The 576,716-nt window shown below is 41.0% G+C and overlaps 5 protein-coding genes, 2 non-coding genes and 3 pseudogenes across 17 annotated transcripts; 4 read left to right on the top strand and 6 right to left on the bottom strand.

The window, feature by feature from the left end:
- Window positions 1–6,151: 6,151 nt before the first annotated feature.
- On the bottom strand, window positions 6,152–29,009 carry RS1 (retinoschisin 1). The gene is made up of 6 exons (XM_057717690.1): window positions 28,958–29,009; window positions 20,303–20,328; window positions 19,585–19,696; window positions 12,375–12,516; window positions 8,353–8,548; window positions 6,152–6,304 (listed from the first exon to the last, which is right to left on the bottom strand). Exons 1-6 carry the CDS (start codon window positions 29,007–29,009, stop codon window positions 6,152–6,154), a joined length of 681 nt encoding a protein of 226 aa, XP_057573673.1.
- A 1,886-nt stretch (window positions 29,010–30,895) lies between these two features.
- On the bottom strand, window positions 30,896–30,968 carry TRNAV-UAC (transfer RNA valine (anticodon UAC)). The gene has a single exon. It is a non-coding gene; the product is annotated as a tRNA-Val (tRNA).
- Window positions 30,969–31,506: 538 nt separating this feature from the next.
- On the top strand, window positions 31,507–172,101 carry PPEF1 (protein phosphatase with EF-hand domain 1). 4 transcript variants are annotated; one of them, XM_057718247.1, is made up of 23 exons: window positions 31,507–32,287; window positions 32,478–32,506; window positions 33,183–33,232; window positions 37,417–37,518; window positions 43,678–43,820; window positions 51,418–51,495; window positions 54,810–54,909; window positions 60,810–60,971; window positions 88,886–89,013; window positions 91,991–92,051; window positions 101,369–101,532; window positions 110,019–110,133; window positions 113,418–113,464; window positions 137,090–137,256; window positions 139,791–139,827; window positions 140,776–140,925; window positions 144,899–145,045; window positions 153,398–153,583; window positions 155,000–155,142; window positions 161,143–161,249; window positions 168,879–169,042; window positions 170,168–170,252; window positions 171,515–172,101. In XM_057718247.1, exons 8-23 carry the CDS (start codon window positions 60,923–60,925, stop codon window positions 171,721–171,723), a joined length of 1,959 nt encoding a protein of 652 aa, XP_057574230.1. In that variant the 5' UTR covers window positions 31,507–32,287; window positions 32,478–32,506; window positions 33,183–33,232; window positions 37,417–37,518; window positions 43,678–43,820; window positions 51,418–51,495; window positions 54,810–54,909; window positions 60,810–60,922; the 3' UTR covers window positions 171,724–172,101. The 4 variants fall into 4 exon arrangements, with proteins under 4 accessions (XP_057574230.1, XP_057574231.1, XP_057574228.1 ...); XM_057718248.1 differs by lacking the exon at window positions 37,417–37,518; XM_057718245.1 differs by lacking the exons at window positions 37,417–37,518; window positions 43,678–43,820.
- Window positions 172,102–198,787: 26,686 nt separating this feature from the next.
- Window positions 198,788–279,018, bottom strand: PHKA2 (phosphorylase kinase regulatory subunit alpha 2). 6 transcript variants are annotated; one of them, XM_057717770.1, is made up of 34 exons: window positions 278,941–279,018; window positions 278,278–278,387; window positions 251,686–251,844; window positions 248,812–248,859; window positions 247,697–247,865; window positions 245,491–245,573; window positions 243,112–243,192; window positions 241,870–241,968; window positions 239,940–240,086; window positions 238,394–238,447; window positions 237,685–237,807; window positions 233,974–234,069; window positions 230,146–230,253; window positions 228,020–228,098; window positions 225,168–225,302; window positions 224,387–224,496; window positions 223,138–223,282; window positions 222,808–222,886; window positions 219,315–219,484; window positions 218,382–218,555; window positions 213,070–213,158; window positions 211,932–212,065; window positions 211,369–211,525; window positions 209,816–209,895; window positions 209,535–209,613; window positions 209,305–209,434; window positions 208,606–208,707; window positions 206,269–206,387; window positions 205,459–205,488; window positions 204,202–204,255; window positions 202,319–202,489; window positions 200,729–200,782; window positions 199,865–200,065; window positions 198,788–199,408 (listed from the first exon to the last, which is right to left on the bottom strand). In XM_057717770.1, exons 2-34 carry the CDS (start codon window positions 278,353–278,355, stop codon window positions 199,238–199,240), a joined length of 3,708 nt encoding a protein of 1,235 aa, XP_057573753.1. In that variant the 5' UTR covers window positions 278,356–278,387; window positions 278,941–279,018; the 3' UTR covers window positions 198,788–199,237. The 6 variants fall into 6 exon arrangements, with proteins under 6 accessions (XP_057573753.1, XP_057573752.1, XP_057573751.1 ...); XM_057717769.1 differs by having other exon boundaries at window positions 278,278–278,390; window positions 278,941–279,006; XM_057717768.1 differs by having other exon boundaries at window positions 278,278–278,499; window positions 278,941–278,957.
- Window positions 214,884–215,333, top strand: LOC130841631 (mitochondrial import inner membrane translocase subunit TIM14-like; annotated as a pseudogene).
- A 4,376-nt stretch (window positions 279,019–283,394) lies between the features above and the next one.
- ADGRG2 (adhesion G protein-coupled receptor G2) lies at window positions 283,395–408,659 on the bottom strand. 3 transcript variants are annotated; one of them, XM_057717775.1, is made up of 29 exons: window positions 408,512–408,576; window positions 362,992–363,036; window positions 353,239–353,357; window positions 329,086–329,121; window positions 324,995–325,033; window positions 324,867–324,890; window positions 323,366–323,404; window positions 321,257–321,298; window positions 318,993–319,046; window positions 315,921–315,976; window positions 314,593–314,651; window positions 311,813–311,852; window positions 311,302–311,339; window positions 309,908–310,002; window positions 309,294–309,360; window positions 305,201–305,592; window positions 301,994–302,165; window positions 301,640–301,796; window positions 300,617–300,760; window positions 299,864–299,986; window positions 299,163–299,208; window positions 298,939–299,042; window positions 298,019–298,140; window positions 296,388–296,656; window positions 293,168–293,267; window positions 292,335–292,618; window positions 289,508–289,609; window positions 288,369–288,521; window positions 283,395–285,088 (listed from the first exon to the last, which is right to left on the bottom strand). In XM_057717775.1, exons 3-29 carry the CDS (start codon window positions 353,354–353,356, stop codon window positions 284,904–284,906), a joined length of 3,060 nt encoding a protein of 1,019 aa, XP_057573758.1. In that variant the 5' UTR covers window position 353,357; window positions 362,992–363,036; window positions 408,512–408,576; the 3' UTR covers window positions 283,395–284,903. The 3 variants fall into 3 exon arrangements, with proteins under 3 accessions (XP_057573758.1, XP_057573759.1, XP_057573760.1); XM_057717776.1 differs by having other exon boundaries at window positions 314,593–314,648; XM_057717777.1 differs by lacking the exon at window positions 362,992–363,036 and having other exon boundaries at window positions 408,512–408,659.
- Window positions 328,647–328,753, top strand: LOC130842815 (U6 spliceosomal RNA). Its single transcript, XR_009050588.1, has one exon. It is a non-coding gene; the product is annotated as a U6 spliceosomal RNA (small nuclear RNA).
- Window positions 408,660–408,909: 250 nt separating the features above from the next.
- On the top strand, window positions 408,910–471,082 carry LOC130841578 (ferritin light chain-like; annotated as a pseudogene).
- Window positions 471,083–487,311: 16,229 nt separating this feature from the next.
- Window positions 487,312–488,280, bottom strand: LOC130842260 (JNK1/MAPK8-associated membrane protein-like; annotated as a pseudogene).
- An 84,135-nt stretch (window positions 488,281–572,415) lies between these two features.
- Window positions 572,416–572,899, bottom strand: LOC130841936 (40S ribosomal protein S23-like). Its single transcript, XM_057718568.1, has one exon. The coding sequence runs from the start codon at window positions 572,894–572,896 to the stop codon at window positions 572,465–572,467; it is 432 nt and encodes a 143-aa protein (XP_057574551.1). The 5' UTR covers window positions 572,897–572,899; the 3' UTR covers window positions 572,416–572,464.
- Between the last annotated feature and the right edge of the window lie 3,817 nt (window positions 572,900–576,716).

Here is a 576,716-nt window from a genome sequence, read left to right as displayed (position 1 = left end):
ATGAACCATTTGTAAAGTGTTTATATAATAACTCTTTGTATCATGTGTTGGTACATCTTATCAAGTTTTTTCTGGCATGTATTCCATTCTAAACTTCTGTAAAATTTCTATTGTTGCTGTAAATATTATACAAATATCTATTCCGTGGTAACCTTAATTATCAGCATGAAATGGTTAATTTTTACTGAGCACAATGTATTTTTGAATGGATCTTCCCAAATGTCTTTAATAAAATGCAGATTTTGCACTGACTGATGTGATTGCCAGGCCTTCCCCATCTTGAGCACTGTGGTCCCTCTTGTTTGAACAGCAAGCAGCTCCGTGGTAGTTCCTTGTTTGTAAAGAACTCATTTGAATTCAAATGAGGGAAAACGGGCGTTTGAAGTTGGAATCAGTTTAAGGGACAGAAATTATTGTAAAGCAGGGAAATCCTGTTATTTACTGATGTCGATTTTTTTTTTTTTGTATTTATAAAGCTTTTTTCCCCTTCTGGCATTTTGAAAACTTTGGTTTCTTTTACACTTGAGTGTTGCCTCATTTGCACATTGCTAGACGCTTACTTGGTGGTTTGGAAAGAGATGTCAACCTCCTGCTTAGAGCCATGGAGGAAGCAAAGATAGACAGCTTAATAAGGATTTCTTCATGTTTTAGAACAGGAGGTTGGCAAACTTTTTCTGTACAGGGCCAGATAGTTTAAATATTTGAGGCTCAATGAGCCATTGGATCTATGACTACTCAACCCTACTCACCATGCAAATCTGCCATTGTAGTGCAAGAGCAGTATAGATAATATGTAAATGAATGGGTGTGACTATGTTCCAATAAAACTTTATCTACAAAAATAGGCAGGGGACCAGATTTTCCAACCTATTTCAGGCCCTCACTTATGTCTTTAAGAATAAGAAGACGAACTAAGTAAATGTGGTGGGGGAGAGAGCTTAAGTTTTGTGATAACATGTATAAATATTCTCCAACTTTCTTTGTCTTTCTAAACAAAGGATAGGAGCTAAAACGCATTCATAAAGTACTGTGTCACCAAATTCTTCACTCTTAAGTTTCTCAAGTGTCATGGAAACTTGTGTCCTGTGATTTCAACTATACTGTTTATGAAGACTGAATCAAAGTAACTGGGGCTTGTCATTTTTTTATGTTCATCACCCTTACTATGGCTGGGCACATTGCCAAGTATTTTACTTTTATTATTACATTTACTTTTTGAAAGGCAACAAAGTGGGTAGTATCCCCATTTTGTAGATGAGGAAACTGAGGTTTATGGACTTTACGTTAACCTGCCCAAGGTCACCCAGCTAGGATTTGAAATCAATTATGTTCACTGTAAAGCCCGTACCCTTTAACACTACTATAGAGTGTGATCACTGTGTCTCCATGTGTAGAAACTGACATGAGTCCGTGACATGGGGCAATTCATGTACCACCCTTCTTCCTCCCATCTCCCATCAGGTGGTAATTGAACTGATTTGAGGATAGAACATTTCATTGAAACAAGTCATTAGAGGTCCAGAGACTAGTGAAATGGCTGAAAGCACAGGCTTTGGGGTCAGATTACCTGAGTGCAATTCTAGCTCCATCACCTACATCTTGTGTGGCTTTATGCAAGTTTACTTAACTTTTCTATGCCTCAGTTTCCTTATCTTTACATGGAAATAATTATAGTGCCTCCTTCATAGGGTTGTTGTGAGAATTTAATGAGATGATAACCTGCAAAGCACTTGACAGATTCTCAATAAATATTAGCTACTACTATATTATTGCTATTATTTGTGCCCCAGTTGATAGCCCTATGAAGTTAAAAAGGAATGTCACTGAATCGTGACTGCCACTTATACAGAGCTCATTAAGCACTTTAGGTGCATTTATCACATTTGAACTTCACATCAGCCCTTAGTAAAGTTCTCAGGGTTAAAAACCACCCAGCTTAGAGCTACTCTTAGGATCACAGGGGAAGCAATAGCCATTACAGGTGTGCACTTGTCAGCAAGCCTCAGCAACCATGCTCTAGGCAGACAAAAAGATGGGCTTCAGGTGTCTGTTAAAAGGCTCACTTTAGGGGTGAAATCTTCTGGACTCCAAGACTGGAATCATAGCAGTACGTCTGTTTTGAAGTACCTTTGCTTCGTCCAAGTAACCTCCTCCCACACTGAATACCAAAATCAGTTCAGACTTTTTCTTAATCTTGGCAACACTTAATGCTACTTCTTTGTTCATAGGATTTCATCTAGTTGTTTAAAAATCTCCTGCAATACATGTGTTTTATCACAATTAAAAAAATATATATCCTGCAAGTATAGGCCACACTCTAGAATTTCTGAAAATAAAAATAAGCACATTAACATAAGAGAAAGAGTTTTTGCTTATATATATATATATATATATATATTTTTTTTTTCATTTAACTAGAGCTTCCCCCACAAAAGAAATAGTACTGCAAACATAGTTCATGTGTTTAATAGCAAGATTCTGTTGGGCTTCAGATGTCCCTCAATAAAAGTTTTATTTTTTATATACTCTGTCATGAATTAAATGAAGTAAGAAATTCATATGCTGCCATAAATAAATTACCTACAGATAAATGTTTTATGAATCTCATTGTTTATTAAATTCTGAAGTACTGGGAAATTTCCAATAGGAAATCTCAGCTGACTTCTTTGCAGAAATTGACAAGTTGATCCTAAAATTCTTACAGAAATTCAAAGGGCTCATAATAGCCAAAACGATCTTGAAGAAGAACAAAGTTGGAAGACTCAAGCGTTACAATTTGACAACTTCCTACAAAGCTACAGTAATCAAAATAGTGTAGTACTGGCATAATGATAGACATATAGATCGATGGACTGGAATTGAGTGTCCAGGGAATTCCCTGGCAGTCCAGTGGTTAGGACTCCACGCTTTTACTGCTGAGGACGCAGATTCAATCCCTGGTTGGGGAACTAAGATCCCACAAGCTGCGCAGTGCGGCCAAAAAAAAAGAATTGTGTCCAGAAATATAAACCCTCACCTTTCTGGTCAGTTGATTCTCGATAAAGGTCCAGGGTCATTCAATGGGGAAAGAATAGTCTTTTCGACAAATGTGCTGACATTTGGATATCCACATGCAAAGAATGAAGTTAGACCCCTACCTTATATCATATACAGAAATTAACTCAAAATCGATCAAAGATCTAAATCTAAGATAAAACTATAAAACTCAGGAAGAAACCATAGGAATAAATCTTCATGATCTGGATTTGGCAATGGTTTCTCAGACATGACACCAATAGCACAAACAACAAAAGAGGAAAAAATAAGTTGGACTTCATCAAAATTTTAAATTATGTGTTTCAAAGGACTCCTTCAAGAGAGTGAAAAGACAACCTGTTGAAATAGAAAATATTTGCATATCATCTGATAAGGTAATTGTATCTAGAATATATAAGGAACTCTTACAACTCAATATTTTAAAAACAGCCTAATTTCAAAAATGGGCAAAGGGTCTGGATAGACATTTCTTCAAAGAAGGTGTACAAACACAGTAAACACATGAAAAAATGCTTAACATCATTACTCATTAGAGAAATGCAAATCAAAACCACAATGAGAGATACTACTTCATACATACCAGGATGGCTACAATCAAAAAGATAATAAGTGTGGAGAAATTGGAACCCTCATACACTGCTGGTGGGAATGTAAAATGGTGCAGCCACTTTGAAAAATTGTCTGAGAGTTACTCAAAAGGTTAAACTGGGTTACCATATGACCCAGCAATTCCACTCCTAGGTATATACCCAAGATAAATGAAAACATGTCCACACAAAAACTTGTACACAGGTGTTCATAGCAGCATTATTCATAATAGCCAGAAAATGGAAACAACCCAAATGTCCATCAACAGATGAATGGATAAATAGAATGTGGTGTATCCATACAATGGAATGATAGCCATAAAAAAGAATGAAGTACTGTACATGCTACAGCATGAATAAACCCTGAAAAAACACTCTGCCAAGTGAAAGAAGCCAGACAGAAAAAAACCACATATTGTATGATTTTGTTTATATGAAATGTCCAGAATAGGCAAAATCTACAGAGACAGAAACAAGATTAATGGCTGCCCAGAGCTGGGGTGGGCAAGTGGGTTGGAGAGGTGATGGCTAGTGGGTACAGGGTTTCTTTTTGGGGTGGTGAAAATTTTCTAAAATTGATTGTAATAATGGTTGCTCAACTCTGAATATACTAAAAGTCATTGAATTATACACTGTAAATGGGTGAAATATGTATGGTATGTGAACATTATCTCAATAAAGCTGTTCCAAAACAAAAACCAAAAATTTCCAATATAAACAATTATTTGTAGAACCTTTATCCCTGGCTCACACTGTTTACTTCTTTTTTTCCCTTAACTATACTCCCCTCCTGTGTCTGGTGTGCCAGTTGTAGAGTCCTGAACTCTTAGGCTACCACCATGTTCTCCGACAGTCCATGTCACTATAAAAGTTTGTTCAACTTTCCCAGGAATGATCTTTGGTAGGCATTCTGTTCCATGTGTCCTAAGGCCAGAGAAGGATTTTTTCCCCTACCCTGAATTGATACCTTTATATTTGAGAGAAGATTGAGCAGGGAAAAGCATTTTTCCAGGGTTAAGTATGCAGCATGGGGATTAAAAAGATGCTAGGTTAAATAAGATGTTCTAAGCCCCAAAACACCAGGGAAGAGATTTGGGGATTTTAGGAGACTGGCTGTTCACAGAGAAGGTGAATAGGATGTCCAGGATCGTGTTGGTGTGAGTCCATTGACTTGGCTTGGCATTTGAAAACAGGAAGTAACTCAGAGAAATGAGCTGCTAGCAGGAGCTGCACTGTGTCAGGGCCAGGACAGTCTTGGATTCCCCAGTCCCGCTGGAGGGTCCTCATCCTCTGATTCCACCCCTTCTTGGCTCCTACTTTCAAATCCTCTCCTGCCCACCTGCCCTGTCATTAGCCTCTTCCAGGGAAGGGCCTGAAAACTTAGGCTGATCTATAAATGACAAAGGAGGAAGAATATCATTCCCCCTGAGCTCCCCCTTTAGGGAGCTCCTCCAGGAGGGGAAGGCCAGGCTGACCCCATATGTTATGAGGCAAGGGGGCAGAGGTTGAAAAGTTGAGCTCACCAGCAGCCTAGCCACATCACACTTTTCAGATCGTAGGGCCTGACCACTTCCTGCAGAGTGTACTTAGCTGAGGGGCCTCCTCTGTGTAGCCAATGATAGCTCCTGGCCAACTGTTTTCCAAGTGTTAAGCTTGTTGAAAAATGGTAGCCCTAGATAAAAGGAAATTCTGATGTGTTCTGGTCATCCGGGATTCCTAAATACAGGGAAACTTGGCTCCTTACAGTAAGGCAGCCTGTCTTGTGTATTCACGTAAATAGTGATCACAGACTAGGATCATTTGCCTGAGGGGACTGAAGAATGGAGCTGTATGTGGTGAGAGCTGTGGACCTCCCCCATCCCTGATTGCAGGGTTGGGCGTGAGGGGTGAAAGCTCAGAGCAGGGGAGGCCCTCCTACCTTTGGGGTGTTTGGCCATGCACAGCTGTCACGAGACTGGGACATGGGCTCCCATCCACCAGACTCATCTGTGCCACCCACTCACCCCAAAACTGCATACCCAGTGCTCTAAAGTCCTAAAAGGCCGTGATTTAATGAAAATTTAGCTTGGAGAATCCACAAGCTTGCTTCCCCTTTGCGTTCAAAGGGAGGCTTTATGAAACTCTGTGTTCTTGTTTTGAACGTGGTAAAACAAAAGAATTTTCAAATTATCAGGGGCTGCTTTGCATTCCCCTGGGACTGCACCTTTCACAGTGTCACTGAGACCAAAAACAAAACAAAAAAAACCCTGAGAGCAGCAAATTACTCCTGCTACTTAGGCTTTTGCATGAAAATTGTTTTTAGGGACATTTTCTTTGTTCTTATTTTCTTTGGCCCTGAGTATAGAATAAGTTCATTTTCTTTCTCTTTCATTGAAATTAGAAACTATATCTTACAAAAAAGAAAAGTATTCTCTGCCCAGCTCTGCATTGAAAAGAGCCTGTAAAATCCAGCCCTGTTGGTCACAGTGGTAAGTCAGCATTCCCCCGTGCGCCCTCCACCCCCAGCAGGTGCCAATCTGAGGCGGGCATCAGGTACACTTGCTGACACACTCCAGCAACTCCATCCGGATGGCAATGCGGACATGCCAGCCCAGCGGGATGAGCCGGATGAAGCGGGAAATGATGGGGGGTCGCAGCAGGTTCTGGACTGTGGAGGTTCGGTCCGAATTTCCATAGAAAACCTAAAGGGAGGGAGGAAATCCTATCACCATCACAGAAGGGGAGAGAAAAGGAAGATGGATTCCTGTCTGGAGTTAGCCCCAACTTTTAACTATGGAAAATTTCAGTGCTGAAAGAGCAAAGAATTTGCTGAGGACCCCGAAAATCTGACCTTGAATGATTGTCGGCACCTACATGCTCCAGGCATCAACTTCAATGAATTAAAATTAGGTAACAATTCCTCAGTCACACTAGCTGCTCTTCAAGTGCTCAATACTGTATGTGATTAGTGGCTGCCATATTGGTAGATACTGCAGATAATAACATTATTGCAGAAAGTTCTATTGGATGGCTCTGATAGAACATGCCTCTTGATTCTTATCACCCATTTTGTGATTTAATCCTGTGCATTTTGACAAGAATTTTGAAAAGGACCACATCACACTTAAGAGAGGAATGTTCCCATGTTCCAAAGGTATCCATAGTGGGACTCAAGTGAAAACTTGTGAACTGGCTCTAAAGTTGTAAGCCAAAGCTTAACTGTATGTGTCTACATTGATACAAATGGCAAGTAGTTTTTAGACTTGGAAAAAAAATGTTTTTAAAAAAGAAAAAGACATAAAAACTAGAGAGAAGACTCTCAAAGTGGGAGAGCGGTGCCCAAAATAGAAAAAGGAGTTGCTTCCTGTTTTGGGGGATATAACATAGCATGATGCAGTGGCTGTAACATAAGGTACAAGGGATATTTGGCTATGTTTTCAAAGAAACTTCTGTGCGCTTTTTCTAGAGTCCTAGTGCTCTGCCCAATGACACTGGAACATTTCATTTCCTTCTGGGATTATCTCCCGAAAAAATCTGGCTGCCACATTGACCTCATATATACACAAATCAAGAAGGACCTCAGCTGCCATGATCTTGCCTTTATTCTCCGTAGCAACACCCCACATCCCCTTCTCTAAGCTGTTTGCCCTTGAACCTATTTAAGTCAGGAGTCCAGTGAAGAGGGAGGATGGAACAGGCTCCTCCAGATCGCACAACTGCTGGAGTGAAGCGCTTCTTTGCAAAGAACCATCAAAGCCTTCAGAAACAACAGACAGAGAATGAAAAAGAATTCTCATATCTTTTTGAGAAGCCAACTAATAAGAATAAAAATGAAATAAAATGTCCAAGAATAAAGCTGGTTTTTCCAATTGTGATCAAACTCCTTGAAATTTCAACCCATGAATGTCTTGCTGTAGAAATTGTCATCAGAAAGTACAGAGCCTTCTGATGTTCAGCTGCACATGTCTACTTAACCTGATAAAATGTCCAGATTAGCTGGAGGAAGTCCACACTCTCCGACAAAAGGGCAGTTAACATTTCCAAACAGCTAGTGAGTTTTTAATTCACTGCAGATAGTATTATATATATATATGTAAAATATTGATTATATATTTATATATGTATATATGTATGTATATATACATATGTGTGTACATTATATATATTTATATATATATAAAATCAAGAGCCTACTGTGTTCAGTCTGATGAGCAAGATTTGGGTCTCAGCCCTCAGAGATTAGTAGGATATAAAGTTGTTCAAAGGTTTAAGTGACTGTTTCTTCTCAGCTGGAGTCGTTTTAACTATTTACACAGTTTAATAGCTAACTTGTTGAGATTGTTGGTCTCAGTCAATAGTAAGGAGAGGCCATATCTACATAAAGGGACGAGGACCTAGCCACATCAGTAGTAGATCAAGCCAGACCCATGCAGCAAAGTGTTCAAGGTCCAGTAAGTTTGGCAGAATCCAAATGGCCAGTCTTGACTATTCAAGCAACTCTATGCTGATGTGAGATTTCTTTTGCATGTACAATGGCATTCACAAACAGACTGTGCTAGGCATGAGGGATACAAGAAAAGACCCCTGCCTCGTCATCAGAGAGCAGATTGTGTTGTGGGGAGGAAGCATGGATGACTCACCATACCGTGGGGTTAGTGTTCTGACAGAGGGTGGCGACAGGAACACAGGGATGGGTGGGAGGGGAGTCCCAGAGGGGGTGTGTTGTTGGTTTGGGGTAAGCCCGACATACCCGGTTGTTTCCGGTCTGGTCCTTATAGTAAATCCAGTTCAGACTTTCATCGGTCCTGTACTGCACGCTGTACTTGGTCATCCACTCATCGATGTCACAGCGCCCCTGGGTGAGGATCCCTGAAATCACCTTGACTTCCTTCAGATCTATCTGTAACCACTGGCTGCTGTCCTGGAACTTGGAGAGCCAGGCGCACCTGCCACGAACACAGCAAATCACCAGGAGCCTTTCCCTATGAGTCCCTCAGAAGAGCTGGGAGGCACTGTCTTTTGAGGGGATGCCAGCATCTGAAGAGCCCCCACAAAGCTCAGGCAGTCTGAGCTGCAATCTGTTAAGCACCCAGAGGCTTGTCTCTAAGAAGTGTCCGGCCTCTGTGATACTTGTATAGTTTCTCTTCCCCTGCACCTCCACCGCCCAAGGAAAAATTGCCAGATTCAAATAATTTGTCAAAGAAATGCCTTCAACTGTAGCTGAAATCACCTTTGGAGTGTGGTTGAGCATGGTCATTGCACCTGCCAGCCCCCTTCCCTTTTCATTAGTCTCTCCTGATGTTCTTTCTCCATAAGTCTTTTTTTTTCTTTGATTTCACTCTCTTCATGCCTATCTGCGTCTCCTTCAGGCGCTGTCATCCACGCCATGGTAGGCACCACGTGCAGAACATGGAACCAAGTGGCTCTGCAAGGGCTTTTCACAATTGTAAAGCAAAACAACCACTGAAGGAACTGATTTATCTTTTAGTTATATCCCTCATAAGTTGTGGAAACCTGTAGTTTCCCTTTGTGTGTGTGTGAGGGAGAGGGGAGGGCAGGGTGCGTGCACGCACGCGTTAATTAACTTCTCGGGACTCAGTCCTTGGCTGCCTTCTCTTCTAATTCTGGACTTGCTACTTGGGTGGCTCCTGACTTTTTAGGTCCATCCCAGGCCTTGTCTAAATTCTAAATCCTGCGAATCAATGACTCGCTAGACAACTTCTCCTGGATGCCATATAGCATCTCAAAACATGTCTAAAAAGAGCTACTAATTATCCTCACTCCAATCCCCCCTTCCATGTTCATCTCTCTGAATTCTACCCCCTTCCTCTCTGTCACCTCAGACATCTAATCCGTCTCTTTGGCTCCATCTCCAAATGTTTCTCAAAGTCATTTCTCTCCATTTCACTGCCACAACTATAGCCCACATCACCCTCAGTTCTTGCCTGCACAGCTGCCATAGCTTACTTAACTTATCTCCCTGGATTCCTCTCCCTGCCTTGCCCCCCACCCGTACCCCACACTAAACAGCTCTTCCCACAAGAGCCAGAAGATTTTACTTAAAACATAAACCCAATTGTGATACTCCCCAACTTTAAATCTTTCTCTGGTAGAGTCTGCTAATTGTCTCCCAGTATCCTCTTCCCATCTTCCTTTAGTAATAGAACCCCTGGGTTTCCTCTGGGCAAGTGGCCACCCAGCTAAGATCACATTTCCCAGTCTCCTCTGCAGCTAGGTGGGACAAGTTGACCAAATTCTGATCAGTGGGATGTGGGCAGAAGTGGCCAGTAGGATTATGTATATATCCTTAAAGGAAAAGTGTATGTAGTCTGCTCTTCTTTTCTCCCTACTGACTAGAATGTGGATGTGATAGGGGAAGCTACAGCAGCCATCTTGTGCCCCAAGATAGGAACTTTATGTTAAGGATGAGAGAGCAGGGTAGAAAGAGTCTGGGCCCCTGATACCATCCAGCTGCCATAACAACCCTAGACTGCCTGATCACCTCCATGTTGATTAAGTCTCTGTATTTTGGGGCTGTTTGTTACAGCAGCACAAGCCTGTATTCTAACTAATGCACATTCAGGGTTCTCCCATTATTCCTAAAATAAGGACCACAGTCCTTAACATGACTTATAAGGCCTTGCACCATCTGATTTCTGCCTACCTCTCCAGCAATATCTCACCTGTGCACTAACCTCACTGGCCTTCTTTATGGGCCGCATCCATGCACTTGAGGGATCTTCCTAATTCAGGGCCTTTGTACCTGCTGTACCCTGTGCCTCCCTCCCCCGTCCACCCACCTGGACAACTGCAACTCTCAGGTCAAAGATCTCTTCCTTAGAAAGCCTTCCCTGGTGTTTCAAATGGACCAGGTCTTTCTCTGTCTCCTCCACAGCACTCATCACACTTAGCAGATGACCAGTCATGTGACAATGTGCTTAGAGTTCCCCCTCTAAACTGTGTGCTTCTCAATCAACATTGTGAAAATGACTATACTACCTAAAGCAATTTACAGATTCAGTGCAATCCCTATCAAATTACCAATGGCATTTTTCACAGAACTAGAACAAGACATTTTACAATTTGTGTGGAAACGCAAAAGACCCTGAATAGCCAAAGCAATCTTGAGAAGGAAAGACGGAGTTGGTGGAATCAGGCTTCCTGACTTCAAACTATACTACAAGGCTACAGTGATCAAGACAGTATAGTACTGGCACAAAAACAGAAATATAGATCAATGGAACAGGATAGAAAGCCCAGAGATAAACTATAGTCAACTAATCTATGACAAAGGAGGCAAAGATATACAATGGAGAAAAGGCAACCTCTTCAATAAGTGGTGCTGGGAAAACTGGACAGCTACATGTAAAAGAATGAAATTAGAACACTCCCTAACACCATACACAAAAATAAACTCCAAATGGATTAAAGACCTAAATGTAAGGCCAGACAGTATACAACTCCTAGAGGAAAACATAGGAAGAACACTCTTCGACATAAATCACAACAAGTAATGGAAATAAAAACAAAAATAAATAAGTGGGACCTAATGAAACTTCAAAGCTTCTGCACAGCAAAGGAAACTATAAGCAAGACGAAAAGACAACCCTCAGAATGGGAGAAAATTTGCAAACGAACCAACAGACAAAGGATTAATCTCCAAAATATATAAACAGTTCATCCAGCTCAATATCAAAAAAACAAACAACCCAATCAAAAAATGAGCAGAAGACCTAAATAGGCATTTCTCCAAAGAAGACATACGGATGGCCAAGAGGCACATGAAAAGCTGCTCAACATCACTAATTATTAGAGAAATGCAAATCAAAACTACAATGAGGTATCACCTCACACCAGTTAGAATGGGCATCATCAGAAAATCTACAAACAGTAAATGATGGAAAGGGTGTGGAGAAAAGGGAACGCTCTTGCACTGTTGATGGGAATGTAAATTGATACAGCCACTATGGAGGACAGTGTGGAGGTTCCTTGCAAAACTAAAAATAGAGTTACCACATGACCTAGCAATCCCACTGCTGGGCATATACTCAGAGAACACCATAATTCAAAAAGACACATGCACTCCAATGTTCATTGCAATACTATTTACAATAGCCAGGACATGGAAGCAACCTAAATGTCCATCAACAGATGAATGGATAAAGAAGATGTGGTACATATATATACAATGGAATATTACTCAGCTGTAAAAAGGAATGAAACTGGGACATTTGTAGAGACATGGATGGACCTAGAGACTGTCATACAGAGTGAAGTGAGTCAGAAAGAGAAAAGCAAATATCGTACATTAACACATATATGCAGAATAGAGAAAAATGGTACAAATCAACCAGTTTGCAAGGCAGAAATAGAGACACAGATGTAGAGAACAAACATATGGACACCAAGTGGGGAAAGAAGGGAGGGTTGGGGGAGAATGAATTGAAAGATTGGGATTGCCATATATACATTACTAATAAGAAAAAAAAAATACCAAATTGTACTCTCTAAATATATGCGGTTTATTGTCTATTAACTGTATCTCAATAAAAGTTCTCAAAAAACAAACAAAAAAATAAACTGTGCTTCTCAAAGGTGAGGAGCTCACCCACCCGTTCACTGCTGAATCCACTGTCCTTGGCATGTGGAAGGCACTCAGTCAATATTTGTTGAATAAATAAAAGCATTCTGTGTAGTTCATTTATTACAGAGACCTACTTTTTCAAATCACATAAAAAAAAAAAAATCGCCCAAGCCGCCTGCCCTGCTTACCCAAAGCCTTGACTGTTGAGCCGGGCCTTGTTGGCAGTCCAGGAGGAATACCAGCCCACATACTGCTCCAGGTTGGAGCAGGTGATCTGGTCCGGTGTAACCTCTCCTGACTCGAAACCCAGGGGCTTATGGTATGGGCATTCTGGGAAGGAAAAACAATGCATATTAAAACACTCACATCACATGGCAAGAGTCAACAAACACGACATGATTAAAATGACAAATCAGACCCTCCCGTTTGTGCTTTGGAAGCTGGAGGATGTTTTCCTTGTCAGCGCCATTCACAATGGGTAGAACTGTGTCTTCATCCTCTACAGTGTTCTTGCAAGAAGAGAGTGAAGATGAAGTAAAGGGATTGCCATAGAGACTCACAACATTCATAAAAGCAGAAGGAAGTAGTTCTATGGCAACCTCATTGGGGGGGGCAGGCAGGGAATTTTGAGAAATACTTCACCTCCTCCACAAACTCAGAGACCTAAAAACCAAGAGGTTCGCAGCAAAATATCATACTTAAATGCCATACTCTTTATTTTCCTCATTAACACGGGTTAGCCATCCCACATGATGACATCAACGTCCCTAACTGTCCTCAGGCAGCATATGATGCCAATTATAGGAACAAAACAATGGTGAGAGGCAAGAAGGGCAATTACATATTGAGACTGACTTCCCACTTGTAAATTGCAGTTTTCTCACTTGTCTAATGAAAAAAAGGGGCGGGGGGGAAGAAATGTGCCTAAGTGACTGTTGAATAAGGAACAGTTGAAAGGAACTGCTTTTTCCAAATCAGAGTAGCCGAAGCTGGTTCTTGTATATTAATTGCTGCTTCTCATGGATTTCCTCTCACTAATTTAGCATTGAGTTACCTGGTCAGAGACTGTCAATTGCCAACCCAGTATCCATTCTCCCCTTCTTTTAGACTAAAGAACCCTAATTTTGTTGGGCACAGCAACCTAGTCAGCTAAAAAATAACAATCTTTCTCAGCTACCTTTGCAGTTAGAAGTGACCACGTGACACAATTTCTGACCCATGAAATAGAAGAGGATGTCTGCTGGGGACTTCCAATCAGATTTTGCTTGCCCCCTCTTTCTTCCTCTTGCCTAGAAGGAAGAGCTGATGGCTGGTGCAACATTAGCCATCTTGCACCATGGGATAAGGCCAAGAGAACTGAAGAGATCTCAGCCCTGATATCCTTAAGCTACTCCTTACCCCTAGTCTTTTTACCATGTGAGTCAAAGCAAAACTCCTATTTCAATAAGCCACTATTTAGGGGGTCTCTTATTTATAACCAAACCCAGATTCTAGCTGAATTTCTTTAGAAAACAAATGATAAACTTAGGCAAATACATTCTCCTAGTTTTCCAATTGTGAATGATAAACTTCAAGTAAGGCAGATCAAATTACTTTCTTTCCATGTATAAATTTGAGTTCAGATTGAAAAGCCAAGTGTATTTACTGGGGCATCGTCACCTTCAACAGTAAAATGAGTGCTGAGGTCTTTCTGGCAGATAATTTTCAAAAGTCAGTAAAACTGAATGAGGCATGTAAAAGCTTGAATGCCATCCTGAGGCTCCAGAATGCCTGCAGGGATAGACATGCCCTGTCCCCAGAGGCTGAAGACAGAAGGACAGCTTTAGGCCTCTGGCCAGGGCAGCTTAACTGCCTTTCTGCCCAGTGAACCAAAGAAATAGGCCAAATCCCACCAGTAGCTGCAGCTCAGCAGGGCTGGGGGTGAGAGGACAGCATCTGTAGTTTATCAAGTACCTGAAGCTTTGGGGAGCCTCTTAAAATAATGTCGAGGGAGAGAGAATAGGAGCCCTTTCTGAGCCACTCCATCATGCCTTGTGTGGCCAAATCATCAGGGGGGCTTGTTAAGAATGCAGTTTCCAAGATCCCACCCCCAGAGTGGCTGCATTTTTAACAAGCACACTTTCAAAGTATACTTTGAAAACCTTGGTCTGCCAGGGAAGGCATTTTGTTGACTGTAGGATTCAGGGGGCTGGTGCCTGTGGCCTTGGGGACTTCCACCTCCTCAACTCCCCTCTGACCTAGAAGACAAGCCCAGCCAATGCCACTGGAAGGAGGGACATTGTCAGAAAGCTGGGTTTCAGCTGGGTCCTTGGTCGCCTCCTAAATTCTAACCATGGATATCTCTAAGGCCCCTCCATCCTGAACCTCCCTTTTCTTGCTGCAGCGCCACCAGCTCAGAGGGAAGAGGCAGAGGGAAAGAAAAAGCCATGGCCATCTCTCCTGATTGCTTTACTCGTGGGCATTTTGCTCTTTCTCTATTTCCCCCTCACATCTCTTTTGCCATCTCTTCCCAGTTAGCCCATCTAACAGTTAAGAGTTACACTACAGGGACCTGGCCAGTGGCAATGGTCTTGGAGGCCTGTGAGGGCTTGTCCAGACGTGCATCCTGCCTATACTTTCCAGGGTAGGTGATGAGCTCACCATCCCCATGGCTTCAGCTGGTGTCTGAGAGCCAATGCCTGACTTCCAGGCCCCAAATTCCATCCCACTGCCCCCTGGATATTTTCCAAGTGAACAGTTCCATCTGGGTGACCCAAAGATGATTCACACTCATATGTCCAAAACTAAGCCCTTCAGCGTCCAAGCCCCAAGCCTGCCCCTGTCCAGTGCTTCTGTCTCAGGCATTGGCACCTCCAGCTACCCAGCTGCTAACCCAGAAAACCCTGTGTTTTGGCCCAAGGCACAAAGCAGAAACTCTGTGATGGGTCTCAGCCAGGACATCACCTGGAAAATTATAGAAGTGCTGGTGTTCGGGCCATATCCCCAAAGATTTTGATGTCATTGGTCTGGGGCATGACCTCTTGGCATGGGGTAAAGCTGCAGGTGATGGCAATGGGCAGCCAAGGTCAAGAATGTCTGCTTAGAGCCAATTCAACCTAGGATTGGATGCCATTCTCCCTCTGGTGAGCTTAGGCAAGCTGCTCAACCTCTCTTGGTCTCAGTTTCCTCATCTGTGAAATGGGCACAACAGTAGTCCCTGCCTCCATAAAGTTGATTTGGGATTATGTGAAGCAGTGTTTGTAGAGTGTAGAGCCTGTAGTGCCTGACCAAAAATAAGCAGTTAATACTGATGTAATAGGGTGAAGTTATGAGAGTGTATTAATGTCTTGAGTTATATATGTTTGTTTTTATGGTGAAGACGCACCAGGGGAAAAAAATCAAACACTCCTCTACCCCATTCTGTCCTGCCCCCATCATTCTCCCTACGTCTCCTTGCCTCAGGAAGGAATAAGCTGTTTGCACGCACATGCATGTGATTTGAGGGAGGAGAAGACTGTTGACAGCCCAGCATCTCTTTGGTTTATGGATTTGGCAGATCTAGACCTCAACAGGAATTAGCTGCCTGTCCCAGAGGAGGTGACCAGAGGCTTTGGGCTTTGACCCTTGCTGGGGGGTGGTAGGGGTGGGGGTCTTGTGGTAGGGGCCTGAACTCAGTGGGGAAATGGTTCCTCTGAGGGGGTTGGACCAGGGATGGGGCCTGGGAGCCCTGAATTCTTGACATCCTGAGGAGACTTGGGAAGGTCTCCAGGACTGAGCTTGGTTCAGAGGGAGAAGGGCCACCAACAAGGTGTCTGCCTTCCTGTGGGGCTGCCAGCCAGTCAGGGAGCTGCCCCGATCCTGAGCCTGGGCCCTGCCCCCAGTCAGCCCATGCAGGCCCCTGGGGGGTGGGGGTGGGGGGGGATGAGGGGGGTTTAGTCCAAAGGTGAGGGTCAGGAACTTCAACAATTGTGTCTTTAGAACTCCTCACAGCCCATGATAAAGGTGGACTCAAAGTGGAGTTATCCGAAAATTGGAAAAATAGAAAATATAAAATTTATCCTGTTCTTTGTGCCCTGGAGTAAAGGGCACTCCAGTTACATTATTACTATTTTCCCTGTCTCCTCCTTTCCCCTTCACCTCTCCTCATCCTTCAGATCTCTACCCACTTCCCCTGCCCACCCTGAGCTGGGTAGGGACTCCAGGTGCTGCCTCCAGCTTCCCCGGTCTGTCTAGCCCACCATTCTATCCTGCACCAAGCAGAACGCCTGTGTGTGCTAGGCACTCAATAGATATTCATTGGATGGATGAATGGAGGGATAAACAAACTACATCACCCCATCTCTCAGGTGGCCACTGGGAATAAGCAGAGAAAATGGCAGGAACAGGAAGCAGAGAGCTCAAGGAGGAAGTGGGAATTGACTGGCCCAGAGAACTGCCACTGGTCTAATCAAAAAGAAACTGTCAACTGAGTCTAAACTAGTATTAAGCAACATAAATAATGTTGCTGGAGGAATTAAAGGGATCCTCCTCTCACACACAGAGTATGTCCTTCCCAAGTTTTCTGCTCAGAGGTTACTGTAAGCTATTAAGCCTGTTTCTTCACTCATTTTACTCTTACGGAAAAACCTGCATCTTCGGTGGCACAAGTATCTCTTCTGAGCACTGATTTGATAACGAGATGGATGAAGACATAGTCATGTGTGCTGCTAATCCAGGCTATGCACACTTAACTTACTAGCCTTTCTTATTCAGTAGATAATTTCTCGATGTGTAGAGATATGAAGGCCAGATATGCTTATAAAGAATATTAATGTAAAGGAACACAGAGGGAGTTCAGGGCCATTCTTCACAAAAGACATGTGAATATTATTATGCACATGTGTTAGACGAATCTATATGATGATGTAGTGGAATACAGAATAATATTTATAGAAGAATAGAGTATAAACTTGAATATAATATGGAAATGTAAAATCTAGAATATGAGTAAAGCATTGAGTCACTGGATTTCTTATACTTTGATACCTTCCTTACCCTATTCCCCCCTCTCAGAGTGACGAGGTAATCTTAGCTCAACTGTGGAAAAGACAGACCTTTCAGTGTAATAGCATTAAGCTGAAGATGAGGAGGCCATAGTGCACCTAGCTGGTCACGTTCTGCTCTGTGGGTAGGGCCCCCTGGCAGTAACAGCCTGTGTGCACCTGCGAGCACCTCTTGGCAGCTCTGAATGACCCTCCTGTCCTGTGCTTTCTAGGCTCTTCTTCCGTCCTAAGTCGGGCTCTGCTGGAAGCACTCAATCTCAGGATCCAGAAAGACCAGGCAGTGTTCCACTGAGGATCTGAGGCACTGATGGGCAAGTGAATTCTGGAAGCTTGTGGCTAGACCTGGTGCCCTGAATCATCTCTTTCATGGAAAAGCCAATTCACAGTAATGAATCAACCATTTAACACTAAGATTGCATTTTTTTCCTTCCTGGGAATATCTGTGTTGTTAAAACAAAACAAAACAAAAACCAAAACCCCAGTTGGGAGAGGAGAACACTTAAGCTAAAAGAATTTCTGATTTCAGAACTTCAAGTTCACGGCAACTGTGTAGGGGAGAGAGCCTGGGCGGCCCAGGTCATCTTCACGTTCCTCAAACACACAGCCCTCCTTAGCTGTGCAGTTGATCAGGTCAATGAAACCAATCTGTATAAATAATCTCTCTTCAGTTTCTTAGAAAGAGCTTCCTTGGACTGGAATTCCAGTAGGCCTCTTGTCTCTAGTGAAGAGAACATTTGTTTCTACTAAATGGTAAACTCCTCCAGGGTAGAGACAATGGTTCATTTTTGTCTCCCCATCAGCACATGGTAGGCACATGATGACAGATGGTGGAATTGAATTCAAAATGGATTATTAAGGAGGGTGCCTCAGTCTTGACTGGGCAGATCACCCCTGCACAAAACAGCTGCAGAAGCTCACACTGTGGAGCTCAGTGGGACATCCCTCTTGTGAGAGAAACCCACTGAACTCATCAGCACTTACTGTTTTCCTTGCTACCGGGCCCCCACTGTTCCCTTCCAGAAGACTTAGTTCAGAAACCAACTCCTACCCCTTTAGTCAATAGGAAAAACAGGCAGTAAAACATTTGTAGACTCCCTCCCTCCCCCACAATTTGCTATTTTAATGCAAATTTAATGAAATAATGCAGAGAAGCTCACACACTGCACACAAACCTCTCTCCCCGAGCTATTATTAGGTGATTATGTAAAGTGAGGCTGACGCGCCACGGCATGGCACTGTCATAACCCTGGGAAGGGGTGGCAAGGATAGTTTCAGCAAAAGAGGCTCCGAGCTGTGGTAAATACTGAGCATGGCAAATGTTTGATAGGCTGCCCGAGCCTCTGAAAGTCAGAGCGTGAGCTCTTAGGAGACAGGAAGAAAAGGAGCTAGTTTGCCAGGTCCAGGACAAGATGCTTTAATGCCTCATCCATTTTATTCCTCTTAACAACTCCTTAGAGCAAACTGTGGCCCTTGGGCCAAATGTGGCTCCGTGCCTATTTTTATAAATAAAGTTTTATCGGAGCGTAGCCACGTTCATGCATTTACATACTGTCTACGGCTGCTTTCCACTTGAGGTATTAAGGCCCTATGGTCCTTTACAGGCAAAGTTTGCTGGCCACTGCCTTAGAGGAAGGCATTCATATTAGTTAGGAGAGGCTGTTTATGTTGCAGAACAAATTGTCACGGAAATTTCAGAGGCTTAACACAACAAAGGTTGATTTTTCACTCAAGTGATTCATCCATCGAGGGTCAGCAGGAGGTTCTACTCCACTTAACCTCCCTGGCACCCAGACTAAAGGAGAAGCCACTTTCTCGAGCAGGGAAAGGGCCCTAATTTCAGAAGAGACATGGCTCCCTTCGGCTGGAACTGCTCCTGTGAGGCCACCTGACTGCAAAGGGGCTGAGAATGTGGGGAAGCACCTGGTCATTTGGTGAGCAATAAGTATCCGGGCACGGCAGTATTGCCTCCATTTGACAGAAAAAAGCCAAAGCGGGAGTCCCAGAGTTAAAAAATGATGCAGCCAAGATACCAGCTCTGGTATTTCTAGCTCAAAAGCCTGTACTTTTCTCAAAATTGCCACCTATCATTAGTCTATTTTTGATAAATTCCATTAATCTCTTTCATTGAAAGTTAGGTCTCATCTTACAGTCTCACCGAGGCCAAGCAGAGATCCAGGAAACTGTTCTGAAAAATGACATCAGTGCAGTTTGTTGGAGCAGTGGCCATTGAGATTTGAAGTTCAAAGGCCAACTGGAGAACACCCAGAGCGTGGCTTTCAGGCAGTTTAATTCAACAGGGTTGAAAGAAAGAGGAGAAACAAGGTGTTCCCAAGGATACCTCAAAGGATCTGGTGCCCCAGGGAGAGGGGACACTCACCTGGTATGCAGTCTAAGGGGGTGGAGCCTGCATTGGCAGACCACAGGGCATTGGCACCTCCTTGGCAATCACACTTGCATGCTTTGTGGTACCAGGGATCCTCACCCTCATCCTGCGGGAAGCCAGAGGGGCAGAAGCTTCAGAAAAGTCACAAAGGCAACTTGTGGTCAGCACCACTGGAAAAGCTTGCTTTCAAAAACCTTGCTCATTCATTTCCTATTGTCTTTGGCGACTTTCACACTACAGCAACACAACTGAATTATGAACCCAGTTTAACACACACAGTTGCCACTCATCTTTGAGTCTAGATAAACAAATGTTTGGCACCATGGGTGACTAGCTAAAAATCTCACAGACACACCCACGTAGAGAGCCATGCACATCCCATTACAGTTATCTTCAGGGGCTTGAGGAGCCCCAATCCAAGGTCAGGCACCTAACATCTCCTGGAGGTCCCATCTGGGGATCCAATTTTAAAAGGGACTGGATTCAAGATTCAGCCATCTGATTTAAGACCTGGTTTACTTGCATTCTCTCATTAAAATACCAGTCTTGGAGCTTGTCCAGATAAAACGAGCTATTAACACCAGAAAAAAAAAAAAAAAAAACCTTTAAAAATACATTTTTAAAAAAGTGATAATCCTATACATTGTTTTTGGCTAGGAAAACCTGGAAAACCAGTATCCATATGAATTCCAGTCTTCTTACGGTAACATACCTCAGTAGACGATAATCCCAGTGTGGCTGAGCAGAAGGACAGGAGGGGAAAAATCAAGTTAAAAAAAGAAAGAAAAATTCAACAAATAATTCATTACATGGAAAAGTGAAATAATAATAGTCACATAAAAGTTAACAAAGCTCCTTCTGGAAGTAGTCAAAGTAAGTAAATACGTGCCAGGAAAAACAGCCACAGATGCTGAGAAACTGGGGATGTGACACATTTAGGTGATTTAGAATTAGGATATTGTTAAAAAAATTTTTTTTAATTTTTTTTAGGTTTGTCTGTTATCTACAGGAAATATTAAACCACAATCAAAGTATAAATACCGTATAAATGATGTGGAAAAATTAAAAATGTGTAAAATGTAACATAAGACTACCATTTAACCTATCTTTATAGAAGTATGATTAAATAGAATGAATGCACAATTTAATAGGAAAAGAGTTTGTCTATGCTAGCATAAGCTGATTGTTTATAGCTATACTGTCCATTGTGGTAGTCACTAGGCCCATGTGGCTATTTAAGTTTAAATTCATTAAATTAATAAAATTAAAAATTCAGTTCCTCAGTCACATCAGCCACATTCCAAGTGTTTGCTGACCACATGTGGCTAGTGGCTCCTGTACTGGACAGCACAGATACAGAACATTTCCATCATCACCCAAGGTTCCATGAGACAGTGTGAGTTTAATGCACCAAGTTCCATTTCCCATTTTCAACAAAACAAATGCCTTTATTCCTTTTCTGATTATAAAAGCAACACATACAACTATTATAAAAATCTCAAACAAAACCTGAGGATAGACAGTAGATATAAAAGTCCCTCCTTAACCACTTTCCTATCTAAAAATTGAATCTGATGCCCATCAAGAACTTTCAGATTGTTTTAGAGAGTAAAGGAATGGTCTCATCTTTTTCATTACAATTATAAAGCTTTTTTTTAAAATTGTGCCTTTCTTTAAATAATATGTATCCATTCCACACACCACTTTTGCCTGTCCACTGTGAGCCTGGCCCTGCATCAGGGCCTGGGCCTTTTGAAATGGAAGCCTCGCTCCCTGCCCACAAGGGGCTTGAGGACGCAGGAGAAGACAGACCACTGGACGACGCACATGGTGAGTCCTCTGCTGGGTTATGCATAGGCTGTAAGGTGAGTCAAGGGTGCATATCTTTTAGCCTATCTTTTAGCCTAGGCAGATTCAGGGTCACCTCTCAGCTGTGGTCAGCAAACTGCTATCTCTCCTGGGTCCTTGTCCACTGATTCCTAGAGACTCCTTGGTCTACCTGCTATGGGCAGAATTGACCCTCTCAGGTAGCCGTGTAGACTAGGGAGTACCATCTTGGTAGGAGGCCAAGTTCTGTGCTGGCAAAGGAAGTTACCAACAACTTCTTTTTGTTTGCTTATAATTTTTATTGGGGTATAGTTAATTTGCATTAGTTTCAGGTATACAGCAAAATGAATCTGTTATACATATATCCACTCTTTTCTAGATTCTTTTCCCATATAGGCCATTACAGTGTATTGAGTAGAATTCCCTGTGCTATACAGTAGGTCCTTATTAGTTATTTATTTTATATATGGTAGTGTGTATATGTCAATCCCAATCTTCTAATTTATCCCTCCCCCACCCTTGCCCCCACCCCCAGCGACTTCTTACTTTCACATCCAATGGACTCTTCCCAACACTGACCTTACATCTTCACGCTGCAATGTTGGGTGCTGTCAGTCCCTCCCATCTTCCTTTAGCTTCCATCACAATGCTCACCTGCTTCTCCCACCACTCTAAATAACCCTTCTCAATCTCTCTCAAGAGCTCTGCTTCCTCTACTTCCACCCCTACATAAATGTTGCTAAACTCAAGTCCTAACATGTGCATCGAATGGCTTATTTGATATTTCCCTGTGGATGTCTCTTACTATCTAAAACTGGACCCAACCAAGTGCTGGCCAGGTCATGAAGCAACCTGAACTCATATGTTGCTGGTGGGGTATAAGTTGGTCTAACCTATTTGAAAAACTCTTTGGCAATTTATACAGAGGCTGGACATATATGTGCCCTATGACCCAGCAATTCCACTCCTAAGTATTTATCCACTAGAAATGCATACATATGTTCTCCAATAAAGAAAAACATGTACTAGATTATTTGTAACAGCAGTATTTGTAAAAACCCCAAACTGGAAACACTCATATGTCCATCAAGAGTAGAATGGATAAGAGTGGTAGATTTACACAGTGGAACGCTGTATTGCAATGAAAATGGATGACCTACAACTCCACACCACAATATGGCCGCCTCTCACAAACAATGCTGAGTAGAAAGTCAGAGGATAAAGTGGACATACTATATGAATCGATTTAAAATGTACACAGCAGGCAGAAGTCATCTATGCCACTAGACATTAGAGTCCTGGTCACACTTGGGGTGGGGGCTGGCAAGAAGGAAGCCCAGGGAGGGTGTCTGGGGAGCTGGTAAAGTTCTGTTACTTGATCTGAGTGCTGGTTACTTGGGTGTGTTTAGTGGCAAAAATTCATTGATCTGTACACTTGCTTGTAATATACACACTCTTCTGTATGTATGTTATACTTCAGGAAAAACAAATTTTCAACACTGAACTCATTACATCCTTCCTCAGATTGTTCTCCTTTCTCTATTATCCTACTGAATGGCTCCACCATCCACCTCCCACCCCATCCAGAAACCTGGGACTCCTCCTAGTCACCTCTTTTTCCTAAACCCCCACATCCAGTGTCTACCAGGAGCCATCTTTCCTCTCCACCCCCACTACCACTTCCTGTTTTAGGCCCCTACTCTCTCTCCCCTGAATACTCTCCTTGCTAAAGAGAGACCTTGCCTCATCCATCCTCCATGCTGCCAATGGGATGGAATGCAAACCTGATTGTGTCACTTTCCTGCTCCAAACTCTTTGTTGCGTACCCATTGCAGTGGCCCCAGTTTCACCTTTTATTAGTTGTATGACCTCATCGCTCCATTTCCTCATCTCTAAAATGGGTATAATAATAATGTGTCCTTTAAGGGGTTGCTATCACCTATCTCCTGGCTACCTCTCCAGATTTATTTTTTGCACTGTCTATTACTTGTAATTCATCAAATGTGCCAGCCTGTTTCATGCCTGCATGCCTTTGTGCATATGACTTCTTGGCCTCAAATGCCTTCCCCTCCCAACTTCTCTGCCTGCTTAACCCCTTCCCTATGAAGAGGACTTTTTCTGTCCCTCATGTAGAACTCATCACTTGCTCTGGCCTTTGTGTCGTATGTCTTCCTTATCCACAGGTTTTTCTAAGCATCTGTATAATTATAGAAATTGATATAAAAGACAGCTGATAATGACCAGTCCCAAAGCATTCGTTCATTAATTTTCATTCAGCATCTACTATATTCCGGGCTCAGCTTTAGGTGCTGGGGATATAGCAGTAAACAAAATATAAAAAACACCTCCTCTCCTAGAACTTAAAGTCTAATGTGGGGGGTGAGGGGATAGTGAATGAATGAATAAAATATGTAATATGTAAAATAATGATGACTGCTGTGGAGAAAGATAAAGCAGGGAATTGGGGGGACAGGGAGTGGTAATTTGGGGCTCAGGGAAGGCTTCACTGAGAAGGTGATGTTGGAGCAAAGACCTGAAGAAGTGAGATACCTGTGGGCAGAGCTTTCTGGGCAGAGGCAATAGCATATAAAGACCCCAAGGTGGGCAGGTGCTTGTGTTACCACGTGGAGCTAAATCGGACTCCAAGTTAGATCTGTTTCTTTGACTTTAACCTTTGCTTTCTGTTGCTTTTGTTACTGTAATCACACATGATGGCCTGCCTCCGGGAACACTGCCCCTCTGCCTGAATGTTGAATTAAAGTGCCTCTGTTCAGCCCATGGCGGACAATCTGCCCTGCCCACCTGTGTGAATGGCTGAAATTAACATATCCCCTCACTGAGGCTGGTTATTCCCAGAGGTCTTTTGTAAGACTGATGGCCCTTTAACTTTACTTCCCCACAGCCCCTCCCTCTCTGGTTCTATAAAACAAACTAGCATCCAGACCCCAATAAGATGGTTTTTTGAGGAGACATTAGTCTGCCATCTTCTCAGTTTGCTGGCTTTCTGAATAAAGTTGTATTCCTTGCCTCAACACCTCGTCTCTGATGCATTGGCCTGTCGTGTGGCGAGCAGAACGAGCTTGGACTCGGTAACACTTGGCGTGTCATCTAGGGGAGAGAAGATGGCGGCATGGCCCCGGGGTGATGGCAGTGGAAGTGATGAGAAGTGGCTGGATTCTGACTCTTTGGAAGGTAGTGCCAACAGGATTTGCTGACAGATGATGTGGGTGTGAAATAAAGAGAGGTTCAAGGCCTGAGTGCCTAGGAGGATAGAGCTACCATTTACTAGGGGAGAAGGTTCCAGGGGAAGCAGGGATTTGGGGGGGATGGGATAGAGAGGCCTATGGGACACCCAAGTGTTGAGGTTGAGTGGGCAGCTGGCTAGAAGCTTCTGTAGCTCAGGGGAAAGGCCAGGTAGGCTGGGTGGTGCCCTGTGCTCCTCGCAGTTAATGTGTACGTGAACCCATAGTGTCAGTCCCACAGTTGCTCCCCAAGAACTGCAAAGTAGATGAGCAGTTGGCATCTACATGTTTTTAGGGCTGTTAATACAGGAGGCACTCGGCTCCACACCATCTCTGAGAGAAGCTGGGATGGCAGAAGTGCAGAAGGGCTCTGTCACTTGGGCAAACATCAGATGTGCCCAGACTGTCTTTTGCGGGGACCAAAGTTGAGGTGTGTCAGTAACTGACAGAGTGGCCTTAATAACCAGATCAAATTGGCCCAGAGGCCGTGCCCTGTCACTGAAGAGGGTCTATGCAGCTGCAACTGAGCAAACCCAGAGTTCTGATGAGACCCCTCTAATTGCCACGGCATTCAGAGTCTTTGCATTACCTGGGTCCATGGGTGGGCCCCCAGAGGGGCTCTGAATTGTGCAGAAACAAAGAAGGCAAAAACCACAGGGCAGAGAGGTTTCTACCTGTGGAGAGGAAGAGGCCCAAGAGGGAGGCCTGATTACAGAACCACCGCTTGTGCTCAATCAGATTCCTGGCATTGTTTCCCCTCCCGGGCTCCTCTCCCCAGAAAGCGTTTGTCTGTAGGCAGCCTGGGGTTCTGAGGCACCAGATCTTATGGAAATGAGCAGAGGGAGAAGGAACAACAAGCCTTTTACAGGAAAAGCTGTCACCAAGGGAGTAGCAACGTGGCTGCTGTCGTCCCCGAAATGATTTAATCACCCTAAAGCTGGCGAACGAAAGCAAAAAGCGTGTTTGACGACAACATCTTATAATACCAGAAAATAACATCGTTGGCATGAGCAAAAGGAAACAGGTCAGCCTTTAAAGGAAAAAGGGCAAGATTTCGATTGCACGATTGCCTATTTTTCTCCCCACTCAGATCGCCTTCGCCATTCCTCCAGGTTACAGGTTTCCACCAGAGGGTCTGTGACGTCTGCCACTCGCCAGCCTTAGATTTATTCAATATGGGACCATTCTGCTCTTTTGCTCAAAGGGCTACTCCATAGAGAAACGGTTTGTTACTGGAGCCAGAAAATTCAAGCATGTCTATTTCTTGAAATGTACCTTGCAAGCCCAGAAAGCAAAGTGTGCATTAGACACACTTAGGGAAGACTATTTCAGTCTGTTTGATTGGCTGTTACTAAATACAGAGTTTTCCTTCCCATGGAAACAGGTGAAGCCAAGGAGAAAAGCATAAAATTATGAATGATAGAAACTGTCTATAACTAGCTTCCAATCTACTTGAGAAACAAAGAATAAGACACAGGAGAAAAACAGCAGGCTGCAGTAATGTCCCTCTGGCGAAGAAGAAAGGAGGAAATTGCTTCTGGTGTGAAAGTGTTACTATTTTAGGCGACAGACATATTCATGGGTAAATCTGTTATCTGTACATGCTTCAACACAGATGAATCTCAAAAACATATGCTAAGTGAAAGGCAAAAGACCATATGTTGTATGATTCCATTTAAATGAAATGTCCAGAAAAGGGAAATGTATAAGAGACAAAGTAGATCAGTGGTTGCCAGGGGCTGGGAGGACGGAGAATTGGGGAGTGAGTCCTTGATGTCTACTGGTTTCTTTGGGGGATGATGAAAATGTTCTAAAATTAGACTGTGTGCTCCACAAATCTGTAAATACACTAAAAACCATTGAAGCACACACTTTAAATGGGTGAATTTAATGGTATGTAAATTACATCTCAATAAAGCTGCTTTGAAAGAAAAAAATCTACTATCCCTTGACACACCTGCAAGGAGGGACACACGCTCATCTGTGAGATGAGGCTTGGTGATTTTTTTTTTTTTTTGGCTTGTTTTTATGTAACAGCCATGACCAAGCAGCGGAACAATATACTTCAGTAAGATGGATGTTTTAAAAATCATCATCAGCCTGGAATCCAAAATGTACAATGCAAGATAAATAGAAGCCTGCCTAAGAGACATAAGTAGTGCTTTACTATGTTGATTTGTTGATTCCCAAATGCCCCTTCATCTAACACATAAGTGGAGTCAATCCATTTACCTTATTTCACTGTAGTAAGAAGCCACTGCTGCCGTGGAACAGAAACAGTGAAGAGTAAATTAGACAAAGAACCTTTGTCTTCAGATTCCCAGTTGTGTAGGATATATCTTTCCCTGTGCATTTACTTTCTTTTTCTCTCTGGGTTGTAAGCTGATAAACTGCAGCAACTGTATCCTGCATTTTTTCTCTGTCTCCTGGCATATCCCTCTAGCTCAGGGTAGAGCACACTGAGGTTGCCAAGCCTAGTTTTGGGGTGGCTGCTTTCCTTTGATGCTGCGTGAGGGTGGAGGGCCTGGGTTAGGTGGGTAAGAGAATTTAAGTGTTTCAAGCCTACCTGCTGGACCACATTCCATTCCACTGGGACAGATGGGATTCTCTGTTCTTCGTGGAAATTTCTGGAGCTCCCCAGCCATGCACAAAGATTGATAAGCTATAGAACAGGAAAGAGTGCTGTGCTCTGTGCCCCCTGACAGCGTGACTTTTATTACAGTTATCTCCTGACTGCATGGGTCTAATTGAAAAGTGGCCTGATAACCTTTCCTAGGGCTTATTCCCATTTAGGGGGTCACAGAACAAAGTTTTTAGAGTCAGCACAGTGAAAACAAGGATCTGTCCGGTGTATCAAGTTCTTACACGACATTTGGCCTATCATAGCAGGAACTCAGAAATGGATTCTTGAACTGACATCAATGGATTCTTGAATGAATCAATGGATGAATGAATCTCAATGCCAATCACAAATAAGAGGAATCTGAGGGTGAGCCCTGTGGATGTCTGAGAACCAAGGGTATTGGGATCTAAGCCTTGAAAGGTTCTGTTTAGATTTTTTTGCTGAGGAAAGGGCAAGGAGTGAAGGGAAAACAAACCCACCAAAGCATCTTGAAGTAAGAGTTTCTGGGACGAGTTGCTGACTCTTAATTGCAAGGGAGAAAACCAGACAATTTGGTCTAAATGAGCCCGACTTAGAAATATATCTTGGGGGTTTGCAAAATAACCTTGGGGTTATATTTTTACAGGTGTTTCCAAATATTGAGAAATGTGACTAAATAACAAAAGTTTTGAGATTGGGGAATCATGAAATTTAGTATTCTTCCAAGAGAACATAATGAGAGAGTAGAGAAGAGAATGATGTAAATCACGAATTCTGACTCTGTGTGAGTTTTGTCATGTCTGTCTACCAGGTCATTGGCAGAGTGGAGAGGCCTGCTCCTTTCTGCCCTACTTATTTATTTCCTGTAATGCACATAAATACACAGCGACCACAAAGCACCAATTTCTAATGTCTGGAATGACCCTAAAGAGGAATTCTGAGTTGATGGGTCCTTAAGAGTTGAGAGAGGCATGAAAGAGCATGATTTCAAAGGTTGATAGAGAACCTAAAAGTTGAATTGGATGGCATTTTAGAGATTTGCCTTTAATTTCTCCTTAATTAAGCATTTCACTCCCACCGGAGCTATATTTAGAAATTTTAAAATGATTGAGTGTATTGAGTCTTTGGGGATTCCTGACTCTCAGTTGGATTATGCTTTCTATTAGTGTCCAGTGGCATTCGGCGTGTTATGTTAATCCATATTTAAACTAGGGTGACCTCACATCCCGATTTGCCTAGGACAGTCCTGATTTACACCTGTTGTTCCAGCAGAATTATTAATAGCATCCTCTGCCGCTCTCAGTAGTGCCCTGGTTTGGAAGATTAAATTCTATAATCACTCTAAATTTGACTCCCAAAAACTTTCAAGAATACATCACACTTTCTTATTAATTGTTGCAATTTATAGCTATTTTTTATACAATTTTTGAGACCCTTCCTTCTTTCTGTCCCATTTTAAGAGCATCCTTTGAACTTTAGAAGGCTCCTCACAGAACCAGAAAGCCAGTGGTAAGACAAAGAGGACGGCATCACACAAAGACAACTGTTGTTCATTAATAACACATAGTAATTAATTAGCATGCTTCGCTAATTAATAATATTTTAATTATTCTGGTTGCATTTCTGTTAATTAGCTATGTGATTAATTCAATTGTATTAAGTATTTAATGAGTGCTAATGGTTTGATAGCACATACCTTCATAGCCAAAGAGAAGTAAAAACAAGAAGCCTTCTATCTTGCGTGGCATTCTCCCCTTGTCCTTGGCTGCTGCTCTTCCTTATTGAAGTGGAGAGCTTTCCTAGGAACAGGAGCTTAACTTGAGCACTGGCCTCATTAAGCATCTTATTCCATTTAGTACTTAGGGCTTTGACTGAGCCCCGCTAAGTTAACCCACATAGTTACCTGCCTCATCAAGAAGTCTCAGAGAAGAAGCTAATGTCAACTGAGGTCGGTTTAAGCAAAGGAAGATATTGGCTTTATTCTATCCTTAAATGTAAAGGAAGCAGTGGAGGAAAATAGAAACTAGAATCAGAGGACCCAGGTCTTAATCCTTTCTCTGCCATCATCTTCTAGGGGGGTCACCTTGAGCAATTTCCTGCCAAATAAGCACTAACATTCTTGAATTCTATGAAAATGGCATGGATTCCCCTCTCAGAAAGCAAGTTGGCATCATGTTTACACCTATTCACTCATCAAAATGCTAAATTGGGGCGGGGGGGGTCCATTACACACAAAGATTTACATTGCTGTGTTATTTATAATAAGACAAAATTGGAAACAATCTATATGGTCAAGGTTAGGGGATTCAGGACAGCAGGCAGGGTTAAGAGCACAGATTCCCAAGCCAGACTGGATGCAACTCCTAGCTCAACCAGCTGTTATGTGGCCTTGGGAAAGTTACTTAAGGTCTCTGTGCCTCAATTTTCTCATCTGTAAGATGGTGATAATAATGCTTACTTCATAGAGTTAGTGTGAGATTTAAATGGGATGATATATATATTAAAAAGTATAGTGTTTAACATAATTAGCTATTATTATTATACAGCCATTAAGAATAAAGTTGATGGGTGGGGACGGAAGGGGGGTTATTTAATGGATACAGAGTTTCAGTTTTCCAAGATAAAAAAGTTCTGGAGATCTTTTTCACAACAATATGACTATACTTAGCATTTCTGAACTATAAACTTAAAAACAGTTAAGATGGTCTAAAAAAAAAGTTAATGAAGTGAATGTAATAAAAGGGACAATCGTGTGTTATACTCCTGAGTTAGAAAAGCATACAGATTTACCCACTGTATGAACAAAACTATGTGGAAAAATGCAGAGAAAAATATTGTTTCCCCTTCCCTTTTTAGTTCTTGGCCACCATTATCCCACCTCAATCCCCCAGGGTCCCAGAGACTTACTTCATTGCTCTTGTCAAAGATGAAAAACTCACATTAACAACATAATAATAACCCCCCAAAGCGAAGCTGTAATGAACTAATACAGAGGAACAGAAAGGAACTAGAGTAATGTTTAGTCATTCAGTCAGCATTTTGGGGGTGTCCACAAGCCTGACGCTTATTCTGTACTATGTATGGATTCTTCATTAAACAGATGAAGGTCTATTTAAAAAATCCTACTGCAGTACTAGAAAGAAAAGGACTAATTTTTTCTCTGCTCTGTATTTTAGAGTTTAATGAAAAAAATTAAACCTTTGATACCACTACTACTACTAGAAAACCTTTAATAATTGAACTGCAGTCAAAGCACTGCTGTGCTGCCGTATTTTAGTCGGAGGCTTTTTGGGGGTCCGGCCTGCCCTGGTTTCTAGGGAAAGGGCTGCGCCGGGTGATCTTGGTTCCCACGAGGACCGGATTTCCCGAGGTCGCCCCGGAGTACCGAAAGAGAGGTGGGGCTAGGACTCGGGCGGGGCGGGGGCGCCCTCGGGACTACAACACGACCAGGCCCCCACTTCTGCTGTTTCCCAGGTCGGGCGAGGGCGGCGGGGATGGGAGGAGAGGGTATTTGTCATTACAATTCTGCGATAAAAACATGCCAAAAAGTGGGGGGGAAAAATTTAATGGGAGAAAGAAAAGCACATCGTCTTTGTTTTTCATCTTTAAAGAATAAAAAGCAGCCCTCCCGGCCTGGTTCCACTGGGGCTCGAACCCAGGACCTTCTGCGTGTAAAGCAGACGTGATAACCACTACACTATGGAACCCTCGCGCAAGTGCCTTGTGTTGTTACTTTAGTCATAGTGTCACATGAGAACAAGCGCCTCTGCTGAAACCCCGCCTCTCTGCCGTAAGCTCCACCCCCGCCGTGGCTCCGCTCCGCCTGCGAGAGTTGGTGTTCGCGGCCGGGTTCCGGGCTCCTGCTCCAGTGTCTGCAAGCGCTCGTCCTCCCTCCCCTCCGGATTCGTCCCCCCTGCGACCACGGGGAGGCTGGGGCGAGGGGTTACCCTCCTGGCGAGAGCGCCGCCGCATTAGTCACCTGTCCCCAAACTTTCCCGCAGCCGGGGAGTCGGCGAGGTCGGCCTGGCGGGCGGAAGCGGACAGTGCCCGGGGCGCAGCCTCTTCTGGCAGCTTCCCTCAGCCTGTGAGGGACCCGCACTTCCCCACTTTCCCCACGGGCACACTGAGCCGCTTCCGGCAGCATTGGAGGCCTTGAGTCCGGAGCAGGGCGCACAGGAGCACCACATGGAGCCAAAGATTCAGGCAGCTCGGGCCTGGGGAGTGGGCTGGGGGGGTCATTTTTATATTGGCCTTTATTTTGTCAGGGTTGGAAAAGGCATCTGGTCAGTCGGCCTCTTGCTCGAGGATATAGGTTCTTAATGCTCCCCTGACGACCTCCACAACATTCTTCCCTTCCCGAAGCCCCAGACGGGCTAAAAATTAAGGGGCTCGTGTTTGATCTTATTTGTCTGTGGTGGGGGAGGGGTGGGGAGGCAGGTATAGACAGCCCGCCCCTTTATGGCTGGGGAAGGGGGTCGGGGAGAGTGAAGGGGATGAAGCAGGACCGGCCACAAGATTTGAGGGGTCCAGTGCAAAATGAAAATAGCAGATTCCTTGATCATAAGTTATTAGGAATTCCAAAACCGTGAAGGCAGAGCATTAAACCCAGCGCGGTCCCGTGAGAGTGCAGTCCATGAGCCTGCCGCTGTGCTTCCAGGACTGTGGTCCCGATAAGGTGCTGGGACCCTCCATTATGAAGGGCACCTTGAATGGTCTCGTTTCTTGGGTTTCATTGTCGGTGCCATTTGCCCTCCCCAGTGTTTCTGGATGGATCTCCGTCACCATCCTAGGACTGCTCACCATCCTAGGATTGCTTGCCATCCTCAAAACCCACTTAAAACCATTTGGGGTGGGGAGGTGGGGCTCTTTTAAATGGTTAGTTTGACGTGGCTGAAGGCTGCGGCTGTACTTTTCCCAGGCGTCTTCCTCTGAGGCTGGCAGAATGATGGAGAAATGATGCTGATTGTATGAAAGCAACCCCTTCAGCCAACTCCTGTCTTCCTGGGAAGGCCCCTGGAAGAAACAGGTGGTTGGAAGGTGCACTAATCTGGGGGTAGTGATCTGGATTCTAGTGCTGCCTTGGCTACTCACTAGCTGTGTACTCTTGAACACCAGTTCACCTCCCAAGCCTCCGTATCCCCCTTTGTGAAATGCATGGGTTGGACTAGACACCCCCACTTTCCCCTTTGGGTCTAAATGTTATCTCTACTTTCTAGGTTGGAAAATGGAGGCACTTTTCTGCCATGTAAGTTTTTCCACAGAAATAGAGGCAGGCCGGCTTACATTCTCTAGTACCATGTTTCCTATATCCTAGTTAGCTCTCTGTAATGTTCATCATGGACCACTTCCAGAATGCCTTTTTGTTGATAAATTTCGAGAGGCCTCTTGAGCACTTGACGCTTAGATTGTGAGCCATGAGATGACCATGAGTGGACAGCCACTCGGCAGAGGATGAATTCATGAAGACTCCATGTTTCCTGCTAGTCAGTGAGCCATAATGATTCCCCTGATGCCGAGTAATCAGTATATTTCACCTGTTTCAAAACCCTGGTCAGTTCAAAACAAGGCTGTCAAGAATTGGGCTTAAAACTACACTCACCAGTTGTGTTTCGGTCTGTCTCTAGGGAATGCTTTGCCCTTCCTCAGGCTTTCTGTCTGCCCTTGGTATAAGGGTGGGTTTGCCACGTGCAAGCTTTGGCCAGGTTCCCACATGTAGAAAAGAGGCTGGTGCACCTCTGATGCACGCAACACAGGATTCTGCCTTTAGCGAAAAGCAGGGAGACTTTTGTTCCACTTCTCTGCTGCTTTCAAGGTGTATTCACAATCTCTGTTATTAGTAAAATGCAGTATGGTTTACAAAGCATTTTTGCATACATTCCTATGAGGTAGCCATGGTAAGTATTACTCTCTCCATTTTTCAGCTGAAGAAGTTGAAGCCGAGTTTGAATGCGTTGCCGAGACCATTCTGCTGGTGAGTGGCAGGGCTGGGCTCATGCTCAGTTTCCTGATACCTAAGTGATTTGGGGAGGCCCTTGTTCATAAAGGCTACGTGTTGTTCCCATGAGTGCCATTGGTCTCTTGTAATATTTTGTATGCATGCCAGTGAGGAAGTGGATACTTTTTTTCTTTTGTAATTTTTAAGTGAAATCCTCAAAAGCCAGAACCAAGTGCCTGTGACAAAACACTGTTGATGACTTTCACCTTGATACCACCAGCATCATGGCTAGTGCCACAGCTGGCCACAGTTTCGCCGGCACTTCAGTCTCTTCAGTCAGATTTGTGAGGCCTGTCACCCCCAGGTCTGCCCATAATCATCTGAACAACTACCAGAGAAGTAGATAAACTAGCAAATAAAGACTAGAAGTCACTTCAAACTTTTTGAGTCCTCTGATTTCTCAGATGTTTAATGTGGCTTCCCCAGCGTTTGGCTTCACTGATGGAGGGTAACTCGACCAAGGAAACCATGACCCCAAACACTGAGTTGACTTAGGAAGCTCCATTGACCTGATTTTATTTAGAAATGATTGTACTTTGTCTTTCAGCGTATATTCAAGTACTTACTAAGGAAAGTGAGTGGTTACCTTAGTATGGCAAAGTTCACCATATTTTCCCCCTTTTACAGCTCATCAAAACATTTGAAACTAGCTTGTTGGGATGGGTATTTGTTACTTTTTGCTCACTACCTTCCCAGGTCCCTCTGTCTGCTTACCCAGTTCAAGTTCTGTGGTCACTTTTATCGCTGCTTTGCCCCTTTGTTGCTTGTACTTGTTGGCAAAACCAGTCTGTTAAATCCAACTCTTTACCCACTCTGCCTCTGAATATGGCCCCAGGAGGAACGCACCTTCAGCCCTACTGGTTTCACATTAAATTCTTGCCTTTTTTTTAAAAAAAAATAGGTTTATTTATTTATTTATTGGCTGCATTGGGTCTTCCTTGCTGCACACCGGCTTTCTCTAGTTGCAGCGAGTGGGGGCTCCTCTTCACTGCGGTGGCTTCTCTTCTTATGGAGCACGGGCTCTAGGTGCATAGGCTTCAGTAGTTGTGGCTCGCGGGCTCTAGAGCGCAGGCTTAGTAGTTGTGGCACATGGCCTTAGTTGTGTGTGGGATCGAACTCGTGTGCCCTGCATTGGCAGGAGGATTCTTAACCACTGCGCCACCAGGGAAGTCCCTCACAGTAAATTCTTGACTAAGTACCTCAAGTGTGTTCTTAATGTGGCCCAGAATCGTGTACTTTCCCTGTCCATTTTTCACCTCACCTAGAGGACAGGTTCATGTCATCTCTCCCTAAACTTCCTGTACCTCCTTCCCCGACCTCACCTACAGCTGATGACCTTGTTTCCTTATTTCAGTGAAAAAAAAATGGAAGCAACCTGAAGAAAACTTCCACAGGTACCCCCCCACATCTGCTCACCTGCCTGCATCTGTGCCCTCCTAGATCTAGACCAGGGCTTTGCCTCTAGATCAGGGATTCCTACCACAGCCCTGTTGACATTTGGGGCTGGGTAACTCTGTTGTGGGGGGCTGTCTGGTGTATTGTAGGGTGTTTCACAGCATCCCTGGCCTCTACTCACTAGATGCCTGTAGCACCATTCCCTGAGTGTGACAACCCAAAATGTTCCCTGGGGGAGGGGGCAAAATCTTGGGTGCTATTTGGTGATGTCTGGAGACACTCTGGGCTGTCGTGACTGGGGTGGTGGGGTTAGTGTGCTGCTGGCATCTAGTGTGTAGAGACCAGGGATGTACTGAAACATTCTGCAGTGCACAGAACAGTCGCCCACAACAAGAAATAACTGGGGCTTCCCTGGTTGCGCAGTGGTTAAGAATCCGCCTGCCAATGCAGAGGACACAGGTTTGAGCCCTGGTCCAGGAAGATCCCACATGCTGCGGAACAACTAAGCCCGTGTGCCACAACTACTGTGCCTGCGCTCTAGAGCCTGCGAGCCACAACTACTGAAGCCTGCATGCTGCAACTACTGAAGCCCACACACCTAGAGCCCGTGCTCTGCAACAAGAGAAGCCACTGCAATGAGAAGCCTGCGCACCACAACGAAAAGTAACCCCCACTCTCCAGAACTAGAGAAAGCCGGCACGCAGCAACGAAGGCCGAACGCAGCCAATAAATAAATAAATTTATTTAAAAAAAAGAAATAACTGGGCCCCAAATGTCAATAGTGCCATGGTTGAGAACTCCTGCCCTAGATGAGTTGTCTGCATTCCTATCGACACCCAGCCCTCAACCTGCTCATGCCTCCTCAAGGAACTCCAACTCCCCTCTTTCTCCTGCATCATTATTTACCTTCTCTTTTAGATCATTCCCATCAGCATATAAATATGCTATAGTTTTTCTCGTCATTAAAAAATAATCTCAATCTCATTTCTGCCTCAACTACTCCCATTTCTCTGCTCTCCTTTATAGCAAAACTCTTAGAAAATGTGTCTTTAGGTGCTCTCTCCAGTTCTTCTCCTCTTTTTGGAAGCACTTCCCCCCAACTCCCGATTTTTGTTTCTTACCTCACCAGTCACCCCTTCTCAGTCAGCTTTGCTGGATCTCATCTCTTTGACCTCTAAACGTGCGTGTTCCGCAGGTCTTAGTTCATGGACTTTTCTGTTCATCCTCACCACTCTGGTGACTTCATTTAATCTAATGGCTTTAAATATGGTCTATAACCTAGATGACTTCCAAGTTTATATCTCTAGTCCAGACTTTTCTCCCAAACTCCAAATTTACCTACTAAACATGTCTATTTAAATGTCTAATAGGTAGCTTAATCCTATTCTGTCTGTATCTAAACTCTTGATCTCTACCCCCTCTCCTTTCAGTCTTCCTTATCTTCCTTGTCTCAGATAAGGGCAACCTCATCTTTCCAGTTATTTAGGCCTAAAACGTAGAAGAAAATGGAAGAAATCATACTTGATTCTTTTTTCCCCCTCACACTTCAAATCTAATCTCAATAGCAAGTCCTATTGGCTACCCCTTTAAGATCTATCTAGAATCTAATCACTTTCTACCATCTGCCCTGCTACTATACTAATCAAAGCCACCATCACTTTTTGTCTTGATCATTGCCAAGAACCTCATATTCTGGCCTCCCAGCTTCTACCCTTTTCTCCCTACAGACTATTCTCCACACAGTAGCCAGAGTGATCCTTTTAAGACCTAAGTTAGATCGTGTCACTTCTCTGCTCAAAACCGTTCAATAGCTCCCCACCTTAACTAGAATGAAAGCCAGAGCCTTACAGTGGCTTGCAAGGCCCTATGTGATCTGATCTTCCATTTATTACCTTTCTGATCATATATCCTATTATATTTTACAAGACCACACTTGCCTGCTTGCTGTTCTTCAAACACAGTAGGCCTCTTCTGCCTCAGGGCCTTTGCACCTGCTGTTCTCTCAGCCTTTATTGCTCTTTCCCTAGGTCACCCCATTGCTTGGTCTCTCATCTTGCTTAGGTATTTGCCCTAATATCTTCTCCGTGAGGCCTTTCCTGACTGCCCTATTTAAAATTGCTATTTTCCTTTCCCCTTCACCCTGGAAACTCAGTATTCCCCTTTCCTGCTTTATTTTTCTCTGTAGTGCTTATTGCCATCTAATTTTCTAGATATTTACTTATTTCTAGATATTGTCTGTCCCCTATCATTCTCAACTAGAATGAAAGTTTCATTAGGGCATGGATTTGGTTTTGTTCACTGCTGTATTCCGCAGAACCTAAGTAGGGCCTAGTACATAGTAACTGCTCAATAAATACATCTTGAATGGATTTGTTCAGGGTTGGGGATGACTCATGCCAGGTCAGTCAGTCCCAATTAGAGCTAATCTTGGCCCTTTCGCGTGAATTCCTGAGAAGAGATATTTCCTTGTTCACCCTGGACTCAGTGTGAGATAATCCAGAGGCTGCAGGTTCTGCTGCCATCTGACTATTGCATTATATCAGACAGGGCTCTGAGTTGCCTACAGCAGAAACTTCTTGCCCAAAATATGTACTGCTCTTCCCCACGTAGGATTTTTACAGTTGCCCCACTGATAGGCTTGACCAAGTGACTTACTTTCTCCAGTTGGATGTGGGCAGAAGGTATATGCCTCACTTCCAAGCACAGGTGTGAAGAGCCAGCTTGTAGGGCGCTGCTTTGATGTTTCCTCTTTGTTATGAGTACAGCAATGCCCCAGAGAGAGGTTGGCCTGAGTCTTAGAGGGATAGACCACATGCTACAGAACTGCAGCCAACCTGCACAGGAACAGGAGTGAAAAATAAACCTTGGTAAGTGTAAACTACTAAGATTTGGGGTATAACATCACCTAAGCTGATTCAACACTCCTACTAGTTTAAGAAGAAAATGAGTTTATTAAAGGGTGTTCGGTGGCCCACAGGCTCTGCGAGAAGGTTTTGGAGACTCCGAAACCAGGAATAATGTCTAAATCTCGCTGCAGGGCTGCATCAGCAAAGATGCCTGTCCACTGCTGCCCCTTCCGAATACAGAGTTAGCAACGCAAGCCAGTGATGGGGCCCTGAGTCTCTATCACTGCTGTCTCTGCAAACTAGACCCTTCTGTCACTGACTTTGGCAGAGATGACTTTCACAACCCCTTGACTCCTTGTGTTGCCCTCTTCTAAATTTAGGTCTCTGGCAGAGCCTAGGTTACATACCTGTGCTCCTGCTATGAGAGAGGCTGGAAAAGCAAATTTCTTGTTTCTCCTACAAGGAGTCAAATGTGGGGAATTACCAAAATATAGGGAGGATGTTGAGAAATTAGTGTGGGTGACCACAGAGTCTGAAAGACATCGGTTGACGGCCTGAAGCCTGAGAATGGAGCCAACAGCAAGGGATTAGAGATGAGAAACAGCGACCAGGTGCTGTCATTTAAGGCCTCGACCAAGTCAGGACTTAAGTATACTCGTTGACTCTTCAGCTATTTGAAGGGTGTATTTCCAGTTTTGCTTAGGCCAGTGGGAGTCGTGTTTACTGGCTCTTGCCACAGAAGAAGTCCTGATAATTCATGTCTAAAATGGTTGGGCATCACCACAGTGGCTGACAATGCTTCCCTGGCTCAGACACTGGGAAATTTTGTTGCCCTCAGTTCCCAGGAAATGAGGAAAGAGGCTGATGGTCATGGGAGTCACTGCTTCTCGCAGGTCAGGGTTTTGGTTTTCCAGCCTCCTAGGCAGCCATCAGTTCTCAGATGCAGCGGGGCACTTGTTCCCACTTATTGCAGTAGCCAGGACGGGTGAGGTTACAAACTAGGCAACACATCTGCGGCAGATACTGCTGTTTGCTTATTCAATATCCATTCTTTTTGTCAATAATAAAAAACAAGAAGAATGAACTTTTGTATAATACTTGTTATGTATTAGAGACTATTCAAACTCTTTACTCATATTAACTCATTTAACCCTCACAAGAACCCTGTGAGAAAGGTACTGTTACTATGCTTAGTTTACAGATGAGAAAACCAAAGCACAGAATAATTAGGTCGCTTAACTAAGTCACACAGCTAGTAAATAAAGGAGTGGGGTTTTACACCCAGGCCATCTGGCTCCATAGGCTGTATTTAAGCTCTGCACTGCACTGCCTGATTTTGTTTGACTCAGCAATGTGTCCAGCTAAAGCAGATTGATTTCCCAGGTTCGCTTACAGCTAGAATAGACTGTGTGACACAGTTCTGGTCAATGACTTCTGTGGAGGTAGGTGGGCTTCCAAAACCATTTCTTTAAAAGAAGGTAGATTCAGCTGGTATGCCCCATTTTGCCCTTAGCTTCACTTTCTCCTCAATGCAAATGTGATGCTGGAGGGAGAACAGCCATTTTGTGACCATGAGTTGACAGTTATGAAGAAGAAGGCTACATGGCTCAGCAGAAAGAAGGAAGGTACCTGGGTCCCAGCCCCAAATTTACTACTTCCAACTCCCGATTACATGTGAAAAGTAAAATCCCTAATCTTTAATGCTACTGTTTAGTGGGGGAGTTTCAGTTATATGAGGGAAAGTACAATCCCTACTGACTCAGTATTTCCACGTTTCTCTCCTATACCATTTTGACAATGTCTTTAATCTACCCACCAGCTACTGAGGGACTGCTCCTCAGTGTCCCAGTCCCTTGATTGAAGTTGTTTATTGTCACATACCTGCAATATGTCTAGGAGCTCAGTGTTGGGTAGTGCGGGAGTTTTTTGTTTTGTTTTTCTAAGTGTATGACATGGCCCCATCTCAAACAGTTTGAAGAACATTAATTAACCCAAAGGACTAATTTGTTCCAAGATGTTAATGGATCATAATGGCTTGATGTGGTTTTCCTAATTTTGGATGTTATTGAATTTTAATTAGACCCTCCCTCTTCTCTCTTAAAGAAGAAACTCAAAGAGGAAAAGGCAGAGGGGGGCATAGTGATATGCAAAAGCCTGTCTAATAGGAAAGATGGCCTTGTGTAGTATTCCTCTCAACACCAGCTATATATAATCTACAAAATCACCTGCAATCATATTCATTGAGCTTGGATTTGATAGATAGCCCCTCAAGAAACAGATCAGCTGAAAATATTTTGTCTCCCCCTCCCTTATTTATGTGACTTGAGATGCCTCCAGGTTCTAAAGTCACTCCCCTGGGACTGTGTAATCGGCACAGAACAGTTTGGCTACTCCCCACTCCTACAGAACCCCACTTAAGAGGAAATGACTGATAGTGGCATCCAGCCAATGCTAATTGGTGATGGAAATGAAATTTCCCTCTACTCCCCGCAAACTTACTGTCTTTAGATTTAAGTGGATTCAACTGTGCACACAATGGGTCTTGCTTGTAAGCTTTCCTCATAGTCTGATGGGAAGATTTTGAGAGTGGTGGAGGTGTTAAACAAAGATCATCTAATGTGTTTTTATTAGTGACTTTAAGTGTTTGTGATTTTTTTGGATACAATTAGGGTTTAGTCTGAAGGCTAGATATAATAATAAAACCAAAACCAATTAGTAGGTTGTTTAACTCAGTTAGAGGCTGTCTTCAGGCTAGCAGCTTTCCTCTGCTAAATCCTGTTAAAATGCAGTGGGTTCTATCTTGTGCAGAATGAGCAGGCTGCCATGACAACTGTCTGTGACTATTATTTCAATATTAGTCATAGGTTTCTGGTGTCTGCCTCCGGTCCAACATTCATTCTAAAACCCAGATGCACATCTATTCTTAAAGGAGTTCTCCTGGGCATGTTTACAAAAAACAAAAACAAAACAGTTTCAGCCGGCTGGGGTTTTTTCTCTTGGAAGAGAAATGAATTCACACAGTTGCAAATTGTAGGTTTTATTGCTGTTTCTTTTCTTTGGGAAAGATGATTTGGATATGAATTTTTATTGTACTTGACTGTAGATTTGACTAAATAGGTTAAATAGCAGCCCTGAGATTACTCATATTGCCTGTCTTTAGCTATGTGCCCACCTGAACACTCCCTTTTGCTGGGAGAAGAGGATGTGCAAGCTGCCTAGGCCTATGTTATGTGCCCAGCCCTGGGCAGTCACTGTTGCTTGGGAAGTGGGCTCATGCTGATTGAAGTAAGCCAGTCAGGTCTCACGCTTAGAATGGAGGTGGTGTCAATCCTATGCAAACCGCAGGGCTTAGACTAGGGAGATGGTTGATCTCAAAAAGGAAAATTGAGGTACTGTTGCAAGGGATCGAGGGGAATACCTGTCGGCCACCTGGTAGACAACAGAATGCTGGGCAGATAATAACGTTCATTGAATACTAACTATAAGCCAGGCATCACTCAAACTGCTTTACGAGTGTATTGGTTAGAGAATGTGTTTGGCTGCATGTGATGAGGTAAATGTAATAACATGGACTTAACACAGAGGGGTTGGCTTTTATCTCATGTGATATTAAGTCAGGAAAGAAGCAACTTCACATCATCACCTGTGTCCCAGGCTCATCCTTTAGACTTTCTGCATTCTCATTCTCAGCATGAGCCTTTCTTCCTAATGTACTCAAGAGGGCTCTTCCTCCTCCAGGCATTATGTCATGGTTCCAGGCACAGTGGGGGAAGCGCAAAAAGGAAAGGACTCATGACAGCTGTTTTGTGTTTTTTAATCAGAAAAATGGCTTTTCTGGGAGCCTCAGCCAGTAGATTTCTGCTTATATCTCATTGGCCAGAACAGTCGCATGACCACCCCTAACTACAAGGGATCCTAGCAAATCAAGTTTTGGTGGCTGAGTCCATTGCCACGTAGAACATAATTGGGACTTTATTGGTAAGGAAGAAAGGGAGAATAGATATTGGCTAGGCAGCTATCAGTGGCTGCCACAATATGATGAATCCATTTATTCCTTACATTAACCCAGTGTGCGTGGTGTATTACTATCCTGGTTTTTGAGAAACAGTCAGAGAGAGGTCATGTAATTTTCCCAAGCTCACACACAGCTGTGAAGTGGTAGAGCTAGAAAATTACCCCAACCAATCTGACTCTGGAACCGAATTCTCTGATGCTCCCAGACACATCCTGACCCACAGGCCAGACCACATTTCTTCTCCAGGATGTGTAACCACTCAGGAAATGTAGGCCCCTCCTAGAAATGGTAGCTTATGGCATTGTTTTATTTATACATCACAACATTCTCTTGTTCTGGTGATACTACTGAATTGACCGTAAAAATCACAAAAGCATTGTAGAATATAGTTTGACTTTAAAAGTCATGAAAGAGTGGGTTGAAAAAGAAGTAGAGATTTAAACAAATATTGTACTGTGCTATAGAGCAGTGCCTCTCAAAGTATGCTTTACTATCACGTGGGAATTAATTAGAAATACAGATTCATGAGCCCTACTCCAGACCTACTGAATCAGAACCTCTAGGGACTGGGCCCAGAAATCTGTTTTAACAGGATCCCCACGTTATCTATAAGCACATGAGAGTTTGAGAAGCACTGTTTTAGAGAGTTTTATGTAAATGACACAGATTGTGCCCTCTTTGGGATATTGGTGAAGATACTAACTTCAGCTTTAGTAAACTAAGACCTATATTAAACCCCAGATTCTCCTTTGAAAGTCCCCGTAGAGTCCAGTTATGTACTCCAGGTCACTGAGCCTTAATTCAAGTATATGCTTGACTCCCTTCCCCATCAGCACCTTCAACTAAGTAATCAGTGTTTGTCTTTCCAATGTCAGTTTAAAGATTATCTTCAGGGACTTCCCTGGCAGTCCAGTGGTTAAAACTCTGTGCTCCCAGTGCAGGGGACATGGGTTCGATCCCTGGTTGGGGAACTAAGATCCCACATGCTGCGCTGCATGGCCAAGTTAAAAAAAAAAAAAAGAAGCTATCTTCAGAAGCCTTTCCTTGACCTCCTGCCTCACTCTTACAATACATGTACTTCTCCTTTACAGGTTCACATTTATTTTTATGATTATTTGATTAACGTTTACTTCCCCCATTAGGCTATAAACTTCATGAGGAAAGGGACTGACCTTGTCAGTTCTGTTACCTAGTATATCCTCAGGGTCTAGAACAGTGCCTGGCACACAGAAGATGCTCCACGAATATTTGTTGAATGAATGTCTGAATAAAACCAAGACAAGAATAAGTTTTGGGGGTTTTTTTTTGGCTGTGCTGCATGGCTTGTGGGATCTTAGTTCCCTGACCAGGGATCAAATCCGGGCCCACGGAAGTGAAAGTGCTGAGTCTTAACCATTGGACCAGCAGGGAAGTCCCAAGAATAACTACTCTTTTAATTAATTAATTAATTAATTTAATTTGTTGCTGTGTGCGGGCTTTCTTTAGTTGCGGTGAGTGGGGGCTACTCTTCGTTGTGGTGCATGGGCTCCTCATTGCCGTGGCTTCTCTTGTTGTTGAGCATGGGCTCTAGGTGCGTGGGCTTCAGTAGTTGCAGCACACGGGCTCAGTAGTTGTGGCTCACGGGCTCTAAAGCACAGGCTCAGCAGTTGTGGCGCACGGGCTTAGTTGCTCCGCGGCACGTGGGATCTTCCTGGAGCAGGGCTCGAACCCATGTCCCCTGCATTGGCAGGCGGATTCTTAACCACTGCACCATCTAGGAAGCCCCAAGAGTAAGCATTCTTAAAGAAAACTCTCTAAAAACTTTTCCAAAGGCTTCACCATAGACTCTTAGTCATCTGAGGCAGTGTTTTGAAAAGAAAGCCATGGATCTTTCCTACGCTTCGCTTTAGCTAATAGTCTCAACATTCATCTAAGAAACCAACTGGCTTTTTTGTTTTCTATGTTCATAAAAATAAAAATGGTTGACAGAGAGGCAATGGTTGGTAAAAATAAAGCTTGAACAACCTGGAACCTGCCTTCCCAGTAAGTAGGAAGTGGTTCTCTCATCTAGGTTGTGTTGTTCACACTCTGTTGGCAAGTACTGTCATACCTGCATTCATCACTGTGGGGTTGCCAAGGAAACCTAATAAAGAATCATTCTAGAATCTACCTCTGGAAAATTCCAGATGAGGCTGAGGAATCCTCTTCAAGTAAGATCTGTAAGTGTGACGATGAACTGTGTCCTGAGCCTGCAGGTCAGGCTGAAAGATTCAGCAGCCAGCAAAGTGAACATCTAGAAGTCTGTTTTCCTTCAACCTGTGTGGAACTGGTAAGACTTAGAGGGAAGGATAAGAACTCTTAAAGGAGCAGATAAATTGAATGAAATCTGGGTAGGCATGGGACCATATGTTTAAAAGTTAACCTTCTTCCTCTCTTTGGCCAACTCTAGTAGAGTTAATGTTTTGTATGGAGTCTGTCATACTTTATATTGTATTGGAGCTGTCTTTAAAAAAATATTTATTTATTTATTTATCATTGTTTTGGCCGCATGGTGAGGCATACGGGATCTTAGTTCCCCAACCAGGGATCGAATCTGTGCCCCTTGCATTGGGAGCGCAGAGTCTTAACCTTGGACCACCAGGGAAGTCCCTGGAGCTGTCTTTACAGGGTGGAATTGGATCACGTTGATGTAATAGAGTACTGGCCACCAAGTCGTACGACTGTGATGTTGGGGAGGCTACTTAACCTCTTTGGGCCTGGTTTCCTCTCCCAGAAAATGAAGGGCCTTTCTGAACAAATCCAGAGGACCAGAGTATCTTACCATATCACAAGCTCATCTGTTACAGAGCTCTGGGCCAAGACCCTCATAATGATCTTGCAAGGGGCCTCCGCCGTCTGTGCTTAGATCAGTTTTGCCCAATTCCTAGTGCTTTGACATGAGAGGGAATTGCATACATGTATATTCTTTGTTTACTTTGGTCTTGGAATGACAGATTATAGCTCCCGCAGAAGGGAAAAAAAGAAGTAAGGAATTACCATTGTTCTGCCATTGACTCATAGTAGATGTCAGACTGAGACACATGCAAAACACGGGCACATACAAGCTAAAGGAACAGATTGTGGCAATATTTAAAAATATCACAACTCTCTAAATAAGAAGCAGTTCTGATAAGCCTATTTGGAATTCATACAAAACACCCATAACTCTGAATATCTGAATTGTACATTGCCAAGGTAAATTACTTCTGTGCAGTAATTATAGATAAAGGTATATTGGATTATATGATAATATCTCTCTTTACAGATACCCCTCTCTCCTGGGCCTCTTCCTTTCCAGATTGTTCCTTTTTTAGTCTCCTTTGTTTGCTTCTTCCTCCTCATTCCCTTTAAATGTCTCTATTCCCCAGGCTTCTGATTTTGCCCCTATGGCCTTCTGACTTTACAAGCTCTCCCTGCCTGTTTTATCTTCTCTAATCACTTTAGCTGTTATAGGTAACCTGATGACCTCTTTAATCAGAATCTGCAGACCTGATTTATTTTATGGGCTTTAGAAGGAGCTTCTACTGCCTATGGGACGTTTTAACTCATTATTTTTCTCCACCATAAACACGCCTGTCCTCCTTCGTGTCCTGTCCCATACCCATTAATATTCTACCGCAGTTAATGGCGTCGCTCACTAGATGGTAAGTGATGAGAAGGCAGGGACCATGTCTGTCTTGTCCACATTGTACCCTGAGGGTCCAGTGCAGTGCCTGGCACATGGTGGACACCCAGTGAGCATTGTTGACAAAGTGATGAATCCGTCTAGTATTCCAAACTAGAAACCTTGGAATCATTCTGGATGTCTCTCTCCCCCTTGCTCCCTATACCCAGTCTGGGACCTGTGGGGTTTATTACCTAAAAGACTTTCACATTTAAAAAAAAAAAAAAAAAAAGGCTTTCACATTTGGCCCCTTTTCTCCATCTCCACTGCCACCGCTTTAATTCAGCCCTTATCACTGATTGCCTGGATCATTGCAGGAGCTTCCTCACTGGTCTTCCTCTGGCTGGCTTTTTCCCAGGTCATCACCATCTGACCCTCAGAGTGATCTTCCTAAAGTGTGAATCTAATCAGATTAGTCTCAGGCTCCCCTTCACTTAAACAGAGTTTGCAGTCTGGCCGCCTCACACGAGTCTATACAGTGTTTTGAGAAAATGAGAATTACTGCATTTCATTGATTCTAAGATGCACATTTTTTCACATTTTAGCAACTCTGAAATTGGAATGTGCCTTAAAATCGATAGCATGTCATAGTTTGATGGGTGGCTTTTTTCTTTCTTACTGGTACATAAAACAATACACCTTGTAATCAATGGCATCTTAAACGGACATTTAAAAATATGGAGATTTTACATAAAAGTATGTTCACTTTCTCTTGAAAAATTACACTGGGTAACATTGGGCCAGGATTTCTGGATGGCAGCCTAAGAGTGAGCTACAGGTAAGTAGCAGCTGCCTCATTTAGGCAAGAACTCTCTAGAATGTCCCATCATTTCCATCCAGGCTGTTTTATTCATTTATATTATGTACTCCAGCCCATGTAAGCACTTGAAATTGCAGTCCCTAACTGACAGATTAAAGTATGAATTCTTTGCTGTGATTTATAAGAACAATCACAGTTGGCACCAATCTGCCTTCTCAGGTTCATGTCCCCATCCTCTGCTCTATACACCCTCTATCCCCAGTCTCAGGAAACATTACTCAAATGTAAGATGCTCCTGCTTTCCCTGGCATGCCTTTCTCTACCTTGTATGCTCTAGGAAGCATCTCCTGACTTGCCCTGGCAGGGCTCATATCCTTCTGGGCTCCAGTAGTACATGGTGTATCTCTGTACCCACACCTCCTGTCCTGAAATTATTTATGAACAGGCTGGTGTCCCTCATTACACTGTGAACCTGGTAGGGAAATGAATCAGAATGTATTCATGTTTGTATCCCTGCCTCCTAGCTGGAACTTGCTCCTTAAGTATCTGTTAAGTAAAGGATGGATGGGGTGCCTTTTCTCACTGGGATCTATGTTTTTCGAGTTTTGCCCATGAATAGAGAGCTAAAAGTGAAGTCAGAGAAAAGCAAGTGTTTTCCTTAGTGCTTGTAGTTTACAGAGGCAGACACTGCTTCTGGCTGTGCTTTAGGAAGGCCCTTGGCAGTCAGGGTCATCCCATGGGGACTTTAATATCTGCAGAACCAAAGGCACTAAGCCAGAGCCAGCTCTGAAGTTTTTTAAAAAATTTATTTTTAAATTAGTGTACAATAAAACCAACCTACTGTACTGTTCTGTGAATTTTAATGCATGGGTAGATTAGTGTCACCACCACCATAATCCGGCTACAGAACATGGCCTCCAAAACTCCCTGTTGCTATTTCTTTGTAGTCACATCCTCCCCTAGCCCATAAACCTTGGCAACCATTAATCAGTCCTCCATTACAGTTTTGTCTTTTCAAGAATGTCATATAAGTGTACTCAACGTTTTAAGCCTGACTTCTTTCAGCATAATGCCTTTGAGATTCATCCAGGTTGTGTGTATCAGTAGCTTGTTCCTTTTTATTGGTAAGTAATAGTCCATTGTGTGGATGTCCCACAGTTTGTGTATCCATTCACCCACTGAAGGATATTTGGGCTGTTTTCGGTATTTGACTATATGAACCTGTGTACAGGTTTTTGTATGAATATAAGCTTTCATTCCTTTAAGTATCCAGGGGTAGGATTGCTATGTCATATGTCAAGTGCATGTTCAACTGTATGAGAAACTACCAAACTGTTTTTCAGAGTGGCTATACCATTTTGCATTCCCACCAGCAAAGTATGAGTTCTATCTACTTGCTCCATAAATTAGCCAGCACTAGATATTATTAGAATTTTTTTAAAAATCTAATAGGTGTGCAGTGTTAGCTCACTGTGCTTTTGATTTGAATTTCTGCTTCCTTGAATCCATTCTGGGGGTGTTGGAGGTAAAAAAATGGTCAACTCACCACCAGTGTGGTGGTACTTCAAACTTTGATCTTCCTCAGTATGCCTTCTGCTATTTACTTTCCAGAGTCCTTGTGTTATTTATTGCTGTATAGCAAATTACAAAAAACTTAGGGGCTTAAAACGCACATTTATGATCTCACAGCTTCTGTGGGTCACGAATCTGGGCATAGCTTACATGGGCCCTCTACTTCAGGATCTCTCATAAGCTGCTGCAATCAAGGTGTTGGCTGGGCTGCAGTCATCCTAAGGCTTAATTGGGGAAGGATCTGTTTCCAAGCTCACGTGGCTGTTGGCAAGATTCAGTTCGTTGAGGTCTGTTTGAGTGAGGGCCTCGGTTCCTTACTGGCTTTTGGCCAGAGACTTCCCTCAGTCCTGTGCCACATGGGCCTCTCCAACAGGGCACCTTACTTCATCAAAAGCGCACAAGTTGTGAAGGCAATAGAGAGAGTCTGCTAGCAAGACAGAAAGTCACGATCTTTCATAACTTAGACCAACACATTTGCCATGTTCTATTGATTAGAAGTCAGTCACTAGGTCAAGCCTTACACTGAAAGGGAGATTACTCAAAGGCATGAACACCAGGAGGCAGGGATCATTGGGGACCATCTTGAAACTTGCCACAGTCTTCAAATACCTGGTCCATGGATTCTGTCCAGGTTTTATAGCTTCATTCCATGGGAGAGACAGGGTAGAGTGGGTAGAGTGTCCTTATTCCATCTTACTCTCTCTGAAGCTTTTTCATTTGATTTATGAACATTCAAGGTTAATTTAAGGAGTTTGTTTTGTTTTTAAACTCAAGCCATCTAAGACAAAGCTAGGGTCAGATTAAACAGTGGTCAAAATTTAAATTCTGTTATCTACTAATCTTCTATTTATTAAGTCACAACCATGGAAAGCTCAGCTTTTATACCCAAGATAGAGCCTTTTCAATGATGAGTTTATAAAATTCAACACGTGACAGCTATTTCAGCCTGTCATTGTGGCTGCTGACCAGGTAACCCTAATAGATCTGGCCAGCACTGGCCTTTATGAATTTCTTTCACCTGATAGTGACCTTTGGTTTATTTTAATACCTTTCTAATGACTTGCCAAATCTGGCCTCTCTTTTTTCTTACTTAATGTGGTTTTTCAGTACCCAGAACCCATCTCTGGAAATATGCTTGATCCTTTCTCTTTATTAAAATGTAAAACTACTTAGTATTCCTTCCCTCTCTTCAAAAGGAAGCAGGCTCTTTAAATCAAGGTTTTTGATCATGAACCTCTTGCAATGAAAACTTTTTGAGAATGGGCTTCTGATACAGTTTATTTATTTACAACTAATACTACTGAGCTCATATTCTGTGTACATTACCAAATATACATGAAAATAGAAAATTCAAAAAGAATAAGAAAATACAAGTTTTGATATTTTGCCGTCTATTGTTCAATGGACCTGTATTTGCTGTGGGGCAGGTACCTCAATTTGGAGACTAGTAGGTGCTAGGAATCTGGCATTGCGTGTGATTGCTTACACGTGGCCCTGAAATGGAGCAGGACCCTGTGGGGCCCTCCCAGGTGCATATCCCTTCCGTGTCCCCCATTTCTTGTTTGCAGGAAATGGGCTTCATTCAGCCTCCTTGACTTTCCCTGAGTTCCAAACAGTTGCTAATTAGGGAAGGGAGGGAATGCAGAAACAAAGGAGGAGCAGTCAAAAAAGCAATAGTGCAGCAGGGTCCTGGTTCCTCCTCAAGGAATATACGTAACAATACATTTGAATTCTTCTGCAGGGACCCCCCCCCCCCCCCCCCCCCCGCCCCAGGTGGAGGACGGTAACTCCAGAATGAGTAGAAACTTCCTGGAACACTTCCCTGTTACCTCACCACCAACCAATCAGAAGAAAGTCAGAACACAGTAGAAGATAACAGAGACTCTGACCTCCTCCCCAAATGATTCTCCCTTTATAAACTTTCATGTTTGAGCAGAATCTTCATTTTACCGCGTGGAGCTAAATCGGACTCCATGTTAGATCTGTTTCTTTGACTTTAACCTTTGCTTTTTGTTGCTTTTGTTACTGTAATCACACATGATGGCCTGCCTCTGGGAACAACTGCCCCTCTGCCTGAATGTTGAGCTAAAGTGCCTCTGTTCAGCCCATGGCGGACAATCTGCCCTGCCCACCTGTGTGAATGGCTGAAATTAACATATCCCCTCACTGAGGCTGGCTGTTCCCAGAGGTCTTTTGTAAGACTGATGGCCCTTTAATTTTACTTCCCCACAGCCCCTCCCTCTCTGGTTCTATAAAACAAACTAGCATCCAGACCCCAATAAGATGGTTTTTTGAGGAGACATTAATCTGCCATCTTCTCAGTTTGCTGGCTTTCTGAATAAAGTTGTATTCCTTGCCTCAACACCTCGTCTCTGATGCATTGGCCTGTCGTGTGGTGAGCAGAACGAGCTTGGACTCGGTAACATTCAGAGTTGGTTTTTGGACACTAGTCAACCTTCTCCCCAGGTTGCTGGCCTCCTGAGTAAAGCAGCCTTTACTTCCCAACCAACACTCGTCTCTCAAGTATTGGCTTTCGAGCAAGCAGCTGAGCCTGAGTTTAGTAACAGCCCCAGCACTAGAGGGCCAGCAGAGAGTTGCCAGAGCTGGGAGGCCAGCCCTGTCTGAGTTCCCCACTTTGGTGCTATCAGGTATTAAGGTATCAGGGGGCCATGAGTGGGCAGACACTTTAAGTACTGAACAGATGTGTACACATCATTTCTTTTCTCAGTCTATTCCCAAGTCCAGCTGCTTTGCCTAGATTCTAGCATAGGGTGTGTCATGACCAATAACAGGAGCTGTCCATTAGAATGACTTCTCCTTGGTAGAAACTGGAACTGCGGCCAACTCCAGGAAGCTTGTGAAATAGTAGAGGTTTGCCTGCAATGCCCATTTTCTCCCTTGTGAGAAAACCAGCCTTCTCTGTTCTTCTCTGTCTTTCTATAACTTGCTACTACCATAGACTAACTGAGCATCCTGGTTTGGATTCCCTCAGAAGCTGACTCTGAGACAAGCATTTGAGAGCAAGTTTATTAGGAAGGTGAAGGCAAACCCAGTAGGGGAGGGGGGAAGTGAGAAAGGAAGGAGAGCACCAAGACAGCCAAGAAAGAGTAAGTCCAGCCTGCAGAGGTGGAGAAGCCACCATTTTTCAATCATAGCAGATGGACAGTTTTCTCTATCTGCTTATAAGTCTAATTGCAGCATTATAATTAGGAACTTAGTTCATTCTGATTTTTGTTTCACCTCTCCCATTTCACATCCTTATTAAATATGTATCTACAAGATCATACTCTTTTCTCCCTCACCTCTTTTCTTCTGGTTAACTCCTAGCTTCTGGCTGTACAATCATCAGGTCTCAGGGCATCAGTTCTTCTAGAAAGCCTTGCTTCATCCCCCTTTCTGGGATAGGGCTCTTTCTCTGTGCCCCTAGCTGTCCTATTAGAGATTTCCTCATACTGTGTTGCTTCCATTCATTCATATAGTTCATATAATGAATACCTATTATGTGCCTGACATTGTTTTAGGTTCCTGGAGCTTATATTAAAATTTTGTTTGTAATTTTATTTTGATTTCTTATTTACCTATGTGTTTGCCTCACCTAATCATATCCATTTTGTTCACCATTTATGTCCTTGCCCCTCAGTGCAGTGCCTGCCATATAGGGGGAGCTCAGTAAAAGTGTGTTGAATTGAATAGAAGAGTACAGGGCATCTTAGTTCAGGATGATTTGATATTTCTACGGCTTTTTCCAAGGGAGAAATTGAACTCTTCACCTTTCCTGATGTGCCTATTGAGAGATAAATTGACCCACCTTGCCTATTGGTGGTATAAGTGTTATTGAGTGAGTTAACATTAGGGTTGCCCATCATTTTTTTCTTTTTTTCCGGCTGGAAGAACACATCCCTGCCTACCTGGAGGAAAGTCAGAGAACATCTGCGAAGAGGCTGGAAGCTTCATTTGCAAACACACAAGGTACTCACTGAAGCTGTATAGTGTAATGATCATAAGTAGATGTTCTAGAGTCTAAGTGCCCAAGTTCAAATCCCAACTCTGCCACTCATTTGCTGTTTGACTTTGGGCTATGGTTCCTAATGTGTAAGTAGGGATAATAATGGTATATTCCTCATAGGATGGTGTGTGGATTAAAAGGTTAACGTTTAAAATGAGCAAGTGCCTAGAACATGGTAAGTGCTCAATAAATGTTATTATCATTATTGTGATTTGTTCCCACATATCAATGCTGGCTCATTTAACAGTTGGAGGCTGGCTACAGGACTCTATGGTGCTCAAAGTAACATTTTAGTGTTCTTCATACAATGGAAAAATATGGTGAAGTTCTTCATTTTAAGCAGATTCTAAATTTTAGGCAAATCACACAAAGGTCACAGCCAATCCGGTTCATGATCCAGAGACTGGCTATTCAAATAACGACCTAAATCATAAGTTCTTTCCTTCCTTTCTTTCTGTGATTAAACACATATTTAGTGAGCACTGTAGGTGCAGAAAAATTTTCCCTTCTTTCTTTCTATGTTCTTTGGCTAGTCTAATAGTTATATTGATATAAGACAGAATAACAGGAGAAAAACAAATTTAATTATGTACATATGGGAATCCCATAAAGATATGAAGACTCAAAAGGTAGCCAGGTAAGTGAAGCTTATATAAAGTTCTAAGCTAAGGAAAGGGATGGGGGTTCTGGGGATACAAAGAAAAGGAAGGCCATTTGCAGGAAGTCAGAGGAGAGATTTGGAAAACAAAGGTTGCCCTGTTATGCAGATAAGTTTCTTAGGTAAAAAGGTAGCTCTGGTAATAGTTCTCTTCCTGGTACAGGGCCCTTTTCCAATGTAAATTTAGGCACTTGAGGGGGAGGTAAAGAGTTTTTCCTGAATCTGCTGGGTTTTTAATTGCCTCTAGCTCAAAATAATCCTCATGCCAAAGTGGCATATTTTGGGTGGCAAAACCTGCTCCCCTTCAGTACCTCTTATGCTTTTGGAGTTGGAGATGCCAAGAGGAATGAAATGGATCCTTTTCCTTCAGGATTTCACATGTGAAAGGACAAATTACAGCACACTTTGGGAAGTTCTATAATTGGACACACGCATGGCTTTGAGAGCCAGAAGACAGAATGACTAACTCCCCTTTGGTGATTCAGGAAAGGCTTCACACAGAGGAGGTGACATTTGAACAACTGTATCTAGACATAGCCATCATTTAATCACGTGGATTGAATAGGCATTTGGCTGGAAACCCAGCCATATAGCAACATTGTTCACTATTTTTGGGGAGCCTAGGTAGTTATATTATCATTTACAGTGTGTATGGCAGCCTCATCAGGTTCTAGTCTTGGAGTCCCTGCCATGGAAACCTGTATGGTTGTATTGCCTCATAATGAGGCCCTCTGATAATATTTAATATGCTAATAGGAGTACAGAAGCCCAGAACTGCCTTTCCAGTTATTTTTAAAGTGACTCCATTAGATTAAATAGTAAGCTAGGTAACAACTTTACTGGATCCCCTGTGGCTCTCAATTGCAGAAAGGAATTGGCTAAAGAGCAGCTTGGGTGGGGTTATGAAATGATTATGGCTGGAGACCTTTAAATCCTAGCTTACGATGCCTAAGGCCAGTAAGCTCAAAAACACATATGGTGTGTAACCAGTAGGAAGAATTGGGAGGAATATTGCTGTTGGTGCAGCTGCAGTCAGCATGAGACTCTAGGAACAAGATCACTCACCTCTGGATTGCCTCAAAAGACAACAGAACCGAGGCTGGTGACATCTAGTACTGAGACTGGCACTTCAGTTTTTCAGTCATGTCTTCCTCCTCTTCCTTCTCAAACTCAGCAAAATCACAGGTCAACTTTCCTTTTCCATTTTGCTGATGATGGGAGGTGAATCTCCCTTTCACAGATATATTTTTTACCGAGCAAGGGCTTGTGTGCCTGTGGCGCAGAAAGCCAAACTCTGACAGCGGGTGTTTGTATCAAAGTAAGTTTATTGCAGGGCGCCAAGCAAGGAGAACAGGCAGCTCATGCTCAAAAGACCCGAACTCCCCAATGGCTTTCAGCCAAGGGTTTTCAAAGACAATGTTAGGGGAGAGGGTCATAGGATGCGTGATCAGCTTGTGGACCTTCCTCTGATTGGTTAGTGGTGAGGTAGCAGGGTGGTGTTTTGGGAATCTCAACCTTCTGATTCCAGCCAGCCTGGGGTCTACATACTTGTGGTCAGCATGAAGCCACCATCCTCCACTGGGTGCGGTGGTCTTGGTTTCTGCAGAACAACTCCGACATATGCGTCAGATTATCTGTATCCCTTCTGGAGGAACTAGGAGTCCTGTCACTGTTGTCCTCATCATTAACTGCTTGCATCTGCTCTTTGGAACTCAGGGAAGCCTAGGAAACTAAAACCTTTTTCCACAAACAAGAAACAAGGGACATGGAGGGGCTTTTGTACCTGGGAGGGCCCCACAGGGTCCTGCTCAGTTTCAAGCCTCCTTTTTCTTTGATACTCCTCAACTTGAGAGGAACAGATACGGGGCAAGAAAGGGAATAAAGTTTTGGATAGAGAGGTTAATCACAAACTCCACAGAGGAACTCAATTTTTGGGAGACTCCATTTCACATTCTCCAACAAGCAGCTAATTGAATAACTGGAGGAATAAAAATGTCATAGAAATCAATTTTCAGTGCAGCACCCAAAGGCTACTCCCTTAAACCCATGCCTTTTCAAGTCCTAAGGAGGAATATTTAGTGTTCCCACGTGCCCAGGTTTCTGTAATGTTTCCTAAAAATTATCCTCAGTTGACCTAAAGAGTCAGCCACTAAATGCTTTTCTGCCCTTATTTACCAAAATTTATTTTGTATTTTGTACTGATCAGATTGTTTATGCGAACAGTCGCCAAGTCCTGCCTATACAAAGCCAAGTCCCCTTGGAAGCAGTCATGTGACCACAGCCCATTACTTGAGTGCATCCCTTTATCTCTTTGCTGGTAACAGGGCAGGGTTGGGGCAGACAGCTGCGGCTCAGAGGCCAGCCCAGCCTCTCCCAGATCTGCAGCTCTGGGCTTGCCTTCCAGGCTGAAAGACAAAGCCTGTTGGAGTTATTTCTTTGTGTGTATGCATGTATATTTGTTTTTTTGATTTATTTAAACAAGAGCTCTCCCTGCAGAGAGCTGCAGAGATGTGAGGTGTATGGAGCGTGTGAGTATGTGAGTTCGTGTGTGTGTGTGTGTGTGTGTGTGTGTAGGGGGATGTTCCAGAGAGAGCTGGAATTGTACCTCTTTTCTTTCAGATCTCTGCATCCCTCATAGAGAAGTTTTTTTTCGATTTTGTTTCTCTTGAAACACCTGGGGTGAGGATAAACCTCTGTATCGGCCAAGCAGAAGAAACAGGTAATATGTTTGTTTGTTCTTAGGTATCTTGGGCAAGCAGAAGTCTACATTATAAACATACAGTGTGTAGCAATGGAACAAGAAATGTGCACTCCTTGAAGTTTATTTTATTGCTTTGCAATTTCTCAGAATGATTCTCTCAAAGATGCTGATTGCACATCAGTTATCATCATCTTAAAAATGTGTACAGGTGACTTGGCATTCTGAAGGGTTGTAGTCTATTTCAAATGAACGTGATACTTGGGAAAACTTTGTGGTCACTTGGGTGAGAGCTAGAAAATGAGGGAGGGGGTACTTTGAGAAATCTTTCCAGGCCGCTCGTGGGTCATTGCCCACTACACAACTTCATATTCAGAAATCTTCCTCTAGCTCCCTGGCCCTCTTGTTGTCACAGAGGACCACAGGATTTCCATCTATCTGTAAGAAAGGGAAACAGAATTCCTTGCAATGTTCAAGAATTCTCTTTAGTGATTTAGTGCTTCTATAGATTGATCGGATGGGGTCCTGAAACCAAGGCATAGCTAACTTTTTGGTGGACATTTTTGTTCTTTAGGCATTAAACAGAGTGAGTCTTCAGTTCTGCCACTGATCAGCTGTGCCATGGAGTCTGATATTTAATTTCTCAGTCTCAGTTTCTTCATCTCTAATACTGAAGTGATGATATCTCCTTGAAAGTTGCTGTGAGGATTAACTGGAATAATAGAAATATTAAGTACCCACTGTGCTGGGTAAATAGTCCCTTAATAAATAGTAGTGGTTTTAGCTGTTATTATTTTTACTGATAAAGCATTTTTTCTGATCTTAGGACTCTCAGGGGAAAACAGTCCATTTCTTTGTGAGTCTATAGTTATCCCAGAACTGGTAGACACCCATGGGGTTTAGTCTCTGGGAGGTCCCGGACAGTGCATTCTGAAGGAACAGATACGAGCAAACACATTTTGTTTCAACACTTCGACCACTGTGGGTACCACCCATGCATGGCTCCTCCTAACTCATTAGCTAAGAAGAATTGCTCTTTGTTCCAGCTGGTTTTTTCCACCGTTGATCTTCTCATAAGCCTTTAGTACAAGTCTGTAAGGTAGGTGTTATTATCCTTATTTTCTTATGAGAAAACTGAGGTGCAGAGGAATTAATGACTGGCTGAGAAAAATTTAAACTCTGGTTTGTCTGACTTCTAAACCCTAGTCTCCATTGGGCCAGCATTAGGTAGTTAGGAACAATAGATGTTCTTAAAATGCTTTACCTCAAAAGGGTCCCCTGCTAGGCTATTTGGGAAAGAGTGGACACAATAAATAGCTCTTTCTTAGAGATTCATATTAGAAATGCATGTTAACCTCCATAAGGCTCTGAGGAGTCCTGCAGTCAAGGAACCTGTTTAATCCTACTTCTCCTGAACTTATTTGATGGTGGGACTTTTTTTTGTCTTATTTCTAGAATCATAAACCACATAGAACTCCTCTTCCACAAACACACTTTGGAAAACCTAGCACTAGGTCTAGCTGCCTCCTGATTACAATCCTGTCTGGTAGAACAACACACAGCCTCAGATACCTTCTGGTGGTCAGTATCATTTCCTCTTTATTCTTATCCTTTCATGGACTCAGGAATAATCACCAGTTCAGTCTTACAGAACCCCCCTTGTTCATTTAAGACCCCAGACAGGAGCAAGTGTTACAGTGTTCTACTGGAAGGGCAGTGTTGGAAGGGGCCTCTCTAGAGCGGTCTGCCAGGGACTCCTGTACCCAGCTCTGTGCCCCTTCGTTATCTTTAGTCCACAGACATCAGGCTGTAGAACCTCTGTTTTGATGAATGCCAAAGAATGTAGCAGGGTAAGCCTGAAGAGGTATCTGTCCTTCATGCTCTTGTCTCACAGTCCAAGGGGGAAAAATTAGACCTGCTCACCTCCCATTCAACCCATAGTTGAATGACTATGGGTTCTGGTTTTGGGTTTCTTGGGGTCAGAGCTAGAGTACAAATTTCTCACAAAAGTCAGCATCTCTATGAAAAGCTGAGCTTCTAGCATGGGAAACCACACAAGTTACATCTAGAATGCCAGAGGCAGAGCAGAATCAAGGTCAAGGTGGCTGAGCCAAGGTGTGGGCGTTCAATAGAGATGTACTTTGAAAGAAAATCAGGAATGAAGAAGAACTCGGGGAGGCTGGGCTAGCACTTAGAAGGTGCTTGGAGGCCAAGATTGGGTTGGTTCCAAGGGCCATCTTTTGTTCTTTCCTTGTATTTTCACCTTGGGAAATGAATAGTGGTTAAGATGAAAAGAACTGAACAACGTCAAACAGTCCCTACCCTCCAGTTCTCCCCCGCTCCCCCCCACCCCCCCACGCACAGTAAAAAGCTTTTAGCAGAAGCCTTGGAAGAATTTCCTTTTGCAAATTATAAGTGAGTGCCAATGATGAGTCACTATTTTATGTTTATGCTTTAAACCATCCTTGGTATATATTGGTAGGGGCAGCAGCACTGAGCAAGTTTCAAGCTTTTTTTTTTTTGCCAAGGTCCACCTTTTCAGTGGTTTATGTCACTGACTACGGCGTCCTAGGGTCTTTGTAAATGCTGTAGAGACTCCCCACCTCCTGAGCTGGAGAACCCTTTTCAGGCCCTAGGGAATCATTTCTTCAGAGACCTCTTTAGCACACTAAGTGCTTATCTAATGCTGACAGAGGGCAGGGAATGGAAGAAGCTTAGATTGTCCCAAATAATGGAAAATTCCCAAATCATTTTTATCAGCTTTGCACCACTCAGGGTTGTCCTCAAAGGTCCATACACTGCTTACAAATGTGTGTCCCTCTCAGCCTTTAAGTGGATGATTGCAGTCAAGATTGGGCAGTGTGTGGGAGCAGTAAGTGGCACCTGGTCTTAACCAGCTCTTCGTTCTGGTGAGAATTAAAATGAGCTGACTCTTTGGTTCTGTTTTACCTGTTACCTAAGGAAATTAAATTATTATTATTTAATAATGTAAAAATTCTAATAGCAAATTATTTTTTTCTAATAACCCAAGAATTCTAGAACAATTCTCATTCCTTTCTATCATGATTTAAAATTTTTCTTTAAAAATGAATATATAAGTACTATCCATTTTCTGGTTTAATAAAAGGCCTTTGTGTAATCAAATAGCATGTATCTGTGCACAAAATGATGGACTAATAATTACTTTTAGCATTAATTTTTTAAAGGACCCTGGCGTAGAAATATTCATTCCCTTATTCATTCATTCATTTGGCATTTATCAAACACCTACTATGTGAAAGGCACTGTGTAGGTGCCAGAGATTCAAGGAGTATTTAGAAACAAAGGTACCCATGGAGCTTACAGTCTAGCAGAAATATACTCAAGTTTGATGCTTTTTAGTTCCTAGTGAATCTTTTATATGGACTTTTGTTTGTTGTGTAATGAATTGATTGAGGAGTGGCTGAGAACCAAATGCCTTTGCAGAGATATTGCTTTTTTTTTTCTGGAAAAAAATTGAGTTTGAAATATATTACTTCCTATCATTGCATCAGTGTTGCCTACTCAATGCCTAACTCTTATGTATTCATAAAAAGGGGTAGAAAAAAATAGCATAAAGATAGAAGCAAAGCCCAAGGGAGATATACAGAGCAGTGTTTCTCAAACTGAGATATGGGGAGTGCTTGTGTCAAAGTCCCATGAAGGGTGCGCTTTTAATTGCAAATTCCTAGGCCCCCTTGGACTGCTTGAATTCAAGTATAGTAGTAAAGTCTGGGAGTCTGCATTTTAAAATAATCTCCCCTGGTAAGTTTTGTGATACTCACGTAGGAGAGCATAGGTCTAGGCACTTGGAGAAACTCACCAGGACCATATGAAGTACTTCGAAGGGTGACAAAGAACCCAGCATACATGTTCTCATAGGCACTGCAGATAACCTTTGAGAAATGTCTGAAAATGGAGAGAATGGAGGCGATGGGTAAGCAGTGCCCCAATTTCAAAAACAAGAAGAGAGCAGATGCCAGAAGCCACTGCCTTATAAGCCTGACATGACCTCTGGAAAAATTCTGTTCCAAACAGATGGAGTCAAAGCATTTAGAGGAAAATGTGATGATCACTAGGTATCACCATGGGTTCACTAGAACACTTTTTCCAGTAGAGAATGTCAGGCTTTGCTGCATGTTAGAATAACCTGGGGAGCTTTTAACATTCTTGATGCCCAACCCCCACTCAATACCAATTTCATCAGAATCTCTGGGGATGGGGCCCAGGCATTGCTATGTTTTAAATCCCCAGAGACTCTAATTTGGTGCAGTGCTGTCTGAGCATTGGGAGTTTTAAAAGCTCCCCAGGTGATGTGAATATGCAACAGTTTGACAGCCAATTTGTCTATATGACATTAGGCAAGGGGCTTGGCTTTCTTGCACTTTGTGTAAATTCTAGGTAATTTTAAAAGTCTCTACCACCTTTAAACGTCTATGATTCTGTTATTAAAAATAATGGCAAACTGATTTCCTTCCTTCCTTCCGTCCTGTCTTCCTCCCTCCCTCCCTCCCTCCTTGCCTCCTTTCTTCCTTCTCCTCCTCCTCTTCTTCTTTTTCTTCTTCTGCTGCTGGCTAGCCTGGAATGTCAGTTTATCTTAATTTCCTTAAAATATTTAGCGAAATTTACCAGGATGTCTCATAGATAAGTAAGTGGATACTTACAATGGGTAAATTTACCACCTAACTGAACGAATATGCTCCGAGATTGTGAATGTAATGGGTCTGTGGTAACCCTAGAGATTGTTCTGGAGTGGAATGCCACAAGGGTTTTCTGCCCTCAGAGCTGACCCTGTTAACATTCTTTACCCATGATATAGATAAGAGAGATATGTAAGAAATGCCTATCAAATTTGGAAACAACCCAAAGTTTAGGAGGGTTAATTAATTCAGTACACAATAGAATCAAGCCTAGCTCTGATCACAATATCTGTTAAGGTTATTGTTTTAAAAATATTTCCATAATTCAAATATTTTGCTCATTTCCCCCCCATTCTTTCATTGAGTCGCAATTTTGAAGCTTTTAGTGTAACACTAACAGAAAAATAGCATGCCTGGCAGAGTCCCAAGTCAGTTGTTCTCTGACTTTGTTACTATCAAGAAATGCAAATAGATTAGCTCAGCCTGGTTTGGAGCATCACGAAATAAAGGAAATATCACCCTAAAAAGGCATGAAGTGGGATTACTACAGAAAGGAATTTTGTTGAAAACTCCCATGGAGTGATTGTGGAAGATCCAATGTTGCTAGCAGTCTCAGCTAACCCATTGGAAGGCCTGGTGAGTGTGAGGGCAGACTTTGGAGGGGCCTCAGAAATGCCCAGAGAGCTTGTTTGAAAAGGGCACTCCCTGGATTCTGATACCTTAGTTTCCGGGGAGGCCTTGAAGCCTCCTTTTTTTTTCAGACAAGTGCCCTGACTGATTCTGAGAAATAGTGTCAACTCATTTTGATTTGAATTTTGGCCTAGTTGTATAAATATGTTGTTGTCTCCGCCATTCTCCAATTTATGTTTCTAAAAACCCAAATAGATTTAATTATTTTGAGCTTAAAACCAAAACAGTTAAATTATGTCAGATCCTTCATATCCCATTCCCTATATTTCAATTAGAAAATTGTATGCTCTTACCTTTCCACTTTTCATTTTAATGCTTTAGTTTATAGAGTATTGATCTGACCTAGACACGGGGAAAATACAATTTATGTGTTGCAAAAAAGCAATCTATAGCTGTTCTGTTGCTGCTGCTGTGTTTTAGAAAATAAACCAGGATTAGATTATGTCTGATCGCTTTCCACATCACATAATGAACAGCAGCTGAGAAGAAGCATAAAATGAATCCTGCTGAGCAGCCTTTAGATACCTTGTTGTTAACGGGCGCTTTCCTCCCTCCCTCATGTGTCCTCATCAGGATCTATGACCGAAGTGGATCAGTCAAGAGGGACTCCTTGCAGCATAAAGGGAAGCACTTTTCACACTGTTTGAGAATAAGTTGAATTCACGAACATACTTGATATAGAAGACATGGGCTGTAGAACTTCATCTTCAATGAAAGACAAGAAATCTGAGAAAGGTGAGTGGCTAGGAGTGTGCCTGTCTTCCTGGATGAATTCACGCTCTGCCCCTTTCTCATTTACACACACAGTTCTCAAGCTGCCCAGAGTGATTTTGCACGAGGCATCATCACTTGAACTGGAGGTTAAATATTGGGATAACGTAGGAAACTACCTTTAGGAAGATGTGGCTTTGAATTTATGATGTGCCATAAAGTATTATGTGAGAGATGTTTTATGTTTGATTTGATTTCAGTTGAAAATGTACCAGTATAAAATCTCAATTTAAAACTCAGTGGCAGGGAACAAGAAAGCCTCTCTGTAAATTTATATCTGTTTATTCAATATGCTTATAAATAGCTCTATCCATACCTATGTGAAATTTGGTAGCATCATTGAATTTTTATTAGATTTTATAACTCAATGATCAGATTATTTTTTATAGCTATTCAGTACAGAACTTCATGAGACTTGCTGCATGTTTTTAGAATATTCTAGGTAGAATTTGAGAAACGCTAGATCATCTGCTTCTCGAAAAGTGTGTTGTTTCTAAATAGATGATGTGCCTCACCCCCACACACTACCCCCATGTAATTAGAGGCTTCAGTATTTCCTTTGTTTATTTTATACTGACCTTCTTTCCCATAGATACTAGAATCTAGTTGAAACTCACTTGAGTGTGTAATGGGCATAGTCTCCACGTGCAAATTAAACCCAAAACAAGCCGGGATGATTGTGTGAATAATTGGCTCTTAAACTCCACTCCTTTGTTATCTAGGTTATAGGTGATTTTCCCAATTTCTATTCCACATCTTGCTTTTAGCAGTTTACTCAGGCTTAAGATGCAGCGTTTAGGATGCAGAGTATTCTATTCTAATTAGCGCGGGATGTTTTCCTTTGGGAATCAAATGCCGGTCTCCCTCCCAGCTGACTTGTGCCAGTGAGTTAGCAAGTTAATCTCTGACAGTGGGGCAACAGGAGATGCACTAACTCTTTCAAATCTGTAAGCATGTCATGAAATAAATCTTTCAAAAGTTCCAACTGAACTAATTCCATGGTAGTAATTTATTATGAAAGTAGAGTGATTCTCTTTTTATATCTAAGATTACCCAGAGTTTTAAAAATTTAGCCAAATTTCTTAGGTTAAAAAAAAGCCAAGCCCAACTTGTAAATGTAAATTCTCTCTCTTTGAAATGCTTTTCAACTTTTAAAATGTTACATGTGAATGGAAACATTAGCTTTGATTTTTGGATTCCTGTTTCATTCTTCAAATTTTAAAAAATTTTTACATTTTTTGGCTGCATTGGGTCTTCATTGCTGCGTGTGGGCTTTCTCTAGTTGTGGTGAGCAGCGGCTACTCTTCGTTGTGGTGAGTGGGCTTCTCATTGCGGTGGCTTCTCTTGTTGTACAGCATGCAGGCTCAGTAGTTGTGGCTCACAGGTTCTAGAGCACAGGCTCAGTAGTTGTGGCGCACAGGCTTAGTTGCTCTGTGGCATGTGGAATCTTCCTGGACCAGGGATCAAACCCGTGTCCCCTGCATTGGCAGGTGGATTCGTAACCACTATGCCACCAGGGAAGTCCCTGTGATTCCTGTTTCTTTTAAATATTTTATTGAGGTGAAAAGTAACACAAAATTAACCATCTTAAAAGGAATAATTCAGTGACATTTACACAAAGTTGTGTAACCACCTCTTCTGTCCAGCTCTTGAACATTTCCATCACTCCAAATTACAACTCCTCATTTATTAAGCAGTTTCTCCCTATTTCCTTCTTCCCCCAGCATCTGGCAACCACCAGTCTGTATTCTTTTTCTATGAATTTACCTGTTCTGGACATGTCACGTAAATAGAATCATACACGATGTGACCCTTTTGTCTGGCTTCTTTTACTTAGCATGATGTTTTTGGGTTCATCCATGCTATAACATGTATCCGTACTTCAGTCCTTTTTAAGGCTGGATAATATTTCATTGTATGTATATATCACAGTTTTTAGTCTATTCATTTGATGGAAATTTGGGGTTTTCCCCCCTTTTTGGCTATTGTGAATAGTGCTGCTACGCACATGAGTGTATGTGTACTTATTTGAGTCCATGTTTTCAGTTTTTTGGGATATATAACTAGTCGTGGAATTTCAATGTCATATGGTAATTTTGTGGTTAACTTTTTAAGGAAATGCCAGACTCTTTTCCTGGATCACTTTTTAATAATAGCAGCTTTATTATTCACATACTACACAATTCACAAGTTTAAAGTCTAAACTTCAGTGAATTTTTGGTTTATTCATAGAGTTGTACAACCATCACCATAATCAGTTTTAGAACATTTTCATCACAGGCCCCCAAAACCATTAGCAGTTACTCTCCTACCCTATACTTCCCCAGCCCTAGGCAATCACAATCTACTTTCTGTCTCTATAGATTTGGGCTTTTCTGGACATTTCATATAAATGTAATCAGACAATATGGAGTCTTTTGTGTCTGACTTCTTTTATTCAGCATAGTATTTCAAAGTTCATCCACGTGTCATGAATCAGAACTTCATTCCTTTTTATTGCTGATAATATTCCATTGTATTGAATATGTTACATTGTATTCATCTATTTATCAGTTGATGAGCATTTGGATAGTTTCTACTTTTTCACCATAATGAGCAATGCTACTATGAACATTCATGTACAACTTATTATGTAAGACATATTTTCATTTCTCTTGGGTATAGACTTATGAGTAGAATTGCTGGATCATGTGGTAGCTCAGTGTTTAACATTGTGAGAAACTTCTAAACTGTTTTCCTAAGTGGCTGCACCATTTTACATTCCCACCAGCAATGTATGAGGGTTCTTTTTTCTCCACATCTTCAGCAACACTTTTTATTGTCTGTCCTTTTGATTATACCCATCCTAGTGGGTATGGAGTGATATCTCATTAGGGTTTTTATTTGAATGTCCCTAATGACTAATGATGTTGAGCATCTTTTCATGTGTTTATTATCCATTTGTAGATCTTCTTTGAGGAAATGTCTATTCAGATCATCTGCTAATTTTCTAATTGTTATTTATTTTTATTTTTTTTGTAAGAGTTTTTTTTTTTTATATTCTAGTTACAAGTTCCATATCATATATATGATTTGTAAATATTTTCTCCCATTCAGTGGGTTGTCTTCGCATTTTCTTGATGGTGTTCTTTGAAGCACAAAGGTTTTAATTTTGATGAAATCCAATTTATTTCTTCTTTGGTTGTTTGTGCTTTAGGGCACAAAATTCAAGATTAATTTTGCATATGTTTTCTTCTAAGAATTTTGTATTTTTAGGTCTTACTTACATTTAGTTCTTGATCAATTTTGAGTTAATTTTCATATATGGTATGAGGTAGGGATACAAATTTATCCTTTGCATGTGAATATCTAGTTGTCCCAGCACCATTTGTTGAAAATACTATTCTTTCCCCATTGAATGATCTTGATACTCCTGTAAAAAATCAGTTGACCATAACTGTCAGGGTTTATTTCTGGATTCTCAGTTCTATTCCATTGATCTGTATGTCCATCCTTATGCCAATACTTGAGGTCTTGATTACTGTAGACTTTGTAGAAAGTTTTGAAATTTGAGGTGTGAATCCTTCAACTTTGTCTTTTTCAAGATTGTTTTCGCTTTCTGGGTCTCTTGCATTTCCATATGAACTTTAGGATCAATTTCTCAAAAGAAACCATCTGGATTGTTGATGTGGATTACACTGAATCTGTAGATCAGTTTGGGAAGTATTGTCGTCTTAACAGTTAAGTCATTTGTTTCCCGAACACAGGATATCTTTCCATTTACTTAGGTCTTTAATTTCTTTCAGTGATGTTTTATAGTGTTCAGAGTTTGTTTTACTCTTCTTTTGTTAAATTTAGCCTCAAGTATTTGATTCTTTTTGATGCTATTGTAAATGGAATTGTTTTCTTAATTTCATTTTTGGGTTGTTGATTGCAAGTGTACAGAAAAACGATTGATTTTTGTATATTGATTGAACTTGTACCTGAGACTTTGCTAAACTCATTTATTAGCTCTAATAGATTTTTAGTAGATTCCTTAGGATTTTCTATTTATAAATCACGTCATTTGCAAAGAGAGGAAGTTTTGCTTCTTCCTTTCTATTCTGTGCCTTTGATTTCACTTTCTTGCCTGACTATCCTGGCTACAATCTCTGTTACTGTTAAATGGAAAAGCAAGAGTAGGCTTCCTTGTCTTGTTCTTGATCTTAGGGGGAAAGCATTTAGTCTTTCACCTTGAAGTGTGATATTAGCTGTAACTTTTTGTGGATGCTCTTTATCAGGTTGAGGAAGTTCATTCCTAATCCTAGTTTATTGATGTTTTTAAATTAAAAAATGGTAATTAATTTTGTCAAATGCCTTATCTGCCTGTATTGAGATGATAATGTAATTTTTGGTCTTTATTCTATGACATAATGTACATTAATTGAATTTCAGATATTGAACCAACTTTGTATTCCTGGCATAAATCCCACTTGATCATGGTATATAATCCCGTTTTTTTTTTTTTTTTTTCCTGTTTGCAGTTGCCAACTGGCTTTATTGAAGAGGTCTTGCATGTATTACCTTTATAAACTCTGTTTTTTCTCTTTAATTGAAGTATAGTTGATGTATATTATATGTTTCAGGTAAACAATACAGTAATTCACAATTTTTAAAGGTTATACTCCATTTATAGTTATTATCAAATATGGGCTATATTCCCCATGTTATACATTACATCCTTGTAGCTTATTTTATACATAGTGGTTTATACCTCTTAATCCCCTAAACTCTGTTTTTTTAAACAAGCATTGTTCTGCTTATTCCTGAATATAATACACCTGTATTCATGATGCATGAAAATATTGGGAAAGCACAATACTCTGAACGATAAATGTGGCTTTATGTAATATGAAGTAATATGTACAGTGGTTTCATTCATTCATTCTGCCGGAAATACTTATTGAGAACATGGCAGGTACTGGAGTCTCTGTTCCATGTTGAGAATTTATAGGGGAATATGAAGGATGAAATCTCTTCCATTTTAAATATGAATCCAGATATAAACATTGAGGGGTCTTCCTGTTTACATGGAGATCTTTCTTGCGATTTTGGGTGTCTGATATCTTCTGCCAGCCTTCAGTAGGTATTCTGTGAGAATTGTTTCACATGTAGTTGTATTTTTGATGTATTTGTAGGAGGAAGTGAGCTCCAAATCCTTCTACTCTGCCATCTGATTCCTCTCCTACATTAGACTTTTGCATGTTGTGAGGGACAGACTTTATCTTAGATGATTCCTAGTAACAGATTATTTATTGGAAATGGAAACTGATTTCAGAAAATAGTGTATCCTTGATACTTTTGTATTCTAATCACATATGTTATGTATAGAGCTCTGTTATAGAGTGTAGCTTCTTTCATCCTTGACGCATCATTGTTGCCATCATCTTGGAGAACACTGTAGGAAAACTTTGTATCGTTTCATGAGTTGATCTTGTGGCCAATGTTTTCTGATGTTTCCGTGAGTTTTTTTTCTTGAATTCCTCAGTGGTCATAGTGAGATGTGACAATTATCCCTGTGCTTGGGTGATCAAATAGTCATGCACCTCAAACGTCTTCGGGTGAGCAAGTGGCCAAAGGTGCACGTTGAGGCATCATAGCGGATGGACACAAACCTCCTCCCAGTGTTGACAGGTGGCCTGAGCTTTGTGGCCAGTATGAAGTGGTTTATGAGAAAAGATGCTTAGGTTAGGCTACAGGAAGGGGTGCGAGCTTCTACGCCCTCTCCAAGCCACCGTGTGTTCACCAACCTGGATGCCTGGTTCCAGGTACTCTTGTTGCTTATTAGTCATCTTCTTTCCCTCTCCTTCCCTCTCTCCCTATCTCCCTTCCTTCCTCCCTCCCTCCCTTCCTTCCTTGCTCTCTGTATAATCCTTTTTATATGTTACTGGATTCAGTTTGCTAGTGTTTTGTTTAGGATTTTTGCATCGATATTCAAAAGAGATATTGGTCTCTTTTTCTTTTCCTGTGATGTCTTTGTCTGGATTTGATATCAGGGTGGTACTAGCCTTATAGATTGAGTTGGAAAGTATTCTGTTCTCTTCCATATTTTAGAAGAGTTTATGAAGAATTGGGATTAATTCTTTTAAATGTTTGGTAGAATTTGTTAGTGAAGCCATCTGGGCATGGGCCTTTCTTTGTGGGTAGTTTTTAAATTACTTCTTCTACTCTTGTTATAGGTCTATTCAGATTTTCTATTTCTTCTTCAGTCTTTTTCAGTAGTTTGTATCCTTTTAAGAATTGGTTCATTTCATCTATTTATTAGCATGTATTTGTTCAAGGTATTCCCTTATTCTTTTTATTCTTCCATTATCTCTTGTTGAATATATCAGTTTATTATAATTTCATAATGATATATCTACAGAAAACTGATGCAGTGTGTTTACTTACATTTACCACAAAAAGTTTTTCTCATTCAGAAATATTGTAAGATATAGGAAAGCAGTTGGAAATAATTAATAATCACTCATCATTCTACTACCCAGTTTTTTTTTTTTTTGGTATAGTGTATATTTTTGATCATCCTAAATAGTAATTTTTTTATAGCCTCGATTTTGGCACTGAGATATTGTTATGTAAACATTTCTCAAGTTGTTATAAATGTTTTGTAAACATCATTTTAGCCATTACTAAATGTTTCATTAGTGGATAGGCCATAATATAGTTAATTATCCCTGTCATACTGGACATTTTTTTAACTAATATAAATGACACATTGAAGAATTTCTTCATGTAAAGATTTTTCCTTATTTTGGATTATTCCCATATTCAGGTGATTAGACATGAAATTTCTGTGTCAAGGGCTATGAATGTTTTAAAAGGTCTTGATAGAAAATAATAGTTATTATTTCCTCATTACTAACTGTATTCCAGAGAGTATTCAAAATGTACTACATACATTTTACTTAATCCTTACAATAAACCGAGTAAAGTGTTATTATTACTTTTTGTACCGATGAAGAAGTTTGTGCTCAGTGAGGTAAGTACTTGTCAAGGTTATAAAACTAACAACTGTTGGAGGTGGGATTTGAACCTGAAGAGTTCTGACTACAGTGTTTTTTGCTGTCAACCATTACATCCTTTTGTCATGGCTTCCAAAGTTGCTATTCTTGGAAACTAGCTTTAATTAAATGTACTTATGTAAAATACCTCTTATTTGCATTGTGCTTTTATAGTTTGACAAACACTTTCACATACATTTGATCTTCACCACCTGTGAAGGGTTGTTCTCAATTTGCAGAAAAGGAAACTGAAGCTTTGAAAGGCAAAGTGATTTGCTTAAGAACACAGAAGTGGCAGAGCCAAGCCTAGAGCTTACTTCGGACTAGTGTGAAGGGTTTTTCCCCACCTTGGTCATTCAGCCCCACTACATTTCTCTGCCTCTGGAGTATCATGACATTTTTGAGAAAGAGTTGCCTACATATAAAATTGAGGCTATCCCTGTCTTGTGGGCTATCTACCTTCCATGTAGAGAAGTAGCATTGTTGTTGTATTATTATTGTTATTGTTGTTATTTTGATTCTTTTGTGATATGCAATAGGGAAGAATTATAACAGCTATCGTTTATTGAGTGCCTACTACATTTGTTATTTCTGTTTCTTACCAAAACTCTTGGAGGAAGCTTTGATTAATTTGTTTTTCTATATGAGGAAATTGAGACTTAGATGAAAGAGCTGCCCAAAGTCATGTACTAGTTGATGGCTAAGCCTGAATTGGAGCCAGCTCTGACAGATTCCAAAGTTCATGCTCCTTTTGATATGCTGCCCTGACTTGTAAAATTGGAATTTATCTAAAAAACAAAAATTAAACATTGCAGTTTCCTTCTCCTGAACTTCACTTTACACTTAAAATTTTATATCAATGAGTTTTGAATTAATAATCTATTGCCTTATTTTTTTCCTGTAGAGCACTTCGAGAACACTATATTTTCTTTTATTTCTTCCCTTGAGACCACTTAGAAATGCATTTATTCATTTTCTCTAAGTGCTAAGGATCCTACAAAGGCTATCTAGCATTTTTGGCTTTGAAGTTTGATGCTTTAAGCTATGACAAATGGAAATTTTCTCTAATGGACATTGCTCTTCTAAAAAATATTTGTTCTCTATTTTTGCTTTAAAAATTTAAAATACTAAACAGCAATCTGTTAAAAAATAAAATTCAACATAGCAAATTTGAAGATCTAATTGGCTTTATTGAATGATTCATGAATCAGGCAGCATTCCATCTAGAAAATAGAAAAGAGCTCCAAAAAGCTGCAGAAAAGGAGAGGTTTTTAAAGGCAGAAAGGGAGTGGGACGAGGAAGTCATAAATGAAAAGAAAGGACTATTTCAGGTAAGGTCACCTTCCTTTGGAGGAAGACAGGGGTCTATCAGTTTGAGGACCTCACTGGTGCTGGCCAGGAAATTCCAGACTGGTTAAGATTACATTCCTAGGAGAGGTTGAAACTGCAGTTAGGTTAGGTATTAAGTCTCGGTTTACTGACATGGAGCTTAGCACAAGTGACTCCATTTTGGGCCTGTTGTCTCTTTTTTATTGTTATTTATTTATTTATATTTTTAAAATTATTTATTTATATTTCTGCTTTGGGTCTTCGTTGCTATGTGTGGGCTTTCTCTAGTTGCGGCGAGTGGGGGCTACTCTTCATTGTGGTGCACAGGCTTCTCATTACGATGGCTTCTCTTTTTTTTTTTCATGAAAGATTGTGATTCTTTTTTTTTCAGTTAATTTATCTATTGGTCTTTGTTGTTGCTCACGGGCTTTCTCTAGTTGTGGTGAGCGGGGGCTACTCTTCCTTGTGGTGTGCGGGCTTCTCATTGCAGTGGCTTCTCTTGCTGCAGAGCATGGGCTTTAGGTGCGTGTGCTTCAGTAGTTGTGGCTCACGGGCTGTAGAGCAAAGGCTCAGTAGTTGTGGCTCATGTGCTTAGTTGCTCCACGGCATGTGGAATCTTCCCGGCCCAGGGATCGAACCCATGTCTCCTGCATTGGCAGGCAGATTTTTAACCAGTGCACCACCAGGGAAGCCCGTGGTGGCTTCTCTTGTTGTGGAGCATGGGCTCTAGGTACGTGGGCTTTAGCAGTTGTGGCACTCAGGCTCAGTAGTTTTGCCTCACAGGCTTAGTTGCCCTGAGGCATGTGGGATCTTCCCAGACCAGGGATCGAACATGTGTCCCCTGCATTGGCAGGTGGATTCTTAACCACTGTACCGCCAGGGAAGTCCCTATTGTCTCTTTTTTAATAATTCTTCCCTTTTCATCAGACTCAGGCAGCCTGAGAGATATGATAAAAATATTAGACGTTGGTGCCACTCCCAGCTCCTGCTCTGAGTTCACACAATTTTTGTTGATCTTTTGTCTGCTATTCACAGGTCATGATGTTATTTGCTTAATCTCTGTGATATGCACAGGCTACAACTTCAGGTTCACAATTTTTAAGCTGGTCATTCTCTTTATTCCTTTTCTGATGTTCCCGTGTTAGGGAGATCATTTGCTTGGTGGTGAGTGGCCACAATCATGCATTTAAAGCTTTTGAGAGAATACAGTGTACCAGGGCGACTACTATGATTATGATAAGCTGGATAATTCCAAGTGTTTAGGGTGTACTTCGAAGCCATGGTCCCCAAGACCCAAACCAATGAAAATCTAAGTCAGAGGAAGACCCTATTGAAGGAGTCAACTTTTTAAGTGACGTGTTCAGTGATCTTATGTAGCTGAGTTTCTACCTCCCCAGAAATGTTAATCTAGGTGCAGCAGGTGGTGTTGGCCACAGCAGACACCTCTTTACAAAGCTAAAAGATAATCAAGGGCTATCCAGTTATCAAGAACAACTTTGGCCAGAGAGTCTAAGGAGTTTCACTGAGCAGCTATTGCTTTAGCAACAGATTCTGCAGTGTCTTGAGAGTTAAGGAGAGGTTCCTGATCATAGTCTCATTTGCATTTACTTCTAACCAGGGAAGTAAGGACCTGCCAAAGAAAGCAAATCCTGAATCATGAAAACCTCCTGGTAGGTTCTTTCTAACTTGACAATGCAAATTCAGGGGTGTTGACCAATGAGATATCTCTGTGGACAGTTAGGTAACCTAAGAGGCATTGCTCAGTTATGCACCAGCCATCCAGGTATTCATAGGTCCAAGGAGAATGATAATCACCACAGACAAAGATAGACCCTGTCAGGGCACAAACCACTCCAACTAAGGTAATACTATAAATGAACAGATCCGTTTTTTTGATGATGACAAATCTAGCAATGAAAAGTTACCTCCCTTAGCAGTGGGCTGGGAGATATGGATGATGGTGTTACCTTTTTAAGCCAATGCCAGAGTAAAGGGAAAAAAGAGAGGAAGAAAGCGTTTTGTGTTTAAAAGTATGAAGTCTTTTTGTTTTTTTTTTTAATTATTTATCTATTGGCTGTGTTGGGACTTTGTTGCTGCACACTGGCTTTCTCTAGTTGCGGAGAGCGGGGGCTGCTCTTCATGGTGGTGCACAGGCTTCTCATTGTGGCAGCTTCCCTTGTTGTGGAGCACTGGCTCTAGGCACGTGGGCTTCAGCAGTTGTGCCACATGGGCTCAGTAGTTGTGGCTCTCGGGCTCTAGAGCACAGGCTCAGTAGTTGTGGTGCACGGGCCTAGTTGCTCCTTGGCATGTGGGATCTTACTGGACCAGGGATCGAACCCATGTCTCCTGCATTGACAGGCAGACTCTTAGCCACTGCGCCACCAGGGAAGTCCTTAAAATATGAAGTCTTGATCCACTATCTTTGGAGGAAGCAGTCCACATTGATGTCAGCTACTTCTCTTCTTCATCAATTTGATTTGGAGGTCTCTAGCATTTGTGCAGGACCAGATGTCAGGTGGAACCTTCTTCAGCCATGAGATGTGTCCCCAGGGTTCAAACTTCTAAAGTTTGGCTGCCACCTGGGTAGTGAGGAAGACCTGGTATAGTCCCTTCCAAGGAGATTTAAGGACAGTCTTTGTTCTTAGTGATTCCAAATCAGAAGGGTAGGAGAAAATTAGAAACATTAGTTTGGTGAGTTATAGCCAGATATTTGAGGAAACTAGAAGAATTCAAGATCTGGTCTCATTTATAGGTATTTAACAAAACCTCAGAGACAATTAATAGGATTAAAATCTAATACCTACAAAAGTGCAAACATAATCTTTCTCTCTATAATTATCCCCATTTTTAAAAATCAAAGATAATCATAGTAAAACTAATTTGTTTGCATTATACTTGGCCCAATTATTTACACAGGTGTAGCAAGAATAGTGACTGACCATATGCTTTCTTTTTAAGACTGCTTTGCTGGAACCTTGTAAGTAAGACACCAGGTCGATTTTTCTAAGGGGCTTTATTGGCTCCATAAAGTCAACCTTAGTCTATCTGGTCATTTCTGAGTCTATGTACATCTCTCTCAAATATAACATTCCAGTTAAAGCTTTGGTAATGTAACCAGTGTTTCCAATTGTGTCCTGTTACAAGGAGAACAGATTCTCATTGGACTTATGTAAATAACTATTTTTCCATAAAAAGAGTACTCAAAAGTTTCTACATTCTGGAGGGATCAGGTAGGGAGAAAAAGTAAATGTTTCATCTTTGTTTACAAAAGTATGCTTTACCAAATTGTTGTAAGTCATAGCTTAAGAGAAACAGTTTCCTCAAATCTGGAAAAATAAAACATTAAAGGACCAGCAGTGCTTCAAGCAAGAAGGAATAAAAATTGTAATCACCCTTTTCAGTTCATTCAGTCCTATGTTATTAATTCTTGTTCTGCTTTAATCCATTTTTTTTCTATTAGTTCTGGAAATTCTTACCCAGTTCAGTTTTATGATCTTAAAGTTATCAGAAACGTGTGTTTACCAGAGTCCTTTCCCTGAATCTCTTTGAAGATGAAGCACTTTTCAGCAACATTTTTTTTTTTTTTTGGCTTATGAACAGCAGACATTTATTTCTCACAGTTCTGGAGGCTGCAAGTTCGAGATCAGGGCGACAGTGTGTTTAAGTTCTGGTGAGGACTCTCTTCCAGGTTGCAGACTGCCGACTTCTCACATAGTGCAGTGGGTGAGAGAGTCCTCTGGAACCTTTCATAATGGCACTAATCCCCTTCATGAGGCTTCCACCCTCATGACCTAATCGCCTTCTAAAGGCTCTACTTCCTAATACCATCACATTATGAGTTAGGATTTCAAAACACGAATTTTGGTGGGACACAAACATTTAGTTGATAACAAATACCCTATCTAATCTGGCCTGCGTCACCTCTCTGATCTCACTTTCTGTCCCTGTCCCTGTCCTCAGTCTACTCCAGGCACCCTGGGCCTCTTGTAGCTCTTTAAACACTCTTAAGGAAACCTCCTCCTCAAGCTTTTGCATTTGCTGTTCCTTCTGCCAGGAGTGCTCTTTCCCTGAAATCCCTAATTCCTTTGTGTATCTGCTCAAATGTCTTTTTAGAGATGCCTCCCCTGACTACTGTCTACTTTATACTAATTAGCTCTCCTCCCCTCATTTCCTCTCACTCTCTATCTCTTATCCTGCTTTATATATATGTATTTTTTTAAATTTTTTTAAATTTTTTTTTGGGGGGGTACACCAAGTTCAATCATCTGTTTTTATACACATATCCCCGTATTCCCTCCCTCCCTTGACTCCCCCCCACCCTCCCTCAAGTCCCCCCCACCCTCCCCGCCCCAGTCCTCTAAGGCATCTTCCATCCTCGAGCTGAACTCCCTTTGTTATACAACAACTTCCCACTGGCTATCTATTTTACAGTTGGTAGTATATATGTGTCTGTGCTACTCCCTCGCTTCGTCTCAGCTTCCCCTTCACCCCCTGCCCCCTCCCAAACCTCGAGTTCTCCAGTCCATTCTCTGCACCTGCGTCCTTGTTCTTGTCACTGAGTTCATCAGTACCATTTTTAGATTCCGTATATGTGAGTTAGCATACAGTATTTGTCTTTCTCTTTCTGACTTACTTCACTCTGTATGACAGACTGTAGGTCTATCCACCTCATTATATATAGCTCCATCTCATCCCTTTTTATAGCTGAGTAATATTCCATTATATATATATGCCACATCTTCTTTATTCATTCATCTGTTAATGGGCATTTAGGTTGCTTCCATGTCCTAGCTATTGTAAATAGTGCTGCAATAAACATTATGGTACATGTTTCTTTTGGGATTATGGTTTTCTTTGGGTATATGCCCAGGCGTGGGATTACTGGATCATATGGTAGTTCTATTTGTAGTTTTTTAAGGAACCTCCAAATTGTTTTCCATAGTGGCTGTACCAACGTACATTCCCACCAACAGTGCAGGAGAGTTCCCTTTTCTCCACACCCTCTCCAACATTTGTTGTTTCCAGATTTTGTGATGATGGCCATTCTGATTGGTGTGAGGTGATACCTCATTGTGGCTTTGACTTGCATTTCTCTGATGATTAGTGATATTGAGCATCTTTTCATGTGTTTGTTGGCCATCAGCAACATTTTTGCAAAAGCATCTGAGTAAAACAATAACTGCCTGTAAATGACAGATGACTTTAAAAAATGCCCATTGGAGCTTCCTAGGTGGCACAGTGGTTAAGAATCCCCCTGCCAATGCAGGGGAAACAGGTTCGATCCCTGTCCCTGGAAGATACCACATGCTGCAAAGCAACTAAGTCCGTGCGCCACAACTATTGAGCCTGCGCTCTAGAGCCCATGAGCCACAACTATTGAGCCCACGTGCCACAACTACTGAAGCCCATGCGCCTAGAGCCCATGCTCCACAACAAGAGAGGCCACCACAATGAGGAGCCCACACACCGCAATGAAGAGTAGCCCCCACACTCCGCAACTAGAGAAAGCCAGTGTGCAGCAACAAAGACCCAACACAGCCAATAAAATAAATAAATAAATTTATTTTAAAAAATGCCCATTGTTAGAGATTTGATGAGAGTTTATTATAATGGAATTGACAGGGAAATTTGTTTATTTCTGTGACACTCAACATTGTAAAATGATAACTAGAATGATGATGGTAATATACCAGGACCTATCAGACTTCAGGAATTGCATATAGTTTCTGAAACACTTATAACATATACCTATACAATTACAACATAAAGGCTTAGTATTACTTCTTATTTGACAATTCTTGCTATGTAATTTATCATATCAAATAAGTCTAAGTAGTTCAGCATCTTTTTTTTAAGGAGAGAAAACAAACCTCTTGAGATGTTCTAGAGGCCCTCTGGAAAATACCAAAGTTAGTTTGAGGTAAAAAAGACCTCGTTCAGAATTTGATTTGGGGGAAGCTTGTCAGAATTATCAAAAAGGTTTTTTGTTTTTGTTTTCCCAAAAAGGTTTTAAAATGCTTGGTCAAATAGGATCATAGGTCACTGTGAAATGATACTTAGTTATCCATTTAAGCATAGTGATAATTAAAGACTTTGCAGGCAAATACAGAAAGTTATATAGTTTTAAAAAATCCCCCAAAACCCTTAGGTCTTTTAATAGAGAAGATTCAGCTTTCTTTAGTAATCAAAGACTTGATAAAGACAACATGGGAAATTATTTTGACAAAACAGAATTTTTGTTTGCTAGGCAGATTACTTTAAAAGGTAAAGAAGAACATTTTTCTGTGTCTTATTAAGAGAAGACCAACAATCCAATAATACTTGTCCTTTTAACAGAGAGAAAACCAAATTAAAAACTCATCATCATTTTTTCTTTACTTAAATTCATTTTAATCTTAGTCGCCTTGACCACACATAAAATTCTTTTCTGAGAATTTTTTTTTGGCAAACTTTTTACAAAATTTTTTTTTTAACATTTAGATTTTGTCCAAATTTTTTTCTCTTTCTCCTTCTGAAATAATCAGCCACATGCTTTAGGGCAAAATTACTTTCTTTTCCCTCAACAACATGCATTTCCTTTCCTAATACCCTCTTTTGCCAAAAACATACATCTTTCTTTATATACAGAGATATTTCCCTGATTATTTTTAGTAACTTTCATTACATATATTACAATTCTTAACCCTTAAAAACCTTAATTTTTAGTGAAAATAAAGAAATAAACAGGGACTTCTCTGGTGGCACTGTGGTTAAGAATCAGCTTGCCAATGCAGGGGACACGGGTTCAATCCTGGGTCTGGGAAGATCCCACATGCCTTGGAGCAACTAAGCCCATGTGCCACAACTACTGAGCCTGCACTCTAGAGCCCACAAGCCACAACTACTGAGCCAACATGCCGCAGCTACTGAAGGCTGCATACCTAGAGCCCATGTTCCACAACAACAGAAGCCACCACAATGAGAAGCCCGTGCACTGCAATGAAGAGTAGCCCTCACTTGCCACAACTAGAGAAAACCTGTGCTCAGCAACAAAGACCCAACGCAGCCAAAAAATAAAAAATAAATAAATAAATTTATTTAAAAAGAGAAACAAACAATTATGAACTCTTTATTTTAGCATTCTATGGCTTGGCAAATTTATAAATACTTTTTATAATTTTTTATACTTTCTTAATTAAATTTTCTCTTAGTAAGTATTTCAGTGTGGCAGAAACCATATATACTAGGAGACCCAAATATCTTTAGTTTCCCTGTAAAAGGAAGCCAAAAGTGAATAAGCCTATTTTCAGTAATTAACATTTCAGTATTTTATCTTATTTGGAAATGATCTGGATATTCAATGACTATCCATCATTTGATTTAATTTAACTTGGCAAAGCTTTAAGGTTTCAGGTTACCAAAAAGATTTGGAGAAACCGTTTAAAAAGTTCACCTAAAAACTTTTATTCCATTTACATCTATTCACTTTATTTATTTCACTTAATTTTTATAAGTGCTTAATTTCTTTGAGCCAATTAAATAGAGATCTTTTACAAATTAATTTTGGCAATATCCTCTGAAGGTAGAAAACACCATATATCTACAACACATCTACATAGACACACATAAATAGACAGTTGCAAACAGGGACCTTATAGCTTATGTTTTAAAATTGCTACCATTAATCAGGTACAGTAATTCACTAGTTGTAAAATAAGTTGAATCCAAGTTGTTTTGCTGGTAGATGGAACAAGTTGAGGTTATCCGCTCAGATGGCTAAAGCATTTTTACTAATATTTTGGGGGAAGACACTTAAAAGATTTCTTATTTGCCTAGGTTTCAAATGACCCTTTCCTTTACCTTCTGATAAGAATTATCTCCCTGAAGTTTGTAGAACATTTATATCTCAAAGGTATAGAAAAAGAATGCAAGTTCTTCTAAGGAGTGCTTTGGTTTCCTAAGGCCAGATTGTTTATAATACTTATAAGCTTTTTGAGATAAATAGGGATTGGTAAAAGGAATAGGTGGATTGTGAACTGCCTCTGGAGCTAAATTTCTAGTTTTGCAAAGACTGTAAGATAAGGATAGTTGCTCTCAATTCCTCAAAGAATTGGGTTGCAGCCTAAATGACATCATAGGTTGATCCTCCCATTCAGCTACATTCTTCTTTTTTTTTTTTTTAAAGCTCTTTATTGGAATATAATTGCTTTACACTCTTGTGGGAGTTTTTGAGGTGCACCAAAGTGAATCAGCTGTATTTTTACATGTATCCCCATATCCCCTCCCTCCTGCGACTCCCTCCCACCCTCCCTGTCCTGGCCCTCTAAGGCATCACCCATCATTGAGTTGATCTCCCTTTGTTATACAGCAACTTTCCGCTAGCTATCTATTTTACAGTTCGTAGTGTATATATGTCTATGCTACTCTCTCACTTCGTCCAGGCTTCCCCTTCGCCCCCTCTCCCTCCAACCCCATGTCCTCCAGTCCATTCTCTGCATCTGCATCTTTATTCTTACCCTGTCACTGGGTTCATCAGTACCATTTTTTTAGATTCCATATATATGAGTTAGCATACGGTATTTGTTTTTCTCTTTCTGGCTTACTTCGCTCTGTATGACAGTCTCTAGGTCTATCCACCTCATTACAAACAACTCAATTTCATTCGTTTTTATGGCTGAGTAATATTCCATTGTATATATGTGCCACATCTTTATCCATTCATCTGTTGCTGGGGATTTAGGTTGCTTCCATGTCCTGGCTATTGTAAATAGTGCTGCAATGAACATTATGGTACATGTTTCTTTTTGGATTATGGTTTCCTCTGGGTATATGTCCAGTAGTGGGATTACTGGGTCATGTGGTAGTTCCATTTTTAGTTTTGCAAGGACCCTCCAAACTGTTTTCCATAGTGGCTATACCAACTTACATTCCCACCAACAGTGCAAGAGGGCTCCTTTTTCTCCAGCATTTATTGTTTCTAGATGTTTTGATGATGGCCATTCTGACCAGTGTGAGGTGATACCTCATTGTGCCTTTGACTTGCATTTCTCTAATGATTAGTGATGTTGAGCATCTTTTCATATGTTTGTTAGCCATCTGCATGTCTTCTTTGGAGAAATGTCTATTTAGGTCTTCCGCCCATTTGTGTATGGATTGGGCTATTTGCTTTTTTGGTATTAAGCTGCATGAGCTGCTTGTATATTTTGGAGTCAGCTACATTATTATTAATTTTCTTTCTTTTTTGTGTATATATATCAGGGACAAGATTTCTAACTAAGATGGAAATTAAAAGATTGCTATGTTCTGGACTTAGAGCTGTTTGCCTTTTGGAAGGTTTTGGTAAATCCTTTCACAAAGGCTTTAGAAGGTTTTTCTTTCCCTCTGGGTACATAGTTTCATTTTGGTTTAGTGGAGGAGACCTAAAAAAAATATTCCTGTTAGGCTCTGAATATCAGCTTACAGTTTCTGCCCAACTTCTGACCACACAGCTCCTTAAAAAAATCCTTTTAAATATCTTGTCAGTTTTTAGTTGGGACAAACAGTAGATATTTCTGGCAGTATTCAACAGCCCCTTGGAGTTAAGAGGCATCCTCAAAGAAGGTGCAAAAAATATTTTATTTTCTTCTCTTTTTTTGGGTACTACAGACAGAGATCTTGGAGAGCTGACACTGGTAAGAATTCTTACCCTTAGCTGGCTTCTGCAGTTTTCACAGGATCCCATCTGCAGGCTCTGAGGGGGGTTTAAAGTAGAGGGTGTAGTTCCAGTATCTACCACATGTCAAGGTTTTTCATTAATTTAATTTTAGTTTCCCTTAGCTGCTTAAGGGAATAACATAGCAGTTTTCCATGAAGTCCCTCAGAGTCTCATCAACTATGAGAGGGATCCATACGGGGGCCCTCCTTAAAAGTTAGATATGGGGGTATATGTAAGGCCACTAATTTGGCAGACTTTCGTTTATGGTCTTGTAGTCTCTTTAGAGTAGAAAGACAATTTGGACTGAGGATTACTAGAATGAGTACTCAAATAAAGGAGGATAGAGGGGAATAGTAAGTGTTGAGTCTGTCTTGCAGTCTTTTGTTTTAGGTACCCCTTGTGTCTTTAATTTTTCATTAGCCTTTTTCAGTGGATTTTTCAATAAAGCTATTCTGGAGTCATGAAGCCTTTTGGAAGGTTCTACATACCAATTAAAATAGATGTCCCATTCTGTTTGTTTAATTTGGGAACCCTGCTTTCAACTGCACTTCTTAAATGATCTTATCTAATTGGAATGTTCCTCTTAATGGCTGTTGTAATTTCCCTGAGGGCTGGTAGCAGTTTGGTAGGATCCTTAGCTGCAAATGAAGTTCAACTCACATTTCTGTCCAGCCATATCTAGCTGCAAATGGGGTACAACCCATATTTCTGTCGGCCATATTTGGGGGCCTCAACCTGATGGTTATCAAGCTAAGTTCCCAGGATATAAAACAATGATCTTGTCTAATTCTAGATTGTTTTTAGTAAGATTTTGTCTTTTTTGTAGATATTTATAACTTCCTGGACCATAGTTTTTAGACATAAAATAAGCATATGTGTCAGAAGGTGGCACACTTAACTCTTTAGAATTTAAGGATCCCAGTTGTTGTTGTTATTATTATCATTATTATTATTATTAATTTATTTTTATCTAAACCTTTGGGTCTCTCAGAGCCAAACTTAGCTAAGACAGATATACTGCTGGGTTAGAGATTGTATGGTGTTTTACAACGTACCTTATTGCACAGAAATTTTCTTGAGGTTGGAGGGCAACCTAGTGTAAATGTGACCCATTCAGTGGCCACCTTTATCCTAACATAGGAGTCTTTTAGATTTAGGTGGCAAGCATTCTAACAGCTTTCAAAGTGCTAGACTCATGCCCACCAATTTTTGCAGCTTTTTTTTTTTTTTTTTTTTTTTGGCTTCCAAGATTCCCATTAGCAGTAGTCTTTATCTACACAAAACAAGATAAACAAACATGTGCACTTCAACACACCAGCAATAACCAAGAGATGTTACGGTAGACCGGCCAAGAGAAGGCACTGTGTGCACCACCAGCAATTCCCAAATTGGAACTGGGAACTGGGGAAAGGACGGAACTGGCAGACCCCCAAAATGAGGACTGTGGACTGGACTGGGTTTCCAAAAAGGGGTAATATGTACTGGAAGTCCAGTTAGATCAGGAACTTCATGCAAAGAAAGCAGAACTCAGAACTGAGAGGAAATTACCTGCAGCTCTCAGAAATGGTGAGAAAGAGAAATCAGAATTGTTCACGGGTACCACACCTTTGTTTCTCATGGTCCCCCTGAAGCCATCAGAAGTCTCCTTCAGTTCTGCTGGTGCCACCACCAAATCTGTTAAAAAAACACAAAATTCTCCTGAGTAAATTTGAAGATCTAATTGGCTTTATTCAATGATTCATGAATGGGATAACATCCCATCTAGAAAATAGAAAGGAGCTCCAAAAAGCTGCAAAAAGGGAGAGGTTTTTAAAGGCAGAAAGGGAATGGGACAAGGAAGTCATAAATGAAAAGAAAGGACTATTTCAGGCAAGGTCACCTTCCTTTGGGAGAAGACGGGTCTATCAGGTTGATTACCTCACTGGTGCTGGCCAGACTGGTTAAGATTACATTCCTAGGAGAGGCTGAAACTGCAATTAGATTAGGTATTAAGTCTCGGTTTACTGACATGGAGCTTAGCACAGGTGACTCCATTTTGGGCCTGTTCTCTCTCTCTTTTTTTAATATTTGTTTATTTATTTATTTATCTTATTTTTGGCTGCACTGGGTCTTAGTTGCAGCACGTGGGATCTTTGTTTGCGACATGTGGACTTCTTAGTTGTAGCATACATGTGGGATCTCATTCCCTGACCAGGGATCGAACCCAGGCCCCCTGCATTGGGAGCACAGAGTCTTAGCCACTGGACCACCAAGGAAGATCAAATATTTCTTTAATTCTTGGAATAACATCTAGTTTACTTAGCCGTTTGAAAAATCTTAACAATCAAAGCATTCATAACTGCCTGAGGGATACCCTCCCTTCACCCCCAGCCCTATATCCCCCCACCCTCCTCTTTCCTAATGTTAACTCCTTTACAGTGCTCTATGTTTAAATTTGGAACTTTGATGGAAAAACAAATGAACACCACTGTTTCCTTTATAGTTGTTGTTCTCTGATAGAAAAGGGGCCCTTGCCATCCTTCTTGTTTTTGTTGGAGGATTCTTGGTTATAATTGTCATCAAGCAGTCTTTACTGGCACTGTGTAGTCTAGCAGAAATCCCTGTGAACTGGGACCTCCTTCAGTGAAATGGGACACCAGATAAGATGTTCTTTAAAGTTCTTGTCACTCAAAGGACTATCACTGTACTCTGTAGCTGTAGGTGCATGTGTAGGAGTGAGGGGTATTGCTTTTCCCCTTCTGCTTCCCCTGCTCACTCCCTTAGCTGTTTTTTTTTTGAGGAGGGAGTTTGACCATTCTGCTTTGTTTTTCCCCCAACATCTTATTTTTTAAAATTGGAACCCTTCAGAGAAGACGAAAGAACAATACAATGAATACCCCATACACTTCACCGAGATTCACAAGTTAGCTTTACTATTCTCTCTCTCCCGCTCTCTTGCTCTCACTTCCTCCTTTCTCTCCAGCTCCATTTCCCTCTCTATTTGAAAGTAAGTTGTAAACATTATGCTATTAACCTCTACATACTTTAGCATTAATGTCCTAAAAAGAGGGATAGTCTCTTCCATAACTACAATACTATATTACACTGAAAAAAAAATTAATAGAGTAATACTCTCTAACATATAGTTCATATTCAGAATTTCCCAGTTGAGCAGAATTGTGCTTTGTAACTGTGTTTTCCTTCCCTTTGGAAGAAGAGCCTTCCCTAGCCCTCTTGTTCCCTCTAGTCACTCTGTTCTCTCTCCTCCTTTTCAGAGCTTGCTCTTGAAGAGTGCATTCACACCACTGTCTCCTTCCTTCTCATTTATCCCATTCCATGGAATATGATTTAGACAAGATCTTGAATGACCTTGAAATCCCATGGAGCATTTTCAGTACTTATTTTGCTTGACTTACTGGCAGCACCTGGCACTCCTGTACACTCCTGTCTTAAAATACTCATGGCCCTTAGCTTCAGTGACATCATCTTCTCCTGGTTTCCTTTCATGTATCTGTTTGAACTGTTTATGAGGGCTCCATTTTCTCCCAACTTTTAAAGATTGGGGTTCCTCTGGGTTCCTCTTGGCCCTCTTATTTTGTCACTCTAATGCTCTCCTTGGGTGACTTTACTCCCATGGTTTTAATTATCATTGGTATGTCAGAGCTGCTGTTATCTTTATTTTCAGTCCACATCATATACTATAATCCCTGGTTTGTTGGCATCAACTGGGAATCATTTTAAACAAGTACTTTTCTTTGTAAAAGGAGACTACTTTCTCCATCTGAAATTATGATCCCTCTCAATAACAACTTTTAGTTAATTACTCACTTTTTAATATGATAATGTGTTGGCCTTGAGGTTTATATAATAGGATTGATATCGCAAACACATTTATTGCCTAATGAAAAAGGCAAACAAAAAGCCAAACAATCTTTTTGTTCTTTATACCAACTGAATTGATCTTCATCTTTTTCTCTTTTTTCCTGTGTGATTAATCCACCTCTGCTTTAGAAATGTTAAGTATTATGAGACTCTGACATGGACTATTTAGATATCCACTCTAGAATCACAAGCCTTTAGAAGGACATGAAGTCCCACCTCTTTATTTTTTTTTTACCATATTTCAGCCTTGACTAGATAATTCACAAAGAAGCCAGTCTTATAGTTGGATCCTGTTAATTATTAGAAAATCCTGTTACAGACAGACACATATCAATTCAGTGTAAGAAAGAGCAGTACCTCAGCCCAATTGCCAGTTTTAGGTATGCCTTTTTTTAAATTGCACTTTGCTTTATTGTGCTTCGCAGATACTGCATTTTTTTCACAAATTGAAGGTTTGTGGCAATCGTGTTGGCACCATTTTTCCAACAGTATTTACTCACTTTGTGTCTCTGTGTCACATTTTGGTAATTCTCACAGTATTTTCAACTTTTTCATTTTATTGTATTTGTTATGATGATCTGTAATCAGCGATCCTTGATGTTACTATTGTAATTGTTTTGATTTTTTTTAGCAATAAAGTATTTTTAAATTAAGGTATGTACATTTTTTAGACATAATGCTATTGCACACTTAGTAGGCTACAATATAGTATAAACATAACTTTTATATGCACTGGGAAACAAAAAATTTCATATGACTCTCTTTATTGCGTTATCTGTTTTATTGTGGTGGTCTGGAACCTAACCTGAAATACCTCCAAGGTATGCCTGTATTTCCCGTAATCAGAACACTTTTCTATATGATTATGGCTTTATACTGCATTATCTTTTTAGCAGCTGCAAAAGACAAAAATTTAATGCTCATTATATTTGATCTTGGGTGAATGAATGTGGCAGTATAACTCATTAGTAATTAATGACAAGAGAGACATGAAACAGAATTGTAGTCAAGATATTTAATTTTTTTTTCTGAGTGAGGATTAAAGGTCATTATTGAGTTGTTGAATAGAACATACTTCCTACAAGAAAATATTTTAATGATTTAAAATGATAGTAAATCTTTTACATAGCTAAATTTCTTATACAATAATAATTTTAAAAAATTTGCACTTTCACAATAATACAGTCATTCAGCTGCTCCACTTAAGCTGCTCACTCCCATTTCCTGGCCCCTGTGGTCAACTAGATCAGCCCCACCTCTGCAGTCTTTAGGAACATTCTCCCATTCTCTGATCTCTCGATTTTCATTGAAACCTCTGCACTTTAGACCCTTCCCATGTGTCTCGGTATCCCCACCCTCTCTTGTCTTCACTTTCTTCCCCATCTGTTTCTCCCCATCTTCTATTGGCTGTCACTTGTACCAGTTAACAGAATGTATACAGTAGTCATGTTTTAGGCGATTTAAAGGAGAAGTAATAGGGGAAAGGTTTGTTCTTAGACCAATTGCTAGCAAACTTTGGCTACAGTTCCTTGATGGGAAAGCCAAGGATATTAGTGAGTTGACTTGGATTTTTTCCTACAAGGATAATTCAGATTTTTTTTTTTTTGAGTAGCCTTTGGAATTTGGCTTTTGTGTCCAGAAGCTTCTGATTTGAGTGTTCACATTTACACATCCTATTTTGTCCTTTAATGGTTAATTTCAGTTTTGCTATAGGCTAGATTGGCTGCTGCTGGGGCATTAAAAAGAAAAGAAGGATGAATTAGAGTATTTTATAATTGGAAAGAATCTTAGAGGTCACATAGTCCCAAGTTCTCATTGTTCACATGAGAAAAAGACCAGAGAGGTTAAGTGATTTGCCTGAGGTTATACAATTGGCTGAGTTAGGACCAAAATGGAAATCTCCAGATTACAAATTCGAACTTATTTTTATTCTCCCATGTGGATGGGTTGGTGGGTGGGCAAGTATGTGGGTAAATAAGAAGTCAAAGAAATGACCTCTGTTTCTTGCCCTTCTCTGACTGAAAGCCCATATGTTTCCAAGAATGATAAAACTATAATCTCTTTTGCCATTTGGGAAAGTGATACTTTTGTTTAAAATATCTGTCATTATTTGGAGACTGGACCTCATACTTTCCTCTCGTTTCCCTCTTGCTTAAGAAAAATGCTTCCCAGGGACAAGGATGCTGTGTCTTGCCCTTGCTCTGCAGGGATGCCAGAGTTTGTGGAGGAGCGAGCCTCATAGGGTCCCTGCCTTGCTTTCTGCTCAAGAAGCAGACTTTATGACCATCTTTTTCCAGTGAAGTTGAAAGTCTCACTGGGACAGCCACACACTCTAGCAGATGGCAGATATCTGTAAACAAAAATAACAGTGAAAACTGTGGTCCCAGAGTTGAGCTATACCATATTCTCATCGTGCTTTGAACAGCTGAGGTAATAGATGCTTTTCCTCCTTGTTTAAAAGCTTTTGCAACTAGACGGTTCATTCTCTTTCTAATTCATTTGAATTCATTTTAATCAGTTCTGTCACACTTGTGTCTCTCTTCCTGATTGGATATCAGGCCCCTTAAAACTTTACATTAAATATTCACTCATCCTGTTGCCTCCTCAGGAGGCCTCTGCCAGCAGAATTTCAAAACCACTCTTTAAATGCCTTATCATTCTGATTATAAAACTTCTTATTTAAAGGATTGTCAAGAAACTTACCTGGTGGTCCAGTGGTGAAGAATCTGCCTTCCATTGCAGGGGACACGGGTTCGATCCCTGGTTGGGGAACTGAGATCCCATATGCCATGGGGCAACTAAGCCTACTTGTTGCAACTATTGAGCCCATGCACTATGGAGCCCGCGTGCCACAACTAGAGAGAAGCCCACGTGCTCCAGCTAGAGAAGCCGATGTGCCACAATGAAGAGCTGTGTGCTGCAACTAGGACGCTGCACAGCCAAATAAATAAATATTTTTAAAAAAAGGAATGTCAAATAAACTCCTATTTAAAAAACCAAACCAAACCAAACCAAAGATTCACAAATTAGCATGAAGAAAACACAAGACAGAAAATTTTACCTAAACATTCATTGCATTCATTCATTCAACAAATATTTATTGAGCATCTACTATGTTCCAGGGACTGTTCCAGACTCAGGGAATACAGCAGCTAACCAATGGACCAAAAATCCCAGCCTTTATGGAGATTACATTTCTAGTGAAAGGAAACAGACAGTAACAAATGAGTAAAACATATGCTGTATCAGTGATAAGTGCTACGGAGAGAAGATAAAGGAGATAGGGAGTGGGGGAATAGGTGCCATTTTATAAAGGGTGGTCAGGAAAGGCCTCACTGAGAAGGCAACATTTGAGCCAAGATTGTGGACTCTAAGAGAGTGAGCCCTGTGCGTCCTGCTTGGCATGGCTTTTCTGCTCCTGGCTCTTGGGTTCTGAGGTGGTTACCTGTTTGTTCACAGTAGTTTGTGAATTTTTTAATGAAATATTATATATAATTAGGAAGTCTTTGAGGGTATTAGAAGCTGCTAGCCTCTCTGGACCCGAAGTTTCCTTATGTGTAACATGGAGATGATAATACTTGTGGGGACTAAATGTCTTGTAGACCATTAACATATGGTAGCTACTTTGTTCTACTATTAATTATAGAAGTAACAATTAAGTTTGATTTTTTTTTTTGGTGTTGCTAATACTAAATAGAAGAGACTTTAGTGATCATTTATTCCACTACATCATTGTGCAGATAAAGAAAGTGAGGCACAGAAAAAGATCAATAGGTCTATGGAGGTTAAGATCTTGGGCTACAGGGTCATTGAGAGCTGAGTTCAATTCCTTGCTATCCATTTTCACTTACTGGCTAAGTGCCCTTAAGTAAGTTAGTCTCTCCCAGCTTCACAGTGTAGCAAGGACTGACTGTAGAGATGAATCCATTGCCTGGCCCTCAGTAAGTGCTCAGTACATAGCCCTGGAACAGTTCTGTTGTGCTTGGTGAACAGAGAGCCCCTGAGATGAGAGTTAGTTGGTCATGACAGTGACTGTTCCACAGAACAGACTTTTCAGGTGAGCCTGGGCTCTGCGTAATAATATGGTGAGAACACTTGAGATTTCAGACTTGCTACTATCAATTATTTGCTTTGTGATATTGAATGTCACTGTTTCTTCTCCTGTGGTTTTTCTCTATAAAGATAATGATACTTGACCTTATGCCTATTTCCTGGGGTTTTCTGGAAGCTGAATAATGAAACGAGAGTCTCTGGAACCCGACAACCTTGGAGAAGCTCATAAACACACACCCTCAGATGAATAGTGTATACTCATTATACCACAGCAGTACTAAGCCGAGAGGCTGGATTGCTGCTTTAGAACTCAAATTCTTTTGTTAGAGTCAACTCTTAATTCTTATGTGCTAACTGGGCAAAATTGTAGCATGAATAAAAGGAGGCAGCTGGTGTTGATTATTCGTCACTCTAAAAGTTGCAAAGGCATAAGAGACTATATTTTAAATCTCATTATCTCTCACCTGATTTCTTTCTTCAAAACTATGAAGCTACAAGATGGTTCAAAGGCTCCCAGCCCCAGAAAAGAGTCAGTGTGCCTGAAGACAATACTTGTCACTATAGTTGCCATTTGTTTACCAAGTGCTTTACACAGGGCATTGGGCTAAACTCTTCACCTGTAGTATCTCATTTCATCCTCATAGTAAGTCTACGAAGGAGGGAGGTGTGGACAGAGTTATCCATCTGTCTTTTATCAGTTGAACCACAGGTGCAGAAGGTAGAGTGAAACATCCTTCTCAGCACGTTGTACATTGTCATCGTTGATTTGTGCAAGACCCTTTCTTATGGTAGTTCATTAGCTTATTCCTTTTTAAGCATATAGTCCATGCTCATTCATTCATCCACAGCCCACAAATAACTAATCTCTTATTTTTAATATCTTTTCCTTTCTGTTTATTCTTATGAAGCGTGTATTGTGGTTTTGTGTGTGTGTATTTTATTTTACTTTTTTTTATTTTTATTTTTTTAAATAAAGTTATTTATTTAATTGGCTGTGTTGGGTCTTCGTTTCTGCACACGGGCTTTCTTTAGTTGCAGTGAGTGGGGGGCTACTCTTCGTTGTGGTGCACGGGCTCCTCATTGTGGTGGCTTCTCTTGTTGTGGAGCACAGGCTCTAGGCGCATGGGCTTCAGTAGTTGTGGCACATGGGCTCAATAGTTGTGGCTCATGGACTCTAGAGTGCAGACTCAGTAGTTGTGGTGCACGGGCTTAGTTGCTCTGTGGCATGTAGTATCTTCCTGGGGCAGGGATCAAACCCATGTCCCCTGCATTGGCAGGCAGATTCTTAATGACTGCACCACCTAGGAAGTCCTGTATTTTAAATTTATATAAAATGGTATCATGTTATATTCCATTCTAACTTTTTAATAAGTGTTCTAACTGAAGCACTGTATTTTTAAGACCCATTCACTTTGCTATATATTGCCTCCAGTTGTGGCATAATACTCTATAGCATGTACCCACCACAGTCACATCTTCTTCTTCCTGGCAGTGGACAGCCAGGTTGCATTGGTGTCAAACTCCCTACTGCCGCCAACAAAGAAGCATTGTACCCCCATATGTCTCCTTAATGGACTGTGTGAGAATTGCTACTTCATAGGGCGTACATAGACTTCATATGCCTAAATAGTGCCAGATGAGGAAACTGAAGCTTTGAGAGTTCTAATAACTTTCCCCAAATCACATAGACAGTAATCAGCAGTTGGGATTCAAATTCAGGCTCCAAAAAGTCTACTCTTGATTGCTGTGTTATCATTATTCCTGAGTATTTGAGACTTGAGGACATTGTACAAAAACATAAAGGAGCATGTCATTGTCTGTAGTTTTTATGTTCTTAGAACTTAGGAATCCAGGTGGACTGATTTTTTTCTGAAGCACTTACCTTCCCCCTATAGCTCCATAGTAACTGTTTTTCTTGCCTTTCGTAACCTTTGGGTCTGCAGCACTAAAAGCCGCATTGGTCATCCAGAACTGGTACCGAGGATATAGTGCTCGGTTGAAGACCAGACAACGCTATGCCCTCAACATCTTCCAGTCCATCGAATACGCTGATGAACAAGGTCAATTGCAGGTCTGTTTTGCAAACTTGTCTCTTATTTTGGTAAAATGCTTCTCTTTACCTCTTTTATTGAAAGAATGAAAGTTTGAGTCCATTTTAAGTTAAGGAACCTTGGTGAAAGACTTTTATAGGGGATATAGTGACATTGGGAACTAGCTACTGAGAGAGTATGATTTGGGAAGAGGATGGTGTTTTTCAATTCTGAAGTTTGTATTTTTAAGAGGGCTACCAGATGTCTGGTTACCTAATAAAAAATGATCTTATTCTATTTTTTGGTATGTGCCCTGTTAAGTAAAGTTGTTACTTTATGAAGTAAAAAATCACTTTGAGTTAAATAAATGGAAGAATTTCCTGGGAACAAACATATGAAAATTCTAGAGGAAAATATAGATGGGTGAGGGAGGACTTTTTCAAGCTTGCAAAATTGCTATGTAAATCCAGCTTTAATGTTTACTAACAGAAAAAAGTACTTTTAACAATAAAAAGATCTTAGATCTAGTACAATATATCTGTTAATGAAAAAATCAACTTATGGAACAATATGAAGAGTTTTTATGCCATATATGTGAAAGGAAATGAAACATATAGTGAATGTCTATGCAGTAAAGTATTTACTGTGGTTATTTCTAGGGAGAAGCATGGTTGGTGAGTAGAAGTGGATGGGAGGGACTTCCCACTTGCATTCTGTATCATTTGTAGTTTTCAACAATCATATATTTATAAATTTATTAACCACATAATATAATTAAAATAAAAATATTAAATAAAAGTAATAAATATAACTAAAAATAATTAAAATTTCAAAAAGAATTAAAGAAATTGCTGGATTTATTCTTGGTAGCTATAAAAATTATATACTATGATTCAGTCAGGTATTCCCTTAGCAGTTCACAGCTTTGACTGTCCTTTTAAGCACTGTAGAATATGGTGATGGAGATAAAGGGGGAGAGAGCTCTCAAATTGATATGCTTTATACACAAACATTCCAGTATTTGTACATCCTCTAAATATAGAGTCTTTTTTTTTAATAAATTTATTCATTTATTTATGTTGTTGGCTGTGTTGGGTCTTCATTGCTGCACACGGGCTTTCTCTAGTTGCAGAGAGCTAGGGCTACTCTTCATTGTGGTGGCCTCTCTTGTTGCGGAGTACAGGCTCTAGGTGCGTGGGCTTCAGTAGTTGCGGCACATGGGCTCAATAGTTGTGGCTCACGGGCTCTAGAGTGCAGGCTCAGTAGTTGTGGCTCACGGGCTTAGTTGCTCCGCAGCATGTGGGATCTTCCTGGGGCTGGGATCGAACCATGTCCCCCGCATTGGCAGGCGGATTCTTAACCACTGCACCACCTAGGAAGTCCTAGAGTCTTTTTTAATAACAAATTTATTGGGATACAGTTCACCCATTTAAAGTAGAAAATTCAATGGCCTTTAGTATATTCACTAAGTTGTGCAGTCATCACCACAGTATATTTTAGAACATTTTCATCACCCCCCTCACCCCGAAAAAAAAAACCTCTATGTTCATTAGCACTCACTCCCTGTTCCCGCCCTCTGCCCAGCCCTTGGCAACTATGAATCTGTTTTTTATCTTCATGGATTTGTCTTTTCTGGTCATTTCAAATAAATGGAATCACACAATATGTGATCCTTTGTGAATGACTTCTTTCACTTAGCATAATATATTCAAGGTTCATCCATGTTGTAGCATGTGTCAATACTTCATTCCTCTTTATTGCTGAATATTATTCCGTTGTATAGATGTAACCCATTTTGTTTATTCTTTCCTCCATGGATAGATCATTTGGGTTGCTTCCATTTTGTTGGCTATTATGAATTTTTGTGTGCAAGTTTTTCTGTGAACACATTTGTTCAGTTCTCTTGGGTATATACCTAGGAGTGGAATTTCTGGGTCATCAAATAGTCTGTGTTTAACTTTTTGAGTAACTGCTAAATTGTTTTCCAAAGAAGCTGTGCCATTTTACATTCCCACCAGCAGTGTATGAGAGCTTTAATTTTGCCACATCTTTGCCAACATTCATTATTATTTGTCTCTTTGGTGACAGTCATCCTAGTGTGTGTGAAGTGGTATCTCATTGTGATTTCTGTTGACTCTTAATTGACAAATCCATCAACAGTGTTAAAATCATACATTTTGATATTTGTATGGAAAGTCTTCCTTCCCTCAACTCCCAGATCTACTCCCAGATTGATAAGGTTCCTTAGTGTTCACTCTTCATGGGAGACAGGGCTTGAAAGTTATTTGTGCTGTATATATGCAGGTCTTTGCAGATAATTGGTAGGCATAGAGGCAGTATCCAGATGATGATTGGAATGCTGGTAGATTTCCATCTTTCCCTCCCTCCCTCCCTCCCTTCCTGCATTTACCAAATATATTTGGCATTCAAAAATATCCCTTATTCTCACCATCAAAAGGAATAGACGAGATCACAATGAAACAAATCTAGTAGCTGTCCTAAACTGGTTTCCTGGAAGCAGAGTCTGAGATAGTGGCTTCCGGTACAAGTGACTTCCTGAGAGTGTATTCTCAGGAAAAACCTCTAAGGGAATGAGAAAAGCAAGATAGGATGGGGAAGAAGCTAGGCAAAAATATAGTTTCTAGAGAAGTCTGACCTCAGCCTGATCCCGTTGGGAGCTCTGAAGTGTGAAATGCGTCAGTTTGTCCTACCAAGTGGCAAGGGAGGTGGGGGTCTGGGCTGTGATACCCTTGCTTCAGTTAGTCATTTTCTATGAGCAGCCCCACAGAAGGGGGGATATCTGATATCCTAAGCAACTCTGGGGGAGGTGCTGCCCATCTGCCAAGGGCAATCCTGCGGAGGAGGAGGGCAGGTAGAGGCGATACCCATTGGCATTTATGGCAGCTGGGAGATGAGAGCCTCAGAGGAGCAAAGGGGACTTGCATGGAACACCAGCAGTGTTTACTACAGTTCTGTTTGGGGTTCATTAATTGATCAATGTATTTTTATTTTGTCCAGCTATCCAACTTCTTTTCCTTCATGTTGGAAAACTATAAACATGTACACAAGGAAGAATCAGGTAAGTAAAAAGTTTAGTCTTTTGAAAAGCAGTCATTAAATATTGAATTGTCTCATCAAAGAATGTAAACTCTGAAGATGGGAGAACACTAAGAAATTTAAAAGATGCCCATCTGTCTTCTTTGTATGGCACCAAACAACTGGTGAAATCAGTTTAACTGGCTTTTTCCGTCCCTGATTTGTGTCAACTAAATTGACCATTTAATTTTTTCATTTTCAAAAAACTGAATTAGATTTAATTTTACATTAGTGTGTTGAATACCTTCTCTGAACCACAACCTACTGATGTACAATAGTAGCTTAGTAAAAAGGATCTTATTTTTTTTTTTTTTAATTTATTTATTTATTTTATTGGCTGTGTTGGGTCTTTTTTTGCTGTGTGCAGGCTTTCTTTAGTTGCGGTGAGAGCGGGCTACTCTTCGTTGTGGTGCACAGGCTCCTCATTGCCGTGGCTTCTCTTGTTGTGGAGCACGGATTCTAGGCCTGTGGGCTTCAGTAGTTGCAGCACATGGGCTCAATAGATGTGGCTCACAGGCTCTAGAGCGTAGGCTCAATAGTTGTGGCGCATAGGCTTAGTTGCTCCACGGCATGTGGGATCTTCCTGGAGCAGGGATCGAACTGTGTCCCCTGCATTGGCAGGCGGATTCTTAACCACTGTGCCACCTAGGAAGCCCGAGGATCTTATTTTTTATCCACAGAATTTTTGTGCGGAGAGATCAAAATATCTTGAATATTTAATGAAACAGATCTGGGGGATATGGGAAATTAAACACAGTTGGCACCATCATGTCTCTGTTTTTTCCATAGCTAGTTAGCTGTCTGTCAGGCTGTCTATTTATCTATCATTTATTTAGTCATTCTGAAATAACTAAATAAATCATTTCAGATATAGACAATATAGGTGTGTTTCAAAATGATTTTAAAATTATAGTTATACATGGACTTCCCTGGGGGTCCAGTGGTTAGGACTCCACGCTTCCACTGCAGGGGGCATGGGTTCGATCGCTGGTCAGGGAACTAAGATCCTACATGCTGCACGGCATGGCCAAAGAAAAAAAGAAATTATAGTTATTCACAAGTCATGTATTTCTCTTGGAAATTAAGATCTTCCTGTTGTTATCTTCAAGGTAGACACTTGACTTAGAAACTCATTTTTCTCTAATTTCGGCCAACCATTTTTGCTCTAGTTAAAGATGTGTATGGCATCTAAAAGCATTTTTAATCTAGTGAGCACCCTTCAAAGTGGCGAAGGAATGGTGTTTTAATGGTATGCTCTGAGCTAAGTACATATGTGTGAAACTAATTAAAGTATTTAATGATGATCTGTGGAAGGTTTCTGAATAGTGGACTAGCCAAACCTGAGGAGTGGGGAGTGGGTGGAAGTGGGTATTTTGCCATTTTGTTTCTTTTAGATAATTACATGTGGAAGACAGTTGTTTGTGCTTCATGTTCTTTGGCAAAAATATTTCTGAAAGGAAATATAATAATGATGAAATGAAGCAGCCCTCTTTCTGCTAATGACCTAATATTTTAATCTGAGCTATGCATCAGAATCACTTTTGGAGATTCAGAGCCACGGATGGCTGGGTTCTAGCCCAAAGATATTTACTCGGGCTCTTTATTTTTAAAAATCTGCTTTAAAAAAAATTATGTAAGTGATTTAAAAATATTTTTAAAATTTTATCAGAGAAAGGGACAGTGGTTTAAACTTCTTGTGTAAGCTTTTCTGGAAGAAAAGTATACAAATTACAGGAAAGTACACAAATGATAAGTATGTGACTTAACAAATTTTCTCAGAGTAAACTCAGCCTTGTAACATGCACCCAGAACAAGAAATAAAACATTATCATAGCCACAGAAGCCCCCTCCTGTTCTCCTCCACACACTACCCAATCCCTACACCCCCCTCACTACTTTCCTGACTTCTACCTCCTAGATTAGTTTTGCTTGTTTTTCAACTTCTCTGTATAAATGAAAGCATACAGTTTTGCTTCTTTTACTCAAATTTATATTTGTGAGAGTCATCCATTTGGTCATTCTTATTGCTAAATAATATCCAATTTTATGAATATATCAAAATTTATCCATTCTATTGTTTTTTTAAGCTCTTTATTGGAATATAATTGCTTACACTCTTGTACCAGCTTTTGAGGTACACCAAAGTGAATGAGCTATATTTATACATATATCCCCATATCCCCTCCCGCTCTCCCTGTCCTGGTCCGCTAAGGCATCACCCATCATCGAGTTGATCTCCCTTTGTTATACAGCAACTTCCCACTAGCTATCTATTTTACAGTTGGTAGTGTAAATATGTCTATGCTACTCTCTCACCGTCGTCCCAGCTTCTCCTTCGCCCCTCACCCCCCCAACCCCATGTCCTCCAGTCCATTCTCTGCATCTGCATTCTTATTCTTGCCCTGTCACTGGCTTCATCAGTACCATTTTTTTTTTTAAGATTCCGTATATATGAGTTAGCATACAGTATTTGTTTTTCTCTTTCTGGCTTACTTCGCTCTGTATGACAGACTCTAGGTCTATCCACCTCATTACATATAGCTCCATTTCCTTCCTTTTTATGGCTGCATAATAGTCCATTGTATATATGTGCCACATCTTCTTTATCCATTCGTCTGTTGATGGGCATTTAGGTTGCTTCCATCCATTCTGTTGTTTATGGGCATTTGAGTTGTTTTCAGTTTTGGTAATTTAAATGGTACTACTATGCACATTCTTGTACCTGTCCTTTTTAGTGAGCATACGTATTCTTTCCTTTGCTATATACTCATTTTCTATTATCTATTGCTGTATAACAAACCACCCCAAAATTTAGTGCTTTAAAACAACAACCATTTTATTGCTTGTGATTCTGTGGGTCAGGCATTTGAACAGGGCTCAGTGGGGATGGCTTGTCTTTGTTGCATGTGGTATCAGTTGGGTTCACTCAGCTTAGATGGGCTGGGGAGGGAGGTCCAAATGGTTTTACTCACATGTTTGGGACTTTGGTATTGGCTATGAACTTGGATACCTCATTTTTCTTCATGCAGCCTCTCTGTCCAACAGAATATCCTGAACTTCTTTATATGGCAACTGGATCCCAAGAGGGCAAAGGCACAAGCCCCATGGCCTCTTTAGGCCTCTGCTTTGGAAGTCACACAAAATCAGTTCTGCCATATCCTATTGGTCAAAGCAAGTCAACAAGGCTAGGTGCAGATTCAGAGGGGTTAGGAAAGATCCATCTCTTGCAGGGAGCAGTAGCAGCAGCATTATCTTGTAAAGGGATATGAATACAAGGAGATGTGATTCATTGGGGACCATTATTTTAAAGATGTACCACAACCCAGGAAAGGAAGTTTGGAATTATAGGGCATGCATATGTTCAGCTTTATTACGTACTGATAAACAGTTTTACAAAATTGTTGCACCAAGTTATACTGCCAACAGTGTATGAGAGTTCCAGTTGTTCAGTGTCTTTGTCAACACTTGAAATTATCAGTCCTTTTCATTTTAGCCATTCTGGTGGGTATGTAGTAGTAACATATTTCTGCTTTAATTTGCATTCCCCTGGTGAGCAGAGAAGTTGATCACCTGTTTGAGTGTTTAGCAGTCATGTGGACATCCCATTTGGCAAAGTGCCTATTCAGGTCTTTTGCCCATTTTTCTACTGGGTTATCTGCCTTTTTCTTACCAATTTATAAGAGCTCCCTAGGTATTCTAAATATGAGAATGTGAATCCTTGTTAGATAAATTTATTGCAAGTATCTACTCCTATTCTTTGGCTTTTATTCATCTCCCTAGTCTTTAATCTTTAAATGATGTCTTTTGATGAGTAGACATTCTTGATTTTAATGTAGTACAGTTTTTTTTCTTTTATGGTTAGTGCTTTCTGTATCCTGCTTGAGAAACCCTTGCCTGATATGAGTGTGTGTGTGTGTGTGTATGTGTGTACTCATTTGTGCAAAAATAAATACAGGATAAATCAGAAACTAATGGCATTATTTATCTACAGGGAATGGAGGGATGCATGGGAGCAGAGCAGAAAGAATGGGGAGAATGGGGATGAGGGGAAGTAACACTTCTCTGAGAATACCTTTTTGTAGTTCTGACTCTTAGAACCATGATAATGTTTCACATCCCTAAAAAAAATTTAATTAAAAACAGGAAGAGAGAGAGAGAGAGAATGTGATTCCCAAATAGAATATACACTGTGACAAATGAACTTAATTGTATTACAAATGAATAACCATCACCCAAAGGAGGTGGGGAAGGAACAAAATAACCTAAGTGACATTGGAAAATAGGGTTTTAACCATAATATACCTTGATGAGGTTTCACTTTTATTTATCCTGTGTGGGGTTTGCTGAGCTTCTGTTATATCTAAGTTGGTATTTTTGTCAGGTTTAGGAAATTTTCATCCATTAATTATTTAAAATATCTTTCTTTTCAAGTCTAAATATCTTTTTCTTTGTGAATCCTTCTGCTTTTAAACTTAGAAGGCCCTGAAATATTTAAAATGTGGATTACAATGACAGTTTTTCTAGATTGTTTATGGTTTGACTTTTAAAAGTTTTAACATTTCATAAATTTTGAATTTTTGATATTAAACTAAAAAGGAAATTTTGATGCCTAGTGGTTGAGAATAATTAAAAAATACAACTATAAAGAAAATGTCCAAGTAGTTAACCAAATTTTTCCCGCATTTATTTCATAATGTATCTTTTCACCATGTTTTGTAGTGCCTCCTTAATAATGTATTCATTTAACAAATGTGTAATAGAGCATATTTCTGGGCTCTCTGTTATCTTATACATCTCTCTATTTTAGAGTCCTAAAATCATACTGATTTAGTTATTATATGTATCAGAAAAAGAGATTTACAGATTATTGCTATATGTTGATTTTGCTTTCAAAATTTTTTCCAGCTTTACTAAAGTATAATTAACATATAATATTATATAAGTTTAAGGTGTACAGTATAATGATTTATTATATGCATATATTACAAAATGATTACCACAGTGTTAGTTAACACACACATCAATTCACATAGTTACAATTTTGTGTGTGTGTGGTGAGAGCTTTCAAAATGTACTCTCTTAGCAACTTTCAATATACAAATAGAGTATTGTTGACTAGAGTCACCATATCATACATCACTGTAGGTTGCTTTCTGATGGCCCTTTTTGGTGGGAAAGTTCAAGACAACCTCTACCTAGGCCTGTTTGGCAGAAGTGCTGTGGCCCCTAAGCAGGGTTTATTTAGGGACCAGAAGGTCACTTAACGTTTCCAGATACCAGGGCCAGATTAATGGTTTTACCACTGAGGTACAGAGTATGCTGAGACATTCTGAGTGTTCCAAAGGTGATAGGTGACCTACATGTCCCACTGCTTGCTCAAAGCCAATTCTAGGACTTGATGGAGAGACTCTACACATCCATTCCCCAGTGTGATTTTTCACATCAGCCTCCTCTCACAGGTAGAAAGCCAAAGCTGCTATATACATAACAACAGGTTTAAACAGAGTCTGCCAAAGTGGGGAGTGGGATGGAGTGAGTAGAAGTGTTGTTTTGACTTATCTTTCTGCTTCCAAAATCAATCAAAATGTTCTATCAAGCCAGATATTTTATATTTTTTTTGCTATGGTGAATAATATATTTTCCCCACTTTATCTCCCTAATGATTATTGGTAATATTTAGTAAAGCGTTTGATTTATGTCTGTTTATTTTGTATTGTGCTACTATCGAACAGTAACATTAAATAATAATAATAATTATTATCACTACTGATATTTATTAAATGCCATGTGCCATGTCTTTAAGTGCTTTAAATATATCATTTCATTTAGTTTTCATGACAAACCAATGAAATTAGTAATATCATCCCCCTTTTGTGGATGAGAATACTGAGGCATATAAAGTAACCTCCCAAGGTTAATCATCTTATCAGTGGTGAAGCTGTGATTCAAACCAATGAGATTAACGTCTGTATTATTTTCATTCTCCTATCAGTTCTGGGAGTTTTTCAATTGATTTTCTTGAGTGTAGATATTTAATCACACTGGTCACAACTAACTTTATTTTTATATCTTTCTATCCAATAGTCATTGCTCTTGTTTTGGCTTCATGTTTTATTATATTTGCTGGAGATAGCAGAACAGTGTTTAAATGAAACAGTGAAAGTGGGCATCCTCATTTTGTTAGTGACTTAATGGAAAAACCATTACTGTTGATTTAATTTTTTAAAAATACTTTAAGGAGGTATCCTTCCATTACTAGTTTTCCGAGTTTTTTAAAAAATGAAGAACAGGTGTTGAATTTTACAAAATGTCATTTTGGCATTTATTGAAGTTATTGTATGAACACTCATGATTTTAATCCAGATTCATAATTGAAAAATGAAGTAACTATAAACATGGTTGAATTGGTGCTTTTCTTTTTCCAGCAATGTCTGGAGCTTGTTTTCAAAGTGACATGTGGGTGGTAGAGGCAGAAATTGTTTTTGTTTTTTTTTTAATTATCGGCTTTAGATTTTTCCCAGTCCAGATTTTGAGTCTGTACTGGGTAAAAGAAAAGATTGTGTGTAGTGGGTATTTTTGAGGTATTTTCTTTAGAACAACTTGTAAAGGTATCATTCGGTTTAATTCAAGATTTTATTATATTTAATTACTATAGATTCATGTTGACATGTTGACCAAATAGGTAAGGATTAATTCTAATTACATTGCACAAATATTCTTATATTGCTGGCATTCATTAAATCATTATTATTAGTTATAATAGTTATAGCCCACAAGCACAGTACTTGCATTTGAAATGTTAAAGCTTTTGATTGTTTTCATATATGGCCCACATTAGCTACCCACGTTAGCAAGAGGATCTATGTTATTCTTTTTTATGTGGATAAAAACCATCAGAAGGATTATGATTTGATGTTTACTGATATTTCATATTGAGTAGTTTTGATTAAGAATTGGTTTAGGGAATTCCCTGGTGGTCCAGTGGTTAGTACTCTGTGCTTCCACTATATGGGGCCCGGGTTCAATCCCTGGTTGGGTAACTAAGATCCTGCCAAAAGAAAAAAGAATTGGTTTAAGGAAATGGTGCTTTTTCATATATTTATCACTGAACTTATAAGAAATGAGGATCATCAGATGTATGAAAGGAAGGGCCAGACTGGACTTTTTTTAAAGAAGAAAAATGATATTTTTATTATGGTCTTAAATGACAAGACTGCGTTTTAATAACCAGAACTGATGGAATTCACTTGATGTATGAGCTGATGAGAAAGGGAAAGTTGATAGAACATTGATAAAGGCAATGATGGGGAAAAGAAAATCAGTTCTTATTTATACCTCACCAGTTGGGATTTCTCAGTAAATTAGTTATGATATAGTGAAACTGCTAGGGTTGGTTTTGGTTTTGTTTCTTTGGTTGTTGTTGCTATTTTCCCAAGAGGAGCCTGATTTTTCAGTGTGTAAAGTTAGGAAGAGGAAAGGTTTTTTTTTTTTTTTGGAGCAAGATGCAGTTCTAAGAAAGACTACCAAGTAGAAATGATAATTAAGATAGTTAAGTAGAATATTTTGGTTTTCCTGCCTACAAAATGAACCTGAGATAAAATTTACCAAGATACTCTACATTTCTAGTTTTCAAACATAAATGAAATAAGTTTTCTCAAATCTCAAACCAAATCTAAATGAGAAAAAAAACCTGCTGGACCACATTGAAGGCAGACATTATTACTCCTAAATTTAACTTCTAATAAAACATCATCAACTACCACCCAAAAATATTGGGGTACACAATAATTTAGAAAACATTTAAAAATTACCAAATATGACTTTAGAAATAAATTTCAAGTTTAGTTTTTAATTGTAATCTCTCAGCATAACTGAATCATGAGAAACAATGTGTTCTATCTACATCTGCTAACATCATACCCTCCAAACCTATAAAGAACTTCTGATTAATGAGCTTAGTAACAATTCAGTGTTAATGAGCTGAAGAGTATGTCATTGTCCTCTCTATCAGTTACCTGTTACTACAATAATGCTGTGTATTAAACAGCTACAATAGCTCATTAGCATGTAATAAACATTTCTTTTTGCTTACAAGTCTACAGATTAGCTGAGCACTTCTGCTGATCTTGGCAGACTTGATTTGGCAGTTTTTCAGGTCTTGGCTGGAGTTCACTCATGTGTTTGTTTATAGGTCTACTGGCTGGCAGCTGATCTAGGATGGATGGCCTTGGCTAGGGTGACTCAGCTCTGCTCCACATGGTCTTGGAGCTTTCTGTAGACTAGCCTGGGATTTGTGGTAGTGGCACGTTTTCAAAAGAGAGAGCATGGAAGCATATAAGGCCTCCTGAGGCCTTGGCTTGGAAATGGTACATAACGCTTCCACCATATTCTTTAGTCCAACTCAAGTCACAAACCCAACCCAGCTTCAAGGGCTGGGGAAAGAGACTCTTGATGAGAGTGGCTGCAAAATCAAAAGAGCATGACTAGAGGTTGGGGTAGAGAATAGGGGATACTTTTGCAATCAATCTACCGTATCACTTTTCGCATTTCTCCACCTGAATTGGCCAGATTTCTTTTCTTGGGCTGACTGTTTCATAGGCAGTCTAGCAAGAAAGAGATCCTGGGGCTCAGCACCCAAATGGGCAGTGCAGGTAATCTCTTACACAGAAATGTCTCTCCGAGAGAGAGAGAGGTCCTTTGGGAATTTCTGTCTATGGTTGGTTATCTAACTTTATCTGCTTTGTTACCAAGAAGAAAAAGAAAATCATGTCCGAAAATTGGTTTTTATGTGACGAGAGAAACAAATCAATTATAGCTAAGTAAAATTTGAAGTGTTTTTAACAGGGAAAAATTAAATGTTGCCACCTAGTTTTCTGTATATTCTGAATAGCCACAAATGTTTGACCCAAATACAGTGCATTGTCATATTTTCAGCCCTATTTCTAAAAATCTGAGATATTAGAGTGGGAAAAAAAATGTAGAGTTAGAGCTTCAGAGCATCAAAATACCTTGATTGACCAGTTTTCCCTGTGTTCCTCCCTCTCCTTCCCATTGATGAACTCACTGCTTTGGTAAAATGTCCACCCAGGAAGGGATAATGATGATTCATGTGAATGTACCAACTGACCTCAGAACAAATCATTCCTCATGGTTATATGTGGGATATCTTAGTATTCGTAACATTTAGCACGCAACATTTATAATACCTAGCATGGCCAGGTATTCAAGAAGTTATTTACGGCATTTTAATTATGGCATTGTTAATCCCCCCCCCCCCCTTTTCTGTCTTTCCATTTCCAGAATTAGTAACTCCGCTTTTTGGTAGCAGCATCCAGGGCAACAAGGATAGACAGGACTATTTGCAGTTGATAGATGTCCCGGACTCCTACTCTGGTCCTCGGCTGCAATTTCCTCTCACTTTTACAGATATTGATTTACTTGTTGAGGCCTTCAAGCAACAACAGGCAAGTAGAAGCAGATACTATCCTGATTCTTGTATGTAACATGTGCTCAATGACTATCTGTTGAATGAATAGATGAAAACACTATAGCAGAAATGCATTCCCTTGGGAAAAAGCTTCACATTAAGTGAGGGCTACCCTTTGCTTTGCTTAACCCATTAAATAGAAGTCTCCTCAGGTGCACAGAAACCTCCTCTCTATGGGCTCACAGTATTTCCTTGTTCTTTTTCTGAGATATAATTCATATACCATAAAATTAACCATTTTAAAGTGTACGATTCAGTGCTTTTTAGTACATTCACAAGATTGTGCAACAGTCACTAATATCTAATTCCAGAACATTTTCTTCACCCTCAAAAGAAGCGCCGCACCCATTACCATTCCCTCCTCCCCCACTCCTGGCAACCAAGGTTCTACTTTCTGTCTCTATGGATTTGTCTCTTCTGGATATTTCATACAAACGGAATCATATAATATGTTTCCTTTTGTATGTGGCTTCTTTCCCTTAGCATAATGTTTTTAACGTTCATTCATGTCATAGCATGTTTCATTACTCCTTTATTTTTATGGCTGACTAATATTCTGTTATATGAGTATTCCACATTTTGTTTATCCATTCATCAGTGGATGAACATTTGGATTTTTTCTACCTTTTGGCTATTATGAACAATGCTGCCATGAACATTTATGTATAAGTTTTTATATGAACATATGTTTTCAGTTCTCTCGAGTATTTACCTAGGAGTGGAATTGCTGGGTCATAGGGTAACTCAATGTTTAATGTTTTGAGGAATGGCTAAATTGTTTACCACAGTGGCTGTACCATTTTACATTACCACCAGTAATATGTGAGGGTTCCAATTTCTCCACATTTTTTGCCAACACTTTTTTTTTTAATTTTTAATTTTATTTTTATTATAGCCACCCTAGTTGTGTGTAAAGTGGTATCTAATTGTGGTTCTGGGGGCTTCCCTGGTGGTGCAGTGATTAAGAATCTGCCTGCCAATGCAGGGGACATAGGTTTGAGCCCTGGTCCAGGAAGATCTCACACGTCACAGAGCAACTAAGCCCACAAGCCACAACTACTGAGCCTGTGCTCTAGAGCCCAAGAGCCACAACTATTGAGCATGCATGCCACAACTACTGAAGCTCATGCACCTAAAGCCTGTGCTCCACAACAAAAGAAGCCACTGCAATGAGAAACCCTCACACTGAAATGAAGAGTAATCCCCATTTCTGCAACTATAGAAAGCCCACACGCAGCAACAAAGACCCAACATAGCCAATAAATAAAAATAAATAAATAAATAAATAAATTTTTAAAAACTCATTTTTTAAAAATTGTGGTTCTGATATGCGTTTCCCTAATGGCTAAGATGTTGAGCATCTTTTCATGCTTACTGGCCATTTGCACACATTCTTTGGAGAAATGTCTATTTAGATCCTTTGCCCATTTTAAAATCAGGTTATTTGTCTCTTTACTATTGAGTTGTAAGGGTTATTTATATATTCTGGATACAAGTCCCTTATCAGATATATGATTTGCAGATATTTTCTCCCATTCTGTAGATTATCTTGTCACTTTCTTAATAATGTCTTTTGAGTCACAAAAGTTTCTAATTTTGATAAAGTCTAATTTGTCCCCTTTTTTCTCCGGTTGCTTGTGTTTTGGCATCATATCTAAGAATCCATTGCTGAATCCAAGGTCATGAAGATTTACCCCTATGTTTTCTTTTAAGAATTTTATAGTAGTTCTGACATTTAGCTCTATGAGCCATTTTCAGTTAATATCTCTATATGGTATGAGGTATGGGTCCAACTTCATTATTTGCATGTGAATATGCAGTTGTCCCTATACTTTTTGTTGAAGAATCTGTTCTTTCCCCATTGAATGGTTTTGGTTCCTTTGTAAAAAATTAATAGGCCATAGCTGTATGGATTTATTTCTGGACTCCCAATTCTATTCCATTGGTGTGTGTGTCTATCCTTATGCCAGTACCACACTGTCTGGATTAATGTAGCTTTGTGGTAAGTTTTGAAATAAGGAAGTGTGAATCCTTCAACTTTTTTATTTTTTTTCAATATTGTTTTGGCATTTAGGATCTCTTGCAGTGAATTTGAAGATTGACTTTTCCATTTATGCAAAAAAGCCCACTGAGACTTTGGTAGGGATTGTGCTAAATCTGTAGATTGCTTTGGGTAGTATTGTTTTCTTCACAATATTAATTCTAATCCATGAACATGGGATGTTTTTCCATTTATTTAGGTCTTCTTTAATTTCTTTCAGCTGTGTTTTATAATTTTATACTTTTAAGTATATAAGTCTTTCACTACCTTAAATTTATTCCTAGGTATTTTATTCTTTTGGTTGCTATTGTAAAAGGAATTGCTTTTTTAATTCCCTTTTGAATTGTTCATTGCTGGTGTTTAGAAACACAACTGATTTTTGTGGGTTGATATTTTGCTCAGCAACTTTGCTGAATTATTCATTTATTAGCTCTAATAGGTGTGTATTTGTGTGTGTGTGTGTGTGTATTCTTTTGGATATTCTATATACAGGATCACATAATCTGTGAATAGAGACAGTTTTACTTCTTCCTTTCTGATTTAGGTGTCTTTTATTTCTTTTCTTGTCTAATTGCTCTGGCTAGGATTTCCAGTATAATGTTGAATAGCAGTGGTGGGAGCAAACATGCTTTTCTTGTTCCTGATTTTAGGGGGAAAGCTTTCAGTCTTTTCACCACTGAGTCTGATGTTAGTTGTGGGGTTTTTTTGGTTTTTTTTTTTTAAATAAATGCTGTTTATCAAGTTGAGGAAATTTCCATCTATTCCTAGTTTCCTGAGTGGCTTTATCATGAAAAGGTGTTGGAATTTGTCAAATACTTTTTCTGCATCAGCTGAGATGATTGTGTGTTTTTTATAGTAATGTTGTGTGTTATATTAATTAGCTTTCTTATGCTGAACCACTCTTATATTCCTGGAATAAATCCCACTTGGTTATGAGATATAATTCTTTAGAAATTCTGTTGGATTTGGTTTGCTGATATTTGTTGAGGATTTTTGCCTTTCATTCGTAGGAGATATTGGTTTGTATTTTCTTTTCCTGTGGTGTCTTTATCTGGCTTTGATATCAAGGTAATACTGGCTTCATGAAATGAGTTAGGAATTGCTTCCTTCTCTTCTGTTTTTTAGAAGAGTTTGAGAAGGATTGGTGTTACTTCTTTAAATGTTTTGTACAGTTCACCAGTGAAGCTGTCTGGTCTTGTACTTTTCTTTGTTAGGAAGTTTATGATTACTGATTCAATCTCTACTTGTTCTAGATCTGTTCAGATTTTCTATTTCTTCTTGAGTAAGTTATGATAATTTGTGTGTTTCTAGGAATTTTTCCATTTCATCTAAATTATCTAATTTGTTAGTATAAAATTGTTCATAGTATTCTCTTATTATTCTTTCTATTTCTTTAAGGTCAATGGTAGTGTCCCCATTTTCATTTCTGATTATACTTATTTGCATTTTCTCTCTTTTTTTTTCTTGGCCAGTCTAGGTAAAATTTTGTCAATTTTGTAGCTCTTTTCAAAGAACCAACTTTTGGTTTTGTTGATTCTCTCTATTGGTTTTCTGTTCTCTATTTCATTTATCTGCTCTCTAATCTTTATCTTCTCCCTTCTGCTGGCTTTCAGTTTAATTTGCTCTTCTTTTTCTAGCTCCTTAAGCATTAAGTTAGGCTTTTCATTCAAGATCTTTCTTTTTTCTTAATGTAGGCATTTACAGCCATGCATTTCTTGTTGAGCATTGCTTTTACTGTATCCCATAAGTTTTGGTATGTTGTGTTTTAATTTTTGTTCATCTCAAAGTATTTTGTTTCTTTTTTTAAAATTTAATTTAATTTAATTTTTGAAGCTCTTTATTGGAATATAAATGCTTCAAAGTATTTTCTAATTTCCCTCATGATTTCTTCTTTGTCCCATCGGTTATTCAAAAGTATGTTGTTTAATTTCCTCATATTTGTGAATTTTCCAGTTTTCCTTCTGTTATTGATATCTAGTTTCATTCCATTGTGGTCAGAAGAGATACTTTGTGTAATTTCAGTCTTTTAGAACATATTGAGGCTTGTTTTGTGGCCTAACATCTGGTCTATCCTAGAGAATATTCCATGTGCACTTGTAAAGAATGTGTGGTCTGCTGTTGTTGGGTGGAGTATTCTATAGGTGTCTCTCAGGTCTAGTTGTGTGTGAGGTCTCCACAGTTTCTTTTCTTTTAGCCTGTGTTCACCTAGTGTTTTGACAGAGATTTCCTTGAATACCAAGAGCCATTAAGAAGGAAGGAAGGAAGGAAGGAGGGATGGAAGGAAGGAAGGGAGAGAGAAAGAAAGGAGGGAGGGAGGAAGGAAGGAGGAAAGAAAGGAGGAAAGGGAGAAAGACAGCGGGAGAGGGAAAGAAAGAAGGGAAGGGAAGGGAAGGGAAGAAAGGAAAATCTAGTCTTTGCAGATTGGCTCTGTGTTGGTACACTCCTTTACTGCTTAGCCTGGCTGTTTACAAATCCATCTTAGCCTTTACTTTCTGCTTGCACTGAGCCATTTTTAAGTTACCTCTTTCTTGATTTAGCATTTACTTTGTTGCTGTGAACTTTGACTATTTTCCAGAGTTCTAACAAAATTGGATCTGACAAGTTTTTCTGTTTGTTTGATCTATTTTTTTTTGGCTTGATTTTTCAGAGTTTCTGCAGGGGGGTGGGATCTTGGAACTATCTACTTCATTATTTTCTGACATCACCCCAAAACCCTTAATCTCAGGTTAGGACCTTAAGGGTGTACCCTAGGAATAAGAATGAATGAGAAGTACTGGCTCTGTAGGGACCGAAGCAAAATTTTGAATCATCTGATTCCTGAAATTGAATTGAGTTCATCCTAGACAGTTAGTGTTCCTAGCCACTTGCCAAAAGAAAATTTAAACCCTCTCTGGAATAAAATAGGGCCTCAGATTATTTCTTCAATTTTCAAATACTATATCCAGAACTTAACAGAGATGTTAATCAGACACAGGAGGATGCAAGATTTACAAAAGGAAACTGAGGCAAACAGCAAACAATGGAAACAAACCTATAGAGTTTTTAGATAATGGCATTATCAGACTCAAGAGTTTAAAATAAATAAGCTTAATATACTCAAGGACATAAAAGATATGACAAAAATCCAAGGAGCTATAATAGAAAAGATAGGCAATTTTTATTTTATAAAAATGAAAAAAATTATGATGTTAAGGGAAGAATAAAAGGTTCAACATAGTGTACAGTGTGCTCCCATTTGTTAACAAAATTAATAAGCATATATATTTTGATTTTTAAAAATTGAGATAAAATTCACATAACATAAAATTGATTGTTTTAACCATTTTAAAGTGTATGATTCATTGGTTTTTAGTATATTCACAATGTTGTGCAATCATCACCACTATCTAATTCCAGAACATTTTTATCATCCTCAAAACAAAACCCTGTACCCATTAAGCAGCCATTCCTCATTCCCTCTTCTCCCTAGCCCCTGGCAACTGCTAGTTTACGTTCTGTCTCTACAGATTTGCCTAATCTGCACATTTTGTATAAATGGAGTCATATAATATGTGGCTTTTTGTGTCTGGTGGCTTCTGCTTGGCATAATGTTTTCAAGGTTCATTCATGTTGTCGCATGTAGCAGTAGCTCATTCCTATTTTTGGTTGAATAATACTCCTTTGTGTGACTATACCACATTTTATTTAAGGGATTGTGTACTTATATGTGTGTTTGCATATTCATATGTGGTTATATTGATTTTTATATGCTTGCAAATGCATAGAATATTTTTTGGAAAGATATTCAAGACATTTAATAGTGGCTGTTTTGGGGAATAGGAAAAGGGGACTGAAGTTTGGGGAAGAAGGAAAATTGCTTTTCATTATTATACTCCATTTTTGCTGTTTAAATTTTTATTTTGACTTTAAAAATGAGGATTTTTTTTTTTAATCAGTTAATTTTTAAAAAAGAGAATCCTGGGGATTTCCCTGGTGGTGCAGTGGTTGAGAATCTGCCTGCCAATGCAGGAGACATGGGTTCGAGCTCTGGTCCGGGAAAATCCCACATGCTGCGGAGCAGCTAAGCCCATGCACCACAACTACTGAGCCTGCACACCTAGAGCCTGTGCTCTGTAACAAGAAAAGCCACTGCAATGAGAAGCCTGCGTGTGCTATGAAGAGTAATCCCAGCTCAACCCAACTAGAGAAAGCCCTGTGCTCAGCAACAAAGAGCCAATGCAGCCGTAAATAAATGTTAATAAATAAATTAATTAATTAAAAAAAGAAAATCCTTTAAAAGTGATATTTTCCTCCCTCAATGCCTTTAAAAGAATGTGAATATTTTAAGTTGCCATTTAATCTGAATATAGAATTTGTAAACATAGAAATCAACATCTGAGTTAACTCTTTTGAGTATTTAATATTGCAATTGTAAACACAATTATAATGTTATTGAAAGAGAAATAGAGTGGCTCTGTAGGGACTAATAATACCAAAGTGATTTAAGCCAATCCAAAAAGGACCCAGAAACACTATTTTCATAACAGGAATTTTCTGTTATTGCAGTGTATCCTTAATGATTATTTGTTACTTTAACTTAAAAAAACAACTGTCTTTTCAGACAGCAATTACTCTGATTAGCATTACAAATGGTCCAGAAAGTCTACGATGGCAAGTTAAGGTAACACTGAAGCCAGTTTTAGGAATCAATAAATTAAATATGCAAATTGAAATAAATCAGTCTATCAAAGTGTTTTGCCTGTTGCTTTAAAATGTGGCTAAAGGAAAGTTCACATTCAAGATTTGACTCAATGTTGTGCATTGAATGGATCTAGAATGTTTTTGTGGGGAAAATCTGTAGCAATCCGTTAGGTTTGGAGAGACAGGAAATGTGGGTTGCTCCCCACTAATTAACATCCAGGGGATCTTCTCTTTCCTCCTAATTCTCACATTGCTTCAAATCCTGCTTCCTGATTTTTTGTTTGTTTTTAAAATTATTTAATCATGAAAATTCTCCAAACTTAAATTATTTGTTTTTGGATAGAAAACAATTTCATTATTTTAATAGGAAGTGGAAATGGAAATTTCAGGAGACCGTGAGATAGGATTGTTCCAAAGGGTTCCATCTGTACTGAATCCCATACCCAAAGCATTATCTAAATAATATGTAGACATATCTCAGCCTCCAATAATCTAAACCACTCTCTCTCAGCCTCCAATAATCTAAACCATTGCTGTCCAATAGAAATATAATGTGATCCACATACATAATTTAAAATCTTCTAGTCATCAACATTATAAAAGTAAAACAAGTGAAATTAATTTTAATAATGTTTTATTTACTCCAATATATAAAATTATCATTTTAATATGTAATCATATGAAAAATGTTTAATGAGACATTTTACTTTTTTTTTCATATTGTCTTTAAAATCCAGTGTGTATTTTGTGCTTACATTACATCTCAGTTTTGACTAGCCCCTTTTCAAGTGGTCAGTAACCCCATGTGACCAGTGTCTACTGCATTGGACAGTACAGATACAAACAGTCCTGACCATGAAGTGGTGTTAGCATCTGTTAAATTTGTATCAGCTACATTATGTTTTGAATTATGGATTTGGAATATTTTATAATTTAAAAAAAGAGAGAACAACACACTGTATTAAAAAATAAATAAATAAAAAATCCTGGAGGAGAAAACCCAGTAAATCTGTCCAAAACAATACTGTCATCAGCACTGTAACTGGAGGAGATGGAGGGATGAATAGTCATAATAGGAGATAATCCGAATGGTTTATTTGGGTTTGCAATATGTTTTATGCTTAGACTTGTATATGTGTGCTTGCTGTCCTGTAAATTCACATCTGTGCATCAGATATTGAGCCACACCTGGGATACCTGGCTCAGGAGTCCCTTGGGGCCTGTCTGGCTGACTCATGAGATCTCCTAACCCAGCACCCGCACCTAGTTCCCAGCCCAGGTGGTAAGAGATCACAAACAAATGCAAAGCAGCCCCTCTTGAACAGTCTCTCTGCTTCTCTTTTTCTTTCTCCTTCTCTCTTTTTTCCCTCCTTCTCTTTTATGTATTTTTTTGCCTGCACATTTCCTTAGGGCAAGGGAGTCTCCTTTTCTTCCTGTCACCTCTCTTGGGCTCTAAGGACCAAAAATAATCAGAAATGTTCTGTGAGTGGGTGATGCCAGTTAAGAACATGAGAGTATAGACGTCCTAGGAACCATTCATTCATTCAACTTACAGATCTCTAGTGAGGGCTTGTTATGTGCCAGATACTGTGCTAGGATAATCTATTTAAAAATCATTTAGAGATTGTCATGAACTACAGCTACCTGAAATATGCTCCTATGTTCCACCTAAATTGCTTTCTATGCACTCATGCCTTTCTTCCTAGTTCATTATAGCTATTTTCTCTCCTTCGCCCTCACAGATACTTCATGCTTATTATGTCTTAGAGGTGCTATTTGAAACCAAGAAGCTCCTGCAGCAAATGCCAAATTTCACTCACACGAAAACTTCTCCCTCCAAAGAGATAACAATCTGTGGTAAGTTTCAGAGCAGAGTTGCCAAATTAATATCTAGGAGCCTCTTGGTTCTACATCATTGGCCTAACTTGAAAACTATGTAAACTGGACTGTATTAAGGGAAAAGTGTTAATATAGAGTTATCTGTCATGATAATACTGTTTCCCATCTTGTCTTTGTTTTGCATACCAGCTGGCAGGAATTAATTATGTGGGAAATTAAAGAACTCATAGCTTTTTATAAAGGCAGGCAGCATTTTAATACAGAAAACCACCCATGGGTGGAATAAGCGTTCTTTGCCCTCCGTCTAGCTCTCATTATCTTTGTTCAATGTTGCTTTTTCTAGGTGGGCCTCTGCGTGCCATTTATGCTGGGAAGAGAAAAGCCCGAGGCAGGGTGGAGATTAAACTCTTCTCTGCCCTCGGCTGCTGTTTTAGATTTTTCCAACTGGTCTCTGCAGTGTTTAGAAGAGTAGGAATGTCCCGGAAATCTGTTCCTTGTTCTTCTAAATAACAAGAGCTGAGATTTTGTTATCATATAGGCCAACCTGGCAGGATATTGCTTCAGGAAGCAGTACACATTGAAATTCAACACAGTTGGTGCTCAGCATGCTTGCGACTGTCTGAGAATGGAGTACGTGGAAGGAACAGCAATTCCCTTAACTTCAAATTAAGCCTTTAGGTTACAACACAGTGATTGTTATTTTCCAAATCAGTTTTTAGCCCATGTTTCTCTTACTCTGGCAGGTAGAATGGATTTGATAATCTAATTAAACCATTTCCATTTCTAGCATCTGATAGTGGTGACAGGGACTTGATGTAGCAGTACATGCTCCATGACATGCCCTGACTCAGGCTTTTGAAGAGTCCTTAACTGTTCAGTTCCAACCTAATCAGGCCACCACATCTCTGCCTACCAGATGATGCATCTCAACAGTGGGGACCTTTTATTCAAGGCCTCATCAGTTCTTACTTTTCATGGAGATAAAGAATTTTGGGTCATGAGGCTCAGGAAGCCATGCCAACCCATGAAGCCTGTGGAGCCAGGGTGAGATTTGCTCTCAGAGTGTATATAATAGGCCAAACAGAGAGTGTGATCTGTTGCCATATGTTTCCAGTATAACTCCAGTTGCCATTGGAGACTTATCTTTGCATAAAAGGATCTGGAAGAAGACATGAATTAATTAGAGGGAATGTAAGTCCTGGAATCACACAGTATAAGAACTGAATGGTTCTTACAGAGACCATCTAGTCTATTCCTTGCTCTTATGGGTGAAATTGAGGCCCAGAGAGAAAAGTGTATTGCCTTCCATGCATTTCTATATAGTAACTTGTCCCCCTGTCTGCACCTCAGCTCACTCAGCTAGTTAGTGGCAGAGTCAGAATTAAAAATCAGATCCTCTGCATCCCAGGTTAGAGCTAGCCCCATATCTGCTATCTCAATTCCCATCATGCACCTCTCTGACTGACGTTTCATTTTCCATCATGAGACAAAGATGGGAATGGATTGATTGGACAGTTCCATTTTTTTAAAAGATACCCACATCTTAGGCATTTATTTCCAGACTTTTTCCACATAGCACCATTTATAGAAGGAAAAACCAAGGCCTGTAGGTTCCCATAGCATAGGAATTATTATTTTCTGTCTTTAATAGCCCCATTGAACTTAGAAAAATTTGGTCATCGTTTAAAATAAAATTTAAAATTGGAGCCATATTTTCAAAAACATCCTCTGTTTAAGACAGTAGTAGGAAAGGGAAAGAAATTATGATGAACCTTTACCATTATTTTAATCTCCAGATGCTTTTTTTTACATGCACATCTAAACATGCTACTTAGTTCTCAATGTGCATGAAATATAGTAGGTGTTTTAGTTTATATTCATGTTATAAATGATAACCAGTTATGCACTTATGTTTTTCTATGCAGTGGAAATATCTTTCTGTGGCTGTCTTTCCATGATACACTGAGTTTTATCCTTTGCTGTCCAGCTAGAAGTTACAAATATTTTATAGCCTCAACTCTTAATATGCTGAAACCAATTCATTTATTAGCATATGAGCTGCAACAGTTCTGACTACCCAAATCTTTGAAAAACAAGTCATCCTAAAGAAAATTAGGAAAACAAAATAATTAAAAATGTATATTTAACTGATAATTAAAGTCCTTCTATTTTCATTTCCTTAGATTTGGAGTGAGAGCAATGAGATTTAAGTATACAGTAGTATTAATATGCTCTTAATATTGTAGTCATTTTATAAATAACTGCTGGTGATGTAGGATTTTAGTTTTATTATTCCCATTATAATTGGAGTCATCTCTTATATATGTTTGGTTAATTTTGGTTGTAGCATTTTAAACAAACTGAGTAAAAGTGTTCCTAAATTAAATTATATTTGGTAATTAAGTTGGATACAAGGAATAAAAATTTATGATCAGAGCTTATGAAAGTCAAATATTTACCTAGAAATAGTTACCTAAATAGGGCTTTTGAATATTCACATATTAACTCTTTTTTTAAATTAATGGCTTCATATATTTATGTGCTTTCCCTTAGTTGGCTGAGTTTTATAAAGCCATGCTTTCATTTTTATTTTCTCTAATGGTCTCATCAAGAGAATGTCAACTATCTACTCACAACTTTTAAGTTTCAGGTGCTACTGCTGGAGCATATTCTTGAAAACATGGCTTTAAAAAGCTATGCATTTAGCAATTAAACTTAATTATTGAGTGCCTACTATGCAGCAGGTACTATGGGAGGCATTTGGATGTTTAATGCCAAGATAGATAATATTGCTGTTCTCCTAGAGATTACAATGTAGGTAGTACAGAACAATCACTAAGAGCTTCAGTTTTGAAGCGAGATAAAGTTGATTTTGAATTCCAGCTCTGCTACTTGGTAGCTGGGCAAGTTTGCATAAGTTACTTAATTACTCTGAGCCTCATTTGTAAAATGAGTATGATGGAAACAATACCCATCTCAGAGTGGTTGTGAGGATTGAACAAGATAATTCATGTAAACCCTTAGTCTAGCACTTGGCACAGAGTGAGATAAGCATAGCATAAATGGCACAAGTGAATAGGTAATTGCAACATTGGATGCTGTCCCCTATAGGAAAGGGGACAAAGTTTCCATAGAGTGCTATCGAAACGAATTGTCTGTTGAATTGATATCATCATAGGGTAAAAACCTAAAGTCCTGAAAACACTTGGAGTATATCAGCAGTATTTCAGTTTTCAAATTCTGTTACAAAAAGGACATTTTCTTGTTTCCTACTGAATAGTGATTTTTCCTTTCATTTCCAGGTGATTTGCATGGGAAACTAGATGATCTTTTTTTGATCTTCTATAAAGTAAGTTATTATTTCGCTAAATATTTACATTTTTGTTGGGGGAAGGCCGTCCTAGGACAAATAACAATATTAGTTTTATTAGGGATATGTACAAATACAGATGTAATAGGACAGTTTTTATCCAAGAAGTTGAAAGATTTGTTTTTTTCTCACAGGTTTCACAAAAAAATTCTAAAGATTTAATTTGGGTCCTTGTTTAATATTATTGTTGTCTGTAGATCCATTAGGATTTGTACCTGATTGTATTTATGTTCTTTATTACATCGTAAATGTCCAGGCGGCACAGGTTGGGGAGAGAAACAGTCTGTTTTATTTTATTGTTATCTGGTTCAGAAGTGAGCATGCTGCAGCAGTCTTCTCTTCCAGTGTGCACTAACTATGCCCGAAAGGAGTCCCCCATAGCAAGTTCCAAACTGCTCTTCTCTTCTCCACCCTGACTCACCATTGCCAGACTCAGCTGCTCTTCCAGTGCTATGACTCCTCTTGATTTGTTGGGTTTCGTTTGTGGGAGCCCACACAGAGGGCACAAAGCAGCTTGGCCGGCCTGGAATTTCTCTGCATCTTTGATTGGATTTATTTCTTTCTCTGTGCCAGCGGTTGCAACCTAAATGTTTGCTTCTGGGATGATTGCATATAGAAAATTGATCCTGAGCTGACCTCTGCCTTCACAGTGGTACCTCTTTGTCTCTCTTTTTGATTAATACGTCATCCCCACAACTAGCATGTTGAATAAATGGGCACAGCATAGGTGTCTCAGGTGGCCTATGAAAGAAAATATATTCTGATTGTTATGGCGTGAAGTCAGTTTTACTCTTTAGGGACTGTGAGAGCTTGAGTAAGCCACATAACCTCCATGGCCCTTAATTTCTTTTTTGGCTGCAATATTCTTTTTTCTTTTTTAAAATAGTATTGACATACAGTAGATTTACAACACTGTGTTAGTTTTAGGTGTACAGGAAAGTGATTTATCTATTTTATATATAGTAGTGTGTATCTGTTGATCCCATACTCCTAACTTATCCCCTCCCCTTCCCCTTTGGTAACCATAATTTTATTTTCTCTGTCTGTGAGTCTGGTTCTGTTTTGTAAATAAGTTCATTTGTTTTATTTTTTATTTATTTATTTTTTAAAATTTATTTATTTATTTATTTATTTATTTTTTATTTTTATTTTTTAATTTATTTTTATTTTTATTTTTTTGGGGGTACACCAGGTTCAATCAACTGTTTTTATACACATATCCCCATATTCCCTCCCTTCCTTGACGCCCCCCCCTCGAGTCCCCCCCACCCTCCCCGCCCCAGTCCTCTAAGGCATCTTCCATCCTCGAGTTGGACTCCCTTTGTTATACAACAACTTCCCACTGACTATTTTACAGTTGGTAGTATATATATGTCTGTGCTACTCTCTCGCTTCTTCTCAGTTTCCCCTTCACCCCCCGCCCCCTCCCATACCTCGAGTTCTCCAGTCCATTCTCTGTATCTGCTTCCTTGTTCTTGTCACTGAGTTCATCAGTACCATTTTTAGATTCCGTATATGTGAGTTAGCATACAATATTTGTCCTTCTCTTTCTGACTTACTTCACTATGTATGACAGATTGTAGTTCTATCCACCTCATTACATATAGCTCCATCTCATCCCTTTTTATAGCTGAGTAATATTCCATTGTATATATATGCCACATCTTCTGTATCCATTCATTTGTTGATGGGCATTTAGGTTGCTTCCATGTCCTGGCTATTGTAAATAGTGCTGCAATAAACATTATGGTACAAGTTTCTTTTGGGATTATGGTTTTCTTTGGGTATATGCCCAGGAGTGGGATGACTGGATCATATGGTAGTTCTATTTGTAGTTTTTTAAGGAACCTCCAAATTGTTTTCCATAGTGGCTGTACCAACTTACATTCCCACCAACAGTGCAGGAGAGTTCCCTTTTCTCCACACCCTCTCCAACATTTGTTGTTTCCAGACTTTGTGATGATGGCCATTCTGATTGGTGTGAGGTGATACCTCATTGTGGCTTTGACTTGCATTTCTCTGATGATTAGTGATGTTGAGCATCTTTTCCTGTGTTTGTTGGCCATCTGTATGTCTTCTTTGGAGAAATGTCTATTTAGGTCTTCTGCCCATTTGTGGATTGGGTTATTTGCTTTTTTGGTATGAAGCTTCATGAGCTGCTTGTATATTTTGGAGGTTAATCCTTTGTCCGTTGTTTCATAGGCAATTATTTTTTCCCATTCTGAGGGTTGCCTTTTATTCTTGTTTATGGTTTCTTTTGCTGTGCAAAAGCTTTTTAGTTTCATGAGGTCCCATTCGTTGATTCTTGATTTTATTTCCATGATTCTAGGAGGTGGGTCAGAAAGGATGTTGCTTTGATGGATGTCAAAGAGTGTTCTGCCTATGTTTTCCTCTAGGAGTTTTATAGTGTCTGGCCTTACATGTAGGTCTTTAATCCATTTGGAGTTTATTTTTGTGTATGGTGTTAGGAAGTGTTCTAATTTCATTCTTTTACATGTTGCTGTCCAATTTTCCCAGCACCACTTATTGAAGAGGCTGTCTTTTTTCCATTGTATACTCGTGCCTCCTTTGTCAAAGATAAGGTGCCCATATGTGTTTGGGCTTACTTCTGAGTTCTCTATTCTATTCCATTGATCTTCCTTTCTATTTTTGTGCCAGTACCATACTGTCTTGATCACTATGGCCTTGTAGTATAGTTTGAAGTCAGGAAGCCTGATTCCACCAACTCCATTTTTCCTTCTCAAGATTGCTTTGGCTATTTGGGGTCTTTTGCATTTCCATACAAATCGTAAGATTTCTTGCTCTAGTTCTGTGAAAAATGCCATTGGTAATTTGATCGGGATTGCATTGAATCTGTAAATTGCTTTGGGTAGTACAGTCATTTTCACGATGTTGATTCTTCCAATCCAGGAACATGGTATGTCCCTCCATCTGTTTGTGTCATCTTTGATTTCTTTCATCAATGTCTTAAAGTTTTCTGCATACAGATCTTTTGCCTCCTTAGGCAGGTTTATTCCTAGGTATTTTATTCTTTTTGTTGCAATGGTGAATGGGAGAGTTTCCTTAATTTCTCTTTCTGCTCTTCCGTTGTTCGTGTATAGGAATGCAAGAGATTTCTGTGCATTAATTTTGTATCCTGCTACTTTACTAAACTCATCAATGAGTGCTAGCAGTTTTCTGGTAGAGTCTTTAGGGTTTTCTATATATAATATCATGTCATCTGCAAAGAGTGACAATTTTACTTCTTCTTTTCCAATTTGGATTCCTTTAATTTCTTTTTCTTCTCTGATTGCTGTGGCTAACACTTCCAAAACTATGTTGAATAACAGTGGTGAGAGTGGACACCCTTGTCTTGTTCCTGTTCTTAGAGGGAATTCTTCCAGTTTTTCTCCATTGAGAACAATGTTGGCTTTTGGTTTGTCATATATGGCTTTTATTATGTTGAGGTAATTTCCTTCTATGCCCATTTTCTGGAGAGCTTTTATCATAAATGGATGTTGAACTTTGTCAAAAGCTTTTTCTGCATCTATTGAGATTACCATATGGTTTTTATCCTTCAATTTGTTGATATGATGTATCACGTTGATTGATTTGCGTATATTGAAGAATCCTTGCATCCCAGGGATAAACCCCACTTGATCGTGGTGTATGATTTTTTTAATGTGCTGTTGGAGTCTGTTAGCTAGTATTTTGTTGAGGATTTTTGCATCTATATTCATCAGTGATATTGGTCTGTAGTTTTCTTTTTTTGTGACATCTTTGCCTGATTTTGGTATCAGGGTGATGGTAGCCTCGTAGAATGAGTTTGGGAGTGCTCCGCCTTCTGCAATATTTTGGAAGAGTTTGAGAAGGATAGGTGTTAACTCTTCTTGAAATGTTTGATAGAATTCGCCTGTGAATCCATCTGGTCCTGGGCTTTTGTGTGTTGGGAGATTTTTAATCACTGCCTCAATTTCTGTACTTGTGATTGGTCTGTTCATGGTTTCTATTTCTTCCTGGTTCAGTCTTGGAAGATTGTATTTTTCTAAGAAGGTATCCATTTCTTCCAGGTTATCCAATTGATTGGCATCTAGTTGCTTGTAGTAGTCTCTCATGATGTTTTGTATTTCTGAGGTGTCCGTTGTGACTTCTCCTTTTTCATTTCTAATTCTGTTGATTTGCATCTTCTCCCTTTTTTTCTTGATGAGTCTGGCTAATGGTTTATCAATTTTGTTAATCTTCTCAAAGAACCAGCTTTTAGTTTCATTTATTTTTCTTATGGTTTCTTTCCTTTCTTTTTCATTTATTTCTGCTCTGATCTTTATGATTTCTTTCCTTCTGCTCACTTTGGGGTTTCTTTGTTCTTCTTTCTCTAGTTGTTTTAGGTGTAAGGTTAGGTTGTTTATTCGATCATTTTCTTGTTTCTTAAGGTAGGACTGTATTGCTATAAACTTCCCTCTTAGAACTGCTTTTGCTGCATCCCATAGGTTTTGGGTTGTTGTGTTTTCGTTGTCATTTGTTTCTAGATATTTTTTGATTTCCTCTTTGATTTCTGTAGTGATTCCTTTGTTGTTTAAGAGTGAATTGTTTAGCCTCCATGTGTTTGTATTTTTTGCAGTTTTTTTCCTGTAATTGATGTCTAGTCTCATGGCGTTGTGGTCTGAGAAGATGCTTGATATGATTTCAATTTTCTTGAATTTGCTGAGGTTTGATTTGTGACCCAAGATGTGATCTATCCTGGAAAATGTTCCGTGTACACTTGAGAAGAAAGTGTAGTCTGTCGTTTTTGGATGGAATGTCCTATAAATATCAATTAAGTCGAGATGGTCTAATGTGTCTTTAAAGCTTGTGTGTCTTTATTTATTTTCTGTTTGGATGATCTGTCCATTGATGTAAGTGGGGTGTTCAAGTCTCCCACTATTATTGTGTTACTGTCGATGTCCCCTTTTATAGCTGTTAGCATTTGCCTTATGTATTGAGGTGCTCCTATATTGGGGGCATAGATATTTACCACTGTGATATGTTCTTCTTGGATGGATCCCTTGATCATTATATAGTGCCCTTCCTTGTCTCTTTTAATAGTCTTTACTTTCAAGTCTAATTTGTCTGATATGAGTATTGCTACTCCAGCTTTCTTTTGACTTCCATTTGCATGGAATATCTTTTTCCATCCCTTCACTTTCAGTCTATATGTATCCCTTGGTCTGAAGTGGGTTTCTTGTAGGCAGCATATAGAAGGGTCTTGTTTTTGTATCCATTCAGCCAGTCTGTGTCTTTTGGTTGGAGCATTTAATCCATTGACATTTAAAGTGATTATTGACATGTGTGTTCCAATTACCATTTTCTGAATTGTTTTGGGTTTGTATTTGTAGGTGTTTTCCTTTTCTTGTGTTTCCTACTTAGAGAAGTTCCTTTAGCACTTGTTGTAAGGCTGGTTTGGTGATGCTGAATTCTCTTAACTTTTGCTTGTCTGGAAAGCTTTTGATTTCTCCCTCAAATCTGAATGAGATTCTTGCTGGGTAGAGTATTCTTGGCTGTAGGTTTCTGTCTTTCAGGACTTTCAGTATATCCTGCCATTCCCTTCTGGCCTGCAGAGTTTCTGTAGAAAGGTCAGCTGTTATCCTGATGGGTTTTCCCTTATATGTTGTTTGTTGCTTTTCTCTTGCTGCTTTTAATATTTTTTCTTTGTGTTTAATTGTTGTTAGTTTGATTAATATGTGTCTTGGTGTATTTCTCCTTGGGTTTATTCTGTATGGGACTCTCTGTGCTTCTTGGACTTGGTGAATTATTTCCTTTCCCATGTTGGGGAAGTTTTCCACTAGAACCTCTTCAAATATTTTCTCAGACCCTTTCTTGTCTTCTTCTTCTTCGGGGATGCCTATAATTCGAATGTTGGTACGTTTAAGGTTATCACTGAGGTCTCTGAGGCTGTCTTCTAGTCTTTTTATTTTTTTTTCTTTTTCCTGCTCTGTGGCGTTTATTTCTCCCATTCTATCTTCCAACTCACTTATTCGTTCTTCTGCCTCAGTCATTCTGCTGGTTATAGCATCTAGAGTATTTTTAATTTCAGTTATTTTGTTATCCATTGCTGTTTGTTTTTCTGAGTTCTTATGAACTGTTTCTTGTACTTTCTCTATTTTGTTATCGAGATTTTGTATCATTTTTACTATCATTACTCTAAATTCTTTTTCAGGCATTTTTCCTATTTCCTCCTCATTTATTTGGTCTTGTGGGTTTTTTTCCTGCCCCTTTGCCTGCATGGGGTTTCTTTGTTTCCTCATGGTTGTCCAAGCTTTTGGGGTTGCTTGTCCTGGTGATAGAGGTGTTTATAGAAGACTGTCCAAGCCTCAGACTAATGTCCAAGTATTGGATTAAACGAATATTCAGTCTAGGAAACACATACATGTATAAGACACACAATTATTGAATCCGTTAGGACATAAGGCTCTAGAAAGACCTGACAGAACCCCAGTGTGCTATCAGATATTCAAAGAGAAACCCAGCAGAAATTGACAACTGAAACAGAACAAATCAGAGACAAAAGCAAAAGCAAACAAACAACAAATAACACCCTACACATACAAACATCAATCCAGGGAGATTTTGTAAGCTAGGATCAAATATAGAAATGAGCTGGAGTACCACCAGAGAGAATGGAGATTCTCAGAATGTAATTAGACAACTGTACTAAGAACTAAGATAAAGACAAAAGCCTAATATTAATACCAAGGCAGTGCATCATCTGGAGAATAGAGCAAGGAGTCTGAGCAGACCGATAGTGTTGCTTATAAGTATGTTAAGATAAAATACACTTAAAATGGCTGGAAGAAAGGGGGACAGAAGAGCGTAATGTGGTTGGAAATATGCAAAGAAAAAGAAAGGAATAGAAGTGTATAAAAGAAAGGGATGAAAGGAAAGTATGAAAGATATTTTGTCCGTACTACCAAAAACTTAGCTAGATATAGAAGTATATAAAAAGGCAAAAGAAAAAAAAAAAAAAGAATAAAAAATATCCTTAAAAAATTATGTTGTAAAACTTGTAGATCCCTTAGGGCTAAGATCGTATTTAATAAATCAAAAAAAAAAAAAGAGAGAGAGAGAGAGAAAGAAAAAAAGAAAAAAAATCCAGAACTGATCCCAGAATGGACCAGTTCAATAGGTATTGATACTACTATTTCTGTTTCCTTAGCGTCTCAGCTGTAAGTGTCCTTCTCCTTGCCTTGGGTTTTTTTTTTTTTTGCGTTATTCTGTGACCAGCAGAGGTTCCTTTATTGTTCGTCTGTAAGCCTCGGTGTGTGGGGAGGGAGAGGGTACAATAGTGGCTCCTTCTCCTGGGAGTGAGTGAGCAGTGGCGCACTATTGTTTCAGTCAGGCTTGGAGGTGCCTGTTGCAGAGGGCGCTGGTGACTCAGGCGTACACAGAAAGTCTTAGAGTTGGGCCTCTCTCGGGGTTTTTTCTTTTTGATGCTGGTTTTTTTTTTTCTCTCGGCAGCCTCCCTGCTGCTGGCGTTGCAAGGGGTTTTAATCTAGCCCCGCCCGAGCGCCTAAGGGTGCTTGTTATCCCTGAGTGCCTTAGGTGGCCCGCAGGGCGTCTCTCCGCTGCCTGTTGCAGAGGCGCCGAAAGAGAGGGAGAGGCTATGCGCGTGGCTCCTTCCCCCCGCCCGGGAGCCTGCAGCCTCCAGCCGCCATCATGGCCGGGCAGCTCTCAGGGACGGGCACTCCTCTCTGCGGACCTCCTCCCTCCTGACCTCTCGGTCCGTCACCCTACCGGCAACAATGTTTCTCACCCTGAACCAGCTCTCCGGTTCCCACGCTCCCGCTCCTGGACCCTCCGTTCAACCGCGGATCGATGTCTGGGTCCGGGAACGCTGAGCTGCGCTGCGGACCCTCCGTATGTTTCTCACTCCCTCCCGTCTGCCACAGCTCCGCCGCTTCACCCTCTTTGAGCCCTTGTAGATGCCTCCCTACCAGCTATGTCGGGCTCCCCGCAGCCCTTTCTGGTGTCCGAGGCCGTCTGCTGGTGTTCAGCTGGTTCTCTGTGGGAATGACTGCGTCCTTCCGTGCATTCCCAATGCATCTGTGGAGAGAGATGCACTCCACGTCTCTCTACTTCGCCGCCATCTTTTTCTCAGCTCTATTTATTATTTATGTAATTGGCTGTGTTGGGTCTTCATTGCTGCACATGGGCTTTCTCCAGTTGTGGTGAGCAGGGGCTACTCTTCATTGTGGTGCGTGGGCTCCTCATTGCGGTGGCCTCTCTTGTTGCAGACCATGGACTCTAGGCACGTGGGCTTCAGTAGTTGCAGCACATGGGCTCAATATTTGTGGCTCACGGGCTCTAGAGCGCAGGCTCAACAGTTGTGGCGCACAGGCTCAGCTGCTCTGCAGCATGCGGTATCTTCCTGGGGCAGGGATCGAACCCATGTCCCCTGCATTGGCAGGCAGATTCTTACCCACTGTGCCACCTAGGAAGTCCCTGTATTATTTTTTAGATTCCACATATAAGTGATATCATATAATCTTTGTCTTTCTCTGTCTGACTTACTTCATTTAGTATGATAATCTCTAGGTCCATCCATGTTGCTGCAAATGGCATTATTTCATTTTTTCTATGGCTGAGTAATATCCCATTGTATATACAAGGGTGAGTCAAAAATTGTCCACACTCCAACTTCTGTAAATTCTACAGCCAGAGTGCGGATAATTTTTGACTCACCCTCTTATATACTACATCTTCTTTATCCAGTCATCTGCCGATGGACACTTAGGTTTGTTCCATGTCTTGTCTATTATGAATAGTGGTGCTATGAACATTGTGGTACATGTATCTTTTTGAATTAGAATTTTTGTCTTTTCTGGATAAATGCCCAGGAGTGGGATTTCTGGATCATAAGGTAACTGTATTTTTAACCTTTTAAGGAACTTCCATATTTTTCTCCGTAGTGGCTGCACCAATTTATATTCCCACCAACAGTGTAGAAGGGTTCTCTTTTCTCCACACCCTCTCCTGCATTTATTATTTGTAAGCTTTTTGATGGTGGCCATTCTGACTGATGTCAGGTAATACCTCCTTGTAGTTTTGATTTGCATTTCTCTAATAATTAGCGTTGCTGAGCATGTTTTCATGTGCCTGTTGGCCATCTGTATGTCTTTCAGAGAAATGTCTCTTTAGTCTACTTTGGCTGCAGTATTCTGATCATCCACTCCATAACAGGTTGTCTTATGAATAAAATAACATAAATATCCAAAAACATTTTTTAAAGTACTAAATTATAATAGAAATACAAGGTTGTCATTGTATTCATTCAGAATGGGAGCTTGGGAGGGAATGGAGTAGACCAAACCAGGGGTGGATGAATGGAGCTAGCACTTAGGAAGAGATTCAGCTGAGACTGCAAGAGGCCTAAACAAAGGTCTAGGGTCTTATAGCCAGAGAGCAGGGTCGGGGGAAGTAGGAGGCCATCCAGGTAGTGAGTTGGCGTCAGGAAGTCCAGCCAAAGGTTTGCTGGCAGGGGACTGAGGGTGCTGGTAAGTAGAGCTATTCTGGAGATCAGTTACGGAATCCATTCGGGCAGGGAGGAAAGAGAGGCCAGGATGGCAATCAGCTGGGAGAAATGGGTGGAATGGAGGATTATCATGCTCTCTGAGGTCAGGGCAGGAGGCCCAGGAAGCAGGATGGGTGGGAAATTGCAAGGACAGTAGTCCTAGGGGATGAGTGGGTCCAAGGTGGAGTCCAGAATGTGGGTGGCTGAAGTGAGTGAAGGAGAATGTTGGAGATGAGGAGGTCAGGCACGCGGGAAGCAGGTTTGTTAAGTGAGCTGGCCACAGGACTGAGAAATGAGGAGCAGAGGAAGGAAGTTTAGTCAGAGCTCGTGGGTCTGTAAGGAGGAGAGGTTTTTATCTCAGGCTGGCAAGAGTGTTTGTTTGTTGGTGACTCTAAGGAGCAAGTGGACCCTCCCCAAATCCTGACCCCGAGACCTCCATCCTGTGGGAGAATGGGTCCTTTCCTTCCAGAGGGCTGCAGGAGTCAGGAGTCCAGCACCATCCCTAAGGGAGGCCCAGATTTCCAGAGGAAAGTCTTTCTGAATGAGTTGAAGGCAGAAGGGAGTTTATTTATGCAGTTTGAGGAATGGGATTTGTTTAAGTCTACATAGCACCATGTAAATGTTCAGAAGTGCAGTCCTGCTATTTTTGACAATTACAATCTGAGGAAGGAGGAGGGGGTGGAGGTATGTAAGGAATAACCACAACAGAAAATCTGGTAATTATTTCTCTAAAGGTTTTGGGAAATACATAAAAGGGAAAATAGTTGAGTAAATTAAATGGGAAAAGTGACTTCCTAAGAAATTAGAAAAGAAAATTTCTCAAGAGGTAGTTGAAGATATTAGGGTGTGATCAGGGAAAGGACTCTGGAGTAGACAGATGCGAAAAGAGAATGTTTCTTTAATTCCATTGGCAAAACTAAATGGAATATATAAAACTGGAAGGTGCTAATGTAAAGATTGAACAGGAGGAGGTGGGTGGCAAGAAGTACTATAAAAAGGACTAAAGGTGAAATTATAGCATTCACATGAAAGCAAGAAATATTTTGAGACTTAAACAATGACGGTGTTCAGGAAGTGGAGATTGAGAGCCCAGCAATGAAAGAGTAAGGCACTGTTATTTGGGATGGATTCGGGTAGAGGGACGCGAGTGGGATATTTGGAAAGTAGAAGTCTGCAAGAGCCATGAATTAGAATTTTAACAGGCTTGAGTGAGGAGCCGGTAAAATGTACCTTGGACGTGGAATAAACCACATACACCAGAATCTTGAAATGGCCTGGTTTAAAAGAGGAAACTAAGGGAAGAGCCACTGATGACATCAGGCTTCCACTTTAAGAAACTGAAAAAATGGTGTAGTTAATGGTGTCTGAGAAGGGAGAATGACCTGGTGCACTTGTGATGATGGTGAGGCACTTAGCTTGTGGGCAAGGAGTGTGCTAAGTTAAAGGTGGGGGAAGGAAAGGGCAGACACAGAGTTGTCTCAGGAAGCTATGCCGTGTGATGATCTCTAACTGTGACAGTCAGCAATTTGCCTTTTTCTGCCTTATTTTTTATCCAAAGTTTAAATGAGGAATGATGATAGATCACACGAGTAGAGTGGGGCCTAAAACCATGAGCACAAACTGTTCTGGAAACGATGTTTCTACCTGAATTACAAATGACAGTGATATCCCACCCATCCAGAGGACAAAATCCCATCTACATATCTTCACTTATCACTTCTATGGTCCCAAGCCCAGAATTAAGTGGAAAGGGTTTCTGAACTCTTGAAATCACTGTCAGACATTCAGAGAACTTTACTTGCAGGGCAAGCCCTAGGCCCTTACTTAAACTAACAGTGAACCTATCAGTAAAACTTTATCTGACACATTGTTCCTACAAGTTTGCCTGTCTACTACCTATGCCGCAGCAGATTAGGGCGAGAGAGGGGAAAGGAATAGTGAGATATAATGAGAGTGATGAAAAATGAAGCTCTTTCTGACAGTAAGAGGAGATCTAAAACTATAAAAATGAGATAGAAATGAGCCAGTAATATTTAATGTTATGGGGCTGTGTGTGTAAGGGAAAGAGTTCCGTACTTCTCAGATGTGCGTGAGAGGGTGCTTAGATTGATGAACCTGCATGGTCAAGAAAGTTTGAAGTTCTATGGTATACACTGTGTTAAGAACTAAAGAGAACAAATGGCACATTTTCAAAACTCTTAGCCAAAATGGTTAAAGTAATTTAAAAACATTTTGGCTTTTAAATGTATAAGCTTCAGTGATCTGGAAAATTCATTTCAGCAATGCTACAGTACAAGTGAGTATCATTGTTGGGTCTTAGGTACGAGAAGATGAGAGAGCATGAAAAGAAAAGAAAGAAAGATTAGTTGAGAGAAGAGTAATGGGCCAGGAAAGCAGATGAGGAGGAAAGGAAGAATATCTTAAAAATGAGGAGAGAGGTGGAGTGTGGTGGGTTTCTCTTGTGGCATCAGATACAGAGCTTGCCTGCCCAGGGATTACAGCAGGAGCCCACTGTGACCACAGCAGTCACTTGATTGCTTCAGGAAATGGTCGAGTTTCTGTGATGGTGGCTGATTTTTGCTACTCAGTGCACCAACAATGTGTTAAATTCCAATGACATGTAATGCCCTGCGTGTGGCGCTCCCCTCTGGTTCATTCATGGGAGCACACAGCACTAAGCCACCTCACTGTAAGCCGTGGGCTCACTATCCTCTTTTTAGAAGCAGCTAGTGACCATGCTTTAACTCGTCCTTATTTAACTTATTATTTATTAAAAGTATCAACTTTATTATTTATTAATTTGTTAAAATTATTTTATTTTATTCAAGTTATGACAACTTGAATTTCAGGGAATAGTTTGGCAAACTACATCCTGTGGGAGAGTTTTCAAGCTATACATGACCAAAGCTTATACTATGTTCTGACTTATTCCTTTCCATCAACCCAAAAGAGAAACCAGGAAAACCTCAGGCTTCGAATTAAGCCAAAACTGTAATTCATCTTTCAGTTTTTTGCTAGACAGCTTCTTCCTCATCAGTTCTTTTTTCGCAGTATAGAATGAGTAGGCTGCAGGGCTAGGGCTGGCCCAAGGCCAACCAGGGCATAGCCTGAGAAGGAGAGTTATAATTCAGGGCCCTGAAATGCCTTGCCATATTACTCTTTTCATCCAAGTGGCTGGTTTGGTTTAAGACTTCTATTGTTACAATTGATCATAGGCAGAAGTGCATCTGTCCACTAATTTATCCATTCAGTAAACTTTTATCTAGTCCCTACAGTGTTCAAAGCCCTGTATAAAAACAGTGGGAAGAATCAAAGATGAGTATGAAGTTCATTCATTTCACATATATTTATTAAATACCTGTTATGAATGAGGTACTCTGCTAAGGGTTGGTGATACAGTATGACTGAAGATGCAGTCTTTGGCCCCAAAGACACCACAGTTTAGTGGGGTAGGTCAACTAATAAAAAGACAAGACAATTCAGGATGAGACATGTTATAACTGAGGTAGGCAAGGTTCTAAGGGAGCACATCGGAGGGGCTCCTAAGTCGTGGGAGGCTTCCTGGAGGAGGTGACATTTAAGACAATCCCTTCAAAGGGTTTTAGTAATTTAGGAAATGTCTAAATCATGAAGAAAAGTTTTGAAGGGTCAGAAAAGATTTTATTCCCACACCCTTTTTGTGGTGTGCTGCAGTAAATGATGGAATCTGTACCGGTGATTGTTTTGGTTTTTTTAATAGTTGGTTGTCCTTACAAATTGTATCATTTAGCACCTTAAGACTTAAGCTAGACAGTTTCAGCTCACAATCCTATCTGGCTTTGAAAGGAATTCTTTCCTCTGGGTACCATACGGTTAACCATGGTACACCTTTGCTAAACGGGCATCTCAACTTTATATGGCTTCAAATATCATCAGGTGAAGTGATTTACATGGCATTAGGTCATATTTTTAGACTATTTTCTGAAAAGGTTAATTTTAATCAGCCACTCTTGCTTAATTAGAGTGACCAATTTGGAATACTTCGTTCAGAGCCTTAGCCTTACTAAAATTACAGGACATTTTTCCTCATTGAATAGAAAGCTTGAAATTTTAGATCAAGTATTGGCAACTTAGCTTGTTAAATTAATGCTGTGTGTGGAGACCTCCTACAGTTGAAAAAGAGCTGCACATGGACAGACAGAAGCTAATTACCTCTCAACCCTGTGGGTGTCATACTGATGCTGTCCATGGAAGCCACCCAGCCTTGTTTTCCTTTTCTTTCTCTCTTTTCCACCATCCTCCACCCCACCCCCATGACCAAAATTTCCCAGCTGTGAAGGTCATTAAATATTTTCTTTTTTCTCTATTGCTGATATGCTTCCCACTGCCATAGTAGTCAATTCTTTACCTTTTGAGATTAAGGCAGTGTGTTATAATCCGAACAGATCTCTAAAACAGAGTTTGCAAAAGAAATAAAAATTAAAATAATGTGGAGTTGAGGTCCAGAAGTTATTGCTTGATGTGCCTTGGGAAAATGTCCAAAAAAACTTGCAATAACTTCTAGATGTCATATGAAAAATACTTCAGTGGGAAATAGGTCTCCTTATCTCTACTCAAGTTAATTAATTATGGTCTGCTATTTTTCCCCCTGAAGGTCATCTAATGCTGTTCAGAGTTGTATTTACCCCAGGTTTTCTGCATTTGTCAGCTGGATCGCCATGTCATAGATGGTTTGTTGTATATCAGCTGCAAAATAAGCCAGAGAGTTTGGTTTACTGGAATTGAGTGAAGAATGGGTTCCCTCAGCAGCAGTTTATCCTTCTTTGAAGGAAATCCAGAGAAATCTCAGTAGCTAGAAGCCTAAATATCTTAGAGACACATGTCCCAGGAGACTTAGCGTTTCTTTTTATCTGTTTTCCAATTCTCATATTATTCTAAGACTAAAGCATATTTGAACTCAGACTATATAAAGTAATACAGGGACTTCCCTGGTGGTCCAGTGGGTGGGACTTTGCCTGCCAATGTAGGGGGTGCAGGTTCAATCCCTGGTCTGGGGTGCAGGTTCAATCCCTGGTCCGGGACATGCCTCTCAGCCAAAAAACCAAAACATAAAACAGAAGCAGTATTGTAAAACATTCAATAAAGACTTTAAAAATGGTCCACATAAAAAAAAATCTTAAAAAAAATAAAGTAATACAACTAGTCTTAGATCAACAGTGAAGATCTTATACATCCAAGTAAGTCTTGCTTTTGCCTTCAGAGGCTCAACACTTACAGAAGTTCAGTGTATATTTAGGACTCCTTTTAGAATCACTTTCAGAGACAGTGACATTTTCTATTGAATGAGCTTTATTATCACAAATCAATCTTTTGAAGAAGTGTGATTTTTGAAAAGGTTAAAACTTAGCTGACCATTACTATTTGGGGCTTAAAATTAGGTTTGACTAAAGAAATTCACTATTCATTGCTCATCGTAGAGGTGAAATACCTATAAACAAAGTTTGGTTTAACTGGAGATGAGTTCTACTACAGAAAATTGGTCATCCCACTGGAAAATATGTTTACATATTTTCTCAAATTTTGACTTGCTTTTCTCAAATTTTGATATTAGGGTTATACTGATCTTATGAAATAAATTGGGGAGATTTACATCTTTCTCTATGGTTAGGAATTTAAATCCCTTGTTCTCAAACTTGGCTATACATTATAATCACCCAAGGAAATGGAAAAAAAAAAAACTACTGATACCTGAGTCCTACTCGCAGAGATTCTGATGGACACCTAGGAGTCTCCACATGATTCTAATGTGCAGCCAAGGATGGGAATCATTGGTTTAAGTAACATTAAAACTATTTGCTCTTAAAAAAAAAGAAGAAAGAAAAAACAAAACTATTTGCTTTTGAAAATTGAGATAGAGCTCTGCTATAAAGCACCATGCAGCTAATGCACTTTTGAAGTTTTCTACTTTTGCATCAGTTTTGGTAGCTTCTAATTTTCAAGAAAATACTCCATTTCTCTAGATTGTCAAAGTACATTGCCACAGATGCCAATATAATATTCTCTATACATATATAATTTTAAAATTTACTTTATATCTTTTTTCTTTTTTTAAGCTTTTTATTGGAATATAATTGCTTTGCACTGTTGTGCCAGTTTTTGCTGTACAACAGAGTGAATCAGCTTTATTTATACATATATCCCCATATCCCCTCCCTCCTGCGACTCCTTCCCACCCTCCCTATCCCAGCCCTCTAAGTCATCACCAATCATGGAGCTGATCTCCCTGTGTTATGCAGCAGCTTCCCACTAGCTATTTTACATTTGGTAGTGTATATATGTTAATACTTTATATCTTTGTCTTTTTTCTAATTTTTTTTTAATTTTTATTTTTTGGCTGCATTGGGTCTTCCTTGCTGTGCGCAGGCTTTCTCTAGTTGTGACGAGCAGGGGCTACTCTCCGTTGCGGTGCACGGGCTTCTCATTGCTGTGGCTTCTCTTGTTGCAGAGCATGGGCTCTAGGCATGCATGCTTCAGTAGTTGCAATATGCAGACTCAGTAGTTGTGGCACATGAGCTTAGTTGCTCCACGGCATGTGGGAATCTTCCTGGACCAGGGATTGAACCCGTGTCCCCTGCGTTGGCAGGCAGATTCTTAACCACTGCACCACCAGGGAAGTCCCTTTTTTCTAATCTTTAAACTTATATTTTTTCATTCTCTTTTTTCACTTATCTTCAATCAGGCTCATGATGAGTTTTATCATCAATTTTATCAATTTTATTGGTTCTTTCAAAGAATCACCCTTTGGATTATGTAGCTTTCATTTTTTTGTTTTCCATTTCATTAACTTCAGCTTTTATCTTTGATTGATTTTCTTTTTCTTTGAATACAGTCTTTCATGTGCATCTTCTTTAACAATGAAGGCGTTTAAGGCTACGCATCTTTTCTAATATTAATTTTAACTGACCTGCTATTGAACTTTTAATATTGCTGTTAATTTCCTCTTTGATCCAATGGTTATTAAGACTACAATTTTTAATTTCCAAGGATCTTAATTCAAGAAGCTGGAATTTTTTGAATCATATTTTTATTTACTTCAGATTTTATTAGATTACGATATGAGAATGTGTTCTGTGAAATGTTTCTTATTTTGAATTTGTTAAGGATTTCTTTGAAGTCAAGTATATGATTGATTCTCCTGAAGCCTCCATGGACAAATGAAAAATTAATTGTATTCTCTATTCATAGGATGCAAAGTTCTTCATATATCTGTCAATTAAGTTCATTAGTTATATAGTTGACCCTTCAACAATGCAAGAGTTAATCCATGTATAACTTATTTTCGGCGCTGTGTGTTCCACAGATTCAACCAACCATGGACCATGTAGTGCTGTCGTATTAACTACTGAAAAATATCTGCATGTATTTTTTGCATATAAGTGGACCCTTGCAGTTCAAGGGTAAACAGTATATTCAATTTTTTCCATTTATATCTCTCTAAATATGTGTATTGTATATTTCTGTGTAACAAATTACCCCAGTACTTAGTGGCTTAAAACTGCAAACATTTAATATCTCACAGTTTCTATGATTCAGAAATTTGAATGCAGCTCTGGCTTAAGGTCTCTCATGAGCTGGCAATCAAGTGGTTGGCCAGGGCTGCAATCATTTGTAAGGTTGATTGGGGCTGGCCAACCCATTTCCAAGATTGCTGACTTACATGGCTGTTGACAAAACAGCCACATGGGCCTCTCTACAGGGTACCTGAGTGTTCTCATGACATAGCAGCTAGCTTTCCCCAGAGTGAGTGATCCGAGAGAGATCAGATAGGAGGCTACAGTATCTTTGATGAGTTAGTCTCCAAAGTTGCACACCATCATGTCTGCTTTTTTTTTCCCCCAGACTGGCTCTCTCATATTTATTTATTTATTTATTATTTATTTATTTATTTATTTATTTATTTATTGTTAAGAACTTTATTGAGTTACAGTTAACAGACAATAAACAGCATATATTTAGAGCATACAATTTGGTATCCCAATCTCCCAATTCATTCCCCCCCAACCCTCCCTGCTTTCCCCACTTGGTGTCCATGTGTTTGTTCTCTACATCTGTGTCTCTATTTCTGCCTTGCATTTCCTCTTTCATAGTTGTTAGCATTTGCCTTATGGATTGAGGTGCTCCTATATTGGGTGCATATATATTTATAATTATTATCTCCTCTTCTTGGATGGATCCCTTGATCTTTATGTAATGTCCTTTCTTGTCTCTTGTAACATTTTTCATTTTAAAGTCTATTTTATCTGATATGGGTATCGCTACTCCAGCTTTCTTTTGATTTTCATTTGCATGGAATATCTTTCTCCATCCCCTCACTTTCCGTCTGTATGTGTCCCTAGGTCTGAAGTGGGCCTCTTGGAGACAGCATATATATGGGTCTTGTTTTTGTATCCATTCATCCGTATCTTTTGGTTGGTGCATTTAGTCCATTTGCATTCAAGGTCATTATCGATATATATATGTTCCTATTACCATTCTCTTAATTGTTTTGTTTTTGTTTTTGTAGGTCCTTTTCTTCTCTTATGTTTCCTGCTTAGAGAAGTTCCTTTAGCATTTGTTGTAGGGCTGGTTTGGTGGTGCTGAATTCTCTTAGCTGTTGCTTGTCTGTAACGCTTTTGATTTCTCTGTCAAATCTGAATGAGATCCTTGCTGGGTAGAGTATTCTTGGTTGTAGGTTCTTCCCTTTCATCACTTTAAATATATCTTGCCACTCCCTTCTGGCTTGCAGAGTTTCTGCTGAGAAATCAGCTGTTAACCTTATGGGAGTTCCCTTCGATGTTATTTGTCATTTTCCCTTGTTGCTTTTAATAAATTTTCTCTGTCTTTAATTTTTGTCAGTTTGACTACTATACATCTTGGCGTGTTTCTCCTTGGGTTTATCTTGCCTGGGACTCTCTGCGCTTCCTGGACTTGGGTAGCTGTTTCCTTTCCCATGTTAGGGAAGTTTTCAACTATAATCTCTTCCAATATTTTCTCAGGTCCTTTCTCTCTCTCTTCTCCTTCTGGGACCCCTATAATGCGAATGTTGGTGCATTTAACATTGTCCCAGAGGCCTCTTAGGCTGTCTTCAGTTCTTTTCATTCTTTTTTCTTTATTCTTTTCCACATCAGTGATTATCACCATTCTATCTTCCAGCTCACTTATTCGCCTTTCTGCCTCAGTTAATCTGCTATTGATTCCTTCTAGTGTATTTTTCATTTCAGTTATTGTGTTGCATATCTCTGTTTGTTTGCTCTTTAATTCTAGGTCTTTGGAAAACTTTTCAATCTTTGCATCTAGTCTTTTTTCAAAGTCCTGAATCATCTTCACCATCATTATTCTGAATTCTTTTTCTGGAAGGGTGCCTATCTCCTCTTCATTTAGTTCTTTTTCTGGGGTTTTATCCTGTCCCTTCATCTGGTACAAAGTCCTCTGCTTTTTTATTTTCTCTATCTTTCTGTGGCAGTGGTTTTCAGTTCCACAAGATGAAATACTGCTGATACTGCTTGATTCTGCTGTCTGCCCTCTTGTGGAGGAAGCTATCTAGGACTCTTGTGCATGCTTCCTGATGGGAGGGACTGATGGTGGGTAGGGCTGGGTGGACAGAGGTCAGTAAAATTTTAATCTGCTTGTCTGCCAATGGGTGGGGCTGTGTTACCACCCTGTTGGCTGCTTGGCCTGAGGCTACCTAGCACTGGAGCCTACAGGCTCTTTGGTGGGGCTAATGGCAGACTCTGGGAGGGCTCACGCCCATGAGCACTTCCCAGAACCCCTGCTGCCAGTGTCCCCGTCTCCTTGGTGAGCCACAGCTGCCCCGCACCTCTGCAGGCAACCCTCCAACACCAACAGGTAGGTCTGGTTCAGTCTCCTATGGGGTCACTGTTCCTTCCCCCTGGGTCCTGGTGAGCACACTTTTTTGTGTGCCCTCCAAGAGTGGAGTCTCTGTTTCCCCCAGTCCTGTGGAGGTCCTGCAATTAAATCCTGCTGGCTTTCAAAGTCTGATTCTCTGGGAATTCCTCCTCCCATTGCTGGACTCCCAGGTTGGGAAGCCTGATGTGGAGCTCAGAACCCTCACTTTAGTGGGTGGACTTCTGCAGTATAACTGTTCTCCAGCTTGTGAGTCACCCACCCAGCATTTATGGGATTTGATTGTAACACGATTGCACCCCTCCTACCATCTTATTGCGGCTTCTCCTTTGTCTCTGGATGTGGGGTGTCTTTTTTGGTGAGTTCCAGTGTCTTTCTGTTGATGATTGTTCAGCAGTTAGTTGTAATTCAGGTGCTCTTGCAAGAGGGAGTGAGCGCACGTCCTCCTACTCCGCCATCTTGATCCTATCACATCTGCTTTTTCTTATTCCTTTCTTAGAAGCAAGTCCAGCCCATATTCAAGGAGTGGTAAATTAGGCTTCACCTTTTAAAGGGAGTGTCAAATAATTTGTGCACTTATTTTAAACCCATAATTCAATCTGAATGATTTACTGTGTTTGTATTTAAAAAAAATTTCCTCTTGCATTTATAGTAGTTAAATATACAAATCAAAAACTTTTCTTTTGTTTATTGAATACAGGTTTATGAATTGTATCTTCTTCATAAAATGCCTGTTATTATGATATAATGTTACTTTGTGATCATGTTTAGCACTTTTAATATTAAATTCCACTTTGTCTAATATTAATATTTGCATTTTTGCTTTTTCTTTTTTGCATTTAACTTGTTTTCAATCTCCCTTTATTTTTTTCATGTGTATTTCTCACAAACTATACATACCTGAGTTTTGTGTTTTAATGTAGTCTGGTAATCTTGGTATTTTAATGGCAGAATTTAACCCACTCAAATTAGTATAACAACACATTTTTTTTGAAAAATGTCCTTCTATTTTACTTTCTTTACTATTTATTTCTCTTTGTTTCATCCTTTTTCCTTTCTTTTTGCTGTTTTGGTGAAGTTTTTTTAAATTATTGTTTTCTTTGGCATTTTTACTGTGCTTTTCCATTCATTAGTCATTATCTTCCCATTCCTGCCATTTCTAATAAATGATGTATGTATGTATACTTCTCAAATAGCTATAACTTTATTTCTCCAGCATTAGCCTCTCTCTCCTCCAGTAAAATAAATGTATTTATTTTCACACTTTCCATGTACATCCCCCATTCAGATGAGATTTGTAGAGAATTTTACTTTTCTCCCTTCACCTCCCCTGCAAATCCTTAGTGATTGCTCATGCCATATTTTTAGTTCTTGACCATTATTAGGTTTCTTTCACAGTATGTCTCTTCTATTTCTCAAATCCTTGCTTTGTACTTGAACACAATTTCTACATTATTGCTATTGATTTATATTTAATTATGTATTGCAAGGTTCATTGTTCACATCTGTATTCTTTCCCCTTAGTCTTTCCCTGGCTTAAGGACTTTTTATTGTTAATGCTATTATTTTTTTAGAATATTTTCTTGAGTGTTTTCCTCTATGGGGCATGTGGGTGCTAGATTCTCTAAATGCAAGCTCCTTGAATGCAGGGACTTTGTATTGTTTACTTCTGTGTTTCTAACAACTAAAGCTGTATCTAGTACATAACAAGCAATCAATACATTTTCATTGAGCATAGGAGTCATGAGCTCTTTCAAACTTCAGGCTAAAGTCTCTTTTTAATCATTGAAAATTTCCTCTCTTATTTATGTAATTATTGCCTCTTCTCCATCTGTTCTTTTTTCCTGATTCTGGAATGCTTATTATTGGCATATTAGTTCTCTTGGCTCTGAACTCTAATCTCTTACTTATTCCTCATGATTTCCATCGTTTTGCCTTTTGCTCTGTGTGAGACATTTTTCATCTGCTTCCTCTTTCAGGTTGGTAATGTATTTTTCAACCATTCTTTCTTTTAGTTAGCACCAATCTATTGATATTTTAAATTTGAATAGCATATTTTTAATGCCAAGAATTATTAATTTTTTGTTTTTTATTTCATGGTACTCTTATTTTTAAAAAAAAATAAAGTTGTCCTTTGTTTCCTCCAGCGGTCTTGTCTCATTAGGGGATGGGACTTTAGCAGATCTGATTGGTCTGCCTCTCTCTGGTTACTGGATCCCCTTAAGTACTAGGTTATTTCCATTTTTAATTTTCTGCTTAAGCTAGGTTAAACCTCTCCATAGTTGGAGGCACAACGCTTTCTACTCCTGCATCAAGAGTGTGAGAGGAAGTCTCTCTGTTCCTAGGTCCTTTTAAATACAAGTGTTAGTATTCTTTTAGCTTCAGAGATGTGAAAGTTCTCCTATACTTTTTCTGGTAAGATCCAGATCCGTCTCTCCCAACCAAGACCACAGACATGCTCTGAGGCACAGCGTCCCCTTAATCAAGGAGTCCACATGTCCCCTTAGGCCTGTTCTTCCATGGCTCTCTGCTGCTGCTCCTTGAGCCCCCTTCAGTCCTGGATATCGCAATAGAACATGCAGCCTCCAACACCTCTCAGCCTTCTCCAGCTTACTCATCCCAGCCAGCTGAAGGCTGAGGGAAGGAAGAGTATCAGAGATGCAGAATCATTCCTCTTTTCTTTAAGTTTTGATGAGCAATTGCCTGTATTTTTATAACTGGCTCATACTATCTAAGCCCAGTGTGAATAAGGTTATATGAATTAATGTAAAATAATGGGATCTTAAAATTAGAAATAACATGGAGGCCATAATAAAATGAATCTCTTAATTTGCATGGTGCTTTATAGTTTTCATGAAATTTTATACACACAGTCTCATTTGAGTTCCAAAGTAGCCATGTATGATAAATATGGAAGTTTCATTCTCATTTAATGAATGAGGAAACTAGAGTTCATAAAGATTAAATAAGTTGCCCAAGGACACATGGGTAATAGTGGAGCTGAATTAGAGAATAAGTCTTCTGGCCCAGAACACTACACCACTGCTTGCTTATTTGTTTCCAGTTGCCTTCAGAACATGTTTTGCTGCATAATGATTTCTGGAATCCTTAAGTTATTTGCTACAACTTGTATTATATTTTTCAACTATTTCTATCATATTGATATGAACAATTTAAAATGTATATAAATACTAGGCGGTGAGTATAAAGTAATAAGATTTTCTTATGTAGTTTGAAATCTTAACAAAAGAGGAATTTGAAAATCATTTGAAAAAGATTAATATAACTAGAATATGTTAATTATTTCTTGAAGGTAACTTTTTTGAAGAAAGACATATATTAGGTTATACGAGTACTTAATGTATCTTACTATGCAATAGAAATGCACTCAACCATTTCCCTATCAGGCATGATGTGTTTTATTTTAGAGTTTAGTAGTACAGAAGTAAATGAATGAATAGCTGCTATGAAGACCAGACCTTTGTCCTGATCCCGCTCCTTTTTTGGGCTAAGACTGTATTTTAAAGTATAATCTCATACTCAGGAGTGGTAATCCAAATATTCAACAACAAATGTGGCCCTGGTCAGTGAGCAGTCAGAACACATGCCTGCAACACCTGGTGTGATTCTATGAGTGTACTGATGGTGTATTAGCTCTGCTCACAGTTGGGCAGTACCTTACACTTTCCTGAGTGCTTTCATACCCATTCTCTCATTTGATCTGGGGTGGGGGTGTGTGTGGAGAATATAGTGTTATTCCCTTTTTTCAAATTGAGATATCACAGCTCAGAGAAGTTAAATATAGCATCCCTTAGAATGAACAACTTTTGGCTCTTAGTTCAGTGTCCCCCTTGGGTCGAAGTTTCCCTCTTCTACCCAAGGAAGAGATGAGAGTAGCCACTTTTAACAGGACAAATATCAGGTTCTTTCAGAGAAAACTCATAGGAGGTGGTGGGTAAAATGAGCAATCCCAGCCCCGGAGCCTTCCTGTCCTAAGCTAACTCTCCACTTCCAAGGTCCCTTGCAGGAGATGCCTGCCCTGGAAAGCAAAACCGGCTTGAGTGAGTGAGCGGAGTTTTTCCAGTGGAAGAACTGACTCAGCCTCTTTCCTCCATATCCACGTGGATGTTAGGTACAAAGCTTTACTTTTAAAAGTACATTCTCTTAACTGCTTGTTCTTCTCCCTCTTCCTTCCACAGAATGGTCTCCCCTCAGTGAACAACCCATATGTTTTTAATGGTGATTTTGTAGATCGAGGAAAAAATTCCATGGAGGTCCTAATGATCCTGTTCGTGAGTTTTCTTGTCTACCCCAATGACCTGCACTTGAACAGAGGCAACCATGAAGATTTTATGATGAATATGAGGTAACCTAGGCCTGTAGCTTTCCTCTTTTGTTTCCTGTTCTGGAAAACGCTGCCATGTTTAGTTCCTAGCAGAGAGTTGGAGGTGAGTGTAGAGAAGCAGGGATGAGGAGAATCTCAAGGAAGAGCTCAATTCTTACCCTGATTTACCTCCCCCAGTCTTCTGCTGTGTGAGTATAAATTGCTCTAAAGTTCCCTTCCTATCTTTTCTTCAGGTTCTTCCTTCTCCCTTCTATTATGTTCTTCCTCCCATACCCACCCTTCACAAGCCAAATTGTGCTGAGTAGATGTGTTAGGCCAGGTTTGGAGGTGTGGTAGGTTCTGTGAGCAGGTCTAAATGGACTCATTCTCTTGCTACTTTTTTGGCTTGCCTCAGATGTTGTCTCAGAAACTAGTACTGTGTGTATATTTTTTATGACATGCTGATTGCTTCTGGCATAGTTGTTCATAAACATATTTGAGAACAGCTGTAACATAGCATTTCAACTATCTGACTCACTGGAGGTTTGGGGAATAAGGATTGGTTAAGTGGTTTACCAGTTTTTGCTGAAAGGCACAGTAAGTGACAAATGTTCTCCTTTTCCCTTCTTTCCTCTTCCTCCTCCACCTTCTCCTCCTCTTCTTCCCCTTTCCCTTCCTCTTCTTTTTTCTCTCCTTCTCCTTTTCTTTTTCTTTTATTTCTGGTTTTATGAAAAACAGAATCCAGTTTGCTCTAGGGAACTAGAAGGCATGGCATGTTTCAGGCCTTGGTCCTGGGCTTTTGGGTCCCTGGATCAAAGGTCAGCAGCTGATTAGTTTTGTCTTCCGGGCACTTGGCCTGAATACAAAGTTTCAATTCTAATCCTCAAGTATGGAAGCAAATGCTAAGATTATGAAGAAAAAAAATACCCAAATCCCAAGGCTATTTTCAGAGGCCCATTATATGTAATATAGCTCAATATGTTTATTTGGGCATGATATTTATCCTTCCATTTATTTAGCTAAATTGTATTTATCTAATGCCTACAATGGTTAGTGAAAGAGTCATGCCCCTGCCCTCCTAGAGTTTACATCTAGCCGGGAAGACAGGAGTTGAGCAGGTTTTTCAAGTGTGGTGAGTTTGTAAAGTGGGGGATCCAACCTCTGTGAGGGATGATTGGAAGGTTCTCCCATAGAAGTATGGCATTAGCCTGAGACCCGAAGGATGAATTAGGTGATCAGGAGAGGACCATGGCAGGGGGATGGGAAATGGTGTTCCACAGTGAGGAGACAACTTATGCAGAGTTTGAGAAAGGACTTTTTAGACTTGAAAGAAGTTCAGGATAGGAGGAGCACAGACTGAAGGACAGAATGGTACCTGATAGGGCTAGAGATGTAAGAAATGATTGCAAAGGAATTTGGGCTTTCTTCTGAGGACGAGAGAAAGTCATCGAAGAGTATTTATACAATTTGTGTTTTAAAATGCAGCTGGAAGAGTAGTTTGGAGAGGGACAAGAATGGATATGGGGAGGCCAGTTAGGAAGTAGTTGAAGAGATAGATGATGGATTCTTACTTAGACTGGGGTAGTGGAGACGGAGGCGAAAAGAAGTAGATAGATTCAGGAGGAGTTTGGGCAATGATTTAAGGCTTGGTAACATGATATGGGGGACTTAAGAGAGAATCGAGGATGACCTCTCCATTCCTAGCTTGAATTTGCAGTATCACTGGTATTGGGAACATTATAAGAGGAGAAAATTGGAATGAGGGAGAATGATGAGGTCAGTTTGGGGTGAGCTGATCTGAGGTGCTGTTGAGTAGGCAGGACTGAGTTCATCTTAGAAAACATAACATTACACTGTAGAAGCTTCACATGACATGATTTGCATAGAAACCTGGAGTGAGTATGCTGTGTTCTCACTTCACTGTGTTGGGTGCTAAAGGTATATATTATTATCCTAAGGCAAGGAAAGTAATTGAAAAAAATTTTTCATGATTTTTTTTCCCTTAGCGACTGCTATTCAGACATTAAAATTCCTGACACTTTCTATTAAAACCCTCAATACCATTACATGAACTATATCAGAGAGAGTATAAAGAGCCAACTTGTTATCTTCTAGGCTTTTCTTTGTTCAGTCTTTCCCCCCGACCACCATCATTCATTTACTGTAAGATATAGGATGTCTGAGAAATTGTATCTAAACGAAAATCATTCTCCCACACACCTTCCCCCAGCAGCCACAGCACTCGTCTCTAAATGCTTGCAGTACTTACGCACCTGCACCTACCACATATTTCTTAATTTGTCTTATAACTGTTTCATGAAAATTTATCTTCTTTTCCTAACTATACTCTAAGCTCCTTGGGGGTAGGGACAATGTTATTGGCTACTTTTGTTCTTTCCCATCTTGCCTAGCAAAGACTTGGGTAAGTAATAGCTCCAACTAAAGCCTAGTTTCTTGAATTCTTGATACTTATGATAGAGGGATGTCAGGGGCTCCCTTTTTTGCATGACTTCACTCATGTAAGTAGGAGTTATCAACATTTAATCAAAGAGTTGAAATCCCATTGTTTTTTTCAGGTATGGCTTCACAAAAGAAGTTTTGCATAAATATAAGGTAAGATTCATCTTTTTTTTTTTTTGCATTCTCTTTGCTATTTATACATAGAAATTAAAAAAAGAAAAAGAAAAAAAGCTTCAAGAAGGGTGATGAGAGAACTAAACAGAATTCATGCCAAGAAAATAAAAGCACAAAAGGAAGCCCTGGCCATGGTGAAGACCTGTTTTTCTTTCTGGACACAAGCTTTTCATTGTGACTTCTGTGTACGTTTTAGCATAGATACAAACATATTCCATTATTTTAAAGGTACCTGGGATTTGTTTTACTGAAGTATGGTAAAACATGCAGACATGGAAATGACTGTCATGAAGGAAAAGGTTTTTATTCACAGTTCCTTAGAAACTGGAGGCATGGCACACCACACCGGGTGGCCACATGGGAAGCATGCTGGGGTCAGTCAGAAGCAGAGGGAATGAGGGCAGACATGGGCAGGAGCCTTTATTGTGGTTTCCTTGGGAAGAAGTGGGTGAGGCAGTGTAAGCAGCTTTAGGATTGGCTAGTTTGAATAATTTCACCAGGTTCTGGGGTTTAGGGGTTGTCCAAGATTGTCTGGTATCTGGTCCTGGGGTGACTGGAGCAGGGAATAGTGACCCTGGGTGTGAGAACTCCATAAAGGACCAGTTGGGAGGATGGGCTCTGAAGAGATTGGTTTGCATATGAAAGGCACCCTCATTTACATGCAACAGGCAAGTCCTCTACTATGTCTAGGAATTAACTAGCCCTGGGAGGGGCAGTCTCTTCTCAAGGGTCAGCAAGGCACCAAAATGTCAAAGTATCAAAAATACAGAATAGAAAGACATGATTAATGCATGCGTGTTGGTTAGTGACTCCATCCTGACCTCCTTTAGGTGGCATGGAAACTGTTTTTTTTGGTCCATATGTTGGGACTATTCAATAAACTTGAATGTATCAGAAAAACAAACTTACTCAAGCTCTTACTTACAGCTGCATGGAAAAAAAATCTTACAAATCTTGGAGGATGTCTATACCTGGCTCCCAATTGGTACAATCATTGACAATGAAGTCCTGGTCGTACACGGAGGGATATCTGAGTCCACAGATTTGAATTTACTCCACCGTATAGAAAGAAACAAAGTAAGAAGCAATGTTTGCATGAATGTTGTCTCAGAGATTTATAAAGGGATATGTACCTCCCTTCATTTATTATTTTGCATTGATTCATGTTTTAGTGCTTGCTGTAACTCTGAAAAGATTAGTACAAATTTTAAGAAAATCTATGATTGCATGATAAGGAACTAAATGCATAACTTCTGTATATGGAAAATACATTTAAAAAATTCATGGTGAAAGTGAGAAAATGAGGAAACATTGGCATTTGATATAGTTTCTAAAAGTGAAAAATCCTGATTTTTGAAAAGATGAAATTTCTAATTAAAGTTGTGGTAAAATATACACAACATAAAATTTACCACTTTAACCATTTTTAACTGTACAGTTCAGTGGCATTAGGTACTTTTACATTGTTCTGCAACCATCACTATTGACACCACCATCCATTTCTAAAATTTTTCATCTTCCCAAACTGAAACTCTACCCATTAAGCACTAACTCCCCATTCCACCTTCCCCAGCCCTTGGCAACCACCATTCTATGTTCTGTCTCTATGAATTTAACTGCTCTAGATGCCTCATCTAAATGGAATCATACAGCAATTTATTTCTGAATTGGTGTGATTTCCCTTATGTATTCCAAATGGCTCAGGGTAATTTGGGAGGAATATTTTAATATTTTAAACCTAAGTAATCATATTCAATACAATAGAAGTAGAGCAGGAATATGTATTGACCCTCTGAGGGAAGTGACTGTGTGGGGCCTTTGAAGTTCCCAGACTTAGTGAAGGGCTTCTTTGGCTGGGCCTTGCAGAGTGGCTGGAATTGTCTTCTGCCTGTACCAGAGCCCAACCAATGCTCCCAGACTTGGGGCATAGGGGGTGCCAGGTGGGCATGAGGACCAGTGGCACCTCTGGAGCCAGGTGATCTTGTACGGTCTTAGCAAGAAACCTGAACCCTTAGTCCTCAGGACTGATAATCAACTTCCAGCCAATCTAGGCAAGTGGGGTCAAGAGCCAGAACTTAATTTGATATGGACAGAAAGGTGATTCCTGTTCACCTTGAGTTTTTAGAGCCCTTATACCTTTATACATATATGAATGATAATATTGTTGCTAACTTCATCTCATCCTTTTAATTACAGCTTAAATATATAAGCCTCCTGTGGAAAGCCATCCACGACCTCCAGAGTAGATTAGGTCCCATTCTGTATGCTCTCAGGCCCCTTGTACATGTCCTTCATAACAGTTACCAAAATTAAATAAGCAATTGTGGTACTGTTTGTTTAGCATCCTCCCCTGCTTCTCTAGTTCACTGATATAACCCCAGCACCTAAGATATAGTAAGTATTAATTAATGTTTGTTGAGTATCTCCTAAGAGATTTAAGACCAAAGTAGGGCAAGCCTAAGATAAAACTGGACAACCCCTTTCCTGATTCTGTGGTGATTTTACATACCCCTCTCCCCAGCCTTACCCATTGATAACCATACTTCCTGGTTTACACCTCTTGTCTTGGTATAGTTATTAATCGCACATCCCTTTACTTTCAAAAGTATCCCAGTTGCAATAAATTTTAAGGCACCTAGTTTAAGGCATCTTTCTTATAATATCAGCAAATAGTCAAGCCAATAAGACGTTTCAATCAACATGAGATAGTCAGTGTTAACATAATGAGTGGATGTGATTCTAGCCAAGAGCAAGGGAACATGATGTTCTTGTCAGTCAGATATTGGCAAGCACATGGCAGGAATGTGACATGCCACCACCACTTGCCCTGTGACAACAGCACTAATCAGCCATGGCAGCCACTACCAATTGATCAGATTGAAAACTTTTCTTTTCCTGGCGTTAGCCTGAAGAAGCCAGGCCTCTCTAGGGCTTTTTGAGATATTAAGAGCATGTCTCTGGAATGCCCATTACTATCTCTGTGGAGACCCTAAATTGAGAGCCACCTTAACCTAGTAAACACCATGAAGCTCTGATATCAGACAGATGTAGCTAGCATTACACCCATTACATCCTGCTTCTGCCACTTCCTGCCTGGGTGACTGGGCAAGGTGCCAACGATTTCTAAGTCTCAGTTTCCACATGTATACATTGAAGCTAAAAATACCTACCATATTGAATTGTTGGGAGGATTAAATAGAATTACCTAGATGAAGAGAATGGCATAGAGTAAGCTTTGAAGATAAAGCTCTCTTCTCCAACTCTCTCTTCTTTTTCCTGATACTTAAAACTAAGGTTTGAATTTCAGTCACTAAGACAGACTTGGGGAGAAATTTTGGGGCCAGGAATTTTCCCAGGATACCTCATATTTTACCCCCTTCAGGGATCATTGTTCCACCTACTGATAAGACTGGCTTTAGAGGGAGAAATTTGACTTGTGTATTTTTTGTCTACCCCGCCTAGAGTTAAGTTGAACTGGTAGCACATGCTTGTTGTGTGAAATATAATTGAACTGTAATGAAAGTAGTAGGTTCAAGCCTTTGGAATTCTACCAGATGAGTTACAAAAACAGGTTTTCAAGTTCAGTTTTATAACCCCCACTTGCCCATCCGTTAGGACACTCCAAGTGTAGGGGTGACCATGCTTCCTGGTTTACACCTGCTGTTGTGGTATAATTGTTAATAGGAGAGGGGAAGGGTTGGGAGAACCTGATGACAACCTCCATTCTAAGTTCGTTAAAGGTATTTTGTAAGGTGGGCAGGTTGGGTACGGGAGTGAATGCTGAGGGAGAGAGAAGGAAGACTCTATAACACTAAGACTCTGGTTTAGTATTTTCCAAACTCCCTGGCAGGGCTTGTGGGAAGTGATGGATAGTAGGGCCCCCAGGAGAAGATGGTGATGTGGTACTTTAGCAGGGGCTTGGCAAACTTTCCTAATCCCAAGTGGCCTTGAAAACAGTGAAACCACATGTACTTAAGAGACCATGTGGCTTTGCCCTGCCTGGTAACCTTATCAGAAGTGAGTTGTGTGGACCCAAGTCCAGAGTATCCTCCCAGAATATTCTGTTCTACCTAAGACTTGGTGACATTTGCTGGAGGGAGACAGGGAGGGTAGGCTTTGAACTCACTAATAATAGCTGAAATTGAATTCCAACCATCTCAATGAGACAGGACCTTAGAATAAGGTTCAATTTTATTTTTGAAAAATAAAGCTAAGACTTTATGTGCACCCTAGTTTATAGAAGAAACTTAAGTTCCTACCACAGAGAATTGTCCATCACTGAACTAAGGCCACCAGTGTAATAGAAGTATTGTTTCAAATTGTTTTGTATAAAGGTATGGTGCTACAAAGAAACAAGTATAAAATTACAGTCTCAGATTACGTAAGGGAATGTAGAAGGGAGTATAGTAATTGATGTACTATCAGAGAGTCATTTTATTTCCAAAGAAATACATCACCTTTGTTATTAGGGTTAGAGAATGTAATCAGTGGCTGGCAGGTCAGACTGAGAACCCAGTGCATTTACGTTGAGGGACTTCTGAAGTTTTCAACTTATGTCCCCTTTGTGAATCTTCCTGGACACAGATGTACTTTCTCTCATTTCTCCTGGAAAACACAACAAAAGGAAAAGCAGCCACACTCTTAATAGGTGTTTCTGAACTCTAGGCCTGTTAGTTCTCTCCTAGCCCCATGTATAGATAAAGGTCAGAGGGAGACTAGTTTTCCCTTAGCATCTTCCTTTTCCCATCAGGACACTGCAGAACATGTCTCCACTGACATCTGTGCCTCTGGGGTCTTTTAGAAACTCTAATGGGAAACTTTCCCTGTAGAACAGTGTCTCTAGTTGAAAAATGTACAAACAGAACTCAAGCGGCCCACTTTATGGAGATCAGTGGATCAATAAGATGAAGGAGGTAGGTGAGATAGAAAAGGTAACCGTGTGTTTTCCATTGGGGCACAACAATATAGACAGCATAGCAACTAGTGCTGAAGTTTCTACATGTAGCACACTAAGCATAGGGTTTGGCTAAAGCACGAATTTGTTTTGCAGTTGAAATCTGTGCTGATGCCACCAGTTCCAATAGATGGAGACTGTGCTGCTGAGAAGAAACATAAAATAGGTACAACCATTACGGCTCGGGGAATCAGAACAAATGGATCCCTTTCTGAACAATTAACAAAGCATGAATGGAAACAGGTAAGTAATCAAACTGTTCACTAAAGTGGCAGTGAAGATGCAGCATAGATGATGTTGTCCCTAATAATATATAAAAAGTGACTTACCTTTCTAAGCAGATCATATCCTTCCCTCTAAATTCATTACTATATTTTTAACAGCTTAACTGAAATATCATTCAAATACCATATAATTCACTCATTTAAAGTATATAATTCATTGGGTTTTGGTATATTCATGATGTTGTATAACTACTCCCACAATCTAATTTTAGAACATTTTCATCACCTGAAAAAGGTACTTCACATACCTATTACCAGTCACTCTCCATTCTCTCCCCACACCCCCACCCCATCCCTGCAGACTTAGACCACCACTAATCTCCTTTTGGTCTTAATAGATTTCTCTGTTCTGGACATGTTATAGAAATGGACCCATACAGTATGTGGTCTTTTCTCTCTGGCTCCTTTTAGTCAGAGTAAAAGAAATACTTTTGCTTTGTGCTTTTGGTGTTGTATCTAAGAAGCCACTGGCTAACCCCAAATCATAAAGATTTGTTCCTATGTTTTCCTCTGAGAATTTTATAGTTTTAGCTCTTACATTTAGGTGTCTGATCCATTTTGAGTTAATTTTTGTATATGGTGTGAGGTAGTTGTCCAAATTCATTTTATTGTGTGTGGATATCCAATTATCCCAGCACCATTTGTTAAAAAGACTTCCTCTCATTGAATTTTCTTGGCACCCTTACAAAAAATCAATTGACCATAAATATGAAAGTTTATTTCTAGACTCTTAATTCTCTTCCATGATCTATATGTCTATCAGTACCACATAGTTTTGATTACTATAGCTTTATAGAAAGTTTTGAAACTGGGAAATGTGAGTTCTCCACCTTTATTCTTCTTTTTCAAGATTGTTTTGACTATTCTGGGTCCCTTGAATTTCCATATGAATTTTAGAATCAGCTTGTCAATTTCTACCAAAAAAGAGCTGGGATTTTGGTAGGGATTGCCTTGAACCTGTGGATCAATTTAGTTACTATTGCAATCTTAACAATATTATATTTTTAATTCCACGAACGTGGGATGTCTTTCCATTTGTTTAGATCTTTTAATTTCAGCAGTGTTTTGTAATCACATACACTGAGGCACTTGTTAAAGTATTTTTAATTTATTCCCAAACATTTTTGATGCTATTATAAATAGAATTGTTTTCTTAATTACGTTTTGGGTTGTTCATTGCTGGTATATATTGACTTTTGTATACTGATCTCATGTTGTGAACTTCGATAAACTTTTTGTTCATTCTAATGGTTTTCAGTGGTTTCCTTGGGGCTTTGTATAAACGAGCATGTTATCTGTGAATAAAGATAGTTTTGCTTCTTCCTTTCCAATCTGGCTGCCTTTTTTTTTTTTTCTTGCTTCATTGCCCTGTCTAGAACCTCCAGTACAGTGTTGAAAAATAGAAGTGGTGAGAGTAGACATCCTTGTCTAATTCCCAATATTAAGGGGAAGCATTCAGTCTTTCCCATTAAGTATATAAGCTGTTTGTATATTAGCTACCCTTCATCAGACTGAGGAATTTCTCTTCTGTGCCTACTTTCTTGAGTGTTTTTACCATGAAGGAGTGTTGGACTTTGTCAAATGCTTTCCTGTATCTATTAGGATGATCATGTATTATTTGTCCTTTATTCTACTAATGTGGTGTATTACATTGATTGATTCCAGATGTTAACCCAACCGTACATTTATGGGATAAATCCCACTTGATTATGATGTATAATCCATTTTATGTGTTGCTGGCTTCACTTTGCTACTTTTTGAGAATTTTTACATCTATATTCATAAGGGATATAAGTCTGTAGCTTTCTTTCTTGTGATGTCTTTGGTGTTATTGTAAGATTGACCTCATAGGATGAGTTGGGAATTATTATCTCCTCTTCTGTTTTTTGGAGGAGTTTGTGAAAGATTGATATTAATTCTTCAAATGTGTGGTAGAATTCATCAGTGAAGCCATCTGAGCCTGGGCTTTTCTCTTTGTAGGCAGTTTAAAAATTACTAATTCAATCTTCTTTCTTGCTATAGTTCTATTCAGTTTTTCTACTTCTTCTTGAGTAGTTTGTATCTTGGTATCCTTGATAGTTTGTGTCTTCCTTGAAATTTGTCCATTTCATCTAATTCACCTAATTTGTTGGCCTAAAGTTGTTTGTAATATATACACATATATATATGAAATATACATACTAAAATATATTTTTAAAATTTCTGTAAGGTTGATAGTGATCTCCTCTTTCATTTCTTTTTTTTTAAATAAATTTATTTGTTTATTTTTGGCTGTGTTGGGTCTTCATTGCTGTGCGCAGGCTTTCTCTAGTTGCAGAGAGCGGGGGCTACTCATTGTGGTGGCTTCCCTTGTTGCGGAGCATGGCCTCTAGGCGTGCAGGCTTCAGTAGCTGTGGCATGTGGGCTCAGTAGTTGTGGCTCACGGGCTCTAGAGCTCAGGCTCAGTAGTTGTGGTGCACAGGCTTAGTTGCTCCGTGGCATGTGGGATCTTCCCTTACCAGGGCTCAAACCCATGTCCTCTGCACTGGCAGGTGGATTTTTAACCACTGTGCCACCAGAGAAGTCCCTCATTTCTCATGTTAGTAATTTGAGTCCCTTTATATCTTGATCTGTCTCGCTCAGGTTTGTCAATTTTATTGGTCTTTTCAAAGAATCAACTTTTGGTTTCATTGACTTTTCTCTATTGTTCTCCATTCTCTCCTTCACTTATTTCTGTGATAATCTTTATTATTTCCTTCCTTCTGATTTAGCTTTATTTTGCTCTTATTTTTCTAGTTTCCTAAGGTGAAAGGTAGTGTCATTGATTTGAATTCTTTCCTTTGCTAACGAAGCTATAAATTTCCCTGTAAGTACTGCTTTAGCTCCATCTTGTAAGTTTTGCTATGTTGTGTTTTCGTTATCAATCATCTCAAAGTATTATCTAATTTCTCTTGTGATTTCTTCTTTAACCTATATGCTGTTTAGGAATATGTTGTTTAATTTCTGCATGTTTGTGCCTTTCCCATATTTCCTTCTCTTAATTGTTTCTACTTGAATTCGATTGTGGTTGGAGAACATACTTAGCATGATTTAAATCCTTTTAAAACTTCTTGAGGCTGTTTTTTTAATGCTCTAGTATATGATCTATCTTGGGAAATGCTCCATGTGCTCTTTTTTTTTTTTTTTTCCATGTGCTCTTGAGAAGAAAATGTATTCTTATTCAGTGAAGTGTTATATATATATATATCTGTCTTTGAATATAATATTTATAATAATTGGTTTGAAATCTTTGTCTGCTAAGTCGACTAATAATCACCTCACAGGCAATTTCTATTGTCTGCTTATTTTCCCCTGTGTTTTTGTTTGTTTGTTTTTGCATGGCTTGTAATTTTTTGTTGAAAACTGGATATTTTAGGTAATATATTGTAGTTATTCCCATGCTCCTCTGGGGCTTGTTATTATTTGCTTTTTTGCTCATTTATTTGTTTAATGGTTTGTCTGGACTAGTTTGGTGAAGTCTGTTCCTTCTCAGGGTGTAGCTTCTGGTGTCACACCTCACAGGGTGCTGCCCTGGGTGTGCACACAGTGTCCCTGACTACCAAGGATGCTTGTAGCTTTAGCTAGGCTCTCTTCAGCTCTCTCTTTCTCTGATTTCCCCTTTAAGCTTTGGCCCATCTGCCTTTTTTTGTATCAGAAACTATTAGCCTTCACTAATTGCTAGCTGATTGTGCTATTGTTTTTAATAATGCCCCAGGGCTTACAAATAGCTCCACAGTCTGATCCCATTAAAGTTGGACTCCTTTGCAGGGGGAGGGTGTTGACAATCTTCAAGGCTTATTCTGGCCCTAAGAAGGTTCCTTCTCATCTGTTTGATTCCCTGATTCTATCAATTAAACTTCTAGCTGGTCTACTCTTAATACTAGTATTATGAAACTACTAGCCTTCTTCTAATTGCTTACCCCTAAGATTCCTTTATTTCTTGATTCTGTACCCTTATAGCTTGATTGCTGAAAATGTTGAACTAAAATGTGATTTTTTTTTTTGACTGCACTGTGTGGTGTGTAGGATCTTAGTTCCCAGATCAGGGATTGAACCCATGCCCCCTACATTGGAAGCGCTGAGTCCTAACCACTGGACCACCAGGGAAGTCCCTCAAATGTGATTTCCTATGTAAAATATACTCTAATCAATGAGGGAAAAGAGAGGCGGGAGGATAGAGAGGGAAGGGGAAGAGGTAGTAAGAGAGAAATAGAATTCATCACTGGTTTGTGCATCCAAAGTATTTAAAAATCGAAGAAGTATAAGAGGCATCCTATAGCAAGTAGGAAAGAATGCCTCCTTAAAATTTGATATCCAGATTCCAAAGGCCAGAGGTAATGGTGAATAAAAAGGATGATGCCAAAAAGATTGGAGTTGCACAGGAAGAAAATCATGGATCTGGAAATCTGGATGTGTTAAAATTATAGAGAGATGGAGCCTTAAGAAGTGGGAAGGAGGAAACTGGTGGTCATTATTCTGTAATAGAACCTCCCTTTACCCCAACAGTGTAGATGAGGCATCTTACAGACTCTATGTACGTGACTGGAGCTGACACAGGGTAAAATTGACCAGAATCTCATTCCCAATATTTTAATAATTTCAGTTGTACCCTTAATTTTCTTTCTTCATTTCCCGGCACATTGTGGATATGTACACTTTAGTTAGCTAGAGTTGAAATTTCCAGATAAAAATAGATTTCACACTTTATTTCTTAATATCTATGAGCTATGTTGCAATAAAGATCATAGGCTATTTGTTCCATACTCACAGAAGTGCATGATTCTTAGCAGAGTGCTATAATTTAAATTTTATCCTATAGTCCCTAAGATGTAGCAGATATATGTACTCATAGCTGAGTCATTGTATAGAGACAAGTGTGACCTCTTCCTTTAGGACAGATTTGCAACAAGAAGGAAACCAGAAAGGTTTAAAAAATAATTTTAATTATTTATATCCTGAATGACTCTCTTCTCTTAATTCACTTAACAAGTATTTATTGAGTACCTACTATGTGTCAGCACTGTTCTAAGCTTTTGAGAAAGTAAGTGACCTAAGATCTATTTCCTCATGGAGTTTATGTTCTAGGGGGAGGAGCTAAATAATATATATATAATGAAATTATATTATTTATATAATATTATATATATAATTATATAATAATAAGTAAATATGTTAAGTGAGAAGTTCTATGGGAAAAATTAAAACTAGAGCAAGGTTAGGGGAAACTGAGAACTGGAGGTAAGGGACAGAGTTACAATTTTTAATAGGGTAGTCAGCTTCACTGAGAAGTCTCCCAAGAGTGAAATGGCTTTTTTGTAGTCACTTGGTTAGTCACTGAATGATAGACAGGATTTGATCCCAGGTCTGACTTTAATGCCCATGCTCTTTTTCTGAAGGGAAAGATGACTTAAGTGTGATAGGAGATCTCAAGAAAGAAATGAACTACTCTAGTCTCCCCTCATCCAATGAGGCGATGAGGTAGACAAGGAGTAGGCATCTAAAGACATCTAGGTACCTGGCTGGAAGGTTTGGGCTGAGCACAGCTTTTAAGATGACATGTTCAAAAGCTGGAAGAAGGACATATAACCAAGGGAAAATACAAAAGTGAATCTACAGTATTAGTGTCTTAGAAGAGAAGAATTTAGATACATTTTACAGAGCTATTATCTCTCCCCAAAGCATACTTTTGGAAACTGGATTACTTAAAACTGTAGACAAGCATGGGACACTTCTCACAGGATCTATTTTGGATTTAGGAGGTTTAAAGGCTGAGACACAAATAGATTTTTGTTGACCAGGTTGTGTAAAAGTTGTCATTTGGTAAAACCTTTCCAATTTTGGGTTTGAAAATTTTCAGGAAGGAATGTTGTAAATAATTATTCTTTATAGAAAAATGGTACAAATCAGCTGATTTGCAAGGCAGAAATAGAGACATAGATGTAGAGAACAAACATATGGACACCAAGTGGGGAAAGCAGGGGTGGTTGGTGGGGGGATGAATTGGGAGATTGGGATTGCCATATATACATTACTAATAAGAAAAAACTATCAAATTGTACACTTTAAATATATGCAGTTTATTGTAAAAAAAAAAAATTATTCTTTCATGCACTTACTACCCCAAAGGCACTTGCATTTCAGAGGGGAGGATGTTGTTGAAAGGAAAGAGATTGTCTCTGCTGAGGAATTTGTTTCACCAACAAAGTGCCCTTTATAGAATTTTTTGTTTGTGAGCCTCAGAATTAAATCTACATTGTGGTCACAGTCTGGGTAAACCTAGTCAAGTGAATGAATCTGGACAGAAAAGAAATGCAGAACTCAATGAATGGACGATTCTGAAGAAGCTCACTTCTATAAAATTGATACTCCTTATGACCCCTTATGACTTTGAACCAAAGAAAAATATCTTCCTTATTTCATTGAGGAGTCAGCTAAGGCCCGAATAGGTTCCAAGGTGACACAGGTGACACTTGAAGAGCTAACTCCATGGCCAGTGCTTATTCTAGTGCAACAGAATCCCATCATATGTACATTTAATTTATGTAAATTTCAATTATATACATATGGCAGAAAGGAGAAAAAAGTATAAAATTTTAGTTTCATATAATTTATCATATGTTGTACATTATCACATATATAAAATATTCACACATCCATATGTCTATATAGGGTTTTATATACAAAATCATGTAGAAGGTTTTCCTGGGGTAATTTTGGCGGTAAATGACCTGTATCTGATGTAGGAATTTAAAAGTTAATCCCTTCCTTATAAAACACACCTCCTGGTGTTCCATGTTTTCTCCTTCATTATACTAAAGGTCAAATCATGTCTCCCAAACATGAATTCATGGTGTAAGATTCAGATATGGTTCAGTTTCAAATGCAAGTGTTATTTTCATCATAAACACAAGCAAAGTAAATAGATTCCATTATATGTAGCATAGGGTTGTGCCAGTGTTGGAATTCAGTGAGAGAGAAAGGAGAATCCTGATCCTTCTTAGGTGGTTTTAATTCTCACTTCAGTCAATCATCAAAAAATCAGTCATCTGCAAATGTCTGGAATGTGCCTAGTGCATGGTTTCTCCAGTTCTGATGAGGTGCTTAGCATTTCAGAGAAGTAAGTTCTCCTACCAGTTCTGTTCTCTCCACCTCACTGTCTTTCCCCTCACTTGTTTCTAGCTCCCCTTCAATACCAGGCCTATAAATGGGTGTACAGTCAGGTTTAGCGGGAAAACCATTTCTGTCTTTTTAAAATCTGATTTGGATCCACTAGACTAACTGCACAACTTAAAATACATGATTCTTCATGCCCTCCAAAGAAACATGTGGAAAATACAGTCTATTAGGACTTTGAGATACTTTACAAGTCATCTGGCCCAAACCTCTGATTTTAAAGAAAGTAAGACTCGGAGACTATTCTCAAGGTTGCATAGCTTTAGCTATAAAGCTAGTTTTTCACACTACTGCTGAAGCTCCCATAAGAGATGTTTAAATAAAGAAACATTATGTGTAGATCAGAGGTACAAACAGGGAGCCCCCAATTTTTTATGAAAAAATTCTTAGAAACTTGGGTCTTCAGTCCTGAGCATCATGCAGCCTGCACTTGCCTCTTTCAACCCCAAAAGGAAATGTTATGCTAATAACATACTTGTGGATTTAAGAGAACACATTGTGGAAAACAGTCAGTGGCTAAATGTACTGCTGAAGCTGAGAATGTACTTATCAAGGGGGGCAAAAAGTGAAGGAGATGCTTTAGAAAATATTCTTGGATGAACAGTTGCTTATATTTGTGATGGGGAAAAGGCTTTTATCATGCTATGTACTCAACAGGACAAAAACCAGGGCCAAAACCATAGCTGGGAGACTTACCTTATCTCTTTGATCATATTAAACACCAAATGTGTGTGTGTTCATTGTGGGGAGCTACTTTCTCCTTTGAGTATGGCAGTGAAGTTCTTTTTAAGAGAAAAGACCTTGTAGATTAAGCAGTTGTGAAACAATTGCGATGGAATTAAAAAAAAAAAAAAAAAGCCCAAGGGCTGATCCTTCATGATTACTAAGTACTGCTACATTGGTTTTTGGGGATGAGTAGAAAGGGATTGTGGTGGATATGGGCATTCAGATTATTCTGGAAAACATTCTTGGAGAAGGTGAGTATGAAACAGTTTTGAAGGAGGAATGAGAAATGAGACTTTGGGATAACTTGGGTTAATATTTCTGGAAAAGAAGTTGGAATCTAGAAAGATAAACTCTCACTTATAAGTGGCAGCCTAATCTGGTTTGTTGTTCCAAGGTTATCAACATTCTGTGGAGTGATCCCAGAGGCAAAAGAGGCTGTTACCCAAACACAAGTCGAGGAGGGGGCTGCTATTTTGGACCAGACATTACCTCCAAGATTCTTAATAAATACAGGTTGAAGATGCTCATTAGGTCTCATGAATGTAAGCCCGAAGGGTATGAAATCTGCCATGATGGGAAGGTAAGTTAACAATGTTGGTGGCATCATCACAGACATCCTTCCCCCAAGCCTAGTCTTTCTTCACAGGATGTGTCTGACCTCACGGCCCATGGGAAGATGTCTTCCCTAGGCCCAGAACAGAACTCCATGCTTTAGTAGACAGAAACAAGACTGTCCGCTTCACAGAGGCTGTTTGTAGGGGCCTCACTCTCCCTCCTCCTAAGAGATATTTGGTTTATTTCCCCAATCTCCCCTAATCCCAGAGATAGAAACTCTGACACATGACACTAAGTATACACACAGAAAGACTTTGTTCTGTGCTAATCGCAAGGCAGATCTCCAGTAGTGAGGTTAAGAATGTAATTATCCTCACTGAGCACAGAAAGGCAGCAGTGAATCCAGTTTGCTCTCTTTCACCTTTTGCACTTTCCCTGTGCAGAGCAGAGCCACATAACATACTTACCTTCTATTCACTGAGTAGGTGAGCTCTAGCAAGTCCCTCGCTGTGGGCAGTTTCACTGCAGCCACTACAATGGAGTGTGTTGTGCTTCTTCAGTGGTGTCTGAGAGGCTAGAGAGGTGAGGCCTGAGGAGCTGGTTTTGGTCCCAAGTTGTCCTGGGATGCTCCTTTTCTCATAGTGAACAGCAATAATTAAAAAGGAACACCAAATTGCATGGCCTTTCCTTATATTTCAACACTTTCACTTTTCTTAACTCTCTTAGTTCATTGGAGGCTCATACTAACATTGCAAGATGAGTAAGGCAAGTATTATTTAGGGTTTATTCATAATAAGGAAATGGAGAGAAAATAGCAGTGGCTTGTCTGAAGTGACATGCCCTTTAGGGCAGGACTGGGCCTAAACCAGCTTTCCTGTCACTGACAAGTATTACCCTCCCAAGGCTCCCCATCCTCCACCACACTCCCAAGGCTGGTTCCTTCCCAACAGAGTGGTCGTGGTTCCTTGTCTAGCCTCTATCTCTGACCTTAAAGTGTTGGTTTTGCAGGGGGCCCTGAACCCTCTAAATCAGTCAGCTACAGACAAAAGAAAAGGACTGTGATACTAGACAAGTTTTATCTTAAATACTCAAATATCACAAGGAAAGAAAATAAAGGCTTTACCCCCTTGGAAAATTAGATTTTACAAAACTGAGCATTAAGGAGGATTCTAAGATGTGGGACTGAAATTATACACAGGATTGCAAGGCCATGCACTGCAGGGATGAGTGGCTAGAGGTTAGTACTCCTGGGGAAAATGATTTAAAAGCCTTGTTTCTCTTCAGTGGAATCACAGGAAATCCCACCAGACTTGGATAATTTGTATGGATTTTGAACTTTGTTTGATTTTTGCTTTTTAAGAATTGAGCTGTTTCTGACTTTATCGAAGGACCTTTTGAGAACTAACTCTGTGTGAACCTGACACTCTTTTTCTTTAACCAGGTTATTACTGTATTTTCTGCATCTAATTATTATGAAGAAGGTAGCAATCGAGGAGCTTACATCAGAATGAGTTCTGGTACAACCCCCCGATTTTTCCAGTACCAAATAACTAGGGCAACGTGCTTGAGGCCTCTTTACCAAAGGTGTGTATACTCTAAGGAGATTTCTGAGATCTGGTACTAATAACCAAGTAGAACCATTCCAGGGTGACTAAGAGCAGCCATGGGAGTGAAGAAAGTAACTTATTCATTACTTATTGGTATAAACAAAATGGAAATAATTCCAGAAACCAAGTGGTGAATGTGCTCATATTTGAAACCAAGAGCAGCAATTTTCAATGTATATATATCTCTTTAGATGGATAAAGCATTCAGCATCCACGAACAGTCCCTAATTGAACGTAAGGAAAAGAAGGTCTCTGCACCCACCCAAGTCCTGTAACCTCCAGCCTTCTCTGCCCCCAAACAGCCCAGTGTGCTCTTGCCTCTTTGTCTCTTGTCTACTCAGAAGTGTATGTGACTGAGCTGAGTGTGTCTCTCTGTGTGATGGCATTCATAGCTTGTCTCCCTTTTCTCCCTTTGACATTATCTTTTTAATATTTTTTATATTATAGAATGAGTATGTTTATTGTTAGCAAGTGAGACAAAACAAAGATGTATAAAGAAAATGTTAATGACCTTTTCTCCCAGTACTTCTCAGTAATTCTTTTCCTCAGAGGCAACTGAAATTTAACAGCCTGGAGAGGATCTTTCCATCCTCTTCTCCTTGCTGCTACAAAAATAGACAAGCAGTTACTCATTCGTTGAATTAAAAAAAATGTTGAGCACCTACTATGTGTCAGACACTGTTCTAGGCACAGGTGATACTGAAATAAGCAAAATGGGCAAAAGTCTTTTCCCTCATCAAAGCATATCCCGGTGGGAGGAGAAAGGCAGTAAACAATATACATACATTTTTTTTTAACAAAGATGGAATCACACTGCACAGTCTATTCTGCAGCTGACTCTTTCCCTAAAGATTATATTGTGAACATCACTCCAAATTCATACGTATAGACCTAACTCATTCTCTTCGGTAGATGCATAATATTCTGTAGTATATGTATACCATAACAATTATGGATAGCTAAACTGTATTCAAGTGATAGCCATCCACATTGGTTCCAGGGTTTTGTACTTAAAAGCAATACTATACAAACATTCCTCTGTGTGTGTGTGTGTGTGTGTGTGTGTGTGCGCACATACATATCCATAAGTTTTTAGTGCTTTTTTCTTTTTTACATAAGATTTCAAAATGTGGGATTTATATGTTTAAAATTTTGCTAGATACTCCAAAAGAGTTGTAACAATTAACAATCTGGAAAAGAACATACTAATTTCTCCACATCCTGATTAGTCACAGATATTATTACCCTTCTTAATTTTTGCCAAGCTGATGGGTAAAAATGGTAAATCTCATTGTTTTAACTAGCATTTTTTAGACAGCTGAGTTTACCCATCTTATGTTTTTGGATATTGCAATTTTCTTTTCTTTGAATTTCCTGTTTATAATATTCCCCTGTTTTATATTGGGCTGTGTGTCAGTTTCTGATGAATTTTTAGGAATTCTTTGCATATGAGAGAGAGGATTTTTATGAGCATGATGCATATATTTTGTTGGTGTCTTGATTTTGCTTTAGTTCTATGAAATCACGTTTTCTAATTTCATTATAACTTTTAGATTTTACCCTTTGGTAGAAAAATTATACATGCATAAATTATATATACACATATAATTTATTTTAACAGCTTTGTTGAAAGTTTGCCAAGTTGAAGTATACAATTCAATGATATTTAGTATATGTACAGAGTTGTGTAACATCATCATAATGTAATTTTTGAACTTTTGTTCCATCTTAAAGATACATTGTAACATGTATCAGTATTTCAAGTCTTTTTTTGGCTGAATAACATTCCATTGTATCAATAGACCCCATTTTCTTTGTCCATTTATCAGCTAATAGAAATGTGGGTTGTTTCCACTTTTTGGCTACTATGAACAATGTTGTTTTGAACATTAGGGACAAGGTTTTGTGTATACATTTGCTTTTGTTTCTATTGGGTATATACCTGAAAGTGGAATTGCTGGATTATATAGTAACGCTTATTTTAACATTTTGAGGAACTTGCAAGTTTTCTTTCCAAGGGGATGCACAATTTTACATTCCCACAGCAATGTATGATTCCAATTTCTCCACATCCTTGACAACCCCTGTTATGATCTGCCTTTTTGATTATAGCCATCTTAGTGGATGTGAGGTAGGATCTCTTGGTTTTGATTTACATTTTGTTAATGACCAATGACTTTGAGGATCTTTTCCTGTTCTTCTTGGGCATTTGTATATCTTTTCTGGAGAAATGTCTATTTCAGATCCTTTTTCCATTTTTAATTGTTATTACTCTTTTTATTATTTCATTGTAAGAGTTATTCACATATCCTATATTCATGTCACTTAGATATACGATTTGCAAATAGTCCCTTCCATCCTGTGGGATGTATTTTTATTTTCTTGATGTTATTATTTGCAGCATAAAAGTTTTTAATTTTGATGAAATCCAATATATCTATTTTTCTCTTTTTTGCTTATGATGGTATATCTAAGAAGCGATTGCCTAACTCAGAGTCGTGAGGATTTATTCATGTGTTTTCTTCTAAGAATTTTATAGATCATTTTTATAGATTAAGTTCTTACATTTGGGTATCTGATCCCTTTTGAGTTAATTTTTGTATATTGTATGAGGTAGGGGTCCCACCTTATTCTTTTATATGGGGATATTCAATTGTCCCAGCAACATTAGTTGGAAAGACTGTCCTTCCCCTATTTGACTGTCTTGGCACACTTGTCAAATATCAATTGACCATAAAGGTATGGGTTTATTTCTGAACTTTAAGTTGTACTCCATTAACCTATATGTCTATCCTAATGTGAGTAACACCCTGTCTTGATTACTATAGCTTTTTGGTAAGTTTGAAATTGGGATATGTGAGTTGAATTTGATTCTTCTTTTTTTAAGATTGTTTTCCATGTGAATTTTAGAATCAGCTTGTCAACTTCTGCAAAAATGCCCACTGGGATTTTCATAGGGATTATTTTGAATCAGTATATCAGTTTGGGGCTATTGCCATCTTAACAATGTTAAATCTTCCAATCCATATTGTTCTATTTATTTTGATCTTCTTTAATTTCCTTGAAAAATGTTTTGTGCTTTTCAGTGTGCAAGTCTTGGACTTTTTTTGTTAAATTCATTTCTAAGTGTTTTATTCTTTTTGGTGATTAGTAAGTAGAATTATTTTCTTATATTTTTGGACTATTCATTTATAGTGTATACAAATACAGTTGATTTTTGTATGTTATACAGTCTTAATCAATTTCTTTATTCTAATAGTTTTTAAAATTTATTTAACTGAAGTATTGTTGCTGTACAAAGTTCTTATAATTTTTAGTGGATTCTATGGGATTTTCTATATAAAAGATCATATTATCTGTGAATGGGGATAGTTTTACTTCTTCCTTTCCATTCTGGATGCCTTTTACTTCCTTTTCTTGCTTAACTGCCTGGCTAGAACCTCCAGACGAATATTGAATAGAAGTGGTGAGTGCAAATATCCTTGTCTTGTTCCTGGTCTTAAGAGGGACATATTCAGTCTTTCACCATTAAGTATATTAGCTATGTGGTTTTTGTAGATGCCTCTTACCAAGTTGAGGAAGTTCCCTTCCATGCCTAGTTTGTTGAGTGTTTTTATCATGAAGAGTGTTGGATTTTGTCAAATACTTTTTCTGAATCTATTGAGATGATCATGTGGATTTTGTCCTTTATTCTATTAATATAGTGTGTTACATTGATTAATTTCAGATGTTTAACAAACCTTGCATTCCTGGGATAAATCCCACTTGTTAATGGTATATGATCCTTTTTATCTATTGCTGGATGCAGTTTGCTAGTATTTTGTTGAAGATTTTCCATCTATATTCATAAGAGTTATTGGTCTATAGTTTTCTTATGATCTTTGTTTTTGGTATAATGGTAATACTGGCTTTATAGAATAAGATGGGTAGTATTCCCACCTTTTCTATTTTTTGGAAGAGTTTGTGAATGATTGGTATTAATTCTTCTTTAAATGCTTGGTAGAATTCACCAGTGAAGCCATCTGGTCCTGAGCTTTTCTTTGTGAGAAGTTGTTTGATTACTTATTTAATCTTGTTCCTTGTTCCAGGTATGTTCAGTTTTCTATTTCTCCCTAGCCAGTTTTGGTAATTCATATCTGTATAGGAATTTGTCCGTTTCATCTAGATTACCTAATTTGTTGATGTACAGTTGTTCATAGTATGCCCTTATAATACTTTTTATTTCTGTAATGTCAGATGTGATGAACTCTCTTTCTAAAATCATTTGATTTTAGAAATTTGGGTCTTTTTTTTTTTTCTTAGCCATATAGCTAAAAGTTTGTCAATATTATTGATCTTTTCAAAGAACCAATTTTTGGTTTTGTTGATTTTCTCTATTGTTATTTTATTTCTCTATTTCATTTATTTCTCCTCTCTTCTTTATTACTTCCATCCTTGTATTTGCTTTGGGTTTTAGTTTAATCTTTTTTTTTCTATTTTTTGAAGATAGACATTACGTTATTGATTTGATATCTTTTTTTAATATAGGTATTTATAGATATAAATTTTCCTCTAAGCACTGCTTTAATTGCATCTCATATGTTTTGGCATGTTGTAGTTACAGTTTCATTCATCTTAAAGTATTTTCTATTTCTGTTGTGATTTCTTCTTTGACCCATTGGTTATTTAGGATTGTGTTGTTTAATTTCCTTACACTGTGATTTTCCCAATTTCTTTGTTAATCTATAACTTGTTTATTTGTTTGTTTATTTATTTATTTTTAGTCAGGAAAGATACTTTGTATGGTTTTAATCATTTTAAATCTATTAAGACTTATGTTATGGCCTAATGTGGGGTCTATTGTAGAGAATATTCTATATATGCTTTAGAAGAATATATATTCTGCTGTTGTTGGGTGGAGTGTTTTATCTGTTAGATCTAATTGGTTTATAGTGCTATTCAAGTCTTTTATATCCTTTCTGATTTTCTGCACAGTTGTTCTATCCATTATTGAAAGTAGAATATTGAAGTCCCCAACTATTATTGTTGAATTGTCTATTTCCCCCCTCAATTCTGTTGGTTTTTGTTTCATGGAGGTTTGGGCTCTGTTGTTAGTTTCATGTATGTTTTATTATTATTTCATCTTCTTAACTGATTGGTTCTTTTATCATGATAAAATATCCCTCTTTATTTCTAGTAATAGCTTTTGTGTTAAAGTCTATTTTGTCTACCATTAGTATGGCCACTCTAACTCTCTTATGGTTGCTGTTTGCATAGTATACTTTTTCCTTTCAAACTCTTTGTATCTTTGAAACTAAAGTGTGCCTCATGTAGACAACATATAGTTGAATCTTATTTTTTTAATTCAGTCTCACAATCTCTGCTTTTTTATTTATTTAATCCATTCACATACGATGTTATTATTGATATGGTTGGATTTATATCTGCCATTTTGCTTTTTTGGAGTGACTCATGACTACTTTGTTCCTCTGTTCCTCCTTTATTTTGAATTTATTTTTATAAATGGTTTGAGGTAGAAGTTTAGCATGCAGGCATTAAGTTAATTGTACTAGCACCATTTTTAAAAATTGTCCTTTTCTACCGAATTTTAATACCTCCTTGTCATCTATATTGTTCCCATATGTATTATAGTTCACTATATTTATGAAAATTCTATTATATTCTATTCATGTATGTATCTGTCTTCTCTTGTGCCAATACCTGCTGTTTTGTTTAAGTAATTTAAAGGTAAATTTCAATATCTGCTATATCAAGTCCCTCTTTATTTTCCTTCTTGTCTTAGATAGTCTCATACACTAATTATTCATGTGAATCTTTGAAATCAAAAAGAAAACACCAGTGATAATCCTTTTAAAATTTCACATATAAACACATTCATCACCTAGTAATATGTTATATGTGAAGTTAGGCAATTCATTTAATGTAGAAACTGGATGACTTATGTGACTTTCACCGAATAATTATTTTCTTAACATAGGGTGAATGCTATTGAAAGTAGTGCCATCAGGATGTTAAAAGAGAGAATGATTTCACGAAAAACTGACCTCATTCATGCTTTCCAACTTCAAGACTGCAATAAATCAGGTAAAAAAATTATGTAATGCTTACCATTTCTTAATATACCAGGTTACATACAGATTAATTTTAATTTTCTTTGCTTCCTTAAGATTTCAGTTTTCTACTTTTACCAGCGAGGAATGATAGAGATAAAAATGAAATATAATTCATTATATGTTTGGAAAAAAGCATATTCCTTCTTTTCAGTAAGCTTCTTTCAACTTAAAGAAAACAACAACAACCCGGCATTAGACTTCTGTTCGGGTAGTATGTTAGACTAGATGCTCTGGAAGGTCCTTCTGTTAAGAAACAGCTAGATTCTAGAGGATACAGAATTTTAATTCATTTACCAGCCTCACAGTAATTAAGATAAATCTCTAGGCTGCATTTCCTCTCCCCATTAAAGGATTTTTAAAACCACATGTTGGAACATGGAGCAGCAAGCAAGCACAAGAGGCTAGATTGTCCTGGGGGCAAATGCTAATATGGGTGTAGCAGTCAATCCTGAGACTAAACCAGAGCATAGTAGAAAGATGGATAAGCTGAATTTGAGACTTACAACGTTAAGCCTAGATCCTCAAAGTGACTAAAATAGTCCTAGGTCTGTAGCGCCCTCAACTCCTGGCAAGCAAATGCAAATTCATCTTCATGGGAAGTGTCCCTAATTTGGGCCACTAGTATATCCAGAGATCAAGATCAACTAGTATGAGGTCACAACCAAAGATCACCAAACAGACAAGGAGGCAAGCTACCATGTGTGAGAGTCAGCAGAAACAATAAGCAACAGATTTAGTTTCCCGAGGACATCATATATTGGAATTATCAAATACAAAATAAAAAATTACTAAGAAAGAAAATGTTTAAAGAAATGAAAGATGGAATAACAAATATGCATTTAAAAATGATTTAAAGAAGAACCATTTTTATATTATATAGATATAAACATAACTTGTTAAAAAAATGAGTGGGTTAAACAGAAGATTAGACACTGCTTAAGAAACAATTAGAAAGATTAAGAATAAAATTTTTAATATACATCTAATCAGGGTTCCAGCAGGAGAGAATGTAAGAGAGAATATATTTGATATGATAATGGCTGAGACTCCAGAACTGTTGAAAGACTCAAATTCACAGGTAATAAGGAACAGTGATTCTCAAATATGATAAAATTAAATTCACAGCTACACACACTTGTGGTGAAACTGCAGAACACCAACAGCAAAGAGAAAATCTTAAAAGCAAGCAGAGGAAACACACGTTGCTACAGAGACAACACTTAGAGTGACATCAGACTTCTCAGCAGTTGCAACAGAAGCCAGTAGACAGTAGAATCATATATACAGGGGCTTCCCTGGTGGTACAGTGGTTAAGAATCCTCCTGCCAATGCTATGGGACACAGGTTCGAGTCCTGGTCTGGGAAGATCCCACTTGCCTCAGAGCAACTAAGCCCGTGCACCACAACTACTGAGCCCGTGCACTAGAGCCCATGGGCCACAACTTTTGAGCCCATGAGCCACAACTACTGAAGCCCACGCAACAAGAGAAGCCCCTGCTCCCCGCAACTAGAGAAAGCCCACATGCAGCAATGAAGACCCAATGCAGGAAAGGAAGGGAGGGAGGGAGGAAGGAAGAAAGGAATCATATATACAGGTGGTCCCCAATTCATGGTGCTTTGACTTACAATTTTTCGACTTTAAAATGTTGTGAAAGACATATGCATTAAGTAGAAACCATACTTTGAATTTTGAATTTTGATCTTTTCCCAGGCTAGCAATATGTGGTATGATGCTCTCTCATGATGCTGGGTAGTAGCATTGAGCTACAGCTCCCAGTCAGCCACAAGATCACAAGGGTAAACAACCGATACACTTAAAATCATTCCATACCCATACAGCCATTATGTTTTTCACTTTCAGTACAGTATTCAACAAATTACATGAGATATTCAATACTTTATTATAAAATAGACTTTGAGTTAGATGATTTTGCCCAACTATAGGCTAATGTAAGTGTTCTGAGCACATTTAAGGTAGGCTAGGCTAAGCTATGCTATTCAGTAGGTTAGATGTAAATATTAAATGCATTTTTTACTTACAATATCTTCAACTTATGATAGGTTTATTGGGATGTAACCCCATTTTAAGTCAAGGAAAATCTGTACAAAACATTGAAAATAAAATTTAGAAAAAGATACACATGAAAACACTAACAAAAACAAAGTGGGAACAGCTCTATTAATATCAAAGTAGACTTCAAGGAGATATACATTACTAGAAAAATAAAGGGACACTTTATGATAAAATATTGTTTTCCAATTGAATTCATTCTAAATGTGTATGTACATATTAGTATAGCCTCCTTCAAAAATATGTAAAACAAAAATAGACTGAACAAGTAGAAGTAGAAAAATCTACCATCATAGTGGGAGATTTTAATACTCCTCTCTCAGGAACTGAAAGTATAAACAGACAAAAAAAGATTAGCACACTTTCCCTAAAAGATATATTGGGTTGGCTAAAAAGTTCGTTCAAGGTTTTCCATTACATCTTAGGGAAAAACCCAAATGAACTTTTTGGCCAACCCAGTATATAGAACTCTGCACCCAACATTGCAAAATATACATTGTTGTCAAGCACAAATGGAACATTTATGAATATTGACCATTAACTGGAACATAAAGTAAATCTCAACAAATTTGGTATTGGAAATGTATAGAATAAATTCTCTGACATAGAGAACTGAGCTACAACTCGATTACATAGGGTAGCTAGAAAATCCCCTTGGGCTTGGAAATGAGAAATACACTTCTAAATAACCCTTGAATCAAATAAGAAATCATAGTGGAAATCAGAATGCTGAAATTGAATAATGAAAGTACAACATATCAGAAGTTATGGGATGCAAATTAGAGAGGCATTGATATCCTTAAACGTATATACATATGGGGTTTTTAAAATTAATTAATTAATTAATTTATGGCTGTGTTGGGTCTTTGTTGCTGTGTGCAGGCTTTCTCTTGCTGCAGCAAGCTGGGGCTACTCTTTGTTGCGGTGTGAGGGCTTCTCAATGTTGCTGTGGCTTCTTTTGTTGTGGAGCATGGGCTCTAGGCGCGTGAGCTTCAGTTGTTGTAGCACAGGGGGCTCAAGTAGTTGTGACGCGAGGGCTCTAGAGCACAGGCTCGGTAGTTGTGGCGCACGGGCTTAGTTGCTCCACAGCATGTGGGATCTTCCCGGAACAGGACTCGAACCCGTGTCCCCTGCATTGGCAGGCAGATTCTTAACATCTGCGCCACCAGGGAAGCCCAATGTATATATTTTCAAAGATGAAGCTGTGATCAACAAAGTAAAAAAAAAGTGGTTCTTTGGAGAAAATGTTGATAAAACCCTTGTAAGGAGAGAGAGACCAAATAACTAATGCCAGAATTGAAAGGGGGAACATTACTACAGATTTTACAGATGTTAAAAAGATCATAAGATGTATTATGGAAATTCCTATGCTAAGGAATGGAAATTTTAGATTAAATGTACGCATTCTTAAAATATGTATGTACACATACACACACTTACAAAAACTGATGCAAAAAGAAATAGAAAATCTGAATGATCCTGTAACTATTAAAGAAATTGGATCTGAAATTTTGAAAGTTTCTACAAAGAAAGTTCTGAGCTCAGATAGCTTCACTGGCCATTACAATATACATATTTTGTATTTTAAGAAAGAAATGAAACCAGTGTTACACAAATTCTTCCAGAGAATAGAAATAGAGGCAACACTTTTTTTTTTGGCCTTGACATGCGGCTTGTGGGATCTTAGTTCCCTGACCAGGGATCAAACCCACGCCCTCAGCAGTGAAAGCTCAGAGTCCTAACCACTGGCCCGCCAGGAAATTCCCAAGGGAACACTTTCAAGATGATTTTAGGAGGTCAGCATAACCTTGATACCAAAACCTAGCAAAAACATTATGGAAAAGGAAAATTAAAGGCTAATATCACGCATACATTTAGATGAAAAAAACCCTGGATGAAATAATAGCAAAAGGTTAGTGTATCACAACAGAGTTTAGTTGATTCTAGGAACACTAGGAATTCTAGGTTATTTTAGCATTTGAAAATCAGTGTAATTCACCACTTAACAAAACTTAAAGAAGTCATGTAATTCTCTCAAGAAAAAAATTGTTTGACGTATTTTGTCCTGGTTTCATGGGTTTAAAAAACATTTAGAGGGACTTCCCTGGTGGCACAGTGGTTAAGAATCTGCCTGCCAATGCAGGGGACACAGGTTTGATCCTTGGTCCGGGAAGATCCCACATGCCGCGGAGCAACTAAGCCTGTGTGCCACAACTACTGAGCCTGCGCTCTAGAGCCCGCACACCACAAATACTGAGCCCACGTGCCACAACTACTGAAGCCTGTGCACCTAGAGCCTGTGTTCTGCAACAAACAGTAGCCCCTGCTCTCCAATGTAGCCAAAAATAAATAAAATTAATTAATTAATTAATTTAAAAAATTTAGGAAACTAAAAATGGAAGTAAACATCCTTAATCTCATAAAGGATATCTACCAAAGCCTATAGAAAACAGCATGCTTAATGGAGAAATGTTGAAACCTTCCCTTCTAAGATTGGGAATGAGGGGAGGATGCTGTAGTAGGCTAAATAATGCCCCTTCCCATAATGTGTCCACATTCTAATCCCCGGAATCTGTGACTTACTTTATTTGGCAAAGGGGACTTTGCAGATGTGATCAACTTAAAGATCTTGACCTGAGGAGATTATTCTGCATTATCTAGGTGGGTCTGATGTAATCACAATGGTCTTTATAAGAGGGACATAGGAAGAGTCAGAGTCACAGGAGAATGTTGTGTGATGATGGAAGCAGACATTGAAATAATGTACTTTGAAAATGGAGGAAGGTTCCCCAAGCCAAGGAATGTAGGCAACCATTAGAAACTGAAAATTTCAAGGAAACAGATTCTTCCTTCAGAACCTCCAGAAGTAACCAGCCCTGCTGACACTTGCCTTTGGCTCAGTGAAACTGATTTTGTACTTCTAACCTCGAGAACTGTAAGAGAATAAATGTGTTGTTTTAAGCCACTAAAATCTATGGTAATTTGTTAGAGCAGCAATAGGAAACTAATACAGAGGCTCTCTCTCAAGATTCTGTTCAACTTGTACTAGAAATGATAGCCAGTACAGTAAGGCAAGTTAAATAAAATGATAAGGATTAGAAAAAAGAAATAAAATATCACTATGTGTAGATATGCCAAATAAATCCACAGAAAAACTATTAGAATTAAAGTGAATTTAGCAAGTTGTAGAACCTCAAGGTCAATAAACAGAAATGGATTGCATTTCCATATACTAGTGTATCAGTCAGAATCTATTCAGTAATTTGAACAAGGAAACAATATAAAGAATTATGATCTAGTGAAAGGTGATTAATTACTAAATATGAATAAAAGAAAACTCTAAAGAATACAAGAACAGGAAGTGTAGGGAACAGCTACTGTCTCTAAGGCTGAGAGAGAGTATCCAAGGAAGGAACAAACTTGGAAGAGTCACCTACTTCCAACCAAGGCTAAGATTCAGACCTCATTGGAGAGGGTGTGACTGTGACCCGCTGGATGGGGTGAAAATTCACTGAGGTGTCTCACGTCAGATTTGGTGTGTAGCAAGTGAGCTAGGACTGAAGAGAATGGAGCCACCCACTGTGGTGCCATCACAACTTTGGGCTATGCACCACTGTGTCTCCCATGCACTGCTGGCAAGGGAACCACCCACTGTGGTGTTCGTGAAATTCACTAGAGAGTGGGTGCCACTGCATTTCCCACACACCTCTGGCAACCAGGCTATGTTGTAGAAGCAAGAAGCAAAGTACACCAGAACCATTTCTTCTGCTATGTCTTAGAGCATTCTTTCTGCACCCTCTGCTGACAAAGCCTAACATTATGCCAGGTGTCAAAGGAGAAATATTTACAGGGCTCATCTCCAATATCACAAAACAGGGCAAAGAAGGGTAGATTTTTAGGTGAGTGGAAATGAATTGATAACTGGTATAGGCAGCCATTAACTTTTAGATGATGAAAATCTTAAAAGATACCATTCACAATGGATAATCAAGTACCGAGGAGGAAGCCAAATGATTGATGTGTGAGATTTCTAAAATATTATTAAAAGAAATAAAAGAGGACTGAAATACGTGGATGGGTATTACTATGTTCAAGGGCCAAACTTGTCAAGATACAAATTCTCCCCAAATTGAGGTATAGGTTTACTGCACCAAAGGGGCATGTACAGAATGTTCTTGGCAGCACTGTTTGTAATAGCCTCAAACTGGAGATAACCTAATGTCCACCAACAATAGAATGGGTATATAAATTGTGAACATGTGGAATACTATACATCAGTGAAAACGAAGACACTACAACTAAATGGAACAACATGGCTGAATCTCATGAACTTAGTGTTGAGCAAAGGAAGTCTGACTCCTCTCCAAATATATACTTTATGATTCTGTTTATATATAGGTCAAAAAAGGCAAAAAGTAAACTATAGTGTTAGAAATCAATATAGTGACTCTTCTTGGGAAAGTGGGAGCTGATAGTAATTATGAGGGGCCACAAGGGGGCTTCTGGATATTGGCAATGCTCTATTTCTTGTCCTTGGTGGTGGTTGCGTAAGAAACCCCTTTGTGATAATTCACTGAGTTCTGTATTTGTTTTGTGAACTTTTCTGTATGCGTTAAACTTCAATATAAAAAAAAAGAATTATATCCTTAGCAGGTAAGTGTGTGGGGAATGGTCTTGGTGGGAGTGTAAAGTGGCTACTCTTTCTTGAAAGCAGTTTGGCAATATATATCAAAAGCCTTAAAAATGTACATACCCTTTGATCTAGTAATTCCACTTTTAGGAATGATCCTAAGAAAATAATGGAATAGTTTCACAGCCAATAAAAGAATGATGTAGATCTGTGTTTATTAACATAGATGCATATCCATGATTTATTGTAAGTAAAAACTCAGGTTAGAATATATATTTTTGTTGTGTGTGTGTTGCCGTATATACTACACATATGTAAAACATATGGTATAAACTATATTTGGCTTTAAGAAAGATAAAATATATATTACATTTATATATACATGTTTATATACATGGAAAAACACTAGAAGTAAAAACTGTTTTCTCTTTATTCAAAACCCTTTCAAATGAACATATCTTTAATAATCAGTAAAAATAAAGGCATTTATATTTCGAAGAACTACATATAATATTAGGGGATGAAAGGAAGAGACGTGAACAATATGCCCAAATGTTAAAAATAAAAGTAATCTTTTATCCTTTATATCCTTTTGTGTTTTCAAATCTTCTATTATAAACATACCTTAACTTTGTTAATAAGAAAAAGGGAAAAAAGTCTAGTATACCCATATTCTGACTGCTTACCCATAACAGTAAGGGAAAGATCCATGGAACCCCAAAGGCTTTCTTTAGTTATTCCTCCCTCAGAGCCGTGGGGTCTGGTAGAACAGATCATAAAGGGGAGCAGAGGCACCCAGGCCTCAAAACGCAGGCTATCAGCTTGCTCCATTGATGAGGTTGCATTTTTAATCAAATTATCAACCAATTACATGGGCTTTGTTGTTATTTTGTTGTTAGGAAAACTTTCTATGGGCCAGTGGGCTTTTTCCATGGAGAACGTTTTGGGGCTGAACTTACCATGGAGATCCCTGAGTTCACGTCTGGTAACCACGGACAAAGATGGAAATATTGACTACATGTCCAGCTTCCAGGATATCCACATTCAAAAACCTGTGAAAGAGGCAAGTGAAACGCAGCCCCAGCTAAAACATGGCTGACACCAAACAGCCTTTGGACAACTTATAAGAGTTCCTTAATTCTCTGAAAAGTTGGGAGTAGAATAGGCTAACGGATGGGCGTGGCAGTCTTAGGAAAGACCTAAGGGGGATCTTCCAGATACAATGTGATCTGTTCAGGAAGTTTGTGCCTTCTAAGGTTAGGCAAAAAGAAAAAAGAAGAAAAAGCTTCTGTCAAATATGTGATTCTTAAGTGCTGTCCAGCAGAATGGCATATATGACATCTATTCTTTCATATAATATTCTTTAAAATGCTCAAAACACTCCTATTGACTGTTAGTAAGTGTAGACTTACTAATACGATATCTTATTCCTTAAAGAATTTTAAAATTTAGAATTTCTTATTAAAATGGGAATACCCCAGGGAGAGATGTCAGACCCCTCCCCCCCGCGACCCACCTCAGTACTTATTTTAACTACTCATCTGCAATTAGTTCTAATATTGGGCTGAAAATGAGCTGCTGGGAACGAGGACTGGGATGATTGTTTGCAGGGGAGATGAGAAGTTGAGCAGAGAAAAGGGAAGTAAAAGTGCACGTGGGAAACTAAAATATCCACAGAAAGGAGGCTTTTGGCTTAACTTGAGAGACAGTTTACCATAGTGACTAAGCTCACAGGCCTTGGCTTCAGGTCAAGATTCAAATCCCACTTACCAGCTATGTGAACCTTGGGAAACTTACTTTACCTCTCGTTTGCCAGTCTGTAAAATGGGCATAATAATAGTTCTGTTCCTTGGGGCTGTTGTTGAGGACTGAATGAAATAATTCATAGAAGCTCTCAGTGCAGAGCCTAGCACACAGGTATTATCAGTAAATAACAGTTATTTACTGTTTCCAGATTCGCTTTGGCCCATTCCCTAACGAACACAGACTGCAGACGCTGCAAAACACAAGATCACGGTCTTTTATCTGATTTAAGAGGGTTGGGCCTCCAAGGAAGGCCTGCCTTCTCAAATTTCTTTCTAAATTACATACTTTGAATTGGTGACCATGTTGTGTGTTTGTTACTTTTACTAAAATTGATCCGTTATTAATTCTATGTGCTTTAACACTTAGACAATCTTTATTTTAGGTTCAGTCCACGCTAATTGAAACAGTGTACAGATACCGATCTGACCTGCAAATCATCTTTAATGTCATTGACTCTGATCACTCAGGTAAAGTCACTTTGATTGGTTCAATAGTAATAGAAAGCAAAGGCTAGTCTGTTTCTTTGAAACCAGAATTCTGTTTTCATCTATTGCATTCTTCATCCAAACTTGATTTAACTCAGGGGTGGGGGTGGGGTGGGGATAAACTCATGTTTAATATTATTGTTTTTTTAGTTTGGCCACAAACTCTCTATCAAGTCCATATGGTATAGGCTTATGTATCCGTTAGTCAGATAAGATTAGCTCCTTTTATAAATCACCAGCACAGATGAAAAGATAATTCACTGTCCATTTAAAAATCATAGTTATTCCTGGCAATAAAAATCATTCTTAGAGTTCTGATTCTGTTTTGGGGACTGAGAACTCATTTTCTGCTTAGCTTTTTGTTTTAAATTAATTAATTTATTTATTGGCTGAGTTGGGTCTTCGTTGCTGCACGTGGGCTTTCTCTAGTTGCGGCGAGTGGGGGCCACTCCTCGTTGCGGTGCGCAGGCCTCTCACTGCGGTGGCTTCTCCTGTTGCAGAGCACAGGCTCCAGGCATGCAGGCTTCAGTAGTTGCTGCACGTGGGCTCAACAGTTGTGGCTCGAGGGCTCCAGAGCTCAGGCTCAGCAGCTGTGGCTCACGGGCTTATTTGCTCTGCGCCATGTGGGATCTTCCCGGTCCAGGAATCAAACCCGTGTCCCCTGCATTGGCAGGCGGACTCCTAACCACTGCACCACCAAGGAAGTCCTTTCTGCTTAGCTTTAATGCACAATTATTTATTTTCAAACTTAAAAAAAATCATCAGATAATCCCCAACTGCAGAGACCATCGAATACCAAAAAATCAATAATCGAAACACAAAAGTAAAATATTGCCTATAGAAAATGGCAGAGCCATTGTTTGCAATCCTCTTATTGAGTCCCATGGGTAATTCTCCCTCTGCTTTGATGTAGCTCTCCTCTCTGCCCTCCTTCCATGTCCCTCTCCCTTAGATTTTGGATCTTATAATTTCTATACATACAGTACCACAGTCTACAATCTCCCCCGTCCCATTTCTTCACTGTTCACTCATTCCAGTTTTAGAATAATCTCAGGATCACTTGGTAGTTGAAAGTGACATATTGTTTCTTATATTTACAATCTTTTCCCTTTTCTTGAGTGTCTTGATGTCAGGCATGTTAGTGAGCTGCTAATTGGGACTATTCAATCAGTATGGCTTTCCCCACCCCTCCCTAAGTTGGGTCTTAAAATGAACACTCACTGCCTTCTCCTACATTCTTTTAGGCCTGATCTCCATGGAAGAATTTCACAGCATGTGGAAGCTTTTCAAAAGCCACTACAGTGTCCGTATTGATGATTCCCAGTTTGATGAGCTCGCTGAAAGGATGGACTTAAACAAAGATGGAAGCATTGACTTTAATGAGTTTTTAAAGGCTTTCTATGTAGTGCATAAATTTGACAAGTTGAGCAAATCAGACAGCAAGATTGATTAACAAGAATTAGGACCTTCCCTCCTTATAAACAGTTGGCCCAAATCACTGACAATCTTTGCCACGATCCTTGAAATTCATAGTCAGTAGCAGAGAAAAGTAGACCCCAATTCATGCCATGAGCAGATGTATAATGTGGGTATTAGAAGTCCCTAGTAAGCTGTTACTGGTAAGACTAGGTTAAATGTCAGCCGATAGGATTTGGCTCCAGTGGTGAGACTCACACACTGCCAGGTAGAAACTGGATTTGAGCCTAGTGTTGGTCTAGTTTGAGCAGTTTGGAAACATTGAAAAGAACCCACAGAACATCAGAGGAAAGTACAACATCTGTGAGTGGCTGAGGGATAGGAGGAGGAATACCAAACTATTAACTGAATAAAATATTTCCATCCTTAAATTGTAATCTTCTTTGGAGATACCATAAACCAGTAATTTTTAGTTGTGGGGGAACCACCCTTCAGGTATGGGGGCCACATCAGAATCTTGGGGGGAAGTTGTGGGAGTATATTGTTTGAAAAAGCGTATTTTTTTCTTGTCTGTTGGAGATAGAAAGTGAGTACATTCAGATTGAGCCCTATAATTAATATGGTTTGACACCTTCATTGGTAAGATGGGGCCTTGGTTATGCATACATTGTGCAATTTATTCTGCCATTCTGATTGCCTAGCAAACATAATAAGAGATTTTTATTTAAAGGTGAGTATATATTTCATTTTTTTCTAGGTTTGAGAACTTCAAGATCTTTCAATATGCCAGGTTAGGTATCCTGCAACCCTGCCTGCTACACATGCCAGAAATAATGGATCACATATAACAAATATCTTTTTAAAATGCATACCTGAGCTGGCAAGTAAGTAAAAGAAACCTGAAGAGCAGGAAAAAAAGAGCATAATTAAAACCATAGCAATATTAACTTTGGACAGGATAGACTTTAAGGCAAAGAATAATATCATGAGGGATAAAAAGGTCATTACTGAATGCTAAAAGGAATGATTCACCAGGAAGATAGAGTAGTTATAAACATACGCATCTGAAAACTTAGAGCTTTAAAATTGACATAACGACGAGGAGAAATTGAGTTACTATGACTAACTCAAGAACAATAGGAGGGTCTAAAGAGACACATAACCGTTTAAGAATGTGTCGATTTGACTAGGCTGAACTACATTTCCCTGAATTTCCGTTCTTGTATGTTTCTGGTTAAGGTGGGCCACAGTGGAGATTATTGAGAGATTTGGAAGGCAAGGAGAAGCAGCAACCATTGTGCAGCTCCCACAGCGATTGCTGAGCTGCTGATTCACCTTGTTGGTGTGAAGCGGTAGCTAGGCCTGCAATTGCTCTACGTTCCCCTGGATCCTCTGTCAGCTGCTCTGATTTCTGGGACCACTGTGTGTGTTTAGCTCCGTGATGGGTGCCTGGGCCAGGTGTGTGTGTTTAGCTCCACGATGCGATTCCTGGGCCAAGTGTGTGTATTTAGCGCCATGATGAAGGGCCCTGGCTTCTTCAGGTCGCCAAAGCCTCAGGCTTTAGTCTGTTCTTGTGGGGTGCCAGCGTGTGCCTGTGGGTTTCAGCCTGCTCCAGATCTTCCCTGACTGCCTGCCCTGTGGACTTCGAGCTCCAGAATCAGGTATGGTGTCGACAACCTTACAGAGCTTGCTTAACCAGCTCCCACATTTGCATAAGCCGCTTCTACTGTTTTTACACACACACACACACACCACCCCCCCCCACCCCCCCCACTGTTTGGCCTCTGGTTAAACCCTGATTGATACAGAATTTGGTATTGAGAGTGGTTCCGGAAAAACAGAATCTTAAAGAACAAGTGCTCTGAATGTGTATAAGCTGCCGTGAAAATCCACCGCTCATCCCGGAATAGTTGTTTTAAGAGACGTCCACTCTCTGGCAGTACCAGATGAGTCTTTTTTTGTTGCTTCCTGAATGTCATTTGGTTATTTATTCTCGGGCTTCTTTCAGCAACTCTCATTTTCTCCCTTGGGCTTCTAATTTCTGGAATTAATTATATGCTTTTGTTGGAAATTTTACCTAAAAATGTCCTTTGATTTTACTAAAGATTATCATTTAATATTGTAAACTTATGCCTAACACGATTGTGCTTAACCACACTTCAATTTTACAAAGTATGTATATATATGTATATATATATTTTTAAATTTATAGAGTTGTGAAATCTCATTTTAAATTTAAATTTCTTAATTACAAATGAGATTGAGCATCTTTTCATTAGTTTGTTGGTCAGTCTGTTTTCTTCTAAGAAAATGCTCGTGCTTATCCTTTGCTCATTTTTCTCATAGCTGTTTGTCTTTTTCTTACTGATTTTTTAGGAACTTTAAAACCCTTCTTGGTACTAATTCTCTGTTCTTGATTTGGAAAGCAGATATCTTATCCCAGTCTGTGACTTGACTCTTCACTTTCTTTCTGACATATGTTTTCAAGAAAAAGTTTTAAATTTTACTTTATCTTATTTCAGTTTATCCAGTTTGTCAGTCTTTTCCTTTATAATTTGTGCTTTTTGCATCTTGTCTAAAAACAAAAATATCCTTTCCAACTCTGGTAATATTATAAAGATACAGTGGATCCTTATTATTTGCAGATTCAGCTACTCTAAAATTTATGTGTAACCCAAAATGAATATTTATGGTGGTCACGTGCAAAGGAGTGATTATTTTGTTGTACGTGTTCCCAGCTGTGGTGGGTCAAGGTGATGTTCTGCCTTCTTGTATCTGCTCTCATACTGTAAACAAGTAACCTTTTTGAGGTGTATTTAGTGCCGTGTTTTTTGCTTTTTTTTTTTTGCTTTTTGTTGGTGATTTCGCTGTTTAAAATAGCCCCAAATGTAGTGCTGAAGTGCTATCTAGTGTTCCTGAGTGCAAGGCGGCTGTGAAGTGCCTTAAGAAGAAAATACACGTATTACATAAGGTTCGCTCAGGCCTGAATTACAGTGCTGCTGTGAGTTCAGTGTTAATGAGTCAACAATATATATTAAATGAGGCATCTTTAAACAGAAACTCACGTAAAACAAGGTTATGTTATTGATCGACCGAGAGAAATGTTGTGACCATAGGCTCGCAAGGACCAAACCCTGTATTTCGTGGAGGAGCAATGCTTCAGTATTCACTAATTCATTATATAGCAATTATATAGAACATAGCTACCACAAATACTGAGAATCAACTATATTCTCTAAAGGTTCCATATAGTCCCTAAAAGTTCCTAATTTCATAGGGTTTAGTTCTATTCTTAGGATTTGATTGCTTCCTTTCTAGTCTTCAGTCATTTGATGAGTATTTCTTTTATAATCTCTTTCTGTTTCTCTCTGTATTTGGAGTTCATGGGAATAGAATTAGATGTTTCTTGTATGTGCAGACTTGAACAGGTTGGATTGTTCGCTCAGGGGCTTTGACGTATTTTATTATGAACTCATTATTAGCAGGGCTTATTTTTTTTTTCTGTGAAAATCCCATGTTTGTGTTGTGGGAGCTTCTCTTCAGAGAAGTTTTTTGTTTGCTTCTGCTTTGTGTCTCAGGAGTATCACTGGTTGAGGAATAATTGTTGCATTACTGCAGTTTCTGAACTATGTGGGTAGAGTAAAAGCGATGTGAATTTGGTCCTGTGGTTTTGAATTCTTGGAGAGCTTTTCTTTTTCTTCCCCACCCAATGCCCTGTGTCCTGTGGTCTCTCATTTTTAAATCCTTTCATAAATAGAGTAGTCTTTTGAGGGCCTTGGCTTTTATATAAAGTTCTCAGTTCCAATTCCCTACCTCCCAAAGCTTCATTCGCTACCCCTGTGTGGGAATTAATGGCAAACCCCTAGATTCTGGAGACAAATACCCCCCTATTAGCTCAAGCACTCACCCCTGTGCTTCTTCACTTCCCTCTTTGTTTTTGGCACCTGGGGATTTGCTTTTATTTTTTGTGAACTTAGCTGTACATTTAAATGTAATTATGTTACATTTTACTCAGTACTTCTAGGTGATTATAGTAAAAGAATGTTCAGGTTGTCTGAGTCCACCATATTGCTAGAAGCTGATAAATAGATTTTGTGTATGCATTGCTATTTGTTAATAATCTTGAGACTTCATATTTTTACCTGGACAGTGTTCATAATATGCCAAGGGGCTTGAATTATGCAACATGTGTCATTTACTGGGTCTCAGTTTTTAAACTTTGGTAGAACTTATTTCTAAATAATTTTCTTATTTACTGTTTTTTTTTTTTTTTAACATAAATGGGATCATATCTTTAAAAAACAGGGGCACACTTTTTTTTCCTTCTACCTTTTCTCTCCCAACATAAGCATGGCCCTAATCATCCCTTCTCCCTCACCTAGACAAGCCATATTAACCTACTGTATGGCCTTCCATATTTTTATCTGTCCCACATAGACCTATATAGAGCTATATATGTCCTCATATGCATATATTTACATATACAGTGATACATAATTAAGGTGGTTTGTTGTCTGCTCTATAAAAGTCGTATTTTAGTCTACATAATTTTCTGCATTCTGCTTTTCTCAACCAGCAATACCTAGTTGAGATCCCTGTAAACTGTAATGGCTCTAATTCTTTTTCTTAATGTACAAATCATGAGTGTACTGCTTGGTGAATTTCCACAATGAATACACCCATGTAACCAGCATGCAGATCAAGAAACAAAACATTACCAGTGTCCCATAATCCCCCTCATGCCTCCTTCCATATACCTCCCTCGGCCCCCACCTGGCAGTAACTGTCATCCTGACTTGTAACAGCATAGATTTTCTTTTAAGCCTGTTTTATGCTTTATATAAATGGAACCATTCAGGACCTTTTTAATGACATGTTTATGACATTTGTAATGTACATAGTTATAGTTCATTCTGGTTACTGTATAATATCCTACTGTGTGACTATACCAGAATTTATCCATTTTACTACTGATAGGCTTTGGGGTTATTATGGACAGTGCCACCATGAATGTTTTTGTTCATTAATTTATTCTTTTTAATGGCTATTATAATTCAGTGTTATGAAGGATCACCCTTTATTCAGCCATCCTGCTTTTTTTTTTTTTTTTTAAATAAAATTTTTTTTCCACTGCTGTGCCATGTAGCATGTGGGATCTTAGTTCCCTGACCAGGGATCAAACCCCTGCCACCTGCAGTGGAAGCATGGAGTCTTAACCACTGGACCACCAGGGAAGTCCCTAGCCATCCTGCTTTTAATAGGTGTTTGCTTTGACTAATGCTTTTTTTTTTTTTCACTAATGCTTTAAAAAAAATTTATTTTCGGCTATGCTGAGTCTTAGTTGCAGCACAAGGGATCTTTGTTGCAGCATGTGGGCTTCTTTAGTTGTGACATGCAGACTTCTTTAGTTGTGGCATGTGGACTCTTAGTTGCAGCATAGTTCCCTGGCCAGGGATTGAACCCAGGCCCCTGCGTTGGGAGCATGAAGTCTTAACTATTGGACCACCAGGGAAGTCCCTAGGTGTCTTACTTTGTTTCCAGCTCTTGACCACTCAGGTAAAGCTGCAATGAATATTGAATGTATGTCCCTATGTAGGGAGACTAATCCACCCTTCCTAATGGGACACTGCCAGAAGTTAAATTGCTAGTTAGTATAGTAATTGTTTTTTAAAATTAAAGGCTGTTGCTCTATTGGCTTCCAAAAAATCTTTGGCAATGCCATTTCCATCAGCAATGTATGAAAATTCTCTTTTCCTCATCTCTGCCAGCATTAGGTGTTATAGTTCTATGTTTTATGAATTGGATGAGTATAAAATGACATCTCATAATTAATTTATATTCCCCAGCTACTAAAGAATTTAAGCATCTTTTCATGTGTTTTGACTTGCTTTTCTGTGGATTGTATATTCATATCAATATTGGGTTTTTTTGTTCACTTTTTCTTTCGGGCTCTTCATCTTTTTCTTATCAATTTGTAAGATAGTTTTGTATAGTTATAGAAATCAAACCTTTGTCATTTGTATTACAAATTTTTGTCCACATGTATTGTCTATTGACTTTGTTCATGTTACCTTTGCCATAAAAAAGGTTTTATATTTTAAATAGTAAATATATCCATCTTTGCTCTTATAACCTCTAAACATGCAGAAGGCTTTTCCAGTCTCTCTAGAGGATACATTTACTCTGTTGGGTTTTCTTGCCAAGATTTTAACTTTTAGCATTTAAGTCTTTACATCCAGGAGTTTATGTTTACACGTACATGTGGTCTATTTGTATATTTTTCCTTATGGATACCCGGTTGTTCCAGCCTCATTTATTGAATAGCCCTTACTTTTCCCACTGAATTGAATGACCACACTTGTCATATACTAATTTCTCAAATATACTGGTATTTAACTCTAGATTGTCTAGATGTTTCCATTAATTTGTCTATTTTTATACTAATATGTTTTAATTTTTGTGGCTTTATTAAATTCCTTGATATCTGGTAATGCAAGTCCCACTCCACTGTTCTTTTCATAGTTTTCTTAGCTATTCTCAATTATTTCTCTATATGAACTGTAAGATAATTTTATACAGTTCCAAGAAAAGCCCTCTTAACATTCTAATTGAAATGGAATTTAATTTATATATTACACTTGGGAAATTTTACACTTATGATATTAAGTATTCCTATCTGAGAACAATTATAACTTTCCATTTGTTCATAAATTGTTTTCTGTCTTTTGTTTTTTGGTTTGTTTTTTTTTGGTCATACCACGCGGCATATGGAATTTAGTTCCCCAACCAGGGATCCGAACCTGTGCCCCCTGCATTGGAAGGCAGAGTCTTAATCACTGGACCACTGGGGAAGTCCCTGTTTTCTGTCTTTTAATAGGATATTTTAAGTTTCCCTTTATGGGTCTGTGTTTCTCATATTTATTCCTAAATATTTTATCATTTTTGGCCACTATTATAAATGAAAAATTTATCCCATTTGCATTTCTAGGTACTTATTGTTAGAGTAAAAAAACTATATGTATTGTTGTAATATATCTGATATCCAGCCTTCTTACCAAATATTGTTATTAATTTTAAAAGTTTTTAAATAGTGTTTCTTGGGTTTTCAGGGTAGACAGTTATAGTATCAGCAAACAGATCTAATTTATCTTCTTTCAAGGCTACCAGAGATAGGAAAAAAAATACAAAATGCCCAGTTAAATATGAATTTCAGGTAAACAATGAATAATTTTTTAGAATAAGGATGTCTGGAAATATATATTGCATGGGACATACTTATCCTAAAAATGTATTCATTGTTCATTTGATTCATTTGAAAATCAGATTTAACTGGGTGTTTGCTACTTTATCTGGCAACCCGACTTCTTTCCCAAAGATTGTACCTGTTTTATTTTCTTTACAAGTTGCATTTGATGGTGCCTCTGAGATAGTGGTTCTCACCCCAGGTTGCATTAACATCAACCAGGAAGCTTTTTTTTTTTTTGGCTGCATTGGGTCTTAGTTGCTGCACTCGGGCTTTCTCTAGTTGTGGTGAGCGGGGGCTTCTCATTGCAGTGGCTTCTCTTGTTGTGGAGCATGGGCTCTAGGCACGCGGGCTTTAGTAGTTGCAGCACGAGGGCCCTAGAGCGCAGGCTCAGTAGTTGCGGTGCACAGGCTTAGTTGCTCCACGGCATGTGGGATCTTCCTGGAGCAGGCATCAAACCTGTGTCCCCTGCATTGGCAAGCAGATTCTTAACCACTGTGCCACCAGGGAAGTCCCTCACAGTGTCCTTTTTAATCTTGTTTAGTGTTTGAGCCTTAATTTTCTCCTTGCCTCTGCTATTCCTGCTTTCTTCTTGTTGGCATTTTTCTGATATCTTTTTGGCATTTTATTTTCGATCTTTGTCACTTTGTTTTTCCTCTAAGCAGCATACACCTGAATTTTTATTTTTAATTCTGACAGTCTTTGTCTTTTATTGGGTGAATTGAGTTTAATCAGCATAGGTGAACTGACTGACAGACGTGATTTTACTTTACTCCTCTTACTCTGTGTTTATTAAACTGTTGTTTTATTCTTTTTTTTCTAGTTTAAGTTGCCATTCATTACATTTCCCCCCTTATTAATATCTACTATGGATAAATTGACTTTTAATGGAACCTATAGGTGTATAGGTTTTGTTTTATTTTTAAGGCTTTCACAGAGTTTGAAGTGACAAAGTAGCAGAGATAAATTCATGGAACTGAAAATCAAAATGATATCCTTTGACTCTAAGTGGTCTTTCCACAATACCGGGGATTTAGAGCAAAGCCAAGAATTTGTAACTGAGTAAACATGGCTCATGCTCAAGTCAGCTTAGGGTCAGGGTCTGTTCCTCTGTCTTGGGGTACATCCATGTGGTGTGTGCACATTTAATGAGCAAGAACGGAGCATCTCAGGTGGGCAGGGTGCCCCACAGGCTTGCTATGGCTAGAACTGCAGGCCTGTTGGTTGTGTTCTCCAGGAGGACCCTTAGGAAGGCCCTGGATTTCCTGCCCTTCTAGAATGTGTCCTTACCCCTAGAGAGGCACTCCCTTAGACTCTGAGCATCTTAGGGCAAGGGCAGAGCTTTGGGCTCTGTGTCTAGAGGTCTAGAAAGGGTGACATTCTTGGGGCCCCTATGGCTTTTGAGGCTGTCACCAAGGGAAGAGGGTCCCAAGTTATCAGAGTGGGTAGTCTTTGCCTTGGGCATAGGCACAAGGCCCTATTCCCAGCATCAGCTATTAGGTCCCTTCCTCTTCCACACTGCTGCCTCCTTGGGTCCTTGCCCAACCATGATCCTAGAGCGGCTTAGACTGCCATGGTGGGGTCAGAGCCCATGGCTCCCCTCCTGGGGTCTCTGCACCTCTTGGGAGGGCAGTCATCTTAATGGGAGTCCATGTGATGTGATTTTATAAAGCCTTCTAGAGACTGTTCATGGAGCTCTGATAAGTCATCTTGGGCCAATAAAAATGTCACATTTCTTTGCTTCTGGCAGGAATTCCAGCTCCTCAGCTTGGGAACACCATTTATCCCTTGCTGCACAGAAACTTCATTTGGCCATTATGTTGGTCTCCAATTAATAAGTTACAGGAGAACAAATTAATTTATTAATTGCAGCATGGTAGATAAAATCTTTCAAAGCATGGGGAACATGGGGTGATAATAAAAAGATCTCTGGAAAAAGTTGGGGATCCCTGAGGCCACTTATATGTTGGGTCTGAGTAGATGAAAAAGCTCTTTTTTTAAAAAATTAATTAATTTACTTATTGGCTGCACTGGGTCTTTGTTGCTGCGCCTGGGCTTTCTCTAGTTATGGAGAGTGGGGGCTACTCCTTGTTTTGGTGCACAGGCTCCTCATTGCTGTGGCTTCTCTTGTTGCAGAGCATGGGCTCTAGGTGCGTGGGCTTCAGTAGTTGTGGCGCACGGGCTCAGTAATTGTGGGTCATGGGTTCTAGAGTGCAGGTTCAATAGTTGTGGCGCATGGGCTTAGTTGCTCTGCGGCATGTGGGATCTTCCTGGAGCAGGCATCAAACCTGTGTCCCCTGCATTGGCAGGCGGATTCTTAACCACTGTGCCAAGGGAAGTCCCGAAAACGCTCTCCATTCAAAATCTCCCAGGGAATCCACGGTCAGAGCGGGGCACCCCCCACCCCGCTAGCCCCATCCATTTGGTGTGAGGATCCAAATGAGGTGACAGTGTTGGAGCTTGCCATGGCCTGAATGTGTGCTGAGTGATGAGGGTGGTTGCCTCCTCGTTGTGGGGACTCTGTGTACACGACCTTGTGTGGCTCAAAGTGGCAGATAGTCCCTCTTCAGCTGCCTGCACTGCAAGGTGCAAAACCTGCTTCCCTCTCCAACCATGTCAGTGCAGCAGGGCCCCTAAGGGAACACATGGAAGAGCACTGGATGGGGAGTCAGAAGATGGCTCTGCTGCACTTGGTTGCTAATGTGCGTGAGATAGATTTCCTCACCTGCAACCAGCTTGACTGGACAGGATGCAGGGAAGACACTGTGGCTCCCACAGCCTGTGAATCCTACCTCTGCCAGGTCTCTGGCCTGTGGCTGTCTGTAAAGCAGGTGTGGCCTTGCTCCCCCAGTGCCCGGCAACGCCACTGAGGGTCCGCTGCTGGTGATGGTGATGAAGGCTCACATGTTAGCATTTCCTCTGAGCCAAATGCTAAGTACTTCACGTGTATTTTAACTCATTAATCTACACAGCCACCCTAGAGGTAAATATTATCATCACTCCTATATCATGGACACAGAGAGATGAAGCGAGTCGTCCCAGGTCATGCAGCTGTTAAGTGGTGGGTGGAGAGGGCTGTGAGGCAGCTGCCAGGCCTGGGGTCTGTGTGTGCTCACTGGGCTGCACTGTTTGGTACCTGTTCTGGAGGCTGAGTTAATCAAAAACTGCACAAGGACCGGGCAAGTTCATTTTAACCTGGAGTTTCAACCTCTTGCCTCTCACCAAATTTCACTTAAAAATACAAAAAGAAACTGAGATGCTAACACAAGTCGAAATGGCCAGATTTTCTTCCCTGGTGGCCTAGGGGCATCCACCCCGGCGCTGGTGAGCTGATTCCCTTGGTACCCACCGGGCCCCATCCCTGCTGTGCTTCCTGGCTGCCCAGTTGGACCCTTAGCCACGTGTAGGCTTGAAGCTTTCCCCCAAAGAGGGAGGATCAGTGTGGGGGAGAAGAGGAGCAAGGGATCCTGAGCCAAAGTATAAAGACCCCAAATAAACCTAATAGAAATGGGAATTCTGAGGCTGTGTGATGCACTTCACCATCATGACTCATGCTCTGCTAAGGTTTCCGCGAACAGTATGTTCACGGTCTCATTTAATTATAGCCTGGCTTCATGGCTGCCTCGGTGAGCCTCCAGAGCACAACCCCATCCTTCCCTACGTGCTGCCCCACGAGCTGAAATGCCTCCTGAGGGGGAGAGGGCACTGGAAATGGTTTGCCGCAGGTGCCATTTGTCACATCACGCGCGGTGGACGGCTCTTGAGTGGGCATGGAGGGCACCGCCTCCACCAAGCCCGCAAAGCTTTGCGTGGTGTTTGCTTCCCGGGCTTCCCCTTCGCCCAGAGACTGGAGTTGAGATTCATGAGCGTCGGAGCGGGGGTGTTTGGAGTGATTGTTGCAGGGGGAGAAACAGGATTAAGTCAAAGCTCCCTGCGCCGAGGTGGTGGGAAACCCGAGGCTTCCTCCTGGCTCACTTCTGCGTTGGAAGGGGATCACTTCACACATGTGAGGATGAGCCCACAGTTACATCCTCGATCGCGGACAAAACCGGTATTTCCCCTCCCCCTGCAAAGCGGGAAGGCATTAGTGTGCATCTCAACTGAAACTGATGTATCTGCCTCCACCACCTGGCATTCTGCATAATTCACACCAACTGGCCTCTGTTTCTTGAGTCACTAATGGCGGCAGAGGGCAGCCTGATACTGCGGGCTGCAGGGTTGCCAGATAAAATACAGGGTGCCCAGTTAAATTTGAATTCCAGATAACAAGTAATTTTTTAGTATAAGCATGTCCCAGATACTAGCCGGGCCGTGGGTGTGCTAAAAACGATTGCTTGTTTATCTGAAGTTCAAATTTAACAGGCCATCCTGTGTTTCTGTTTGCTAACTTTAGCAACCCTACCCGGCCTTTGAAGTCGCAGTTTCCACCGCTTTGTCCCTCTGCCCGTAAGGAGCTCTGAGACTCTGGGAAAAATTGAGTATTTGGAGCTTCTGTTTCTCCGCTCGCAGAATGAGAGGAAGTGCAGCAACGATGGCACAGGTGGAAGAGAATGCAACGGGGCGCCTGGCAGGGGAGGCAGAGGCAGCTGCAGTGGCTGCCCACATCCCCATCACCAGTGCACCCCTGCCCCGCCCCTGCTCCCCACCCCATCCCCAGGTACTCACAGCTGCACTCCATTCCCCTGAGTTGCCTAGGCTGCTGGAGGCCCTGCCTAGCAGGTTGTGAGCCCCCACCCCCAGCTACCTGCTGCAGTCAGTGGCCCTTGACTTTGAGAGACACCTGAATGGGGTTTCCAAGGTCTCTGTGGCCTGTCCCCTGGCACATTTACCTTCAGGCTAACCCTGCCATCTCAGGAATCCTCTTTTGTTAGTTTTGTATCAGGGAGGGTCAAGACATAATCCTCAACTATTGCTGGTTCCTTGTCAGAATGAAGAGCTGACCTCAGCTGCTCTAAGTTCCACCCGACAGACAGCGGTTCACTTTCCCTGTCTCCTTGCCTCCTCCACGTGGCACGAGAGGTGTCAGCTGCGGGGGCTGACTTGGGGGAAGCTAAGAAGTAGATCCACAGCAGTGGTATAGCCGAAGACCCCTGCTCAGCTGTGTTAGCTCTGTCTGTCCCCTAGATTGTGGGGAAAAATAATGACGATGAGTGCCAACTCAATACCTTTTCTTCCTCTTTCTTTTCTCCAGTCAGCCTACTCTCATCACTGGTCCAGCATGACCTGCTCCTATTTATTTATTTAGCTCGCTATTTTTAGCAATAAGCACATGCAAACCCACTACCCCAAACAAAAGTCAGGACCCTGACACTAACTTAAACCTGATCATGTGGTCCTCACCCCACCCTGTGCCTGTCTCCCCAGCCGACAGAATCTTGTTAAGAAGCCCACGTGCTTTGTTCTTCTCTCCCTTGCTTTTCTATGGTTGCATATGCATCTGCGTATGTTCTAAAATGTGTGTGTTTAATTGTATAAGAGGGGTGTCATGCTGCTTGAAATCTTCTTGGATGTCCTGCTGTATTGCTAAGATTCATCCACATCGTTGCATCTCATTACTTCATTCATTCTGAATCCCTTAGACAATCTGGCCAGGTGAAGATATTGCCACCCACAGACAGGTGAAGCTCTTGCAGGCGTTTGCCTTCATGAATAGTGTGCCACAAGCATCACCAACACTTGTTGTGTCCCTTTTGAAAATTGCTGCCATATTGTTGAGTTTGCTAGTATTCTTTTATTATCTTTTTATTAACATCTAGTTTTTCTGTAGTCATATCCCCCTTTTCATTCATAATACTTTTTGTTTCTTCTGTTTTCTTGAGCAAACTTGATGAAGGTTTACCTATTTTGTTACTCTTCCTCAAAGGGTCACCTTTGGCTTTGTTGATCTCTTTTTTATCTTTGTTTTCTGTTTCAGTAATCTGTGCTTATTTTATTATTTTTGTTCTTTAATTTCTTAAAAAGGAAACCTAGCTCATCAATCTTGAGGTTCTCATCTTTTCTAATACAACTATTTAAGGTTATAAATTTTGCTCAAAGCATTGTTTTTGTTTTTTTTCGGTATCTCACAAGATTTGATATGCACCAGTTTCATTTTCATTCACTTCTGGAGATTTTAAAGGTTTCATATGAATTCCTCTTCAGCCTGTGAGTTACTTAGCAATTTTTAAAACATTTGTAAATGTCTTGGGGTTGTTTACATTTTTAAAGGTCAGGGATTGTGGTCTGCATATTTATTTATTGAAGTATACTTGATTTACAATATTAGTTTCAGGTGTACAACATAGTGATTTAGTATTTTTTTAAATACCAATTGCTTTTCTTTTTATTTTTACATTTATGTATTTATTTTTTTTTAAATTATTTTTATTTGGTTGCACTGGGTCTTAGATGCATCAGGTGGGCTCCTTAGTTGTGGCATGAGAACTCTTAGTTGCGCCACCTAGTTCCCTGACCAGGGATCGAACTGGGGCCCCCTGCATTGGGAGCACGGAGTCTTAACCACTGCACCACCAGGAAAGTCCCTACTTTTATTTTATTTTATTTATTTATTTTCATTTTCGGCTGTGTCAGGTCTTAGTTGCAGCACTCAGGATTGGGATCTTCATTGCAGCATGTGCAATCCTTTGTTGTAGCTCACCAGCTCTTTGCTGTGGCACGTGGGCTTTTCTCTAGATGTGGCATGCAGGTTTTCTCTTCTCTAGTTGTGGTACACAGGCTCCTGGGAGTGTGGGCGCTGTAGTTTACTGCACGCGGGCTCTCTAGTTGAGGCGTGCAAGCTCAGTAATTGTGGTTCATGGGCTTAGTTGCCCCACGGCATGTGGGATCTTAGTTCCCTGATCAGGGACCGAACCCCTGTCCCCTGCATTGTAGGACAGATTCTTTACCCCTGGACCACCAGGGAAGTCCCTGATTCAATATTTTTATAGATTATACTCCATTTAGAGTTATTATAAAATATTGGCTATATTTCCTGTGTTGTACAATATATCCTTGTAGCTTACTTTTATATGTAGTAGTTGGTGCCTCTTAATCCCTTACCCCATCTTGTCCCTCCCCCTTCCCTCTTCCCACTAGTAACCACTAATTTCTTCTCCATATTTGTGACTGTTTCTGTTTTTTTATATGCATTTGTTTTATTTTTTTAGATTCCACATATCAGTAACAACAGAGTGTTTGTCTCTGTCTGACATTTCACTAAGCATAATGCTCTCTAGGTCCATCCATGTTGTTGCAAATAGGAGAATTTCATTCTTTTTATGGCTGAGAAGTATTCCATTATGTATATATATACCACACCTTCTTTATCCATTCATCTGTTGATGGGCATTTAGGTTGCTTCCATATCTTGGCTATTGCAAATAATGCTATGAACATTGGGGTGCATGTATCTTTTTGAATTAATGTTTTGTTTTCTTTGGATATATACCCAGGAGTGGGATGGGGTAGGGACCACATGACCTGGATCATATGGTAATTCTTTTTTTTGTTTCTTTGAGGAAACTTCATACTGTTTTCCACAGTGGCTGCACCAATTTACATTCCCATCAGCAGTGTACAAGGGTTCCCTTTTCTCTGTATCCTCATCAACATTGTTATTTGTGTGTTTTTTTTTTAATTCTGTATATTGGAGTATAGTTGATTTACAATGTTGTGTTAGTTTCAGATGTACAGCAAAGTGATTATTATGCATGTACATATACCTTTTCTTCTTCAGATTCTTTTCCATATAGGTTACTACAGAGCATTGAGTAGAGTTCCCTGTATTTGTCTTCTTTTTCATGGTAGCCTTTCTCACAGGTGTAAAATGATATCTCAGTATGGTTTTGATTTGCATTTCTCTGACTAGCGATGTTGAGCATCTTTTCATGTACCTTTTGGCCATCTGTGTCTTTTTTGGAGAAAAGTCTATTCAGATCTTCTGCCCATTTTTTGATTGGCTTGTTTTTTTGATATTCAGTTGTATGAGCTGTTTATATATTTTGGATATTAACCTCTTACTGGTCATATCATTTGCAAATATTTTCTCTCATTCAGTGGGTTGCCTTATCATTTTGTTGATGGTTTCACTTGCTGTGCAAAAGCTTTTAAGTTTAATTAGGTCCCATTTGTTTGTTTTTTGGTTTTGTTTCTTTTGCCTTAGGAGACAGATCCAAAAAGATATTGCTACAGTTTATGTCAGGGTGTTCTGCCTATGTTTTCTTCTACAAGTTTTATGGTTTCTGGTCTTATATTTAGTTCTTTAATACACTTTGAGTTTATTTTTGTACATGGCGTGAGAAAATGTTCTAATTTCATTTTTACTTATTGCTGTCCAGTTTTCCCAACACCAATTTTTGAGGACATTCTCTTTTCTCCATTGTATATTCTTGCTTCCTCTGTCCTAGATTAATTGACTATAGGTGTGTAGGTTTATTTCTGGACTTTTTATTCCATTGACCTATGTGTCTGTTTTTGTTTTTGTGCCAGTATCATACTGTTTTGCTGACTCTAGTTTTGTAGTATAGTCTGAATTCAGGGAGCATGATTCCTCCAGCTTTGTTCTTTTTTAAAATTTTTTCTTTATAGCTTAGTATATAATAAAAAAATGTTCCACATGTGCCTGGAGAACACAATGTGTATTCTCAAACTGTTGAATTGACTTGTCTGTCTGTCCATTTGATCAAGGTTAATTGTGTCATTCAGGTCTTCTATGTCCTTGATGATATTTTGTTCTGCTTGACTTCTCAGTAGTCAAGATACATGTTGCAGTCTCCCACTAGGAAGATGGATTCATTGATTTCCTCTTGTAATTCTATCAATGATTCCTTCATACATTTTGGAGTTATTGTTGGGTACATACATGTTTAAAATGGAAATCTCTTCTTGGTGAATTTGCTCTTTTATCATCACACAGTCACCTTTTTCATCCTTAATACTGCTTTTTGTCCTATTTTACCTGACATGAACACAGCAATACCAGCTCTCTTTTGGTTAACATTTGCCTGATATGTCCTTTTTCATCCTTCTCAACCTTTCACGTTCATATGCTTATAAACAGCATATCTCTCCATAATTAACCCAATTTGTCAATATTTGTCTTTTAACTATTGAGTTTGGAACATTTAATCATGATTCTCTTGTAGCTTTTTTCTAACACCTTCACCTATATTGTGGCTTGTCTTATCTTGTCTATGTTTATCTACTTTAACCCACCATGTAGGGAGGTAGGAAGGCAGGGGCTGGTGGTTACAGTTATGGCAAGTAGAAGAGCCCAGAGTATTTAGTGAGCAACACCTTTCCTAGACTGCAAAGGGCCCTAGACAAGGCACAGGAAATTTCAAGAAGCATGAAAGAGGCCAAGATAATGACCTAGGGGGTTAAGTGTTCAGGACAGGCTACAGGTTGCCCACCCAGCAGCCATCCCCCTCCTTCCTTGTTAATAGGACCCCAATTTTGTGTCAGGTATTTGACAGGCGATATCTTAGAAGGTGGCTCCTTCCCCCAGAACCACAAATAGTTACTTGTATATTCAAAACTATGATAGCTCTAAAGCTATCCTGTTAATCCTTACTGTCTTTGCCAGTGATCAGTCTAAAACAGGCATGTGACTCAGTTCTGGGCAATTAGAATTATGGGAAAGTCTATTAGGGGGCTTCTGAGAAAGATTTGCCTGCCTGGAATGAATTGAGGAAGAGAGAAAGAGGGAGGGAGGGAAGGAGGGAGAGAGGAAGAGAGAGACTCAAGAAGAAAACCCTGCCCTTCCTTTCCTGGTTGGGATGTTGTCTTTTAAGTATGTGATGCTTGGTGCTATGGCAGCCATCTTGCAACCATGAGAGGAGGAAACAACACATTCTGAGGATGATAGAGAAGGAAGATGGGAAGGGTGTAGGTCATTCATGACATGATTGAGCCACTGAACCAACTCTACAACCTCCTGGCTCTCAACTTCTTGTTAAATGAGATGATGAATATCTTTATTGTTTAAGCCACTGATAGCTGGGTAGTCTATGATGTACAGCTGAAAGTATCCTGAGAGATTACTGAAGAATCTATCCACTTGTACCATCCTGCCTTTTAGAGTTCTGGGAACAGACAGGTCTTCAGAGCACATGTACCACCCCTCCCCTGGCAGTGCCAGCCCATACTTAAGCAGAAAACATGACGGACAGGAGCTGAGGGCCTTTTACTCTCCCATCTCCTTTCCCCTTTAGCTCCCCATCACACTGTCTAGCTCAGAGGCTGAGAATTTCACAAGTTATTGCTTTTACTGAAGCTAAAACGTGACTTATGAAAGGTAAACACCCCTGAAAAGCCTGGGAATGACCAATGACAGTCAAGGCTTCTTTCCTCTAACACTTCAGCAACATGAGTCTCTCAGAGGAAACAGGAGACTGGCTGGAGTGAGGACAGTGGGGGAGAGAAAGCATTTGGGGGCGGTTTTTTAAAGTTGTTTTTTTTTTCAAATTTTTATTTATTTTATTTTTGGCTGCATCAGGTCTCAGTTGAGGCATGTGGGATCTTTGTTGCAGCACACGGGCTTCTCTCTAGTTGTGGCGTGCAGGCTCCAGGGTGTGTGGGCTCTGTAGTTTACAGCACACGGACTCTCTAGTTGAGGTGTGTGAGCTCAGTAGTTGTGGTGCGTGGGCTTACCTGCCCTGCGGCATGTGGGATCTTAGTTCCTTGACCAGGGATCAAACCTGCGTCTCCTGAATTGAAAGGTGGATTCTTTACAACTGGACCATCAGGTAAGTCCCTGGGGCTGTTTTTAAACAGGAATTCATTGAATGTTTGCTAGCTTCCAGGAGTTTTATCCTATCTAATTTTTTTAAAGAAATCAAACATTTACCTAGCACTTACTATGGTAGCAAGTGATATCCAAGCACTTTAAGAATTAATACATTTAATCCTTGTAACAACCATATGCGATGGAGGTGCTATCATAGCCCCACTTCACAGCGGACTTGGACCAGGCAGGCAGGCACCAGCTCAGGGGCGGTGATCTGAACCATTCCCGAGTGAGGCAGTTCTTGTGGTCTTGGCAAAGCAGCACCGTGTCCTGCCGGCTCCCTGGCTCTGCCCCTCAGCTGCTGCCTGGCCTGCGCCCATCCCAGATGCTCTCTTCTCCAAGGGCAGCAATACTTCTCCCAAGTAAGGGAGGAGGTTCCAGACCTCTCTTGTCACACCAGGCCCTTGGAGACAAGTTCCAAGAGGAAGGAAGGAATTCAGAGGTTGAAGATGAAGACAGTTGAAACTCTTTGCTCCTCTTCCCCAAGGTGCCATCCCCTGCCTCTGTCTGCCCTGGTTTGTCCTGGGGCCACAGCAGAGAGCTCTGCTCAGGGTGGAGAAGAGGGCAGTGACCTTGGCCTCTCTAGAGTGTAACTAACTCCTGAATTGGGCTTAACCCAAGCTTTGCAGCTTGTAGTCCTGATGGACCTTCTTTTAAAAGATTTTTTATTCCCATTATCTAATTTTTAATGGTCCTCCGAATCCTTACATGGAGAGTCCTATTATCTTCTCTTGATAAATGAGGAAACGTGGCCCAGAGGAAGGACTTGCTGTCCACGGGCATGAAGCTAAAAAGAAGCCTGTCTGGATCCACAGCCCACATGCAAAAGCACCTGGACGGCCTCCCATGGGAACTAAGAGTCTGCAGACCTAGGTGGGAGGTGCCATGGAGGAAGGTGACTACAGCCTCCATCTACTGAGACTTTGCCACGTGCCAGTGGCTTACATGCATTATCATGACATTATTCTATAAACATTATGATGATTGTTACATACATTATCCTGTTAATCTCTGGGACCTCCCAGTGAGGACGGTATATATAATCCCCATCCCATCTCACAGAGAAGAAAACTGAAGCACCAAGAGACTATGTACAATCCAAGGGTACCCAGCTCCAGGCAGCAGTGTGGGGCTCTGACTTCTTGCCTGGCTGACCCCGGAGCACCTGGGGGGAAAAGGGCCAGGGACCCAGGAGGCAGTCAAAGCCATGTACGATGCCTTATGGCAACCGCTGTCTCTGCCTCCTTTTCAGTTTTGTCAAAGGCTCACCATCTGGTCAAGGTCTCTAGGGCGGCAGCGTCCACATTAAAACAGATACTCTGGTTAAGAGCTCTGCAGTTTCCAAAGCACTAACCACATTTCTTCCGAGTTGAAATGGACCATTAGAGAAAGTGGAGCAGGATGTGGCCTCCTGGCTTTAGCTGGGGAGCTGAGGTCCACCTAGGGGCCGGCTGAGGGCCGTGCCCAGAGCACTATTAGTCTAGCCCCAAACTCTGCGCCCACCTGAGGCCTGTTGCCTGCCTCTACGGGTGCATCTGGTTCTTAAGTTGGCTGCAATGCATGCTACTGCCCAGCTGCCCATTTGCAAACATGATTTGGAACATCATCATGACATTCGGCTTTTTAATTCCTATATGCTAAACCGAGAATTCCCTTCCCCGCAATAGTGGTCTCCCTATCTACCATCCAAGTCTTGTGTAATCCAAGAAAATGAGACGCTCTATTCTGAGGTAAATTTGTAGATGAAATGCAATGTTCTTTGCCCAGATCTAGGTAAACACGCAGTCTTGAAACACAGGCTTTAGTCCTGATCTAATGCGGGAGCATTTATGAAATTCACAAGCCTCTCGAGCCTCTGTTTTCCCATCTGTAAAATCCTGGTGCTAAGAATGGTTATCTAACTAAGCAAATGTATGGTGAGGAAAGTGTGTTCTTGACCAATGTCTGAGGGATGTGCTCCTCGACCAGATGTTCAGTTTAAATCTCTGCTGCCTTCCTCTATCTTTCCAACATACCTGAGGCTTACCAGATGTAAGACCCGCCGAAGACAGTCACCTATTCCCGAGACGACTCAGAGCCAATCCTGTTGGCCTCACCTATTCCCACTGCCATTCCCCTGACCACCGCTTCTGAGCGGGAGCAGCCCCCTTCCTCCCGAGGATGACTCACTACATTTCTTGCTGGCTTGCTTTCTCCATTGTGCCTTTTTTAGGTTCAGAAAGAGAAATGTGTCAAATTTAAAACTCAGCACAGCACAGCTATTTAAAGTGCAGAGGAAGCAGCCTCTGAACGGCTTGCAGAATGTGAAGCCTTTAAGAGCCTGGAAGGCCTCAGCCCCCCAGTCTTCCTCGTGCTTTCTAAAGCCTGACTTGAAAGGCAGCTGGGCACTTGTGGATGGCAGAGAAGAGGTCTGATGTCCCCTGGGTTGGGGACAGGGAGAACCTTCTGCAGGGGCAGGGAGAGCAGGAGACTGCGAGACTGGGGTGGAGCCCTGGGGACCATGTCCAGCCACTGTTCCCTTTGTGGTGCAAGAAGTGTGGCAGGTGGCGGTAGGCCGATGGCTGGGTGCACGTGTGTGTGTGTTTGCTTGAAGGCCCATAGGGGGTTTTAGGCCTGAGATGGGGGAGGATGGTTGAGGTAAAGGAACAGGAATAGTTCCCTCTGTCATTCAGTCATTCGGTCACCACCTTTTCCAGCTCCAGGAGGAGCCTATCTGCTTCTCAAGAGGGGTGGAAGGAAGTTAAATTGCCTCGGGCACTTGCCCCCTTCCTTTCACCCATCTGCAGACACATTTCTCTCTGAACCTGCTGCAAAATGAACCCTTCTCTCCTCTGCCTCTGCTTCCCTGTGGAACAAATCTCTCTGGAAGGATTGGAATTCCTCTATCCCAAACCCCCCAGTGACTTGGGGCAAAAGCTAAAGTCTACACTCCTCCCCTTGATGGTGCCAATCTGCACCCTCTGGCCTCCTTCCTGTTCCAAAAACATATTAGGTGCACTCCTGCCTCAGGGCCTTTGCACTGGCTGTTCCATTGACCTGACACATTTTCCCCCTAAGTACAGCATGTTCAGGCTCTCGCTTCCTCCAGGTCTCTGATCAAATCTTGCCTTGTAAGGGGTCTTGTCTCCTCATCCCATATGATAGTCCCCACTGCCCCCAGGCCTCCCTGAGCTCTTCGACTGCTTTAATCTCTTTGATCTCCAACCTCTTGTCATCCCCTGACACATTATGCATCTAATTGCTCATTCATTTGTTGTCTGAACCAGTTCTTTTCCTCAACCCTCCTCCCCCTCTCAGGGCTTGGGGGTTGGCTTCTCAGCCTCCTTGGCTGAGCTACATAGAGACAGGGAGATGAGCTTGGCCTTTCACCCCCCACCCCCATCGTGTTTGAACAGCTATAGGCCAAGGTCCAATACTGATAGATAACATTCTTACATTCTTGAGAAGCTCCTGCCCCGTTGCCCAGAACGTTTTACAGGCGGGTATCTTACTCGTCTTTACCTGCTTGGCGACGGAGGCCCATCACACCAGGGGAGGGTTTGGGGCTGCCCTCTCTTCTTTCTCCTGCGTTGTCGTTGTTGAAAAAACAGGGTCCTCCTCCAGTTGGAGGGCTGGTGCGTTTACTCTGCAGAGCCTCTGCTGGCCCCGTGCTCAGAGTGAGCCCTTTGCTCTGGGTTCTGAGTTGACCCCTCTCCCCCTGTTGACCTGCTTATTTTGTCTCTTGCCTTTACTAGGTGTGGGGTGCTGTGCCAGCTGCATAAATGTGTGCTGACAGCACAAAAGCCATCTCCGGTCTCAGGGGACCCAGGGACAGAAACGCGGGGGGGGGGGGGGGAGGGGGTGTGTGTGTGATCACTGTACACGCATCAGCTCGCTGCTTTGGGGGATGAAAAACCCAGAGACCTTTCCAGAGACTTGGGCTGCAAGGTCAGCTCAGGCTCCAGTGCTCTGCACCACCAGGGCCCCTGAGCCCGGCTTCATCTCAGGCACAGAGAGCCGCCTCGGCTTCTGCTGGGCCGTTTTTGCTCCAGATGGAGCTCTATGGTTAATGAGGAAGAGAGCACTGCAGCGGGAGCTGCCGTGGAGGTAGGGTGGGGAGCGCCAGAGGCTGACTTGCCTCTGTGGCTGGGCTCCCTGGAGCCCAGGAGCCAGTGGCTCGCATGCTTGCAAGAACTTGGGGATAGATCCTCGGTGACAGCTGGGGGAATTTATTCACACTATCAGGACACACGATTACACTTCGAATCAGTTCCAACTCTTTATTTTTAAATCCCCCAGCTGGCTAAAGACAAGGAAAGATCAGACAGTCATTTGCGTCTTGTTCCAGATGGGCTGTCACTCAAGGGTCCAGGAAAAGGCTACTGGGGCTGGGCTGGTGTGCAGGGAGCTTTGTGACAGCTCCTTGGAAGCTGAGTGGTGGGAGGTGGTCTGCTGGACAGGCCAGGTAGCAGCAGCAACCCAGCCTCTATGACTTAGTAACATTTCTGCAGGCAGAAAGAAGCTGTGATAGGCCCAGCGTGAGCCCCGAGGGGGCACCAGGGCGCCTGCTGTACACACCCTCTTTGCTCCCGCTGCCCGAGCCTCCCCAAAGGGCAGATCCCGGGGGAGCACATGTCCTTCTCCTCTAGAGAGAGGAATATAAGCCAAGGGTCCTGGCTGTAGTGGACACTGTGCATCTGAACCCCCTTCCTGGGTCGGGGGAGAGCCCCCCACGTTATGAAGCTGCCCCCAACTCCACTTGAGAAGGAGGAACTCTGTTACTGGCTTTTCCAACCTCCCTCTCCGCTGGCAGCCCGGCCCCAGCTGAGGGAACACACCTGCTGGAGTCTGACTTGACAGCTAGTGACTGTGAAATCTACTCTGGTGACAGGTGGCAGCCTCTATATTTAGTTTCTGAAAGAGCAGAGGCAGAGGTCCTAGTGACAGTGGTTGGTGTTGGGGGCATGTGTGGTGTAAGCTCCAGGGTGTGAGCCTGCTTGTGACCCGGGGCCTTGTTCTTGGCTGGGGAGTCACCAAGTCTGGTGATCACATGACTCATCCACTATCGTTTAAGAAATGTGTTTCCTACCCAGCTAGAGTTGCTGTCTGTAATTTGCAACTAAAAATCTGACATAGTGGTGAAAGGTGACACAGAGGCTATGAGAGAATAGAGCCAGTGACTATGCATTCTCCTTGGCAAGTCTATCCTGGGTTTGTATCTGGAAAGGATATCTTTCAAAACGGAAAAATGGAAGGTGCAACCATTGCCCCATGCCCAGTTCAGATTAGATTGGGGCCATGCCCTTTGCAAAACCTGGCTCCTCAGCCCACCAGCTGTAGGCATCTGGCATCCGTGCCCCCCCCCCCCCCCCCCCACCACCGAGAAACAGGTCAAAGCTGCTCAGTGGCTGTCCTGGTGGAGCAGTGCTAGGAACGCTTCCACGGGACACTGAACAATGTGCCTCCTTAGAGGTCTTCACAAACGAGACAAGCGTTTCTTCATCCCCACCACACTGGTCCATATTCTGTGGGCTGAGGGATGCCTGGCCAGCACTGTAATAGGCCCCCAGTAAGTGCCTTCTTGAGCATTTCATTTTTCAGAATAGTTGACATACTGCAACAAGGCAGAGGGATGAATCACGTGACTTCAGAATTCAATGGTTCTAATGATTCCAGTCCTTCTAAGAAGGCATTTTTGCCAAAATTGCACATATGTTCCTTAAAAATATACACAGTTGTTTTTTACTGGAATTTTTCCCTCTCCCAAACCATGAAACACTGTGTGCATTAGGTTCGAGAATACTCTCTCTTGCGGTTTCAGGTGGTCTTGTTCCTCAGATAATCCTCTTGGTCACTTAAGGATGTAGCTTTTCCTAAATGGCTTTGAGGGAACAAGGGGACACTGGGCTCTAAGAAGGCGGCAGTGTGGCTTTACCTTCCTCTCATGAGCAGAGCTATCCGTGGCCAAGTCTGGGAGAACAGGAGGCATTCTGGGAACAGGCAAAGTGCAGAGCTGTACAGAACAGATGGCAGGGACTTCAAAAGCTTAAGAGTCACCTTGGAAGATAATGGCGCCAAGGGAGGGGGTGGGAGGCTTTTGTACCTTTTGACAACAAGGAAGCAGGGAAGACAAAAGCGATTTGCCAGACTTGCACACAAGTCAATAGAACTGAGAGATGGTCTGCTGTAATTTACATCAAGGAAGGCCGAGTGGCCTGTCTTCTTGTCCAGAAATAAATGGCATCAATCAACTGACAAACTGTTTCTCTTGCCTCCTGATCTTCTGGTCTTTTTTCTTTCTTTTTTTTTTTTTTTTTTTTACATAAGGAGCATTTACATCCTCTCTATCCAGGCAGCTGTTGCGTAACGATCCTTCCATTGCACCACAGGAGAGCTGCAGACGCTCTAACTGGCCTCCGGAGTGATGTCCACTGGGGAGAAGCCAGCCTGACCAGACAGCCTCCTGGCTCCCCCAGCCTGGCCTGGGTTGCCACTGGGCAAATCTGATTTCCTGTGATTGGGAAGCCCCTGGCCCCCAACTGCCAGAGGCGGGGGAGCTGGGGGAGCACCTGGACTCCCTCACACTTAGTCCTGTGCCAGTCTATGGGCCTCTCACGTGTTTGACAGATGGGCACACTGAGGCCCACAGAGGCTCAATAATGGCCCGGGTCACGGAGCTGCTGGTGTTGGTGCCGGGATGGAAGGCTCATTCATCTGACTTGGAGATGGAGCCTTACTTGCTGCTCGGGTCCCCTGGGTCAGGGCCAGAGCGAGCAGTGGGTGGGTGGCCAGCTGCTTTTCAGCGAGGATGCGACGAGAAATGTGTGTTTCCACCCCTGAGACAGAACGTGCTAACCCTCGGCCAGGTCAGCGCTGGCCTCCCTGCTCCGAGGAGGGAGAGAGTACCCTCCCAGGCAACCACCGCTGCTGGGTGTGGAGAACAAGCCGCCCAGACCCAAGGCGCCAGGGGCTCCTGGTGTGGAAACCTGGGCCCGTCCGTGAGGCCAGGATGGTGGCAGGACAGGCCTCTCCCATCCCCCTCGAACATCTGTTCCTCCTCTTGGTGCTGTGGGCCTCGGCTGCTTGTGAAAGGGATCAAGCCTCAGAAGGCTGTTTTTCTTTGAAGCTGACAGCTTGATGCCTGTGGAAATGCAGTACTATTTCAGGATTTCATTTGAAAGAGGTTTCAAAAGAGTGAATCGAAGGCTCAGTTGAATTGCTTATCATGGCTCTTCTCCTGGCCACGTCTGGGTTGGTGAGCCCAGACACAGCATCTGTGGCTGTGCACGTCAGCCACAGGCAGGTGACTGTTCTAAATTAGCACCTGGCTCATTCTGGAGGGCTGTAACTCTTCCCCAGCCTTTACCCAAGAAGCAACCGGGCCTTTAGCGGCTTGTACCTTTCTTACATTATCTGTGTTTGAAATGATCCACCAGGAAGTGTATCTGGTGAATGACATGAGTCTTGTTCATGTCAAGCATGTCTTAAAGACACCAAAAATAAAGGCCATGAAAATGCGACTATGAAACGTGGGGGGCTGTGACCCCCCTGAACCCTCTGACGCAAATGGGAGCAAAGAGGCTTCCAAGGGAAGACGGCACAAACAGGAAGGCTCAAGGGGCATGGCGCCAGGCCACCCACACCGTCTCTGGGATCTGCCACGCCAATGCCAGGGCTCTGGGCTGGTGCTTTCTTCCCGTCCAGCTCTGTCATGCTGCCCCCACCACGCTAAAGCCTGGTCATCTTTCACATTGGCCTTCTTCCAAGGGGTGAGGTCCTTGAGCACCAAGTCTCATTTATCTTTTTGTTTCCACACCTAGCACAGAGAGCATCCCACACGTGCTGAAGAATGACAGAAGGAACCATCTCGTAATAGGAGGAGAAAGGTTTTATATACTGACATTAATAGGAAGGGGGGATGCGGGAGTCCACTGGAGTAGAAATTGAGAGATTTCAGGATTTCAGGGACTTTTTCTCTATGTAGCTACTCTGTACCTCAGCAAGGAAAATATTATGGTTTCGAACAAATATGAAGCCAAGGCATTGATGTCCCATGTAAACAGTGCCTGTGCACCACCGAGAAGGTAAGTGCACCGAGACTTGTGTTCCAGACACTCTCCCCCAGGGGCAACTACACTGTTTGGCTTGGACTGAAGCGAGACTCTAGCAGGAACCCTCCCTGCCTTTCCTCCACTTCAAGAATACTGGTCAGTACTGTATCTTGACTCTGAGGGGCACCGGGCACCTTGCTGTCCTCTCAAAACAGCCTGAGCATCGGTTTTCTCTACCTTCACGCAAACTTCCGAGCAGAGATCCAATGACCAAGTTTCCATTTCAGAGGCAGAGGCATCACCAATCTAAGCCACCATCCTCAACCAGCCAGAGTGCACCACGAAGCCACCAGGTGACTGTCCTTCAAAGTCCATTATTCACAGAAACGGTTTTCCCTGTTGTGTGTCATCCCCTCCACCCCCCCACCCCCCCCATCCCCATAAGACGCCTGGAGAGAAACTCCACCCACCAGGACCTTGGCAAAGATTGGTGAGGCCCTGCCCCATCAGGATTTGTCCTCGCTCCTCTGAAGTCATGGCCTCCAGCCACACCCACCTGAGAGCCTTCAGGCAAAAGTGCTTCTGCAAGAAGGGCTTGAGGCCACACCTGGCTCTGCCGCAGAAGGAAGCATTGTTTCTGAGCACACCATGCATTTCTGTGGCGTCTGGTGCCGCAGATGCATCACAAGCCTCTCCCAGAACACGGGTCAATGCCGCTCCCTGCTGGCTGTCACCTTATGCGGGGGGAGGGGGGGAGCAGGGGCACAGGCCTTCCAGAGGGACTTCCTGCCTACGCCAGCCCCAAAACAACAGTTTGCCCAGCTATAAGAAGAGTTGGCTCCTCCTCTGCCTTTTTTCTTGGCTAGATTCTGGAAGATGTGGGATTTTTCATAAGGCAGGAGAAACCCCTAATTCACGGGTGGCCAAGATAAAATCCTTGAAGACCATGAGCCAAAGTTAAGTGGGAGCAACTTTCTACATCTTTGTGAGAGAGAACTGTCACGCGAATTAGCTATGCTAACAAGAGGCCAAGAAAGAAAGCAAGGCACAAGAAAACTATACCTCCGCAGAAAGAGTTGTTCTATTTGGTAAACAGTTGGCCCACAGACACACTGTACCCTGTTAAGATGTTCCCTTTGTCATGGTCCGCAGCTGCTGGAAGGATCTTTCCATCTTGAAGATGTGTCACTAGCTCGTCGAACCTGTTCGGTAACTCTGAGAGCCGATTTAAGCTGCCTTCTCACTTCACTCTGCACTCAGGAGAGACCAATTTCCAATTCCTCCTCAGACTCCAGGAGACCAGATGGTATGATGAATGTAAATGATGATCCCAGGCGCTCCTCGGGGGAGCACAGGATTCAGCGGCTCTTTCTGTGGCTTGGATGTATGCTGCTTTCAGGTGTGTCACTGCCATCTCCTCCCTGCCAGTGTTTCTGATGGGAAATGGTTTTATCACAGCACAGGGGATCTTGGGGAACACAAGAAAGTTCCCATGAGAAAGAGCGCCGAGGCCCTACTGCATCTGGCAGCCTGAATTCGGCAGCAATTCCTGCAAATGAGAAGCCACTGCCTTCGTTAGGTAGGTCATTGTCCCATAAGCCCCACTTGGAGCACTGTCATAGAAGAAGTGGCAAATGCCCGTGGCTTGGTCTTTCTCCAGCATGTCCGTGGCGCCGATCGACATCTGCAGCGGGAAAGAGCAGAGGCAATGGGTGAGCAGAGCTGGCACTCGTGGCCTAATTCGGAGGCCACCTGGCCTCTGCTCCGGGCACCGCATCCCCACCCGCCCGACTTGGCAGCACATCACTGATTCTAGGATGAGAGGACGGCTTCTAGCTCGACTTTGGTTCAGGTTAAGTGGTTGGTTCACCTGGGGCCAGACGGGTAGCAAGGCTGGTGCTGGCACTAAAACCTATGCTGAAACGGGCCCGTGTATCTCCAAAGGTCTTTAGATTTCCCAGTGGCCACTGCACCATTTTCAAACCAAGTGGTTGACGTTTTTCACCATCTGTGATGACATTATCTTTGTTCGAGAATATTCTTTCCTATTGGTCACAGGACCTCCAGCCTTGACAGACATAAATGCCAGCCAACCCAGCTACACTGCCCCTGTCCCCACCGTGGCTGTGGGTACACCCACCTGGTCCTGCAGGAACAGCTGGTTGGCTACATGCACGAGCTGGTCCACATGGATGATGCCCCCAATGGTGCCCATCTCCGTGTCCGAGAGCAGCGCCAGCACCATGGTGGCCTCCACCAGCAGCTGCCGGTACTCAGGCTGTGGCACTCGGTTCAGCACCGACTCAACGTGGACAGCAAACTTGATCTCCTGTGGGGTCATCTGCCAAAGGGACCAGGAGGGGGTCGGGAGTAAGCCGAGAACAGACACAGCCCTGTCACCCATGCTGCCCACAGCACCCACTGGCTCAGCAGAAACGCTGCCTCCTTTCCGGCCACTTTGATTCTGTGCGCACAGGAATCCTCTGGCGCAGGAAGCTGAAAGCTCTGCCCTGGGAGTCTGTCACCTCGTCCCAGCACTAGCCACCTATCCCACTGGACTGACTTCCACGGGCAGGACCATTTCTTATTTCTCTTTCTTCATTATTCCGTGTGGCAATACATGTGCCTTGCATGGAGTAAAAACTAAAAAATCAAATTTTTAAAAGAATGAATGGGGGAAGATGACTGCTCTCAGGGGAGAGTGAGTCAGAGGAGGCTGCCGTGGGTCCAATGAGCATGGTGTGCAACTTTCCTGAAAACTCTATTAAGAGAAGAGCAAAGGTCTGGATAGTCTGAAATGCTGTGTCTGAGGGGAAGGAGAAGAGATGATGCTAATAAATGTGGGGGAAAAACTCTGCAAAACTTGAGGGTTAAGTGTCTAAAAAGATAGGACCTACAAAGGGCCTGACTGTATGTAACAAGCTTGAAAGAAGGGTGAGTGGTCCGAGTCCAAGAACTAAAGCACTTGGTGAGAACTCACGGCATTTGGGTTTTCTCATCATACCTCTCGCGTCGTCGAGGATGGGAGCACATAACCGTCGATGGACAGACCATGGCACTGGAGGCAGAACACACATTTCACATTTCAGTCAGATTCCAGAATGTGATTAAAAAGTGTGCACACACTCAAGTCACTCTGCCCTGGAAGCCAGCACGAGGACTGGAACATGCCAGACTGTCAGAGTTATTTTTAGAGAGCTTGTTCTCACTGCCCACAGGCTGTGTTTTCGATGGAACAATTCTAGGGAACCAGCAGGCATCATTCAGATCTCACATGAACAACGCCCCAGGGAGCTGCCGGGTCCTCCTCTGTGGGAGCCCTGAGTTGCACTCGGCAACCTGGCCCTGGCGACTGAGAAGGCCCCCTTTGGTGCCAGATAAAGGGAGATGTGTATGGTTCCTGCTGGCGAAGTGATACTTCTATGCCTTTGCAGGCATGTATTTTTGAGATTTCTATAATAAGCACCAATCACAAAAGACTAGAGCACATGCACAGACACGCACACGCACACCCGTGTATATAAATAACAAGCGCTGGCTCAATACAAAATGCTGCTTTTTCATAATAAAAGTGTCTTGGTATCAAGCCAGTGGAAGCCCGGATGGTAGCATACGAGGCCCCAGGAAGAGTGGGGAGATTTTCTAGGAACAGTTTGTGCTGGTCTCACTGGCTGCCTTCTAACTCCCTGTGCCCCCAGTGGGCTGAGGACAGAGCGGCAGCATACGTTCCTTCCGCCTGACAAGAGGCCTCGGTGGGCTCTGATCCCACGTGGGGACCAGAGTTCAGCTGTGAGGACAGGGACGCCTCTGACCTCCCCATGCCCAGCTCCGTGAGGAAGACCTCACAGGGGATAGAACGCAGTCGAATGGGGCTGTGGCTCTGGGAAGGGCGTGTAGTCCCTCGCCTCTCCTACTGTGAAAGGAGCTAACAAAAATAGGGAAAAAATCAGTCCTGCCTGTGGTTCTTGGTTTGCATAGAAGCTTTTAATGGAGGCAGACTGTCCCTCTGGTGGGACCCGGCGAGACACAGGGACGCTCTGGGGCTGATGTGGGAGGGAGACAAAGTGGGTGCAGGGACCAAGGGGCATGGCTCCTGCGGCTGTTCTGGGTCAGCCGGGTTATGGTGTTTCATCCAGAGCCTTCCCTGCCTTCTCTGGTTCTTGTCTATTTTCTGACTTTTCTACTTTCCTAAAATATGTCAAAGGGGGCCCCGCGCAACCTGGGCCGCCACCTTATCTAACTTGTTGGGTTTCCAGCCAGTGTTTCTCAATCAGGGGCAATTTGCCACCCAGGGGACACTTGGCAACATCTTGGGGACATTTTGGTTGTCACACTGGGGGAGGGGGTGCTACCAGCACCTAGTGGGTGGAGACCAGGGATGTCGCTTAACATCCCACAATGCACAGGACAGCCTTGCAAGAAAGAATTATCCAGCCCCAAATGTCAGTGGTGCTGAGGGGGAGAAATCCTGCTCTAGGCCGTGAGTTACCTAAGGTCAGGGTTGTGTGCCTGTCGTGCAGCCATGTGCTACCTGGAGGTGCTGGCAGGCCTCAGCACCAGTGACTATGGAACGTGGCACAGTGGCCAAGCTCACCTTCTGAAGGATCTTCCACACCTTCTGGTAGAATCCCACGGGGACCCTGTTGATGGCCCCGTCCAGCCTCCTCCTGCGCAGCCACTGGCCCTGCCGCTCCCCCCAGCCGATGTGATGCCCGCCCGAGTCTGATGATGAAGTGCCCGTGGGTGAGGATGGGGTGCTGGACCTCTGCAAGACAGAAAGGGCACGGCCTTCAGAAGCCTCACAGCCGGCACCCCCGGGAGCGCTGGTCACCGAGAGGGTGGCTCCGGGAACTAGTCAATACCACCAGCTGGCTTCACTCTTCCATGCACTGGTTTGTTTACTAAGCTCCTTCAGTACTACCCAAGAGGTAGTAGTATAGCATCAGAGGCCCCTGACCTGACAGAGAGGCTGAGCAGGTCAGGGGGCGGGCTCTGGGGGGGGCTGTGAACCCCAATTCCACACCAGCTGCTCCAGTCTCTAACTTCCTGCTAGCGCCTCTCAGCCTCATCTGAGCAGCAGGGCACAGCGGGCACCCCGAATGCAGATGCGGGAAGCCCCAGGAGCACGCCTGGCCATAGGGTCCGCCAGCACTGCTGCCGGAGGGCTTGGGGAGGCCCCGGGCCTGCGGAGGAGGTGACTCCCTCAGGCGCCGCAGCCCAGGGAGGCCAGCGCCGCAGTGACCGCTCTCCTCCTGCAGTGCCGCTGCCACGAGACCACCACACACAGCACAGGGCAAGGCTCTGCAGCCCCAGAGGGAGGGAAGGCTGGAACCCACATTTGTAGGGGGGCCTCAGAGACTGTCGTATTTCCACCTTCCTTTGTGATCGCTTTGTACTTCGCCCGCTCTCAGCGCGGTGCTTTATCCTAACTTGGGACGATGACTGCCTCCGAACCCCCGGAGCCTTTGCTGCGGCTCCTTCCTGCCTCCTCCCTGAGGCTGGGATTTATTCTGGCCTCCGTGAGGGAAGCGCTGGGGCAGGGCCAGCAGTTTTGCTTCTGCCTCGGGAGCCGCGGGCCCGCCCACGACTGAGGAGGCAGCTCTGAGAGGCTCCCAGTGAGGCCTGAACCAGGCCTGAAAGGGGCTCCCCCGGCTCCGACCTCCCTGCGGCAAAGCTCACGCCCGCTTCCTGCCCGTGGATGGCTTCTCACCCCTCGGTCTCTGGGTCGGGGGAGGAATAACCTTCATCCTTACACATTATCTTTGTCCTGGACTATCTGGCACTTTCTCAATGTGCAACATCAAATTCAGAGGTTTAAAAATGAAATCCCAATGTTAGGCAGACTAGCAAGGCAGGGGGCGGAGTGTTCTCGGAGCGCGCATTGTGACTTCATCGGATCTTATTTTGAAAAGGCTGCTAGGCTGGGTTATTCCATTGGGCTCATTACTTCCATTTAAATATGGCAACAATTAGATACAAATAAAAGTAATGACAGCCACACTCATCAATGACTCAGCTGGTTTTCTCCTTCTAGTTTCGGGAGGAAGGTTCAGACTTGCCTCTGCAATTAGAACATTTCCTAGTCCTCCATCTCATCTGGGGCCTCAAGCCACGTGGGGGCATTATGTCTACAAAGTGCCAATCAGCACGTGCAGGCAGTGTCACCCCCCGGGGCTCAAGAGAAAGGCACATAACCACTGCCTTGAAGGTTCCAGAAGCTCCCGGGAATTGATGAGAAGAGTGCTCCCCAGTCACACCCCGCGGAGGAGCATAAGCTGATGTAAAAACAAAGCTCAGTTCCACAACCTCTCCTCTTTCTTTCTAGCCTCGCCTCATAATGATAGTCAGATGAAAACACTTAAACCTTCGGTGCACATCTTCGGGAGTTAGGGAGCCGGGGGGAGCATGTGAAGGGCAATGAGAGGGTTCAGACACCACAAATGAGGAGGAGGACGACGGCGGGGACACATGGTTTACCACAGACTTGGAGGAGTGTGCGCTGCCGGACGGAGCCTGGCTCACAGTAAAGAGCTACAAAACAAAGAGAGTCCACTCAGTCATGTGCAGTGACACCAAAGGACGCATGCAGAGAGAAGGAACACAGAACAGCCTTGAAAACAGCTGAGGAAGAGGCAGAGGATGCGGGCGGCCGCAAGTTCTCACTCACCCCCCAGGCAGACGGCCCGCAGCGCAGCGGGCAGAGCTCTGGGCTCCGCGCTATGGAGGCCCTGGGAAATGCTTTCTCTGAGTGTGAAGTGTTCCCATGTCTGGTCGGATGTGGAGGGTGCCTCGTCAAGTTAGGACACAACTTATTTTCCAAACTCCCACCCAAGAAGTGCTAATCTTTTATGTTAATTTTGGAAAAAGAATAATATATTTCCTTGATATAAGCAGCCAAATACAAAACTTGTACTGGCTAACAATCTAAACCCATCAAAGAAAAAAGGTGATTATTTTGTCCCCATAATATGCAATGGAGCCGGGAGGAACCACCCATACTCAGCCGCAGTCAGCTGCTCTTGGGATGTAGGTAACCAGAGGGATGGTGCCACCGAGTGGCTGGCAAAGGAAGATGTTTGGAAAGTCTGTTCCTTATTTGGAAAGAGCATGAATTCGAATGAGCGAGCACACAGGTTTTTTCCCCCGGGACAACACAGAGAATCTGCGTGTCAGTATATGACTCCTCTGCGCCCTCTGTCACGGAGACATTAAATCTTTAGGAACGGGACTCCAATCTTCTGGAGGGAGGAGGCGAAGGAAGTATGTCACAAGTGTGATAGAAAAGAACAGTATCCTTACTTTTTTTTCCTTCCAGGGTTAAATTCCCCCAGGCAATCTGGGGACAGGGAATAGCAGTATTCCTCCTATTGCTATAATCAATGACCACAATCTACTTGTCCCTATTTACTTCCTTTTGAACAGAAACTCCTGCCAAGGCAGAACCTGGGACCATCTCTTTCACCTAGTATCCTGTAAAATCCAAGAGTTTGATAAATGGATTTTTTTTTTTAAAGGCACAGGGCAGGGTCATTTCTCTTGCTTTCAAGTCCAGTGCTCTGCCTACCCCCGGGGCTGCCTGCCATAGCCTGCAGAGTCCCCTCCACCCACGCCTCTTTGATGGGCAGAACCATTCTCCACGCGTTCAGACTCTGTACTCACAGCCTCGCTTTCCACATTCAAGCCAGAAAGAACATGAAGCACAGTAAAGGAGGAAACAAGACAAAGATGTTTCACCTGTTCATCAGCACTAACTCGCCTAGTCATCTGAAAGCAAAAATACATCAGAAAATAAAAACCAGTTTCACACCAAGGATGCCTCACTACTTCTACCACCCTCTAGATCATCCAAAGAAGTGCTGCTCCCAGCGGTAGGGTGTGACCGCTAGTGCCTCACGGACTCAACATACTGAGTCATCAGTTGAAATGGACAAGAAGATCTGAGTGCATTTCTCCCTGCAGGTCATGGTAAGAAGGAAACTCTATTTCCTACTGCAGATCACTGTCAAGTCCTAGCACAGTACCCGGCACATTAGGACTGAAAGGCTGTTGATGTGCAGTCGTGAGGGGTCAGTTGGGAAGGCATTTACTGTGAATTAAATAAAGGTGAGCACAAGAGAGAGACACCTGTGGATGGTGGAAGATAAAGGTATCATGAGCATTCCATTATATTTCTAGGTTCCTCTCACTGTTTCACTTGAAGGACACATTTGATAGAGAGATGATTTAGTTACCTTTTGCAGAACTCTACTTTTTAAATGGCTGTGGTCCACTTGAAAGACCGGTTCACGGCAACAAGCAAACATGGAGGAGGGTATTTTCTAGAATGCTCACATAACACGTTAACATTAAGGATGAGTGTGTGTGGGTGCATGTGAGTGGCTCTGGGATGTCTGGGTACAGGGTGTGTTCGGCTTCCAGGACAGAAGAGATCGCACATCCTTTACAAAGCGGGCTGTACCCTGCATGCCCTGGGTTTCTATCACTTTCTGAGTTGAGCCCAGATAGGAAGACCACTTCTTTCCTGGCACCGAGAGCTTTCCTTACCTGTTTCATCTCACTCCTCAACCTGTTGATGCCACTCCTCTCGGTTTTTGTGACTCCAGTGTGTCCCACCTCATGGATGGAGATAGCAGGGCTGGATGTGGAGGAATGGATGGGCCGCACTGGAGGGGAAACACACACGAGGTTCTTAGAAACTATACAGCGTCTGTCCTGAGACAGGGATACATGCACGTGCCAATTTTTATCCATGTCTCTTCTCTCTCCCACTCGACCGTGCACTCCATTAGAGGCGGCCACATCTACCCTGACCAGCGCTCTGTTTCCAGCACCTGGAGCAGCACCTGCTACACAGCACGGGCTCAATATGCATTTAAGCGAATGGGTGACAGAGTGAACATCACTCAAGCAGCATGCAGGAAACACTGAGTGGCCAGGAAACCCTTCAATTATTTGGATATGTTTTTTAAAATAATTTTTTACTTCTCCAAATGCACCCCTTCCTTGTGGAAAATTGAGAGCACCCAATTAAGGTCCAGCCTTAGGGCCAGAGAAGGGAGTCCTGGGAGAACAAGCCGACCAAAGGCTGGAGGTGGCGGAGACACACAGAAGGGGCAGGGAGGCTCCGGCACGGCTCCATTCGGCTGCAGTGGCCTCGGAGCAGCCTGTCTGCCGCCCCGCCCCCACTAACCCATTCTCAGCACTGTGCTCACAGAGATCATTCTAAAAGGCACGTGAGACCATGTCACTGCCCACTCAGAATCCTTCCAGGCCTAGCCCTGTCTTCAGGTTAAAGCCTCTCAGGGACACACAAAACCCTACCGACTTGAGCCCACCTGCCCCTCTTAGCTGTCCCCTCCAGGACAGCCACAAGGTGCTGGGCACTGCACAGGCGGCTCCCTCCCATCCCGCCTGCTCTCCTCTGCCAGTTGCGTCCTCTCCTTCTGCAGGCCCGGCTCTAAGGGCATTTCCTTGGGCAGCATCCTCTGCGTGCCCTGCCTTCCCACCCAACCCACCCCCAAACCCATGGGAGTAGGGCACTGTCCAGAGGCGTAGAGACAAATGAGGAGTCGAAGGGCAGCACAGAGGGAGGACCCCCGAAGGAAACACGATTAGCCAGAGAGGGAAGAGTGGAAAACAGAAGCCAAAGGGGTCTGGGAAGGTACAGTGGGGCCTGTATGGGGTGGACATTAGCTGGAAATATTCATCTCAGACATCTCAGGATGTAATGAAAAGTCTGACTGAGTTTCCCAATTTATAAAAATTGAACAATTTCAAAGGACAATTAACAAACGATGTTATATGCAAAAAGACAGGAACACTTCTGGCCTTGCTTGCAATTAGATTTATGGTTTCAATTGACATTACTCTGTTCCTAGCTTTTTAAGTTTCTATAGCTTTATATCTAATAACAATTTTTAGTAATTATCTGTGTCAAACCACATATTATTTTGATGAGCAGAACATTAAATATTAATTTTGTATATTTACATTTTAAGGATTGTGCATTTAAAAGAACTGAAAATTACTTTTGGAAAAGGATGTTGAGCATTCCTCCTTCAGGAAGGGAGAAAAACCACCAAAACACATCTGATTGCATGATGCCGGTTTTGTTTGCTGCTGGCGCCCACTCTAAAGAAAAAATCCCAAGTACCCAATGTCCTTATTAAATAAAAAGAATGACAGCCCACACTGCATTTCTTTGGCTTGATGAAATAAATTCACAAATGTGTCGGCAAATCATTTCACTTTATTATGGGGAGGATAAATGATAATTGCTTCAATTATAATTAGGGAGCATTTGAGAACAGAATTCCACCAGGACTTGGGTGATTATATTTCCTAGCACTGCAAACAGGGTTCCGGTACAGATAAAAAGAGAGAGCAAGACAGGGACGAGGCAAACTCACTCAGCAAGAAGGTGCTGTGAGGCTGCAGAGGGCTTTTATCCAGGCCCACAAAGGGTGACGGGGGTCTGGCTGAAAACCAACCCACACTAAAGGCAGGGCACTCAGGTGCTGGGAAAAGACAGCCCTTGCAGGCTGATACCCTGGTCACCTCACCTGCTCCTAATCCCTGTGCACCAGTGACGGTGCCTGGACCTACTGCAGAAGGAGGGAGGCCGCAGACCATGTCCACATGCGACCGCAGCTCTCCCAGCCAGCCCACGAGCGGTCACAAAGCCCTACAAGTCACAACTTTAAACCTAGACCTCTGTCCATCTCAGTGAAGTAGGAACCTTATACCCAAACATTATGTCGCAAATCATGATTACTGCTGTTGATGTGTATAGAAATGAAGCAGTTCCAGGCTGCACTGGACACATCAGTCAAGCCCTCTCTGACCCCTCTCCCTGCAGAGGTAAGACAAGCATTTACTTACCGCTTCTTTCAACACCAAACTCTTTTCCACTTAAAATATGGTGCAGGAGATTTTTCATATCAAAAGGGCTGAGGTTCATCAAACTTTCAGAAGCTTCTTCTCCTAAAAACAAACATCTTGTAAGTATTCCAGACACAGGACTGGTAGCAGGGGGCAGCAGAGTTGGGTGGGTGGGTGTGCGTGGGGGGGGTGATAAAGGATACCGTGGCAGGTCTTCCTGCTCACGATGACCCTCTCCAGCGCTTCAGGGCTGGAAGGTAATGATCCTTGGGATTCTAAATGGTGCTATTTAAATTGTATATGTTCGCAGATGCATAATTTTTCACACTGTAATGACCCCAATGTTGGACTGTATCTTGTAGTTGATTTACATATGTAGATTGGTAGGATTTCTCCCAGCGGAGGTGTTATGAAATGGGGGATGACATCTCACCACAAGGAGACACAGTAAGGAACGTAGATGTCAGGAGCAGGGCAGAAGATTCTAGTGCCTAGTTTTCCCTAACCTAAGAAATTCAACAGCCTGTGCAGGCTGGTTTGGCGGAAGTTACATCTAAATGAGAGAATCTGGTAAAGCCATGAGTAAACCCAAAGGCTCAGAAGCCCTGGTTCCAGAATACTTGGGCAGGGCTCCCCGGGGGCGGGTGGGGGCGGGGGGGGGCGGGCAGGAGCCGCGGGAGCTGCCTGCGAGAATCGCACCTGAACAGTTCAGGCTCCGCGCCAGCTCCGTGGCCATCACCTGAATGATCAGTCCAATCCGGAGTCTGAGCATCTCCACAAAGAGGCTGGGCTGTGCCCTGACGTACATGGCCAGGTAAACCACAATCTCCTGACACAGACACACGTGGAGACAGGTTTTCAGAGACCGAGTGGTGGCGGAGAAGCCCCTGCTGCCCAGAGACGGCCCTGCCCCTCCACGGCCAGCTGACCTGTGTGAGGACAGCAATGCTGATGTCCTGCCCGCTGGCTTCATAGATGAGTTTTGTGAGCTCCTCGGGTGGAAGAGGCCTAGGAAGGAGCATCAGGACACAAACACCATGAAAGATGCCTACGAGTGTGCCTCCTAGCCCTCTGTGGAAGATCCTCATTTTCTGCTGGAAGCGCTCAAGTGACAGTGTCTAAAAAGACTCTCTTCCTGAATGGTGGGCGGCACTGATGTTTTCCCCGCGGTATTGCTCCCAAACCTGAGGCCCCCAGGCTGAAGACTTACGCAGAGATAGTCTTTTCCCGGGGTTCTGGCGGCAGGCCCACCGTGAGCTGCTTCTGGTGCGACAGCAGGTCCGTGCAGGCCTACACATTCAGGAAGAGGGTGAGGGGGAGAAAGAGATTAGCAAAGCCAGCGGGGAAGGGTCACTGCCAATAAGATCATAAATTTCCCTTTACAAACTCTACGACCCATGCTGCCATTTATCTGAAAATTCATCCATAGACCCCAGACTGAGCACCCAGGCCAGAGGTGGGTCCCCGTGATCTTTGTGTCCCCAAAATGTGGCCCCAGGCCTGGTTCTGCAGGGCCTATTAGTGGGTATTTTATGTTCATCCCCTGTAGCAAACACACTGGATTTCCTGATATTCCATGAGGAGGAGGAGCTGCTGTGAGTCCTGAAATACTGATGTTAAGAGTTAATGACCAGGGGCTTCCTAGGTGGTGCAGTGGTTAAGAATCCGCCTGCCAATGCAGGGGACACGGGTTTGATCCCTGCTCCAGGAAGATCCCACATGCTGTGGAGCAACTAAGCCCGTGCACCACAACTATTGAGCCTGAGCTCTAGAGCCCACGAGCCACAACTATTGAGCCCATGTGCTGCAACTACTGAAGCCCATGCACCTAGAGCCTGTGCTCCACAAGAGAAGCCACAGCAATCAGGAGCCCGCACACCACAACAAAAAGAGCAGCCCCTGCTCACCACAACTAGAGGAAGCCGGCGTGCAGCAATGAAGACCCAACACAGCCAATAAATAAATTAATTTAAAAAAAGTTAATGACCATATTATAGTCCTAAATGGCCAGTTTCCCCATTATTCACGCATAATAAATACCATGACCTTAACTATAACAATGAACTTGAATGTCAAAGAAAGCAGCTGTGGATTCTGCAGGGTCTCCGGGTTAAAATATTGATGACAGGGGCTTCCTAGGTGGCACAGCGGTTAAGAATCCGCCTGCCAATGCAGGGGAAACGGGTTCGATCCCTGCTCCAGGAAGATCCCACATGCCGCAGAGCAACTAAGTCCATGCGCCACAACTATTGAGCCCATGTGCAGCAACTACTGAAGCCCACGTGCCTAGAGCCCATGCTCTACAACAAGAGAAGTCATGGCAATGAGGAGCCCGTGCACCACAGCGAAGAGTAGCCCCCACTCACCACAACTAAAGAAAGCCCGCGCACAGCAAAAAAAGACCCAACACAGCCAATAAAATAAATTAAAAAAAAATATTGATGACGATTGTACTGCAGGTGTGCAGAAATAAGAGCGCTCTGTTTAAGAGAGTGCCAGGCCACAGAGCATTTTCATTTTATTTCTTGCTAAGCCCTTTTCTGCAGCTAAGAAGTAACAAAACTAATCAGCTTGAATTTCATTTCCTCTGCCTGCCTTCCAAGAGCAGTGGGAAGTCAGGAAAGAAGGACCAGCTCCATCTTTATATTAAATAACATGCTTCCTTTACAAATAGAGGTGCTTGCCTCCAGCTTTCATAACAGGAAGAGGGCACCGGCCTAAAAAGGACAAACGGACACCCCGCACATGTGCAGTTGCTCTGACCTCAGCCAGGACCTCCACTTTCTTCCTGAGTAGGCCAGAGATGTAGCGGATCAGACCCCACTCCTGGTTCAAGCCGGCTTTTCCATAGAGCTCGCTGAGAAGGTTGTGAACGGTGACCCCGTGCTGTCCAGAGAGATTTGTGTCCCAGCTGGGACCCCTGTCAAGAGATGGAAAACCCCAGAGGTAAGGCCCAGAACGTTTCAAGGCCGGATTCTCTCGCAATAGAGCTCCCTTGGCAGGGAGGGAAGGAATCACTGCACATTCTGCCAAATGCTCAGGGGCCCTCCCAGTGCCTCTGAGTCTCACTGAGAGGGCTGCGTCTTCTTCTGTCTATTTGAAACACAAGCCTAACATCAGGAAACGGTGAGATCCTGGCCTCACTCAGCCTTCTCGTCCTGGGAGGCCAACACTAGGCAGAGAAGGGGATGGGAGCCTGTTCACGGTGAGTCTGGGTAGTCTGGGTGACTATGACCATGATGTGCCTTGCTGGAAGGCCAAGAAGCCTAGGACAAAGAGCCAAGGAGAACAGAGAAAGCGCAACCTAGTGAAGACCGTACACTTACTTTATCACATACAGAATGTACAGAATGTCTGCTTGGTCCTGTAGGTTCGAACAATCTTTCAGCTGCTCAACCAGCTTCTCACAGTCCACATTGCCATGGTCATCTCTGGGAAACTGGAAGTCATCTTCGGGGGCCTGTCCATACAAAAGCCACTAAGCAGGGTAAGGGGGCTAGGCATGCGAACTTCCAGAAGATCAGGAAGGGACACACCAGCCTGGTCTTGGAACTCTGCTGCTGTCCTATGCTCCAGGTTTTCATCGAATCTTTTGTGGCTTTTTGTTTATATTTCTGACCAGTGAATCACCGTGTTAGTCAATGCTTGCAAGAGACTGAACTGAACAGGTTAAAATATGTGTAAATTTTATTTACGTAAAGGTCAAAAACAGGCAAAACCAACCCCTGGTGTTAGAACTCACGCTAGCACTTACCTTTGGAGTGGAGGGGAAGGAAGCGACCGGGAGGGACACAAAGGGCGCTTGTCACTCACATGGGTCTGTTTGCTCAGTCATAATTCACTGAGCTCTATACTTATATTTTATATACTTTTCTCTGTATATGTTAAATTCCAATAAAATTTTTTTGAAGGCAAAACAAACACACAAAAAAGTGAGTTTTAAACAACCTAAAATTGTGGCTAGGTTAAAATTATCTCCAACAGATGCTGAATCCTTCTGATAAAATCAAAGGAGAGTTTGGATAAAATAACAAATTACAGCAACTAGTGGGGAACACCCTGGGATTTTACTCTCCAGAGGAATCTTTTTCTGGTTTTGTGCCCTGCTCCGCAAGCAGCCTGGCCTTGGCTGGCTGCACAGACAGGACAGGGCTGGGAGTGAGCTAGCTCACCTCCTCTAGTGTCACGTGGATTCTGATGAGTAGGCAGGACGTCAGTAGCCTTCTCCTACATGCAAAATATAAAGCTTTGCATCAAATTCAATGTGCGTACTGCCGCAAACCAGAATCCAGACAACTAAGTGAGCAGATGCACACCAAAACCCAGAACTTCTAATCCTAAAAGTCCTGGGTATCAAGACATGTGCCCTTTCTTTTGCGTTCAACCATTTAAAAGAGTCCTTGGGACTACACCACCGTCAAAGAGCATTATACTTTCTGAAAAAAGTGATTCTAAATACTTTACCTTTTTTAGGAGTGGCTGAGGAGAATCAACAAGATTCAGCGATTTACGGTGGGCACTTAGAACTTTAGTTGGCAAAGCCATGGGAGCAACTAGAAAACAAAAGAACAGAGAGCTCTTCTGAGCAGGAGAAAGGATAAAATACTTTTTTAAGAGGTACGCTGCTACTCCTCATTCAATACAAACCATATAAGGAACACTTACTTACTTAGTTTAATTAATAACAGAAAGAATTTTTCATGTGGCCACATCATGTGCTAAACCTGGAAACAAGAAACAAGCAGGACACAGACCTTGCTTTAAGGAGCTAAATTTCACTTTTCTCTCTTTGAATTCAGGGAAAATTACATAGTATCTAGGACTGAAAGGAGCCTTAGAAATAATTGAGCCTGATTTCTTTTTCTTTCGGATGTGGAAGCTGGGAACCAGAGAGGGTGGATGTTTGTCTCATAATCAAGGTGTCTCAGCTTCCTGTCCACTATGTGTTTCACTTTGCCACTGCTGGGTGTTACTGCTTCTGTTTTTTAACCACCTTAATTTAATTAATTTATTTATACTTTGGGCTGCACCGCACAGCTTGTGGGGTCTTAGTTCCCTGACCAAGGATTGAACCTGGGCCTGGTCAATGAAAGCACCGAGTCCTAACCATTTGACCACCAGGGAATTCCCCTTTTAACCACCTTTAGATGTTATCATTATCAATATTTATTCATTAAGCCATCGTTGCCTGCCAAGCTATGTCATATCATCTTGGGAAAATAGGAAGTTTTCAAGGTAAAGATGAGGTATATTTATAAGGCATTTATAAACCTCCAGGCTACACTAGGGAATTAAACATAAATTTTAATTTTACTTCCTCTTAAACCCCCACTAACACTACAAAAAATAATTTTTAAAAAAGGCAAATCCTAAAGAATAGGGAAGCAGGAGAGAAGACAATACTAACAACATTTTGGAAGTGGGACAGCTGATGGATGAAAGATAACTGATTTAGTAGACACAAGGCAACCAAACCCCAAGACTGCAGTGGGAAAAACCAAGAACCAGTCAGATTTATATCAGAGAATCCTCAGAAGTCTAAGCAGCTTGCTGCACCAAGGACCTCTAGAACTTGGGGGTCCAGAGAAGGTATCCAAAAGAAGGAAGATGGAGAAGAAGCTGTGTGAAAGGCAGTGAGCTCCCTAGATGCCCTCCGCAACTCCATACAGCTTGACAACTGCCTTGCTCACCCTGATAGAAGACTAGAGGGTCTCTCTGAAGAGGGTAAAAAGGGGGTGGTATGTGTGTCTCTGGAGGGGGTGCTGACCCACATGTCTGAAGGCATGGGTATATTCCTTGGGGGAATAAATGACTGTATAACTCAAGGCAGTCAGACTCAGCGGTTAAAAAGGAGATTGCAAAGGAGATTGTAGAACACCTCTGGGAAATCTGCCCTGCCTACACCCATAAACCCAACAGGCCCCACTTACAGGCTTGGAGGTTCTTATGCATGAGCAGATAACCAAGGAACACCCAGCACTGGAAGAAAGACTCCAATGCAGAAGAGAGAAACCAAACAAACAGGAAAAACTGACTTGGGGAAATGGAAACCATTTAGGGAGAAGAAAATGTAAAAACAAAAAGCCCTGCTATTAATATTCTTAGAGTAATAAGAATTATATTGCATGCATGAAACAAGAACAAATACAATTCAGAGAACAAAGATTTAAAACATGATAGCAAAAGAAAAACTCAACTGAGGAGGTGGAACAAAAAGTTGAAGCAGACGGCCTCCACTGCCGTATATCCTGGAGCGCCCTTGTCTGGGCGATTTGTACATGCTGGTGGCGGCCGCGTCACTTTGTGGTAGAGGCGTGGAGTTGGTGGGCTGGGATGAACCGCGCTCCCGGTGGAGGCAAGGGAGCCGAGCGGGAACCATGGCCAGTACAGTGGTAGCAGTTGGACTGACCATTGCTGCTGCAGGATTTGCAGGCCGTTATGCTTTGCAAGCCATGAGGCATATGGAGCCTCAAGTAAAACAAGTTTTTCGAAGTCTACCGAAATCTGCCTTCAGTGGTGGCTACTACAGAGGTGGCTTTGAACCCAAAATGACAAAACGGGAAGCAGCATTAATACTAGGTGTAGCCCTACTGCCAATAAAGGAAAAATAAGAGATGCTTATCGACGAATTATACTTTTAAATCACCCAGACAAGGGAGAATCTCCTTATATAGCAGCCAAAATCAGTGAAGCTAAAGATTTTTCTAGAAGGTCAAGCTAAAAAATGAAGTAAATGTATGATGAATTTTAAGTTCTTAATTCATTGATGTATATGAGTACCAGCTTTTTATAATAAAATGCCCCAAAGCTACAAATTTTAAAAATGATTTAGCACAAGCCAAATCAAAGCCTTGGTATAAATTTGTTTAAATTTGAGGATTTTAAATCAGATTATAGAATATTTGTAGATTAATACTCAATAATTATGGATAAATGCATACCATTTGAAGTGTTGTTCATTATTCACTGGTCAAATAATTTGGTACCTATTTCAAGACAAGGTGAACAAGATAGTCTCTGCCCTGAAGGAATCCCCAATTTGATGGGAGACTGATGAACTGTTAATTAAAATACAATGTGACAAATATGATGGAATTAGCACAAGCTGTTACAGCAGGGACTCATCTCATTGGGATGGAAGGCTGTTCAAGGTACAGAGGACTCCCCCAGTCACTTAGAACCCTGAACTTAAAAGTGAATTTAGCTACAACTTTAACCTAAGAAATTGATCTAGGTATGTATTTATCACTTTGTCAGTGATAAACCTGAATTGTTTCAGATTTCATACATTAAAAACTGTAACGGTATGATAAAAAAAAAAAGTTGAAGCAATTGTCCTCGGAACAGAGCAAAAGACAGAGAAATGGAAGATGGGAGAGAAAGGATAAAGACTTCTCCAGGAGGTCAAAACTGGAATCGTAAAGTACCAGAAAGAGAAGACAGAGAAAATGCAGGGAAGGAAAAGAGTCAAGAAATTTTTCAGAAAAACTTTATAGGACTGAAAGACACAAATTTCCAGATAGAAAAAGCCCACTGTGTAGCCAACACATTGGATGAAAATAAACCGAGAACAAGGCACATCACTGAAATTTCAGAACCTGAGAGTAGAGAAAATCCTACAAACTCTGAAAGAGAATAACAGTTTATATTTGAAGGATCAAAAATCAGAATGGGTTCAGATTTCTCAATAGCAACACTGATAGCAAGAAGACAATGAAGGGATGCTTTCACAATTCTTAAGGAAAATTTATTTTCAATCTAGAATTCTATACCCAGACAAACTCTCAAATGTATAAGGAAAATTTGTAGATATTTTCAGACTTGAAAGGTCTCAACAATTTTACCCACCATGAACTGTTTCCCAGGAAACTACTGGATGTCCTCCACCAAAATAAGATAGTAAGCTAAGAAAGAGGAAAAGGTGAGGTACAGAAAACAGAAGAGCCAACAATGGAGACAAGGAAGCCTCCAGGGTGATGGTGAAGAAAGATCTCAGGATAAAATCTACATCCTGGACATGGAGGGCAACCAGGCCAAAAGGAGCAGTGAACTCCAGAAATAAGCAAGTTGAGGGCTGTAATCACTGTGCCCTCTTCTATTGTTACCACTTTTTAAAACCTATTGAAACTATTCTAGAATGTATTCCACCAAAGGAAGTAAGAAAGGGGAACACGCCAGAATCAAGAAACAGGGAACCCAACTGAAGAGAGAAGCAAAGGACATTCCAAGGATTATCGTAAAGTCCCAGGCAGCCATAAAAAGGAATGAAACTGAGTTATTTGTAGTGAGGTGGATGGACCTAGAGACTGTCATATAGAGCGAAGTAAGCCAGAAAGAGAAAAACAAATACCGTATGCTAACTCATATATATGGAATCTAAAAAAATGGTACTGATGAACCCAGTGACAGGGCAAGAATAAAGATGCAGATGTAGAGAACGGACTTGAGGACACAGGGTTGGGAGGGGGTGAAGGGGAAGCTGGGACGAAGTGAGAGAGTAGCATTGACATATATACACTACCAAATGTAAAACAGATAACTAGTGGGAAGTTGTTGCATAATACAGGGAGATCAACTCGATGATGGGTGATGACTTAGAAGGCTGGGATAGGAGGGAGTCGCAGGAGGGGAGGGGATATGGGGATATATGTATAAACACAGCTGATTCACTTTGGTGTACTGCAAAAACTGGCACAAGAGTGTAAAGCAATTATATTCCAATAAAGAGCTTAAAAAAAAAAAAAAGTCCTAGGATGCCAGCTATGCAACAGGCCTAGAATGCAATCAGCCAGACGGGAGGAGGCTTTCGGACTCTAAGAAAGGCAGTGGAACTGTGAGATTCATACACATGATCGACCTTGTGGAAGTTTGTATTATGAGGCCATTGGAAGGTGTAGAAAGAAAGCAAAGCAAATTAAGATAGGCCAGCTATTAACTTTAGAAAAAACAAAGAGTGGGCTTCCTAGGTGGCGCAGTGATTGAGAATCCGCCTGCCAATGCAGGGGACACGGTTTCGATCCCTGCTCCAGGAAGATCCCACATGCCTCGGAACAACTAAGCCCGTGCGCCACAACTACTGAGCCTGTGCTTTAGAGCCTGTGAGCCACAACTATTGAGCCCATGTGCTGTAACTACTGAAGCCCACGTGCCTAGAGCCCGTCCTCCACAATGAGAAGCCACGGCAATGAGGAGCCCGCGCACCACAACGAAGAGTAGCCCCCACTCACTGCAACTAAAAAGAAAGCCCAGCGCACAGCAAAAAAGACCCAACACAGCCAATAAAATAAATAAATTTACAAAAACAAAACAAAAAAAAACAAAGAGTAAACATGATAAGGCGGTACACTATAATACTAAGTTGGGAATAATATTTGCATACATATAATAGTAGAAATAGTGAATACTGATTTAATTAAACCTTAATACAACTGCATGGATAGGTAAGGGGAAGTGAAGCAGAGGAGTGGTGATTTAAGACAGCTGAATTCCTCACCTGCATAAGAGAAAGTCAACAGATACTGAATAAATTCAAAGTATCAAAGACAGCAGTACAGACATGTTATTTAGAAATATGTAAATACCAGAAGAAAAAACTAAGAGTTGAAAGTGGTTGCCCCTAAGTAGAAGGACTGGGGGCAGTGAGGAGGGGAGAGGTAAGGCAGGAAACAGCTGCATTGTGTTGCCTTTTAGGATTCTTTGACTTTTACATTATGCTCATGCATTACTTTGATTTAAAAAAAGTTATTTTAACAGGCAGAAAAGAGTTAGTAACGTACATGGAATTTCCAAACCCTTTGCTTTTGCCATCACGGAAAGTATATCCTGAGTGGAGTGGATGGCACTGAAAACATGGCTGTCCTCTGTCTTCTTACAAAGAGGTGGCAGATAGCACCTCAAGGATGTGCTTTGCAGGAGATGGCTGATATACTGGTCAAGCTCGTCCTGGTTTTCTATAATTACACAGGTAAGAAGAAGAGCCGATGAAAACAAGCTGCAGAAATAACCTAAATGCATAATAGTGATTATGAGTAGCATGAAGTGCTGAGTGCATTTAGTCGAAGACAACATTCTGATAAAGGTATTTGACCTCCACTCCACCCCTGGAAAGTAAATTTAAGGAGATAATGCATGTGTTTATAAAGTTACTGTTTGGAAAAACTTCATTCTAGGAAAAGAAAATACAGGTCAAGATAGTATTTACATCACATCATCCCAAGGTGAGCTGAATATGCAGACAATGGGAGGGCCAGCAGCCAACATCTGATCTTTTGGTTTTAATTTGTCATGAGTGAGCTAAGCATATGGAACCCCCAGCCCCAATCCCAAGTACTATCTAAAAGTGAAAAACAGGTCATTGCTCAGTTTGAGCAAGGTTATATACAGAGGATTTCATCACTTACATCCAATCAAACCAAGATTATTCTACCATTCCTTTGAAAATTCAGGCAGTTTGTTTGTTTCTCTATATTTTGTGAAGAGTCCACATTCCTGAAACTGTTTGTCCCTCTAGGTTTAAAAAAGGCCCACTTTTGCAGTTTAGGTTTTAAACTGGCATTTTATTCATTTTGATACGTGAAAGTTTCCAAAGACTCTTTTTTGTTATGTTAATTACCAATCTATTTCTGTGCTTGAGTTTTAGGGCAATTTTATCACAATGCCAAGGTTTAAATAAATTCAAGGACCACCTGCAAAGGCATTCCAAGCCGTACCTTGATTATGGGTGTCTTCCAAATATCCTCCCAAATCTGAACCACTATCAGGACTAAAGCTCCCTTCACTGGCATCATCAAACAACTTCTCATCACAGTCTGGATCCAGGAAGGTCAGATACGTGTAGAAAGAGGTGGTGAGAAATTCCGAAAGGTTCCCTAATTTTACTCTGCCAAGGAGAAAGACACTATGTTAGAGATATAGGTGGAGGTGGACAAACTTCCACTATGAATCACTGAAAGCCTTTTCAATAACCAGGTGCCAGAATCAATAAATATGTCACTCTGCAGATTGCCCCATACAAGTAGTCAGGCAAGAAATTAAAATGAAAATTCAATAGCAAGTACGAAGTAGAAGTACACAGCATATTAAAAGCCAAAATGAATCATGCTGATTTCTTACTCCCAAACCCAACACAAACAGAAATCTATTTTACTGAACCAACCAAAGTTTTACAAAATATACTGAGCGAACCACTTTTAACCAGAACCAACTCTTGGGTATTTTTTGCCCTGAAACAACTGGACCAGAACAAAATCACAAGCAACAATTCTTTGCATGCACTCATTCTATCTTTTATGAGTCCCTATCATGCAGCCACATAAGGCCTGGGGAGCAGGGGAGGGTGTAAATGCTGGGTGAGGCACATCCCAGAGCCAAAGTTCTCTGTAGAAGGAATGTTATGGGCGGGCCATCCCCAGATTGGAACAGTGCCCCAGAGTGGCCCTATTATCAGGCTGGGAAAAGTTCCACTGAAAACTGGGAGCTGGTTTGGTAATGTGGGGTTCTGCTACAAAGCCAGCAGCCTCCAAGTTCTTGCTCCCCGAACCTGGTTCACCCCCAGGTTCGGGGAGCAAGTGGGATGTCCACTCTGCTGAAAGAAAGCCAGCACTATGTACTTCTTAAAATGTTAGATCTGGAGACAGAAAACTACAGGATGCCTCAGAGCTATGAGCATCAGATTATGATTTGTTCAAATGGCTTAGTTTGAGAAGAGTAAATGGAAGCACTCAATGCAAATGAGTGCACAGGTGCATGAGCAGGCAAGTGGACTATGTCAAGAAACATTGCCTGAGGGAAAGAAAAGCCTTTCCTTAATCAAGTAAAAACTTTTTCCCCCTAAAGTCCTGGGGCTAGTTCTAAGGACTATTTTGCCCTGAGGTTGGAAACAGTAGCAGATGAGGTGGAACCAAGCTACCAGTTTCTCTCTGACAAAGTTAAAAGGAATCAGGTCAAAGGCGGAAAGGCAGTAATTTTAAACCCTCTGATAGCAAGCGACCCCAGGTGGGTCCAGAGGGTAGAGTCTGGCATGTAGAGTGAGTTCAGTTTTTTAAACACCCTCAAACCTAGAAAGAGCCAAAATGACATTCAACTTTAATTATGAAGAACTTAGTAGGAAAGGTAGCTGATGGAACAGGCACTCCTGTTTCTTCCCATGGTTCTCTGAATCATTTGCCATACAGCAGGAGGCCCTCCTAATTCCTGTAAGCCCCCATCCAGCTCAGCATGATAGGGAGAGCCTGGTTTCTGGATTCACATGGAGCTTCTGCTCCTACTCATCTTGAGCCCCTGGCTCTCTGGGCCTACAGATCTTCGCCCATAAAATAGGAATACAGCCCGTGCGACAAAGTGAACATGAGACAACACATGCAAAGCGACAAAGAACACACTGCAAGTGCTCAATTAACTGCATACGGTATCCTTTTGACAATGATTAGATTTCAGTTAAAGAATTCATTTTGGAAAACAATTATGGGCGTATGGTATTGTCTCTCAGTTATGATGCCATATGCCAGGTGGTAACTTATCCAAGCTGGAGATGAAATGTACAAAAGTGGATGCCAACTGCAGTTATAGTGCCAGCCCTGGGATGTAGACAGCAGAATGCTGGGGATGGCCCTGCTGACACTCATGAGAGAGGCCAGGAGAAGCTTGGAGTGAGGGCCAGGCCACTTCAAGTCTATAGCAAAACCTGCAGCAAGCTTGCTGAGCAGAGGTGCCGAACCCAGTGCTTAGAAATCCAGTGACTCAACCCTGAGGACATCAGCCTAAGTGAAATAAGCCAGTCACAAAAAGACAAATACTGGATGAGTCCACTTAGATGAGACACCTAGAGACAGAAAGTAGACCATGGTTGCCAGGAGAAATGGCAGGGAAAATGAAGAGTAGTTTGATGGGTACGGAGTTTCAGTTTTACAAGATGAAAAGAGTTCTAGAGAGTGGTTGCAAACAACGTGAATATACTTAATGCAACTGAACTGTAGGACTTCCTGGGTGGCGCAGTGGTTAAGAACCTGCCTGCCAATGCAGGGAATACGGGTTCGAGCCCTGGTCCGGGAAGATCCCACATGCTGCGGAGCAACTAAGCCCGTGCACCACAACTACTTAGCCTGCGCTCTAGAGCCCGCAAGCTGCAACTACTGAAGCCCACGCGCCTAGAACCTGTGCTCCTCAACAAGAGAAGCCACCACACTGAGAAGCCTGCGTACTGCAACGAAGAGTAGCCCCTGCTCGCCGCAACTAGAGAAAGCCTGTGCACAGCAACAAAGACCCAATATAGCCAAAAAACAAATAAAATGGTTAAGATGGCAATTTTTATGTGTATTTTATAATTTAAAAAAACTACTGTGGCAGCAGGGTCCCTGGCATGGGAGGATGTGAGAAGGGCTGACTTCAACTCCCAAACACCTTTAGCAACTGGCACGCCATTGGAGGCTGAACCAAAACGGCAGCCTCCCTGATCTCAGGAATGGCCACACGTTACTCAGGCTGGCTGCACGGTGAGGTTCTGCTGGGGCCTTTCTGGCATATCCCAGGAGATTCACAGAGATCAGGGCATAGATGCTACTGAGAAATCCTCTGCCTTGTGATAGTCGTGGGGTACAAAAACGAAAGGGGTTTCCGTGGGAGGTGAGCTCCCTATCCCTCAAGGTGCTTCACTGTAATACCTGGGAGCACTGGCTGGACTGCGGGCCTACAAACCGGAATGGGTGTCGTTCCACGGAGGATGAGGGGACAATGGTCTAGGGAGGCTCATTCAGGTTCTGAAGGCCATGAAGGAGTCTATAAAGTTCTGTGAATTACTCTTAAGGTGTTAGCACACTCAAGTCAATTCAAGGAGTGATTTGATTATTGAACACCTGCCAGATCCTAGGCACTGGGTGTTTCCTAGCACGCCTTTTAGTAGAAGCAGACACAGCATTCCATACATGCATTCCGAGAGCACCACTTCGGAGAGACTTGATACGTTCACCTCTCCATGCCCTAGGCCCCCTGGCGCCCATAAAAGCTTCACAAATACCCACCAAATGTTGCTTAGAGGTGATTTCAGTTTCATATGGGTGACTGGATTAGATGTTTTAACTTCGTTTTTACTCTAAAGCGCCACAATTCTATGTTCAGCAATTGATATGAAAAATGAGAGAAGGGCAGCAAAAGACTTTAAGAAAGGTCAATGTTACTTTTGTTTATTAAAAAAAAATCACAAATTACCTAGCTCCTCCAAAATATCCATCCTCTAGTTTTCGAATTGTAGAAAGAACAGCAGAATGAATATCTGAGCCATCATTTGCTAAAAAAAGAAAAGATGAATTAGTTTACTTAATCTGGGAATACTTTGCTCGGGTATGCACTGAAATGTTTTCATCAACACAATCTAATTAAAATACGTATGGCATAGAAGATTCTCGACCTAAGAAATCTAACTGCTAAGGACCCCCTTCAGTACTTAGCTCTGTCCATGGGATTCCTTTTAAACATTTTGAAAAGGGCCCAAACCACCAGTGGGACATGAGTTCAGGGAGATCAAGTTCATGGAGTTACTGAGCATGGTATGGGTGATGGGGAAGGTGAGCGTGGGTCTGCCCGTCATCCGCCAGCAAGTGCACAGGTAGGCCAGCTCGATCCTCAGCATCTCCACTATCATCTCGTTGTCCAGGGCCAGGTAGAAATGATGCTGGTCAGTGAACTGCAAGTCAGAACAGGCCAGGTTCAAGGCTGTCCTTCATCTCCCTTGACACAACCCCAGCTGTCATTCATGGCAGCACTAATCCTTGCATTTTGTTTCCAGAGAAGAGGCTCAATCCTGACTATAATTGGCCCCCATCACGGGGCTCTCCTCATAATCAGACAAATCGATCTGTCACCTGCCCAGGAGCCAGGGCTCCATTAGCACTAGCGTGGAAGGGAAAGTTGCATGGCTAGATCTATTTACAGCTCCTTGGATGGGGATTTAAGGACCTGGCCAACACCACCGTCCTTGAAAGGAAATCAATAACTCTTTAATTCCTTCGCTGTCCAGGGCTGCTGGGCTTGGAGATGCTTTCCTAGTGGGGCCACTGAGAGCAGGTGAGACGTGGAGACTGTATTTACCTGATTGATGGCCTGGTTAATGTGAACTAGAGGCACTGTTCCCTGATGTTGATGAAAATCATATTGGTGTCCTGGCCTCTGGACCAGTGCACACTCAGCTCTGGTCTAAAATTTGTTACGAAGGGAAATAAGATTTAAGCGAGCAGCATGGGCTACTGACCCATGACCCCACGGCCCAACTATGTGGGGGGGCTCTGCCCCATATTTACAAAGTGATCCCTCAGTTGGCCTTTCTAGCTGCCCAAATGGATGAAAAATGCCTTGTTTGCATTCCACAGGACTAGTTTCTTTTGGAAATGAAAACTCTGAAGAAAAGTTCCATAGTCAGTATATTTAGGATCTTGTCAAAAAATCAGACTGCCCATGTGGGAGTCTACTGACAGGACCTGCTGACAGCCTAAGCGAGGGTTAAGGACTACTGTAATTAGGGCACAAGGACTGAGAGTCAAGTGACATGTCACTAGCAAATTTGTAAAGCAATGTGAATTTCATACTGGAAGTGATGGCATGCTCAATTAAATTCAAGCCACATTTATTGAGCACCTACTATGAGTAAAGAATTGCATTAGGTACTAGGTGTCATCTTATGTCTCTATCTGAACACATGCATCCACATTCTGCCACAAAGTAGCTCACCAGACAGTAAAGAGAGCTTAATACACCGATGCTTGCTGGTTTGCTACTGGCCTGCTCTTCTCACCTGGGGTGTGAAAGTAAAGATTTGGTTCCTAATCACATATAGTTTAGATGTTCCAAGGACACCAATGTGCCGATATGGTCGCCCACTCAATTTCATATTCTTATTCCGTCCTATTTAGAAAATAAAAGAGAAATCAGAGTTTGAGCAAATACAGTGACATCTAATCCAAGTGATTCTGGCTAAGACTGGGCTTATTTATATGTTAACCTCACTTTGCGGTTTGGTTTTTCTAATACTGTTATCCTTCTTTGGGACAAGGATAAATTAAAAACAAATCCCATCCCCTTCTTTTCATGCATGTAGAAGAACAGCACCTGGAGCAACATCTATATGGAATAAAATTATTAAAAGGACTTTATTAATGTTCACTTTTTATTTATTTAGTATTGAACCATGATCCTAAACAAAGTCAGATTTTAGAAAAAGTAAAGAGAACCCACCACCCACTTTAATGGGTAAATGAGCATTTTCTTAGACTGTGGATAAAATTTAGAAACTTTATCAAGACACAAATGACTTCCCCAATTGTGAATTTTCAAAGGTGGCTCCTTATTTTACAATAGATCTGACGAATCACATAGCCACCTGTGGTGACATCTCCTGAATGGGCATGAAGAAATGTGCTTGTTGGCCATTCCTCTTCACAAAGAAGCAGTCAAATCACCTACATTAGTGCTTTGCCCAATTCTGTAGAATTTACACATATCACAGTCTCCCTCAGACCCAAAACCTAGAACCGAGATGTCTCCTCGCCAAAAACACCCTATTTCCCCAAACCTACCAAGCTTGGCATATATGTGACTGAGAATCCGGCCTGGCTGGACTCGGATTGGATGAATGTCAGCAATACTCTGGACGTTCACCCCATGTTTCTTCAGCAACTCCTTAATGTGGTTGTTTTCTGCCAGAACAGTCACTGTGAACAAGAGTGTAGCATCTGCATTAGATGGTGGCCCTCGTCCCCTCACATGGATGCGCACTGCTGTCTGCTCTCATCTCTGGCCTGTGATAGAAACGTAAGCACGCTCTCCACACGCTGGGTGGTTTTGAAAGGGACAGCGCTTGTCCCGTCGCTCTTCCTGGTTCTCTCTGGCCTCGCCTCCTCTCAGCACCCACAGTGTATATTTATCAAGTGCCCTCAATGTGCAAGACAGTCTGAGACTTCTAGAAGTGGTCTTCAACAGATCCCAAGACAAATTACCCATCTCAAATGATGTCTTGCCTCCCTGGGGGTCTACATTTATTCAAAACCTGTCTTGTGTTCTTTCCACATGGGGTCAGGAGTGGAAACAGCTTTGCAAAGGGGATACCAGAAGAAGTCTGTGCCTCTACTCTCAAAGACAGAAGAGCAATACAGTGGTGTGTGCTAGCAGGGGATGCTCTGACCGTGGTGGGCGGGGGGGGGGGGGGGGCGGGGGGGGGGGGAGGGAGGGGGACGGGGGAGGAGGTTTTATGCTCTGGAGAGAAGGAAGAGTGGGTCTACTGCTGGGCTGGTGGTAGTGGGGCAGCCTGGCCCACTGGGAAGCACAGCACAGGATCTCCTGCTGGTGGGGAAGAGCCACCCCAGGGCTGGGCCATGCTCCCCAATGGGCTGGCCGGGGCCCCATCTCCAGTGAGTGAGGCTGGGCATCTGCCTCTCCAGCAGGCAGGGCTCCAGGATATCTGGGATGTGGGGACCCGAGGCGGGCTCAGAGCCCCATACCTACTGTACCAGTACTGCTGGCTTTTAAGAGAAGGGACAGTGCTTGGCAAAAGGAAGGAGTCCCAGGGAAAGAACTGGAGAAAGGGAGTTCTGGCCACAGAGAGAGCGGCTGGTGCTGTGTCCAGTTGCAGCTGAGCCTGCAAGGGACTGGAGGGGCTCGTGGCATTGCTCAGGCCAGAGGAAAGAGTTGGTTACTGTCAAGGTAGCTCCCTGAGCCCCACTGCTTGTACCCTCAGGCTGGCGGCACCTGAACCTATAATACACGTAAATGCCACCGAGACCTGAATGTTACCTCCTTATATTTACATAGCACATGATGCTTTTTCAAAGTATTTTAATATACATGATGTCATCTGAGCTTCACAACAAGGCCCTGAGGGGAAGCTCTGCTGCTCAACTGGCCAGCTGTAGCTGAGTAGAGACTGGAAGCTAAGCCCCCAGGCCCCAGCATGGGAACATCAGCCATGCAGGACTGGGAGAGCGGCTTCCCTTAACATCTGTCTCTTTGGAAGCTTCCAACACCGTGCAGATATCTGCACGTATCAGAGCCACACAGCGGTCACTCTGGAGAAGTGACTCTTTCAGAGCACTGGTTTGACCAAGACTTGTGAGCCTGGTGATCTGATAGAGCTGCATGCGGAGAAGTTTCTGAAACTGCACTTCCCCTTCCTCCAGGCCAGAGCCTCTGATATTTTCTCCTCTGTTTTCTTCTACTGCATTAAAAAAGAACCAGTGCTCAGGATGCACCGATGCATGCCGGCCTGCAGTTGGAAGCGAGGCCTTGTGGACTTAAGGGATCACTTAGCAGCATGTGCTCTGGTGACGGGCAGAGACTGTGGGGTCAGGCTAGATCAGGCCACCTGGATGTCAGAACTGGGTCTGCACCTCCAGCTGTCAGCTGTGGGCCCCCGAGTAAGTCAACCCCTCAGCCTCATGTGTAAGATGGGGATGATACTCGTGATGGTCACAATTTCTATCTGATGAGAATGTTGTGATTGAGTGGGTGTCTCTCTCAGTGGGCATGGGGCACAGTATCGACTGGGCGGCGACCTGCACGACCACTACTGTATCACGGGCAGGCACAGCAAAATGCGTCCGTGGCCACAGAGAGGGCTGCCCTTCATTTGCTCAGTCATTGTTTTTAATGTATAGAGTGCGTGTGTATCAATCAACATAGAAGCTACAAAAATGATAAGGCCCTTGTCCTTAAGAAATGTGCAGTGTACTCTAGAGGACACAGGCGTAGACACAACACGGTACGATACTAGCTGGTATATAAGTTGCTCTACGAGGCGTGTGAGTTCCTGGGGAGTCCTTCCTAGGAGGGAAAGTAGGGAGAGGAATCGGCCAGCCAGGTGCATTCTAGGCCTGGCCCTGCACTGAGAGCTTTCCCCGTGGATCTCAGTTCCTCTCAAGACCACCCTGCGAGACAGCACTGGTCATGAGAGCCTGAGGCACAGAGAGGTGAAGTCATGTGGCTAGTCAGAGCAGCCCAGGCTGGCCTTGCACTTCTGTGGAAGAGTTGCCAGCTAGAGAAGAGGGGAGACGGGTGCAGGCAGGTAAAAATATGGGCCTGCAGCTCTGGAAAGAAGTCAGGCCTCCAAGGGAGGAACGAGTGAACCCTCACTTGGGTTTTGAGTTTTCAACAAGGTCACGATCTACTTTTTAAAGAACAGAGTTATGAAAAATGATGCTCAATGAATCACTTGTGCCCCAGTTGCAATCAAGGTTTAGATTCAAGACAACAATTGCTTCGTAGATAGTAACTTTGTGATTGGGAGCTGCAGAGTTATATTTCACAGAACTAATATATGCTAAAATATATACATACACAGTTTTTAAAAAGGTAGATAGGAAACTAGGAACACTTTGCTTTAAAAATAACATTGGTTTTACAAAGTTATACATGAATAGTAAACACGCTCACAAACCTTGTACTACGACATCAGGTTTGACGGAAGTGGAAAATCTTCTATTTAAGGGATCAATTTCACCAGTGGCAAGGAATCCCTAGGAAAAGAGGAGCATTAATGCTATGAAATACTGATTAACTGAAATTTCACCTTAAACCTAAGTTTGAAAATAAACTACTTGGGAGCTCAAGATCTTCAGTATTTTATTCCTTTATATTTTTTCAAGGCAATTGCTTATTTTCTCTGAACTACAGTATACCATTTAGATGGCACTGATAAATGTATTGTGTTTTCAGCACCCAGCTCTCCAGGGCTAGTCAAAGATGCCAACCTTGTGTGAGTGAAAAGAACAAGGGTAACTCATGCTTCCCGAGCCCTTACCCTGCACCAGGTACTGTGCTGAGCCCTGTACATGCACTCTCACACAGGCCTCCTAACAGGGAGGCACTACCACTCGCACCATCTTACAGGTGGGAAAACTGAGACAATATGCTTAGGGAAGGACTTGGCCCAGAGCTAACTGTCCTGAAACACAAAACTACCCCCCCCCACTGCTTGCAGAGTGCTCTTTGAATGTGGATCTCCTCATATTTTCTATAAATGATGAGAACCCTAAGAGAGCGGGTCAAGGTGTTCCGGGAGTTCTGAGGAGAAGCCGGACCTAATGCTGGGTCTAGATAAGGCCTTTACATTGAGAGGAGGAAACAGGAGCAGAGTTTGTCTCCCATCTCACTGATGCAGAAGTCAGAGCTGGACTGTATGGCAGAGATGATAAAGCCCAGCCTCTTCACTTTAAAGATGAGGAAACTTTAAAAAAAAGTCTATATTTAAATAAAGCTGTACAACATTAAAAAGGAAGTAAAGATGAGGAAGCTGAGACCCAGGGAGGTGGAAAGACCTGCCCGAGGTTACAGAGCTAGTCAGAGGCAGGGTTGGCTTTCCAAAGGAGATATATACGTTTTTCCTACTCATAAAGACAAAAATATAAGACACAGTCTCCACCCCCAAGGACATGTCTGTGAAATTGCGGAAACGATCATACCCAGGAAACAACCACTCCATCTCAGCACCTAAGGGCCACTTGCATTGTGATAGCTTTACTTGAGTCTTCTTTCACACACCGGGAACTCCAGTGACATCCACCCCACTGCTCCCAGGGCTCTTCCCCGCCACCCACCACCACAACCCCCCAGGGGTCCAGAGTACTCGGCTGGGCAGGATCCTCCCAGGAAAGATGAGCCATCTGATAAAAATCACTCACACTTAGGACTGGGGAGGGGGATTCATTTTTAGCTGGCGCAAGAGCATTTGTATTTTAAAAACTTAAGCCTGGGGGCAAGAAAATGCTTAACAAGAAGGAATGAGTCAGAGGCAGCAGACCTTCTGTGTGGGGGTGTTATTGGCTGAGGGAACAAATCTGACACAAAATTCACTACAGAAAAACCAGCTCACTGCCCCTTCCTGCAGAGAGCACTGGAGAGTCACAGTCCTGCTTCCTGCACCTAGGACCGTGGGTGGTAGTTTCCCAAGCCCTGCATCTTTCATACATGTGCTGATCCTGGCTGAGAAGCTTCTGGCTTCCTACCGACCATCAACCCAACCAGGTTCTAGCCAAAGACCAGCAATGCTAGTGGGAAGGGGCGCTGGGGGAGGGATAGAGAGTGCTTGGCTTGCCGCTAACCCAGAAAGGGTTTACTATAAATATGGACACAAGCCCAGGTCTCAAGCCTCAGAGTCAATTCCAACCAGCTGACTTTAAAGCCATGAAGATACCAAAGACAGGGGACTTCCCTGGTAGTCCAGTGGTTGGGGGGGCGGAGAGGGGAGGGTTTGACCCCCGGGAAGCTAAGATCCTACATGCCTCGCAGCCAAAAAACCAAAACATAAAAAAAAAAACACCCAGAAGCAATACTGTAAGAAATTCAATAAAGACTTTAAAAAGTCCACATCAAAAAAAAAAAAAAATCTTAAAAAAAATTAAAAAGTAAAATAAAAAATAAAAATAAAAAAAAAGAATGTAATCTTAAAAAAAAATGCCAAAGACATTCATAGCCACACTGAGCAGAGAGCCCCTGTGTTCTTCCAGGATCCCCTGAACTTCCAATCAGGCGGTTTCCAGTATTTGAAGCACCCAAGTCCCTTACCTCTGCCAACAGGGAGCTGAGAATGTACAAGGACTGACCCCACAGATGGGGCACCTTCCCCAGAGGAACTCTGTCCACTGTGTGAGGATTCTTATACTCTTCATCTACCTGGCAAAGAGAGGAAAGCCCAAAGTCAGAATGTCAGAGGATAAAACGGCCAACGTCACTGTACATGGGGAGTGTACGGAAGGTTTACAATATGCCACTCATTTGATCCTCTAGACCATTTCTATGAGAGAGCTGGGATAGGGAAGCCAGGGAGATTGAGGCCCTTGCATGGGGCGGGGGGCGGCACACGGCTAAAAGCAGCAGAGGCGGAACTCAAACCTAGGCCTGGTCCCCGGCAGTGCTTTTGCCACAAACACACTGACGGCAAAAGGCAGAGAGATAGGCACTGGAAGCCAGGCCTGCTGTCTTTGAGCACAGCTCTAGACAGCAAGATATTTCACAGCTCATGCTTATATTTAGCTGTATTATGGGTACAATGATCTAAAACATCAGCAAACAGCCATAGCAGTGTAGTTCTGGACGCGAAGTCAGGTTTCTATTTTGCTCTCTTCGGGGGTTCAAAAACTCAGTGTGCCTATGCAAGAAAATTACCAGAAGGTGGCGCTATTTATTGAGGAAAAACAACTGTACTATTAGATCAACAATTTTCCATCAGGGATTCAAAAAGCTGAATCCACTGGAGGCTTTTGACTTATCAAAATAAGCTACAGTTCTCTTTCTGTAGGACAGTGCTGGCTACGTGTTGTAAAAGTTAGTCTGCAACTTCCTCTGTTGTAAACTCCATGCTGACCTTCGGGTTTTTGGTCATCACAACATTCATTGGTTGGGGGTAATGTTAGTGACCCCTTCCTTCTCCAGAAAACATAAGCCAATCAAAGGAAATAGGAAACACATCTTTCTTCAAAGGGGAAAATCACATCATGAGGCGAGTCATTCTGTGCTTGTGGATTAATCAGTGATGTTATTAATACACTCAGTAAATTTTTAAAAATTTGCTGTAGTAAACTTAGAAAAAATCTCGTAAACTGAACAGAATTAAATTTTATCAGTAATCAAATAATCAAAATAGGATAATATGTGGAGGGAGATTCTCCAAAACAACACAGTGGTTACATTTGGGAAGTAAGATTAGAGAGAAATATTTTCTTTCTATAGCATCTTGGATGTTTTGCAGTACACAGAATTACTTTTACAGTCAGATTGCATATTAAAGCTTTCTGAAATGTAAGTAGTGTTAAGAAAGATTGCACAGATCTGGAATGGGAAATATAGACGATGCAAAGAACAGAAGGCAGACAGGTGTCTGGATCAAAAGACAGCCTGGATCTGCCCTTCTCCCATGGCCAGCTCCTGCCTCCCCGAGGAGGTGTGTGTCTCTCCCTCTCCACCTCAGTCCTTCCAATCTGCTTGCAGGTCCTCTAATGCACCAAAGCTTTGCCGCCGGCACTCCTGTGTCTGCCCTCTATCCCATGGACTTGCTCCTCCGACTCCCCTAGCCTGCAAGCTTGCAGGGGCAGAGCCAGTATCCTGACCCCTCTGTGCCCCAGGACCTAGCCTGCTGCCCGCCCTGGAGCAGCTGCTCCAAGCAGGTCTGCTGGACACGCTTCCATTAGTCTCAAGCTGTCCAACGGAGGCCCCGTGGGCGGTGGCGCCTTGCAAAAGCATGTCCGGCTGAGGAAATGAGTGACGCTGAAACCCAGGCTGGATGCCGCCTTGGCTCAAGGCTGTGGCCACTCCAAGGGTGAGGCTCTTTTTCTACTTTGCACAAAGACACCATATGGGTCTGGGTGGCCTTGCGTGCAGTGGTCTCTACATGTTACTGATGTGATGGGTGAACCTTTCCAGCTGTCATCTGGAACTAGCACAGATACGAACTGTGCTCAAAATAAAAGAATGTTCAAAATCGGTGCCTAGCTGATGTGTAAACACACTGGATAAAGGAGGATGTTGAAATGACAAGTGCAAGCCCAAGGGTCAGTGTAGAGGTCAGAAGAGAAAAAGCTGCAAAGTAACCTTTTACAACCTGTATCCAGAGCAGTTCACCAGAAAGGAAAGGAAAGCTTATAATACCTAGCAGTTACTACAGTCAGGAAATGTGCCTTTTAGAACAAGGATGGATGGTTATTCTCTACCATAAAATAGGTAAAATACCCCTGAAGCTATTTATTTTCCCTTGCTCTACTTCCAAGTTCCAAATTACCTTCCATTACTAATTTTGTTTTGTCAAGTGCCTCAGTATTGGAAAAGAGGCAACCTGAACACGCAGTTGCTAGGAAATAACTACCCAGCCCCCACCGTCAGCAACTCCCCCCGCCCCGCACATCCACATCACACATAGTAAAATGAATATGTTTGCAGGAAATCTAGGTCTCTAACAGTTAGAAAGAAAACAGCCCCCGCAGGCTCCATGGCCTGATCTGTACAGTGAGGGACACTCCATCCCTTGGACATGCACCACCCATTAGGAGGCAGCGTGGGGTTGTGAGGAGGCCTTGGACCTGTGGTCTGGTTCCAGGCAGAGCCCAGTGCGGTCTGAGCTCTGACAGGTTCCACAGCCTCTCTGAACTGAGGCAGATACTTTCAAAGGCCTTTGCCAGTCTCCTGACCATGTGCCTGCAGGCCTGATTCAACCACAAGCCCAAGCTGCTGCCTGACAGCCAGCTTTCTCTCTAGCGCAGGCCCTGTCAGCTGGGGGAAGGAGCTGCTCTCTGAAGTCTCTTCTTCCCCAAAATGCAACAATGAAGCTATGAAGCAACAGGAACGTTCAAAAGAGAAATAGCCTTGAATCGAGAATTCTTTTCTGCTAAACATGAGATATGTATGGGGAAATCTTCCCATTAAGATATACAGGTCCATCATGACCCAATTTAGGAAAGTGGATAGAACAAAACTACCTCTGGGCATCTTCTTGGAACAGGTCAGTTTCTCTCTTCCTGATATAGAATGGCTTCTAAGTGATTACTCAAGCTCTAGCTCAGGAACTGCTTGACTCAAAGGAGGAGATTCTCAACTACCACTATACAGGCAGACTTTGGCTCCAGATCACCGCAATAAAATGAGTATAAAGGAGATCACACTAATTTTTTGGTTTCTCATTGCATATAAAAGTTGTGTTCATACTATACTGTAATCTATTAAGTGTGCAATATAGCATTATGTCCAAAAGAAATGTACATATCTTAATTTAAACATACTTTATTGCTAAAAAATACTAATCATCATCTGAACCTTCAAGTTCAGCAGTAGTAACATTAAAGATCACTGATCACGTCACCATAACAAATGTAATAATAATAAAAAATGTTTGAAACGTGAGAACTAGCAAAATGTGACAGAGACATGAAGTGAGCAAATGCTATTGGAAAAACTCAGTGAAGGGTTGCCACAAACCTTCAATTTGTTAAAAACAAAAAACAAAAAAACAAAAAAAACACACAGTTATCTATGAAGTTGCAGTAAAGCGAGGTATGCCTATATATCTCTCCCTCTCTCCCAGGGAGATTCTATCTGGTTTCTTCTTCCATGGAAATATGTAAGAACATGGTGCCAACAGTGTTTTGTGCTTTTTAGGGCCTGATCGGCCTTGGGCTCCGACAGGGATAAGTATCCTCTGAAGGTCCTCAACTGACGCCTCCTTTGAGCACCCACCAGGTCAGGCATGGCTCCAAAGCCGTAACTCCTGTGATAAACAAGAACACTACTGAAGGCTTTAGAAACCACTTCTCCTGGAGAAAAAGTGTTAGGTCTGAAAGGGAAATGAAAAATACCAAAAGGCCAAGCACCAACTCACTTCGTTCTAGATAAGCAGCACCTGGTTACCTTGTTAGGCGGGATGGCGTAGAGTTCGGGGACCAGGTTGATCCCGTTCTTGCCTCTGATTAATATTCCCTCCAGGGCCTCTCGGTATTCTTGGACCTGGAAAATAGCCCCATCCCCCATGGTATGAAAAGGCAGTGCAACATAGAAAAACAGCTCTCCTGGCAACAAACAGATAAGAAGTAGGACACAGGGCTAAGAAATGTGTAAATACCTTCAGCTCAAGGAGAGCAGGAGGAACCCAGACTCTTGCTGACAGCAAATGTTAGGAGGAGCTAAATGCAACTGGCCTTTTATGTGTTGTTTTTAATTCATGATTTAAATATTTCACTCTTAACTTCTCACATATTTAAATTTTGTCTCACCAGCTAGACTATAAGCTTTTTGGAGTGGAGGCCAGATCTTAAGCAGTGCATCCCATTTCCACCTGTTGGTACTTTTCCACTGAAAAAGCCCTCATTCAAACATTTATTGCTCAAGAAATATTTGCTAAATGAATCAGATGTGAGGAAAAGGAAGTGTATGTATTATGATCCATGTACCCCAATTTTTAGGATGTGCTACTCAATAAAAGCTGTTGATGTAAACATTTCTATTAAATTAAAAAGGCAGTGATAAAAACCTATGCATTAAAAGGGAAATGGAGAGAAAAAACCCTTAACCAGCCACACCCAGCTATTTAACACATTTCATCTTTGGAGAGTCTAGTCAAATGCTTTCCAGGATCTCATTTTCTTTTTGTTTGAAATTTATGGACAGCAAAGCATGACGGGATGCATCACTTTTAAAATGTCACTGGGCAGCAAGTGGAAGAGATAGCATAGGGGGAATAAGAGTAGTAAATTCTGTGAGGCTTACAAAATAAGGTACTAAGCACAGGCTTTTCTGTCTCCTTAGGGGTTTTTTTGTTTCTGATAATTGTCAAGCTTGTTCATAACTGAAATTCCAACTCAATCTTTTTGAGCTCTTTCCGTACTGGAATAAAAAGACAGAAAACTTAAGATCCGAGATAATCACTAAAGCATAAAAGTGAGAATCAACAAAGGGGGACATTAATATTTGAAGCTTACTGCCACTTCCGAAACACCTCAGCATTCCTTAACAGAGGCAGCTTTCAAAAACGAAAACGAATCTTAGATTGCATATCCTACCCCAGAACACGTAATCTGAAGATTAAAAAACCAGCAACGTGTTTGAGTTTGTCAGTCACATAAACTTCACGAGGACAGGTTTGTTCTTCTCACCAAAGTATGCACAGCAGCAAATGCTAAAGAAATCTGTCTTGAACAAATGAACGCTGCATTAACAAATACTCACTGAGCACTTGCTATGTATTAGGCATGGGGAATATACCAGTGAACTGGATAGAGACCACCTCTACCAGGGTCCTTTGACAGCTAAGTGGGAGATACAGTTACAGGTGCCATGCTGTTATAAGAGCCATGGGACATATAAAAGGGGCACCTGACCCAGCTTTTAGGTTTTCTGACAGAAGAGACACTTAAAATAAATCAAGTGAAGGAGGGAAGGGAAGCTGGGGGTGGAAAGTATATCCTGGGCATTTGAGAAGAGGGGAGAGATAGCATGGCCTGCTCAAAGGACTGAAAAAGTTTCCATGTGCTTGGATCACAGAATTCAAAAAAGGGAGTAAGTAACAAGAAATCGGGCTACAGCGGTGAAAACAAGGGCCAGATCTTATGGGATCCTACAAAATGTGTGAAGAGCTTGTACCTCATCCCAAAAGCAATCAGGAAGCCATTCAAAGTTTTTAAGCTAAGCAGTAGCATAATCTCTTTCTTAATAAGATCACTCTGGCAATGGTGTGGTGGAGAAACAGCAGGAAGCGAGGCTGGGAGACCAGTTAGGAGGTTGTTACATTAAATAAGAGATTAGTTAAGAGTACCCTTAAAGATGGCAAAACCACCCCGGTCTGAAAAAAACAGCAGCAACAAATAAACCTGTCTGTGGAAGACTGGTGGCCCCCATGAACCCCGCCTTCTAATCCTCGAGCCTTTGTGTAGTGCCCTCCCCTTGAATGACTTACGATAAAAAACCCTCAGATGTAACATACTGGGTTACGCTAATGAACACAGAATTTCCTGTCACCTGTTTTTTCTTGACTAAACCAAAATTTGGTCCTTTCCTCATGTCCTCAGATTAAAAAAAAATGACCCTGGCATCTACTCCTGTCAAAGTTTTATATGGTCAGGATATTATAGAAACCGTACTTATTTTTCTCAGCCTGTGTCCCTTCCATATTTAATATCTAAGTGTTTCAGCCAAACTGATGATTGAGACACTCCAATATGGAAAAAGGTAAGACACTTGATCCCTGGCTTATCCTAGATAAAATCTCTAAAAATAAGAGCCTAAATTTTAACAATGTCTGTCATTCTACGTGCCCCCTCAGGCTACATCTTTGTCTACGGTTTACCAATCTTGGGCCTATGAATGCCTTGACAGCTGGCGCATAGATGGTGTTTGTTTACTGGGATCAAAATGTTAATGTGTAACTGGGAATATTTTCAAATGAGTGCTAAACAGGTTCATTCCTCAAGCCCTAGTTGGGTCTACGCCCCTTACTGGCAGGAAGTACCCAGATTGGTCATGGCCCTTCTTCCCTCAAGATGGAGGAATGATCAAAAGATGGTGGGACTGAAACCGAGGGTAATCATTAGTGAAATCCATTTTACCTGTAACCTGCCTTCATTAATCAAAAACTTGCATGTCCCCCAAGCAGCATGTAGCCTAAACAACAGGTTGTTTTCCAGGAACTTGGAGTCATGTGTCTGGTTCCAACTGAGCTGGTTAAGACTGGTTAGGACCACCGACCCTCCAACTGGGCATATGCAAGTGTCCAGTGATCCTTTTGGTGTCAGAAGGCTGAAAACTCCACCCTCACAGCATGCTAAGCAACTCCATTTTGGAATGTGCAGAGACCTGTAGCCTAGTTACACTTGGGCAGAATGACAATTACTACACCTTTTTCCAATCACCTCTCCCCAGCCTCATGCCCTGCTGCTTTATTCTTTACCTCATAAACACACCGAGCCCCTTGCCTTCGTGCAGGCAGACCTGAGACTTGTACCCCTTGCATGGCTGCCTTGCGAATAAACCCTCTTTTTTCTGCAAACCTCGGCGTCTCAGTGTTTTGGCTTGCTGTGCTCTAGCAAAACAAACCTGGTTTGGCAACAATAGCGCTTAAACGACAGAATGCAACAGAAGTGACACTTTGCCAGTTCCGGGCCTAAGCCTTAAGAAAGCTTGGCAGCTTCTGCTTTTGCATTCTGGGAGAAGATGACCACCATGTAAAAAGCTTAACTGTCCAGAAACTGCAATGCAGTGAGAAGCCCAAGCTAGCCACGTAGAGAACTAAGGCCCAGCTGAGCTCCTGCCCAACAGATAGCATCAAGCTGCCAACCATGTGAGGGAGGCCATCTCGGAAGCAGATCCTCCAGCCCCACTGAACCAACCCAGCTGACACTAGGTGAAGCAGAGAAAACCTGTCCCTGCTGAGCCTTGCCCAAGTTGCAGAACAATGAGCAAATAAAAGAGTTGTTGTTTTAATTCACTAAGTTTTAGGAAAGTTTGTTAAGCGGCAACAGATGACTGACACATTGCCCTGAATTCTTGCATAACCCTGTTCTAATCATCGTCAGCACACCAGTGGAATGAAAACGCTGATTACCAACACAACATCCAGCATTTTCTCACCTGAACGGCATCACCACTGAAGACCCCATCTATTATGAAATAAGTCCAGAACACAGGCCACTCACATTCAATGTTTTCAAAGAGCTTGAGTTCAGCAGGGTCATAATGCAGTCGGTTTGGGTCCTGGAACCAAACAGACAAACCTTCTAAAAGGTAATGTCAGATTACACACATAATATCATTGTACCCCACTGGGTGTCCCTTGCTTTCTGTTCAATGCAGCTTTGAGGCTTGGCATGATTAAGATTCTGCTATAATGGGGAGATGCTATTTTTGGCAGTTTTCCATGGTAAAATTTCAGAAAAGTAAATCAAATGTACACAACCCTCCTTGGTAGTTTATTATATTAAGCTTTCTATATCTCTTTAAGAAATAAATAGCAATTTGCCTCTCATGGTGCTGGGCAGACTGTTTTATTGATATCATTATATCAGTCACTATGGCAAAGGAACCCAAGGAGGCCACAGGTAGCCTTTTAAAAAAATGTGTGAGCCACAGAACTGTTTGTCCTTGTCTACGAGCAGGTTTTAAACCACCAACTTGCTGTACTATTCTATTGCCTAACTCCAGTTTGCTGACTCCAAAATTAAGACTTTCCTTTCCAATATTCCAACATGTAAGTTTTATAATCAATAGAGGGAGAACACCACAGTGGCAACTTAGATATGAAGCAGTTAAGGAATCAGAAAAAACAATCTTTAAATACAACCTCTCTTGGGGTTTTATAACCATCTCGAAGGAAGCGGCAGCACCCATAACGCCCCTAAGAAGATAAAAAGATGCATTTGATGAAACAAGAATTTCTTTGCCTCTTTGATTCGAGTCAGCCCTTCACCCTCTTTCCCATGAATCTTTTAGTAAAAAAATGGGTACCAAGTGGCCTTTCCTATCAGTACAAAAACTTATTTTTAAGCAATAAGCGAAGTCAATTCAGGTTTGATCAGTGCTTGGGAAGGGACTGCCAAAACTTTCCATTTGAGTGTCAGTCAGGGCTGAGAGATTAATTACAGATAGTCCACTGAAGGACCACCCTTTCATTCTGATTTTCTGTATTGTGCAAAGATACAAAGGAACCCTCACTGCTTGGAGAAGCCATCAAGGCAGATACATGGATTGACTGGACTGCTTCTACTTGAAAGACTGGAAAGCCACAAGGACATTCCAGACTCTTCGCAGTTAGGCTCTGGATGCAAAGAAGCCTGCATTCTGCAAGAAGTAGGGGAGGGAGGAAGTGGGGCTTCCTGTGGTTTAGGGCCATCACTGCTGCTTTTCCTGCTGCAGGCTCCAGTGTTCCTCTCCAGCTTCTTGGGTGTCAAGAAGACCAGTGGCAGTGCTCTCTGAATCTGCCTCCCTAATCCCTGGATCGCAGTTTTGGGTGTCCATTTCCCAGTTTCTTAAGTGCACGGGGCTGCTCTAGTGCTGGCCACGGAGGCAAGTGCACTCCTGTGGCCAGCCCCGTAGTGTTCGGGGCATCCTGAGAGGCCCGGTCTAGAACTGCTCCTCTTGAGACATTTCATTCCCTACATTAATTCCCTGTTTACTTCCACAAGCTAAAGAGGTTCTGTTTTCTCCACTGGCCCCTAAGTGAAGCAGCGCCTTCTTTTGGGGATATGGTTGGAGACCCTTTAACCCTCTGTTTCCAAAGGCTAAAAGCATTTTCCACCGAATCTAAGTAGGATCATCAACATGCAGATTTCGGTGTAGGAAACTTACATTCTTTGATCATTTTACTGATAACTTCAGTTGGCTGGAATATTGAATAACCTTCTCAGTTTGGTGTAACCTGTCATAGTTCCTGCATTTCACTTCAGAGCAGGGATTTTTAACCTCAATTTAACTTCGGGATCTCCAAGTCCCCAGAAATTGTGTGTAAAGTTTGAGGATATTGGGATATGCACATTTTTTTTCTGGCAGGGACTTTAGCTTCCAAGAGATTCTTAAAATTGAGTCTGTCTGGGGTCTCTAAAGGATTAAGAAGCTCTGCCTTAGAAGTACAGGAGTGATACGAATTGGGGTTTAAAGGTGCCAGCTTGAATTGAAGCTCTGCTACTTAGAAAGAGAACCAAGGCACTGATCACCATGAGACTTAGTTTTCTCACTTCCAGACTCAGCTTTGGATACCTCAATGTGAGTCCACTTAAATACCAAGCGATTGACCTCATGGAGAACCAAGGCCTGGGTGAGCTGCTCCACATCATTGTCTGAAAGGGGCACTTAACAGAGGGCAGAAGGGCACCAGTGTGACCATCGCTTACCTGGAGCTTGGAAATAATTTCACTTTTGGTCACATTCACAAGGTTCACATCTTCCACTGCAAAGGCCGGGAAAGAAATAATGGAAAGAAGCCCAGCATCGATCTCTTTAGACGTCGATGCTCTTGGCAGCATGGAGAACAGAATAGACTGAACGAAAAACAAACAGGTGGCTTTAACCTCAGAAGCACTAATAGCTACATACAGTATCTAGAGACTACAACTTTACCCCAAGGGAACATTTGAATGAGTTTGCCAATTTTTAGTAGAGCTTTTTCCTACCAACGTGGTCCCTGCTGGGCGACCTCGCCTATCCAGCCTTTTCTTCTTGCAGGAGAAAAGGGGGTTGGGGAGAGCAGTAGTAAGCCTGGAGCCTGTGCTGAGAACTGTTTTTCTCCCTTTCTTTCATGCCTTCTGTTGACTTTGCTGGGCCTTTAGGACACGCAGGGGAGGAACTAAGGACTACCTTGTCAGCAGGCTAGTGTATCCAGGCTGAGAAGGTAAGAGACAGGGAAGAACACACATACAGGACTAGCATGGAGAAATGTCTGGCTTCCGTGGAATGTGACCAGTTGGACTGGGTGACCCAAAAACCATTTAAAGGAGTCAAATCCAGAAGACCACATGAACAGGCAAAATGGCTTAGTCAAAACAGAATTAGTTTAGTCCTAGAAAGAATGGGTTACTTAGTGGCACTATAATATGGCCTCAATCATAAGGTGGTTGGATTAGGTAGTGTAAACTAAAGGAAGGTGAAATTATAAGGAAAAGTTTGGGAAGGGAAGGGAGCTAACACTGGGATCTAACATGTACAGACATGGGACTAGACCCCTGCAAACATAAACTTATTAAATCTTCTATATGAAGAAGGAATTCGAGAACTATGTCCAATTCACACATGAGGACTCGGAGACACAGAGACTCACACCTAAGGGCATGCAGCTAGCCTGAGACAGAGCTAGGATTCTAACCCAGGCCCAGCTGGCTACAGAGCTCATGCAATCTCCTTTAGGGACTACACATCTATTAAGATGCATACCAGCTTGACTTTATTAAACCACACCCCCAGAAAGAGCCGATTCCCCATTAAGGACTAGTTAATGGGGGCAAATGCAATGAGCTAGAAGGGGTGTAAATATGGGGGGAGAGCCTCTCAGCTTTAAAACAAAGCTTCATTTTTTATAGCCAACTGACCCCCAAGCCCAGTTAACTAGTCACTCTCCCTCAGCTCTCTGCCTGAAACACACACTCCCACCGGAAGCTCTCTGCTTACAAGTTTTTAGGTATCTCACTCTCACAGCCCGAGCACAGTACCTGGCATGCAGTGAGCCCTCACTAAATAAGAGTTTGCTGATTTGCCAGCAACTGGTGACCTACTGTCTACTAAACGGAGTCCCCTAATCTGCGTCAAATTACACCTTTCTCTGACCTGTGTTTCATGGAGGTTTTACTAATCTGCCACTTCTCCCATATCATCTCTCCTCTACCATCCATTCTGCCCATTCCCACTCCCTCCCCAAGTGAATTACTGCTTGCTAGTCATCCAATTTGGGGACCTCATGAAATAAACCTAAGAGAAAACCACCTACATGCTCAAAAAACATAGAACCGATTTTGCCTCCAACGAACCAAGGTTGCCTTGATTGTTAACTCCATACATACAACATCATTGTTGTGTCTTATGTTTGCACAGTCCTTTCTGGCTTACAAAGTACTCTGACAAACTAAGTTGATTTACTCTGATCCTCATGACCACCTTGTGTAGCGGGAGGGGAAGGTCCCAGTATGCCCATTTTATGGATGAAGGAACTGAAGCTCAAAGAAGCCGAGTACCACCAAGCTAGGAAGGTGAGGATCTGAACTGGAGCCCAAGTCTTCCACTCCATGAGTCTCCTTCCCTACTCTCTGGAACGTGAGAGCCTTGAGCCATTACCTGGCAGTGTTCAACCTCATCGGGCAGAACATGGATCACGGACTTACGACCTCCATGGGCTCCAAAAAGGTCCAGTTCGTCAATTGCCTCTAGGGCTGCCTACAAGCACAGGTATGAATTACTTTTTCTTTCTAGTACACATACACGCCCATATCTGGCACTCTTTTCTCACTAACCAATTTAGCATATGTGTTTTCCCAAAGGTGATAAAACACATCTTTAAAATCCAGCTAAAGTGCCTTATACTCATGTTCCATCCTTATTTTCAGTAGATAAGAGCTTTCCTGTGTTTTGCTGCTCACTGCAGGAACAAGAAAGAGAAAATAGAAAACTATTTCCCAAAATGAAATTAGTATTCTACCAAAAATGAAATATTAACAACATAGCATTGTGTGTATAAGGGGTGGGGGGCTAAATTCATGGTCGGCTTTTCTTTCACCTATTTTAGCAGTTAACTTCTAACATTAGCATGTTTGGCACTTAAGAAAGTTAATTTTTTTAGTATTAAGAATGTTTTCTGTCAGTTGACCTTAACAGAGCATATTTATTGTTACTCTGAAAATTCTAGTTCTGGAGTCTTTGCTCTGTCTAAAATTATGCTTCAGTCTTGAGGAAGAGGGGTGGGAGGAGGTGTGCTAAATGTCTAGGGCACAGATGTCAACTGGTGGCCAGCAGGCTGAATCTGCCCTACAGGCATATTTTGTTTGGCCTAGGGAAGTTTTCAGATGATTTTGAATTAGAATACCTTTAGAGAAAGTTTGCAGCATCCTCAATACCATGCGCGCCACCCCCATCCCCCACCCCCGATATTTTTCTATCTGGCTGGCTTCACTTGTTTATATTACTCGCCTGACCTGACCCTGTAGACTTTTAAACTTGTGAGCCCTGCCCTACAAAGTGGTCATATTCTTCAGCCCTCTTTATGACCCAGAAAAGAAGACTGGACATCATAAATCCAGCTTCTTAGACAACAGCAAGAGCTTAGATGTGTGGGTGATAATAATGGATAGTAAAGAGGGAATGTGCTTATTTTCAGGTAGATGTAGATTTTGGTGTAAGAAACCTACAATTTTTACCTATACTTTCAGTTGGCTGGGGTACATGTGCCACTTGAACTTCATACTTCCTGTTAACTTTTGAAAAATATGCTAATCAGATCACATCTAAACTCCTAATGATGAGAACGAAACCAAAGCAATTAAAGACACACAAAAGGAAGAACAAACAGGATGAGACTGTCACCTTGGCCATTCCTACAGAGCTTGCATTCAATTCTGGAATGCCCTGATTAGTCTTATCTCCACGTTCCCACATTCCATAATCCTGCAGGAGAAAAGGGGGGAAAAAGATATATGAGAAGTGCTATGGAAAGATGATTCCTTCATGTCACTGCAGGCATAATGAAACATGAATATCTCTTCTCAAAGGCTACCAAACTCATGGCTTTACATACTCAAGCTGTGTTCTTTCTTGATTTCAGTTCATTTGACCTCTGGGTAGAGTTTTGGAAGTAAATACTCGAGTGGAACAGAAATGCATGCAGAGTCTCAATTTTCTTATTTTAAAAGTTATTAATTTGTAAGAAACTTGATTTGTAGAGAACAAAATATTTTATCTTAAAAGGCTGCCCTTTATTTAGCTAATATGTTTGAAGTTGTATTAAATTGTAAGATGGAATAAAGAAACTTTCACAAATGGGTTATAACTAGGCAAAGCCAACTAAACCATTTAAAATAATTTAATACCTATTTTTAACATTACCTCTTGGGAAAAAAATGCTCAGCAAGTTAACAGGAGCCAAAGTTAAAACTGAGGCTCAGAATACTGGACTTTCCTGGTATTTTGAAATGAATTAATAGGGACTGGCTGAGAACAGCCTGTCCACATAGAGGACTTGATACATGCATACCTAACTTTTACAGTTCATATTTTCACTGAAGAAACCCAAGCACAGGATACCATTTTGAAATAATGCTATATGCACTATTGAAAGACTGCAACCCGAGAAGAACAGGACCAATGCCAAAATTGTGGCATTTATTAGTATAGAGAAAAACGAACATTTTCAAAATGAGAAATTTTAGACTTAGACACACTAGAGTGATTTTAGACTCTTCCCTGCCAAGCAGGCCTTGTCGCCAAGCCTCAGGACCCCTTCCTTCAGTACTCCTCACAGTTGGGTCTTTCCACTCCAACCTGTCCTCACTCACTCCAACCCTGGAGCCAAGGGACTGACTCATCCCTAAAAACTGCTTTGATCAGCTCAATCCCCAGCATGAGTCTAAAATGACGACATATTTATTCCTCAGTGGATCACAATCAAATCTCTCCCTCTGGATAGCCATACCTCTACTATCCAGCTCCACCTTCTTCACGTCCACAAGCTGACTTTACTTCCTACTATTTTCAAGTACTCGGCTTTCACCCTATGACTACTCCTTCACTCTGCACCCCCTTTCCCCAAGGACCCCTCCCACACTCACAGCCTGTTCCTGCCTCTGTTACTATTCCTGCTACTCCCGCACCCTTTTCCCTCCCTTCTGCCTATCTAAACCCTACTCATCCGCCAAGCTCCAACTAAAGTCCCGCCCTTTCCACAAAGACTCCCCATGTTTCCTTAGACCAGGGTTTGTCAACTTTGGCACCACTGACATTTTGAGCCTGATCGTTCTCTGTTGTGTGGGGCGGTCCTGTGCACTGTAGGAAGTTCAGAGGAATCCCTGGCCTCTACCCACTGGATATCAGTAGCATCCTCCCCAGAGTGACAACCAAAAATGTCTCCAGACATTGCCCAAGTGTCCCCTGGGAGGGGAACACTGCCCCTGGCTGACAATCGCTGCTTTAGACCTGGGGTCGGCAAACTACAGCCCTTGGACCAAATCTAGTTTGCCACCTGTTTTCTGTAAGTAAATATCTGGCACACAGCCACGCTCACGAGTTGCCTATGGCTGCTTCGGTGCTACAACGGCAGAGCTGAGTAGCAGCAACAGAGACCACAGAGCTGAAAATATTTACCCTCTGGCCCTTTACAGGAAAAGTCTGCTGATCCTTGCTTTAGTGGCTTTAAAAAAAAAAACAAACTCTACCCTTTTCTTCCTGCTCTTATGGTCAGCTTTGCAGTTTAGCTGTTCTCTAGAAGTTTGTCAGGGTCCACCCTTTGCAGCAGACAGAAGCCTGGAGGAACTGAGTTTCTACATATTTACACCTGCACACACCTGGCCTGGAGCACACATCTGGCTCCAGCCTCTCTACCTGTGGACCTGCGGGCTGCCTGGGGTGATCCCCATGGCACCACAGCTCCTGCCGAGCTGCTGATGACGTTGCCCTTCATCCTGATTCAGGCTGGCCTGCGGACGTGCCCCAGGACATTTTCAGGGTCTTATTTAAAACAAGTGTAATGGATTAAACCAGAGCATGTGGCACATTCCACAAACAAAAGCTCCCCAACTGAGCTCCTGGACAGAAACGTGCACTTTGTGTGCAGAGGTGACGTAATCTTATAGCTCTAATCTGGCTAACATTCTGGTCAGTCCCAAACAGCCTGGCCCTCAAAGAGCTGTATGATTTTTATTCTTTTTGACACTGGGACACCTGAAAAAAACCACTGGGTTTGACACTTACAGCGACTTTATATGCAGCTTCTATGTAAAACACAAGATTCTGTATGAAGGCCACCTCGTCAAGAGTGAAAATAATACGTAAGCCTAGTAAAGAAAAACAAACAATTGAGTTATGTTGTGAAGAGAGAGCTGCCAATTTACAAATTACAAATATTACACTAGGAAATAAATCCTTTTACCCTCGTTTTCATTTTTCTTACTCGGGCATCAAAAATTAAGTATGAAGTAAATTGTAACAGTTAATGTCTTATCTTGGAAGGAAGGATGGAAGGGAGGGAGGGAGGGAGGATAAAAGTAAGGAAGGGCGGAGGGAAGGGACGAAGGAAAGAATGGCTCCACTTTTGCGCATGTGCCTAGGAGCAGAAAGGATTGAAAGAGAAGATGTGGGGCCTTCGGGTATGTGTTGGATTTGCGCAGAAAAGATTCCACAAAGCAAGCATTTTAGCCCAGAGCAACCAGTCTTATCCTTGAGTGAGCCAAAGGGTGGGTACTTTTCCCTAATGGCAGATGGGGAAGTAGAGCCCCCATCTGCAGGAGACGGCTCTTCACCTCGTGGAAAGGCCAGCTCCCAGGACCTGCCCAGGGGGCTGCATCAACGTGCTGAAGCAGGCAGTGACCAGAAGAGCTGCCTTTTTGCTTGGGTCCTTGAATGTATAACTGGTTATGGCAAATACATACATTTTGGGGGGTTGTTTTTTTGGTTTTCCTGTTTGATGTTTTTTAAATTTTTATCTTATATTGGAGTATAGTTGATTAACAATGTTGTGTTAGTTTCAGGTGTACAACAAAGTGATTCAATTATACATATACATGTATCTATTCTTTTTCAAATTCTTTTCCCATTTAGGTTATTACAGAATACTGAGCAGAGTTCCAACATGTATTTTTAAAGTATGAGTTCCTGAAGCTGGTATGGGTATGGTAAGATATGCACTCTTACATCACTGGGGGAAATTTAACTAGTAAACTGTTCTGAAAACAATTTGGCAATGAGTATGAGTGCCCTTTGAATGATATCTAACTAAGGGAAGGAAGCAAAAAGAGATGGGGGTCAAAGCTGGTATTGCAACATACTTATAATAGCAAAAAAAAAAAAAAACCCAGAATAAAGGAATAGTTTAATTATGAAATATCCATTGATAAAGTCACTAAAATTATGTTTGTGAACAGATTATAATATCATGGGGAAATGGTTAAGTTATAATGCTGTGTAATAAAAAGACTACATTTATGTATACAATATGACCTTAAATATGTTTTTAAAGTACAAAGAAAAAAAAACGTGGAGGAGACACATACAAATGAAAATAGGCAGTGAGATTTTTTTCTATGTATTTTGTTATATTTTCCAAAATATCTACAGTGAGCTCGTTAACTTTCATAACCAAAATGTATTTTTTAAAGTGTCTGGTTGATTCACAAAGCCATAAAAATATTATTTACTGATTTCTACTTTTAGAGTTTCACATTTGCAGTCTGAAATGAATGGGAAGCCTCTAACTCAGGAGCATGAATTTATGGGACTGGAGATAAGAACTCCGAGATGCAGCAGCTAAGTGACCTAACTTGAGGCCATTTGGTGCGCAGAATGGGGCAGCAGCTGGAGCTCGGAAGACGTGGACACCAGGCCTCAGTGAAAGACAACAGCTTGGGCTTCAACAGGAACAATGCTCACCACCCAGAAGTTTTTGGCCCACTCACAGCATGGGTGCTATGGACTGAAAGACAACTCTGAGCACACTGTTGACTTCTAGAAATTATGTTGTTTGTTTATAATTTGGATACATGAGAGTGCGTCTAGAAGGGGGTGACCAGGGTAGTGAGAGGAAGAGCTGAAGGGCCAGGCCTGCAACTCCTGGAGAAGAAAACTCTAAGATGGGGCATGACACTGTCTGCAGATATTTGAACTGCTGAAGGAGATCTGATCTAGGTTTGTCCAGTAATTAGGGGACAGAGGCAGCAAGGAAGCTTTGGGATCAACCAGCGAGCTGTTAATAGAGCTGGCGCAACAGCCCTCATCCTGCAAGGGCTCAGGACGCTGACTGTCGACAGAGCCACAGAGTCAGTGTACATAATGCAATGCAAAAAGAAGCATGCTTTTTCTTTACAGAAATAGCTTATTTTGAATACTGATCAATGCCTGCCCCTCCCTGCCCCCTTCTGGATTGTCGCTCCCAGTACAATAGGGTCAATAAGCCCTGACTCACCGGAGGCAGTCATCTGGGCCAAGAACAGGAGGAAGAGAGAGGTGGCATCCACCTGGAGGTGTCCCCACTGGTCATCGCCCACCACAGTGCTGCAGGTTGCGGTATTGTATTTGGCATGCAGGCTGTCCTTGGTACTCTGAGTGTGCTTGAACCTCTCCACTTTATCCACCTGTGGGAGAAAGCAAGTCAGCTGCTCGTAACTAAGGGGTTCATGGCTGGCAAGGTCAATCTCTTGGATCTAAACCTTTTATCTGTTACCTCTGGGAGCCAGACGGATGGAAGGCAGGGGATGAATGTTCACTGGTGAGCACCACACAGAGAGGCTGTGCAGGGGACTCTTCCTGCCCATCACCAGAAATGTTCGAGCCCAGTGCAATTTTAACAAGCTCTGCAGGGGTGAGGGGTCAAGCCAAAGGGTTTCCTTGTCTGCTATCCCCAGCATGAGCTGTGACACACAGTAGGAACTCAATGAGAGGGAGGGAAGGAGTGAGGGAAGAGGGGAGGAAAGAGGACCCTCCTCTTCCTCTTTAAATTTCCAATCTTATTTCCTTATGTTGAAAGGGAAAGAGCGAGGACGTCTTTGAACACTAATGGGGCACGTGCCGATTAAGGGTGGGGACTGTATCATCTTTATCTTGGAATCTGTGCAGATCCTAGTATGATGTTCTGTATATAGTACATGCTCAACAAATTGTTTTATTTACCCCTCACTGAAAATACCAGTAAATATTAATGTCAAGTTTTAAAAACTCAAGCATTTCAAACTCAAAAGAAATCCTTTTATAAACTCAACAGAATAAACAATAGTACATGGCTTTATAGGAGTGGCTTTTAAAAAACAATGTTTTCTTCCCTGTTTAAAAAAAAAAGGGCATTTTCTCCTTTCACACAAGTTAACTCTTGAAAAGAGATTCTGAGAAAGTGTTCTTTGCATTCTATAGCATAATAAAATTATCGAAAATAATTTTAAAAGGTGAAAGTGAGCAAAATATTTTCAATTTCTCTTCATCTTGAGAAGAAAGTTCAAAATGCTTTAAGAATGTTAGTTGTCATCATGAATATGATGAAGTGCCCACTCAGATGACCCAAAAATACATCTGTCGTTTTCCACGTACCTGTCTCATCATGCACTGGAGAAGACCTCGCATCAGTTTCACCACATTCTATGGAAATAAAATGGGATAAGTAACAAGGCCAGCTTCCCTGCTCCATGAAAACAACCACATGGCTGGTAAACCAGTGCTGCCTGGAGCCTTCCCCGAGAGGGCATATACAAGCATTCTGACTGTTTAGATTATTTCTACCTCTCCACTCCATCACAAAGAAAATCTTGATGAAGTGACTTATCCCAAATAAAGGAACTGGACCAGATGGCACCTCCTGGCACTGAAATCCAGTGACTCCAGCTATTTTAGCAAGACAATTTTTATAAGCCTAGTACCCTGGAACTTTATGTCACAATTCTTAGTCATTTATTTTTGCTATACTAAGGATGAATTAAGTCCACCATGCCTGCCCCAAAGTAATGATGCTTTGCCAAAATAGCCATTTGTGACACCATCACTGGACTACTGAGTAAAGTTCTTAAGAAATGCAAGTAGCTGCCAAGGCTTCTTAATAATATGTACCAGAACCAATTATTATAATTATTATCATTATAAATAATAACAATAACACTATGATAATCAGACATTCTGTCCTGGTATTGTACAAAACACTTTGCCTGGATTCTCACTAATTCTTGCAACACCCTTATGAGGTGGGTGTTATTATTTCCCCACTTTACAGATAAGGAACCTGAGGCTGATGAAGCAACATTGCTCAAGTGGCTCAGCTGGCAGGAGGTGGAGCAAGGACAGAGCACAGGCCCTCCGACTCCAGAGTCTGAGCTCCTAGTCAATACATTGTGTTGCCTCCCACTTCCTCCACAATTCAGGCCCACTGAAAGCCTGGTCTTAATATGTCCTATTAAAAACACTATAAAACTACTTCACAAATGGCTGGAGAATGGGATCTTTTTAGGTCAAAGTAGTCTGGCTGAAAGAAGTTCCCACCCAGGGCCATCAGCATCTCCTCTCTCATAGAATGTACATGGTTTGCAGGGGAAGATGTAGTGAAGGGCCACTAAAGTCAACTGCCAGAGAAAAGTCTGAAATGGATCACCCTTCAGATTCTTCCATCTCTAAAAGTCTGGGAGTCTAGAGTATAATCTCACTTTATGTCATAAACTCTTTTGATGCAGAAAGTATTACTTCATAATTAAAAGGTATAATTAACACTGTTATAATTAACATTTCCTACAGTGTGTAGCATGAACATTTGCTAATTGACTTCCCCTCAAATAAAGAAAAGTTATTTCCCATTGTGAAGAAGTACAGTGGTTCCCAACTGGGGGTGACATTACCATCCCTGGGGGTGGGGAAGCATCTGGAAATGTGGGGGTGGAGGCATTTTTATTGCCACCACGATGTGGGTGGGAGCTATGGCATTTAGTGAGTAAGGACTAAGGACACTACGTGTCCTGCAATGCATGGGACAGTCTCACACAGTAACAACTGTACTGCCTAAGCCCCAAAAGCAATAGTGTCCCTGTTGAGGATCACTGGAAGATCCCGTGTTATTTTCCACGGTCAAGGGAGATGTCTCCTTTAGTCATTAACCACTCTCAACAAATCAAACAATGTGGCCTGTTTGTGCCTCTTTATTGTCAGTCACAGATCAGCAAATCTAGTCAACTCTAACCCAGATCAGAATTTGCTTACATAGGAGAGGTAGTGGTTGGGGTGTGTGTGTGTGTGTCCGTGTGAATAGACAGGCATGGCTTTACTTGGATTTTGTGTCAGAGGAGGATAGAAAGTTTGGAGGACGTAAATATCAAATTATTATACTGTTAAATGAATGACTCACTTATGTAATAGCCATCCAAGTTCTTGGAGGAGCATTCAATGCTTGCTGTATGCATTTTAAATACTACCCATTCTTGCCTTACCTCCAAGATTGGGTGATTTCATTACCTCACACTTAGCAGGTCTAGTCAAATCCAAATTGTCCTTTCCTTGCTCACGCAGACAGGCTTTCTCTCTTAGCTTCCCTACTGCTGTCAAGGCTGCCCGCCACTCATGCCCACTTTGGTTGCTATAAACAATCACCGATTGGGCCTTAAGAACTCTCCCTGGACCTGACGATCCACTGGCTGTGTGGGCCGATGAGGAGTGATAAATCAAAGACAAATCCCAAAGGCTCTCATGCCAAGAGAGCTATACTTTTATACATCAATGCTCCTTACTTTAATGCTATCATTCAAAATACTCTGAAAATATCTCCTGTGCTCAGAGGCAGATTACTTTCTCACATACTTAGCGATGGCAAGTCTTTGCTTTGATGGGTATGCTGGTTTCTGATTTTGGAAAACAATAAAAGGACTTCATTGTTTTATATGGTAACACAGGCGTGAAAATTGGACAACCCCATTGTGGTTCAAAATTGAAGGGTGACTATAAATTTAAAAGACTGCTTTGGAATGATTCAAACTAGAAAGGCATTTTTAAGGGAAATTCCAAAAATGTTTTAAGCAGCGGCAATACTGTTTGGATAAATCTCCTTTCAACATGACTACTCCAGAGTATACGCTTTAGATTGTGTAGTTCTGGTGTGCTGACTCTAAAAACAATCATGTTAGTTTATAATGACGTTTCATATATAAGTATGTATAAAATTGAGAGAGCATGTGTGAGAGAAATGTAGCTAGTTAGAAATTTGGATGTCTATTCAGTGTGATTTTTGTTGGTTTTTTTATGGAGGCAAAAATCTCAAAAGGAGAGAACACGAGAGGTTGAGAACACCAAAGCACCTCCCCAAAATATCCTATAGCAGAAATGGAGGCGACGCCTGCACCAGACTGTTTTGCACACACAGCTACCTCCTTGTAAGCTTTTCAGTTCAAGGAAAAGGTGCTGAGCAGCCAAGTCATGGCTGCCAGTCAGCCTTACCTGCTCCAACTCATAAGCCTTGGCCTTGTCCTCATCGCGGTCGGCATTCTTGCGGTAGGCCATGCCCAGGCCCCACACAGCCAGGATGCTGTAGATATTATCCCGCACCCAGGCGTCCTTCTGCTCATGACTGGCTGATAGCAGTCCCGTGACAGGATTCTATCAAAGAAGAGACATAAAACAGTTCAGCACTGACCTTCACCCAGTTCCTGGGCAATGAACGCTCACCCTAAGCAGGGCGCAATGAAGGCTGGGACAAGAAGTGAAGAGACCAGCATTCCAGTCCTTGCCCTCCCACCAACAGCGTAATCTTGGGCGAGAAGTGACATCACTTCTCTTGGCTTTGGTTTTCTCATCTGTATAATGAGGATATTATAAACAGCAAACAGAAAAAGCCTATAAGGCTTTTACAAATCTGTTCATTATGGAATTAGGTCTTCCTCTCCCTTTGTGCTTCCACACTGATTGGTAAAGCATTGAATATAGGAGCAAGAGGCCCCATTCCACCACTCCAGCTCTGTGTGCCTGGAGAAGCCCCTGACCTTAAAAAGGAGGCGCTGAGAAAGAGGCCATCGGGGGTCCTACGGAGCTGGAGCTACGCTATCACCAGTATTCAAAAGAGCAGCTGAGTCACTGTAAAGCTAGATCTTCACAAAAAAGTATACAAAAATGTTCATAACAGCATTATTCATAATAGCCCAGAAGAGGAAACAACCCAAGAGTCCATCAACTGATGAATGGATAAACAAAATGTGACCCAGACATACAATGAAATATTAGTCAGCAATAAAAAGCAATGAAGTACTAATACATGCTACAGCATGGGTCAACCTCAAAAACATAATGCTAAGTAAAAGAAGCCAGGCACAGAAGTCTACATACTGTATGGTTCCAATTGTATAGAATGTCCAGAATAGGAAATCTATAGAGATAGGAAGTAGATTAGTAGTTGTCTAGGGCTGTGGGTAGTAGTGGGGTGGGAGGAAATGGGGAGTGAGTGACTGCTAACAGGTTTTTTCCCTTTCTGGGGGTGATGAAAATGTTCTAAAATTGACTGGTGATGATGTACAACTCTGAATATGCTAAAAACCATTATATTGTACACGCTAAATGAATTTCATGGTAAAAAAAATAGCTGTATTGAGATATAATTTAAGAATCTAGTTCTAATAAACTATGCGCCTAGAAATAAAATGGATAAGATAGGAAAAGAGTCACATAAAAATACAGCCTCTGTTGACTTTTCCTGAAATTATGCAAAGAAAAATATATCTAATAATATACATGATAGCAATGAGAACCTTGCCAGCTTAAAATATTCTTCAAAAGGGTACCAAATTATTTACAAGAGGGCTCATTAAAAAACTCTGATGGGTACTTTCAAAGTGATGCTGCCAAGGTTACCGGGTAAAAAAACACTGGCATAGTCTCAGATGGTCCCACCTAAGGAATTAAATATTTGACCTTCTTCTTTAATCTATGCCTTCTTCAAAAACATCTAAAACGCAACTGATATGCCTTCAGGGGCAGCAGCATTCAGTGTATTGACATTGTTCTACAGCCAACAACTACAAATCAACGATCTTAAAGTCAGCCAGAAGTGAAGTCTAGAAATAGTTGAGGGAAGGTACAAGTCTTATTTCAATAGTGGACTATTGGAGTTCTTTTTAAAACAAATCACTATGCATCAACAAGTTATAACATAAGCATCTTTATCTGTTCTGGGGCCTGCTGGGTAAACTCAGGGCAGGAAACCACCAGGAGGTGCAGAGAAAGAACTCAGCCCATTCCTGGCATACCCATCAACTGTGAGTCCACTGAGACAAACAGCCTTTCAATGACACAGCAGTGCCAAGTGTGGTTTGGATTATGAAATGTCACTGTCCTGTTAACTGAAAGTTACCTCTTTGATTCTTTAGTTTGAGTTTAACTACTGAAGTGGATTAGTTCATCCCCATCCAGAGCTAGACTGTCTGAGCCTCATTCCACTACAGAGAAGCAGGCTGGGTGCTTCAGGGGATCCCCACATTCAAAACTGCATACACAAGCCATGTTAAATCAGGGTGCTGCTGCACTCAGCAAAAGGAATACTTACTATTATGAACTGAAAGCCTGTGTCTCCCCAAAATTCATACATTGAAATCTAATTCCCAACATGACAGTGTTTTGAGGTGGGGCTTTTGGGAGAAAATTAGGTCATGTGGGTGGAGCTCTCATGAATGGGATTAGTGCCCTTATTGGAAGAGGAGGGGACAGCTACGAGGAGAGCTACAGAGTCAGTGGTAGTATTCCAATTCAGTATTAGAGGAGGTAGCACAGACCTGCACTGGGACTCAGCACTCCTGCTGCTGAGGAACTGACCATGACAACTTTAAACTGTAGAAGAAGTGGCCCAAGACGAATGGGCCTAACATAAACTGTGCTCCATCAATGGCAAGGGGCCAACAGCCAAGCAGTTCGTCTTCTCACTCCAGTCATTTGTTGGCCCCTCTCCAACATTTCTTCATTTCTAATTTAGAAGAAGTGCCTTTCCTGGCTCCTGCTTACGAGAAAAAAGGGTAGGGCCCTAAGGCCTAGAATGGATTAGGCCCCTATGCTGTGGTAACAAACAACACTACAACCTTGGTGGCTTATATTTTTCGTCCATGCCTTGTGTCCCTCCCTGTTCAGCTGTGGTTCTGCTTTGTGTTATCTTCCCTCTAGGAACCAGGCTACTGGGACAGCCTTATGCCCAAAACACTGCCCATCTCATGGAAGAGGAGAAGAAAGACACAGTGAACCATGAGGGGCCTCTTATAGCTGCTGGTCAGAACTGACACATATCACTTCCTTTTTCTTCCCATTGATGAAAGCAAGTCACATGGCCATTCCTAAGTTCCACAGGGTAGGGATGTGGAAGCCTCTCCCAGGGATGAGAAACAAATAACTGTGAAAAACTATTATGTGAACAATTATTATGTGAATAATTGTGAACAACTATGCTGTCATGGTGACCTCACCTGCTAGCTGTGATGGGCCTGGAACCCACCCTGCCCTCCAAAGCCTACTCATTACTGAATCTAAAGTGCTCAGAGATTAAAATGATGATGAACTACTGGCCTTTTGCTTTTGGGCTTAAAAAAAAGTGTTAAAGTAATAAACTGAAATCCTACTCTTTAGGGAAGGGGGAAGAAGGGAAAAGAATTGAGGTATTAATAGCAGACAAAGTAGAATTCACAGCAAAGAAAATGACCAGAGATACAGAGATATGTCACATGATAAGGAAAGGGTCAGTTCACTATGAAGACATAATAATCCTAAATGTGTATGCACCTAACAAGAGGCAAAGGAATACAAACATAGAGGCTAGAACAGAATAGAGACCAGAAGTAGATCCACACAAATATGACAAATTGACTTTTGACAAAGGTGTAAAGACAATGGGAGAAAAGACAGCCTTTTTAATAAATGGTATTGGAACAACTGAACATCCATATGCAAGAAAATGAATCTCAATCTAAATCCCACACCTTACACAAAGTTAACTCAAAATGGATCACAGATCTAAATGTAAAATGTAAACCTATAAAACTTGTATAAGAAAACACAGAAGAAAAATCTTTATGACTTAAAATTAGGCAAAATTAGCCATGATACCAAAAGCAACATCCATAGAAGAAAAATCAATAAGCTGGACTTTATCAGAATTAAACACTTATGCTCTGTGAAAGACACTTAAGAGACAAGTTATAGACTGGCAGAAACTATTTGCAAGTCACATATTCAACAAGGGAATTGTATCTAGAATATAGAAAGAACTCTCAAAACTCAACAGTAAGAAAACAACTTATTTAAAAATTGGTTTAAAAAAAACTTGAATAGACATGCCACCAAAGATGATATATTCATGACAAATAAGCACATAAAAAGAAGGCCAACATCATTAGCTGTTAAGAAAATGCAAATTAAAACTACTTGAGGGACTTTCCTGGTTGCACAGTGGTTAAGAATCTGCCTGCCAACACAGGGGACACGGGTTCGATCTCTGGTCTGGGAAGATCCCACAAACCACGGAGCAACTAAGCCCACGTGCCACAACTACTGAGCCTGCACTCTAGAACCCGAGAGCCACACTACTGAACCTGCATGCTGCAACTACTGAAGCCCACACGCCTAGAGCCTGTGCTCTGTGACAAGAGAAGCCACCACAATGAGAAGCCCACACATTGCAACGAAGAGTAGCCCCCACTCGCCACAACTAGAGAAAGCCTGTGTACAACAACAAAGACTCAATGCAGTCAAAAAAATAATAATAAAAAATAAAACCACTGTGAGATAGCACTACATACCTATTGAAATGGCTAAAATAAAAAAAAATACTGCCAAACCACATGATCATCTCAACAGATGCAGAAAAAGCATTTGATAAAATTCAACATCCATTCGTGTTAAAAACTCTTACCAAAGTGGGTACAGAGGGAACAAACAAGGGTAAGTCAAAAATTACCCGCACTCTGGCTGTAGAATTTATTTTAATTAACAATTAGAAAAGATAAATACATCATTTTTCAACATAATCTCCTTGCTTTTCAATACATTTTGTCCATCTGTCAACAAGCTTTTGTATTTCCTCATTAAAAAATGTTTTAGGCTGAGCTGTGAGCCACGAATGTACTGCTGTCTTTACTACTTCATCAGAAGTGAATCTTTGTCCTTGTAGGGCTACTTTCAGGGGACCAAACAGGTGAAAGTCCAATGGAGCAAGATCAGGACTATAGGGAGGATGCTTTAACACCTCAAAACGAAGTTTTTGCAGAGTGTCGACAGTGTGGGCAGAAGTGTGCAGATGTGCACACCCTCAGACCACAAAAAACAAGTCACTGCATGCTGCTCTTCTTCCGTGCAAATCACAAGTGGGGCATCCATTTTTGCTCACACTGCAGTTACAAATGAACTGATGTAACATGTTCACACCTGCATAGCAGTGACTGGGGAGATAGTAGCCGTGAAGGGAAAGCGCTGGTAAGACAGTGCGGCCAACAGAAGTTTTAATATACCCAGAGCGCAGATAATTTTTGACTCACCCTAGTATCTCAACATAATAAAAGCTATTTATAACAAACCTACAGCTAACGTAAGACTCAAAGGTGAAAAGCTCCACTAAAATCTGGAACAAGATAAGGATGCCCACTCTCAAAAACTTCTCTTCAATATATTATTGGAAGTCCTAGCCACAGCAATTAGACAAGAAAAAGAAATAAAAGATATCCAAATTGGAAGGGAAGAGGTAAAATTGTCATTATATGCAGATGACATGATACTACATATAGAAAACCTTTAAAACTCCACACAAAAACTACTAGAACTAATAAACAAATTCATCAAGGTAGCAGGATACAAGATTAACATACAGAAATCTGTTGCATTTCTTTACACTAACAGTGAAATATCAGAAAGGGAAAGTAAAAAACAATCCATTTTTAAATCATATAAAAAATATCTAGGAATAAACCTGACCAAGGAGGTGAAAAACTTATATTCTGAGAACTATAAAACATTGATAAAGGAAACTGAAGATGATTCAAAGAAATGGAAAGATATCCCATGAACTTGGACTGGAAGAATATTGTTAAAATGGCCAAACTACCCAAAGCAATGTACAGATTAAATGTGATTCCTACCAAATTACCCAGGACCTTTTTCACAGAACTAGAACAAATAATTCTAAAATTTATATGGAACCATAAAAGACCCAGAATTGCCAAAGCAAGCCTGAGGAAAAAGAACACAGCTGGACATACAACCCTCCAGACTTTAGACAATACTACAAAGCTACAGTAGTCAAAACAACATGGTACTGGCACAAAAACAGACATATAGATCAATGGAACAGAATAGAGAGCCCAGAAATAAATCCACACACCAATGACCAATTAATCTTTGGCAAAGGAGGCAAGAATATACAATGGAGAAAAGACAGTCTCATCAGCAAGTGGTGCTGGGAAAGCTAGACAGCCACATGTAAATCAATGAAGTTAGAAGACTCTCTCACACAAAAATAAACTCAAAATGGCTGAAAGACTTAAATGTAAGACATGACACCATAAAACTCCTAGAAAAGAACATAGGCAAAACATTTTCTGACATAAATTGTAGCAATGTTTTCTGAGATCAGTCTTCCAAGACAATAAAAATAAAAGCAAAAATAACAAATGGAACCAAATTACCAGAAAACTACTTGAGCTAATCATGGTAAAGTTGCAGGATACAAAATTAACACACAGAAATCTCTTGCATTCCTATACACTAACAATGAAAGATCAGAAAGAAAAATTAATGAAACAATCCCATTCACCACTGCAACAAAAAGAATAAAATACCTAGAAATAAACCTAACTAAGGAGGTAAAAGACCTGTACTCAGAAAACTATAAGACCCTGATGGGGACTTCCCGGGTGGCACAGTGGTTAAGAATCCACCTGCCAATGCAGGGGACATGGGTTTGATCCCTAGTCCAGGAGGATCCCACATGCTGCAGAGCAACTAAGCCTGTGTGCCACAACTACTGAGCCTGAGCTCTAGTGCCCACGAACCACAACTACTGAGCTGTGTGCCACAACTACTGAAGGCTGTACACCCTACAGCCCATGCTCTGCAACAAGAGAAGCCACCACAATGAGAAGCCCATGTACCGCAGAGAAGTGTAGGCCCCACTCTCTACAACTAGAGAAAGCCCGCATGCAGCAACAAAGACCCAACACAGCCCCAAGGCAGTGAATAAATAAATAAATTTATAAAATAAAAGAAAGAAACTGTAAGACACTGATGAAAAAATCAAAGATGACACAAACAGATGGAGAGATATACCATGTTCTTAGTTTGGAAGAATCAACATTGTGAAAATGCCTCTACTACCCAAAGCAATCTACAGATTCAATGCAATCCCTATCAAATTACCAATGGCATTTTTTACAGAACTAGAATAAAAAATCCTAAAATTTGTATGGAGACACAAAAGACCCCAAATAGCCAAAGCAATCTTGAGGGAAAAAAATGGAGCTGGAGGAATCAGACTCCCTGACTTCAGACTATACTACAAAGCTACAGTAATCAAGACAATATGGTACTGACACAAAAACAGAAATATAGATCAACGGAACAAGATAGAAAGCCCAGAGATAAACCATGGTCAACTAATCTATGACAAAGGAGGCAAGGATATACAATGGAGAAAAGGCAGCCTTTTCAATAAGTGCTGCTGGGAAAACTGGACAGCTATGTAAAAGAATGTAAAAGAATGAAATTAGAACACTACCTAACACCATACACAAAAATAAATTCAAAATGGATTAAAGACCTAAATGTAAGGCCAGACACTATAAAACTCCTAGAGGAAAACAGAGGAAGAACACGCTTCGACATAAATCACAGCAAGATCTTTTTTGACTCACCTTCTAGAGTAATGGAAATAAAAACAAAAATAAACAAGTGGGACCTCATGAAACTTAAAAGCTTCTGCACAGCAAAGGAAACTATAAACAAGATGAAAAGACAACCCTCAAAATGGGAGAAAATATTTGCAAATGAATCAACAAAGGATTAATCTCCAAAATATATAAACAGTTCATGCAGCTCAATATCAAAAAAAACAAACCTAATCAAAAAATGGGCAGAAGACCTAAATAGGCATTTCCCCAAAGAAGACATACAGATGGCCAAGAGGCACATGAAAAGCTGCTCAACATCACTAATTATTAGAGAAATGCAAATCAAAACTACAGTGAGATATCACCTCACACCAGTTAGAATGGGCATCCTCAGAAAATCTACAAACAGTAAATGCTGGAGAGGATGTGGAGAAAAGAGAACCCTCTTGCACTGTTGGTGGGAATGTAAACTAATACAGCCACTATGGAGAACAGTATGGAGGTTCCTTAAAAAACTAGGGGAGAAAAAAAAAAAAAAACTAGAGAGTTACCACGTGATCCAGCAATTCTGCTCCTGGACATATATCCGGAGAAAACTATAATTTGAAAAGATACATGCACCCCAACGTTCATAGCAGCACTATGGCCAAGACATGGAAGCAACTTAAATATCCATCAATAGATGAATGGATAAAGAATACATGTGATATATCTGTGTGTGTGTGTGTGTGTGTGTGTGTACACAGAATGGAATACTACTCTGCTATAAAAAAGAATGAAATAATGCCATTTGCAACAACATGGATGGACCTAGAGATTATAATACTAGACGAAGTAAATCAGAAGAGAAAGCCAAATACCATATATCACATATGTGGAATCTAAAATACGATACAAATAAACTTATTTACAAAATAGAAACAGACTCACAGACATAGAAAACAAACTTATGGTTACCAAAGGGGAAAGGAGGTAGAGAGAGAAATTAGGAGTTTGGGATTAGCAGATACAAACTACTATATATAAAATACATAAACAACAAGGTCCTATTGTGTAGCACAGGAAACTATATTCAATATCCTGTAATAAACTATAATGGAAAAGAATATATACATTCTGAATATATATATATAAAAGAATATATATATATCTGAATCACTTTGTTGTACACCAGAAACACAACAGTGTAAATCAAGTATACTTCAATTGATAAGTAAATAAATAAAAATTTAAAATATAGAAAAAAGTAATGCCAATACTAAGCGTTAACAGGGGCACAGAGTCAATTGAATCCTCATACATTGCTGGTGGGAATGCAAAATAGTGCTGCCATTCTAGAAAAGAGTTTGGCGATTTCTAATGAAGTTGAACATACACTTACCCTACGACCCAGCAAACCTGCTCCCAGGTATTTACCCTAGAGAAATGCAAACCTCTACATGCATGATTAAAGCAGCTTGATTCGTAACTGCCAGAAACTGTAAATAACTCAAATCTCCTTCAACGGGTGAATGGATAAACACACTGTGATATGTCCACATAATGAATATACTACTTAGCAATGAAAAGGAACGAACTACTGATACACATGATGACTTCAATGAATCTCAGGGGTATTATATTAAGTGAAAGAAGCCACTCTCAAAGGTTACATACCATATGATTCCACTTACATGACATTCTTGAAAAGACAAAACTATATTGATGGAGAACAAATCAGTGGTTTCTAGAGATTAGGGTAGGGTGAGGTGTGTGACTATAAAGAGGTAGCAAGAGGGAGATTTTTTGGTTGAAGGAACTGCTTTGTATTTTGATTATGGTGGTGGTTACACGACTATACATGTTTTAAAATTCACAGAACTGCAGTCCCTCTTTAGGAAACTCTGAAGTAGCATTTATCTTGGGAATGATTCAAACAGGTGGTAAATCCTCATGTTTGCTTTATAAGTAGAAAAGTGGGTAAAACAGTGGAGCTGCTTTAAGCACAGGAAATGGCTTATCCCTAGATTCAGAGATGAGACGGTGAAAGAGAGAAGAGTAAACTCACAGGACAGAGGTGACGTTTAAGGAGGCAGAAGTTAGGGCAGTGAATTTCAGTGGGGGCAACAGTACAGTGGTAAAGGGTGACCGAAGCAGACAGTGTATATGGCTCCCTAGGATGGTGGGTGTGTAGTTTAAAAACATATATTCAACGTTAAAATTATCCACCTGAAAAATAAAAATAATAAAAGCTAAAGTCTTCATCATATAAGCTCAAGAAACAACACCTACACAATCTTCTTGGCTGGTGGCAATACAAAGATGATACTGACAGCAAGCAGGGGATGGGTCGGATTAACAACAGAAGGGAGCAGAGATGTTGAAAAGGTGACATCCACTGCTCCTTAGAGGGTGTGTGCATGTGAGAGGAGGGGCAGGTAAGGGCTGCAAAGCCGGTGCTGACCCAGAACAGCAAAACGCTTAAGGACTTAGACAACAGGCTGAAATAAAACTAGACAGCCAACAAGAATCGATTTATTGGGCTTACATGTTCAATAAATTTCTGCTTAACTAATTTTAGTAGCAATCACTCCCACACATTTGAGTTGACTAGGCTCCCTTTACACATATACTCCTACCCCCAGGGCCCAAAAAACTCTTTAAAGAGAACCTCTTCTCTTTTTTTCAAAATCACCCCCCACTGCCCCATCCCAGCAGCTACCCCGTGACCCAGCCACACCTTGCCCCAATATTTAGGTACAAGAAGTTTCAACTATACAACACTGCCTGCAAGTTTTAACAACGACCTACGAACAGCATATGAGTGGATATCAAAAAAATCAAGGCTATGTTAATGAAAGTAGAGTTTTCAGAACAAAGGAAATGAGAGTCTCACTGAACTGCTAGCCTGGCAGAGCACACCTAGTTTGTTACTGACAAACACCATGTTTGAAAATGGATATTCACTCCCTGGAACATACCCAGAGGGTGATCAGGGCTATGAGAAGGCTGAAAGCCACATCCCGTGAGGAAGAATAGGGTGTTTAGAGAAGGCTTAAGGGAGAGCAAGTTAGCATTCAAATTGCTGAAAGGCTGTCCTCTGAAAGAGGGATTTGATTTTTTCTAGCTACTCAAGTCAGATTTCAACTCAACATAAGAGCTTCCTAACATTTGGAATTTTCCAAATAGAATGGTCAGGGTTGTAGGTAATTTGGGCTCAGTCTCTGGTATTATTTGGGCAGAAGGACCCTGAAAGCCGTTCCACAAGGGAGGCATAGTATATAATGCAGTGTTTAAGGCCACAAACCCTGCACTGTATAAGATACACCTGGGTTCAAATCTGTTCTGCCACTTACTAGCTATGTGATCTTGGGCAAATTACTTAACTTCTCTGGCCCTTGGTTTCCTTTTGTACAAAAAGGAGGGTTCAAAGCAGATTGGAGAGCATGGGCTGGGTGCCCTCTGGCCCTTTATGTTATCCCCCTTCTAATGGAAACACTGTTGCCTCTGCCTATTCAGTACCTGTTCCTCCCTTTTCTGGTAATGGCCTATAATTTCCCCCTCTCTGATTCAGTGTGGTTGGGGGGGGGGGAGCTGACTCCGTCATCGCCTGCCCCTGGGCCATGGCCCCAACTGCAGGGAAGGACCTGTGACCCAGCCTGGCTAATCTCGGCACAGTTCAGGGATGTGCACATGACCCAAGCTGGATCAACTGAGAGCCATTCTCAGACAGGACTTTCTCTGGGGCCACTATAGAAAAGGCTTTCTTTCTGCAGAGGGCACCAATCTAAAAGTATATAACCTGGAGCTGCCAAGGGACCACCTCTGCCACCACTTGGGATTAGCCTGTCAGAGAATAAAGCCCACTCTGAGTCAAACAGGGCCAAGCAATGCAAAGAGATATACTTGATCATTTGAGCTCCTGAATCCAGCCTTGCCTGAATCTAGCCCAATCCCTTGGGCTTTTCAGTTATTTGAGCAATAAATTCTCTTTCGTGCTTAAAGGACATTTGAGGTGGGTTTGTGTCACTTTTATCTGAAAGAATCCTAACAGATACAACCATGAATGCTTATTAAATGGCCACGGTAAACTAGATACTGTAAAAACATTTGATGCTATTAAAGAAATCTAAGATTGAGGCAATACTAAGGCAAAATACATAAGCTAGATGGTAGCACCAAACTACTTAATTTAACATTTTGCAGTTCAATTTCTAGCTGGAGGGCACAGAGATGAATGCTGTCATCTACACACCAAAAATGGCACAGAGAGGATAGATTCCTTCTCCCCCTACCTCCGTCCCAAAAGAAAATTGGAGGAGCTCCTTACTGATCTGCCTCTAGTACTGGTTCCTTCCAATCCATCCTCCACAAATGGAGGTCACAGAAAGACCTAGAATCTCAAGACTTTGCTGCCCTGTTCAGAATTCTCCAACCCTACAAGATAGACTTGAAGTCCCTCAGGTAGCCATACAAGGCTCATCATGTGCTGGCTCTTCCTCTCACATCCAGCCTTATCACTGTCACTCCCTCCTTAATCCCTCAGAAAACCTGAATTAATATTTCCTGCACGTCTGCTCTCGCACTTCTGGGCCTGTGCACACATTCTCTTCTCCGCCTATAACGTCCTCCAGCAAACACCTCTCCTCCACATGCTACCTCCTCCATGAAGCCTTCCTGGTGCTCTTTCCTATACTCTCCAAGGGACGGAGGTCAGAGGAGTCCAGCTAACCCCTATCCTTGGCCTTCTTTCCTTTGGATTAAGAATTGCTAAGTGCATGCCACCACCTTGCTCAGCTCCAAAGGAGGAATATACTGTTCAATTATTCAAATGAAATAGCCAGAAGGAACTAGGATAAATGTTGAAAATACACGATTATTCCCCCACCCCCTTCCCCACTGCCCCTGTGCTGGTCAAGCAAAAAATAGATGAGAATTTCTATTACAGAAACTCCAAAAACTGGTTAAATTCATTTGTTGTATGGGAATTTTGTTCTAGCAACTGCTGCTTGAAATGTTAAAGGGGATGGGGAAGAGCAATGCTTTGGACTTGAGAGGTTTTTTAATGTGGGAATTACAACAGCATTTATTTTTAAATGATTGCATCTGTAATTGAGACTACTGGTTGTATGAGTAACCTTTCTTTTTTTCCATTAGTTTAAAAGATAGGTTTTACATAATTTGATATGTAAACCTCAGGCTTTCAGAGAATAATGTTGAAAATTTAAGTTCTAACATGCAGCAGACTCATGCTTTACCTAAGGAGATCACAGGTGTGCAATTCTCACTTTCAAATGATGTCTTTTTCTAAATTGCTGCTGATTAGATATCCCCCTCTGGGTTTACAAATAAAGCACAAGCTGCAAGCTGTCCTGGGCTGACGCATTGGTATCATCCCATGTGACTGAATGATGGCTTATAGGGAAACAAACTGGGTCTGAAGCCAAGCACTGCAGGCATTCACTTCATTCTAGCTTCGATCCAGATCCCAATGCTCATCTTAAAATTTTCAAAATTCACAGAGACCATTCTGGGCCCCTTAGCTACAATCAAATGTGCAAATGACTTTACCGCTCTTTTAGGAGATTTTAATTCACTGCCTCTATTGCCAATTCCTTGGCCTGAGGTGTTAGTCCTTGGCAGAAACTTACAGAACACATTCAAAGGCTGTTAGAATCCTCCTGGCCACACCTGAAGTCTAAGGTATCAAGGGATTACTGGGTGCCACACTAGTAACCTTTCACCTGAACAGGAAAATTGCAAATGTCACTATTCGATATCTTCAATAAGACTTTTATTTCATTAGGCTCAGGTTCAGAGTATGGTGGCATTACACATGTCACTCTGCCTCTGGGCTCTCCAGGGGGTCTGTCAAGAGTCCATAGATGGGCTTTGTGGGGGCAGCGAGCTGGAGGTCCTTGAGATTCCTGGAACTTTTATGTGAGCATTTTTCCCAGAAGATAAGCTATTCAGCTGTCATCAAATTCTCAAATGGGTCTGTAACCCATTTGATCAAGAACCACTTATATAAGTGTATTTTATGAAACATTAATTATGTTCTCCCTACCTATTATGAGGCAAGTGTGATATTTACTTCACTCTATTAGTGAATGCAACTTTATTTGGTATTCACAGCAATCTGGTATGTCGTATTTACTCTTTGGCCTGTTTCCAATAAGACCGAGCACTTATCACGGGGCTGTGAGCTCACCAAAAGCATGACCTTGAAAAAGGTCCCCTCAACTCCCTTGGCTGGATTTCTTCAACTGTAAAGGGAGACTAGGTAATCTCACTAGATGATCTCTTGGATCCTTGCAAAACTTGAAATAATTCTAAATCTCTCCCTTGTATGGGTCTATTATGATCCTTTACTTGTAAATGGAAGATTCAAGGACTTTTTTCATTGAATTACTCAAATTTTTTAAAAATATTTAAAGGCTCTCCTGAAAAGAGCACAGCAAAAGCCCTCCTCCTGCTACAAAGAACTGAAGTGGGAGATGGCAGAAGGCAGGGCCTAGAATGATACTAGGAAGAAGAAAATGTCATCTATCAAGTGCTCTCTTTCTCAAATCATCGACACACAGACCAGACAACAATCTGTCAGAAAGTCCCTGTCTGACTGTGGGCTAAAAATGTCATTTCTGCCCTTTTTGGATTCAGTGCTGCCCAGAATACTGGTGCATGCTCTGGTCCACAACTGTTCTCATTCCCATTGTGACTATTAAATAAATTCTCCGGGAGTAAACTGAACTAAGGACAACGGACAGACAAGTTGCAGCAACTCTGGCCCAATCTCTTTTTATGGAAATACAATTAGGTTCTAAGAAACCCCAAATGATGGTTGTATGGTAAAGGTCTGATGAGTAAAAATAAGAGCAGTGGTCATTTACTAACTGCACATACTGCAGCTCACAGACTACGTGGTAAGCGTTTTATTTCATTCATTTATTCATTCAATCAACAACTGTTTTTAAAATCTCTACAGCTTCCAGGTACTAAGTGCTAAGGATTAAAAGGTAATTAAAAAGAAATCCTTGGTCCTGTGCAGCGGACTTTATAGTCTAGTGGGAATTCATTCATTCACACAAATAGATGTAAAATTCCAACTCGGTTAAGTGCAGCAAAGGGGATGTGTGTCATGCTGTGAGGACATCAAGGAGAGAGGGGAGGGAGGGCTTCATTGGTGGAGCTGAGGTGGAAGGGAGGTTAAGATGTAACTCGGAGTGAGGGTGCGGCAGGAGTGCACACCTGCTCTGGAGAAGACCACTTTGGCTGCAGTCAGGAGAAATACCCGAAGGAGACTGAGAGTGGCTGCAGAGAGAAGACAGGCAGGGAAGCTAGTCCCAGGATAGAGACTGGCAACGCTGGCAGCTTAGCCAAGGAGGGCGGTGACGGTAGAGGTGAGCAGAAGCAGCAGACGGATTCGAGAGACATTCAGGAGATAAAATCAGCAGAGTTTGGTGATGGACTAGATACAGATGGGAAAGGAAAAAAGAAGGGGCTGAAAAGACTCCTGGGTTGCTGACTCGGGGCTCCCAATGGGTGTGGTGCCCAGATTTGTTGGGAAAGATTAAGAGTTTGCTGTTGGGCGTGAGAAATTGGGAGTGGTTTTCTCTCATTTTCTCCCTCCCGGTATTGCTCGGGTCAAAGAAGCCAAGTTTTCATTTACCAGCACACCACTGATGGTGAGTGAGAAGCTGGTGAGCTAGGCTGCAGCTGGATCACAAAGTTCAGAAGAACTCTGCATTTTATTCTAGGAGTGACGAAAGCCATGGGAAGGTTGTAGGCAGGAGAGCAGTGTAGTCTGGTGCCTGATGTAAGGTTGCTTACTGCTGGGGAGGAGGGGCTAAGAGCTGGAGCAAGAAACAAATCAGGAGGCTAGAGGGGCAGTCCAGGCACGAGATGATGGTGGCCTGGACTAGGGTGGGGGCAGTGGACAGGGACAAAAGTGGGTGGAGCTGGGAAAAGATTTCAGTGATCTAATTCATTAGTACATTCTCTCACTTTTTAGTGGGGCATGAGGTAACAGAAGGAATCCAAGCTGACTCCTAGGTTACTCCTAGACCGTGTTTATTAATATGGCCTTAATTTGTACAACTTAATAAAATCTCAAACATACAGGAAAGCATAGAGAACAATATAACCAATACCCATTACTCAGATCCAACAAATGAAAGTGTTCTACCATAATGGTACCAGATTCCTTCCTTTTAAAAAAAGATGTTATAAAGTTGAAGCCTTTTTTTCCTTTATTAATGTGGTGTTACATTAACAGATTTTCTTAAAGTAAATTTCCTTGTATTACTGAGATAAACTTTACTTGATTATGATATACTTTTAATACATTGCTGGCTTCATTTTATTAATAATTCACTTTATATTTTTGTATCAATATTCATAAGTGAATTTCCTCCATAAGTAATATTTCTCATTATGTCTTGTTTGACTATGGTATCGGGATATTGACCACATAAAAGAAGTTGGTAGTTATCCCGCTTTATCTTTTATCTGAAATAGTTTATTTAAGATAGGGATTATGGGATTTCACTGGTGGCACAGTGGTTAAGAATCCGCCTGCCAATGCAGGGGACACAGGTTTGATCCCTGGGCTGGGAAGATCCCACATGCCACGGAACAACTAAGCTTATGCACCACAACTACTGAGCCTGTGCTCTAGAGCCCATGAGCCACAACTACTGAGCCCACATGACACAACTACTGAAGCCTGCGAGAATAGAGCCCATGCTCTGCAACAAGAGAAGCCACTGCAATGAGAAGCCCTCGCACTGCAACGGAGAACAGCCCCTGCTCACCACAACGAGAGAAAGCCCGTGCACAGCAACGAAGATCCAATGCAGCCAATAAATAATTAAAAAAAAAAAGATAGGGGTTATCTGTTAATCTCTTGCCCCTCTCTCACTCCACTGCACTCATCACGAAAAAACCCCAGCTCTGGTTAAATCTGACTCTGCCTACCACTGGGGGTGCACCTGTGTAGCTGGAGAAAAACACACAGCCATACTGGTTGAACTTGCTTGAAATTAATGACCTTTAGTGCTGTCCAACAATCATACTAGAAATCCCTGAACCATCCATTCCCTTCTTCTCCTAAAGTACAATTTCAAACCTTCTCCCTTCTCCTCAAACCTCTGATAACTCTTCCTCAACTTCACACTTGGCTAATGACAGTGCCTTGTGTTTCACTGAGAAAGAAACAATCAAAAGAGAACACCGAGCCCACTTACCCTGCCTTCCCTCGTTTTAATGGATAAACTCTCTCTGCTCCAGTAATTTCCACTCTCACTCTTGCATTATCTATTTTTCCCTATCTACTGGATCATTTCTACCAGATATATAATTTCTCACATAAACCCCTCTCAACCTCACATCTCCACCCAACCATTACTCTCCTTTACAGCAGACTCTTCAAAAGAACTGTTTAAACTCAGAATCTTTGGCTCTTGTTCTTCCCTTCTCTCTTGAGCTCACCTCAACCAATTTTCTAATACTCACGTAAACTGCTTGACAAGATCACCAACGACTTCCACACAGCTAAATCTAATGGTCAATTCTCAGTCTTGTTGCTACTTGACTTTGACCCATTATTAGCCTTTCACCCATCTGATATTCCTCCTTGAATCACTTTTCCTCACTTGGCTTTAGGATGACAACCACCCTTGGCTGGTTTTCCTACTTCCTCATCTGTTGCTTCTAAGTATCCCTTGGTGGGTCCTCCTCATCTTCTGGATCTCTCCATTTTTGGAAAGCTCCTCCTTAAATGTAATCTCTTCTCTGTTTACACTCACTCCTGTGATCTCATCCAGTCTCATTACCTTTTAAATACAACGTATGTATATACCAACAACTCCAAGATTTTCATCTCCAGCCCTGACCTCTCCCCTGACTTCTAGACTCATATTCAACTGCCTGCTTACATTTCCACTTGGATGTCTAATGGACACCTCATAATTAACAAAATTCCTTATCTTCCCCCAGAAACTTCCTCCTCCACAATCTTCCTCATCTTGGTAAAAAGGCAATTCCATCCTACCAGTTGTTCAAACCAAAAACCTTGGAGTCATTCTTGACTTTCTCCCTCACATCTTACACTCAATCCAACAGTAAAACTTGTCTCTATCTCCAAAATTTTCCCCAAACTCAACCATTCCTATTTGCCTCCACTACAACCACCCTTGTCTGAGCCATCATGCTCCAACTGCAGAAGCTTCCTAACTGGTCACCCTGTTCTGCATCATGACACCTTATATTCCATGCAGCCAGTGGAGTGATTCTTTTCAATCATCATCCAGATGACGCCACTCACCTGCCCAAAGTCCTCTCATGGCTTCCCTTCCCACTCAGAATAAAAGCCAAACTCCTTAGCCTTCAAAGATGAATGAATGAATAAACCTCTCTATGTTCCTTGGTCCTAGTCTACAAACACATCTTGGACTAGGATTTTTTTCACTCATTCAATTTTCTTTCTTTCTTTTTTTTGTATATAATTTTACTTCAATCATACAAATGAAGTTAGCATGTAGGAATTCTAAATGAAACAGTAGGGTGAAAACAGCAGAGAAACTCTAAAAAGGCAGTACACCTAGAGCATGAAAATTCAACATTCATTAGTATTTCATCTTCAGTTTTGATTGACACGATGCTTGCAAATTTTGAAAAAACTTTGAGATCTTGATGACTGTTCTGAAGAGATTTCAGCACCAGCACTAAGATTTGTACATTCAGTTGGTCTGCAATTGACCTGTTAGCCATTTACATAGTGTATAGTACAGATTTGTCACAGGTCAGATCAGTGTTGAAGGAGTACCTTCCTGTAACCAGAAAGGATCCCCTGAACTGCACTCAGCTTAAGACATCCAATGTACAAGAGCATGAAAACCATAATAATGTGGTTCCAAGGAACAAGTTTTTATAAGGAAAATAACCTAAGCTTCTGTTTCCCATTTTAATATTGAAATCTCTAACAATGACAAAACTGTCACGTAGGACAGTAAATGTATACAGTAATTCAATCAAACTTCTTGGAAAGAACACACTTAGCAATCTGGGATAATGCAGAAGGACAGGAAATAAAACGTGATTCAACACTGGTTCTTTTTGTCATTTTACACAGACATCAGGCTAATATTAGACCAACGCACAAAATATTTAGTGCATAAACCAATTTCTTTTTTAAGATCTACCATTTTCACCGTAGTCTTTTTACCTTCCTTTGTACCACTTGTACCCAGCATTCTATCCTACTATAGATTGTTTAACTTAATTAAGAAAATAAAAAGTGATTTCTGACCGGATTTATGGGGGACACTAACATTTATATCATCAAAGTGTTTGCATAACCAAACGTACAATAATAAAGATGAAAATGCCTCCTATTTCTTTTAGAGAGTAGTACTTCCTGCATCTTTCATGTCTTTAACTATCGGATGAACGAATAGTTGACAGAAAAAAAGAACTGTATACTTGAATTACAATAGCTCATCCATCCCAGATCTAAAAATGAAGTTTCTACAGAAACAGGAACTATTTTAACAAGGAAAAAAAAATTCCCTCATTCAAACCTCTTTGAAGTGCTGCAGGTTTGCAGTACTTAGAAAACTATGCTATCAATAAGCTCTGTCTTATGAACTTACATTAAGAAGTCTAGAAAGCAAATGAAAGTGGATTATTTCTTCAAAATTTTTGTAAAACTACTGATAATCAAAGATTTCAAAGCAAATATGGCACATAACTCAAGCATACATCAAGACAGAGAGCCTGGAGAATTTTTGATTTCCTAAATTTTCAAAAACTTCTATCATTGCAACATACAGGATTTCTCCCCTATTTTAATCTTAGAAGTTTCAAAGAAAAGGAGTGGATAACATACACACACACGGGTGCCCACAGAAACACACACACATGCGTGCACATACATGGTAGTAAGTAGAGTATCTAGTTCCTTCTTCCCACCACCTAAGTTTCACTTTATTTATTAAAAGAAAATTATGCAGGACCCCTCATTTTCCCTGTATCTAATGATTTCTATGACCATAATTGCTGCCATCACTGTTATTTTTCTAGTATTTCAACATAAGATTCAAAAGCAGACTTCTAATCAGGAATGTGCAGCTGAACACCTGTATAACTGCAGGGCACCTAAGTTCAGGGATGGAACTTTTGATTTCCACAGTAAGATATAATTCACATGAAGCTCAGAATCATGTTTCAGACCACTGAACTTACTGAAGTTAAAATATAAACAGCTGAAGACATGATGTAAAAGATTAAGTACTTGGTTCTGTTAACATATTTACCAGTGAAAGTCACAAAATATTCCTTATTATTATTCATGCAGACAATTGAGAAAAAGATAGTGCAGAAATTAAATAAAAAATTATTCCTCCCCTTCCTGCCACTCCCCTATACTCTACAAAATGTTTTCCCTGGAACTAGGCCTTGAAAAGGCCACTACATATTAGTTTGACATGCATTACTGTCTGCAATTTAAAAAGCTAATTTTGTGGCGGTTGTATTTACATTAGTAAAATGTCCACATGCATAAATCTAAAAAAGGTTGAAAACCTACAGTAAATCTACTATATATTGTTTTACATTTGACCACTGTTTTGTGTTATGTAGGAGTCAAACATTTGGTAAAGCACTGTAACAATTTAGGAAGGCATTTAAACTTTTAAATTCTGGATGAATTTTATGTTTGAATCTACAAAATTGCATGAAGGCTAAACTCGAGAGACTTCCTATCATTCTAAAATTCCTCACTCTGGACAAATCATTTTTAGGACGCTTTCTTATAAATATCACCCTTTGAAAGCACACAGAATTCCATTTGTTCCACATTTTATGATCTTAACCTACAAAGGGCTGATCTCAATTATTCATGGAATATCAAATATGACAGGAAGACAAACCTGAGAGGAACATTTACTCTACAAGAGCATAACTTGCTCGATTCTTCATCAGCATTCTCTGAAAAAAACCTCTCAAGCCTTTCTGCTGTTTATTTTAGCAATGGATTGTGGAAAATGTGCGATCTTCTCTTGACATGAAAATATTTCAATGCACGGTGATCTTGCCTGACAGGTTTAGTATTTTCTGCACAACTGATACAGGAACTTCTATACGACTCTCTTCCAACCTGTTGTAAAGGTCAGAAAAAAGCAGCAAACTGGGAGGGAAAGAGCTTATCGCCACTCATTCAATTTTCTTTAAGGGTTATAGTCTAATTAGGATGTAATGTTTTCTTGCGTTAACATTGGTAACATTTATCTAGAAAACTGTCACTTATGTTTTCATATTTACTGCTCAAAATTACTCATAGTATTTTTCCATTTTCTCCTAATATTGTTTGTCTCTTTTCCCATCCCCTCATCAACCCTGGCAAACGTTTGCCTTTTTATTAGTTTTTTTAAAAAACTAGCTTTCGGTTTCGTCAATCTTTTATTATTTGTTTTATATTACATTAATTGTTGGTCTAATCTTTATTATTTCCTTTCATCTATTTCCTTGTGTACACTCTGTTGTCCTTTTCTCAACTTCAGTTCATTAATTTTTAAATCTTTCTTCTTTTCTAATACATACATTTCAGGATATAAACTTTTCTTCACATCCCACTTTAGCTATATTCCATAAATTGGTATTTGGAATGCCTTTGTTTTCATTCACTTCTAAATATTTCATAATTTCTGTTATAATTTCTTCTTAGATCCATGACATTGTGTGTGTGTGTGTATTCATGACATATATATCCATGATCTATTTAAATATATTTAGAAGAGGGCTTAATTAGTAGGATTCCAAATACATTTGGGGGGTGGGGAGGCTTTAGCAGTCATTTGTTATTACTAATTTTCTTGCATTTTGGCCAAAAAATGTGTATGCATAAAGTTGATTCTTCAGTAGTTTTTGAGATTTCCTTTATACCCTAATTTGTCATCAATTTTTGAAAAATATACTTTGCAAGGTTGAAACAAGTAAGTATTTTCTATTGGTTGGGCACAGAATTCTATGTATGTATATTTGATCAAGTTGTTTCTTACGGAAGTGCTCAAATTTTCTATTTACTAATTATTTCTCTGCTTTATTTACTAGTATCTGAGAGAAGGGAATTTAAAAACTCCTACTATGGTTATGGATTTGTTAACAATTAGGTCAAGTTTTGCTTTATACATTTTAAAGCTATGTTGTTAGTATTCTGTGGGTTTAAAATTGCTCTTTTTTGTGTGAATTATCCTTTTATCATCTAGTAATAACATTTTTAAATCCCTGATAATAGAATTCTTTTAAATTTCAAAATCTTCTCTGCCTGATGTTAGTATAATTACACCAACTTATTTTGGGTTTGCATTTGTCTAGTATATCTTGTCTCACTAGTTACTTTCAACCTTTCAGTATCCTCTGTTTTAGATTTGTCTCTTATAAATCACATATATCTTTAAAATGTTTTAAAAATTAATTTCCATTATCTGGCTAATTTAAAATTTTACATTTATTGTGATTACTAATATAGACGGAATTATTTGCATCTTCCTGTTTTGTCCTTTGTGCTTTTTAAAAAAACTCCCTCATTCCCCAAGCACCCTTTTCCTTTCTTCTTGGGGAGTGATCAAATTTTCTTTATTCTCCCATTGTTTTTAAAGTTATGTTTTCCACTTATTTTAATGATAATACTTAAACATGACCTCTTGACTTAAAATATATAAAACCTCTATCTTCCTTCTTAACATAAGAGCCTTAACATGTTTTAACTCCAGCTTCCTCCCATTCTTCTGCCATATTATTTTCCAGTATTTAATTATATCTTCTTTTAACCTTCCCTCAAATTAGTCCTTACTATTATAATTTGTTCCATAATCTATGTTTTAGTTATCCCATTCTTCTCATTTTAAATTCTGTTACTACTATACAGCAATATTTACCTACTGTCCTGGTCTCTTGCTTTTTATACAAAATAATCTGCAGTTACAGTGAATATTGCTTTGATCATTATTTTTCTTTCTCATCCATATTCTTATCACCACTTTGTACTTAACACTTTTATGTAGGAACCTTCAAACATAGCTGATATTGAAGAAATGTACAAAGTTAGTATTTCTTACCTTGGCCAAAATAAATCTAGGAATTTTTCATAACTTTTTATGTCAACAAATATTTGAAGATACTCCCTAGAGTATATATTAATACTCTCTATATGTTCAAAATCAATCCTGCAAAAGGACCTTTTTATAAATATAGCTCTTTCCTTCTTTGTCTTAAAGATTCAAATAATATTTAGCAGTAACTATATCTGGCAAATGACTAATGGAAAAATTCTTTCAGACACAGGAAAAGGAATTAGTTGATATGCTAGCTGATATGAATAAAATATTGCCTCTAACAAAAGAACAATTATGAGTTTAATATATTTAACACTAAATGATTTCTAACAAGTGAAATCAATATACGTTGATCTCAATTTAAAAAGCTCAACATCACTACTCATCAGAGAAATGCAAATCAAAACCACAAGGAGATACCACCTCACGCCTGTCAGAATGGCTATCAAAAAGAACACAAATAACAAATGTTGGAGAGGATGTGGAGAAAAGGGAACCCTAGTACACTGATGATGAGAATGTAAATTGGTGTGGCCACTATGGAAAAGAGTATGGACCTCAAAAAACTAAAAACAGAACTACCACATGATCCAGCAATTCCACTCCTGGGTACATATCCAACGAAAACAAAAATACTGTACTAATTCGAAAAGATACATGCACCCCTCAATGTTCATAGCAGCATTATTTACAACAGCCAAGATATGGAAGCAACCTAAGTGTCCATCAACAGATGAATGGATAAAGATGTGGTGTATATATACAATGGAATACTACTCGATCATAAGAAAGAATGAAATTCTGCCATTTGCAACAACATGGATGGACCTAGAGGGTATTAGGCTTAGTGAAATTAGTCAGATAAAGAAAGACAAATACTGTATTTTATCACTTATATGAGGAATCTAAAAAATTAAGCAAACAAATGAATATAACAAAACAGAAACAGACTCACAGATATAGAGAACAAATTAGTGATTACCAATGGGGAGAGGGAAGGGGGGAGGGACAAGATAGGGGTAGGGGACTAAGAAGTACAACCTACTATGTATAAAATCAATAGGGACTTCCCTGGTGGTGCAGCAGTTGAGAATCCACCTGCCAATGCAGGGGACACGGGTTCGAGTCCTGGTCCCAGAAGATCCCACATGCCTCAGGGCAACTAAGCCTGTGCACCACAACTACTAAGCCTGCGCTCTAGAGCTCACAAGCCACAACTACTGAGCCCGCATGCCTAGAGCCCATGCTCCACAACAAGAGAAGCCACCACAATAAGAAGCCTGCACACCGCAACCAAAGAGTAGACCCCCGCTTGCCCCACTAGAGAAAGCCTGCATGCAGCAATGAAGACCCAATGAAGCCAAAAAAATAAAATAAGCTACAAGGATATATTGTACAGCACAGGGAACTATAGCCCTTATTTTATAATAACTTTAAATGGAATATAATCTATAAAAATACTGAATCACCAAGTTATACACCTGAAACGAATATTGTAAATCAACTACAGTTAAAAAAACAAATCAGAAAGAGGTCAGCCTTGTATCAGCTGACAATGAAAATTGCCTCTTAAACATCTGCACTTATCTACAGGAGGCAAGAGTTATAGCATAAAATTTAGAAACCACTCATTTAGAGTCCAGCTCATTCATTTTTTTATTGTGGTAAAATATGCATAACATAAAATTGTTCATTCATTTTTACAGAGTGGATAGGTGACCTGCCTAAGATCACTCAGAAAAGATGAAGAGGCCCTAAATGAGTTAGGGCTCTACGACTGCTACGAAGACTAGCTGTTGGGTGCGGGATGGGTGCCAGGTTGGGGGAAGGTGGGAAGGAGTGTGATTCTGTACCTGCAGACTCATGGGATTTTCCAAAAGAACTGTACTTGGAGTGTTCTGGTTAACCAGAAAAGCTTGACTATGCAGTCAGGAAGGGAAAAACAGGGCAAACATGAGGGCTTCTCACCAACTACCCCCAAAATAAATACAACTAAAGGCTCAAACAACTTCTTTTTAATCATTAAAATGTTGGAGAGGAAAGTCCAATGCTGCAGATTTGCTTTAATGGGAAGACAGTTCTTTTGCTCCTGAGGGAAGGTAAGCTAGGATCAAGAGCTGGGTCATTAGGATGGCTCAGAGCCTGCAGAACATATTTTACCAACAAGGACTTAAGGGTATGTTTCATGTGCCTGAAGCACTGCTTGATGTAGAAGGAATGAAACTGATGAGGTCTCTGTGCTTAAGGATCTCACAGAATCCGCAAGGAGCCATAATTATGTTCAAAGACCAGAAAGCAACTAGTAGCAGTATCAAGGCCTTCTGGAAAGGGAGTGTCCTGGGCCAGGGTGGTGAGGCGAGGACTTGTGGCCTGGATATGTGTGGCCTATATCAAAATCATAACACTACCAACAGCACTATTTGTTAACTGCCTACGGTGGCGGGGGCAACATACTGGGCACTAATCACAGGTGTTATTATCCCCAGTTTACAAATAAGGGTATGGACTCAGAGAAGCTGGGAAACGGTTACACCTGTAGTTGAAGGACGAGCTAGAGAATCAAACCCAGGTGTGACACAAGAACCACGCTCGATCAGTTTTCCTTACAGCCCCTTCCATTACAGTAATGAAGGGAGAGAATTTTCAACTTGGATTTTAACACTTTGTTGAAGTAATTATAACATATTCCAAAGAGAAAAGCAAAAAAACAAAAAACAAAAAAAACCCTCATTTGTCTGCCTACTTCTTCAGTTCTCAACTTGAACACCATCTCTTCCAGGACTCCTCCCTGCTCCCCAAACTGGGCTAAGCTCCCAAAATAAGAACCACAGTCCCTCACACGCAATTTCAAAAGCCAATACGCTCTGAAAATTTAAACTGTTTTCATAAGTTTGCAGCAAGCTCGTTTGGTGGCAAAAGGTGACCTGAACTGATATGAAACTACTTTCACTCTTTAGTTATCCTACTCAGTGTGAATCTTCATATTCCGACATGGAAAATAATAATGTGTTTGATTAAGGGTGCTGCCTAGACTTCACTGTAGTCACTAGAGAATATATATGTATATTACCTTCCCAAAATTCAAAAATTTCGGACTTGCAGACCACATCTGACCCAAAGAGTTTCAGACAACGGACTCTGGACCTATTCCCTATGCATAAATCTCACGGCACTACAAGCATTTACTCTTCTTTGTAAGCCCAGCTGCACATAATAGGTACACAATAAAACGAGGCTGCGAAATTGGCTATAGGGAAAAGGGTCAGTGGCTTGGGAGCGACCACGGCTCCCAACTTGAAGGCCAGGCCTCTACCCTGGAATGCCACTTCCTTCTCTGACATGGAGGTCCTATAAATAGTTGCTGTTGAGGGCAAGCAACATAGCTGTTGTCTTCACAAGGAATAAAAATAGTCCAGTGGTCTTACATGATGGGCCCAGATATAACTTCAGCCCGTAACACAAAACAGGAGACGTTCATACCTCAGACCACATGGGCAGCTTCACAGATTTCCTCCAGCTTGGGAGAAGACCTGCGTTTGGATCTAACCCTGCAGTAACCTTTTTGGCCCATAGTTTTCTCATCTATAAAATAGCAACCAGAGTAAGCCCTAAGACCCTCACAGGTGGATCTCTAACAAGATAATTGAAGGGCGGAATAGCAGCAGTCGCCACACCCCTGAGTGGGATGCACACCTCAGTTATTTCTTCACTCCTGTCTAATGTCCTTGCAGTCCAGAGTTCACCATCCTCATTCAGCGTGCTCTGTCCAACCGACACGCACCTCCTTCCATCCAAAAGAAGCAGAGTCAATGCAAAAAGACGCATTTTGTACCCAGAGCACCCAGGGGGCTCCTTCTAGCTTCGATCCCAAACAGTGGTCAAAGAGTCCTGTGAAGTGTAGCCGCACAGCCCTTCGGTCCCCTGACTCGTAAAGCGTACGGGGTGGGCATGGGGGTGGGGAATAACCATCGGCCAGCAAGGACTGGACTTAATTAAAGAGGAAACCTCTTAATTGCAAAGTCTCAGGACACGAGAGAGGACTGGATAGGAGAATAAATGCCTCGAGGGGGCAGTTCGGGGTGGTCCCTCCTTACCTGGTAACACAGGATTGTTTGCTGCACCAGCCGCGCATATCCGTCTAAGCGGACTCCGGAATTGCTCCTGCTCCTCATCTCCGTGTTGCTCCCGGGCCTCGGCGTCCGACCTGCTGAGAGGAGGTGGAACGCCCAGGCGGCGGCCGCTGAGCGGGCGTGGTTCCCAAACACTCACAGCCTCGGTCAGTTCTCGGGATGGAGCCCGGCGGTAAAAGGTAGGGACTTTTTAAAATGACAGAACCAAAGTATGATTGGAAAGCAAACCACCTAGAATTTCTTACTGCTGAAAGGCGCGGGGGCGGAGATAGGGGCTGACGCTACGGCAGCCCCGCCTTGACCAGGCCCATAGTGCTCCCGACGCTCCCGGGTCCCTGGCGGCCCCGCGGGAAACGTGGGGAAATGGGTTCCGGGCGTGGGGCGACAATGCCTCCGCCGAGCCTTTTTTGTCTTCGGGAGGTTGTGAGGCGGCCTCGGGGCCGGCAGCGAACTCTATCCTACCCGCCTGCCGCAGCCCACTCAGAGCCCCGCCCCCGGCCGCGCCCCCACCGCGGAACGGAACCCTCCGAGTCGTGGCCCGTGGGGGAAGGAAAACGAGGTGGCCCGCGAGAGCAGCGGGGAAGTTGGCTCCGGGTGGGAACCAGTTTGTGTCTCTGAGCCCCTTACCTCCCCGCTAGCCGCCGACCTCAGCGGGTGCTGTTGAAACAGGCCCTTCCGTCGCGGGCATCTGGACGGCCCGGACCCGCCCCCGGGCCCGCCCCCGACCACGCCCCTGGCGCGGAGGGGAACCCGCGGAGACTGGCCTGAAGCCGCGAACATTTCTAACACACTCTGTCGCTGGCGGCCCCGCCCCGCCCCGAGATGAGCGCACAACCCCACCCGTGGCCCCGCCCTCTAGCACCGCTCCCAGATCCGCCCCCGCTGCGGTGCAGAAATTTCGGGATTGGGGAGATAAAGGGCTGGCTCCGCACGGGGGACACGGCTGCCCTCCCAAGCGGCCGTGGGGAGAGCCCCAGGATGGGCTGCCAACTTCACCAGAAGTGGGAGAAATAGGCCCGCCCACCGCGGCTGCCTGAGCGCCCCTCCGCGGGCCCGAATACTAGCTCTGCCCCTGGCGCGTCTCCGCCCACAAGCGGAAACAGAGCAGTGGGGCCCAGGGGGCGATTGGGGCAGGGCACGGTCCCCCAGCTGCCCCCCTGCGCCTGTGACCGCGCCGCTCTTCACCTGGAAGCTCACTGGGCCTGGTCTGCAGTCCATCTCCAGGCCTACAACCTGAAACTTGGCATTACAGTTTCTCGTGGTTGATAGCCACAGTTGTTTTTTGTTTTTAAATATTTATTTATTTAGGCTGTACCAGGTCTTAGTTGTGGCATGCAGACTCCTTAGTTGTGGCATGTGGACTTTCAGTTGCAGCATGCATGCGGGATCTAGTTCCCGCACCAGGGATCGAATGGGGCCCTCTGCATTGGGAGCGGAGTCTTACCCACTGGACCACCAGGGAGGTCTCTACCCCCAGTTTTTACAATCTTCTGCCCAGTATTCATTTTCCACCAAAATCTGGTCCCATATTCCAGAGGACAGCCCAGCTAATATCCTTTCCTCAAGCCCTTTGCTAGTCTACGTGCATTTACTGTATGCTTGACCCAGTAGGCCTCCTCCTCCTCCTCCTTGACTAACTGAAGCCTGTCTTTCCTTTTAGGGCCAGCTCAGCTCTTCTCTCCTATTAGCCATCCCCATTCTCTGAATTCCCATAGCAATTTCTTTGGTAAGAACTTAGGTCTTGGAGTCAGTTCAAACTGAGTTCAAATTCCAGTTCTGCCATTTAAAAGTGGTGTGAGCTTTGGCATGTTTTAGTTGTTTGAAATTCAATGTTCTCATCTGTCACATGAGGATAATAATAGCACCTGCCTCCTAGAGTGGCTTTGAACAAGAGGATGAATATAAAGCACTTAGCACCATGCCTGGCTCATAGAAAAGTACTTCGTAAATCATAGCTGGTTTCATCATCATTTGACAACAATGTACTGCCTCGTATTGTTTTTATGTGAGGCACGTTTTTTCTAACTGGATTGTAACTCATTGAAACAGTTTTGGTTATCTCCTACCGTGCCTAGTACAATGTTGAGCATGTAGTTGTAGCTCAGTTAGTATTGAATAAATGAAAATCAGTCATGTTCAGCTGGATCCCCTATGTACCATCCTTAACCAAGTTCATTTTCAAAATTCCATAACGTAAATCTGTGTCACTCAACTAAAGCACCAAACCCATCATCTCACTTTTTGTTTTCTTACTATTGGCTCTTAAATAATGCAGCAATCCATATGATGTGCCTCCATGCAGAATTTGCTATGGTCTAGGGGTAAATAAAACATTAAGTTATCACTATGAATTCTCTTGGAATGTGAATATGTACTCCTTTGCAACTTTCATGTATACTGTATCTAAAAGCTTGGATCATTGCTTCCTTTCATTACTGCCTTTGTTCACATTTTGCAGCCACAGGGGAAAATAACTGATGACCTTTACATATTACCTGACATTTCCATCCAGTATAGAAACATTTTCAGTTTCTTGATCTCATTCTTTGTAAATTCTGCTACACACATATATCCTTTTTGGTGTATAGCCATCCTACATTCTTAGGCTTTGGTCTATGCCTTAATGTATATTATCATATAAGCTGTATTTTTCAATAAGCTAGAAATTCAGGGATAAAACCAAAAAGAAGGAAGGCTACTACTTTTCAGCTTTAAAATTTCCAAGCAAATTTCAGTGATTCTTTTTGGACTAGAAGCTGTGCTATATAAAAATCAGACTCATATCTTAGTATTCTATGTCCCTGAGATATATAACCTGCATATCTTGGTCCTTATACCCATGAAGCCTTTCTCTGGTTGTGTCCCAATAGAAACCTGTCTCCAAGTCATTTCTCAAATGTTTGTTAAGAATCAGGTATGGGGACTTCCCTGGTGGCGCAGTGGTTAAGAATCTGCCTGCCAATACAGGGGACACAAGTTCGATCCCTGGTCCAGGAAGATCCCACATGCCACAGAGCAACTGAGCCCAAGCACCATAACTACTGAGCCTGGGTGCCCGTGCTCCGCAACAAGAGAAGCCACTGCACTGAGAAGCCCGCGCCGCAACAAAGAGTAGCCCCCACTCTCCGCAGCTAGAGAAAGCCTGCGTTCAGCAACAAAGACACAACACAGCCAATAAAAATAAATTTATTTTTAAAAAAAAGAATCATATATGGAATGTGATGGGGTATGTTGTTGTTTCTGAAGCTGATTCATGATCTTTATAAAAATGAAAACCCAAAACTGGACACTGGGGTAGCACCATGTATAACTTTTCTGACCCCAACCACAGGGTCTGCCCATTGTCCTGCCACAGGGGGCTTCTGCCAAGGAAATTCCCAGAGAGCCACATGTCAGCGTCCAAGGTGGAAACCAACAAATGTTTCTCCTGGAGGGCTCAAGTCTTTGACTCTAAAGAAAAGCACTCCATCTTTGACACAGAGGAGAGGGTCTACTCTGAATTCAGTTGCTGAAAATAGCCAATGTGACAAATTTTAGTTATTTCTATGACAATTTAATTTTAGTTGACTGGAGATCATTTTGGTTTTTATCACAATATTTTAAAGAATGCTGAATGTGTCTCTGCTCCAGCTTCCTGCAGCTAGTTTGAGACTGAGAGGTAAAGAGAGAAATACCAGGGAGCATAAGATTTCTTCACAGTGAGGTATGTATTTACAAATATATTTAAAAGAACACATTCTGGAAGAATGTGTTCAATTTTTGTCTACCCCAACTTTTTGATGCTGTACCTAGAGACTGAGGTGAAAAGAAAAAAGAATATACTGCTAAGAATTCTTCCTGTTCCAGATGATGTTCTCATGTCCACTCAGTCCTGCCTTTCTCCCGACCGTTCTTCACTCCAAGCGTAGTAGTGAGGAGCTGAAGCAGAGATAAACCGAATAGTCCTTAAAATGCTCTTATGGAGGCAAAGTGACAACATGCTAGTCCATTTGATAAATTGCTTGTTCAGTATATTAGCTCTTTGAGGAAAAGACCTTCAACAAACGAACCTGCCTAAGTGACCTCGTTAGACACAACCCAGTATCCCCAATGAAGTCATTTCACCCTTTTTACTGAGAACAATCACCATGCTGCTCATTGACGTTAACTGAGTTACTTTGTGGGATTAATGACTGCAGTATGTTTTGGGGGGAAAAAAAAGCTTCTCAAATATTCTGAGAAAATACTCCTTCAAATACTGGCCACTGTTGTGATACTTCTTGTGTCCTCATATTGCCACTACCTTTGTCTCCTTCAATAGTCTCAGATTGTGGGACCAATCTTAAACACAAAGGAGGATGCTTCTCAGGGACAGTCTCTCTGTTTTGCCCCTTATCTGTCTGAAGCAAATATACAGATGAGAATTTGGCTTAAGGCCTGTAGCCCAGACACAAAACATAATAGGGAAAATAAGGGTAGGGGGGCAGGACCTAAAGGATGTCAGACATTGTGTACACTTTGTTTACATAATCTGCTTTGGGAGATTTGGTTTCTGATATCTTACCCCCAAATCTAGAGAATCTCACCACCTATCTCATCAAATTAGTACTCAACATCTTTGAGGCAACTGAGCATCGTGGAAGGAGAGGTTGCTCAGAGACCTCTTGTGGAGTTGAGGCCAGCTTTCCCCATTTGTGGCTTCTACATGCTAATCAGCTCCCCAGAAACCCCAAATCTGATCCTCACCTTCTTGAAATCTTAATTAGTGTTTGATGCTGAGGAAGCAGACACTTGGAGGGGATCCGAATCTGGGGCTTGTGCGGGCCAACGGCAACATGTGTTAAAGAGATAATCTTGAAAGAGTAAGAGGAAAATGAAAAAGAGATCTCAGAAAGTAACCTCAGGAGGCAGGACAATCCCTGCTCTGACTTCATGGTCACAGCATGCCTGCTGCCTGCCAAAGGATGCTACTGTCGAGTTGTCTTCCTCTGGCTAGTCCTACCGCTTCCATGCTCCACCTCCAGGGAAAGAGATTGCAAATGTTTTCCTTTTGTGAAAGTTCTCAAACTTAAAGGACTTAACTGCAAATTTATTTTGGCGATTTTAACATTTTTGTCGATTTTAACATATAAATACAAGACAATTAAATAAATCGGAGAAGAAATATTGCAAAGACAAATCAGCACTCACAGAAGTGTATTACATTATTACTATGGTTAGTCTGGGATACAACATTCACTTGAAATATATGCAAGGGAACCTTAGTGGAAGACCTAACTAAAGGGTTTTGAAATGTTCCTAATAAGGACATACTTGAGGCACTGTTCAAGCAGTTATAGGTAGGAAGCAAGATACTAGGAGCAATCAGGGTTTGATACATATGGAAACAACAGCATTGCAGGATAGTTGACTGTTCCCAGTAGCTGTTCCCCCTTGTCACTATACACACATCAAGACAATTATTTTAAGAAATAATTACAGCTCTGGCTGGGCCAGAGTGTACCAGTCATAGCAATCAACAAAGTACCATGCAGTTGCCTTTTAGAGAACAGCAATATGACTTTTTAAAATGTACATCTCTTTTAAAAAGTAATCCTACTCTACTCCCCTTTTCTGAAAGGCTCTGGGGATTTGAGAAGTGGCAGTGTATGTATCTCCTCCACATTCATGATTTTCCTGCCATATGGTCTAGATTACAGTTCCATCCCTCTCTGTGACCAAGATATTAAGCTAAACATCTTGGTGCAGTTTCCATAATCTGATGATTAGGGATGAAGTCAGGAGATGGGTGTCGGTATTGGATGCTATGGTTCTACAGGTGGTACTCTGAACAACGATGCACCCAAGAGGGTGAATAGGGCTGAAATATGGCCCCCGTTCTGTTTGCCAAATCATGAGCCCATGGGGCTGTGTCTGCCCAGTGGGGGCACCTTTTTCTAACTCACTCCAAGGCACTGTATGAGCTAATTGTGGCACTATCTGCTTACATTTTTCTAGTCTGGCTGGAGTCATTATTTCTTGATTTCAGTGAAGTTCCTGTATTTCATATCCCATATAATCTGCAAAAGGAGCTTTAGAGTTCACTGAACCAGCAAGGATTTTCTGAATTATCACATTAGACACAACACAACCGTGATTCTACAAAGAAAGAAATTTACACAGTAGAAAATAAATAGCAAAAATGTATAAGATTTTTGACATGTGGGTCACTAGAATTTAGCTTATTTACAACAAAGGCATGCACAAGGAAACTCACCAACAGGCTGAAGTCAACAGTGGCTTTATATGATGTTATCAAAGATAACTTAGCCTCTTTAAATGGGCTGGAAATGAACTACTTGATTTTTTTAAAATGAGTCTTAGTGTGTTGTTTATAACCAATCTCCTTTTAAAATGAAGGATAAGAAACCAAATCACAAATGTCTAAGAACCACGGTATAATGTCTTGGTTTCCTCCTCCAGTAGCAACCATTGCCCTCAATTAGCTTATGCTCCTCCAGAAGTTGCTGAGTATAAAATTAGTTGATTTTCATACAACTCACATTGTGTAAAAAGTAAGACTGGGCATTTTCACACTGTCAAGCAACATGCTTTGATTTTAGGAAAAGGAATCACATTTGCTCAATAAAGTGTAAGCTTCCCCGCTTTGAAGTCCTTCTTAGAGCGATACGGTTTTTACCATTGCAGGAATCTTCTTTCTCATTAAACAGGTGCTGTTTTCCAGTGAAATCATGGAGGCACACATCTCCATTCTGAACACTGAAAGAAACACCATTCTTCTCTGAAGAAGTATTCCCTATATGAAAAAAAACAAAATCGGCGTCATGAAGTTTCCACAGAAAGCATTTTCAAAATAAACTTAAACGTCATTTATTCTTAAGTATGCACATGTAGAACGTCTTTTTTAAAAAAATATGTCTGATATATTGTCATATTTTATTTACTTTTCATTCCTTTCCTAAGACCACTCAAAGTAAGCAAAACAAATTGGAGAATGATTCAGAAACCAATTCTCTATGGCAGTTTTTTTTTTTAAAATGAAATGGTCAAAATATGAAGCAAAGCAATATTTGATTTTAAAAGGCCCATTTTCTAACTCTGGTTGAACATATATTGACTTCAAGTAGTAACATGTGTAATATAACCTAAGGTAATATTCTGGTCTCTCCCAAAGGTTAACAGATATCCTTCACAAGGTTCTTGGTTCCCTAAGATTCCTATAAAGTAAAACTTTGTACCAGAGAAATCCAGAATGACAACAGTCCTGGCAAGAAAAAGAAATTGTCTCTCATGCATTAAACCAGCCCCTCTGACTAAATCAGGATAAGACTGATTCCCAAGAGGAAACCACCGGCTCCCACCTCAGAGTCCAGGCCAGGGAGCAGGTGGGCCTCCCCAACCCCAAGCAGGCCCTGAACTGTGTGGTGTGTGGGGGGGGTGTGTGTGTGTGCGCGCGCATGTGTGTGCGTTGGGGGGTAGGGTGGGCAGAGCCGCTGAGATCCTCTAGCTCCTTGGCACCATCTTTTTGACCATTATACCATTTGAAGACAATGTAGAAAGCTAAATCATAAGCCCAATTGTTAGTTCATGCCATAATTATACTAATAATAACAGTGCTGAGAACTTTATAAGTATTATCTCATTTATTACCCTACGGGATGAGTGCTATTATTATCCCCATTTCACAGACGATAGAACTAGGGTTTCAGAAAGTGCTTTGCTCAAGGTTACATGGCCAGAAGCGACAGAGTCAACATGTGATGTTTCTTCCAGACTGTGAGCTTGTGGCCCTGTGTGCTCAGTTAGATAGCTGCTAGTAGCCAATCCTCTAAGGCATGAGTGAAATATGTAGTATTCACATGAAAGAGGTGATGAATGTGGCTAACACAGCTCCATCTCTAGGCATAGAGATGGGTAAGTGACTGTCTGAGGCTGCTGTTCTGATTTAGGCATTTTGGTTTGAGGGCATTCTTGTGTAGGAACAATTTGACCTGGTATAATAAACAAACCATTAAACTTCCAGCTTATTTTTCCCTCATCCATCCCAGATCCTGATGTGCGGACTGAGTAGTCAGGGATGTCTATCTGATGTGCAAATTATGTGGTATTAAACACGTGGCCATTTTGGTGGCCTAAAATGTACCCCATCCTAACTGTCAGCCATCGAAAATAGCTGTGCTGGGACTTCCCTGGTGGTCCAGTTGTAAGAATCCACCTTCCAATGCAGAGGATGCAGGTGTGATCCCTGGTCAGGGAACTAAGATCCCACATGCTGCGGGGCAACTGAGCCCACATGCTACAACTACTAAGCTTGTGCGCCTCAACTAGAGAGCCCGCGTGCCGCAAACTACAGAACTCATGTGCCCTGGAGCCTGCGTGCCACAACTAGAGAGAAGCCCGCATGCCGCAACTAAGAGCCCGTGTGCCGCACCTAAGACTCAATGCAGCCAAAAATAAAATAAATAACAAATAAATACAAAATAAATATTAAAAAAAGAAAGAAAATAGCTGTGCCAAATCAGCCATGTCAAACAGCTATGCAAAATATGCTGCTTCCATCCAATATGATTCCCCAAAAGATGGCAACATATTGACAGGCTAGGCAAGTGAGGCTTCGTCTCTGAGTTCTTTCTAGAATCTGGCTTTAAGAGCCCCAAACACTTCTGTCCAAACCAGTAGGCTTTACTGATATGTTGTGATTCTTAGGAATCTTGGTGACTTAGCTCACACCTCTGATTTCTCTACTTTGAGCTTGGTTTCTCACACTAACTTATTAACCAGCCTTGATTGCCACTGCCTCTACTCTGTTTACCTACACCGAGTCATTCCTGCTACAGCTATTTGGCATAAAGCCCAGCTGGTATCTACAGGAAAGAGCTAAGGCCACATGGCAGCTGTGTCTCATCGTATACAGCAATGGCTCTCAACAAGGGGTGGGGGGCCGCGGGGTGCAATTTTATTCCCCAGGGAACATTTCACACTTTTGGAAGACATTTTCAGTTGTCACAACTGGGGGTGCGTGGATGGGTGCTTCTGGTACCTGGAGGGTTAGTGACCAGGGATGTTGCTAGACACCCTCAAATGCACAGAACAGCCCCCTACAACGGAGAGTTATCTAGCCCCAAATGTTCATTGTGCCGAGGCTGAGTAACCTTGATTTAAAGGCCTCCTCTTGTATTTTAAAAGTCTATGCAAACCAGTAGAACCTCCTCCCATCTTTGGGAGGCTGGAAAACTCTCTGGTAGGTATATGAACCTTCTCACAAATTTATTTGAATTTGTCATGCAAATAACTAGTATTCTAAAATGATAAGTAAAGGCAAATTCTCCAGGAAAGGAGAAAGTATACCAGCAGAATTTTTTTTATAAAAATGCAAAAGATATATTAAGAAGCCAAAGAAGATAGAAACAGATAACTTTTTATGAGTAATGAACAGCCCAGTCTTCTGAAAGAAAGAAAATGTAATGGAAGTTCTAGCTAGAAATGTTAGAATTAATGAGTAAAGGAGGCACAGCAGCAATGATCTGTACATATATTGGAGACATATATGGTCATCAATACGGGTCACAATTCATCTTTCAGTAATTGATATATTCATGGGGATTGGGGCACTGTCACAAGGCAGCCACACTGTGGAAAAGAATAAAGAGACATGACAAGCAAAAAATAGAAAGGTTTAAAAGTGTTGAAGATGTATATAATTATAGATATACTAAAAAACATATAGTCTTATCAACTATTTTAGGTACTACTTGCACAGAAATAGCATAGGGCTAAAGTCTTTGGACAATACTTAGGTCAGGATTTGCCACATTAAAACTTTTAGATCGTCATCAATTCCCATCATGAAAAATTAAATCTTTAAAAAAAAAAAAAACCTCAATCTTAAAAAAAATTTGCTCTAAAACAAATGAATTGGGATTAATAAACTTTCTCTTTTATAACGGAACCACATTTAGATCCACTAGTCACATACGTAATTATACACTTTGCTTAGCAAAAATGCCTTTAAAGGATAAAACTGCTTTAATACAATAAACACTAGCTTGAGAAATACTATATTGAGACATACATACCGTTCCCGCTCGTGAGTGCAGAGCAATCATTATTCACTAGCAATGTGGTGGAGTGGGTGGAATTACTGTTTGACTGTAAGGAATTTGAAGAGCTGGAGACTCCTTGGTTTACAGTCTGCTTCTTTAAACCATTAGTAGCAGTTTTACTCCAGTCTACAGTAGAGTAAGCATTACAGAAAAACAGGGCAGAATGTTGAAACTCAGATGCAAGAGACAGGTCACAGCATAACTCGTTCTAAGCAACTGATCTCTCACTTCCAGATCTTACGGAGAATCCCACATTTCACGGGTTGGTGTGATAAAATGTATTTTCATTTAAGACTGTATACATTTGTCCTTTAAATGACGGCCTGGTTATTAGTAACCTATATTCTCTGGGAACTAAAGGCTAAGCTAATTTGATTGTGTCTATAAATATCCACTGAATTAGGTAATATTTCAGAGCCAAGGACTGTCTTCACAAGAACACAAATCGACCTGCTGTAATGACTAATGGCTCTGAAATCCGGGCAAATGATTGAACTCTAGGTACTGCCATTTTCTGATCTTGTGCAACCAGATCTTTGCAATTTAGCAAAGTCTGTATTCCTGGGTAATATTTATGCAAAAGGAGTTTAGATTTTCAGAGTACTTCAGTTTTCTTATTTTCTTAAAAATGAGCTATTTGCCCAGCAGGGCATACCTGAAAATAACTTCAAAATAACCAAATGTATGCTAAGGCTTATATAAAAAGTCTGGCCCAATAACAAATAAATGAAGTCACTGACAAACAGGACCTGTGGAGAAAAGGTTGAGTCAAGACTTAAAAAGTTAGGAAGGTAAATATTAAAAATTTCTTTGGACAAATGGAAAACATGCACTCAAAAGGAAATGAACTTAAAAATTTCACTGTTGCTTCATTCAAGAAGCAGCCAGGCCACTAATTCTATCGCTCACTAAGTTCCCAGATGTGAGTAATTGTTTTTTAATTCACTAGGTTTTTTTTCCTGATGTTCATAATAGATATTTTCTGTTGAGCATGTTCCATTCATTAATTTCCAGATCTGATATTCCTTTGGCATTAATTGCTTTGGAACTTAACTTATACAATCTTTTCCTCAAGATTTCAGAGAAGGAGAAAAAGTAAGGTAAATCTTTACCAGAATTTTCAGCCAGTCGTAACTTTCCACAACACAGATACCGTCTCCATTGCTTTCTGACATTCTCTTTCGCTACACAGTAAAAGATGAATATGAAAAATCCTATGGGGGTGGAAAACATAACACAATGAATTCCAAACTAAGACTTGAATGTCCTGAGCTTACTTTGCACAAAAGATAAAATCTTTGGCCGCTACAGGCAAAGTGAAATTTTGCAGATTGAAAATAAAACCCAAAGTCCTGGGAAAGTTTGCTATCGAAAGGCACCCTGAGAGGACACTCTTTGTAAGATTAAAAAAAATACTTATAAAAAGAATGATCACTCCATATTTCCATAATTTAACTCATTGTCTCACCTCTCACATCCTGTCTCTGGCCTTCCCTATCTTTGGAAATACAAGCCATCCACCCGGGATGCCAGCTCAGACCTAGGCTCTGGCCAACTAAAGAATGCCGCTGGCCATCCAGCACTACAAGGATTGAGTCACTAGCCACCGCAGTCGCTGACCTTCAACACACCCTGAAAGGAGTTCAGAATGGAGATCAGGAATGAGGCACTCTGTGCTCTGGGAAAACTGGTGGAAACACACCTTTGGATAATTAGGTATTTTCAGGAGAAAATTTTATGAATCCAGTTTCTTGCATCTTCCCGCACTTAGAAAAGCACTAAAAGCATGAACTAAGATATCTGTGCCTTGTGACAAGCAGTAACCTTCTGCTAAGATGTGTGCTTGATGGTATGTAGCCCTTCTCCAAAATCACACATATGCTGACCCCCCCCCCCCCCCCCGCCCTTGGAATAGTTCTTCAGAGCTATCTGAGAGGCTGTCTCCTGGACTATAGTCCCCCAAAGGGAAGTGAAACTCACAGCTCTCACACTGTGGATTTTTTATTTCAGTCCACAGCTCCTACCTCCCCGACTCTCCATATGTGTAATCAATTTCCAATTCTGTCAAATGCCATCTCCTCCTGTGTCTCACATCCCTCGCTCCTCCTCTCCAGTCCACAGCTGCGTCCCTTCCCTGGGCCTTCCCCTCCTCTTCCCAAGCCTGGGACACTGCAGCCATATCCTTGTCTACCTTCCAGCCTCTCTCTGACTCGCTCAAGGAAATTCTCCACTGGTGTCCTGGTCGGAAAGAGAGCAACACTACAGACCAGAAGAGGTCCTCAGACTCTGCCTCCCCTTCCCCACCGCGCGCAGGTGCAGGGCTCCCCCACACAGCCCCTCGTTACCACTCCCCAAGGCTTTGAAAGCAAATAAATATTCTCTGAATGAATGGACGAATTCTGAGTTCTTCTCCCCAACCCCCAATCTATCTACTTTAAGACCTTCATTTTAAAATACCAGGTTTGCTTCCAGTAAGGTACACATGCCCACTCTGAAGACTGATATCTCGAATACTGCACACCCCTGTCCACCTGCCACCCTGGGCAGCTACACTTGGTTGTATTAGGGAAGAAACAGTATGTATGAGAGATCAAAATGGGGGACCCAAGGCCCAAATCAGAACCTGTACACATCTCTCCTTTTATCAACCCAAAAGTCCTGTGAATTGGGCTTTAGTTCCCTTTTATAAATGAAACAATACATTCTTTCTGTCCATTCATATTCTAATGAGAAATTCTAGGGAAATGAGGAAGAGGCAGGTTCAGTTTCCACAGTAAATAAGAGGGTAGGTACCTTGCTTTCAGGTTTACAGTTAGTGTGATTTGGGCATATACTTTTTCTCTTTAAAAGTATCTCTTACTTTTAGCATGCCATTGTTGACAAATAAAACTTTTCTAAGTAGTGCAACACGTGGACATACTAGCTCAGGAACTGTACATTGCAGGTAAAAATAAACAACTTTATGTAACCAACAAGCACATTAACTGGCTTCCTCCAAATAAAATAAGAACCGGTAGCCAAATTAGGCATTTGCATTCAATATCAGGTTAATGAACAATTATTGCCCAATAGAACTACAGGAGGACGCTCTGGGAGCCAAAAGCCGCCAGAAAAAGATGAAAACAAGTGGATGAGAATGCAATTAAAAGGCATCACCACAGAGGATTTGGAATAAAAGGAAACCAAGGGACACGAATGATTGTTATTGTAAAGTAAGCTTATTAGCCTGCTCGGCTTTTAATGCCAAAGTGCGTCCATTAGAAATTAATCACAGCTGACAACTCTTTTATAGCACTGATCTAAACGAATGAGTAATTTGCTTTCCTAAAGAATACAATGGAAGAGGGTTCCCAAATGACTGTAGCTGGGCTTCATTAACAAATAGGAAGCTCTGAGGTCAAGGGCCACACACAGAGCCTGCCCTTCCCCCTGTGTGTCCCAGCAGAGCAACTGCGTGGGATTAACCACTAGGCCAGGCTCTGCCATTGACTTCATATTTATCATTGTCTTCAAATCAAACACAGACCTAGGAGGTCAGAGTGGTGAGACCTCATGGGGACATTTATGGGTATGTGCACTTTTCTGTATGCATGTTCTACTTCAATAAAAAAGTTAAAAAGAAAAAGGTAAGGAACCAGGTGACGGAAGAGTGATTGACTCTCCCAGAAAACAGTTCCTGGTAGGTTCCCCTTGATGTGTTTGTTCCCTCCCAGGAGGTAGTGATGGATAAAGAAGAAAAAAGAACTACTTCTTGAATGTAATGAATTTAGCCTTTCTTCCAAGGATCTCAGAGCATCCTTTCTCAAAGATAAATTTGTTTTTCAGTGACTATAGCTTAAGCTACTAAGTAAGCCACTTTGCAGATACTCTAACTTTTGATAGCAATATTTTTCAGTTCGGCTGGGTCATTCAGGCTGTATTTAGTGCTGTAGAGCTTACCTTGTAAGGTGTTAAAGATGGCAAAAAGATACATGAAGGTGACATTAACTGGTCCCCAGGCAAAGAAGGCAAAGCCCCAAGTAATTCCTAGTAAAAATGTAAGGCCAGCGACACTCCTGAGGTCTTGAATACTGGTTTTTCGCTGGGCTCCCAGTTGCTTCTTCTTTTTAATTCGACACAGCTGAACCAGGACCACGATGAACATGCTGATGTTCAGCAAAAATATCACACAGAAATATCCCACGACTGTAATATAGAATACAGCATTGCTGTTGATCCAGCAACTGGAATTGGGGGGAAAAAACAAGGAAAACATATCACATTTGTTTCCTGAAATATGGTTCAAAATGATAACAAGGAATCTATATTGTTTTACTGAAACATTTGCCTATGAGTACAAAAGAAAAAAAAAAAGATAAAACCTCTGATCTCCAAGAGGGTTTATTTTAGGACACGTGGTAATTGAAAGTATTTTAAAAATATTCTTTGAAAACATTAAAAGATTTTATCCCCTTTAGATCCTAGTAACTCTATTCTATGAGTCTTTACTAATATAGTGTAGCTGGTATTTTATTTTTATCAGAGGCTTATAAAAGTATTCTCAAAACCCTTCCTCCTAATTCATTTTTTTAACACTTAAGTAGTAGCATAGCTTTTCTAACTAGCTGATCTCATTATATAGATGCATATACATATAACTGCAAAGTCTGCTCTAAATGTTACTGGATTTTATTAGGATGAGAGCCAGTTGATATGCTGATTAGATCTTCCATTTTCTTGGAGAATTCTGCTTTCCAGTTCACTTAATATTCCGTGGGGGGCTTTGTACTCACAAGTCATCAGGTGACCCATTGGGGAATTTCCCATAGGATCCAAGCCCATAGTTATCTGGAGATATAATCAGGACGATGGTCACTACCACAGCTGGTACCCCTGGAAGATGGGAAACATGGGTCACACATAGTTCTAGTAACCAAAGGTGGTGAAAAGAACAGAGATCATGTTCTATTTTATTCTGAAACAGCTGAGACTGGTAAGCTGTTCACCAAACCCACTTTCTCCTCCTCTCGGCACGTGGCTGGCCATCTCCCAGCCTCTCTTACAGCTAGGTGTGTATGTGGCCACTTGACTAGGTCTTGGCTAATGGAACATGGACAGAAGTGATTTGCTCCACCTCCTGGCCTGGCCCATAAAAACCTCCTGTGAGATACTCTACTCTTTTTTCCCAAATTCAGGGTGACCTCGGAAGCCCTGTCTTGAGGCAGAGTCTCCAGAAGCTTGGATCCTGAATAACCGCGAGACCGGAGACCCCTCCACTTCCGCTAAGTGGACTGCACACGAGTGAGAAATTATCTGCTCCTGACATTTCTGGGTTTGTCCACTACGGCAGCTAGTGTCACCCTTGTAAAGCTAAATTATACATGTAATTTTAAGGGTAAAGTGAAGGACTACAAAATATAAACCAACGAATCAACCTATTAGGGTTACCAGCAACTTCTGGAAAATCTTTCATTATGAACCCCAAAGTCCTCAACTGATTATCTGGAGCCCATTGATGACAGAGATGCCTGACCTGATTGATTTGAAGGTGTCGACTGCCACTGCACTGGCTCTCTCAAGGGCCCAGGGTGCTTGGGCTAAGAGGAAGCATAATGAGAAGGCTCCTGCCCCCTTAAAGTGGCCTTGGGCTGGGAAGGAGTCCTTCTCACCCCTCTACCCCATCACCCCCCACCCCACACCGACACCTCACACTCTGTGCACACAGACCAGCCTGACATCCAATCTCAAGACTCTAGTAAATAAAAAACAATTCCTTCTCACAGACAGGTTGGGCTACCTGGTATCATCTAACATAATATTTCATTTAATTCTTTTGTATTTGTACCTTACGGAGACACTGACATATGGTGACTTCCTAAAAATAAAATATTGGGGGTGTGGAGTTTGTCCTTGACAAGGGAATCTGATCTTTCAGGATTGTACAAAGAAGACAGAATCTGTGCCCAAGGTCAGAAGCAGTGATTTAGTTTTCTGGGAATAAATGACTATCTAGGTGTTCTGTTGCTCTTCACAAAGATATAATAACAGGCAGGATGGCAAGGGAGGTAAAGGGTCTGCAATCCTGTTGTGTAGGGAATATGTGAAGGAATATTTTTTTTTAATATTTTCTTTTTTTTTTTAAAGGCTTTTTGATATGGACCATTTTTAAAGTCTTTATTGAATTTATTACAATATTGCTTCTGTTTTTTTTTTTTTTTTTTTTTTTTGGCCCCATGGCATGTGGGATCTTAGCTCCCCGACCAGGGATTGAACCCGCCCCCCCCTGCAATGGAAGGCGAAGTCTTAGCCACTGGACCACCAGGGAAGTCCCTAAAGGAATATTTAGCCTGAAGAAGAAGACGGTGTCTCAGGTGGATGGAGGCTATCATATAGTGGAAGGGATATGCATAAGAAATTAGAAAGCCAGCCTTGGCTGTCCTCGAGCTATGGGAATTAGGGTAAATCGCATCATCACTTTGAGCCAGGTTCTTCACCTGGTATTAGCAATAACTGCCTTGCTAACTGCATTGCCTTGTCTTTTATAGGGTTACTTCTGTGAAAATACATTGAGAAATAGAGCATTATACATATATATTACATGTAGATTTACATCTAAAGGACTCTTTGGCAGAAGAGGTGTCAGCTTATTACTTTTTTTCCTGAGAGAGCAAATCCAAGACCACTGGGTAAGTGCCACCAGAGAGCCAAGTGAACTTAATGGAAAAACAGACCTGTAGAGCTTTGGAAAATGGTCATTGGATGTCTTCTAAGGTATTAAAAACAAGACAACAGGCCCAAAATGGAGTTGCTTATGCTAGCCACAGGTCACCAAACTGAGACTTAACTCCATTACAGCTTCCGCTCTCCCAGAAATGGAATCGTATACCAGTCAATCAGAAATTGCCTTATCAGCACTAGTTAGGTAACATACCCAATAGACCCCTGCCATCCCCTTAAGGAGAGTAACCTTGCAATAACCAACCCACTTTTTTTGCCCAGAATGACTTCTCTGTTCCTCCTTCCTTCTGCTTATAAAAAGTCTTTCACTTAGTACAGCTCCTCAGAGCTCCTTTCTATCTGCTAGACGGGATGCTGCCCGATTCATGAATTGTGAATAAAGCCAATAAGATCTTTCAAATGTACTCAGTTCAATTTTGTTTTTTAATGAAGGTAATGAGCTCCCCAATAACAGAAGCATTTAAGCAGAGGTTAAATTATCTTTAGTCAAGGATAAGTCAAGTCCAGGAGGCTCCTACATTTGGTGGGGAGTTGAATGGAGAAAACTTCAAGATCTTGGGGGCATCTAAGACCCCAAGATTCTTGCTTTGACCTACAAAGCCACACTCACTGTCTATATTTTTCAGTGAGGCTTGATACCCTTTCTTCTTCATCCCCACACCCGTTAATGTCTTTAATCTTTTCTGTTTGCTTGATATAATTTAGAAACAATATATTAAACACAGCTCTTATGGTATAGATGGAGCTATGGCCTATGGTGGTGTGACCCACCACCAACAGGTGCCATGACCTGAGATACCAAGCCGGTGTGGCGATGAAGTTACATTAGCTTTTATCTGTACATTCTCTCGCTCTGTCCTGCTGAGCACACCGTCGTGCATGTGTGTGAATCTGGGAAGTACAGAGCAGAGTGAGGCTAGCTGAGAGCTCAGGGACTGACAGTCTGGCCTCATGATCACTAAACTAATATTTTCAACTGACTGAGCACCTTCTGTGTGCCAGCCCCAGTTCTAGTTGCTGGAGATACAAAGAGGATTCATAGCCCTAAACTCAGAGTGTTGTGGTCATAACCAAGCCAGGGTAAATTTACAGGTGTTCTAGAAAGAGACTTGATGAGGTTGCTCTCTGGGCAGTGAAACATGAAAAGGAGAATAAAGCTGTTTTAGAAACCTGCCAAGTGTGACCTGCTTCATCAATGTCTCTATCTGATTCAAAATCAAAACGCTGGAGAAAAAGAGAAAGCCCAGTCAATGTGTGAGCAAAAATTATACATACCCCAACCAACAATGCAGAATTTAAGGATGTATTTTCGGATGTAAGTATTAAACACTTTGACAAGGGCCAGGTACATATGGAATGCTTCCAGGCCCATCCAAGTGAATGAGACCAAGAGAAAATAATGCAGAAATACAGCCACTGAGATGCAGAGGCCTCTTATGTCATACAAAGCAATCCAGGAGTCCAAGAGGAACACCAGGTTTAGCAGGAGCAGAGCTGCACACAACTGGATGAGGATTTTGGAAGGGTAATCCCTCCGGATCTTTCTAAGAGGAAAGGACAAGAAAAGAATTAGCATCACAATCTGCCAACGCTTATGTGAACATATCTGCGTTCTAAGCAATTTATTTTTATTTTCTGGTAAATGTCTATATGCATAAATTTCCTCCCTTTGAGCGTGGGTGTGTATGTGTATGGGGGTGGGGGTGGGGTGGAGGCATTAAAACCAACAATAATAACAAAGGAAACATCTAAACCGAATAATCTGTGATAACCATATGGAAAATTCATGTTTGTATTTCTGTGGAACCTTTCACATGCTGACTATTGACCCATCCTTTCACATAGTTTGTAGTGGAATCTTCTGAGCACCCACCCCCATTTCTCCCAAACTACTTCTAGAAGCATTGCTGCTGCTTCTCATATAATAGGCTCCTCATTCAGATCTTCAAAACATAGCCAGATTCTCCTGTTATCTTATGTTAGTAGTTAAAATGAGATCACGGAAAGAAGAGTTCAGACCATAGCTAAATGAAATAGGCATAGGAAAATACAGCTAACTGATGACATGTACATGTTTATGTGTGTGAAATTAGATCTGGTGAGATCATTCTGAGTAATGGCTGGCCTTATAGTAATTTAGTCTCATTAATCATATTTCCAAAGGTCCACTAGAAGATCTGTAGTCACAGCTGGATCCTAAGTTTGGCACCAAAAGGAAATTTGTGCATTTGCTGATCAGTGTCCAAAACCTAAATCCCAGCACTTACATATTATTTCATTTAGTTAATTGCAATAAAAGTACCTATATGTCCTTCTTTTCCAACAGAATTTATTGGAATTCCCCCCCAAAAGTGACCAAAGGGACCCTTCTGGTAAGCCAAGAAGAAGATGCTATCATTTGGAATGTCATTCTTTCTTTTACATACAAAGCTGCACTCACTGAGTATCTATATTTTTCAGTGACACTTGATACCCTTTCTTCTTCTTCATCCCCACACCTGTTAATGTATTTAATCTTTTGTGTTTGCTCAGTATAATTTAGAAATAATATATTAAACACAGGTCTTATGCTGTACATGGAGCTATGGTCTATTTCATATTGTAAGCTCTTGGGTTTCGGGGTCTGCATCCATCTTTCATTTCTCACTTAATGTTGACTAGGTACCAGGCATCATTTTAGTGTACAAGGATGATTAAGACACAACTCCTGCCTTCAGTGAGAGCACAAACTAGTGGAAGGAAGGAAGTATATAAACCAAAAAGTCCCATGAAGTTTTACATATAGGTGACCCCACCAGATGGGTGGACAGGATAAGCTAGGCCAAGGAGCACATTTATGTAATACATTTTGTCAATTGAGATGAGCACTACATCATATAATCTAGTTTCCACTTGTGGATACTCACTCAAAGGCTATGTAGGTTACAAGAGTAACTGACAAAAAAATTGATGAAAGCCCACAACCAATATAGGTGATAAATGTTAGAGCCATCATCTGAGCTGGTGGCAAGGATGTTCGAGACAGGTCCTGGAAAATAAAATACTGCTTTCAAGACCAACTATTTTAAAATAAATGACAGTCATAATTTACATTTATTGGGTATTCTAAGTGCCCATCCATAGTTCGCGCAACAAACCTATAAGATAGGCACAATTATTATCATCATGTAAAGATAATAAAACTGAGGGCCAGAGAGGTTAAGTAATTTGCCCAGGGTCACACAGCTACAAAGTAGAGGAGCCAGGATCCAAATTCAGGTCTGGCTGCCTCCGAAGCCCATGTACTTGATTTCTGCATTATGGTACACTGGAAAAGCACTGGGCTAGGAGCCAAAAAGACTTGAATTTGACTTCTGGCTCATATTTCTTAGTTCTATTACTGTGGACATTTACCTAACAAATGAGTCTTAATTCTGACTTCATTAAAATGACAATAACAATGCCCAATTCTACCTATCTTGCAGGATTGTTGGGGAGATTAAATAAGATAATTTATGTCAAGGTGTTTTATAAAAATTTTAAAGTATATTGCAAACTAAACAATTTTTATTACCCATTTTAACCTGAATTCCCTAGTCCTCCTATAGCTATTTTAAAAAGAAAAACTTAAATGTAAAAATTGAATGTGAAAAAAATACTTCTATGTTCAAGTATTTTCCTTCAAGTACACTTGCTTATTAGAAGAATCATTTCATTGGTCTATATCTTTGCCACAGTATCATGAAATCTGATCTCTAAAAGTCATCCATCGGATTAGACATTATGGTATGATGCCCAGCTACCCCCCAGACCCCAAATCTAAGGCCAGGTAGATTGGGGATATTACCAGTAGGACGCCAAAGCTTGTAAGGTGGCTGCAGGTACAGGTGGTTTCATTTAGCCTCCTGTCTTTGACAGAGCAGCCATCAGATGACCAGCCTCCTCTGCCACCTGTTGGCATTGGAAAGAATGTCCCATCAGCAAAGCCACTGTGCCAATCGCTGCTCTTCCCTCCTCGCTCCCCTCCCCCTCCCCACTAAAGACTTTGAGAAAGTTATGTCTGGAACCTACCGTTTCTGCCCAAGTCCCAAAATACACATCTCACTGTTAAGTCATCCTGCAACAGAAAGATAAATTACAAATAATTAATTTACCTAACTGAAAAAACTGAAAAGCAGTTAGAATAAAAAAAAAAGATATTTTAAAATTTCAGAATCTCATTCTTTATTTTAGGAGAGTTCTTATTTTATACTGGTCTCTAGAAGCAAGTGAGTCTCATACAGGTCAGCACTTCTTAAATTCAGCAATCGTGCCCAGGGATCCCCTTGAGGCCTTGTTAAAAGGCACATTCAGATTCAGTGGGTCTGGGGTGGGGCCTGAGAGTCTGCCTTTCTAGCAAGCTCCCAGGTGATGCCAATGCTGCAGGTCTGCAAACCACACTTTGAGCAGCGAGGTCACAGATGATGCTAAATGTGAACTGAACCAAGATGCTTTCTCTCTGGAGGTGAGGTTCAGACCTGTAGCCGCAGATCTAAATGTACTGAAAACTGGCAGTAAGAGCTTGCTTTTTACACTGCTCCTTCTTGGAAATTAGGAAGGCAGTTATTAGGCATGCTAAAGCCCAACGGAGTGACTATGTGATTCTAGGCTTACACACTGCCCTAACTGCATCTAGGGTTCTGCGGAATCTACTTTTTTCAGGCCAAGTCTTACAGGTATAGTTTGCATGAGGTGTTTCTGGTCAGTGAACACACCAGACAGGCCCCTCCCACCTGGCTTGGGTCGATGTGCTTTAACGTAACCGTCACGTTTCTTGTCAAGTTCTTGACTGTCAGGTTCGCAACGCTCGAGGAAATGACATAGCTGATCAGAGAGAGGTTCTCCAAGGCAGGGTCCTAGCACACCAAAGAATCAATAAGATGGTGAGGGAAAACGAAATGTTATCAGAGAATTTTAGAGCTAGGAGGGACCCTAAGGACTATTTAGTCCACATTGTTTATTTTACTACCTAGGTCAGGAATTCAGGGGCAGGGAGTAAAGTGACTTTTCCAAGGACCATAATGAGAAGCAGAGCTTGTTCCACGACACAGTGCTCTAAATACTGAGTTAGATTTCAAGGATTGACACAACAAGACCCTCATGAATCTTAAAGGGAACATATCATGAAGCCATTTAAGCTGTGTGTTCCTGAGCAAGTTACTTAACCTATCCGTGCCTCCACAGCCTCATCTGTAAAATGGGGATAATCCTTTAATAGTTCCTCCCTCATGGGGTTGTTGAGAGGATAAGAGTTAACATTTCTAAGTGCTTATGATACTGTGAGGCAACTGGTAAATGCTATGTGAGGGTCAGTTATTGTTATTTATCCTTAGCAGCATCATTAGGTCCTGTTTAAAAATAAACTACAGCTTTTTAGCAATTCATGTGACTTATAGCAGGCTTAAGAATATGTGAGGATTAAAAGAAATAAAACTCCTCCGGTCCTCCCCAAAACCTAAACCGAAAGCAATTAGAGGCAACTTTACCTGAAACAGGGCAGGTGTTTCAAAAAAGTTGAACTGCACCCTGGAAGCTAGCTCCACATCATTAGCTGGTAAATTACTCATCAGCGATGAAGGCAGAGTAATAACACCAATACTATTCTCTGGAGCCTGAGTTTCCAGAGAAACCTGAAAATCAAGTAAAAGATTATAAAAATGTCTGGGGCTAGTATAATGAGGAGATGGAAAACACAACAACTAATTAAGACAGAGGATCCTGTAAGGGTGTTTATTTGTGCTGTCTCTATGTACAATAGGTTCTTGTTTCTCTGACTGCTACGAAATTAGAGGCTGTGTAATAGGGAGATGAGGCCTTGGAGTAGGAAAGGAAACCTTTTAAGGATAAAGGATACACAGAAACAGTCAGAAAGTGCAGGATATTATATGTCAATCATAAAGCTGGGGCGGGTTTGGGTAAGAAAACTCAGGATAACTGTAGAGCCCAGGGAGACCACAGCAGCAGACACACCAACTTGGTGACCTGTTAGGGCAAAGTCATCATAGGACCACATGCACTAAACTTGTAAAGGGAAGACTATGAAAATTAAGTTAAAATACAAGACCTGGTTTTACTTGCGAGTTTCCACCCCCAATCCCTCTAACAGAAAACACTAGAAGCAGGATTGATATTCGGCACCACTATTCACACCAGTGTAGTCATAACACTTGTTAAAATATTGAAATCGGTTGAAAAGTAGCTGGTGTCCCTGCTCTCTCCCAACTGCCTAGAACCTGCTGGACACCTCCCCCACTTGACCCTTCCTCCAAACTTCCACAATCCAGCTGCTAAAGGGTTAACACTGGGCGCTACGAGGACCTCTGAGATCCTGCTCCAGCCAGGACCAATTTCCTTTTTTTTTTTTTTTTTTTTTGATTCTGTGGTGCCTCATTGGTCTAGATGTTAAATATTTTGAATATCACCCCTGAGTGTAAGCAGTAATTGCTTCAATCACAAGGACTATAATCATATACAAGGAAAGGTCTTTTCCACAATAAATTAGGATGTACCTGAAGATTTGCAGGGTCTTGGGCAGCAAAAGTAGTTGTGTCAAAATTACTGGCATTCACTCTGATCACGGCCAGAGCCAAAGAAGGGGAGGTCAGACTTATGGTCTTGGTTGAAAAATTCAGCTGTAAGCCAATGTCATCCACTACTTTTAGCAACCTGTAAAGAGAAGCAGCCATTCAAATTCAGCACTCCCACTTTGTTTTAACCAATCTAAGCAGAATATAGAGTAGCAACTTAAGTCGTTATGAACCTCGTACGTGGGAGAAAAATACGTGCCTATAATTAATCATATAGAAGCATCATTATCATTAGAGGGTCCCCTCTCATGACCACATCAGTTTGCTAAGTCATACCTTTGGGCCAAAGGGGCCAGCAAGGTAGGCGGGAAATGAAGGAGTTTGCTGACTTGGTTTATCATTTGTCCTGCGAGGTTAGGCTCCAAGCTGCCTAAGGACAGAGCCTTCTCCATCCGGTACACTTGGTTCTCAAGCTCAGAAACACCGACGCTGCTGGTGTGAAGAATTTCTATAACAGAGAGCCAAATCACTTTATGAACAAATAATGGAAAAATCACTAATGAAGAAACACACATAGACTCTGTGACCTGGCAGACCCACTCCTAGGTATTTGCCCCGAGATGAAAGCATGTCTTAAGAAGACATGTTCATAAATGTTGATAATAGCCTCTTCCATAATAGTCCCAAACTAGAAACAACCCGAATGTCCATCAACTGGAGAATGATTAAACAAACTGTGGTCCATCCATACAATGGACTATTATTTAGTAATAAACAGGAACGAACTACTGATAAATGCAACAACATGGACGGGTCTCCAATAGTCCAATGTATTATGTGAAGTGACACAAGCCAGACTATATAGAAAGGCTATGTAGCTACATAGAAAGGCTACATACTGTATGAATCTCTTCATATGACATTCCAAAAAAACTGAAAGCACAGGGAAACAAAAGAGATCACTGGTGCTGAGGGGCTTGGAGTAGTGGGCAGGAGCTGACTACAAAGGGACACGAGGGAACTTTGGGGATAGTGGAAATGTTATACATCGTGATGGTGGTTACGTGACTGTGGACGTTTAACCAACCTCGTAGAACTATAAAAATTTCATTCATCCATAGAACTAGATGAATTTTACTGTGTGTAAATTATACTTTGAGAACCCTGACTAAAAAAAATGTAAAAGCAGATTAGTGTACTTAGCATATATTTGTATAAGCATACATATACATGTATTTATAGCATGCATATAGAACTTTATGTGGGTAACTAAAAGCTCTTTTTGTAGAAAGGAGAATATTATGAAATTAACAGCTGGACTACCATCAGTAAGCCTGATTTTTAATAGCGTTTTTAATTGGGATACATTGATATAAACCTAACAACAGTCTCTCTTTTTTTAAAACTTTATTGAAGTATAGTTGATTTACAATGTTGTATTAATTTCTGCTGTATAGCAAAGTGACTCAGTTATACACACACACATATATATATATTCTTTTTTATATTCTTTTCCATTATGGTTTATCACAGGATATTGAGTATCGTTCCCTGTGCTCTACAGTAGGGCTTTGTTTATCCATTCTACATATACGAGTTTGCACCTGCTAATCCCAAACTCCCAATCCTTCCCTCCCCCACCCCTCTCCCTTCTGGTAACCACAAGTCTGTTTTCTACGCCTGTAATTCTGTTTCTGTTTCATAGATAAGTTCATTTGTGTCATATTTTAGATTCCACATATAAATGATACTGTATGGTATCTGTCTTTCTCTTTCTGACTTACTTCGCTTAGTATGATAATCTCTAGGTCCATCCATGTTGCTGCAAATGGCCTTCTTTTTTTTCTTTTTTTTATTATGTGTTTTTTTGTTTTTTGGCTGCACCCCGTGGCATGAGGAACTTTCCCAGCCAGGGATCGAACCTGGGCCCCCTGCAGTGGAAGTGTGGAGTCTTAACTACTGGACTACCTGGGAAGTCCTATTTCATTCTTTTCAATGGCTGAGTAATATTTCATTGTGTGTGTGTGTGTACACACACCATCTTTATCCATTCATCTGTTGATGGACATTAAGGTTGTTAACATGTCTTGGCTATTGTAAATAGTGCTGCTGTGAACACTGGGGTGCATGTATCTTTTTGAATTATAGTTTCTGGGTATATGCCCAGGAGTGGGATTGCTAGATCATATGGTAGCTCTATTTTTAGTTTTTTGAAGAACCTCCATAGTGTTTTCTATAGTGGCTGCACCAATTACATTCCCACCAACAGTGTAGAGGGTTCCCTTTTCTCCACACCCTTTCCAGCATTTAGTATCTGTAGACTTTTTAATGGTCATTCTGAGTGGTGTGAGGTGGTATCTCACTATAGTTTTGATTTGCATTTCCCTAATAATTAGCGGTGATGAGCATCTTTTCATGTGCCTACTGGCTATCTCTATATCTTCTAACAAAGAAGTCTCTTAATTCTACCACCTAAGATCCTATTTCTTATTTTGCATATTCCCTTCTAATCTTTATCCACATGTTATAATGTACTGCTATAAACATGGTGTGCAAACTATTTACTATTGCGTTATTTTCACTTCACTCAAGACTCGAAAAATGCCCCCAGCTTCTGTCTGTTTATGCACAGCTGAGTAATAGACATGTTGTTGGGGTGGCATGTCGTATTCCATCCTTCCTCTCTTGTGGAATTCAAAAACATCTCAAGGCATTTGGCAGAGGCTCCAGATCTCCTGGGGATGCTTGCCCAGGGCAGAGGAGGCAACCTCCAATCTCACGTTGCCAAGAACTTGGCTTTGCCTCCCACCCTCCAAATTCTAGAGGAAGGCCTGCTTCTTACTCACTGGCTTGAAACTCCAGAGAGTATCCAGAATTCTCTCTGCTTTTTTCCCTCTTCCCTTTATCTTTTTACCCCTAAGCCTACTTTGTGTGTAGGGAGCCGGTGCAGTTTTCAAGGCATTGTCACATCCACCATTGTTCCAAACCTATGAGGTTAGTGAGACGATTTCCATCTTGAGGTAGAGCAGGCTGAGTTAGGAGGAGCTAAATGGCTTATTCTGGATCCCACTGCCTGTGGGGGCCTGCGCAGACCCACTGCTAGGTCTTCTGAATGTTCTCCCGCTCCTCACGGCTACTTTGGCTCAGTCCCAGCTCTGGCACTCTATGACTGACTGGTTTTCAAGAACATCAATATTTTCCTCTTGTCTTCTGTCTAAATGGAGTCACCGTGGTTAACAGTTCAAATTTTTCCTCTTCAGAATGTTGTAAACAGTGACCCAACAACCTTCTGTAGGAGACAGAAACCTATAAAATAACTCATCTGGATAAAACGAGGTCTGTGTTTGCCTCGGAGCTATTTCTCTTGGCCAAACAATCAATCACATCTACCAAATAATCAGCCGTATCTATGTTCTAAGAATGGCCAAAGGAAAGCTCTCAAAATCAAGCAGACATTATAAAAGGAAAGGCTTAAGGTGGTCTTATTCCAGATAGCTTGATTTGGCAGGCTGCCAGCTGGGTTTCAGGGCTCCTCATATTTACCTGTCTTGTCAGGAGGTGTGCTGGGCGTGTTGACATTCACAGGGCCAGACGTGGCGGGAGAGGGAGGTGAGGATTTCACAGGGGGCAAGGTGCGGGAAAGATCAGTTGGAGGCGTAGGGGAAGAGATAGTTCCAGATTGCACGGGCATATCAATGGCAGGGCTGGAGGCTATGGGAGCTGAAGGCTGGGGAGAAGGAAGGGGAATCACCCCTGTTGGAGAGTGAGGGCTCTGGGTTACAGGTGGATGAGCTAGAGGCTCAGCAAAAGAGAAGGCACTGGAGATCTGGGACACAATGGTGGCCTGAGGAGCAACTGGGATGGAATTGCTGGAAGAAGAAAACGGTGGGCCACGTGGATGACCAGCAAGACACACAACGGGATCCTGCAGGTCACTAAAGGAAAGAATCAGAGAGATGTATGTGAGACACGAATGAACTACAGAGGCTAACCTCTTCTTCTGGCAACCATCTGACACCACCAAGGAGACACGGCTCTATCCAGGACCTGCCTCTGCACACCCTCTATGTACCTGCCACTGGTCCTCCTGCCCCTGCCCACTGCCACCACCTCCTCCCTGGAAGAGGAATTAGCCAGGAGGGATGCTCTTTCATGAATTCCTAGTTCTGCTTCACTTATTCACTGCTGCTCCTGGACTCTATACCTTATCACTTATCAGTCAGTTGAGGAGATCGTGTAACATTTCCAGGTGCCTCTTGGGGAGGGGAGCTGTTAAGTGCCCTGTGACCCAACTGCTGGTTTCCATATACTAGGAATCTGCCTTTTTTGTCTTTTCAGATTTTACAAAATTTACTCTCAAAAAAAGTGACTCACATGCCCAAACTGTTCCAAACATACTTAAAATTTTTCTAAAAACTGAATCAAACACCAAAATATCTTTTTCCTTTTATATTCAAATCCACACTGTCAAAACTGTCTTATCATTTTTAGAACTGATTTCACTTAGAAGCTAAAGCATATCCATTTCAAAACTATGTCTGTCCATAGTAGATTCACTAACTCTTGTGTCAACTTAGTATTAACATCGGGTTCAAAAGGGTATGGCGTAAGCTGAAAAGCAGCTCTAAATTTGCCAGTAACAATTAAATGTTCTTCAATTTTTTTCTTACGGTTTTTGCAACCAACGTACGTAATTCTGTTAATTACAGTTATAATCTGCATATTGATCAACAGTAGAAAAAATATGTAAAAATAATTATTATTGATTTGGAGAATGGAATTTTTAATTTCAGCAAATTCTCATACTGGTCTTGGTGGGTCACAAATAAGCTTTTCCTTGCCAAGAAACTTCAGATATAGGTCACTCACGTGCACTAGTGATACTGGCTGGGAAAGGTAAATTATACTGACATTGTTTTTCTTTGACTTGTATTTTAAGAAAATCTTGAAGTTAACAATACATACATTTTTGTGAAACTGATGAGTATAGGAATCTGTCTGAGTCAATTTTATACTGCTATAGCCTGCCATGGTACTAACAAGCACATAGTAGGTAGACCAAGAAATGTTTGCTTAATGAAACAATGAATCAAGCTGGGGCCAAAGGGGTGGCCCCCAGCTGGTACATCAGCTACACCCTCAATGTTACTTTAGCCCGGTGGTTCTCAGCCTTGGCTGTACCTGAGAATTACCCAGAGGACTTCTTTAAAAAGAGAGATTTCTGTGGCCTTCTCCTCAGTGTCTGATTCAGTTGGTCCTGGGGTGGGGGTGAGGTTCCCAGGCCCATGGATTTGCATAGCATGGAAGACTGAGAAGAACTCATCTATCATCTGGCACGAGATCCACCAGTCTTGGGGTGGGGGAGGAGCAACTAGAGGAAGCAACGGATCACCACCCCGGGAAGACTCTGATGGATCCAGTTTTAGATGGCGACTTCGAACACCAGTGAGGATGTGTTCTTGGAGCTTCTCTTGCGTTAGAGAAGGGAGGAATATCAGGTGGAGAGACCAAAGGAAAGTCACATCCATAAAAAGAAATTCCGGCTCAACCCAGTCTGGGCCAGGCACCCAGCTGGAAGCCTCTTTCCACAGCCTGATGATGTTTGGGAAGCAATGTGGACAAAGGAGTGCCGACAGAAAGAGGAGGGGCTCCAGCTCTCACCACCCCTCTGGGCAATCCACCCAACTTCTCTGAGCCTCCGTTCCCTAAACTGTATAATGCGGCAACCTATCTGGCCGAACCGAGGTGCTTTGCGAAGTGTAAATTGAATTTCCTTCATATTATGTGGGGGCCTGCAGCAACCAGATACCCTAGCACAGGGCTCCCATTCGCTGGGCTCAACCATGAGCAGGTTGTCCTGTCTTGCTCTTGTCACTTCTGCTAGTTGGAGCCCTTCATCCACCGGGTGAGGTACTCGGCGAGCAGCAGCGCGAGCGTTGCCCACCACCTATAGATTAGAAACCTTGGAGCACTTTAGCACCGGCTCTGGGGCTCCCACCACAAACCAAATGAACTAGAATCTCTGGGGTGGGTGCAGGCATCCATATTCATTTTAATGTGCTTCTTCACTGAGGCATAGCCTAATACAGTAAAGTGTACTAATCTTACAGTTAGAGCTTGAAGAATTATAAAAATTGTAATTGTAATATGTATACACCTCTATCATCACCACCCAGATCAAAATATAGAGTATTTCCAGTACCCCAGAAGGCCATCTTGACACATCAGAGCCCCCATGTGTTTCTAATGTACAGCCAATCTTAAGAACCAATGCACTGGAAGGCCACTGGGCCATCATCTAATTCCAGCCTAATGGTTCTCAAATTTGGGTGCACGTTAAAATCACTCCACCCAGAAATTTTTAAAAAGTCCAGAAACCTGGGCTGCACCCCAGACCAATGACATCACTAGCTCTGAGGGTGGGGGAGTCAGGCATCAGTGTGTGTATGTATGTATGTATGTATGTACATACGTATATGCCATGCTGCGCAGCTTGTAGGATCTTAGTTCCCCAACCAGGGACTGAACCCGGGCCCCAGCAAAAAGCGCCTAGTCCTAATCACTGGACAGCCAGGGAATTCCCAGCATCGGTGTTTTTAAAACTCCCCAGATGATTCCAACGTACAGTCAGGGTTGAGAACCACTGCTCTATGGTCTATACCCCTGCTACTCAAAGTGGGGTCCATGAACCAGCTTCACCTGGTTCCCCCAATGTTAACATCTAACATCTGCAGTTTAACCCAAATAGCTACCAAAATTTAGCATATGACAAAGGTGGCATCTCAGATCACTGAGGAAAAGGTGGACTTTTTAATAAATGGTGCTGGGACCACTAGATAGACATTTGGAAAAAGATTAAATTAGACCCATACCTCCCACCACATAAGAATAAATTCCAAGTGGGTCTAATGTTAAAAAAAAGAAAGAAACCATACAAGTACTATATATAAAAACAGAAAGGTGAATTCTTCTATAACCAGGTATAAGGAAAGGCTTTCTAATAATGCCTCCAAATCCACCAGCAATAAAATAAAAGAATGGTAAATTTAACTACATAAAATTTTTAAATTTGCATGACAAAAACATTATAAACAAAGTCAAAAGATAAGTGACAAACTGGGAGAGAACATTTGCAACACATTCCACAGACAAAGGGCTAATAGCCACAATATATAATGTACTCTTAAACTGATTAAATGTCTAGTGGGAAAAAGATATGAACACACAATTCACAAAAAGGATACAAAAATGGCCCCACATATATGAAAAAAAATGTTCAAACAGTTTTTAATAAAAGAAGTACAGGTAACACTAAGATACCATTCCTCATCTAACCACACTGGAAAAATTTTTAAATATGAGGACACATTCAGCAGGTCAGGCTGTGGGAAGTCAGAATATTTTTAATGCTCCCCAGGTGATACCAATGTGCGACCAAGGTCGAAAAGCACTGGTTTAAGGCAATGGAAACTTCATACAAAAGAAAACTGTGCTTTTTTTCACAGCTGAAAAAATTGAAAGCCCTTCTTCACTGTCAAAATTTCAAATTCCTTAGCCAGCATGGTGATTAAATATTATTATTATTGTTGTTGTTGTTGTTGTTATTAGGAAAAGAGTCAGCATATTTGCTACATACCACTGCAGTTTTTTTAATTCTTCCGGGGAGGAAGGGCAGGGAATCCTGACAGAACAGCAGCACTGTTCTGGAGGAAACAAAAGGAAAAGAAAGAAGAAAATGCATGGTCAAGAATAAGGCAAGGCAGAAGCTCAGATCCACCAAGTACTACGTTTCTTACACTGATGGCATTTTAAAGAGCATTAGTCTAAAACAGGTGATAAAATAAACTGGATTGCATTATATTGACAAATACATACAAATAGCAGGTGCTCAAAAATATTCACTGAGCGAATAATTTGGGGTTATATGCACACAATATCAATCGCTCTTCAGCAACCCCTAAGAGAAATTCAGGAGTAAATATATCCCAGCAGCAATCGATCGAGCACTCCAAATAGAATTCTCCTTCTCAATAGGGTTTGTTTTATCATGATGTCCAATACGGTATACTGAAACTTTGAGATAGCAGGAAAAATCACCTTTCAGAGCTCCTTAAAAACTGCCCAAGGACAAAAGAGTCAAAACAGAAAGCTGTAACATATGTAAACTTATTCATTATATTTTCAATTTTAAAAGGAACACATCAAAGTCATGTGAATACGAACACAGCAATAAAGATAGAGACAACTTACCCAATGGTTGAATCTTTACTGTTTGGAAAGCAACCATCACAGCACATATATTCACTGTCTTATTCAGTTTTATTGTGAATGTACAATTTACTGTGCTGTAAAGAGAAATATATATAACCAGAGTGTTACTAAACTGGAAACCTACCTACATATTTGTAATTGCTTTTTCAAACTTAGAGTGAGGAAAGAGGACATTGACACTAACTTGCAATGTCACCCCCAATAAGCTTGTAAACACCCATCTATCATGGGCTGAACTTTACCCCAAAGACTTTCTAGGGCAAAGAATTTATAGAGGTTTACATTCACAAAGACTGCAAACCAGAGACCCTCTGACCACAGAGACCCTCTGACCTCTGACCACAGACAGCTGCTGATTCGTTTTGCCTGCCCACATAATGAACGTGCAGGGGTGAAGCCTGGTTGCGAAGACAGGCATCCTGACATCTAGTGTTAACCCCTCACAACTGCCTGGTGGCTGCTTGCCTGGTGGCTGCTCGCCTGGTGTCCAGAGGTATTTGGGTTTCCATCATGAGAGCCCTTTCACATACCAGCTTAGATGAATATCAAGGTCTCTTATATCCAAAATCTCTCTGGCAGTTCAATTTAGATCACCAGATAACTAGGAATTTGAGACAGTCTCTGTTTTTTTTTTTTACTTTAGTCTTGGGTTAGGTGAACAAAATATTAATGTTGCAAATAATGAAAAGTGAAATAACTAAATACATGCAGTGGATAGGGATCTGATCTACAATTTCTTGGAAGACTTGCCATTATTTGTACCAATGAATCGTTTGATGAGTAGAAACTGTTACTTTCTAGGACTTTTACTCTCACGGAATGCTCAAGATTCGGGTAGTGAGATTATTGACCTAAAAGCTGTTGGCTTATGCAGCCAGGACAGCCAATGGACATAATTACAAATGATAATCTGTGGAACCTCAAATAGTTGTTGGGCAATCTCTGATTCACACTTGCACACACTTTTTAATTTCTTTTTCTTTCCGCTCTTTTCCTTCCCCCTCTCTCCTTCTTTCCCCAAGCTCCATATTATGTTCCTTCTTCTCTGTGTGGCCTCCACCCTGACTGGACCACTGAGAGCCATTTGTTGGTCCTATTGGTGGACTGTGGGGCTAAGAACACTGATGATCCTTAGCTTTACAGAACCAGAGGCAATTGGCCCAACACCACCCACCCCTATGCTTCATAAAGAAATGAGAAGATGGATGTGACAGCAATATGTGTTTGGAAGAATAAAAAATTATATACCCAAAATGTCATTAATGTGTATTTATTTTAGAAGAATGCCTTTGAATTGCACCCTAAGACTCCTCATACTTTCTCATGAGTAGAGAAATAAGGTTATTTATATAAAAGTATTAAAAATGACTGACCTTTCGGCCTCTGCTGTACCACACACTATAAAATAAGTCTAAAATAAAAGAAAAAATATATATATGTTAGTTTGACAGTTGAAAACATCAAGCAAGATGACCCAAGACTAATCACAGCATCACAGAATCTTAGAAGCACAAGAACCCCTAGGAATCATCTAATTCACATTCCTACCAGATTAATGACATATGATCAAAGTTATTCAAGCCATACAGGCTCTACTTTGATATCTCTAGTGTCAGGGAACTCTCTACCATAGAAGGGAGCTCATTCTCCTGGAGCCCTGGTTTTAAGAAACTTGGTTTTACTTGAAGGAAGATCTACCCCCTTGTAATGTCCATCCATTGAGCCTAGTTTTGATTTTGGGGGTAATGGAACTTGCCCATACATTCTTTTACATGACAGATTTGGGGTGATCTGAATACATATTTCCTCAGACATACAGAACTCCATGTTCTCCCTCAAATAATAACAACAATTATAAACAAGTGCAGGATGTACTGTGATTACCTCACTTAAGGTTTGCAGGGTTTTGTTGAATTCTGATCGTCTGTTAATAAAATGAGAAATTGACATGAAGGAGATGATTGGTGATGTTAAGTTCAAAACAAGTTAGATTTTTAGCAATTAAATTAAGCACATGGTATTTACTGCTTGCAGTGTTCACTTTGAAGAAATACTGGGTATGAGATTCCTATGTGGGAAAAATTAATTATTTATATGACAAGGGAAACTAACCACATAGAAGCTATCTATATTGGTTCTAGCCAACAGCAAGATATAGATTATAGCTGAACAATCTTATTACTCATTAGGCTACTGCAACCCCCAGGCAGCTGCTTCTGGCAAAGGGCCAGAGGAAGAGCTGGCTGGAGGCAAAATTTCTGAGAGGGGCCAGCCACTCACCCTGGCGGCCCTCTGTCTGATTTCTTCCTCATTCTCTCTCCAACTGACCCCATCTGCCCTCTAGCACTCTCCAGCCCTGCCTTCCCCTCCTCACACCTCCTCTTTAGGAATGTCCCTCATTCTTCTCCTCCAATCCCACTCCAACAACAGTTTTATCTCTTCAACGTGGCAGAGCTTCACATGAACTCAGGATGAAAGAAATCTAGTTAAAGAATTCACAGCAAGGCAGTGATTCTCAACTGGGGTGACGCTGCCTCCTAGGGGACAGCTGGCAATATCTGGAGACATTTTTGATGGTCACAACTGGGGGAGGGTGCTCCCTGCATCTAGTGGGTAGAGGCCAGGGATCTGTTACACATCCTACAATGCTCAGCACAGCCCCACATAACAAGGACTATCAGGCCCCAAATGTCTACAGTGCTGAGGCCGAGTGAGAAATCCTGCTCTAAGGACTAAGCAATAGTTCTTGGCTCCAGGGAAGGTCTCGAGAGAAGAGAGGGAGCGTGGCAGCAGTAGTCAGCTAGCTTTTCAAGCTGGCAGAAGCTGCTCCTGCATAACTGTGCTCAGAGGCCACTTTCTTTCTGGGGGTTTCCCTGGACCCTCCAGTCATGTTCAACTACTCTGCCTACTCTATATTCAGACACTTAGAACATCCTTTGGTAGCCTGTATGTGCCACCTTCATTGCAGGGATTATACTGTATTGTTATCATTTGTTTGCTTCCTGCTTCTTTCCTATCAGACTCTAGACTCTTGCTTCTCAAAATTGGCCTTGTGCTGGAACCACCTGCGCAGTTTTCAAAAATACCAATGCCTGCAACTCAGGCCCCAAACACTGATTTAATTGTTATGGAATGTGCCTGGATAGCAGGCATTTTAAAAGCTCCCCATGTGATTTCAATATGCAGTCACGGTTGAGAACCACTGCTCTAGACCTAGTTTTCCACCTCAGAGACCTGGGTTTATCCCCATTTGTATCCCCAAGGCCCAGCACACAGTAGATGTTCAACAAATGCTTGGTGGCTTTAAATGAATTCATCTATATTTCAAGTCTAGCAATTAAAATGAATTACTTACAAGTACGCTAAGTTGTGTTCTATTTATGAATTTGCGAGTTTAAAAATATGTTTCCTATCACAATGTGTTTTGTTTTTATTGATATCTTGGAAAAGTTTTTCTCTTCAGTGTCATCACAGATACTTCTCAGAGCTTCTGGATTTGGTTCAAAAGTTTATAAAAATCTCTTTTGAGAGATAATAGCAAGGTTGACAGTAGATGAATTTCATCTCTGATGCTGCTTCCCTGCTCAAGCGCGAAGACATGAAGCTTCCCCTTCCAGCGACAGTCAAGGTAAGACTGTCTGCTGTCTGACATTTTGACCTATTGTCTAACTAGGAGCATTTATTTGCAATGCATTTCTTATTGTCTGTGCTTACTCTTGTAAGCCGAGGTCTACTTAACAAAAACCTCTCTGACTTTTGAATGACTGATGCCTCATGAAAGCATGAGCAGATGGTATACACGTGGGGTCCTACTTGAACTTTTATTTCAACCTTGCTGGCTACCAAATCATATTACAACTCAAATGCCAATTCAAATGGAGCTCTTGAAACCGTGGGTAATTATTAGTCAGACCCATTTCACCTATAACCTGCCCTCACTAATCAAAGTCCTTCTAAGACCTGCAGGTCCTCCAAGCAGCACGTAGCCTAAACAATAAGATGTTTTCCCAAGTTGTTTTCCAGGAACTTGGAGTTAGCTGTGTCTAGTTCCAGTTGAGCTGGTTAATGCTGGATATGACCCCTGACCCTCCAACTGGGCATGCACAAGTGTCCAATGTCCTTGGCATCAGAGAGCTGAAAACTCCACCCTCAGACAGTGCTAAGTGCCTCTATTTTTGAACGTGCAGAGGCCTGTAGCTTAGTTACACCTGTGCAGAACAACGATTACCCACCTTTTGCCAATAACCTTTCCCCAGGCTCCCCAGCCTCCCCAGCCTCAGACTGCCCTGCAGCTTCATTCTTTATCTCATAAACACCCCAAGCCCCTGGTCTTTGGGGGAGGCAGATTTGAGACTTGTTCTCACGTGGCTGCCCTGGGAATAAACCCTTTGCTGCAAACTTTGGCTTCTTAGTGTTTTGGCTTGCTGCGCATCGGGCAAAATAAATCTGGCTTGGTGATGCTTACATAATTCAACAGCATCAAAGAGAATAGCCTCACGGGGATATTAGTTGAAAACAGGCGACTATGGTTACTTTGCAAAGATCTCAAGAACCTCTGGGTCTGTCTCTTTCCTATTCTCGATTTCCAAAAGTAAAGATAGCACGAGTATCTTTCCATAGTTGATGTCTTAAGTTTTAAATCAAACAGCAGATTGGTTACTCACTTTAATTCCTCTAGAGACAGGATTCCAGTTGAGGTGCCGTTACCCATAACTTCATTCTGCTAGAGGCAAAAAATCATTACGAACACAACAAATATTGTTTTGTTTTATAACACTTTCTAACAAGAAGCTGTTCTTCAGTTTTGTTGGGCACCCAAAGACTGTGATTCCTAACTGCATGGAATATGGTCTAGCAAATGACCAAATACATATTGGCTGAGTCAGTTTTTGTTTTTACGTTTTCTTTCAAAAAATATTCTGAATGAGCAAGTCTGATGTGCTAATTTCTATCTTTTGTTATTCCAAGCGTTCCCTCAAAAGAACACAATTAAAGTTCTCTATGTGAATGTAAAAAGGGACACTTGGTAGCAACCATCACTGCATTTCTAGCACCTAACCCATTGCCTGGCACATAGTGGGTGCTCAGGAAATATTTACTGAACTAACAAATCCCATTTAATTGGGATCTTCTGAACCAATCTAAGTTATGGGAACGCTGATATTACTGTATCTGAGTCCCCCATGGGGTGAACAGGATCAGGTTGAGAAGACTATTTTTAGATTCAATATTACATTTTTGTATTGCTAGGAGTTTCTAATATAATTTTAAATTTTGACTGGTAATACAACTGTATCATATAACCACTCCTATTCAGCAGCAAACCTAGTGAAAACTAAAATATAATTTTTAACAAAATACCATGATTATCATGAAGTCAAGCCTTCTCAACAAAGCTAGTGTTTCAACAACACGTACTTTATTTTTATTTAAATTTGGTCGTAAAAGTAAATATGCCAAATATCAGAAATAATTTGAACCTTAAATCTTTAAATACATGAAAATTCACTTTTTTTTTTCCCAACTAGAGTCAACTTTAATTCATTTGCTTATGCTGTCACGCAACACATATTTTTTGAGTGTATATTATTTTTAGGAATGTTTATCTCCTACTTCTGCTACAATTTCCTTTCCATTCGGACTTTCTAGATTGCTGAGAGAAAGGCCATGAAAATATTTTGTTCTCCATGTAGTTGTGTAGGCAAACTTGCCCCACATGCCAACAAGTAGTAAGCTGACCTGCTCAAGTGAAAATTATTCATTTTAAGCCAAAAGATTCCATTACTTTTTTTAAAATTTTATTTATTTATTATTTTTTGGGGGGTACACCAAGTTCAATCATCTGTTTTTATACACATATCCCCGTATTCCCTCCCTTCCTTGAATCCCCCCCCCTCGAGTCCCCCCCACCCTCCCCGCCCCAGTCCTCTAAGGCATCTTCCATCCGAAAATTCACTTTTTAAATGGCAATTAAAAAATCTTTAAAACCTACCTGGGTAACATTGCTTTCTTCGTCATACTGAAATATGATCTCACCTCTAAAAAAGGCTAAAAATAAATTTTTAAAAAGAAATTTGAAACACATCCTTAGAGTTTGAGGATTACTACAAAGCAGAAAAATATCAAATTAATTTATAAACAGTTTCATCAGATTCTTTTATTCACATTTGCTCTTTTCTATCAGAAAGTTACTCAACGATTATCAATCAATATAATTTTCAGAAAATATCAACTATACATTTAATGTGGGAATGCAGAAAAAGAAAAAAACTTGTCTCCTCAAGAAATTTTATCCCTATGTGCTTCTCATCAGGGCTTTGTTTCCCTCAATGATGTTAACTGGGAGAACTGTGGGTCTAACACTGCAAATCTTTTTAAGCTGTTATAGTTGCAGTTATGGGAGATATGGAAGGGAGGGAAAAAGTATTTCTCAGCAGTTAAGCATCCTTATGGAAGTCTATTTACTCCTTGCCATTACGGGTTTTTCTTTTTCTTTTTAAAATACAGCTACCAAAATACAGCACTATCTTTCCTAGGAGCAAAGTTGCGATTTTGCTTTGAAACCTGAATAGAATGCAGAGCAAAACCTTTCTTCAGTTGAACAACTCATTGTGGCTTTTGTCCCAGAAACGCCAGAAAACCCTGTACTGAAAATGCTCGCTTTGGGAAATACTGAACTCAATTTCAATCAACACATTTCCTACAGGGTATACTCGGAGGGGCTTTGGCTCTATCTGGAAACAAATAAAACAGAGACTCCTTAACAGAAGTACATTGTGTGTACTTCATAATCTACAGAGACAAAAAACTGGCCTCCTGAGCAGAAGGGCAAGGATAGCATATAAACTAGAGCAGGGTGCAGTCAACTTTTTTGGTAAGAGATCAGAAAGTAAATATTTGAGGTTTTGTGGGCTATATGTTCTCTGTCGAAACTACTCAACTTTGCGGTTGTAGCTTAGGAGCAGCCATTGACAGTATATAAATGAATGGATGGCTGTATTGCAATAAAACTTTATTTACAAAAACATGTGGCAGGCTATTATTTGGACTATGCGCAGTAGTTTGCCAACCCCTGAGCTAGAGGGTGGAAGGCCTCCCCATCTCATCTTTTATTGCACTCCAAAGTACAACTGCTTCCCATAGCCAAGGACCCAGTGGTCCACTTCCACTTAAAATGGCTGACAACACCACTACACCAATTATTAACATGATTTATCTATTCCAGCACCCTTTCTACTGAGAACCTTAAACTCCGCATATTGATACTGAAATTTCAATTAATGCACTACATAATTATTAAAAGTAAAGATAATTGATACATGCATAGAATTACTTGTCCATTTTTGCAAAACTTTCAGCTTTCAAAAACTTATTTAGTGCCTGTGTATGTGCTGACAGCCATAATTTTTCTTCCTCGCCCCTCCATTCTCCAAATTCATCCTCCGGTCTTATTCAGCACATGCTGAATTTCATGAATGTGCTGGGTGCACAGTGCTAGCACAACAACCAGGAAGCCACCTTCTTTTGACCCTCAGCCTAACCCCACCTGGTCAGCTCCCAGTTTTTTTGCTAGCATCCATTTCCCTTAATGAATCCAGATTGGAATCTGCAAGAAGTGAAGGTTTCTAATTTCTGGCGGGATATCGTGGAATTTCTGGTGCCAAAAGAGTTGGTCCCCTGAAGAGGTTGTTTTCACCAGACACTAAAACAAATGGTCAATTCAGTAGCTTAACTGGGGAAAACATTACTCTAACCAGCTTCCTGGCATCAGTTATTCAAGATGACCAGTTTTTTTGACTTAATGTTCAATTTTCAAACAGTTATCAAACATCGTGTAGACATAACACTAAGCTAGACATTAGTCACCAGTCCAAAACATAGATGAAGCATGAAAATAATGAAATTATGAAAAATTCAGTAAAGAGAAGGGTGAGAGAAGGGAGAGGAGAAGGAGAGAAGAGAGTTACACAATATATGAAAGTGAAATGTATCCAACACGTTTTTTTTTTCCTTTAATCAAAGCCAGCTAATATTTTCCTGCTATATTCGACCTGCAGCATACTATCAGCAGAAAGCTCATGTAAGTAAACCTCACATTCACACAAATAGAAAGTGTTTGTGGAACATTCTTTCAATGGAAAGTTTTCTTGTTTTCTAAACTATCCAACCTTAATGAACTTTACTTGAAATGGCTTCCTATGTTTTTCAAACAAGTTATTAAACTGTTAAAAGGAACAGAATAAAAGGAAAACATTCCTGTAATGATTGCCTCTTTTATATTATTGTAGCCACACTAAGACTTTAATATTATAAAATACTTTGTTACCTTCCTCTTCTCTCTTTCCATGAGCCAGTTCTGACCTGCCACACCATGTTTTTCTGTTTTTCACATCTGCTTTCATTGGTTTTAATAAGGAAGGGAGCCCAGCGAGCCAAACCAACGTGAGAAAAGTGGTTGTTTCATTCCTTTTGGCCCATGGCAGAAGGGAAAATATTCCCATTCAAAAATAGCATGTTCTCAAGAGATTTCCATCTTAATTTTTTAAAATAGTGGACAGTCTTAGGTAGAGATGGCAAAATACATTATGGGCACTACTGGAATTAGCGTCCAATTAAACTAGGTGTACGTGAGATTTTCAACATTCTAGTAGAGTGGTTTGTTTTATTTTTAGCAAAAGACAACATCCTGTTTCTAAGTCATAATATTTAAGGTCCTATGGAAAAACCTGAGGATTTTATATACAAAAAGTGGCTTTCGATAATTAAGTTCATTATTAATTATGTTCATGAATCAACTCTAAAGGTATTAGCTATGGATTTAAAGCTATGGTGAAAAAGATTTGGTGCAGAGCTTTATGTTCTCATATTAAGGCAGTTAACCCATTATCTCACTTTCAGCCAGATCTAAAATTTGCTTTTGTTTTCATTCGAGACTCTCAGTAGCCAGGTGTGATGAAAAGAGATAAATCAGAGGGGCACACATAATACACTCAACAGCAGGAAAACAAACATTTCTCTGTGGAGCTAATTTATCTGGGAATGTGTAGTGTACACAAGAACGAACCTGAGTCACTGCAAATAGATGACAAATTGCAGATATTTCTCTGGGGTTTGACACCTGCAAAGAAAATACAACCCAGTGGGTTAAGCATGTTAACACCTGCACTTACATGCTACATTAAGAGAATTCACAAATTCAGGCATTAAATGTATACCAAAAATATTATATGTTGGATATAATTGGCCGGATGAATTCCACAAAGACTAAAGGAATGAGGGTTTTCATTCCTTAGCAGTTCAGCTATGGAACTGGACTCCACTATTCTTTAGTATGTCAGTGTCTGATCCCCTACTCCTCCCTAAAATTTCTTTGTCCCATTCTCAATGAATCCCTCTTCTGTCCAATATAAAAGGAACAGCATGAATATAATTGAGTATAGAGACTTTAAATGAAATAGCCCTTCCTTACTCATAGATCCTCCTTCCTTTCCTGAGCAGGGGAGTCCATAAACACTCTAATGTTGGTCTTAGCTCCTTATGCAAATGTATATATGAAATAACATCAATGTCATGATGTCATTTCACATGGGCAAAAACTACAAAACTCAAAAAATACTTGCTGAGCACCTACCACATTCTATAGGCTTTGGGAGGTTCCAGATATGGACTCTGCCCTCAACAAGCTTACAATCTAGTGGGTGATACTGGTCAGTAAATAAAATGTTATAGTGAGGGCAAACTGGAGTGATGGCCAGTACAACAGATGACACAGGCATACAAAGGAGACAGAGATGAATGGGAGATGAAATAAGCCATGTTAGAACAAAAAACTTCACACATATTAACCTCAGAAATACTTTCTCCTTTGATGAAAGGAGAGGTACATCTCTGATTTGAAAAGAGCTCAAGATTTACTCCGCTGAGAATCCTTCCTTCATTAATTTCATCCTTTTGGCAAAGTATAAGAAATCTACAATAAACATGAGGGGCAAATGCTGATAATGTATTAGCAGACTGCCAAGGGGAAAAGGTTGTTATACTAAGAAATATTTTGATGTCCTTCTTAGGTGTGGTTTGGTGAGAATTACGTATGCAATGCCTGATTGCTATTTTATTTCTACTGTACTTAATTCTTTCCTAAGAGAACTTGTTTGGACACAAACAAAAATTATAATTTAAGTTAGTGCATGTGATGTGGTTTGTGCCAGAATGATTTAGTTGACGTTTGGTGTGTAGGCATCATGTTTCAGCTAAGAGTTTTGAAAGTTTTGAATCTATGAGCAAACTGAACTTAGGTGCCAAAAGTTACCTGACATGTAGATTTCTAGATTGTTCCGCAGCAATGTTACCCACACCAAAAGAGAAAGATTTCATTTTAAATATACTTGCTTCTGGATATAACTCACTGGAAACATACACTATACACATACTATAGAATATACAGATGGTGGGTAGTAATGCTTTACATGTTCTTGGTCAACCATTGGTCTATTGCTTACTAAGCTTTTCATCTCTCATCTTTCTCTAAATTTTAGTGGCACCTTTGTTTCCAGTGATGTGTGTCTTTTGCTACTCATTCATACTGAGAATTTTTCTTCCTATTGCTACGGCTCTTATCCATAACTTCCCCAAGTACATGGCCACAGGTCAGCCTTTAAATCATGACTGAGAAAACTTTGGCTGTATGGGCCAACCCAATGTTAATATTTTAGGCTTTGTGTGCCATACAGTCTCTGTTGCAGCTACTCTACTATTCATTGTGGTGGGAAAGTAGCCATAGACAATGTGTAAACAAATGGGCATGGCAGTGTTCCAATAAAACTTTATTTATAAGAACAGGTGGTGGGCCATAGTTTGCCAACCCCTGCTTTAAATCAACTGGAAGCCTTTGTTAAGCAAATCACGTATCCTTAATCTTATGTACTTAAAAGTACATCCCTTTTTTGATTTAAAAAGAGTTTGAGGTTCATTCCTCTAAGAATCTTTCCTTCATAAGTTGCATCTCACTGATAATCATGTCGGAAACACTTGTGTAATCATTGCCTTTATCCACACACATGTTCCTGTTAGTTATCTGTTTGTTTGCCTTGTCTCTCCCCATAGACTAGAAAATTCTAGAGGGTGGGCATTGTGTCTGATCATCATAATATAACCCCAAACATTTAGTACAATTTAAGGTACCCAGTACATAAACGCCTAATTCATTAAGAACAGATTTCATTTCTAAAAGACAGGAAAAAAGAGAAAGAAAACATAAACACCAGCCACTTGTTTAATTTTACTTTAGTTATAAAAAAAGAAAGTCTTGATATTGATAATAAGTCATACCTGATGCATTGAAGGTTTTTACTATAGTGATTTTAGTTTTTTCTGCAAAGAAGCAATTTAAATATTAGAGCAGAATTGTTACTTATTTTTTAAAAATAATTTGCCATGAGTATCATTTTAGTGAACTGCTAAGAAAATCATACTGTTGACACCTTTAAGACACTATTGGTCATCTCGGCAGTACAATGAATGAGAATTACATACTCAAATCATATAGCATTGGCAGAGGGTGGGTCTGGATTTGGATTCCTATGTTTACCCAGTTAGATCACACCTATTACCCCACTGCTTGCATAATTCTACAGCAGTTTCCATGCGCTGCTACTAGACAAATTAATGTGGACTTACACGTTAGATATGCAGAAGTAAGTCACTGTCAGGACCTTCAGGTTGTAAAGAGCGGGTAATTCAGAGTAAAAATGAATGGAAACAGTAAACACAGGGTCTAAAATATTGCTACTATACCCTAATATCAAGAAAGTGTCCTGCTATCTTCTTTAGGAGTTAATAATAATAATATTATTGATAGATAAACTTATTCTCAGAGAGGCTGAGAATACCCAACTACGGTCATACAACAAGCTCACAGCAGAAGCAGGAAAGAATTGTTCAAAGTCAATGACTCGCAGGCAAATATTAACACACTCTGAAGAAACAAACCTTAGAAATATCTTCCCGACACACTTTGGGAACAGAGCCCGTGGCTTATTTCCCAGATAATAGAGAACCAGGCCCAGAAATCCTTACTGTAAGGATGGCCAATTAGAAGAGACTGTGTTCAGGGCACAGACTTGTAAAGAAGGTCTGTCTCCTAGGGTGAGTGGCAAGTTCTGAAGGAAACACAAAGCTCAGATCTCGGAGAAGCACTTAAGAATGATGAAGTTATACTGACAGTTTCAGAAATCTCACGTCTGTATTTGTTATTGACAAGTTTCTGTTTCAATGTATGAAAGACCCATGGGCAATGACGGGTGGTAATTATAAACGCTGACAGCCTTTTGCATTATTATTAAGAATCCTTTTAATATATTATTTTGTTTGCCCTGATACTTTTTTTTCCAGAGCAAGCAAAACACAACTGTGAAATGAACTTCTGATTCTGGAAAAAAAAAATGCTTTGGGGATAAAATGTTCAACCTCACAAATAAGGAAAAATGCAAAATAGAACCTAAAGAATTGAGAGGAAGATCTAATAGTATATGACATAGTCTCAACTCTGGGCAAAGGTATGGTTGCCCAGACATTCTCATCCACTGCTGGCAGGGATGTTGCTGGGTGCAACTTTTCTAGAAGGTAACTGGGTAAAATATTCACAATGCTGACCCAAATAAGTCCAATCCTTGAAGTGCATTCTACAGAAATTAGGGAGGAATGCAAAGATGTTGGCACAAGGATGTTCATTACAACAATTTTTATTTAAAAAGTAGAAACGGGGACTTCCCTGGAGGTCCAGTGGTTAAGACTCTGTGCTCCCACTGCAGGAGGCACAAGTTCAATCCCTGGTCAGGGAACTAAGATCCTGCATGCCGCAGAGTATGGCCAAAAAAAAAAAAAGTAGAAACAAATTTAATGTTCACATCTGGTACACGATGGAATATTATCAAGTCATTAATAGCAAGGGATGCTGGAATATACTTATAATTTAATACAAAGTCAAAAGGACAAGATATAAAAATGTATGTAAACTACGACTGTTTTGTTATATATATATATATACATAGTGTATATATGATACTGAATGGAAATATACCAAATTATTAACAGTAATAGTCTTAGGACAATAACATTAAAGATGACTGCTATTTTCTTCTTTGCATTTTTCTATATTCCCCATTTTTATGAGCTAAGATGTATTACTACTATAATTTAAAAAATTACAAATGTTATTTTAAATGGAGTGCTATAGCCATAAGAGTTTGGAAGTTCAGGAGTGTGGTAACACCAGAATTATAGTTCAATATCAAAGCAAAATGATTAATAAATCAACAGTTGGAAGTCATAGGACGTGGGCAAGGAGATAACTTTTACTAACCCAGAGGACCACACAAGCGAGAAACACAAGAAGCCACAGAAGACAAGTTATTATATTTGGAAATAACTTGACATTACCTGTTTTGTTCAAAGTAGATAATACACTCGAAGTAGCATCTGGAATAAAATAAAAATTACCACCACTACTGGAATAATTAACAAATACGTGCATCTTCCAAGGTTCCTTAAACATTTCACTTTTCCTCAAATCCTGGAGGAGTTAGAGAGTGTTGCAAAAACCAACTGGCAATACCAAATGTATTTGCTGTCCACCCTCTTACCACACTATCCATTCTCCAACCCCCACAGACAATGCCTGAGCAAATATTCATTCATTTAAAAATGTGTTTCCTGAACATGTTATGTGTCTAAAACATAGCAACACTCCTATAATCATTAGATTTCAATAAACCCATTTATGTTGTTTAATATTTTGTCCCCTATTTTTCTCTATTATAATGAAAGTCTCTAAGGGATATGACATTTTCACAGTTAGTACTAACTTTAATATTATACATGGCCCTGTAGATGCTTAATGCATTTGTACTTAATGGTATACTCTTATAAAGCAATCTTTAAGAAATTCTACTTTAGATTTGGAGTTCTAGAACATGATATTCAACTAACTTTTAAGGAAATCTCATTTTGATCTTGTTTCACTTAAAATCCAATTTAAAATCTACCCTGTTGATATTTCTTTAAATGAAAATCCTTCTAGAATTTATTATTCTGGATGAAACTTTAAGGGGGAGGGGGGAAGGCATGTATTACATTATCACATTTTTTAAAAAGAAAATCCACACAAATGGGATCCAAAAACTACTGCCAAAGTGATTTTGAAGATGTTCTTTCACTGTAAAAAGTAATTGCACATAAAAATGATAATGTCTGGCTCTTCCCACTGGACCAAATGTGCATTTAAACCAGTTTCAATCAGCAGGAGTTGCATCTATGATTGTTTAGCTCCTTAATCACCAACCACATGGTGAGATTTCATCTTAACTAAGAGATTGTGAAAAGTGTTAGGTTTTCACTACAATAAGATGGAAGGCTGTCTACCCACAGAGAAAGGGAACAGAATGTGCTGCCCTGCCCACCTCCCTCGAATATAGCCTAATTCTTTGCCCTTTCCCCTAGCATGAAGCCAGATTTTTTTTTTCATTTCATACTATTTAAAAATTGATAAAATCATCTTTTAAAAGGCTGTCTTTGAACACTCTGTGCCTCTGAATCCATGCTGAATCACATTAAAGTCACTGGATGTGCTTTTCCCATTTAAACAATCTGTCCTGTAAAGTGTGTTGGCATCATGTTGGAGAGCAAGTAGGGCTCTCAAAATGTGATCAATCTTTCTTTCCTTTCATAGCACAGAGTGGTGGACGGCTCTCCTCGCTCCACAGCAAGAAGAATTTTATCATTTAACCAGAAAGTTTAGGTTGCTCTCCAGGGTCAATGGTCTGGGGGATTTTTGTGTTTGTTTTTGTTTGTTATTTGAATAAGGAAACCTTCAAGACCATTCATTATGCTTATATTCATATTAAGGGTTATCAATTTTCACTTGCTTCAGAAAAATTCTTACCATTTAGGCTTGTAGTTTCAACCTCTTTTGTCCCGAGAAAAAAAGACAAGACAGATATAATTAAATCAAAAACTTAACAAATTGGGGAAATCTATGTTTAAATTTTTTCAAAATCTTGCCTGGAGTACCATTGGAGTAGGGGACAAAACCAACAAGAGATGATTCAGCTGCAGGAGAAAAAAAAATTCCAATTAACACTTTGAAACAATTAATTATTGACTTTTAAGGAGTTAGAACTTTTGAGATATAATTATGAAAAGTAGAAAATGTGCTATCAGACCAATATGTAGTTAAATCTCCAAGTCTCATAATCACTCAGTTAGTACACATTTAATCAGAAAATCATAGAGAAAGAACCCAAGAGATGAAATGAGTATAATTGTTTCATTTTACACATAAAGAACATGAGACTCATGACCACAAAGCCTGCTCTGACCTATGGAATATTATGGAAATAAGTTTAGGAACCACAACAAAACAGAGACATACTACTTTCAAAATTTTTCAGCTAGAGAGTTCTAGAAAACATTTTATAGTTTAATAATTTCTCAAACTACAATTATGAAACATATTGGCACATAGGTTCCACTCTGTCTGTAATGACACCTGGTAACTTTTCTCATAATGAATTTAAGATTTAAAAAAACGACACTGCTATCACTCAATACTGTATTACCTAACACAACTTCCTGGTAAGTTATTTTAAAATATGGCTGCTATTAAGACAATCAATCAGGTTGTAAATTTCCGGTGGAATAACTCCACTTACGCTGAGGTCAGTCTGCTACACACACTTTGCATGTTTAAATATTAAAAAGATCCAATAGCTTGACCTCTCCGTATACACAGGACAAGGAAACATTTTACAACTAAAACGAGCTCTGCAGTAGGGAGCCTGATATTCAGCTGGTAAGGACAACATTTGGGTGTGTCGAGGCGCTTGGCTGGCCTGTCTCACTCATGCATTGGCTGAAACATACACACCCTGTCTGTCCTACATTACTGCTTCCAAATTTTGTCATTTACTACATTTTTTTAAATTACCAAGTGTATTTCTTGAGAAGTAAGACAGTTCCTGAGCAATAAGATTCAAAGTGTGGATATGGAATCCTTTGCTCTTGGGGCACAACAATATAATTGGCCAAAGCTGGATTTTAATGAATGACTATTCATTTTTCTGAATAGTGATGAATGGTGACACCACCCAAAGAGGCCTGCAGGCCTGCAGGTCCATCCCTGGATGTGCGCTGACTTTCCCCTTGGGGCCCGGGGCTGTGCTGGGCATCAGTGCGTGCCTCCAAACCCCCAACCTCATTCCATGCAAACAGGGTTTTGCAAAGATACCACCATGATTAAGTCTAAGAAGGCTACCGTAGTAGAAGAAAAACACATTGGTTCATTTTATCCTAGAAGTTTAACAATGAGGGGGCAAACTGACTTAGCAAAAAGAGCTTGGGCTTTGAAGACTTGCAGTCCTGGGTTTGAATCTCTGTGCCATTACTTAATAACTTAATGATCGTTGTTATTTACTGAGGGTTTACTCTGTGCCAGGCACGTGTGTTATCTCATTTCATCTTGACAACTTCTCTATGAAGTGAGTACTGTTATTCTCCCCAATTTACAGATGAAGAAACTGGGCACAGAAGGGTGAAGGAATTTGTCCAAAGCCATACAGCTAGCAATGGAGGTGGGAGGGTGGCGGCCAAATTCAAACCCAAGTAGTGAGGCTCCAGAGAATGTGTGAACGTGAGCAAGTTTCATCCTCTCTGACCCTCAGTTTCCTCATCTATAACATGAATATAATGGTCCCTATACTGCAGGACGGGAAGTAGAATGAGATATCTGAAGACTCCCAGACATGCAGTATGTGCATGAGGAGTAATAGTGATTATTACTAAGTTTATTTAAGTGAATTAATTAATAACAGTAGAAGCTCATTTTTACGCAACTAAGGACAATGTGAGTTGGCTCACTCCTTACCATAAAAGAATGTTCTGGGGCTTCCTAGGTGGCGCAGTGGTTAAGAATCCGCCTGCCAATGCAGGGGACACGGTTTCAATCCCTGCTCCAGGAAGATCCCACATGCCGCAGAGCAACTAAGCCCGTGCGCCACAACTATTGAGCCTGTGCTTTAGAGCCCATGAGCCACAACTATTGAGCCCATGTGCTGCAACTACTGAAGCCCATGCGCCTAGAGCCCGTGCTCCACAACAAGAGAAGCCGTGCCAATGAGGAGCCTGCGCACCACAACGAAGAGTAGCCCCCACTCATCGCAACTAAAGAAAGCCCGTGCACAGCAAAAAAAAAAAAAGACCCAACACAGCCAATGAAATAAATAAAAATAAATAAATAAGTAAATTGGTAAAAAAAAAAAAAATGTTCTGTATTATATGGTATATATACAAGGGTGATTCAAAAATTATCCACACTCTGGTTTTATTAAAATTTCTGTTGGCCACACTGTCTTATCAGCGCTTTCCGTTCAAAGCAACTGTCTCCCCAGTCACTGCTGTGCGGGTGTGAACATGTTGCATCAGTTCATTTGAAACTGTGGTGCGAGCAAAAATGGATGCCCCACTTGTGATTTGCACAAAAGAAGAGCAGTGTGCAGTGATTCGCTTTTTGTGGTCTGAGGGTGTACCTGGTGCCGTTATTTATCGAAGACTTTGTGTGCAGTATGGAGAAAGTGTTTTGTCGCAAAGAAGTGTGTATGAATGGATAGAGAAGTAAGTTCAAGGAAGGTCGCACAAGTGTTAGCCATCAAGAAGGAGCCGGATTCAGTTCTGATGAAGAAGTGAAGACAGTGGTGCATTTGTGGCTCGCAGCTCAGCCAAAAATATTTTTTAATGAGGGAATACGAAAGCTTGTTGACAGATGGAGAGAGTGTATTGAAAAGCAAGGAGATTGTGTTGAAAAATGTTGTATTTGTCTTTTCTAAAAGTTAATTAAAATAAATTCTACAGCCAGAGTGTGGATAATTTTTGACTCATCCTCATATATTACAGAAAGAAATACAGAAGTAGGAGTCAGAGAAGCCACGTGCTGCCTCTGTGATGTGGGGCAAGAAGCTGTGTGAACTTAGATAAGTTTTACTCAGCTGCTCCAGACTTCACCATGTTATTAACTAAGGGATGGGGCAGGAGCACTTTATCCCTGAGGTCCTGCAGTCTCCAAGGCAGGTTCTGCTCCTGGTTCCTGCCAAGATGGGTCCTAATTATACATTTCTCTTTAATTGATTTGCCTTTCCATTCTCATGAGTGCTAAGCCTTTAGAAGCCTTCTGAAAAACATTCATTCAATGGGGTGCTGAGGAAGTATATTTAAGAAAACATCTCGGACTTCCTAGGTGGCGCAGTGGTTAAGAATCCGCCTGCCAATTCAGGGGACACCGGTTCAATCCCTGCTCTGGGAAGATCCCACATGCCACGGAGCAACTAAGCTCAAGCACCACAGCTACTGAGCCTGTGCTCTATGGCTGAGAGCCACAACTATTGAGCCCGTGTGCTGCAACTACTGAAGCCCAGGCGCCTAGAGCCCGTGCTCTACAACGAGAAGCCAGTGCAATAAGAAGCCCACGCACCGCAACAGAGTAGCCCCCGCTCTCTGCAACTAGAGAAAGCCCGTGTGCAGCAACAAAGACCCAATTCAGCCAATAAATAAATAAATAAATTTATTAAAAAAAAAAATATCTCAACCCTCAAATATAGGAACATTTGGCATGTTTATGTTCTTGATACTCTTCAGGAGACTTATGAACTAGAATACTAAAAATAACATTGAAGTGCTCGCTTCGGCAGCACATATACTAAAGTTGGAACGATACAGAGAAGATTAGCATGGCCCCTGCGCAAGGATGACATGCAAATTCGTGAAGCATTCCATATTTTTGCAGCCTCCACAACTGTGACAAAAAAAATATTAAAAGTGTTTGTAAGCCAAAAAAAATAAAAAAAATAACAAAAAAAAATAACATTGAAGAACTTAAGCAGTTACCATGCTGAAAACCCACAACTTGGTCCCTAGCTTTGTTTAGCAACGGGGCGGGGGGGGGGGGGGGGTAGATACTCCTCTCCTGCTGTCTGTGTTTGCTATTGATTTTTTTGGTGTAGGTTTAATGACAGAATTTAATTAAAAACAATTTTACTGTATCTGACATTGCATTGAGAACTTTTAGAATATTTTCCTGAAATTCCTCCAAAGTCATGAAATAACAATCTTACCAGATGGTGATAACAAACTGGAATTATCAGCATGCACTGTTGAGGAAAAAGGTGATTTAAAATTAGTTTAGTTTGTAGATTAAATAACAAGGACCTACTGTACAACGAAGGGAACTATATTCAACATCTTGTAATAACCTGTAATAGAAAAGAATCTGAAAAGGAATATATATATATATATACCTGAATCACTTTGATGTACACCTGAAACTAAAACAACATTGACTGTAAATCAACTATACTTTGATAAAAAAAATTTTTAAATAAGTAAAATTAGTTTAGTTTGCGCATGAATATGTAGGAGATTAATATCTTTAATGGGAGTGAATGTAAAATGAGTTGCAAATAGCTACCAAAAGAGGGCAGTATGTTAATTGACTATTATTTTCAATAACCTAACCAGTTCTTTCAATTCTCCACAAAGATGTATCTCTGGTGAAGCAATTCTTCCAATTTAACTGTTGACAGTACTCTATACATTTTGTTACATAATGGTTTAGTACATTTTAAACTAAAAATGATGGCTAAGAGCTTCGGTTGTTGGCTAATGTTCATTAGAATGTGTAAAAGTAAATGTATATATCTACATAAATTAAACTTCCCTTAACTATACTTCTTTTTATACCTATTAGCACAGACTTTATACCTTTAATTAAGTCAATCACCTCTGGGTGTATAAACTACAAGAACTGCTGTGGTATTTATATGGGGAGGATGCTTGATTCCTTAAAAGAAAAGTAATTCTATTTTTTTCTCTATGAAAAATAATATACTTATTGGAGAAACTTCAGAAATTACAGATAAACAAAAAGAAGAAAATTAAAACCACCTATAATTTCACCACCGAGAGATAAATGACATTAACATTTTGACATATATTCTTTTCTCTTTCTATGTATTGGTGTATATCTACATATGTATATAAATATATGAATGTATGTGTATACATACATATTTATATGTACAATAAGAAAGACCATGTCACAAACTATTTGTAACCTGATTTTTCTCATGGCACTATATTCTGAACATTGTTCTATATCATTAAACAATTTTCCCTGATACCATTTTATGATGACTGCATAGCATTTCATTGATTGGATGTATCATTAATTTATATAACAAATTTCCTTTTGATGGACATTTTAGTGTGCACAATTTTTCATGATTACAAACAATGCTGTAAGAAATCCTCTTGGTAAATTTTTGCATACATACTTGGCTATTTCCTTCAGAAATTCCATGAATTTTGATTGCCAAGATGCCCTATAGAAAACAAACCAATTTATACTGCTCTCTGCAATACATTAGAGTGTTACTTTCCCAAACTCTCACCCACATGGGGTATTACCTTATAAATTTTTAAATTGTATTTAATTACAAAGGAATGGTTATCACCATAGTGGTATCTTGAGATACAATTAAAGAGAAAGAATAAGTACATTTAGAAACTAAAATTACACAGTGAAACATACCTGGTAGCTTCCAGGAGCCTATTTTCCTTAAATGGCGGTAGGGTACTGATTATTTTTTGGGATAATTAAAACACAGTTCTGCTTGAAAGCTGGACTGAATGAATGCTCAAGTGGTCAGTGCAGAGTAGTTAGTGTCTAGATGCTTAAGTTAATTGGCATTGCCTCTTCTTAGTCTCTGTTCTTCAATTTATCCCTCATGCTACCTTAATATCCCACCAATCAAAGAGTCTGTTGAGTTAACAGGAGTTTAATTTTGAGAATGCTCCTGCGAGCACTAAGGGGAAATCAATCATTAACAGTTTAGTATGAATTAATTCCAACTGGCTGAAGTCTTCTGATTATGTAGCAAAGACCCACCATACTGGGCCATGTTGAAAATTTCTATGAAGAATCAATATTCAGTATGGGCTACTTGAAAAGACACAGTTCAGGCAGGTGAGGTAGAGTGGAGTGGGAGCATGGCACAGGCAGGGAACAGCATGAAGGCACTGAGGAAGAGTTGAGTACCAAGGGAGAGGGATGGAGAGCGACACTGAAGGGCACCAGGGGCTAATACTGCTTCCTCTTCAAATTTGCCCAGTGGCTGACCAGAGTTACCAATGGTTCCAATCCTCTCCACTGCTAAATCCTTTGACAAGAGCTGTACACCCACAGGGAAAGGGGCTGATTTGAGTTTTACCTCTTTCTTAGACGCTAGAGGAAATGGACAACTCAAGGGTAACAGGAGAGCCAGAGCAGAGAAGGAACTTTCCTGGCTGGCCATCTCTGAGTAGACAGGTTTGATAGGCATGGACTCACAATCAAGAGGTAAAACCTGATCAAAACATAGATCAAGGGCCAGACCAGCCCAGCCTACAGGGCTCCCAGCAGAGATCTACCCTGATGAAGGGAAGGAACCCAGTAAATAAAAGCTAGAGATTTTTAAATTGTTACTGTTCGCTTTTTTTCTTTTGGCATTTTTTTTTTCTTCTAGGGGCCTGATTACTCAGTGACTAACATTTTATTCACTTTTTCTGTCTCTCATTACAATGCTCCACATCACTCCTCCTGGTCCAACACAGAGACGTCCCCATAGGCCTTACATTTTCCTGAGTATCAGCCTCTGTTTCTCTTGGGCTCTCTCCTAACTCACTTCCCATTTGTTAAACCAAAGAGGTGGTCGGCATTTCCAGTGAGTCATATATTTGAGTTCCATGCCACTCTTAGGAGACAAAACATTTCCATTTTTAAAAAGATTCGCAAGCAAAGAAAGGAAAAACATTTAAATTTTTCAGATTTTCCTTTGGAAACTTAAAAGAGCAAATTTTAAAGCATTATTCATTTACTGAAATCTCGATTTGTCCATAAATAAAATTATTGTGATCTGTCTATAAAATTTACTCAATATGACACCCTAGTGATTTTGTTAAAAACAAACTCTGTATATTCCAATTATGATGAGCAGAAGTTTGGCATGCCTAAGCTTCAAATGGAAGCCAAATAGAGGAACTGGCAACTCAAGAAACTGGCCCCCCTCAATGGAGTCTCTTTCCCTACATTGCCTCCTTGGCACATTCTTTCAAAGTTATTGCCACCACCTCCCCAAATCTAATCCCACATGGCCAAGTGTGGTCTGAGCACTGCCATGTGAATGCCTGACTGTCACTGCCTCTGCAACCCCATATATCCAAGAACTTGCCCCGCATCGCCCCACAGCATTTCCATCTCATTCTTGAATTTGATGGACTGCTGGTAACATCAGCCAAACAACGGAAGCTGGAAACTTCAGTGTATTAGTTTCTTGTTGCTGCTGTAACAAATTACAATGGAAACTCTACCTCCCACCCCCAGATCTAGTCATCCATCTTATGCATTCTTCTCACGCTAACAGGGAGCCGTTGCAAGGATGAAAGAGACATGATGTGTGCGATGATAGTAATAGTGAACATTGATCGATGTGCTTCCTGCAAGCCAGGCTCAACACACAAAGAGCTTCATACACGTTTTATTATTTAATTAGCCAACAACTCTATGAGATATGCAGATTCCTTACCATCAGTCCTTTTTAGTGCTTGAGAAACTGAGGCTGGGCAAGGTTTTGTGAACTGTTCCAGGCCTCCCTGGGAATTCACTGTAGAGCTGGGATTTGAACCCAGGCAGTCTGACTTCAGAGCCTACCCTCTGGGCCTCTCTATTCTATCCTGCTTCCAATGACAAACTCAGTAGACCATAAACTAGTATATAAATGTAGGGTATTATTACTAATATTCCCTGATCTCTCTCTCACCTATCCTTTCTTCCCATGCCCACTGCCCCCTTCTAAGCCCAGATCTTGATCGCCTCACACATAAGTGAAATATTAGAACCTGGAAAGGATCTTAAGGTTCTCTGCATCTGACTTATCCCCCAACTCAGTAAGCCACCCACCAAATACACACCATTGGCTCACAATCCCAGTTCAGCTCCCAGACAAGTTCTTATCTTGCCCACACAATGGGACTCACACTGAAGTTTTTGAAAGTTTGCATTACATACCAACATTTAAAAATCAGGAGATTTCATATAAAATTCAAAATTTTTACCCTTCCAAAATCGGAAGTTTTAGATGACTCCTTTCTATTAGCTTTCTGGCCCTCTAAAGCATGCCCTGGCAGGAAGCTGATGGAGATGGCGCTCTCCTCTTTATATCTTAAACAATTCATTGACTACACCATTCACTTGGCATTTGGACATATATCATTGGGCATTGTTATTTAACTTTTCCACTGTATGTCTTGTTTTCCCAACTAAATGCTAAACGGCTTGATACTGTATTATCCTCCAGCAATCCAGTGCAGGGCTTTGTATGTAGATGTTCAAAATATTATTGGATTGACTGATGACATCATTAAGGAGGGTCTATCAGTCAGAAACACATGACAGGTAGTTCAAGAGCAGGCATTTAATGCAAGTATTGCAAGGAGTCAGGTCCCTCTGATACAAAGCACAGCAGGGGAAAGATGGGCAAAAGATCTGAGAGCAATGAGGCAGAGTCCATGAAGGAAAGACTTAATACTTCTTAGTTCAGAATCTGCCCTTTGGAGTCATAGCTATAACTGCCAATCACAGCAGATACCTTGCTTAGCAGATTTTCCAAACATATACTAAAATGGCCATTCAAACACACAGCAGAACCACTGCCTACAGCAATGATCTCAATGCTATACTCTTTATTGACCTTTCCTCTGTTCCTAATGCCCTCTCCCTGCTCCCTCACTCCTGATTCCTGGGATCACCTCCCAAATAATCTGCACCCAAGTCATACAAGGTCATGTCTGAGGTTTCTGAGGTTTTCATTTTTCTTCTGCTGTTTGATATATGGGAGATGTAAGACTTAAAATGTCAGACGGTTGTCTTTAAACTGGTGACTGTGGTGATACTAGCGAGTATTTACTCCTAGCACATTCTCCCCCAAGTTGGATGCAAAGATAAAGGCTTAATCTCCTATGAGTGGATCTAAAAAGAATACAACTAGCCCCCCTTCCATGAATATTTTAGACCCAACTAAAATTTGTAATCTGGTGACAGTCCTTTTCTGGATTGAATTACTGTTCCAAAGAGAGATGATTCAAAACAAGGCACCACGCCTAAGCACTCTTATATGGGAACCCCAAACAAAACAACATTATTATTATATTGGCTCTCCAGGGCTTGGGACAACAGACACTTTTCCAAGAACTGTATTTTTCAGATTTTACTACATGACCAACAAAATGAATGAAAACGTTTCTACTTTGGCACAGCCGAAATGTGTTTACCTGAGCTGTGACCATCTCACGTCACAGTGCTCAATAAATACTCTGACATAACATTTTTATTAAACAATTAATAATGACATCACTAAAGAAAACTTCAGCTCCTAGCTGATGAAATTTCCCAAAGTGCAAACAATTGGCAGTTCTAGGGGGGCCTTGCCCCAAATGGGAAGAGTGTGAAACGTGTTCTTGATCCCCCAGCCCCCAGGTCTTGCTCCTCTCCCATCCTCACATGGTACCACTCACCCGCCCTCTTGCCCCTTAACCCTTCCAGAACTGGTATGGCCTCTCTCAGAGGTAAATAGATAGTCCCTCCCCTGAGGATCTAGGTGATGCATTTTGGAGTGTCCAGAAATTCCCTAGAATAGAATGTAAATTTGTGTGTATTCATATGCACTTTTCTGGGAAGGGTAGAGTCCCAAAAAGGAGTCTATTTTAAATTAATAAGCTTATATATAGCATTTCTGTGACACGCTCTTCATAAATATTAACTCATTTAGTCCTAATAACAACAATACGAGGCAAGTTATCCCCATTTTACAGATGGGGAAACCAAGGCACAGGGAGGTCATATAATGTGTATAGTAAAGGGACAGAGCTAGGATCTGAGCCTAGGCTTTCCAGCCCCACTATACTGGGCTGTGGTCTAAAACAGTGAAGAGCCACTGACCTGCCGTTCAGCGGGAGGGATGTGCACTTTAGGAAGGAGGAGAGCCTTGAAATAAACTGTTTCTGACAGGTGGGGGACATTAGGGCATCATCCCCTCTTCCCAGCACCCTTGCAGTTAGACACACAGACAGTAATCTGGCTGCTGGTCACAGCCAGCGCAGATAATGGAGTATTTGGGTTGTGCTTTCCATTGTAAAATGCTAGCCATGACTTGGGTTCACTCTACTTCTGAAGGCTGGTAGCTTCTGGAGCTTTTTCAGTCTAATATGTAGATGCTGCTTAGTGCTTCAGGGGGCAGGGAGGGAGAGAGGCAGACTGGTCTCTATTGAACACTTACTACACGGGCATTATACCTGTGCTTCTTCATGGAATCTCCCCACATGCCCGTGAAACATGGCCCTCTATCCAGATCTCATCTCCCCCTCCCCTCCCCTCATTCAGCCACTCTGGCGTCCCTGCTGTTCCTCCAACACACCAGGCATAGTCCCACCTCAGGGCCTTTGCACTTACTGTTCCCTCTGCTTGAAATACTTTTCCCACAGAGAACCCCTTGGTTTGCCCTGGTGCCTCTTTCAAATGTTGCTCAAACAGCACCTTCTAAGAGACTGATCCTGACCACTCTATTTAAAATCATAACACTTAATAAATAAATAAATAAATAAAATTTTTAAAAAAATCATAACACTTTACCCGTTTGCTTAATCCTTTCCATCCCCTTATCCACAACACTCCTTGCCATCCAGCCAGTATGTATACATTTAGTATGTATACATTTATATATGCGTGTATTTATGTATGTGTGTACACACACACACACACACACAGCCCTAAGAGGGAGTGTCTCCTAATATTTTGTGCCCTAGACCCCTCACTTGCCTCATCCGAGTCCCAGCCCTGTGTAATATATAAGGTTTTTTTGGCCTCCAAGAACCAATTTTCACTCCTATGGGAAAATGGCCACCATAGAGAATGCATGTCCAGGGCTATCTCTGTTTCCTCCTGAAGAGATCCAGCTTAAGGAAAGCAATGTTTGTCTGGGTGTCCCCTCCTCCCAGATCCCCGCTAGTGTCTCGGGTGATTCTGCTGTTAGTCAGCTGACATGTTCTTTCACTCCAAAGCACCTGTCATTTATGGGTGGTGAGAGTTCCTTGTGGTAGATGTTTAAGCGCAGAAGCACCTAGCAGGGGGAGGGGCACCAGTGGGTAGGGTACAGAAACTTCTCCGGTCCCCCTCAGATCATGCCACTCTTTGCCAGCTCACAGTCAAGCAGTGACCCCCTTAGCCTCTTAGCTTAGGTTCTCCGGGGGCTAATGTAAGGACTCAGCTGAAAAATGGACTCCCCATTCTCCCCAGCCCCTGGCACAGAAAACTTTTTCTTTTCTATAGCTATGAAATAAATGAGGAGGGTGACCTGAAGTGGGATGGCCAGACAGCAAGGTATTGCAGTAGACTAGCCAAGACATGATGAGGGCTTGAACCCGTGCTTGGGAAGCTGGCATGAAAAGAGAGGTTCAACAGACACTTCTAAGGTAAGATGAGAAGATGTGGGGGATGTCAGGGTGAGGGAGAAGCAAAGTAGTTAAACCTATCAAACCCCAACAGTCCATATGACATTGCTCTGAATCCCTCCAGTGTGGCAGGTAGGTTAACAAATAACAAATGTTGGTGAGGATGTAGAGAAAAGGGAACCGTGGTACAGTTGATGGGAATGTATATTGGTTCAGCCACTGTGGGAAACAATAGGGGGGTTTCTCAAAAAGCTAAAAATAGAACTACCATATGACTCAGCAATCCCACTCCTGGGTATATATATCTGAGGGAAACAAAACCACTAATTTGAAAAGATACATGTGCCCCAATGTTCATAGCAACACTATTTACAATTGCCAAGATATGGAAGCTACCTAAGTGTCCACTGAAAGATGAATAAAGATGTTTTATATATATATACTTACATACATATACACAATGGACTACTACTCCAGCCGCCATAAAAAAGAATAAAATTTTGCCACTTGCAGCAACATGGATGGACGTGGAGGGCATTTTGCTAAGTGAAACAAATCAGACAGAGAAAGACAAATACTGTATGGTATCACTTACATGTAGATTCTAAAAAATACAACAAACCAGTGAATATAACAAAAAAGAGCAGACACAGATATAGAGAACAAAGCAGTGGTTACCAGTGGGGAGAGGGAAAAGGGGAGGTACAAGCTATTAGGTATAGAATGGGTTGCAGGGATGTGTTGTGCAGCACGGGGAATACAGCCAGTATTTTGTGACAGCCATAGATGTTGTGTCACCCTTGGGAATTGTGGATCACTATGTTGTGCACCAGTAACTTGTATGGTATTGTGCAGCAACTATACTTCAATAAAATATTCGAAAAGAAAAAAAAAAAAGAATCTAGACTCTGAAACCCAGACAGCCTAGGTCCAAATCTGCCACTTGCTAATTTTGTAATCCACCACGATATAACTTTGGACAACTTAATTAACTCACCTACACTTCAGTTTCCCATCTGGAAAATAGGGATGAAAATAATCCTAATAGGACATACTTCATAGGTACTACACCACCATAATAAAGTGAATATTGCAATAAAATGAGTCATGAATTTTTTGGTTTCCCAGGGTATGTATGTGTTTGTGTGTTTGTTTACTTGTTTGTTTGTTTTCTGGCTGTGCTGCACAGCTTGCAGGATCCTACTTCCCTGACCAGGAATTGAACCCGGGCCCTAGGTATTGAAAGCGCGGAGTCCTAACCACTGGACAACCAGGGAATTCCCCCCAGTGTATAAAAGTTATGTTTACACTGTACTCTAGTCTATTAAGTGTGCAATAGCATTAAGTCTAAAATAATGGACATACCTTAATTAAAAAATACTTTCCTGCTAAAAATGGTAACCACCATCTGAACCTTCAGCGATTGCAGTAGCAACATCAAAGATCACTGATCGCATATCACCATGACAAATATAATAATAATGAAAAAGTTTGAAATATTTTGAGAATTATCAAAATTTTAAACAGAGACACAAACAGCAAATGCTATTGGAAAAATAGCTCCAATAGACTTGCTCGACACAGGGTTGTCACAAAACCTTCAATTTATTAAAAAAAAACCACAGTATCTGTGAAGCACAAGAAAGCAAAGTGCAGTAAAACAACGTACGCCTGTATTACAGGAACAAAATTGAGCTCATTAGCTTTCTAATATGTGTCGCTTTGTAATGTAGCATCATGGCAAGGATGAGCTACAGTTCCCAGAATCCCCTTTTCTATATGTTTCTGGAGAGTGTGAGACACAAGGCAGCTTCTTGTGGGAGATTTGGGCAGAAGTGGAGCAGCAGCCATTTTGCAGCTGGCACATGTTGGCAATTACCAGCTGCCTCACCTCATTAATATGAAGGAGCTGCCAGCCTACACCTGCTCCACCTTGCCCTGGATCTTCCTTAGGCTTCTCTGACTCCTGGGCCAGGTGTGTAGTTAATTTCGTGCTGAAGGGCCCGGCTTCTGAAGGAAAGCCACACTACCAAGGTCACAGCAACAAGTAGGTTTCAGTCTGTTTTGTGGCTACAACTCATGCATAGGGGTTTCTGTTCGTTCTTGCTCTCCCCCATCTTACATCTATCCTCCCTTCCCTACCGTCTGCCCATCATATATGTCAAGTTCTAGCATCAGAGGTGAAGATGACAGCTTTACGGAGACTTTAACCAGCTTACACAGCTATATAAGGTCAAATCCCTGTGATGAATTCCTTAGTGAGTGTGTGTGTGTGTGTGTATGTGTGAGTGTGTGTATGTCCCTAGTGAATCTCCTTCTGTGACTGAACTCTGCCTTATACAGTACAAAAGAGAAAAATTCTGAAGCAGTGAGAACAAATGGCCTATACCTGTACCATTCAATATGGTAGCCACTAGCCACATGTGCCTATTTAAATTTAAAGTTAAGTAAAAGTTAAAATTCAGTTCCTCAGTCACGTTTCAAGTGCTCAACAGCCACATGTGGTTGGTGGCTACTGTATTGGACAGCACAGATATAGAACACTTCCATCATCACAAAAATTTCTATTAGATCGTGCTGGTCTCTAGTGATGACGGTTAGTTTTTACTGAGTTCTTACAATGTGTCAGATGCATTACAGCCGTCTGTTTTACATGGCATTAACTCACTTAATCTTCATATAACTCTATGAGAGAGATACTGCTACTTTACAGATAAGGAAACTGAAGTGCAATGATTAAATACCTTGCTACAGTCAGAGTTAATAAATGGCAGAGGTAAGACTTGACCCCAGGAAGTCCAGAGCCTGTAGTCGTAACCTTACACTATATTGTGGAGGTCCCAGTGGCTTGGGTTGGCACAAAGGGAGTGGGCAGCTCTGGTGGATTCTCCTGACTACAAAATGACTCTCTCCTGGCTGGAAAATGAGCATCTCAGTAGTGCTCAGAAGAGCCTCCCCCAGCTTTCTTAAATTGTATGACCCTGGGTTCACATATGATCTCAAGAAAGAAGGGATGCCTACCCCATCCCACTCCACCTTGCAATGACAGAATGAATGAGATGTACCAACAACCCTGCTTCATTAGTTAAGGCAACTTGCTACAATAAATAAACCCTGAAATCTCAGAGGCTTTTAAAAAAAAAGTTTATTTTCCATGTGTAAAGTCCAAGCAGCAGCCTAGAGTGGAGGGTAGGGTGGGGCAGAGAGAGGGGCATCTGCTCCATGCAGTCATTCAGGGACCCAGGCTAACAGAGGCACTGCCATCTTCAACATGAAGATTCCAAGTTTGCTCTGGAAAGCAACATCCAGCCAGGCAAACAAGTGGGAGATACTTAATGGCTAAGCCCGAAAGTGGCAAATGTCATTTCTGCCCATACCCATTGGCCAGAACTCAGCCACATAGCCAATGGGAAATGTAGTCTCGCCATGTGCTGAGGAAGAAAAATAAAGGTTTGGTGAGCTGCCAGCCAGTCTCTGCCACATCAGATTTAATTTGAGTGCTGTAGAGTAATGATACCCATTAAACTAATGATAGGACAAAATTAATGCTAAAATCACTCTCCCCAGCCATTTTCTCTCCTGTTCTTTGCCCTCATATTCACAAGGTCAAAAGTCAGGGAATCAATATGAATCAAAGGAGGAGGAGTCCTTACCACTCTGGGGCTGAATATGAATCCCCCTTTCTTTGTGACTCACTTCCCAGCTTTGTTCATAGCTAACATTCATATCATGGTTTTTTCATGACCCCCAAGAGTAGGACTCCCATGTGACAAACCACTTCTGTAAACAGTGACATACTTGGAAAAGCCACAAAGAACGGCTGAATGATGGCTATTCTTGCTGCATCCTACTTCATTGAAAAAGTTGTATTTTTGAGTTCCCTCTGTTTTGAAGCCATGTAAACCTTAACATTTTGCTGTAGCACTTCTGGATAGAAGATTCTTAGCAGGCCCTTAGACCTTTATATGTTGGTGGCTCCTGTTCCCCTTCTATTGTCTTTGGCTGGTCATGAGCTTTGAAATCTGATCTGGGATTCCTCACTTTTAACAATGTGTAACTCTTGGCTTAGTAATCTCCATATGAATAAAAGGCCATGTCCATTTATTTCCAATAGATGAATGAGCATGCCTCCTTAACCAACTTTAAATGTGATTAAGAGACTAGGCTCTTGAGGGACTTCCCTGGTGGCGCTGTGGTTAGGAATCCATCTGCCAATTCAGGGGACATGGGTTTGATCCCTGGACTGGGAAGATCCCACATGCCATGGAGCAACTAAGCCCGTGAGCCGCAACTATTGAGCCCACATGCCGCAACTCTGAAGACCATGCGCCTAGAGTCCGTGCTCCGCAACAAGAGAAGCCACTGCAGTGAGGAGCCCGCGCACTACAATGAAGAGTAGCCCTCGCTCACAGCAACTAGAGAATGTCCGCGTGCAGCAACGAAGACCCAACACAGCCAATAAATTAAGTAATAAATTAATTAATTAAAAAAAGAGACTAGACTCTTGAGAGAGAGGTTCAAATCCTAGCTCTGCCTTGAGTAAATTTCTGACATTTCTCTGCTTATATTTCTTCATCTGTAAAATGAGGGTGATTACTTTGAATGAAATTATATGACATTTACAAAGTATTTTTATCACAGTTCCAACAGTAAGTTATAATTATTATTAATTCAGGTTATATGATTCTGTGTCTTCGGATAAAGTTTACCTTCATGTAATAAACTGTTTTTTTTCCTTAATGCAAACAATGTGATATCAGTAATTTGCAGGGGGGCATTTTTAAAAAATCATAGTTTCTTTCCAAGATTTGCATGTATGTGATTTCCATTCTAACTCTAAAACATTCCTATATATTCACTAATGCTTGATTACTGAGAATATCTATTACAACACTGTGTTTGTCTAATTCAAGTTTCCATAGCTTAACATCATAGGAAGACATATCCTAGAAAAACTGGGGGGTTCCATCACTTTGTATTACACATTAGGAAATGGAAGTTCATAGAAACCCATTTCAGAGGAGAAGGAGACTTGAAGATGACCTAGTATAATCATGTAAGTTTAGAAAAGTGACAAAGGTAGTCACTTATACTATATTTCTTTACTTCAAAATGTGTTTATCTACAATAGGGTACATGAGAAAATAGAGTGTAATGTTTGCTTTGTTTGAAATTATATCTTTCCTGGTTTTCTACTGCTGATCACAAAAACAGGATACAGTTACCTTTGTTGTTTTTTCTCAACACAAAAATGGGAGAAAAATTTTGCTTAAATAAATCATTTGAAAGATAGTATCTTTTAGGACTTGGAGTGTTCACTGGAAGAAAAGAATTACAACATAAGCCATAGGTCTGGAAAAGACTAAATACCAAGCTAGTCCAAGCCCCTCAGTCTATAAGGGAGGAAAGAAGCTCAGAACATGAAGGGAGGGACTTCCCTGGTGGCACAGTGGTTAAGAATCCGCCTGCTGGTGCAGGGGACGCAGCTTCAATCACTGGTCAGGGAAGATCCCACATGCCGTGCAGCAACTAAGCCCGTGGCCACAACTACTGAGCCCACGCACCACAGCTACTGAAGCCTGAGCACCTAGAGCCCATGCTCTGCAATAACAGAAGCCACTGCACTGAGAAGCCCACGTACCGCAACCAAGAGTAGCCTCTGCTCGCCGCAACTAGAGAAAGCCCGCACACAGCAACGAAGACCCAAAGCAGCCATAAATAAATAAATGTTTATTTATTTATTTAAAAAAAAAAAAAGAAGAACATGAAGGGATTTGCCCAAAGCTTATTCATTTATTCCAATTTTTGAAGGCCAACCATATACCAGGTGCTGGGGTTATAGCAGGGAATAAAACAAAACCCCTGACCTCAAGCAGAGTTTACATTTTAGTGATATTATGCAACTCACTTGAAAGTTTTAAAATTCTACTTTGAAAAAAATCCTATAACTGATAGTTCTTCATTAGTTCAAACTCATCCCCTCCTGCCTGTACACCAAAATCCAGAATTGGTTAGACTTTACTATGACTCCAAATCAGTAACCAATGTAATAACAAATCATGAACTGGGAGATTGGGACTGACATATATACACTAATATGTACAAAATAGAAAAAAATAAAAATAAATTATCTTGTGAAAAAAAGAAATCATATTTTAAATTAGGAGCAAGGCAAAGAAGGCTATAGCGTTGAAACACAAGACAGCTACGTGTTCAGTCCCTGTTTATTTAATTCATCAGATAATTATGAGCAATTCTTATTTATTCACCAATGCAAGACTACTGCCCATTTGATAGTTTTCGTTTCTCTTGTCCTTAAATTAACAAAATTCTATACTATACTAAATGCTAGAACAACAAGAGAGTAACTTTTACTTTATGCTGTGTGCATTCCTAAAGGGAAAGAAGGGGGACGGGTATAGGTCAAATAGGACACTGATGTTAAAAACAAACACAATTGCCACAGATACCGTTGCAAAAGCATCCTCAGTCTATCTTGATGGTTTTTTACAGCGCTGTGATCTTGTGAACATGAGGCTTCTTGCCAAGATCAATCTGTTTCTTGTTATTTCCTTGAAGTAAAGACGTACCCACATCAAGGTATATTTCAACAGCATGTTCTCTTGCAACATCAACTTACTTCTTAAAAGGTTAAATCAGTGGAACTATTGCTTTTATTCCTCAGATCTCTCTTAATCTTTATCCAGTCCTTTGGAGGTACAAATCCATCCCAGGATAAATGAATATGGCAAAGTTTCAGTCAAAGTCGTGTAAAAAAAAACATTTTCAACTGCTTCAGGGACTAAATACCTGAGGAAGTGGTTAAGGACACAAGTTCTAGAGTGCCACCACTTCCACTTTCCAGCTGTGTGAACTTGGAAGTGACTCAAACTGTCCAAGCCTCAGTTCCCTCATTTAGAAAATGAAGGGTTAACACCTGATTATAGCTATTGTCAGGGTTCAGTAAGGTAACACATGAAGCATTTAAAACAATGTGACACAGTAAACCTTTGTAAAGTTAACTCTTAGATGTGTTAGATGCTTTCAGGGGCAAGTCGCAGACTATTCTATTAAAAGTATCATAAATATTAAAGACATTCAATTAGCCCACTTAACAAGAAGTCCGAAAGTAGACAGTTCTAAGGCTGGTCCTACAGCTCAGTGATGGCAAAAAAGATTCAGGCCCTTTCCAGACTTCTGTTCTTTCATCCTCGGAATACTGTTAGTTCAGGGACTCAACCTTTCAAAAACTCAGGTTATCTCCATTTTCTACTTGCACTCCCTAGCTCCTCTCAGTGTTTTTAAGATGGCTACCACTGTTTCAGGCATCAAATCCAAACACGAAAATGTCTAGGCACAGCACTATCCAATAGAACTTTCTGCAATGATGGAAATATTCTACATCTGCACTGTCCAGTACGGCAACCACTAGCCCCATGTGAACACTGAGCGCTTGAGATGTGACTGTGTGACTGAGGAACTGAATTTTTAATTTCACTGAATTTTAATTAATTTAAATTTAAATAACCACGTGTCTAGTGGCTATCATATTGGACACTGTGAGTCCAGAGGAAGAAGAGACACTGTTTTTCCTCGAGTCTCAAGAGTGGGGAAGTTTTTCCTAGAAGTCCCCCAGCAGATTTTCCCATGTGTCTTTTTGGTCAAAAGTCAGTCACATGCCCACTCCTAAATCAAATATTGGCAAGGAACAGCATTTCCATGGGTGGCTTAGAGTAATCAGGATTTATTAGGTGGCTTAGAATAATCTTGTGGAAAGAGGGGAGCACCCTATGAAGCCAGGTTTAGCCAGCAAGAAAAAAGCAAGGAATGGTTGTAATACAAATGATCGGTAGTAAGTGCCACACCACTTCTGCACTGTCTAGATCAGGAGCCTGTAAACTACAGTCCATGGGCCAAATCCAGCTCATCAGCTCTATTTCTAAATAAAGTTCTACTGGCTCAAAGCCACACCTATTCATTTACATATTGTCTAGGGCCGCTTTTGAGCAATGGACAGAGGTGAGTAGTTGCCACAGGGACCATATGGTTCACAAGGCCAAAATATTTATTATCTTTAAAGAAAAGTTGGCCAACCCCTCACCTAGAGGGACATTCCTCATGGTTAAAGTCACCCTTCTTAAAGATCTTGGCTAAAACGTCCTCATATGGCCAAAAGTAAGCACTTCCTGCAGGCTGGTGTAGAAGAAAGAGTTCTGGAGAGCTGCTTTCAGCACCTTGATACTGTTTCTTGCTGGGTAACCTAGAGAAGTGTCCTTTGCTTTGAGCTTTAGACTTCTCATCAGCAAAGTGGGGATAATACAAACTTCTCCACCCACCTCAGGGGGCCATGGGAAGATGACATGCCAAGGTGCTCTGCAGACCATGAAGATCTACGGAAATGTCCACATGGGTTGCTGCCGCTGTTCTTAATGTTCGGTACTATGTGCGGTTGCCACCAGACCCTACAAATAGACACTGGGACTTTTCCATGGACAGCAAGGCAAGGATAGCACCGGCAACTGGGAGATTTACCAGTCAGCATAAGCCATGTCTGGAGCTTTTATCAATGTGGAAATCAAGAGATTCACTGGCTTCATTGTAACTTTAAGAGCTTTTGAAATCGTGTCAAGTGAAAAAAAAGTAGTTTGGAAAAAATATGACTTTTAACTTGTTTCCGATTTCATATTAGGAACTTCAAATAGGAGAGCAGCCTTAAAATGGGATTGCAGAGATGAGTGGTTCTTAGTTCAAGGCAGACCTCAAGGATCCCCAGTATCCCAGGACAACAAATTAGGAATACAAAGACTGATCTTACTGGGTAATCGAATTCACAATGTCAAAGTGTGAGGGAATCTTAACAGGCAATCAGCTGAGCCCCTTCATCATATGGAGGAAAGGAAACACATTCTTCAAGGGTAATTGGAGCCAACGTATAGCTACCTTACACAAAAGAGGAATAATACATGCTGTATCAGAACTCATTGAGGGACTTCCCTGGTGGCGCGGTAGTTAAGAATCCGCCTGCCAATGCAGGGGACACGGGTTCGATCCCTGGTCCAGGAAGATTCCCACATGCTGCGGAACTAAGCCCGTGTGCCACAACTAGTGAGCCCACAGGCCACAGCTACTGAAGCCCATGCGCCTAGAGCCCGTATTCTGCAACAAGAGAAGCCACTGCAATAAGAAGCCCGTGCACCACAACAAAGAGTTGTAGCCCCTGCTCGCTGCACCTAGAGAAAGCCTGCGGACAGCAATGAAGACCCAACACAGCCAATAAATTAATTAATTAATTAAAAAAAAACTCATTGGGTTCAGATGAGGATAATGTTGGTGATGCAAGCTGAGGGGAGCAGTCCACGTTTTACTGTATCTCTAGGCTTCAGACTAGAGCCACAAATCAAAACCAACCGACCAATTTATTGAGCACTTAACTGTGTGCTAACACTATGGAGGATACAGAGAGGAAAAAGATGTCACCCTTACCCTCAAGGACCTGACCAGTTATTCCTTCATACCTGCAAAGATAAAACCAGGAGGAGAAGCAGAATTCAGGATATGATGATGGCCTTCACTATTCCGAGCAGTGTCTTGACACATCCTAAGTGTTCAGTATGGATTTGTTTTAGAGTTAGTTTAAAATGTATAGACATAATTTAGATGTACAAACAAGAGCGACAATAAACAAATCAAAAAGAAATCCTTGAGCTTCCTTTGATGTCTAGGATGACTCCATCTTGTTTTGGAGCCTCCATTTCAGATGTACAGGAAAGGGATCCTTACACCTGATGATTTAAGGTAGCTCTCTCTTCTGCTCTAAACTGGTCTCTAGTTAACTCAATGTCTCCTGGATAAATGTGCAATCTCTGTTTTCCCTCCTCTTCCTTCTGGTAGCCAAGATGGCTTCCGGGTTAGGAATGGGGTGCCAGCATGCTGCACAGCAGGGAGAAAGGCTCTGCATCACCTTGTGCTGAGTCCTGCGTTCTCAATGGCCTCTCCAGAGATCTCCCTCACCCTGCAGGGTTCCTGGGGGTCCAGCTGGCATCCACTGCTGAAGGCTGTGTCCAGCGGGCCCCATGTTCTAGTCTCTCAGAACCCCACCCTGGCCCGGGGGGGGTCCTTCTCTTGCTGACCCAGGTCCTCTCAGCTCTCACCACTGAGTGTCTGTCATATCCTTCCTCTGGCCCCTGGTCTTAGTTGTCCACACCATCACCTCTGCAGCCCTGTCCCAGCCTCTGGCTCTTAACAGAGCTACCCGCTAGGAACATGAGGGCAATTTTGAATCCCTTCCCTATCATACAAGAGAAGAGAAAGACCTGGAGAGGACACCACCTCCAGCCTTCACTCTGTCTAAACACACTGTGCCACCATTTCTCATCTCTACCACTGCCCCGTGTTGATGTACAGGCCACTGAGAGCAGTTATCATCCAGAGTTCTAAATGGAAAGTGGGACATAATGTCCTCTGCTTTCAGTTTCCCCCTCAACCTATTTAGTTTCTCTATCATTCTTGGTCACCACTTCTACCTGCCAGGGAAAGAGTCAGGGACCAACAGAAGTGACCTCGTGCCCGTGTGGGACCTTGAGGGGTTGGGAGATTGGCTGAGTATCAGATCAGCACTATGGTATTTATAATCTCAATTTTACAGATAGGAAATTGAGAGAGAAGGACACCAGCACTGGGTTTGGAAAGAAGACACTTTCCTTGAGTTTCAGGAGCATATATTCTACCTCCTACAGCTCTAACATGTGTTACACAAGAAAGAACAAACACTTGGATGGACAAAGCATGAGAGGGTAAGAGGAGACAAGACAGTGAGGCCTTGGAGAAGGGGAAGTAGAGAGAAATCTATCATTAGAAATGCCTGCAGCACAGAAAGATCTAGATCCAGACCAGAAAGAGAATAAGTTGGGATTATAGCTCATGAGATCACCAAACTGGCTCAAATGTGTAATTGTTTCCAAATGGGGAAGACAACTCTGCAAGAATGAAATTATAACCATCTTCCACTAATAACGTCATCTCACCCTCTGGAAAATAGTTGTACCTAAAAGAAGACCTCCTTAAAGACAAAAAAGAAGCAGCAGCAGCAGAAGAAAGAAAGAAAGAAAGAAAAGAAAAAAGGCACTGGCACAGCCCAAGAGAGCTAGAGGCTGGACGTAAATATAGTTACCTGCCAAAGTTCATTTGGGCTTCTGGTGGACCAAGAATGACTCCCTTGAACATCGCCAAATTACACAGCTGGGAGTATGAAGGTCTAAGGGTTCTCTCTGTTGGCCAGTGGCCTAACAAGAGAGTGTCAGTCCGATCTCTCCTCGCTGTCAAGAGCTACTGAGTCATCTCTCAGGCTTCCAGGGTGAAGCTACTGTGTTTGTAGTCCAGACCCCCCAGAGCCAGGGGTAGCGGCTGCTCTCCGGCAGTTTACGTCAGGCTCCCTCTCCATCTTCTCTCCATGCCTCAGTGTCATGTTCATTCAGTCTTCACTTATTGGGCAACCAGGTATAGTATGAACAGTATGGGCTACAGATTCCAATGGGAAATCCTCCAAGCTGTGTGACTCTTGGCAAATGACTTAATCTCTTTGACACTCAGTTTCTTCATCTGCAAGCTGAGACTAAAACTATTTACCATAAAGCGTTTTCCTGAGGATTAAATGAGATGAGAACAGCCTGCCCCAGAGCAGACCCTCAGTACTCATTAAATGAGATGATCTATATAAAGCACCTAGAACAGCCTGCCCCAGAGCAGGCCCTCAGTACTCATTAATTTGCCACCCATCTTGCCAAACCTACATTCTCCCTTCTCACCTGGCACAGACCATGCATTGAAAGGACTCATGATGCAAAGGAAGTATGTCATGATACGATACAAAGTGACAAGTATAAAAAGACATGGATAAAGAGAAAAGGGAGCACTGAAAAGGTCAGGGGAGGTTTTATAGAGGTAGAATATTGGGCTGGACTTTGGAAAATGACTGTGTTTCCAAATACGGATGACCCCAGTAAGCAGGGGGAGGGAGTTGGGAAGTGAGGTAGAGAAGGGAGTAAAGCCAATAATGGGTACATTAATGAGCACATTGCTGCTATGGGCAACTGGGGCCCAATCCAACAATCTACTCGGTGTATAGAACACACCTTAGCATTGTCCCACCAAGGGACAAGGAAGCTGGCCTAGGTGAACACCAACTCCCATTCTTCACTGTTTTGGGGTATTAACTCCCTGGCACTACTAGCTTGTTCCATGCACAGGCCAAGCAGGGACCCACGGGCACAGATCATTCTCAGTCAGGGAGACATGGGAGCCATCAGCACGCGCAGGATCTGTCTGTAGGTGACCTCTGGGTGGGCTAAGGGGAGATGGGCAGAGCACCAATAGCATCTACTGCAGGTGGCTTACCATTTAACTAGACTCGTCCATGGATTTGGCCAAAGGCCATATGTTAGAGCCCTATAGCACTGACTCACGCTTTAGGATTTGGTTACAGTTGTACTGCTCTCACGTGTCACACTCATGACCCTTCAATTGGAGTGTAAATTCCCTGGAGTCAGAGATGATGTTCAGCCAGTTAATGTTGGGCACACAGCAGGCACTCATTACCACACGACTAATTATCCAGTGTAGAAGTCGCAGATCCCCTTGGCCTTCATCAAAGACCAGACCTAAGGCATCCTGAACTGAAGAGAACCTGCCTCAGTCCAAAGCTGTTCAGGGAGACGATGCCTATAAGCCATCTGCATGATCCAGTCCAATATCCAATCCACAAATGGATTATTCCACCTTTATTTTCAACCTGCAGATACACAACCACCAAGCAAAGTACACAACCTAGTGTAGCAGAGAGGTTAAGAATGCTGGAAGACAGGATAGTGTAGTGGTTAAACACACAGACTTGGGTCAGATGGCCTGAGACTGAATTGCAGCTTTGCGACCAAAATGTTTAACCGAGGGCAAGTTGCTTACCTTCTCTGTGCTTCAGCTTCCTCGTCTACAAAATGGAGCTAATACTAGTGCCTACTTCAAAGGGTTATTTTTTTAATAAATTTATTTATTTATTTTATTGGCTGTGTTGGGTCTTTTTTGCCGTGCATGGGCTTTCTTTTTAGTTGCGGTGAGTGGGGGCTACTCTTCGTTGTGGTGTGCGGGCTCCCCATTGCCGCGGCTTCTCTTGTTGCGGAGCACAGGCTCTAGGCGCGTGGGCTTCAGTAGTTGCAGCACATGGGCTCAACAGTTGTGGCTCATGGGCTCTAAAGCGCAGGCTCAATAGTTGTGGCACACGGGCTTAGCTGCTCCTCGGCATGTGGGATCTTCCTGGAGCAGGGATCGAACCCGTGTACCCTGCATTGGCAGGCGGATTCTCAACCACTGCACCACCTAGGAAGCCCTCAAAGGGTTACTGAATGAGCTTTGAATGAGTTAGCCTTTTATAAGGATTCAGAATAGTGGCTGGGACAAGGTAAATATTATCAAAGTGATTATTAAATAACATGAATACTCCTACTCAGAGTTCTGAAAGACCATAATGAACTCCTATCTAGCCCTTTCCAGATCCCGAAACACTTCATCCAGAGAAACCTTTCCATATACAATTTTATGTCAACAAAGCTGAGGAAAACAAGAAAAAAGACAAAGAAAAACCTTTGCCATCACAGTTTTTTGTTTGTTTGTTTGTTTCAATATATATTGAGCTTTACAAGAGCCCATTAGGGGAGCTCAGGATTATACCCATTATGAAGATGAGGAAATAGAGTCTCATATCAGTCTAGTGGTAAATCGAGATCATACAACCAGCAGGTGGCAGGCATGGGGAGGGCTCTAACCCTAGATCTTACCACCTTTCTACTATATCATGGGGTGCAGTAATGTTTCAGCCAATTCTTTAACACCGTGGTTCTGAACTTGGGCACGCATCAGCATCACCTGGAGGGCTGGTTAAAGCACAGACTGCTGGGCCCCGCACCGAGTTTCCAACTCATCAGGTCTAGGATGAGCCTGAGAATCTACACTTCTAAAAAGCTCCTAGGTGAAGCCGATGCTGCTTGTCTGGAGGCCATACTCTGAAAACCACTGCCTTAAGAAATCAATTCATCAGAGAGCCAGAGCAAGAAAAGCATCCACTCAGGTTTTCCCTACTCAGGTTCGTTTCAGAGCCACGCACTCTCCTGTTTACCTGCCCCATTTTCATCATTTTTAAACATACTTTTTCAAAAAGACTTATTTCTACCAAGCGGCTTTCCTTTTGATGACTTTTTTCCCCTTGTGTTCCACTTTCCTTCCTCATCTACCCTGTGGTGGAAAAAGCACTGAAACGCGAGACCAAAGATCTAGTATCTACTCTGGCTCCGCCACTTCCTAACCAATAATGTCCTGGGGGACATTTACTCATCAGTAAAGTGCAGACATTTGATTTTTGCCCTGACAATCCCACAGTGATGTTTTAATGCCCCAAGGAGATGATGTGTGTGAGCACAGTTTACATGAACGTCACATGGCCACAACACAATTTATATCCCATGATATATATCTGGAGGAGTTTTCTCTCCCTACTTATGTCTTCTGCCAGTTGTGTAGGCAGTGGTATCGTCTCTGAATCAGTCACATCAGCATCACCTGGGAGCTTGTTAGAAATGTCAATTCTCAGGGCCCGCTCCAGAGCTACTAAATCAAAAACTCTCAGGGAAGGACCAGGAATCTGCATCTTAACAAGCCTTCCAGGTGATTCTGATGCACACTCAAGTTTGAGAACTCTGGTTTTGTGGTTACGAGCACAAAATTCTGAGCTGGGTATAATTCCCAGCTCGGCTACTTCCTTGAGCAAGTTACTCATCTCTCTGAGCCTCAGTTTCTTGATCTGGGAAACGGTGCTAAGACTAGGATCTCCCCTTAATAGTGGTTGAGCAGCTTAAGAGAGTGGATGTATGTAAAGCACACACGGACCCAGCACATTGTAAGCAGTCACTACTGTTTAGCTCTTATCATTTCTTTGTGTAAATTATCGTGGCTTCTTGACAATATGCCCCAGTGCCTACTTTTGAAGTACTGTCAATTGTGTTTTAGTCTATTGGGAAGTTTTCCATTTAGTTTGTGTGCCTCTGTGTGTGTGTGTTGTATTTATGTAGTTGTTTGCTGCTAGTAGATATCTGCTTTATCCAACAAAGATTCCTTGGTCCTGCAACTCTCTTCTAAATAAGAAAGGTATTTATCTGTGTGTTCTTAATAATGTCTTCTTAAGTAATGATTCTTTTTATTTGCATAGCATTGTATTCTTTTGGCAGTTGTACCCAGAGATATTGCAGCCCTGGGGTTTCTGGTCGTTCTATTGTCTTCCACAGGTACCTTCTCTCCTTCTCTCATAAGCTTCTAAAGATCGTCTTTTCTGAAAAGCATCCTGCTTCATTAGTGTTATCTCTATCTCCCTTAAATGTCCATGCAGAAGTGCCTTCAAGTAGGTACTTTTAAAAACAAATAAACACCAGAAATAGACCCTCACATATATGGTCAATTAATTTTTGACAAAGGTGCGAAGACCACTCAATGGGGGAAAGACAGGCTTCTCAACAAATGGTATTGGGAAACTGGATATCCCCAGGCAGAATAATGAAGCCGATCCCTATCTTACACCATATACAAAATGAACTCAAAATGTATCAAAGGACCTAAACATAAAAGCTAAAACTATAAAGTTTCTTAGAAGAAAAACAGGGGAAAATCTTTATGACATTTCTTGGATATGACAGCAAAAGCACAGGCAATAAAATAAAAATAGATAAATTGGACTTTATCAGAATTAAAAACTTGTGCATCAAAGGACACTATTAAAAGAGTGAAAAGACAACCCACAGAATGGGGAAAATATTTGCAAATCATATATATGATAAAGGATTAATATCCAGAACATATAATGAACTCCTAAAACTCAATAACAACAAAAACCCCAAACAACCCAATTCAAAAATGGACCAAAGATTTGAATAGACGTTTCTCTAAAGAAGACACAAAATGGTTAATAAGCACATGAAAAGATGTTCAACATCTTGTTAAATGGTGCAGCCACTATGGGAAACAGTTTGGCAGATCCTCAAAAAGTTAAACAAAGAATTACCATATGACCCAGCAAGTCCACTCCTAGGTATATCTATGCCAAAGAATTGAAAGAAGGGACTCAAACTGATACTTATACACCAATGTTGGCAGTAGCATTATTTATAATAGCCAAAAGGTGGACATAACCTGAATGTCCATCAACACTGAATTGACAAACAAAATATGTATATACAATGGAGCATTACTCATCCTTAAAAAGGAATGAAATTTTGGATCATGCTACAACATGGATGAACCTTGGAAACATGCTAAGGGCAATAAGCCAGACACAAAAGGATGAATATGATACGATTCCTTATACTTAGCTGAGGTACCTAGAATAGGCAAAATCATAGAAACAGAAAGAACAGAGGTCACTAGGGTCTGGGGGGAGGGGGAAGGGAGGTTATTGCTTAATGGGTACAGAGTTCCTATTAGAGATGATGAAAAGGTTCTGGAAATGGATAGTGGTTGTGATGGTTGCACAAAATTGTGAATATATTTAATGCCAGTGAATTATATACTTAAAAATGGCTACGATGGTAAGTCCTATGTTATGTTTCTTTTACCACAGTAAAAAAAATCCCAACTAAACACACACACACGCAGAGATAAAATAGGAAAAAGATGAAGGAAAATGGGCACCTTACCTTCCAGGGATGTAACCAGAGTGACATGAAGACAAATGGTGACAAGGAATATCTTGAACATCAGTAAAAGCTCTTCAGGTCTGCCAGCATGGCCACACTGCCCACCAGAGAAAAACATCCTAGAATAAAACAAGGGGAAAACACATCAGCACAGCTTGCTGTAATCACAACACAGCAATGCCCAAAAGGTCAGTTCCTCAACCAAGATAACCTGCAACCCTGCTTCCTTTAAATTACTCTAGTTCCAGAGAATCAGCAATGCCAGGGGGGCACTGGCTACAAGAAGCAAAACCCATGTTGATTTTGGGAGGCCCACCCAGTGGGATGTTATACTATAATAGAAATGATAAGCAAGGTAGTCCATGTAGATTTATGGAAAACATCAACACGTAAAATATCAAGAGAAGAATTGGAAAACACAAAATGCTGCATATATAATGATCACCACTATATAAAGCCTGGTTAAAAACCATGCTAAGAATCAGAAGAGGTCACAGAATCTTATAAATAATCTACACCATTTATGTCTCATACTGTAAAAGGATGGCTATGTTGCATTTCCTCTTTATTATATGTTAACTCATTGCCATTGCTGACATTTTTAGTAGTCGTTGGGGCAGAGTCAACGTTTTTTAAAAGTGACGGTTACATCAGTACTGAATTTTAAAGTCTCATTTATCATTCATTTATTCATTTCGTTCCAACAAAAATTCATCGAGGGCCAATATACACCAGATGAGATGTGAGCATTGACTAGGTGGTAACTGAAATACACGTGGTGGAGGTGGGGCTGGGGCTGGGAGGAGCTTGGCACATGGAGAAAACTGCACGTGCTAAGGCTGTGTCTGTTCCTCTCCTGGTGGGGGAGCTGGCCAATGGAACCCTGTGACAGGCAGTCAGCACCAGCAGCAGGTGCTGGTGTGGGATGCTGAGGGAGGAAGAAGCCAGCTAGGAAATCACATCCCACCCACAAGAGCCCACTGAGCAGGCTCCCTCTACACAGCTACAGGGAAAGGCGCTGGGACAGACTGGGCTGTGTGTTCTCAGCTGGCAGTGCTCCTGGCCACACTGTACCCAAGAACCTCGCCACTACCACAGCTTCTATCAGCCCAAGATAGAGTGTGCAGGCACCATGGTGAAGGCTAAAGAGCATGGGGTCAAAGGTCCTGCCTCTGCCACACAATGTCTGAGTGACTTTGGACAAGTTATTTCCAATAGCCAAGATTCCCATCTAGCAAACTGTGATACAACACCAGCATAATAGTGTTGCTGTGGTGAGTAAACAAGAGTTCTGGACACAGAAGCTGGCACTATGAAGGCACTATAAATGCTAGCTGTAGACTCTTCATTCAGTCAGTCAACAAAGAGCTATTCTGCACCTCGTATGTGCAGGGTAAGGTAGTGCAGGGATTATGGGGATGAGGACACGGAAAAATGGGAATAAATCACGATTTCTCAGTCTCCAGGAAAAGCTGGCAATCTTTAGGAATCCTATAATTTAACAGCCATTGCCAGTACCAGGGGAATGATTCTTTCCTTGGACATGGCATGATAACGTCTTAGAGCAGGAACTGAATCCTTCTCCTTCCAAAGAGGACTTATATTTTTAAAATCAATACTGTAAATTGCATTATATATTAATAACACACTATGTTAATAAATTATAAAGTGCCTCGGTTTGTCCCTCCTCTCCAGCACTTTTATCCTCTCTCTGCTGATAATGGCATATTACTGACCCTCCCGAATGAGTCACTTGAATGATAATGTCATTGTGCAAAGACATAGCAATGTCTCTCCGGAGGAAAATTTAAGTGTCTGCTACAGCTACACACAATAATATTGATGAATCTCAGAAATACAATGTTAGATAAAGGAGCCAGACATAACAGAATGCATGTTCTCCATGATCCCATTCAGATGAGGGACAAAAGCAGGCAAAACTAATCAATGGAGTGAGGTTGGAAGCATGGTTATCCTGGGAAGGGGGCAGAGGATGTAACAATCAGAAGTGGACACAATGGAGCTGCTGAGGTTCAGGTAACATTCTGTGTGCTGGTTACATGGTGTGTTCAGTTTCTGAAACTCATTGACTTATACACTTATACGTATGTCATAAAAAGTTTCATACAAAAGTCTAAAAATTAATCTATTTTTAATTTTTGGACTCAGCTCCCCCTCCAAAAGCATTCCCCCCCTTAAAAAAAAGTTATATTTAATGAACCAAACCTCTACCAAAAAAATTCTCCTATACAAATGCCTTAGGCTTGACTCTACCTGCAATTCACAGAGCTGACTTAGAAGATTTACTGCACAAGTATCTAATTTTAGTTCTGGAATGAGTATCAGAGCAGTGTGTTTCTGGAAAGGAATTCAGAATTCACCTGAGACCCTTATTCTACAGATGTAGTAAGAAGCCCAACATGTTCTAGGGGATGGGTCAAGGTCATTTGGCTGTTTGGTGGGACTCCTACTCTTTCTACCTGGCCACAATGCTGGGAACTGATCTCCTTGGAAGTAAACCGTTTTGAGTTCATCAGGTGAAATGAATCAACAAATTCAAAATGCTATTATAGAATTTTCAAAATTTCTGCAAACTCATTCTTGACCTTTGCCAACTTCTAGGGTAGGGCCTAAGTGGTATATAAGATATGATCAAAGTTAAATTAGTCATGGCACACAGCAACTGGTTAATATGTGCTGTGACTTAGGCCTCTGATCAGAATAAACCATGCCGTTCCACTGAAGAGAGCTTGTACTCAACTCCCAGATCACGGCAGGAAAGGCCAGAATGAAAGGTGATTCCAGTAATCATCTTGAAAAGAGAATATGGATCAGGAAGAACTTACTACAGACCTGGTGCCACTGAAAAAACTGCTTTCCATTGTTAAGCCTGGAATATGTTTCCTCAAGGCTGAATATACGTTTCCTAATAGGAGAACTTTTATGGCATTTAAAATAGTGCCGCTCCTACTGCCTTCTGCATAAACTAGAGAACATCCTACTGGGTCATGACGTCTCTGGGATCACTGATCAAAGGGGGAAATCAAAGGATTTTGAAACACTTATTATACATAAAAGTCATTTTTATCTTTTTCAGCTGGAACTATTCTTCATCTTCTGGTGCAAGTTGGGTTAGTTCATTGCTATCTAGGTCAACAACAAAGATGAATAGCCACTGGTTCTTAGCAAAATTTCAAGGTGCTAAGGATGGGTTGTGAGATGAAAGAAAGAAAGAAAGAAAGAGAGAGAGAGAGAGAGAGAGAGAGAGAGAGAGAGAGAGAGAGAGAGAAAGAAAGAAAGAAAGAAAGAAAGAAAAAAAGAAAGAAAGAAAGAAAAGAAGGAAGGAAGGAAAGAAAGGAAGGAAGGAAGGAAGAAAAAACTATTACAAAGAAAACTATTTGCTAGCATCTAAACAGTGAAATATACACCTTGACACTAGGTAACCACTCATTAAAGATTACCTCAGGTTCATCTTTTGTAGACTGATGTAAATGGCAAACCCAATGGCTGGACAGTACACAAGCTATATGACTGAATGCCATGGGCCTGCTTGTACCACTCCAAGAAATTATTCTAGATCTCTTCTATTTCATTAAACAGTATAAGTATCATATTTTTAAAAATGTAGACCATCAGTGCAACCTTGAATGGTAATAAACGATAATCTATCTTTTATCTAGATATAGAATAATTACAGAGTAAAGTTTAAAAAGGAGGGAAATAGCTTGATACCACTGTACAGCAGGTCTGGGTGAGGATCATTCTCTGCTACCACAGGTTAACTGATGTATCTGATTATATCATGGCTGCTATGATGTATGCAATTATCAATATTTTTGACCTGAGTAACAAGAGGTGTGATAATTGCTCCCTAAGTCTTTTAGAAAACATTATGCCTTTGAGATGTTTACACTGAGTCATAAGTGTTGGCTAACAACACTAGTACAAGGAGAAATTATAAAGGGAGGTGCTATAGAGGTTCTCAGGGCAGACAAAACAAGAACTAAAAGGTAAAAAAGCAATTGACTCTAATTATTCAACTGTCAAAGACATCAGAGAATCTCAGGGCTGGTTTTCTTTAGAGTCTCTGGTTATATGTTTAACTACTTAAAAAGAAAAAAAAGAATCAGGAAACTATAAAAGCATAATTAAATTTCAATTTGAACTCTGCTAAAAGACCGTGATACAGCAAATATCTCCAAAATTTTCTTTCCTTCATTGTTCCAGGAATATGTTGGGTTAGGTTATTTAGACCAAACCTTCTGCTGAAGACAAAAATCATGAATAAAATGTTAAAAGCATTTTCTTAAATATATCAGAGAGCTGACAAGATAGAAAAGAATCACCAGGCCAAAGGTGAAGCCAAAGCAGGAACTCAGGGAGGTAATATAACCAAAGGAGCCACTTATGCCTGAGGGTATGGGCCTAATGAAGCAAACTTGAGCTCCAGATACAAAATGCAAAAGAACAGTTAAGAGACGCGGAGAAGAGAAATACAAGGCCTAACATAAACTTAAACAAAATTCAAAGAGGAGAGAATGGGGGAAGGTCAATAATTAAAATAAAAATGACTGAATGATCCCAAACTGGTACCTATCCACAGATCCAACAAGCCCAAAGAATCTTTACAACAAATAAAAAAGGGATCTACACCTAGACACAAAATAGTGAAACTGAAGAAAACCGATGACACAGAGAAAATCTTGAAAGTAGGCAGAGAAAACAAGACACTTAACCTTCAAAGGAGCATCTGTTAGACCGATAGCTAACTTCTCAGAAGAAACAATGGAAACCAAAAGACAAACACAAACTGTCACATTGTTCACAAATCCTCACTGTAATAAATCCTAAAAGATATATTCAGGCAAAAGATGTAAGATCTGAGATGCAGTAAGAAATGAAGAACAAAGAAAGGAGTATGTGACCAGACCCATTCCTAACATTTGTAGTATACAGGTCAAGAGTTTGAAAGGAGATCCAGTTTGTCCTTATTCTTCCACTAGTGTTCCATCTCAAACTATAAGAGGCTTTGTGCACATGGATGTGGACACCTCAGCCCACAGATCCAAACCCCCCTCTCTCCTTCAAGCAGCTATCCTCTGGTCATCCCTTAGGTCTAGAGGTATGTACACCTGCAGCATGATTTGTCCTGGGGAAGAAGACTGCTCGGGTCCTGGAAAGAGGCACAGAATATTTGGATAGGAAATTCCCTACTCCTGGGTTTCCAGAAAATGATCTAGAAGCAAGGGTTGGGGGAGGAGAGAGGCAGGCTCAAGGTGGGCATGCCTTCTTTGTATCAAAAAGTTCTCATCCTTTGGAGAGGGGTATGACTAGGGAAGGGCCAGAGAGGGGACCCCTAAAGCATGAGACACAGGGCAGAGGCCCCAACTGCCCAGAGCTAAGGGTGGCACCATATAGTGGTAAATACAAATGAACTTTCACTATATAAAACATTAACAATATCTTGCAGGAATAAGTGAAATGACAAAATAAAAATATGGCAACTATATTTAATATATCATTAGGAGATAAAAAAATGAAATAAAAAAATTAAAGTCTTCCAAGGTCCTTATATTATCCTAGAGGAGGCTAAAGGTATTGATTATCTTCAGACATTGAAAAGTTGAGTAGATGCTATAATTTCTATAGTAGCTACTAAAAACCAGAAGGGGGGTATATAATTTCCTAACTAGTGGAGGAGGGGAAATGGTTTTTAGAATATTCAGTCCTTCTGAAAGAAGGCAAGAAAGGGGAGAAAAAGAAACAACGGATGGTGAGGAAAAATAGAAGATGGTGGGTTTAAACACACATACAAATCAATGATTCATTAAATATAAATGGACTAAGTGATTCAATTAAAAGGCAAAGATTATAAGACAAAAAAATATAAAGTGCAACTATAGGCTATTTATAAGGACACAACCAAAACATAATGATATAGAAAGTTTGAAAATAAAAGGATGGGAAGGATATGCAATGCAACACTAATCAAAAGAAAATTAGTATGTTTATACTAATATCAGACAAATTATACTTTAAAGCAAAAGGCATTACCTATAAATAAAATGGGTCATTCATAAATGATTTAATTCTATAAAAAGACTAAATTTACATGTGAATGCAACTAAGAATATAGCTTCAAAATACACAAAGCAGTATTTTTTACAGAATACAAGGAGAAATAGAACAAATTCACAATCATGTTGAGAGATATTCACACATCTCTATCAGCAATTGATAAAATTCAAAGGAAGTCACAAAGGATATAGAATATCTGAATGGCACATTTAACCAACCTGACTTAATGGCCATACACGAACCTTCCGGAGTATGTAACCTTTTCAAGTACACGTGGAATATTTATGAAAGCCAACCAGCCCATAAAAGAAGTCTCAAAAATATTTTATAGATTTAGAAAAAAGAAAAGGAGTATGTTCTCTGACCACAACACCATTAAGCTATAATAAAAAGTTAAACTATTATTTAACAAATAACTTTGGGTCAAAGAAGTCCTAAGATATATCAGAAAATATTTGACTAGATCAATAATAAAAACATTATATCTCAAAACATGTGGGATAGAGCTAAAGATCTTTAAAGTTTCTATTTTAAATGCACATATTTAAAAAAAAAGAGAAAGGCTTAAAATTAATGAGTTAAGCTACTTCTTAAGAAGTCTGAAAAAGAACAGCAAAATAAACCCAAAGAAGAAGAAAGGAAATAATAAAAATAAAAGATAAAATGACATAAAAAGACATAAAATAAAGGTTACTAACAAAGTCAAGGCTATTCTTTGGAAAGACAATTCTGGCAAAATTAAGAGAAAGGGAGGTGGGAGGGAGAGAAGGAGGGGGAGGAAAAGAGAGAGAAGTGTAAGCGAATAACCAATAGAAAAAATTTAAAAAGCAACATAACTGAAAATGCTATAAATATAAAAGATAAATGGATCTTAGGAAGAACTTTATTCAATAATTTTGAAAATCTAGATAAAAATGGGCACATCTCTAGGAAAAAAATATAACTTACCAAGAAAGAATCAAGAAGAAATAATAAACCTGAATAGATATATAATTAAAAGGTCTCAAAATTTTCCCCACAAAGAAAACTCCAGGCCCAGATGTTTTCCCAGGAATTCCAACCTCACAAAAACTCAAAGAATAGAGAAAAAGAGCACAGCCTGAGTCATTCTTACCAGGCTAGGAAAACCCTGCTGCTAAAACCTGACAAGGAAAGTTCTCACATTTTTACCCATTTTTTAAATCAGTTTGAGACTATTTACAGAATTATCTGGAATGCTCACAAAAATGTCCAGTAGCAATTTCAAATCTTGTAAATTGGAGTAATTTGAAGAAATATAGGACAAAAGGAACCATTCCAAACTTCAGCAACAAAATTTTTTGAAGATAAAATCACTAAGAACTAAAGCCAGCCAGCAATGCTGTAGTAGTAGAAATGGCATCTCACATGCCAAAGGAAAAACGAAAAAAACAAGCAAAAACGTCCTAAAGAGAACAGAAACTGGGTTAACTGTTAAGTGCTGAATATGAACTCCAAAACGGCAGCTTTGGGTATCATTTGTCACAGTACAAAGTAAAGTCAATGGTGAACTATACGGCATGATGGCAATTTGAAGCTTTCGTTGTCTCCAGAAGCAAATGGAAGGAAAATGATTTGTTTGGTCTTTACAGTGCAAAATGACTTTCTTAATATGCATCAACTGCTTTCTAATGCAGGGAAATAAAGAAGCTTTATTCAATAAAACAAGTGAATCAATATCAGATATGTTAAATTAGAAATAAATTATGCACTTAAAGTAAACAAATATTCACAAAACCTTGTGAAAGGTGTTATATTTTTCCACTCCCTCACTCACCTACAAATTTTTTCAACTGTCCTAGCTGCAATCTATCCTCTTGATTACCCATATGTGAATTACCCAAGGCAAAGTGAAAGCCTACTTTCCTTCTGCCCTCACGCTTCAGGCTCCTCCCCCAATAGTTACAGTAAATATATTCAACACACACACACACACACACACACAGAAGAGCATAGGGTATAAGAACATGCATGAGAGAGTATCTGCCTGCTTTTGAATCCAAGCTCCACCACTTACTGTGTAAGCTTGGTCTGTTCCTTAACCTCTCTGGACCTAAATTTTTCATCTGAAAAAATGGAGGTAATAATAGAATCTACCTCATAGCATTCTGTAGGAATGAAATGAGGTAATATAATGAAGGTCTTAGTATGGGCAAGAAGAGTTAGATATTACAAGTATAATTAGAAGACCAGTTTATAGTACACTTCAGCACTAAATGTGAATAGATTTCAGAATTATTTCTTGCATTCATTCATCTAGTTTACAAATATTTATCAAAGTTCTATTACATACAAGGTACTATGTTAGGGACTCAAGATACCACAATAAACAGAAATCTATCTTGCCCTCAAGAGCTTACAGCCACTATTTAGATTCACCAGTAGTCGGTGTGACCAAATAAATGGTGATTTGATTTTTTATTTATTTTTTTACTTAAAAGACACTTTCTCTTCATAGTCTACGAGACTGAACTTGGCTAAAAACAAAAACAAGGCACCAGAACACAATATCCTCTCCTACGTGGACTTAGTCACCATCTCACCCCAACCCCTGCAGCATGCAACTCCACCCAGAGCAGGCACTCAAAAAAGATTTTTTTAATTGATTTGGTCTGGAATTTATTGCTGCACAATAATTCTATCAATATGTAGAGGAGAGAAATAGGAGACTCCTTCAGAGCGTCCTCGAGGTGTTGATCAGCACTTGGGGGATGGGAGCACGGATGAGGCAGAAGCACAGGGTTTGGATTCTCAGGAGATCATATTTGAGAGAAAGTGAGGTACTAAAGAAAGGGAACGACCCACCAATATTCTGTGCCCTTCCTTGCTTTTATCATCACCTCAGGCCCACTCCTGCTTCAAGTCCCCACTTGGCCATTTACTATCTGTGTGACTCTGCTCGGGTATTTTTACCTTGTTTCTAACAGTAACATTAGCATTTACTATAACTATGTGTATTATTTATCATCTAAATTATAACAGGATAATCATAATTTATATTAATTATAATAAATATTTGCATGTTACAAGATTTTTATTATTTATACCAGTAAAGTCTCAGAAATAATCACTATTTATGAGTCTCAGAGGAAACAGGAAGTATAAGTCAGTGGCTTCAGAATTTCTATTTAGAAGGGACTTAGGAGCAGAAATCTGGTTGGGAGGAGCCTTTGGAAGCTGTGTGCACACAGCGCTTCAGGTAAGAGAGAGAATACTTCAATGGTCCATTTTCAAAACATGAGAAATGCTGTTGGAGATAGGGAAGCCAGTCCAGGGAGATAGAAGGGGGAAAATTGTGAAACAAAATCCTAAGGAGTTCTACGTAAATGATCATTCTCCTTCCCCAGATTTTACTGCACCATGTAATTTCCAAATCTGTACCTATCACTGAAAGTTATTCAAAAACAATTGGATTACCAAAAAGAAATGGGTCAACAATAGAATCCCCAAGGAAAAGAAAATGTCTGAAGAAAAGAAGGCTCCAAGTGGCAGTGAAGAGTTACAAACAAAACAAACAAACAACAACACCAAAAAGAATACAGTGGTTAAGGGGATAAGGATTTGAAATGAAGGGAGGGGGAGTGATTTGAAAGAAAAAAAACACCACCAAACATGCTCATCATTTCTACATTTTCACACAGAAATAGGCTCACTCACCTGACAGGAAGTTCAGAAGAAAAGATGGAGAAACTCTGCACAAATCTGAAAATTAAAAAGAAAGAAAAAAAAGAAAAGAATTAGATCAATGGAAACCAGGCCTTCTTGGCACCATGATGCTTCAGTACTACAGTCAGCACAGTGGCCAAGGCCCTACAGACCCTTTGCTGTCTACCAAGGCTTGAACTTGGCAGCAGAGTTACAAAAAAAAAAAAAAAAACAAAGGAAGCAAACCTTACTCTTAAGGAATGTATTACAAATTGGAAGACAAGCCCAAAGCCAGTTAGGGGGCTGACCTTGTTAATGTTTTAGCAGCATGTATTACTGCTCAGTCTCAGGTTTCATTAACCGCATCACAGGGGCACAGGGACAATGAAGTGATTAGATCTAAGGAGGGGTGTTCTCTTCTAGAGACCATGCTTTGTTAGCTATTTCTTCAGTTTTTGTGACTTAACTTCCCTAGAACCTTAACTCCTTGATATCAAGGATTGGGTCATTTATGTCTCTTGCATCCCCAAAGCCAGAGGCAGAATTCTTTCTCCACAGAGCGGCTAAATAAATAACTCTCTATTGATTGCTAAGTTTGGCTCAGAGTTGAAAGGGGGAGGCAGAAGCACTGGCAATGACCTGAGTGAGGGACAAGGCAGATGCACGCTGGGGAAAGGAAACTGTGTGCCCACCCAGGACAGAGAGCATTGCTGACAACCTGACTTGTATCTTGGAGAATATTCCATCATGCTTTACTTCAAAACCAAAACATCGGTATAGCTATTAGCTCAAAGATGACACACTTCACACCATGATATTCCCTCATGTGAAATACAGACATAACGATTTTTAAATCAAGATGTGCGAGAGGTTAACAATCTATAGGGTGATCTTGGAACCAACTGACCTATTCCTGGCTTCAGTCAACAGACTGTTAAGACAGAAGTTCAATGCTCAAGGAGGATCCAGAATATGAAGGCAAAGAGGAAATAAGAAGTCATGGTGAGTTTCTATTGATTATATGCTCTTTAAGAGGAAAAAAAGGAGTAATTCTTAGTAAACCCCAATGTCAGAAAAACTTCATTAAGTAATGTTTAAAGAAGACAAAAATGAAAGCTGAGCATGTTGTCCTGTCCTAGGATGAACAAATTACAAACACATGTACCAATGTTCAACGTGGAATGAATGTAGGATTAATAACTGAAAAACATTAAAATAATCAAACAAACGAATCAATTGTGACTTGAGTGTGGAAATAATTTCACTTCATAGCTGTGCAAATGAGAATTTTCTACATAGGGTTTTCTGATGAAATTTCACAACTCAAGTACATTGCCTCTTCCAAAACCTTATTGATAACACAATAAAGCATGCTGAGTGGTTCCTGGTAACCAAGTTTATTCATAAACAACATGAGGCTCTTTTTGCTCCTTTGGAACACTTTCAGGTAGAAAAATAGGGCAGGCAACAATGAAATTTGTTTTGCCCATTGCATGAAAAAATTAAAAAGGCTAATAATACCCAAAGCTGGAGAGCATGTGGGGAAATGAACTCTTGCTTACACTGCTGGTGGAAATGTAAACTTTGAGAGAACAGTTTAGCTATGTTTTGATTTTTTTTCTCTAAGAGAAATTTAGTATTTTTTGGCTGCATTGGGTCTTCATTGATTCACGTGGGCTTTCTCTAGTTGTGGTAAGTGGAGGCTACTCTTCATTGTGGTCCGAGGGCTTCTCAGTGCAGTAGCTTCTCTTGTTGCGGAGCATGGGCTCTAGGCATGCGGGCTCCAGTAGTTGCAGCATGCAGGCTCAGTAGTTGTGGCACACGGGCTTAGTTGCTCTGCAGCACGTGGGATCTTCCCAGACCAGGGATCGAACCCGTGTCCCCTGCATTGGCAGGTGGATTCTTAACCAGTGTGCCACCAGGGCAGTCCCTGTTTTCAATTTTTAAATGTGCATACCTTTTGATTCAGAACTTCTAATTCTGGAGATTGTCCCTACAGAAATACTGACACACGTCCACAAAAATATACAAACAAATACTGTCATTGCAGCTTTGTGCAAGGGGGGAAAAAGCCTAAGTATCCATCAGTAGATGAATAGTTAAAAAATGATGGCCCATCTATATTCTGGAATATTATGCAATGCTTAAAAAAATGAAGTTGATCTACATGTGCTGACACAGAGATTGCCAATGCGTATAAGTGAAAAAAATCAAGTTTCTTAATAATATAGATACTAGGATATGCTAAGAAACAAAGCTATACATATGCATGCCTACGTATATAGTGACAAGTGTGGCGGCATACAAAAAAGCCTGGAAGGAAACCCACCAAGCCTCCACAGAGAGGCGTGTGATGGGGAAGGGACGAAGGCCAATAGCACACCAGCAGGTGTTCATGTATTACTTATACAATTACATATATTTCTTCTAGCAAAAGGCAGAACAGAGGGAGGCTTGGCCAAGCCATCCAGGTTCTCCAAATGGAACTCGTAAACCAAGCTCAGAGGGAGGCTAATTAGGAGGTAATGCCATCACTCGCCCAGCTGGACACCATCTCCCCTGGCCCGCTCTAACACAATTAGAAAGGCCCCACTGAGAGCACAAAGACTTCTGGTCTCAGAGCCAAGAAACCAGCTTCCCAGCCAGGGAGTAAGAACTCACTTGAGCAAGCTGTGGAAAAGAATGTCAAAAGCAATGACGTGAAAATGGCTGATGGACACAGAGGCCTAAATCTCATTAAAGAACTGCGCATCCGTCGGCCTCTGGGTCCCTCTTTGCCACTATGGCCACCACACGTCCACTGTCCTTGATCTCCGCGAGAAGCTAAGCAGGACTCAGGATCTGAACAGGATCAGCACCAGCACTCCAGTAACAAAACAGAGTGCCTGCCAATGTTTGGGCTTCTTACATCATTGGAAGGAAAGGGCAAGTCACAAAAGGAACCATATTGACTTATGTAAGACATGGCACAGAACAGAGAAGCTTCTCAGAGAAGAACAGCAAACTCACCAATTGCTAGGATTAACTGCAACCTCCCACAGTTGCAGACTGCCCCAAAGCATGACATCAGGAAGGCTGGAAATGCATCCAACTTCCTCTATTTATCAAGCTGGCTAAAACCCAGGGTAATACCAGCATAACCAGAAAAAAAAAAAAAGCAGACTGTACAAGTAGTTTGGGTGGGAAGGAAATTATCTCTGTGTGTACTTAGAGCCCTGCTCCAGTGCAGAGGAAGCTCTCAAAGAGGCTGCATCCAAGAATTAGAACTGCTGTGCTCACAGGCTGCTCAGAGGCCCTGGGTGCTGACCACATGGCCCACGCATCCAGGGATAATCAGCGAAACAAAGGGCAAAGTGCATAAGTAACAGCAGCCCCTGACAGTTTCCCACTGTCCTCTTGGGTAGTGTGATGCTGGTCGAAGGAGCAACGAAAGCAAAACAAAACAAAACCCCAGTGACATGCAGCATCCTGAGGGCTCAGCGCTTCATTTAGAACCTGATGAGTAATTACTGGCCCAGACTGAGGGGCAGAGAGTGGCTCACAGTTCCTGGCAATGACACCAACACCATGGAAGAAAGGACCAGCGGCCTTAATAAACTGGGAATGAGAGCAAAAATAAGCAAGGAGAAGCTTCTCCACACTAGTGGGAAAAGCAAGTTGCACAGATGGAGAGAATGGTGAAGGTTAGGCTTGTGGGCATATACAGGAGAAGGTCAGGGATATGCAGGTCTTGGCTTTAGAGTGGTGGGTGTGGCCATCGAGGAACAAACAAGAATGGTTCTCAAACCTTGTGGTGGCCCCATTACTGATGGGACCCTGCCTAATAGGACCTTTACCTGCACAGACTGGTTTGCTCAGTTCTGGATGCCACCATTCAAGAGGAGTTAAATTGTGAGATGGCTCTGGAAGGCTTCAAAGATAATTAATTCAATAAAACTTTATTGAATGCCCACTGTGTGCCAAAGAACAGGGCCACTCTGTTTGGGTGTGCCAAGGGCACTTGGCCAAGAGGACCATTAGAGCCTGAATGCAGAATGCCAGGCCTTCTGGAAGTGCCACATGAACCAGCCGTGGGCTCTATCATAGGCACAGCGGGAGCTGCAAGGAAGGGAACCCAACCTGGCATAGGGAAATGGATTTGGGAGAGATTCCTCAAGAACATAACAGTCATGCTGCATCTTAAAGGATGTGCAACTCCCTTTACGTGAAGATGTGGGAACAGGCATTCCAAAGAGAGGAAAGTACCTAAATCAAGACACACAGCCAAAGACCAGCATGGAGTGGGCAGGGCTTAGAATCAGTCTGATGTTGCTGAAGGATAAAAAGCAAAGCAGAGAATGGCCAGAAGGGACCTGGAGGGATGGAGCAGACAACCGATAGAACGTATTAAAAATATAATCTGTGACTAGACTGGGAAAAATGCACATTGCATGTCCGGATGGAAGTTACGATGGATTATGAATAATACCCACAATGTATACAAGACCCTCAGAGAAAGAACCATGGCAGTGAGGTGGTTTTCATCTCTACCATGGGCACAAGGTGACATCTAAAAGGTAGCTTAAACCCTAGCCCAGGGGATTTAAATCAACAAGAGGAAGAACATCCTCATACGGAGCATTGTTAAGCTGTAGAAGTGACGAAGAGAGCTTTTGGAATTGCTTTCTGAAACATCTAAGAAGATGACCTCTTAGTCACCCTGGTGAGGCTGCATCAGAGGCGGAATGGACCAGGCCAGGGAAAGGAGCTGGTGGATCTCTTGCAACTGTTGGTCCAATGCTATTCTTCTGCAGCACTGAACACTTTCTTTTCTCTCCTCCCCCACTCCAGTCTTCTCATCCTCTCTTCCCTTCTACTCTTCTTCATCCTACAGTTTCCCACTTTTCCTTCCCTCCCCTTACCTAGCTTGAGGCTTGCCCAATGTATCCTAGGGGCTAAAATGTTGCTGGTTATCTCTGCCCAGAGCTGGAGAAGAGGGTATTTAAGAGCACGCAGTGAGGGACCTGCCTTCGAATGATTCCCTGATCAGCAGACCCCAACCCCCTGGGTGAGGCATGCTTTTCTTTCTTTAGGGTATAAACAATTACCACCTTAAAAGTGAATCTGTATGTAAGGATGTGCCAATGAATTCGTTCTCAGAGCATTCATTTTCTATTTCACAAAAAGAACACTAACCTACTTGATTTCTTTAATGACAGTCTTACATTAAGCTGTAATCATACAAAGTTAACTAGAGGTGAACTTTATTTCGTTTGTATGAAAACATTTCACCAGGAAAATTGAATTTAGATAACTATCACAGTTAAATCAACCCCAACTGCCAGACCTGAGGTTTTCTAATTAACTCCTCTTTCCACCAGGTAGCAACAAATGCTGGGCATTTTCCTCTACTTAAACTATGTTTTGATACTGTGTTTTCAATAATGAAATAAAATGTGATGAAAAGATACACAAATGAGGAAAAACCAGTTGTACGCGCGTAGTATGGGTCCCACCAAGTAACTAAGAAAACCACCATGTCAGTTTTTCCTTTGTTAAGTTTTTGTTGCATATTCGACACTTGGGTTAGAAATTAAGGCTGGTGCATTAAAATTTTTCTGTTTCCAAATACAATTGCCACTTGAGATATACTAAACAGTTAACTGTCCCTTAGTCCAATCCCAGGGAGCAAAAGACGAGGAAATGAGTAAGAAGTTACATTATTATCCAGCCCTATTTGACAGGTAAACTGTGGAATATAGGAACTCGGTGATTTATAGTATCATTTTAAAATTCAAGGTGAGGGCCTCAAACTCAACCTCTACAATGCTGCATCTCTGCTGACAGTGCCAGCAAAAGAAAGTTCTAGCCTTTTCCTTCTGTGGGAGATTGCAAAACTGGCCTTAAATTCTCCCTATGCCAGTGTGCCTGTGCATTTGCAATGTGACTGCAGCTCCTCCTAGCAAAAGGCAGAGTCTATTTCTCCACCCCTTGAATGTGGGCTGGGCTTGCCACTTGCTTTGCCCAATGGGACACTGGCAAATGTGATGCAAGCAGAAGCTTGGAAAGTGTAAACATGGAAGTCTGCACTTTCTTGCTGCTCTTGGAACCTCTAGCTACTATGTGCGTACGCAAACAAGCCTGAGCTAGCCTGCTGGATGGTGAAAGGCATGTGCCCAGTCACCACCATTGTGCCAAAGCCCAGAACAGGGTCATCTAGCTGACTGGCAGGGGACTGCAGGGGCGTGAGTGAGAAAACAGACACCAGCAGGACCATCCAGCTGAGGCCAGCCCACACTGCAGACTCCAGAACTGGGAACAAATGAAATGGCTGTGGCTTTACTTAAACCACCAAATGTTGGGGTGTTTTGTTACACAGAGAAAGCTAACTTATGTACCTTCCTTCTTCCTTTCCATCCTCTTCATTCTTTCTCTTCCTCTCTATCTACCTTTCCTCCCTTTCATTATCCCCCTATGCTCCTTGTTTTCCTCTTTTCCTTCTGCAAGTACTACAAGTACCTGTTTAAGGACCAATTGGGTACAAAAGACACTGGCCTAGGCTAGTTCTAACTCAAAGTTGGCCTCATTTCCTTCCAGCCCACTCCCTCTGAAGCCCGCATAAGCAGACTCTACAGACATGGTCTCTGGGACTCACTCATAAAGTGATTCACAAGGTGTTTCTGGGGACTGGCAGGCAAGAAGGTGGACTCCTGACAGAGTTTGCAGCCCATCTCTGAGCATTTGTTGGTGATAATCTCCATGGGAGAGTCATTTATCACAGTGACCTGTTGAGTAGACTACGGAGGCGTCCTAGCCCTCCCCTCGACCCATCACTCCTTGCTACCAGAGGGAATGTACAATAAGAAAATGGGCCTGTCAAGCCAGATACCCAAGGGTTAAGGGGCATAGCCCAAGACCCCTTCCCTCACCTGGCTGCCCAACCTAAGTGACTGGAAGATATATTTATAACTACAGGAAACAACGCACTGTGAGTGGTAAAACGCTTACATTTCCATTTGTTTACTACATGAATAAAAGAAAATCAATAGGATCATCTTGCTAATGACATCAAACTACTGAGTACAACTCAGAAGCCAGAAGAAGGTCATTTCTTAAAATGCTTTTCTTTCCTCTTCCACATTTATAGTCAGTACTTTATTCCCACTCTAACTTTTTTCCCCTGAATGATGTTTTTTCAGACTTTTTAAAAGCTTACTTTTCCCTGGTGTCCTGGAACCTGCCATTTGTTTGTGGTTACAACATTAATGTTTAGAAAGGGCAAATTAGATGTCAGGATTGGATAAATGTTCACTTTTCTTTTTAATGGTGTTTTAAATGGAACTCTTTTCTCCCTAGGATTCCCTGGAGAAGTTAGCTTCTTCTCTAGGTGCATGTGTGAATGTATTTTGAAACTGACCAACAAACTGTCAGGTGGACAGAGATTTTAATGGCTCCCATCAACAAAAGTAAATCAGAAGTGTACCCTCTGGTATACATTTCTAAGATTTTTCTCGATTTCTCAATGCCATCTTCTAGAAGAGCAGAGGAAGACTTTATTGCCTCAAGTGTCTTCCAATACCTCCCTTCCCGTGTTCCAAAATTGTCTATAGAAAAATTGTTTAAAGAGAATTACAGGACTTCCCTGGTGGCACAGTGGTTAAGAATCCACCTGCCAATGCAGGGGACATGGGTTCAATCCCTGGTCTGGGAAGATCCCACATGCCATGGAGCAACTAAGCCTGTGTGCCACAACTACTGAGCCTGCGCTCTAGAGCCTGTGAGCCACAACTGCTGAGCCCACGCTCCACAACTACTGAAGCCCATGTGCCTAGAGCCCGTGCTGCATAACAAGAAAAGCCACCGCACTGAGAAGCCCACTCACCGCAACTAGAGAAAGCCTGTGCACAGCAACGAAGACTGAATTCAGCCAAAAATAAATAAATTAAAATTATTTTTAAAATAAACAAAGAGAATTACTTGTCATCTTTCTAACCTGTTCTTGATAGTAATAATCCCTTCAGTTTGTATGGTGATTTATGGTAGACAAAAGGCTGTTGTGTGCATTATCCCAGTTGACCCACAAATGTTTACAGAGAAGGTATGAAGCAAATTCCTAACCTCATGCTAAATACTGGGGGTATACTGAAAAGCAAAATAAGTCCCACCTTCAGGGACTTCCTGCTTATTGTCTAGTGGGGAAATAAGGATATGATACAAAAATGAACACCAAGAAATGCAAGATAACAACTGTGATAAGTGTCATGAAGAAAAGCCTATGGACCTCTGGGTGAAGACAGTGGAATTTGACCTAGGTGGTCCAGGAAGGCTTCTCTGTGGAAGTAATGCTGAAACCTGAAAGACAAGTGGGAAGAGTTAACCTAGCAAAGAGGCACGGAAAAGCCATGCCAAGGAGAGGAAACAGTATATGCAAAGGCACCGTGGCAGGAGGGAGGCCCACATAAGGAACCAAAAACAGGCCAGAATGGGCAGGACACAGAGGGGCAGCAGGAGCACTGTGAGAGATGAGGCTGGAGGAACAGGAAAGGCTCAGCTCAGGCGGGGGCTTGGTGGCCACGGTGAGGATTTGCCTTGTTCTGAGAGCAATGGAAATTCACCGAAGGATTTTAAACAGAGGGTGACATGTTCACATTTTGACAAGATTGTTATGGCTGTTGAGTGGAAAATGGATTGGAGGGGGACAGAGTGAAGGTGGGGCTCCAGTTTGGGATTTCTGCTCTCCATTCTCAAATATTGTTCTGAAGGTCTGAACAATTCAATGAAATGAAAATCCAAAGTAAGAGGTATAATCAAGGAAAGGGAAGCTAAATCTAATGAAATATAATGGATATTAGAGTTCAGGGAAGGAGGAAGATTCAAAATAATTATACACATCAGTTTTCCCTTTACACCAGGGGTCAGCAGACCTTCGCTATACAGGGTCAGATAATAAACATTTCCAGTTTTGAAGCCTGTAAGACCTCTGCAGCAACTACTCTCAATTCTGCCACTGTAGCAAGAAAACAACCAGAGACAAAATGTAAATGAATGGGCGCAGCTGCGTGCCAGCACAACTTTATTTACAAAAACAAGCAGCCAGTGGGATTTGGCACGTGGGGACTAGTTTGCCCTGCTCTGTACCAATGAGAAAGTGATTCTATCTAGTATTTCAGGTGAGAAATGATAGCCTGGGTGAGGATGGTAGCGGTGGTGGGGATGAGATACAGACATAGTTGAGAAGTATTTGAGAAGACTTGGGTCTGGATGGGACACTAAGGGTGAATAAGTGGCAGGTACTACCTAGATTTCAGCTGAGCCAAGTGAGGCTCAGAGCTAGTAAGTGGCTGAGTGTGGACCAGAATCCAGTTCATCCAACTTCTCCACCCCTGGTCCAGCGTGCCTTCCCACCACGGCCACCGCTCCTCTCGCAGTCCACTCCACAGCTCCCCACTCCAGCCCCAGCGGTGTCTCAGCATTCCACTGATGCTAGGTTACAAGTGTATTGGAGGCCTCCTCAAAATGTTTTTAGGCTTTCATAGTCACATATAATTTCTACAGAATTCATCAATTCCCGCTTTTCCCCTCACATCAGTCCCTGTCAGACAGCTTGAAGATGAGTCAGGGATCAGCAACAAAACCTAGCATAGTAGACAGTCAAGGCCTAATTGGGGGTGGGGGTGGGGATGGGGGGGTGGCACAGGATGAAGAAACCAGAAGGGGGTGGAATTAACCAGAGAGACAAGCCTTAAAAAGGTGAGCTTAGAGTCAAGTATCTGGAGAGGGTGAGGAGAGTCAACGGCGGGAGGAGGACGGGCAAGTTCACAGGTGAGGGGCAGATGTGAGGACAAACACTTCCCAGGTGGCCAGGGAAGGCACACGGACTGGTGTGGGAAGAGCAGGAAGCCAGGCCTGGAGCTCTGAGTGGCGGGTGCACAGCTTCTTTTCTTGGCTCTTGGCTTCCAGCTTTGCCCCCCTACCCCCAGCATCTCAAAATTCTGTCCTTGCATCTGTCCTCAGGGGCTCCACACACCCATCCAGAACCCCAACCTAGCCCGGGAGGTCTGTGAAGAGGTGGAGGAGGAACTTCACGTTGGGCTTGTGTATCAGGACCTTTGGCGATACTTCCATTTAGCGACCCCGCTCGTTCCATGCAGGCCAAGAGGTAATCAATAACTGAGACCACAGATGACAAAACGGCATTCTGTATTCCCCTCCCCTCACAAAGAAAAGCAGGTTCAAGGAGAATATAAATTACAAAAGGAGAACAAAAGCAAGGAGGGGAATTAGAAAACAAATAACAAGGTCATAAGGCCTTCACATTTGTATTATCAAATATCAAACCACAAACATGGCTCTCCAGTGCCCAGAGAAAAAAGGAATCACGTTCTGAACTCATCCATGAAGAGGAGAAAACACAATCCTTCGAGAAAGCAAAGTTTTTCCTTGTAACTAGTCCTTAACCGAACCTGCTCAGCGCCTGGCCATACTTGCTATCTCCACTTCCTCTCTTCCCAGGCTCTCTTGAACTGCTTTCAAACAGGCTTTTGTGCTACTCTTGTCAAGGTCGCCCAGGACTCCCACCTCACCTAACCCAGCAGTCACTTCTCAGTCTGCGGCTAAATCCTCTCAGCGGCCCTGGACGGTTGATCACATCATCTACAGGAAGTTGTGGCTCCTAATTAAGACTCTCGTCTAAACAGAGGCTGGTCCACATTTGAAAGGGAAAGGATAAAGGGGTATGTTCTGGGAAGGCAAGAAACATCTTCACTCAACCCCTACGTGCAAATGAAGTGTTATAAAAATGTGCTCTAGTCCTAAGAGCACTGCTTTGAGGACACAAGGATGGGAGTGACTGACTCTATCTTCTGTTTGTTGGGAGGTGGAGGACAGAAATGTGTCCCATATCAGAGAGACTGAAGGAGAGGATGCCCTGTTAAAGCCTGCCTAGAGTAGGACTCCTCTCTTACCCTCAAAGTTCTTAATTTCTGACTAATATATAAAAGACCACCTCTCAAGGCTTGTTTTCTTTTCTTTTTTTTTTTTTTTTTTGGTAAGGCATCGCAACCCATTAAAGAATGCAAATTTCAACAACCATGGTCATTAACAGATGAGTGTGACTCCGTTGATCAGATCAGCTTTGCTGGTGAGTAGGGATCCCACAGGCAAGGATGACTAGGAGAGCCCTGTGGGGTCAGGCACAGACAACACAGGGGCACTGAGATGGGAACCTGTTGTGAGCTCAGTGAGGGCAAAGGGGGAAGTATGGGGAAGAGACTCCCAAGAAGGGTTTGCCTACAGTATACGTTTAGGTTTGCTGGACTGGTCCTTAGAAACCAAAAGTTAATGCCATTCCAAGCAGCTCTCCTACATCCAGGAAAATCTCACTTGCTAGCTGGTCTTCTCATTTTTTTTTCCCTCCCTCATCAGGATGTTCTCTTAAAACATCAACACAACCTGCTCCTTTTGTTTACATTGCCTTCAAGTGACTCTACTTGGCTCCACCGGAAGTGGAATTATTTTTTCAGACTGGATGGTGGAAGGTAGGGTGGGGAAAGCCTCTGATGGTGGAAACTCCTCTCTCACTGGGGAATTTGGCTATGACATGGAGCCCTGGCCTCACACCAGAGCAGGGCTGTCCATTTTCTTCTTCTTTTTTTAGTACTCCCCTCTTTGACCCACCCAGGGCTGCGATTTGTCAGGGTGTTTTTCCAGGCGGCCTGGCAAACAACAACGTGACAGGTTCAATGGTTTCCACTGACAGCCCCAGTGGAGTCCTCCTCTGAAAACTGCAAAACTGGACACACAAACAGCCCATAAAAATCCTACCTCCCACAAGTGTCTGGACGCTGCCTTTTCCCTAATGACCCTCCAGCACTGATGCAGCATGGTGGCTTTGCAGTATTTTTTTAATGATTTTTTCCAAAACTGAGGTGTTCCAAGTGGTGAGAAAGTATCATTTTTTTCCCTTTCAGCAAGAGTCTAACTCCCCGGATATTTTTGGGAAACTGGAGCAGACCACATGAGTGGTCCCAAAGCTACTCACTTGTCACCAGACCCCAACGTCTCCTTGAAGCATGGGGCACACTGGACCTGCCTGTTATAGGGTCTGTAACTCACTGTAATACACTGCAAGGAAAGCCATGTGATATGTGTGGGCCAGTTAGTTTGACCTTGGACTCTATGAGGGGTCAGCAAACTTGACAGGAGAAAGACCGCTCTCCAGAGGCAGCTCCTATAAGTCCTTCTGCCACCCAGATCTCAAGCAACAGTCCACACCTGCTCCTCAGAGAATGGATGCCAAAAACATTCTACTGGTGAAACTAGTAACTCAACTAGAATGATAACTGGATGCTGAAGGAAAAAGTAAACATTATTTCTCTTGCCCAAAGTATAACAGTCACACACATTAGTCTCAGGAATGGATGAAAATTTTCACAGTAAAAAAAACTGCAAGGTGAATATGAAAGAGAATATTTCAATCCATCTCCCAGGTTCTCACTGGAAAGGGTCAGGCTGAAAGGAAATGAACCCAAACGGCAAAGTCAAGTTACAGATGGTGGGGTTTCTCAGGAAGGAATATTCACTAACTTCCTCATGAATTATCGATAAATATTAACCATAGTAAAGAAAGGTTACCATGCCCACTCATGAAGCAAATGGCAGAGCGTTTAAGGGGGCATACGTCCCTGCCTTTGAATTCTGGCTCTGCTACCTGCTGCCCCTAAAACCTTTAGGCAATTAGCTTAGTCTCTCCGTATGCCTCAGTTTCTTCATCTGTAAAATGGAGATAATGTCAATAGCATCCATCTCACAGTTTTGGGGACATATAAATGTGTCAGTAAACATAAAACACCTAAAACAATCCCTGGCACATAACAAATTTTCAATAAACAGTAATTATCAGTATTGTAGTTAGAAATATAGATTGAAAAACATCATCTGATATGGACATGTTCTGTCTGAATAAAGACGTAGTGTGTTCGTGCAAGTAAAAACAAGTGTACAGTATCTCAAAATAGCTGCTGTTAAAACTCATGTTCCACAAGTATTATAAGCTGCCTCTAGCTATTCTATAGTCATCATGCCAAATTATTGACAAAATTGCCAAAGCATTTTCACATATAGGATACTGCAGAAGAAAAGGTGTGGGGCAGGGCAGCAAGATATTTTTACTGAGTCCTGATGAGAATTTTAGCCTACCACACGCTGCAGGACGAAGTTGTCTCAGATATTTAATGCCTCGCCACCTCAGATTCCTCATCCACAAAATGGGGATAGTCCTCATATTTGTGTCCTACAGTTCTTGTGGAGGAGTAGTGAATACGCACAGGAAAAGTGCTCAGCATACAGTGTGGCTCTCGGTACATGCTCAAAAAATTTAGCTATTACCTTATCACCATCAGCCACTGCTCAGGTGCGTCGGGCACTCGGCTGATGGCTTCACAGGCCTGGGCTGTAGATGAAATTGAACGAGCGTCTCTCGTAGAGACTGTGTGGACAGTGGGCTCGCTGCCCTTCCTGTGCTCTTTCCTCCCTGGCCATCCCACCTTGCCCAGGCCCTTTTCTGCCTCCCTACCCTGCGCTCTTCTCCTCATTCCCATCCTATCACCAATGCCCCCCACCCCCCAGGACCGCAGCTAATATCCCTTTTGATCCCTGAGTGTGAGGGTCTTAATGAGCTTCCTGTCTCAAAAGGCACGGGCACGTTAAACCAACTCGGAAGGTTGAATTAACGACTTTGTCATTTGCTAAAGGAACTGGGGGCCTGGGGGAGAAAGTGCAGATGATATTTGAGGGACCAAGGCCATCTTTTAGGACTTCAGTCTCTCGCAGCCGAGGACCCTGCACACGGGTCATCCCCACCCTGGCCCCCTGCACGGAGGGCAAGAGTGCGCTGCCGGGCTCAGTGGACTCCCCATTCGACAAATATTTAGTGAGTAAATACCATGTGCCAGGCACTACGTGAGGCGCCAGAAGCACACTGGTAAGCAAGACAGGAACTTACATGCTGGTGGGGCACTCAAAAATATAAATGGACAAATATATGAAGTAATTACAAGTTTTAAATGGGCTGTGGAGCAAACACACAGAGCTGAATGATATTCTTAGAGGAGACAGTGACACACAAAGAATGTGCAACTTGCTCCATATTATAAAGGAAGTCAGTAACTAAAAAGTATGTCACCACGTGGTCCTTTCTATTAAGACATTCACATTGGCAAGAGTCAGGCTAACGCGTCAACAACCTGCCAGGAGACCTTACCTCCAACTGGGGAAACTTGCCCTCTCACTCAGCTGCCCTGCCATGTTTTTTTCTTTACTTCTGGAGCTGGGACCAGGCTTTGATATTTTCTCTCAGACCAGTTTCAGAGGAAAATATGAAGAAATGTTTATCTTAAAGGAATCAAAATTATAACACTTAGAGAGCTCAGTAAATCTTCATTTGCTTATAAGCTGTTTAGCTAAAGTTCTATGATAAAATTGTTCTTCTTAATATACCTCAAATGACAACCCTGAGGAGAGGGATGGGACTACGGATGGATTATATTTGTTTCACTGTGGTTTTCTGTAATTTCTCAAATTTTAACAATAAAGCTACACTACTTTTAAAAACAGAAAAATAAACCTCACAGGCATAGTGTGTTTGGGTTTTGTTTTTCTTTCTATCCAACAGCAAAACAAAACTACACTAAAAACATTATTAGCTGCTCAATAAAATCTACATGTTATTAGTAATAAGCATCAGGTAGAAAACTAAAGCAGGGAAGCAGATATTAAGTGGGGAGGGGGGGAACAAATTAGAGAAGTGACCTGTGAAAGCATCATGACAAGATGACATCTGAGCAAAGACCCGTCAAAGGAGGTGAGGCAGTGAGCCTGGAGGCTCGAGGCGGGGATGAACACTGCAGGTAGAGGGCTCTGTGCCCTAGAAGAAGGATCCTCTATCACCTGTTAACCCAGACACACAAAATCGCTTCAGACAGGAACCAGTCTGCACTTAATGGAACCAAGAAATGAGTCAAAAGAAAATTAAGTGATGAGTTGGCACAGCATTGAGATAAGAAGCCACTGCCACAGACTATGGTCAGGCAGGATTTTAAGTGCTTTATTTGTACTAACTCAATTCCAGCGACAACCCTAGCTAGGGTATATATATAATTTAGTGTCCAGACTGGAGCACCTAAGAGTAAAATAAGATACTATTAATTAATGCAGAAAAAATAGGCATAAAGCAGGGCTGCCTTGGGCAAACTGGGATGTATCACCCTCCTACCCAGAAGGCATATAACTGCCTTATGGAAAAGGAAACTGAGGCAAGACACAGAGGTCACAGAGGTAAGTGGCAGAGTAAGGATTTGAACTTGGGACAGCGGAGCTTTAGAGCCCACACTCTTGACGCCTACATAGTATTGCCTTTCAGTGTTGTGTATGCTAGGAAGCTTCCAGTGCTAAAAAGCTGCGTTGTATTTATTTATCACCAGGAGTAGGAGATTAGGCTGGAAAAAGCACTAGCTTTTAGAGTTAAACATCACCACTTTACAAGGGCAGCAGCCCTGAACAACCTCAGTAACCTCTCTGGTTCAGTCATCTGTAAAACAAAGCTACTTAGACCTACCCCAACACCGCTGCCACACTCCGAGGAGGCAGTGTTTGTAAAGATGATTTGGAAGCTGAAAAGCGCACAACATGAATATTAATTCTAAAACGTTATCATATATTAAAAATCTGCATTTCTCTGCAAAGGGCCAAATCGTAGATATTTCAGGCTTTACAGCCCATATGGTCTCTGTGGCAACTAATGAACTCCATAGACAACCTGTAAATGAATGGGGGTGGCTGTGTGCCAACAAAACTTTATTTACCAGAAAAGGTGGAAGGTTACAGGCCAAAGTTAGCCAACTCCTGACCTAGAGAAATGCTATTTAAAATTTCAGCCCCTCAGTGCTCCCTGTGCCTCTTTTCTTTTCTTTTTTTTTTTTTTTTTGGCACACGGGCTTAGTTGCTCCACGGCATGTGGGATCTTCCTGGAGCTGGGATCGAACCTGTGACCCCTGCATTGGCAGGCGGATTCTTAACCACTGCGCCACCTAGGAAGCCCTGTGCCTCTTTTCTGATTCATTTTCCTCTACAGATAACACTAATCACCACCTAACATAATGCGTATTTTATTTACTTATTATCTGCTTTGCCCACTAGAAAATAAGCTTTATTGAAGGCTGAGGTTTTGTCCTTTGGGTTCACTGTTGAGTCCCCAATGACTAGAAGAGTGCCTGGCACATAGTGGGAACTTTAGAAATACTTGTTGAAAGAGTTCACGGATGAATGAATGGAAAGATTTTGAAGGAGCTGGACACACTATTGGGGAAGAAGGGCGAATCCATAGCAAGTTAAAAAAAAAAAGGAAGCAGAGAAAGAGAATGATATCTGAAAACCTAGGGAAAGCAAAACTACTGCAAATGAACTCAAAGTCAACTTTGCGATTCCTTGTAGGCAAAGGGAAAAAGGATTATTTCCAAAACCAATTTTGTGGGCTGAGAACATTTGGAAGAACTAAAGCCTTATAAAATAATTTCCAAAATAGCTGGTTAAACTTGATTTAAGTTTAGTTAAGAGAATAGCTTGAGGTTTGTTGCAGATCAACTAATTATGTGTGTGTGAGTGTATGTGTGTGCATGTGTGTCATGTGTGCATGTTTAATCTCTCCTCTTCCACTACCCTGCCAAATGTGGGTTCAGTTTGTTCACTGGGGAGTGGTAAGGAATTAATTCAGCAGACTATGCAGGGAAACATACATATTTGTCCCTAGTTTAGTTCGGGACTTGGCAAAATGTAATGTCATTCATTCTGACTTTTCTTCATAGTTCAACTCAAGCTCATGGTTAAGGTTAACATCAAAATATTGCTTAACTGAATAAGTACATTTCTAAAGAGAGAAGGGTTCTTTACATACAGTGCTTTATGTAACTCTTTCAAATCAAGATCTATATAACAAGTTCAACTGAACAACCTGATGTTAAGTGGAAGAAAATATGACTTCTCTTCTACAAAAGCAAGTATGCATACCTAATGCACAGCTCACAGCCTAAACAATATTCCACTTTCCAGGCACAGTGCTTAGCAAAACTTTGGCTTAACATAAACAGCACTGGCAAGATTCTTCTAAAGAACTCTGATGCTGATCCTCTGTTCTGGTGGGGTCAGCTCAATATTTGAGCGCCTAATGCATGCCAACAAGGAGTGAGGCTGAAGAAGGTGATTGTTAGGCTCACGCGTAATCATTTCATTTCATCCGTAACTTCTTAAAGAAATAAATTTCCACTTACTGATTGATTTAACATGCTAACTGTAAAAAGAGCATTGGATTTGGAGTCAAAAGACTTGGCTAAAGGACTGAAAGAATGAAGGAAAAGGAACAGAATGAAAAAGGAAAGAAGATGAAAATGAAGAAAGGAACTGAACCCAAGAAAAAATGAAGAAGGGAAAGTAAAAGGTATGAATTTCCAATTCATGACATGGAGGACTCTTGAAAACACGATGCTAAGTAAAAGAAGCCAGACACAGAAGGCCAAATATAACATGATTCCATTTATATGAAATCTCCAGAATAAGTAAATCCATAGAGATAGAAAGCAGATGAGTAGCTGCCAGAGTCTGAGGGGAGGAGGGGAAAATGGGCAGTGACCGCTAATGAGTTCAGGGTTTCTCTTTTGGGTAATGAAAATGTTCTAGAATTAGATGGTGGTGATGGTTATACAACCTTGTGAATAAACTAAAAACCATTGAATTGTACACTTTAAAAGGGTGAATTTTATGGTACGTGAATTATTTCTCAACAAAAAAAAGGGGGGGGTGATTAAAAAAAAAAAAAGACCAGGCTCTGCCACTGACTAGCTTTGTGAGCTGTAAGGCATTTAATTTCTCTAATATCAATATGTTTCCTCATCTGAGAAATGCAGGTAATATTAACCTACCTCTCAAGTTGTTGCAAGACACAAATAAGATAATCTATATCAAAGTAATTTGGAAAAAGTATATATAATGTTACAAATTCAAGGTAATTTCACTCAAAATCTTAGTGAGGTTCTTTACAGAACTTTACGGTAATTCTAAGATGTACAGTCATCCCTTGGCATCCACGGGGGATTGGTTCCAGGTACCAAAATCTGAGGATGCTCCCTTATATAAAGCGGCACAGTATTTGCATACGACCTACAGAGGACGTATACTTTAAAGCATCTCTAGATTATGTTTACTACCTAATACAATGTAAATGCAATGGAAATAGTTGCCGACTTGCAGCAAATTCAAGTTTTGCTTTTTGGAAAGTTTTGGATATTTTCTTTCCAAATATTTTCAATCTGCAGTTGGTTGAATCCCGGGATATGGAACAAATGGATACGGAGGGCCTAAAGTGTATGTAAAAGAAAGTGGCTAAGACAATTTGACAAAGAATAACAAAGGAGGGCTTGACTTACCTGATACCAAGACACTTGAGAAAGCTACAGCAATTAAGACCGTGTAGTATTCACTCAGGGTTTGAAAACTAAACCGGGAAGCCAACTTTGAGAGAGCCTGGAAGCAGATTCACACATATATGGGCACTTGACACAGCAAAGGAGGTGCCAGGGTAGAGGCAGCTCAGGGAGGACAAGGATCAACTCTTCAACAAACAATCCCGGGACAACTACTTTTCCACATGGACAAATAATCCACACATAAATTCCTCCCTGATTCCAATTACACTAAAATTATTTCAAAAGTCAACCTTTAAAACTTTTAGGAGACAATAGAGAAGAGTATCTTTATGTCTTTGGGATAGGAACACAAAAAGTGCAAACCATAAAAGAAAAAAAAGAAGAAATTTGACTACGTTGAAAGAACTTTATCAGAAAACACCATGAAAAGTGAAAAAATAAGCCACAGACTAGGAGATATTATCTATAATATATACCACTAAAAATCAGTGTCCAGAATATATAAAGAACATCTACAAATCAATTTTAAAAAATACAGACAACATGATAAAAAAATAGGTAAGAAACCTGAACTAGAACTTCACAAAGATGAAATTTAAACAGTCAGTGAACACTACTATTGAGAGAAATGCAAATCAAAACCAAAAGAGGGACTTCCTAGGTGGTGCAGTGGTTAAGAATCCACCTGCCAATGCAGGGGACATGGGTTTGAGCCCTGCTTTGGGAAGATTCCACATGCCACGGAGCAACTAAGCCCATGAGCCACAACTACTGAGCCCATGTGCTGCAACTATTGAAGCCCACACGCCTAGGGCCCATGCTCCACAACAAGAGAAGCCACTACAATGAGGAGCCTGTGCACCACAATGAAGAGTAGCCCCTGCTCGCACCAACTAGAGAAAGCCCGTGTGCAACAATGAAGACCCAACGCAGCCAATAAATAAATTAAATAAATAAATAAATTTATTTTAAAAAAATCAAAGCCAAAAGAGATACAATATCATACCTATCATCTTAGTGATATTCAAAAGTCTGACTATGCTAAGTGTTGGCAAGGATGCTGAGCAACAGGAAGTCTCTTACCCAGTTGCTAGTACAGTTGAAGAGGCACATACCCTACCGTCCAGTACTTCCACTCCTGAATATAATCCCTATAGAAATACTTATATATTAGCACAAGGAAACATGTTCAAGGCTGTTTATGGCCACTTCATTTTTAATAACAAAATCTGAAGCAATTTAAATGACCATCAATAGAAGAATGTACAAACAGATTATATATTTACACAATGGACTACTACTGAGCAAAGAGAAAGAAATGAGCTAGAGCTACATGTAGAAACGAGGACACATCTCACAAAAAAGACACTCACTGAAAATTAAAGTTGCAGAATAATATGAGGGTAAAAAAGATACTAATCATATAAAGTTTAAAAGCATGTAAGTAGCATTTTCTCTTGCTTAGGGACATATTCATATACAGGATAAGTATAAAGAAATACACAAGAAGATGAATACCAATTTCAAGGCTGTGCTTACCTCTGTGCACTTTTCTAAAGCTAATGTATGGCCAGGGTTAAAGACTTCTAGATAACACCACTGAAGGAGCAGGTCCAAAGGAGATGGAATTCCATACACTTTCCTTAGCAGAACTGAACCAGCACCGACCCACCCTCTATGGGTCCCCCTAGGAGCAAAGGCCACAACGGGGTCCAAGCCACATGCCGAAGTCATACACAGTATTCTGATTACCCGAGCTAATTATCCACAAACAGCCGATCCCAGCAATAAGAAGCCACAAGAAGGGCTCACTTTACCTCAGGAACCATTTTGATGTTAGTGCGGGAGAAGGATAAAGTACTGAAATGGAAATATCCTGGTTGGTAAAGGCTTACCATTCAGTAAGAAGTAGTAACCAACCAAGCCTTTATCAGTATCACAGTTAATATGAAAATTATCCCATACATAACTTAATCTTTGATGATTCAAAAAGTACTTTAGGCTCCAACAACACATAAAAATCTTTACTACAAACATCTGTTATCATTATTGTTGCCTAATAAAAAGTGTTGACAGAGGCTGGATAAACCAATGAGAAATTGTACTTAAACTTTTCCCTTTTCAGAGAGTCAATAAGCCTCCCTCTTTAAAAGGCAATGTCAGAACTTCCCTGGTGGCGCAGTGGTTAAGAATCTGCCTGCCAATGCAGGGGACACAGGTTCGATCCCTGGTCTGGGAAGATTCCCACATGCTGTGCAGCAACTAAGCCCACGAGCCACAACTACTGAAGCCTGGGTGCCTAGAGCCCATGCTCCACAACAAGAGAAGCCACCACGATGAGAAGCCTGCACACCACAATGAAGAGTAGGCCCTGCTCTCTGCAACTAGAGAAAAAACCCATGCACAGCAACAAAGACCCAAAGCAGCCAATAAATAAATAAAATAAACTTAAAAAAATAACAATAATAATTTTTTTAAAAAGGCAGTCTTTCAAATTGTTCATAGATCCAAAAAAGCAAAGTTAAGTACTCATTTCTTTGATTTTAAGGGTTATTTTGCAGGAACTGATAAAATAATTCTGAGGATTTGAACAGGCCTTGGCAAAGTTAACAAAATGACACTGCTCAGGGAAAACCGACTTCCTTTTTTTTTTTTTTTAAAATAAATTTATTTATTTTATTTTTGGCTGTGTTGGGTCTTTGTTGCTGCACACGGGCTTTCTCTAGTTGTGGCAAAAGGGGGCTACTCTTTGTCTCAGTGCACAGGTTTCTCATTGCAGTGGCTTCTCTTGTGGAGCACGGGCTCTAGGCACGCAGGCTTCAGTAGCTGTGGCATGTGGGCTCAGTAGTTGTGGCGCACAGGCTTAGTTGCTCTGCGGCAAGTGGGATCTTCCCTGACCAGGGCTTGAACCTGGGTCCCTTGGATTGGCAGGCGGATTCTTAACCACTGTGCCACCAGGGAAGCCCTTGACTTCCTTTTTAGTACCCTTTCTCTCCTCTAGGTGAGGCCCATTCCCAACTTGTAGGCACCCAATGGCCTCCTACTTTTTGAACCTTACCTGCTCTCAAAAGTTGACCTCATATCAAGACACATCAACCAAATTCTGTGCCCAATTACATTTTAACAACTCTTTAAACCAAAGAAATGAATCTCTAATTGTGGAATTTCAGGATTCAGCTAGATGAATGAAGGAGTTGGGGGGAAAGCTGGGCACAGTTATTGCTATGGACTAGACCTCCCCCCCAAAAATTAATATGTTGAAGTCTTAAACCCCAGCATGACTGTATCTGGAGACAGGGTCTCTAGGAGATAAATAAGGTTAAATGAGGTCATAACAGTGGGATCCTAATCTAATAGGGCTGTGGTCTTATAAGAAGAGAAAGATTCTCTCTCTCTCTACACCATTTGAGAACACAGCAAGAAGGTGGCAGTCTACAAGCCAGGAAGAGAACCCAAAATCACAAAGTCATAGGGAAGCAGTCACCTAGCCATCCATCCTTGATGTTTTCATGGATGTTTACATTAAAGCTAGTCCTACTGATGTAGCATGTACTCTTAAAACACCATATCTAAAGGAGCAAGGGTCTCTAATCAGGAACCCCAAGAGGCCCAAAGACATGGGTGTTCAGCCTGGTGGGCAGTGTACCCTGGTAGGGGTACAGCAAGATTGTGAACAATCTGTTCTAGAGTGTCAGGTCAGGCCACCCTCCCAAATATCCTGGTGTGGGTTCCAATCACAGGAGGAACCACAGAAAGGGGAATGCTGCATACAAGGTCTTGAGGGGAAAAGGCACACTTCTGAACATACAGAAGAGCTAAGATCCCCAATTTGGGCACAAGTAGTTCTAAAACACACTGAGAGGTTTAAATTATGCCAAGGTTTGGATCCAATTCCAGTCTGGGGAAAAAGGCAGGAGGAGGGGGACAAGCTAAAGACACGGCTATGAGGAGCACTGATCATTGGCGCAAAGCTTGGAGAACTAGGGGTGGTACATCCTTGAAACTTAAAGTTAGGAACCTCCATGCAGTAAACTGAAGGTCCAAGAAAGGACTCCTTGTCCCAAGAGGCTGGGCAGAGAATTCATAACAAAGAATCCCAAGGAGGGAAGCCTACAGAAAGGAGCATGGAAGTAGGATGCAACCAGGACAAGGGGTACAAGGGCCACAAGGTGTGATCGAGGGCTCTGAGGCAGAACTCAGACACACACTCCCCTGGGCAGGAGTCTGAAAGACAAGAATCAGCTCTGCTGGGGAGCCAAGATATCGACTCTGTTGACAGCTCAGGAACACGGAAGCATTCTCTCCGTGATGGAGCTTATTTCCAGCCATCTGAATGGTTGGTGTCAAGCCAACAAAATAAGTAGACACTGGGAAACCCCTCTAGGACAAAACCCTAGGGACTCCCATGTTTTCTTGTAATGGGGTTTTATCAAAATGGACAAAAGTACTTCCTGACTGTTGGCCTCAAAGAGCCTTGCCATCATTTGGGTTCCTCCAGAAGGTAACTCTGAGGCAAAGATTCCAGAGCAAGCAATTTATTTAGGATGTGATCCCAGGACACAGGAGAATGGGGAAGTGAGATGGAGGCAGGAAGGCAGCCAATACAGGTACGTCATCAAGCCATTTACCAATGTGGGCAGCTGAGTCTCAGTCCTGAGAAGCTCTGGGAGGCAGTGCAATCCGCCCCTCTGCTCAGTGGTCCTGCTCACAGACAAAGAGCTGGGCTCTTTATTTACCAGCTTTCATCAGGCTCTGGCTGAGGGCTGCTCCCTGGGTGGGCTGGGGAGTGTTAATTCCCTGGTACCCCAAGCTGCCACCTGGGCAGGCAGAGAAATGCACCGCTAGTGGCTGGAAGGGGGCTGGTGTGTACCACAGTGCTCAGGGCCCGGGTTGTTGAAACGAACACCCAGTCTCTATGGAATGAATGAGGAAGTATGAGGCACTTAAGCCAGGAGAGAAGAGGGTGGTTTCACGCCTGCCCTGCCCCACTCCTTCCTTCAGGTCAGTACCTAAGATTTAGTGTGTGTGTGTGCGCGCACGTGTGTGTGTTGGTTTGGCGTGTGTTTGAGGAGTTCAGTGGTTTTTCTTCAGGTGTTTGGAATGTCTGAGGAGACTAGGTGAGAGTAAGTTGAAAGGAGTTGCTACTTGAGATTAAAGAAACACCCAAAGAGCACTGGGCTTTGCGGCTCCCATGGGGATCGCACGCACCTGGTTCTTCAGCCCTTGCTGGGAGGCCACCTGAGTGGCACTGGGGCAGGGATGTTTATCATCCCTGAATGGGCAACGGACAAAGATCTCATGTAAACCTGGCTGTGCTCTACAGCCTTGCTATTCAAAGTGTGTTCCCCAAAAAGCAGGAATCTCCAGCCCCATTCCAGTACCCCAGAATCCATATCTGCATTTCAACAAGATCCCCAGCTGATCGATCTGTACATGTGAAAAGCACTGCCATACATAACAGTATTCTGTAAGTGTTCTCTGCATAAAGAGTACATTCAGAGACTGTGACTCCTACCAAAATCAAGTGGAAGGTATTTGCTTGATTTCAGGCTCTATTTGCTCTAATCAGTTTGTCGAGTTAACTTCAGATTTGCTGAATGGAGTAAATTAATGCAATTTGGGACAAAGGGAGATAACAGTGTCAACCTGCGGACCTGGGTGTAATCACAACAAAATAAAGCATACTTTAGTTTTCCAAAACCTCTTTCATTGACTTCATTCTTCCCTTTTTACCTCCTTGGCAAAATTAGGAATCAGTGCTTAATAAGCCTGTACCATTCCAAGACTATTCAGGTGGGTAAAGCTTTGCCTCAATATCTGCAAAACACATTTGACAGTTCCAGGAATGTTTTTCATTTCAAAATAATTACATCTCTGCGTGTGTGTGCGCGCTCATGCGCATGTGTGTCTATGGGAAAAGAAAGTCAAAATTCTTAAGATACTTAAAAATGACATTTTGATATAGGTAGCTGGTAAAGGAATAAATAAATACAGAAACAGAAAAAATTAAAGTAGAAAAACACCTGATGCTAAAACAATTCAAGTTATGAATAAAAAGCCTCAACATTGCATATGGATACAGATATGTAAGTATATGCAGAGGTGGTTTACAATCCTAATTGCATTTAGAGAAGAAAGTCATAACTGACAAACACAAAAAATGAGTAGAAATATACTAGAAGCATTCTTTTAGGTATTGAAGGGGAGCAGAATATGACACCCCAAAATGTCTCCCTGGCATAAGAATTATCGTGAGGCTGATTATTTTTAAGAAACAGCACACGGGGGAATGAATTGGGAGACTGGGATACCAAATTGTACACTCTAAATATATGCAGTTTATTGTATGTTTAAAAAAGAAAGAAAAGAAAGCAAGATACAAAACAGAAAAAAAAGAAAAAAGAAAAAAGAACAGCACACAAAGGAGAAGCTCTGAAAACCAAGGAGAAATTACCCTTTTGTAAGAGACATTTACATTTATAAGGGAAATCTCCATTTGTAAGGGTGTTTCCTTCTCTATACCTGGAAGAGCAGAGTGACTCTAAATCTCTAGAAACTCTTATCAATGGAGAAGGCATGGTCTTAAATCTGCATAACAACCTTACCCTTGTTTACTGTGCTTTTCCTGATAATTCCTGTAACTGGCCTCCCCCACTGCCCCCAAAAATCTTCTTTTGTCTCTAGCTGAAGATGGTATTGAAGGTGGTGAGGCTTGGGCCATTTGGGGGAGTTTCTCAGTTTTTGTGGGTCTCTCCTATGTATACAGGAGGTATACACGTTATTAAACTTGTTTGTTTTTCTCCTGTTAATCTGTCTTTTTATTACAGGGGGTCCCAGCCAAGAACCTAAAAGCGTAGAGGGGAAATTATTTTTCTTACCCTACAGCATTTACTGAGTAGTAATGCACACGTGTTCATCAAAAGATACATACAAGAGTGTTCCTCACAACACTATTCATAAAAGCCAAAAACCAAAAACAAACCAAAGGTCCATCAACAGTAGAAAGGACAAACTGTGGTACAGTCACAGAATACTATTTGGCAACTGCAACACACAACACAACGATACGGATGAATCTCCCAAACAATAATGACTGAAAGAAATCAGATATCCTCTGTGGTATCACATACACAAAATTCAAGGACAGGCCAAATGAATCTATGACATTAGAATCAGAATAGTAGTTACTTTTAGCGGGTGGTAGTGGCCAGAAGGGGGCTTTGGGGACCTGCTCATGTTCTGATTCTTGACCTGGGGGCTGGTAACAGGGGTGTGGTAAGTTTGTGAAGATTCATTGAGCTGTACATTTATAATGCATAAAATGTGTACTTCAGTAAAAAGTTTAATTTTAAAAACATACGTATACACACAATCCACTTTCACAGATGAGTCAAAAAGAGTAAGACTCTATATCCAAGAAATACTGCTGGCCACATATGCCTACTTTCACTAAACATGGATGCTAGAAAGAAAATGACTAATAACAATGCACAGATGATAAATATCAGGAGAGTGCATAATGGTACACAGCTCAGGACTCACATATGAACTATGAATACAATGAGCATTTGATCCAATTTAAAAAAAGAAATCCTACTGGGTCAAGGGTAATGGTTCCTCCAAATACTCCAAAACGTGATACATTCTGTCAAAAAGTTAATTATCTGGATAACGAAATCAATGGTTGAGCTCATTTGTACTGATTGTTGCTGGAAGCTTCAATAGTATATAGAATTCACTAAAAGAGTTTACCAAAAATCCACAGCTAATGTTCAAATAATGTCTAAAAGGGAAACCACTTCAGCATACATCCTCCCAGTCTTTCACCTTTTTGCCCCGTATGTTCAATTCGTGAATATCTGGAGGGTTTAGAAATTACACGTCTAAATGCCAAGGTAAACATGTCAAATTTTTTTTACAAATCTGAGAACTGGTCTTATAGTTAGGGCCAGGAAAGTCCCCCACTAAAAAATGTGACACTGGTGATCCCTGGAATTCTATCACTGTTTTTTATTTTAATTGGTAAAGTATAATTCCCTTTTGTCTGGAAACTCTATTAGGATCCTAACACATAAATATGAATTTGTTTATCAGATCACTGTTCTCACCAGAAGCTTCTAGACTTAGTCCCAGAAACATGAGTTTCTAGAGAAAGAGAACATTTACTGAATGTCTTTCATGTGCTGGAGATCATGTTAGGCAGTTTAAATGTATCGCTTAATCATTCATCCATTGATCTAACTGAATACCTACTGTATACCAAACACTAGTCTAGGCACTAGGCATAAAGTGTGGGCCCTGCTCACATTCTAATGTTGGGGGAGGAAGAGAAGGAGAGGGGAACAATAAATACACAAATAAATAAACAAGAAAACTAACATAAGTGCAGTGTTGAGAATTACAGTAAGGTGAGAATGATATAGTGAGTGACCTGGTGGCTATTTTGGATCAAGGAATCAGAGGCGATACTTAAACTGAGATAGGAATGATGAGAAGCCAGCCATAGAAAGATGGGGGGAGGGAAGAACAGTTAGTACAAAAGACCAAAAGGAGCTTGATGTGCTGCAAGAATCAGTAGGAGGAAGTGTGGTCTGCAACAGGGGAGGACAGGGGTCAGAACGTGGCACAACACCATAATCTAGCAGGGGAGTGACATCATCCAATTAATGCTTCTAAAAAGATGCTCCAGCTGCCGTACAGGAATTGAATTATAGGAAGCCACTACAACTGTCCAAGAAAGATATAGTGGGAGAAGGAACAATGGTGGAGGAGTTGAGGTAGAGAGGTTGGAACACCTGGAATATACTCTGGAAGGCAAAGTGACACGACTTGTCGACATGGGGCAGGAAACTTGTAGGCTTGGAGCTTGAACAGCTGGATGGATGGTGGTATCACACACTGAGATGGGTCTCATGGGGAAAGAATCAGGTTTGGTGTGGGGGTGGCAAAGAATCAAGATTTGCTTTGGAAATACTGAGTTTGAGATGCCTATTAGAGATCCATGTGGATTAGTAAGTCTCTTTTTGTTCCAAGATTTTTGAATTTTAATACCTAAAGAGAACAAAATGTTTAAAAGCATGATTTTTCCTGTGCTTTCTTCCATTTTTCATTTCTATAGCTCTCATTTCTGAGCCTTTCAATGTTCCAAGTTTCCCCCAAAACTTTCAACATTCTTAGAATTAGTTTATCAACACTGTTTTCTAGTGTTTCTCAATGATATTTCTGAGCCAGTATAAAGACCTCAAAGATATTTTTGAGACAATTCCCACTATACAATAAGATCCATTCTACATTTTAACCTAACAGTGATAGTGCAGTGTGAATGCCATGCTAAGGAAGCTGCAGTTTACTTCTTAAAATCAGTGTAGACAAGTGAGTTCTGGAGCTCTAATGTACTGCATGGTGACTACAGTTAATACAATTAACGTACACTTGAAGTTTGCTAAAAGGATAGATCCTACGTGTTCTCACCATACACACACACACACACACACACACACACACACACACACACACAAAACACACAAAGGTAACTGTGATGTGATGGATATGTTAGCTTGAGTGTGGTGATCATTTCACAATGTGTATATATACATTAGAACATCAAATTGTACACCTTAATTATACACAATTCCTATATTTGTCAATTATACCTCAATAAAGCTTGGAAGGAGGGCAGGGAGTACATACAAATCTTTTAAAAGGATGAATTAGTTCCTACTGTAGAGCACAGGGAACTCTATTCAATATCCTGTGATAAACCGTAATGGAAAACACACACACACACACATACACATATATATATATATAAAACTGAGTCACTTTGCTGTACAGTACAAATTAAGACAACATTATAAATCAACTATACTTCGATAAAATTTTTTAAAAAGAATGAATTAATAAATCTTGAGGGGTGGGAAAGGTCATGGCTGCAGGTACTGGCACCTAGATGGGATGTAAAGCCACAGACTGGACGGGTCTTAGGAGAGAACATAAAAAGAGAAAAGAATTGAGTCCCAACCTTTGTAGGTTGAGCAGAGGAGGAGGAGCCAGAAATGAAGACTTAGAACGAGTTACTAGCAAGAACAGGAAAACCAAGAGAGTGTAGGATAATGCAAGACACAAGAAGAAAGTGTTCCAAGAAGGAGGAAATAACTGTGTCAAATGCTGCTGCAAAGTCAAGCACAATAAGTCAGATAAGGGAGAGCTGCTGAATTTGGCAATGTGGAGTTCATCAAGGACTGCCAAGAAGAGTCTCACTCAGGACAGGACCCTGATTAGATCAGACAAGGGAAGAATGGGGGGGGGGCAATAAAAGTATGTACAGCCTTTTAAGAGGTTCCTCTGAGAAGGGATGACTAGAAATGTGGGGGCAACTGGAGGGGATGTGGAGCCAATGGAGATATTATACATTACAGCATGATTGTAAGCTGCTGAGAATGATCCAGAAAAGAGAGAGGGAGGTACGGCAAAGTAGGGAAGAAAGAGGGAAACAGAATTAAGTCCTTCACAACTTGAGCACCAAAATAATTAAGTAGAGTAATGAATTACAAACCATTGAAAAAATGGGAATTTATGAGCCCATGCTAATAATAGATACATGAATAAATAAATAAGCAAACGGTAGATAGCCAACAAGGACCTACTGTATAGCACAGGGAACTATACTCAATATTTTGTAATAACCTATAAGAGAAAAGAATTTGAAGAGGAATATTTTTTAAGCTCTTTATTGGAGTATAATTGCTTTACACTCTTGTGCCATTTTCTGCTGTACAACAAAGTGAATCAGCTGTATTTATACATATATCCCCATATCCCCTCCCTCCCGTGGCTCCTTCCCACTGAAGAGGAATATTTTACATATATATGTGACTGAATCACTGTGCTGTATACCTGAAACTTAACACTGTAAATCAACTATACTTCAATAATATAAAATGTTAAGAATAAAAATTAAAAAGTAAAGTTGTGAAAAAAATAAATAAAAATAAATGGGGAGAAGGAGGGGCTCTTGCTGAGGGCCAACTGGTAAATGTGGAGGGAACACCAGAGTTGGAAAATCATTATTTTCAACTACCATATTAAAGATTGGACCAGGCAAAAGTCATCACTGGATGCCAAATGCAGAGGGAAATATCAATGAGGAGCAGGCTATTTGTGTCTTCCCACAGATTGCTGAGTAGGAAGGTAAAACCCAATAACTACTCGGTGGAGAAATTAGACAACACCTTGACCAGGTGATCAGCACTAACACTGCCAACGAGGACAAGATGGACATCTGGACATTGTGGGCCCCTAGATGTGGTACCCTGAGAAGGACACAACATCACCTATGCAATATTCTAGCCCCAAATGCATAACCTGTATCTAATCATGAGAAATATCAGACAAACCTAAAATGAGGAATGTCCTATTAAAAAAGGAGAGGGAGGTGGTCTGTTTTCATCATAAATGCTAAAGGGGAGCAGAATATGCCACCCCAAAATATGCCTCTTTGGCATATTGATTATTTTAGGCAGATACAGGAGAGGCTCTGAAAACCCAGTAGAAGTTACCCTTTTGTAAGAGACATTTACATTTACAATGGAAATCTTTCCAGCTATAACACACAGAAGGATGACTCTAAATCTCTATCAATGTGCATAACAACCTGACTCTTACAACCTGACCCTTGTTTACTATGCTTTGCCTGGTACTCTCACAACTAGCCTCCCCCAAGCCAACATCTTTTATCTTAGCTGGAGATGGTATTTAAGGTGGTAGCTCGGGCCATTTTAGAGAATTATTCAGTTTTCCCGGGTATCTCCCATATATGCATGTTATTAAACTCTGTTTGTTCTTCTCCAATTAATACCTTTTTATTACAGGGAGGTCTCAGCCAAGAACCTAGAAGGGTAGAGGAAAAATTATTTTTCCTCCCCCACAATGCCAACGTCATAAAGGACAGATAAAGGCTGTGGAAATGTTATGGCCTAAAAGAGGCTAAGAGACATGACAGCTAAATGTCTGAACGACCCTAGATCAGATTGTGTACTAGAAGAAAAAATGCTATAAAGCATGTTATCAGGTTTATTTTAAAAATTGGGGCAGAGTAGAAACAATACTATATCAATACTAAATTTACTGAAATTGACAACAGTACTGTAATTATGTAAGAAAATATTCTTATTCTTAGAAAATCCATACTGAGGTACAGTACTTAGGAGTAAAGGCCATGATGCATGTAACTTACTCTCAAACGGTTCAGGAAAAAAATTATGTGCATGAGCAAGAGTGCAAAGGATGCAGCAAATGGGGTCAAGGGTTAACAATACATGAATCTGGTGAAAGGGCATATGGATGTTCTCTGTACTGTTTCTATTTTTGCAACTTATTTGTAAAGTTTGAAATTCTTTCCAAACAAGAAGTTTTTTAAAAATGAAATAAGAGAAAAAAAGAACATGTCCTTGAGAAGGCAAAGAGGATGAGAAGGCAAACAGGATGAGAAGTCCAGAGCCCAGCAAAGCAGCCTGTCTTTGACACAATGGGGATGTTTCAGTCAGTTTCATAGTAACAGTGGGGCGTTTCCGTCACAGTAATAGTGGGGACCACTATGGGTATTTGTACAAATGTGGGCATGCTGGGAGTCTGGGTGGTGAGAATATGAGGAGGTTCCTGTCTAATGAGCCAGAGTTAGTAGCTGAAGTAGGAGGAACAGAGGAAATAAAAGAAGGTGTAAAATAGTTGTTTTGGAAACTAGAAAGACAAACCCACTATGCAAGTGTGGTAGGATTGCCAGGCGATGCTAAAGGTCCATTTGTGGTTTATTAAGGTCAGGACCTGGACCTAGACATTGGGATTTAGTCTAAAAACTCCCGAAGTCATTTGAATAGGCAGCCAGCTTTCAGAATTACTGTGCTAAGGCAGGGTCTCTCAACCTTGACTTGATGGACATTTGGGCCAGACAATTATTCGTTGAAGAGTAAGGGAGGTGGGGAGGCGAGGCATTTCCTGTGCATTACAGGATATTTAGCAACTTCCCTGGCCTCTGCCCATTAGATGCCAGTAGCACCCCTACCCCTGCCAGTCACGACAACCAAAAATATCCAGACATTGTCAAGTGTCCCCAGGGGGGCAAAATCGGCCCTGGTTGTGAACCACTATGCCAAGGGAATAAAACTGAGTCCCCCTAAAACTGAGTTCCCTTAGTGAGTTTCTGATTAATCTGTCTAAAACTTTATTCCCTTTCTTGTCCCTTCTGACCTCAATCCTGTGCGAACTGAACACTCATCAACCAGAGTTAGATGACTAAAACTGCTGTCATTAATAACATCATTAATGTACTAAAATTGCTCTTATAGACATCACCATTAATGTACAAACTCGGGTTGTTCCTCCAGAGTAAGTTGAGGTGACAGGCCCCCAAGCCATGGACCACCTGGCAAGATAATCATAAACCAGAGATATCCTGACTCCCGAAACTATGATTAAGAATTGCCCCAGAAATGTCACAAGATGATGATTAATTCCAGCCTCTTTGTTCTTCCTCCTTTAAAACACACCTAACTCAAAGATCAAGTTGGGGCAGGTCTGAGATTTGCCTCCTACTCCCTTGCTTGGTGCCCTGCAATAAATCCTTACTTTTCTGCAAACACTCGATGTCAGGGTTTGGCTTTCTGCACCAGGGACACAAGAGCACCTTGCTCGATTACAATTTGGCAACTATGAAGGGACCTCTCAGGTTCCTCTGAGGTTAGTGCCCGTGGTCTGCTCGCCCTCTGCCAGTGTGGGACTTTCCGTTTCTGGATCCAGTAGCTGCCCAGACCCCCTTGGCCTGGGGATCCGGCTGAGGAATTCCCTTCTCGACTGAGCGTTAGCGACCCTAAGCAATATTTTAGGCTTGCAGTAAAGGAACGGTTTTTGGATTGGAAGACATCTATTGGTAAGCAACCAGCATGACAATACAGGATGAAACTTTCATCCTTGTGTACTGGTTCCCTCCTAGGCACATTGCCAGGTACTGAGGAAAGGGTTGGGTTTCATAAAAGTAAGAACCTAAGGTTGCTTTTGCAATTGGTTTGACTTTAAACCTTTTGGAATTGGTTTAGTTTTGGTCGTGTGTGTTTCTGTGTGTGTGTTTGGGGTGGGTGGGGTGGGGTGGGGGCGGTATTTCTGTTAAAGAAGGTGCACTATTTTAACTGGCAGACATGGGAAACAAAAGTTCAGCTCCTAAAAATAGTCCTTTAGGATGCATCCTACAAAACTGGACCCCTTTTAGTTATTGTTCCATGACTAACGATATTTTTTTTCTAACACTGCGTGGCCACAATATTCTTTAGACTCTGGAGAAAAATGCCCGAGATGAGGCTTATTTGACAATGCAAAACTGGTTTTGCTGGCTTGGCAAAACATCTTTTCAGAATTCTGACCCTAAGGGAACAAGTCCTTCTAGGAGGAACCTGGCTTTTCTTTCCCTGTATCTTGATATGTAAATGTTTGACCAGGGCTCTTGGGAACTCCTGTCTTTTCTAGACCAACTCCAATTCCTGAAACTGAGGGGGGGAAAAAAGGGAAAGGAGAGGCCTTTTAAACTTAACTTATTCCAACTGTTATTTATAAACTAGTGACTTTTTCATTGTAATACCTGATTCATGACTAAATTTTAAAATAAAGCTATATCTGTCTGGATGTATGTATGTCACTATGCATTATAAATATGTCTTTACCTTTGGGTGGTAATATCAAATTAATTTGTAAATGAGCTCTATTTAATGACTTTAAACTATATTTAAGTAACTTAAATTAAGCACTTATATAAATTCTTAGGAATATTAAAAAAAAAAAACTAGCCCAAATGAATTTCAGGTACATGTGATCTGGGAAATATTTAATATTAAATTAATATCTGGATTTAAGTTAGTTAAAGCTTGTTGGTTTAATCAATTTAGACATGTCTTTTGAGTCATCAATATTAAATATAATACTTTTATTATACCTAGGTTTACTGAAAGTCAAATAAGTTCATATTATTTCTGCTGCAAATTTATCAACAAGAAAAATAGTTTGGGATGACTGGCTGACTTGGTCTAATGTCTCAGAATGTTTTCGTGGGTAATCTAAACACAATTGTTGAGGACAAGTGAATAAAATAGAGGTAAACGAGATAAAAGTTTTTTGGTGAACTCTTTAGGAATAATTATGTATTAAGAATGTCGAGTTAAAAATGGCCTCTCCAGACTTTTGGTAACTTGAAGCGCTCGAGTTTTGCTAAATTAAGTTAAATGATAGAAGGTTATTGGTTATCTAGGTAATTCCCAAATAATTAATTGCTAAACAACTCTAATTTGACCTATTTTTGTCTTCGTAAGAGAGAAAAACTAAAAACGTTTGGGTTTATTAGACATGTCTTGTACCATGTTGAGGAAAGACATTAAGCTATGAGAAAATGTATGCTTCTAGAAGTTATAGAATATGTTCATATTTGTGCTAATCAGGAAAAGTTGATATATTCACAACTGATTGTTACTTGGTTTTCACTAGAGATGAGGTTTTTAAGGGCTAAAAATTGTAATATGTATGTAATTAAAGCTACTAGAAATAATAAGGGAAATTTTTCAGTATGCAAGGAAAGTAGGATATGTGTTTTCAGTTAAAAACGGCATAAGGAATAGAAATGCATTTTGCTAGCGGAAAAAAAGGAATTTTGTCCTAGAGCTAATTGTTTCTGGATGGGAAAGAAAACAAGGGACAAATTAATATGGATACAGGAAGTTACAGAAGATTTGTGAAAAAGGAACCCTGAGAAAAGAGTTTTGTGCATGGTTAGGGTTGGCTAAGATTAGATTAAATTTAATTAAGTAAATTGATTTTGTTATTAAAAGTAAGCTGGTACAAGACTGGAGTTTGGTTTTCCCTCTGTTAAGAAAACAAAGTTTTTTTGAATACTGAGCTGCTTTTGATAGCAGATTGTAAATTTTCTTTACCTTTTAAGTAATTTGTTGTAACTTTCTGTATTTGCTTTTGAAATCTTTTTTCTTTTTTTTTTTTTTGCTTATGATGACCATTTTAATCACAAGGGGTTATGATATAGATTAACATAAACTTCAGATGTCATAGAAACAGTTCCACACAATTCAGAAATAACCAGTATCAGTGAAACTGGAGCAAGCATTTTGGAGACTTCAACACACTTGATGGAATTCTTCAAGAATTTCACTGTAAGTTTTCTTATCTTTTTCAGGAAAATCCTCTGGATGTGACTTTATATATGCAAACATATCATGGTCCCTCACAGCATGCATATAGTCTTGACGTTTTAAAAGATAATATCCAACAAAAACAAAGGAAGTAACATATAGAAGCTGGCAATGCAAACCGGCGGACACCACCGGCCTCCGCCGTATCATGTTATCAATCAGCCTGGAGCAGTAGCTCAAGAAGCCAATGTAGACGAGCCACAGGTCAGTCAGCCTGGGCGATGGCAGGCTCCGGGCCTCATCTGGCAGGAACTGTAAGGGCGCTCGGCCTGGCCGTCTGGTCATCGTGGTGATGGCGTTCCCACCTGAGGCCTGGCCTCAGCCCTCCAACTACAAAGAAAACCACCAAGACCACTGCTGTGGCCCAAGCCACGAGCTTTCACCTCTGAGCGCGGGGCTGAAGGGCATGGTGTACGGCGGTGTGGCGCCCAAACACTTGCTTTTGAAATCTTTTATTCTCACTTTGGTGAAGTGAATAAGTATTGTTTCCCAGTGACCTATGACCTTATTTGACCAAGTGTTTTGAAACTTTTTGATATTTTTGACAAACTTCACAAAGATCAGATTCTAATTACAGTCTGTTGACCTCTAGCTAACTTTGAGTTTTCCAAAGAGCCCTTAAGGCATATCAGAGAGAAATATTAAACTAATTAAGCTTACTTGGTGTGTTAAATTACATAGGAAGCATTATCAAATGAGTGATAAACCTTCTTAAGTTATACAGTATGGGTAAACATTATTAATACAGATATACTAGAAATTATATAGAATTTCTAAAATTTGAGTACGTCCTGGTAAAATGTTATCAGTCATAATTCTAGTTATCATCTTAAAATGTTGTATGTCACAGCAGTAATGAAGTTTGTCAATGGCACTGCAATCAGGTGTTTAACCATGCCTTAAGTTTTTTTTTTTTGTCATTCATAGACAGTTACCATTTTACTCTGATCCTTTTGCAAAAATGTTTCATCTTCAAGATTCATAGAAAGGAGTTTCTGACAAGTACAGGTTTCTAATAACTTTCAGATCATACTGCTGAACTGAGCAAGAAATTAAAGAATCCTAATGGAAAACCTGACGACTTCATAAAACTGTTAAAAAAAAGGATTCATTACATTGGATTGAGTGAACTGGTGAATATGATTATAATTTGTATGGTTTTTGTCTGAAATATTACTGGCTTTTAATCTGTGTTTTCCAGATATAAGGAAACCTTTCCCCTCAAGCTAATTACGGCTTACAGCAACTTGGTAAATTATACCTTTGTAAGCAGAATTGAAACATTTATATTTTCTCTCTACCAAATCCCTCCAGGTGACATATGTGTAGTGACCAATAGCTCCTCTTATGTATATGTTAATGCCACATTAGAAGTTAAAACCTACTTGCATAAAACTAGGCAACTGACTACCTAGTTACAAAAAGTCTCCCCAGAATAGCCAAGTCCAGACTGGTTTTCAGGCTTAGTCTCCCAAATTCCTAAGGGAATGAGATCTATTTTCCAAAGTTTATTAACGTTCAGGTTGTCACTCCTCCTCCTACTTCTAATTGGATCTGCTGCACCAAAACGGTGGACCAAAGGACTAAGATCTTAATCATACAAGATGAATGCAGGACTTGGAACTTAGGAATATTTCCAACTCAAGTGTCCATTCCCCAGATGGAGGCAGGACTACACCCCGTTTCAGCAGGAAGTAGCCAGAGCAGTCATTGCCCCATTCCATCCAAGATTTGAGGAAAGTTAAAACAAGAATGGGGACTGAAACCAAATCCCTCTAAAAACCAGGTTCCCTTACTGAATTTATGATTAATTTCTCTATCCAAAACTTTATTCCCTTTCTTGTCCCCTCTGACCCCAATCCTGAGCTAACTGAACACTAATCAACTACAGTCAGGTGACTAAAATTCTTATTGTCAATAACATCATTAATGTACAGAAACTGCTGCTGTCAATAACATTATTAATGTACTAAAATTGCTTTACAGATATCACCATTAACATGTAAACTCAGGTTCTTTCTCCAGGGAAAGTTGAGCTAACAGACCTGGCCAGAGAACTGTAAACCAGAAACATCCTGACTCCCAAAGCTATGATTCAGAAATGTCACAGGGGGCTTCCCTGGTGGCACAGTGGTTGGGAATCTGCCTGCCATTGCAGGGGACATGGGTTTGAGCCCTGGGCCAGGAAGATCCCATATGCCGCAGAAAAACTAAGACTGTGTGCCACAACTACTGAGCCTGTGAGACACAACTACTGAGCCCACACACTGCAACTTCGAAAGCCCATGCACCTAGAGCCCGTGCTCCCCAACAAGAGAAGCCACTGCAATGAGCAGCCCTTGCACTGTAACAAAGAGTAGCCCCCACTGTCCACAACTAGAGAAAGCCTGTGCGCCGCAACGAAGACCCGAAGCAGCCAAAAATAAATAAATAATAACATAAATCTTAAAAATAAATAAAATTTAAAAAGAAAAAAGAAATGTCACAGAAAAGTCACAAGACAATGATTAGTTCCAGCCTCTTTGTTATTCCTTGTTAAAAAAGCCCCTAGAATATGGGGATATGTGTATAAAAACAGTTGATTGAATCTGGTGTACCCCCAAAAATAAAAAATAAAAAATAAAAAATAAAAAAAAAAAAAAAAAAAAAAGCCCCTAACTCAAAGACCAAGTTGGAGTGCATCTGAGGCTTGTCTCCCATTCCCTTGCTTGGTGCCCTGCAATAAACCCTTACTTCGCTGCAAATACCCAGTGTAAGCATTTGGCTTTCTGTGCCACCGGCACACCAGCCCTTGCTCGGTTACAGGAACAAAGGCCATAAACGTTACATGTTTATAAAGATCAAGAATTGTGTATGCTCCTCATTGCTATAAGCACTGTGGTTAAGAACACAGGCTCTAGGTCCATCCATGTTGCTGCAAATGGCAAAATTTTATTCTTTTTTATGGCTGAGTAATACTCCATTGTGTGTGTGTGTGTGTGTGTGTGTGTGTGTGTGTGTGTGTCTATACACCACATATTCTTTATCCATTCATCTGTTGATGGACAGTGAAATAAGTCCGACAGAGAAAGACAAATACTATGACATCACTTATATGTGGAATCTAAAAAATAATATAAATGAATGTATATAGCAAAACAGAAAAGACTCACAGATATAGAAAACAAACTAGTGGTTACAACTGGGGAGAGGGAAGAAGGAGGGGCAAGTTAGAGGTATGGGATTAAAAGATACAAACTACTATGCATAAAATAGATAAGCAACAAGGATGTATTGTATAACACAGGGAATTATAGCCATTATCTTGTAATAACTTTTAATGGAGCATAATCTGTAAAAATATTGAATCACTATGTGATGTACCTGAAACTAATATAATATTGTAAATCATCTATACTTCAGTAAAAAGACAAAAACAAAACATAGGCTCTGAAATCAGATGGTCTATGTTCAAACCCTGAATCTACTGCTTACCATTTGTATGACCTTGGAGAAAGTACTTAACCTCTCTGTGCTTCAGTTTCCTCATCTGCAAAATGATAATAATAGTACCTGCCTCAAGAGGTTGGGAGGGTTAAATGAATTAATAAATCAGTAACAGCACTGCCTGCCCAGTGAATATTAACTGTTAGTTATCATTATTATTATCATAGAGTCAGAAATGTAGTGGATACCAGTTGTCTGTTAACTAATGACTTACATTAAAATATACTCTAAAAAATAAATAAAATAAAAATAAAATATACTCTATGCTTAACCTAAAGAAATTTCCACACCAAAACTGAATTTGAATTTCTCTTAGGATTAGTGCCTGATTTCTTCTAGATTCTAGGTGTACTCATTCATCCATTCAACAAATATTTATTAAGCACCTATTATGTCCGACTGTTCTAGGTCCTGAAAATACAACTGTGAGCAAGATACACAAAGTCCCTGACCTCCTGTATTCTAGCAGGGAAAAAAAAGACACAGAATCAGTGAACAAATAACTAAATAATATAATTGCAGGGACTTCCCTGGTGGCGCAGTGGTTAAGAATCCACCTGCCTAGCATAGACATAGATAGATACACTACCAAATGTAAAATAGATAGCTAGTGGGAAGTTGCTGTATAACAAAGGGAGATCAACTCGATGATGGGTGATGCTTTAGAGGGCCAGGACAGGGAGGGTGGGAGGGAGTCGTGGGAGGGAGGGGATATGGGGATATATGTATAAACACAGCTGATTCACTTTGGTGTACCTCAAAAACTGGTACAAGAGTGTAAAGCAATTATATTCCAATAAAGAGGTTAAAAAAAAAAAAGAATCCACCTGTCAATGCAGGGAACAAGGGTTCAAGCCCTGGTCCAGGAAGATCCCACGTGCTGCAGAGCAACTAAGCCCATGTGCCACAACTACTGAGCCTGCGCTCTAGAGCCTGTGAGCCACAACTATTGAGCCCACATGCCACAACTACTGAAGCCCATGTGCCTAGAGCCCATGCTCCGCAACAAGAGAAGCCACCGCAATGAGAAGCCCGTGCACCCCAACAAAGAGTAGCCCCCACTTGCCGCAACGAGAGAAAGCTGGTGTGCAGCAACGAAGACCCAATGCAACCAATAAATAAATAAATAAAAATATAATTGCAGATAACAGTGTTACAAGACAACAAAACTGGGATGGGGGGTGGACATTTATAGTGGTTGGTGAGGAATACTGATTTAGAATGAGGGTTAGAAATGAAACAGAGGGACAGGTTATGTGATTATCTGGTAAAATGGTGCTCCAGGCAGGTAGCACCACAAATGCTAAAGCTGGGAAGCAGGAAAATGCTTGGCTTGGGTGATGAATAGAAAGAAGGCTGGTGTATCTGGAGAAGTGTGGGAAGAATGGGGTAAAAGTTACATAGGGCCTCAGAGGCTACAAGGAGGAGCTAGGGGTTTAGTGTAAATGTGGTAGAGGCTGTTAGAGGTTTTGATAGTGGATTTACAAGACTGCCTTTACTGGCAATTCTCTGGGGTCAGGGTGAGCACTGGGAGACTGGCTTAGAGGCTCCATACTAATTCAAGAGAAAACTTTTTGAGTAGCTACCATTATCTCAGGGTATTAAAAATGAACTCACTTTGTGTCTTAACAGGATCTGATATAAAATGAATGTGTCCTGGACACAGTTCAGCAGTTTGGGGGCTTAGAAACTAAATGAACAGTTTTATAAAACAGTATTTTATGAAAGTGTCAAATCAATGCAGAGGGTCATGATCAACATTTTTAAATTAAGTAGAACAGATGGAAGGTAATTGAAAATTTCAGAATACACTGCACAGAGGAACAATGCATAATACTTCATGAGATTCTGTTTCAATTATATGCAGGTATGTTCATACTGGGTTGAGATATATACTTTTCACTGTGAATTATGAGCAGCAAAGTTTGAAAAACTACAAAACGCTATCTTATTTATACATATTTATTTATACATATGAACTGTTCCTTTATTCTCTCCCTTCCTTGCTGTACCTGGCATCCCCCCAAATGAGAACATTATAAAAAAGCTCCAAAGGTGGTTTCTTCCTAGTCTAAATAAAACGAATTGACTTCTGCTACACTATCTTCTCCTCCAGGGAGATCAAAATACGACCCTCCAAAGCAGGGAAGACTGACTCACCTCTAAACTGTTAGGCTTTTCAATGCAAAAAAAAAAAAAAAAAATTCCAAGCAGAACAAGAAATTTTTAAATGAAATTTTTAAATGAAATTTTAGAACATTTCGAAGCTAAAAATGGAAAGAAATCCTCCTGAAGGTACTAATAAGGATAACTACCAGAACTCCAAAGCAAGCACAATATCTAGTGGTAAGCTATGAGAAGTGTTCCCACCTGAGTCAGATACTACTCCTCAACACTGCTCTACAGGGCAGCCCAGCCACTGAGGAGAGTAAACAAACAGAGGAAAAAATATTGGGGGCGGGGAGGGATCCCTATACCATTGCCATTTGTAGGCCATTTGTTTACCTTGAAAATTCAAGAAAACTGACTGGAAAACTATAAGAACTAATGAAAGTTCAGTAACATAGCTTGAATATGCTAGATCTACCAAAAAATTAAAAAGGCTGTCTATACAATAGTATAGTCATAATAAAATGAAATGGGGAAAAAAGGATTCAATTTCTAAAAGCAATACAAATTACACACAAAACAATCTAGGAATTCACCTAATAAGAATGTGTAACACCTACACAGTGTGGTACTGGCATAAGGACAGATGTACAGATCAATGGAACAGAATAGAGTTCAAAATTAAACCCACACATATACAGTAAATTCATTTTCGACAAAGGGGCCAAGGGGAAGCAATGAGGGAAAAGTATAGTCTTTTCAACAAATGGCATTGCAACAACCAGCTATCTACATGCTGATTCATAAAATTAAAATTTTTAATTTTTAATTTAACAAAAGTTAACTCAAAATGAAGTCACAAACGTACATATAAAAGATAAAACTATAAAATGTCTAGGGCTTCCTAGGTGGCGCAGTGGTTAAGAATCTGCCTGCCAGTGTAAGGGACACGGGTTTGATCCCTGCTCCAGGAAGATCCCACATGCCGCGGAGCAACTAAGCCCGTGCGCCACAACTATTGAGCCTGCGCTTTAGAGCCCATGAGCCACAACTATTGAGCCCATGTGCTGCAACTACTGAAGCCCACACGCCTAGAGCCCGTGCTCCACAACAAGAGAAGGCACAGCAATGAGGAGCCTGCGCACCACAATGAAGAGCAGCCCCCACTCACCACAACTAAAAAGAAAGCCCGCACACAGCCAAAAAGACCCAACACAGCCAATAAAATAAATTAATTAATTAATTAATTAAAAATGTCTAGAAGGTGGCAAAGGAGAAAATCTTGGTAAACGTGAGGTAGACAAAGATTTATCAGACAGGTTACTAAAAGTTCTGTTCACAGAAGAAAAAAAAAACCTGAAAAATTACACTTTATCAAAATTTAAAACTTCTGCTCTTCAAAAAAAAATCATTAATTCCACTTATATGAGGTATGAGTCAACTAAAATAGTCAAACTCACAGAAACAGAGAGTGGTGGTTGCCAGGGGTTGGAGGGAGGGGAAAACGGGGAATTGCTGTTCAAGGAGTATAAAGTTTCAGTCATGCAAGATGAAAAAGTTCTAGCTATCTGCTGTACAACATCATGCCTATAGTTCACAATACTGTATTGTACACTTCAAAATTTGTTGAGGGTAAATCTCATGTTAAGTATTCCTACCACAATTTTTTTTTAAAAAATAAAGAAAATGAAAAGGCAAGCCACAGACTAAAAGCAAATGTTTGCAATACATATATCTGACAGAGAACTTGTGTGCAGATGTATGGAGAACTTTTATGATTCAATAATGACACACAATAAGATTTTGAAAGGACATTTCCTAAAAGAAGACACACAAATGACCAAAAAGCACACGAAATGATGCTCAACATCATTAGCTATCAGGGAAGCACAAACCAAAACCACAGAGAGGCCACCACAAACCTACTAGAATGGCTGGAATAAAATAAGCTGACAATAGCAAGTGCTGGCAAGGATGCCGAGCAACAGGACCTCTCATACATTGCTGGTGGGAGTGCACGGTGGGGTAGCCACTTAGGAAAAGTTCAGCAGTTTCTTATCAAGTTAAATTTACCACACAATACAGCAATCCTACTTCTGGGTAATTACTGGAGTAAACTGAAAATTTACGTTCACACAGAAAGCTGTACGTGAACGTTTATATTGGCCCTATTCATAATCACCGAAAGTTGATAAATGGACAACCTGTGGAATATTACTCAGCAATAAAAAGGAAAAATTAATGATTCACACAACACGGGTGAATCTCAAATGCATTATGCTAGGTGAAAGAAGCCAGACTCAAAAGGCTACATTGTGGATGAATCCATTCACAGGACATTCTGAAAAAGAAAAATTTATAGGGACAGAAAACAAATCAGCGGTTGCCAGGGGCTGAGAGTGGTGGGAGGGGTTTACTACAAAGGATCAATAAGGAACTTTTTGGAGTAATGAACTCATATCTTGACCATGGTGGTGGTTACATGACTACATGTATTTGTCAAAGCTTATAGAACTGTACAGTAAAAAGGGTGAATGTTATTGTAAATAAACTGTACTTCAATTTTTGAAAACATGGAATCGGCTCAAGAATGAATTAAGTAGATTTATAAAATGGAACAAAGTGTTCACAGACTTTTACTTGAGGGAATTTATGATAATTTTCCCCAAATGTTTAGCCCATTTCTTAACATCCAACATCCCCCACTTCATACCATGCCCCCCAAATAATTTCCATGTGGATTAAAGACCCATGTATTTTTAAAACCATAAACATTTTAGAAGAAAAATTGTTTTTCTCTATCTTGAGGTAGGGAAGGCCTTTCTCAGTGAGGCATAAAAGTCAGCTCCCAGGTTTTTACTAAAGGCAGAATCTCTCCTTTCTATCTTCAGAATTATTAACACCACAGAAACGCATTCTTCCCCTCACCCTCCACCCCTCTCTTTCTAAATGCAATGGTGCTCTTCCCAGTTTGTAGCGTGTATTTGAAGTGACTTGGCACTCTCAGGCAGTAAAATGGAAAAATGTGTCTGTCAGTTTCATGTGAGCTGTGAAAGCACTAGGAATCTCACAGTGATGTTCCCCTCTCTGAGTCCCCAACCAGCCTCAGGCACACTACAGCCACACTGGAGCACCCAGAATGACCATGTTAGCCATGGAAGAACAGCTTCTTTACTGGCTCTCCCTAACACCTGAGCCATTTCTGGAAGGCTGTTCATGGTACCAAAAACACAGTGGCTCTCCTTTGCCTGCCAAACCCGCCAATGAAATGCCATTTCCCAGACTTTTTCCTCCCTCTGCTGAACAAAATCATGTCCATAATTAAAGTTCCAATTTTTTTTTTCTTTTCTGTGTCCCAACATTTTCTTTTCCTAGAAAAGCACACACACCTGGAATCTGTGAGTTTAGGGCAAGAATTATTCACAGAGAAAACTGATGCTGGGCCTGCATTTCTTCAGTGTTTTTCAATAGCAAAATCTGCTCTACCCCTCTTTTAATGAAAGTCACCTTGCAGGGATGTGGGAATGATAAAAGCAGAGGGAATCCGATAGGGGCTGGCATCGTGCTGAGGCCCTGTAAAGCAATACCCCTGAACAGCTTCAAAATTTGGCCACTTTTTGTTTTCCAGCTTTGCATTTGAGCTGAAAAAGCAATGTCCAGCTCATTTGAGATCTTAAGTAAGCAAAACTTTGGGACACTAAATAAAAACTCCCCAAATCCTTTGAAAATAGCACATACTTTTGTCACTCAATTCACGAACTGCTACATCAAACTTAACTGTATTAATAATTAAGCTCTTAATAAATTATTAATATTAATTTAAAGATAAATATTGGCATACCATGTATAACTGAGATTATACTCATAGGCTTATCTCTTAAAATAGCTGAAGAGAAGTTGAGAAAGATGGAAGGAACTGCAACATCTAGCTAGTGTTTGCTTAATAAACCTTCACTCTCCATCACCCAGCAGATCTAAACCCTGATCAAAGAAATGGGTCCTTTTTCTGCCTGTGGTGACTATTAGACAGGATCAGCTACATAATTTGTGGGACTTAGTGCAAAATAAAAATGCGAAGCCCCTTGTTCAAAAATTATTCAGAATTTCGACAGCAACAGCAGAACATTAAACCAAATACAGGCTGCATGCCCATGAAGGCAGCTCTACTATCAGATAACGTATTTGGCTGGTAACCCAGTAAGAAGAGTAAAGCATTTTGCTACTAAATGAGTAGCAATCGTTTTAACATGTGTATTGGGGGGCGGGGGTGGGGTGGGATTGTAAAGTCTTAGGACCTCGTCTCCCAATGTCCCAGTTTTCCTAAGGTTTTCAGCCTGTTGGACAAAAAGTACTTCTGCAGGGCCTGCCACGTGAAGTGTGGTCCACGGAGCAGCAGCAGCAGCATCTGGGAGCCTGTCAGAAATGCAGGCTGTCGGGCCCAACCCCGGCCGGACCTACTGAATCAGAATCTGTATTTTAACAAGATCCCCAGGGAATTCGTGTGGACAGTACATACAAATAAGTGTCACTGTCGAAGCAGCCATGGAAAACCTCTATCGCCTGCCTCATCTGGCTCTCATGAGGCCCGTCAGCGCTCCTTCTCACCTGAAACGTATATAGCTCCGGAGCCTTGAACCGGCAAGTCCCTGCGGAAATGCGCTCACACAAGACCTCCAGCCGCCTCCTTTCCCCGTCCTCACCCTCAGCCTCCCGGCTGCCGCTCCATCCCGGCGCGCCGGCAGCCACCTGCTCTGGGTCCAGCCAGACGCTTCCGCGCCAAGCCGTCCGGGGCCCGGGGCGCGTCCGCGCTCCACAGGCTCCGCCGCACCCACTGCGCGGCGCGGCAAACTGAGTCCCCGCCAGCCAGGTCTCGAAGACCGCCCGCGGGAACAAAGCTCGTGGCTCCTTTTCGCGGAGGGGTGGGGAGAGCTGGTGTCCGTTTTAAGCTTTTGGATACACACGCCTCTCTCCCTCGGAGAACGCGTCGCCAGAGCCCCCTTTCCCACGGTGCGCACTCTCCCACTCTCGGGGCGCCAGCCCCCGGAGCTCGGCCCTCTGCCGCCGCCTTTCAGGGCGGCCCCGGTCCCCGGCTCAGAGCTGCAGTCGGGCGGAGGGAGCGTTCGCCCCGCCGTCCCGTCGCACTCCAGGTCCAGGCGCTGCGCCCGAGCGGCCCGCGCCCGTCGCCAGCTCCCCGGCCCGGTCTCAGGAACCCGAGGGGGCAGACCCATCCCGGCGCCGCGAGCTTACCTGCGGGTCCCCGCCGACGGGCTGGCTGCTGGCGCCCTCCAGCCCTCCTTTTTCCCTTTCCCTCGGGCCGCGTCCCTCCTCCTCCCTCCCGCGGGCTGGGCACCGCCCCCGCCGCTCCCGGACCGCTTGCCCGCCGGCTCTCCAGCTGCCCAGCGCGGCGTGGCGCGTCCGGCGCTCGGCGGCGGCGAGGCTGGGCGCGGAGGCAGGACGCGGAGGTGGGGAGCGGGCGGGGCACGAAGGGAGGAGGGTGTGAGCGAGCCGCGCGGCCGCCCGAAGCCCGGCCGGGAGCTCCAGGCTGGGGGGCGGGGAGAGAAGTAGGGGCCGCGGACCCTGCGGCCCACCCCACCCTGCGGAGCCCCCGCTGCGCTTCTGAACTCCCTGGACCGTGAGCACCTCCGATGCCCCGCATCCGGTTCGGCGTGTTCCTCGGGGACCCCAGTCTCCAGACCCAGCCGCTTACCTTTAGGGGTCGCCCTGGTATCCAAATGCCTGTCCCTCCACTTTCCGCACCGTGCACTGTGATGGGTGGGAACCCCGACGTTCGCCCCTCTACCACAATATTCCTGATGCAGAGGTCAGACCGCTTGGAGGGAGGATTTGGAGGGGTGAGTAAGGGGAAAAGGTCCTGAGAACCAATTCAGTTCCATAGTTACCTGGTACACCGGATACCTAGAAACTGGGATTCCCAGCGCTCTGAATGCTGGGGGGTGGAGGGTGGTATATGAAGTGAGTTGTCCCTGGTCCCCTCTACCTTTTCTGTCTGTCAGCATCTCTTTCCTCTGCACATTCTAAAATAAAAACTAGATCTAGATAGGATTTACAGATCACCTAACCAGCTTGTCAAAGTACCCAATGCTACAGATGGGAAAACCGAGGCCTAGGGAAACAGCTCGCTTCTACAATAAGAATCGGTTGTAGAGATCAGGGGAAAAGCCCTCTGAATCCCCTCTCTGGCCCCTTTTACACCCTCCCCCACACTACCCTCTCCAGCCCTCCTCTTTGTAGTCAACTAACTCCAATATTTGCAAGATGCTTTATCACTTTAAAAGCACCATTCTCCTTCGTTCAAACCTACAAGGAGAACATTCCATTTTTCTTTACCACCAAAACAAAATTGTAGATTCTGAATTGCATTCAGAGCTTTGGGGAGGATGTATATAAAGTGCAGATCTGCAGAGCACACCCCTGGCTGACTCTGCCATATTAAACACAACACCCATGAGATATATACTCCACTTTGCAGGAGGGGGTTGATTTTGTTTTGCAAACACCAATTTATTAACACTCACAACATTCTAGCTGGATAAATGAATGGAAAGTGTTTTCAGAGAGACTTTTGACTAGTTGGATTAAGGGGGAGTGGACGGCCGGAAGCTCATCCAGGTTACATAACAAGTTGGAGGCAGAATTATGATGAAGAGGAAAATAGTATATTTTAATAAACATATTGAATGCTATTCCAAAGGGTTAAATTGTTTCCACTTGCATTAACTTAACACTTGCATATGTTAGAAAATAGACTTCATATTGTGTAGAGCCACCAGAAATCTCATACACTGTTATTTGGCAGAATCGATTAAAACTGAGCACACAACAACCTGATGTCCTAATTCCCCTTCTAGGTATATACACAACAGAAATGAATGCATATGTCTACCAGAGGATAGGAACGAGAATGTTCATAGCCATGTATTTGTAATAGCCCCAGATTGGAAGCGACCCAAATGTCCATCAACAGTAGAATGGATTGAAAACATTGCAGTGGTATAGTCTCAAAATGGAATACCAGACAGAGAATGTACAAGCCACTGCTATGCTGAGTGTAGATGGACCTCATAAAAAACATTGAGCGAGGGAAGTCACCAATCTATGAAGTTAGAAGTCAGGACAGTGGTCACTGGGGAGTTGATGACTGGAGGGAGTTACAAGGATGATAAGGATTTGTGGGGTACAGGTAATGTTTCTTGATCTGGGTGCTACTTACATGGATCTGTTAAGTTTGTGAAAATTCATTGAGCTGCTCACCTATGATATGTGTACTTTTCTCTATGTTTTATTTCAATAAAAAGTTACTATATGTAGAGCTCATATTAAAAGTTTCTTGAAATTCTAAAGAACACCAGAATAAGTATGCTTTTCCTTTAAGCAACTTGCTGTTAAAAAAAAAAAAGTCACTTTGAGGAAATGAGATACTGCTTAGCCTAAAATTTAAAATTCCTATTTTGATACACTTCGAGGCAAACTTTCATTCTCCTTGACAAACATTCTCAGATCAACATAACTGCAATCAAGACCAACATAAGAAAGAGGCTGGGACTGAAGAGAGGCCCTGGCCCTCCAGCCACGGGGCTCCAAGAGAGGGGGCCCTGGTCACATGGTTTTTACATACTTTATATTTTGTTACTAAATCCTCATGGCAACCCACTCTGGATTGCAGCTGAGGAAACTGAGGCCCACAAAGGTTAACTAGTTTCTCCCAAGAGTCACAGCTAGGAAATAGTGGAGCCAGAATTAGAATCAGGCAGAGTATCACTCTCAAGCACATGCTGTCTTAATGCCTGAGTATAAAAGGCGGAATATTAGGATGGCAAAAGCACCAGATAGAGAATCAGGAGATGAGGGGTTTGGTGTCTACCAGTTTTGCCACTAACTAACCAGTGCAGTCACTTAGACTACCCTGAGTCTGGGTCTCAGTTTTCCCATTTATAAAATATATAGGGGGTGATGAGTTCAATCTAAACTCCAGTGGTAGTGCCAAGGGTTGACATGGGGTGTTTTAGGCCCCCATAATCTCCATCAACACTCCAACACCCCAAATAAAAGGCATCTAACAAAAACAGTGTACTGTATAAACAAAACAAGAAAAGTCCCCTAGCCAGCATGGCCCCCACTTCCCACAAAATTGTAATCAAATTACCAAGTTTGAATTTCTCTTTTATAGAAATTCTGGAGTTACCATTACTCAGAAGTCCTTTCTGGCCTAAGGCATTCATTCATTCAACAAACATTTACTTTTATGCCTACAGTATCAGTGAGGACAGCCTAGGTTGTGCTGCAGTAACAACTCTCAAAATCTCTATGGCTAATGCAGCAAAGGTTTATGTCTTATGCCACGTTGTCATTATAGGTTGGAATGGGGAGCTCTACTTCCTGCAGTCACTCAGGGACCCAGGCTGACTGAGTAGCCACCTTCTCAAACATGGCTGGTTGCTGAGCTACAAGGAAGAGTTCTGCACCACAAGTATTTCAATTCTCCAGCCCAGAAGTGATGTGCAACACTTCTCCCAACTCATCAGCTGGAACTGTTCCCATAGTTGCTCCCAGGCACAGAGGGCTGGGAAATGCAGCCCTACAAGGACCTAGGAAGTGGAGAGGTAGTTCGTCATACTTGATGAACTGCACTGATGACTATTCCATCTCTTATGAGCCAGACTCTGGGCAGATGAAGATGGGCAAGAGGTGATCCCAGCCTTCCAGGCACTCACACTCAGACCAGAGAAGTCTCTGGTGATGTGATCTCATCCTCTGGTGCAGGCTTTGGTGGATTTAGGTGAGAAACCAGTCACTGTTGATGTGAGTGAAGTCACTATACAGTGACTACAGCAAAATTTTTCTCCAGAACATTGCGCTAGTTGTAATGGTGGTAAACCTCTTGCGCAATGGAGGAGATAAGTAAATCACACACTCTCGTGGGAGGCAAAATGACTCTCTCTTGTTGAAGTACTGAATGAAGACAGTTGTCATTCTCTTCCATGAAAATTACAAATGGCAGTTTAATGAAAAATGAAACCAGACTTTGTCCTTAACCAAGATGAGGATGGTGGGACCAGCCCTTTCAGAGAATGTGTTCCAATTTGGGAGGAACTGAGTTGTGGCCCCCTGCCAACATAAATAACCAACCAGAGAATCCAGAGGAAACTAAATACCTCCCAGTAGATCTGCACACTGGCATTAGCTTGTGCAACTCACCGCCACCCTCCCTGCAGCAAGCAATCCCAGGGGTAGAGATGGGGGCAGGGGGTGAAGACGATGAACCCATTGGGTTCTTCAGTAGGACACAGGGGATAACACTCTGGGCCAGGCCACATCCAGCTCAGTCCTAACTGAAAGTCTCTGAACAGTAATAGTCCTTCTTGTTTTTTGGAGGAATCCATGAAGTCCTGGCCATGCAATTTTAAACCAAATCTCTTGGTTTACCTGTCTCTGAAACCACAGGATGCATTTCCCAGGAAAACTCTGGACAAACACAGCCCTATAGCACCCGTTTGTCTTATATGTTCACTTTGTCCCTTGAGGAAGATACTTTGAGACTATGCAAATATCCAGTTTCTCCTCAAACCTTCTTCCATTAATTTTAGCATCCATCAGTGGATCACACTTGCAACAATGATTACTGTGGTGTTCTAACAGTGCTTTTCCATTTCTCTCATTCATTCCTTCTGCATTAATTCATTAGAACTCTTCTATAGGGAAGAGCTGTATCTTCTCTCCCATTTCTTTACTTATTCAATTATTTATTTATATCAGTATGGACTCACGGGTAATTATTTTAGTCTTTGGTTTATAATCCAATGCTATCATTATTTTGTTGTCAGATTGTCTTGGCTTTAGTCATTGGGAGCTCTTTCAGGTTGGTTCCTGCATTCCGTTCTTTTTTGAGCACTTTCTTACTTTCTGGAACTACAATATATTCTGGGTTCATTTTGTGTACTACTCCATTTTTTTCATTTTATGTAAGCAGATGCCTCAAGTCCCCTCCCCTTTTAAAAAAAATTATTTGTGTATTTTTAGTCAATTCATCACTTGGGGACCCATTACATGAAGTAATGCTCCATTTTATTTGTCCTAAATTGCTTTTCCCAGTTGTAACAGTTATTCTAGCTGAGTCTAGTGTTTGAGAACTTGGTGAAAAAACATGTCTGTTAACTAAATGCATCCTTCATCATCCTAGAATATTTTTGGTATGCCCATTGGCCCCATACTTCCTTGGTCTCATAACTTCTTTGTAGTTATGACATTTTTGGCTATAAGTACAAGAAACCACAAATCCAACTGGCTTAAATCATAAGGAAATGTGTTATTTCAGGGAACAGGCACAGTGCAAGGATTCTGGCTCCTTTTCACTGTGATCCTTTCAGCTCTGCCCTCAGCCTAGTTTCCCTCGTGGTCGTGTGTTGACAGTCACAAGGGGTAAGGGAAGCAGCAGGGTCCTAAAAGAGGTAGGAAAGGGGAAAAATCTTCCTTCAACTGCGGCTTCAGTAGCCTTCTCTTTAGTCTGATTTGGGCCAACTTAAGTCACAGGATTACCTTTGGACCAGTTCAGCTGCCGGGGGAATGTCAGACACTGATTGGCTTAAATCTGGATTCAGGAACCAATCATTATTAAGGGGAATGTGATTAACATGATTGGTGAAGACAAGTGGTCTCAAATATAAGCCTGCATCAGAGTCAGCAGGACGGCATATTGAAATACAAATTGCAGGGCCCCAGCCCTAGAGTTTCTGTTTCAGTAGTCTGGGGGTGGTAGGGGCTGAGAATTTACTTTTCTGATGGTACTTTTCTAACAAGCTCCCGAATGATGCTGACGTTTAGCCTGAGAACCACACTCAAGAGAACCACTGGGATAGACCCATCAGACTGACTCTGCAGCTGAGTCAGTCGGGCTGCATGGGTGAAGGATGAATGCCTGAAAAAAACTAGGAGAAGAGAGGAATGGGTTTAGGGTAGACAATCAGCTGGTGTCTGCCAAACCCTTCTCTCAAGGGTAAGTTCAAAATCTACTTCTTTTTCAAAGCCTCCTCTGTCCTCTCCTCTAAGTATTCTACAGTTATTTGCCAAGCCCAGGGTGCCATGCAGCATCAGATGTCCTTCCGCATGCTGAATTCCCCAAACCTTCATTGTCTGCACCATTCATTAAGCTCTGACGATCTATGGCCTTGAATAATATGTTGCAGTTTTAGTCTTCAACTAGAATATAACTTCCTCAAGGGTAAGCCCTGCTGCTTCCTTTTTTCCCCTACAGCGTTCACCCCGAATCTGGGTAGAGTAGGTGTATTTGACAAATAAAGTTAGGCTAGGCTGCAGTGACAACCCTACAATTCAATGGCTTACCTCCACAAAGGGTATTTCTTGCTCCTATGGAGTCAGAGGCAGAACAGGATACTGACCTCCATCTTAAAGGAAAGCCATCAGGAATATGTGTCTCCAAGATAGCCAAGGCAGGCAAGAGAAGGGGGAAGGAAGCATCTGGGCTTTTAAATGCCTCAGCCCGGAAATGATACATATCACTTCTGCTCATAATCGATTGGCCAGTACCAGTCCTATGGTGCCAACCTAATAGTAGATATCAGTAGTTACCTGATCAAGTTATCTCTGGATTGATTGTTTGAGTCTCCTTCTCAGGAACCTTTCTTGAGGGCTGATGACCAAGACCACGCTGAATTCCAGTGAGGCCTTCCCTGGTGGCCCTATTTATTTATTCTTTCAAACTCCCTTCTTCACCACCCTGCAGCTCTCTCTCTATTCTTTCCCTATTTTATTTTTTCTCCATAGCACTAATTGCCAACCAATTTATGTTACTTGCTTGTTTTGTTTATTGGCTGCCTTCCCAAAATGATAAAGTAAGTTCCTTACCTTCCATAAGGGCAAGGTTGTTTTTGTTGCTACAGTTTTTATTATTTTTGTTGTGGCTGTGTCCCTAGTGCCTAGACCTGTGCCTGACACACAGTTGATATTTAACAAGTAATCGATGAATAAATGAATGTGTGAATCATGGATTTATATGAGAGGAGATGATTCTTTCATTTTTCTATCGGGTACCTTCTCAGAGAGCATTGGCCTTGCCTGAGTAGATATACCAAAGGAAAAGTGTCAGTTGACTATTAAAAGCTTGTACTCTCTAAAACTGGTAGTGCCAGAAACTTCCCTTGATCCATTGCTCTGCTCCCTCCTATGCATATCTGTACACTCAAGAGGAGAAGGACAGACTAAAAGAAGGCTTCATATATATGGTGCCAGGACTTCTCTTCTCTTAGGTTTGCCTCTGGATACACCACGTCCCCAGGGCAGGCTGGGCAGAGCATCGGAAAGCAGGCTACTACATAGAGTTTCCAGGGCCACTGTGGAACACTGCTCTCTCCCTCCACCTGAAAAAAAAGTTCAAATAACGCAAGTTATTCTCCAAGTCACCAGGTTAGGTGCCTAGTTTCCCTCCGGGGAACTTCTGCCCTGGCAAGAACAACAATAAAATCCCTTTCTCCCAGCTGGAGAGCTGGGACTCTCAGGAATAACTGAAGTCCCCTGCTTTTTGTTTCATCCTCTTTATTCCTTCGCTCCACAAAGTGAAATGTGATAGTAGCAAAATTTCTGTAGCTTTTCTAAGAAATTCCTCTTTGCTGGCACACGAAAAGGACTCTCCTGGATTCCTGCCATTGGCCATGAAGCTTTAACACATTGTTGTTGGCTCAGCTGGGGAGTCAAGACGGGTAAAATATTCTCTAAACTCCTGTGGAAACACCCAGCAAGTGTTTCCAACCGTACTGTATGATTTGACCCAAAATATTTTCCTCCTTCTATTTGCCAATCCATGTGTTACTTCCCTCAGAACTCCAAGTGGCCCTCCTTTCTTAAACCCCACAGCCCTTGGATTACTAAGAGGGTCTAAAGCAACCTCTGACTAGTTTTGTGAACTTTAGCAAATTACCTATCTTTTCTGGGCTCCTAGTTTCACATCTATGGAAAGGGCTATATTAGAACAGTTTCTCAAACTTTAGTGTGGATTGAAATCATCTGGAGGTCTTGTTAAAACTGATGGCTGGGCCTTTCCTCCACACTTACGGAATCAGTAAGTTTGGGATAGAATTCCAAGATTTGCACCTCTAATAAGTTCCCAGGTGAGGCCGAGTCTGCTGGTTCAGAGGCTACACCTTGAGAGCCACTGTATTACAAAAACTCAGAGGTTCATGTTGCTCGTTCATTCGATGAGTCTTGTAAGTCTGAGCGGAGCTCTTCTGGGTGCAAGTGACAGAAATTTGACTCAAACCAGCTTAAGTAAGAAAGGGAATTTATCAGCTCACATATCTGGGAAGGACAGAGGTGGAGTGGATTCTGGATACAGGAACTGAAATTATGTCATCAGATTTCTCTCTCTCTCTCTCTCTCTCTCTTAGCAATTGGCCCAATCCCCTCCCTTCTCACAGGGCTTCTTTCATGCTAAGTTGCATGAGACATGGCTGTAGACACCCCTAGCTTCTATTAGCCCAGACAGCAATCCCAGAAAAGAAACAGAACTCCTGCTTCCTGGTTCAGTGTACTCAATGTAATAATCTCAGGGGCCATCTCTCACTGGCCCAGCTTGGACCATCACATGGTGAGGAGGACGGAGTATAATGATGGCTAAGCCTAAGTCACATGCCTCCCCTTGAAGTCAAGGGCAAGAGCATTAGGATGGGCAGCACCCTTTTCAGACTGTAACCTTTATATCTGTCTTGTCCGCTGCCATATTTTCAGGATCTAGTGTCTAGCACACAGCAGGTGCTTAACAAATATTTGTTGAATGAGTGGATGAATCACTTCATGAATAGTGTAAACTTTTCTTAGCGAATCTAGAAATCTTCAAAATTGGTGATCTTACGCACACTGGGGATAGGTGTGAAATTTCTTGAGATATTCACACAATCTTACTGTGCCTAATCAAAGTATAGTTTGTTGTTATTCTCTTTTTTTTAACTTTCTCCCAGTATAGACTGGAAGAATTATGCTAAGACCCAGCATATCCACCACCCTTTACATTCTTTTGGGTTTCTGAGGCTAATTCTGATCCTGCTTTGTCTCTGGAAACAGTCAAGTGCCCCTTTTCCTCAAAATAATGTAAATTACTTTAATTCAGATCCTCTTCAGTGTCTTTTTTTTTTTTAATATTTATTTATTTGGCTGTACCGGGTCTTTAGTTGCGGCATGTGGGCTCTTAGTTGTGGCATGTGCGATCTAGTTCCCTGACAAGGGATCAAACCCGGGCTCCCTGCATTGCGAGAACAAGAGATCTTAACTGCTGGACCACCAGGGAAGTCCCTTTAGTGTCTTATAGTGAGTGCCCTATAGGCTTTTTTTAGCTAATAGTTTAATAAGGTTTAAATTAAGGTTTTTTTTTTTTTTTCAACAAAGGTAAATATCTCCCTGTCTCCAACCCCAGTCTGTATTACAGCGGCTTCTCTTTAGGATATTGACTAAATCAGGGGACTTGGGTTCTTTGTTACAAACACTGACTCTTTTTTTGGGGGGGCGGGGACTCAATTTCCTTATTTGTAAAAGAACGGGGTTGACCCAGACCAATGGTACTCAGACTTGACTGCCCATTACAATCACCTGCGGAGCTTAAAATAAATACTGACACTTAGGCCCCATCCTTAGAGAACCTGATTTAAATGGTGGGGCCATCAATATTTTTAAAAGCTTTTTAGGTGGGTCTAATGTGCAGCCAGAGTTGAGAACCACTGGCTAGATGATTCTAATTTAAAAATGTAGATTTAGAGTCAGAATGGCAGCCCCACTACTTGGGCAAATCACTTAATCTCCCTAGGACTCAGTTTCTCTATTTGGAAAATGGAGACATTAATAGTACACCAAGTTATTGTGAGAATTCAATGAGATGATCCAGCTAAAACTTTGCTATCCAAAGTTGGGTTCACAAACCCAGCCAGTGGTATCTGCCTCATTTGGTGCTTCTTAGAGATGCAGAATCTCAGTTTCTCCCCAGGCCTACTGAAATAGAATCTGCAAATCTGCATTTTAAAGATCCCCAAATTCTTCTTCTTTTTTATTTTTTGGCTGTGCCTCCAGCTTGTGGGATCTTAATTCCCGGACCAAGGACTGAACCTGGGCCCCTGGCTGTGAAAGCGCTGAGTCCTAAGCACTGGAACACCAGGAAGTTCCCCCAAATGATTCTTATACGTGTTAGAATTTGAGAAGCACTGGTGTTGAAGATTTAGTAGACTATCCAGCACACAGTAAAGGTTCAATCAATGTTAGTCGTTGCTAATATTTGTACTGATAATTCTCAAAATAAATCATTCTATTTCCATCCCTGCCTCTCAATTTTTTTCTAAACCCCCTCGTTAATATTTTAGTCTTTGTACCACTTTTTAACTAAAATAAACATTTATTCCCAAAGTCACTCACTGTTAAAGATGTAAAATACAAATATGTTTTAATCATAAGGGGAAAAACCCCATAACCAAGTTTCGGGGGTTTTTTTGTTTTTTGTTTTTGGTATATTAAATCAAATCTATTTCTCCATTGCCTATCTTCAGTGCCCTTGACAGACATACAGTTCTTTTTCAGTTTAGAAAAATAAAAACATATTTCACAAAACTAGGATTGGTCTTTAAAACTACCATGCTTGGTATATTCTATTTAAAATCAGAGTTTATTCAGAGAGCAAGAACATCATTATTTAATTTTTTTTTCATTTTGTTTCAAATGCTGCACCTACACTTTGAGGTAATTATATGCAAGTGAAATTCGACACCCAAAGAACCCACCGACATGGTGATTTTTTTTTTCGATATTGTGATTTTTATAAAAAGTTTCATGTTTTCTGGACTTACAATTCACCATATTACCAAACAAACTCAGAAATCAACACAACCCTAAACCCCAAGCTCATTGAGTATAGCATTTGCCACCTGACGCTTCACCAAATGTCTCATTTTATGATAAGATTATTTTCTGATTTTTCTAACATTTTCACTTGCTGGGTTTTGCCTAGAAGATGGACAACTTATTCTCCCTAGCTGAGTGGCCACCCCTCCGAGCCTCAGTTTCTCCAGCCATCACTGGGGGAGGGACAGCACTCAGATCTGGGAGGACTCGCTGACAATTGAGTGTGGAGCTGGGCACAGGTGGCCCTTGGCAGGAGAAAGTTGCAGCACGGTGGCATCCCAGAGCCAGCAGCACACGTGAGATCTGCCTTCCACCAGCAGGTTCCAGGACAGAGACTGGAGGCGAGAGCCACCAGCAGAGCACGTGCCAGGCCCAATTTATTCAGACAGCTCTCAGGTCACGTGGTTGCCTGCTCTGTGTTTTTAGCCCCCAAACTGTCCTCCAGGCACATGCCAGGTGGAGTGTGTGGCTGGCCAGGGCCGCCTTTCCACTCCTCTGTCCTTCCAACACCAGGTGCTCCCCTCCGGGAACTGGGCAGGGATATCGGGGCCTGTAAGTTAGACGCACTGGTTCTTACTCCATGTTTAGGAGTGTATTGACAACTTATCCTGAACATTTTTTCCCTCCAACTCAATTTTAAAAACCCCAAACATTTCCCCCATTTTGAGGGAATACTTTTCCCCAAATTATCCCCCTTGATTTTCTCATTTTTAGTCATGCATTTTGTTCATCATTCCAGAAAGTGATTCTATGAAATAAGAGGATGTAAGACTGCTCCTCAGAGCCCGGAAGGACTATGTGTAAAACCACCGGTCACACCCCTTATGAGGCAACTAACTGCTTATTGTCAATGTGAAGTTCCTTTGTGTCCTCAAGGATGGCTTTCGCACAAAGGAAATATTATTCAGAGGCTAATTTGGTTCTTGGAAATAATATTCGATTTAAATTAAATTAGCAAATTTTAAAACTTAAAAACCGAGATTTCTTAAGCTTTTAAGATCAACTTACAAATCTTGTTGTTTTCTTTATAAATATAATTGCATTTTATCAATAATTTTACAGGGACTTTGACAATTAAGCTCTTTTAAATAATTTTAAGTCAAATTTATACATTTAATATATTTTATTTTCTGTTTAAATATATCAATTGTTTCCTAACAAAGAACTTCCTCAAGAATGTCACTGATTCTAATAAATTTAACAAATTAAACTTCTAAATAAGTTCTCTCAAATGTTCTAATACTGTTTGCAAACTTGGTAAACTAGTTGTCACAAGCCTAAATTAATTAGTCACAGACACAATGTAAATTAGAAACATAAGGCCAATTTGTTAGACAATCAAATACTCAAAATTATCTTAAACACTGCAAATAGATATACACAGAGGATTTCCACATATAAGACAAAAATATTAATACTATGGATTTGATTTATTTATCTAACTCTACACTTAACTGTAAATCTTCATAGGGTTAAAGCAGTGGTTCTCAATATAGGGTGATTTTGCCTCTCAGGGCACATTTGCCAATGTCCAGAGACATTTTTGTTGTTACAACCTGAGTGGGGGAGAAGTTGTGCTGGCATCTAGTGGGTAGAGATCAGGGATGCTGCTACATATCCTACAATGCAAATGGAGAGCCTCCCACGACAGAGTTATCCAGTGCAAAATACCAGTGGTGCCAAAGTGGAGAAACACATTTGTCCTAAAGAAACCCTTAAAGGTACCATTTAAGGAGACAATGATGTCATTGCAAGCAATTTGGGGTCACACCCCATGTGAATTTTGGGGTTATCTTCTCAGTTAACTGAGATTTGGTCAGAAAGTGAGATATGGAGCTACAGACACCCATAGTGGTCTTTCTTACAACCAAACAGTCTTAGGGTCCCACCGTCCCTGCCCCCAACATTTTGTCATAGTGGCTATCCAACAGAAAAGTCCAAGTTCAGATCCCATAAATGAGGTTAGTTTTGCTCTCAGAATCCCCTGAGTAAGGTCAAGTCAAAGCTTATTTACTTTTGTAACTTCTTTTCCCTTTTTCATCTGATAAGAGTCAATGAAAAACTCTTCAATCCAGAGTGCTTCACTGTCTGATCGGATTTACCTAATCTATCTATGGCTTCACTCTATTATGAAATTTTATCCCATCTCAGAGGGTTGAAACACTTGAATGCCTCTTATTGGATTCTGTCTGTCAAGTTTACTCTGGCTAGATGGGCAAGTTCTAAAGCCATTCTAATGCCAATTATATATATTTATGTAAACTAATTACTAAAATTATGCTATATTAAAGTATATAATATTATATATGATATATATGCTTTCTTAGACAATACCAAAAGCACAAGCAACAAAAAGTAAATTGTACTTTATCAAAATTAAGAACTGTTGTTCGTCAAAGGACACTATCAAGAAAATAAAAAACTCACAGATTGGAAGAAAATATTTGTGTAGGGGAGGAAAAATAATTTTCCCTCTACCCTTTTAGGTTCTTGGCTGAGACACCCCTTCCCATAATAGAAAGACAGATTAATAGAAAAAAAACAAATAGAACTTTAAGAACATGTACACCTGCTGTATACATGGGAGAGACCCAGGGGAACTGAGTAACTCCCTGAAATGGCCCAAGCCACCATCTCCAGCTAAAGACAAAAGGAGGACTTCCTAGGTGGTGCAGTTGTTAAGAATCCACCTGCCAATACAGGGGACACCAGTTTGATCCCTGCCCCATGAAGATACCACATGCCTCGGAGCAACTAAGCCCGTGCGCCACAACTATTGAGCCTGCGCTCTAGAGCCCGTGAGCCACAACTATTGAGCCCATGTGCCACAACTACTGAAGCCCATACACCTAGAGCCCGTGCTCCACAACAAGAGAGGCCACCGCAATGAGGAGCCCACGCACCACAATGAAGAGTAGCCCCCACTCGCCACTACTAGAGGAAGTCCGTGTGCGGCAACAAAGACCCAACACAGGCAATTAAATAAATAAGTAAATAAATAAATAACTTTATTTAAAAAAAAAATAAAGACAAAAGGAGATGTTGGGGGTAGAAGTGAGGAAGGCCTGCTAATAGGTTACCAAGAAAACAAGGGTGAGGTTGTTATGCAGATATAAGTCCATGCCTTCTCCATTGATAAGAGTTTCTAGAGGTTTAGTCATTCTTCTCTTCCTGGTACAGAGACGGAGACACCCTTACAAATGGAGATTTTCCTTATAAATGTAAACTGTCTCTAACAAAGGGCAACTTCCACTCTGTTTTCAGAGATTTTCCCTGTGTCTGCAGCCTCTCAAAAAGAATCAGCTCAAAATAATACGCCAAAGAGGCATATGTGGGGGTAGCAAATTCTGCTCACCCTCACTTGCAAATCATATAACTGCTAAGGGACTTGTTCCTAGAAAATATAAAGAACTCTTACAACTCGATAATAAAAAGACAACCCAATTTAAAACAGGCAAAGGATCCGAACAGACACATCTCTAAAGAAGATATACACATGGCCAATAAGCAAACGAAAATTTGTTCATCACCATTAGTCATCAGGGAAATGCACATCAAAACCCCAGTGAGATACCATTTCACACCCACGAGGATGGCTACAATTCAAAGAAGAGAAAACAACAAGTATTGGTGAGGATATGGAGAATCGGAACCCTCATACACTGCTGGTGGGAATGTAAAATGGTGCAGCTGTTTTGGAAAACAGTCTGACAGTTCCTCAAAAGGTTTCACATAGATTTACCATATGATCCAGTAATTCTACTCTTTGGTATATACCCAAGAAAAATGAAAACATATGTCTACACAAAAACTTGCACATGAATGTTCATAGCAGCGTTATTCGTAATAGCCCCAAATTAGAAACAGCCAGATGTCCATCAACTGATGAATGGATAAACAAAATATGTCATATCCATACAATAAAGTATTATTTGTCCATGAAAAGGAATGAGGTACTTTTGTGAATTGGTTTGATACGATTTCAGATCCACTTGTTTTGATCTAAGAATGAAGTTGTTTAAAGAGTGGAGTTGTTTAATGGACAAAAGACAGCCTCTTCAATAAGTGGTGCTGGGAAAATTGGACAGCAACATGTCAAAGAATGAAATTAGAACACTTCCTAACACCATACACAAAAATAAACTCCAAATGGATTAAAGACCTACATGTAAGGCCAGACACTATAAAACTCCTAGAGGAAAACATAGGCAGAACACTCTTTGACATACATCAAAGCAAGATCCTTTTTGACCCACCTCCTAGAATCATGGAAATAAAATCAAGAATAAACAAATGGGACCTCATGAAACTTAAAAGCTTTTGCACAGCAAAAGAAACCATAAACAAGACTAAAAGGCAACCCTCAGAATGGGAAAAAATAATTGCCTATGAAACAACGGACAAAGGATTAACCTCCAAAATATACAAGCAGCTCATGCAGCTTCATACCAAAAAAGCAAATAACCCAATCCACAAATGGGCAGAAGACCTAAATAGACATTTCTCCAAAGAAGACATACAGATGGCCAACAAACACATGAAAAGATGCTCCACATCACTCATCATCAGAGAAATGCAAGTCAAAGCCACAAGGAGGTATCACCTGACACCAATCAGAATGGCCATCATCACAAAGTCTGGAAACCACAAATGTTGGAGAGGGTGTGGAGAAAAGGGAACTCTCCTGCACTGTTGGTGGGACTGTAAGTTGGTACAGCCACTATGGAAAACAATTTGGAGGTTCCTTAAAAAACTACAAATAGAACTACCATATGATCCAGTCATCCCACTCCTGGGCATATACCCAAAGAAAACCATAATCCGAAAAGAAACTTGTACCATAATGTTTATTGCAGCACTCTTTACAATAGCCAGGACATGGAAGCAACCTAAATGCCCATCAACAAATGAATGGATACAGAAGATGTGGCATATATATACAATGGAATATTACTCAGCTATAAAAAGGGATGAGATGGAGCTATATGTAATGAGGTGGATAGAACTACAATCTGTCATACAGAGTGAAGTAAGTCAGAAAGAGAAGGACAAATATTGTATGCTAACTCACATATACGGAATCTAAAAATGGTACTGATGAACTCAGTGACAAGAACAAGGAAGCAGATACAGAGAATGGACTGGAGAACTCGAGGTATGGGAAGGGGCGGGGGGTGAAGGGGAAACTGAGAAGAAGCAAGAGAGTAGCACAGACATATATATACTACCAACTGTAAAATAGTCAGTGGGAAGTTGTTGTATAACAAAGGGAGTCCAACTCAAGGATGGAAGATGCCTTAGAGGACTGGGGCGGGGATGGTGGGGGGGACTCGAAGGGGGGGGCGTCAAGGAAGGGAGGGAATATGGGGATATGTGTATAAAAACAGTTGATTGAACCTGGTGTACCCCCCAAAAAAAATAATAAAATTAAATTAAAAATTAAAAAAAAAAAAAAAAAGAGTGGAGTTGTTTACATGGAGGAGGCCACGTCAGGATGTTGTCCTCAACATCTGTGGTTGTCAATAAGCACACTATATCCCACGATGGCTGGGGGATATTTAAGCGTTAAACACCAAGAGGTTTGACCAGCAACTAGGGAGCGTCCAGTCTGCTGATCTGAATAGCTCTCCAAAGACCTTGGGGCATTAGCTCCTGTCCAGGCAAAGCGACTCTTTGCTGGCAGTGGTGAAAATCGTGAAGTGCCCCGTGAAGGAGGTCATCTTGCCCGCCAACACCAGTGCCTGTGTTCCTTGGCAATGTGCTCTAGAAATAACGGACTTGCACTTTTGCGCCCCGCAGCTAGATTTCAGTGCTTGGTTGGCTAAGCCGAATCTCCTGAGAACCAAGTCGTAGAAAGGTACACCTCATCTAAATTTGGACTTTCATCTCCCCCTTGCCTGGAATAGTAGTGTGATTAATCTCTCATTGGTTTGGAGTATTTCTTTATTAGCTTATTAAGAGGCATTATCCTGTGTGCTACTAGCTTGTGAAATTATTATAATTCCTGCAGTGGACTTGTGTTAAATAAATTATTGGCAAAGACAATCTCAGTCTCTAAGCATAATTTGTTGCCAAACAAAACAGGTACCGATGCATGTTACAACATGGATGACCATCGAAAACATGATGCCAAGTGAAAGAGGTCAGTCACAAAAGGCCACAAACTGTATATTGCGTAATTCCATTTATATGAAATGTCTAGAATAGGCAAGTATATAGAGACAGAAAGCATATTAGTGGTTGCATATGGCTGGAGCGGGACAAGAGCGAGTTTTGAGGGAAAACAGGAAGTGATTGCTAATGGGTATGGGGTTTCTTTTTAGGGTGATGAAATGGTCTAAAATTTATTGTGGTGACAGCTACACAACTGTAAAAATTACAAAATTGAATTGTACACTTTAAATGGGTGAGCTGTATGTTATGTGAATTATATCTTAATAAAACTATTATTTAAAAAAAAAACATTTAGAAGGCATTGGTGGTTAAGTCCTATCAGCTGGAATGATCTAAAACTGATCTACCTAAATGAATACATCAGGGTTCCCCAGGATGACCAAAACTGTAAAGCTCCACACAAAGAGTTTCCTTTTAGGTTATTTCTATAGAATAACATAATGTGTCGTGTGTGTGTGTATCTGTGCACATGTGCAGGCATTCGTAGAATCTGCATTTAGTCCATATGTTCAAACAACTACACATCAAAACTCCAAAATTCTTGGGAGCCACTGCCTCAAATAATATTGTCTTCATTGTGAGAAACACTCGGATTTCCTCCAGTGTTCCGAAAGATGAATTATTTTTGAAGTTTCAATGTCTTCCTGCTGGTTTACTCAGAACTAACTGTTTAAAACTTTTGTAAAAGGAGAAAAATATTAAAATAGGAGAGAGAGATACAAAAAGATAAACAGGGACAGAAAATTGTCCATATTCCCCATTCTGGCCTTTTCTTTCCCATTCTGGTAGTTTTAGAAATAATATATATATATATATATTTTTTTTACTCTTTTTCTCTGCTTAAATTCTGTTTTCACCTTTGTTCTCTCTTTCAACATCTATCTTTGCATTGATCTTTGCATCGAGGTTCACACATTCTGGGGTGGGCAGATGGAGTTCATTTGCTGTCTAGTATAGTTGGTAGGGCAGTGGTTAGAGGTGGTCCCAAACTTTGATATTAATAAATTATTTCTTTGTATCTTTGGACTCTTCTCTATCAAGCTGTCCCTCTGGACGTTTATTTATTGATTGAATAAACATTCAATTACCTTCTGGGTACCAGGTACCATGCTAGGTTCTGGGAACACAGAATGGATGAGATTTCTTTCCAGACCTCAAGGATCTCAGAATTTAGTATACTGTTTCTCAACCTTGTCTTCATTATCTCCCCACTTAAGGAGCCTTTGTAGACCTCTTTTCTCCCCTGATGGACCATCCTTCACGAACTTTTAAATCCACAGTACACTGTTTCTCTCTTTATGTATTTGTGGCCCTTTGGAGAGCCATAAATCATTATCATATCTACGATTTTTGGTCCCCTGGGGGCCATGTTGCTCCCATTGAGAATGCATGGTTTAGTGGGAGAGAGTGATATATAAGGAGATGACAAAACCATGTGCTATTTTCAAGGGAGAGCAAAATATATCAGATCTCAAAGAAAGGAGTGACTTTACACCCAAACTACTTTAATGGCAAGAGACTGTGCTGGGGGCTTTTAGGGAGAGAAAAATCAATAAAACAAGTCTATATCTCCAAAGCATTCACAAAAGAGCAATCCTTTCTCCCTCACTTCCTTTCTTCCTTCCTTCCTTCTTTTTTTCTTCATTCCTCTATTTCTTCCGCCTTCCTTCCACAAATCCTTCTTGATTAACTAGTTAAATGCCAAGCACTGAATCTTTTCTTTAGCTTGCCTTCCCTAATTCGGCTTTGCTCCCGTCTTTCTTCTCTTCTCAGATCCCAGTGCTTTTCTATTCTCTTCTTAAATAATTTATTCAAGTCCTTTATCCCCACTAATGCTTAAATGATAAAAGATTGAAAACGTTATCCTTCTGTGGTCAAGACCACTCATTATCTTTCTTCCTTAGGTACAGCATCTTACTATATCTTAATGAGACCAGTGACAAGACTACATTACCCAACCTATCTTTCAGGTAGGGTTGAACAATGCGATATAAAAAGAAGTTGTTGCATGGCATGTTCAGGAAGCCTCTTTATTTTTTTTTTTTTTAAGATTTATTTTATTATTTATTTATTCTATTTCTGGCTGCATTGGGTCTTCACTGCTACTCACAGGCTTTCTCTGGTTGTGGCGAGCGGGGGCTACTCTTCTTTGCGGTGCGCGGCCTTCTCTGCAGTGGCTTCTCTTGTTGTGGAGCACAGGCTCTAGGTGCGCAGGCTTCAGTACTTGCGGTGCATGGACTCAGCAGTTGTGGCACACAGGCTTAGTTGCTCTGCGGCATGTGGGATCTTCCCGGACCAGGGATCAAACTCGTGTGCCCTGCATTGGCAGGTGGATTCTTAACCACTGCACCACCAGGGAAGCCCAGGGAGCCTCTTTAGAAGTGGATAGAAGCTGGCACCAATGGGCCTTTTGCCTTTCTTTCTTTTTTCCTGCTGACTGGAATACACATATGATGGTTTCAGTTTCAGCAACCATCTTGGACTCTGTGTGGAATGTGGAGATGGAATGCATGTGCTTAGGATGATAAAGCAAAAGACCAAAGGGAACTGGGTTCTTGATGATCATGGGACTGCCTTCCCCACATTAGATTGCCTACTTTAGGATTTATTATACAGGAGGGGAAAATAAACTCTTATGTGTTTAACCACTGTTATTTGGGGTTTTTGGTTACATGCAGCCAAATCTAATACAAACTCCTACCTTCCAGTGCTGGTATTTGCATTTTAACAGGCATTAAGAATTTAACCTAAAAGAATGAAACTCTATCCCAAAGTTTCAGGCAGAAGTCAGCAGATAGGATTTTGAGGTCTTAGATCTTCTTTGGGATTTTGAGATCCCTTTTGGAATACAGCCTTAATATCTATAAAATTAGGAGCTGTGTTTTGTAATAATTTTCTACCTTAGCAACTCTGTAATGTTATTCGATCCATAAAGTAACACTTAAAGTGTTACTTTCTTATGCAGTAATTCATTTAAATAGTTAAATGCAAAAAAGAACACTTCATAATAGGTAAATCAATGTTTAATTACCAAGTTGATTGGTTTGGATAAAAATCCCGTTCTTTTCTAAAAGCGGAATTCAGACTTGTACACTGTTATAATCTGCGTTTTCTGCTTGTTTGTCTCCTGGGCTTGTGCTGAGGAAATTAAAATCTAGAATTTGACTTTGATAAGTCACAATTATCTTAACACATGCATGCCCATGGCAGAACATACCCAGGTGGTGAACTGGTGCCTGGAGCACCGTAGCTCTAACAAGAAGCTATCTCTGCTTAGTCACACCACCAAAAAAAAAAAAAAAAGTCAATTCTATCAACTTGGAAACTGTATATAAGAATGCCAGTGGCTAAGAAAACATGAATCACGAGGGTTGTGAAAAGGAAAACTGGATTACACTTATGTGTTATTTAAAATCTATTATGTGTGTGGTTGTCTTACACATTATTTGATACTGAGTTACATCTAGGCATATAGATCCCAGGATAAGTTTTTAAATATATTTTCCTACTTCACTGCTAAAAAATTGGGAGCCAGTGTGAAGCGGCAACTCAAGCCTCTATTTCCAATTTCTGCTCTTATTTTAAAAGCATATTAATTTGCCCAAACACAAGAACATTTATCCATTTAGAAAATTATATTGTAAATATTCAAGTTTTCCAAAGAGTGCAATTGAGCTGCTGAACTCCTTGAGCTACCAATAAAGAAAGTCCTCCTCCACACAGACCTTGCTAAAGCCATGAACAGCATCTTACTGAAATTTGCCTAATCACATTTTCCAGCAATGCCCCCAAATGTTTATTTTGGTTTAAAGGGATAAAAACTGCTTGCCAGTTACTAAAATGTGTGCTTGTGTCAAAGTGAATGCCAGCCTTGAGACTTTCTAACTACACATTCGTGAATAAGAAGTAGTAATACCATGGAGAGGACTGATACCCATGAATATGTATATATAACTACAGAAGATGGTTCCTATAGTGAAGGGTCAAAATAATCAGTGCCCATTTAAAAATAGGTAACTCTGTGGGTAAGATCAGCTTCCTTCAAATAAAGCCAAACAGACATTTTGAAACAAACAAACAAAAATATAGCATTTAGAAGAAGGCAGTAAGTGAAGAAGTGGACAGGATCTTTGGCAGAGAGTTCTGAGATCAAATATTAACTTATTAGTCAGAGTTCCAGCAGGAAACAGAAGGCACACTCAGCTGGGATCTGTGAAGACAATTTAGTGAAGAGACTATTTATGGAAGTGTGTGCAAGGTTAAGGGAACCAAGAGATGTCAGGGTGCTCAGAGACCAGCAACACTGGGAAGCTTACTACCCCTGGGTTGGAAAGGAAAAGGGGAAGAAATGGTGTTTGCAGCTCCCAGTGAGAGCTGGAGCTATGGAGAGGGGTCGGCTAACACAAGCTGTACTTGTGAAGGGAGGCAGCTGCTGCCATCATCAAACAGATGCAGAAGAGGGGAGCTGGGAAAAATATCCCAACCTCTCTCTTTCTTCTTCCACCCTCCAATCTCCTGCAGTGATTCCCACTGGCCAAACTCAAACAGAATCCAGAGGATAAGGGGGTCCCGGGGCACAGAAGAGGACTCAGATAGGCTAAAAATGGATTAGGAAGAGGGATTCAAGCAGAGAATACCCAGCACGCTGTAAAATGTGAAAATGGGGATAAAAACAGTACCTATCTCCTAAATTTGTTTTGAGGCTTAACTGAGATTACATATATAATTCTTAACACAACACCTGGCACAGAAGAAGCATCCAATTAATGCTAGCTACTATTTTTATTGTATGGGCTATTGAAGATACAGACATACTTATTTGTTTCAAATTATGGCCAGTTTATCAATCAGTGTTAAGATTTAAGACCTCTTGAACGTGATTCTAAAAGCTGGCTTACACAGATGTCTTTTCAAGCTGTCTTTTTGCATTAAACCTCATGACTTTATACTCCATAACATAACAAGTGATGTATCAGACAGCAGCTTCATCTCATTTAAGCCCGTACACTCACACAATCCATCCAAATAACAAAGCAGAAACCAAAGAACGTAGAGAACTTCTCCTTTCCCCTCTGGAAAAATAATATGTTAAAAGTCCAAGTTTCTTCTCTTTTGACTTGCAGGTGGACTCATAAAACATTAGGATTCTAGATTCTTCAGCTCCCCAAATTCTTCCCCACCTGCCTTTGATGCCTGAAATTCCTCTATAAAGGAATATAGCTTTTCCTTCTGCAAGACATGAAATAAAAATCGCCCCTGGGAAAAGAGCATTTTGACCAAGAGTTCAGATGCTTCCCAGACCATAAGCTTTGATACAGGCAGAAAGGGAGTAAACGGGCTTCCTTCAACTACTCAGGCCCTGCTGAGACTGACAGAGGCAAGATAAGTGGAAGTGCCCCCCACTGGCTATGCCAGGGAAGGAAGGTTCCCAAGGCCTGGGCTGAATTAAAAGGGGAGTGACTCAAGGCAGCTTGAGGCGGTACAACCAGCTGCAGGGGAGAACCAGAATAGTTCTTGACTGGAGCCAAGGTCAGAGCTGGGAAGTCAATTTCATGTGCGCCATCCAAAAGGTGAGGCCAGGACAGAAAACTAGTGTGGAATGCAAGTTGCACCTAGGGGCCATGGTCAAAATATTTAACAAAAGGTATAGTAACAGAGATGCAGATACAGAAATATAATATGTGTAGATAGAGATAAAGACATATTTGGATATATTGATATATAGTATATAACATATTAATAAGAACTAAATGCTTATAAATCCTTTTATTCTCTAAAAATTGTTTATATATTACAAAGCTGCTTATTAAATCATTCATCAAAAAATTTACTTTGTAAATACTTTGTTGATTTTCAGAAAATCTTTTTTTTAATTAATTAATTAATTAGTTAATTTATTGGCTGCTTAGGGTCTTCGATGCTGCACACGGGCTTTCTCTAGTTGCGGCGAGCGGGGGCTACTCTTCATTGTGGTGTGCAGGCTTCTCAGTGTGGTGGCTTCTCTTGTTGCGGAACACAGGCTCTAGGTGCGCGGGCTTTAGTAGTTGTGGCACACGGGCTCAAGAGTTGTGGCTCACTGGCACTAGAGCGCAGGCTCAATAGTTGTGGCGCATGGGCTTAGTTGCTCCGTGGCATGTGGGATCTTCCCAGTCCAGGGATCAAACCCGTGTCCCCTGCACTGGCAGGCGGATCCTTAACCACTGTGCCACCAGGGAAGTCCCAGAAAATCTTAGTGTGGTCTTTTGTTCAACATGGCCTGTTACTGCTAAAGGCCTCTGAGTGAGCAATGATTTGAAGCAGAAGAAACATCAGTTCTCCTAACAATTCCACCATGAAACTGATAGTCATTCAGTAGCCTGTAGTCTCAATTCATAGATAACTCATTGTAATATCATATTGTTCATGGTGCTGATGCCTCTTTCAGCTTCTGCTGAATTTATAGCATTGACGTTTGAAGACTTTCTGGCTCTTACTGTTCTGTTGGAGAATTTTGTTGATTCAACATCTTTTTCATTTTTATGACATTTCAGGACTTAGTCCTGAAAATCACTTACTGGAATTTTATATAAAATTGGTTGTCAATTTAAAAACTTTTTGTTCTACTTCAGTCTAAAGAGATTCATAAACATCATTTGGTCAAATTTCAGGTTTTAATATTATGCAGTTTTTCCTCATACTTGTCATTAAACAACACATCCATTTTAAAATAATTTTTTTAAAATAAAATTTGACTGAAAATGAAAAAAATAAAATAAAGTAAAATAAAATAATTTTTAAGGCAAGTGAATAGTATTTCTTCTTGGAATTGATATTTACTTATTTCCAAAGGGTATGTCCTAATTCTCTATCTCTAATAATATCATCCACCTCTCTTTACACTTTGATTTATTTTATTTTATTTTATATATTCAGTACCTTTTCCCTTTCATCAAATTAATCTGCCAGCTTTAATATCAAAACTTTTCTTTCTTGGAGAGCTGAAGAAAGTTATTGACATAGAATATTATCAAATTAAGCCAAATCTCTTTAAAATATTACATTTTCCTAATATTTAATTAATTCCATTCAATAATTTCAATTAACATGACTGCACAAGGCTAGATATCATCTCCAAACTGCTTTTGCAGCTTCTAGCCCTATAGACTGCTCCAGGAGATCAAAATACTCTCATTTTCATTACTTTCAATTTCCAGATTTTCAGACATCATATTTAATTCTTTCCAATTATTATTTTTGTATGGCAGCAATCATAAAATTTATGGAGAAAGGATTTTCAACGTTTTACTTTAGCGGTTCTTAAATTTTTTCTGTAATGGGCCAGATGGTAGCTATTTTAGGCTTTGTAGGACACATGGTATCTGTAATAACTATTCAACTCTGCTGTTGTATCACGAGAGCAGTCACAAATTTGGAAATGAATGGGTGTGGCTGGGTTCCAATAAAATTGTATTTATGGACACGAATTTGAATTTCATATAATTTTCACATGTCACAAAATATTTTTCTTCTTTTGTTCACTGGCCATACAAAATCAGGCAGTGGGCCAGATTTGGCACATGGGCCCAGGGAACGATCTCTATTCTAATTTATATTTTTATTGCATCATCCAAAATAATTGAATGTAGTGGCTTATTTCCAAGTTAAAATATTCAGGGACTTCCCTGGCGGCGCAGTGGTTAAGAATCCGCCTGCCAATGCAGGGGACACAGGCTCGTTCCCTGGCCTGGGAAGATCCCACACGCGGAGGAGCAACTAAGCCCGTGTGCCACAACTCCTGAGCCTGTGCTCTAGAGCCCGTGAGCCACAACTACTGAGCCCACGTGCTGCAACTGTTGAAGCCCACGCACCTAGAGCCTGTGCTCTGCAACAAGAGAAGCCAGCACACTGAGAAGTCTGCACACCACACCGAAGAGTAGCCCCCACTCATCTCAACTAGAGAAAAGCCCGCGTGCAGCAACAAAGACCCAATGCAGCCAAGAAATAAAGTAAAAATTTAACAAAAAATCCAGAAAGTTTCCTAAAATTTTGACTGAAGTTCCATTCTTTTGATCAAGCAATAAGATTTTCCTGTAAATATCTGTCATTTAAATATCTTTTCTGGGACTTCCTTGGTGGTCCAGTGGGTAACACTCTGTGCTCCCATTGCACGCGGCACGGATGTGATCCCTGGTCGGGGAACTAGATCCCACATGCATGCCACAGCTAAGAGTCCCCCATGCCGCAACTAAGAAGTCCACATGCTGCAATTAAAAAAAAGGATCTTGCATGTCCCAACAAAGATCTCACATGCTACAACTAAGACCTGGTGCAGCCAAAATAAATAAATAAATAAAAATAAATCTTTAAAATATATATATATATTTTTTTTTTTCCAAGCACCAACCACAGAGTTTAATATATTACTCCTTTTGGTTTTATAATAGCAATAAAACTCATTAAACTATATTTAGTTTTGAATTTCATAATTTAAGTTTGTCATTAAAATTCTTTTATGTGAATAGTTGGAGCACCTTTGATAATTATTATTATTTGTATCTTCTTGTTTCATGTTGTCCTGAAAATTATTTTCTCGTTTTACTAGATAAGTTTTATAATAAGAAGGACTTTAAGTCTAGATTGCATTATATGCCTATATCAATATTATTCTTTCTTTGAAGTTCTCATAAAATTTTCCTTTCTGAAAAAGACTATTTTTAACTACACAGCAGACAATGTTTAAAATTCTGACTGTGTTTTCTAAATGTTTTTTATTTGCTTGACAGCTTGATTAAATATTTGTGGGATGTTTTTATTATTTCAAAAGGTTTATAGAATTGATTCTTGATATTATTTCAAATTTTTTGTGATTGATGATTGTGAATTTTTTTTTGGAACCATGAGTTTTAACAGAACATAATTCTATTTTGATAAAAATGCATGTTTGGCACTTTCAAATTTTAGTGATACAACTTTTGAGTCCATTTGCAACTAACATTATGTCAGTAGGAATAATGAGCTACTTGTATTTTTTGTTGAAATAATCAAGCTGGTTTTTAATTGTGGAATTACAAATTATTTTACTTTGAACTGATTATTACCTAATATCAAAGGATGTATCAAGCTGTTTGTGATTTTTGCCACTACCAGAAAATGTAACAGGCTGCAGTTCACTACTGAAACTATTTTTGTTGTTTCAGATTCAAAAGATTCATGTTGAAGATATTTTAAAGGAATGTTAGGAAGCTTATTCAAATTTTATTGTCTCTCCATTCTCTAAAATCCTTTGAACTTATGAATATCAACATACTGCACACTTACCACCCACACATTGCAATAAACTAGTAACAAACCATTGCCTGAATGGAATTATTTAAAAGTCATTGCAACTAAATGATTTGAGGATAATAATAAAATGTTGGTTTTCCTAAAGCACAGAATGCTTCATAAAGAAGGTGCCGTGCAGCCTTACCAAAATAAAATCAGTATCATTCATGCTTCCTTAAAAAACTAAAAAATGTAGTTACCATATGATCCAGTGATCCCACTCTTGGGCATATATCCAAAGAAAACTAAAATTTGAAAGATACACGCATTCTAATGTTCATTGCAGCACTATTTACAATAGCCAAGACATAGAAGCAACCTAAGTGTCCATTGACAGAAGAATGGATAAAGAAGATGTGGTACATATACAATGGAATATTACTCAGCCATAAAAAAGAATGAAATAATGCCATTTGTAGCAACATGGATGGACCTAGAGATTATCATACTAAGTGAAGTAAGTCAGACAAAGACAAGTATCAAATGATATTGCTTATATGTGGAATCTGAAAAAATGATACAAATGAACCTATTTACAAAACAGAAATAGACTCACAAGACATAGAAAACAAACTTATGGTTACCAAAGGGGAAAGGGGGGAGAGGGATAAATTAGGATTTGGGGATTAACATATGCACATTACTATATATAAAATAGGTAGCCAAGGGCTTCCTAGGTGGCGCAGTGGTTGGGAATCTGCCTGCCAATGCAGAGGACATGAGTTTGATCCCTGCTCCAGGAAGATCCCACATGCCGCGGAGCAACTAAGCCCGTGTGCCAAAAAAAAAAAAAAAAAAAAAAAAGGTAGCCAAAAAGGACCTTCTATATAGCATAGGGAACTATACTCAATATCTTGTAATAACCTGCAATGGAAAAGAATCTAAAAAGGAATATATATATATATACACACACATATATATAGCTCAATCACTTTGCTGTACCCCTGAAACTAACACATTGTAAAACAACTATATTTCAATAAAAATTAAAAAAAAGAAAAGTTCAGTGCAGCCTTACCAAAATAAAATCCGTGTCATTCGTGCTTCACTCATTTTTCATCTATCTATCCATACACACAAACACAAAATTAAGACTAATGAATTGTTCAGTATTGCAAACTGTTTGCCAGCCCCCGTGAGCAGCTACAGTGAATACCATGCTAACTCATGAATATCTTTGAAACAAAAAGGGAAGGAAAAAATTGGATGCCTGAGACCGCTGGAAGCAATATTTCCTTATGCAAGGATCCATTACATTCATTGTATTTGACAAGAGACGTTAATTAACTTGTGTTTTATCTAGGCATTTCCACAACTGAAATCTTCCCTGTACTCCAAAGCTATAGCTGTTTTCTTCAGCCAATTGCTGTGTAACCACGAACTCTTACAGCCGTTGCACACAGCTGCCTTTTGTTTTAAGGCCACAGGATGAGAGACGTGCAGAAGTATTTCCCCGGAGCCTGAACAGTGTTAGTCACGAGACTAAATGTTTTAGGTTACAGGTTGTGCTGTGCCAGGCTGAGCATTGAATTCCTCATGACAGAGGTGCCCAAGTATTCAATACTTTTTTTTTTGGGGGGGAGGGGTGTTTTTGTGATATCTGTGGCCCTCTCAAGCGTGGTGTCCAGGACTTTTCTTGCATGGATCTAACAACATTACTATGTGTCAAGTATTGTACTCAATGCTAGAGTACACAGGTTAACAAGGTCAAGTTACACATAGACCAATAATGGAAGACAGACAAGGAAACTCAGCAGTGTGCTGAGGATTACACTAGAAATGGGCAGGGTGCGGTGGGCAGAATGGGGGGCACTAGCCCAGCCTGGAGATAGGGAGGAAGAGGAAGGCTGGAGAAGACTTCCCAGAGGAGATGGAGTTCAAAGATGGGGAAGTAAGGAAAAAGGAGAGTGTTTCAGGTAGACACAGCGGCAGGGGAGTGAGATGGGAGCCAGGCAAGTGTAGCACGTCGGGCTTGGCAGAGACCAGAGCCCTCAGAGGTCATAGTGAGAGGTCTGGATTTCATCTTGAAGGCCATTTGGAGCCACATAAGGATAGAAAGCAGGGGAATGATCTAACAGATGTTCATTTCCAAAGGCACACTTGACAGCAGGCTTGTCAGCAGTACTTGACAGAGGATGGGTTGGACCAGTGCTGAGACCTGGGGGAGAAAAAAAGCTATGGAAAGTGGGGGGTTGAAATGACAGAGGGCACACGAAGACCCTCTAACTATTGGCAGCTCCATGTACGAAGGGGGAAAGGACAGGAAGACGTGAAGAAAGACTGCCAGGTTTCTGGGCTTTCTGACTTGGCACTGTTCCTCAAGATGGGAGATCACGGAGGAGAGAGAATTTTGTGAAAGGTGAGTTCAGTTTCAGACATGCTGAGTGTGGGTGTGTCCAAGTGGAACTGTCCAGATGTGTTGACTCCATGGGTCTGGAGTTCAGGACAGTATTCCAGGCAGGAGACTATAGATGGCAGAGGGGAGGGCCATCTAAACATGCGTGGTAGTTGAAATCTTGGGAATGGACTCATCTAAGGAGAAAGGACTGGGTGGAGAGAGGAAGAAAAAAAAGAGAAAAGTGGGAATGGGAAGTGAGGCAGTAAAAGAAGAGGTGTGACGAGAGAGAAGTGAGGGGAAGAGAGGCGACTGAAAGATCGAGGACGGGAGCTTGGAAAACAGCAATATTTAAGGAGAGAGGTGGCGACCATGGGAAGCCCATGAAGAAGACGAAGGAAGAGCAACCAAAAGTCAGGTGGGACCAGAGGAGAGCATGGCATCACGTAAGTCAAGGGAGGCGAGTTCTGAAAAGGAAGCAGTGGCCAGCAGCATGGTGTGAAGCAGATTTGGCAATGAGGTCCATAACTACCTTAGTGTGAGTAGTTGCCGGGACTGGCTAGGGGCTGAAGACAGATTGAAGTGATGTGAATAGTGAATGGGAGTGAGAAGTGAGGACCGTAATAAAGAAGCTGGATCAACAGAGAAGAAAAAAAAATTGGTTGTGGTGAGATGGGAGAGAGAGTAAAGAGTTTGATTTGAGTGTGTTTATATCCGAGGCGAATAAAAGGCAGAGGAGATATGGGGACTGAAGATGCAGGAGAATCGAGTAACCAAAGAAGTGGGAAGGGAGGGACGCCCTTGCCCAGGTGGATGCAAGACGACACCATATTCCCTATGTTGTGTGAGAATGTCACATGCTGAAAGTAGGGGACTTAAAGAGTGTTGTGAAAGTTTGAAACAGTTGCTGTGGACACTGGGAGAGGGAGGATGCCATCAGAGGGGGGGACCCTGAGGGTAAAGAATTTAAAGTTCGCGGTAAGTGCCTCCAGTTCTAACTACTCTGCCCGGGCTTTACTGATATTGCCAAGCTGTGATGTCATTAAACAGGAAGTTAAAACTACAGAGCCTATATTTTGTGCCTGGGATTTTCCGATTCCATTCCCTGCTGCTTCCTACACGTGGCCAGCCACCTAACACTGAGAGTCACCCCTCCACAGCAGTTCACACAATCCAAATTGGGGATTGGAAGGGCAGACAACCAAGCGGAGCCCCAAGAGTCTCCCCATCGACCTTACAGCATCATGAGTCCCTAAGCAATTCTGTTTGGGTTCTTTGTCAATGGAGTCTACACAATCCAGTTATCAGCCCCTGGGGTCAGCCTTGGACCATGACTGGATTCTCCACAGGCCCCCTGTGAATGGTTCCCTTCATGACAAAGATATTAAGCGCCCTTGAGGTCTGATTCACCGAAGTTAGCAATCCAACTCAAGTCACTCAAGAGCTCACCCAGTCCCCACAGATGTGATATCTCTTAGAGCCACGTGACTCCTCCTCAGGCCTGGACTCTGTCGGGGCTTTTTGCCATCTGCCAATATCCTTTTTTGCTGCTATGCACCCACCACCAGCACCACCAGGTGGGCTCCACTGGGCATGGTGCCCCTGGCCAGTTGCACCTGCTGGGCCCTCCCCAGGAGCAGCAGCCCCCACGCAGTAGCAATGCTTCTGTCCGCAGTCCCGGGGCTCCAGGGTGGGACCCAGCACAGCACAGCCAGCTGGCGCTGCCTCTCACTCCCTGGCCTCCCACCCGCTCAGTCCTCCATTTGCGGGGTTTCGGCCCCTTCGCTGCCTCTCCAGCTGTCCCCCAGCCTCTGCAGGCAGATGGGCCCATGGCTCTAGGCACTTGGCAATGGAATGTCCATTCCTTTTGGGGATCAGGCCTGCTGTGTCACAGGCTGTGAGGCCCTCCAACCAGCCAGCAACCACTCAAGTGACCAAAGGTCTGCATTCGCAGCACAGAATTGAAAAACGTTCCTCCACCTCCATGGATCCTAGCTGCCAGTCAAAGTAGAGACCTTCCCTCACGCCTATGAATAAATGTCATTTTTTCCTTCTCTAAACAGCCACAGAGCCTCGCCCATGCTTTAAGTTCATCCATTCATTCGTTCAATCTTTACTGAGAAGCTTCTGGGATCAAGCTCTGTGCGAAGTGCTAGAACACAAGAATGAAAACACAAGCCTCCTACCTCATAGAACTTTCCAGAGAAACTGGGAAACAGCTGTGTACACGAACAATTTAATATTGAAAACCTTATTGTGTGGTAAGAAGTGTAGTTGTTAAGAGTGTGGGCTCTGCAGCCAGAGTGCTTGGATTCGAATCTCAGCTCCAACACTAACTGGCTGTGTGAACTTGGGCAAGTGCCTTAGTTTCCACATTTGTAAAATAAGAGAGCAATAACTCTTACCTCACCTGGTCTAGACTACTGAAAGTGTTCTATAAATGGGTTCCTATTATTATTAATATTGTCATGATTGTTTTAACAGTTACAAGTACAAAGGGAAGTTGGAACAGAGGAGGAGCATTTATTCCTCTTGACTGTTTAGAGTTCTTTATGTGTGAGTCTTAACTCCCCTTCCAAAGTCTAAGGTCCTCCAGGACAGACGTATTTATAAACCACATAACATTTGACTCAATTCCTTGCACTTAGGAGGTGCTCAATAAATGCTTACTGGTTTCATGAAAACGGATTCACCCAGATTTGGGTCAGCACTCAGGCCACTCCAGTTGGGTGTAAAAGTAACAGAAGCTGCCTCCCGCCTTGCAAACCAAATCCTGAGGGGCTTCATGCATGGGTCTGCGGTCAAAGGAAAGGGGCAAATAACAAGGAAGGAAAAGTGGCCTCTCCTAGAGATGCCACGCTTTCATCCTGGGCTTTACATTTATTCTCTCTCATCAAGGCCATCTGGGTTTGGCGTTTCTACTTCCATGATGTAAACGTATTTTCAAGGGTTGGTTACTTGGCTCCAGAGTTCACGGGGTGGATCTCAGCACTCAAAAATCTATCCTGGGAGCTGTCAGCACTTTCCCACTCCCTACCCCCTTACTAAACTAACTGAAAGAGACAAAAAAGTCAGTTTTAAGGCCCTCAAGTGCAAGCAACTTATTGTTTCCCTAAGAAAGTCACTTCTCTTCTTGAAGTAAATCGTCATTGACCTATTATGGAATTTTCCAGAAATTCCTCAAATTTCTTAAATTTTGAGTCATGTGGCTCTAAAAAGAAAATATGTTACACAGGTTTTAATGTCGAATGGTTTCCAATTTGAAGTCCTGGCCAGTTTCTATTCTGGATTGAACCCTAGCTGGACTTTGAATTAATTCTAGTAAATGATGGCAATGGTAGCTTGCCTGTTGCCAGCTTCAATGAAGTAAGTTAAGGCAAATTGAGTTAATGTGTTTTTCTTTCCTACCTTGGGTATCACATGCCTGACTAATCCCATTACTATAATTTCCAGTCTTTTGTAATCTCATTAGAGAGGTGTTTTAAAAATACAATTTCATAAAAGATATGCAAAACACTAATCACGGGACTTCCCTGGTGGTCCAGTGGTTAAGACTCCGAGCTTCCAATGGGGGGGGGGGGGCACGCTGGTTCGATCCCTTGTCAGGGAACCAGAACCCCACATGCCATATGACACCACCAACAAAACAACAAAACAAAAAACACTAATCATAATCTCCTCAAGGGAATTTGTATTATGAAGTAGAATTTTTAAAGGGGCATGGATTAAAAACTGGGATTAGATACAGGCAAGAATTCAGTGGGTGCTCATAGGTAGGGTGGCCTGTTTTTGCAGGTGAAGGAATCACAGAATTTAGAGAAGGTCAAGTTTGAGGTCTTCCCACCCAACTATGTACAGAGTGCTAAGTCCTGTCTACAACATCCAGGACTGCCTGAGTATCTCCAGGGAGAAACAGGTGTCTGTATATCAGACTGTTGCTCTTCCCTTGACATTCAGCTCTCCACTCGTGGATTCCTGAGAGCATTTTTTGTTGGAGCACATTCGGCCCACACGCAGGGCAAGCCCAGAGTGTTGGAGAGTTAGTGCTTCTGGAAGCAGTTCTAAACCAATGGTGGATGTCTCAGGAATGGGTGAATGAATCCTCCACCTTCCTGGTCCCTCGAGGGGACAACCCTGAGGTGTGCTCTCCTCTGTGTCCCAGAGCTCCCTGGAGGGACTGACCTTCAGTCACCCACTCCACTAACTGGCTCGCTAACACACCTGTTACTGTCTTCCTTTCTTTCCCCTCTCCCCAACCAGGGTTTCCTAGGATCACCTCTCAAAGAAACTATTTGCAGTGGAATCCTTGTCTTGGGGTCTGCTTCTGGAAGGATCCCAAATTGAAATAATTCCTGGTTCTGCAACTCTAGTCAGTTCTTCCCCATTTCTCTCCTTGATGATTTTATACATTCCCCACCTGGCCTCTGGCCAGCAATCTCTTTTTCTTCTTTCTTTACCACCCGTTGCTCCCAGATCATCCCTCCTCCTAAAGCATTGCTTGGATGTGTGGTTCCCCCTGTTCTGAATCCTTAACTACTAGCCCACCTTAGAAGTGGGGACAAAAATCCAAACCCCTCTTTTTTCTTTTTTTTTTTTGGCCGTGCCATGCGGCTTGCGAGATCTTAATTCCTCGGCCTGGCAGTGAAAGCACGGAGTCCTAATCACTGGACCACCAGGAAATTCCCCAAACCCCTGTCATCATCCACCCATACCCCTCCCCAGCCTTTGACCCACATCGCCCTTGAAGGCCTTAATGTGCCGCGTGCTCCAGCTGACCTGCCCAGCTCACAGTTGCTAAATATTTGCAGAATCAAAAAACTTAAAGGAAGGTGACAAAAGTCAGCTGGGCATTATACTTCTACCTTTATCCTACTTAAGAGAATTTCAAAGTACTTTTGTGCACTTAAATTTTCTGTGACTAGATTAGAAACAGCTTTTCATCCCCAGTTCTTTCATTCCAGAGCTAGGGCTCTTAGCCCAATTAGAACAAAATTCTGCAGGTGAAAGTCCTCCTGTAGTTTCCTATAATGGAATTTAACTTAAATTCCTGGGAGGAATTAAGCCACTGATTTTCCAACTGCTTTCTAGTTTGTTTAAACCACAATAGGTACTGCAATGATAAACATTTCACAAATGCAGAGAGAGGGAGGGAGACTGTGTGCTATGTGGAACAAAGCAACATAAGAGGTCTCAGCTCTAGCCTGGCTCTGCCCTTAAAAGCTCACATGAGGACTTCCTAGGTGGCGCAGTGGTAAAGAATCCACCTGCCAATGCAGGGGACACGGGCTAGAGCCCTGCCCTGGGAAGATTCCACATGCCACAGAGCAACTAAGCCCGTGCGCCACAACTACTGAGCTTGTGCTCTAGAGCCCGTGAGCCACAACTACTGAGCCCATGTGCTGCAACTATTGAAGCCTACACGCCTAGGGCCCATGCTCCACAATAAGAGAAGCCACTACAATGAGGAGCCTGCGCACCACAATGAAGAGTAGCCCCTGCTCTCAGCAACTAGAGAAAGCCCGTGTGCAGCAACGAAGACCCAGCACAGCCAATAAATAAATAAAATTAATTAATTAATTTTTAAAAAAGCTTAAAAAAAAAAAGCTCACATGATATTGAACAAGTCATGTAACTCCTCTGAACCTCAGTTTCTTCATCTGTAAAACAAAGAGGTTGTCTCTCAGGTCCATTTGAGAGCGAACATGCTACTAACAAGGTTCTATGACTTGAAGCTGTGGTTGCTGGGAATAAATAGGTGAGTAGCTTCAAAGGCTCAGAGACTAAATTTATTCATGCTTCACATAATTTTAGTTTAGTCAGCCCCAAAATCCACTTCACCGCTGAAGTCCAAGAAAATGGTCAATAAGTGTTCCCCATCAGGACATGAACTAAAGTCAGCCACAGTCTTTGCTTCCCCCAGAAACCCTTGCCTCTCCCCCTCCACCAGTACCTTCCTGACCTTCAAGCTGGATGACCATAACATGCCTAACTTGGTCCTGGCTTTCTCTTGAGAAAGATAAATATTAAATGTGAAATGAAAACCACACATGTAATAATGTTGGGATTAATGAGGTGCTGAATTGTATTCTTACTTTGCTATCGTTGGTAAGTGTGGTATTCAGCCGAATTGAAAACAGTGAAACCATTTCTAAACCAGAAATGTTAGTCCAAAGTTTTGCATCTACCATGTGGCTTATTACCCTACCAAAGTGGGATGGCAGGGCCCTCCGGTAGGAGGCAGGGCAGGCAGTACTGGTGTGGTGTGGTCTAGGGGTTCTGGCGAAGCCCCCACCTCCAGCCTCCATGCTCGGCCAGTCACAAAGAAAAGAAGAGAAGGGAAGGGAAGAGAAGATATTGTTCCCATGTACTCTGCTCTGGTAAAGATTGCTGGGAAGTGTTATCCACTAGACCATCATTGGTCATTAAAATGTAAACTCTCATTCGTTTCCAAGATTAACTAGTCTCCAGGCAGAGCTGAAAGGGGATATGAATTAAGCCTCATATGTGCAATTTCTCATGTATTCATTCCAATTGCTCTTTGGGAAGTTGTCACTAGTCCCATTAGACACATGAAACCAAGTGTTCTAAAAGTAAGTGAGCCACCATGGTCACATAATTGGCAAGCCAGGGTTTAAACCAAGGCTCTTTGGTTGTAACTCCGGCAGTTAGTGCAGCCACCAGCCATCCTACCCTTAGAAACACAAGAATGTATTCCAAAATGTGCCTTTTCTACTCTCCTATGTGACAGCTGAAAGTGAAAGCTGGAACCACCTTTGGGAAAAAGAATATGCATTATATATCAAGATGCTTTAAAATGTTTATATCTTTTGACTGTGTGATTCCACTTTTAGGAGTCTTCCTGAAAGAAATTACCTGAGATGTGGATGATTACCAGAGATTAATGCAGAAAGATGCTTATTTCAGTGTTATTTATAAGAGTGAAATGCTCTAAAATCCCCTTACTAGGATAATGGCTACATCACTGCAGCAGGGGTCCCAGTTAGGCCAGAACAGAGACTCAAATACATTGGATGTTCCCACACTTTGAGTGTAGGTTTGAATTAACTGATACACATGGGTGCTGAAGCAGAAAAAGCATTAAATCAAGCCCACAGTTGGAGTTTAGATACATACAAACATGTCTAGTAGACTCAGTAGGGAGGAAGAGGATGCCAACAGAAGCCAACTTGTAGGGAGAGACCACAGGGCCCCCGAAAAATAAGTAATCCTAGAAAAGAGGGATTTGGTATGGTAAAGTAGATTCAGCAACACACCTTGAGATTCCAGGAGAAGTGGCTACTACAGCATGCTGCAGTGTTGTAGGGACGTTAATCTCCTGGAACAAACTCTCTCCTCCTCAACATTCTACCCCAAGGCTTATCAACCACCAGCTTTGGTCGGTCGGACATTCTCTTGGTCTGCTATCTTGATGACCACCTTGGCCCTTTTAACATATCACTCGTCTGCCCTTGGCTTGTTTTTGGACTACCTTCTCGGCTTGAGTCTCACCCTGCACTGCCATCTCCCTATGTCCATTGGATATACACAAGGAAATATCTAGTAGGGACTTCCCTGGTAGGGCAGTGGTTAAGAATCCGCCTGCCAATGCAGGGGACACAGGTTTGAGCCCTGCTCCAGGAAGATCCCACATGCCATGGAGCAACTAATCCCACTGTGCCACAACTACTGAGCCTGCACTCTAGAGCTCACATGCCAGAACTACTGAAGCCCACGCGCCTAGAGCCCGTACTCCACAACAAGAGAAGCCACCGCAATGAGAAGCCAGCTCACTGCAACGAAGTGTAGCCCCCGCTTGCCACAACTAGAGAAAGCCCATACACAGCAACAAAGACCCAATGCAGCCAAATAAATAAATAAATAAACCTTAAAAAAAATATCTAGTAGCCATGAAAAATAGTGCTTAGGAAGAGTTTTAAGTAGAATGGGAATAGTGTTGGATCTAACCTTGAGCAAGTAATGCAGGATAAAAATACCTGTGTCTATGTAGAATAATTTTCATTATAAAAATGCATTAAACATATTGGAAGGAAATATTGTAAAGCCTTAAAGTGGGTAGTGGGGTTATGGATGACCTATATTTCATCTTTATTTAACTTATTTTCCATGAACAGGAAGGTTTAAGATATATACTTACAAAAGGGAGGTATTTTTAAAATGTGCTTTTTCTCCGTCCTGAAAGGCAAACAATGCACAAATCTATTAAATTGGGGTTGAAAAATAGGTGGAATTGGCCTGGAAGTTACTAAAACAGCCCAACTGGTTTAGCTGTATTGGATGAGAACCAGTTGATTGCTTAATTTGGCATTAGCTTGGGCCACTGGTGCTTTTATGCAACCTCAGGGAGAAAACTGAGCTGTTCTATATCTGGAAAACTGAGGTGGTACCATCCTGATACAGGTGGTCCAAGGGGAATAATTTCATATGATGTGGCAAGTTAATGTTGCAAAGAAAATGCTGCTCTGTTCCTCAAATGTTCTCAAAAATAGCTTATTGAGACTAGACAGCCTCCCTGTCCAAATGCAAAAGAACTTTCAGTTCTCATTTATAAGTGAACCTTGACTCAAACATGGATCAATAAGCCAAAAGCGATTGTTAGAATATTTATTAGATATTCATATAAACAAGCACAGACGTTTTATATTTTCTTTTAAATTCAGAATTTACTACTTGAACCTGACCAACTTCTCTTTTTCACTAACATAGCAGTAGTTTATTTGTCACATGCTTTATCCTCTCATTTTTCCTTTAGTCAGAGAACTGTGAGCACTTTTGCATTGTTGCTTGGCACAAAGTTAAAATGATGGATATTTTTTCCTTCAACTATTATTGTGATTGTGGTTTAATTTTATATACTTTCTGCTCTCTGACTAAACATAAGATTCACTGTACCCAACAGGTACTTAGTGAATATACAAGGACAAAGTATTTTAGGTACTCTCCTAGCATCCGGAGTTTTAGGGTCCATTTCCCCTCCATGAATTTTGCTTCCCTTCATTTCCCCATTCCCAATCTGTTTCATTTGTTATAGTTTGATTAACTGGTTAAGAAAAGCAATTTTCAAAAACTTTCACAGGCCCCTAATTCCAGAATGTAAACAGATTATGTCTCCACCATCTTGATATGACGCTATAACAAAACAGTTTCAGGCTTAAATGAAGATTAGATACTGATAAAGTAAGGGCAAGTACACTGCTCTCTGGACCTCCACACCTCCAAGGGTGGGAGGGAAGAGGGCCCTCAAAGCGCTGAGTGCCCCTAGCAAGAACCACCCTCCCCCTCCAACACTCACAGCCTCCACATCACCCTCTGCCTTAAAGACCATCGGGGCTTATGCCCTCATGCCCTCTCTCTGCTTTGGGTTGAATTGTGTCCCCCTGAAATTCATGTGTTGAAGTCTGACCTCTGGTACCTCAGAATGTGACCATACTTGGAGATAAGGTCTTTAAAGAGGCGATTGAGTTAAATAATGCCATTAGGATGGGATTCTACTCCAGTAAGACTCCTGTCCTTATAAGAAAAGGAAGAGACACAGAGGAGCCATCATGCAAAGAGGCAGCAAGAGAGTGGCCACCCACAAGCCCACGAGAGAGGCCTCCAGAGAAACCAACTCTGCTGGCAACTTGATCTTGAACTTCCAGATTCCAGACTGTGAGCAAATAAATTTCTATTGTTTGAATCACCCACTCTGTCGCACCCTGTTATAGCAGCCCTAGCAAAACAATATAGCCTCTGTCTCTGTTGTATCTGAAGCCCAGAACCCCAAGTCACCTCTCTTTACTCCAATTCTCAAATCCACATGGCTCCTAACCCAGTGTTTTCAAACCACATACTGGAACCCAGTAGTGGACTGTGAAGTCAATCTAGAGAATCTTGACCAGCATATTAAAAATTAAATAGAATATGGGACTTCCCTGGTGGCACAGTGGTTAAGAATCTGCCTGCCAATGCAGGGGACACAGGTTTGGTCCCTGCTCCAGGAAGATCCCACATGCCATGGAGCAATTAAGCCCCTGTGCCACAACTACTAAGCCTGTGCTCTAGAGCCCATGAACCACAAGTACTGAGCCCATGTGCCACAACTACTGAAGCCCATGCACCTAGAGCCCATGCTCTGCAACAAGAGAAGCCACCACACTGAGAAGCCCACGCACTGCAATGAAGAGTAGCCCCTGCTCACCACAACTAGAGAAAGCCCATGCACAGCAACAAAGACCCAATGCAGCCAAAAAAAATAAGATAAATATTAAAAAATTAAATAGAATAAAAGGGAAGAGAATAAAATGCAACAGAATGGCACAGAAGAGGATAAAATAAAATAGTGAATATCAGAATGTACTGCATGTAGTGAAGGTAAGTATTGCTCATATGAAATCTTTATTCCCATTATATATGTCTATATGTGTATACGGGGTCATGCTGTAAACTGTATTTCATACTGTGAGTCATGGTAAAAATAAATGTGGGAGCAACTGACCTAACTTCACCCCATATTCTTTCTCCAACTCCTGAAGCACTTTCATTCTGGTCTATCATCAGCACTTAACCTCCTCCAAATGTTTATTCCTCTCGCTCAAACCAAACTAAAAAACACAAGTCTCATGAATATAATATAACCACAGCAAGGGTAGATATTAGGTGTGCTCTCAGCAAGAAACATTCTACTTCATCTTGACTCACAGTGGATTTGAGACAGGAGGGAAGGGGGCAGGGCACACCTTTAAAAGAATGACATAGCCCTTGAGGATACAACAAAAACTGGTTAGAACCAATTAGACCCAAGATGATGGAAGATTCAACTTCCCATAGACTTTGAGCCTCCTGATATGCTCATTGTAATACATTAGAATATGCTAAATAACATACCCACAGGTACCATGAGAGTTCCCAGGCTGACCAGAAAGGGCAGAAAGTGGGTGGTGGCCCAATTCCTGGAAATCCCCACCCCTTCCCCAAACTAGTTGGAATAATCCTCCCACATGTTAGCCTATGAAACTACCTAGCCCATTAAAACTAACCACCCCATATTTCAGGGCCACCCTCGCCTTCTGAGACAGACTGCATTCTGTCTATAGAATGTGTATCTCCCAGGGCACCTTGCTTTCTAAGATGGACTGTGTTCTGACTATGGAGTGTGTATCTCTCTCAATAAATCTACTACTTACCTATCACTTTGCTTCTAGCTGAATTCCTTCTGCGCTGAGACATAAAGAACCTGAGCTTCATTAAGTCCTGAGACCAGGTGTGTGATTTCAATTAAAAATAGTGGGTTTGAGTCCTAGCCCGTGGGTTCAAGTCCCAATCTGAATTTTGGCTGGGTTTGAATCCCATCTGAGGTACCACTGGGTTCGAGTCCCAATTTGAGTTGTGCGGTTTCAGATTTCTATAGAACAACCGTGTATTCACTTCTGAAGAACAAAATTTAAAACTGTGTATGAAAGGCTGGAAATATGTCACAGAAAATTATGTCTTAAAGAGCAAATTTCATAGTCATAATTTTTTACTGAATGTCTTCTAAGATGCAATTAATTGTAAGATGGATGATTAATTGAATAATGGCTTTTCAGGCAAGAAACCCTGTAGAGTCCAATATGGTAGCTATTAGCTAATTTAAATTAATTAAAATTAAAAATCCAGTTCTTTAGTCTCACTAGCTACGTGTCAAGTGCTTGCTAGCTACATGGTCTATATTATAGAACATTTCCATCATCACACAAAGTTCTACTGGACAGCACTGCTATAGTTTTTTGATGAATGAGGGGTAAAAAGGAAGAAGGTTTGAGGGCAGCTGTGGCTTGTGAAAGCACCGGAGAGCAAGTTGCTTTGAAGGAAATGGATTTTAACGAATGGTGTGTGAGGGTGAAACCGAGCAGGAACCTGTGGTGCCCTCCTCAGTACAAAAGCCTTTCAGTGTTTTCCTTTCTTATTTGCAGGAAAAGGTTTCAGCCTCTGAGACCTTCCTTGAGTACCAAAGGGCAGCTTCACACAGTTGCTAATCAGGGAAGGGAGGGATGCAGAAACAACGGAGGAGCAGTCAAGAAACAACAGTACAGCAATAAAGCAGAACCCGAGTTTCTCCGCAAGGAATATACATAACAGTACATCTTTGAGTTCTTCTGCAGGAACTAAGGCCCCCATGCACGTGGAGAATGGTAACTTCAGGCTGAGCACAAAATTCCTGGAGCACCACCCTGTTACCTCAACACCAACCAATCAGAACAAAGTCACACACCCTGCTGCCCTCACCCCAAATTTTGCCTATAAAAACTTCTCCCCGAAAATCACTGGGGAGTTTGGGGGTTTTTTGAGCACTAACCATCCGTTCTCCTTCCTTGGCCCTGCAATAAATCTTCCTCACTGTGTCAAGAGACATGAAACTGCTTCCACAACAAGGATTATAGTTGGATCTTTACTTACTTCAGAAGGAAGTAAAAATTGGAACTGCATAAAAATGGAGCCCTACAATAGGCATATCAATATAAAACAGCAATTATAACAATTTTTACTAAGAGCTTGCAGCTATCAAGCACCATGCTAAGGGCTTTATAGATTATCTGTGATTACAATCCTGGAAAGCAAGAAGTAACCATTTTTACAGATGAGAAAATTGAGGGTCAAGGATTAAGTAACTTGCTCAAGAAAAGACAAAGTGGGACATCCCTGGTTAAGACTCTGCGCTCCCAATGCAGGGGGCCTGGGTTGGATCCCTGGTCAGGGAACTAGATCCTGCATGCCGCAACTAAGATCCCACGTGCTGCAACTAAGACCCGGCACAGCCAAATAAAAAAAAAAAAAAAAAAAGAAGGATTTGAAACTAGTTTCTCCTTCGGTTACACTAGTTCTCAACTGGATGATTGGAGACAAGGTAAGCGGGGGCAGCAGTCAAGAGAAGCTTTCAGCATCACCCAGACTGACTGGAAAACCAGGAACACTTCCTACTCCCAGGAAACCCTTTCCTAACGCCCTCCCTTTCCCTCCTCCCCTCCCCTTTCTCCCACAATTCCCCCTGTAGCCATTCAAGCTACAACTCTCAGAGTACAATAAGGCTGAAGCCTGAGGGGGGTCATGTAAAGGCTGTCCTAGACACATAGAATCTCTACGTGGGGATGTGGGGAATGTGAACGTACCAAAAACCTGTCCAGGTGATTCTCATTTGCATGCTCTAGTGGAGGAAATTGTACCACACCATAAAAAGATTGGCAGCAAATTGAAAATCAATTAAATATTTAGTTAAATGAAGATAATTCTGCAAATATGATTACTAAATTGAATGCAAAATCCAAAGCCAAATCTTGAAAAAGAACATTTATATAATAAATATAGCATAATAATTGAGTTTTATGACCCCAGATTACGTTAGTAAAGACAGGAATTTGTGGGATGTAAAAGCAAAACAAAACAAAAATAAAACCCATTAATTGTTAAGTGGATGATGTAAAAAATTACTCTTTTGCTCTTCATTTTGACAACCAAAGAAGCATAGGTTCAGGGCTGCATCTAAGAAACTTAAAGGCAATCACTACTAGAATTAAGAACCAGCTTCCAAATTACCACCAAAGAAAAGAAAACAAAAACAGTGCAAGTGAGAAGAACATGTAGAAAATAGCAAATAAGCCTAAAAGAGAGTATGAAAAAGATTCCAGAAATAGGAGCAAATGCATCAGTTCTAATGCTAATTGAAAATGTTTTACCCTCTGTAATAAAAAGAAGAGATGCTCACACTGGGAGGAAAACAAACAAAACATGATTATGTGCTGCTTAAAAAAGATAACCTAAAACACAATTACACAAAAAGGTTACAATGAAAAGGGTGAGTAAACACAAATCAATTAAAGGTGGGCAACAGAGGCATCAGTGGAAAATATTACTAAACAGAGGATTCAAGACGAAAACGCTATTCAAAATAAGTGTTTATCAAATACTGGGATAAAGGAAGACTTTACAAGCTTAATGAAAAACTCAAAGATCTTTTCATAAGGAAAAAGTTTACTGGACTTAACTGTATAAAAATGTGAATGGTTGTATAGCTTAAAGCAACATAATCAGTTGAAAAAGTAAACAATAAAACAGAAAAATATTTTCAAAAATGAAACACAGGGTTAATAGCTTTAATATATAACGAGTTTCTGTAAATCCCTGAGAAAAATATTAATGCAAAGATAGACAATTCAAAAAGAAGGAAACTGAATCAATCTAAATCAAATAAATTAGAAATGAAATAACTGGCTTCTCTCGCATTAATTAACCATTAAAAAAAATCCCATCAAGAGCACTGATGGAAATATAAATTGGTATCTTAATATCTGGACGTTATTCTGGCACAAGCTCTCCAGAGCTTTTAAAATGTTCATTCCTTTTGAAACAATAACTCCACTTCTGGGAATCAAGCCTGCAGATAGAATCAGAACTGCCAGACCAAGATTTATAAGAGAAGATGTTCAGAAAATTATTTTTTTATGATAGAATTTTGAGAGAGCCAGAATATTAAATGATGGTGGAAAATTTTAGAAAAGTATGGTATATCCATAAGACTAAACATTCCGTCTCATCAAAATTGTATTTGAGAAGTTGTTATAGAAATAAACAATGTATGGTATAACGTTAATTTTTTAAAAAGTATGCCATATTCTATAAACTGTATATTAAATTGCATACATGGTATCTCAACTAAATTAATAGTTTGCCTTTGAGCAATGGGATTATAATGATTTTTTTCCTTTAGAATACTTTTCCACATTTTCTCAACTTTCTACATTGAGCACAGTTTCCTTTTATAATCAGAGAAAAAACTGAGTACTTTTTTCAATAAACGGTGCTGGGAAAACTGGACATCTGCATGCCAAAGAATAAAATTTGTGACAATCTTGAGAGCATTATGCTAAGTGAAATAAGTCAGATAAAGACAAATACCGTATGATCTTACATGTAGAATCTAAAAAAAAGTTGAACTCAAAGAAACAGAGAGAAGGGTGATTGCCAGGAGCTTCTGGTGTGTGTGTGGCGGGGGTGGGGGGGGGTGGGGAGAAACAGGGAGATGTTGGGCACAAGGTACAAACTTCCAGTTATAAGATGAATATGTTCTGGAGATGTAATGTACAGCAGGATAACTATAGTTAACACTACTGTTACCGTGTAGAGCTAAATTGGACTCCATGTTGGGTCTGTTTCTTTGACTTTAACCTTTGCTTTTCCTTGCTTTAATCATAAACAATGGCCTGACTCAGGGAACCCTACCCACCTCCTGTGAAATAACACATCCCTTCCCCGAGGCTAGTCATTCCAGGAGATGTTTTGCAAGACTGATAACCCTTTTTACTTCCCAGCTCCTCCCTCTCTGATTCTATAAAACAAACTGGCATCCACAGCCCAATAAGATAGTTTATTAGGAGACATTAGTTTGCCACCTTCTCAGTTTGCTGGCTTTCTGAATAAAGTCATATTCCTTGCCTCAACACTTCGTCTTCGATTCATTGGCCTGTCGTGCGGCAAGCAGAGTGAGCTTGGACTCGGTAACACTACTATATTATATACTTGAAAGCTGCTAAGAGAGTAAATCTTAAATGCGCGCAGACGCGTGCACACATACACACACATGCTAACTATGTGAGGTGATACATGTGTTAACTAACCTTATTGTGGTAATCATTTTACAATATCTACATTATCAGAACATCACGTTGTACACCTTAAATGTATACAAAGCTATATGTCAATTATAGTTCAATAAAGCTAGAGGAAAAAAGAAAAAAATGCAAAAAGTGCAATAAAACAAGCTTTAGATTATAAAATAATTTTTTAAAAAAAGCAAAAATTCTGAGTAGGAACGAATCATTCTCACTCTGTGATATCCTTAAGTATAGCCCTGTTTTATTAATCAGGATTCTTGGTGCAGAAACTGCCCCTGGGAAGCTTGAACAAAAGTTAATTTGTTGCAAGGGTTTGGGAGACAAAAAGGTTTGGAAAAGCCTGCTTAGCACTGGAGTGCTCTGATAAATAAACTTTAACTAGTCTTCATAGTCTTAATATCACTCAGGCTTCAAAGACCTGGAAGAGGGTGTCCCATGGTCTAGCCTAGGTCACCTGCCCGCATCAGGGTGAGGGAGCTGGCCCATTAACTTCCACCAGAGGAGGCACATACCACCTCTCTCCAAGACAGGACAGAGTGGGAGAAAGGTGAGCACCCAAAACTAGCTAGGGTGCTATTAGGAAGGAGGATTAAATCCTATTGACCTGAAATGTGACATCACCACTCTGTCTCTTCTGTTGGTAACTGCTTCTGAAGTATCTTCTTATCTCCCTGAAATGAGGCCTCTCTCCCCCCATTCCCAACTTTTTCACTCAAGTCACCAATAGAACTGTCAGATCCAATGGATATTTCTCAGGCCTTATCTTTCTAGATATCTTAGTTTGGGCTCCCCTAAAAGTAAACCTGAGGCAAGAATTCCAGTGTAACTGGTTTATCTGGGAGGCGATCCCCGGAAATACAGGTAAAGGAGTGAAGAAGTGGGAAGGAAAGGGAAGAAAGTCAACACAGTGTGTGTTATCAAACAAGTTACGGCTGTGGGCAACCAGACCTTAATCCTGTTCCAGGGAGCTCTGGGAAATGGCATAGAACATGCATCTCAGAGTTACATCACTCAGGCTTCCCTGGTAGTACAGTGGTTAAGAATCTCCCTGCCAAGGCAGGGGACACAGGTTTGATCACTGGTCCGGGAAGATCCCACATGTCGCGGAGCAACTAAGCCCGTGCGCCACAAATACTGAGACTGTGCTCTAGAGCCCTTAAGCCACAACTATTGAGCCCATGTGCCACACAATTACCGAAGCCCGTGTGCCTAGAGCCCATGCTCCACAAGAGAAGCCACCGCAATGAGAAGCCCGTGCACCACAACGAAGAGTAGCCCCCATTCTCCGCAACTACAGAAAGCCCACACACAGCAACGAAGACCCAATGCAGCCAATAAATAAAAATAAATAAATTTTTAAAAAAGTTACATCACTCAAGGGGCAAGGGAGGTGGAGTAGTTGTATACCAGCTTCTGTCAATCATTAGCTGAAAGTTGTTTGAGGGGCAGTGATGTGCCTTAATTCCCTGGCATTTCTAGCCCCCCGTGTCCATGGCCAGAGCAGGTTCTGGAAACCAGATAAAGTCCAGAATCAAAGAGATGTAGGTTCTGGCAGTTGGAAATCTGGCTGCATACTCTGGTAAGAGCTGAGGAAACATGGGCTTGGTACCAATTACACTGGCTTTATTAGACATTTCTGTGTGTTGTTTCACATCGCTCATGACTCTTCTTGAAATTCTTCCTTCCCTTGGATACTGGAACATACCACTCCACTGGTTTTCTGCAGTCTTCTCACCACTTCCTCTCATTCTTCTTCATGGGCTCCTTGTCTTTTTTCCTATACTTAGATATTGGTAATAAGCCAACTGTTGTCTTCTCATCTCACACAACTCCTCATCGACCTCAACGTATCCTTGCCATGGAGCCCATCTATAGGCTGACGGATCCAGATGAATATTTCCAGCCCTCCTCTCTTTTGTGGAGTCCACACAAAACAGCTTAAAAATATCTTCACATGGATCTCCCATGAGCACCTTAACCCCAACAGGTCCAAAATTTACCTCTCCAGATCTTATCTTCTCTCTAAAGCTCTCTCTCTCTGAGTGCCCTCTCTAAAAATGGCAGCACCATCCTAGGATCATCCTTCATTCGCTCTTCCCTCTCTTCACCTCGATACCTAATTGATCACAAAGGCTTAGCCATCCTAACTTCTAATCTCTTTTCTGTGCTCTCTACCTTTATGCACCACAGTCAATAAAGGCCAGCTATAGAAGGGGCTCCTAGCTTTCTCCCCAACATTCTGTTGGCTCTGTTTGGGCTCATTCCAGTCCCTGAGTCTTTGTTGACTTCATTCCTGCCCCTTTGGCTTGGAAAGACCTCAGCTTCTCTGGCTCACCTCAAAGTGCTTGCTGTAGCCTTAGAGTTAGACTTATTTCCAGGATCTTCCCACTCTTGGTAGGATTAAGAATCAGTTAGAATTAAGTTTGGTTGTGAATTATCAAAATCCAAAACAACTGGGACTTAAATAGGCCGGATGTGTTTTCATTTCTTATATTAAAAAAAAAAAATCTGCAAAGGAAATCAGTCCAGTGCTGGTGTGACACCTCCCCTCCCCCAGCCACAGTATCTCAGTTTCTCCTTCTGAGGGAACCCACATTAAACAAAAGAATAAAAACTCACTTGGAGCATTTGATTAAAAATAAGAATTCCCCTGAGCACAGTTCTTTAACAACTTGCTTAAATTTCAACTGTATATAAATCTGTGGAGGGTAGAAGCCCTAGGAAGGTTCTGAGTTACTTCTCTTCCATGTGGGACTATTATTACACAACACTGCTATGCAGCAGCCTACAAGAAGCTCTGTTCTGAGAAGAATCAGAGGATGTGACTTCTTCCTCTGGCTTCCCTGGGACACCCCTGCCCACAATTCCTCCCAACACCACCACCACCACCAGTCTCCAACTTCTCAGTATCTTTCCTCCCTGCTTCCCCTCAGGCCTACTTCATTCTGGAGCCCAGAAAGCAGCTCACTGGTTTCCCCAGGGTCTTATCCCACTGAATCCAAAGGTCCAAAACTCACCCATTATCCGAGGGAGGTGTCACTGAGCTGTCAGGGTCATTAATGCTGATAGCTGAAGCATTTGAGGTGTTAAGAGTAGATAACAGCCTGCTGCATTAACCCCTCCCAAGGAATATTTATTTCTTAATGGGAACAATCTTGAGCCAGTGTTCTTTCACCACTTGGTTCAAAGACAATGGTGCTTATCAGATCAGCATCCTAGGGTAGATGGGATGAGGCTACTTATGGCCCCAGGCTACCAGTGTAGGAATTCTGGCTCCAAGAGCCCCACCCTCTGCCTTAGGCTCCTCCAAGGGCTGAGAGGATCTCTATAGCAGCCACACCTGCAATCCACCCGCATACAATGGTAGAAAAACCACTTCACATGATTGAGGAAAGGATGGTGCCAGACTGTTGCCCAGGTGGGAGTGCCAAAGCAAGATTGAGAAACAGTGCCTGAAAACAGAAAAATGTGTTTTTTTGTTGGGAAAATTTCCAAAACTACAGAAAAGCAGAGACTACAAGTAACCACTTCGGACATATCATCCAGATCCAATACTCAATACTTTGCCATTCTTGTTTTATCAAGCACCCCCCACACTTTTTTTGGGGGGGGGGGGATGTTTTCTCTAAAGCAAATCTCAGTTATCATGTCCTTTTCACTTAAATATGCTTGTCAAAAGAAAGGAAGGAAGGGGACTTTCCTGGTGGCACAGTGGTTAAGAATCCGCTTGCCAATGCAGGAGACACAGGTTCGATCCCTGGTCCGGGAAGATCCCACATGCCGTGGAACAACTAAGCCCATGTGCCACAACTGCTGAGCCTGTGCTCTAGAGCCCACACACCACAACAAAGAGTAGCCCCCACTTGCTGCAAGTAGAGAAAGCCTGTGCGCAGCAACAAAGACCCAATGCAGCCAAATAAATAAATAAAATCAAAAGAAACCTAGAATCAGCCACCTTTAAAAAAAAAAAAGGAATGAAGGAAGGAAAAAACGTTTTTCGTATATGACCACAGTGCTATTAACAGTTAACAAAATTATTAACAATTCATAAATACCAGCTATCATTTAGTCCATATTTAAATTTTGAGATAATTGGGAAAACAAAGGAGTATTTTTTAAATGGTGGTACTTTTTTATTTTAGTATCAGAGCAGACAGAGTTACAGGAGTAAATTAGGGGAGCAGAGATTGCACCCTCTTAGACCCTCTCAGAACATCCAGTTGACCCAAACTAAGGTGGTGGAGGCTTGTTAAGCTGAAAAAGCAAATTTTTTCCTTATACTTCTTTAGTCCAGTAAAAAGTAAAGGTGCTCTTCCCAGTTTTTGCCCTGTGCTCCTATTCACAGGATTTTGTAAGGTACTGGAAGGTTGCTTCTACCCACCTCCAAGGGCTCATATCAGCCTCTCTCTAAAACAATTGAATAAAACACTCCGTGTACATGTTCTAAGGGGAAACATCATGGTGTCCACTTGTCGTTCTTTATATCAAAGGGTCAGGGAAAAAATGATGAGGATTTGTACATGAGCCAGGAATTGTCCACTAACTTTCTAAATGATCCAGCCACAGTCTACTGAATTTGGAAGAACTGCCAAAGATGAAACGGCTTTTCCTGATCAACTGGAACTAAGGGAAAGCGGTTTGGGACAGAGTGATAAGTCGGGGAAAGATAAAAATCACCACAACTCCTACCAGCTTGCCTAGAAAAGAGCTGGCTTTAATTTTATCCAATAGCACTTCTCCTTGCTTGAAATAAGTGTTTTCTAGTTACAGCTAACATTTTTAAATTTTCCTTAAGTTCCAGGCTCTATTCTCAGGACTCACTATATGAGCTCATGTCACCCCCACAACCCTCTGAAGTAGATCTAATAATTATTATCACTTTTACAAATGAGGAAACAGAAGTGCAGAGAAGTTAAAGGATAACCTGCATGCGATTACACAGCCAGTTATAATTGGAAGAGGTAGGGCTTGAACCCAAGGCATCTATCTCCAGCCTGCATTCATAACCACTATGTCATATATACCACCTCGGGATGAAATGCTGTGTTTTTTTGTACTCACGGTCTCATCTGATATGATTGCTTTCATTGCTTAGTTCTGTCCCAACACTTCTCACATTGTCCTCATTAACCTCTGCTTACTCTCCTGTTTTTCCCAATAAAGTTGTGAGCTTCTTGAAAGCAAGGGCTGCTATGTCCCAACAGTGCTTAGCAAATGGCAGGCATTCATTAAATATATGTAACAGGACTAGGACTCACCTCCAGTGCAAAATTTGAGAGCGCTCAAAAAATCTCAGCAATAAGATGAGTAATGGTTTAATGAAATGTTTTTTGAAAAATCAGGGAATTTCCTGGCAGTCCAATGGTTAGGACTCCGTGCTTCCACTGCATGGGGCACAGGTTCAATCCCTGGTCGGGGAACTAAGATCCCATGTGCCACACAGCTCAAACAAAAAAAAAAAAAAAAAAAGGGAGGGCATAAGAAAAATCAAAATCAGGATCAATCACAGTACCATGCTAAGCCATACTGGAGCCTGAGGCCAAAGGAAAAATCAGCAATAGTGATCCTGTCTTTAAAATATTGGTCATAATACATTTTTTGCATTAATTTTTATTTTTTAAAATATTGCATTAAAATATTATTTTCCTTGATATTGAGGGTTTTTTGTGTCCCCACCCAACCCTCCTTAAACTTTGCTCCCAAGGTGAGCAGCTCACTTGCCTCATCCTAGTTTAGGTCCTGGGTATAACTGAATAAATGGTTGAGTTCACACACCAATGTCTACATTTTACAGATGGGAAAACTGAAACCAAGGTGCAGAGAAGTGGAACACTTTATTCAACGCCACACAACTAATTGGTGTCAATTCTTTTGGAATTGGAACACACATTTTGTAAACTCTGGTATCTCAAACTTAATATCTTAAAAATGGAATTTATCCTTTAGCTAAGAATGATGAATAGCACAAATAATGAAATTCACAGGTAGGACAAAAATGTGAGCCAATGGTTTTAGAGGTTGCACTAAACTATGCATTATCAGCTGCTTATGTATGATAATATTGAAAAAAGTGACTGTATTGCCATCATTTTAAAGAATTTATAATCATTAATTCAACAAACATTTATTCAGTACCTACCATGGAGCTTTTTCCTTTTTTATTTTTTTAAATTTAATTTTTTTAAGATTTTTTTTTTTGATGTGGACCATTTTTAAAGTCTTTATTGAATTTGTTACAATGTTGCATCTGTTTTATGTTTTGGTTTTTTGGCCAGGAGGCACGTGGGATCTTAACTCCCTGAGCAGGGATAGAACCTGCAGCCCCTGCATTGGAAGGTGAAGTCTTATCCACTGGACGCCAGGGAAGTCCTCTTTAATTTTATTTTTAATTTTTTAAATTGAAGTATAGTTGATTTACAATGTTGCGCCAATCTCTACTGTACAGCAAAGTGACAGTTATACACCTACATTCTTTTTTTTATATTCTTTTCCATTACAGTTAATCACAGGATATTGAATATAGTTCCATGTGCTATATAGTAGGACCTTGTTGTTTCTCTTCCCTTACTAGGCTATAAGATGACCCCAAAACACAGATAATCAATTAATTTGTTAGATTAGCCTCTGCATAAACCATCATTAAATGAAATGAATATATATATAAACACATATATATATAGTTGCTACTTTCAATGAATAATGGAAAAGACAAATATAGCAACATATGTTAAATCAATAAAGCTTAAAGTTGTAAGAGGCATTGTTTCTAGGCCATTCTCTGTGTTTGCCCAAGTCATCTGAGGTTGGTTATCTCAGTTATTTCAAGCAGGTTGTTAATGAGGTCACGACCATTGACCAACAGTCCCCAAAAGCCCCTCAAATAGCATGTCCTGCTAACAATGACTCATTGATTAAAAAAACATTCACTGAGCACCTACCACGTACCAGGTTGTGTGTAAGATGCTAGGGATGCAGAGATGTGGAGTCAAAGCCTGCTATGAAGAGGGGTGTAAGTGGGAGAAGGTCAATAGGCAAGAGTTCAGAGGTCTATCAAGAGGGTTCTTGGAAGACTTCTCAGAAGGGCCAGGAGCATGCCAGTTTGGAGTTGGGGTGTTTGAAAGGGCCCAATAGGTAACTCTCCCTGACCTGAAATCTGAATTACTTATAAAATAAAACAAAGTTGGCAGGTAGACAAAAATATTAACTTTATCCCTGATATAGCAGATATTGGAGAATGTAGCTTGTATCTGCTAACAAGTGAGCTTCCCAATCAGAATTAGACTGACCCACCTACCCAGCATCCTTGGACCAGGGCAGACCTTGCCCACTGCAGGGACAGAGCCTGCCTCTGGAGCACTGGAAGTGAATGGTGGCTGACTGGGGCAGTTTGTACCCAAAAAAGGTGGGATTAGACAATGCATGCCCACATATTGTGTGTATGGTATAAATAGTGTGATGTAAATGTGTATAAATGAACTTTAATCTAATCCTTAGAGGTGCCTAGTGTTTGAATCCATATTCCAGAGAAGTTTAAGCACTACAAATGTCATTATCTAAATCTATACCCAGAGGATTTGTTAATAAATACGTTAGAAATAATTTTTCATTGGTGAAATGACTGGTATTGATATATATATATGTGGCAGGCTAGAGAGATTATACTGGCCCAACTGTCCTCACATGACAGAAGAAGTGAGGGAGCTCTCTGGGGTCTCTTTTATAAGGGCACTAATCCCATTCATGAGGGCTCAACCATCATGACCTAATCACCTCCCAAAGGCCCCACCTCCTAATACCATTACCTTGGGAGTTGGGTTTCAAAACACGAATTTTGAGGGGGATACAAACATTTAGTCCATAGCAGGGACACAAGTTTGTAGTGTCATCTCCAATTTCAAAGTACACAGGTGGGCACGATTCACAGAGAAGTATTCAATCTATAAATATTTATTGAGCCATTAATATATAAATAGCAAATTTATAGTAGTAACTCTAGGTGGGAGATTGTATCTCCAAAGATCACCACCACAAACACAAATTTCCAAGGGTACAATCCCTTTCTGTATGCTACGTGTACGGTGCCCAGAAACGAGGGGCACCTTGACGTATGTTTTGTAGATGATTAACCTCTGCTTAGGCAGTGTCTGGCATGTGGTAGTTTCTCAGTAGATACCTGCTAAATAAATGAGGGGATAAGTCTAGAAGATGCATAATACCCCTGTGTGTTAGTTAGCCATTGCTGTGTAGCAAATGACCCCAAACGTTAACATCTTAAAGCAATGAACATTTCTTTTTATATATTTATTTATGTTTATTTATTTATTTATTTATTTATTTAGGCTGTACCGGGTGATCCCAGGCCCCCTGCATTGGGAGTGTGGCGTCTTACCCACTGGACCACCAGGGAAGTCCCAAAACAATGAACATTTCTTCTCTCACAGTTTTTGCCAATAAAGAATCAGGAAACAGCTCGGCTGGTTGGTTCCAGCTCAAGATCTCTCACAAGGCTGCAATCGAGGTGTCAGCCGGGACTACAGCTATTCAAAGCTTGACGAGGCTAGAGGATCCTCTTCCAAAAATACTCACGAGGTTGCTGGCCAGAGGCTTCAGTTCCTTGTCACATGGGCCTCTTCACAGGGCTGCTCACACATGGCAGCTGGCCTGCCCCAGAGCAGGTGATGATGCGAGAGGTCACCCTGCCTTCTACGACCAGGTCTCTAGTCACCACCACCTGGGCCTTATTCTATTCATCAGAAGCAAGTCACTACTAAGTCCAGCCCCAATTCCAGGGAAAAAGATTACACAATATCAGGGGATCACTGGGGACCATCCTGGTGGCTACCTACCACACCTTGTGAATTGTTAACTGACTGTGCAAACAGCAGCCTCCAAACGCTCAGACAAATGTGTTCTTTGCTGTGAAAGTGGTTATAAATTGTTTATCGACCTTTCTCTCATAGTTTTGCAAACATGGTAACACTATCACCTCTTTGTTCTTCCAATGCAAAGGGCACTCCAGCAGGTAAATGGACAGTAATAACAACTACCTTTGCACTGCAGAGAGTCCAGGTAGGTCCAGATTATTTGCTTGGAGGCAGTTTTTGGTTCGTGTCTTTGAAGCACAAGACTGTTCCCTGACTAGAATGAAAATTCAGTTTGTATTTCTCAAGCCTATCTTCACCAACCCAGCAAAGCTAGATACCCGTTCGAGCATAAAAAAAAGAAAAAAAGAGAGAACTGACTCTGATAAGCCATTTTATTTAAACTCTTGGTCTAAGATGACCTGTAAAAACAAGCAAAGTTTCACTACAATCAGGAATTTCTGAGTGAAAGTGATCGGTGTTGGCCAAAGAATGAAACATGGATTTGCTTCGGGGAAGGAAAAAAACATTTTTTTTTTTCTCGGTTCTAAAACACACACTTTCACATGAAGAAAATCAAAGACAAACTAAATGCTTTTTGCTTGTCAGTGAGTTTGCTAAACAGAGATTTTGGTTGAGTTAGCCAGAGGCAAAAGTGGTCTCACATGAGTAGTTTCTAGTTGGTGAGCCTATGTGGCCATTTGATGGGTTAGAGATACGGGTCTGTTGTCTATATTTAGCCCATTACTTCTGCAGCCACAGCCAGTGCCTGCGCAACTTCATTTTGTGGGATGAGTCTCTTCATGCCAGTTCCAGAGAAAGCTTCAGAAGAAGCAATTAAATGTTCATGGGCAATAAACATGGTAAAGTGGAAAAAAAATTTTCCTCTTACAGATCATTTGAATAAAACTTGGTATCAAACAAAGACGACTGAAAGGAAATTTTCCCAATTATGCTGTGGGTGTGAACATTTTCACAGACTTTCCCTAAAAACAGTTTTGCACAGTGGCTGCCAAATGTGGCCCAGATGTTTCACATCAGTCTTCCGAGATGGTATCTTCACCGAGGCCAGCAGAAACTCTAGCTGAATTTCCCTAAACACTGTACCTCCAAGACCAAAAGCATCTTTGTCCTTAGAGTTTTGTACCACCTTGGCCAGTTTTTCTTTCTTTCTTTTTTTTTAATTGCCTACTCTTTTTTTAAAAAAATTATGTTTGGTTGTGCCATGTCTTAGTTGCAGCTCACCAGCTCCTTAGTTGTGGCTCACCAGCTCCTTAGTTGTGGCAGGCAAACTCTTGGTTGAGGCATGCATGTGGGACCTACTTCCCTGACCAGGGATTAAACCTGGGCCCCCTGCATTGGGAGTGTGAGTCTTAACCACTGCGCCACCAGGGAAGTCCCCCTTTAAAAAAAAAAAAAAATTATTTATTTATTTTGGCTGCGCTGAGTCTTAGTTGCAGCATGTGGGCTTCTTAGTTGTGGTATGCAGACTCTTAATTGTGGCATACAGACTCTTAGTTGCAGCACGCGGTATCTAGTTCCCTGACCAGGGATCGAACCCAGGCCCCCTGCACTGGGAGGATGAAGTCTTACCCACTGAACCCTAGGGAAGTCCTGACTTTGGCCAGTTCTTGTGTGGCTGGTAACCTTAGCCACACAAAAAAATGCTTTTGAATCATTTGTGTGTAATAATTAGATTAAGATTTGTCCTTTGAAGTCTGCTTCTAGTTGGCATTTTGGATATCACTTAACACATTTAGACTTGGCTTTTGTGCTCATATGTTGGGTCCTGTGGCCATAGGGCCTATTAAGTTTTTACTTCAAGACTGCATTAGTGGGTAGGAGCAGGTTTATCAACACAAATACATCTTTGGAGAAAGGTGCTTTTATCAGATAGTTTTTCTCCTTTTCTTAACCAGCTCTTTTCCAACAAATGTTTAAACAACCATTCATGTTGGCCTACACTAGTACTTCTCAAACATTAATTTGCATATAAATCATGAAACATCTTATTAAAAACCAGATTCTGATTCAGTTAGGACTGTGGTGGGGCTGGAGAGTCTACATTTCTAAGTGTATGCTCAGATTATACCGATATTGCTAATCCCAAACCTACTTTGACTCTCAAGGGCCTAGAGCTAAACGTATAGTGATCAACGGCAAAAATTGCCTTGCTTTAATAGAAACCCAGTTATTCTTCTTAGGTGAGCAGCCCGAGGATTGAAAAACAACAGTTTTTTACGTAAAGAATCTCCCTCTTTCTGTCTCTCTTTCTTTCTCTCTCTGGCACAAGGCAAACTCTTGAATTTCCCTCCAGCTAAATCGGTTTGAACAAAGAAAATACTGTTTGAGGCACTTTTAGATCGATAAACACATTCCTTGTTTCTAATGACTGTAGTAAGTAATGGAAATTGGATGGACATTTTTAGCAATTGCCTTTTCTCTTTAAAACGTCAGCACATTAGCTGTGGTTTATTTACTCTGCTTGAAGTGACCTCCAATTCTGCTCAGGAAACACTCTACAAGCTACTTTAAGGTAATTAATCATATTGAATTAGTGACTGGTTTTTAAAAGGCTTTCTAAAGTCAGTACATTCTCAAGGACTTTCAGTGTCATTTCACCTCTCTTTCCATGTCTCTCTCCCCCACCCCCAGTCTCTCTCTCTCTCTCCCCCTCCTAATTGGCCTGTGTCCTACAGACTCCACAAAGCTTCCCAAACTACTAATAAAGTACAGAGACAGAGGATGCCCATTTCTTTAAGGATGCTCCGCCCAGCTTCAAGAAGTAAACTAGCTAAGAGAGTAAGAGAGACAGGGGATGGGGCATAAGCTGTCAGAGGACCAGCAGGCTGGAGAAAAATTCCCTTTGCTTCTCACTGGAGAGTTTCAGGCAGTTTCAGAGGACTGGCCACATTCTGTGAAATTAAATAGTATCTAAGTTACTCCAATGTCTTGGCAGGTCTAGAACATGTAGCTTTTTCATTACTCAATTATTCTTTGAGTTGCAATTTCATGGTTGAGTACTTTCCTTACTTTTTTGAGAAAAAAAAAAAATGATAGTGGCCACCTTTCTGCTACATTACCCTAGATAGAGGAGCCTCAGGAACCACATTGCCAGCGATCAAACCCTAGCACTGCTTCATCACTATCTGACCTTAATTTAAGATGACTTAAATTGCTTAACTTCAGTTTCCTCATCTGAAAAATGGGGATAATGAAAGTACCTTCTCTATGAGGAGCTTGAAGGAATACAACTGGCTCAATAAAAATGTTCAATAAAAGTTACCTATTATTTTAATTCCATTCAACACAATTAACTGCAAAATGTCCAACATGGATCATTGCAACATGAATTACTACCAGGTTCTGTCAAGGTAATTCTAAAAACAGCTGGTCAATTGTCTGCATTAAGTCAATTCAATGGTTTGGTGGTATGACAAGGAAATCACGTGTGCCCATAACATCAGATGATAGCAAATGGAGTGGTCTCTACCCATCCTCCCACCCATGAGAACATGTGATAAAAATGCTTTGAAGAGTTTAATTCCCCACACTGAAAAAACTCATACACAATAATCATTGCTATAAACTACACTAATATATTACAACACTGGATTTTACTTTTAGTTTCTGGTTTTCTAAAACCCCATGTGGTACAGGTCAACCAAAATGCAAGTGTGTATTAGGTCCATTGCCCTGAATTAGGTGCAATGAGAACTTCAAAGATGATATAAGACAGAGGACTTCAAAGATGATATAAGACAAGGTTTCTGCCCTCAAAGGTTTGGCAATCTACACTGGAGAGATCAAGGGTCTGCAATTCACTGCAAGGACAAGGAGAGATGCTCCAATACAGATTCAGAGAGCCATGGGGGGTTTCATAATAATCAAATATCAACTGAGGAATCCCTATTTAGAACTAAGCTTTACATCTTAAAGACTTCTGGTTCATCCCCACAGTGGCCAAAAAAGTGTGTGTGTGTGTGTGTGTGTGTGTATGTGTGCGCATGCATGCATAAATTTGCTGCCACAGTCCAGCCTAAAGCCAATATTTCTTTTTTTTCTCATTCATTCAACAAATATTGATCAACAGCATATCATGTGCACTAGGAATTGTGCCCTATTTATTCTAGTCACAATTACACAAGTCCAGAGTCCTTCAGGAAGTAGCCTTTACAAAAAAGAATAAATTGGGATAAAAACCTTTCACCCTTCAATTATACAAAATGCCCATGTAGGCCAATTTTAAGGTACAGGATTCGTTTTAGAAACAGACATCAAGACTCTGGTGGAGAAATCCAAAGTTTAGTTATGAATAGATGTGAACCAAAACCAGAAATGATTCTCAGTACCTTTTACAGCAAAAGCAGAGTTGGTTGCCTGTCTGAATGTTCCAATGTCGTTCCATTGATATTCATGTTATTTTTAGAGTATTAATAGCTGCTAAAAGAAAACAGAATCAGGTTACAAGACCCTTACTGTAGGAGCATTGTAATAACATCCCAATTTGCTGGATACTGCGAGTAAAATCACCAGGCAGCTGAACAGATGGGGCCATTTCATGTTCAGCTATAGCACACTCAACCTTTGACATGAGATCTGTTTGTGAACCAAGAAATGTTAGCTTAAACCCCAGGGCCTCTTAAAGCCTTGACCTCCCTCAAAAATGCTGGAGGATATATTGAGGCAAATAGTTTAGGGATGTTCAAAATAGAAATAATTGCTCCAAGAATGCATTTGAACCCTTGACATTTCAGCCCTGCTGATCAGGGAAGATCTTGTTATTTTCACAGGGAAATCCTTTTTCCCTTGAAGTCACTTAGGAGGTAACATTTTTTCCTCGTCACTCAAAAATTTTTTTACTTGTCATAAAATAAAGTGAAAAAACTCTGAGCCCAAGCACATAAAAGCCTTAAATGCATGAGCTTTATCATTTAGTTTTCCTACCATAGTTCTGTTAGTCCTTAAATTTCATGGCACTGAAAATGTCCTTTTTGCATTTCTTTTCTGGATTGTTCCCCCTCTGAGCAATGGTTACCAGAATCTTTTAGAATGACATGTATTTGCTAACTAGAGGCAAGATAATGGGAGAGATTTTTTTCAAATATCCTGGTGACATTCTTAATCTGGGACACAGATGTTCCCACATCTTTTTGCATATTTGTGTTCAGTGATTACAGTAAGAAAAGGTTTCAGAATCTTGCAAATGGTTCAGATTCATTTTCTACACAGTTGAAAGCAGGAAGCCTTTAAGAGGAAGGCCTTGAAACTTACATGTAGTAAACAGGAGGTAAAAGAAGGTAGAAAAGGGAGGGAGGAGTCTATCAACTTGTTCTTTTTTTAAAAAAATTAATCAAGTAAGTAATTTATTGGCTGCACTGGGTCTTCATTGCTGCATGTGGGCTTTCTCTAGCTGCGGAAAGCGGGTGCTATTCTACATTGCGGTGTGCAGGCTTCTCATTGTGGTGGCTTCTTGTCACAGAGCACAGGCTCCAGGTGCGCAGGCTTCAGTAGTTGCGGCACATGGGCTCAATAGTTGTGGCTTGTGGGCTCTAGAGCACAGGCTCAGTAGTTGTGGCACACGGACTTACTTGCTCCACGGCATGTGGAATCTTCCCTGCCTAGGGATCAAACCCGTGTCCCCTGCATTGGCAGGCAGATTCTTAACCACTGCGCCTGCAGGGAAGTCCTATCAACTTGTTCTTAGTTGATGTTTTCTATATTTCTCTCAGCTCTCAAAATTGTCCTTTAGTTTAATTCATTTATTGAAGCAGTTAATGCTTTTTATTATCCCAGGCACACAGATAAAAATATTAAAATGTACTTACTAAGTGGAAGATGAAAGATAATTTTCATTTAGGTGGTTATACTACCTTCACTGTAGATAGTTCTTTTACCTAAAACACCATAAAAAGGCAGTTTATCATCTATTCACTAGGGGAAAAATGTGCTAAATTTAACACTCAAATAAAACCTCCTGTCCTTCACAGTAATCTCTTAACTTTCATCTTTCATCCAATAATATTTATACACATCTTGTAGGCCATTGGTATTTGATGAAATGGGAGGAAAAGGGTTATTATTGAAAGAGGTCTTAATGAAATATATGGTTTCAAATGTTCAAATTATGTTAAAAAAAAAAAGGCAAAAAAACCCTTACTACAGTAGCACCCTGGTCGCAAGTTTCAACAAATTTAGTCTTTAAAAAACTTTCAGTAATAATAATGAGAAAGGTCCTTTGACTGTGTTTATCAGTGAGAGTGATTAATTTGGCATTATAAAAACCTCACATTTTCTATAATTGATACTTGGAATCAAAGATGTGTAGGACCTCTGTCTACATCTGAGGTTGTACAAAAGCCTTAGTGTGCATAAAAGTGGAAATTCTTGGGTCCTGCACCCAGAGATTCCAATTCATTAAGTTTGAGGGGTTTGCCTATGACTCTGCATTTTTAACAAGCAGCCCTAGGTGATTCTGATGTTGGTGGTCCAGGGAGCATACCTGGAGAAGGGCGGTTCTGTAGCTCTTCTGAGATTGTAACAATGAACACAGCACAGCCCTGCCTGCCACCCTTTGGTTGCACAGCTGTTCCTAAATATCCTTCAACAAACAGGGATGATTTTCATACAGTTTGACATCTTGAAATACATTCTGAATTATCCTCAATTATGACAAACACCTTTGATTTATTCACTAAAATCCTCCTGAAATTAGTGAATATGCAAGGGCATATCTGGTAACTCTCTATAATCACACTACACATTTGGCCAGAGTCCTGTGGTTAGATAATAAAAGTGGGGCTGCCTATTTACCCAGTTTTGAAATCCAAATAAAATGTTAGAATTCAAATGAAGGGCTCTTAGCCTACCACCATGACATACTGGAGAAGAGATTATGTCATTTAGAGCAAATCCTAAAAGACAGTACTCATACATCAAAAAGATGTGAAAAGGGTAAAGAGAAGGGGTTGAACTTAGACAAAGATCTGGTTATTTTGACAACGGGTTTATAGTGCAGTCTGTCTTGCTGAATTTCACCAGCTCTTGCTTCTGTTTATCTTTCTAAACAAATTTAGATGTGTTGATGCAAGCAGAATTTGGGAAGGCTTCTGGTGAATTCTAGACTGCCTCTGACTAGTTTATCCCTCATCACAAACACCTAGAGTTGGGGGAGGAGCCAGAAAGCTGCCACACCCACAGAACGGCTTTTCTCTACCTGCATGAGTGCTCGACCAGCTCTACAAAGGAGGCTAGACAAGTGCTTACAAATGAGGCACAAGGCAGAGCTCCTATGGGAACCAACTATTTACTTCCTCCCTCTTTACCCTTCTTTCCTCCTCTCTTGGCACCCTGCAGAAGGGAAGGGAAGTGTGGTAGAATGTATTATTTGTTCACAATTCTTCCTTCTATTCCCTTTCCTGTGCCATAGCTTCATTGGGTAGATTATGCTTCTCTGTCCCACTGACCTTGAGCTTGGCCATATGACTTGCTCTGGTCAAGGGAAGATGGGCAGAAGTGATCATGAATGTGTTCTGAGCTGAGATTGTAAAAGGCATTGAAAATTTCTGCCAGGCTCTTCTACTTCTGTCATCTAACATGAGAAGCACATGCCCCAGGAAGCTGCTGACTGCAGAATGAGACACATATGGAACAGGCCTCAATCTGATTCACAGTCTTAAGCAGAGCTGCCATAAGTGACCCATAGACACATGAGTGAGAACATAAATGATGTTTTAGTAAGCCACTAAGATTTGAGGGTGGGGTGTTTGTTATGCAGCAGCATCACAGCCTTAACTAACACAGGAGGACAACTGCCATTTATTCAGGATCCACTCCTTGCCAAGCACATTTGTTCCTTTAATCTACAAAATTTCCTTCTGAAGTCTGCTAATGCTTCCATCTTTCATGAAACATCTGCCCAGAAAGGGCAAGGACTCAGCTAACAAGTGACTGAGCCAGAAATTCAAATTCCCATGTTTCCGTGTTCAAATACAATGATTGTTCCATGGCTTTTTCCTATCTTCCTGCAGTTTACACCACAGGTGATAGCAACAACAACATAAAAAACAATTTCACCCTTTTCTGAAGGCTTTACAGTTCAATTCACTTTCATGTATCTTTTTTCATCAATAAGAAAATGTCCAACTATTAATCGGGGTACTTCTGTTTAGTTCAGCTCTAGATTGAATCATAGCCCATGAGATTTGAAATGGTAAGTCTTCAGTTCGGAAAGTATTGTGCTTTAGAAACCACAGGAAGGCTTAAAATAGACTGGAATATTCTGAGGTTATAGGTATGAGAGAAAATGTACCAGATAAAAACCAGTTGAGCCAGTGTTTGGAGCTTTTCTTGACCAAAGCAGACAGACTCCATAGAAACTACTCAGGATCCTCCCTGTGACCCCACTGCAAGAGACAACCATGCAGAAAGCACCACCAGTGTTGTTATCGACACAGAAGGAATGATATTTTCCAACTCTGGCTGCATGTTGGAATCACTTGGAGAGCTTAAGAAAAAAAAAATCTGGGCAAACTCAATCAGTATTTCTGGGTGAGAGGTTGGGCATGTGTTTTTTTTGGGGGGGGGAGGGGCGGGGATGTATAGTTTTTAAAGTTCTCCAGGTGATTCTAATAGGCAGCTAGACTTGCATCCCACTAAGCAATAAAATGGGACAGAGAAAATGTATTTGCTGGGTTGTTTTGCTTTTTGTTTATTTTTTTTTTGGCAGCACCACGCAGCATGCAGGATCTTAGTTCCCTCACCAGGGATGGAACCTGAGCCCCCTGCAGTGGAAGCATGGAGTCTTACCCACTGGACGACCACGGAAGTCCCTTTGCTGATATTTAACATTAAAAACCAATCCCAGCATTGTGCTCGGCGGTCCCCTGGACTTCTCTTGCTTCAACAGTGTTTGGATGGAACAGACACAGGGACAGCCCTCGCTCCTGCCTCCGACCACCCTCCAACCTTTTTTCCAGTCGCAACCTTCGGAATCAGCCACTTAGCTATCCTCGGCCACCGGGACCACCAACACCATTTTTTGAGCTTAACTCCTTATTAGGGATCAACCATAACCTCCCAAATTCATCAGAATGATTCCACCGAGGCTGAGGCCACTGGCAACCGCCTGGTCAGCGCGCATCTGCGGGCCTCCCGCCCCTACCTGTCCCTGGGCTCCTGTTTCCACCACCGCGACGTGGCTCTGGAGGGCCTGGGCCGCTTTTTCCGCGAACTGGCCGAGGAGAAGCGCGAGGGCCCTGAGCGTCTCTTGAAAACGCAAACCCAGCACGGCGGCCGCGCCCTCTTCCAGGACGAGCAGAAGCGTCTCAGGTCGCGCGGGGGGAAACCCGGGACGCCGTGGAAGCCGCCGTGCTCGGGAGAAGAGCCTGAACCGGGCCCTGGGGGACCTGCACGCCCCGGCTCTGCCCGCGCAGACCCCCGCCTCTGCCACGTCCTGGAGAGCCGCCTCCCAGGTGAGCAGGCGCAACTCATCCAGAAGATGGGCGACCACCTGCCCAACCCCCGCAGGCCCGCTGCTCCCCAGGCGGGGCTGGGCCGGTCTCTCTTCCACAGGCTCACCCTCCAGCACGACTAGCGGCCTCCGGAGCCCAGCGGCCCTTGAGGAGCCCCTCTCTGCAGCCCCTAGGCAGCTTTTTAACCACCCTGGAGTCCTCTCCCAAGCCATGGACCAAATGGAAACAATAAAGCTTTTTGCAGAAAACAAAAAAACAATCCCAGTCAATGCCTCACACTTGGAGACTGGAATGAACGTTAGCTTTCCGTGTCTTTGAACTACCTACCCAGTCACTCTCCTATCATCGTTCTTTACCATTTCTCTTTCCTCCATTGAATATTTACCGAATATATATTTATTTACTGAAATCCATATCTATGTCAATTCCTAAAGGTGTTTGACAAGGGCTCGACTGTAAAAGTCTATAGAGTTTGTAAGGAATTCACTAAAACTGTTACCTGCTAACTTAATAGGAGAGATGTCAGTGGCTTCACTAGCCAAATAAATAAAAGCACAGACTGTCATTTATATTGATTCTATACATGGTTCATAGTCTCCAATGAAAGCTACCCAAATGTCCATCAGCAGGAAAGTGGATAAATAAATTCTGGTGTATTTATACTGCTATGCATTCTGGTTTAATTTGCACATTCAAGTTCCCAAGGATTAGCTGTGATTTGCATAGCCCAAGATTGAGATGTGTATGCTAACTTGCTCCTGCATACAGAGACTCCTTGTGGCACTTATCTGATTGCCTCCTAGGTCATGTGGGAAACTTTCTATTTCTTTTACAGTAAGGCACACAACTCCTTTACTGCACTGGTGGCAATTGATTTCAATGCATTTGAGTGAAAATAATATCTAAGATTTACAGAGTATTTTCAATTTGCCAGGCACTATTCTTAGTGTTCTACATGCATTAACTCATTTAATCCCTAACTCTGTGAAGTAGATGATTTATTATCCCCATTATACAGATGAAAAAACTGAGGCACAGAAAAGTTAAGTAAGGTATCTAAGGTCACACACTTATTAAATGATAAAGCTGGAATTTGAACCCAGAAAGTCTAGTTCCAGAATCTGGATTCTTAGCCACTAGAATATACCACATCCCCTAGTAGGGGACTGGTGTGAGTACATTTTAGAAGAGGATGTAGAGTAACCGGTAGTCAAAATGGTACAACTACAAACAAATTGTTTGACAGTATCTACTAAAGCTGAACATATGCTTACCCATGAACTAATAATTCCTGTGTGCATACCCCAAAACAGTGCATACTTGTGTTGATGAAAGGACATGGATTTGAATGTTTATAACAGCACTGCTCGTAACAACACTGAACTGGAAACTACCCAAATGTCCATCAACAGGAAAGTGGATAAATACATTGTGGTGTATTTATACTGCTATGCAGCAATGAGAATAAAGAATCTATAACTACGCAGAGCAATAAGGACCTCACAAATGTAATGCTGACTGAAAGAATTCGGGAAAAAAGAGCACAGGCTGTATGGTTCCATTTATATAAAGTTCAAAGGCAAGCAAAAAGAACCTCTGCTATTAGGGGTCAGGCTATTGGTTACCCTTAGGGGGAGAAGTTGTGTCTGGAATGAGTATTTGGGGGAGGAGGCTTCTGGGATTGTGGGTAAAATCTTATTTATTTATTTATTTATTTATTTATTTATCTATCTTAGTCCCCTGACCAGGGATTGAACCTATGCTCCTTGCAGTGGAAGCACGGAGTCCTAACCACTGGACTGCCAGGGAAGTCCCAAGTCCTCTTTATTGCTCTAGGTACTGGCCATAGCACGTGAAAGTTTTGAAAGTTCAGTGAGCTGTACACTTAGGTTATATGCACTTTTCTGTATGTATAGTATATATCAATCAAAAGTTTGAAAAGGTACTATCTGTGATCAAATATTACCTAGTGCTAGGACATTTCATTAAATATTTTCAAATAAACAGCGCATATTTAAGGAAAGTAGTCATTCCAGGCAATCAAAGAATAAGTTCCTGCTATCTCTAGTTCTTCCCTGCTTTCCCACTTCTTATCATGAATGCCAACCTGAAGACTTAATAATAAGAGAAAATGATCTACTCGGTCAGGTATATGGAACCGGTTCAGTGTGCTTGCCTCCAGACAGGAGTTCAAAGGCAGGGTGACTAATGAGAGTTGTATGAAAGGTATGGTTGGTAGGAGGCATCAGAACAAAGGGTCCCTGGCTCCCTCCCTTTGTGTCTCCTGGAGCACCCACTTACAGGGGTGTGGAAATAGGTTTCTTTTGTAGAAATCTTGAAGAATGAGGAAATTGAGGTCTAGGGTATGAAGCGACCGACTCTACATGACATTCTGCCGAAGGGCAATCCCCCTTAGGGATTCAATGCAAGCAGGTGGGAGCGGTTCACCGTAAGAATTCTCACTATTCCTGCACACCCGTGAAATCAACTCATCGGCCACCCCCTACACATTTGAGAGGTACAGCCCAATCCACAATGCCCCATTTATCCCACTTCTGCCTGAGAGAAAAAGACTTCATTAAGTGTCACAAAGGCATTGCTTTGCCAGGGAAAGCACTAACTTCTGTTTGCTTAAGAAGCATGCCTGTAAAAAACTTTCATCACTACGGATGCCTTCAGCCAAGTTTTTTCCAGTAAGTTACACAGGGAAGAACTTTTGAATCTAGATCAAAAATTATAATCAAAACAGCCACAAAATTGACCTCTGTTGTCAGGTAAGACAGTGGTTCCCCTTCTTGTCCCAGCCAATGAATCTGGCCACCATTCCAGGTTTCCTTTCTCCTCCTCTGTGCATGGCACAGAATTATAGATAATTAAATATGAGATAACTTTGGCAAATACTTTTCTTAGAATTCTGCTGATTATTCTTAGGAGAAACATCATATTTAAAGGAACTAGGTTGATTTAATTATTGAATTCACTCATCAATCATTTAGTGAATTTGCTTCCAGGTCTGATTTCCAGTTGCATTTTAAATCTCAACCTATTTTCAGAATCAGATTTATTCCCCCCTCATTCTCCCCATCACCTCTCCCACCCCTTCCCCCTCTCTCCATTATAGACTCATCGCTACTCACCTGAAGTCTTTCTTTCCCACAAGGGCTTAGTGGGACTGAAGCTGAGAATTTCAACAGGTTTCTGTGGTGGGAAGAATTTCAAAGATTTCCCTGTAGATGGGTCTGGATATTTAAATACTGTGAAAAGGCTTCCATTCCTTTCTGAACTACTGCTTGGCGACATTGCTTACCACCTCATTCCAGCTGAGGCATGTGGGATCTTAGTTCCCCCACCAAGAATCAAACCCACGCCCCCTACATTGAAAGTGCGGAGTCTTAACCACTGGACTTCCAGGAAGTTCCAAGATGGCTGTTCTCTTGCTCTCCGTACATCTCCCTGCTTGACCAGGGCCTGCTTTGCCCACCTACTGTACCCTACTCACAGGACAGACCTTCCAATGTACTTGCCTCAGGCCCCAGCTAACCATAGCTTATCAAAGGGGCAGTGAGGGGCGTGCCCCTCTGCTGGTTTCCCTGGTAACTAATGAGCCCGCCAGAGGTAAATTCCCGTATGAGTGGTAATCCCCCCTCCCCCCACCCAGGAGCCAAGTCTGCCTGCCGCCATGTCCTGTCCGCAGGCTGCTGCACTCCGTGAGGTGTTGCTCCAGGGCCCTGCTTCAGACATGTAAGCCCCTCCACCCATTATATCATTGATATCTCTGTTGATGACTCCTCTGGGCCCTTTCTTTGCTCTTTTTTTTTTTTAAGATTTATTTTATTATTTATTTTATTTTGGGCTGCATTGGGGCTTCGTTGCTGTGCACGGGCTTTCTCTAGTTGTGGCGAGCGGGGCGCTACTCTTCGTTGCAGTGCACGGGCTTCTCATTTCGGAGCATGGGCTCTTGTTGCGGAGCATGGGCTCTGGGCGCTCGGGCTTCAGCAGTTGCGGTGCGTGGGCTCAGTAGTTGTGGTGTACGGGCTTAGTTGCTGCTCGGCACGTGGGATCTTCACCCATGTCCTCTGCATTGGCAGGTGGATTCTTAACCACTGCGTCACCAAGGAAGCCCCTTTCTTTGGTCTTGAAGCTGGGCAAGTACAGGCCTTGTAGGCCTGCAGGGTGCAGCCCAACTATTGGCGGAGTTGCCAGGAGACCGTGGAAACTCCCCTGGGCACTGAGATGTGGGGAAATACAGGACAGGGAATGGAAAGTTGCAGGGGTGTCACCTAGCATGTGGGGCCCGAAAGTTGTGGGGGTAATCTCAGGGTGGCTGTCCTTGCTGAGTGGGGGCTGCCAAGAGATTCGAAGAACAGTGGGCTCTAATGGCTCTGTTGTTGTATCAAAGTTAAGCTAGCTTTCTAGAAGGAATCGGTATTTCTTTTGTGCCTTTGAGATGTAAATGATCTACCTGGGCTCTCTGGAACTTTAATCTCTGTGATCTCTAAGAGTAAAGGAGAAAAAAGAGCTTTTAGGTAAACTCTATAGAAATTATAACTGGTAATTCCCTGGCACCACCAGCCCCTGCGCCCCCCTCCCCAGGACTGAAGGCTGCCGCCAAGTCCTGCCCGCCGTCCGCCGCACAGGTGTTGCTCCAGGACCTTGCTTCAGATGTGTAAGCTCCCCCATCCATTAAACAAGCGGTCCCCAATCTTTTTGGCACCAGGGACCAATTTCATGGAAGATAATTTTTCCAAGGACCGGGGTGGGGTGGGGGTGGGATATGGTTTCGGGATGATTCAAGCGCATTACATTTATTATGCACTTTATTTCTATTGTTATTACATCAGCTCCACCTCACATCAGGCATTAGATCCCGGGTGTTGGGGGCCCCTGCATTAAACTATTGATGTCTCTGTTGCTGCCTCCGGGCCCTTTCTTTGGTCTTGAAGCTGGGTAAGCACAGGCCTTGTAGGCCTGCAGGGTGCAGCCTAACAGTAGTGTTGGGCTAGGAGTCCTTAATTTGGGCGTAAATGTTAATGTGACATCATTCATACCCAAAACTGCTAAGATCTGGGAATATTTTAATTATTCTAGAATAGGGTGTGCTCCCCAATCTCCTTGAAAAAGATTATACAGATTGTGTTTTGTTAGACTACTTCCATAATATTAAGGTTCTCTGTAGAAAGGCTATTCCAATAGTCAAAATAGTTTGAGAATACTAGATTAAATAACATCAAGCAGATGCCTTTGCTGAAAAACTTCTCATGATCTTTAATGTGCTAACGGGGTAGTGAATCCCTGTATCAATCAGGATAGCCTAGGTTATGCTGCGACAAAAATTGACTCCAAAATTGCAGTGGCTTGTATCAACAAAGGTTTATTTCTCACTAATTCTGTCGCATCATCTTCACTTTGGGATCTAGGCTGAAGGAACAGACTCTATTTTTTGTTTGTAGAAAATGTTCTTTATTTTTACATAGAATAAAATGCACAGATCTTATATGATTTTCTATGTAGAAGTACAGGGAAGTTAATGCCCGTGGGACAGACTTTGACCAATGGAGAGATGGGAGATGGTAGAGAGTCAGCAGACAAGTTCCCTATGCATCCCCCCTCTGAGGGGCTGTAATGAGGCACAGTGCTTTTATCTTGTCTTGGGGCCAAGTGGAGGCACCTGAGAGAATCAGCTGTGTCTCTCATACGGTTTGATGGAAAGTTTGTTGGGAAGCAGTGGCCAGTGTCACGGCATCATCTCATACTGGAATCTCGTTCTTTTCTCCTCACTTTAGCTGCCCTGGATTATACCTCCCATGAAAGCTTTAGCATTTAAGCCTTCCCTCGGGCTCTGTTTTCCAGGGCACCCAGAATAACACAATGTGGGAAAATATCAGAGATTTCTGGTCTCATAGAAAGACCAGTGGAATTGTACTACGTTAGGCCTATTTTTCCATCTCACGAAGTGCATGCGCAGCTTCTGCACATGCTGTTTCTCTATATGGAACTGAAAGCCTATAGGACAATGGCGCATGTGGCCCACCTTGAATCTGCCTCTTGCCACCTCCTCACCTCCCCCAATGAGTTCTTGACCGCCCCCTCTCCTCCACCAACTAGAGCCCCAGCCCTGCCTGGCCTCCCCTTTCTGCCCTGTGACCACTGCCACCCTCTACCCTGGCAGTGTCCAGGTAGCACTGGGGGGAAGAGGTGGAGTGGTATGGGTAGAGTAGGGTAGGAGTTGGGGGGGGGAGAAGGCCCATATTCTACCTGACACAGGTGCCAGGAATGTCGCGGTTGGGGTCTGAGTTGGACATGTGCCCCACACGGAGTCTCGGGTGGGGCATGGCAGGAGCTGTCCTCACCATGGCTGGCAGCACCACAGTGGGTTCAAGAGACAACTTGGGAGATGTGAGCCTCTAGCCCATCCCTGATCCCGGTATGGAAGTTGCAATCCCTTGAGGGTTGGCCATCTGCCATGGGTTGGGACAGTGGGCTGTGGGAAGGGGCATTGACTTCCCAGCTGGGGCTGGGACACTGCACATGGGCCCAGTGGCTGGTGGGAGGGGGAACCTGGCAGCTAGTGGACCACATGCTCCTCATCACAGAATGGGATCCTCAGGTGGTGCTGTGAGGATTTAGTGTGACATTAAATAGGAACTAAGAGAGAGGAAGGAGAAGTGGAAGGGGAGGGAGAGGGGGAGAAAAGAAAAAGAGAGCAGAGGAAAGGAAATATTTTATATTTTAGGACTTCAACAGCACTCTTTTCCTGCTTTTTGAACAAGTGGCCCCACATTTTTATTTTGCACTAGGCCTGACAAATTATGTAGACATCCCAGCCTACAGAATATATTTTCAATAGTTACAATGAAAGGAAAGGGAGCCATGTCCACCATCTTGCCACAGACTGGCCTGGAGAGGGAGGCAGTGCCCACTAGTCCACGTATCCAATAAGCATATAAGCAGCCCCTCTCAGCCCACCCTTGTATATTTTGCTTCTGGGTCCTATTGGCTGTGGGGCCACATGTTGCTGCCTGCTGTAGGACCTGAGAGCAAGGATTTGGAGTTGTTCTTGTTGCTGGTCCTGATCCTAAAACCTGAAGTTCTAAGTCTCATCATTTTGCATTTAGATCATTTTGGAGTTCCTATCACCTCCCTCTTTCCTTCCTGCTTTCAGTGTGCATGCACCTTGCCTGTCTTCCAAGCCAGCTGGAGCACATTGGCTAACATTTAGGCACAGGCAAAACTTTCTTGCTTTAGATGGTTTTGCCCCAAAGGAGGGTGACAGCAAAGAAGAAATGTTCATGAGACTCCCCCAAATGTTGGAGTAGCGTTTGGTGGAGGATGAAAGGAAAGAGAAAGGGCACCACATCTGTAAAGTAATGTACAGTTGTTTTACCTTTTTCCCCCTTTAAGTGTTAAAATGGAAGCGTAGTAAGTAATCTAATAATTAGTGAAAATGCACACTTCCATGGAGAAGACTAAGTGGAATCTGATGGTGTCAGGCAGTGGGAGAAGAAAAAAAAAAAAAAGAGCCTTTCTGCTTTGAGAGAGGTAGGGGCATTTCCCATTCCAAATTAAAAAAACAAAACAAAATAAAAAACTCGAAATGAACCTCAGTTTCAGGATTCTTGGGTAGCTCAGGAAAGAATTGTTGGGTCAGCTGTGCTGAACGTTTTCTTCGGTTACGCCCATCAGTGGTTGAGCTCATCAAGTTTGGAAGGCATCCTAGTATGTCTCATTAGGCTGTTTGAAACTATTGGTGTCAGGATATAGCACTCTTATCCCTTCCTTTTTCATTGCTAATTAATCGATTAAAAGTCCATTAATTAGAATATATAGCCTAGGAAGAAGGTGGTCCTGGACTGTTGCCTAGTTGCATCTGATCACATCCAATGCTGCCAATGCCTGGCCATCAGTGTGTATTATGAGGGAGGCAACAAAAACCCACCGATCAAACATCTGGAGTACTTGCTGAGTTTACAGGCATCCATTAATGGACTCATGTTTTTAGCAAAATGGAAGTTTGTTATTTAGAAATTTTGTTTTGAATCATTAATTTATGTAGAAATAAGAAATGCTTGGGTTTTTAAGCCAGATCAGCTTGGGTCCACAAAGTCATTCTGCCTATTTTAAGATGAGGAAAGGCCATCTGTTTGTCCAGAAGAGAATTGACTAGCTCTGGAGTACCTTGTAAAGTAGCAAATGATGAACCATTTTAAGTGGGTTGGTTTACTTAAGTCTACAGCCTATTCAGTATTTTAACTCTCTATTATAGGCAGGCCATAATGTTGTGAAATGAGCATAAACCCTGGTTTTGGTGGCATCTGACTGTTTATTGCCCTTGCTTAGTACTTTAAATTCTAACCATAATAGCTTTTACTTTGTCCTTACTGTGACCCAGAAGTCACATCCAATGCTTTCAATTTGTTTTTGGTTTTTCTGTCTCTTTTTTTTTTCTTTCTTTCTTTCTTTTTTTTTTTCCCCTGCTGCACTGCATGGCTTGCGGGATCTTAGGTCGCTGGTCAGGGATTGAACCCAGGCTGTTGGCAGTGAAAGCTCGGAGTCCTAACCACTGGACTGCCAAGGAATTCCCTCAGTATGCTGTTTTATCTCACAACAGTCTTAGGAGCTAAATATTATTATCCCCATTTTAAAGGTCAGGAAACTACCCTTTAATAGGGTTAAGAACCTGCCCAGGGTCTCACTGCCATTAAGGAACCAAAGGCATGGCTTTACCATGTTTGCAGACTCCTAAATCCAGGCTCTGAGGTTTGAAGAAAAGGGAAAAGGCCACATAAAGTGTTGCGTTCTAAACTCTCAAATGGTAAAACTTAGATTATCCTTATAGGACCAAGCCTTCTGACATATTTCGAAAACTGGCAGAATCTACCTTGTTCAGGAGGAGGGACACACACACACACACACACACACACACACACACACACACACACACACACACACACAGATACACTTTTATACATATGCATGCATACAACAGCCCTTGACCATTCACATCATGGCAATCAGCAGACACCCGTATTCTGAGATCCTTCATGCTCAGAGCCAAGTTGAAAGGCAGACCAAGTGAATAAGTGCTCTGAGCACCAATCTATAAGGGCAATAACATTCCCAATGGAAATTAGAAATATGATACCATTTAACTCAGATCTCCATGTGTGACTACTTCTATAACCATCAAATTATAAATCAGTCTCGCTCTAGTCAAGTAGACAGTACAAATGAAAAAAAATTATCTTGGTGCCAGCTCTGTCCCCCCACTAAGAAACTATTGCATTAATACTGAAAGGATATCGTCAGAAGTACACCTAATTCTTAGTGTGCCTTGAGCTCCAACATATTTTGGTCCAGACCTGTTGTGCTATGGGTGGTCTACTCTACTGGCACCAAAGTACCAGAGTCTCGAGCAGTATGCCTAGTCTTCCATTCCAACTACAATGTCTTCTTCATCTCTCATGTGTGGTCCAATGCATGAAGTCCAGTGCTTGTCTCTGCACTTGGACTTCCCTTCTGATCCAGTATGGAATTGGGGGAAGAGATCTTGATTGCCTTGCTGGCCTTCAAGCCTCTCCCAAATTTGCCTTTACATACTAGATTTCCATTTTCGTTTGGGGTAAACTACTTTTCTCTTCTTGCTGTTTAGCTGGCAGTCATGCTGCTGAGTCCATCCAGTCTGGGCCTGGCCTAGCCTAGCCTTTGACCACCTGGGACCAGCAGCCTTCTCTTACTTCTCAAACATCCCAAGAATGCTCCTGGGGTGCCCTGCTTATTGAATGTTCAATATCCATCCTCTCCTCTGAATGTAAACTCTTTATTCACCACTCTTTCCCCAGCACCTTGCATGGCGCCTGCCATGTAGAAGGTGATAAATAAGTATTTGTTGATTAAATAAATGAATGGGTATTTATTTACTTATTTTGCAGGTACATGGCACTTACAGTGTGCCTGGAAATGTTATAAGGATTTTATACACATGAAACTCATGTAATTTTTTTTTTAACTTGCCATTTACCTCACTATACTATTTGTTTTTTTTATTTTTGTTTTTGTTTTTTTTTTTTTAGACTGTTTCTCGAGGACAGAATTTGTGCTGATCTTTAGTACAATGTCTGACAATAAATATATATTGATTACATGAAGACATCTATGGTTTTAATTGTTAAAATTACGTTTCTGACTCTGTCTTTCTACTGGAAGCAACATGAGGACTCACATATCTTAATTTGTAAATTCTCACGTTTAAATGGGCTGTGTCATGGCCAAATTATCTTAATTTGATTTTCTTGCATGAAAATTTCTGTTTTTAAGTTTCATGTTCTTTTCTTTTATTGAACTCTATTTTGTCAATATCCTTTGCTTTGAGCCAGATTTACTTTGAAAAATGTAAAATAAAGAACATTTTTGGGAAACTCCCTGGCGGTCCAGTGGTTAAGATGCTGTACTCTCACTGCCAAGGACCCGGGTTCGATCCCTTGTCAGGGAACTAAAATCCCATAAGCTGCATGGGGTGGCCAAAAAAAAAAAAGAAATGGGGGGAGGTGGGGAAGGAACTTCAGCAGCCAATTGTAAATAATGTGGACCCTGGAACTTCAAGAGATGCTATGTTTTCTCCCATTTTTTTTTCCCGTGATTGTTATGTATAACTTCTAGATCCCATCAATCTGGAAAATTCTTTTTCTTAGAGAAATTTGTCTGCTGGCAAGACATGCTCTGCTTCATCACAGGTCAGATATGTTCAAAATGTGTCCAAAAAATGTAATACTTTAGGTCAGTCGCTCAATGAAAAACCACTTTGCTTCTCTTGCAACATGTTTTGCTAGGATATTCAAACACTATTTTATTCGATTGAAGTTAGGTGTTCCCTTCCTACCCTCAAAGTGTGATTTCTGAGAGAATGTGAGGGTGTTGAATTAGTTCTTGGTCACTGCTTTGAGACATTGGAAGGAAGGTGGAAGCTTGAAATCAAGGACTGTGATTTTGGAAGATCAGCTGGAAGCTGCCTCTTCGCTTCCTCTTGAGGAAGAAAGTTTTGAAAGGGTAGTAACATCTTATGGGGGCCAGGAGCCTTTTAGTTTTTGCTGGAAACAAAACTTCTGAGCTTTTTTTTTTTAAGATAGGATTGTAAGAGAAAAATAAACATGACAAGTATTTCGGCTATCTATTGCTGTATAATAACTTACCCACAAATTTAGGGTAATATTATACATATTAAAACTTCATTTTGCTCACCATGGTGTGAGTCAGAAATTCAAGGAAGTTTCAGCCAAACAGTTCTCACTGGGGTCTCTCACACAATTGCAGTCAAATGTCCACTGTGCCTACAGCCATCAGAATCTCGACTGGGCTGGACATCCATGATGGCTCGGCCACAAGTCCTGGCTGTCAGCTAGGACTGCAATTAGGACTGTCCACATGAGTACCTACACCTGGCCTCTACATGTGGCCTGGGCTCCTCGGAGCATGGTGGCTGGGTCCCGAGAGAGAGATATCTGGAGAGCAGGTATTTGGAGAGAAGTAGGCAGAAGCTGCAAGGCCTCTTCTGACAAGGCCTTGGAAGTCACATAGCATCACTTCTTGTAAATTCTATTGCTTCCAAATAAGGCTAGCCCAGATTCAAGATGGTGGAAAAGGAGAATTAGACCCTACCAATTTATGGGAGGAGTGTCAGAGAATTTGTGGCCATCTTTTAAAACTTCCACAACAAAGTTAGCACTGGACAGATGAATGAATGAATGTGCTGTGCAGCTTGTGGGATTTTAGTTCCCCGACCAGGATCTATCCCAGGCCCTCAGCAGTGAGAGGGCAGAGTCCTAATGACTGGACCAGGGAATTACCTGCATTTATTCTGAAATATTTTTAGGCCCAAAATTAACACCGTTTTTTATCATGAGAAAAGGTCTACTTATACTAACTTCTGGACATAAGGTAAGAGGAAGGAAAGAAGAGAAATAGAATGAAAGGCAGAGCTAGCTACTCACCTGGCAGGATCCACCTCCCCAGATATCTCCTCCATCTACTTCCATGCTTGAAATCCCTCCAATGAAGGCTTTTCCTTCTACTGGATCTTGAGTAATTTCTGTCTATAGAAAACACTCATTGTGATCCAAACAACACTTATAGAAGAATAGCATGTTAGTCTTTTAAAAATAGCACCCCTTGGGGTTAGAGTTGGAGTGAAGAGGAAGGGGAAATGTTGGGTGGGGGAGGTAATGAAGGTGTTCGAGATTTTCTGACTGTGGTGACTGAGAACAAGAGCCTCCATACTCTGGAAGCGGAATATAAGACAAACTAGGAGTAGGAGGAGAAAAATGAATGGTGAGGTAAAAGGATTCTAAATGTTAACTTCACATTTCAAAATGCCCAAAACTGGCCCTGTATGGTAAGTTGACAGGTTGTCCATAGAATTTATCCTGACCCACTAGGGAATGCCTAACAATACGATCTTTCTATGTTCCAAGCATACATTCACATATTAAGCATTACAACAGTGCTTTACAAGAATAGTATTGTTATATTCATCTTACAAATGAGGAGGGCAGAGCCACAATGTGGAAGGAGTCTAGGCCCCTGGATAGCCGTGCAGGAAGCTGTTCAAGCAGAACACTCTTGTTAGACTCTGATGAGGGTGAGAAATAAATCCACTGAGTATTCAAGGCTTATTTGTTACAAAATCATTGCTACCTTTAACTACTACAGCCTTGGTTAATTCTACATCTCCACCAGTCACAAAGATATATATTCGCATTGGTAATAATTCTCTAGGGGTTGGGGGGAGACATGGAGAGGAGCAGAGGTGCAGAAGAATGTCTTAGGAAAGGCATATGTATAGTTTTGAAGTCTCCCACAATGCAATCCCCTCCCACCCCCCACCCCTACTTCCCAGGTAACACGTCTTCTACTCACCCCCAGGGTTACAGACCATCGCATTTAAGGTTTTAGAGTAGGAACACCACATGATCAGAGGTGTGCAGTTAAGAAAATGAGTCTGGCAGTGGAATGTTGGATGTATTGGGGGGGTGGCCTCATGGGTGGAAGCAGAGTGACAAGTAAGGATTATCTGGGAAAGAGTTATAGATAGCTCTAAAGTACCAGATGAGAGAAGGCTGTAGAGAGTATGGGTGCAGTAGGATTGGGCAGATAGAAACATACACAGGAGGACATGGATGGCCTGACTAGAGAAGAGGCCTAAGGAGAGAGAGGACCTTTTGAATTTGGGGGACTGAGAAAATGGTAGTGTAATAAACACATTACAAGAGTCAGGCTTGTTCAGTATATTGATTATATCCTATATGTGAATGATTTTGGACAAAGATTTTACAAATCATTTTGCTAAAAAGGCAACAGTCAGCCTCTACAACAGCTGAAGGAATCTAGTTAATCTCTTCTGCTAAAAAGCTGGAGAAAAAAAATGTTCTCTTCCCTCTAGGGGCCCCAATAGACAGGACCCAAGATGAGCCTCAAGACCCTCATCTGATCCCCAGGAGACACTCCTGTATCCCTTGACAAAGTCTGGATTTCAAGCTGGTCCAACACAGCAGCCCCCTCCTTAGCGGCCCCCAGAGCAGTAGACCTGTCCTTCTCGGACGCTCTGGATGCCCGGGCCTCAGCCCTCCACTTTGGCTTTCCTGGGTGTGAGTTGGGCACTGTTTCTCCATATCTCTGCGGGAGACACTTTCCAAAGCTCCCAAGCAGCCCTCCAGAAGTCTTCCCCACAAGGCTAAAAGTGAAGGAGGTTGTGGTCCTTACACCCTCAAAGCATAGCAAGAGTTCTCTCCAAAGAAACGACTTCACAAATCTCCCCTCCCCACACCCTGACCTCTCATGATGCCCCTGTTCTGGTTGAAGGCCCAGAGCCGTAGAAACAGAGCTTGAACACTTTGCTGTAGTTTCTGCTTCTGGGGTTTCATCCCCTGCTGACTCTCATATCTGATATCAGCAGTTTGGACACCTCAGCTGAAACTGAGGTGGGGAAATTCCATTCTAACCCACCGTTATACAGATTACACTGCTGCATTAAAGCTAGACAATCATTGATTTTTAAAAACCATAATTCCTGCCATAAAAAAACCCAAAAAACCTCAGCCAACATTTTACGACGTCCAGTGTCATTTAAGACTCCAGCTTCTACAGTTCAGTTGTATCCATATGCCAAAAGTCATTTTAATTTTTCTCTGATCCTCGGCAATTTTTTAGCCAGAGATCACTTTTCATCATGTAATAGTCATTTCCAAGCCATCTCTGTGATTTGTAGGGCCAAGTACAGTGACTTAATTTTTGCATTGCTTACTCCAACCAAATTAATCTTAATGGAGAAGTCCATTGGGAAGCAAGTTGAGAGGAACAGAAGTAATTTCAAGTGGCCTGTCTGAATCAGCTCCAGTGCCAATGCTACTTTGTGTAGACTCATTTACCAGTGGAATGTTTAATATAAATTGTGGTGTGTTCATAAAAGTCATGCTTAAACAGGCATTTTAATTACAAGAGGGAAGAATGTTTATCTTGATATTTCTTTTTTAGTGGTTTTTACATAGTCTACTTTTTAAAAGAACATATCTTAGTTTGATAATCAGAATGTATATTTACACATGTATAGGTTTGCATGCAACACACAGACACATATAAAGAGTAAGACAAAGGGATAGAAAATTCAAATGGTCTTCATAGCACTGTCTGATAAGAATATGATGCTAAACACATAATGTAATTTTAAGTTTTCTAGTAACCACATTAAAAAAGTGAAAAAGGTGAACTTAATTTCTATTTTTGTTTCAATGTAATTCTTTTTTTTTTTTTTTGCTCTTTAAAATTTTATTTACTTATTTATTATTTTTTTGGGGGGTACACCAAGTTCAATCATCTGTTTTTATACACTAATTCTTTTTTTTAATTAAATTTTTTATTTTTTTATTTTTATTTTTTTACAATAAACTGCATATATTTAGGGTGTACAATTTGGTATCCCAATCTCCCAATTCATTCCCCCCCCAACCCGCCCCACTTTCCCCACTTGGTGTCCATATGCTTGTTCTCTACATCTGTGTCTCTATTTCTGCCTTGCAAACCAGTTGATGTGTACCATTTTTCTATATTCCACATATGTGTTAATATACGATATTTGTTTTTCTCTTTCTGACTCACTTCACTCTGTATGAGAGTCTCTAGGTCCATCCATGTCTCTACAAATGTCCCAATTTCATTCCTTTTTATGGCTGAGTAATATTCCATTGTATATATATACCACATCTTCTTTATCTATTCATCTGTTGATGGACATTTAGGTTGTTTCCACGTCCTGGCTATTGTAAATAGTGCTGCAGTGAACATTGGGGTGTGTGTGTTTTTTTTTTTTTTACAATAAACTGCATATATTTAGGGTATACAATTTGGTATCCCAATCTCCCAATTCATCCCCCCCCCAACCTTCCCTGCTTTCCCCACTTGGTGTCCATATGTTTGTTCTCTACATCTGTATCTCTATTTCTGCCTTGCAAACCGGTTGATCTGTACCATTTTTCTATATTCCACATATATGTGTTAATATACAATATTTGTTTTTCTCTTTCTGACTCACTTCACTCTGTATGAGAGTCTCTAGGTCCATCCATGTCTCTACAAATGTCCCAGTTTCATTGCTTTTTACAGCTGAGTAATATTCCATTGTATGTATGTACCACATCTTCTTTACCTATTCATCTGTTGATGGACATTTAGGTTGCTTCCATGTCCTGGCTATTGTAAATAGTGCTGCAATGAACGTTGGAGTGCATGTGTCTGTTTGAATGATGGTGTTCTCTGGGTATATGCCCAGGAGTGGGATTGCTGGGTCATATGGTAGTTCTATTTTTAGTTTTTTAAGGAACCTCCATACTGTTTTCCATAGTGGCTATATCAATTTACATTCCCACCAGCAATGCAAGAGCGTTCCTTTTTCTCTACACCCTCTCCAGCATTTACTGTTTGTAGATTTTCTGATAATGCTCATTCTAACTGGTGTGAGGTGATACCTCATTGTCGTTTTGATTTGCATTTCTCTAATAATTAGTGATGTTGAGCAACTTTTCATGTGTTTGTTAGCCATCTGCATGGTCTGATTTCCATTTGCATGGTCTGAAATGGGTCTCTTGTAGACAGCATATATATGGGTCTTGTTTTTGTATCCATTCAGCCAGTCTGTGTCTTTTGGTTGGAGCATTTAGTCTATTTGCATTCAAGGTAATTACTAATATGTATGTTCCTATCACTCATTGGTAGACAAGCAGATTATTTCTTTTTTTTATTTCTTTGCTTTTTTTATTAAGAACACTTCTTAGGGTTTTTTGTTTTTTTTTTTTTTGGCATTTTACATTCAATGTCCATTGGCTCCTTCTGAGAGCATCCGTGAAGGTTCAGTAAATTTTTCAGTGAACAAGTGAGAAAGGGCTGGTGTGGGTACCAACGCCCAAAGGGGTAAATCCTGCTCGAGTTTATCCACTCTGGAGATTGAGATTATTCCATAGGCATGAAGTAACCAGTGGCTGAAGAGAACATGAGTCTTTTCTTTCTGACCAGAAGATCATAGCAATTCTCTATTTTGGAAGCCAACGTACACAGCCAGAGTAACCAAAGATAATACTAATATAATGTATGGGAAGGCAAAGTATAAAAGGCCTCCACCACCTGCCTGAAGCACGGTTGAAATTGGGAAGAAGTAAAGTGCAGCATAAACACTTTTAAACCGATCAGATTCCCTAAGCCACAGGCAACCTTCTTCACCAGGAGCGGTCGGAGCAGCATCATCAACACCAGGCAGAAAGCGTAATAGATAAACACGATGGTGTATAGCGGGTAGACAGCTTCATGAGTACAGTGCACTGTGGTAACATAGTCTGGACTTGGGTTGTAAAGCATGGTGTACCAATCAGAAAGCATCAGTAGTTGAACGGATATAAAGCACACCGACTGGATCGCTCACAAGCAAGGTGATAGCTGCCATAGTGCATTCAAACAATGCAGTGATGTGTTGGAAAAGGGCACTGGAACTCTCTTTCCCCGAGTACCATTCAGTGAAGAACCAATGTAAAACAAGAGGAAGCATAGCCATAAATCCAAGATAGAGCCAATCATAAAGTTCTGGAGACTCTGTGCAAGGCTGACAATATTTCTGTGCATTTGTTCTCTGTCCTCTTGGACACACCCCACATTCTCCATATATTTCAGTTGAGCCATTTTTAAATAACAGGGTCTTCCCACAATAAAGTCCAAGGCATGCTGGTTGAATATCGACAGCCATCGGTGGCTCGCAGGTTTCCTTGGAGAGGCTCAGGGATTAGCTGACCCTGCCGCAGCGCCCGGACATCTGGGCCAGAGCCCCAGACAAGCGAATTAAAGAACTTAATTTCAATAATGTATTTTATTTAACCCAGTGTGTCCAAAACATTATCATTTTAACATGTAATCCATATAAAAATTATTAATGAGATATTTTACATTCTTTTTTTCATATTATGTCTTTTAAATCTGGTGTGTATATTACACTTCTGGCACATGTCAACTCAGACTAGCCTCATCTCAAGTGCTCAAGAGACATGTGTGTATAGTGGCTACCAAATGGGATATCACAGCTCTATAATCTCAAGGATGATCTCCTTATCATACATGAATATTAAGGATCTTATTAGGCCTTGATGATTGAACATGGGTTTATTTTTATGCACTTGATCAAAATTCTGGGAAAATCCAAAATTTTCCAAAAAAAAAAAAAAAAAAGGAATTCAGTTATTTAAGTAGAACATTCTTGTATTTGTCATCCTACAAAACTTATATTTATGAACTGAACCCCCCATTCCCTTTAGTGATTTGGTAAATCCCAAAGCAGCGTCTAGGTAAACAATAAATTGCATATCAAAAGCAAGAGTAAACTCTAAAGGAGAATGGATTCGTTCACATCATTATCTGATGTATGGAGACCACTGCTCTCCAATATTTATTGGTACTTATCTCTTGAGGTAACACCTTCAAATCAATAGCTATTTTCCATTTTTAATGTCCTTCTGCCATTAATCTGTTCTTATGTGCATTTTTCTTACTCAGCAAAGATTTGTGCAGAGGCTTGAGTGTTTTTCTAGGTTTTTTTTTTTTTCCCTCCATAAGAGCAGATTGTATTTCATTTGGAGTGTGTTAAGTCACATTGAGCTTTAAAGATTGGCAGTGTACCTTCATTTTAGACAAAAGAGAAGTAATTCTCAGGTCTGCTGTGTGAAAAATAAAACCTGGGTCTTATGTCTCTTTTTTTATTATTGTGGTGAAAACCACATAACATAAAGTTCACCATCTTAACTATTTTTAAGTGTAAAGTTTCAGTAAAGTATGTTCACATTGTGATGCAGCCTTTTGCATCTTTGTATACTTTTTTTATGTACATCTTGGTCAGGGAAGCAAGTAGCCTCTCACTGTGTGTAGACAGGCCGATCTGTTGTCTCAGGCCTTGGACGTGGTTGAATGGGGAATTTAAAATTAGGTTATGTGCCTCTAAGAAACCAGGGAGGCATTCACTCCATCCAACCCACTATGCAATGGAGGCAGACAAGCCATCCTCTCTCGTCGTTATGAATTACAGGATGGGGTATTATCTTTATTACATTACTGCTTGAATTTCAGAACACTGAAGGGTCAAACACTGAAGGTACAAAGGTCAAAATGGTCACCTGTGCCCATAATGTTTTTCCTGTGATACTCTCAGTCAGCTTGCATCCTTTTGCTTTTAGCCAGTAGATTGGTAAGACTCATCTGATGGTAACAAAGCCAGAATATACACATGTAATTTCAAACACTCAGATGCTTCAGTTAAGCCACATCTTAATGCCACCTGTTCAGAGGGACCCAGTAAACGTATTTTTAGGTACTGATGTTCAGAAATTTGCATGTTAACAGGTTTCCACATTAAACAGTGTTGGCTTGTGACTCTCCTAAAAAGTAATTTTCACTGCTAGATACCTTACTGGCCAACGAAGTAAGAGTTTTTCCTATTTTTTAAAAATGTATATTTACGGTTTGCATTTTATTTTTGTAGTGAGTGTGTATTGGTTTATTGGTGTATTTGTAATGAAATGAAATTGTTAATGCAAAAAAGTTTAAAAGACATTAGTAAGAGTTGTTCCTATTTTTGACATGACCAGTGATCAAGTGATAGATATGAAACTGTATGAATTTTAGATTGCAACTGGTAATCTCAATTTTGCAATATCACTAAATGATTTCTTAGTTTTCTAGAGGTATTTTATTGTTATTAACTTTTTCTTTTGAAAATTTTAAACCTAACAGAACAGTTGCTAGAATGGTACAATGAATTCCTGATGGCCTGTACCTAGATCCACCAATTGTTCACATTTTGCTACATTTGCTTTTTCTCTCTCACTAGACATGTATTTTCTTTATTGAGGTGAAATTTACATAACATAAAATTAACCATTTTGAAGGGGACGATTCAGTGATACTTAGTACATTCACAATGTACTAATCTCTAGTTCCACCTCTATCTAGTTCCAAAACATTTTAATTACCTCACTCCTCATTTGCCTTCCCCCTAGCTCCTTGCAACTACCAATCTGCTTTCTTTCTCTGTGGATTTGCCAGTTTTGGATATTTCATATAAATGGAATCATACAATATGTGACCTTTTTGTGTCTGGCTTCTTAGCATAATGTGCTGGAGGTTCATCCACAATGTAGCATGTATCAGTACTTTCACCACAGATACTTTTCATCAAGTTGTGAATTGAGTGTGGGGCAGCATTCTATCACCTCTGTTCTCCTGCTCCCACTTCACCCCATAAACAGACTGGATAGGATCTTGTCGTCTTGAAACTGAGCAGGACCTTGTAGGGCCTTCCTGGGGACAGATCCCCACGGTCCCCTATCTCTTGTTTGTAAAAAAAGCTTTAGCCTCCCAGGCCTTCCCTGCGTTCCAAAGAGCAATTTAATCAGAGAAGTGAGAAAAAGCAGAAACAAAAAATAACAGTCAAGCAAGACAAAATAATAATAGTTTAGCCATAAAATAAAATCAAGGACCTTTAGTTCCTCTTTAAGGGTTGTAGATAATATCCTGAGCCATATCCTCGACTTGTTTTGCAGATACTAAAACCCCACTAAGTGGAAGAACTTAACTGCATGCTGACCACAAGCATGTAGACCCCAGACTGGTGGGAACCAGAAGGTTGATGATGTTAACTCCCAAAATAACATCCAGTTACCTCACCACCAACCAATCAGAAGAATGTCCATGAGCTGATCACGTACCCTACAACCCTCAAAGCTAATGTTGCCTTTAAAAACCCTTCCCTGAAAGCCATCAGGGAGTTCAGGTCTTTTGAGTATGAGCTGCCCATCCTCCTTGCTTGGCCCTGCAGTAAACACTGTACTTTCCTTCACTACAACCCAGTGGCAGTAGACTAACTTTGCTGTTTCAGGGAAGCAGACCCAAGTTTGGTTCAGTAACAGTCTCTTAAGTCCCATAGTTCCTTTTAAATCAAGTGCCTCTTTGGGGAAAGGGTGGGTGTTTATGCAAGTATATGTGTGTCACATCCCATTAACTTATTTAATAGTTTAAATAGGCATAAAGAAGAAAATACCCAAAGATAACCACACTAAATAGCTATATTGCTCTGGATATGTCACTTAATCTCTCTTGCCCTTACTTTCTTCACATCAGACTGGATCCAAGCCCTAAGAGTCATTGTAATAAAAATTGTATGATTCTATTCCCCAGATATTCTGGCTTACCCATTCCTAAATCTATTATTCCAGAGAGCTACTTTTCCTCTGTGGTATATTAGAGTAAAATTGATATTGATGAACCACTGGATGTGTGACCCTGGAGGTTACAAACTATAGCTTGGATGAGTTTACAATCCAATTGGAGCTAAGAGATAGCTGAGCATGTGACAACAGGGATATTTATTACCAGAGGACAAATCTTGTTAAGAGATATTAAATATTCATTTGTGAACCACATACATACCCAACAACCCAAAAATTCCAACGAGAAGTATCAGCCTGCCCTCATCTTCACGTGTCACTACCCTCTTTGATTTGACTGGTCATCTGTGGGTCAAATGGCTACAGAATGCTTCTGGAAATCAAGTGGCATTTTAAGATTAAAGTTTACCTAGCTGGTACACCAGACAGAACAGTCTCTCTTGAATTTTAGTGCTGGATTTGTTTTTATTTGTTCCAAAATTTTATTATAAAACTTTTGAAACACACAGTAAAAATCAAAGAATTTTACAGTGAACCCCTATATACCCACCTCCTAGAGTCTACTAACATTTTACTGTACTTGTTGTATCACATATTTATCCATCCTTCTATACATTCATTGATCCATCTTATTTTTTGAAGGATTTCAAAGTAAATTACAGACGTCAGTATGCATGTCATTTATTAGAATTTAATATTATTTATCGATATTTTCTTTTGATGTAAAATGTATATACAATGAAGTATGTAAATCATAAGATATACATTCATTGAGGTTTTTCTTTAAATTTATTTATTTATTTATTTTATTGGCTGTGTTGGGTCTTTTTTGCTGTGCGCAGGCTTTCTTTTTAGTTGCGGTAAGTGGGGGCTACTCTTCGTTGTGGTGCACGGGCTCCTCATTGCCGTGGCTTCTCTTGTTGTGGAGCATGGGCTCTAGGCACATGGGCTTCAGTAGTTGCAGCACATGGGCTCAATAGTTGTGGCTCATGGGCTCTAAAGCACAGGCTCAATAGTTGTGGCACACGGGCTTAGTTGCTCTGCGGCATGTGGGATCCTCCTGGAGCAGGGATCAAACCTGGGTCCCCTGCATTGGCAGGCAGATTCTCAACCACTGGGCCACCTAGGAAGCCTCATTCATTGGGTTTTGACAAATACACACACCTGGGTAATCCAAAATCCTATCAAGGCAGATAACAAAGCATTTATTTTTTAATTTAATTTTTAATATAAATATGTTTTCAAAAATACGATAGCATGACTAGTCTTAAACTGGAAGACTGCAGTCACCTGCCCCTTATTTTCAATCCCATTTTTTGCTTCTCAAAGGCAACTGCTTTCAAATCTTTTACATGCTTCTTCTGGTAATTATATATTCCTGTATAGAATATTACTTCTATTTCCTAAGTTTTCAATTTTAGAATTATCTATTGGTTAGCTATTATAGAAGAATAGGACTTAGCTATCTCAAACAATTCCCTAAACATACTTTTTCTTCCCTCCCCCCCCAATATATTTACAACACAGATTTGGATAAATTAATGTTTGATGTTTATATTAATTTAAGTATGTAAATATTGTTCATAATAAACAGTAGATATGATCACATTCTATATCATGTCTAACTTTGTTTTTTCCCAAGTTGCTAATCAACAACTATTTTTTGTTTGCTTTTTTTTTTTTTAGCTCTTTATTGGAATATAATTGCTTTACACTGTTGCACCAGTTTTTGCTGTACAACAAGTGATTCCGCTGCATCCATACATATATCCCCATGTCCCCTCCCTCCCGAGACTCCTTCCCACCCTTCCCATCCCAGCCCTCTAAGTCATCACCCATCATCAAGTTGATCTCCCCGTGTTATGCAGCAGCTTCCCACTAGCTATCTATTTTACATTTGGTAGCGTATATATGTCAGTGTTACTGTTTCACTTCGTTCCAGCTTCCCCTTCGCCCCCCACCCCGTGTCCTCAAGTCTGTTCTCTACATCTGCATCTTTATTCTTGCCCTGTCACTGGGTTTATCAGTATCTTTTTTTTTTTTAAGATTCCATATATATGAGTTAGCATACAGTATTTGTTTTTCTCTTTTTGGCTTACTTCTCTCTGTATGACAGACTCTAGGTCCATCCACCTCACTACAAATAACTCAGTTTAATTCCTTTTTATGGCTGAGTAATACTCCATTGTATATATGTGCCACATCTTCTTTATCCATTCATCAGTTGATGGTCATTTAGGTTGCTTCCATGTCCTGGCTATTGTAAATAGTGCTGCAATGAACATTGTGGTACATGTTTCTTTTTGGATTATGGTTTTCTCAGAGTATATGCCCAATAGTGGGATTACTGGGTCATATGGTAGTTCTACTTTTAGTTTTTTAAGGAACCTCCAGACTGTTTTCCATAGTGGCTGTACCAATTTACATTCTCACCAACAATGCAGGAGGGTTCCCTTTTCTCCACACCCTCTCCAGCATTTATTGTTTCTAGATTTTTTGATGCTGGCCATTCTGACTGGTGTGAGGTGATACCTCATTGTGTTTTTTTTTGTTTGCTTTTTAAATGTATCTCTCATCAATTCATCTCTGAACTCTCTAGGAAAATTTTAAAATTCTTTTCAATGTGGTTTAACACATTAAATAGTGCATCAGTTCCATTTTCTCTTTGAGGCATTGCTCCAGTCTGTATTATTTGTTCCCTAGACCCATAGCAGGGCTGCCCCCAAGACCCTCCTTCACCTCCTCTAGTCTGTGTTGGATTCCTTATGTCTGGATCCTACATGTTCCACATGGTTTCTTCCCTCCTTTTTTTTAAAAAAAATTAATTAATTAATTAATTTATTTATTTTTGGCTGCATCAGGTCTTAGTTGCAGCATGCAGGATCTTCATTGTGGTGTGGGCTCCAGAGCATGTGGGCTCTGTAGTTGTGGTGCACAGGCTCCAGAGCATGTGGGCTCTGTAGTTTGTGGCATGCAGTTCTCTACTTGAGGCACATGGCCTCAGTAGTTGCAGCGTGAGGGCTTAGTTGCCCTGTGGCATGTGAGATCTTACTTCCCTGACCAGGTATCAAACCCACATTGCTTGCATTGGAAGGTGGATTCTTAACGACTGGACCACCACGGAAGTCCCTTTCTGCCCTCCTTTTGATGAAACACATCCGGTAGTAGTTTCTTGAGCTGGTAAACTCTGAGAGCAAGCCTTTTGAGATATTGCCTATCTAAAAGTATTTTTATTCTACCATCATATTCGAATGATCCTTTGTCTGTCTATTGAATTCTAGATTGGACATCACTTTCCCTCAGAAACTTGAAGATGATGTTCTACTGTCTTTAGCTTTCAGTATTGCTATCTGAGGCCATCTGTTTCCTAGTACTTTATATACACTTTTGGAACCCTCTCTGTACCCATGTGTTGTGAAATTTTCTATTTATATGTTTTGGCATGCTCAGTCAATCTAGAAACTCACATCATTTATTCCTTGGGGGATGTTCTTTGATAATTTCTTTTGGGGGAATAACTCATTAGTTGAATGTTTGACTTCTGACTTGAGCCTCCAATTTTATCTTTTTTCTCATATAAAATGTGTTTTATTAAATATTGAATGTTTTAAAAATTATCTTTATAAAATGTAATTTATAAAGAATAACTAATTATTGTTAATTAGGGTGTATGAGTGCTATCACATTGTAGTTTTAATTTGCATTGCTCTATTTTTAACCGATCAAGCAATCTTTTCCTGTTAATTGAAAATTTGTATTCTATGAAATGCCTGATCAAGTCTTTTGCCCACTTTTTTTTTGTTTGTTCTTTGTCTTATTTCTTATCTACATCCAGGATTTCTTCATATATTCTGAATACTAATCTTTTTTTTCCTGTTACTTATGTTGCAAATATCTTCTTTCAGTTTGTAGCTTTTCTTTTCATTTTTTTAGTGTCTTTTATTGAATAGAAGATATTAATCTTAATGTCGTTTTGGTCTTATTTAAAAAATCTGCCTCTATTCTCAAGTCATACAGATATTTAGATACCTTCCATACGATCTCCTAAGAGATTTGGGGTATTGCCTTTTGCATTTAACTTTAATCCATCCAGAATTTATTTTAATTTTTTCCCATATGGAAAGCCATCTGGACCTGGTCTGTTTTCTTGGTGGAAAAATTTGACTGATGATTCAACTCATTTAATGGTTATGAGGCCACTCAAGTTTTCTATTTGTTCTTGAGTCAGGTTTGGTAAATTATGTATTTCTAGAATTTTGTCCTTTTCCAATTCCATTAAAAAATTTATCACCTTAAAGTAATGTATAATATCCTTTTGTTACCTTTTAAAATTCCACAGCATCTGTGGTTACACTCCTGATATGGTTCATTCTTGCCAATTTTTTCTTCCTCCTTGCTGTATGTTTGCCTATTTTACTAGTTTTTCCAAAGAACTAAATTTTGGCTTTGTCAAAACTCCCTATTTTACATTTTTAACTTAATCATTTTTGCTAATATGTTTATTATTTCTTCTTTTTACCTTCTTTGGGTATATTCTGTTCTTTTCTTGTTATATAAGTTGGATACTCAGCTCTTTATTTTACAAATTATTTCTACTAAATAGTCAAGAAACTAATAATGCTAATCACACAGAAACTATTCTAGATTATAGAAAGAGAGGGAGTATTTAACAACCCATTTTATGAGGTTAGCATAACTTTGATACTAAAACTTGACCAAGAGAATATGACAAAGGAAAATTATAGGCCTAATTCTTTACAAACTGATTAAAATATTTGTTGATGATTAGAGAAGCAAGAATAGCCAAGACACAGCTAATGAAGGAGAGGTAAGGGGGGCAACACATTATCAAGAACTATTTGAAACCTGTGGGAATTTGGACAGTGTGGTATACACCAGTGGAAAGGAATAGAGAGCCCAGAAAACAGATCTCTGTGGAGGAAGAACCACTCCAAGGACTTTTTTTTGTCTGCCCAGTACTGTCACATGAGCAAGAACTACATTTCCATTGTGTTTCGGCCATTTTCTGATTTTGGACCTATTTCGTCAAGCAGCTGGCCTATGTTTTTGTTTGTTTGTTTGTTTCATTTTGTTTGGTTTGGTCTGGTTTGGTTTTTTTGGCCATGCTGCGTGGCTTGTGGGATCTTAGATCCCCAACTGATTGAACCTAGGCCCTTGGCCTTGAAAGTGTGGAGTCCTAACCACTGGACCACCAGGAAATTCCTGCAATTGGCCTATTTTTATACAACTTCTATTGCTTTAGTAGTCACTCTGTAAATTTTGATATTCAAAAATAACATCAATATTTAAATTATCTGCCTTTCTGTTTTAAAACACAAGAACTTTAGAGTATTTTGACTTTGTATGCTGATTTATATGCTGTTTTATATGCTACTGTTATTGGATATTATGGTTCTATTTTTAAACCTTATGAGACATTATTGCTTTTGTACTCTACCGTGTTTTAGATTACCCACATATTTACTACTTTATTTGCTCATTTTTCCTTCTTATATCTCCAACCTTCCATCTGAGATCACTTTTTTTTCTATCCATAGTATATTCTATACATTCTATACACAGCACATTATTTTATGGGGACCTCCGTTGGTGTCAGATTCTCAATATTTAGAAATATCTTTATTTTACCTCCAGTCAGTTTTTTAGGCAAGGGCAGGGTGGGGGCAGAGAGAAGGAGTTCAATTACTCACAGTGTTAAAAGTTCACATTGAAATCAAATGCAACAAAATAGGATAAAGTGAGACCTTGATTAATATATCCTCTAGCAACAAAGTTCCTGAAAGCAGGGTGAAGTGGAGGCTTGTCAGAGTGCTCTTTTTTCTCAGCAAGCGGCAGGCAGCAGGGGAGGAGAGGTGACATCACCCCCTCAGATTCCTCTATGACAAGCCAGGAGCTTAGTGCAGCTGAGAGTAAGATTGTACTGTGCTGAATCAGGTGGCCCGGTCATCTGGGAGTGGGGAAGAACTGTCCCTGCCATGGGTATGTGCAGACCTCATTTTGCTTCACCTGGGAGGGAAGAAATGGAGTTTGCTGCCAAGCTCTAGTGGGGCTTCAGCATTGCATGAGTTTTGTTTTTCTAATTCACCTGCTTAGGGGCCAGACTTCTAGGCACTGAGCCCTGGCTGAGGAGAGCTAGTGGTCAAAGTTTAGAGACCTGAGACACTGTTTCCATAACGTTCTAGAGGGGCTTCGCACCTTGCCATCCTATGCTACTGCTGCCACCTAGCTTTAACCAGATATGGATCCAAAGATGATGTCCTGTTGGCCTAAAGAAAGCTCCTTACAACATCGAGGAGCAGTAAGACCATAGAACAAGGTAGAAAGCCTCCTTTTTCTAGCCCCTTCAGTCTGAATCTCCTCCATTCTCAGGAATATATGTATGTGTGTGTGTATATATATATATAGTAATTTCCGTGCCATGATCAAGGCACTAGCAGAGTTCTTAAAATCCAAGGGGAAAAAAGTGAGGCTTACCCAGATCAATCCTATTTCAAAATAATTTCTTCAACCATCTAAGGCCTATGAGTTCTTAATGAAAGCTGTGAGGTTTGTTTTGGTTCACTAGAAGAGTGTTTTCCTAGTAGTGATGAACCCAAGTCTCACCTGGGGCAAGTGTTAAAATTATAGATTATGTCAATTTTAGTATACATTCTCAATTCTTACCTCTAGGGCAGTGCTATCTAATGGAAATATTATGCAAGCCACATACATGATTTAAAATTTTCTAGTTATCATGCATTAAAAAAATGAATAGAAACAGGTGAAATTAATTTAATAATATATTTTATATTATTTAAAGAACATATTTAATTTTAATAATATATTTTAATGTATTTAAAATAGACTGTTTTACCTAAATATATTTTATTAATTTTAATGATATATTTTATTATTTAAAATATACATAATATATTTTACTTATCCAAATTATTTTTTTGGCTGTGCCGCACAGTATGTGGGATCTTAGCTCCCCAATCAGGGACTGAACCCGTGCCCTCTGCAGTGGAAATGCAGAGTCTTAACCACTGGACTGCCAGGGAAGTCCCTAAAATGCTATCATTTTAGCATGTGAGCAATAAAAAATTATTGAGATGTTTTACATTCTTTTTTTCATACTAAATTTTAAAGTTCTTTGTGCATTTTATATTTATGGGACATCTAAATTTGGAGTGGTCAGTCACATTTAAACTGCTGAGTAAGCACAGATGGCTAGTGGCTACTGTTTTGGACAGTATAGTTCCAGGGGAAGGTCCTAGAAATCTGTATGTTTAAAAGCATACCAGGTGATTCTTATCAAGTAAGTTTAGAAAATGCTGCTTCAAGGACCGGTAGACACTAAACAGTGAGCTTTTGAGCCATTTCAATGGCCTCATAGATACATATGTAATGTTGGAGGGGAACAGGCCTTGGAGGTCATGTGGCACAATTTCCCCTTTTTACTGATGAGAGAAGAGAAGTAACTGATTTGCCAGAGTCACATGGTCTGCTGGAGTCAGAGCTGGAACTAGAATCCAAGTCTCCAGATGTTCTGTTTTTATTCTTTTCACTGCATTTATGTGTGTTCTTCAAACTGAATTATGTGGGGGAAAAAAACTGTGCAAGTGATATTTGGTGTACCCTACCTGAATCCACATTTGATTCTGAGGCAATAAAAAGTACCACTTATTGAGTGCCTACTATGTACCAGGCACTATACAGTTTGCGACTTACATGTTCCATCTGCTGGAGGAACATGGTGAGGGTGCCACGCTTCTGTATTTGGCTTGGCAAACATCTAGGAGACCTTTCAAATATTTGGGGTTAGTATAATCTAGAACCTAGTCATTAGTTTGGAACTGAGTGAGTATTTTCAGGAAAATGAAATTGTCATGTTCTGATTCATATACACACACAGAACTCAGGAAAATGTGCGTGTCTGGAGGGGGTTGATGAAAGTCTTAGAATTGGTATACTGTGTTCAGAATAAGCCAGTTTATTCTTCTTCCACTTCATAGAAGGATGGGGAGCTTCGATCAAATACAATTTCTAACCTTCACCCACACCCCGATGTTTTATAAGTGGGTAAGATGAGGTCAAAATCTGCAAAAAGTGATCACAGAAATTAGCCTTATGAGAGAAAGTCAATAGCATGCAGAGGTGTAAGTACCCAAAGCGGGGGCAAGCACAGCCCTTCGCCTTTGGGACTGGGTAAACAGGTGTACCACAGGGATAGTTTCTAGGACAGACCAGCAGCACTGGCATCAGCATCTCTTGGGAGCTTGTTAGGAATGCAAATTCTTGCACCTCATCCCAGACCTACTGCATCAGACCCTCTGGGGTTGGAGTCTAGCAGTCTTTGATTTCACCAGTCCTCCAGGTAATTCTAATACTGCTTTTGGACAGTAGTTCTCAACTGCTAGTATAGTAGGCTTTTACCATGGGGGCATTTTGGGAAAAAATACCAAGGTCCTAGCTCAGAGACATTCTGATTTAATTGATCTGGAGTGGAGCCTGGGCATGTGTACATTTTAAAAGCTCCCCAGGGGATTCTAATGTGCAGCCAAGGTTGAGAACCACTGCTTTAGGGAATGATGTCCTCGATCCTGGGCCCAGTTATGCCCCCACCAGCTGTGTGACCTCAGACCCTTCACATATCTACACCTCAGCTCTTTTATCTCTCAAAAGGCACTGGGAAGCCAGTTGTTGTTATTGATCTCTAGGACATTGTCCAGCTCTAACAAGCTTGGGAGTACTAGCTGATGGTGACCCCTAAAGCTTCCTCCTAAGTCCCTGCCTAGTGCTAACTAGGAAGTCATGCCCCTAAGGGGTGGAATCCAAGGCAAGCACAAGGCATGCAGGACTGAAAGTGCTGACTGACTGGCAGCCAAAAAATGACATCCCCAAGGACTTGATATGATCTGTCCAGCTTGCAGAAATGACCATCTAGAAAGGCCCCAGGGATGTCCCTGGTGGTGCAATGGTTAAGAATCTGCCTGCCAATGCAAGGGACACAGGTTCGATCCCTGGTCCAGGAAGACCCCACATGCCGTGGAGCGTGGGCCACAACTACTGAGCCCCACGTGCTGCAATTACTGAAGCTGGTATGCCTAGAGCCCGTGTTCTGCGTGAGAAGCCCACGCTTGCTGCAACTAGAGAAACCCAGTGCACAGCAACGAAGACCCAACGCAGCCAAAAAACAACAAAAAACTACCTCCTTAGGAAACAGAACATTCAAAAATTATTTAAAAAGAAAAAAAAATAGAAAGGCCCCAGTCTGTTATCATCTGGAATGATATATCAGTGGGAAGAATTTCACTTTATTTCTGTAAAACTGTTCACAGACCAAAGGTTTTGTTTGTTTGTTTTAAGAACTTTTATTGAGATACAGTTAACAGACAATAAACAGCATATATTTAGAGTGTACAATTTGGTATCCCAGTCTCCCAATTCATTCCCCCCCAACCCTCCCTGCTTTCCCCACTTGGTGTCCATGTGTTCGTTCTCTACATCTGTGTCTCTTTTTCTGCCTTGCATTTCCTCTTTCATAGTTGTTAGCATTTGCCTTATGGATTGAGGTGCTCCTATATTGGGTGCATATATATTTATAATTGTTATCTCCTCTTCTTGGATGGATCCCTTGATCTTTATGTAATGTCCTTTCTTGTCTCTTGTAACATTTTTTATTTTAAAGTCTATTTGATCTGATATGAGTATTGATACTCCAGCTTTCTTTTGATCTTCATTTGCATGGAATATCTTTTTCCATCCCCTCACTTTCCGTCTGTGTGTGTCCCTAGGTCTGAAGTGGGTCTCTTGTAGACAGCAGATATATGGGTCCTGTTTTTGTATCCATTCAGCCAGTCTGTGTCTTCTGGTTGGTGCATTTAGTCCATTTACATTCAAGGTAATCACTGATATGTATGTTCCTATTACGATTTTCTTAACTGTTTTGTTGTTGTTTTTGTAGGTCTTTCTCTTCTCTTATGTTTCCCACTTAGAGAAGTTCCTTTAGCATTTGTTGTAGGGCTGGTTTGGTGGTACTGAATTCTCTTAGCTGTTGCTTGTCTGTGAAGCTTTTGATTTCTCCATCGAATCTGAAGGAGATCCTTGCTGGGTAGAGTATTCTTGGTTGTAGGTTCTTCCCTTTCATCACTTGAAATATATCTTGCCACTCCCTTCTGGCTTGCAGAGTTTCTGCTGAGAAATCAGCTGTTAACCTTATGGGAGTTCCCTTGTATGTTATTTGTTGTTTTTCCCTTGTTGCTTTTAATAACATTTCTCTGTCTTTAATTTTTGTCAGCTTGACTACTATATGTCTTGGCGTGTTTCTCCTTAGGTTTATCCTGCCTGGGACTCTCTGCGCTTCCTGGACTTGGGTAGCTATTTCCTTTCCCATGTTAGGGAAGTTTTCAACTATAATCTCTTCCAGTATTTTCTCAGGTCCTTTCTCTCTTCTCCTTCTGGGACCCCTATAATGCGAATGTTGGTGCGTTTAACATTGTCCCAGAGGTATCATAGGCTGTCTTCAGTTCTTTTCATTCTTTTTTCCTTATTCTTTTCTGCATCAGTGATTATCACCATTCTGTCTTCCAGGTCACTCATTCGCCTTTCTGCCTCAGTTAATCTGCTATTGGTTCCTTTTAGTGTATTTTTCATTTCAGTTATTGTATTGCATATCTCTGTTTGTTTGTTCTTTAATTCTTCTAGGTCTTTGGTAAACTTTTCGATCTTTGCATCCAGTCTTTTTTCAAAGTCCTGGATCATCTTCACTATCATTATTCTGAATTCTTTTTCTGTAAGGATGCCTATCTCCTCTTCATTTAGTTGTTTTTCTGGGGCTTTATCCTGTCCCTTCATCTGGTACAAAGTCCTCTGCTTTTTCATTTTCTCTATTTTTCTGTGGCTGTGGTTTTCAGTTCCACAAGACAAAATACTGCTGATACTGCTTGATACTGCTGTTTGCCCTCTTGTCTGTTTGTTTTTTTAATTGTTATTGCCGGGGAAGGCTTTGCCTTGCCAAAATGTGGTGCATGGCTGGTCAGTATCAGCATTACCTGGAGCTTGCTAGAAATGCAGTCTCAAGCTCTACCCTAGACCTACTGAATCAAAATCTACATTTATCAGAATCCTCAGGTGATTCACATACACTTTAAAATTTAAGAAGTGATACTTGGAGCATGTAGGAGAGTTTTTAGTCTGCGGCCTGTTATAGACTGAGCTTTGCCCCTCCCCCACGCTCCCCACCTGCTAATTCATAAGTTAATGTCCTAACCCTCAATACCTCAGGATGTGACTGCATTTGGAGATAGGGCCTTTAAGCAGGTGATTAAGGGTAACTGAGGTCCTATGGGTGGTCCCTAATCCAATATGACTGATATCCTTATAAGAGGAAAAGACACCAAGGAAGCTAATGCACAGAGAAAAGGCCATGTGTGGACACAGCAAGAAGGTGGCTGCCTTCAATCCAAGGAGACAGACCTCAGTCGAAAACAAACTGCAGGCCCCTTGATCTTGGACTTCTAGGCCTCCAGCACTGTGAGAAATAAGTTTCTGTTGTTTAAGCCACCCACTCTTGTTATGGCAGGCCTAGCAAACTAACACAGGGCCTCTGCTAGAGCTTAAGCCTCATGAGATTTTGCTCACTGATTTATATTCTGTGTATCTGGCACAGAATAGGCATTCAAAGAATATTTATTGAATAAAAAATAAATGACAAATTCCCACTCATTTGGCATAATGAATCCAGGGACATGTTCATAGAACACATCTTTGAGAGGGAATGATTTTACAGAGTGTTCTGTTCATCTTTTCAAAGGAATAGTATAAAATGCCAAGGGATATTCTTTTTCCAAATAAGGCCTTAAAGAAATCTGGGAAATTGCACAAAATCTCCAGTACTTATCTTTTCTCTACACTAACCTCTGCAGCACATTTCGCTGTGTGACCAGTATCTTTTTATTCTCAAAGAGAACTCTGCATTCTCAAAATTTTTTCCAGTTTCATTGACGTATCATTGACAAAAAAAGGTTTTGTATATTTAATGTGCACAATGTGATGATTTTATATATGTATACGTTGTGAAATGGTTACCACAATCAATTAATTAATACATCCATCACCTCATATGCTTACTATTATTTTGTGTCCTGAGAACGCCTAAGATATACTCTCTTATAAAATTTCAAGTATCTAATACAGTATTATTAACTATAGTCAGGATGCTATACATTAGATCCACAGAAATTATTCATGTCATAACTGAAAATTTGTACACTCTGACCAACATCTCCCATTTTCCCCACCACTCCCCAGGCCCTGGAAAACATTGTTCTACTCTCTGCTTCTATGATTTCGACTTTTTTAGATTCCACATATAAGTGAGAGAATACAGTATTTGTCTTTCTGTGTCTGACGTATTTCACTTAGGATAATGTCCTCCAGGTTCATCCATGTTGTCACAAATGGCAGGATTTCCTTCTTTTTCATAGCTGAATAATATTCCATTGTGTATGTACACCCCTTTTCTTTATCCACCAGCAGACACTTAGGTTGTTCCCATATCTTGGTTACTGTGAGTAATGCTACAGGAACATGAGAGTGCAGATATCTCTTCAAGGTAGCAGTTAAATTTCCTTTGGATATATATGCAGATGTGAGGTTACTATTTTTAGTTTTTTGAGGAAATTCATACTGTTTTCCATAATGGCTGTAGTAACTTATATTCCCACCAACAGTGTACAAGGGAATTGTACCCTTTTCTTTATACCCTCACCAATACTTATCTCTTGTCTTTTTGATAATAGCAATCCTAGCAAATGTAAGGTGATATCTCACTCTGGTTTTGGTTTGCATTTCCCTGATGATTAGTGATGTTGAGCACCTTTTTGTATACCTGAGGGCCATTTGTATGTCTTCTTTGGGGATCATGTCTGTTCAGGTCCTTTGACCATTTTAAAATCAGATTATTTGGTTTTTATGCTATTGAATTGTATGAGTTCCTTATATATTTTGGTATTAACCCCTTATCAGATATATGGTTTGCAAATATTTTCTCCCGTTCCATAGGTTGCCTTTTCATTTTGTTTATTGCTCCCTTTGCTGTAGAGAAGCTTTTTAGCTTGATGTAGTCCCCACTTGTTTCCTTGTGCTTCTCTTGCTTGTGCTTTTGGTGTCTTATCCCCAAAAATCATTGCCAAGACCAATGTCAAGGAGTTTTCCTGTTTTCTTCTAGGAGTTTTATGGTTTCAGCTTTTATATGTAAGTCTTTAATCCATTTCAAATTAATTTTTGAGTATGGTATAAGATAGGGGTACAATTTCATTCTTTTGCATGTGACTGTCTAGTTTTCCCAATACCTTTTATTGAAGAGACTATCCTTTCTCCATTGTGTATCCTTGTCACTCTTGTTAAAGATTAGTGACTATATATGTGCAAGTTTATTTCTAACATTTTGGTGGAGTCTTTAGGGTTTTCTGTATATAAGATCATGTCATCTGCTAACAGAGGTAATTTAACTTCTTTTCTGATTTGGACGTCTTATTTATTTTCCTTTCTAAATTGTTCTGACTAGGACTTCTAGCACTATGTTGAATAGAAGTAATGGAGTCAGAGGGCTGCTTCAGCATGTATAATCAGACTGAGGTCACTGGGCCTTCCTCTGAGGGCATGGACAGTCTCCCTCTAGGTCCCTGAGCCAGCAGAACTGCTCCTCGACCTTGGCTGAGAGGGGCTAGAGGCTGCTTCGGGGGTCCACAGCCAGAATTGAGATTGGTGGGCCTGTTATCCAAGGCATGGGCAGTATGGCTCCTTCTGGGTCCCTTAGTGGGTGGTGCTGATGGCAGGCCCAAGGCCAAATAGGACTGTGGCCAAGTCCACAGGGAGATGAGGCTGTTTCTGGGTCTGTAGCTGGGACCACAGTCTGCAAGTCTGCCATGTGGTGTGGGCCTTCCTTCTCAAAAAGGCCCTCTGCAGTCTGGGGCTCCACCAGGGTTTTGCAGCCTCCTACCTGGATCCTGAAGCTGCCACAAAGCCACTTTTGCAGGCGGATGGCTACCAAATTATTGTTGCTGTGGGGGAATATGAGTAAGGGAGATCTCCTATTCTGCCATCTTGCTGACATCACTCCCTGTTTCTCAAAAATTTTTTTACAGCTATGGTTAATGCCTCCCCAGGGAGAAAGGTAAGCCTTGGAACTATTTGCTCACCAAATGCCAGGTTATCTGAAATTGTGGAGATAGAAAACATACACAATACATAGAAGCAAATGAAGATTGTTTAATTATGGTTGAAGCCCACCCAGCTTAAAAAGTCTCTTGGTGAAAGGCTGGAAAAGGAAGGAAGGGACTCGCAAACCCACATGTAACAAACTTGTTCAATAAATTAATCCCATTCATACAATGAAATACTACACAGTTGTGAAAAAAAATTGAAGCAGCTCTAAACATCTTAGATGTTACAACTTACTAGACATAGAAAAATAAACTCTGGGGGCAAAAAGGGGACATATGAATTTATATGTATTTGTATATGCATAGAATATGTCTAGAAAGATAAACAAGAGTGGTTTACCTCTGAGGATAAAGTTTAGGGTTCTAAAGATAGAAGGAAGAGTTACTTTTTGTTACATGCCCTTGTGACCTGTCTGCACATGTTACTTTGTATTTGTATTGTGTTTTTAATTTAAAATTTATGTGAAAAGAAATAAAAATTTGACAAGTTATTCCAGAGCTTGAAGCAAAGTACAGTTCCCAAACTCTCCCTGGAACAGAAAGAAAAGATACTTTCTTCTCCCTGAGTTTATCCTCTGTGGCACCTGCCTTAATGATACTCAATCCCCAAAGCCATAGTTAGTGCTACAATGACACCTGGCCTCCGTGTCTTTTTAGCAGCAATTTTCTCATATTCAGTCAATCCTTTGACCAATATTTTTTAAATGTCCAAATCTCCATGACTGGAATCATTAAAAAGAAATCTGAAACTAACCCTTCATCCATCTGTATGCTCAGGCCACTCAAGATGGCGGTTCTCTTGCTCTTTGTACATTCCCTGCCAGACCAGTGCCTGTTTCACCTAGGTCTTCTGTTCATGACTGACCTTCTGACTCACTTGCCCCAGACCCCAGCTAGTAATTGTTCTCAACTTTTTTTTTTTTCCGGCCTGTGCAGGGAGGCAGGTGGGATCTTAGTTCCCAGATCAGGGATCACACCCGCACCCCCTGTAGTGGAAGTGTAACCAAGCAGGATCCTATGGGGCCTTCCCTGGACAGGCATATGTCCTCAGCTTTAGCTCCTCTTTGAAGTACCTAGATAATAGTATTTGATGCACATTTCCTGAGTTGTTTCACAGATGTGACATCCCCTCCACCCACTGTGGAAGATGTTAACTACTTGATGACCGTGAGCACATAGCCCCAGGCCTCCTGGAGCCTAAGAACTAATAGTGTTACTCTGTGACACCAACCTACTGCCTCACCATCAGCCAATCAGAATTGTGCACGAGCTAATCACCTACCCTGCAACACCGCCTCCCCCCACCCCTCGCACCTCTTCTCCTGGCCTTTAAAAATGCTTTGCCAAAGAAGACCTAAATAGGCATTTCTCCAAAGAAGACATACGGATGGCCAAGAGGCACATGAAAAGCTGCTCAACATCACTAATTATTAGAGAAATGCAAGTCAAAACGACAATGAGGTATCACCTCACACCAGTTAGAATGGGCATCCTCAGAAAATCTACAAACAGTAAATGCTGGAGAGGGTGTGGAGAAAAAGGAACGCTCTTGCATTGCTGGTGGAAATGTAAATTGATATAGCCACTATGGAAAACAGTGTGGAGGTTCCTTAAAAAACTAAAAATAGAACTACCATATGACCCAGCAATCCCACTCCTGGGCATATACCCAGAGAACACCATCATTCAAACAGACACATGCACTCCAACGTTCATTGCAGCACTATTTACAATAGCCAGGACATGGAAACAACCTAAATGTCCATCAACAGATGAATGGATAAAAGAGATGTGGTACATATATACAGTGGATTATTACTCAGCTGTAAAAAGCAATGAAACTGGGACATTTGTAGAGACATGGATGGACCTAGAGACTGTCATACAGAGTGAAGTGAGTCAAAGAGAAAAACAAATATCGTATATTAACACATGTATGTGGATTATAGAAAAATGGTACAGATCAACTGGTTTGCAAGGCAGAAATAGAGACATAGATGTAGAGGACAAACATGGACACCAAGTGGGGAAAGCAGGGAGGGTTGGGGGGGGATGAATTGGGAGATTGGGATACCAAATTGTACACTCTAAATATATGCAGTTTATTGTAAAAAATAAAAAAATAAAAAGTTAAAAATAAAAGAAAGAAAAATGCTTTGCCAAAACCCTTTGGGGAGCTTGAGGCTTTTCAGGACATGAGCCATCCTGTCCCCTTGCATGGCCTTGCAATAAACCTTTCTCTGCTCCAAACTCATTTCACTTTGGCCTCACTGTGCATGGGGCACACAAACTTGTGTTAACAGAAGCATGCAGTCTTAACCACTGGACCTCCAGGGAAGTCCCTAGTAATTGTTCTTATCCAAGGGGAGGTGAGGGGCGTGTCCCTCTTCCCCTATTACTGGTAATCCCCCCACCCCCCCTCCCCCACCCCAGCGAAGGCTGCTGCCATGTACAGCTCGTCAGCTGCACACGTTGAGGTATTGCTCCAGAACCCTGCTTCAGACAGGTAAGCTCCCTCATCCATTAAACCGTTGATGTCTCTGTCGCTGAATCTGGCCCTTTGGTCTTGAAGCTGGGCAAGTACAGGCCTTGAAGGCTTGCGGGGTGCAGCCCAACAATTGGCGGAGCTGCCAGGAGACCAAGGAAACTCCCGTGAGCTCCAAGATATCGGGAAATACAGGACAGGGAATGGAAAGTTGTGGAAAGTTGCAGGGGCTGTCCACTAGCACGTGGGGCCTGAAAGTTGCGAGTATAATCCCAGGGTGGCTGTCCACTAGTATGTGGGGCCCTGTGGTGGCTGTCCTTGCTGAGTGGGGGCTGCCAAGAGATCTGGAGAACAATGGCCTCTAATGGCTCTGCTATTGTATCAAAGTGAGCCTTTTGTAATTGGTTATAGCTGTCTAGAAGGAATTAGTATTTCTCTTGTGCCTTTGAGATGTAAATGATCTACCTGTGCTCCCTGGAACTTTAATCTTCTGTGATCTCTAAGAGTAAAGGGGGGAAAAGGGCTTTTGGGTAAACTCTATAGAAATTATTATGTTTTGATACAGACACCAAGTGGGGAAAGCAAGGTGGGGGGGGATGAATTGGGAGATTGAGATTGCCGTATATACGTTACTAATAAGAGAAATATATCAAATTATATACTTTAAATATATGCAGTTTATTGTATGTCAGTTGTATCTCAATAAAAGTTCTTAAAGAAAAAAAAGAAAATGTTTTGGGAATGTCTATCTAAAGAGTCTTTCCAGATTTTGGTAACTTGAAACTAAGTTATATGAAGAGAATTCATTGACTATCTGGGTCATTTCAAATAGGATAAGATATCAGAACATTAATTGTTGAGCAGGTCTGTTTACCTACCTTTGCTTGCTTAGGAAAGGAAGATGAGAGCATATGTTTTCTAATCAGGAAATGCACAATTACTTGCTTCTTGGTTTTTGCCAGAGATTAAGGTTTTTAAGGGTTAAGATTATAATCAGTCATAATTCTAGTTATTGTAACCAGGTTTCTTTATTGATCACATTGTAATCAGGTGCTTAGCTGTGTCTTTTTAAGTCTTTTGTCTTTTATAGACAGTTATTGTTTTATCTGATGCTTTTGCATAAGTGTTTCACCTTCAGGAAGATCCTTAGGAAGGAAATTTTGACAATAACAGGTCTCTGATAAATTTCAGATTATATTTCTAAACTGGGTAAGAACTTAAAGAACCCTAATGGAAAACCTGATGGCTTCATAAAAACTTAGCAAAAGGATTGATTACTGAGGGAACAGGTGAATATGGTTATAATTTTTACGGGTTTTGTCTAGAATGTTACTGGTTTCAATCTGTGTTTTCCAGATACAGGGAAGCCCTTCCTCTCAAGTTAGTTATGATTTATAGCAATTTGGTAAACTACACTTGTGGGTAGAATTGAAGTATTTTTCTTTTCTCTCTGCATGGTCCCTCCAGACATTGGAGACTCTTGGGTTACGAGCAGCCTTAGCAGGTGAATGGGACTGTCTCCTGCATGTACAATTCTTGTGTGACAATTGGGTACGTGATAAAATGAATAGCCTATAAAGCATTTTCCCATTAACATACCTCTGAGCCTGTTCACAAGATCTGATTAATTTTCTCGCACTGTGAATGACTAGGCGAATATAAAGGAGGCCTAGCACCAAGGGACATGATCTGAACTTGGGGTGGGAGCCAGCACCCAGCATCGAGGGATGGATATTTTGATCATCAATGCTTTGTATTGAAAGATTTGCAATCAAAAGGGGAAATGATGGAAAAGTCTACACATATTGAGGTATGGGGAAGTCATTCTGACTTATACACGATTTCACTTAAATTTTACTGGCCAGAGCAGCCTATTTTGTGGTCTTTCAGATGTGCATTGTACATCTGCTCTGGCCATTGAGGAAGGGAAAGGTTTTGAAAGTCAAAATGGAGTAGTTTTGGTTCATACATCCAAGGCAAAACTAGGTGGCCACTGTATATGTGATTTTAGCACGTTCTTGTATCATTGAAAAGTTGAGTTTTCTGAACTGTGTTGCAGACTAGGACAAAAACCACAGGTGGGTGTGGTATTATGTCAGAATGTGGTTACTGCTTGTATTTTGCTTAATTGTCACAATCTTGCCTGGGTTGTGCCTGTTAGATGTCTTAAATTTCTTCCCTAGTCTGAGGGAGGAAATGTATTTGAGCGCTGAGCAGCAACACTGGCCTCACTGTGAAATGAGTCTAATTGCTGGGTATACAGTGAGGTGCGGTTGTCGTCCTCCTCTGGACCTCATGAAAAGTCGACCCAGCTAATGTGACTATGTGGGGACTACTGACAATGGGGGGGAAAGACTCACCATCTTCTGATCCCATATGTCAGTATGTCAGAAGGACCCCCGTGGGTAAAAGTTACTATACAACTGACTACCCATGAATCCCCCCCAGGCTGTGCTGTGTGGAGTGGAATTGGCTGGCTTCTGGACACAAATCCAACTAGTGCAATTAACTAGTTTTTGTTTGGAAAGACCTAATGGGTTCACCCCTAAGGACACTCAACATGGAGTTTCAGATCTGTACTGTGACTGCTGAGACTAGGCCAAAGGACTGTTTCTTTTCTTTTTCTTTCTTTCTTTTTTAAAGATGTACATTTTGTAACAAGCACTAGTTTTTGCACATGACTGACCTTCCTGTGTACTTGCGCCAGACCCCAGACCCCAGCTAATGACTGTTCTTATCAAAGGGGTGGCGAGGGGCATGCCCCTCTACTGGTTTCCCTGGTAACTAATGAGCCCACCTGAAATCAATTCCGCTATAATTGGTAATTTCCCTTCCCCCTGGGAGTGAAGCCTGCCGCTATGTCACACCTGCCGTCCGCTGCACATGATGGAGTGTTGCTTTAGGACCCTGCTTCAAATGTGTAAGCCCCATCCATTGAACCATGATGTCTGTTTCTGACTCAGGGCCCTTTCTTTGGTCTTGAAGCTGGGCCAGTGTAGGCCTTATAGGCCTGCAGGGTGCAGCCCAACCCCACCCAAAAGCCCTCCCACCCCATCCCCACCCCTAGCTTGAGAGACTATTATTTTTTGTTCATATTTTACCTCTTCATGAAATCAGCATGTTTAGGCACTTCCTTTTCAGAAGAAATGCAACAAATCCCTATGAAGGTTCAGAGAGCAGCTCCTCGGCAGCCACACCCCCTAAAACACAGGGCCCTAAACTTTGAAATAAGCAACAACTAAAAAAATCTCCAGAACACCTGAAATAGCAGTTGTTCCCAAATCCTATGTTAACGCTCTGGACTTTGTTCCTTAAGCCAGTGATTTTCAAACTTGAGTGTGTGTCAGAATCACCTGGAGGGCTTGTTAAAACACAAATTGCTGGGCCCCAGCCCCAGGGTTTCTGATTCAGTAAATCTGAAGTAGGGCCCAATTCTCATTTCTACTAAGTTCCCCAGTAAAGCTGCTGGTCCTGGTCTAGGGACCACACTTAGAATCTGGAAATTCTAAGGAATCAGCCTAAGGTACAGAGCTTGATTAAAATCTTTACTAACTAAAATGTATGTATTCTTAACATCTTTATCATAAGTATAGTGCATATTCATTAGAGGTAATTTGGTTTGAAAACGAATAGTGGAAAGAAAAATATATCACCCATAATGCCAATATTCAGACCTAATCACTTTTTTTTTTTTAATTGGGAGGACCTTTTTTTAAAATAACTTTTGAGATACAGTTAACAGACAATAAACTACATATATTTAGAGTGTACAATTTGGTATTTTTTTTCTTATTAGTAATGTATGTATGGCAATCCCAGTCTCCCAGTTCATTCCCCACCACCCCTCCCTGCTTTCCTCACTTGGTGTCCATGTTTGTTCTCTACATTTGTGTCTATTTCTGCCTTGCAAACCAGTTGATTTGTACCATTTTTCTATAGTCCACATATATGTGTTAATATACGATATTTGTTTTTCTCTTTCTGACTCACTTCACTCTGTATGACAGTGTCTAGGTCCATCCATGTCTCTACACATGTCCCAGCTTCATTGCTTTATACAGCTGAGTAATATTCCATTGTATATATGTACCACATCTTTTTTATCCATTCATCTGTTGATGGACATTTAGGTGGCTTCCATGTCCTGGCTATTGTAAATAGTGCTGCAATGAACGTTGGGGTGCATGTGTCTTTTTGAATGATGGTGTTTTCTGGGTATATGCCCAGGAGTGGGATTGCTGGGTCATTTGGTAACTCTATTTTTAGTTTTTTAAGGAACCTCCATACTGTTTTCCATAGTGGCTGTATCAATTTACATTCCCACCAACAGTGCAAGAGCGTTCCCTTTTCTCCACACCCTCTCCAGCATTTAGTGTTTGTAGATTTTCTGAGGATGCCCATTCTAACCGGTGTGAGGTGATACCTCATTGTTTTGACTTGCATTTCTCTAATAATTAGTGATGTTGAGCAGCTTTTCATGTGCCTCTTGGCCATCCGTATATCTTCTTTGGAGAACAGACCTAGCCACTCTTGACATTTTTTTGGATCTACAATTCCTGATAAGCCTGGTTATCCAATTCCCCAGGCCAGCGCAGATTAGAAGCTGCTGTCCAGAATGTCATGGGAGTTAGGAAGCAATTAATAATGTGCTCAAGACGGCCTTGGTGAGAGGCCACTGAAAGTGAAAGCAGGGAGAGGAAATGTGAGTGGACTGAACTATGTCACCACGTGGTCAAATTGAGCATGGTCTTCACCTTGACCCCATCATGTGCACAGGGCACTATGGGACCTCTAAGGGGGAGCATCCACTGCAGCCAACAAACATGGGCAGAAGAGGAGGAGGATTTTGAGAAAGAAGGGACTTGCGCCTCAGCCATATCCTAAAAGGAGAGTTGGAACTGAGGTGGCAAAGAGAAGGAGGAAAGGTATTCCAGGTCCAGGACATGGAGGAGCAAGGCCCCGAGTCTCCTGTGTGTAAGAACTTAGGCAGAGCTGTATTTCAATCTGGGCATCAACAGAGACAGAGAGAAGGTTAGAGGGAAACGTTTGAGACTCAGAGGCTGTGTTCCTGAGGGTGTTGTATGCTCTCTTCTCAAGCTTGGGCTTTATCCTTCAGGCAACTGGAAACCATTGAATGATTTTCAAACAACAGTACGACATGAGCAGGTGAGTATTTCACGTGGACCATCAGTGAATGCAGAGTGGAGGTGTGGCTTTGCCAGTAGTCCAGGCAGAGGGGGTGGTGAGCTCTGGCAATGGGGCAGTGGGAGTAGAGATAGAAATGAAGGAGAGAAATAGGTGACCAAATCAGCAGGATTTGGGGGCTGAGGGGGGGGGTGCGAGAGATGGCGCTGTGGAGGCTGCTTCTCTGAGGGGCTGTGAGGTTGGTGGCACCTCCACCTGGGACAGAGGAGGATGGAAGCGGAGCCTGCTCCCAGGGGAAAAAGATGTGCTCAGGCTGAGTCTTGGTGAGGAGAGGCTGGAGATGATGTCCCCCTGGACGAAATCATTTTCTGTATTCTCTTTTAAAGAAAGCAGCCAGTGTAGATCACACTTCAAAATCATTTCATTTTTTAAAAAAATAAAAGGGTCAAAATGAAAGATTTGGGCACCCAAAACAATTAGCTCCAATTTTTCAGAAATTATGGGTTGTGAGTTTCCTCATTCCCTGAAAAGTGAGATAAATGAGGCATCGCTATGATGTAAATACGCTTGCTCATGAAGTGAATTACATTAGATGGGCAGGTTGTCCATTGAGCGTTTCTAAGACTTTGTGACTTAGAAGTTGAGTATTTTATGCATCTGAATCTCTACAAAACTATTTTGGGGAAGCTTTGGCCTTAGCTCTGCTTTTCAATGACTTGCTTGAGGGCAGAGGTGAATGTAATCATCTTCTTAGAACACAAGTGGATTTCCTAGAAAAAGAGAAGCAGGGAACACCATGAACAGAATTGCCTCATGCTCTTGGGACAATCTATTCACCACCCAGGTCACTTGAGAAAAGAAACCCAAATCCACGCCCAGAAATTGAAGAGGGAGGGAAAGGCAGAATTATCAGAGCCTCCAAGTGTTTTTGCTGGTTGAGTCCACTTTACCTTCACCATAAACCACTGGTAAATAAAAATGGGGTTACACACTTATATTTGCAATATTATGGGATGTAGAAAGTCTAAATGAGTTTGTTAGCATCCTTATCAGTTTTTTACATTTGGTGACCTTCAGTGAGGTGTTTGAAAAGTCAGTCTACCTGTTAGACTTGCTACCAACATGAACACCCAAATCAACCGGACAGGATGTGTAGCAAGTGTGGAGCACATGTTAACTCCCTGCCTGTGCTTTTGTTTTGTTAGGTGAACTGAAATTGAACTAGATTTCAGGAAGTAAGATTCCATGTAACTTTCACTAGGGTGTATTGAGAACTAGTCACTATTGTAAATCCTTTATGTTTGCAAACTCATTTACTCCCACACACAATCCCATTTCACAGATGAGAGTGTGGAGGCACAGAGGGTCAGTGAGTTGTCCAGAGCCACAGCCGAGAGGTGGAAGAACTGAGATTCAAACGCAGAACTCTGGAGCCTGCATTTTTAACCCTTATAATATACCGCCTCTACCACAGAGCAGAGACCCTGAAAGAGGAGAATGGGGAAGGGGATAGCGCCATGCATTCACATTGGGGGTTCCAGCAGGCATTGAGTGGGCATGGCAGCGGATGCAGAGGGGAGCCTCCAGAAGGTCACTGGTTTGGAAGAAAGGGTGAGGCAAAGACAAAGAACACCACCAAAAAGTAGGGCAAGGAAAGTGCCATAAGAGAAGCGCAAATCAATGTGGATGCGGGATCAAAGGAGGAAAGAATTCTTTTTTCATCAGTAAAAGCTCCCTGGAGGAGACAGTGTTAGACAGTAATTCCTTCTGGCTGCAGTGCATGTCAGAGGTAGGAAAGCAGGAGAGGAGAGGTGGAAAGAGGGGCTGGGGCTTGTTTTAGGGGGCACAGCCCTCTCTCCGCCCTGCACTCAAAGCCAGCATGACCTTGCACAGAGCAGAAGGGGGTGGGTGTGAGTTTCCAGGTGGGAGAGTGGGCTGTGTTGTCTCCTGGCCCTTAATCTTACCTCTCCCTCACATTTTTGTCACACTGATACCTGATGCTGCTCCTCGCCCAGCCCCACCTGTGCCCCCGACCCTTTTCCCCCTTTAGAATTCTGGCCAAGCATGGAGAAAATCCTCTTTCTTGGCTTCTTTTGTCAAGTAGGGGCATGCTGTCACTTTCAAGAACTGTGCATGTCCCAATCCCAGGGTCCTCTGAGTTTGACTTTCATGTATAAACTCGGGATAATGAGTAATGATTAAATGGGTATTGTGTATAAAGTGCCTATTACAGTGTCTGGCACATAGTAGACACTCAATACATGGTAGCAATTATGAGGATGATTTAGGAAGATAATTCTGAGCAGCATAAGGATAGTTAGTAGAGGAAAAGGAAGCAAAAATAACACACTTATGGAGAGCTGTGTTCCATGCACTGTTATAAGTGATTTTCAACTGTGTGGGAGCTCGGGGCCCCTAAGCCCCTCATTGTTCAAGGGTCAGCTGATTAGTTTCAGGTGTACAACATGATTTGATATTTGTATACATTGCAAAATGATCACTACAATAAGTCTAGTTAACATCTATCACTGTTGGCGAGTCCAAGCTCGCTCTGCTCACCACACGACAGGCCAATGAATCAGAGACGAGGTGTTGAGGCAAGGAATACGACTTTATTCGAAAAGCCAGCAGGCTGAGAAGATGGCAGATTAGTGTCACCTAAAAACCGTCATATTGGGGTCTGGATGCCAGTTTGTTTTACAGAATCAAGAGAGGGAGAGGCTGTGAATAATTACAGTGAAAGAGCAGAATAGAGAGGGAGAAGCTGTGAGGAAGTAAAGTTAAGGGGCCATCAGTCTTGCAAAACATCTCCAGGAATGACCAGCCTCAGTGAGGAGATATGTTAATTTCTTCTTTTCTGCAGCCATTCACACAGGTGGGCAGGGCAGATTGTCTGCCTGTGAGCTGAACAGAGGCACTTTAACATTCAGGCAGAGGGGCAGGATTCCCTGAGGCAGGCCATCATGTATGATTATAATAACAAAAGTAGCAAAAAGCAAAGGCTAAAGTGAGAGAAAGAGATCCAACATAGAGTCAGATTTAGCTCTTCCCTGTTACATCACCATAGTTACAAGTTTGTTTTTCATGTGACAAAGACTTTTAAGATTTACTTTCTTAGCAACTTTCAAATATGCTATACAGTATTATTAACTATAGTTACCATGCTGCACATTACATCCCCATGACTTAATTATTTTATAACTGGAAGCTTGTACCTTTTGACCTCCTTCACCCATTTAGCCCCTCCCCCAGCCCTTGCTCTTAATCACCAGGTCTACCACCTCTAAGCCGGGAGGTCTTTTAGAAGGGAGGATGAGGAGTTCACATGAGTCAAGAAGCCAACCTGGACTAATCTAGTGTCGACTTAAAAAAACTCTCATGCACAACATGAGAGCTGCAAGTTTTATTTGGGGCAAAATTAGGACTGCAGCGTGGGAGACAGCATCACAGGTAGCTCTGAGAAACGGTTCCAAAGAGGCACGGGGGAAGCTCAGTATATATGTGGCTTGGTGAAAGGGAAAAACATGCAATCAACACATATTGTTTACAGAAGCCTACTGCTAGTCACAAGGAGCAGTCGTCACCATGAAGGATTTTAGTGTTTTTCTAGATATAAGGAGATACAAGAAATGGGCCCATAAAGTTGTCTCCTGAAAATATCTAACTATCTAAAGACCTGTTCTGCCAGTTTTTCACAGAGCACAGAGTGCCTCATTTCAGCTCTACCCCCTGAATTCCTTTCAGGGGGGCGTTGGCAGTCAGCAGCTGTAGCAGCACATGATTTAATCTTTGTAGAGGGAGATGGCAGTGCCAATGGTGTGTGCCAATTGTAGCTGACACTAGTGCCGAATGGCTTGCAAAGTGGGAAACAATGAAAGACACAATGCAGAGACTAATCTAGCAAGCTAACTTGGTAACCAACTGCAAATAGTGAATGTTGGGTGAAGACGCAGAACTCATTCTCCTGTGTATGATTTTCGCAAATCATGAAAAGATAGAAGTCAGTTGTATGTTTCCAGTGGATGGAGGGGAGGGAGAAATTGGGAGATTGGGACTGACATATACACATAGTAGTATATATAAAATAGATAACTGATAAGAACCTGCTGTATAGCAAAGGGAAATCTCAATATTCTGTAACAGCCTATATGGGAAAAGAATCTTAAGAAAAAAAAGAGTGGGTATGTATATAACTGATTCACTTTGCTGTACACCTGAAACTAACACAACATTGTAAACAACTATACTCCAAAAAAAAAAAAAATCAGTCATATGTTCTAAGAAATTACATCATGTCCTGCTAAGTTTTCATGAGCTATTTGAGAAAATTGAAACATCTTATACAGTGGATGGAGAATCAATCTGATTTTGGACTACTATTGTTGAACTACGAGAAGACAAATGAACCTCTGCTTGCTCTTTCTTCAACCCAGAGATTCTACTTCTTCTATTGTTATGCCAAAGCCATCCATGTCAGAAGTATCTTCTGTGTCCAAGTCTTAAGTAAGTGAAAATTAACAACACTGCACATCTGGCTCCAATATGGAATGTCTGTCTGAAAGTCAATCACAGCTCTCCACACCTTCCAAAGAATGATTCCCTCACACGCCCTCCATCACTATCACTCACCAACAACTCTTCTCTCTTCCTTTCTTTTTTTTTTATTTTTGAATTTGTTTTTTATTTCTAACAACATAACAGTGTGATCAGAGAACACTCTCAGTGTTCGAAAGGTCTGATTTCAGACCTTTAAAATTTGAGATCTGCACTATGGCCCAGTATAGTACCCTTTTATTTCCATTAGGTTGTGCTTGTTAATTCTGTATTTCAAATCTTCAGGATCGTTAATGACATTCCGTTTGCTTGTATCAGTTACAGGCAGGGTGTGTTAAAATATCCTATTTACGATCGTGAATTTTTCCCCTTGTATTCTCTCAACTTTTGCTTTGTATATTTGAGACAGTGCTACAAGGATAGAAATGTGTAGTGGTTATATCTTCTTAGTGACTTACATTATGAAGTATTCCTCTTTTATTCTGAAAGTACTTTTTGCATTAAGGTCTAGTTTGTCTGGGAATGATATAACAACACCAGCTTTCTTTTTATTATCGTTTGTGTGGTTTATCTTTCTTCTGTTCTTTTACTTCCAGTCTTTTCAGTATTATGTTTTAGATGTGTCTCCTGTGACATGATTGGGTTTAAATCTCCCGCCTTATCATGAACTTTATGTCTGCCCTGTTTGTTAATTGTTCCCCTTTCTCTACTTTCTTGCCATCTAGATGAGTTGGCTATTTTATCATTTCACATTTTTCCCCTTATTGTTTGGAGATTATGACTTCTTTTTTCTCTTCTTTTACTAGTTATTCTAGAAATACAATGCACATTTTATAAAGTCTAATGTTAATCAATGGCTTTATCCCATTCTCAGATGATACACTTTCATTCTATTTACTTGCAGCCTTACTTATATAGTAATTGTTGTGCATTTTTAGTTCATTCTTATTCTCTTTCTGGTTGTTGCTATTGTTTAATACTGTCAATATTCAGTTCAGGTTAATGCATGTGTCTACCATGTCTTTACATTTCCTATGATCTTCCACTTAGGGCCATTTTCCTTGATGTTGAAGATTCTGAAACACACTCTTTAGAATTTCCTTTAGTTTGTTTGCCTGGAAGTGTCTTTATTTTACCTCATTCTTGAAGGATTATTTTGCTAGGAACAAAATTCTAGTTTAGCAGCTATTTTTCTTCAGCACATGGTAGGTTGGTGGTTACTTTATTTCAGCACATTCCATTGCTGTTGAGACCTCAGCTCTTTTTGTCTCTTTTTCCTTTAAAGAAAAATCTGACATTTTCCTTTGGATGCTTTTAAGATTTTTATCTTTGTCTTTGGTTTTCTGTTATTTTATTAAGCTGTGATTAGGCATTGGATTCTTTGGGCTTCATGAATGTGTGGATTGGTATCTTTTTCAGTGCTAGAATTTTTATTTGGTTCTTTTCCAGATCTACCATGTCACTTTTTATAGTTTTCAGTTTCAAGCAAAAAGAGTTAAGCTTGACTTTTATACTCTTGATTGTAGTAAGCATACTTATTTTTCAGTCTGTGCTCTCTTCCTTTCTTATATTACGAATTCAAAGTTATTTGCTTTAAAGTTGTTTATTACACATAGAAACATGTTTTCACTGTTCAATTGATCTATTTTTCTATTTGCAAACATTGTTTCGGTATCTGGGGTTGGGATAGGTATATCATGATTTTTTCCATTGAAGTTAATGGAAACATTTTTTATTTAATAACTTTTCACTTAGCAGCAGGGCTTTTAGGATAAAATGAAGAATGGTTTATTTTGGTCATGTAGTAGGAATTCAGTATGTGTTTGAATGAATAGAATGGGTGCATGTGTCAGTGAAAGTCACAGGAGGAAGGAGTTTCAAGATGGAGAAAGAGGGTTGTGCTACTCCCTATGGTGAGAACACATAAATGGTACATTCTTTTCTTTCTACTCTCCTATTGCAGTCTCTTAATAACTATTTAGGTGACATTTTTTCTCATTTGGTCCTTTGAAATCTAAGATTATGAGATCTAGAGATCAATAATCTTTGATTTTTGTAAATAGTCTCCTTTTGAAATGGTAAAGTTCTACTATGTTCATCTCCAAGTTCTACTAAGCTACCCTCCCTCATGAACCAGGCCAGTCCTTAAGACTAGGGATTATGCTGTTAAAGGCCTGTGTTACAAAATGGACATTACCTTGGAAAGGTAGAAAATGAATCCATTAGAAGCCATTAGTTAGTGCCCTAAAGGGCGAGTTCTTCTCTGCCACACTGTCCAGAGGTTGAAACTTGGCCTGGAGAAATGTATGAGAGGCCCCTGAAAAGAGGCCCCTGAAAAGACCAAAAAGGCCGTATGTAGGTGCTGGATTTCTGGACCTGAGAATGGGTTGATGGGAAAAGCCAAAGATTGAATGCTTGTGTCCCCCCAGAATTCATATGTTGAGATTCTAACCCCCAATGTGATAGCATTAGGAGGTAGGGCCTTTGGGAAGTGATTAAGTCAGGAGAGTTGAGCCTTCACAAATGGGCTTAGTGCCCTTATAAGAGACATGAGAGAACTTGCTTCTTCTCTCTGCTCTCCACTATGTGAGGACACAGCAAGAAAGCAGCCATCTGTAAAGCAGGAAGAGGACTCTCACCAGAACCCGACCATGCTGGCACCCTAATCTCAGACCTCCTAGCCTCCAGAACTGTGAGAAATACATTTCTGTTATAAGCCACCCAGTGTATGGTACTATGTTATAATAGCCCGAACTAAGACAGGAAGCCATCAAAACAAAGGACAACTGTGCTAAAAATAAACAATCGACTTCATTAGTGTCACTAAAGTTGGCCCTATTTGTTGCATTTATTATCGTTTAGAATGTGTTATCCATTAGCTGAAGTTTAGACATATGGTCACAGAGATTTTTTCATTGCAGTGGTCTTTGTTAAAGTGAGCTTTGAATTCTTTTTTACAGAAACCAAGCAGTGCCCAGGTAAATTAGAAGTCCAGCCTTGGACATGGTTTGCGGCAGACACTCTTGGCTGCCTACCCAACAGCCCTGTTACCTCCTTTCCCTGTAACAAATAGAACTCTGATTTTTGTTTAAGCTGTGTGCTTCAGGGAAGGTCAGGATACTTCCTAGCCCCGTAGGGTGAATCTTGTAGTCAAAGGCAATCAGTGGTGATTTGTTTGGGAACAAATTTGTGACACAATTCTGGTCAGTTGGACGTAAGGGAAAGTCTTCTGGGAAAGGGTTTTCTTAACTCAAAGAGATACATAGGGAGAAACTGGTCTTTCTGCCTCTGTCAATGGCTGGGTGAATAGGTGATAGTAGGCCCTGCTGCAGCTATCTTGCAACCATGAGGGGGCAAACATGTGGACCAGTGCCAACATACTGATGATGGCAGAAGGGAAAGAGAGAAAACCTGGGTTCTTGATGACATCATTAAATTTCTGAATGAACCAACTCTAGAACTTCCTTCCTATGGACTTGTTGCCTGAGGTAATAAAGGTTTTTACTGTTTAAGCCGCTGCTACTCAAGATGCGGTATGATTACCAGTAGCGTCAGCTTGCCTGGGAGCTTGTTAGAAATGCTCCAGCCCTAATAAATCAGAATCTGCACTTTAAAAAGAGCCCTGGTGATTCCTAGCCACGTAAAAATTTGAGTGCTAGTTTAAGCTGTTCCTAATTAGATTTTCTGGTATTGGCAGATAAAAAGCAAACTGATATGCTATCTTACAAAGCAGTAGCAAAGACCTTGTTTTCATAGCACCAAGAAGAGGTTGCAAGGAAAAGATAAAAGTGTTTCTATCTATGCAAGTCTTTTAGACCTATTAGAAAAGTTCCCTCGCTTTTTAAACTGCTGTGTTACTAATATTGAGAGGAAAGAACTTATAGTGAATGCATTTTTTGGTTTCAAAAAGCAGTGAAAACAGTTCTTTTTCCCCCCCATATGTTTTTTGTTTGCTTGTTTGTTTGTTTTGAAGTATAGTTGATTTATAATGTTCTGTTAATTTCTGCTGTACAGCAAAGTGATTCAGTTATACATATGTATACATTCTTTTTAACATTCTTTTCCATTATGGTTTATCACAGGATATTGACTGTAGTTCCCTGTGCTGTGCAGAAGGACCTTGTTGTTATCCATTCTATATATAATAGTTTGCATCTGCTAATCCCAAACTCCCAGTCCATCCCTCCCCGACGACAACCACAAGTCTGTTCTCTATGTCTGTGAGTCTGTTTCTGTTTCGTAGATAAGTTCATTTGTGTCATATTTTAGAGTCCACATGTCAGTGATATCATATGGCATTTGTTTCATTCTGACTTCACTTAGTATGATATTCTCTAGGTCCATCCATATTGCTGCAAATGACATTATCTCATTCGTTTTTTATGGCTAAGTAGTATTCCATTGTATATAAGTACCACATCTTCTTTATCCATTCATTTGTTGATGGACATTTAGGTTGTTTCCATGTGTTGGCTCTTGTGAATAATGCTGCTATAAACATTTGGGTGCATGTAGTTTTTTGAATTATAGTTTTTTCTGGATATATGTCCAGGAGTGGGATTGCTGGATCATATGGCAACTCTATTTTTAGTTTTTTGAGGCACCTCCATACTGTGAAAACTGTTGTTACAGTCACTAAAAATGCAGGCTGTATGAACACCTCTTGAGTTCACATTTCCCAGGTAAATGAAGTCTAAAAGGGGCAAGAAATGGAAAGAGAACAGGCACCAAAAGAAAAAGAAGTTCTAAATCACTTACTTGGTTTAGATCAATAAGACATCTCAGATTTCCTCATAAATGTAGTTACTCATGAGTAATTGCAGTGTCCATCCAGATTGCAAACATGTTAATAACACAAAATGAAATAGTCCTGAGTTGTAAGAGAAAACAAGATATTCTCATAACATTATTACTCCTGAAAAGACTACTTGAGTTTCATGAGGTTGCCCAAATCAGGCAATTGGACAAGTCATTCCGTTTTCCCTAAGTTTAAACAACTGTTAAAATAAAAGAGGCCACTAAATATGATTACTTAATGGTCTATCAGTGGACTTTTTTTTTTATAGGTTATAGGCAAATACCATGATGTTTTATTTATTTATTTATAAATTTTATTTATTTGTTTATTTATTTATTTATTTTTGGCTGCATTGGGTCTTCATTGCTGTGCACAGGCTTTCTCTAGTTGCAGAAAGTGGGGGCTACTCCTCGTTGCAGTGCGAGGGCTTCTCATTGTGGTGGCTTCTCTTGTTGTGGAGCACAGGCTCTAGGTGCATGGGCTTCAGTAGTTGTGGCACGTGGGCTCAGTAGTTGTGGCTCGCAGGCACTAAAACACGGGCTCAGTAGTTGTGGTGCATGGGCTTAGTTGCTCCACAGCATGTGGCATCTTCCCAGACCAGGGATCGAACCCGAGTCCCTTGCATTGGCAGGTGGATTCTTAACCACTGCACCACCAGGGAAGCCCCTATTGGTGGACTTTTAATTCCAACAAACAAAAATGCTGCCGCTTTTTTTTTAAGGAAACTTCTCTACTCTGTTTTGCTTGTCTTTCAACAACAAGCTCTTGGGAAATCATTTAGGATGGTGCTTATTATGAGAATATTGTTCTTAACATTATTTCATAGCCTACATTCCTGAAATCTCATTTATTATATTTGAAAAGGAAACAGCTGAGAAAAAATTATGCTGAGGATTTAAAGGTTAAACCAATGTAACATTTAGTGATAATCCTTAAAAAATTAAGGCCTCCAGTTCACAAATTTCATTGGCATTTTACACTATAAAATCACCCTATTTACACCATAGAATTGCTGGGAGAAAAAATGGAGATACACTATTCTACAGTGTTCATAAAAGCTGTCATGTGGCATGATACAAACCAAAAGAGACTCCAAAAGAACAAGCAAGCCACTTCAAAACCTTGCTTCAATCAGTTTAAGTATCTATGGAAAATGGTAGCCAAAAGCAATCAGAAGTAACTCCTGAACACGATATTTACACATTTCCGTTAAAGAACTGATAGAGACAACTTTTTCCCAATTAGTCACTTGGAAGTTCACTGCTCTGTACCTTTGCTCCAGGATCCTTTCCCCTCTGACTGCCTGCTTTGCTTTCCTCTAGAGCATCTCCAGGGAAGGAAATGTACCTGAGAAAGAAAAGGGAAAAAACTTGAGACACATCTTTGAGTGGTTTCAAGGTTTAACTAAAAGATTTGCCTCAAGAGGAGGTGGCAGGAGATGGGCGGTGTTTGTGCAGTGCACGTGGAGCTCACGTTTCTGTGTCCTCCTAGACTCTGTTCTTGTGGGAACCTGGCTCTGTTTCTTCTGTCAGTTGCATTTATAATACTCAGTATTCAGACAAAGATGAGGCTGAAATGTTTCACATGGAATTATCAAATACTTGTATCTACCGTATATCTGCAATGAGACCCTCTAGCCTGTGGGGGATGTGGGGATGCAGGTATATAGGACTTGTTTCCCTATCCTCAAAAACACTTATAGTCTAGCTAAGGAATAAAAACTAAGTCATACTGAAGTTTTTGCTTTTGCTTCTTTTCCTCCCAAGTTTTATAGCTTAGAGGAAGCTTTTGGATCATTGAGTTTAGCTGCCCCCTTACACAGATAAACTCTCTGGGCCTCAATTTTATTAAGAGACTTACTGAAGTTCTCATAGTTGATCCGTGATGGCAATAGCACCCTGGGCTTTTTGGGTCTCAGAGTAGTGCTCCCTTTCTGTCCCTTAGTGCCTTTCGGTGAATAATTTCCTTGAATGCAGCTCTCAGGATGCCAAACTCTCTTGGCTTTCCTCCTGCTTCACTGAAGGCTTTTTGTTGGTCACCTCTGCTGATTCCCTTTCAACTGCCCAAACTGTAAATGTTGGAAGGCCCCAGGTCTCTCTTCTCACAGCACTTCTCTGTTTACTCTCCCTCCCTTCCCTGGTGATCTCATCCAATGTACAGCTTTAAATATTATCTGTGTGCGGATGCATTGCCCCCTTCATTCTAAATTTACATATCCATCTGTGCCTACCTGGCATCTTTATTTGGGTGTCTACACAAGGCATCCTCAAACTTAATATACCCCCAAATTAACCCTTGCTCCCCGCCAAACCTGATCTTCACAAAGTCTTCCCCAGTTCAATAAATGGCAACTCCGTTCATCTCTATTCTCATTATGCTTTTGTTTTTCCCCATTCCATTTATTCCATATGACATTATCATGTTTTACATATTTATTTGTTTATTATATTTGTTAGGGTATTGCCAAGTGACTATAAGCCAGAAACCCCAGAGTACCATGGCTTGAAGAACATAGAAATGGGAACAGTCTATCCCAGTGCAGTATCTCTGCTTCAGTCAGTCAGAGATCTGGGGTCCTCCCACTGTGTTGCCCTGCCACCTCCTAGGGTATTATTCTCACATGCATGATTGAAGCTGGGTTACTACCAGGTCCAGTTCCCAGCTGGCCGAAAAGGGGAAGAGAAAGTGAAGGAGGCACAACCAAAGTCTAAAAGCCCAATTTAGGAAGTAGTGTAAGTCACTGCCACTCACATTTCATCAGGAAGAACTTAGTCACATGGCCACACCTAACTCTAAGGGAAATGGGGAAATATAGTTTGGTATCCCATTTTCCAAAGGAGGGGAGGAAAATGGATTTTTGGTGGACAAACATCAACATACATTTCTTATCTGTATCCTTTCTCCTCATTAGAATAGGAGCTCCATGAAGGTAGAGATTTTTGTTGGTCTTATTCATTTCTGTATTCTGAGCCCCCAGGATTGCTCCTGGCACATGAAAAGAGCTCAATAAATATTTGTTGAATAAGTGAAGGAATTGCGGCTGTGAAGGTTTTCCTCCTAGACTTTATAGCAGCAAACATATCTCCCCTAGGACAACCTGGTATTGAATTTTTTTACTTTATCACATGAGAGCTCAGTAAAACACTTCATTCAGGGAAATGGGGTCTAAGATTTCTCTTACTGCCTCTCCCTAGTAAGTAATTGCAAATTCTGTATCCACTAATGTCATACAAAAGCAGCCCCACAAACAGTCCCCCCTGTATATTGAAGGTGGTCTTGGCTAAAGGAAGAGTGTTCTCCTTGGTTCAGCAGAGAGTCCTAGAACTATGTCCTATAGTGATTTGGGATGGCAGGAGTCAGAAGAAAGTTTTGCATCAGTAAAGGACTGTTGGTTGGAATCTTTATCTGTTCCATGTTTCCTAACTCAATAATTTTGTATTAAAGATACAGCTCCCTACCCCAACCATGCAGGATGTTTGTGCTGCTTATTAACCAAAATTAAAAGGATCCAAAGAGCCTAAAGAGTAGCTAGAGAAAGTCTCTGATGGTCTGTGAACTCAAGCTCCTGTCTCTCACACCCCCTCCCTCTCCTAGGCAGACAGAACCCTTCCTCAGCTCACTCCCCTTCACAGACAGAAGGTGTTCCTGCAACACTTGCCCTTCAGATGTTCAAAATATAGCTTTTAAAAACTTACTGAGTAACCCAAAGCTCCTTGCAATAACCTTATAGGGCCAGTCGTATTTTACCAAAAGTTTCCTAGTGCAAACAGATGCCTCTGATGTAAGGGTTGGCTCTGTCAGGCTCCAGCAGTGGAAGAGAGGAAATAACCATGAAGCCCAGGAACAGAAAAAAAGTTTCCTTCCTCCAGGAGAAAAAATCCCAACACATTTTCAATTTAAACTGAGCAATGGAACAAAACATGGGACTGCAACATTTGTCTCTTTAACAGCCTTTATTCATCTATATTTGAACTAACATTCTCAATGGGTGTTGTTTTAGCTATCAACTCAAACCCAAAGAATTAAACTCTAAAGTGTTAGGCTGGCTAAAGTCTTTTAAAACAAATAATAGTGAGTTGTTCGGAGGTTTGATTTTTGTTTTGCTCTTTACATCTCAATATGCAAAGATTGAAACTCCAAACCCTCCAAGTGATTTTTATAAATAGAGCCAAGTTTGAGGCATCATCCCTGCCTCCTTTTCAGAGAATATGTTGCTAAGTCACAATATGTTGATGAGCTCTGGTGTGGAATCCATCTTACTAAGAAGACCAATGGCACTTTTTTTTTTTTTTTTGAAATTATTCTGAGTTACTTATGTATGGTTCCAAAGCCTTCTTTTCAGGTCTTTTGGAAAATGGTAAATGCTTCAAAACTGTTTAAAGATACTGACATTTTAATTTGTATGCCTCCCTTTAAAGAAAGGAGAAATTTAAAACATACACGCGTCAGCCGACCTATTATCTGTGGTTAATGTTTGCTTCCATCCACTTCCAAATGATTATCTTTTGGCCTGTTTTTACATTATGCTTTTTTTCTTTTTAAATATTATGTATTTATTGGCTACGTTGGGTCTTTGTTGCTGCACACAGGCTTTCTCTAGTTGCAGCAAGTGGGGGCTACTCTTCATCATGGTGCACAGGCTCCTCATCGTGGTGCCTTCTCTTGTTGCAGAGCACGGGGTCTAGGTGCGTGGGCTTCAGTTGTTGCGGCACACAGGCTCTATAGTTGTGGCTCATGGGCTCTAAAGCACAGGCTCAATAGTTGTGGCCCACAGGCTTAGTTGCTCCACGGCATATGGGATCTTCCTGGAGCAGGGATCGAACCTGTGTCCCCTACATTGGCAGGCAGATTCTTAACCACTGCGCCACCAGGGAAGTCCCTACATTATGCTTTAATAATATTATCTATTCTTTTTAATCCATTCTTTCGAATGTTAAAAAAAGATAGCTTGCATAAGAATATTGTTTCATTTCTCTTTGTGTTTGAATTTCATAAAAATCCTGGATAACACTACTCAATTTAGGGGGGCTGAAGGCAGAACCTGCCATGCAGACCCAGATCTATGAGAAAGAATTCATTGACTTCTTATTTAGTTAGAAATTTGTTAAGACTATTTTGAAGGATATAAAACCTAACAGCTTCTATTGAACATATTGTATTTCTGTTTGCCCCTGGAAATACAATTAGCACTACCCTTTCTGAGTTTCCTTTTCATGCTTCAGTTTAGATTTTGGGTGGTAAAGGCTTTATGTTAGCCATGAAAGGAAAGTCTATGTCCCCAGTTTCCAAAGAGCACCTAAAAGTTGAACCTTAACAAATAAAGTATCAATCATGAAATGTCCAGAATGGGCAAATCAATAGAGACAGAAAGATCAGTAGTTGCCTAGACCTCGGGATGTGGGGTGAGGGGAGGTGGGGAGTGACCACTAATGGGTGTGTAGTTTCTTTTAGAGGGGATGAAAATGTTCTAAAATTAGATTGTAGTGATGATTGTATAATTCTGTGAATATACTAAAAACATTAAACTGTACACTTTAAATGGCTGAATTGTATGGTATGGGAATTATATCCCAATGAAGCTGTTTTTTTTGTTTTTAAAAAAGCATGAGCCGTGACAGGCTTAAAGCAATGCTTTGGGCAATGAAACACACACACACACACACTCACTCACTCACTCACTCACTCACTCACTCACTCACACTCCGCTTTGCTGCCTCCCCTCTTACCAACCCTATCCCCGGCTTATGAAAGCAGGACAGATGTAGGCATCCACTACACTGGCCTGAATGGAAAGGACAGGGTTTCTTCAGCAAGAGAGATTAAAAATAAAAAAGGAAATTTGGATCATTATTGTTTCCATTTGTGAGAAAATCATTGTTTTCCTGAGTCACCACACACGTTTCTTAAATGCTGAAAGCAAAAGTCTATGAGTCCCCTAAGAAGCATGGGTGATAGACAAAGTCTCACCCCATACACCTTTGTTCACAGCACTGCTTGGGCAAATGACAGTGTGTCATTTATCCTAAGGGATGGATAATAAAGGATTTCAAAATGTTGGAAATATGTTTTGAGTTTTATGAGAGAAGCTAGCATGTGAGTAGGGAGGACTTCTACAGACTCCATAGAACTACCTGGGTATGGGGAATTCCCAGTGGTTAGGACTCAGTGCTTTCACTGCTGAGGGTACGGGTTCAATCCCTGGTCAAGGAACTAAGATCCTGCAAGCCTCACAGGGCAGCCAAAAAAAAAAAAAAAAAACCAAAAATAAAAATCAAAACCAAAGAAACCCTACCTGGGTATGAAATGAAGAAAGAAGGAAGCAAAAGGAATCCTCACTATTTGATCTGCATACAGTTGATCAGAGTTAAAGGAAGGTGCAGTGGCCCCATTCCCCACCCTCATCCTCTTTGCCCCCTTTAGGATCCTAATTCCAGAAATGAGTAAGGTTAGTTGGCCTTTGGGGTACAGGAGGGTTGGTTTGTGTGGGGGCTGGTGTTTATGATGGTGTGTGTCAATACATGTTAGTTCTGCATTTACCACTTTTGTCATAGCCTGCCTCAGGGAGGGAATGAAAATCACAAACTGCTCAAAATAGTCAAGGGTAGGATAATTTAAAAAAAAAAAAAAAGATTTCCTTGAATATTGATTGGACTTTTTTTTTTAAGCTCTTTATTGGAATATAATTGCTTTATACTCTTGTACCAGTTTTTGAGGCACACCAAAGTGAATCAGTTGTATTTATACATATATTCCCATATCCCCTCCCTCCCGTGACTCCCTCCCACCCTCCCTATCCTGGCCCACTAAGGCATCACCCATCTTTGAGTTGATCTCCCTTTGTTATACAGCAACTTCCCATTAGCTAGCTGCTTTACATTTGGTAGTGTATATGGGTCTATGTTACTCTCTCACTTCGTCCTGACTTCCCCCCCCACCCCCCAACACCGTGTCCTCAAGTCCGTTCTCTACATCTGCATCTTTATTCTTACCCTGTCACTGGGTTCATCAGTACCATTTTTTTAGATTCCATATATATGAGTTAGCATACGGTATTTGTTTTTCTCTTTCTGGCTTACTTCGCTCTGTATGACAGTCTCTAGGTCTATCCACCTCATTACAGATAGCTCCATTTCATTCCTTTTTAATGGCTGAGTAATATTCCATTGTATATATGTGCCACATCTTCTTTATCCATTCATCTGTTGATGGACATTTAGGTTGCTTCCATATCCTGGCTATTGTAAATATTGCTGCAATGAACATTATGGTACATGTTTCTTTTTGGGTTATGGTTTTCTCTGGCTATATGCCCAGGAGTGGGATTACTGGGTTATATGGTAGTTCCATTTTTAGTTTTTTAAGGAACCTCCAAACTCTTTTCCATAGTGGATGTACCAACTTACATTCCCACCAATGGTGCAGGGGGGTTCCCTTTTCCCCACACCCTCTCCAGCATTTATTGTTTCTAGATTTTTTGATGCTGGCCATTCTGACCAGTGTGAGGTGATACCTCATTGTGGCTTTGACTTGCATTTCTCTAATTTGACTGGCCTTTTGATAAGGAATTAGTATTAAACATTTTTAAGAAGTGATAATGGTATCATGATCATATTTTTGAAAAAGTCCTTATCTTTCTGAGATATATACTGGAATATTTATGAGTAAATATTCATAAATGAAACAATATTATATTATAAAATACAACAATATTATGTTTTGGATTTGCTTCAGAAATTTAGGTGAAGAGGAAATAGGTAGGTGTAAAGGATGAAACAAGACTGGCCAGGAACCATTAATTGTTGCAGTGAGTTCAACAAGTAAAGGGGTTCCTTATAATGTTGTGTCTACTTTTGTAAATGGTTGATGTTTTTCATGACAAAAAGCTTAAACATTTAGAAAAAACAGATTTTCACAAACATTCAGAACAAAAGTTAGGGCCCATGGCCAAAGATGCTAAAAAGGGGGCATTTAGTAGAAATGAAACACTTGCCAAAATAATATTCTAAAATTACAATAAGAGTTGCCAAACATGAATGGAAATGCTACTCTATAATCAAGTTCAAGTGGATAACAGTATTCCAGCAGTGTCAACCTCTGTCACCCATTTAGGAGGGAGTTGACCCACATGGGAAGTGGCCCAGCTGAGGCTAATTGGGAGTAGCAGCCTGACACTGGGCAGTGGAGAGAGCACTGACCTGGTGGCCTCTTGGACTGCACACTCTGCCAATCCAAGAGGAGTTTCCCAGCTGAGAGCAGGAAGAAGGGATTTAAGAAAAGAACGGAAAAACAACTTTTTTTAGGCTGGAAATTATTCTGGTGTTTTTTTTTTTCTTTGACAGGAAGGACAAGAATTAAATTCTTCCCTACCTCCACAACATAAATGTCCTCACTCATGAAATTTTTTATTCCTTCACTTCACATTCATGCAGTTTGACCTTTCTATAATGTGACACACATTGGAATTCCAGCTCACTAGCATGAAACTGATCAGGGCCTTCTATTAACTGGAATTTTGCTACGTTTTCTGTTCAAGAGAAAATTTAGACTACTATCCAAAAAAGTATAGGAGGATTTTATTTTTTCAAAGAGATATTGTACATTTTTTACACCTAATTTGCATCCATAGTTATAGTGTTTTATTTATAACTATACTGTAGATCAGGGGTCTCCTTTTATAAATAGTTTAGGCTCTGCAGGCGCAGTGGTCTCAGCTGCAGCCACTCAACTCTGCCATTATCGTAGCCTCGGACAATAAGTGAACAAATGGGTATGACTGAGTTCCGATTAAACTTGATTTACAAAAACAGGTGACAGGCCAGTTTTGACCTGCAGGCCATTATTCACCGACCCCTGATCACTTTATCAATAATGGGCCTGTATTAGTTTCCTATCACCACTGTAGTAAATTACCAGAAACATAATGACTTAAAACAATACAGATTTATTATATTACAGTTCTGGAGTTCAGAAGTCTGAATTGGGTCTCTCTGGGCTAACATCAAGGTAGTAGAAGGGCTGTGTTCCTTCTGGAGGCTCTACAAGAGTGTCCTTTTCCTTTCCTTTTCCAGTTTCTGCAGGCTGCCAACATTCCTTGGCTCGTGGCCCCTTCCTCCATCTTCAAAGCTAGCAGTTGCTGTCAGTCTTTCTCTCGTCACATCACTCTAAAACTCCTCTTCTGACTCTCTCTCTTCCACATTTAAGGATCCTTGTGATTACATTGAGTCCACCTGTATAATCTAAGATCATCTCATTTTAAGGTCTGCTGATTGGCCACTGAATTCCATCTCAATCTTAAGTCTCTTTTGCCATGCAGCATAATATATTTACAGATCTGGGAATTAGAACATGGATATCTTTGGGGGAGTCACTATTTTCTCTATCACAAGGCCTAATAGGAAATAACTCATTCACTAATCACACTCTGGTTAGGTTTTTGCTCATTCTTGGCAGTTGGCTAATGTCATTGGTAAGGATGAGGGTACATCAGCAGAGGAAGAGTAACACTTCCAATTTTAAAAACAGGACAGCTAGTTCACTGTGATACAGAGGACTGTGTGTGCACCAGTGTATACCAGAGCACACTGGGGAAGCAGCATGGGACACAACTGAGAGCGTGGGCTCTGGAGTACAGTGATTCACATCCCTGCTCTAGTACTTATGAGACCTTGAATCAATTGCTTGCCTTCTTTGTGGCATCAATTTCTGCATGGATCGAATGGGAACAATAACATCTACCTTGCAGGGTATTGCACATATTAAATGAGATTAAATGGGAAGCACAATGCCTAGCCTATAATTTAATGCTATTTATGTAGAACTATGGGATTCTACTTTGAGTCAAACCCTGTTGCTTTGAACACAATAACCACGTAGAGAAAGCATGCTATGACCTAATTTCCCTGCAAGGCCAATTTTGGTTCTACCCCCACTATAGCATTATAATTGGGTCCTAATTATGAAGTCTAAAGCAACATTCTGAGGGCCTTAAAATAGCACTATACATAAGCATCTAGTTAATAAAAACCTTCTCAGGATGATAATACCTCAAAATATTTACTCTCAAATTACTCTGCCAGATCATTCACTGGGGACACTCCTGATGGCTTGCCAAGTACAGTGCTCATCATATGTTAAAAATAGATGTCAGAAGGCCATTCAATAAATGCAGTAGCTTTTATAGTCTTAAGAAATGATATTAAATTGCTTTAGCCAGGGTATAGGATAAAGCTTGTTCAAATATAAAAACAGAACTATTTTCCTCAGTTTGAGAGTCAGTCATGAGATGTTTTCCATAAACAAAGTTTCAGCTATTTTGGTGCATCATACATGTCCTCTGCCAGTAAGGTATTTGTAAAAATTTCGTTGGCATCTCAATTATTTGTGTTTTAACATTTTACAGAACCTGAAAAAAGGGCAAAATTAGTTGCCCAAGGCTACCAAAAAACCCAAACCCAAACAAAACAAAAACAACAGAAAAAGGCAAACCAGAGAAGTGTTGGCTTGCAAACTGGCCCCAGGCACAGAGGGCAAGGAGAGACCTAAGAAAGAGGCAGCTTACTCCAGATTGGTAGGTGGCAAGTTTAATAAAGGAACTTACCTTACCTTGGGCAGCCACAAAACAAGTATATCTCCACAGCTGCCCACCAGAATCTTAAGTTTATAGAGACCTTAACTGAATTCAGTCACATACACAATCCAGATGGTCTCATCACCACATGGCTCTCTCAAGCCTGTATCCTTGGGGCAGCTTCTGGGAGCTGGGAAGGCAAGTGGAACACACATTCCAAGGGCAGGGGAGGAAGTGAGGAGCTTCCAATTGCCCAGGTCCAGCTGGATGGTCGACCACAGGTCACCTCTTCTTGATGACCTCCTCCAATAAGAAAGGAATCCTAAATACCATTTTGATGCCCCAACCACTAACATACTCACTTGTAGCATTAAATGAAAACAAATCATACCCTCATGGAGAACTTCCGTAATCTCAGGAGAAATACTGACATATCGCATCTGAGTCATTTCTCTGTGGTCTGTCTGAATATCAAAACCTGAAGCCCTCCGAGCTGCTCTGGATGCACACCGATTTTGTTTCTATCTGGAACAGCAGCTGGAATGAAGAGATCATTCTCAAATGCAAACAATTTCAACATTCAGGTGGTTTTCATGGCAGTTCATATAGAAAGGAATTTTTTTCTTTGAAGAAAACTATTCCAAATACTAATAGCTTTCTCCTTCCTCATCCCTAGGGCTTTCCATTTTTTTGAAATCTCCACTTCAGAGTAAATCCTTAAAGTGAAGCTGACTCATGTACCCCATGATTAACTGTAACTTCTTTTCCTTTCTTCAGATCCTTTCCACAATGTGAATATTTCCTGTGGCAGCTAGCCAAAATTCCTTAGCCAGCCATACTAAGTGAAAGATGACCACTTTTTTAGTAACTGAAATGTCTTTGAAAGCAATTTCAAGATCTCCAGTGAACTTGGAGATAGGCTACTGTTTAATTATATTTAAAAAAATCTTGATTATAGTAACAATAAAATGAGGAAAGGGCACAGTTGGATAAAGTGGTTGTTGACTGCTTCACCTAGCTATTTAAATCTGCATCAATGGTTTTGATGATTTCTTTATCAAAAAATAGATTTATAATCAAAAGTTATCTTGTGTCCCAGAATGTATGTAATTCAACCAGATTCCAAAATTTAAGCCCTCAGAAGAACTGGCCACAGGCACGAAAGGATGTCATTACCATGCTGTGAATATTGAAGAATTTGTTCCTTCTTCATATTCACCACTATTGTTTCATAACGATATCTTACTCTTGTTTCTCTTAGCTGACACATGCATTTAGAAGTATGCAACTCTCAAAAGAAAAACACATTTTTTAATGATAATACCCATTGGTAGTGAGAACATGAAATGAGCCACAGACACTTCTGATGGAAACTAGAAGAGCCTCTCTGCTTTTTGGCAATAGTGTAACAAAAGCCTTAAGACTATGCATCACCTTTAATCCAGATGTTCCATTTCTTGAAATTTATTCTAATAAAACCATCAGCAAGCCATGGGAAAATGTATACTTTTGTCCAAGGAGGTTCATCACAGCATTGTTTATAATATCAAAAAACTAAAAACAATCCATCCCCAAATAGAGAGTCAGTTGAATACATTATAACATATGTTCATATTATGTGATACATCTACCCACTAAAAATTATATTTTAAAAGAATTTGGAAAAATGATTTAATATACAGTATTGAGTTAAAAAATAAATTACACACAACATATATAGGTCCCATAACTGCAGGGAATGGGGGAGTGGGTCTTAGGCATTAGCAGAAGTCCAGTTACCAGATGCAGGACATATAGTTAAGGGTAAACTAGCAGCCATGGTGATAGGCTGAGTCCTAGAGAGACAAGCTACATTTCATTAAATCTCTCCTGAAGATGTCAGAATTGTTCTCATTACACTCCTAAATTCTTGTTCCGTTCTTATGTAGACCAATTTACCATCTCTTTAGTGCTTCCTTCCAACCTATGGCTTCAGAGCTTCCCTGCCACCCAAATCAGCTTATCAAAGGCCTTTCTCAAACAGACATTTCTTTCTTTTAGTGAATTTGGGTGCCAGCTGGAAAACATGATATTTTAGCTTGCCCCACTGTACATAGATACCTTTTGTGTCAGAACCTGCTAGAAACCCACTAGAATGGCTAAAATGAAAATGACTGACAATGCTAAGTGTTGACAAGGCTGTAGTGCAATTAGAACTCTCATAAGTTGCTAGTGGGAGTTAGAATAATAAAACAGTGTGGAAAACTGACAGTTTCAATAAATTTTAACACACATCTCTCTTGTGACTCAGCAATTCCACTACTAGATATTATTCAAGAGAAATAAAAAAACATATGTTCCAAGAAAGATTTGTAGAAGAATGATCATAGCAGCCTTAATCATAATAGCCAAACTAGAAACAGCCATATGTTCTTCAACAGGAGAATGGATAAGCAAATTGAGGTACATCTGTACAATAAAATACTACTGAGTATTCATAACATGGATGAATCTTACAGACATTATGCTGAGTGGGGAAAAAAATGGACCCAAGAGTACATATTGAACAATTCTATTTCTATGAAATCCTAGACTAAGCAAAAACAATCTATGGTTATAGACATAAGAAAGTGAGGTAAAATAAATTTTCTATATCTTTTGCTGGGTGGTGGCTACATGGGTGAATATAATAGAGAAAAACTCATCTAACTGTACTTACAAACTATGCATTTTATTATATATAAATTATATCTCACTTTTTATAATCAGAAAAAGAACCACCCCCAAATATAACCTGCTAGGACACATTTGGGCCTTAAAATGAGTGTTTTACCTCCATAGGGGAAAAGGTGGGAATTAATATTTGGGTTTTGCTGTATACCTGGCTCTGTGCAAGACACCACATGAAATAATCAGACTTCCCCTGAAATACTAGGTAATTCCAGGAATCAAATGCAGTTATGTGACATTTCTTATCAGGCCCTCTCAAGAGAAAGCATTTCAGGCATTTTAATGGCAGATGGAACTTTTAAGGAATTTTCATTTCTAGGTGGATTAATAGTTTTCCCAATAGTTTAACTTGAAAATGATGGTAATACCCATCCAATTTGCTACTACAGTAAAGAAAGTATTTCTACATAAATGCCTGATGAATTTTGTTTGTCCCAACAAGATTATATTTGTCAGTTGAAGGGCTTAAATTGGGATTGAAATGCTAAATTTACATATGACAACGATAAGTGTTCCACCAACTCGAAAGCACACCAAACAAAATAATAAATTTTCCTTTGAACCACAACAAATCTTTTAATAAAATTTTATTTCAAGAACATGACAATCCAGGAAAATTCCAGATGTTCATTTTATAAAGCCAAAAGGAAGAATAGAACAAGAATAATCCAGAAAACAGAAGTTGCTATTTGGGAGAGAAAAAATGAAGTGTTTAGGCAAAGAAAAATGGATTTAGGTTTTCTTAAGAGATAAACAGAAGATGAAAGGCTGTTGGTGAATAGAATCTGTTATCACTGTACTTGTTGACTATGCAGATATGACCCTTGACTCTTTAATTTAGTGCAAAAAGACATTCATGATTTCAAGGAATTTATTTTTTACTATCATTCCATATTTATATGATGTCTTTTGGAAAGAAATTAAAAATTATTTACTCTCAGCTGCCAGTACTTCTCATTTGTCCATAAAAGAAAGTCTAAACTTTAAGCCTGGTATTTGAAGTTTTTCATAATCTGACCCAAAGTTATCTAACCTTTATTTCCTGCTGCTTTTCTACACTTGCACTTTGGTCTAGCCAACCCTATTTACTTGATGTACTAGAGTGACTTACTGATTCTCACCTCCAAATTTTGCTCATGCTATTATTCTTGGTAGGGTGGTGAAGAGGAAAGAGAAAGAGCATGAATACTCAGTTACTCAGTTACTGATTAGCCATGTTATCCACTCATTAGCCATGTCTCTAATCTTGGGCAGGTCTCTCAGTCTTCCCTAACATCAATTTTCCTATCTCTAAAATAAGAATACTATTATCTACCTCTATTTTGATATTTTAGTACTCTATTTTGAATATTAAATGCGATGGCTGTTGTGACTGACACATCATACATAATAAATACTACTTCCTTATCGGATTTCATCCTGACTTATGCCTAGAATTCATCACCATCTTGATGCCTTCCTAAATTCTGTCCTTCCTTCAGAGTTCAAATCCCACATCTAGAAAGCTTGTCAAACCACCCTTTATCATGCAATTGGCCCTTAATCCATACTGCCCCATATTGCTGAAAACTTCCCAAATTTGATGAAATATATGAATATAAATATCCAAGAAGCTCAAAAAATTCCAAGTAAAATGAACCTAAAGAGACCCACACCAAGATTCATTAGAACCAAACTTTTGAAAGACAAAGACAAAGGAAAAATTTTGAAAGCAGCAAGAGAGAAGTGACTTGTCGCATACAAGGGATTCTCAATAAGATTATAAGCAGGTATCGTGTCAGAAACTTTGGAGGCTAGAAGGCAGTAGGCCAATATACTCAAAATGCTAAAAGAAAGCACTGTCATTCAAGAATCCTATATCTGGCAAAATTTTCCTTCAAAAGTAGGGGAGAAATTAAGACATTTCCAAGTAAACAAAAGCTGAGGGAGTTTGTTACTACTAGGCTTGCCCTGCAAGAAATACTCAAGGGAGTCTGGCAGGGTGAAATGAAAGGACATTGTATAGTAACTCAAAGCAGAGTGAAAAAATAAAGATCTCAATAAAGAAAAATACACGGGCAATTGTAAAATCTTGTATTATTGTAACAGTGGTTTCTAACTCCACTTTTTGTTTTTTACATGATTTAAGAGACTAATACATTTAAGAAAAAACAACTATTGGTCTAAAAACTAGTATTATTGTACTTTGGTTTGTAACTCCAAATTTTGTTTTCTACATAATTTAAGAAAGTAATGGGACTTCCCTGGTGGTGCAGTGGTTAAGAATCTGCCTGCCAATGCAGGAGACACGGGTTCAATCCCTGGTCCAGGAAGATCCCACATGCCACAGAACAACTAATCCCGTGTGCCACAATTACTGAAGCCCACATGCCTAGAGCCCGTGCTCCGCAACAGGAGAAGCCACCACAATGAGAAGTCTGTGCACTGCAACAAAGAGTAGACCCCGCTTGTTGCAGCTAGAGAAAGCCTGTGTGCAGCAATGAAGACCTAATGCAGCCAATAAATAAGTAAATTAGTGTAAAAAAAAGAAAGTAATGCATTTAAAAGAATTAGTAGTTTATGTTTTGGGGCACACAATGTATAAAGATGTAATTTTGTGACAACAATCAAAAGGGGTGAAAACTAAGCTGTAAAGGAGTAGGGATTTTTTTTTAATGTTATTGAAATTAAGCTGGTATAAATTCAAATTAGAGTGTTATAACTTTAGGATGTTAAATGCTATTCCCATAGCAAGTATGAAAAATACCTATAGAATATACACAAAAGAAAAAGAGAAAGGAATTTAAGCATTTCACTACCAAAAAAAATTGGCTAAACATAAAAGAAGACAGTAATGCAGGAAATGCAGGATGAAAAATCTAAAAGGCATATAGAAAACGAATAGCAAAATGACAGAAGTAAGTCTGTCTTTATTAGTAATTACTTCAAATGTAAATAGATTAAACTCTCCAATCAAAGTACAGAGATTGGCAGAATGAATAAAAACCACATGATTCAACTATACACTGTTTACAAGAGACTCACTTTAAATCCAAACCGCAAATTGAAAGTGAAAGGATGGAAAAAAATATTTCATGGAAATAGTAACAAAAGGAGAGCAAGGGTGGATAGACCAATATCGGATAAAACAAACTTGAAATCAAAGTTTACAAGAGACAAAGATGGACATTATATATTTATAAAAGTTTCAATACAGGAAGAAGATATAATAATTATAAACATTTGCACACCTGATGACAGATCGACAAAATATATGAAGCAAAACCCGACAGAATTGGAGGAGAAATAGACAGTTCTACAGTAATAGTTGGGGACTTTAATACCAATACCCCACTTTCAATAATGGGTAGAACAACCAGACAGCTGGTGAATAAGAGAACAGAGGATGTAAAGAACATAATAAACCAACAAGACCTAAAAGACATATACAGAACATTGTACCCAACAACAGCAGCATACAACTTCTTTCCCAATAAACATGGTACATTTTCCAGTATAGATTATATGTTAGGTCACAAATTAAGTTTCAATAGATTTTTAAAAATATATATCATACAAAGTATCTTCCCCAACTACAATGGGATGAAGTTAGAAATCAATAACAGAAGTAAACTGGAAAATTCACAAGTTTGTGGATATAAACAACACACTCTTAAACAACCAATGGATAACAGAAGAAATCACAAGGGAAATTAGAAAATACTTAAACACAAATGAAAACAAACATACAATATACCAAAATTAATAGAATGCAGCAAAAGCACTGGTAAGGAGAAATTTAATTATAAATGCTTATGTTAAAAAATAAGATTTTTGTGTTCACTTCAGCAACACATATACTAAAAAAAAATAAGATATCAAATCAACATCTAGCTTTACAATTTAAAGAACTGGAAAAAGAACAAACTAAATCCAAAGCCAGCAGAAAGAAAGACATACTGAAGATTAGAACAGAGAAAAATGAAATCGAAAGTAGAAAAACAATAGAGAAAAGCCATGAAACCAAAAGTTAGTTCTTTGTAAAAACCAACAAAGTTGACAAACCTTTAGACTAGGAAAAAAGAAGATTCAAATTACTAAAATTGGAAATGAAAATGGGGACATTGATTAGTGATTCTACAGAAATAAAAAGGATTATAATTACTATGAACAATTGAATGCCAATAAATTTGATAATGTAGAAGAAATAAATTCCTAGAAACAAAAAACCTACCAAGACTAAATCACCAAGAAATAGAAAATCTGAATAAACATGTAACTAGTAAGGAGAGTGAATAAACCATAAAAAAAATCTCTTGACAAAGAAAAGCCCTGGACCTGATGGCATCACTGGTGAATTTTACCAAATATTTAAAGAAGAACTAATACCAGTCCTTCTCAAACTTCCAAAAAATTGAAGGGGAGCACACACTTTCTAACTCATTCTATGAGGTTGGCATTACCCTGATACTAAAGCCAGACAAAAACACTACAAGGAAAGAAAACTACAGACCAATATATATCCCTTATGAATTTTGATGCAAAAATCCTCAACAAAATACTAGGAAACTGACTGGAGCAGCATATTAAAAGGATTATACACCATGACCAGGTGGGATTTATTCCTGGAATGCAAGAAATGGTTCAACATACAGAAATTGATTGATGTAATACACCACATTAATAGAATGAAGGAAGAAAACCACATGATTATCTCAGTTGATGTAGAAAAAGCAATTGACAAATCTCAACACCTTTTCATGATAAAAAAACACTCAATAAACTAGGAAAAGAAGGAAACTACCTCAACATAATAAAAGCCATGTATGAAAAACCCACAGGAAATACCATACTCGATGTAAGACTTCAAAGTTTTCCTCTAAAATTAGGAAGAAGACAAGCATGCCCATATTCTCTACTTCTATTCAACATAGTACTGGAAGTTCTAGCCAGAGCTGTTAGGCAAGGAAAAGAAACAAAAGGCATCCAAATTGGAAAGGAAGAAGTAAAATTATCTCTGCTATCAGATAACATGATCTAATATGTAGAAAACACCAGAGATTCCACACACACACACACACACACACACACACACACACACACACACACACACACACACACTGTTGGAGCTAATAAACAAATTCAGCAAAGTAGCAGGATACAAAGTCAACACACAAAAATCAGTTGCATTTCTATACAGCAATTAAGGACCTGTCACCTTACTGTCAGTTGAATCCACCAAGATTTTTGGGGGGTGAGAAGAAAAAGAAGATGAATAGGGCAAATTCGTATATATTTCATGCAAAATCACATCTATTTTTAGATATAAAATTAGCTGCTGTGGTTCTTATTGAAGGTTAAGGCTATGTAATCCAGAATTCCTGTATAATCTTGGACCACATGTGATTTTTCAGGATCATTGTGAACTAGACCTAGCTCCACATGGGGATTTTTTTTTTCCAGTCCCATTTCCCTCTCATATCCATGACAGAAATGGATGGCATGACAGATATGGCCATTCACAGCTCTGCAAGAATATTTCTATAAAGGTTTCTAGTAGGGCTAACTAAGAATTGTTTTTGAAAGAGTCTTAGCTGGACATTGCTGTCATTATGTCAACCTTTTTAGAAGGTCTAGTACCCAGAAATGGGTCCTTTGATTCTGCCAAGTAAAGGCCACAGACTCTAGCATGGTGTGTATTAGATCAGCTCAGTTCCAGTTTCTGGACCTGTCAAGATCATTATTCAAGAAAATGATTTTGTATCTGACTTAGAGTGATCGGACCCAGATGGCAGGCTGAACCCACATGCCAGTCTCCCCCTTCCATCTTCAAAGCTGTTGAAATGACAGAAAAGATACACGCACACAGTTTTAAAAATGAATAACTCTGGTCAGTGCTAGAGAAAAGGAATCTCTAATCTGAAAGACTTCAAGCAAATGAGACTGAATAGAAGCAGAATGCAAGAATAAATTAGAGATTTTAGAAATAAAAATTTTGGTTGTTAAATTTTCTGCCCGGCATTTCCTGGTTACTCATAAGAAGTCTTAATAGGGGAAATAAAGGCTCCCCAGCCCTATGTTTCAAGCAACAGGTACTTTGTAGTTAAAATCTTTAAAGATGAAGATAAAAATCAAGTAGAATCATTACCAAAGTTTGGATTTGGAAACGTTGGCAATTCTGAAAGAATGAGGCAAGTCTGACCAATTTGCTAGGCCAGTAGGAAAGAAAATGTTACTTGTATAATGCTTGAGTGATTTTCTAGCAAATCACTCCTTCCTAGCAATGAAAAAAACATCATGAGATTCCATACGGTCCAAACAATACTTAAATTATGACAAATGCCAAAACTATATTGGAAGCCTTGAGAGAACCACCTGACTTTTTCATACAGCTTGCAGTCCCTAGGCTTTTCAAGTCTTAGCAGGAAGTACTAGAAACAGAATTTTTTCTGGTGTTTTGAAGTTTACCTACCCAAATCACAGGGTGATTCTGGTGCTTTAAAAAAAAAAAAATTTAAAACAAAGTAGCATGTAATGAAATCATTTTAAATAATCTAGTAAATTCATTATCTGCTTGTAATATGTTTTAATTTATTTATTCATTTATTTATTTATTGGCTGTGTTGGGTCTTTGTTGCTGCATGCGGGCTTTCTCTAGTTGCGGCGAGTGGGGGCTACTCTTCATTGTGCTGTGTGGGCTTCTCATTGCTGTGGCTTCTCTTGTTGCAGAGCACAGGCTCTAGGTGCGTGGGCTTCAGTAGTTGTGGCACATGGGCTCAATAGTTGTGGCTCATGGGCTCTAGAGCGCAGGCTCAGTAGTTGTGGCTCACAGGCTTAGTTGCTTCGCAGCATGTGGGATCTTCCCAGACCAGGGCTTGAACCTGTGTCCCCTGCATTGGCAGGCGGATTCTTAACCACTGCGCCACCAGGCAAGTCTCTGCTTGTAATATTTGGGATGATTACAACAAAGTTGCATTAAAATATAGGATTTATAAGAGAAATATGGAATGATCAGGATTCAGAATTATCTAATTTCTTAATGGAGAGCAATAGGGCATTTAGTTGGTTGAGAAAATAGTTCCTTTGAATTACAAATTAACTCAATATTAGCTTATTGTGGTTTTAGTGTATTTAATATTTCATCACAGTAGGAAGTCTACCAGGCTTGAGACAGGAAATCCGAATTCAAATTTTAGATCTGTTGCTACATACCTCATGACTTTGGACAGAGCAGTTAATCTTTCAGAGCCTCAGTTTCCTCATCTGTAATCTGAAGGGACTGTGCTAAAATATTCTCAAAAGTTTCTTGTAGCCCTAAAATGCTGTGGCTCCATTTCTCCCCCCACCCCCCAGCCCTTTTTTTGATTCCCATACCTCCCTCCTCTATTTCAGGCTCCCTAAACTACTCCTGCTGCCTCTACTTCCCCCACTGTCCAGGGTTATTCTCTGTGACATCTGTCCATCCTAGACAACACCGCCTGTCCCAGGCTTCTTCCTCGGGAACACTAATCAAAACTTAAGTCTCATGTGTCCCAGAGCCATGCTACTTATGGAGGTAAAGGAGTGAAATGAGGCTGAGGATATGAGCTACTGTGGCCAGGTCAGAGTGGGGGAAAGATCAAGCTCTACTGCCTATTCCACACTGCTGGGAGCCTGTTCCTAGAGAACTGAAGCTTGTGTGCTTGCTTCCAACGAGGGTCTATCTGTAGGAGGGTCCTGGTGGGTTGAGAGACTAGGAAAGGCGGATGCTTGCCTTGTCTTGAATAAAATCAAAGAGAAAGACTTTTACCAACATACATAAAAATCATTCTATCCAGCCACTTCAAATTTTAATTTACATTTATGTGAATGAGACAGAATATATGCAATTGTGTGTATGTACATAATTATCCATTATATGGAGTATTATATGTAATTTATACATCTATACTTACAAAAGCAACTAAACACACAACATAAGTGGTTTCTTTTGTATTTTTGCCTATGGGGGTCTCAGCCAAAACCCTTGTGTGTTTGTCTAATTCCCTCTCTTAGCTTTCTTATCCCCTCTATGGGCTGGGAAGGGAATTTGCCTGGCAGTGAAGACACCAAGACGTTAAGAATAACAATTACTTCATAATCCCATATGTTGTCCCTCCTCCCAATTCTCATGAGTCGGTGGGCAGATTTATCCTATAACCCTGCTGCCGCGACACCCACCCTGACGTGACCCTGACATAAGGTTACAAAAGCGCAAGCGTGACATTCACAAGCTCTCCTGAAACAAAAATCTTCTCCCTCCAAAAACCAAATTATCCTGAGAATCTCTCTCCTGGCTGGATTGACATGGTGATAGCTCTTGAAAACCTAAATGTCAGTGTGTATTTGTACACGTGTGTGTTTATCTTACAGTCTGAGTGATTGCATCTTACATGTTTTTTTTTTTTTCAAGATTTTTTTGATGTGGACCACTTTTAAAGTCTTTATTGAATTTGTTGCAATGTTGCTTCTGTTTTATGTTTTGCTTTTTTGGCTGCCAGGCATGTGGGATCTTAGCTCCCTGACCAGAGATTGAACCTACGCCCCCTGCATTGGAAGGCGAAGTCTTAACCACTCGACCACCAGGGAAGTCCCTGCATCTTTTCTTTTAACACACTTAGGTGAGAGATATCTCTGGCATATAGCCCTGAAATTTGATTGTTCGTTTTAATGAAAACCCTATCTCTCTCCTATGAATATTTTGGCCCACATGTTGTTATGTCAAGCAGAAATACTGAGTCTGAGAAAAACCAAAGTCAAGGAAATTCTGTGTCGTCTCCTTTATTACTCCACCTCCCAACCCCCACCCCCATGTCTAGACATTGCCGCAGGCTTCGCAGGTACCACCCTTTTTTTTCTTTTCCACATTTCATTAATAATTGTACAAGTCAAACAATAGCTAATCTGACAGTTATGCACAAGTTCAAATGCTGGAACATGTTACCCTGTGTCGCCTGCCAAATCATACTAAAATTTGGATCCATGAAGGTGCTGAAAGATTTTTCAAAAGTTTGTCCTGCCTTTCTTCCTGCTTTTTGGGCAGACTTCTGAAAGGAACCAGAGTTTGTGGTTCTAAAAGCTAATCAACAACAACAGCATGAAACCTGTCTCCTCGTGTCTCTGTTTTTCATAGTGAAACCAGAGTTTGAAACCCAGAATGTGGGGGCAGGGAAGAAAAAAGGGGAGTGAGGCAAAGAGTACCCACACCCCGAGATCATTGCATCAGGGTGAAAGAATGAGCACCACACCCCGGGAGGTCAGCTTTCTGGGATCATTTAATCATGCTCTGTACACCTGTGCTATGAGGGCAGCACAGCTGCAAAGACAAACGCTGTTGGGCTGAGAGGCCAATGTTCCTATTCCCCCCTAGATTTAGCTACTTGCAAACATCCAAGATTAGCTGCAGAATTTTTGAGGAATGAAATAAAGCGGAAGCAGGACTGGGTCTGCAGTGTGCTCTTCCAGAGTCAGTCTCGGGGCCAAAGCTCGTCTTCCACGCTCCTCCAACCTGTGCTCAGGCTTCCGACTGCCCACAGGTCCTCAGCAACCCGTGGCCGTGGTGTCCTTCAGATGCTCTGTGCTTGGGGCGAGCTGCAGAGACAAGGGTCTCCAGTGGCCTCCAGAAGCGCCGTCAGTACTCAGATTCAGCCCCTAAAAATAGCATCAGCTCTGCCCAAACCTCCTCCTCCTGGGTTTCCTCACTTCCAGTTCTCCCAGTAGATATTACTAAGAGGTGAGAGCATGAACATTCGCAGGAAGCAGAACATCATTCATTTCTTCATTGCTGATTTCCATGGAAATCCTGGAGAAGACAGAGAAAGCAAGTCGACTGACTGAAGGACTGCTTTAGGCTAAAGTCTGATTCTCATGAAAGTTCAGTCAGAGAGACCTTACTAGACATTCTCAAAGGCCAGTTCAGACCTGAAATGCTTCATTTCCTTGTCTGCACACCTGATTGGGGTTTGGATCTGGATTCTGAGCAGGATGTAAAATACCAAGGTCATGCTGGGCTCCGTATGCAGGTGATGGAGCCTGGCTGCTGAACTTCTTGGGTTCAAAGGACATGGTTGATTGCTTGTCTCTCCGGTGACTGGGTCTACTGCACAGCTAGAGGCAAAGACCCAGCCTTTGGGCAGGAATCCTGGGCTGGTTCTAAGACTGGCCTCGATGATCTCAAACCTACCAGAAGGACCCATCTGCCTATTCTCTCTAGGGAAGTTAAACAGAAGTGGACCTAGGGCTGGCCTGGAGCCTCTGTAAGCAATTACTGGCAGCATCCCATTCCCTGGTGGGAATCCACTTTGATCTTCACACTCATCTGTTGTATCTAATGCACTCTGTCTCTTCTTTTAGTGGCTTTTTCTCTCTACAATATGAAAGGCTATTAGTGGGTAAGGATACAAAGATGAAGAGAACAGGAACTTTGTACCTGAAGACCTCAAAGCCTAGACAATAACAACAACTCTAAAGTGTGACAAGTCTATAATGGAGGTGTGAACAAAGTGCTGGGGGAACAGAGGAGGAAAACTACTGACTTGACTTGGGGAGGCTGGAAAAGACATCACAGCAAGTTCCCCTCTTCCTACAGGCTCCTACTTATCCTTTGAGGTTAATTCACCTGTTACCTCCTCCTCCTCTTCTCCCCTCTCTCCCTTTCTGAGGCTCCTTCAGCCCTACACAGAATGAATCCAACCATGGTCCCATAGCACAGTTTTTAAAAAATAATGCCTATCAAGTTCTTTGAGTAGGAGGAAATTTCTGCAAGTTAGTTGAAGTGGGAGTCAAGCCCACCAGAGGCCTGATGCATGCCGGCTAAGGAGCCTCCTGAGAGAGAACCTAATCTTGGACACAGAGAACTTGAGCCAGTGGGAAACCTTGGTCCAAGAGCCAAAGGATGGGAAGCACTTCTGAGTACAACATGATGTCTGTCATTCAGATTTCCATACCTCCAAACTCCCAGGGGAAACTCACAGCTTCGGGAGCTCGAAGGCCATAAATGGAAGCCAGAAGAGCTGCTTCAGTAAGAAGCTTTAAAGGATTCAGATATCAGCTGCATGCTTTGGGAGCCTTCTAACAGACAGAAACGCAGAGGGGAAACAGGCATTCTCCCCTTCATTGGACCACAGCTCTGGAACCACAGGAGCTCTGATAAGCCTGACTGAGCAGCAGTGGCACCTGGCAAAGACTTCAATGCCTAGAGTGGCGAGACAAGCACCCCATGAGACAAGATACCTCTGCAGGGTAGTGTTTGCCAAATTGTGGGGCCTGATGCATTCGTGGGTCATGAAATTAATTTGGTGGGTCATGACCAGCAGTTTTTTGATAGGCTAGAATAGGATGAAAAATAGCATAGTTCCTCACAAGTAGTAAGTTTTACCTAAGTAGGTATATACGTACATGCCAGTGTGTGTGCATATGTGTCAGTATCTACAGCTATGTCATTATGTAAAATATATCTCTTCCTGTGTGCCATGGTTTAAATCACAAAGGGACTGTCTGTGGAGCAGAAGCGGTATCTAATAGAGTAGTTACCTTGTGTTTAAGTTCATAAAGATTCCCAGATGTAATCAAGTAGGGCTTGCAAGGGTTCATTATGGTAGCCAGTAGCACATGTGGCTATTTAAATTAATTAAAATTAACTGAAAGTAAAAATTCTGTGCCTGAGTCATACCAGCCACATTTCAAGTGCTCAATAGATACATGTGGCTAGTGGCTACTGTATTGGACAGTGCATGTGTAGAACATTCACAACCTCTCAGAAAGCTCTAGTGGACAGCACTGGGCTTGCTCTAAACCTAGTGGACCAGAATTCTCCGGGATGGACATGGAAACCTATATATTTTTAAAGTTCTACAGTGATTGGAGACTTCCCTGGTGGCACAGTGGTTAAGACTCCATGCTCCCAATGCAGGGGGCCTGGGTTCCATCCCTGGTCAGGGAACTAGATCCCACATGCGTGCCAGTAAGAGTTCGCATGCCACAACTAAGGAGCCCAGCCAAATAAATAAATAAATAAATAAAAATAAAGTTCTACACTGATTGTGAAGTACAGTCAAGGTTGATACCATTCTTGACTCCAGGCAGCAGAAAATACAAATATGGAGCTTGAGAAAGAGGTTAAGCTGGAAATTTTAGATCTGGAAGCCATCAGCATGTCAACTGTAGTTGAAGCAAAAGGAACGGATGAGCTCACTCCTGGAGATTGGAAAGTAAGAAAAGAGGACCAAGCATAAAACCCTAAGATGGAAAGAAGCAAAACTAATGAAGGAGCCTGAGAAGTGGAGGTCAAAGAACTAAGAGGGAACATCAGGAAGCATGTTTTTATTTTATTTTATTTTATTTTTTTAAAAAACATAAGGAGAAAGCTTAGAGCTCACTCTTTATTTTCTTTATGTGGACTACTTTTAAAGTCTTTATTGAATTTGTTACAATATTGTTTCTGTTTTATGTTTTGGTTTTTTTTGGCTGCAAGGCACTTGGGATCTCAGCTCTCAGCTCCCTGACCAGGGATCGAACCCACACCCCCTGCATTGGAAGGTGAAGTTTTAACTACTGGACCACCAGGGAAGTCCCAGGAAGCATGTTTTTAAATGCAAGCAACAGAATACCCTAGCTCACATCAGCTTAAACAATAAGGAAGCTAATTATGTCATGTAACGAGAAGTCCAGAACTAGCATGGACTCCAAGCATAGTACATTGGGCTACAACTTCACTTCTCTGTAACTTGTCCAGAATAGTGGTGGCTTCCCCCTCAAGCAGGAAGGAAAATGGCTGCAGAAGTTCTCAAAGAAATCATCCATTGTCAAAGAGAATAGAACCACCATGATTGGCTTAGACTAATCATATTTGGGTTTGAATGAGTATTGAAGTGTCCCTGTGCCCATGACAAAAGAAAAGCAATAGAAGTGAGTATCAGAAAAGCCAAGGAAGAAAGTAGGGTGTCGAGCAGAGTCACAATGCTGCATTGAGGTCAGAGTGCGTACTGTGTGCATAGTGGAACTGAATGATTTTTAATAAAGCATATTGTTTGGTGGTTGATCATGATGAATTCGCCTTATCCAAGTGGAAGCAGCTCAAAATTCTAGCAGGTCACTCAAAAGAAAGAGACCAAGAAACAAAGAGGATTACAGTAAAAGAAGACAAGGGAAAAAGAAGGGACGGTCAAGATCAAGGAGAAGCAAAAAAATGCCTTGAGTTGCCATTAACAACACAGAAGACATCCCCCACCACATCCAGCCAAGAAAAAACAGTTAAAATAAATCAACCAGGGAACACATTTTCCAAAGATACAGGATTAAGAGCAGTTAAAACTTGTGACTTATGGTAAATTTAAAGAACTTCAGTGTCTTGTTGTACTTAGTGTTGTCAAGGCAACCCTTAGCCTTGAGAACTTTGGCAAAGTGCTCCTTGGCCAATGGAGAAACCATCTCTCAGAGGCCTCAGTTGGCCATTGTCTACTATGCAGATCGGTTCCTTGATGCTATTCTCAGAACAAATTTTCCAACAGATGCTAAGTGAATGAAAACACACTAAGAATTGTAAGATAATTTATTTTCCATTTGTTTTCACCTGTACTCAATTGAGGATACCAGCTCATAGCCAAGTAATATATTACAGAGGCCAGGGGCTACTCCACTCGTATTTCATAAACTGCCTATGGTGCCAATTTTAGCATTGCAGCTGTAAATAACAAGACCCTAGAGTCATAGAGAGTGATCTCATCCTCCGACATACATCCAGAGCTTAAAGAAAGCTAGTGTGTCCTTATGGATCATTGTGTTACTGATGTTGCTGAGCTCACCAAAGCCCATGTGGTCCAGCTTGATTTCCTCAGGGCTCTGCTGTACATGCCTCCCTCCCTTCTCCATCTTGGAATTGCATACACTGTTTCCCAGGGACCAAAAACACTAGGAAATTTGGTAAGAAGAGAGGGAGCCACATCATCTCCACTAACAGAATCAGGTAGTTTCATTGTTTTGTGCCTCAGTGGGGAAATTTAACAGCAAAGCACACTGGAGACATGAATTGAGAAAATTCTCCTTCTTAAAATCTGTCAACAGCTTTTCACGGTCTTTGAAATAGGTATCCAATTTCTAACATGGCTTCTGAAGCCCTCAGGGGCTGCCAGCCCCTCCAGCTCATTCCGTGCTGCCCCCACTTCTCTCTGTCCTCTGTCCTCTGGTTCCTTGCCAGAAGAGGCCCAGTTCCCTCTGTTTGGAATCTTCTGTACCTCACACCCAGTCTTGGTTTTTTGTTTTGTTTTTGACCTCGCTGCATGGCATGCGGGATCCTAGTTCCCTGACCAGGGATTGAACCCATGCCCCCTGCAGTGGAAGCACAGAGTCTTAACCACTGGACCACCAGGGAAGTCCCACATCCAGTCATCTAGTTTATTCTTAATAATCTTCAAAAGTTTAACTCAAATATCACTTCCTCAAAGTAGCCTCCCTCCCTTCCCAGATTAGATTGGGGTTCTCCATTATACCCTTTTCTACTATTTTTCTCCTAGGGCATTTACTCAATTGTGTGATTAGTTATCTTGTGTGTGTCTTTCTAGTGCACTCGAAGTACTACAAGTGCCGTGACTATGCCTGTCTTGTTCATTCTCCTCAGCCCTCAGCCCAGACCTGGTACATAGTAACTCAATAAATATCTTGCTAAGCAAATAACTGTGGGAGTGAATTGCCATTCCTTATATTATTAGCGCTAAGGTGGGGTGATCTGTTATATATGAAAATAGAGCAAAAGTTTTTTCTTATGCTATTTTTTCCACGCTATTTCTCCCCTTTGTTCAAACACTTTAATAAGAGTTTTATTGAGCTACAATTCACATAGCATACAATTCACCCATTTAAAGTGTACAATTCAATGTCTTTTGGTGTATTCACAGTTGTGCAACCATCACCCCAAGCAATTTTAGAACATTTCCCTCATCCAAAAAGGAAACCCTGTATGCATTAGCAGTCACTCTCCATTTTCTCTCAGCCCTATGCAACCATTGATCTACTTTCTGTCTCTATAGAGTGGCCTGTTTTGGACATTTTGTATAAATGGAATTATACTGCATGTGTCCTTTTGATGACTGGCTTCTTCACTCAGCATAATGTTTCAAGGTTGTAGCATATATAGTGCTTCATTTCGTTTTAATTGTCAAATAACATTCCCTTCTCTGCACTTACCACACTTTATTCCTCAGTTGATGGACATTTGGGTTGTGTCCACCCTTTAGCTATTATGAATAATGTTCCTGCCAACTTTGATGTACAAGTTTTTATGTGGACATATGTTTTTATTTTTCTTGAAACATACACAGGAGCGGAATTTCTAGGTCATATGGGAACACTATGTGTAACCTTTTGAGGAATTGGCAAACTGATTTACAAAACAGCTACTTCATTTTACATTCCCGCCAGAAGTGTATGAGAGTTCCAGTTGCACTGTATCCTCAAAGAACTTGTTAAGATCTGGCTTTTTGGTTATAGCCATCCTCGCAGGTATGAAGTGGTATCTCACTGTGATTTTTAAAAATATTTTATTTTTATTTATGTATTTTTTGCTTGGATTGGGTCTTTGTTGCTGTGTGGGCTTTCTCTAGCTGTGGTGAGTGGGGGCTACTTTTCATTGTGGTGCTCAGGCTTCTCATTGCAGTGGCTTCTCTTGTTGTGGAGCACGGGCTCTAGGTGCACGGGCTTCAGTAGTTGTGGTGTGCAGGCTCAGTAGTTGTGGCTTGTGGGTTCTAGAGCCCAGGCTCAGTAGTTGTGGCACGGGGGCTTAGTTGCTCCACAGCATGTGGGATCTTCCTGGACCAGGGATGGAACCCCTGTCCCCTGCATTGGCAGGCGGGTTCTTAACCACTGTGCCACCAGGGAAGCCCCTTATTGTGATTTTGATTTGCATTTCCTTGATAGCTAACAATGTTGAGCATCTTTTCATGTGCTTATCGGCCATTTGTGTATTCTTTGGAGAGATGTCTATTCAGATCCTTTACCTATTTTTAAATTGGGTTATTTTTTATCATTGAATTGTAAGAGTTCTTTATATATTCTAGATACAAATCCCTTATCAGGTATATGACTTGCAAAATTTTTTTCACATTTGGTGGTTTGTATTTTCACTGTCCTGATGCTGTTTTTTTTTTAAGAACTTTTATTGAGATATAATTGACATACAATAAACTGCATATATTTAAAGTGTACAATTTGATATTTTTTTCTTAGTAGTAGTGTATATATGGCAATCCCAATCTCCCGGTTCATCCCACCCCAACCCCCCCCCCCCACTTTGCCCTATTGGTGTCCATATGTTTGTTTTCTACATCTGTATCTCCATTTCTGCCTTGCAAACTGGTTGACCTGTACCATTTTTCTAGATTCTGCATATATGCATTACTATATGATATTTGGTTTTCTCTTTCTGACTCACTTCACTCTGTATGACAGTCTCTAGGTCCATCCATGTCTCTACAAATGTCCCAGTTTCGTTCCTTTTTACGGCTGAGTAATATCCATTGTATATATGTACCACATCTTCTTTATCCATTCATCTGCTAATGGACATTTAGGTTGCTTCCACGACCTGGCTATTGTAAATAGTGCTGCAGTGAACATTGGGGTGCATGTGTCTTTTTGAATTATGATTTTCTCTGGGTATATGCCAAGGAGTGGGATTGCTGGGTCATACGGTAGTTCTATTTTTAGTTTTGCAAGGAACCTCTATACTGTTCTCCATAGTGGCTGTATCAATTTACATTCTCACCAACAGGGCAAGAGCGTTCCCTTTTCTCCACACCCTCTCCAGCATTCATTGTTTGTAGATTTTCTGATGATGCCCATTCTAACTGGTATGAGGTATCTCATTGTCGTTTTGATTTGCATTTCTCTAATAATTAGTGATGTTGAGCAGCTTTTCACGTGTTTGTTAGCCATCTGCATGTCTTCTTTGGAGAAATGCCTATTTAGGTCTTCTGCCAGTTTTTTGATTGGGTTGTTTGTTTTTTTGATATTGAGCTGGATAAACTGTTTATGTATTTTGGAGATTAATCCTTTGTCTATTGATTCGTTTGCAAATGTTTTCTCCCATTCTGAGGGTCGTCTTTTCATCTTGCTTATGGTTTCCTTTGCTGTGCAGAAGCTTTTAAGTTTCATGAGTCCCACTTATTTATTTTTGTTTTTATTTCCATTACTCTAGGAGGTGGGCCAGAAAAGATTTTGCTGTGATTTATGTCAAAGAGTGTTCTTCCTATGTTTTCCTCTAGGAGTTTTAGAGTGTCTGGCCTTACATTTAGGTCTTTAATCCATTTTGAGTTTATTTTTGTGTATGGTGTTAGGGAGTGTTCTAATTTCATTCTTTTACATGTAGCTGTCCAGTTTTCCCAGCACCACTTATTGAAGAGTTGATGCTGTTTTTTTTAAAAACAAAAGTCTAAGTTTGATGGGACCAAAATGATCTACTTTTTGTTGTTGTTGCATGTGTCCTTACATGGTGGAAGGGACCAACTGGCTGTCTGGAGCCTCTTTTATAAGTGCACTAATCCCATTCATGAGGGTCTGCCTTCATGACTTAATTGTCTCCCCAAAACCTCACTTCCTAATACCATCACCTTGGGCATTAGGTTTTCAACATATGAATTTTGGGGGGACACACACATTCAGACCTTAGCAGTTGTCATTCTCTTTAGTGTCCTCCAATATGGATCAAATCCTCACCATTTGTCTCCTAAGAGGTTGACATTTTAAAAGAATACAGACCTTTTTCTTTTTTTTAATAGAATGTTCCTTAGATTACAGTTATACCTTCCCATCCAGAATACTATATGTGTTGTGTCCTTCTCAGGGTATCACATCCATCTGATGTCCATCTGACCCTCATTTGTGATGTTACTTCTGATTCCCTAGTTGAGGTGTTACCCGATTCTACATAGTTACTAATATTCTAAAATTTTAACATTTATATTTCCTCTGTTCTGTGTATCTCCAAGCTTTTTCTCTGTCAATAATTTGATATTTCAACTTGCTGTCAATTCTTGCTCTTTCTAATTAATTTACTAAACCTCTAATAATATTGTTCTGGTCCTCAATTTATTTCCTTAACTTTGACATCTCCCTTTTTAGCTACATCTGCTGTTTTTTGTCTTCTTTTCATTTTCTCATTCTCAATGTTGCCAGCTATCTGGACATTCTGTTTTCTTTGACATGTATATGTGAATTTTTTACCCACTTCTCACTTACCTAAAACTCATTTATCTTCTTCATATAGCTCAAGTTTGAGGTCTAAATATGGTGTTCTACATACTTTTCTCTATGCTGATGATAAGGTCATGGAGTAGAGGTAGACGGTTCAACTAGAGTTAGGTGCTCCCTTTGTTGGGGGACATGAATTCTCTTTAAAGAATTTCTTCTGTGTTGCGCACTAGAAGTTCAGACCTTATACTTGGAGACATAACCTGTTTTTAACATGTTGTATCCTTAGGCTTGGAATTATGCCCACAATTTTGTATGAATCCACAGTAAATGGTACACTCAGGATTTTTGTTTTTTTTTTTGTTTTCTTTGTTTCTTTTTCTTTTTGGTCTCTGATGAAACACTCAGGTCTTTTTGTTGATTTTTTCCCTAGGGTTTCTTACTTTCTTTGTCAAATTGCTTCTGTCTAAACTGAGAGTTACTGGTGAGAATCTGGTTTTTTGTTGATCACTTGATTCTCCCCTGTACCACTTCAAGTGATTGTCGGTGGAGGTGGGACTGAGGTTAAGAGCAGTGGTGTGATAGTAAATGTTTGGCAACTGGCTCTCCAAAGTAAAAATCCAAATGTATAGTGCATGCCAATTTCCATAGTATAAATACTCCCACCATAGCCAATTTCAAGCTACCAATATGACATTACTAAATGTAGAATTTGGAACACACAGCATCGTATAGCATAGCACGTTATATAGTATTTCCACCGTATATAATAGATATAATAGATGCAAATACCCTCAAGAGAATAAGTAACAGTAAAATGAAGTAAAATAATTAGGAAGTGATGTTTTTGAGTATTTATGACCTTTGTTTTAAATATAATTTACTTAATTGTAAGTTTATATTATTTAATTTTTAATACCTGCTCTAATACCTGACTTGAAAAAAATCCCTGAAAATTGGACTATCAGCTCTCGTAAGCCAGTGTGAACCTGCTCTAGCACATCACTGAGCCAGAATAAGAGCCCAAATTATCCAGTTCTTCCTCTGGCCACCACTTTTTTTCTTTCCTTTTTTTTTTTTTTTGGACAGTAGGTAATACCTCTTTTCTTCTGTGGTTGCTGTTGCTAAATTTTTGCTACCCTATTTTGAAAAATCTCTTTGTTCACATTAAGAGAAAGAGATTCTGTGATTGGCTTCATTCTGCCACCTTACTCTAGCTCTCTCTCACTAAATGTTGCTTTGGGTCTCTTTAGGTTTTATGTACTACTTAGAAGCAAGAAGATGATAATAGCATCTGAGACAGCAACCATAAGTCTTCCTCTAAGTACAGACACTACTAACTAGAGTTGGAAAACAGTAAGGAAGCACTCTATTGAGGAAAGTTAACAAACAAACAATTGTAGAACTATGCAATTTCAAATAGATAATATTGGAGGATAATAATAGAAATAATTCACCTTGAAGAAAGAATGATGTTCCAACACATGGGCAAATAGCCGGCCTCTTATTCATGCCTTTGAAAGGAGACTTCAAAGGATCAGGTTTCCTGAGAGGTGCTTCAGTATACCCAAGAACATAAGAGAGTTGCTCAAATATGTAATGTATTTCATGTATGTGTCAGTACATATGTGTATATACAGATATATAATTTTTCAAAATTCCATTTTCAGGAATTAAGAGCATTTTAAAATGATTCCTTATTAAATGATTCCTTATTGAAACAAATCATAGAATTCTAGTCAATATTTCCAATAATGCAGTTGTTCTTAGCTCTGACTGGACATTAAAATCACCTGGGGAGCTTTTAAAAAATACAGATGCCAGGATCCTACTCCAAAACATTCTGTTTCAGTTGGTCTAGGGTGGGACCATGGCATTTAGTATTTTTGAAAAGCTCCCCAGGTGATCCTAATCTGCAGCCGGAGTTGAGAATCCCTGTCATAATGTAACATTTAGTGTCACGTTAATACTCAAGAGAATCTACTAAAGTAAATATATTAACCCCCTAAGATGGGTGATAATGAAGAGGAAAATTTGTAAAGTTCCTAAAGGTGCTTAAAGAAAAACAAGATAATAATCACAATGTTGTCCAGGTCTTTTTTGGTTGGACCTTCAAGTTTTTATAATTTAAAACAACTATGCAGTGATTTATGGAGCAAAAATTTATTAAATGTAATAATACCTTGAAGCTGAAAACTAAAAAACAGTATGTTTTCAGTTTTTCTTTTGGAAGGTCAGGATTGACCATGATCAGGATATCAGCATGATATCAGGCTGAGAAAGATATCATGAGCATTCTACAATAAAATCCCACTGATTTGTTTTAGTTAAGATGGGAGTCAAAATGTACCCTTTCTGAGGAAACTATTTCTCAGGAGCACAAATTAAAATCATAAATGAGATCTCTAAAAGATTTAAGCAAATAAACTTCCCCCAATGGATTGACTACAAGGGAATTAATTAGGCTTATAGATGCCATAATTATCTAATCACTGAAACAGAGTCCCTGGAGATCTCTTCTACTTTCTAGCTTACATTTAATTATTGCATTATTTAAAATAATATAGATATTTTTATCTATTGATCAGGACCTTTTCAGTTGCAAATAACAAATCCAATTAAACTAAAGTTAAGGAGGAAAGGAATTTATTGGTGAAATAACTGAAAAGTCCAAAGGCTGAATTCAGGCAAAACTTGATCTAGGGGGCTCAGACAGTGTCATCAGAAATTGTTCTTGCTCTTTCCATCTCTCTCTGTTTTCCCTCTAGGTAGATTCCATTCTCAGGTGACTGTCTCCTCATGGTAGCAAGATAACTGCCAGTAGCCCTAGGCTTTCATACAACTGTTCAGCAACCCCAGCAGGACACCCCGCCATTCCAAGAACTCCAATGAAGATCATGGAATTGAAGTGTACTGGCTTAGATTGGCCTGGCTTTGGTCATGTGCCTTTCCTTAAACCAATCCTCATATTTAGTTGGGTGCATTACTCTGATCGTCCGGGCTTGTGCCACATGTCCATCCCTGGCTGGTACTGGAGTGGGCTCAGCTGCACCTGAATTACAGGACCTGGGTGGGGAGGGGTACAGGGTGGTCACCTAAGGAGAGTCAGATTGTTATCAGAGGATTTGGGGATGGATGCTGAGCAGAGAAAAACAGGTTCACCACAATTTAGAAACACCATTTCAAATTAAACTTCCCTGCCTCTCTTTCCTCTAATTTCTCATTTAGCTGTAGCCAGTGAGGTTTTATGGTATCTTAGAAATTGTCTCATTTTTCAAAATTCAAACGTATTATCCTATAGCCTTTTTGTATAGTGAATAAACCATCTTCTGATAAGAGTTAGGCACTTAAGTAATAAATGCCGTAAGGGTTGTGCTAGTAGTAAACTTCAGTATATTATTACCTTTTTTTTTTTTCTGCTTCAACCAGCGCTAAAAGTTATTATGGTATGAGAAATGCAAGTTTTTAAAGACTAGAGCAACATGGCTGAAGGTATTGCTCTCTAAACACACTTTACTCACAGAGACAAAAAAGCCCTAGGTCCATGTTTCCCTTGAACCCGAAGCAGATGCCTTGAGATTATTTTCAAACTAGGAGGAACCCTTCTGAGTGAAGTATGAATATATACTCCCTCAGAAACACCATCAGCTTCCACAATTCTGAAGTGGACTGCTAGAAGTGAGTTAGTGACCAGTATTGAAAGAGTTCATGGTTTGTGTTTTGTTAGTCCAGGCTGTCATGGCAACCAACTGGTTCTACATAAAGCCTGAAGCCAGCGGACTTGTAATGGAATACATTCCTCCGAGTGAGTCAAAGCCTTGTTGAAAAGGAAGCAATCTCACTGTTATGGAAATAAATTATAAACTCCTATGAGCTGCTCAGGGTTGAAACAAGCAACTTTTTTGGAATCACATTTCCCCCTCCTCCCACATATTTTTGATGATAAGTAACTTGGCAACGCTTCATTTCTGATGGGACTGCCCATCACTTCTTTGGGAAGAGGCATAGTAATATGTGGCCTGCCTACCTCACAAAGTTTCAATGAGGATCAGTTGAGAAAGTATGTGTGAAGGGCTATGAAAACTGCAATGGGCTACACTAAATGGCTAGTGCTGTGGATTAAGAGTCCTTAACATTCAAAAATGGAAGTTGCAGATATTATTTTAACCCACCCCTGAGCCATTAGAGATTACTTCCTATGACACACATACTAATATTTTGTTCAGTCTAAAAACCCAAATGATGAAACTTCCGCTGTTCCTGGGGGCATCCTACACCACCACAGGGCCAGAAGTTTATGCCAGTAGAATATAGTGTTTAACAGCTTGGACTTTGGAGTAAGACAGGCATGGATTCATATCCCAGCTCTGCTGCTTTATAGTTATGTGAACCTGAGCACGTTACTTCATCTTTGCATCTCAGATTGTCATCTACGAAATGGGGATAATGGTATCTACTGTATAGAGCCGTGAGTAAGATTCAGTACAATAATGTTAATAAAAGTCCCTAGCAATCTCTGGCACAGAATAACAGATGAATAAATGTCAGATATTGTCATTAGTTTTATTCCCATTGGAGCATGACCATCTTTCTTGCTAATCCTTAGATTAGTTGCTACCATATTAAATTCTTTTTCCTACTTGATCTAGTCTGTTGCTTTCAAATACTACATCAATACTTTCTGCTGTTTTCATCCCCACCTTTTGTTATCTCTTTGATTAGGATAAACCACTGACTGGTTTATCTTCAAAAAGTAGATTCCATAATAAAGATTGTTAGCATTTGTAGATACTTATTATCCACTATTTTTATTAGCTTTGTTGGGCTCAGTTCACCACCATCTTCTTATAGGAGCTCATGGGCTCAGAAATGAGACCGTTCTTAGCCCGCTTCTGCTGGGCTGTATAGGAGGGGTCAGCCGTGACAGCCACACCCTCCCGCATACCTTCACCTGGCAGGGAGCTGGGCTTGGATGGTCCTCAAAGCCAAGTTGCACAACTTTGGCAGTGAATTGCATCCACTGTTTATCCATTACTTGAACAATCTTGTTACGTTCCTGCAGTTTGAGCCTATCTGAGTTCTTCATCATATTAGTGTTGTCAGCCTGAGCAGACCAATTTCTGCTTCTAGGAACGTTCCTTTGAAGAGCAGATATTTCAGCAAACTCTCAAGTGCTCTTCAAACTCTGGAATTGCTGAGGTCCTTGAGCTGATTCTTCTGATAGACTCAGAAGAATGGTATTTGGAGCTGCAGATTTGCATAGGTCAGTTTTTCCAAGAAATGTGGTCCTTCTTTTGGATAATTAATCTGGAGAGATTGGCATGTCCTTCCACCTGGCCACATTTGTTTTCTCCATCTTCTTGGAGACTGACCTTAAAATAGTTTCTCTATCTCTGTCCTTCCAGCATTTTTGTCTATGCTCTTCCAGCTTCTTCACTAATTTTAATACCAGGCTGATTTTTCTTTGCCATAGAAGGCTTTTAGCTTCTTTATAATGGCTCTTTGACTCCTGAACCTGCTTCCCCAGCACATAGTAAGTTTTAACAAAAGGGTTTTTTTTTTTTTTTTTTTTACAAGCACACCATGTCCCTTAGTGACAAACAGTATAAGACACTCTTGGCCTCTTCTTTTACCAGCAAACCTCATTAGTTGCGGAGAGGAGAGGTCGGGGGTGGTTAACAGTAGTTAATTCCCAGAACAGATTTTTTCCTCCTTACTCGAGGACACCTTGAGGACCTCATGTTCAAGCCAGAGCTATTTTGGGTGGAAAGGAGACAGGACATCTGATACCTTTGTGTCTGGTAAAATCCTTCCCAAATAGCACTAGATTCTCATCTCTTCTTTGCAGTTGCTAATGGTTAAGATGCTAATTCTACTACCCTCTCCTTGGTCTGCACTCTGAACCTCAGACCACTTCCTCTGGGGCTGGGCATCTCTTTAGTTAGAACCACAATCTGAAGAGAAAATGCTTTTGATTAGTGAAGCAATTTTAAAAAAAGACTCCATGTGCTCCAAAATGATTTTATTCCATCCGACCAACTAGCCTGCTTTCTATTTTGAAAAATGTTGATTGTACACACAAAAATGCAATAAACTTGCCATTTTCAAAACACTGCAAACTCTAAGGCAATAATATTTAATGCGTGATTTATATGATTTTGGTAAACTAGGGGTACCTAACTTCATTGGAGTGTGGTTTTTAAATTGCAAAGTTATGACGATTATTTAGCACTAATTTCCTTGCTAATGGAGCTGCAATTTTAATGCAGAGAAGTGTTTCTCAACCTCAGCACTATTGACATGTGGGGCTGGATCATTCTTTGTTGGAGAGGTTGTCCTGTGCACTGTGGGATGTTTAGCAGTATCCTGGTTTCTCTCCACTAGATGCCAGTAGATTCCTCACTCCAGTGGTAATAATCAAAAATGTTTCCAGGCATTGCCAAGTGTCCCTTGGGGGGCACAACCGCCCCTGGTTGAGAACCAGTGGTGTAGAGGACCTGGTAAAATAGTTTTTCCCTTGCTTGCTTTTCTGGACTATGAAAATCTTAGAGGCCAATGAAAGATGAGAACACATTAAGTCTTGGAATGTGCTCTTTTGCTTCGATTATTATAAAATCCTTAACTTTTCTCAATTGAGATTTTGAGAAAAACAATTAAATTTCCAAATATAGCTACTATATATAAACATCGGCCCCTGGCACGTCTCACCTCTCTGCTAATGGGTCAACAAGAACAAAATTTTTCATGAGGTTTTCCAAGAGTTTGCAGGGCCCGTCTCTGGCCTAGTTCACTGAGGGCCAGGGTAAAACTACTCATTAGCAAAGTGACTAATGCACAGGCTTATTAGTTGAAATAGTCAGCGAGGGGAAAAGGAGAGTAATGTTTCCTCTGTACTGTTTTCTCTTTTAAGGCAGAATATGCAGTAGTCTAATGAGTGGCCACATCCAAGTTGGTTTTACAAATTGGTAAGTTGGGTCTTTGCTGTCCAGTACTTGCTTCCAGACTCATCAGGATTTCCACAATCACCTGGAGAGCTCTTTACCCCACACAGACCCACCAACCATTTCATCTACTCCCCACCCGGCACCCACCAACAGGGTCCCTGCTGGAAACAGGAGGCACACTCAATTAGGAGGAGTTGAGGAGAGTTTAAGGAAGAGACCATTTGCAGAGATATGGTCAGAATTTAGGGAAATCCCAAAGGAGAGCTCAGTACCACACGGCAAGTAACGGTACCACTCCTAAGGCAGGAAGGGCTAAGAAGAGAGTGGTAACCAGAGCCCAGAGAGCAGCAGCAGGAGCAGCTGTATTGTGGGAGCTGTTTCTTCCACCACACAAATCTGCAAGCCTGGTTGACCTGGCAGGAAGGGGACCTGGAGAAAAAAATCCCCCAACCTCACTCTCCCCCGCCCTCCAACTTCATGCCACTACCTCCTGTTGGCTGAAGCCAGCCAGAAAAAGGAGAGCAAGAGAGCCTGGTGATATCCACATGGACATTGAGCAGGGTCGGGGAGGATGGAGGATGGATCTAGGGAGCAAACGGAAGGATATCCAGCCCACATTGCCATCACAAGGAACATCAGAAGTCCTGGAAGTGGGCAAAGTTGTTGTTGCAAGTTCTCCCCAATAATTCCTCTATATCCCCTGAGGTTGAGATCAGCCACCTTAAAGCGTGAGGGACCTTTTCAAAGCTCTCTCATCTCCTCCAAAGGGCTCCATTGCTGAACCACCCAGAAGTAGACCCAACTTCTACAATAGCCATTCCATTGCCTGCCTTTTCCATTGTTCTGACTTCTACACAAGTCTGCAGGGAAATCATCTGCCAATCTGTTTTCTCCTCACTTTAGTGTTCACAGCCACTTAAACTCCATGCCGTAATCTTGTATAAAGCAAACATTTCACTTTGCACTGGAGGTCAAGAATATTCCTAGGGTGCTTCCAGGACAGGCTTTGGGGAGTGATAAGCAGGCTGGGCAATGCTAGAAGTTGGGGCTGGGGAGCCATCAAAGCTGGGACTCTTTCACTGTCCATCTGCTTCATAGAAAAGTGCAGGCATTGTTAGCATGTGAGCAAACTTTGTGTAGGCTTCTGGGGTTTCTTTTGTTTTTGTTTTGTTTTGTTTTTGCTTGGTTTTTTTTGTTTTGTTTTGTTTTGTTTTGGACGAGCACAGCAAGTCACACTGCCTTCTGGGAAAGCTGCCATTTCAAATTAGTAGCACTACAAAAATGTGAAACCCTAGAGAACAGGAGAATGCCATTTCATACACCCATCTAAATTTGAGAAGTGTCTCCAAAAGCATCCTCACTATTTAGAAATATCAGTGACAATGTGGTTTCCTGTCACCTACTAAGAGAGTTTTACAGGGCATGATTTATAAGCGAATTTAAATACATCAGTCTTTTCACATCACAAAATAAGTAAATCTCACAGAGAAAATGGATATGGGGATGTTTGATGTTTGTATTACCAAAACACAATAGAGAAGAACAATGGGGAGTGGTGTATGAATCACCCTTCAGTTTACACTTACATTTACAAAGGAAGTTATTTTGTGATGATTACACCTAGATAGCTCATTAGTGTCCATTCATAAGTAAAGCATTTATTCATAAGCCTATTTCAACTTCACGACCAATTGTATTCTGTGTAAAACAAGAAGCCAAGTTTACCCAACTTCAACACCTTCAATTTTAAAAGAACTGGAACTAACAAATAATATAGGCAGACCTTGGAGATATTGCAGGTTCAGTTCCAGACCACCACAATAAAGCAAAGATCACAATAAAGCGAGTTACATGAAAGTTTTAATTTCCCAGTGCATGTAAAAGTTATGTTTATACTACCGTAGTCTATTAAGTGTTCAATAGCATTATATCTAAAAAAACAGTGTACATACCTTAATCAAAAATGCATACACTACACTCCATCTGTTGTCCCTTCTAATGTCAGCAGATGATGACTCTTGGCCTCTGGGATCAACTGCTGTGACATTTGCAGTCACTTAAGTTTGCGATTTGCGACATCAGCCCTAGAGGTATTTTATTTCTTCTGCACCACTGCCACTGTGAGGATGCAGAAAACAGCAATGCCTGAGGTCAGAAGATGGATTTCTTCAGGCACAGACAATAGAAGTTGGGAGGGTGGGTAATCACACACTTCAGTCAATGGAGAATTTTCTCTAAGCATGAGTAAATAGCCAGTAATCACTACTATAAAGCTGATTATCATTTTCTTTCAATGGAAACAACCTAAACAGCAATCAACAAGTGATTGGTGAAATTATACATTCCAGGCAACTATTAAAAATGACTATGTTTGGACAATTTTATTGAACTGGAAAGTTGACATAATGTATCATGGAGTGAAAAAAATGGGAGGTTACACCACAGCATGTTTATATAGCAAAGAGTAGGCATGAGTGTTGGTATTCACAATGAAATGCCTAGTTTTCTTTAAATGGAAACAACCTAAACAACAACCAAATGCAATGCCTGACCCTAGACTGCATCCTGTACTAGAGGTGAAAAATGCTATAAAAGACATTATTGGGTCAACTGACAAAATTGAGACACAAATGGTAAATTAGATTAAAATGTTATATCAACATTAAATTTCCTGATGTTGATAACTGTACTATGGTTATTTAAGAGAATATTCTTTTTCTTAGGAAATGTACACTGAACATTTCTCCAAGTTTAAAATCATTTCCAAATAAAGAAAAAATTTTAAGGAATATTTAAGAAGTTCACAGAACCTCTGGGGAGTGGGGGTGTAGCACAGAGAGTCAGGCTCAAACACAAGGCAACCAGGAACATTGCCCAAACCACCACTGGTCTGCTCCAGCCAAGAGCAGATTATTTCTCAGACAGACCCTGCAGCTCCCACAGATGACAGTGGGGACTGGATGCCTGAAATTCAGCCACTCCTGCCTCCAAAGAAGGCGCCAGAAGTTGGATTCCTCATATCTCCTGCTCCCACACATTACTGGCTTTCAGATCCAAGTCTTATCCAGATGCATCTGATTGGGGGAAAGTCACTGAGCTTTGGGAAAGCAAATGTATGATTTCAGTCTTTAAAAAGTCAGCATCCGTGTAGGAAGTTCTCCAAACATAAGGTGGGTGTTGAAAAGATGCCAGATGACCACAAATGACACAAAAGTGATCAGGGCAAAAAAGTTATCCTCTAATGATGACTTTTGTGGTGTAATCTAGCCCGGGTCTGAGAAGTCTTCCTTTTGCTCATTCAATCACTTCCTCATAGAAGCAGCTGCCTCAGGCTGGCCCTGACACAGCAGCCATGACCTAGTCACTGTGCACCTCAGATTTATGCCAGAAATGCAAGGAGAGTTCAATGAGACATCACTACATACCCACCAGAATGGCTAAAGCATAAAAGGAAGGCTGACACACTAAGTGGTGCTAAAGATACGGAAGGACTCTCTCACATTGTCGGTGAAAGTGTAAACAGATACAATCACTGTGGAAAAGCAGAATCTATGTACACTCTATAACTGAGCAATTCCCTGGTATCTAACCAACAGCAATGAGTTCATATGTCCACCAGAAGACATGCACAAAGTATTCATGGCATCGTTATTCATATAGCCCAAAACTGGAAACAACGCAAGTGTCCATCAGTAATAAAATGGGTAAGTATTGCAAAATGTGCAAAATGGAATACTACACAGCCATCAAGAAGAGAATGGACTACTTTTTTTTTTGTCTGCGTTGGGTCTTCCTTGCTGTGTGTGGACTTTCTCTAGTTGTGGTGAGTGGGGGCTACTCTTCATTTCAGTGGGTGGGCTTCTCATTTCAGTGGCTTCTCTTGTTGCAGAGCATGGGCTCTAGGCACACAGGCTTCAGTAGTTGTGGCTTGCAGGCTCAGTAGTTGTGGTGCACGGCTTAGTTGCTCCGAGGCATGTAGGATCTTCCGGGTCCAGGGCTCGAACCCGTGTCCCCTGCATTGGCAGGCAGATTCTTAACCACTGTGCCATCAGGGAAGTCCCAAGAATGGACTACTCTTACACACAATAATATGGATGAATCTAGCCAAGAATGTTGGGAAATAAATGCCAGACACAAAAGAGCGCATGATTCCATTTGCGTGAAGTTCAAGGACAGATAGACAAATTTATGACAACATGTTAGAATAGCAGTTAATCTTAGTGTTAGGCTGAGAGATACTGAGAAGGGGCACGAGCGAGCCTGTTACAGTAACAGAAGTGTTCTTTATGTTGATCTGGGTGGAGATGTCATGGGTACACCCATAAAATTCAAGCTATGGACTAAGATTTGTGCACTTTACTGTGTAGAAGTTACATCCCAACTTTTGAAGGAAAGAAGACTACAAAAGTAGAATCACAGATTTTTAGAGCTTTAAGAGACCTTTTCTATTAAAAAGAGAGAAAGAAAGAATTATCATCTGAGGGGTATGAAGTCTCCTAAAGCTGTGAAGTGACTTTGGTGTCGTGCTATGATCTCTGCCAGGTTCAGCTATTGACACCATTTTCCTGACTCTGCCTCACCCCTTTCTGTCCCTTCAGGAAAGTAACTTTTTGCAGTTAAGCCCTAGGAAGCTAGCTGAAAATGGGTGTATGAAACAGTCCTGCATATTTATTTCCACAGTGCTTTGCCATTCACAAAGAATAGGGTACCTCATTTGATCCTTGCAACAACCTTGGTAGGTGGACAGGGGTGAGGGGTCATCTTTATTACCACGTGAAAGATCTGGAGCTCAGAGAGGTTAAAAGGTCATTTAGGCTCAATGCTTCTGACTCCTAATCTAATGATTTTAGCAGTGTTCCTAAGTGCTGATTGCCATACGATAACTAAATACAGTGACTCATCCTGAATTGGATCCTGGGAAGAAAAAAAATGCTATGAAGGACACTATTGAAACAATTTTAGTGAAATTTGAATGCAGACTTATGTAGAGAATAATATTGTATCCACTACTTTTAAATTTCTTGATTTTGATAATTATATTTGTAGTTTCATAAGAAGGTTTATAAGAAATGCATGCGAAAGTGCTAAGGGTGAAAAGTCATCAACTGGTCAACAACATGTCTAAAGTTCACTCTCAAATGGTTCTTTAAAACTCATATCTCTGTCTATGTCTGTATCTGTATCTAGAGATAGCACAAATGTGGCACAATGTTAAGAAAATGTGAATGTAGGTGGATGGTGTATAAGTGTCTACTGTACCGTTCTTGCAACTTCTCTAGAGGAATTAAATGTATTTTCTAGATTAAAAAAAAATCTTTAAAAATTCAAGAAAAAATATGTCTTTCAGGTAAAATCAAGTTGTGCCTTCTGTGGTGCACACCGCATTAAACCACAGCCATCTTGGGCAGTGTAGAAAACAATGACAAAATTGCATCCCTAACATTCATTGCTTCATAACCATATAAGCAAAATAGCCTTTCTCTTATTAAATTAGTGTAGTTTGGTGAACTTAACAGAAGCACTTGCTTTGCTGGGAACTGATATAGTTTTCATAGAATACCTTAGAATATTCTTTATTTTTTTTCTTTAATGACTTATTTTATTCCTTTTTTTTTTTTTCTTTTAAGTCGCATCTTGCGGCATGCGGGATCTTAGTTCCCCGACCAGGGATGGAATCTGAGCCCCTTGCAGTGGAAGCATGGAATCTTAACCACTGGACCACCAGGGAAGCCCCTAGAATATTCTATTATAAATCCCTGAGGGAGGAGAAAAGTCTGCAGCTTTGTGATCCTTGTTGCCTTTGTTGATGCCTCAGGAAAATGGCAAGACGTTGGCATGCTCAGGGACACTCAGTCCCAGCAACAGGGACTCCAGCTTCGCCAGAGTCCCATGACCCAAGTGTGTCTTGGCAGCACCAGAGCTGCTGAAGTTTCAGGGAGCTAGGACGCTGTCCACTACAGGAAAATGGTTGATGGCCATGAAGGGTGTCCAGAATCAAATTTAAGTAAATAATAAAATGATGTTTTTATATTTGAATTTTTGAACTGAGTCATTCCGATCACATTAAGTAGCATGTATTAAAATGGATGCTATGCTGAGCACATTATAATGATAATCTATCTCATTTTGTCCTCACAACAACTCTATGATTTAGGTAAAATCGTTCCTGACTACTTGCCTGAAGTTACACACAAGTTACTGGTGGAGCCAGTTGAATACCGGTAGCCTGACTCCAGAGCCTAGGCTCTTAGTCCCCCTACCATGCTTGGAGGTGGCTACTCGTTACCCATAAGGCCAGTCCTCCCTGTAGTAATTCCCACTTTTAAGTCCTGGCTTACAGAATAGGGCCTGTGATTTATTAAAGGAGGATGCTACTCTGTGGTGTAACAGAAATGTAAGAAGACTATCCCAGCCCAACAGAGCACAAGACAATCATTAATTCCATCCCTTCCAATAGGCAGCCAAACTCTCCACACTGCAGATGACTAAAAGGCAGAGCTGATGTGCCCAGGAGGGTGGGACTCTACTGCTAAAGGTCCTGGCTGCTTCTGCCCTCCTCTCCTACAAAGAGTGGGGTGCTTCCAAACGACGCTGGTGTTCTCCACTCCCCCCATGGATGTGTAACTTAGGTAAGCCTGCCAAAGTCACACTCTGCACCTCATCCAGAGCCTGAAAAGAGCTGGTCCCCCACTCAAGGCAATTTGTGAAACATAATTAACTGCAGATTCCTTCTGGAGGTGCTTAAGCTCCTTTATGTCTCAGATGTGTGGTCAGGATGGAGCTCTCCTTGGCAGCTGAGGACGCTTCCACCTCCAGCTGGAGAGGAGGTCCAAAGACAGATACCAAGGGCATCACTCAGATTGAGTTTGGCCTTCCCAGGTCTCGGTGGGTTGGGCTCAGATGCATGAATGGGGCTTTGGGGAGCGTACCCTTCCAGCAGATCCAAACCACACAGATCACAGAGATCCATAGAAAGTAATGTCTTCCTGATGAGCTGGCTGAGCGATAGTGATAGTCTCCGTTTGACTCAATGGCACGCTGGGTGGGAAAGTGATGCGAAGAGCCTTTTCTCTCAGTAAAGCGGGCAATATGATCAGCACAGGACATGTCCAGTAACCAAATGGGAAGGTTTTCCCAAGATAACATTTGCTTTCTGTTCAGAGAGGCACATAAGCTTTGATTCTGCTACTGTTGTGTTTCTAATTATATTTATTATCTATTATTATCAAATCACAAAACTAGTATGGATACAGCTATCTACAATTTTAATTCTCCCCCAAATCCTAAGACATGGCTGTCATCTATCCCATTTTGCAGATAAGTAACCAAGTTAATGTAAGCCTGAAAGGATTTTAATTTTAATCAAGGTCAAATCAAACTTAGAAGCAGAGGACATCCAATAACATGGGTGAATGTCATAGATATTGAACCGAATGAAAGAAGCCACAAAAGAAAGAGCACGTACTATATGATTTCATTTATATGATCTTCAAGAGCAGGCAAAACTAATCAGAACAGTGGGTAGTTCTGGAAGGATGTTATTGACTGGAAAGGAGTACAAGGAAGCCTTCAGGGGTGCCGGAAACGTTCTAGATCTTGATTTCAGTGACAGGTGTATACAAATGTACAGAATCATCTAGCTGTGCTTTTATGATTTGAGCACTTCACTATAGTTAAATTATCTCTCAAAAAAGCTTTCACAATTAAGTTATGACAAAGGAGCCAAGAATATACAACGGAGAAAGGATAGTCTCTTCAATAAACGGTGTTGGGAAACCTGGACAGCCACATACAAAAGAATGAAACTGAACTCCTTTCTTACATCACACACAAAAACCAACTCAAAATGAATTACAAACTTGGATGTAAGACCTGAAACCGTAAAACTCCTGGAAGAAAACATTGGGGGTACGCTCCTTGACATTGGTCTTGGAAATGATTTTTACATCTGACACCAAAAGCAAAGGCAACAAAAGCAAAAATACATGGGACTACATCAAACTAAAAAGTTTCTGCATAGGAAAGGAAGCCATCAACAAAATGTAAAGGCAACCTACAGAATGGCAGAAAATATTTGCAAATCATATATATGATAACGGGTTAATATCCGAAATATAGAACGGAAATCTTAGAGAAGATTTAAGCTGTTAACTCTAGTGCTTTTGAAGAAGCAAAGCCCTGAATTGACGATCAGCCTTTATTTAGATGGCTGCGAGCAAATAGTTTTTATACCAGTTACCGTAAAAATGCAGTTAATCTATCCTTTTCCTGTTTGTTGATCTCATAACATTGCCCTTAAAAAGAAAAGAATAACAAAATCCAAAACGTTTCCTGAAGCCTTAAAAAATTTGCTTTAGTGTTCCCAAAGACTGTTGACTTGTGGACTTGGAACTATCAATGTTTATTATAGGAAACTACATTTGTTACAGTATTTGTTCACTTCAAATTGCAGCCTCTGATTGCTATGAATGATTTTACTCAACCTCCATTTTTTAAAAAATAATATTCCACTACTTTTATTTTTTTTCCTCACATCTTCATTGGAGTATAATTGCTTTACAGTGTTGTTAGTATCTGCTGTACAACGAAGTCAATCAGCTGTGTTTATACATATATCCCCATATCCCCTCCCTCTTGAGCCTCCCTCCCACCCTCCATATCCCACACCTCTAGGTCGTCACAAAGCACCAAGCTGATCTCCCTGTGCTTTGCAGCAGCTTCCCACTAGCCATCTATTTTACATTTGGTAGTGTGTATATGTCAGTGCTACTCTCTCACTTTGTCCCAGCTTCCCCTTTCCCCCTCTGTGTCCTCAAGTCCGTTCTCTATGTCTGTGTCTTTATTCCTGCCCTGCCAGTAGTTTCACTAGTACCATTTTTCTAGATTACGTGTATGTGCATTAGCATACAGAATTGAACCTCCTTTGATTATCTAGATGGCCATGACAGTGATCTAATTCTAAATAATCTAATCACTCCAGAAAAGACTGTGTATTCCATGGAATTAAGAACATAGGTAAAGGCATTTCTCCTTGAAAGGACATTTAGAAGGCAAATAAAGTGACCAAACATATTCTCCTAAAATGCAGAAAAAAATCTTGAAGCTGCGGGGTGAGATAACTAGTCCTAGGTTGCACGGCTACCAAACATGAGAAACAGGCTAGAGCTCAGGCCTTCTGGTTCCTGATCTCGTCATCTTTCCATTGTCTCATGGCTCCTTGGATATTTTTAAGAATTTTTATTGAAATATAATTGATTTACAGTGTTGTGTTAGTTTCAGATGTATAGCAAAATGATTCAGATATATATACATATATAATATATATTTTTTTACATTCTCTTCCATTATATGTTATTACAAGATATTGAATTTAGTTCCCTGTGCTATATGGTAGGTCCTTGTTGGTTATCTATTTTAAAGGTTTTACAGGGTGCTACAGCCCCCCCCTTTTTAAATTAATTAATTTTATTGGCTGTGTTGGGTCTTCGTTGCTACACATGGGCTTTCTCTAGTTGCGGCAAGTGGGGGCTACTCTTCGTTGTGACACGCAGGCTTCTCATTGCGGTGGCCTCTCGTTGCAGAGCATGGGCTCTAGGTGTGTGGGCTTCAGTAGTTGTGGCACATGGGCTCAATAGTTGTGGCTCACGGGCTTAGTTGCTCCGCGGCATGTGGTATCTTCCTGGGGCAGGGATCAAACCCGTGTACCCTACATTGGCAGGCGGATTCTTACCCACTGCGCCACCTAGGAAGTCCCTGGTTATCTATTTTATATACAGTAGTGTGTATATGTTAATCCCAATCTCCTAATTTATCCCTCCACCCCCTTTCTCCTTCAGTAACCATAAGTTTGTTTTTGATGTCTGTAAGTCTGTTTCTGTTTTGTAAGTTCATTTGTATCATTTTTTTAGATTCCACATACAAGCAATATCACTTGATATTTGTCTTTCTCTGTCTGACTTACTTCACTCAGTATGACAATTTCTAGGCCCATCCATGTTGCTGCAAATGGCATTATTTGATTCTTTTTACTGGCTGAGTAAATATTCCATTGTGTATATATACCACATCTTCTTTATCCATTCATCTGTCAATGGACATTTAAGTTGCTTCCATGTCCTGGCTATTGTAAATAGTGCTTTGCTGCAGTGAACATCAGGGTACATGTATCTTTTCAAATTATGGTTTTCTCTGGATATATGCCCAGGAGTGGGATTGCAGGATCGTGTGGTAGCTCTATTTTTAGTTCTTTAAGGAACCTCCATACTGCTCCCCATAGTGGCTGTACCAATTTACATTCCTACCAACAGTGTAGAAGGGTTCCTTTTTCTCCACACCCTCTCCGGCATCTATTGTTTGTAGACTTTTTGATGATGGCCATTCTGACCAGTGTGAAGTGGTACTTCATTGTGGGTTTGACTTGCATTTCTCTAATAATTAACGAAGTTGACATTCTTTTCATGTGTTTGTTGGCCATCTGTACATCTTTGAAGAAGTGTCTATTTAGATCTTCTGTCCATTTTTTTGCTTGGGTTGTTTGTTTTTTTGATACTGAGCTGTATGAGCTATTTGTATACTTTTGGAGATTAAGTCCTTGTCAGTCCTATCATTTGCAAATATTTTCTCCTGTTCTGTAGGTTGTCTTTTCGTTTTGTTTTGGTGTCCATTGCTGTGCAAAAGCTTTGAAGTTTCATTAGGTCCCACTTATTTATTTTTGATTTTATTTCCATTATTCTAGGGGATGGATCAGAAAAGATCTTGCTGTTATTTACGTCGAAGAGTGTTCTGCCTATGTTTTCCTCTAAGTTTGATAGTGTCTGGCTTTACATTTAGGTCTTTAATCCATTTTGAGTTTATTTTTGTGTATGGTGTTAGGGAGTGTTCTAATTTCATTCTTTTACTTGCAGCTGTCCAGCTTTCCCAGCACCACTTATTGAAGAGGCTCTTTTCTCCATTGTGTATTCTTGCCTCCTTTGTCATAGATTAGTTGACCATAGGTGCGTGGGTTTATTTCTGGGGTTTCTGTCCTGTTCCTTTGATCTATATGTCTGTTTTTGTGCCAGTACCATACTATTTTGATTACTGTAGCTAAATTCTATTTTTTATATATATATTTTTTGGCATATGAAAATTTATTACTATCATGCTTTCATCATTAAAACTTATGATCTTGGTCTTTCCTTCTTGCCTTTATATAAAGCCAAAAGAGAGACACTGGCTACTTTGACAACCTTAAAGCGGACTCCAGGAATGTCACCAACAGCATGACCTTTGTGACCAAAGCCAGCAACCAGAACTTCATCACTTTCCTTAGTAAAATTCAAATAACCATCATTGGGTACAAAGGCTGTGAGTTTTTTGCCATTCTTGATTAGCTGAACCTTGACACACTTCCTGATGGCAGAATTTGGCTGTTTGGCTTCAACCCCTACTTTTTCAAGCACAATTCCCTTGGCATGAGAAGCACCTCCAAAAGGGTTGGCCTTCAGGGCTGTGCCCAAATGGGCTTTCCTGTACGGTTTATCATGCCACTTCTGGTCTTGTTGGTGGCTACGGAGCTTCCTGGCAGTATGAAGACCGCAACACTTACCCATCCTGCCGGCCCTATTTTATATTTAAAATGCAAATGTGCATGGAAAAAAGGTCTGCTTCACTGTAATAAAATTCGATATTAACACAAAAGCATGTCCCTCCCCCAGAAAGTTTCTCATCTGGAAGTTTAAAAACACATTCTTCATTATTTCTTGGGTTATCCTACTCCACCCCTGCTCCTACCCAAGACCCCTCCTCTGTAGCTGCAGGAAGGAATGCCACAGGGAGTACTTACACTGACCCCACTCAGCTCCCATCTCTTGCTGGTGTTGCCCATGGGTTTGACTCAACAGGAAGCCAGAGAGCAAGGAGGTCTATGGATGTAACGTATGCAGGTCAACTTCCTGGGCCACAGGATGGAGAAGGGTGGAGAAAGTGGAGAGTGGAAACAAGATACTCAGCACTGCAATGAACACAAACAAATCAGATGGCTCCCTGCCCCACCATTGCTGAACACATACCTATCGGGACTCTCCCTTCTTCATTTCCTTCTGCCCAAACCATCTGCTCATTTCCTATACATTTTACAACACTTTGTGTTGGCTGTCCAGTCTCTGGGTGTCAGTGCCCTTCATGTACTTTGACCACTGGATCATATTTCCCTAAACTTATCGGTTTTGATGAGGAAGTGACATTGGAGTCAAAAGAGAAGGTATCTGTGCAAAGATTTAGGGGAGACCATTCTATGCAGAAGGAAACAGCAAGTTCAAAGTTCAAGTTCCATCCCTCTGAGACAGAAGGAAGTTTAGAATGCTTGAGGGACAGAAAATGCATCCCAACGTCCAGAGCTGAATGCTTAGTTACTTGTCAATGGTTGGAATGAGCAGACCTATTATCCCACACGTAGGCACATGGAATCCATCATTGGACGGACCTGTTTCATATGCGAAGTGCAAAGCTTGACCGGGATCTTTCCAGAGCTCACCTCCTACCCTAAAATGGTATGACTCTTCTTCACTCAGGCTAAAATTGTAACTATCACAAACTCCTTGGGGAATTTTCTTACATTGTTGGACCTGTGTGTATACATGGAACCACAGTTAGTTGCTAAACACTAGTGACATTAGTTTGAAAAATACTGAGTGGGCATCTATTGTGTGTTCATTGTGGGGCCAGTGTGGCTGACACTGTCAGTGCTCCAACAGTAATATCTTTGGCACTCACCATCCCCTTGCACACTGATGACTTCCTCCTGCAAGTGCCTGTCACTCTCCTGCAAGGGCTTTCTCCTGCCATGAGAGCACACCCAGCCTGTGTGCAAGGAAGGCCAGGGTGGCACTGAGTTGCCCCAGGAGCAGCCCTGGGCCGCGATGAATGAATGGGAGTGGGAGGGTCAATTCCCCAGCTTCCTCCCCCTCAGGTGGGACAACTCTGAGGTGTGCCCCATACATTCTCCTAGAGCTTCTCAGAGGTGTGAAGCCCCAGTTGCCCACAGAGGTAGCCTGCTCTTGCATTGGCTTCTCTGCATTCCCTGTCTCACTGTCTGACTGGTGCTTCTCCCAAATACATGACTTGCACTTGAATCTTATTCTCAGATCAACTTCTGAGGGAGCCCCACCTAAGACAGCCAGTTACAGTGGGCGATACCAAGGAGTGTAAAATATTTCCCCAAGCATACAGAGCTCACCGTGTAGTTACTAGTTTTTAAAAATAGACATTGGAATTCCCTGGCAGTCCAGTGGTTTGGACTCCACCTTTCACTGCCAGGGCCCGAGTTCCATCCCTGGTCAGGGAACTAAGATCCTGCAGGTCACGCAGCATGGCCAAAAATAAAATAAAAGTAAATGTTAAAGCCTTGAAATACAACTTTTGATCTAGCAGTCCAACTTCTAAGAATACATCTTATGAAAATTATAGTTGGAAACAAACTTAGACACCAAAATGTACATCTCTCAACAAAGCTTTGAAAATAATAGATAAAATGAGAAGGTGTAAATGTCCTATGGTGGGGAAGTGAATAAATAAATAATGGTATATCCATACAACAAAATACTATGCAGTCATTAAAAACCACATTGTAGAATAATACTTCACAACATAGACATGGCTCGTGAGGCACAGTTTAAAAAGAGTTATAAAATAACATCTCCATTACATATAATTTTTGTTAATATATGTGCACCGAAAAAAAGCTAGAACACCAAAGATTTAACAGTTGCTAGCAGTTTCTTGTCTCTGAGTTTGTCTCTATTTTCCAAAGTTTCTATAAACAACATGTATTTTCTTTTAAGGTGATGCGTTATTAGTTTACATAGTCTAAGACAGCATTTCTCAGTCTCGGCACTGTTGACATTTAGGGCTGAATCATTGTTACAGGGACTGTTCTGGGCACTGTAGGATGTTTCACAGCATCCCTGGCTTGCCAGCAATACCCCACCTCCAGTTGTGACAACCAAAATTATCTCCAGGCATTGCCAAGTGTCTCCTGGGAGCAAAATCATTCCTGGTTGAGAACCACTGGTCTAAGAGAATTTCAAATCGTAAAACAATGATAATAGTTAATGACCACAAAATAAAATAAGATTATTCAGAAGTTGTTTCAGATTGGCATGAGTTTTTTTTGTTTCTATTTTTATTTTTTAAGAAACCAATGTCACGTCAACATTTAACCTAAAGTAATATTTCTTCCAGAAGACGGGGCCACTTGCTCAAATGTGTAAAACAACAGAAAATAAGAAATTCCAAGGCCTCATCTGTTCAGTTTCTAAGAAGTTTAGACTTTAAAAAGTTAAAGTCTTGCCAGCCTCATGGGACGTTCGTTTCCCATCTGTCCTAATACTGGATGAAGAACGTGAGATAAAGAGAAGCCCCTGAAATGTCCCATAATGTTCAGTGATTAACTGTGATTAACGTATGGACACAGAGGCAACAATGGAAGAAAATTCCCTAAGGGGTTTGTGATAGTTACAATTTTTATCCTGAGTGGAGAAGATGCCATCAAAGCACGCTTATTGAGCACCTACTGTGTGCTAAGCACTGTTCTAAGGCTCCGAGGATACAGTGGGGAACACGATGCTGAAGATGTGGGGTGGGGGGGGGGGGGTGGAGTGGGAGGCCAGGTCAGGTGACTCCTTCGGAGGTCTTCACGGGGAGTTTGGGTTGCAGTTTAATTGGGAAGGTGCTGGAGGGTGGGAAGCAGGGGAGGGACAAGATCTGGTTTCTGCTTGGGGAAGATCCCCTCGACCCAGAGCCCAGGATGAACTGGAGCAGGATGAGAGGGGCACAGGGAGATCTGCTGAGCCCAACTAGGTTGGCGGGGTGCAGGGGAAGCGCTTGGATTTGGAAGGAGATTCGGGGGAAGAGTTGGCAGCCTGCATGGGCCTGGCAGCCCCGGTGCGCTGGGCCAGCTGTGGGCGAGCAGAGGCCAGAGTATGGAGCTGGGGGCTTGGCAAAGCCCTTGCGCTGCTTGAAGCTGAAGCTCCAGGGAATGAAACAGTGACTAATGACCCACAGCATGAATGCCAGCACCTTGTAAACCCATTTTTATTTTTAAATAGGCTAACAGCCAGGAAGTAGGGCATTTTGTAACTTCCTTGGGAGTCAGAGCCAAGTGCCGCCAGGAGCTGCTGGCTGTGTAAGCAGCACTGAGCAGAGGCCAAAGCACGGCCAGCTTCAGGGGAGATCCTCCTGTTCCTTCTTGAAAAATCCCTTATTCGGTGGCTAATGCCTGAAACTCCACCATTTGCGATGTTTTTGGGGTTTAGGTTTTTAGTTCAGAGCAAAGTGCAAATTCCCTTCCAAAAGGCGAAGCAGAAAGCAGCGATGGAGACAGGGCCCTAAGAAGCAGTGTAACCATGAACTTCAGGGCTGTTAGAAGTCAGA

Source organism: Hippopotamus amphibius, chromosome X, assembly GCF_030028045.1.
Source record: "Hippopotamus amphibius kiboko isolate mHipAmp2 chromosome X, mHipAmp2.hap2, whole genome shotgun sequence".
NCBI classification, from domain to species: Eukaryota; Metazoa; Chordata; class Mammalia; order Artiodactyla; family Hippopotamidae; genus Hippopotamus; species Hippopotamus amphibius.
The sequence above is the reverse complement of the archived record's forward strand: the minus strand, read 5'-3'. Positions and strand labels throughout refer to the sequence as shown.

Excerpts from the sequence above, each read along its gene's own strand:
- RS1 (XM_057717690.1), bottom strand. The coding sequence starts at position 29,009 with ATGCCACGCAAGATAGAAGGCTTCTTGTTTTTACTTCTCTTTGGCTAT. Across the intron at positions 20,329-28,957 it reads ACTTCTCTTTGGCTATGAAG|CCACACTGGGATTATCGTCT; the intron begins GTATGTGCTATC and ends CCTTCTGCTCAG. Across the intron at positions 19,697-20,302 it reads TGGGATTATCGTCTACTGAG|GATGAGGGTGAGGATCCCTG; the intron begins GTATGTTACCGT and ends GGCTTCCCGCAG.
- PPEF1 (XM_057718245.1), top strand. The coding sequence starts at position 60,923 with ATGGGCTGTAGAACTTCATCTTCAATGAAAGACAAGAAATCTGAGAAA. Across the intron at positions 92,052-101,368 it reads TGTACACAAGGAAGAATCAG|AATTAGTAACTCCGCTTTTT; the intron begins GTAAGTAAAAAG and ends TTCCATTTCCAG. Across the intron at positions 139,828-140,775 it reads AAGTTTTGCATAAATATAAG|CTGCATGGAAAAAAAATCTT; the intron begins GTAAGATTCATC and ends TCTTACTTACAG.
- PHKA2 (XM_057717770.1), bottom strand. The coding sequence starts at position 278,355 with ATGAGGAGCAGGAGCAATTCCGGAGTCCGCTTAGACGGATATGCGCGG. Across the intron at positions 241,969-243,111 it reads GCTCTGTAGGAATGGCCAAG|GCAGCCCTAGAGGCAATTGA; the intron begins GTGACAGTCTCA and ends CTGTGCTTGTAG. Across the intron at positions 234,070-237,684 it reads TCAGTGGTGATGCCGTTCAG|GTCCAAGAATACCGAGAGGC; the intron begins GTGAGAAAATGC and ends GCTATTTTCCAG.
- ADGRG2 (XM_057717777.1), bottom strand. The coding sequence starts at position 353,356 with ATGTTTTTCTCTGGTGGGCAGTGTGGCCATGCTGGCAGACCTGAAGAG. Across the intron at positions 302,166-305,200 it reads CACACCTCCTGACAAGACAG|AAATTCTTCACACCAGCAGC; the intron begins GTAAATATGAGG and ends TCTCTGTTATAG. Across the intron at positions 296,657-298,018 it reads GTAACCTACATAGCCTTTGA|AAAGATCCGGAGGGATTACC; the intron begins GTGAGTATCCAC and ends CTTTCCTCTTAG.
- LOC130841936 (XM_057718568.1), bottom strand. The coding sequence starts at position 572,896 with ATGGGTAAGTGTTGCGGTCTTCATACTGCCAGGAAGCTCCGTAGCCAC.